This window comes from Sceloporus occidentalis, unplaced genomic scaffold (genome assembly GCF_023333645.1).
Source record: "Sceloporus occidentalis isolate IW3139 unplaced genomic scaffold, rSceOcc1.0.p SCAF_2, whole genome shotgun sequence".
NCBI classification, from domain to species: Eukaryota; Metazoa; Chordata; class Lepidosauria; order Squamata; family Phrynosomatidae; genus Sceloporus; species Sceloporus occidentalis.
The window spans coordinates 158,821,803-159,398,518 of NW_028316982.1; the positions used below are offsets into that span (position 1 = coordinate 158,821,803).

The 576,716-nt window shown below is 39.8% G+C and overlaps 3 protein-coding genes across 7 annotated transcripts; 1 reads left to right on the forward strand and 2 right to left on the reverse strand.

The window, feature by feature from the left end:
* Positions 1-12,347: 12,347 nt before the first annotated feature.
* On the reverse strand, positions 12,348-388,208 carry FGF14 (fibroblast growth factor 14). Of its 3 annotated transcripts, none has more exons than XM_089511239.1 (5): positions 387,004-388,208; positions 95,843-95,953; positions 87,578-87,681; positions 19,133-19,331; positions 12,348-15,461 (listed from the first exon to the last, which is right to left on the reverse strand). In XM_089511239.1, the coding sequence occupies exons 1-5, from the start codon at positions 387,092-387,094 to the stop codon at positions 15,325-15,327; spliced, it is 642 nt and encodes a 213-aa protein (XP_089367365.1). In that variant the 5' UTR covers positions 387,095-388,208; the 3' UTR covers positions 12,348-15,324. The 3 variants fall into 3 exon arrangements, with proteins under 3 accessions (XP_089367365.1, XP_089367366.1, XP_089367364.1); XM_089511240.1 differs by lacking the exon at positions 387,004-388,208 and adding an exon at positions 174,537-174,558; XM_089511238.1 differs by lacking the exon at positions 387,004-388,208 and adding an exon at positions 125,629-126,395.
* A 66,242-nt stretch (positions 388,209-454,450) lies between these two features.
* TPP2 (tripeptidyl peptidase 2) lies at positions 454,451-512,053 on the forward strand. Of its 3 annotated transcripts, XM_089511241.1 has the most exons (30): positions 454,451-454,615; positions 460,143-460,271; positions 463,854-463,949; positions 465,070-465,174; positions 465,514-465,638; positions 468,180-468,343; positions 469,753-469,907; positions 471,325-471,401; positions 474,966-475,093; positions 477,538-477,637; positions 479,665-479,813; positions 479,980-480,095; positions 483,889-484,057; positions 484,245-484,402; positions 484,953-485,029; positions 485,775-485,881; positions 486,898-487,052; positions 487,996-488,112; positions 489,327-489,427; positions 490,681-490,777; positions 490,936-491,073; positions 492,811-493,055; positions 493,822-493,900; positions 496,176-496,214; positions 505,877-506,028; positions 506,160-506,256; positions 507,710-507,840; positions 508,879-509,086; positions 510,706-510,825; positions 511,086-512,053. In XM_089511241.1, exons 1-30 carry the CDS (start codon positions 454,451-454,453, stop codon positions 511,173-511,175), a joined length of 3,789 nt encoding a protein of 1,262 aa, XP_089367367.1. In that variant the 3' UTR covers positions 511,176-512,053. The 3 variants fall into 3 exon arrangements, with proteins under 3 accessions (XP_089367367.1, XP_089367368.1, XP_089367369.1); XM_089511242.1 differs by lacking the exon at positions 496,176-496,214 and having other exon boundaries at positions 511,086-512,052; XM_089511243.1 differs by lacking the exons at positions 510,706-510,825; positions 511,086-512,053 and having other exon boundaries at positions 507,710-507,851; positions 508,879-509,002.
* Positions 512,054-512,432: 379 nt separating this feature from the next.
* Positions 512,433-521,554, reverse strand: LOC149319189 (protein-lysine methyltransferase METTL21C-like). Its single transcript, XM_089511244.1, has 5 exons — positions 521,516-521,554; positions 517,575-517,705; positions 516,502-516,641; positions 514,293-514,410; positions 512,433-512,891 (listed from the first exon to the last, which is right to left on the reverse strand). The coding sequence occupies exons 2-5, from the start codon at positions 517,693-517,695 to the stop codon at positions 512,497-512,499; spliced, it is 774 nt and encodes a 257-aa protein (XP_089367370.1). The 5' UTR covers positions 517,696-517,705; positions 521,516-521,554; the 3' UTR covers positions 512,433-512,496.
* Positions 521,555-576,716: the final 55,162 nt, after the last annotated feature.

The window sequence follows — 576,716 nt, forward strand, 5'->3', positions numbered from 1 at the left end:
GAGAACTATATTTGTGTGAAAGGGTCATGCTGTTTAGGAATATGCTAGAAGTCTGTAGGATGAGTGGGGGGTGATCCCTTTGTTGCTGGTAGTTTCTTTATCTCTCCCCTCCTTTCCCCTCCCTCCTACAAACCTACCTCTAGATGTCCTTCCTGCTTTGTCATCCCATCTACTACCCCCCTTTAATGCAGCTGTTTGCAAGAATAGGGAAGAAATGGAAATGGAAATGGAATGGGAGCGTGTAAAGAAATCTATTCCTCTACACAGCCGAATTGCCTCTTTCCCCAGGTTTATGGCCAAGCTGAAAGTACTTGCTGTTGTATTGTGTTGTATGTGTGTTTTAAATGGGTTGAAAAATGCTGCCCATCATTTGCGACATGAAAAATATGTGAAAAATAGATCTGCATCATTGTGGTGCTATTCTGCTCTTTACCATTTTCCTCTTCCTTCGTTATTGTTTGCCCAACATGCAGTTTAATTCTATTGAGTGTGATGAGCCATATGGTATCGTAATCTTTGCTGATTATGTGATAGTGTGACACCAGAAATGCTTGGTACTCAAACTCATATTCAAACTCACCCACCCCAATATGTGATAGCTTATACAATTTAACTAAAGGGTATGGAGGGGTGGGGGGGACAAAGAAAGAAGAAGATAAGACAAAAAATGGAACCAAGAAAAAGTAGCAGGGCAGGGGAACAAGGGAGAAACAATGCAAATGTTTGGCAAAGTGAGCGTTTTTCAATAACCCACTTAGTTGCCTCAAATGTGCTGCTTTTAAAAAGAATTTGAAAGGTGTATGGCATTGACTGCAATCCTACATGGAATATCCATCTTTCTGCATGAATGAATTGTAAGCTCCTGCTTCCCTAGGCTGTCAGAAACTCTTTTCAAGCAAGCAGAGGTGAAGTGACAAAAGTAAACCAGTAGCTTGTATATGTGTATTGCGTTGGCTGATTTCCACTCCCCCATGCCATCAAAGACCCCAAAAGAAAGTAATGGTGATGCATTAAGAGAAGCTGCTTGATTCTGTCTGGGAAGCTGGTGCCCAAAAGGACATACTTTCAAAGCTACCTCCAGATGAAATAGTGAAATAGATTAAGAGTTCATCCAACTTGGCATCTCAGCAGGGCTATAAAACCCACAAACCATTGTTTGGCCACCACAAACAGGGAACAGATGCATTTCAGAAAGCTCCAAATAGCTACACAGCTTGAACACAAGATCATACACAGTGTAGGAAACTGCTGAAAGAGCCAGAAATGATGGGGCAAAGCTAAGCTGGAAACTAACACAAACACATATTATCTGAATATTTGCCTAGCAATATAATGATGAATCAGTGCCAATTACATTATGCAACTGATTATTTGCCAGCTCAAATAGCTAGATAATATGAGCCATTATAATTCATGCTTCAAGTTGTTTTCAGAGCTTTGCTTTGGTATTATTTTAAGTAACTATGACAAAGTACTGCCGGGATGTTCAAAATTCTGCCAAAGCCTGTGGGGAGATAATGCTCTTTAGTCTGGTCAGGAGCTCATTTGGGCAAATTGCACAAGGGACATTTTCATAGCTGTTTTGATAACTTGTAAGAACTTATGAGTTTACTGGGGTGAATTTACCACAACATGTAAAAAATGCCCATGCATACAACATGAAGACACAGTCTGATGTGAAAGTTTAGTAAATTGCAATTGCTAACTCATATAGACTACTATATTGAGTAATTTAAACCTCCTATTTTTATTATATTGTATACATGGACTACGGCACAGGCATTTTCCTATTCCCTAGTTAGCCAAGTGGAATAGCTAGTGACCCTGATGGGGAAGACACAATCCACCTTGTATCAAAAAATACATGCAGCCAGTTCAGTGGGAGCCAAATGAGTACTAGGATGGAAATCAGGCTGTACTTTCGTATGTACAGGATGTACATTTCATTCTTATGTGCAAGAACAAAGCATTTCATCCTCACTAGAGGAGATTATAACACTTTGGATATTTTAAAAGTCATTTTTCACATTTCAGGACTGGTTGCAAAAAATGTGGTTTTAAACCTCTTCTAAAAAAGATTTTTGCCACAAAATGCCACTGCTTGAGAGTTCCATCAGTGCTAGCAGGACATACAGCAGGAAGGACAGAGGCAACAACCATGTTCCAGTGGCTTTTTCATTTCTGATCCTTCCACAGATGGGAACGGGGAATGATTGTAGTGAATGGGGTGTTGGATATCTCCTTATATAAATGTGTAAAGACTGCAACTACAGGTATAATCAGGCTTTATGCCAGTGTAATAGTCCAATGTGTTTCTAGCGAGTGTTTGTTAAACAAAAACATTATTTTTGCACAAATCTCACCAGAAATGAGGGAGAAAGGAACACTGGTATTTTCACTCTCACTCCAGAATGAAAAGTCTTGCAGCTGTTTATTTTTGTATATAGGCTATCTTGACATGTCAGTATGGCCTTTCTTATCAAAGATGAGAAAAACTGTGATCTTCTGTTCCCTCGAATACATAGTAGATTCTTTTTTCTGAGAAGTAAGTTGGACTAGGCAAACTCCTAGGAGCTTTCCAGCTCTATGCTTCTGTGATGGGATCTCTTCTTTGGGATGTGGAGAGAGAACCTTATCAGGGGTGAGATGAGATGGAATTGTCCATGTTTGCCAAGCAAACATATAAAAGACTCTAGGTCCCACTGTTTATTGCAATTACATAATGACATACATGTCATTTCCCTCAGTCCATGCTTTCTTATGAAATCAACAGCCCCCCCCCCTCATTTTTTTCTCATACTGCAATAATTTTGTTAACTTTTAAGGTGCTACAAGACTCTGTGGCTGGCATCTTCTTACGTCCCACCTCATGCATCTCAGGAAGTAGGCTCAGGTCTATGAAAGCTCATGCTAACAGCTTTTTTCTTTCAGTTAGTCTCAAAGATGCTACAAGACCCCTTTGCTTATTGATTTTCCAGACTAACATGGCTATGTCTTTGACAAGAAGCCTGGGGGACTCCAGAACCAGCTCTGAGACCAGTTGTGTCAGCTCGGCCAGGGAGTCTGTTAGGTTACGGGGTGGACGGTAAACCAACAGAATCCCCAGACTGTCCCTAGCCTTCAGGGTCAGGTAAATGCACTTGATGTAATCTGTTTTCTGGATAGGTTTCCTGGCCAAGGTGATGGTACATTTATGGACTAAGGCAATTCCTCCCCCTTGCCCACTTTCTCTAACCTGCTCCTTAGCGGTATACCCTGCTGGGAGAGTTTTGTAGATTGTAGATGTTAGTGTTCTTTTCCAACTTCTGCAACGACCAAAGGCCTTCCCTTGGAATCACTGTTGTGCTGCAGTAGCCCTCCTGTCATGGCCATTCTACTGCTGGCAGAGGACAGTGGAGATCAGAGAAGCATTAGACAATGTTCCCATAGTAAGACCAATGATGTCAATGATGTCATCTGCCCAGCCTCTGGATTCCAGCAGAAGATGTCCTTTGTCTGTATCTAGCTGCAGCCACATAGCCAGATGGTTCTCTGATCCCACCTCCTGGGAGCAATGAAATTGCAAGAGTCAGGGGCTATCACAGCACAACAATGAGTCTTGAGAGTGGTAACAAGGGCACCATAGTGGAGTCGTGACTCCCAAAGTCTATACTACTCTTAACTAGCACTGCATCTGCGCTGCAGAATTAATTTAGTTTGACACTGCTTTAATTGTTATAGCTTAAATCTATGGAATTCTGGGGTTTGTAGTTCTGTGAGATATTAATATTCTTTGTCAGAGAGCTCTGGTATCACAATGAACTACAAGTCCCAGGATGAAAAGGTATCATGTAGCACCTTTGTATTTGAGGAAGCAGCCAATGGGCAAAGCAGACCATTTCTTTGAAGCGGCGTCCCACTGCCCCTTTCCTCACCAGATCAGGGCTGGGGCAACCGCATGCTATGGTCCAATCCAGTACTTTGCCAGTGCTAAAAACAATGGCAAAATGCCACTCCTTTTAGCGCCAGCAAAAAGGAACACTTGCCGCCATGTTGGCAGCTTTTCAGTGCTCCTTTGCCACAGCATGTCTAAATACTGTGCCAATGGAGCGCTGTAAGACCCCTTGCCATGCGGTTGGGCACGTGGCATGACATCTCCACTCTGCCCCAATGCAGGCATTAAATACCGGTCTGTTTAACCCCTCCGTCTATGAAAGTTTATGTTTATTCTATCCAGACTAACATGGCTATGTTTTTGAATACATATCCCCATGATTCCATAGGATGGAGCCATAACTAAAGTGGTGTCAAACTGCATTAGTTCTGCAGTGCGGCAGAAGTCTAGATAAGATCTCACCTTGTATGTGTATGTGTATTGCAATAGACAAACACATGAAACCTTCTGGGACTTGATGTTGACAACTACTGGCTTCATATTTTCTTTCATTCTTCAGTTGAAGGTATAAGCCTTCATAACCACCAGCTCCATCACCACCACCACCACGCACAATAGTATTGAAGGTTTATGGTTAGGTAGTTGGATTGTTCTTCTCCATTACTCTCAAGGGAAGAGGCCAAGATATGCTACAACTTAAGTTTTAGTGAAAGAATGCACCTTCAGTTTGGGGGAAAAAGTGTGCATGTGCATATGTACATGTACGTGTACACAATTCCAGGCCTCTTGCTCATATGGAGAGCCTCTTGTAGTCATGCACATATATATGTTACACAATTGTTTGGGCTTGAAGGCCCTGAAACCATAAACTTTAGCAGTCCTGAGGGTTCTGTAGACTATACAGTATTCACTGCCAGAAAAGGCTGCTACATTTTTACAAGTGCCTTGCCATGCTGAGTTGACTACTTTTCCATCATAGAAGGGGCAATGCTATCCTAGGTTGCTAGGGATTTGTTCTTCAAAACATGGCTTCTCCCAGCTTGTTGTTCTTGCAGCCCCGTTCTTGTTACAAGAATGGGGAGCATGCCCATATTTTGTAAGCTAAATTATAGATGTCCTGTTGTGATGTTGTTCCCCACTAGCACCTTCCTGAAAACTTGAGCAAGTGAGATTCATGCCTTGCCAACTTTGTCATCATTTTCCTGAAGCAGAAAGCAATGTGAGGAAAAGAGATTCTTTTATGCATGGTGACTCTACATATGAGCAAGAACTCTGGAAAAGTAGGGACCTTACTTACATGGAAAGCCTCCATGCAAACACAAATTTTTAATTTGCAGCCTTTTCCATGTGAGGAAAGCAATAATGGAAAGAATAGGGCTAGGCCCTGTTCTGCTCCCATGTTCAGGAAAGTGTGGTAACACCTCTCTTGAAAGGGACTATGCTTTAGTGAGTGATTTGAAATCCTGTGTCAGATTGATTGTGGAGGGCTACTATGGTCAAATTTCATGGTTGTTTCATCTTTAATAGGTATGCTTACCCCATGATTTCTTGGTGATATGATTAAAAGTAGCCTGTGCACTTCCCGATGCTGTTGGGCTCCTGGAGGCCACACTTTGCCCACTTTGATCTGGAGTTGGCATCAGGTTTGAGAGGACACCATGTGAAGCATCTTCTGGTGGTGACCCCTGGTATGTTTAACCTGGTGGCAATGATAAGGAGCAGTGCTGATCAGCTGGGATCTGACACCTTTTAAATGTCCCACAAATCCCTTGACACAGTATGAGGGGACTGTTGGGAGGTCATTTTGATTTCCAACAATGGCCCAGAATGACACCATGTCAGGCATTGTGAAAGACTAAAATCATAACTAGATCCAGCTAGCCACTGCTACATCAGACCCGAAAGAAACAGTGTGAAGAGGGGCACAGGGCGAGTGTCACTTGTGGCCCAGTTGTGGCCTTGGCAATTGCATCAGGATGACAGTGGCTGGTGGAAAGTTTTAGGAAAGCTTTCCACAGCCTCGGAAACTCCTAGTCACCATACTAGTGGCCATGCTGAGTGGGGAATTCTGAGTTCATCTGCACAGTATAACTGTATGCAGTTGAAACTGTTTGGACCATGGAAACATAAGGAATGATATATTTAGAATAGTAAATTCAGACAGGTCAGTCTTAGGAACAAAATGCTTTATTTTATTTTCAGTAATGAAATGCTGTCCACTGTAGTATTCACATTGGATCATTTTTTAAAAATAAAAATGAAACTTTGGGGTGACTTTCTGCTTTATATACATAGAGTAACTTTTTGTACATTGAGATTTGGCATCCTTTTAGTTCTCTGGGGGGAAAGATTGCATACATATTCTTTGTAAAAATGCTTACATTTTGTGTGTTAAATGAGGAAACAGTGTATTTGGATATACACTGTAAGTTAATATGCTACTGTTTTGTAGCCTCAGCCTAAGTGTTCATATTCAGCTTTTGGACTAAGAAATAAGGAAAGAGTAATTGCAAATGATTTACTCAAAATTATTATAGAAACTTTTTCTGTCGTTTCTTTCCTTTTCTTTTAGAAATAGCATGTAGTCTTTAAATAGGACTCTGCTGCTCTGAAGAACTGCTACAGTGTGAAACATTCTGTAGAAGCCTGCATTTCCTAGATATTAAAAGTCACACCCTCAGCATCCCACCTCAACACAGCAAACCCTTCATGTCATAGTTTCTCTTGTCCTTATAAGCAGAATACGTAGCTCTTTTTGGAGATTGTATTCACAAGGACACAGTGGTACAATGACCTCTAAATCTCTTTGCATAATTTATTAACAGGAGTTCTGTGCATGCATAATCAGACAGATAGTCCTCACAGCTGCTCTGTGCTGTCTTCACATTCCAGGTTTTGCATGTCCCAACATTTATTGCTACAATATTATTGGAAGATTTACGGTGAAAGCAATCATTTAAAATTCTGGTTGCTCATTTGATTAGAGAGCAGTTATTTTATATAGTAAACATAATTGATTTTGGGATCCATTTGCAACAGGCATTGTTATTGAAATATTTGTTGGTTTTATTTGTGCAGAGAGAGGTACAGCATGAAATTCTCCTTATTTGCTCCTGATGTTACTAGTGAGGTATGGTAACTGTTTAACTCAGACTGAAGCCATACTGGTTACATCTGAACAAGTGATTTGCATGGGAAGGCTGATAAATGTGGTCCGTGAAGGAGAGAGTGTGCAGTGGCTAGAAATCTTAATTAAAGAGCAAAAGGCCAATGGCTTAAAGGCGCCTAAAAAACTAAACACTTTATTGTAGGAACGCCATTTAAACAGGCAAGTTCTCTAGGGTGGTAAACTAATGCTGAATTAAACTAGTACCACTTCTGGAAAAGGCTGAGAGGAAGAAGCAAAAGGGATGGAAAGAGAAGAGGTGGAAAGATCCCTGAGAGCACCACTTTATATCACAGAGAGGACAGGATGGGTGGATAAAAGATGGGGATTCTTAGTCACTTGAACTGTTCAACCCTATCACTGCTGCTATCTTGAAGAGATGGACTGAGATCCTGCATGGGGCACATAGCTACAATCTGATCCCTAAAACCCAACTTAAAAGCCAGGAGTTATTTGATTCTGGCAAGCGGAGTACTGGAAGATGTTATGCCAGCCCCCTCCTGCCAATGAACATTTGGTGAATTTAGCAAAAGCAGGGACCCCTGTAGGGCCTTATCAAAAACTCTTATCACACTGCCACGCACTGAAAAGAGCAGGATGGATGTGGCATACTTAAGCACCCTGCTTTCCAGTGCTGTTATTATAATAGCTGCTGCCAATATCTATACAGAATTTGGTATGGCTGCCTTGGCTTTCAAAATGGGTTTTAGAGGCATTTGCAGACATGGAAATGGTGCCATGATTGCAAATGTGAATATGAAAGAGTTATGAAGTAGTTAAGTAGTTTATGACAACATAACTACTTAACAGCTAAATGTTGCGTTTCTAGCAGTAAGCTGCTAGATCAACCTATGGGCAGGTTGTTTAAAGGAAACCCTATTCAGGCATTCAAAGGCAGGTTAAAACCAACACATGAGGGAAAACACACTAGTCCCATTCCCCTACACTGTTGTCCTCTCCACATTTGCTAGTACTAAATGTGGAGATTCTCCATACAATTGGTATATTGAAAAATATGGATAGCTGTCACATGAAGCTGAAGCTCTTGTCTTCGGATGATTGTTCGCTGCATGAGGAGACTGGTAGAGAATGGCATGATGGTCACACACATACACACCCCAGCATGGTAATTTTTAACCCTTGTTTGAATTACTGAAAAGAATGAAAGACTGAAAAAAGGCCATTTTTAGACCTGTTTTCAACAAGAATGATACTGGCTTCTGATTTGTGTCTATAATAGGTCAAGTACCATGCACATATGCTGAGACGTCTTGTCCCTGAGCACTAAGATCACCACCTTTGCATTTGTAGCATGTTTGTGATATAGGTTTGATGGAAGCAGTAATTTGATGTAATGCTTCTTTCCCCCCATTGTTTACTGTACTAGAGTCAGAGTCTGAAATACTGTACTTAGAAAGTGTGACAGCTACTGTATTTTCAATTTTAAAATGGACATGTTAAGCCAGCATAGGCCTTTGTTTTGAAAGCCTACCCCATTTAGTAGAGAAGGGAATACTGAATAAATTCAGCTTTAGAGATGTGAAAACCAATCACTTCTATTTTTCTTGCATTTCTCAGAATCCTCTTGTCTTGTCACAGTTCCACATTGGGTTGTAAGACTTCCCATAGCCCTGCATGGATACTCAGATGTCTATGGGTAGGCACAGCTCCCATGGACATATTATAGGCAATTTCCCCATTGTCAGAAGTGTGTTCATGCACATTTTTCTCATATTTGCATTTTTAGTTAGGTGCACCTATATGCATGTATAGTTAGGTGCATCTATACTCAAACAATTGGGGGGGGGGGAATCTTGAACACATGTTTTCCTCCTTGTGGTGAGAAACTTGAAAGATACACAAGTGCTTTGTTTAATAAACTCACCACCGATGAATTATATAAATTTCAATTAGGGCACATTTCTTTTTCATCTTAAGTTGGCTTATTCAAATGGTTCATATAAATGGCCAAATATGACAGGTGGAGAAAATATCATTTGCAACATTTTTTTTCTTGTTTGAAAGTGGTGCCAATTTTGTCCCCAGGGCATCTGATTTTCTAAGATGGTTGGTATGAACAAGGAAACTGGATATGCACAGGGCTTAATCTGCCATCCTCTTTATTAGTGACTCATGTACAGACCACTTTCTCAGAACACACACTGTGCCTTTTGCATAAGGGTGCTCACAGAAAGAATCCAGTTAATCCCTAAGGCACTAAAGTGGTTATTCTGTTAATAACATACAAAGGTGAACTTGAAAATTATACCTTTGTACAGAATTTTTTTTTGTTGGTGGTGCAGAGGGTCACTCTCTTCCTCACACAATGACCAAACCTCTACATGCCTTCCTCATGTCCATGGCTGGGGCTGGTGCAGACTAACAGGCACTGGAGAAGCATCTGGCTATGTCCCTGCAGACAGGCACAAAATGATCAAGATTTCCTAGAGCTTTGTGGCCATGTTCTGGAGGTTCCAGAAGGTGATGTTGTGGTTTTGTATCTGATTATAAGCACATAGCCAGATGTGTCTCCAATGTCCTCTGCTCTCCACAGTTCACGTTGAATGGAAAATGCTAGAAGTTGTTTTCAAAGAAAGTATAAATATTCCACACTTTGAGATCATGCTGCATCTCTATAGTCTACTACATTCTGTCCATCAATTAGCCTCTTTATGCTTTCATAGGACCCTTTCCACCATAGACAGCATCATACAAAAGGTAATCACATTCTTTTCCAACATTAGAGTGGCATTTTTTTAAACAGCAGCAGCTATTTCCAGAATCCTACTGGGACCTTATGTCTTCATAAATGGACTTACATCTGTGGGGATTAGAATTGCGTAGATCCATAACATTTGTAACCGGTATAGGGCTGCTGTTACATTACTATGCAGGAGAGCTGGCAAAGTGCTTGATGCAATTCAGTATGCAGTATACCTTGGTATGCAATGCTGGTGTCCCATTATACACCAGTAAAGGGGTTTCTTAGTGCCTCTGCTACTTAGCAGGTATACGTATGTAACATAGCAGGTCATATAGGATTCTGGTGATTGTCTTCCCTGTCCCACATTCACCACCTTCTGATTCCTATTACTTCTGAGTACCACCCTGGAGATGATCATTCAGACTGTGAAGGATCATGGGCTAGTATTCTGAATCAGCTACTTAAAGGTTTACGGATGAGTTAATTTAGGTAACTGATCCATATGCGGGGCTGTTCCTCAGTCATTATTGCAACACTATTGCCATGATCGTAACTCCATCTCCCAACCCAGTTTACCAGTCATCAGCTACATGGAGAGGAGATCCATTTTGCCAGTGATTGGAGCATGGGTTTGGGAGAGTCAGGCCAGGAGTGATTACATAGTTAAGTACAGTTGGACCTCCTTAGCCACAGATTTTTTTATCTAGGGATTCAAGCATCCATGGCTTGAAAATATTTGTTAAAAGTATAAATTCCAAATAGCAAATCTTGATTTTGTCATTTAATATATGGGACACAATTTTACTATGCCATTGTATTTAATGGGACACGGGGTGTCCTGGAACCAAACCCCAGCAGATAACAAGGGCCCACTATACATTTAACTAAAATGGTTTAATTCAAAGACATAACGGTATTAAGTTGGATCAGTATTCAAAGACTAATAGAAAGAAAATCTTTTGTAGACAAAGCTTTTGTAGACACATAAACTTCTTTCTCTCATTTAGTGTATAAGATCTCTAAATAGCTGAGGTAGAATACTGGTCAGAATAAATAAGCGACCTTTTTGCTCATTTGTCTGGGTATAATTAACCATTTTGATGTAATAAATCAGAGGTATCACTGAATGTCATACTACAGTGGCACTACACTAGTGAAAATTTTGTTCTGTAAAAATACAGTCGCCCCTCCCTTTTCGTAGTGGATCCATTCCAGCCCCCCCCCCCCCAAAAAAAAAAACCTGAAATCTGCCAATATTCAAGCCCCATTGGCTTGAATGGTGGTGTATTGTGGTATGCACATGCTGCAGGCATGCCCCCTATTTTATGTCCCTTCATTTGCCCTTGGGCATAATTGAGGGACACGGATTCAAAGTCTGTGCAAATGAAGGGACAACTGTAGTAGTTAATGCAGTATTTTAGAAAAGATTCCTATTGATAAAGTCTCAACCTAAATGTGTGCTTTTGCTTTTAGTACCTAAACACAATGACTGCAAATAGAATGAACAAAACTATAAGCTCAACTGAGCTCACTGGTACTTGCTTCTATACAAACGCATTCAGGATTCCACTGAGAGGTGTAGTCTTATACCACTGCAGTCCATACCCAGATCCAACAATAAATTTGGTTTAGCCAAGTTCTCATAAATGTACAGAGTTCTTTCATGATGACTTTCATGATGTATATTAGCAAAAGGACTTCTTCTGGTGACACGTGTAGGTAACCCAGCATGTGTAAAAAATCCATGAGTGGGAAAATAGATCTCTGGATCAGGTTGAATGGATGCCTACTTCCCCACCGAGGTCAGAACTATATGAGAATATTATGGCCCGTCCTTTCCAGATTTGTTGACTGCTAATAACATTGTGTCCTCTTTGACTAGTCTGCAACTCACTTGTGAATGAACTGAAGCCAACACAACAAAAGAGACCAAAACATGCAAACTAAGGAAGAATGTTGGACCACAAACACACGGTGTAAATGGAAGTATAACACACACGATCTGTAAATACAAATTGATTCCATCAGGTTTACTGTACAGTTCTTTAGTAAGTAACAGACAATTGAAAAGGAAGTTTCACTTAACAGCAAAATAAATTTGAGAGGGAACAAAATGGTGGTATCTTGTCCTGGAAAACAATGAGAATTAATATATCAACGAGCTAAAATTTTCTTTGGCATTATCAAGGGGAGAAAGAATTGAGTTTTGCCAAACTATTTACACGAAGTTTTGTTATACTGCAGCCAATGCAATGTTACTTTGCACAATCTTATTTTCTTAAAAAAATATAAATGGTGGGGTTTTTCTCCAATATGTCTTCATATAAATATTTTATTCAATATGTTGCATCTGTGTATACAACAAAATGGTAATAAACACAAACTGTACAATGCAGACAAACTCATTGCTTATATGTATGTCAATTTAGTAGTACATACCAACAGGTCTGATACATATAGCCTACTACATGCAGTTCATCATTACCATCCTCTTCCCATGCAACGGATGAGACAAGAGACAAACTTAAAGGCGTAACCAAAGCACAAGGAACAAAAAATTCTCTCCACTATGCGGAAACAGGGTGTTGGGTTTTTTTTGGGGGGGGGGGGGGTGCTTTACCCTCAGAGAAAGAAAGATTCATGACTGCAACCTTTGTGAAGGCTAACTAAAACTGTATATGTATTCTACTTAACAGTATCAATCATTTACAAAAATGAAGTCAGCCTCACTGTAACATTAACTGATCAACTGGTTGGGATGGTAATTTGAGTATAAATGTCTCAAATTAAGATGAAAGAATGCCCCCTATAAATTGGGCCCAAAGGATTAGGCTGCAATGAATGCAGTTTGGATTAAGATGCAGCAAGGGTAGGAAGGTTTTCTTTGCTGGCCTTAATAACCATCAGTTGCAGCAGATGATAATATGTTATCCTATTCCTGTGTTCCATTCTCAGTCTTTGAAGTCAGCTAAAAAAAACCTCTGCTCCCTCCCGCTTCATGCAACAATATGAAATTCTGAAGAAGAAGCATGTTTTTTGTCCTTTTTATTTTGCTTTCCTTTTTCAGAGTGTTCCAGAATGTTTGTTTTTAAAACTCCAGTTGCACAGTACAGAAATATAACGGTCTATTCAAAAGTAAAAGTAAGCAGGCTCCAGGACCTGGTGCTCTAGAGAATAACACAAAACATTTCACAGTTGAGAGTAAGTTGACAGACTGGGCAGAGACTTTCAGTTTCAGTGGTGACTGCGCAGCCTGTAAACACACAGTGCCCGCTTGAGTAGGCCAGGCCACCTGCTGATTCCTGAAAACCACACAAACCCAGGGAATGGGAAGTTCCTCCCTGCGAAATAACAAATGGACAGGGCACTTCTTTACAGTACAATCCTCCAGGAAATGTCATTTTGAGAAGCTATGGGGAGAAGGGTTTTAATTTTGTGCCCGTATTTCCACCGCTTTAAAATTCTTCACTCATTCCTTGGGTTTTTTCTTTCTTTTTTTCAGGAAGGGTTGGGGTGGGACCTCATTACATGCTTGGAAATTGATTAGCTTTTAATGTGCTTTACTCAACTGGTTGAAACAATCCAACTTTAAATAGCCTCTTTTCTTAAACAGAAATGTTCAAAAAAAGTATAAATTTCAAATATCAACCCTTGATTTCCCATTTTTTATAAGGGACACCATTTTGCTTTGTCATTATATTTAATGGGACTTGAGCATACACTGATTTTGTTATCCAAGGGGGATCTTGGAACCAAACCCCAGCATATAACAAGGGTCCACTGTATGATAATCTTGTAAGTATCAAGAGCTAATCAATGGTCAGTCGGGAACCCCCTAAGAAGGATGGCAATCTGAAGAGACCAGAATGGATTATAACAAAAACCAATATTGAAAAGCTATTCCGAAAATACAGACTTAAAAAATGAAATGAGAAGTAAACATGGAAATGAACACCTAGCAGTCTCATACATAGTTTTCCAGAACTGAGGTACATTTTGGCTCATGTCATGTTTTTAATCACACATATTTAAAAAATACTTTCAAGTTCTTTACCTACTTTATGCTTTACAGCTTGAACCCCCTTGTGACCATTCTCTTTTCCAGTTTCATTGGCTTCAACACTGGTGTCAAGGAAATAGCAACAGTATGTATTTTATTACGCAATTGAATCTGAAAAGTTCTTGGCCACGTAATCATGTTAGAATTTTCCTAGGTTTGTGTAGTAACAATGAAAAGAATACTGATGTCAAGGCAAGGCACCATAAACCTAGCAATTTGGAGGGCATAATATCCTAAGAAGCTGAACCGGAAACATGTGGTAGTGGGGGACTGGTGAAATAATACATAGAGACTGAACTCTGCATGCTTTTTAAAAAAGAAACACAAAGGAACTCTTTAAATATGTCCTGTTAAAAACATCCTTTTTTTTAAACATTGAAAAAAGTAAAGTATATTTTGTAACTACCCTTTGCATTGGTGCTGCAAAAAAGAACACAACAACTTCCTTGCCCATGCTTTGCTGAGTAAGAGAGTGGACTACAGCCAAAAATTAGGATGGGATTACGTTCCATTCTTTAAAAACAGGAAAAAGGATTCTATTGTTTTGAAACAGACTTAGGTAGCACAATTCTCATTCATTTTAATTTTTTAAACTTTCAAATAATGAGGACTAATAGATGAAAAATGAGCCTTAATTCAGGCCTACAAGGCCTACAGAGTTCTTTGGACCCACTTTCCCAAAAACGTGTGGGTCTTGCTCGCTGGGCAAGGCAAATGTTACCATTACCAGTAAGCCTGTGATATGTATAAAACACACACACACAAAGAAATTATCAGGGGATGTCAAACACTGGCCTGAAGAGATCGTTGATTGGCCAAGTTTGATTTTTTTCCATCCTCAGTAACACCACCCTCAGTATACCCATGTTGAATCCCCATTTGTAACTCTGAGACGATCCTATCCTTTGACAGATATAATTCCTAATAGGGTTTTTGAAGGCTCCCCTGATTGCTTTCCAAAACTAAGCCACCAGCAACATCTAAATCAGAGAGAAACACAATCCCTGCAAAGGAGTCACACAGACAGCGGAGCGAGCAGCCTCATAAAAAAGGGGAAGAAGAGAAAATCGATAATAGCACAGGTTTACAGCATCTATCTAGAAATTACTTGTTATTGTTTTTTTGTGCTACAAAATTGAACTTAAAACACATGGGTTTCTTGGACTCAAAAGGGGGATTATGGGTAACTGTCAGCAGGCAGGATATCAAGTGTACTTGTGAAGTATGTCATTCACATGAGGTGTCACAGTCACAGAAAGGATATTAAAAAGGCATTCCATATCTGGTAGGGCATTCCATGGTCTGAGTTCAGCTGGTTATCCAGGTGTCTTCTTTGCTGTGGGAGGAGTTACACGTTGAGATTTATCCACTTGCAACAAACTTGTCGGAATGAGCGAAGAGCAAGCATCTGCTTGTCTCCAGCTGATCCGCAGACACCAGTGTGAGACAGTCTTGCAAGGGTAAAGTGCTCAGCTGTACTTAAGAGAGCTCAGTAAGTCACAACACCCATGAGGATCTGGCTATGTCGTCTTACTCTTGTTAACTGGTTTTCCTCCATTCATTATTGCCGATGCACTTGTGCTTTTACTTGGAGTCACCCCAGCCTTTGGCACTGTTTCTCCAACGTCATGCAAAGATGGTTCCCGATACATGGCAACTACATGGGAGGGAAAAGAAATGGGGAAAAAAGAGTACTTTAAAAACATGTCAGCAAAGGTTATTCAAGCAAGCCTTTCAAGATTCAATAATTAGGCCTCTCTAGCTAGAATCCTCTTGAAGACAACCAGTCCTTGGTTATGCATATGTATGTTTTTCGTGGAAAGAGTTATCTTGTTCTTCCTCCTTAGGCAATGGCCCTTGTTCCAGGTACACTCCAAAGGAGGAAATGACAAGAGGAAGCAGTCTTCACTTCCCAAACAATGGCAAAAGTGGAGACTTGTGCTCCACCAGCATACTTACTAGTGCAGAAGAGCTGAGAGTTCAGGTCTAGTAAGAATGTTGGTGGCTGCTATAGGATGATGTCTGCTTTCCTAGCATATATCCATAAAGGGTTTTCAAATGCAAGTTATACTGTACAATTATTATTATCTAATTATGGTAGATTATATATAGAAAATCTAAGAGTACTAGGTTTTAGAAAACAAACTTTAGAAAACTAGGATGTGACAAAGATAGAAACACATGTGTTCTTCTTAAAAGTCCATGGACATCAGCAACTGTATAATTCCAGGAAATCAGACATCATCCTATAGCAGACAAAATCTGTATCTATATATTTTAGTCCAACAGACTAACTAAAGGCATGCATGGAAGATTCTGGAGAAAGAAGAGGATCACCATTACTCTGTTTCCTGATTCCCTGAGCAGAAGCAGAAGAATCCAGTGGAAATGTCCATATATGTGTTAATTCTCATTGAAATCTATAGTTTGACTTCAGCTAATTTTAATGGATTTAACTTGCTTCATTATATATGTCTAGCACTTGAGCAACATAATTTCTTCTGCTAGCTTGTAGAAGTTTCTCAAAAGGCCTGTCCAACACAGCCTAGAGGCATGTCTATATGTCATATTCAAGCTGGATGTTCCCACTCCTAAAGAAGAAAGTGTAATTCAGTGAAGGGCCTGGAGTATCTATAGGGGAATACTTCCTCATATAAAAAAAAATAATTCCCAAGGTTCCCCTGGAGGGCTATAATGTATGAATAAGTTTCAAATTGGTTTGAATATGGAATCTTGATTAAGATCAACACACTGGAGGCTTACATAAGGTGAAATAATGGTTTATTAAACACTATCACTTCTGCTGATCTTAGAAGATTAGCTGTAAGATCTAACACAGTTATATTCTCCTTTGTTCTTCTCATTCTCTGACACAGTATGGTTACTGTTTCTACTGATACTGCACATATTTATCTTGGCATCAATGAGAAAGCTTGTGTTAGTACACATAATATAAAATTAGAGAACAGTATGATTCTGGTGAAACTGAATATTTTAGCACTGATTTTTAAGACTATATATACATTGTGGAATATCCATTCATATGACAGGCAATATGTTTTTTAAAGGCATATTGGGCAGGTTTGGACATAATATTAATCCATATGGTCAATCAGTTTTTCCTCCTTACTGGGTTTATGTGCTCCTCACTCCACCACCACCATGGCTGAAAAGGGTCCTAAGCTTTTGCTCCCTTTTTTGATTAATCATACTTTGCTGTATTATCCAACTCTCATACACCATTGTAGTCTTACATATGGGTTGTTTGAAGCAAGCTAACTTCAAACAAAGGAGTGTGAATCCCCCCCCCCCCCAATACAGTTAAATCAACCATAATTTAGGTTTTGGAGAAGAATGCTAAACTGTGACTAATCTGAAATGGAAGTGCAAGTGTGGAGATCACACAACCCTGAATTTCACACTGGCTCATTCTTATAATGATAAACTTTATTTTAGTGTTAAGTGGAAACATAGGCACAACAGAAATTGGCATCTGGATTCTGTTTTGTGAAATCAACTCTTGAATTTTGTATTCAGAATAGCCAACCAGTGCTTTGCTGTTGTGGATTTTGAAGTGGATTTTTAAATCTAAAAATCAGCTTGACATCACTGAGTGCAGTGTGCAGCTGACTCAATAGACTCTTGACTTTAGCAAACTTGTTTTCTAAAGCAGGATGTCTATTTTTTTTAAAAAAGCACTAATCTAGCTCTTCCTACCTGGTTAGTAATATTTTCTTATTTCAATTCAGGAGCCTGACATTTCTGCCAGAATACTAAGCATTTCATAGTGAACTTTTGAACAAAGTGCTTTTTATGCAGCATCTCAGTAATTCTTACAACAGTTATACAAGTCAGGTCAAGAATCGTATCCCAATATTGCAGATGGAGAGTGAGGCTGGGAGAGGGATGGCTTGTTGGAATTCTGCAAAGGAGTCTATAAGGATGATGTTGCAGCCAGGAACTTTTAAATTCACTGCTCAGAAATGTAGCCATCATGCTAATCTAGTGCTCCACTTGAGCTACTGTGATTAGCTTTTAGAACAGTTTGCCAATCTTATGCCCTGACTGTTTCCATAAAAGAGCATTTCATATATGCCCTTTTGAGAGAGAATAAAGTAAAATACAAAATAATACCTTGGAACTAGGAAGGGATCATCCAGCATAGTTATGGCACTTGGAATTACATAAAAATCAGACAAACCCCATAAGAGATTGGAGAATTTACTTCCTTGCACTTGTTATTTACTGTCAAGCAATTTTGATTTAAGGTAGCTCAATGAATGAGAGACCCCCAGGATCCCTGGTCAACTGCCTTGCACACTCAGGGCTGTGGCTACTTTGATTGAATCAATCCAGCTATATGTGGCTTTCCTAGCTTCCTACTGTCTTCCACTTTACTGAGTAGTATCGTCTTTTTAAATTAGTCACATAATTTCCTTATATGTCTAAAGTACAATAACCTCAGTTTAGTCACTATGACATCTAGTGAGAGTTCAGGCTTGGTTTCCTCTAAGACCCAATTAATTTGCCCTTTTAGCAGTTTGTGATATCTACAGAACTTTCCTCCAGGATCACATTTCAAGAGAGCTGGTTTTGATTATTTATGGCCCGTTCCGTACGGGTGTAAAGTACGTCCCCAGGACGTACTAGGGTTAGGAAAGGGCATGCTTTACACACGCCCCTAACCCTAGTACGTCCTGGAGACGTACAAAATGGCGGCGCCCATTCTACATGGGCGCCACCATCTTGACGTCATGGACACCTAGCGTCTGCACGTCACATGGCACTAATGACATCGCGAGTGCACCACTGGTGCCTTGCAGCATCATTAGCGCACCGCAACAAGAAGTGCCATTTTGGGGCTTCTTTTTTGCAGCGTGGAGGAGCCTCGTGGTTTGGCCACTGAGGCTTCTCCACGCAGCAAATGAAGGCGCAGGCAGACCGCCCGTTTTGGGCAGTCTGTAACATGCCAACAACACATATAATGAGCACTATAACACACAAAATCTTCCAGCCAGTAAGGCCACTGGCACAAGTAAAAGTGTAGTCTTAAAGCCACCTACTCAGTACACAGTCTTAAGGGTGGTCATGGCTGGTGGCTTTTATGTCAGTAGGGTGGTGAATACTAAGTCTTCATCTGACTTTTAGAATGAGCCAAGATGCTGAATTCAATTGCAAAACAAGGTCAGCACTTTGGACAGTTCCTTCAAAATTTTGATCAAGACTTAAATCACCACCACATTGACAAGGCAGCCACCGGCAGCCACTGTTGAAGGGTGAAGGGGTGATGTTAATGTTTTGGTACAGCTGTGTCAATACAAAGCTTACCTTCCAATGGCTTCGGTAGAAAATGAGCTGCTGGTTTTGTTTTCTTCACTCTGTTCCCCTTCATGACTTGCCCTTCTTTATTGAGCCCCAAGAACCAGGCCCTACCTGACTCTTGTTGTCTGTAGAGCATTGATGAGTAAATTACATAATAATTTTCAAAAACAGACTCCTTAAATTTGCATTCTGGTGTAAAAAGTTCCTGCAAGGAAAAGAAAATATGTTAAGACGGTGATACTCAACATACAGTCTTCTGCTGTTGGTGGTATTTTGCCTGTTAGATACAAAACCGCAGTGGCATCTGAGGACTACAAACTGGAAAGAGCTATGTTCACTTTCCAGTTTTGTTACGGGGATGCTTCAATAACTTAATTCATTCATCTGTTGCATATTTGGCACATAAGTAAAATGTGGTGTGTAACAGTTTTGGAATGCAAAGTACAGAAGGTAAGGCTGAAACACTGTATATTGTTGCCAGGCTGTCCAAGACTCTTTGCCAGTACGAAAAGCAAATGTTTGAATCACATCAACCAAAACAAAGGAAAGACTTAAGTTTTTCTTACTATGTATTTATTTTTCTGGGACACATCCAAGAGAAAGACATCTAGTAGAATTAGTTTATCAAACTGCTTGTGATATTTAGAGATGGGAAATGGCACATAGAAAAGGGATATGATGCTACTTACCCACACACACACACACACACACACGCATGTATGCACAGATCTTTCTACCCACACACTCACCCACTCCAGCAAACTTGGACAAACAACTCCTGAGGCTAAAAAAAGACCCCTCACAATCACAATACACTGCCATTGAATCATATTTGGCTACTCAACAAAGGCTTGCATGGAATATATCTATTGCAAAGCAATAGGTTTCTGTAAATCTAGCAGCATTTAGTATCAAAACCCACTTCCAGCCTCAGCCAAAACTTCTATGGCACTTGTCTCTCCCTCTCTGTCATTAGTAGAGGTAAAAATGGCACAGGCATGTCAGAAGAAGGTTTGGATAGATCAACTGACCTTCCTCCAGTACAGAATTAAAAATTACCGTGGGCCCTTGGTATCTGCAGGGTTTTGGTTCCAAGGATCTCCCATGGATACCAAAATCCATGGATGCTCAAGTCCCATTTTACACAATGGAACAGTAAAATGGTGTGCCTTATATAAAATAGTAAAATTGAGGTTTGATTTTTGGAATTTACATTTGGGATATTGTCAAGCTATGGATGGTTGAATCTGTGGCTAAAGAATCTGTGGATATGGAGGGCCAACTATACTGTATATCAGTCTAATAGCAACTAATGTCAGGAAGGTTTCAAAAGTGAGAAATGGAAAGGAGTGGTGGAGAAAAACACAAGTTACCCCTTCTTTTATGCTTCCAAATTTCATTGCCTCTTTCTAGCATGTTTACTGTGCCCAAGTATTAATCAACAATGGACAAGATTCTTCAACAATAACAACAAATTTTTGCCAGGCTATCAAGATGAAAAACCAGTTGATCAACCCAGAAAATCTGTGAAACCAACCTAAATGTTAGAGCCGTATATTTGGTTTAAAATACTCTGCTTAAAACACAGAAACATATATACAATCCAGCTAGAATAAAGTACAGTACTTTTAGATTCTATTCATTTTAATAGGAGTGATTGATATACATACTTAACCCTACCCCTTCTACCACTGGGGTTTCAATGTGTTTAACTTTGGATTATCAGGCACATGTACACACATACAGGGCGGGATAGATCCAAACTAGCTAGTTATGAATAACTAAACCATGACTAACTTGCCCTATCAATTTAAGAGTCAGGGCACAAGGAGTCCAAAGGGAAAGAAGTTAAACACATTTGTTTGTGAAGCTTCTAATACTACAATAGATTATGCAATTGGCTCTTTATTCCTCCATGCCTTCTTTGGGCAGGAAGAAGAGAAGACACACTCATCAGAAGGTGACCTTTCTGTGTGGGGAAATGGCACACCATCTATCTAATCCCAACCAGCAGGGGAATCAGGGGTATATCTGTTAGGAAAATATGCAGAGATAAACGCAGAGTAATCTTGGAAGCTTGTGAGTAGATAGACAAACTGGCAGACTGGAGCTTTGCCAGGAAAAACAGCTGCTTGACTAAAGCACCACAGGCTGGCTTTTCTCCAAAGAGGCACTGTTTATTCTTGTTGCAAACACACACGCGAGAACAAAGCTACACAGACTAACTCCTCCTACTACAAACCCACACTGCACAAAGATAATTTGAGCTTATATACACTTTTGCCATGTGGCAATCTAGCTCAACCCCTTCCTGTACAATTTCCTGTGTTACCTGGATTACTGTCCACCATTCCAAATGACACAGCATATTTACATAAGTGCTATGTGCTGCTCTCTGGCACACTCTGCGACCTTGGAGAATCACCTGTCTAGATCTACAGCTGCAACCAATTCCTGGTTAAGGGCAGTGAGTGTCCATTAGCTTCTCTGCCACATCTGAACATTTTCAATGCTGCTCCATACCTCAACAATATCAGGCTTGCAAGGAAAGATGTGTAGCTGGAATCCCTCTTGGTAAACTTTTGGCTTTGGCTCTGGTAACATCACTTTGCACCCATCACCAGCCTAAGTGGCAATCAGCCATTGCTGGGCTGTTATGGTTATTTGATCTGAGCCCTTCACCCAAGCACTAGGGCAGATGTTCTCCTTGTGCAGACCCAAATTGCCGGATATGAACAAAATGTGCTTATCAGATAGTGAGAATGAAGAAGATGGGAGAAGAGGAAAACAAGAAAAACAGAACCAAGGTCTTACTGTGCAGAGTTGTCCCACTCAGAACATGAGCAATTATATTTACATCAGTCTTCTATAACAGGGTGGGGAATATATGGCCCTCCAGAAGTTGAACTGCAACTCCCAGCATTCCTTGCCATTGGCTATTCGGGACAGAGTGGATGGCAGGAGCAAGCCAAGGACACTGGAAAGGCTACATAATTCCCATCCCTCAAATAGGCAGATCTGCATAAACAGTGCAGAATGCCTTTCCCCCTCAAGCCAATTTGCACATGCCATTTTTTTGTGAACAGTATTTGTTAATCATATTTTAATTCACATATTTAGTTTTATCATGGCATGGAGCTTATGGATTTGGGGAACAACCTTTACTCTGCAAAAGTTGTTGTATATTCTGCCGCCTTGCCTGTGTCCCTGTTTAACCTAACTTGGTTTTTCAAGGAGTATCAATCATGTGTCCTCCTCCTGCTTATGTTGTTCTTAGGAATCCCCCTGTGAAGCAGAATGGGGAATCCATGACATTTCAGCTGACTTGTATATATATATTTTAAAATGAGACATTTTTTGAAATCTGGTTCAATGGTAGATGTAAAATCCAGGGAGCTCTGTACTTTTGCAAACATCAGCTGAAAAGAAATGTGACGGACTGACAAAACACAAAATCCTCTGTAGTATACTGTATGCTGCATTTAACTTCCTTCTGGAACTGCTGTGGGTACAGTTCACTCAGATAATTCCACATAGCCATATCCTATATCAGCTGAAAATTGCTGATTTTTACAGGTTCAGAGGAAGTCATAGTTCCCTGTGGATGGGATGGGGATATATTTGTTTGGTTGATTTTGGTGTGACTTTTCTCTGAATTTTTTTCCCCTGTATGCCCTTCTACTTTAGGTCTATGTATGCAAGTAATGGCAAAAGGCTGTCATAAGTGGAAGGAGCAATCACACAACTCTTGACTGGAGATTTTTTTTTTTAAAGACACTTTTTCTTTACAGCCGTATAATGTTAGTTTTGCCACACCCCTGATCCAAAGCAGCCAAAGAATAATAATGAGCAACCCTCTTGGGCAACTGCCACAGTGTGGTTTCTGCTCTCTGGGCATGAGGGAGGCCCTGGTACTCCTGAACTGGCCCTGGCCCTTAATGCCAATGCCACCAGCATCCTTTAAGGAGGCTCCTATGAAAGACTTGCAGGCCATGTTTCCCCTCATAGTTGGATCTTGCCCCATGCCATAGTGCTAAGGAAAGAAAACATGACACAGTGCAAAAACATGAAGAAGAGAGTAGGTAGGGAGAAGGCAATCCAAGCCTGAATGCCAGGAACAGCTCTCCAATAAATACTCCCTGGGTAGAAGGAGTGAAGCTACAATGTCTGCCCCCAGGAAACTTTGTCTACCTCAGCATCTAGATTGTTTGTCTTTGTTGAGCTGTGTAAGGGCCCACAGTGTCCTAGAAAGATCTCCATGTGAAAGAAAATATGGTGGGTCCCTGCTGTGCCCTGCCATGCCAGCCCACAAGCAGGTCTATATGTACGCACTCAACTTTTCTAGAGAGGTTGCTAGCATGCTATCCTTGCTATCTTTTTGTAGGTAGGTGTAGACCTTTTTGAATAATACAGAGCCTTTCACATGAAATTATAGTGCAAGGTTTGTGCAGTCCTTCAGTCCAACAAAACCGAGCCAGTTCTACTAATAAGTAGAGTGAGACAGCATCCTCTCCTTATTAGTATTGGGTTGTTATCATAGGGAAGCAAATTGTTAGTTGTTTTGTTATTGTATTTTGACTACCAGTGATCAGAAGAGATGCTTATGGGATTTTCTGTCTCATAGTATCATATACCAAAACATCTTGGCTACTTGTGAGTACAATGCACCTGGAGGTTAAGTGGGTAGGTGAGCACTATACGACACATTTGGTCCATGTATGACACACATATATGGATAGCAATAAAGTGCAAAACTTGTGACAAGTTCAGTTTTAACTGTCGTTGTAAGAAAAAGGCAGGAAGAAAGATGCAGCTCCAAACTGAGACCACTCAGACATATCATCAACAAACTACAACCCAATATTTTGCCTTCTCAAGGGACAATAATTCTGCCTTCTCAAGGGCTCTTTACTTGCCTACAGACAACCTCCCAATCTTGGGGTGGACTAGAGAACATCTTGCTTCGCCTGTAGCCAAACATGAAATGATTAAAGAATCTGTGAGAACACTGGCAGACCCCAGCAGATGATGTAGTCATTTTGCATCTGGCTACATGGACAGTCAGACATTTCTCCAATCCTTCCCCCACCAGTTTTTTCAGCAGGCATGTTTCTCTCTCACATACCCATTTAATCTGAAAAGGCCTTCATAATTAATTGAGCATTACAAATTCTGAAGTAGGGATTTCATCTTCTGCTGCTGTCAACAATAACAAAGAAGCATGAACATTAAGGAAATGTTATCTACCCACACGTTGTCTGTCTCTTGCCTCACACTTTGCAGATTCACAGTATTTTGGAAACACCCCCAGTCTGCTTTTCTCTCTTACACACAAAAAGGCTAAAAATTCTCAGTTTAAACCACTACTGAGCACAAGCTGATTCAACTCTCTCTTACTCTATAAGATGAACATACATTATTCTGAAATACAGGTATAAAGATTTCTTATGGTTCCAGTTTTTCTACACAGTAGGTGTTTTTTTTTGGGTTTGGGACAGCTTTCCTTTCAGGTTGACTGCCAACACTGAAACACCCACAGACTATGATTAAGGTTACTTCCAGATGTTGCTTTTATCTCACTGTAAATCATCCCACACTGCGCAATTTAGCTCAGATTTATCCATTTATCACAGTAGTAATTCAGATAGCCAGTTCTACAGATTTCAAGCCAATGGGCTGGGGATACAATTACATATTGTAAAGAGATGGCAAAACAGATCAAGAGATATATTCGGTTCATCCAGGGGCTATGTAAATGCCCAGTGGAAGTTTTGACTTCTTTACTTGAAATAGATTATCTCTCCTGCCATGTCGTATCTCAAAATGATTTACAAATTCCCCTCAATTTCCAATGCCATTTGCCATCTACATGGTAGAAATTTATGAGAACCCTGTTGGGCTCATGGAATCCATAGTTCTTCCAATATTAGCTTGAGTCCTAGGTAGGAAAATGCAAAATAGAAATAATGGGTTGTGCAAACTTCGTAACAGGATGATCAGGCTCTGTTATCATCAAAGGCATATGGAGCTCACATGCTTACAAAGTTATTCACTCTAGAAGTGTAATAAGGGTACTTTGGACCAGCATTAAAGTGTGTATGTGTACACAGATATTGGAAAGTTTAGTGTTTTGGAAAACAGCCCCAGAATCCCACAGTGAGCATAGTCTCCAAGTTCTGGTGATCACACACAATGATTTAGGACCCTAGCATTCTTTCCTTAGGAAAGATCATTGGTTCATCAGATTGAGGGTTGTCTACACTGACTGACAATAGCTTTCTCAGTGATACCTGACTTAAGTTCTGACATTATTTGAAACTTTAGTGTATCACCAGCAAGAGGCCAAACTAAACAAGACTCCTTCTTTCTTTGAAATATGACTTTCTATCATCTGCGTTTTCAACAAAAGTGTGTTAGGGATATGTCCTTCAGCTTCTCATCTATCATTTTGTAAAGAAACACTTATGACAGTCACTGTGTTTTAATATGCTTTATAAACCTTTTGAATTGTGACTTCATTTGTATTTATAGTACACTTACATGGTATGTGAAGTCGAAGGATTTCATGGCCGGCATCCATAGCTTTTTGTGGGTTTTTCAGGCTATGTGGCCATGTGCAATAAGACTTTATTCCTGACGTTTCTCTGAAGATGCCAGCCACAGATGCTGGCAAAACACCAGGAATAAACTCTTATAAAACATGGCCACATAGCTCGAAAAACCCACAAAAAACTTACATAGTATGTTTGTTTCTGTTACTTTTCTTTTCATGTTGTGAAATACAGTTGCCCCCTCCTAACTCGTGGATCTGGGATCCGTGACCTGGAATACTCATGAAGGGGCGACATTTGTTATTTCCAATGGGGCGTGCCCCCACGGCGTGTGCACTGCATGTGCTCATAGGCGTGCGCTCCATTCAAGACTATGGGGCTTGGATATGCACAAGTCTCCATTTTCACTGGGGGGGGGGGGAGAACAGATCCCTTGTGAAAATGGAGGGCCAACTGTATATATAATCAGCCCTCCACATTTGCAGCTTTGACTTTTGCGGGTTTGGTTATTCATCAGTTTAAGTAATATTCTCTCACTAGCTCCTCCAGCATGAGTCTCCTGTAAGTTAACCATAGAGTCATGATGGATGACCTAGATACAGTATTCCTAAAAAAAAACTTCTCTAGGCATTTGTATGACTTTATGGTATCTCTCATTTGCATGACTCCATTCCAGTGGATGTTGACCACAGTTGTACTTGGGGAGATAGAGATTCCTAGATAGGTGTTCTCTCAAGTTAAAAAAGTTTTTTTTAAAAAAAAAATTCATTTCTTCCACTTTCATGTGGTTCTGTGCCTCCTCCCAGAAAGGGCCCACTGTACTTGCAGCTCAATAAAATGAAAATGTTAAAAGGACTAAATATTAGTATGATGGAAAGAAGTAGATTATACCACTCATATTGTGCTATCCTTAATTATAAACCTTTGTAAATATTGGGAATGTGCTTTGGCAATGGTGAAATTTGAATTAAATTAGTCTGGTTCAGATGGATTCAGGTGATTTGAGGAGATAAGAGTCCTGCCTCCCCCCCCCTCTCTATTTTTAAAAAAATCAAAATTGAAAGACACAAAAATGCATTGATTGGGTGTAAGTTGGTATCTCATAGGGTGCTAATATGCTTGAAAAACATCATCTAATTTCAATACCTATGGGGAAAATGGGATCTTCAATACTATTTCCAACAGTAGTGAATGGTAGATATGAAAACATGCCTTTATGAATCCTGATTTGGATTCAGATTTGAGTCAAACGAGGTAGCATCCAAATCAGTCTACCTCAAATATGCTAGGCACTATAATCATTCTTGCAGTGTACTGATTCCTGTTCAAGAAATAATTTCAAAAAGCCTAGCAAGCTGTAGATTAACATTTATTTTGATAAAATTAAAGCAAAGTATATCCATAGATAAACTGTGACCACCACAGACGTTACTCATATAGGGCTGATATAAGCATCTACCCAATGCAAATAATTTCACCCGGATTAAAACTCATTTGTTTCACCCTGACCTGCTTCTCTTCTCTCTGTCTCTCTCTCTTGCTGGTCTTTTTCTCTCTCTACCAAGGAATTCATTAGTTCTGTACTAACTTACCTAGGTTTGAGAATCTTTTGTTCTCATCAGTCCAGAGGCGGTTTCGCCCACCCCCTGTCCTTCCCCATTCCTTGTCTTTTTTGTTGACTTTCCTTCCAGCCTGGTGTTCATTCAGCCTTACTCGCTCTTAACAATCCTCCACACTCTTACTACAAACCAAGAATCAATCTCTGCCTTTCTCTGTGTGTTTCTATATTCTAGTTCCCCAAATCAGGGCAACCACATATCCCTATTATATACATTATTTGTTTGTTTTTTCACAAGGCATGTGGTGCATCAGGATAGACTTGACAGCTAATCTCCTGCTTAGGAGCACTCTTGTTGCTGTATTGATAGAAGTGTGGCATAGTGGTTAAAGAGTTGGACTACAAGTGGAGATCAGTATTTGATTCGTAGCTTGATGGGAAAAGTCACTGGCTGACCTTGGGCAAGTCACACTCTCTCCTGCTCAGGGAAAGGCACCTCTTCTGAACAAATCTTGCTATGATAGGCTCACCTTAGGGTAGCCATAAGTCAGAAACAACTTGCACAAAACAACAGACTCTGTCACATGGGATGCAAGCATCATTAAAACATGATTACAATGTGGTAATAGTGTGATCGGTGGGAAGATTATCACTCCCGTTATTACCCAATGATGTGTCCATTGTTGTTTACACACAGGACATGAATGGGAGAAGCACATGGAGGTGTGATAATCTTTCCCCTATCATGCTATTACCACATTTTAATCATGTTTTAATTACGCTTGCCTCTTCCATGTGATAGAGTCCAAAAACAACAACAACAACACTAACAGAAAACTGAAAACTCTTTTCTTAGGTTTTGAAAAACATGTTTCTGTAGCCACCTTCACCTCATAGATTGTTTGTGCCTTTTAAAAGCTACAGAATATGTAGATATCCAATAGGCATACCTTTCCCAGGGATGGCACCCTAGAGCTTCAATGTCACTTAGTGACCGCCTGATACAGACATATTTTAATTAATTCATTTTAAAAGTCAAGAAGCTCCCAGATTCACACCCTCAGGGTTTCCTTTAGTATGGATGCCATGTTGCAAGTGATTAGCTTTCACAGTCTTGAAGCAATGATGGATACAGATAGACAAACACATGTGTTTGCATGTGCCTTCAAATGCCTGTTGAATTATGGTGACCCTGTGAATTTCATATGATTTTCTTAGGTAAGGAATACCAAGAGGTGGTTTTCCCAGTTCCTTCCTCTGGAATATAGCCTTCAGTGCCTGGTATTTGCTGGTGGTCTCCTATCCAAGCACTAACCAGAACTGACCCTGCTTGGCTCTGGTTTCTTTAGGGTATTTAGCCCCACAGATATGCATACTCTCTTATTAGACATAGGATTTTTTTGCACAGCTAAAAAAACTGGCTTACCTTTCCCAATTTGAATCTTCTTCTAGGATGCAGATGAGTATTATCGCTCATATTTTGCCAGCAATGTCACCTTCCGCCTAAAACCCAGTTCCCAGCCATGCTCAGCTGGTTGATTTGCAAAGCCTGGAAGCTCCAGACTTTGCAAATTGGCCAGCTGAAAGTGGCTGGGTGCCGGAATTTAAGCGGGTTTTAGGTGGGAAGTGGCATCGGCAGCAAAATGTGAGCAATAATACCCAGCTGAGGATTCAAACTGGGAAAGGCAAGACAGGTTTTTTAGCTGTGTGAAAAACTCCACAGATCCTTTCCTCCTGTTCCTTATATAATATTGAGGTGTTCAATGAAGAGATCAGCAAAAAAATTTAAAAACCCTCTGTAGGCCATATTTGCCTGGGAACATCGCAAATCTCTCAAAGCAAATGTGGTTTGCATTCATTAAAAAAAAGCACTGGTCTTAATAAGCTGACTAAAGATTAGTTAAATCAGAGTGCCTGAATCTAATCCGATTGTGAACACTGGTTCACAACTTGGCTAAACTGAATATTTTGATATAAGCTGATTTAGTTTCATTCAAATTTATGGGATGAAACAAGCTTAAATCCCAGCAATTTAGCTTAACTGGACTAAGGATAAAGTTGTTATTTTCATTATTGCCAATAGAACAAAATATATTTAATTCCAGCTATTAGGTTGTGGGCTGGGCTGCCCTTGACCTTAATATGCTACAGACTGGCTTAAGACTACAATCAAAACAATTCTGATTGGGAAAGAAAATCTAGTGTTGTGTTGGGAAAGTGCATAAATAGACACATACGTTATTGAAAATGTTTACAGAAAATGCATAGAAGTTTCCATGTGAGATGAAAATAGAGTGTCTTACAATCTGATAAAATAAAAGAACAGGGTATGAATGCAAACAGGATTCAGAGAACAAAACAGATTTTTCCTATCTCTAGCAGAAACTCCCAGGTTTAGTTGGGGCTGAGTAGTTGGGGAACAGGGAGTGAAAATCCCCAAGGCCTGAACCTCTGCAGCTCCAAGGACTCTGGATGCCTGGACAATTAAAAAACAAAAACAAAAACAAATAAGAAACTACAAAATAAATAGTGGTATATCAACTGATCAGAAAATGCCTACAACATCTGATAACAAACTGAGGGAAGCGGCCCTAACAATGTGTCTTTGCCTAGTGCTTAATCCCAATGGCCCTGGATTCATTCCCTGGCATTTCTAGTTAAAAAAGCTCAGGGTCAAACTATATGTGATATTAATGGTGTGAAGGTAATTAACACCCATTTACATGCCTCAGAATGTATCTACATCCATTTGAAATGAATAGACTTGTTCTGTTGGTGCAAATATAAGCTGTAGGCAGGGTGAGTGCTCTAAAAACTGTGGTACACTGTAGTCTCAATGTTGGTATGATCCACAACTGTATGTGTGTGTGTGTGTGTATTTCTGTCTCTATCTATCCATCTAATGTGAATGTTAATTATCTTTATCCAATACACTTCATATCTGGGTTAGTCCACAGGCAGCAGAAAGATCTCTAGCCAAAAGCCTGAGAGACAAGCTGACAGTCAGAACAGCCAAACTGGGTAGTGTCTGCATGGGCCAGGATAATCTGGGGGGTAGCTAAGAGTATCCTGGCCTTGAAGCTGCCACAACCTCCTCCTGTTACCAGGGTCCCTTCATTGTGACATTAGTTGTGTTGTTTTCACAGAGCAGGTTGCCCGCTGTATTTACACAGGCATCCTGCTCTGCCACTTGGCGTAGCTATGGCAATCACTTGCTCTTGAAGTCAGAACAAGGTGCCCAGACTCAATCACATGGCTGAGAACCTCATTCTGAACTCAGAGTGAGCAACTCATTGTGCTGGTGGCACTGCTGACTGGCTGAGTGGGATGTGTTCTAAACAGTCACATAGTATTGAAATGGAGGGCTCTGAATCCTCTGGGAAGATCCAGAGGAAACCGAGACTTTTAGTCTGATTTAAGAAGAGTATACCCTTGGTTTGGTGCTGAATTGACCAGATGTTGTTAAAGTTGTTAAAGTTTGGAAAGTTAGCTTTAAAAATTAAATTGTCTTATTAGTTATTAGTGAGCTCCAAAAACTAACTTGTTATTGTTAACACTAGTACTTTAATTCATTCTACTGATCATTGTGTTAATCATTACTTTTTAAAGGACCCACCGGCAGTCAGCACACCATAGCTCCAGTTCCATTCACAACTTTTCTAAACCACCAGAACTCATTTTATTGCAAAACCCTCCAAGGGGTTAAAGAGCTTTCTATCTCCAATCTGCTATGCTTAAAACATGCTGAAAATTTTATAACATTATTGTTGGACTTTTTCCCCACTTCACGAATTTGTGCAGGCCTTCCTTTGTTTTCATGTGTTCACATGCTCCCCTAGTCTATCTCTGAGTCTGCCCAGCTCTGAATCAGCTTTTCAGTTATGTGTTCTAGGCAGCCATGCCCTTTACTTCAGCTTGTCCAAATTATGGCTCCTTTGCTTACCACAACCTGGAAAGAATCAGCTTTCCTCACACAGCATGCTGTGTGACTAGTTTAGGCAGTGGCTTTCCCCCCATCCCTGAACACATGTTATTAAGAAAGAAAAAATGAAAATCCTATTGATGGCAGACTGTCAGGCCAAAACGATCTGGTGACCTGGGAGTTTCAACTCATTTGAAGGTTTCTTCAGTCCAAAAACAATCAATGGGACCTTTACTCAAGGATAATGGAACGAGAAGGCAGGCAGGATGGCAAAGAAACAAGCTACTAACTGTGATAATAATGCTTCCTAGGGACCCAGGGGAGAAAGGAAACACACAGTCTGACCAGCTCTGTCTTTACATGGATTGATTTAGGAAGCTCAAAGCAGGTACAGAGAGGAGAGTGCACAGAGAACAGAAGTTGCTATACACCACAAAGACAAAAATAAAAAGAATTTAAAAAGTGAAAATAAAAAGTCAAATTCCTGTAGCTTATCTGATGAAATGATAGGTAAACATTTATTTTTCAAAAAAGCAATTGTGGTTTCATCAACTTTTACTCTGTCATTTTATTCAACCCCTTTCCACTTATTTTAACTTTATTACTTTAATTCAATTACTTTAGTAATTCTGTTACTACATTTTTGTAAATTGTTTTGAGCCTCTTGCCAGGAAGGGTATTAAACATACTAACAAATATATATTTTATAAAAGTTTATATTAGCTATTTAGTTACATATGGCCCAATGTCTCTAGCCCACCTTAAGAGGTGCAAGGAAGATGAGGTTTTTCAGCCCTCTTCCACCAGTAAGAGAGGCTGAAAAAGGAATTGCACCAAGGCCCTGCCAGTGAGTCTTGCTTGCTGGAGGGAGAAAATTGGAAATGTCTACCTTCTTGAGCCCTGATAAGTAGCTGAACAGACCTTCTTCAACTGATATGACTGCTGGCTGATAAGGTGAGCTGAGGACATTTACATAGTCTTACAGTAAGACTACATAGGGGCAGTTCAGATGGGAAGCTCTGTGCCACCCCTGAAAGCCCTGTGGCTGTGCTGCAACATCCTCATGCTGCAGCACAGATGCACTGCAAAAAAGATCTGCCTAGAGCGGCTTCTTTTTCGCAATGCTGGAAGCAGGAAGGGGTGCCACCATGATGCCACTTCCTGGTCATTGTATGGCGGCGGCAGCATCATGGCGGCCCCTGCATGGATGTGACACCGCCATGCTGCTGGCGCCCGTACATATTAGGGTTTGGGAGCGTGTGGTGGCTGTGCGCTCCTGAACCCTAATACCACCGCCGCCGCCATGCCACAAAGCACCAATGTGTTACATCTGTAGCTCTAGAAACTTTATCACATGGGGCTAGAAAAGTGGGGTTTAAATAGGATAAACATGTCTTTGGTTGGTTATTAACACATGACATTATGTCTGTTCTGCTGCTGCCTTGCATTCCAAGTGCACTTTTTCATTGAAGGGCAAAAACTGTCAATAGGCTCTCAATCTTGCTGCTGTTCCATTACTGTCTTCATGTGGTAGGTACCTTCTGCTGCAGTTCTGCTTCTCAGGCAGTCACATGGTGTGAGTGGGCATGATTTTGCTCCTGTTCCTCTCCTCCCTCTCCCTCTCACTGATTATGGCCACCAACAGCTTCCTGAAGCCAGCTGCTGGGTGTACATTCACACAGTAGCTGGTTTCAGGAGGCATCTGACAGTTGTGATTGCTTGTACCCACTTCAAGTGTGGGGCTGCTGTATGAATGTGCCTACAGCAGCCCCGCAATTCAAGATGAATGATCATGGCCACACCTTCACACAATGAGGAATGATCATGGCCACCCCTTCACATAGCAGCCAGCTTTGGGAGGCAGTTGGCAGCTGCAATAGCTTGTGAAGGTGCACACAGTAGCCCCACGCTTTGGGAGGGGAGAGAAGCAGCGATCACGGTTGCCAATATCTTTCTTTAGCTGGCTGTTCTGTTTACATTCACACAGCAGCCAGCTTCAGTTTGGGAGGTAATTGGCAGCTGCACTCATTCCCACCCTTCCTCCCAAAAGGTTCTGTTTGGCAGTGTGGAAAACAGATCATGCAATCATAGATCGGCAAAGTGCTATCATGCAGAAAAGTGTGATAAGAAATGATGCCAAACTGGTATGCTTTCATGCATGATTCTGGTGGGAGAGCAGGCTGGTGTGATAAACTCCTAGGTTAGCAATCCATAACTGCAATGCAGAATGCCAGCCATCCTCATCATCTTCATCATCATTTTACATCCTAGCCCTGCTGCATATGCAAGTTCAGCAAAGGCATGAAAGATTCTACATGACTATACATTTTATGTACAAAGACTCCTCTTCTTATTGCTCTGAATACTATATGTTACTATTCATGTTTTTTAAATGAAAATTTTAAATGAAATAAAATCTTCAGGTGATTTTAAATAACTTTCCCTTGAAAAATGTTGTACAAATACTTCTTGGCCAAACACATTGGACTGTTACATCCTGAGACCCCATTCCTGCTTTACATCATGATGTTCCAGTTTCCTCTGCTTTTGTCATGATCACTTAGATATGCTTTCACCTGAATGTGCATAGAGGGTGAAACCCCCCCCCCCAATATATCTTTCACTTCATCACAATATATAAAATGAACTCCCACCATAATAGAAAGGGAGATGGTGTTTTACTTACTCAGATTTCCACTATTACTGATGACAAGGCAGCCCACTGCTGCTTTTACTTGTGGGAATGCCAAGTCTCTTGTCAGATGTAGTAGTAGTTATGCACTTTCAAGCTCACTCTGACTTACAGCAACCCAATCACATGGTTTTTTGGCAAGATTTAGTCATAGCAGGTTTGCCATTGATTTTCCCTACGGCTGGACGATATGACTTGCCCAACGTGACTCAGGAAAGTTCTATGTCTGAGCAGGGATTCAAACCTTGGACACACTATTTCAACATACAGATTATGCTGGGTCTGCCAGATTTATAGGTCAGCCCAATACGTGCATGTCTCCTCTGAAAGAGCACTTCCTGACTGTTGGTAACACTTGCAATCTTCCCACTGCTATCCACTCCCAAATGTCTTAGGAAACTATTGTTATTACTTCTCATAAGATAAAACTATGTTGTTAGGAACACTGAAGGAAGAGAAATAAAGGAAAATATTTTATGCATGGAGGGGTTGGAATGGGAAACATTTATAAAGTCAGGATTTTCAACTACTAACAACAAAATCAGGACATCATGATATACTGTAGGAATGAAATGAATATCATGTCCACCCAGGGGATACACATAGTATGCATTTTTCAGTTCCTGCTTTAACAGAATAATAATAATAATAATAATAATAATAATAATAATAATATGCCCTCTTTCTTTCCCGTTTGAAATGTCGTTTCTACAGACTTCTTCATTTACAGAACATCTACACTACATGGACAAATTATCCACTAAAGACCTGTGTGCCAGAGACTTTAGCTGGTTTAATAAACAGACAAGACAACACTCTTGCAAGAAGATTTCAGCTTATATACCTTGGTGAAAACTCATAGTAATATACAGTTGTTAATGTTTTATCTACATCACTTCCTTGGCTTGGTAATTGTTCCACTGATGAAAGCATACATTCATCAGAAATAAGGATCAGCATACTGACAGGTTGGCATTCTGGACAAACATAAGCCTAAGGTCAAATGTATTCAGTCTCATCATGCTAGACAATGCAAGCTCAAAATAAAACGCCGAATCATGATGTGAGAAGAGCACATCAGTTGAGCAAAAACTGATTATTACTTCCTCTAATACTTCATGTTTTCATCTATTATTTCTATGGAGGCTGGTTCTTCTGGCTTTTGTAAGGCTTAACTTAATTTTTCCCATATCAGTATGCAAAGGCATCTTGTAGCACTTTTAAAACTAAGGGGCAAAACCACATGCTGCTGCCCCAATCCACTGCAGGACCAGCAAAAATAGGAGTGGAGAAGATCCACTCCTATTTGAGCCAGGTTTGAGCTGCCCTGCGCAGCTCTAGGACAACATCCAGGCATGTGGCAAGTAAATACCACACCCCCAAGACATCTTGAAGCCGCCCCCAGCTGATTGGCTGGGCAGCTTCAAGATGTCTTGAGGGCATGTGGCATCTAAATGCCACTGGGAAGCCGGCTTTTACAGCCAGTCTATTTCACTCCTAACTGAACAAAAGATGTTGTATATAACCTTTTGTAGACTTGGTCTATTTCCTCAGATGCATGAAGGGAGTAGACCAATTTTATGAAAGCTTATGCTACAACATCTTTTGCTCAGTTAGTCTCAAAGATGCTACAAGATCCCTTTGCATATTAATTCTTCCCATGTTTCACATAAATCTGGTAAATGTAAAATCCATACCCGCAAAAAGCACTAATCTCAATGGACACCATGCATATAACACAGATATTATCATTCCCAGAAGTCATTCACCTGTATGAGTTTGACCTAAACTAAGTTTGAGAACATGAACAGAATTCTAAATTTCATTTTACTACTGAGCCAATCGCTTGAATCCTGTTGGTTAGTCCAAATTAGAGTAGAACTATTCAATTGTTTGTTGAATGGTGAGTCAACATGTAGGTAAACCCAATTAATTCAGTGGTTCTAGAGTCAGTGTTTCATATCCATAGATTCTATACCCATGAATTCCACTGTCTATGGCTTGAAAATATATATTTTAAAAATTTCTAAGAGCAAACCTTGATTTTGCCATTTTATATAAGGGACACCATTTTACTACAACCACTTGAGCATCCACAAACTGTGGTATCTATGGGGAAGGGGGTCCTGGAACTAAACCCCAGCAGATACCAAGGCCTTAAATCAGGACTACCTGTAGGATTTAAGGTAATGAACCCAAACAGATGGACCAAATAAAGTGGCTTCTGGCTGCTTTGAAGGTGTGTTGATTAAACAACGCATGCCTCCAAAGTGGCCTGAAGCTGCACCAAAGTTGCACTTTGGTCCTTAGGATAGGAGCAGAAAACAGCTGGGATAGTCCAACGTCTGGTGCTGCTGGTCAGCCTCTGTGTCCAGAGGGAACGAACCATGTGAACAGTGGGTTTCTGACCTGCTTCCAGCTGGAGAGGACTAAGGCTGCTCTTTTGTGCCCATGTTCCACCCCAATATGTGCCAGGCCATGATGGAAGGAATTAATAACCCAGCTGTCTGTGCTGAGCACAGCTGATCACTTCTCTGAATCCACTTCCTGGGCTGACAGTGCTTGAATTACTTAGCTGGGAGGAGATGTGGGGTAAGAGTATGGATCATATCTAGCTTTTACCCCCTTGCATCACCACCTCTGCCAGGACAAGGACCCCACCCCACCCCTTCCTATCGTACAGTTCCAGCACAGGATCCTTCTGCAACATGCTCTGCCCTGCCTGAAGATTTTCAGATATGTTTGCCGGGATGTCCATCATTCCCAGACATGTCCATGTTAACTACTGACTACTGTGGTTGTAGTCCCCAGGTTGGTCCTGGCTTGGGTGAGCCTGCTCTCCATCAGTTCAGTTGGAGGAATGGGATGTTGAAGCACTTACACAATCACCATGCTTAAATCTGTTGCCATGAGAAAACCAGTGCAATTAAGTGCTTCACAATACCAAAAGCTCACAGGTTGGGGCTCAGTGAAGTGTTTTTGTCAAGGTGGAACATTATAAGGACCAAAAAAAAAAAAAAAAAAAAGACTCTTTAGTGAAATCAACATGGATGGCTGTTAAATTAAAGCATAAAAGGGGTTATTCTCCTCAGTGCCAAATTGCTTGCATACAGATTTGAGTCTGAAGGCTCTCCCTCCCCATCACACAGCTCCTGATTGATTAGCAGGTATCATTATAAACATGAATTGCTCTGTCTAATCAGATGATAAAAGATTATTCATGTGATGAACTTATAATCTGAATGCATTCTGAGTGGCATCATCAAATGATAATTAAATTCTAGACGCTCTTTTTATATATATATAATTGGCATCAGGGGAATGTTCTATGCATAATTTTGATCCAAGGAAGAAAACCCAACTATTCTCCCAAGATTCTCTTTAATGCACATTTAATTGTGTGATGTCAATTAAGGCACAACTGTCTCGATCCACATATGACACTGGTATCAGGGTAGTTTAAGCAGAACACATGATAAAGAAACAGTCTACTGAATTGCCTGATGTGATGCCACCTTCCTGCAAGAGGAACAGCTTAAATGTGTGTTTGTGTATGTGTGTTAGAGTGCATGCACATGCCTGATACAGGCTCATTACAATCACTTCTTAAAACTGTGAAATATCATGGCAACCCAGACTACACTATAGTAAAAAAGCAAAGGGCTTGAAGAATGCAAATAATATAGCTTCCTCCGATCTCTGTTTTCAATCTGTTCATAAAGAATACTATATTGCTGTTTCAGAGCTATTGCTTCTGCTATTGCTGTTAGAAGGATAGCTATCATTTGGCAGGGAGGCAGAACTGTCTAGTACAGCCTACCACTTTTCAAAGTCCCTTAGCCAAATTGGTCATTTTGGAGACTGAAACACTAAAGGATTGAAAGGAATAAAAAACTTTTCTGAGGCTATTGCATGCTGTTTCAGAGGCTTCCCAATCAACACCCCCCCAAATATCCCAAGTGGTGACCTTAAGTGGCACATAGTGACTTTTAGTTACCCAAAACAGCTGTCATGATGATGCCCAATGGAGCTCCTGTCCAGAACTACAAGCTGTACCAGTGGAAAAGCAACTATTATTACCAGATGAGCAGGGGCCAGTACTGTGTTCAAAAAGAATATCTTTGCTGCCCACATGGCCATGAAACAACTCTTCAAACAGGCCTTAGGTGGTTGTGCTTCACTATGTGAGAAGGGATAGTTATGAGCAATTGTGTCCACTGTACTTCTCCATCTTCTACTTCCAATTATGTAGTCTATCTGGTTTTTGTGTTTACCATCTGGTGATGTCCAGGTGTATAGTTTCCTATTTGGTTGTATGAAGCAGGTATTTGCAATGAATACACAGAATTCTATCATACACTCTTCTGCTTTATTTCTTGTTCCTAATCCAAATCTTCATACTGTTTATACTGTTACTACCCTGTATATACATATCAGCAAATCAGAGCATTCAAATGAATGACCACTCCAGAAAAATCAAATAGTAGTACCTATGACATCAACTCAGTCAGCCCCTTATCTCTGCACTGGGATCCACATCATATTGAGGATCTTTTAGGCAAACAATCTGAAATATATCTTTCAGTTGAAAGATAAATGGAATATGTATTGCTGTGACACCAGGAAAGTTTCACACTTATCAATATTTATATGCAGGCCATACCCCAGTTTCCTAACTCCACATGGCATATTGGCCTTACATTTCAATACTTCAAGAAATAGTGTAGTGGTTAGTTTTCTAATTATTTTCACATTTAGAAGAATATGGCTAGTTATACTGATATTTCACTAGTTTAAGAATGTTTCTAACACTGAAAATATATATTTAAATAAAATATGAATATGTCTTCATGATAATTGCTTTGCACTTATAGAGCACATTTCAAGTGTTCAAAACCACTCCACATAAAATCACCAGGGGTGAGGACAATGCAGGTGTAGCCCACATTTAACCTCCCTAAGCTGTCTATGAAGCCCCTGCACTCTCATGGACCACACAAACAGAAAAATAATAAAAAAGGATAATTACTCTGCCTCCTATATGCCTATAGGAGCAGCAATTATCTTTTTAAGCAAGATGCATCCCCACAAACACAGATATCTTGGTCAACAATCGCATTTCTATATCTTAAAAAGGAAATGGACCTCCAGACACTTCTGGTTTCCTTTTTATAAACGTCAACCCAATGGCTTCTGAGAGTGGGAATATGTGTGTCTACCCCTCCATACAGCAGTATGATTGTGGCCAACCTCTGCCTGAAGTGGTACCTCCTACCTAAAACGTTCTTAATCATTATAGTGCACCACTTATTTATTCTTCTTCTAAAATTCTGAATAATTTGTCTTTTGAATAAGGGCAAAACTGAGATGGGGGGAATAGGAAAGTTCATTAATACTATATCTAAATGCAAGTGGTTATTCAGTGAATGGTTACTCAAATGTGATATTTACAGATGCTTCCTCCAGGGTAAGTGGGCATACGTTTACAGCTTTAGGGCACATTGCTATGCAAGTTTTTTCAGAAGTAATTTCCATTTAGTTAAGCAGGAGTCACTTGCAGATACAGTGGACCCTTGTTATCCGCTGGAGTTTGATTCCAGGACCCACTGTGGATGCCAAAATCTGTGGGTGTTCAAGTCCCATTAAGTACTATGGTTAGGAAAATGGTGTCCCTTATTTAAAATAGCAAAATCAAGGTTAGCTATTTGGAATTTATATGTTTTTGGAATATTTTCAAGCTATGGATGCTTGAATCAGTGGATAAAAAATCCATGGATATGGGGGGCTGACTGTATAGAACTGCAGCCTCGAGTATATAGTTGATTTGAATGAGACATCCTTGGCTTTGGGAAGACTGAGCTCAATGAACAAACTCCTGTATCACACAGCTAACATAAAAGTTTCACAGGTAGAAAGAAGAACACTATGCCTGTCCTCCACTCTCAACCCTCTTGATTCATTGTTTAGTCAAGGTTGCTCCTCATGCCCCATTTAGCGGCTGGTGAAGAGCAGAGGGGTGGATCAGAGAAACATCTGGCTGTGCTGCTCCCTTAGGTAGATGCACACCAATGCCATCATTCTCTGAAATATCTCAGGGAACTCCAGAGGTCGCAATGGATGATGTAATCATCCTGTGCCTGGCTATGGAGACATATTCAGGCAGTCACTTCTCTGATCCTTCCACTCTCCATCAGATACAGAATGGCAAGATGGCACGGCTAAATGGTGAGTCCTGAGAAAGTTTTGGTTGTTGCAGAGGTAAGAAGAAAATACCAACTTCAACAATGACACACACACACACACACACACACACACAGAGAGAGAGAGAGAGAGAGAGAGAGAGAATGAATATGCAGGTGTATATTGGATGTATGCTTCCATATGTCACTAACAGGATGTTGACTAGGCTGTATGTGCTATCTTTGTTATAAAACTACCTTATTAGTTGCTTTTTAACACCCCAAGAAAACAGTGCATTTCTTGAGTTAGTGAGTTAAAGCTTACATTCTTTTCTGTGATGGGGAATGCTGGGTGATCCTCAGTTGCATAAATATATGGGAGTAAAATATGCAATTATGGAGTCTTTTTTCACCCCTTTGCTAATGAATTACAGATGGATGAAGAATTTAAAAGCTATGAGGCCAATGAAAATGTTTCAAGTGTCTCAAGAGTGTGGGCTGAGACTTGCTATGATATTCTTGTGTTGGGTGAATACTTCACTTGTACCAGAAGTTCAGAGGCAAGTATGGCATTTTTCAGCTGTAGGGACCTTGATTTAAAATTAGTGTTACATACCAGTTGGATATTTCTGAATGGTGCCCTTTTAATTCAAGTGCACTTAATTGCAAATGTCAGATTTCCTCAAAACACATCTGCAGCAGCCAGGGCTCCCCTCCCCTTTGCAAACTCCCTGTCATTTCTTCCGCACAGATGCCCTGAGGAACAGTTTCTTTCCAGAGTGACCTACATAATGGCAGGCTTGCTGCTACAGCTGCAGGGAGTATCTTTTAAGGTAGTGTCAACTGTCAGCCTTATAAGGAAGCACAAGTCCCTGGCTGCTAATTTCTCTAGGGATGGTTCTTGGAACCCTCTAGTCTTGCATTTTAAAAAAATGCCAAGTCCAAGGTTCTTTTATTTACACACACACACACACACACAATTTTTTATTTCAGCTGCATCACATACACAGTACAATATTTTCCTTTCTGTAAAGCCAGCACTGTGTGATGTTAGTTCAACAATTCTTAATATTTAGAACAGATGACCTTCTCCAAGTGCTCATGGCATCTTAACAAAATGCTCCAATCTAAGAGTTTCACATTCGCCCAGCGCTAGTTTTGAACATACAGTGGAATTCCAGAGGCAAGTACTGACCCCTTCCCCTGGATTTGCCATTCTGTCACTGGAAGTCCACTGTTAGATGATGCCCATTGTGCATAGCCATTACACTAGTAAATCTGCTATTTATAGATATTTAATTTAAGGATGAAGCAGCAATGTAAGCAACAATATGGATCTGCACAAGTGATTTTAGACTGTATTTGCACAGAGACAATACTGAAAACTGAATAAAAAGGTAAGTGTTTCCTCTCTGACAAGATTGTCTAGCCATGTAGTTCTACCTAATTTGGGAATTACCAAGATCATTTGTGCTGGTGGGTCCTGAGGGCTGCCTGTATACATACAAATTCTACAACATATGTAGGATGTACAGATAGTATCACATAGTGCAGTAAATTGCCATAACAACATCTGCCTGCTGTGATGTGACTGCAGTATTCCTGTCCCCTAGTTGTCACCAACATTTCATAAAGAATCATAACTATCATATTACAGAACAAATGCAGTAAGCATGAGCTACCAGAAAGCAGCAGGCAAGCAAATGGTGATATTTCCAACAAATGTTCCTCATGCTCCTAAACTTCTTCCCTAACACTCAAACCACTTTTCCCTAAGTGTTCATGTGAAAGAAATACCACCCTGAAAAATAAAGGTCTGGATACTTGGCTTTTCACCATTAAGGGTCTGACTACAGTGTGTGCAAAATTGTACAAAGTGTTGTTTCTTATTTTGGGGGGAAAAGGTGAGGGAAAATGTATACCTAATGATAAAGCAGGAACTCAACAGCACATAGAAATGTTAAAATCTGCCTGTGTCCATCAGTCACTTGCACATGTCATTTTTTTTTATAATTATGTTTTGTTTCCATATTAATCTGTAATTTGTGCTTTTTAAAGTCCTCTTAGAATGTGTACTGAAATATTTACTTTCTTTAAATTGTGCCTTTAAATGCATATCCTTCCTGAACACATGTCAAACTGCATATCTTGATATGTTCAGGTTGCAAATATAAGCACACATCTCTAGGAATGTGTCATGTAACTCATTTAACTCTGAGTAGTCATGCACAGGTTTCTTAAACTGCTAGGAACTGTATCACAATGTTTGGAACAGTGTGAAATCCAGCGGATAGCTAAATTCCAACTCATACGTTAATCTTCTCTCATTTAGAGATTTTGAAAGACTGAATTCCTGAAGCATCCCTAGTGGAAAATCAACACTTACAATGAGGATGGAGAAAATGGATCTAAGCCCTGCAAGCCAGTGAAAACACTAACCTAACAACAGAAACTTACAAAAACATTTGGGGTTAGCAGAATGGGTGCATCTTAACAGCAGTATCAGTGTACTAGTGTTGATTACTGACACATATTGAGAAGAACAGTGAAAAGTCCTTGCCAAAGAATCTGAAAGCCCACACCCAGCTTTAGATGATTAATGAATTAATTAAGATTATTATTATTTTAGCCCAGCCGGTCCCTGAGCCACTGGCCAGTTTAAACATTGTTGCTCAAAACACAGCAGGCAGGCTGAACCTGCATACAGAAAGAATAATTGTTTGGGCCTGCCCCAGACCATGCAGGAAACACGCCTTTCAAGAAATAATACCAAAAAATTGATCTACTGATCTGTGGCATTTGGTTTCCAATTAAGCAACAAAAACATCAACAACATATTTGACATTTGAATTTAACTGACACTTGTGTGAAAGACTCAAGGCTGGTCTGCACTGTCTTTCTGGTTTGAATAAAGCTAATTGAAATCATCCCCTCAAAGGAAAACCTTTCGACAGATAAGTGAGTAAACAGCTTCAATCCCAATCCCCGTTTAGTTACTCTAATTATCTGGTATGGTAGATAGTGATTCTGAATCAGAACTGCCACTAAAGATCAAACTTCAAGGTTAAAAGTAAGAGGGGAATGGACCTTTGATGCTTCTCCCATGACAAAAGAAAGAAAACCCCCCAAACACTGCCTACAGATTTTTAATTTTAATATAGCCAAGTTGCTGTGCAGAAAATCCTTTCATTAGATTCCAGAAAGTTAGTTATTTAGCCTGGGCAGCAAAAGCATTCTGTGGTCTTGTAAAAACAAACAATTTCGTAATGGCATAATGTTTCATGGGCTGATCACGACATTCATAATTTGGGAAGTCACTATAAAAGACAGATACACTTAAAGAGTTCCAAGGAGAGCCAGCATGGCGTAGTGGTTTGAGTGTTTGACTATGACTCTCTGGAGATTAGGGTTCAAACTGTCGCTCAGCCGTGAAAACTCACTTTCATGTTCTCTCTGCCAATCTTGCCAAGGAAATGCCATGATATGGTCATCATCTACCAGAAATGACTGGAAGGCACACAACAACAAGAGTTGCAAGGCCTAGCACTCAAATGTAGGAGTTTATCGCTTTACGGTCTTAAAACAGGGCTAGGTCATTTTAAATGCAGTCCCTGCCTCCTGTTGCATTTTGGAGTATGTAGTTCAATGAGGCTTAAGAGTGCTCTGGCTGAATATTCTAAATGCCCCTTCCTAAACTACAAACCTCAAAATGCAACAGGAGGCAGGGACCGCATTCAAAGCGGCCTAGCTCCATTTTAAGAGTGTAAAGTGATAAACTCTGTAGTTGGATTAACAATGGCCTAAATCTGAATGTTAGTCCCAACTAATGTGGATTCATTGAATCAGTGAAACTTTGGGAAGTGTTGATGTACCATGTTCCCATTGATTCAGTAGGGCTACTCTAACTGAAACTTAGAATTGGATTTAGCCAATTAGCTACTAATTGTACAGTTTTAAAAAGTAATTCCCATTTCTTCAGGGTAATTCCCATTTCTTCAGGGTAACTAAAACAATTATTTTTATCTACTAAAAAAACTCCCACTTATTTATAACACACTCTCCTTTCATCCACCACATTGCTAACCGCCCCCAGAATAATGAGACCGGACACTGAAATGGGATAAAACACGGCCATTTATTGACCTATTTGTTACATTCTTGAACTGTAGTGGTTAGACGTTAGAACTGCAACTAATTTCTAACAACAACCAAGTGTGGAAGAAGCTGCATCTGGTGTCTTTCCCCAGACCACCTCTGCAACTTATCTGGACAATAACAGCTGAGCCCTCAACGACAACTCAAAAGCCGGCCTGTATCAGGAAGTCTAACCAGAAAGCCCCCATCCCAATCTGCGAAGATTAAAGATGGGGTTTATCTTTCAAGCCAGACCTAAGAGCATTTTCTTTCTGCCACCCCCCACCCCCCAAGTCGCAAGGCCTAAAGAAGTGGTTCCAGAAACATCACTTCCACCCAAACGGTGTCCAAGGTGCTTCCTGAAATATAATCCAAATATTTATGCCATAGATGGATAATTATGCAAACCAATTGGAATTCAAACTTTTAAACCTAATGTATTATTATCATATGGTCCATGGTAAATCCAGTAATGGGAAATTTCTCTGGAGCCCCCATTCCCTTGATGCCCTAAGCACATGCTTATTTTGCTTAATAGTTAATCCAGTCCTGCTAGAGTGACTATGCTGCTGCCTATTTTCTACTTGTGGTTTGGAAATAAAATATTTGTTGTACTTGTGCCTCCATAGAGGTTCGCTTGCCTCAGTGGCTTTTAATTATCTGCACTAAGGGTGAAGAATGCAACATTCTTGAGAGAGAGATGAATGCTGAGGTGAAAACAGGAAAAGGATATGGCAACCATATACAGTACACATTCCCAAGAAACAAAGGAAACAACTGAAAAAGAGAACATCATATAGAAATAATTAATGTAATTTAAATATAAATGCAATAAATCCCACCACTGACTGTCACCAAGTGCCTGTTCATCTGTTATTTAAGATTTAATTGGCCAGGTAATTTCTTGCTCTCTCTTCTTATGATTGTTTGGTTAGGATCTTACTGGGGACCTATGCAAGTACTGCCTTACAAAAACAGTTCCCCTTTGTCCCACAAGGAACAAGTAAAACTGGGTACAGCTCCAGCCCTCTTCAGAACCCAGATGAGTAACTGGAACGGCCCAGATTTTCACTGCCTCTGTTCCAGATTATTTGCAGGTAGATAGAGACAGTGACAATATTCATGCTCCACCACCACTGGATGAGATCTTGGTATTTATTGTCACTGGACAGCTCTTTAATTAGAGCAGGATTGGGGAACATGTGGCTATAGAATATAATTAATTGTGGGGGACAATGGGGGTTAGTCAAACAATATGTGGAGATGAATATCATGTTTTCCATGTCTGAAACTGAGGATGTCTTCAAACAAAAGACCTTCCCCTGAAAGATCTTCTGATCCTAAAGTAGGAAAGTTGCTATGTGCTTTCAAGTCAAGTTCAGCTGATGTCAACCCTGTCCTAGGGTTTTCTTGGCAAGATTTGTTCAGATGAGATGAATGACTGCCTTTCTCTGAAGTTGAAAGAATATGACTAGTCCAAGGTCACCCAATGGGTTTCCATATCTGAAGAAAGATTTGAACCTGGGATTCCTTGGGTCACAGTCCAATTCTTAAACCACTACACTATGTCGGCTCTTTAAAGTAGGACATACACAATTTGTTAGCTAATTGGCTAACAAAAAGGAATAGTGACCTGTTTGAAAAAAACTACAAGAAAGTGTGGAGAGATTATGGAGAATCTTAAAAAATGGTCCAAACTTAATTTATCACCATTTGGAAGAATGAAAATCATTAAAATAAGGATGCTGCCAAGAATGAATTTTCATTTTCAAAATTTGTAACAAATGAAAAACCAATTGTAACAAATGAAAAACCATGCTCGATATGGTTAAAGAATTTAAGTAATTTATTTGGGTAGGTAAAAAACCAAGAATTCAATGGAAAATTGTATTATCAGGCCAATGTCTTGACCTGGATTATTGATTGGTTAGAACTGCAAAATGAAAGACCTTTAACCTTGGAAGGGTTTAATTTGAGATTCAGAGATAGCACAGTGGGAAACAACTTGGGGGAAAATGGTTAAAACATACATACTCTCAGCTTGATGGGATACAAATGCTACAAAGGCTACAAAGGTAATTCAGAAACAATAAAATAATAAATGGTTGAAAATCAGAAATGCATCAACATATAAGGAAAACAAATGAAACATGGGAAACATATTCAAATATCATTGTAGAATGTAGAATGACACAGTATGTCTAATTTTACACTGTAACAACACATCTTTATACAGGAACCATGTTGGAAGAGAGGAGGGTGGGATCATCCCTCATTCCAGTGTTTTACATCCTCTGAAAACACTGAGCAACTGAAAATAGAAAGTGATAAGAACTATTGCATATTATAGAATTGCAGAATAATTCATTTAGAATGGATTTTTGGGGGTTGTTTCTAGCTTTTTCTTAATATTTTGGTGCTACTTTAAAACATATTCTTCCCTGCATAAGAAATCAAAAAAATGAAAGTCTAGCAGAAGGTCAGTTGTTGTTTTGTGTGTTCAAGTTGTTTCTGACCTATGGCGACCATAAGACAAACCTATAATGGGGTTTTCGTGGCAAGATTTGTTCAGAGGTAGTTTGTCATTGCCTTTCTCTGAGGCTGAGAGGTTGTGACCAACTGCTTCCTTTTCTGCTTTTTAAAACTCAATCACTTGATACAAAATTCTGTACAGATCAGTACAGAAGAATCGCTTTGCTGAACTTTGAAGTAAAGTAACCTTGCAGTGTGTAGGTAGGCAGCCAGTGGATGTCACTGTTGCTCCATAACATTACAAGAAGCACTGATGAGCTGAGATGAATAGGGAATTAGAAACTCAACATCATTTCAGTAACAGGGAATTCAGGCCCCATACAGACAGGTCAAAATAAAGCTGCTTCGGGCCACTTTGGAGGTATGCTGTTTAAATGATGCATCCATCCTAAGAGTCCGGAAGCCACACCAAATCCATGCTCCAGTCCTAAGGACTGGAGCATTGCTTTGGCGCGGCTTTTGGACTCTTAGGACACATGCATCATTTAAACAGCATACCTCCAAAGTTGCCTGAAGCAGCTTTATTTTGGTCTGTCTGTATGGGGCCTCAGACAGTAAAATGAAGACAGTAAGATGAAGGAAGGTAAAAAGGATCAAACACTGAGTCTAATCCTACAAGGAAGACATGAAAGTAGTTGCCCTTCCCTCATTCCTTCTTCCAGAGCAATAACTGATATTCAGGTACATACTGCCTTTGAATATGGAGGATCTATATGGCTGTTCTGAGAGATATCCATTGACAGACCTGTTTTCTTGGCACTAGGTTTCATGCCCTTGAAAAGTCCTGCCCTATATATTAATAATGAACTAGGTGAAAATTCATGATGAATTAGGCAAAAGAGGACTTTGCACAGTGACGCTCTGTTTATCATGATAGTTATATTATATGCACATTAAGCACTATAGATACATTTCCTATAATTTCCACTGCTTGGTGGATTCTGATAGTTGTACTCATCCAAAAAGTTATTTTTCCAAGCTCTAGTTCTCTACCATAATTTTAATCCACCATTAAAACATAATAATAATTTAATGATTTTATTATACTGTAGAAATGTATGTTGCCAACAACCATCTCAGCTATTGGCAGCATTATTCTCATTCATCTTATGGTTCACAGATGAATGTGGGTTTAAAAAAAAAATCAAAAGGCATTTAGGTGACAGAACTATAATACTGAAAATGGCAAAAAGATAAACTTGCTGTTTTGAGGTTGGATTGTTAACATAAAATTGGCGGTGTGCAAACAGATAAGTCTACATGTCCCTAATCTCATGCCAGTTCTGACCATGTGAAATATACAGGGGTGAAAGAAATACTCAGGTTGCTCCAGGTTGCTTGGAACAACAACAAAAAATGATCCATGAATTTGTGGCAAGGAACACAATCAGTTTAACTGGAACAGATGTAAAAACTCATCATTTTAGAATACAATCCTCTTCAGTATTTCACAGATCAAAACCTAGACGTGTGGCCAAGCAACATCATAGAGTGTGGTAAAGATGATAAATGCATTCATGAGGAAGAACTCACAAACCAAGAGAAACTGTATCAGATGGCTTTTGACTGAGTCTATACAAAAGGACAAAATTCTGCCCCTTCCTGTCCACTCTCCCCAATAAATTAATTGATTAGATACTACTGCTGCACTTTGAATTCAATGGGATTTTTTTTAAAAAGTGAGATGACAGAAGATTAATCAGGACCATCCCTGACAAATTAGGACAGTTTGAAGGTATGGAATACACAAAACATTGCTGAATGGAACATTAGCAGCTGTCTGTGTAATTTCAAAACAATGCATTTCAACTAAAAAACCAAAGATTTCCAAGAATTAATTATTACCACCAATGCTGCAATAGTGTTTGGGTGACAACGTTGATGTCTTCTTTTGGTTTCAGCAGTCCAGTCTGTTCCTTACAAAGGAAAATGGTTGCTACTATAGATTGCTCAAAACTGTATGTTACTGTAATTCAAGTGACAGCATTTGCAAGTTTTTCTAAGACTGTACATGAGGCCTAGTTTGAAATTCCTGGCCTTGAATAGTCTCTCACCTTTCCTTTTTGTCTGCCTGATTGTTAATCAAGCCCTTCTCTTCCCTGTCTCACAGGAATGCTGACTTTGAAAGGGTATTTTTCTCTGATAAACTGTAACAAAGCAGTTCCTGACTCTTGAGCCCTATTGTCTTGAGAGTATAAAAGGAATGCTCACTCTATTGAAAATATACATGCATCAAGAACGATACTTTTAATTCAATCAGTTTACTTAATAGGGCAGCTGCCATTTGCCAATAAAGACCCTTTCTGTCTTCATATGTAAACTCGTAGCATATTTAAGGAAAATTATTCAAAGAATATATTGCCATAAACCTACCAATTTAATTTTAATGTCTGCAGACTGAACCAATAAAAAACTGGATTTCATCCTTTCTTATTATGTCTCTGTTTAAAAATGTTCATTCAGAATTCTTGTTCCTTCTGTGCCTCTCCAAATTTAGTTTACATCAAGCTTAAGAAACTAAAGTACAGATTAATCACATCAGTGTCTCTGACATTGATGTAATATTTCACAGGACAACTATCTCCCCTGGAAACTCACTCAACAAGGAAGGGTTGCCTTGCAGAAGCATTTAGTGGGGTGTGGTACACAAGTGAGGTATCTTAGTATGAATGAAAATTAATATTTGATAATATCTGATCTAAGATTAATGCAAGTAAAAATAACACAAGATATGTAAGATAAGAATCAAGTTATTAGTTACACAGCTGCTAAATAATAAGTCCAAATTAAAAATGTTTTTAAAAGAGGGGAAAAGTTAAAAGAAAAGAAAACAATGTATGCAATGTCCTAATCCAACTGCTTGCCCCAGGTAAAACAGTCCCACTGAATTAATGGTGGTGTCTGCACTGGACAGGATACTCCAGGAGCAGTCCAGAATATCTCGGCCCCAGAACTGTCCTGACCTCCCCCCTGTTACCTGGGCCCCTCTGTTGCATCGCCAGGCAGCTGTTTGCATGCACATCCTGTTATGCTGCCTGGCATAGCTGCGGAAATGGTGAGTTGCTTTCTCTGAGATTAGAATGAGGCACCCAGCTTCAATCTCATGGCTGGATACCTCCTTCTGATCTCAGAGTGGGTGACTTGCCACAGTGGCAGTCATGCTGGGCAGCACAATGGGGGTACTTTTAAACAGCTATGCAGTGTCACAATGGAAGGCTCCATATCTTCCAGGGAAATCTGCAGCAACCAGTGAGATTCTTTTTAGAGGGTATCCCCTGGGTTTGGTGCTAAATGGGCCAGACATCATCTGGACTGTTTGCACCAGACTCAAGGATTGGGCCCTGCATCATCCGGACTCTGATGAGTCAAGACATTTTATTTCGTCCATGAAGACAGAACCAATTAAAACTTTATGAATCAACACTTATGAAAATACAGTTCATTTGGTGGGTCCTCTAGATGTTTCTTACACTAATCTAATAGCAATATTGTTTAATGTTATAAGGAAGGGATGAATGAGAGAGGGCGGGAAGACAGGGAGAGGGACACACACACACACACACACACACAGAGAGAGAGAGAGAGAGAGAGAGAGACCTTCCCAATAGTAGAGATTGGAGTTGTGTGGCCTTCCAGATATTATTAGGGTGCAATAGCCAGCAATCCCAGTAGCATAGCCAATAATGAGGAATGCTAGAAGTTGCAGTTCACCAACATCAGGAGAGCTGTAAATTCCCACTCTGTCCTAAAGAATAGTGTATTTCTATACAACACAATTGCACAACAGGATTGCCCTCTAGATAATCTTGAAACTTTATTGTATAATCCCTCACCATTAGCTAAGACTGTACAGGAAGAATGTCTGAAGGCCACGATTGCCTACCCCTGATTGACTGGTCATTCCCCAGTCCAACCAAGTTTTAAAAAAAGATGCCAATAAAAACCTGATGGTGAAACATTTTTTTAAAAATTAAATAAACTACCATATGAAACCACCACTAATTTAAAATAGTATAAAATCTCCAAAATATATTGTGATAAGATCAAGAGTACAAAATACACACTCTGATAGGAGACCCTTAATCACTAAATACTTGTTTAAATAAGCAGGCAGGTGGAAAGAGAGCTGAGTGGTGGCTACTCCAGTCTTTTGTGAAAGGACTATCACAGCCTAGGAACTGCCAGCATCAATTTCTTCACCCTCTTCCAATCAACTGATGACAGCAGACACCAGTTTAGAACTGAAACAACATTACTGGAATTAGATGGAAAGAAGAGTTCAGTGTCATCAGCATAATGGTGGCACCAAACCCCAGAACTCCAGATAACATAAGTTCTTTATATATGTTACACAGCAGTACTGAGGACTAAAGCCTGACTCCTTACAACAATGACCAGAGTGTTGAGCAAGAATCCCCTCACTCACCATTTCTTTTCACCCATGAAAGGACTGAAACCACTTTAAAGTCCCCAGTCCCACCCCAGAGAGCGGACCTAGAAGGATACCACTGTTGATGGTGTCAAAAACCCACAAAGAGGTTCAGCAGAACTAAGAGAGACATTCTTCTCTGTCCAGTTCCTGACCTAGGTTATCCACCAAGGCAACCAAAGCATATCCATGTCTGGTATCAGATTGAAATGGGTCTAGATAAACAAACCATCTTCCAGGAGCTTCTAATTAACAATTGTTTCATACTTTCTTTTGGCTGTCCTATTAATATTTAAGAATATATACTCATTTTCAATTAAAATGATCGTTTTTAAAAGACAGAGCTAACCTCTTTATTAATATCACTTTCATATTTTTCCATAGTATATTATTTTATATTTGATGATACTATCGCTCCCACAAGCTTTACAAATTTTTGCTCACAATATAAAAGCTTCTGTGTGGTTTGCAAACTTTACAAGATGCATTTGGTTCTCGATGTTTCTTTTACAAGGACCTTTTCACCATTCATCATACATCATTTCCTCTGTCTTGTAAAGTTCCAAATACATTGATAGGGTGAGTCTTATACATCACCAAAAAGGGGAAAAAAGAATACACAGATTTTCAAAAACATCTGCTAATATGTCGATATAGATGATAAGGGATATAGTGGCTTAGTGGTTAAGACACCAATTCTGACAATCAAAAGGTTGGAAGGTCAGCAGTTTGTGGTCTGAGTGCTGCCTTATGGGGTGAACTCCTGTCACTAGTCCCTGCTTGTGCTAACCTAGCAGTTCAAAATCATGCAAATGCAAATAAATAAATAGGTACCACTTCAGTGAGAAGGTAACAACATTTGGTACAGTCATGCTGGCAACATGACCACCAGAGTAGTCCTCAGACAGCACTGGCTCTTCAGCTTAGTAATGGAGATGAGCACCGCCCACTACAGTCGCTTATGACTACACATTCATGTAAAGGGATTACATTTACTTTGTTTACCTTTAGCTATAGATGATACAGATATATATAGGCGTGGCACAGACTCTCCAAAAAGGACAGTCTCCCAGTGCCTTGCTTTGCTCCATGGGGAAGCCGCAGCCTCCAGACCGCGGGACTTCCCCGCGGAGCAAAAAGAACCCGCAAAAAGCGTGTTCTTCTTGTGGTGCGATTATGACACTGCAGTGCACCAATGGCACACTAGCGGCATCATAATCACATTGTGACGTGTGGACGCTAAACGCCCGTCACGTCAAAATGGTGGCAACCATCTGTACAGGGTGCCACCATTTTGACGCCCTCATCATGTGCGAGGGGCGTCTGGAAGCGCAACCCCTCGCATGTGATGAGGGTGCACTATAGCGCCCGTCTGTATAGTGCCTTAGATACAGATGCACATTTAGAATTACTATGATTTAAAGAAAAATACATCTCTTCACAGTGGAGTAGGGGGGACCAACTAATGTCTACACGCTTATTGTTTTTTAAAGCCCCAAGGTCTTTCTTATGGTCCTTTTTACAGTAGGCCCTTGGTTTGGTTCCAGGACCCCCCATGGATACTAAAATGCATGGATACTCAAGTCTCACTAAGCACAATGGCATAGAGAAATGGTGTCCCTTATATAAATAGCAAAATTAAGGTTTGCTTTTTGGAATTTATATCTTTTTTAAATATTTTCAAACCATGGATGGCTGATTCATGGATAAAGAATCCATGGATGTAGAGGCCTGACTGTACCAGACTTCGATTAGACTTGGGTACCTTCAAATAGAGTGCTATCCTTGCAAATTAGGACACATGTTCACCATGTACACTGCTACTGTCACGAGTGGTTGGTGGTTCCCACGTCAGTCCAGTGGTGAATCCCCTCTGGGTTTCATTCTGAACTTATTGGGGAAAGCTCCTGTAACATGTAGGCAACAACCCAGAGTGAATTCATCACCCCACTGATACAGATGTCACCAGATATTACTGGCTGGTGCAATACAAATGATAATAAATAAAACTGTGGAACCAGATTGAACAGCTAACATAATATGCATTGACATACCTTGCACAAGAACAAACTAAAGAACACTCTCCATAAAACTCTGCACAAATAGCTGTTCAAAGAGTGACTATATTCTAGTGTGTGTGGGGGGGCGGGGCGGGCTGTGGCTTTGAGGCCAGTTTTGAGTCCTCCAACCCCTCTTCCCCCAGCAAAGCTACCATTTCCTCCCCCTAAAGTTTTGTTTTTTGAAAAATAATTTATCTCCCTCACCCCCTTGATTTTTGCTTGACTTCTTATTGCAAGAAAAAGGCCCAGGGAACCACAAAATGTGGCAAACTTGCTATGGGGTGTTTCAGGTCCATTAAAAATAATTAATCCTTTTAAAGGGAATTAGTGCAGGATAGCGTATTGCAGCCTTTCAAGGTCCAATAGAAGGCCAGTGCACCGCCAACCCTGATAGGTGCCCGTGCTTGTCTTTCTGTGAACATCAGTATACTGGAACAATGACTCATAGGATTAAGTATGAGGTATCCAGCTAATCAAAAGAACTGTAATATATAATTATTGATAATGGAATTACAACACAATGGCAGAATTAGCAATGCGAACCACTGCTGGTTTTTTAACAGTTGCTTGACAGTATTGTGAATTTCTAGAGCACCACCTCCCTGTATTCAAAATTTCTCTCCTGCTAATAGACAGAAATATGAAATTGCCTTTCACTTCTCTTCTGTTTCATTTAGACTTGTTTTTTTAAAGGAAAATGATAACGTAGGCCCAGATTTTATTTGCAATACAGTAACCAACCAAGCAAGCAATACAAATACAGTGGGTACCCATGTTGAAATTTTGGAGTCCAGAGAATAATCACCTCAGCACCAAAGAAACTGTGAAGGCATTGGGATTATTGTAATGTTTCCAAATGTTTCACCTATAAATGAATCCTGGAAGTGAAATTTGATTCACATTTTTATGAACAGCAAAGGGTTTTGGGGCACCATAAAGAATACCTTTTTATTAAGGTACCACAGTAAGCTTCCATGGATTACAGCCTACTTCAGTGATGGCAAACCTATGGCATGCGTGCCAGAGGTGGCACTCAGAGCCCTCTCTGTGGGCACATGTGCCGTCACCCCAGCATAGAGTTTGCCAGAGTTTGTTACTAGAAAGCCAGAGGGAGATGGCACTTTGCAATAAATAAGTGGGTTTTGGGTTGCAGGTTGGGCCCTCGGCCTCTAAAAGATTCACCATCACTGGCCTACTTCATTAGATGCAACTGAAAATATTGGGTGTGATCTGTGAACCTTTATGTCAAATAAATCTTGTTAGATTTTAAGGTGCCACATGGCTACCTATCCTTGAAATATGTATGAACGCCACCTAGTCGCCTTTCAAGCAAACCTCAGGATACAACTTCAAGCTCGGGACCCTGTTTCATTCTTCAAAATCTCATCATCAGAACCTGTGACACGATAACTTAGTGCCAACTCTGAAGAGACAATTTTCTTAAGAATGCTTTTCTTAATAGTATCACAATGGACAACTTTACCTGAGAAGAAAATATGAAGTAAATAGTAAAACAATAACAACAACAACAACAACAAAATCCAGAGACATCAAGGTTGGGCAAACTAAGGTCCAAAACACACTGCAGAAACAATCCAGTTAGAGAATGGTTTAACTGCCCTGGTTCAATGCTAGGAAACAATGGGGCACATGCTCACGGCAGCTCAGCAGTGCGACAGTGCGGGCGGGTGTGCCATTGTTTTTCTCCTCACGCAGCTTTTGCTTATGCTGGAAGCTGTGTATAGTGCACCCGCATATGGCGCGGGCACATTGTTCTTGCTATTGCCATATTGCTATGAGAAACATTAATTAAAAGGGTCTCTGCCCTTAATCCAATTGTTAGAACAACAACAGTAGACCCCCTGAATCTATGATAACTTTGAAGTAAATACTTGTAAAGTTCAAATGATTCAACAGGATTTCTCTGGATGGGTCTAACAATTGGAATTAGGCCAAAATCTTAATGGAGTCGGCATGGCCTATTTGGCCTGTTGATTGGATCTGGTGGTGTCCTCCTGCTTAAAAAGATTAAATCCAATGGAGGCTCCTATAGAGATAAGTGAGATAGGCTGGTTATTTTTGCTGGTTCTCCCCTTTCCCTGCAATTTCTTATGCCCCCAAATTTTGCTCCAGGAGGTCAAGTGATGTTCTGAAAGTGTGTTGGAATGTCTGTGGTTATGGGGAATTTATCTCTTTCCACTTTTTGAGTATGGACCATCAATCATTCCAAGTCCCTTTCATGACCAGAGAGGCACTGCTTCATGTAATTAAATTAATTGGATCTGGACATAGTCATGTTGATATCACACCCATTGAAATCAATGGGGCAAGTTGACTCACTTAAATCCTATTAATTTCAATTGGCCTGCCCTATGTATAAGTCTGGAGATGTGGAAAAACTATCCCAAAAAGATAGACTAGGATCCCTCAGGAATCCCAGTCTAGCATCATAAATCTTTTCTTAACTTTTCTATGCATTTGCTAATACAGAAATTTTTCAACTGAGGAATCCTGATGCAGAGATGTGAAGTCTTCTTTTTAAAGTACCTTATTTTTATGTGAATGAAGGTTAGTTGTGGGACATATCTGGGTCTTGAGAGTGATGTTCCACTTTATTACAATCAGAAACAACAATGCTGGTTCTATTGTAATAAAATTTTGCCTAAAAATGTTGCCTAAGCTGTCTCCAACCTTTTAGTGTGTCTGTATAGGGAAAGGATTTAAGATGATAATTAATTGGAGTGATATAAAACTACCAAGGGATATGCTTGTGAGAGTTGCTCATTTGCCCCATGGGATATTATGTCAAAAACACAGCTTAATCAATATATCAGAGAACTAGTACTTCTGAAGCTTGGCATAGTGCATTATTCCAATGAACTGTTGTGTTCAGTACTGCAACCTCAAAATGGGAGCCAAACAGCTTTGCTTATAGTGCTAGATGTATTAAACAAATGCTGCACATTTATAGTTTAACAAAATAAATAATTCACATACAAATACACTATAGCTGCAGCTTTTTAGCAGCTTTCATAAAAGTGGAAAACTGAGAAAAGAAACCAATGGGGACACAAGTAATAGCTCTGAAACATGTATCTTATAGATGTGTATAATTTAGAAAGCAAATTCAATTCATCAATCAATATAGTTAACAATTTTGTCTATACAATTTTGTGTATACTTTCCATGGGTTGGTAACTATCCATGTGTGGTGTGCTACTTTGGAGACCCACAACCTGCCTATGCACTGCCAAATTTTGGTGGTGCAGCTGCAATGGTAGCAAAAAAGCCACATGTTAAAAGGCTGTCATCTCTTAAGAAGAGACATTTTCACCCCCAAGATTTATATTTTACGAGAGAAAAAAAATAACGGTGGTAAGAATATCAATGAGAACTGTGATATTCCAATGCCTTTTGACTTTATTATTGAATCCACAAATATCTTGTCCTACAATATTTACATTCTCCAGAATAATCAACTGAACAGGTGTAACCAATTTCCCCAAATTCCCATTATTTACCATATGCAGTTTTCTTCTTTACCAACAAAAAATGGTAGGGTTTTTTTTAAAAAAATGTCCCAACAAATCTACTGACTTTTACTATGGGGTGCCTTTTGTCCTGTACAATTTTTTACTGGGATAAAAAAGCAGATGTGATTTTGAACTTTATCGCACTGCGTTCCTTCCACGCGTTCTGAGAACGGAACAGAAGGAGTAGGGATGAGTGCGGAACGAGTGGGGGACGGATTTTACCGCACGCATCCGTCCCTCATTTGTTCCGTTCCCCCTCTCTTCCATTCTTAATCCGTTCCAGAGGGGGAAATTTTTGAGAACTGTTCTGAACAGTTCTCAAAAAGCGTCCCCTCTGGAACGGAAGGGGCAGGGAAGAGAGGGGGAACGGAACGAGTGAGGGACGGGTGTGTGCGGTAAAATCCGTCCCCCACTCATTTCCGTTTCCTGCTGGGCCGGGCCGAGAACCCGGTGCGATAAACTTCATGCTCTGATTGTCACTAGGGATGCATCCACACTGCAGAAATAATCCAGTTTGACATTGCTTTAACTGCCCTGGCCAATGCTATGGAATTCTGGGAAGTGTAGTTTTGTGAGACATTTCATGTTCTCTGTCAGAGAGCTCTGGTGCCACAGGAAACTAGAGATCCCAAGATTTCATAGCATTGCACCATGCCAGTTAAAGCTGTGTCAAACTGGATTATTTCTGCAGTGCAGATGCAACCTAGATTGATCAATTTCAGGGGAAATTGAAATTTCTTACATTTGGAGGGATATTAGAGTTTTCATTGGAGACAGGAAATATAAGACATGCACTTGTAACCCTGTCCCTGACCTGAATCCTCAACACAGGAACTCTCATGGAGTCAGAAAATGCCCCACAACTGAGATTTCACTTCTTGAGAAAGTGAGGGATCATTCACACATCATTTTTTAGTGTGATGATGCAAATCATCTCACTCACACATTCCGGGTTTGTTATTCACACTATGGAACCACACTGATGCACAACTCTGCATGTTCTGTTGCTCACACATGAAAACATTTGAATAAAGATGGAATCAATGATGCAAATGCATTTGGAACACATTCAAGGCATGCAAAATTTTATCTCTGGTCTATTTGGAGCTCTTTCAATCCGTTATTCATACAACTGACGATGTGGATCTTTTTTTAAAAATTGGGCAGAAACCCAATAGTGAATATCCAGGATTTTCTGGCATCCCTCCAACTTAATCAGGTGTATTCAGGATACATGTGAACAATGGAGATTCAACCCGGATTCATCCTGGATTTTCACAGTGTGAAAAACCCTTGAGAGTTACCTCACCCCTTCATTACAAGTTCTATTCCATTCCCAAACCCTTTTCTTCTGTTCCAAAGAATGACCTTGGAAGAAGAAAAAAACCATCATGCCGGGCATGGAATGCCTGTGAAGGAAAGAGTGGGGAAGTGGAGTAAGGGGAGCAAGCAAGTAAGTTATGGTGGGAATAACTATGTGGTGTTGGTCCTACATGGTTCTTACCACCATAACCTCCTTGCTTGCTCCCCTTGGTTTTCTTCTTCTAGCTCTTTGTTGATTTAGCATGCATGCTTCAGAGTAGCTGGGGACACAGTGTTTCTGTGCACTGTGACTTATTGCACTTATAGTATCAACACAGAAAATAATGCACTCTTACCAATTGTTATAACATATTGGTAGAAGGTACAGAGAATCTGAATAGGGAAGGATCTGATTTAAAAAGAGTCTTGAATACATTAATGAACATTATGAGAAAACATAAGAATCCTTTCATAGAAGTCTGAATATGAATTTTATTCTGGAGCGAGAGATAGGGGCTAGGACCATATATCATTCCTTTCAGTACTAATGTAATGGGGTCACATAATCTGCACATTTGATTAGCCATAAATTTTAATGTTCAGGAAGAGAAATGCTTCAAGTTTAAAGAGGTATAATGAACACCAAAAACCAGCCTTTAATATGAAAGATGTATGAAAAGATCCCTTGCATTTACTTGAATTAGCAACAATAATCTTTGGTAATTAATTGGAAAGACAGGATGGCACAACAGGTAGCACAGAGACAGTTTGATCTCATGAATCTCAGACAAAAGGTCAATCAAAGAATTTGATCTCAGACAAAAGGTCTATCGGGTGGAATAGAACTTACTACGAAAAAAGTAAGCCTGCAGTCTAATGTACATTTACTAGGGAGTAAACCAGTGGAACTTAACAAGTGAATAAATATAGATGGGCTTAGGCTCTTAGTTTCTGTAGACCTCTGCTTCAGGGAAAGTCCCATTTAGCACAGTGAAACTACTTCCAAAAAAAATCCACAGGAGCAGGCTATTGCATGCTACTGTTTTAATAGTATAGTCAATATTATCTGTGTTACAATCATTAATCTTGTTTGGTTGTAACTTTCTCCCCAAAACAATAGTTTAAATAAAAGCATTAAACAATTAGAGCAAAATGGGTATTATAAAGACAAATACTTGCTTTTTAAAAATATTTGATTGATTGGAAATCTTTCACCTCACCTGACATCAAATGTAGAAAGAAAGGCGCAGTACGGTCCACCCAAAAAGAGTGGCCTGCCAGCGCCTCTCTTTGCTCCGCAGGAGCGCCGCAGCAAACAAATTGAGCGGCGCTGCTGTGGAGCAAAAAAGGAGCGCCTACAAGTGGCTCCTTTTGCGGTGCCGCAAAACGCCAGAGCCAGTGGGGTAACGTCACAGCTGTGCTGCCCCGTCTGGAAGCGGCGCAGGTGCGACATCACTGTTACGTGCCCCGTCTGGTGGGCCCACTGCAGAGTCACGTGCAAGGGTTGCCGGGCGTGTGGGTGCTGCACCCACCAGGCAACCCTCGCACGTGACGGGGACACCACAAAGGCCTGTCTGTTCTGGGCCAAAGAAAGAAAGAAAGGGAGAGGGAGAGAGGAATGAAGAAGAAGAAGAAGATAGATGAATAGATTATTATTAAACTTTATTTATATAGCGCTGTAGATAGATGATAGATAGGTAGATTTATTTGCCCTACCTTTCCCAAACTGGCATCTGTGTAAATTCAAAGTGAGATATAATTGTGCACACCCCAGCAAATGCACATGACAACTCTTTGCAGCCTTGATGTCATGTTAATATGAAATATGATAAACTACTCTTCCTTATATGAGAGATGATATATTGCCAGGGGTCACAAGAAAATCTTTGAGGGAGGAACATGACTACATCTGGGAAGTAACTAGCTACAAATAATAAGTAACAGGCAATTCAGCTTGTTGATTAACTGCACTCACTATTAGAGTTTGGAAATAAATAGTTACACATAAATAATTATGTACTAATACACTCCCGCTTACCCAATAAGGCTTAATAAGAAGCAGTCACTCTTCCTGTGGAACAACAAATAAGAGTTTTTTTGTTTCCTTATTAACTGCATGAGTTGGTAGTTGCAGGAGTTGATGGAATATTTAGTGTTGTATTGTTGTGTATTTAAAAACAGATCCAAAAAAACCTGTCGGCTCACTTGGGAGGAAGTTTGAAAAGAAGTGAGAGCACTAGGGCAGTTGGAAAGAGCATGGGTTAAACTTGAGACCACTAGCTTCTGCAAAACATGTGCTCTAGCAGTTACCTTTATAGACCATGCTTTTGTAAAAAAATATATATATATCAAAGTGAACAGGTTATTTGACAATACAAGAGAATGCATGCATTAACTGGCATTCAAAACATTTTTGAGTAAGAATTCTCCACCAATTCAATTGATCACTGGTTCTATTTTTTGCTTACATAATTCAATGTCCTCAACAGAATAAATGTGTCATTACTTATTCCCCATTCCAATCCAGATAAACAATTCACAATGTTTAAAGGGTGAGTGAACAGTATGCCTGTTGGTATTAGTGTGTGGGTGTGATGGAAAAAACAGAGATGCAGATTAGTGACCAAACGTAGTTGAACAGATTGCTAGATCCATTGCTTCAGAATATTCTTCCCTAATCCAACATGTTCCAGATGTAATGGGTGACAAATCCTGGATCCCTAGCCATCAGATTGTACAGTTCATGGTTTATGCAATGGAGACATACCAAGCCAGGGAAAAAAACTGTAAAATGAAAGAGTTCCATTTATAAAGAGCTACTAATAAAACATATCACTCAGTGGCAACCAAACATGTCATTTTCTTTATATTCCATAGCTGTTTTTTTAAATAAACAATTTATTTAATTACCGAATTAATTACCTATTAATGCAATGGTATAAATGTCCACCTTCCAAACATTAACAATTAGTATTTTTGTGTCAATGATCAACATCAACACACTGATTTTTAAAATGAGGTTTCCCAAGCTCTTCAAATAGCTAATTACTTTTAATTAGATCCTTCCCTCAATAACAAAGATATAACAATAGTACATTACAACAGTAACATCTTTTATGGTAAAACTAACCTCTTAGTTGTTGTTATAGCTATAAGGTGCAGCCTCATTAAATGGCAGAAGAAGAATATCTGATAGATCAAGCACTGAGACATGCTGTACCTCATCCTGCTGCTTTGTACTGTGTTGTGGATGTTGAAACCTGATGAGGTGGTTGATATTTTGTACAATGAGTTTGAGGATTTCAGAGAAGTTTATCACACTAGCAAATTTCCGTGGACAACCGGGAGTTAAACTACATTCGAATTTAAAGACAACTTCTAAATTCGGATAGTTTTTCACAGCGAAATAACGCAATGTGCAATAACGCAAAGTTAATCTGCAGTTAAAGTGGAGGAAACCAGCAGCTTTTCAAATTCACAACTCAACTGAATTTAAAAAGTTGCTGGTTTTCTCCATTTTAACTGTGGATTAACTTCGTGTTATGTCACATTAACTGCGACGTCATGTGAAAAACTTTGGGCATTTCCAGGTTTCCTTTGCGTTATATCGCATTTAAATCCTGTTTGCCCGCGAGATCTCACTAGTGTGATAAACTTCAGAGTTCAGACGATGCAGGGTCCAATCCCTGGTCCTGATGCAAACAGTCCAGAAAATACCCAACCATTGAATACCCAAGCATTGAATCCAGGGTATAACATTCTTAGAATGGTTTTTAAAAACTATTTGCTCTGGATTGCCTTGGAACATCCAAAGTCTTCTGTTGCTACGTCAGGCAGCTGTTTGTATGCGCATCCCACTATGTAGCACGGTATGGGTGCTGCTGTGACAAGTCACTCGCTCTGAGGTTGAAATGAGGTGCTTAGAAATGTGATCAATGCTGGGTGCCTCATTCTGACCTGAGGGCAAATGACTCACCATGTCTGTGGCTGTGCCAGGCTACACAGCAGCCCATGTATGAGAATAGCTGCCAAGCAGCACAAAGTAGGGTCCCAGTAACCAAGGGGAGGTTAGGGGAGCTTTGGAGCCCAAAAACCTCTGGGCTGCCCGAAAAGTATTCTGGCCCATGCAGACACCACTTCAGAGGTTAGCTGTTCAGCAGACACAGAGCCGCCCCTCTCAATTATGGGACAGAGATAATTGACCTTAACATACCTGGTGAACTGAAAGGTGGGGAACATTTTGTTGTACAACTATGGGATCCAGCCTAATGTCACTGGCATAGATTCTCTTGTTGTTGTGTGCCTTCAAGTCATTTCTGACATATGGCAACACTTATGCAAATGTAACACAGGGTTTTCTTGACAGAATTTGTTCAGCAGAGAGGTGGCCCTTGCCTTCCTCTAAGGTTGAGAGAGTGTGACTTGCCCAAAGCTTGCCCACTGGGTTTTCATGGCTGAGCAAGTATTTGTGCCCTAGTCTCCCTGAATCCTAATCCAATACTCTTAACTACTGCATCTTGCTGGCTGTATACTACACTAAAACCATGTAAGACCCTGGCTGAAAGTGAAACCATAATGACAACTAATAACTAACAAACATCATATCCTGACATCTCTCCTGGTAACTGTAATTAATATATAAAAACAAGGAAAAAATAATCAGTTATATCATAGGCGCGTTACAGACGGGCCCATGAGGCGCCGTCATCACGCCGTCATTACACGTGAGGGGCGGGGCTTCCTGATGTGCCTTGCCCCTCGTACGTAATGACTATGTCAAATGGTGGCACCACGTACAGATGGGCACCGCCATTTTGACGTAGCGGATGCTCTGCGTCCACACGTTGTGCGGCAGAAGTGACGCCGCGAGTGCGCGCTTTGGCACTTGCGGCATCTCTTCCGGGCCGCAGGAAGGAGCGTGAAAATCACACTCCTTCTTTGCAGCGTCCGGGAACCGTGCCGTTTGGATGCTGCGGTTCCCGGACGCTGCAACCAGCAGCGGCGCAACACTGCCCCTTATGGGCCATCTGTAATGCGCCATAGTTTAGCAAGTCTTAGTCTTAAATAGATACAATACTTTTGACTTTACAAACAAACTATTTCCCCCAGTACAAGCAAACTGAATATATGAGATATCATTTCTGAGCTTGTGGCAGCAGAAAAGTAATGGGGGAATGAGATGAAGAGCCAAATATCTCATCAATCAGCAATGTGTGCCTAGGAGGGGTGGCTGAAAAATTTCCAATCTGAGTGGAATGGAGTTGGAGTCAGACAGAAAGGTATCCATCCACTCTTTGTCAGTCCTCGTGATAGTGAATAATTATCAAAATGGTCTTGTAATTTTTTCTAGGGCTCATGGCACAAGAAGTATACAAGGTCATACCAAGCTATTTTTTAGAAAGTGCTGGTTTCAAACCTGAGGATTTTAGTCATTATTTTTTAAAAGAAGAGATCAATGCTAAGGTATCATATATGTGCACAGGCAGGTGCTTTTAGTCTTATTTTTCCTCTTCTAAGTGGTGAGCTGAGTGTTCTAGAGGAAACAGATTCACTTATGTATAAAACGGCTGGGGGAGGGAACACACATCATTTCAGAACACTTTTTGACAGAATTTGCCCATAATTGGTGAAAATGGGCTTTCATATTGCCTTCATCCCATTGCATGTATTAACTGCTGAACAATTCCAGCAATCATTACAAAAGGTTTAGTATATATCCACTTAAAAGCAGAGGAAAGATAACATTCTGGAGCATATTCAGTATTTGTTAAACTTGTTTAATAATGAATGTTTTCATGAATATTCCAAACAGAGAATCAAAAAGACTTTGCCTTACACAGAGTGCTCTTTGCTGCATATTGATTCTCATATGTACACAGGACTAACATTGATTTTTAGATTAGAACCATAATAACTCTTCTGCAGCCACTTCTATGAACTGTGGTTTAAGCCAATTCCTTCTAAGTCCTATTTTTCTTCCTACTGTGTCTACAATTTAGAGATAAAATACTGCATGTTACAATGAAGAAGGAGATACATTTGGACTATGATGAGATTTTTGTTTACCTTGCTGAGGTTGTTTTCTTTTGTTTATTTGAGAGTAAGAGATATGCTTGTAAGCATTCCTCTTCTTACCTTCCAGTTTTATACATTTAAGTGAAAATATCGATCATGTCAGAATGAATAATATGAACAAACCCCTGATTTAAAATGAAATCAGAATCTTCATAATTGAGCTCATCTGTGGCCCATGTACTCTCTAGAATCAAAAAAGGGGGTGGCACTGGATTAGACTCATAAAAACATCCCCTGTGCATACTTTTCAAATCCTAGTCTTCTTGGGTTACAACTATTTCTTCTATGATATCCTAACAAATCTGATATACATTTGTTCGGGGATATATATATAGGTGTGTGTGTGTGTGTGTGTGTGTGTGTGTGTGTGTGTGTGTGCGCGCGCGCACACACACACACAAAATGACAGAACACCTCTAGTTGTCACCTGTAGTCCTCAGCTCAAACACATCAATGAACTAGAACCAATTTTGGAGAATAACATAGCCCTCTTAAAAGCTCAGGGTGGCAGGCATTTCTGAAACCACAGCCACCCTCCAAACCTTAAAATAACTACTCCTTAAAACAACTACTCCGTTCCAACAGGATACATAATATGGATGGTAATACAGAGGCAAGACCCTGCCACAAACCCATATGCCAGCTCTGTCCCCACATCTACTCTGGGAGCAATATTACAGAGCCAATAACAAGTGACTGACCCACAACAAGTGACTGACCCACAACTGGGTCTGCAGTTCCCTGCATCAATCAGCACTAGCTATGCTGGCTACAGTTTGTGGGAGCTGCAGTCCAAACACATCCAGAAGGTTGCATGTTTCCAACCTGTGTTCTAAAGACAGACTTTCAGAACATCCTGTAAAAATAAGCAAAAAGTGTTTTAGTAACCACCTATTCAGTGTTTAGCATGAGTCTTCAAATTATACACTCCTATTCACTAAGGGAGTATCACTAACTTAAGTGCCCACCCCAGATATATACACATTATGATCTGATTTTGAACTAATTTCATGGGTTTAAAAAGGTTGAGAAGGCTGCCTCAGAGGGAGACATGATGAGAAGAAAGGTCACTCTCTTAGTCCTGACTTCCTACTTTGCCAATCCTATAACCACAGAGATTACTTGGTTTCCCACCCCTTTCCTCCTCATCCTCTTCCCATCCCCTTGTGTCATGACTTATTAGATTATAAACCACCAGGCATCTTTTTAAGTGGTGCATTAGCAGCTCTTAGAGATTTTTGTTGTTGCTGTTGTTTTGGTTGAGGTTTTGGATAAAAATGTGATAAATAAATAAATAGTTTGCTCACATAGACCTCTGCACAAGCCTAGCCTAACTGGAAGTTTACAAAAGACCACATCTTCCAGTGGTAATAATGGGGGAAGCATCCCTCCAACTGTCCCAAATTGGCAGCTGCTTTTAAAATGTCCCAGTTTTTCTTTCCTCCTCCCACTTCCAACATTGTCTTCAGCTTACTTCAGTTGATGCAAACTGAGTTCAAAGTGGAAAAGTAGTTTGCATTCTATTAATTCAGCAATGGGGAGAGAGAGGAGAGGAAAGGAGAGGAAAGAATCTTGACCTTCCTAGGAGACTAAGAAGAAGCAAACTGCTGTAGCCTCTCCTAGATTCCTCCTCATTAATAAATTTCCCCATCTTGACCATACGCTGATGTTACTTGGCCATATGTATCCCAGTTTTCATCTGTGACATGTAGGAGGGTATGATGAAGAGGTGACTTTTGTAAACTGGCACTCTGATCTAATTACCCCATTCGATTATTCCATTATGATTATGGATGCATGTAAGCCTTTTAGTCTGAATACCAGTGAACTGTTTTAAATGTTTCTGCTACTAATATCACCACTGGAGTGATCTATTTATCATCAAGACACAAATGAAATGTTCCTGTTCCAATTAATGTGCAAGGGGGAGCATGAATGGCACTGGCAGGAAACAAATGAGGTTTTTAAACAGAGAAGCACAGATTAAGAAAACAAGCTCAAGGACAGCACAAAGTGACAGAAGAACTGAATGTTACACCCAGAAACAGAATGCAAGAACATGAGTACCCTCACTCTTCCTTTTCCATTCCTTACAGCAGCTGTCCGCTGTATAAAGCCCTCAGCTTGATAGCCTGAGAAACTCTATAAGCCCCTGGTCCTCTAGTGAAGTTGGTGATGCGCTGACATATGTAATATATACATGCCCACAATTAATAGAACTTTAAGAGAATCATTTTAAATTAATTTCTTACCCATCACTAATTAAGATTTTCCAAATTCATTATTTTAATTGCTAGATGTCATTAACATAATTATTAATGGTTCTCATCACTTATGTTTACTGCTGGCCATTTTTACTAATTTAAAATGATATTTTTTAATTTCACAATTAATTATTTAATGGGTCTAATAATTTCTTAAACAAATAAATCAACAACTAGCTCATACTAATGTTTCTGAGTTCTGACAATAACATTTTACAATGTACGCTACCAACAGACTACCAGAAACCAGCAAAGCAGAGTTACTGGAATTAAAATGCTGCATTTATTTTAGAAAGCATCCCCTTAGAATAGGAAAAGTACTTGGAACACATAGCAAATGGTTATGGCTGTGGACATGTTCCTATTGAGTTTGAAATGTTTTCACATATTGTTTGTCAGTTACGAGAATAGACTGAGATGGCTGAGTCTGTAATGTGAACTGCCTGCAGACAGATTGAGCCTCTATACAATTTGTCACTCCTGCAACAGCTCTATTTACAATACTGATTTCTGCCAAAATCAATTGTTTTGTTATATTGTTTTATCGTACAGCTATGTTATTTTGCTAGCACAGCAAGTGAACATCCAAGCACATCTTCACTATGCAAAGAAAATGCACACATTCGTGCTGTTGAATACACTTCAACTGGCATGTACTTAAATATTTAGAGTGTATATTCTAAAAATGATCTGGCGTGGTATACCTATTTGAGTACTGAATCAAGATTCTGGGAGGCCTGGGTTCAACTCCCTGCTTGACTATGGAAACTCTCTGGATGACCTTGGGCAAGTCACATTCTTTCAGCCTCAGAGGAAGGCAATGGTAATCCCCCCCCACCCCGAGCAAATCTTGCCTACAAAACCCTATTGTAGGTTCAATTTAGGGTTATAAATTGGAAACAAATTTAGGGCATACAGCTGCAACAGTAGCAGCAGCAGCAAAAAGAAATTATTCAAAAAATATATGTGAACTAATGGGGGCATTTGGGAGAAAAACCAATATATGCATCCCATTTTGACAACTTTTGGCATTGCATGGTCTCCTATTAAGGAGGTGCTTGGGGGACATTTTGTGACTGTTTTCAAAAGCTGCTTTGTTGGACCAGCTTCATGTCATGTCATCATCTTATTTACCATACAATTACTGATTGGCTAAAGTTTTCCATAATTTTTCTTCACAAGGAGATCTTCTTTAAGGCAACAACAATGTATATTAATAGATCCCGAACACCAACAGCTTGAGAAAACAATGACACCTCCAAATAATTTGAAAGCCACCACTTTTGCCATACTATAAAAGGAGTGAGACAGTCAGATAGGCAGACACACAGGGACTTTCACATGCCAATCCTCTAATGTGATATATGCCATACTATGTCAACAATGTCCTTTAGCACTCTACACTAGGCAAATAGGCTGGTGCCTGTGCCAGAGGATAAATGCACATAAATCAGACATTAGGAATGGGAATACACAAAAACTAGTTGCAGGACACTTCAGTCTCCCTGGGCATTCCAGCTCGGAACTCAGAACAGTGGTTCTTGACCAAAAAAATTACAAAGTAAGATTGGAAAGAGAAATATCAAAATTGGAATGTATCTCAACTCCAGTCCATCAACAATAGGTCGAAAAGATATAATGGCTCTATGACACACTGCACAAATTTCAACACTATCTAACCCCCATTCTCATGAGGGCTCTCTTGACCAGTTCATCACAGCCCCCTCTCTGTTTCCCACATTACATTCCAATATTCATTCATATGGTAATCCACTCTCCTTGGACATGTGTTCTCCTTTGTGCAACAGCCTTCCTCCTCCCTTGGTCCCCCAACTACCATTGTTAACATTGAACTTGTCACCTTGTCTCCACAATGTTTTGAATTTGAATTTACATTCTCACACAGAAATGGCTTATAAAGGTTTGTCTCTGGATACTCCACTCCAAACATAGATCTGAGGAAGTAGGCCCAAGTCTACAAAGGTTTATGCCACCTACGAGGAAAGGGACAGGGTGGCACCAAGGGAGGCCATACATGCTCTCTCCCTCCCTCTCATGCCATGCCATCCTTTTCCTCATGAGGAAAAGGATGGGATGGCACCAAAGGAGGCCCCACTCCGTTCCCAGCAGCCCACCCCCTCCGCACCAGGCAACACCAAATGTGGGGACACTACTGCTTTTAGTTAGTCTCAAAGGTGCTACAAAATCTCTTTGCATACAGACATTATGTGTGTGTGAATGTCAGAGAGAGGGAGAGAGAGAGAACAGAGCAGAGAGATCCCTCTTGACAAGTGAGGTCTAATGCACCTTAACTATAGCTTGTGCATGTATGTATGGATGAGAGAAAAAACAATCATAAAACTTTACTAATTTCCCCCCACAATTTCATGTTTCATGACGTTTTCAACTATGACAAAGTATACATGAAGCCGTCTTTGTCACCTCAATTTTATTGATTTGATTTTATTCATAAAGCTTTGCAAGCCAATTCTACTGCTACTGGAAAAACGAAGGAAATCAGACACCCACATATATACTGTAAAGTGCCAGCAAAATGCTACTAAAAGTTATCAGTTCTTCACCAAGTGATACATGTACATACTTTGCATGGATCCTGTTCTGCCTTTTTTAAGTATTTCAGATTTGATAAGATATCAACGTTGAATTACCAGTGTCTGAGAGAAACTTGGCTTTGTACCTATTTGTGGGCTATATTTACTAACACCCCTCTACAATACTTCATGTCATATAAGAATGTAAGAATTAATGAGCAATTTGTACCATTCAGAAGATGTTCTATGAAGCAGTATATGTCAGGCCAATCTTCCAAGTCTGCCTACAATTCTGGCTATGCTGCTATTCCAAAACATCATTTGAAGGCATATATGTGGGGAGGGGAAAATATGTGATGTTTACAAAGTATTTTCTGTATATTAATATCCCAGTTACTTTTAGGCACATTCATTTGCCAACTTTTATTGTGATTCATGGAGAAGAAGCACATATGACCTTGCCTTTAAACATTTGCCATCTCTTACTGCCATTTAGTCAATTGCAAAAGAGTGTTTGCCTCAATGTTCTTTTTCCCCAAAAGCTCTGAAATACATCATAAGCAACACTAGTTGTTATGCTGCCTCCAAACTGTCATTTAGGCTTCAAGGCTTTCCCGCTGCCAATCCTGTTTGCTTTCCTCATAATTGAAAATGACTCCCAAGACAAATGCCCAGGGCACAGTCTAGAAAACCATAAAGATTCTGGGAAGAGGAAATGAGCAGAGGAGAGAAGGAGGAAAGCTATCCCTAAAAAGGTGTTACATCGTGATTTTTCCTACTTGATTTTTCAAAAGAGAGGGGCCACCTATATCCATCAGTACCACTTCCCTAATTACACTGACCAAAAAAGGTCGAATCAACAACCACAAAATAAATAATATAAAATATAACATTGACTGCAGTTTTTCAGCACAGCTGATTTCGAAACAGTTGTCAACAAAATCAATCATTTGTTATTGAAGTCTGATTTGTACGACAAACTGTGTATGACCATGTGAAACATTTAAGTTTATCGCACAGCACTTGTGGGAACAGAACAGAACATCATGTAACAGAGGGAGCACGGATGTTACCACATGGGAGAATGCCGTCGAGAGTCCCCAAGCCGTTCCCCATCCATTCCATGGCAGCCGATTTTGAAGGACGATTTTGAACCATTCTTCAAAATCGGCTGCCTGGAACGGCTATTTAAAACCCTTTCTACCATACAGCAAACAGCAGCAAAGGCTGTTCTATCCCTGTTTGTCTAGCAGTGTAAATACGGAAAAATGAAAGTCTACAGCAGAAGTCCATCCCTGAAAGTTTCTGTTGAACCCTCTTCCTATGTTCAAGTTGGATGGAAGGAATTAAAAAGCCACTCATCTATCATGCAAGCATAATTAAGTAGGCAGAGCACATATCATCAGCCCCTTATTCCCATTTGAATTCAAAATATGACAACTATTAGTTGCTCATCAGGACTAAAAGATATTCCAATCACTTCAAGCAAGTCAACCAACCAGCAAATCAGCTACAGGAGAAAAGGAGAGTCTCCTTACTGTGACCGGGCAAACCTTTTTTCTTATCTCAAAGGGAACAGGTGTATGTGATCACTGCTTCTTGGACTAACCAATATTGCTTCCCTGAATGCTAATATTCAAAGCTTAATTATCAAAAATCTAAATTTATGTTAAGAGGAAGTACTAGCAGTCTAAAAGACCGTATCCCTGTATCTCTTGTAAATAAATATGAGTGTGTATGTATGTATAGGGGAGTATTTAACAATATAATTGTACGTATGTCTACTTTGAAGGAATTCTCAAGAATTTACGTGGTATGTTGTTACTCCAACCTGATTTAATACAGACTTATATGAAAGCTGATAAATCGTGAGAATAATGGAAGAATCCATATTTGGTAGGCTGTACGTCTTGGAAAGAAAATGTATCCTATTCCCAGAGACAACTGAAAGAGCTTCTGTTCATTGGTAACTTCTGCCAAATGTCTCAATGGGGCTCTATTAAAAAACAAAACAAAACAGAAAACAGTGACTACTCTGGTACTTTCTACATCCAGACCATTTCAAAATTAGCTAGTAACAATTCTATGGCATTATGCAAGCAAGCCGTTTGATCTTATCATCCAAATCACTACAGCTCTCTGATTGAAATGATAATCACCTTTCTAGAAATCCTATAGAAGTAGTTGCCTCCTGGAGATAAAATCCACAGGGATGGGATCAGGAAACGTTCATGAAAATTAAAGGACATGTGTTCTGCTATGGGACCTACTTAATAAATTAATACTTGGGGATGAACTGTGTTTCATTCATAATAGCGTATTATTTTTGCCACTGAAGTGGGATGGGCATTTGACAGAGTTCAAATGTAACAATATCGTAAAATCAAGGAAACATCAGTATTTGGGGCCAGGAATGACAGCAAATGAGTCCAATATTGTACTTGTACCAAGAATGACCCTTAGAATTACCCTATTTTATTTGAAGGTCATATAAACCTTCCAGTTACACAAGACATAGCATAAGCTTCTTTACTAACACTGCTAAGAAGAAGACACCTTGAACATTTTAGCACTACAAGAAATGTTCATTACATTTCTTATCTATATAAATTATAATCCCAACAAGTGTGAAATGCTGAGTTCTGTCCTCCCACCATTAAACAGGAAACCTAAGTGGCTCAAGGGTGTGGACGATTTGTGATGGCTGCTAGTAATGTTTCAGCAGTAGCTTGTTTTTAAATGACCAGAGTTTCAAACATAATTAGTCACAGACACTTAATATTCAAATCTGCAAAATTATTCTTCATTGCTGCCATTTTCACTGTACATAACACATTCCACTGCCACGCTCCAAAATAAGACAAGAATCATAATCATTTATTCCCCCCCTCCTCAAATCAAAACTATCCTAAGAAATGTGTAAACTTTTTTTATGTATCTTCTTCTTAATGTAAAAACTTCTTTGTAGAGACTTGCCTTCTTTTTTACCTCCAGACTTCCTGAGGTAGTAAAGACAAAGAGCAATATTTGCTCTCGGTCACTTGAGATCAGTGACACAGGAATATAAAGGTTAAAATTCACTGCTAAAATGTACTCCAGAGGTGTGACTCATACAAAGCCAAGAAACAAAATAGAAGTCCCTTTCCAAATTCTCTTCAGCTTTACTTTGCACCTTTTCATTTAGATACATTAAATGTGGGATGTCTACATGGACCAAATGAAGTGGGTTTCCTCTGCCCATATGGTGACCTGTATTCATGACACAGAGCTAAATCCCTGATTCAAGTGCGGATTGTCTCCACGATGTGAGACTGGTTCTGCACCAAATCCGGTGCATCTTTTCCTTAAACCAGTTCAAAATAACTCAATTTTTGTTCTGGACTTTGAAGGAAAACTCAGAGCACTCTGTAGTGACCCTGGGTGGCTGAGTGTTGGTAAAAATCGCTCCCTCCAAGATCACAATGGTGCGCCAAGCCATGTGATCAATACTGGGTACCTTGTTGTGATTTCACAGAATGTGACTCGCACCAGCAGTGGCAACACCAGGTGACACAGTGGGGATTCATGTGTACACAGCTGCCCAGCATCACTATGGAGTGTGAGGGTAATGGCGGAGGGGGGGAATCTGGGGAAGCTATGGGGCCAAATACTCAGGGAGCAGCCCAGAGTATTCTGGTAAATGTAGACAAGGCCGCTTTATGTTTAAATTATTAATGTGTGATAATAAAGATCCAATTGGCACCAATGCTGCCAGAATGGCACTAGGTAAAAAACATGGCTTTGTACTAAAGCCTTCGCAGCCTAATTGGTTCCAGATCTGCATATATGCATGTTCGATTTTAACTTGTTAAAGAATATTTTAGTCTCTTTAAGTTGGTTTGTTCACAGTTATAGTCAGTTTTAAATTGCTTTAGCATTTAAACTGATTTTATTGTATGCTGTCCTGAGAGCCTTGAATATTTTAATAAAATAAAATAGTGTTGGTTGTCTTTTGTTTTTAAGAAAAATACAACATCATGGAAAATATAGCATATCGTGAGGTACCTTCCCACCTTTAATCCAGTTTTTTAAAAGGCATTTCTATTTTCTTAATAAATAATTCTAATTTCAGACTCTATAACCTCAGGCTGTTAATTAGTTTTATATCACACTGGTGGGCAAACTAGATATAAAGAGAAATGCCTAATCACTATGAGTAAAATATCTTCCTCCTAGCAATAGAATTTTCCCAATTATATTTATTTCAACAATTACATTAGCAAATTAGGTGTGTTTTTACTTTCCAGTGACCAATCACAAGGTCACAGCATATGAAATGCAAAATACAGAGGTGAGGAAAAGCACATTCCGTAACAGATATTAATCCTGAAAACTTCCCACAATAGACAGATTATGACTCTCTTGAATATAATTCCTTCAGTCTCCCTTTCTATTTTTTTTCTAGTGAGATAGTGCTTGATTCTTGATGGGTTTAAATAGACAGTCAACAGTGCAGTGCATTAAATGAAATTTTTGGGAATCCTCATTAATTCAGTGAATTCCAATTGAATAGTTACTGATTTTGAATGACTTTGTTACTGGTCACAAAGGCCAGGGGCTGAGGAGATATAATGTACATTGTTTAAGCATCATCTTTATTCAATGTCTCACCTTTTCAAAATGAAAATACCTTATTATTTCAATATAAAAAGATGTGGGCCATCAGTATAGAAGTTTTTGGATTCAGCCTACAATGTGACATTATTATAGCATGCCTCAGGCAAGAGAAGACAAAACAGGACTGTTAATCCCAATTCATCAAGAGAGAAGAGAAAGTGGGGGAGGGAATGGAGCACACTTTTATTAATAGGAGTCCTTTCAACCATGAAAACTAATCCTTTTGATGGTTTAAAAAGTCTCTTCAGTCTTCTGAACTGAGATACTTAATTCTAAAGAAACCAGTGTTTTTTTTTAATTGTTTTTTTATTCTCAAACTGTTCCTGCAGAAGAAAATAGATTGGGAAGGGGAAACCTTTTTTTATATAATTAGATAGAAACACTATGAAATTCATGGATTATCATAAATTGTCAGGCAACTTAAAGACACATATGAAAACATATGAAAAGAGGGGGAGGGAGAGTCTCATGTGGATTAGAGAGGAAAGATGACCAAATAGGGTATAGTTAGGAATGGGTAAAAACTTTGTTGTAGTTTTTTGTGGGTTTTTTGGGCTATGTGGCCATGTTCTAGAAGACATTTTGCCAATATCTGTGGCTGGCATCTTCAGAGAATGCTTGCCTGGAAAGGAGTTGGGTATATATATTGTGTGACCTGGAAAGGCAGGAGTGAAATACATGTGTATTGTTCTGTTGTTGTAGTTTATTTTTTATAATAATGTACCAAAACTGGTAAATTTATTCATTTTCAAGAGAGAAAGAATGGAACATTTTAACAATTTAAATAAGGGACAAACTAAAACTGACAAATTTGTCCATCTAGGTCCAAGGCCTTTGAGCTTAACTGTTAGAAGTATATTTTTAAATCCCTGTATATTCAATCATGCTATAGAGATGTAATTCTTCACTACATTTCTTACTGATAAAAGTAATCTTGGCAATTTTCTTCTTGCTGCAAGAAGGTTTTCAAAAATCACAGTTTTCAATGCCAATTTGCAATTCAGAACTTCTGAGCAAAATTTGCACATGGATATTTTGTATAGAAAATAAAAATTTTGGCAAGCAGCAGCATTTTCTACCTGAAAATAATATTCCTGATAGAAATATTATTTTCTGTAGAGAAAATGCTGTTTCCTACACAGAAAATTCTATTGTCTGTGCACATCACCCATTTTGTACAGAATAAGTCCCGAATTCCAAAGATTTCCCACCAGTCCAAGATTCTTCTTGTCAGGTTTACTTGATATTCACAAAACATGTTTTTCAACCATTTTTTGGAATATTTTTGTATAGTCTTTCCATCCTACCCTTTCTGTCCTTATCCTGCTAGTGATGACTTATTCTAATGGGAAGAATATTAAAATATATTTCAAAAAGTGTTGAAAAACATGCTTTGTCAATGTTAGGAAGCCCTAAAATTTCAAAGCCATCTTGATATCTTTTATTCAAAAGTGGTCCTGTGAATGTGCATTTTTTCCCAAAGTATTGTTGTTGTTGTTTTGCATTTTTTTTTTTCTTATTTAAGGAATCATGATATTTTGGAGGAGTAAAATCCAGGAGAAATATACAATAATAAAGGAGAATAAATATCTGAAAGCAATTCCAATGGATTTCCCCCTTTATTTCTGCTTAATGATAATTAAAATATTTCTATCAGATATAAATTTAGAAACTATTTTGACTCAGTGGTTTTATTTGAAAAAAAATCCAGCCATGCACCCCTTAACTCATCAGTGGAATTGCTTGCTTAACTATATTGATTTTGCCACAACTAAATAGGGCTGAAATTTAATCATAGAATCATAGAATCGTAGAGATGGAAGAGACCACAAGGGCCATCCAGTCCAACCCCCTGCCATGCAGGAAATCTCAATCAAAGCATCCCCAACAGATGGCCATCCAGCCTCTGCTTAAAGACCTCCAAAGAAGGAGACTCCACTACACTCAGAGGGAGTGTGTTCCACTGTCGAACAGCCCTTACTGTCAGGAAGTTCCTCCTAATGTTGAGGTGGAATCTCTTTTCCTGCAGCTTGCATCCATTGCTCTGGGTCCTGTTCTCTGGAGCAGCAGAAAACAAGCTTGCTCCCTCCTCGATATGACACCCCTTCAAGTATTTAAACAGGGCTATCATATCTCCCTGTACTCTCAAGCACATGAGAACTTCTGCCATATCACTAATAACGAGATGCTGGAACATGTAATGGCTGAGCATCCTCAGACTTTGACTAAACAGATGGTTTTGATTGATTTTTAAATAGCCTTTGCTGCCACAACTAACAACTTACTTCACCTGAAAGACTGTGCAAAACTACCCTGTTGATCCTCCTTTTAGTGGCTTTCATTACTATTGATCACAGTACTCTACTGGTTCAATTTTTATCTAGAGTGTTGATCCAAGACAGTGACACTGTCCAGGGTGCCCTATGAGTATTAAGCTGTGGGCTACCACTGACTCCTATCCTCTTTCCCATGTAGTTTAATATCTGAAGTTACTCACCAATGTCATTAGGAGTTAGGGTTGGGTGCTGTATCCTGACATTGTATAGCATGAAGAGATAAATTTGGGACCTAGACCCCAATTTTGCAGCCTCCCAAACTATGATCTCCATGCATTTGCCCAACCCTCTTGTGAAACCTTATCACATTAGTTTTAAAGGAAATGGATGCTGACACTTCCAATCTCAATTCAAGATAGTGTTGCTGTTTAAATCCCCAAAAGGCTTAGGGTTTCAACTGTTAAAGGAACATCCCCTTATATAAGCCTACCAGAGGACTGAGGTCTTTTGGGGAAAGTCCTCTTCTGTGTCCCACTAGTGGGAACAATATACTGTGAGAAGATATGGGAGAGGGCATTCTCTGATGTGGCACCCTGGCTGTGGAATGCCATCCCTTTTGAGGCCCGGCTTTATACTGCCCCAAAACATGCCTTTTTATTAAAGACTTTGGAGAAAAATGATTTCATCCAAATCTGTAGAAATGTATGGTTTTAAATTCTTTCACCACGGTAAATTGTTTAATATGTTTTTATATATATTTAATTGTTTACATTTATTTTAAGCATATGCCACCCTGAAATCGTAAAATATAGGGTAGAATATAAATATTTTAATAAATATTTGTTTGCATACCATAAAGAAAAGATCTTCATCCTTACTGTCTCCTAAACTGTGGCTTAAAATTAAATAAAGATTCTTGTTGTCTTTTCTTGTAGACCCACCATACTTCCTTTTGGGGCAGATGAGTAACTCATAGCAAAGTTTCAAAGTTAAGAATCTATTCAATCAAAGCCACAACCAAACTAAATGGAGGAGAATAAATTACATTATGAAGTGTGTGGGTGTTCTTATGTAACTGGTCCAATAAGGGCCAAAAGTTCAATACAGGTTACAAGAAATACCGAAGAAGAAGAGTCAAGAATCAAAAATTGCCAAACCAGATCAAGCCACTGATCCATCAAGGTACGTTCAGAGACCTTGCTTAGGGCTCCAGTAGAAGAAAGAGGAAATCTATAATGTACCTTCTGAAATATGAAATGCTGCTTAGCAGGAGAAACATTGCTCCCCAGCCCCTTTGGCAATTGTCTTACTTCTGAAGCATGAGATTAGATTACTATTATTTTAGCATGTATAACGAAGTGAAGGCAGTTTCTTCTATGTCGTGTAAGAAAAGTTCATCTTCTTAAAAGTCTAGGTAAAACAGACAGTTGCTCTTGTGCAAGGCCTCATCCCTTTACAGAAACCAACAGTATGACTAAAGGAAGAGAATAAAAAGCAATTCATGGGAGAAGTTCATCTTTAAATAATGCAATACATTTGGTAAGAATTTACCATTAATTGTGTACTAATGTCTTATGGTACATCTATCGCTCTGAGGGACACACTTTCCTAAGGTCAAGTTATGCATGATGTCAGCTCAGAGAGACTCTGATGACCAATCTGAGGACTCCAGATTTTGTTCATGATCAAAAGTGCCTCCCAATGAAGCTGCTATTTGCTCCATATGGGTTTAAGAAAATTCATAACCTTCTCTAACCTGAATCTCTGTCTCTCAATATTTCTCTCTAGCATATACAACTACAACTATATTTACTATTTTAGAAGATCTATGGCTCTATAATTTTGCTGCCTGAAATCCTAAGAACTGGAATTTATGAGAAGGACTGGAGTTCACAAGTAAAGCACTTAGGGCCCGAACAGACAGGCCAAAATAAAGCTGCTTCGGGTCACTTTGGAGGTATACTGTTTAAAGGATGCATGCATCCTAAGAGGCCAGGAGCCATGCCAAAGCCTCACTCCAGTTCTAAGGACTGGAGTACACCTTCTGCACAGCTTCTGGCCTCTTAAGATGCATGTGTCATTTATACAGCATACCTCCAAAGCAGCTTTATTTTGGCCTGTCTGTTTGCGCCCTTACTTTGTTTGCAGAAGGTCCTCGGTTCAACCCCCAGCATATCCAAATACAGTTAGGGGAAATCTTACTTTACATCTGGAAAAAAACACCCTGCCAGTCATTGTTGACAAAATATTTTCATTTTCATATTAAGCAGAAGTTCCTTCAGACTAGTCTCTTCTAGTCTCCTTCTTTAGTTTAGCTTTGCCAATATAGTGAGAAAGTGTAGGTTTCAATGCCAAGTGTTTGTGATAGACATATTCAAGAGCTTATGTATCCATTCCTAGTGACATGAGAAGAACTTGTAGCGCCATACTACAAATGACAGTGGAATCCACATCAAACTTAAAAATGCTTCGCAATAGCAACAGCAATAGCATTTACATATCTACACTGCTTAATAGTACTGAGCACTTTCTAAAGATGTTTACAATATGTAAGTCACTTGCCCCCAACAAGCTGGTTACTCATTTTACTGAACTATGAAAGGATGGAAGGCTGAGTCAACTCTGGAGCCCTGGGACTGAACTCATGGCACTGTGTTTGCAATATCAGCATTTAACCACTGCACCACCAGGGCCCAAAACAGATGAGCCAAAAGTGCCAGCTTCAGCCTGATTTGGGAGCGTGGCATTCATATGACGCACATCCCCAGATCAGGCTGAAGATACACTACAGCTGCACAAGACAGCTCAAACCTGGTCACAAAAGGAATGGAAAAAAACCTTTTACTTTTTGGTAGCCGGTTCAGGAATGCAGTGGTGGCATGCATCGGGGCTGGGTGAGTGTGGTCACCATGGTCCTGCAGCGATTGAGGAGTGGGTGGGAGTGGCTTTTGGTTGCTCCTTTTACTCAGCTGCTCAAGGCCCAGTGCTCCCTTAGCCACTCAGTAAGAATGATGGTGGTTGGTATCTACCATTTGGGAAACACACACCCAAGAGCCCCCTTGACTTACAAAGCTAGTTGCCCACCTCTTAGGATTGTAGCTTTTTGATTTTTGAGTTTTATTTGAAAGAAAGAATGAGCATTTTGAAGCCCAAAAGGAGATCCACGCTAAACTAATTCTTCTTTGACTTTGATTTAAATAAAATAGAATGCCACTTGTAAAATATTGATTACCTTTAAATTTATTCTTTTTCTTTCTGTACCAGCTCTGGTCCTATCTATTTCCTAGAGGCGGAAAGCTATTTCTTAAGATGAGTTTAAAGGCAAAATATAAGATACTGCTGACAATAACAGGCAGGTGCCAATATGGAAATGTCAGGGGGGCAAAAGCCTTTCACATCTAAAATTCTCCCGCCTGAGAGCATACAGAGAACAAATGATATCATAAAATCACTTCATTTCCTGATTGTTCAGTCCTGTAGAGGATTGAACTGGATTTTCTTTGGAATGTTTTTAGTTTAAGAAAGAGGAACTGAGACAGAGAAAGAGAGACACAGAGAGCATTTCCAAGAATGTTGTATTTCTTTCAAAAAGGAGGTTTACATTTTTAAATCCAAATGACATGCTCTTTATCCAGTTTTATTTCCTTGTATCACCTCCTAATTTCCATCTGTTTTTCATTCCTCAGAAAAGCTGATAATTAGCTAAGGAGTAGGATGTTCTAATGACAACATAGGGAGATGGGCTTTCTCTGCCATATATATTTACTGCACTGATAAAACATTGAATAAATATACTTTGGCACCCATGGCTTTTATACATTATAATCATCCTTGAAACATTTTTGGTATGGCTGCCCTGATCAGGTCTCAAACCATGACATGAAGAAATCCCCCCTCCATCCGTTGGCTGCAGGGAAAATACACCCAGGATGTCATTCAGTCAAATGACTGAATGGGATATAAAAGGCCACATTATTAAAATAGAAATCTTCAACAGCCAGCAAAATGGGAAATGCATGGACCAAGATGAGAGTTTGGGCAAACCAAATCTCTCTTGGGGTAAAAAATTTCCCAGCTCAGAAATGGGATTGCCATAACATGTTGGTTCATCAACATCCATTCTCTGTGCAGGGGAACAGTGCCCCAAGCCTCTTAGTACTGATTAGCACTCTTAGAAATTGCTGTCACTTGAGACAAAAAACCTCGCCATGGTTTCTTTCTAAAGCTATAGGGCAATGTGAGATAAGTGCCCTGGGTTCCTTTAGCAGCCAATGCTTCAGGAAGCTCTACATTCCATCAACCTGAGTCCTCACACTCTGCTAGTTGTAAAAACTATTTGTAACACAACAAACAGGTCTAAGAAGTAGACAAAAAATCATCTCAAAAACCAATCAGGACATGATATATATATAAAAAAATCTACTCAGCCCTAAAATCTCAAACTATATGAAGTGTGTGTGTGTAAGTTTTAGCCACAGGAAAAGAGATTGAGTGCAGGCTCATGCTACCTTATAAAAGTAGCTCTCTGATGTTGTTTCTGGCCAGCACTGTGGCAAACTTCTTTGTGCAAGGAATGAAAGGAAGGGCAAGAACACCTCCATCTGAGCACTGGAGGCAAAATTCCTCCTCTAGTACTTGTTGGACAGTAAGAGGTAAAGTGCCAAAAGCACTGTCTTTTTTAAAAGAGAAATCTCCAGAATGCTGCCGAGACAGTGAAATATTATAGGCAACTAGCACAGTTGTTACTTACTTGGCTAAAGTTAAACTTTGTGAAGTATAGTTTGGCTGTGTATGTGACATGGGCAGAGGACACCGGAAATTCTGGGACCTGCAAAGTAGTGAAGTAGTTTTAGCAGACAAGATTTCCCACAGGATTTCAAGCCTTTCCACCTCTAGTCCTTGTTGAAAATGATGTGAAAACTGCTTCTCTTCAAGTGTGTCAATAGTTCTAGTTCCAGTCCTGTATCTGTCACTTAACTGCTATGAGTCAAGTGTCCCAGACAGTGTGCTGAATCCAAATTGCATTAGCACCTTGCAGATTGCATATCAGTACTACTTATTAGCGTTCCTTTCTTTCAAAAAATGCCGGAGAAGTCCAGATTGGGTAAAGGATGCCAAGATCAGTACAGGATGCCTCTGGACTGGGCATGGGGGAGAGTGATAACACCCATTTTTAAAGTTTTTAAAAGTTTCAGCTGCGCCAAGGCTGGGAGGAAAATCAGTGTGATAATCTCCTAAAATATGTTCAATTTCCTATCACTCTAGATGAATGAGTCCATCAACAGAGCAGTTTTGCAAAATATAAGTTGGATAGTATTGTCATTATCGTTACCAGTATCCCTACTTCCATCATTTGGTTCTTTTGAGTCAATTTCTACAGTTTGTTGCACTGAATCTTTAACAAATTCAGATAAATATTTTTTTTAAAAGCCTTTAAATTTCAAGTAGAGTAAGAACACCATTGTTGTTGTTGCTGCTGCTGTTGTGTGCCTTCAAGTTGTTTCCAACACTAAGGACAACCTATCATGGGGTTTTCTTGGCAAATTTATTCAGAGATGGTTTGCCATTGCCATCCTCTGAGGCTAAGAGACTGAGATTTGCCCAAGGTCACCCAGTAGATTTACATGGCCAAGCTAGGATTCAAACTCTGGCCTCCAGAGTCCTAGTCCAATGCTCAAACCACTACACCATGCTGGCTCTTCAAGACCATATGACCAAAAGTGGTGGGGGGAACGCATTGCATATAATGCTGCCTGGAATTTCACTTACACAAGGTGACCTGCTTGCCTCTTTCCCTCTGTAGACCCCTGTAAATTGCTTATGAAACTCCTCCCTACCAAACAACAACACAGAAAAGCTTGAGACGTTGGATAGATGGCTATAGTGGCAGGAAGGAGTGATCAACATATGACTGAAGGCAATGTGAGTAAACAGAAAATTGACCATGCAAGCTTTCTCTATCTAGATTTTGACAATCCCTCTCCCCAATTTGGAACAACCTTTTTTTAAAAAAAAAAAACAACCCAAATTCTACATCTAACATAGTAATTGCCCATGCTAAATGTGGGGATTCTGCAAAGTAAGGTTTTAAAAAGCAACTTTAAAGCTCTGATTTTTCCCTCATCCAGTTCTACATTCTACACCTAGTTCTACATTTCAGGGATTTCCTCAAGATTTCCCCCACCCACCCAATGCTGCCTTAAAAGTGCTATTTTTGTTTGTTAAAAATTGTGCATGGCAGGTGTTTAGAATTCTTCAGGTTATAATGTCAGAAGATGACTACCTTGTAGGTCTAGTTCTGCGAGAATTTTGTAACAAAAACAGTACTCTAAAGAACTAAATTGTCCTATCTGCCTGGATAAGGATTAATGTGGTTAAATCTTAATTTTATTGGATTGGATACTAGGTTTAGCCAGATTAATTTAAATACGATTGATTTCAGTGGGGACATACTAAGTATGGCTAAGCTTTGATCCAATTCACTCTGTCTGGGATTGTATGCATTTATAGTTAAAACTGGATTTTCAAATGTTTGAGGTTTTACATTTCATACCTGGGCAATGATGAACCCCGAAAGAACAAAGAAAGTTCAAATTCAGGCAAAAGGCTTTTATCAGGCCAGTAAAAAGTCTCCCCCACCCAATGCTTGCTTTGACAGCTGACCCACATGAAATACCATAAATTGTTTTTGAAATAGTACTAATTTTCAAAAACAATTTGCCATGTGACACTGGGGAAAGATACCAATTGAGATGTTTTGGGTAGGCAGGTGAGTCAAAAAGGAAAAAAAAAGGTTCCTACTAGTATTAGTGTCACAGTTCTTTTCAAACTGGCTATCCTTTCAATCCATTCATCCACTGATATATAGCACATTCATGGAATCATAGGCCTGAAAAAGATGGGCCAAAAGCTGCCAAAATTAGTATGGTGCCATCCATACATGGCACACGTGCATGATGCAAGCGTGGCACCACATCCACACCTCTGGGCACTGCACTTGTGTTGTGGGCGGGTCACAGTGTGCCAATGGCGCATTGATGGCATACTTCCCGTATGCCCAAAAGAACACGCTTTTAGCAGGTTATTTTCGGAGCGGAGGAAGCCCATGCGGTTTGGTTGCTGTGGGCTCCCTCCAGAGGGAAAATGGGCAGCTCCAGACCGCCACTTTGGGGCAGTCTGTCAGGCCCCATAGTTATTTTAGACTGAGAAGTATCCTTGAGGACATTTACTACACTGATGCAAAAATAAGGAAGAAACCGCAGGATTTTTTTTTCCACCTATGGAACAATAACGTGCTAGTTTAGACCAAAAAAAATGCATCTGGAATTGGTATTCAGTTTTGGAGATTTTTTAGATTTGGGCTGTTTTTTGATGATCTATCAAAGAAATTTCACTTCTGTAGACAGCTGACCTTTCCCAGGCATTTCTGACTAAAAGAAACGTGGATGCAAGGATTTGGAACGGTTGGGGTGGTGGTGATTGAAAGCTTTATGTGCCCACAAGCTGCACTTTATTCACCCTGACAAAGACCAATCACCTGTTCATTGTGCAGCTACACACACTGTAGGGAGTTTGTGCGAAATCAGCGGTAAAAAGCAGTAAAATCACTGCACACACACACACACATACACACACAAGTTTCCTACACAAAAAATACAATTTTCTGTGCAGGAAAGTTGTTTACTGTGTAAAAATACTGTTTTTTGTGCAGGAATGTTGTTTTCTGTACAGAAAATGCACAAAAATGCAATATTTTTGCACAGAATAAAACCAAAGCTATGGATAGTCTTCAAAAACTGTTCAGTATTTGATAACTTGCTCATGGTGAAGAGAATAATGGTAAAACTATTTGTTCTTACCTGTAAGAATGAAATTTTTGAAGATTTACATCCCTGCTTCCAGGCAAATGTGAGTAGGAATGCAGTCTCTGTATTTATTAATTGTCTCCTTGTCCAAAGGCATTTTGGTGACATACAAAATTAAAATCAACAGTACATGTTGTACAATAGAAAGATAGTGAAATCCACCTGGACAGTAGTCTTAAATGTAGCAAATTGTTTTAAAGAAATTTTTAAAACCCAGGATAGATTCAAACCAGCTATTTAAATTTCCTACTAGTGTCTATCAGTAGGAACTCTACAAGAGGGAGTCTGCAGACAAGATTATGTGCTACATTCATTGTGCCATAGTAGTTTCTCCCCCAAAGGGATACTTTCCCAGATTTCATCTCTCTTTTTTTAATACTGAGTCCAGTCATCCTTCAAATCATCACCACTGAGAAATAAATGGGACTTGTGTGAAAATCTAGCCCAGTAAACTTTCCTTGTGAACTTTAGGTAGATAAAAACAAAACCAGGCACTAATATGAAGACCCAGATTTTGTACTTAAGAAGTTATTATGGCATAAATGTTCATTGGCTAGAGTCCACTGCATCATATATCATGCCTCTGGAAAGGATCATAATACAAAGTTCAAGAATGAGAGATGGCTTGATCCATGCAGCATCAATGGAGTTTATCATACAGGGAAAACTGGTGGTTGTAACAAGCATTTTCCCAGGACAGTCGTGTAATCACAGTGAAGATTTTCACGGGACATTGTAATTAAAGAGGACTTATCACAGGAACAACCAGGAATGCTCCAGCAACAAATCATGCACGGGGAAATCTGGAGCATTCCTGGTTCTTCCCTTCGTAAGCTCTCTTTAACTGCGATGTGTGTGAAAATCTTCACTGCAATCTTGCGACTGACCTGGGAAAATGCCTGTTTAAACCCCCCATTTTGCCCCATGTGATAAACTCCTATGATTTTACAAATAGTAGATGAAGCCAGTTGTATATGAAGTTTATAACATGAGCACACAAGAGTATCCACTCAGATTAATGACATGCCTTAAGCTCAGTAATACAGTTCAGTATAGCGCTGGCACTACAGAGTCACACTCCAACTCCTAAAGGTTCTGCTTGGCTACTCATGTTTTCCACATTACAAATAAACGAACTGCACTGAATTCCGAATGTTAAAATTCAGTCCCTCATTATAATCAAACCCAAAGTATTTCACTTTTATATATCAACAGCTATGCCTGGGCCACAAACAATCACCTAAGTCTGCAATGTATATTTTCCTCCTTTGCTTAATGTTCAACTTATTTAAAAATATTTTTTAAAGGTAGGTGGTCCTGTCACACCACCATGTTTTGTATTTCCAACTAAGCCACCTCCCTCTTACAAAAAAGGAAACAATTCTTTATAACAACATGGCTTTACTTTTGACTTACTGTATAACTATGATAAATTAAGTCATTTTTTATAAGACAGACTAGGCTACTGCAATAGGAACTTTTCAAATGTGAAGCATGCATTCACTTGTGCGTACACAATCTTTATTCAAATATTCAAATATTCCATTATTATTCCAGTTGATATGTTGCTTTCAGGAAGACTGACACAGACTGGAATTGAAACTTCTAAATAACATGCAGCAGGGTGTTAGATTCTCCTTGTAGGTATTTCCTGTTCCCAGAATTGCACACTACCTGTCAATCTATTTTTAGAAATAGGATTAACGTTTGGGAATTTCTTACCTCTAAAGGTGATGGAGAAGACTGTAATATTATGGACAAACAAATCTATACACATATATTGCTGCCAACATTCCCATGTAGCAAATATTGCCGCCATATGGCTGGAGTGAATTCTTTCATATACATGCCTATAAACATGTATATACATGTAATGGAACAGCTAAGCCAACAGCCATAGAAATAGTCCACGTCTTTAGCTGTGAAATATGCAGTTTTCCTGTGTTGCAATTCTCCTATGACGCACTCAGTGTTGTACTAAGGAACACAGCTCTTCCATATGCCATACTTCAATGTATGACAGAGGGGTGCTGTACGATACTCATTTTTATCTTGATGACATTTCAGTTATTAGAACATTTCCTCCTAATTAACTTTCAGAGCACTGTTATCTATTCAAAACAAACAGAATATTTTTCTTCGGGGGTTTCAGGAGCTTAAAATATGTCTAACGTTCCTTCAAATGAAATAAATTACATTGATAACTGAAGCAGCTTTTCAGATAAGGCGTGCAAAGAGACAGCACGTAATAACAAGCACCTTCCTTAGCAGAGAACATTTTTTACTCATACACTATGATTCAATGAAGGGCTCACACAACTAAAAGCAGGCTGCAGGTACCCCTAGCTAGATAAGGCATGGGATGCATAAACATGTGCATACATATCTCCTGAATGAGACTACCAGTGACATACTGCTGTATTCATATAGTTGAATCCAAGGGACAGGGTGGTATATTACCAAAATTAATCATTTTTAGCTCAATGGAGGAATTAAATGGGCTGTTTATTCCATTCACCTCAATGAAATCTAATGAATTCAGCCTTGGCTACATTGTGCCCATGGAAAATAACTGCCAGATGTATCTTTTGCAACCTTGTGATTTTGTAATGCTTTAAGGAACTGATCATTTACAGCTGTGCTGCTCAGAACCTTTTCAAAACAGGAACATCACATTCTGTCTCAATAAGAATAAAATGCATTTGATCATACCAAATATTCACTTGACTAAAAACACAAATATAATAAAACATAGACAACAGCTTTAGATATCTTTATATCTTCAAACTCATATCATTTCAAATTTTAGCAGTTCAATTTATATCTGAATCATCTATACAATTCATTGTAAACCTTTAATAATAAATAAATAAAAGTTTTATTTATATACCGCCCTTCTTCAAATCAGGGCGGTGTACAACAAGATTATACAATACACAATACAATAAACACCAAAAAACTGTTACAAAATACAAAAACCTTATCACAGTAAAAGGCTAACATATAAAAACATTACAAACTCTTGCCAGTCTATTGTGCTGGCAGAGGAAGGGGGGAGGTAAATAGACATTCTAGGGGGGAATATTCAGGGGTACGCCTGCTCAAATAAATAGGTTTTCAACCCCTTCTTGAATTGGGGTAGGGAGGTGGTTAATTATGGAAAAACTATTAATTTTGTGCAAATTATCTGAAACATTTTATAAATAAATTAAATCTTTTGGATTTCAAATGACATCCTTGCAGCTTTAGTATTATAATAAGCAAACTCGTCTGGTCATTGTGTAAAATGTATCTCCTAGCGATTTTCAAATGATCTCATAGAACAATTAACTGTTCCTTTCTCATATTTCTGTACTGAAATAGGAGCTGCTGCACCAAATTCCCATCCCATACCACAGAAGAAATCAAGGTAATTAAAAAAAACTTGAAAATCGATTTTCCCATAATCCCCAAGCCAGCATAACTAGTGGCTATGCCAGCCAGAGGATTCTGGAACTGTAATCCAAAAAGTGGTCTTTTAAAGCTCTGTTCACAGCCCTCCTACAACTCACTCTACATCAGTGCAGGTTCTTTCTGAAATGTCTAGAATTTGTTCTGCTAGTTTTGGACTGCTTGAATATTCCTTATTCCAGTGACTTGTGTGTGGCAAACATAATGTAAGAAAGTGTCCAGCCATGTCTACACTTCAACTGTGTCAAAGACGTAGACTAGACATCCTCTATCAAAGTATTATCTATATAAACCAGCAACTATTTTGAATCTGTAGACAGTATTTTCTGATCCGTCATCCTTTTAAAACCTGGAAGATTTTCTATGAACAGGATCTGTTGTAGAGTAACTTAACAGCCAAGAATCATGGCATTTTACTTACTGATGTATAAAGGAAACCTTCTCCATTTAAGGCTATATACAAGCCTGTTTTTACACCCTGGATAGCAACAACTCGAAGTCCCACTGGTATAAGGTTGAACAATGCTGTAAAAATAAAATAAAATAAAGAACTGTCACAAATAAGTAAATAAAAAGCATCATAACAATGCATAGTTGATTATGTTGAAACAAATGTAAGGACTCTAGCGTTATATATAAAGTCTGTTGCTTATGTCTGTCTGAGAAATAGATTTTAAATATCAATTGTTGAAAACATATGCACATATTCAAATTATACTCAAATTCTGTTGTAGCGGAATGCAATAAGCTTCAACCAAATCATTAGAAATCAAGACAGTAGTCCGAAGAAATGGTCATTGTTGTCCTAGCAACAGCAGATTTAAGCAAGCTCACAAAAATTTCCAACTGTATCAAAATTTATTTCAGACTTGTTCAACACCCCACCCCTGCCGTGTAAAGATTTGTGCTTCTTTAGGTAATATCTAGGCAGGGTCAGTTTGGTCATATGTGAAAATATCTAGAGTTACAGTTAGAGGAGCAAACCAGAAAAATTAAATACCTTCTCAAAACTATCTAAACCTCTTGACAATAAAGCTTCAGAAGCAGCCGTTTTCTAGCTTTAGGTCCACAGATGTTGACAGATTACAATTCCCATCACCCATATCCATTACAGCCAAGGATCAAACTTGTATGAGCATTGTAGTCTGAGAACCCAAATGTGGTGAACAATGCTACAGATGAAGTGAAATGTAGCATGGATTTTTTAAATTTAGATTTTTATTATGCCTAAATCATACTAAAGAAAACAGACACAAAAACAGAAAGGAAGTGAATCCAAAATAATTAAAGAATAAGCAAACAAGTAATTAATTGAAAAATTGTGATCTCACAGATCAATTACGTCTAAACTGCCAGAAAATATGATCAACCATCCAGAGATATATCACTGGGATGCTGATGTCTATACGCTATATGTTCAAATTTTAAAAGGGCTCTGAGATCCTCTTTCCATTGTCAACATGCATGAAGACACCAATGCTCCCAAAATAGCTCATAGGTGGGAGGTTTCCCCATGATGTTGTAGACCCCAAGCAATCTCTTACCATTTTTCCAGGATCTGGTAGTAAGGTCAGGAGATTCTCCTGATCTGACCAGCATGCTGCCATGAACAGAGAGATTGCTGCATGGGAACTATAATGGAGAACACTTGAGGAACATCAATCTGAGAAGGTAGGCTCAAGTCTATGAAAGCCCATGCTACAAACCTCTTTAATTCTGTTAGGCCTGATACAGACCGGCATTTTGTGCCAGTCTGTGGGCGAGGTTAGGGTAGAGTCCACACGCTGAAGGCCACAACCCCACCCCAGGGTGCCATTTTGGAGTGCACCAGTCCATATGGCATGCACCATCATGATGCCCCTCCAGTGCTGCATCCACATTATGCAGCACTGAAAGGGTGTCATAAAGCTGTGCTACTGCAGCTAGGGTTTTCCTTGGAGGGTGCAAAAAGGAGCCACTTTTGGAAGCTCTTTTTTGTGTTCTCCAGAGGCCAGATTGGGGCTGTGGCATGAGGTTGCCAAGGCCTCTATCTGGCCAGTAAAGGGGCTGTCTGTATAGCCCCTTAGTCTCAAACATGCTACAAGATCCCTTTGAACACCTCCTTGTGTTAAGCTCAAAGATACCATGGCCAATTTATTTTTCCTTTAAGTGTCACAAAGAAGAAACCAAGGGCTCGGTTGATTAATATACTTACAACACCCCTACTTCAGAGATAAGCAATCCAAAAAATCTAGGGGGCACATTTAACCCAGGACTTTGGAGGGCAATACCTGTTGCCCTCATTCTTTTGCCCTCAAACTGTCTCTAAGGGACACAATTAGGGGTTTGTTTGTTTTTTGCAAATTTCAGCCTCACAACATGTGTATGGGTGGAGCAAGGGCTTATTAGAAGTGACAGACCCTCCTATTTTCAAAAAAAAGCTCCCTATGCATAAAATAACCTGCCACCCCAAAGACTGGGTAAAATGGTTAATTACTCCCTCTAATATCTGGTGTGTCTTCACATAGCCTGCTGCCTGCGCTTTTCCCTGGTATGAGTCATGGTGAAGGGCATGACATGCTTAAGGCTGGAAAATAGGAACAGATAACAGTGAGATTTTGCAGTTGGAAAAATGAGGAAGTAGCCACTGTGTAAGTCCCCTCCAAACCTAGTTATAACTTTTAATAAGCACCAAGTAAAATTGAATTTCTCTTTATATTACATCTCAGACTTAAAAAAATATTTGTCATGCTGGCTGGGCTTGGAACCTGGAATGGTAGGCCAGGGTGGTTTGAACCCTGCCTAAGATTAGCCAGGGGTCTAAAATTAAAGGTCAAGGTTTCTCCTTTGACAAGATTGTCTAGTCGCATCCGACTGTAGGGGCTCCGTTATTAAACTGAGGGACCCAGCGTTGTCAAAAACAACTCTGTGTTCATGTGGCCAGCATGACTACACGGAACGCTGTTAGCTTGCCACCATAGTGGTACCTATTTATCTACTTGCACTTTTACATTCTTTCAAACTGCTAACTTTGCAGAAGCTGGGGCTAGTGGGATGGCCCTTGGGTCTCAAACTGCTAATCTACCAATCTTCTAATCATCAGACTCGGCATCTTAACTGCTAGGCCACCACATTCCCTTAGCCAGTGGCTAAGCACCCATTAAATTATCAGACAAAACTGCATTACCAAGAGCCTTCGTTCAGAGGTAAAAGTGTACAAAATGATTAAGTATAAAAAAAAATAGTAACTACTGCAATTGAGGCATCCTAGGTACAAATGAGGCTGCATACAGTCTATTCTATGCACACTTCCTTGGAAGTAAACTCTACTGAACATATGGAGGGGACTATGGTAGTAAGACTTCATAGGCAAGCTCTTCTTGTGCTCTCAGGCAACAAGAATGTTTCCTTTTTTTCAGCAGCTGTCCACTGGATTGACATTTTCAATAAGCTGCCTTAAGAACATCTTTTGTGGTCAGTCATTGCCATCTTATAGCTCATCTGTGCAAAGGTTAAATCTAGATTTTTTTTTGTTACACTTACACTTCTTTACAATGAATTTCCCTTTTCCATTTTAACGTCTATTCCTCCAATTTAGAGGGGCCCTTGATGCTCTTTACAATCTATTTTTATTCTCACCATTCCAAATAATTTAGTATCATGAGCAAATTATTCACCCCTAATTCCTAGCTTTCCATTATGAGATCCTCATCACTTTAACCATGGTAGAGATACATACTTTGTGTTTCTTTTGAGAGCATGTTGTCTCTCAGTCAGGTGCAATGCTTACATGTCTTACCATTCTTGCTTTAGAATAGAATGCTGAAGGGGGGAGAATGTTAAGAGACCTTAATGCCATTTTTGCATTCACTGGAAAGAATCTTACATATTTTCCACTTTGCTTAATGCATTTATTTTATGCTTTAATCAATTTTCTAATACTTTAGTTATTTATTTTATCACTGGTTCAATGGCAGCAACTTCGTAAATGCTTGAGCTCATATATTATTATTTTTTCATTGTTGCTGTTGTTATGTGCCTGCAAGTTGCTTCTGACTCTATACAGATACTATCATGGGGTTTTCATGGCAAGATTTATTCAGAAGGAGTTTGCCTTTGCCTTCTTCTCATGCTGAGAGTGTGACTTGCCCAAGGTAACCCAGGGGGTTTCTATGGCTGAGCTGGGATTCAAACCCTGGTCTCCAGAGTTGTAGTCCAACCACTGCCATTGTTATTTTAAGACAATACATTCTGTGCTTTCATTTCTTTTTATAAATTTACTGGCAAGTTTGCACAATGCATGAAGACATGCCTGCCTATCATCATCATCATCATCATCATCATCATCACCACAACAACAACTTATTTATTTATTTATAGCCCGCCTACGCACGAGGTTTACAATAGTAAAAATACATGAAATACAATAAAATCAAATTTAGCCCCTTCCCAACCCCCTCCCAATATTAAAATTACAATTAAACTATCACAATTTAAAAACAGTTAAATAAAATAACTTTAAAAGGGGGAAATAATAGGTAGGTAGCCGACATGGATTAAGTTGGGAAGGCCTGCCGGAAGAGATCCGTCTTAAGGGCGTTCTTAAAGGCTGCGAGAATGCAATTATGATGGATCTCCTCCGGCAGGTCATTCCATAGATTTGGAGCATCAGTTGAGAAGGCCCTCTGAGTTACTGAAATCAGCCTAGATTTTTTCAGCTGAAGTAGGTACTTGAAATCTCATACCACTTAAAAAGAGTTCTGGGGTCCCTGGTGGATCCTGTCAGTCACAACCTGATAAAGTAACTTTTCTAAGTTCTGTTTCATCTTAAACTGTTATGAGTGCAGATTTTAACACCACACAGCCATTGTTCTCCTTCTCTTCCCAGAGTTCTCCCTTTGAGGTTCTCCCTTTAAAATCTGGCCTGACGGAAAAGTTTTGGAGAACCTGAAGGTTTGTTAACTATTTTGAAACTGCCCTACTGTGTGGTTTTGAAATTCTCATTATTTCTTGTTTTGGGAAGATCCTGAGGAGAAAGGGAGAACAGAAGTAATAACAGTACATAATATACACATAGAAAATTAGGTTGTTTGATTAATCCTTTAGGGGATTAGGGAGATACTAAGGAAGAGCATGGTTTGCTAATATAAAGGTTAACTATGGTCCGTTACAGACGGGCACATTGTGGTGATATTAGGGCTCGATAGGCTGGGCGTCTAGATGCGCCCAGCCCTAGTCACATCACATATGTGCACGCCCATCCACATAGCTGTGGCGTCGCAAACAAATGCCTGCCAGCAGAAGCGGCATCATAGGGCTGTGTTGCAGCCCTTATGATGGCGCAAAAAAGGAGCCGCCTAGAGCGGCTCCTTTTTTAGTGCGCATCTGTGCAGCCACATGTGGATGCTGCTGCACAGCTGTGCAGCAAAAGGGGGCAGCATTTCACCACCCATGTGTACTGGGCCTATGATAAGTAAGGCTCTCTGCATCTTGTTTCTGATAGAAATTAGATGGTTGAATAGAACAACAGTTGTAACAGTACATAATATACACATAGAAAATCAGGCTGTTTTATTAATCCTTTATGGGATTAGGAGATACTAAGGAAGAGCATGGTTTGCCAATCTAAGGGTAACTGTGGCGGGTTACAGACCGCCATTAAAGTACGGAGTCAGTCCATACTAGGGTTAGGAAGGTGCGGTGCTTCCGCACCCCCCTAACCCTAGTACGGACTGAGTCCGTACAAAATGGTGGCTCCCCTTCCACATGGGGGCTGCCATGACGACATCACAACCGCGCCGCCTCTATACGGGGCGGCGCGGATGTGACGTCGTCAGCCCGCGCCAGGGCACTTAGTGCGCCCTTTGCGCGGACCAGGAAGGAGCTCCGTTTCGGAGCTCCTTCCTGGTTTGCGGCGCCGCTATGCGTCGCTGGGCGCAGCCTTCAGACGGCTACGCCCAGCGAACCAAGGCAGAAAGGGACCAAGCGGCCCCTTTCTCCTCCTCCCCGCTGCCGTGGGGTGTCCTTGGGGCTTGAAGCCCCAAGGACACCACTTTCCAGGCTGCGGGGAAGGGGCCTTTTGCCACTTCCCCGCAGCCTGAAAAGCGGCGGCTCGGGGCCTCAGCGGCTGCCGTTCTGGCAGCTGAGGCCCCGATACACCGGGGAAAGGGGCGGGTACAGCCCACCCCAAATGGGCGGTCTGTAACCCGCCCATGATAACTAAGGCTCTTGGCATCTTGTTTCTAAAAGAAATTAAGATTGTTGAAGCTGATATAGAATGAAGCCGATACACAAATCTTTGCAAGTAACAGCATATTAATTATTACTCCTGTATGAGTACCAAGGCTCAGATGCTTTAACAAACTTCATTTCATTTAAATTAAACTAAATAAACTCTAGGAAAAATAACAGAAGTGGTACAGCAAATACTATCTTTAACACAGTCCTTAACAGCTTAGGGGGAATAAAACCTGAACTGCTTGTACTTAGCATTTGACTTTTATGTGTCCATTAGCTATTACAGTTCACCTGCGTCATACGCGGGCGCGCTATACGTGGCTTCCAGCATATGCTTGAAAACGCACCGGAAAGGTTTCCCTTGCGTCCCGGAAGAAACAATGGGGTGTGCACCACAGGAACGAGCCCCATTGTTTCTAATGGGGCTTGAGTTTATGCGGTATTTCCCTTACGTGGCGGGGTCCAGAACAGATCCCCGCATAAGGGAAGGGCCAATTGTAATATATCACCTGTGCATTCATGCTGGGATAACTGTGTGGCAAAAAGCCCATCTACTTATGTCAACAGATGCACTGCCTTGCCCTCTATTGATCTATTTAGAATACCATGAATGCACTCATGTTTGGACCTTTGGTGTGGCAATAAAGAAGAAATACAGCACCATCCTGGACATGCTGATCCTAAGCAATTCATTGCTCTCAGGCTCTTTGCCACCCTAATGAATCACTTTCCTCCATGTGCTTTGATATTCTGGATTCTGGAATATGTTCTGGAGGTGCATGTAAGCAGTTGTTCCACAGACCAAAAGGAGAGCATTAAGTATAAGGATGGAAAGATTTTAATTTTTTTAAAGGTACGAATAGTAGTTTTGTTTTTTACTGTCAATAAACCTGATAAAAAGAATCCTGGACTGATGAGAATCTTCACAGTTTGGGACTTACTCTGCACAAAATTCGCATATGGTTGTTTTATGAAGAAAATAGATGATGTTGTGTTTCCTGTGCAAATATACATTTGATTTTTGCATAGAGTAAGTCTTGGTTTGCAAATTGGCTTCAAAACCTGCATTTTTTTAAAAGACTTTCTTGCAGCTAGAAGAAAATTGCTAAAAATACTTATTGGTTTCATTGAAAAGAAAATGAAGAATTACATTTTTTTAGCAGTCTGCTTTGTAACAGAAAATAGCAGTAAGGAAGAGTGATAAGGGCTACAGTTCATCATATGAGATGTTTCTAGCCTCTGTGTTTGGGGTTTTTTTGTGGCAGGAGGGAGGTGCACTGAAGGTGATTTAGCATATTTAATAACAGTAGAAGTGGATATAGAGATGTTTTTACTTTTTCCTTAGGGCACAGCGGCTTAAATACAGTGTACGTTTCTACATTCCCAGTACCTACAATGGCAATCAGTATTGAGAGTTCACCATTTTATTGAAAAGTAACGTGCTTCTCTATTTATAGTTATGAAAACAGTTCTTTTAGATTTTTGTGGATTTTTTGTGCTATGTGGCCATGTTCTAGAAGAGTTTATTCTTGATGTTTTGCCTGCATCTGTGGCTGGCATCTTCAGAGAATGCTGGCATGGAAGAGGGGTGTGTGTGTGTGTGTGTGTGTGTGTGTGTGTGTGTGTGTATACATATAGGCTGGAGAGGAGTGATTTCCATGTTAATCTGTGTATTGTTCTATTGTTGATGGCTTTATATTGCAAATTGCAAATTTCTTTCGCATCTCAGGAGCTTGTAAAACATAGAAGGCACAACTCCTTAGGTCAGAATTCTCTAGAAATGGATAAGATTTCAGTAAATTACCATCAAATTGTGTTTGCAACCCTGCAAATCCAATATCAGATTCTAGATAGAGCTGAACTCAGCAGCACCTTTAACCACACAGTATAGTCTTTAATACTTTAAATAATAGTCTTTAACCACACAGTACAGGCATTTCTTGCCATTATAATAAACATAAAGGGTCTGTTATGCTTAGAAATATTTCAAGAGAATTGTCCCTGACCTGTTAGAGTCCTGCTGAAAACAAGTTTTGGAAACAGGTTTCTGTTCAGATTAGCAATGATTTAAGACACACTTGAAACTGGTTTTGTTCAAAAAGACAGGACAAGACTTTGGAGGTCTTTAAATAGAGACTGGATGGCCATCTGTCAGGTATGCTTTGATTTTGAATTCTTGCATGTCAGGGGGTTGGACTGGATGGCCCTTGTGGTCTCTTCCAACTTTATGGTTCTATGATTCTGTGACCTAGGTCTCCATAGAACATCATCAGTACTTTCCTTAAATCAGATAATACTTCTTAACCAGGTACAAATAAAAGAGTTTCTTTAAAATACATGCCTTCAAAAATACCCCCTTCACTGAAAGATACATCAAAGAACATCCTATTATAAAGCAGCTAATGATACCTTTATTGTCAACTCTGTAATGGGTGAGTGAGGTGAACAGTTTCCTAGAGCAATCACTTACTAGAATTACTGCTGTCCTCCTTGGTTCCATCGAGACTTCCATCGGGGTGCATTTGCAAGTAGTAGCCTTGCCTGCAATATAACCTGGTCACTATACCCTTGAGCTGGGGATCTGAAAGACAAACATATTTTATCACTAGCCTCAAAACGATGTTATAAGATATTCCTATGTCTCTCTTTCAGAAGGACATTTATTGTAGTAGCAGTATGGCTACTCTTAATGTCAGCCTTTAAATTACTACAAATCCCTTATGGTCTATCAGAGTTTTAGTAGGTATGTTGCTCCCACATAATTTGAAATCAAGGTTAAAACCATTGTTTTTATCAGAAAGCATTAATGATACCAAACTCTTTCATGTTTCTTCACTGCAAATGAACCCATATATTCCTTAACAATGAGACCTTCAATATCTTTCTCTCTGATCGGTTGATCTAATATCAAACAGTGAGTTGATAAGAATTTCAGTTAAGAAATAAAAGAGATCAGTTGATTATCTTTATGCACTTTTACTGATACCCAAAATGTTTGTTCTCATACAATTTTTTCTCATCTTCATCTTGACAAATATCACAATAATTTAATACAGCCTGAATTCCTCCCACAGAATGACAAATGAGAAATGAACTATATTTGACTAGACATTCTGATAAGACTAAGGAGGGACATAGTTAATTAGTTGGCCTTTGGGAAGATAAGATGTGATGGTGACCAGCAACACTAACATACTATGAACCATCACTTAGCTGTGAAATAATATGCAGTCTAAAGAAACAGAAATACTAAAATGATATCTTTAAAAAGTTCCAACAACAACAACAAAATTTTTCACATCAAACACTAGCAGGGTGACCAGACACCTTCCTTTTCCAGGTCCTACACTTCAATCTTCTGTCCAGAAGGAATTTCAAAATGTTCTCCATTTCCAGCATGACTAAGAAACATGAATTTACTTTCATATTAGTGTTTTCCAGTTTTATTTTGTAATGTCCTACATTTTTCTTGAATGTTCTGCATTTTGCAATGCCTTGTCCTTTGTGGTTAGGACATCTGGTCACCCTGAGCACAAGCTTCTTATAACTACTTGTTTCGGTTTCTTAATATGTAGCTAGTTTTCTTTCTTTCTTTCTTCAACAGACCACAGCCTATAACTTTTCATGTATTAGGAAATTTGTACAGTCTGCACCTTTTTTAAAAAAACAACCCTTCTTACTGCAAAGTTAATTCTTTGCAATGCATATAGCAAACTGAAAACTAGTTAGTCTTTATTGTCACATTATATTTTATTTCAAGTTGAGAGTCTTCTTAGAAACAGAATTGCAATATTTTCAAAGGTTTTGAACACAGCTAAGATTCTTTATCTTGATATACTATGAGTACTATCATAAACATACAGGTTAAGCATCGACTCAGACCAATGAATAATGCAACTTTTCATATTCATATTATTCGTAAACAAATATGGTATTTGTTAAGCATGTTTGTTGCTAATGAATGAGGCTACATGTATGCAGCTCTTACTGAAGCATATTATACCAAATGTTTTGGATTGGATCCAGAGGTACATAACCAAAAGACATTCTGGCAGTAGCAACTACATAGCAATAGCAAGTACATTTCTATACTGCTTACTGATTTACTAGCACTGTTCTGTAAGTTCCTGTGGAAAACCTAGCAAAAGATATCCTACCACAGTGACCCAGCTAAAGCACACATATGGAATACTGTACAAAGACATGTCCAGGAGAGTTTGCACAATATTTTGTACTAATAGAAGCTTCCAGATTTCAATTCCCCTTTCTCATATGCAGGGATTGTTGTTGTGTCACTAAACATCCTTTCTACTTGCAGTTAGTACCTAGTACAACTGGGCCCTCCTAGATATATATATATATATATATATATATATATATATATATTGACTAGAAGTCTATGAAATCTAATGGCTGGTGCTCGCAGACGTTCTGGGCAACCCCACATACATACAAACAGCCTGATCTCCCACCCTTCACTTACTGGAATGGAACCTCCAGATCCAACCCCTTAGTTCTTTTATTGTTAGAACTACTTAAAGTTAATATTTAAAAGCATGTGGTAGAAAGGGAGAGAAAATCTTCAGGTTTTAGAAATGATATCCTATTGGAATTCACATTTGAGATCACTGAAGTAAGTGATCTCAATTATTGCATGCAAGATGGGTAATAGATTCATTGTATGGAACAGTTTTACAAAACAATACTGTACTAACAATTATTTCTGACATATAAGGCCAATTGTTTTTCAACAAGATTTCCCCCCCAAATAAGTTTGTTTGCACTAGGGCTAGAAATTATGGGGTTCTCTGGATGTTTTGTGACTCCATCTCCCAGCAGCCCTAGCCATCACTGTGTGATGAAAACTGAGAACTGAACAATTCTCAGCTTTGGTTTATATATCAATCCTATCTACATTCAACTCTGTGTATTACTAAAAATACAGCTGAATTTATTTCCAAGTAAACAGTCACAGGACAGGTCTGCACAATGCCTAATCTTAAATCACATTACATGAACCTTGCAGTTAGAATCTTATAATTCTTTCATACACCACCACCCAGCCATCCAATCATCCATTCAATCATCCATCCATCATGTTATTTATATCCAGCCCTTCCCTTAGAACTGTGACTCATTTTTGGCATTATTCACATCAGTCCAACCTAACTGCACCTTAATACTGATTTGGACACCTTTTGAGTATCTTCATACTGATCTAAATATCCATATAGCACAAATTGTAAGTGACAGAGATATGAATACACCTGAAAGAAAGAAGGTTTCACAGCTGCATTTAAAAGAGATGTTTATTGGTTTTGTTACAACAAAACAAGTTCTACTATTGTTTCTATTGATTTTATTATGCACATTTGCTTTGCATTTCTTAAAAACTTTCTCAAATTGTCCTGATAAACAGCGGTCTATCCATCTTTAAATAAATAAATAAAGTATGTGTAATTGCTTTAGGCTTATCACTATCCTATTGTTTATTGTCTCTGGAAAATTATCAAGACACACATACCCCAACTGATTCTTCCCCCAAGCTATACACAACACTTCACACAGAGTGACCTCAGGACAATGGTGTTCTTGAGCCACAAGGATCAGGCCAAATCACCCTTTCGCTCATTCTTTCTTTATCTGCTGTTTTTCCTGATTATGTTAATTTTCTTTTTGTGCCCACAGCTTTTCCACACCTTGTGAAATATAACTGAAGGTCTCAAAGATTTTTTTGTTTGTTTGTTTCAAGAATCACAGGGCTCAAAGAATGACAAGCAAGGACTGTTGAAATGCAGCCTTTTCTACATAATCTCACTCTCTTGACTTATTCTAAATATTAAAAATGAACTAGCATTTGTCTGTCACACATTCTCTCACTTTGTGTGAAAGACAGAGGGTTTAAATCCCCTACAAAAATTGCAAGATAATTGTGATTTCCTATATCGAATGTGAAAATGTATAAGGGTGCATATACACCACTTTACATGCTGTATTTCTAGCTTATGGAATCCTGGGGTTTGTAGTTTGACAAGATCTTCAGTGTCATCTGCCAAAGCATGCTGGTGTCTCACAAAAAAACAAATCCCAGGTTTAGATAAAATGAAGCCATGGCAGTTAAAGTGGTATTACACTGCATTGCATTATTTCTACAGTTTAAATTCAACCTAAGCCACAGAGTTTAACGTAAGGTGAAAGATATAACTTCTATGTATTTGATTTAAACATTTTTTTAAAAAGTGTATTTTATTATTATGCCCACACAGACAATATATCAATTAAAGATAGATTTTAAGAATGCAAAGCTTCAAATTACGATGTATCCTACTGTATATAATCATGTAGCAATCTAGAAAAAAATTGACCCCAAAAAATCAAGTCCATTTATCCATGGGTCAATGTAAGTACTGTACTTTAACTCATACATAATCATCCCCTGATGAAAGACAAGAGTTTAATCCACCCTGGAAGCTCTGATACTCCCTCTACTCTCTCATCCACCCAGCCTTTAGTGTTATGCCTGCTGGAATTTTGTAAGTTCTTCGGCATCGTTTTCCTTTGCTTCATTCTTTATATCCTTTGTTACATGTCACTAAGGCGGGTTATAGACCGCCGCTTTGAGGCGGTCTGCCGCCGCCGCCGTTTGCTCCGTAAGGGAGCCGTCGCAGCCAAACCAAAATGGAGCTTCTTTCTGCAGCGCCCTAATGACGTCGCGAGGCGCCGCTGGCGCACTCGCGACATCATTAGCACCGTGACACATTCGGACGCACAGCGTCCGATACGTAAAGATGGCACTGGCCGTGTGGAATGGCCAGCGCCATATTGTACGGACAGAGTCCGTATTAGAGCCAGGGGCGTCTAGAAGAGACGCCCCTTTTTTAAAATGGGACGTCCTGCGGACGTCCCAAGTGCCGGTCTGTAACCGGCCCAAGTTTTGTCCTTGGTTTATCCATGGGTTATAGCAAATCCATAATTTTGGCCCCAAAACCTGCCCTTGACTTATACATTAGGTCAATTTATAGTTGAGTATATACGGTACAGACATATTAAGTTCAGCCGTACAGTAGAGCTTGTCTCCAACATTTTAAATGATATTGTATATAGTATAATGCATCAGTTGGGACTGTGACTTGTGTACATTTTGATTTCTATCAAATCGTACAAGATTATGTCTTCAGATTCAGGATTAAAGGATAGCTGCTTTCTCTTCTTGTTTATTATAACTTAAAATATATTGTTAAGTTGAAAGCTTAACTGAACTAAACCCAAAGGGAACAATCTCATCTGTTTTTCCTTTTGCAGTGTACTGTGGAATAGGATATTCTTTATGTAGCTTTCTGCCAAGGACATGATCAACAAAAAACTCAAAAACTCAGTCATGGAGGTCTGTGGTTGTAAGGCATCAGCAAACCGTCCATGGAAATTTAATCATATAATCCATTTTAATTTAGTCATGTCCTGAAAGGACAGACAGAATAGAATGTCAGATCCATTTCTGAACATGCTCAAAATTTATATAGAAGCTAACAAATTTGCATCAGTATGAACCCCAAATAAGGAGTATCTATAAAGCAGTAGACTACACATTCTATGCATGGGGATTGCAAATAGAAAAGACAGTAGGATAAGAAAAAAGATGTCCATATACAAAGGTGTATACATGCCGAAAAAGAAGTAATTCAGATGGTTCACTCTTTGATTTAAGATAGTGATTCCTGTCCTTTCTGTGTGTTTCACTCATCTCTGTGCCAGCTTCAGATAAGCTTCCCGTAAATCAAGGTTTCATCCCAAAGTTTCAGGTAAAGAAGATGTGATGTACAATCTAGAGAACACTGGCACATTTTTGCACCTGGCGATTCTACCTATATCAGTAACTAATGTAATTCGTTAGGATACAGCTTTTCAGTGGTCCCTGAAGAATATGAATTTGCAAAGCACCTGGGAAAATTCCACAGAAAATAAGGTATTCAGGATGTCAGTGAACAGCTCAGTAGGGAAAGGACAGCAACCTTATTTGTAATCCTAAGTACAGAATTCTGAAACACAGCCAATTTTGTATTGTTATGTGCAGGAAGCTTCTCCTATAATACAGAGTGGCAGGGTTCCTTTACTTATTATTAACTTCATTTACTCCTTGCCAGAATGCATAAAAGCACATTAAATGAAGTGGTATATTCTTTCTGGTTAGATATGCAGAAGCATCACTCCAAAATGCGGCTGACATATTCACAGATTGTAAAGTATTATATGTTACAATTTCTTGTTAATATGTGAACTGTACAGAATATGAGTAGGAACCATGCATATTACTTGTATACAATTTTACATTTGCTTGTATTGACAGGCAGAAACATCTATTTCACACAGAAGGAGAAAGTGCACATTCAACAATCCAGCCACAAAAGAAAAGAAAGAACAAGAAAAAAAAATTAAATTCTACTCCCTTCCAAACTGATTAACCAGGAATTTGCAATATATGTCATACACAAGAATTATAGGGGAACTGAGGTCAACTTTTGTTTTTAATTTGAGGACTGTGCCAAAAAGAAAGGCTTTCCCAGTCTGTCTTACAGCATATTTTGGCAATGCACACCTACCCTCTTCATCTCCTGCTGCTATCACTCTGTGTAAAGCAATCAATTAAAAATAAATGATAAAGCCTTGCCAAGTACAGACAAAAGGGTTGTGCTGTGATAGCACATAAACAGAAGGAGGAATGAGTGATTTAAGCTAAGCAGGGTGTACTACATACAAAATAGAAAAGACACCTAATTCTCTTACCATGACTGCTGCATTTCCTATGGGAAGGACTTTCTGTTATTTTCTCTTAATTTCCCCATTAATGTATTGTTTTGAAAGTGAAAGACCAGGCACTGTAGAGGCGAGTTAAAATTGTGAGCCACTACTTTTGTCAAACCATGCCCTCCAACATGAAACCACACCCTCCAACATTTCATGAATGAAAACTGGGACACATGTGGCCAAGCAACATCAGTGGATGGTCAAGATAGCAACTATTATTAATTCAGTGCGAACTGCTTTTGCACTTTGAACTTGGTTTGCACCAAATGAAGTAGACTGAAGAGAAAGGGGGAAGGAGAATAAATTGGAACATTTTAAAAGCAGCTGAAAAAGTGAGACAGAAGATTAATTGGAACTGTCCCTGCCAATTTGGTTATGTGAACAGGATGAGTAAAAGTAGCTGAAGACCTCTGCAACCTCAAGAAACCTCAAAACTTTGTGCAATTTGGCCTGAGATCTTACAAGGTCAATTGATGATGACCAGGGATCCACCCTGGAAGCAGGCCAAATAGGAATTTGCCAGGACCAAGCAAAAGTGCTGACAGCTCCTTCTCATGGCAATCATCACTGTCTGCATTGATGATCATGGGAAGACATTTACACATAGTAATGGAATGCTGGGTTCATTATGTCTCCTTTTGTATGGGATGTATGGAGCTATTTTGTGATCCTTTGTCCCATCCAAAAATCTCCTCTCCCACTAGCTGTCAAGACCTAGGAGGAGGGCCTTCCTTCTACTGTCTTCTGGTGTGGAAGGGAAAGAGAAGAGGTAATTCATACAATTAAGATGTGGCTGCTCTTAGCTTCAAGGAAAAGGAGCCCTCATTTTTACCTCATCCAAGATCAAGCCAGCTACTTTTTCATCATTTAGATTGCTGCCTTCTCTCTTCCCTCCCCATCCATAAGCAAAGCTGCAAGGGCTCCTCTGAGGCTTGACAGCTGCGGAGGTGGTGGTGGTTGGAAGAACACAAAACTACACAGGCAAAGTGTTACACTCTGCCTTCTTAATATAAGACTTCAGCCAAACACTTACAAGATGAAAATAATGAGGAGACTGATTTGTGGTCTTTTTAGAACAGAAGGAGACCCACATTGGAACTAATTACTGCTTACTTGCAAGAAACTTTGATGACAGGGTCACAAAATGCTTTTCAAGCTTATATGGGCTTACTCCACTATGTGACGACTGTTTTGACTCTTAAGGTAACTTCATGTAGCAAAGCCATGCTTTACAAATTATTTAAATTATTTTCCCCTTCTTCTGATTGGTTTTCCCTGATTAAAATCACCATAATTTAAATGTTTAAATAAATACATCATGCGCCAGGGTTCTCTTCTTCTTCTTCTAAAACATCATGGTTAGGGCCAGTGCAAAAGATTAATTTGATTATTTTCTCCCTTTAACTTTGAGACACTGATTTATCTAAGCAACAACTGGATTAAATTGTTCTCGTTTCTTTTTGATTCACTCAATGATGTATTTCCATTTGAGAGGCTGCAGTCTCATTCTCTGTGAATTCTGGTTACCTGCACCCATTCCATATTTCCCCTCTAAATAATCACATTAAAATTGACCACATTTACTCAAATATTTATATCATCATAGGTGGTGTCTGCACAGGCCAGGATAATCCAGGAGCAATCCAGAGTATCCTGACGATGGAGCTGCCCTGACTACCTGCAGTTACCTGGATCACTCTATTCTGACAAGGGACAGTCATTCGCATGTGCGTCCTGCTGTACTGCCTGGTACATCTGCTGCAGCAGCAAGTCCTTCATTCTGAGGTCAGAACAAAGAGCCCAGTGTTGATCACATGGTTGGGTGCTTGTTCTGAGCTCAGACTCTTCCCCACCCCCAAACTGGGTGGCACAACAACATACATTTTAAACAGCCACCCATCACTGGAACCAAAAGCTCCAGATCTTCCAGAATGATATATTTCAGTCCGTTATAAGAGGGTTTGCGCTGAACGGGCTGGATAGCTTACAGACTGTTTACACCAGACTCAGAGATTGGGCCCTCCATCATTGGGACTCCTCTCCAAGAGGATGAGAGCAGAAGCTGTTTTGTTTGGCTCATGTAGGCAGACTTTGTGAGTGATTTTACTGACCTAGGCCCAAATAATCTGGCAGTACTGAAGGTGTCAGGAATAAAACATGGTTATACCCAATACCTTGACCTCCCTTTTGAGAAAGTCCACCGACCACAAGACAAATGGAAATTCCAGCTTAACTTCTTTGGTGGTTAAATTGTGGTTAATGCTACAGTGTTCTTTACTTTAGAGATGGAAGAAAATTTCAAAATGGGGAACTGAAGCAATTTATTTGAAGTGTCTCAGCAGTGTTTTTATTTTAGATTGGACCCTGAGAGGGGTCCAAAATGGATCCCAAATGGATTTGAAGCTTCTAGAATATAGAGTGCAGTGGTCCCTTTTGCAAGAGAATCTGGAGTTGGCAGTCCTTGCCATAACATTAACTTGGGAGCTCTCCACATCATTACATTCTACTTTGCGCTTTGTTCCAAGGCTGGGTCAGAATAATAACAAGAGAAGCAATCCCTGCAGTGATGGCTATCTAAATCATTGTTGTTGATCACATCTGTGTTGCACGGAGGGAGCTGTAAGAGCCATAGGAAAAGTAGTTCCAGTAACTGATTGCATCTCAGAATAGAATCACAAAATGAGTGATTATATATTAACTACCGAGTTTGGTTTGGAGACTCGGTCCAGATTCTGGATAAGTATTCAGAAGATGTTTGAGATGCTGAACTAATTATTTTAGATTAAGTGCTGACTTTATTACACTGAATGAGATGTGAAGCTGCAACTGCAGAAAGCTGCTGAAGGAAAGTAAGTTTTACTACATTTCTCTAGCTGGAAATGATTTGAAGGCAAACAATAAAAAACAACAAAGCTATTTTTGGAATTTTTAGATCCATGGTCCTTCTGAGAAAAATCTTGTCTCTTTTCAAAAGATTTCAAAAGACTGAGTGTGAAGTAGATTTTAAAAAACATCTAAGGCACAATTTATACTGATTGCCATAAAAGCTGGGGGAGAAAAACAAAGGGAACATGACAATAAATTAGAATGCTGCATACTAGGTATATAGCAAAAAAAAATTATCCTAAAATGTGGAGTTATTTTAAAAACAGGTATTGGATCTCCTGGAATCAGCTTCCAGAAAGGAATTCCTCCCATTTCTGGAAGCTAGTCAAAAGTGGATTGGAAAGTCTGTCTTTAACAGCAGTTAAACCAGTTCCTTTGGGATTTGGATAACCTGTTTAAAGAGTTAGCTATCTGTCAGTTCCTTGAAAATCTTCAGTTCTACAATTTTATAACCACATGCCAGTAATGCACCTTTCTGTTTGTATCCTATCAGAAATCTGCCCACGTTCCTTTCTTGGGGAGTGGGTGGGGGGAGATATACACAATAAAATAAGAACACGTTGACCTTTTAAAAATAAAAGGCTGAATATAATGGGAATATCAGCACTAACAGAATACAAGTATTACAAAGAGAAAAAATTTAATAATATTTTTCATGCCTCAACACTATAATACACTTAAAAGGAGAGGGAGATAAAATCTATAGAATCTTGAAAGGGTGAGGAAAAGTCCACAGTTTGCAATGTGTGTGTTTTGGTGAGGTTTCCTTTTCTTCATAATAGATAAAAATGGAAAACTCACAGCTTGAAAAGAGTGGGACATACCAAGAGTATAATACATCAATTTTCCCCTGAAATTTTTCAGAGCTGGGAAAGTAAAGTCATTCTCTCTTTTCATTGTAAGTTCTGAACCTTACTTACAGCCAGTAGACAATATGCCCTTGTCTTCAGTCCAAATCAAGAAAGTGAAAGAGGGAGTGAGAGATCAGGGTTATTGTTAGGTAGGGGTGGGTGGTTGTGCATGTGTGTAAGAGAGAGAGAGAGAAAATGTGTTGGTGCACACATGCCATGTTTGCAATATGAATGTGCATTACTGGGTTTTCGACTGGCTCTAGGACCCCAAATGGTCCTCAGAAACTAACCAGAGATTCTTGAATGAGACAATCAATAATGGCACACATACACCTGATAAACAGCTATTAATCTTCCCAACAGTGCATGCCTAGAGATGAGCATTAGCAATGCCACTAGACATCGTGGTATGTGGACTGGTGCCAGTCTATGAGCTATTTACAACAAGTTTCCAGGAAAGCAAGAAACAGTTGTAACAAATGGGAATAAATATGATGCCAGTTTCTGGCACATGGGAAAAGAAAGCCTGCTGGCCTGTGAAAACAATTATCTTAAGAAGCACTGCTCTAGAGCTTACTCTCCATTCACACAACACACAAATGGGCAGCACATGGCCATATGCAGGTCGTCAGGGTTATTTTTATACCTGCTTCAGACTCCATCCCTACCCATCACACTACTAAAATACTTGTATTTATACTTGTTTAATTCACACAGGAAATATATTTCAGTGGCATCACATCAATGGAGGGGGTTGCTACTGACGGTACACCCAAATGTACATGTGGGAACTGGAATAGATTCTCTGCTTGTGCACAGAAAAAATAACTTGATATTAGAGCCATAATATCGGTGCATAGAGTTCAAAAACTTGGGTAGGGAAAGTAAAAACATGGGGGAAATGGCTAATTTATTAAATCCTTTTATGGTGGAGTGTTTCTATGTGCTCAAAATAAGTGCTCACTAGGGAAAAATTGTTAGAAGGGTATTACATCTACAACTCATCACTACAAAATGTTCCTCATTGAACACAGTGGGACTTAGTTTCAAGTATCATGTCAGCTCACTGTTAAGCCTCATATGTAAAAACAGCCTTATTCTATCTAGTTTGAGAGGCATTGCCATAATCAACTTTTTTTAAGCCAACAAATTCTCACCTTAGAGTTTGCACTTAGCAATTTATTCTTATATATTAAATTCTTATAAATTGTTAAATTCCTATAAATGAAATTATTCTTATAAAATAAATAAATAAATAAAATAAGATTATTCTTATAATTTTGCTACATATCATTGCACCCAAAACCGCACATAAAATCTACAGCACAACCATGATAAAATGACAAGACTGAATGCAGGCTGTTAGTTGAATTCATTTCCAACTGAAAAAGTTAGTCATGACATACGCCATGACTAACTTCTCCCATATTTTTCAAAAGATGTTCAATGGACTTCTGATTTCATTAGTCCATTCATTCACTGCTTGTAAATCTCATCACAAGTGTGACCTCCACATAGTTAGGTGAGGAATTACGGCTTGTTTCCCAGAATCCTGAATGTTGTCCAGAATCCTATTGGGGAGTTATGAATGTGTAACCTAGAGTTAGGCATTTATAATAGTTCTGTATTCACAATCCCTACATATTCTCTAGTTTAGAGCACACATGGGGATTGTGAAACTCCCCCAATCGTTAAGAGGAAGTAGTTGCTACAAGTGGTGGGGGTCATTTCCCCTGTCCCTCAAGAAATAGCTGACTGACTGTCCACCCTCCCATGTGAGTGATCTCCTGCACAAGGGGGAATTGTGACAGGGACCCTAATTCTACCTTCACATCAAGATTGCTCACAGGAGGGAATGGGAACATCAGTCAGCTGCTTCCGGAGTAACAGGGAAACAATCCCCCTGTCAGTTGCAACGGTTGCTTCCTGGTAAGTGGGGATTTGGGGGTCAGAGGCCAAGCTGAGATTCATTGCACAGCTGCATAACTACAGTTACTACCATCTGTAACTGCCCAATAAGATTTTGGCCACTCTCTTCCACATAGTTTACCAGTGACTTTGATTGACTGATTGATTGATTTCATAACCTGCCTCTTTTCCAAATAGCTGAAGACAACTATGTGTCTCTCTTTCCCCCACTTTCTCCCCATAACAACCCTAAGAGCTTTATCACACTAGCAAGATCATGCGGGGAAAGGGGAATGAAACGTGATTTTAAAAAGTACATTCAAATTTTAAATGCATTAGAGACTACATGAGAGAAAACAAACACAACTGACTCCAGGTAAGACGAAGGGATTTGCAACAGGGACCCCTAATCCGGGAACGGAGTTATGCCAGCCAGTTCTGGATGGGTCACACTTTCCCCGAAGGACTCTGTCTGCAGTCTGGGGGTGCTCCTTGACTCGTCTCTTCAGCTGACAGCTCAGGTGGATGTGACTGGTCAGGAGCACTTGCTATCAACTTCGGCTCATACGTCAGCTACGGCCCTTCCTGGAGCCAGGAGACCTTGAAACAGTAGTACATGCACTGGTAACCTCTTGGCTTCACATCTGTAACATGCTCTACATGGGGCTACCCTCGTGCCAAGTTCGGAAACTTCAATTGGTACAAAATATGGCAGCCAGGTTGGCCACGGGCACACCCAGAATTTCCCACATTACACCAGTTCCAAAATCTCTCCACTGACTGCTCATCAGTTTCCGGGCAAAGTACAAGGTGCTGGCTTTAACCATTAAAACCCTATATGGCTTGGGTCCTGACTACTTGCGGGAGCGCCTACTTCCATATAATCCTCCCCGCACACTTCGGTCCTCTGGTAAGAACCTGCTACAATCTAAGAAGACCAGACTTTCGGTGGTGACCCAGAGGACCTTCTCATCAGCTGCTCATAGACTCTGGAATGACCTGCTGGACGAGATCCGTCATATCACCCCCCTGGAAGACTTTAAAAAGGCTATTAAGATGGATCTCTTCCGGCAGGCCTTTCCAGGCTAGACTAGATTCATTAGACTGCCTCCTCCCTCTATCGATACCAATACTGGAATCTGGGTGACATACTCATCCCTGTCCTTCCCCTTCCTCTAGAGGAAGACTATTTCTCCTATTTCCTCTAGAGGAAGACTCAGATTTTTCTGCTCCTATTTGGGCTGCCAATGGAGTGGGCTGGGGTCATGGAGTGTGCTTGCTGCATCTCTAGGACGAGCAGCTCTGGGGCAGCCCCAATCCGCCCTTTTGGAGTAGTCTGTTTTGCCTCTTAGTAACATCTGAATTTTGTCAGTAGTTAGCTACTTGTTTGTCATTTATACAAATAGTCTCTCTCTCTCTTTCATACACACAAAACATACACCTACTGAACTGAGAGCTAGTGCTGGATCTGTAGGTGGGAATCCAAGTATAGACATGCACTCGACATGAAACACATTTCACTGTACCCTGGTCCATCAATACAATAATGCAACTGGAAGCACAGACTGACTAGACAGAGCAAAAATCACAGTCTGTGCTTGATGTCACTTTCCAGCATACATATTATTTCTGCTTTGAATGCTTCCCATCCAGTTCAAGAGTAACTGTGCAGAATTTTATTATAGGAATCAGTAATATTCTAGTTACCACTGCACTGTGAATAAATTATGTGCATAATGTAAAGGCTTTTAGGTACAATTTGATTGTTGGCCTCCAGTGGGAAACTGCAAGGATACAGTCAGAAGCACTAATTCTACAGCCATTGTTACTGTTATTACCTAGCATGTATCTGTGCTAAGAATACAGAAAAACAGGGACCCATAGCTAGACAGGCATGCATTTACTACATGGGCAAGAAAAGATTTATGGTGCAGAAATCAAGGCCTGATAGAATTTTAAGTACTGACATATGGATGGAAAATAATTATATTTACATATGCCATGCATATTATCCAAGTCCAACCTGTTCTAATACTATCTAAACCCAAGTGCCTGCAGAGTATCCCTTTTCCTTACTGAATGTTTAATGTGTGACATTCTGGAGACTAGGCAAATATTTCCAGCCATTCAGGAGCACTAATCATTTTGCCATTTTTGTCACAAAAACCAGTTAACAGACCCACAGACAATAACCAAGATTTAACAGAGCAAAACTCTCTATAGACTGCCTTCTTGAGTAGAGTAAGTACAGGCTACTGAAACATATATGAAAATTCTCATAGTAAAATTATTCAGCAAAGAAAAAAGTATTGAAATCTTGTTTTACTCTATTCCAGGATTAGGAAATAAGGTTTCCTTAATAATACTGCATCAAATGAAAAAAAAGTGCAAATTGAAATTGAAACCTAATGGAGAGGAATCTAGTTTCAGTGGTTCCCAATTCTGAATGGACAGGTGACACTGGACTTATTTCCATAAGCCTCAGCAGTCTTGCCAAAGATGACTGGTGTCAGAGATTCTGGAGATCCAACATTATCTGGGGACACAAACTGGGAAACACAGTTATAGATTAACAGCTGACAAATTTGCTATGTCTTTAAAGAATTTAAACCCATTCTGACCATTTATGTTCTCCCCATTAATTGTATATTGCTGATGTTATAACCCATTACAAACAGTGCTTCAACCATTATAGCTTTTTTGTCTTTGCTCTCTTAAAAGAATGGACAAGTGATAATGATGATACTGCCAGGCTAATATAACAACCAAGAGAAACATTTTGGGACCCTGAATTTATGACAACACCTGAAGAACCTATAACCCATTAGGGGACTATTCAAGGCTGTAGTGATGTTTTCTGAAAAACAGTGGGATGTAATCAGAACAGCCTACATTCAGGTTTGATATGTTCCATCAAAGTAAAGAATTAGCATACTTTACCGGTAGATTCAGAATCCACATTCATGTAAACAGCTGTGCTTGCCTTTCAGGGTTATTAAGCTATTTCAAACACATTAGGCACAAAGGTCAATGAGCTAAAATGAATTAGAAATCCTAACAGGGTGACATGGCTTTTAGGTTATGCTATCCTGTAAAGTGTAATGATGCTGTATAATAATAATAATAATAAGCCTCACTACCACCATAAAAACATCATTGATGTGTCAGAATGAGTGATGATAAAACATGGGCAGGATACAGACGGGCAGGGGAAGACGTCTTGGAGGTGTATTCTGCTGAATACGGAGCCTCCAGAACGCCCGCCCCGGGGGCGTGGCTCAGGTGTATGGGGCTTCCACATGGGGGGCAGCGAAGACGCCTCACCTGGGGCCGTTTCTGACCCGCAGTTTCCATACCGCCACCTCAGAGGACGCTGCAAAGAGAGAGGCAGCTTCTGCACGGGCGGCCAAAAACGGGCCTTTTTTTTTCTTTTGCCGGCTGGCAGATGCGCAGCTGCGCAGCTGCGGCGCTCAGCAGCGGCGGCAGAAAGCCTATGTGCACATTTAAAGCGCCCAAGCCCCTTTAAAACTTTTTCCCTCGCCCTGCCCAAGAACAATAGTGGTCTCCTGCCAGCTGGTGATCAGCTGGTGTTGGCATCCTTGTCCGCTTGCATGTTGCCAATGTCACCAGCATCATGGATGCCTCCTCTCCTTTGGTCCCCATGCTCTTGCTGAATCTGCAATGCACAGCCACAGCTGTCGCCGCTGCCACCGCTGTCCCCCTGCCATCCCCCATCACCTCCCTTGTACATATGTAAATATTTAAAGTTTTAGGGTTTTTTTATTGTTAGGTGAAAATGGCACAGGAATGTGTGTAGGGGTTCACTTTAAATTCCAAACTTTCCCCAATTCTAGCAGCGCATGCATACATGTTGCTCTAGGGTTAGGGTTAGGGTTACGAGCATTAAAATAGAGTGCAGCTGTGCTGCAGCTTCCACATCTGCATGGCATCTGATGCTCTAATTAGAGCCTCGGTGCAAACTGCGCATGTTCCAGGACCCTGACTCATTATGCGACGCAGCTGACTCGGAGCTTTTAAATGGGCAACTTAAATTAGCAGCGTAACAATTCTGGCGTACTGGTGCATCAGCTTACAGACGGAGCTGCGCAGCTGCGCAGCATACAGAAAAGAAGCGGGGAAAAGCAGCACCTTTTTAATGCCGCTTCTTCCCGCTTGGGGCGTGCGGGCGGCGTGTTCATGGCGGCATTCAGGTAAGGGCCGTCTGAAGGCTCTACCTTCATGACGTCATGAACACACCCCTTTTTGCCCGTCTGTATCCCGCCATTGTCTTAAGAACAAAACCTAAGTGGGGAAAAAAGTTAAAACTAATACTTCCCTGAGAGCTAAGTGCAAATGTTATAAATTGGGTCTAGGCACATCTCTCTAAAGAATCTTGGAATCTGTCAATAAAATACATTTTTGCCTACCAAGGAGATGAGAAATGCTTTGGGTAAAAGGAAAAAAAGAGATCAATATGAAGAGTTACTTTTTAGGAGAACCAAAGTGTTAAAAGAAAGTATATGTTATATGAAAAGACACTAAAGCACCTTGATGCTGCGGTTTCAAACCATCAAAATAATACATTAAACTGTAGGTGCAGCATTGATAATTTTGTAAGAAATGCACAATTGTTTATATTGCTTCAAATATTTGTTTTCCACTGGCAACTCCTTCTATTTTTCCTTCCTTTCTTTGGGCAGATAGCCTGTTTAGCATGAACTGAGAAAGAAATACAGTGAGACTTGGTATCCCTTGGTTTCAAGAGACGCCCCCCACAATGGGTATTCAAATTTATTTCTATACAATGACATAGTAAAATGGTATCCCTTATACAAAATAGCAAAATCAAGGTTTGACTTTGAAATGTAAAATATATCTTTTCAAGCCATGGGCAGATGAATCCATGCAGAATCCATGGACATGGAGGGCCGACTTAATCTTATAATATAGAACTGTTGTGAAAATTCTATCCGTCTCTTTAATTCTCATCCGCCCTGCTTTCCTAACCATGTGGGATTATTTGGTATGACACCATTGTGGTGTGTATTTTCTTATATTCACAGGTGGCAACTAAAGCCATAAAATGGGCAAAGGAACATGTACAATGTATAATTCCACACACTATGGAAATAGTTAAGAATTCAACATACAGATCCCCCATCTTACCAACTTTACTATCACAGTTTTCCCCTTAATAACACAGTTGATAAAGACTCTAAGAGTGAAGCTCCTTTTTACACTCACCTCACATCTGCCCATTCCCCCTTTCCTCCCTGGTCTCTGACTAGCGGTAAGTTTTTAAGCAGCATTAACACTAGGAAAATAGGGAAGTAGACCTGGAGAGATGCAGAATTTTAGTGTCAGGTTGCAGCAGCATGTCTGCAGTAGGCAATACAATAAACCTTAAGCTTGGAAAGATAGTGATTCTACTCTAGCTGATCCTACTGTAGCTGTGTGGACCTACAACAGGCAAAGTAAACAGCAGCTACTTCTAGAATCCTACTATGAGTGAACAGCAAAATAGAGAGAAAAGGGAGGGTAGATTAATCTGCTTCATCAACTGTCCTCAAAATATTTCCTTTTTAAAAGCACAGCTTTATATGTCTGTCCACAAAATGAAAATGCAGGATGATGAAAGAAAAAGACATTCTTCAATGCATTCTGGAAGAAGCATCCAAGTGGTCTCTAGAAGGGTAAAATGTTTTTATTTACTTATACAACATACAAGGCTTACTTGACCTGGTTATTTCATTTCACATGTGCATATTGTTAGTTACAATTAGAAAGGTTTTCTGAAACATCTTGAGATGCTCTTCTTTTCTGCATTGTAGGACACTATCTGTGGTCGAGGATCAACAGAGGGATATCAGGGTTTTTAGTTTAATTGCTGTTTTTATGCTTGATATTGTGTTTTAATATGTTATACTGTTTAATATTGTCTTAAGGGGGGGAGGGATAAAGTGTTTTTAATTGTTGTATATTATATTTTACTGTTGTCAACCGCCCGGATTGGTTTGCCACAGGGCGGTATATAAATAAATATTATTATTATTATTATTATTATTATTATTATTATTATTATTATTTCCATGCTAATTCTGCCTCTGGTACCATTTTTTTTTAATTAAAGGAGTAATGCCTATGAATACATCTACTTCATTAAATAAGGTCTAACTGTAAATATTCAGTTTTTGCCCTTACATGTATGTACATAAAAAGCAAAAGATGACCAAATACATTTTAAACAATTGGCAGGAAATGTCTGGTGATAAGAGGCCACACCTCTGAGCCTGCAGGACCGGAGCAGAGCATTGAGGACAGTGGGGCTTAGAGGTGTCTCATTCACGGGGTGACCATGAATCAAAGTCAAAGGCAATTAACAGAAACTTGAAACAGGACTGTCAAGTGGATAAATGGAATCATTAAACACAATTAGTAAAGGTGAACCACCACACAGCTGCGGTTAAGCAACCTTGTCTGTTAAACCTGCTAGTCTTTTCCCCATAGAATTAATTTATTGGTATCTGGCTAAATTTAGTTGCTAGTTGAGAACGCATTGTTTAGTTGAGAGTGCATTATAACAAACAAGCAAATTGATTACAAGCAATACCAGCTTTATTAGGAATATGTCCATTCTTTTCTTTAGCATTATCATGGCACTGAGATTAAAACTGAAAGAACACTGAAATCTTACAACAGATTATTTAATCTGTAAATTGCATTTCTACTACATTTTTCTAATCTAACCGAGAATATAGGGCTTCTAAAGAACAGAGAATATAGGGCTTCTAAAAATGTGGTGCATCTATAAGTAATCAACACTTTCCTGGGAGTAAACACCACTGCAACAACTATTATTAGACTTTAAATTAAGTTGATTTTGTATGCTGTTTCCCCTCTAGTAGTCAGAAACTTTAAAAAGCTTAGAGAAAGATAGATGCAGCTTCTGTTAACATTTATTCCTAAAAACTGCAGAAAAACATTTGGGGCAAAACAGACTGGCAGTAGGAGCCAGGTTGGAGGTGGCATCCAAATGCGTTTAGATGCCGCATGCATTTCACCAGGAAGCCACACAGCTGACCACACGTGTGGCAGCTTTATGGCGTTTTGGCGGCACAGAGTTTAGACACGCCGTGCTGCCAAAATGCTAAAAAGCCACGGTGGCAAGAGCACCCTTTTTCCACTCCAAAAAGAAGTGGCATTCTGCAGCTTCTTTTTGGGCTGGAAAAATGCCAGATCAGGGCCGCAGTGTGCCATTGTTTTGGCCCATTGTCTCTAGAATTCCAAACCTGAGGAGATTCCATGCAGCTGGAATGCACAAAACATTTGCTTCTCTTCCCAAATAGTAATGAATTAATAAGAAACTATGAAAATAAAATTAACTGAAGCATGAAACCAATGGTGCAAATGCAAAAACAGCCACATCACTAATTCTCTAGCAGTCATTGTAGAAGCATTTTTTTTTCTTTCTTTAGGCTTCTTTTCTCAGTGTTCACCTGCTTGCTACTCTCTTCATGCTCTGTTATCTCTTCAGCTCATATTCTGGAGTCATTCCAACTGCTCATTCCTCTTTCCCTCATATTTTTGTCTTCCTTCCTTACCATACTACATATCTAATCTGGGCCAAAGCAACTAGGACACATATCTTCTTTAGGAAGCTTCGGGAGAGCTGTCAGACTGAACCAAAAGGGATCAACACTGAGGTCAAAGTATTCTTAAATGCTTAAAAACTGAGTAGGAAGTTGTATGGGTTGGTCTTTTTGATGTTGTCCCACCAGCACCAAGGATGATCCATATTTCTTTAAATATGCCCTCTTCAGAGGCATGAATCTAGACTCCTCCATATACATTCTGCTCCTACATCCCAAAACATGTCTAAATGAGCAGTTTCTCAAGATCCCTTTAAAAGATCATGCTTTAAAGCATTACATGAAAATACACTCACTCAAAACAAAACAAATAAAAAAAGAAAAAGAAAAGAAAAGAAAAGAAAAGAAAAGAAAAGAAAGAAAGAAAGAAAGAAAGAAAAGTGGGAGATCATCAAAAGTGTAAAATAATACACTCTGTTTCAGAGTTAAGGTACTGGCAGTATTTGAAAGTTGTACAGTTTAGAAACAATTATCCCCAAATAGAAGACATTCTCTGCCAATAACTCAGCAGATTTTGGTAATTATGAAAAGGTGGTAAATTGCTGTTTTATTTGTTATCATTTTATTTTCACTGCCAGGCATGAGGAGAGGTGCTTGTGGGATATTCTACCTTATTTTCTAACACAACTTGGTTGGCACTCGGTACTGTGCTTCTTGACATATAGGATGGGTTGCTGTATCATATAGTACTCTGCTTGAGGCAGTAAAGTCTCAAGCTACCCCTGCCAAGTTAGTACTAGATTTTCACAGGATAAATATGCTTAATCTGTAGAGCTAATTCAAACAAAAACTGTTTACAGACACCATTTCTGGCCAGGCTAATGCCTACTGTCAAGGGCGGGGGGTTACCAGTGAGAAATAGGATATGTGGAAACACTGGTAGGGATGGCCAATTATCTTCTCTGTGTGTGTGTGTTTGTGTATGTGATTTTGGCAATACTATTTTGAGCTACACTAGCTAAAAAAAATAGCTTGTGGTTGCTGTTGACTGTACATTATAATGCCCATTCACACTGATATTTGTCTGTGTAAAAGTTCTCTTGAAAGGGAGCCACATTGTCCATTGGTACTGAAAGAATGTAGTGTGTGTCTTGCAACAATCTGATCCTACAACAAATATTCTACTACTAATAAAATAATATATTAGCGAGTGAGAAGAACAAACCAAACCTGTCCACAAAGTTGGAGGAATCTATCAAGCAAATCTACTGAAACAACTGAATTTCAAGCATTTTATGTCATGTGTCACAAGTCAGCCATGAACCATTTGTACACATGAACAAAAGATATATCCAAATATCAGTGTATTCAGTGTCTTGCAGAGGTATTCAAACCCTGTCCCTTGATTTTTTTTTTTTTTTTACAACTGAAGTGAATTCAACTGGCATTGTTGCCACTTGATATATATCAAAATACCCAACACTATGAAAGTGCAAAATATTTTTATCATGGCACATTTGTTAAGTAAACATAAGTCCTTAGTCCAGCACTCAAACCACTGCACCAGCACCACACTGGCTCTTAGCAGTGGGTGACTGGGTGATCCTCACTCAGTCACTGAGTTTCAGCAGACAGCCTTCTATTGACAGAACCATGGTTCAATCCCAGGTTGGAACACAATGACATGTAGGAAAGTCAAAGAGGCTAGTGTGAATACTTGTGCAAGGCCCTGTTCTTATATGCAATAAAATGTCTGATCTAGCAAATGGAGATCCACACGAAATTGAAATCACATGAATCTATTAGATGTTCTTGTGTAACACTTTAAAGCATGATATACATAAGAACATATTAAATGGACATATTAAATATACAGTAGACCCATATCTGCACTGCACTTCTGGTGTTTGTCAAGTGATGTGACTTTGCACTAGAATATGTAGATGATGATGATGATGCACCCTCCCATCTGTTTCCATCCATTTTCTCCTTATTCCAGATATTAGACATTTTGGTCTAAATCACACACAGTATTTTTGGAGGAGAACTGCACAAGTGGTGTTCCTTTGATTTTTCTAATTGAGCAAGCAGCAATATATTTGTTCATGTTCTTCATAGGCATGTTATGGCTTGTGCATCTTATTATACAACTGGATCTACAACCTGTTGCTTAACCAGGTACATCCCTGAAAAGTGTGTGTGATTGCTCCTTTGTGTATAGTTCAGAACTAGATGTTGGGAATCACAATATCATTTTCTCTTGTGGAATGATACACTCGTCCCTTCATATTTGTGGCTTTGGCTTTTGTAGCTTTGATTATTCATGGATTTTATTAATATATTATCTCTAGGAATATCTAGGTCCTCCAGTGCAACTCTATGGTAAACATTAACCAAAAGTCACACTGAAAGACCTAGATATTACTAGAGAGAACACTTCACTAGACATTTGTAGCTCCTCCAGCGCAATTCTATGGTCAATGTCTGGCAGATGTTGATCACAGAGTTGCACTGGAGGACCTAGAGATTCCTAGAGAGGTGTTCTCTCAAGTAAAAACAGTGTTTTTTGGTTTTTGCAGTTTTTTCACATTCACAGGGGTCCTGTGTCCCCAGTCTCAGCAAATGTGGAGGGACAAGTGTACTTTTTAAATACCAGATAGTTAGTTGTGTGGCAATACCAGGATCCATGGCTGTGTATACATCATTCATGCATATTCACAAAGACAGTTTTTAAGAGAGGGATTAGATGCCTGCATACACACACACTGCTCACTTTATGTCAGGCTTAATTCAGTAGACTTATAGTCCAAATAACAGCCCTATGTGGTATAAAAGAGATACTAAGGCAGCTATCTGAACATCATATAAGGACTTTTTTATTTTCAAAAATCTAATTTTAGCAGCGCTATTCCATTAGAGTAGTGGCACTGCTATTATTCAAAAGGATTGCAAGTCCAGCTCCTGCAATCTGCTTTGAGAACCAAATGAAGGGAATTTATTTGTATTCCCAATCAACTCCACCCAGGGAAAGAATCTGGTCAGAGTTACCTTGGCAATGCACAATTTCAAATATTTTAAATTAGCTTCTACTTTAAAAATGAAATTTGAATAAGGAGAGGAGAAACAAAGAGCTCTCTCTCTCTCTCGCTCTCTCTGATTCTCTTTTTAAAATAAAAGCCTTTTGGAACCATAGATATATGCATTCCTTCAGAGGTTATCATACAGTGACCATACAAGGAATGTTTTGTACAAAGATTTGTCTTCCAAGGGAATCCTGCACTTGGAATCCCAACATGTTAATGAGCACAATAAGTAACTGCAGAAGGTCTTGGGGCTCATTTTCAGCCCCAGTGACCCTGTGAAAGCTGCACAGATGGATAAAAGATGCAAAACAAAACCCACAAACCCACAAACAATAAAGACAAAACAAAACTGGAGGTGGCCAGACACCTTCTTCTAGTTTTGAAAAAAAGGTGTATTTTTTTTTAATGACAATCTCTGCAGGAGCCCCCTCCAATCTATTTTAAAACCTCTGTCAATTTTCTTGGATCAGAGATTCAAACTCCTTTTTTGCCAGAAAAGAGGAAATCTGGGGAGATTCTGCAGGAGTTTGTGTGCTGCAAAAAGGGGCATGGGAGGCTATGTCTAGGGTTCAAATCAGTCTTACATTTATGTGGTTCAAGAATGATCTGAGAGAATGTGACCTCTTAGAACACACCCTACACTCTGCTATAGAGATAGCAGATGCACACTCTCAGACCTGTTTGTCCACTACTGAGTTTGGAACGTTACTTTTAAGTGAGTCATTATGTAACTTGTTATAAAACCCCCAAAAGACTCTCTCCCTCCCCCATAGCACACTGTTACCTTACCTTTTAGTTCTTTTTGAGGCTAGTGGGGAGATAGAAAGTAAGAAAGTAGTCTAAACATTTTTTTGGGGGGGAGGGGAATCTCCTCTAAATGCTTTTTCCAAAAGTAATAAGAAAATATAACAATTACACATTACTCATAACATTAACCATATTACCAGTTTTTGCACTGTTTGGAAAAGGAGCACTATTATGCCATATAACCCCAGAAAGTAGTGTGTTACAGGTAACATCATCATTAGAAGCATGTTGTTTCCAAGCTCAGAACTAACATTAATGATCTCACTGAAGCAGCCTTAGATGGCTCAAAAATTCTCTGGAACACATTTTCTGAAGTGGCTTCCCACCAATAATTTGAACGCTTATCCAGAATGATGATACTTTATACCATTTTAGACAATCCAGCCAGAGAAACTATATGTAAGTTTAGTAAAACTTCTAAAGAATAATAAAAAGGAGGGAAGTGACATTTATAAAGATATGCAATTTCTGGCAAGATAAAGCCTCATTGCAAACAGCAGGATGCTAGAAAAATAAAATTGCCACACATGAAATATTTAGCATACACTGTAGAAACAATTATAGAAGAACACATGCTTTGTTATGAGACATTTTTACAGCCAGCCCACCTTCTTTACTAAAATAATTCCATAATGCAAAGTAGGAAAATGAATGCAACTAAATTAAAAACAAACTGACACAAATAAGTAGCTGTACAATTTACATAGCTAATTACAGACTAATAAATAACTGCTTGGTCACCTGTAGTGACTGAGAATTGTCTCCAGGAAAGTACCCAAAGAAAAGGTTGCAAAAGTCATTTATTTCCTTTATTTTAGGCCACTGACTCATATACTGTAGGTATGTGAGTCCCAGTAAGAAAGAAAATGCACACAGACAAAGCACAATGTATTGCATTGTGCACACACTGCCAAACACATGGGTGATGCTATATACTCTTACTCTGTCAAATAGCTGTCTGTGTTAGTGAGAGACAAATCTGGTTCCCGGCCATCTTCCATGCAACAAGTGATCAACTCTGACTGACTGCTGGCCACATTTTCCTCACATGCAACAGCAGATGTGAAATCTACTGTTGTACATGAGGTTTTTTGAATCAGTGCCTATGTTATTTATTTATGTATTTATCTACTGAATGTGTATTTCAATTGAACCATAAATTGCACTGGGAGTGCATGAGACATTCAGGGTTTGTTTGGTTTTTTGGTCCCATTTTCCCACGCATCAAATAAACCAAGTTTACACGCCCTGCTACCAAAGGAAATCCTATCACAAACATCCAGTTACACACACCTTATGTTTTGTTTCACAGAAGATTTCTTTTCAATTTTTTATAAAATATAGTTTGGGGGCAGGGAGGCGGTCAAGTGGGGGAAGATCAATTGCTCTGTTTGGAGAAAGAAACACAGAAAACCCAAAGACACCTTCTGAAATCAATGTGCTAAGATGTTTAATATACTAAAAGAACTATCTCTTTATTTGACATTCTAATTTTTAAGTTATAACACAGTAATCCTGGGCAAACTTATTTGGGAACTGGGCAAGGTGAACACAGTGGGATTTTTCTTCTGAGCAGACATACACAGTATTTCACAACATGGATGCAGTACTGCATACACTTATATGGTAGTAAGCCTTACTCAAGTCAATGAGGGGTTTTTATTTACTAGACATGCATATACATACAACTGCAGTATTTTATATTTACCACCCTTAGATATTATAAAAATATGTAGATCTTAAAAAATGAAGCTAAAAACAAATCAGTTACACCCCACGCCCAAACGTATTTATTTGGAAGTAAGACCAATTGGTATCCACAAGTCAAACATACAAGAAAATGCTTGGAGTTGAAATAAATAAATATAAATATAGCTGGGGCAGGCTTTTCATAGTTAAATTTCCATGTACCAGTAAAGACTTCAATTCATGTACCTGCATCTGATGAAAGCTCTATTCAAAGCAACAAAAAGTCAACCGAGATTTTAAAGTATAGCCCTTTGAATCCATCTCACTCAAAAATAAATAAATAAATAGATCTTCCAGCTGCTAACAGCTTCATAATATATACAGTAAAAACTTTCTAAGCATTACAGCTTAAAGCAGATTTCCGGAATAACCCTAGCTACAGTTTGAAAAAGCTTGAGCAGATTCATATTTAGTTACATTGTCAGAAATAAGGGCTCTGGAATTATAAATCCTTGGTGCTTGAGGTTTTCTTTACTTACCCTAAAACAAAAGTGTTAAGAATAACAAATAATAATAATAATAATAAGAAGAAGAAGAAGAAGAAGAAAAGAAACAAAAACATTTGCAAATTCTACAAAGATATTTTGCAAACATTCTTTACTTGAGGCATGAGCTTTAAAAAAGGGAATGTGCTCTGAAGGAATCCTAATTAAATCAATCTAAATATCATTTTAATACAGATTGGATTTTTGCATTTTCACCTACATATCCTAGAACTATACCCTATGAGAACAACAAAAATATGATTTTTAATGGAGAATGAATCTGAATTATTGCCTCCAACTTGTTGGATTTTCTTTCTGTTAACAGTCTACCCATGGCACTTATTTAAAGCTATTATTGTACACAGAACAGACTCGATCCTTTGATTACAAACTACTAAGAGACAGCAAGTTTTAGTAATTCATTGGCTTAAAATATAAATTATTTAATTATGTATTAAATGCAATTCCTTTTTCATAGAATATATGTGGCTATCTTAGATATTTAATTGCTTGGTGATAAGCTTGATAGCTAAGTTCTGATAAAGCAGTATTACTATTATTGCTGTTTGGGTCTTCTCTGTCAGTATTCAAAGCAGTTTTACCCACCAGTGGGGAAAATATACAAAATTTCTGTCATTTTTATTGGGATATTAGTTGTAGAGACCTTTTAAAAAAGAGCCATTTGTAATTAAAGAAACATCAGCTGATAGCAAAAAATGATTTCAAAAGCTCTTTTCAAATAATAAAAAAGAGAAATACTTTATTCTTTTAGTAATGAAAATACATTGTCACAAAGTTGCTAGTGCCAAAAAGTGGCACCTGTGTGTGTAAAACTGAACAAAACTTGATTTGAAATGGTGCCATTGATGTTGCTTCGCTGAGGTTGCTTTCGGATGAGTATGACATTTAGCCACTGTAGCCTTCACTGTAATGCCTGAATTTATTAAAACATGGGCTTTGGAATAGATACTATGAGTACAGTATGACAATCAGTAGTTGCTGCTGTCATCACTTCATTCAACATGCCATTCCTATTTACCCTTTTAATTTCAGTTGAACCCTTAAACCTACCTCCTTTTTTGTATGTATCTGACTGGTAACATAAAAAGTGTTTACATTTACAAGTCCATTAACCAAACTCTCCATTAAGTGTAACTAGTACTCTAGAGAACAATACAAAGCTTTCTCAAGTGAGCAAAAGCATGTCAGTACGGTCTCTGGTACGTTTTGTGAATGGAAAGATCTTGCTTTACACACAAAAGTGTAAAATATAAAAGGCTTATGGAACAAATTAAACCTATGGTAAGAAACATATTTCTGGGGTGGGGATCCCCCTTCCAGTTATGGCAGGGAAGATGATAACTTTGCCACACTAAATAAGCCAAACAACAGACAACCTGAGCATCACCAAAGCAGAAAATTCTCAGAGAAGAAGCAGTTTTCGTTTCACATTGATTTTATGGTGTGTTTGTGTTTTGATCAACTCCATCTGGAGCTGGAGTATATATGAAGTAGCATTCTCTCTATCCCTAAGAGAATACTGCATTAAGCGAGGAGAGAGAGAGCAATGGAAGAGGACAGAGAAAGATGTAAATGCACAAATGCATGGTACATCTGGTATGCCAGCTTGTTCAAATACAGAAAAGGCTCCTTCAGCCACTCTTACTATTGTTTGAACTGCCTTCTCTGGGAAAGGGAGGGTGTCAGGCCCCTGACTGTATTGAAGGCTAAAAGCAGCAAGGAGACACAAAATGAAGGAGAATGAAAAAGGAAAAGGAAAACCAAAATGTGTATTTGGATGGCTGGAGAGGTGGTATAGAGGTAAGTGCCGAGAGACGTCCAAAGGGGACTGGAGCATCCCAGAGTGGAAAGGATGATCATTGGCATCGACATGACTAGAGTAAGGCAGCTACAAAGCTTGCAGAAACAGGGTATTGTGGGAATTGGGCTTCCCCCATATATACACTCCAAGGATTCTCCACTTCAATAGCTATGACTTCTTAAAGCCACAGTACTCCAAAACGGATAGCCCTCCGGAACGATTATCTTGTCTGGTGTTATGCATTTTTTGAAATTCCAAAATGTTTGTTCAAATGACAGAAGGCACTGTATGTCGCAACTACTGCTCCCCTCAAAACATACCATCTGTATATACCTTTGCATTATTGAATCATGGGAAACCTTGATTAATACCTGACTGTTTACCATTTCCCCCCACAGCTTCACATCATTTTCATTCATGTACCTTTCATGAAACTGAACTCATCAATAGTGCAAAGAACCCTTTTCTTTATTTGATGACAGGCAGTGCAAATATCTCTTTGCTAGTTCTACACTTACACTGAACAGTTACTACAAATGTGATTACTCCCAGGATTTCTTTGTATTTATTAAATGTTACCATCAACAGCATTTAAACAAAAAGGGAAACAATGCAAAACCGGGAAGGTAATCAGAATTTTGTGGGTTATTTATTCATTTATTTGGTTAGGACTCTATCTGTGCTGCTGTCATACATTACTGTATGCGACCCTTGGCTCCAAAAGGAATTTAAATTTCTGTGGGATTCCCAGATTTCTTCACTTCCAAAAGATGCGTTGTTAGAATCTTGTAAGCAGAAAGAGTAACGTATTTTGCTATGTGTTGTGCTGTACCTATAGTCCACCCAAAATCACACCCTGTTCAGCTAAAATATTTGGAAAAACACTCCTTTTCCCACATGAAAACAAAGCAACAAAACTGGCCATGAATAAAGAGGATCCCAGCCCTGTCTCCTGAATTAATTCGTTTGAAATAATAACCGTGTTTCCAGCTCCATCCTAACAGTCACTGCAGCTGAACTGCCAGAGAAATGCCATCTGAAAGTGTGTGTATATGTGCCTTAAAATCAACTTTTGGCGACCTCATGAATTCCACTGGGTTTTCTTAGACAAGGGATACTCAGAGGTGGTTTCCTTCCTCCGAAACATAGCCTACAGCACTTGGTATTCATTGGGGTATTAACTAGGGTCGACCCTGCTTAGCTTCCAAAGAAAGACAGGCTAGCCTTGAACTGTATTTAAGACATTGAACTGGAAGAAGGGTGGGGCAGAATTAAATTTTCCAGACACTTTTTTACTCCTCTGGCTGTGACTGTGAGAAGAAGAAAACAAGTCCCCCATTATTTCAAGGACTGTGTCTCAAGGTGTTTAGATGCTTGTAACTGCCACTAGCTCAGTGGGTTGCCCTGGGATAGGCTGCATTCCCTCTTCTCTCCAATGGGCAGAAGTACTATGAGACACTTGGGGGTGAGATGTTGCACACAGAGCCCACCTCCTCAAGGTCACTGAGTCTCCTCAGATGTCCCTTTTATTATTATTATTATTATTATTATTATTATTAAATTTTATTTATAAGATGCTGTAGGTTTACACAGCGCTGTACATAAAAATAGAATGAAATGAAATGAAATAATCCTGCTTTGCTCACCGGTCACTAAAAAGGTTGAAATCACGAGCTTTCTCTGCCAGTCCAAATGTGTGTATGAATCCGCTTTAGCTTATGGGGACTGAAAGGAAGCATTCCCTTCAGGCAAACTGTCTCAGACTCAGCCTTCATTCCTGTGAAATGGACTCAATAGAAACAGACCCACTAGAGCCAGGGTGGCATAGTGGTTTGCATCCTGGACTACAACTCCTGGAGGCCAGGGTTTGATTCCCAGCTCGGGCATGGAAACCCCTGGGGTGACCTTGAGCCAAGTCACACTCTCTCAGCCTCAGAGGATGGCAATGGCAAACCTCCTCCGAACCAATCTTGCCAGGAAAACTTCGTGATAAGTCGAAAAGGACTTGCAGGCACCCAGAAACACTAAAGCCAGAAAGAGCAGAGGAAGTCAGCACTGGAAGACAAAGAGGGGCTGCATCCACACTGGAGAAATAACCCGATTTGGCACCGCTTTAACTTGTTGTCTGGCTCAAGGCTATGGAATTCTGGGAGTTGGGGTTTGTTGTGGAGCCCAGGGCGGGCGCTGCCAAACCGGGTTAATTTCTCCAGTGTGGATGCATCCCTTAAGGACACACACACACACACACAAAGAAGCCTGGCCCCCCGCACACACCTTGCCGCCGCAACCTCCTCTTCTTGAGGCCAAAGATGCGGACCTTGGAGAAGATGTCCACCAGGTTGCCGTTGCAGAGCCCCCGGTTCTTGCTGGGGCTGTTGCGCCTCCTGCTGGCCGAGGGCCGGTCCCAGTGCTGCAGGTCCCGCGCCTGGCGCTTCTGACGGATCAAGCCGCTGGCGATGGCCGCAGCCATGGCCGCCTCTCTCTGTGTGTGTCTCCCTCTCCCAGTCGCGGGGGGACCCTTCCTGGGGCTGCGGGGGAACACTGGGGTCGTGTCCTGATGGCTCAGCCGAGGAGAGGACCCATGGCCCTGGAGGGGGTCACCGCATGGAGCTAGCAGCAGCAGCAGCAGCAGCCGCCAAGATGGGGATGGAGATGTTGGGGATGGAGATGTGGATGCTGCTATTAGCGGCTCTTTCTCTAAGCGGTCCTCAGTGCCCGGCTCATGCCCGCTTCTCCCTCAGTTTCCTCCACTGCTTCCTCCTCCTCCTCCTCCTCTTCTTCCTCTTCCTCTTCCTCCTCAAGGCTGCCGTCCAGTGCCTCGGAAAGCAGCAGCAGCAGCATCTGGAAAGCCCGCGCTTCGGCTCCGGAGCGGCCGCCTTAAGCACCAGCGCTTCGGTCCCACCCCAGACACACACTCACACACACTCTCTCTCACACACACACACACTCACACACCCCCCCCCTCACACAAAAGCGCGCTCCTCCAGCCCGAGAGCGCGCCCACTCCCCCCTTTGAGGCACCACCTGAGGGAAGGGATGTGGAGTGAGTGGTGCCTTAAAGGGGTGGCGAGGGAAGCAGGCAGAAGGGCTGGGCAGGGAGGGGGGACCCAAACCCCAAGCCACAACCCTATGATGATGATGCCAAGGAGGAGGGAAGGGGAAGGGGAAGGGGAAAGGGGTGGGGAAGGCAAGGGGAAGAAGGCGCGGGGGCTGGAGCGCCTTTGGGCGGGGGAAAAAGAAGCCGCCTTCTTCTTGTTGCCACGAGGCAAGAAGAAGCGGGAAGGGTCCCTGGGGGGCTTTGGTGTGTGGGTCTGTCTGTCTGTCTGTCTGCCTTTGTGTATGTGAGGAAGAAACAGAGAGAGAGAGAGGTGTCCATGAAGGAGGGGGAAAGCGCTACTTTTGGCGCCCGGGGCTGAGGGCGAAATTGTGGTGGCCTTTAAAAGGGCGACCCAGGTGTGTCCTGGACACACAAAAAATAAGAGGGCTTTCAAGAAGAAAAAAAGCCGCCTTGAGTCCCTGTACTGGGAGGAAGGCGGGTTAATAATAATAATAATAATAATAATGGAGGACAAGACCAACTAAAAAGCCCAACACCCGACTTAACGTGAATCCCAGGGTGACCAGACACGTCGTCCTTTCCCCGAACCTTTCCTCGTCCATTTCAGCTTTCTGTCCAGAAGGAGGGGGTACCAAAACGTGCCCCCCCCCATTTTGAGCCTGGGTTTACATTTCTATTTGTGTGAATGTTTTCCCCCCCTCGCTTTTCTTAAGTCATGTTCCCCCCGTTTTTCCTCGAGGGTCCTCCAATCCGCGGTGCCTCTGTCCCCCTCCTCCTGCTCCTGCTCCTGGGTCGAGGGGACACCAGGTCACCCGCTCTGTGTGTCCGTCCAGCGATGCTCCAAATGGAGGGGCCTTTGGGAGCCCCTCCTGGAGAGAAGGTTGAGATGTAAGGCGTGTCCTGGAAAAGGAGGACGCCTGGTCGCTCTGAGGCAAGGAAAGGAGAGCGGGAAAGAAGTTGCAACTAAGCGGGCTCTCCTTCCTTCTCTCCCTCCTCCTCCTCCTCCTCTCTTTGAGGGGGAGGGAAGTGTAGAGTGTTTCCTTCGCCTCCCCCAGTGTTTCCCTTCTCTCTCTTTTTCTCCATCCCGGTGTCCCCCACAGTCCTCCTTCCCTGCCCCACCTCAGGATGCTTGGCCATAATAAAGAGCCCCCGATAAAAGTGGTGTCCTCCCTCCCTCCCTCTCTCTCTCTCTCTCACACACACACACTCCTTGGCTCCATGCCCGGGCTTCAGGCTGGCTCTGAGGCAGGAAACGCGAGGGAGAGGTGGCAGGGAAGAGCCTGCCAAACCAAACACAGCCGCCGGCTCCCTCTCAGCCTCCTTTGGCCTCTCCTCCCTCTGCGCTTTGCCTTCCTGCTCCATCTAATACCAGTTTCCCGCCCAGGAGAGCCAGCCTGTAGTCTCTGGTTTGAGGGCTGGACATTCAGGGTTCAGCTCCCCACTCTAGCATGGCACCCTGTTTGGGTCACCTTGGGCAAAGTCACTCTCTCTCAGAGGGCCCTGGCAAGGGCAAACCTCCTCTAAAGAAACTTGCCCAGAAAAACCAATGATGTAGGGCCAAACAGACAGGCCAAAATAAGGCTGCTTTATTCACTTTGGAGGTATGCTGTTTAAATGATGCATGTGTACTAAGAGGCCTGAAGCCATGCCAAAGCCACGCTCCAATCCTAAGGACGAGCGCAGCTTCTGGCCTCTTTTGAACATTTGAACAGCATACCTCCTAAGTGACCCAAGCAGCTTTATTTTGGCCCGTCTCTTCAGGCCCATAGAGTCGCCATAAGTCAGAAAGGACTTGAAGACTGTGCTTGCGCACACACACACACACACACACGCACACACATATACAGAGAGAGAGAGAGGAAAGGCAAGCAAGAGGGGCAGAGGGAGATCAGAACCACTGCCCTGCCCTGGCTTTTGGACTCTAAAAAGGCCCCCACAAAGGCAGCCTTGGCTCTCCTCTGGGCTTCTCCCTCTTTGGAACAAGGTGCCATGATTTACAGGACACTGGATTTGGGAGGTAAAACCCACACATATATACCAAAGATCACGTGAAAAGTGTAAATATGTTTTAACTGCTCCCTGCCCAAATTAAAAGGAAGACGTAGTTTAAGCCGCAACATGAACAGACACAATAAAACCCACAATCAGCACAGAACAATACACATGCAAATCACTCCTGCATTCCCAGGCTCACACAGTATGTATGTGTGTGTGTGTACACACACACACACAAAGTTGTCCCTCCATATTCGCTAGGGTTAGGGGAACAAGACCGCTGTGAATATGGAAAAACCGCAAATAAAAACACTGTTTTTACCTGAGAGGACACCTCTCTAGGAATCTCTAGGTCCTCCAGTGCAACTCTGTGGTCAATGTCCAACATACAGTGACCACAGAATGGCACTAGAGTAGCTACAAATGGTCTTTCAGTGCAACTTTTAGTTAAAGTTGACCACAGAGTTGCACTGGAGGACCTAGACAGTCCTAGAGAGAACATAGTAATGAAATCCGTGAATAATCAAATCCGCAAATATCAAAGCTGCAAATATGGAGGGATGACTGTATACTCATTTTTTTCCAGGCAAGCATTTTCTGAAGATGCCAGCCACAGATGCTGGCGAAACGTCAGGAAGAAAATCTAGAACATGGCCACACAGCCCGAAAAACCCACAAAAAACTATTTATGAGAAGTGTGTGTGTGAGTGAGAATACAATAGGATACGGTCTACCACTTTTGCAGCTAAGCAGTATCTAATTGGAACCACACACACCTCTAAATGGCAGGTTCATTCAATTTCTTGACCTTTTAGCTCATTTCGTCCTTTATTCTGGACTTGGCTCCCACTAGTGTGCATGTGTGCATATGGGTGCTCACTGATGTTTCAGTGTTGTGGAAAAAAAAAACCACCCTGGGGTCTTGGGATTCACTTATTCATCTAGTAAGTGGCTGATTTTGCGATTAAGATTAGGGCAGACTCCAGGCCAAGTCTCCATGTTTGCTACAGAGAATGCCTCCTGCAGGTCAAAAACTGGCACTGGTTTGTCACTGAACGTTTGCAATGCACTTTCCTTGCTGGCATCTTAGCCCATAGTCATAACTATGGGAAGCAGTGCCACCCTTTGGATTTCCCATCTGGACTGATCCCAAGATTTGCCAGTTTAGTATATAGATGACTAACTGCCATGCCACATAAAAAAAAAAATAACCCCAGACCTGGAAGGGTTTCTTTTGACACACCCCAGAGACAGCATCATTGCTAACACAGATTTTGTCTTGAACTGAAGAGGTTTGCAGCTACGTTTTACCTGTAAGCTCATTCACATGGCAATGTCTTTTGAGATTTAGTCAAAAGCCGCCCCGGTTGTGTTCTACAGAGTGGCAGGGTATAAATAAATTTTATTATTATTATTGTTATTATTAATAGTAGTATCTTTTTCTCTGTGAACAAATTACCATAGTTAATGCTGAGCAGAAACTAGAAACATTAATAGTTGAGATTTTCTTTATAAACCAGTTTAAGAAAAGTGAAACTCACTCTGAGCTTTGTGTGTAAAAACAGTCACTGAGATATTCATAGATGGACAGTAGCATGTGTATAATTTATATAGGACCGTTCAAATTATTTAAAAACTGGAAGCCTCTGGATGAAAAACCAAAGCTGTTTATGTATTTACACACATTACTCCTTGAAGGAGGATCTTATTTTACTTTATCCTAAAAGAGTTCCACACTTCTTCTGAACCAAACCATTCCAAACATGTACTCCATTATTCAGCGGATTCTATCATATCTTTAAAATTAACAATCTGTATCCTAATAAATTCTTTGATGCACAAGGCATAGCACACTGAATGGTTTTAATTCTTTTCTCTGGGTTTGCTTGGATTTTTTAAAAAATGAGACAAACAAAGAGAAACACATATTCATTTATCTCGAAAATACATTTTTGTCCTATTGTGTTTTGGAATGGTTTAAATGAAATTTAGTGCAAGCCTTTCTACTGGGGGTACAGCCTCAAAATTCTCCATGTAAAAGGGATTCTTCCCTACTGCTGGAGTTTGCCTAATACAGTTTATTGACATTAAGCATCACTGGCACCAAGCAGTTATTTGCTTAATCAGTATTTCACTTTGGATATATTTTTCAGCCAACAGCGTCCTTCGTAAAGATTCATATTTTCTCAAAGAAGCTGTGTAAAAGCCCATTTGATTGATCAGGACCTTGGACAGTGCAACGCAAAGGAGAGCAGTCCTTGGTTTGCCTCATGAAAATGAAATTAAGAATGCCCTACAAAATAGGAATTTAATCCAAACCTATAATGGGGGGGAAGAGGTGCTGGGGGAAGAGACCATAATTGGTATGGACCCGATAAACTGACATTTAAAATATGCCTTGAACATCTTTGAACATAATCAGTTTTTCATACATTAGCAGTGTATTCTACTGCAATAATAGTGATGAGAAAATTTGGTAGGATACTTTGTCCTTAAAAAAAAGTTTTACACACTACAAATACTCGAACTAACAGGTGTATTCCAGTCCAAGTCATGGTAGTGTGGAATTGCTTCTCCCAGTACAACAGGAAAGATAAGTAGGCCGTGCTGGTGAATCAAGGAGCTAACTTTATTTAGAAAAAGAAAACCATTTCTGTCCCTCATCCTTGCAGATCAGAATTTGAACAAAGTGGGAACCCTGAGCCACAAGCCTGTGCTTTATAATATTGGTTGCCAACTCTGGCACGCTTATCTGGGATATGATAAGATCAAAGCAAATAAAGACTTTAATTTACACTGTATAAGAAGAACACTTTTCAAAACCATAATATAGGTTGCCAAGCCATTACTACAAAACACATGGGCTGGGAAAATCCCATAAAGCTAACAAATTCAGTAAAAGTTATGACTGTGGGCTAGGCATCAGTTGTCCAAATACAGCCTCCTTAAGTAAACAACCATTCCCTAGTCCTTACTATGTGACCCATTTCCCAGTCCCTTGGCATCATAGAGAACAAGATATGCCATGTAACCTTCACCGTGTCAGCTTGTTCTTCTGGAATAAATTTCCTAAGACCAAGACACATGATTCAATAAAGATGCAAGCATTTTTCTGAGGTAGACCTCCTCTCAAAGCCATGTTCATTTTCCCTTCAATGCATACGTGATCTCCACTTTATTAGCCAACATTGTGACCATATCTTGGGAGGGATGGGGTGGTGGTGGTATTGAACATTTTGGTAACATCTTCAAAACATTCCAAAATCAAACAAAAACATTCAAGTAATGGGCATTCTCTACCAATGCTTGGCAATTATGAAATGTTGTCCTTCAATACAGAAAATAATAGCAAACCTCATGGTTTTTTTAAAAAGAAATTACTGTTCAACTGGCATGTTTTTGGTTTGCATTAAACATTAAATAAAACCTTCACTTGTTTGGTAAAGTACTCTAACAAATGTTATTTGTGACACATATTAGCTATTGATAGGCAATTTCTCTACTTGCCTGTGTATTTCATTTGTTCTGATTTATAGGTATTATAGTTTTACCTACACAGGTTCACACTGAAGATCTACCACTCTTGGTTAATGACTGATGGTGCACAGAAGTGGGGAAATGGGCATCAGATGGTCCAAAGGAATGGAAAGGAAATACTAGAAATCAGGATAAAGAAACTGTGGTGTTGTTTTCTTAATCCTTGAGAACAAAAGCAACTCCCTGCTTCACATCTAAAAATGCAAGATAGTTGTTTACAGCGTTAGGTGCTCCAAGGGAAACTCAAGAGAGCCATCTGCTGTCTTAAATCTGCGATAAAATATATATGCTTTAAGCTAGAGCAAGGGTTTTGATAGCAGATGGATTTTCAGAACATGGACACATAGATTGCCTAAGTCACTGTCAACCATCTTGCTGTGATAATAGGTTGGAGGCAAGTCAAAGACACTCTGTATTAAAACACTCAGCACTATTTTCCATTGAAGACAATCGGTTTGTAAAAACAATCCACAAATGGGAGGAATTATTTTAGATTATTAAAATTATTTTTCCCCTCACTGTTCTTGGGAAATATACTATGAATAGCTCTAAAAGTTATATTATAATCATGGGAATGATTGGATTTATCTGTGCAAACACTATAGAGTCATTTCATCATTGTGGCTTGACAATATTGAAGTCACATCAGCTGAAAGCATCATATAGGAAGGATCAGTACACATGACAGCTAGCAAGCAAATTGTATGGAAGCTGTATGAAAAGGATCTGGGACTTACTTAAAAACAGCTAGATTTTTCACACACTTTTATGGACATTAATCCTTTTCAGAGATTCTGTCAATGTGCAGCTCCTCTTTCTCAGGGCCATTGGGTTATTTTGCAGATGACTTTTGAACAGTATTAATCTGGAAATGCAGTGACTGCTACACATACTTTCATCCAGCCTCCACCCACAGCACACCACAAAATCTGTTGTTTACAGCAGGGGTAATAACTGCAGCCAGTTTTCTAACCCCTAGGACATTCTGGGGGCTGCACAGATTGCCAGATCAGAAGGAAACTGGATCTTGAAACAAAATTGGAAATGACTAGAAGACTACTTTGGTGGTGCTGTTTTTAAAAAAGGTTTTTGGGAAAGCAAAGGGGACTCCTGAGACCTATCTAAGAGGTGAATTGCAAATCCAAGTGTTTTTCAGTTGTGGCAGTTAACTCTTTATTTGCCCTCAAAAGACTGTTGGATCTGGAAACATAATGTGAGGGGCTGCATGCATCACCATTGATCCACTTTTCCCACCTCTGGGGTACAACTAACCCCCATAAAGTTTCTACGCATTCAGGCCTATCAGAAATTCACAACTTAAAGATTTACATCTCAGGCATTTTTTTTTTTCACATTGCAATATCAACTCAATGAAGAAGGAGAAAAACAGTCTGGTAACGAGCTAATAGTATCCAGGCACAGTTACGACAGAAAAATGGATTAGTTATTATTATGTATTAAATACACATAACTAGTAATTAGTACAGAACAGAAGAAATGACAGACACTTCTTGTTGCCACCTATAGGACTCAACTAAAGCCACTTCAGCATATTATCAGTCCATCTGTTATTGCCAAGGATGGGCTGGACCATTCAAAGATACCAGCAGTGACCTATAGCCAATCATGAACATTGACATTCCCCTTTCACAGGTCTACAATGGGAGGTGCTTGCTTACAGATACCCCTGTCCAAACTAAACGAACTACTCACCAGTGACAACAGACAATATAACTAGGATACCAGGCCCTTCAATAAACCCATATGTCCACTCTGTCCCTATATCAGCTCTTATTTTCTTGGCAAGATTTGTTCAGAGACCTTCCCCTGAGAATGAAAGAGTGTGATTTGCCCAAGATCAGCCACTGGGTTTCTATGGCTAGCCAGGGATTTGAACCATGATTTCTAGAGTCATAGCCCATTGCTTAATCCACTGTATCATGCTGGATACACCACATGCTGGCAACACTCTTACTTAACCAAATAGCATCGCCTAAAACATCAGGGACTGATTCACTTACTTATCATCCAGTGTAATATATATCACCATCTGCTAATAATCCCCTCCTGCATTCCACACAGGGCAGTCATGCACAAAAATAATACATCTAGCATCAAAAATGGCAATAAATCTAAAAAATAATAATATAGCCGGATATTTAAGCCTAGGGGACACTTTATAGCTGACCTTAAAGTGACCATTCTTGAACAAAAGAGTTTTAAAAATGTGACATGACAACATAAAAATATGAGTTACAATCCATCAATTCAGTTCTATCTCCTCTGGTTTAAAATAGGATAAAGGTGGAATTTAAAAACAACAAGAAAACTACATTGCACATGTTAATTAGCTATCAATTCATAATGTCTGTATTAACTGTAACAATTGTACAGTTACTGTAATTGTCACTGTTTGTAAGTGGTACAGAAATGTAAATGCTATTGCTACATTTCATTTCTCTTTCATTTCACTGCTTATTTTTCAGTGAGATGGCCAGTGGATTAGTCATTATGCAGGCAGCTGAGCCATGCTAGATTTTATTGCTGGTTCTCCTGAACCTGCTCTGAGTTGTACAGGAGCTCCATTCATGGCAAATATCTCAAACGATGGGGTCGTGTTCCACCTGGAGACCTTCTGCTCAACTTGGAACAGCTGGGGGAGTAGCAGCAGTAAAATCAAGAGCAGACCTGCTGGCACTTCAGCAACAGCTTCACTAGCCAACCTTGGTTCCCATCGAAGCAGCTTATGCACTTGACAAAGTGGACTTTATACAGTGGACCCTTGTTTTACACTGGGGCTTGGTTCCAAGATCCCCTGTGTATAACAAAATCTGTGTATGCTCAAGTCCCATTGAATATAATGACATAGCAAAATGGTGTCCCTTATAAAAAAAATTGAAAATCAAGGTTTGATATTTGAAATTTATACTTTTTTTGATCATTTTCAAACCGTGTATGCTTGAATCCGTGTATAAAAAATCCATGTATAAGAAGGGCCGATTGTATGTTACAATAGAGACATTGATTTTTATGGACCCACTAGATTCTTGTTTAAGGCATCCTGTGCTTGGTGACTGCCCCCACTTAATATTTTGATGTAACTCAGGTGTGGCAACTGTCACTACAATGTCCATCATGCAGTCCATTGTGCCTGAGACTTTGAATGCCACACAGACTATTAAAAAGAACTACCTGGAAATGGCTAGAACTCTACTTTTGTCATTGAAAAAGATATGATTTTACATATGTGTGTCTGTGTTAAAACAGTTGTGGGGGACATGCAGTCTGTTTAAAAAATGAATCACCACCTCTGGAAGCTTCCAGTTAAAGCAGTTTACTCCTTGGGGAACCATGAAAAGAGGAGGGATTTAATGTAATGAATTTTCTAAAGTCAAAGTGACAGGTGTCTCTGTGGAAAAAAACTTTGAGTAATCCCCAGTTGCACCCTTGTAATTTAATGTTCTGACATAACACCTGCTGCCACTAGTTCTTTATCAGGGCATTTCTCTATTTATTCCTAAATATAGGTTGCGTGTGTTTGGTCTTGGAGTTTTGTAGCCTGTCTTAAACATTAGCAAAGGGGGATTATGTGTTATGTGCTTCAAGTCAAATCCAATTTAAGGCAACCTGATCATAAATCTTCCTGGTAAGATTTATTCAGAGGTGCTTTACCATCTTGGGCAAGTGTGATCTGGCCAAACTCAATGATCAGATTTCCATGAATAGCAGGAATCTGGATCCTGATTTCCTGGAGTCCTAGTCCAATACTCAAACTAGTACACTATACTTGTTTCATGGAGGACTACAAAGTTTAAATGAGTAAATATAGACACAATATGAGGGTCTGTTCCTAAAGTCTGAAAATTCAAAGCCTTCTTTAGTAGACATTTCCTAACTATGAAACTTTTAACTTGTAGAGAGAGATAATCCACTAATATTTTTGAATAATTAAAGGTGTTTTAGGGCTGTCTGTCAACTGGTGTATTTTTACGCTGAATCATCCCTAGCAAGTAAAGGCTGGAAAATTCATTCCAGTCATTATGCAAACTCCTGATTAGCAGCATTTTATATGAAGGATTATACCAGGGATCATATTGCAAACATAACATGTTGAATAATGGAGCACACTAAAGAATTTCAAAAGAAAATCAACTTGTGCTTGATAGATTATAGCAAAGCCTCTGATTGTGTATATCATGAAAAACTATGGATTGCTCTTTAAGAATTGAGAGTGCCACATCACTCAATTCTCTTGATATGTAAACTGTACTCAGGACAAGAGGCCAGTATCACGACAAAATATGGAGAAACAGATTGGTTTTCAATTGGTAAGAGAGTCAAGCAAGGCTGTATCACCCTATCCATTTAACTTGTATGCTGAGCCTATCATATGTAAAGCAGAATTAAACTCATAGAAAAATCGGTGGAAGTACCACCAGCAATTTAAGATATGCACATGACACCATAGTACTAGCAAGAAATACCAAATAGTTGCAATGATTACTGAAGAAGGTCAAGGAGGAAAGTGCAAAGGCAGGTTTACAGTTCAGTATTAAGAAGGTAAAAGTAATGATCACAGATTATTTACATAACTTTAAAGCAAACAATGAAAACACTGAAATAGTTCAAGATTTTCTGTACCTTGGCTCTGAATCAGAAAACTAATACTTGGAAGGGCAGCTATGAAGGAAGGAACTATCCAAGATCCTGAAGAGTAATACTAAAGTTAAGATTGTCCATACCATTTTATTTCAAAATTCTGCATATGGCTGTGAAAACTGGACAACGAAGAAAGCAGATAGGGAGAAAATCAACTCATTTGGAATGTGCTGCTGGAGAGGGTTCTCTGGATATTGTGGATTGCTAATAAGACAAATGAGTCCTAGAGCAAATCAAGCCTGACTCTTCCTAGAAATCAAAATAACTACACTGAGACTTCTTACTTTGGCCATATCATGAGAAGACAGGACTCACTAGAAAAGACAATAATGCTTGGTAAGGTAGAAGTCAGTGGGAAAAGAGGAAGGCTGCATTACAGATGAATAAACTCAATGAAGGAAGCCATAGCCTTGAGTCTGCAAGAACTGAGCAGGGCTGTTTAGGATGGGATGGATTGGGATCTCTCATTCATAGGGTTGTCATAAGTCTAAGTTGACTTGATTGCAGTTACTAACAATAGTGTATATAGTATATCAAGTAAATAGATTTGGCTGTTACTCCAAATTAATATTACCATGCGGATACATATGTCTTCCTGCTACTGCTGGTTGTTTTCTCCACTTCTTTTTCTTCCTGGTATGGTATCTCTATTCATCTCTCTACTCCCCTTCCAACAATGAGTGAAGAACTGCTTGTGTCCCTAGTCCATTGTGAGGCATTACTACTACTCTCCTCCCGGCCCCCAATTCTTTGGTTCTTTCACCTGCCTTTCCTTTTGGTCCCTGCGTACCCACCCTCTTGCTGCCTATTTTTTCTCTCTTCTTCCAACAATTCTATTTTAGTTCTTCTTCAGGTAACAAACTTCTATCTGGGTGTTAAGGGTTCAGCTTGTAAGTGTGATCTGCTAAGAGTGAATGCTTTTCCATATACAAAACAATACTCTGCATGCACATAAGCTTGCAAGTTATAGAGAAGCAAAGGTCAAGGTCTAAAAGTCTAAGAATTCTTACTAGATTTTCTCATTACAGAAGCAAAAAAATCCTGTTACCAACATGTTTTATCTTCACTAACAAGAAAATATACATGCTCCTTCTTGCAGAAATACATGGGAAGATTGGAAGTGAAAGTGCTGTAGCATTGTATTTTTGCTTTACTGTATACTATAAATGGACTCTGTCTGCTTAAATGCAATTATTGCTTCATAGGTCCTGTTTATCAGAAGATGACCTATCAGTATGAAAAAAGTAATCAGAAAGAAATCAGAGGTTTTTCTTCTACAAAACTTCTACAAAACATGGTTGCTATAGTCCGATTCAGTTTTTATTATTTGTTTACTCTAAGGAGCTCAACCCCCACCTTATTCTCACATTAGCCTCACATCAACCCTGTGAAGGAGATCAAGCTGAGAAAGTGTCACTGGCACAAGTTTACCAAGTATGTTTCAAAGTTCAGTAGATACTTGAATCTTGATGTCCCAAATCCCAGTGCAACACTTTAAATTTAATACCACATTGGCTCTATATTCAGAAGTTAACCTCCCCCCCCCCCACATGTATGACAATTATTATCACATAAAGGGATAACTCTATAGTCCTTGTCACCTTTATTGCAACTTTCACACACTGGTGGTGGTGGAAATTCAACAGGAGAAATTCAACTTCTCTACTGTTTTCTGATGAGGCAATATGTTAGTTCATTGCAGCATGTGGCCCTTTAAAGACTAAAAGATTTCCTTTGGCATGAACTTTCATGGACTGTATGCCAGTTCATCTTTTGCATTTTGATGAGGTCTCTGAACATTTATGCAAAATAAGACCTGTTGTCCTTTATAGAACAACAAGATTTCTTGTTTGTTGGTTTGTTTTCTGTACTGGTGTAGGCTGCCAATACAATTTAGAATACTCATTCTAAATTGTTACTCATGACTAATTTAAGTTCCAGTAATATCAGTGACTATAAGCATGACTAAGCCTGGATCCAACTCATTTAATGCCTTTAGAGGTACTTCTGATCTAAACAGGCATAAGCACATACAACTTGATTTGCTTTTTTGTAACCTAGTTCTTCAGGCAGTTGATTGTTTTGAGGCTGGGTGAGAAGTAAGTGCAATGCGGCTTTTCTGACTCCCTGCTGCAGCCACTGCCAGCTTCTGTACCCTAAGAATCCACAGGTTATTTTATTCATGATGCCACTGGTAAAGGAAACTATACAATGTTGTTTAACTATAAAGTGAGTCCACAGTGCACACACCTCACAACTCTTGTTGTGTGTTTTTTGTAATTTGATAGGAGTAAAACAGCTCTAGAGAACAGGGTCTGAATCCCTGTTAAGCCACGGGAACCCACTGGATAACCTTGGGCAGGTTATACTCTCTTAGCCTCAGAGGAAGGCGATGGCAAACCTCTAAACAAATTTTGCCAAGAAAACCCTGTGGTAGGTTCACTTTAGTGCTGCCATAAGGCAAAAATGACTTGAAACCACACAACAATAACAACAACACAGAGAATGTAAGCAGCCCTCATGGCGCAGCGGTTAAATGCCAGTATTACAGCCACATGGCTGTAAGTTTGACCCCAAGCAGGGCTCCAGAATCCACTCAGCCTTCCATCATTTCATACGTCAGTGAAATGAATACCCAGCTTGTTGGGAGAAAATGGCTTACACACTGTAAACCGCTTAGGGAGTGCTAATTCACTAATAAGCAGTATAGAAATGTACTTGCTATTGCTATAAAGCATCACATCGTTTTAACAAAAGTTTACATGGAATGGGAAATATTTAAAAGAAACTCAGTTAATGAAATTCCTCCCAAGAGAACTCAGGCTGGCTCCATTTTATTAGTCTTACAAAAGGCAGCCAAGACTACATTGGTCCTTAAAATTAGGGCTGGATTTTGGACTCTTTAAACATTTTTACTCTTTTAAGATTTCTTTAAAATAATGTTTTTATCTGTTGAATATCATCTCAGGAGAGCTAGTGAGCTTTGGGGCAATTAATCTGCTATTATTATTATTATTATTATTATTATTACCACCACTAATACTACTATTGTCTTTCTACTTACAACTGAAACAGCTCTGGATATGTTTGCTAAATTAATAGATGAGGTGATATTTCCTGCTCAACTTCAAGTCTGCCTCTAGTTTCTGCTCTGAAAGCAAAAGACTCAGCACCAAAAGATGAGAAGTATTCACAATAGAAAATAAAAGTTAACCATAAGGAAAAAGTCCAAACTCCATATGGATGCAACTCAACTTACTAGGCCAGCTCAGAGATCACAAAGAATGTGCAAGCTTTCAAGATCATCAGAAACAGTATTACAAAAAGGAGTGGGGAAGAGAGGGGGGAAAAGGCTAATGATGTTGAAGGTCTGCATGAAAAGTGTGTGGGGAGGTGTTGCAAACATTTGAATTAGAGTTTGTCAGATTGCACCTGGGACTGCTCCCAGGGCTTTTGGAAGAAGAAACACAAACAACAATCGATACCATATTTTTACCAGTTTCCACATTAACAAAGTTGGAGCTAATTTCCGATTCAAAGCCAATGGAAACCTAATTAGGCAGCAGGTTCCCTGTTACTACAGTGCATAAAAAACAAAACAAATACTAACTATTCAAAATCACATATGCCTGTTTCATGAATGAATTCCCAAGCCACTCCTTCCATAGAGCTTAATGCCAAGGACAAAAAGAGATGGGCATTATTAAAGAATGAGAAGCTCTTGGCAAGGACAACCTCTGCTGGGAAGTGCATGCCAGGTAACTGCCCCCACCTCTGGCAGAAGCATTCAAGTACATTGGGTGGCCAGGGGTAGCTATCTGCCAGTATTTGCCATCAGAATCTTCATAGCCTCTGCTATCACTAATAGAGGAAGGTTTTGAATACCACTTTGCACAAGCATCAGGGATCACTTATGGAACAATCCATTTATACAAGTAGTTTGAGCCTATAGTATCCTACATGACCCTACAGGCCATATTGCCCAATAAAAAGGAAAAGTATTATTCAGTATTAAAGAAATTGTATACATTAAATAGGGTGTTTTTGTGGGGGTTGTGTTAGTGATAGTGTTTAGTTCAGAAATAGAGATGGAACCAGAGGTCTGTGTTCCCTCTATTTCAGGCTGCAGTGGCAATGCCAGTAATACCAAGCAGGACTGGATCCTTGTTTTGTCTCGGGCAAATTTTCCCAAATCTTCATGCCTTCTGCACATAATGGAAATAGGAATTGCCACTCAGTAATTATTCTTTGTGAAGAATTCTTGATAGGAGTGTTTAAAAAGAAAAGACTAAATGGGGCAATTCATATGTTTACATACTGAGCATTTTACTTGAATACATTTCTGCATATCACAGAGAGGAGCCCAAATCAGCTGTGTCATGAATCTGGGTCACACATAGAACTAAAAATGTTACCTTTTTGATAGACAAGATAAATATGCATGTTAATTAACTGTCTGGAAAAGCGTTAGCTAATCATTTTCATTTCTCACCTCCCTGGCAATGGAGGACATCCAATTTCCTACCAAGAGAGAGAGGAAAAAAGTCATTTATAATATATAGCTAGTAGACATCTGAAGGCACCAAAAGGTAGGGTCTGAAATTGACATTAAATGAATATTCCTGAGAGAATATAACTCCCCATTTCTGCCTCACTTTCCTTTTCAAATTAAACATGTACCAAGAAAATGAAATTGTTTCATATTTCATATTTCTATTCCAGGACTAAAATTTTGTTGTCACTCAAGATTTATTCAGGGATGTAGAAAAGACAGCAAATAATAGTAAGATATTGCCTACTGCAATCTTTGTTGTATATGGCACATTAATAAGAAGATCCAGTCATTCTTAAAGCTATTTTTAGTTGAATGTATTTAGATGCATTTCAGTTCAGTGTAGATGTATTTCATTTGGATGTATTTAGAGTTCTCTCCTTCAATCAATATGTCAAGCAATATGTGTTAAGCCTCAAGCAGTAAGATTTGGCTGGTCATGCCACAGAAAGATATTTGCAAATATGGATAAGCCATCATGGTCCTCAACTCTTGGGATATGCCAGACTGCAAAACCAAATATAAAATTTATAAATAGAGATTATCTGATAAAAGTACAGGGGTTTTTTAACACATTGATAGAAGAAGCTTTATTTACATTCTCAAATCCATATCCCAACTGACGTGACATTATTCCCATGGACAATATCCTCCATTGAAGAGATGTAATATGAAGTTTTGCTAGGAGGACCTATGCCATGTCTCTCCTCCCATCTTTCACATGCTGCACCCCCTCATAATCATCCAGGATGTCCTGGTGTATGTCTATATTATTGTACAATTGGCTCTAAGCACACAGCAAGGTGTTTTTTAGCTGCCCTTCAAAAATGACTAATGGTCATACTGGATTTCATTAAAAAGGGTAGTTTTTCAGGTGAATTTAGTTGTTGGGTGAGGGAACAGTGTTGAGAACAGTGACCCTCACCCAAAGACATACACAAGCAGATGTGCATATGTCATTAACAGAATGCCAGCCTATATTTCTAATGCTAAGTCCTGAAATGATAGTTCAAGTCAATTTAACATTTATTGTACTAGCCAATGGCCATGACAAAATGAGCTTATCAAAAAGCATAAAACATTTAAAACAAAAGGCACAGAATACAAAGGGCAAAAAATGTCCCAACATTTAGTGTGCAGTTAAAATAGTTAAAAACAGATAAACATGGTGTTGGCCATACCAGCCATTTAGGAATATACTGAGATATAAATAGAAGTACATAACTCCCATGAAGAAAGCCAGCATAGGAATCCAGGGTCTGAATTCCTATCAGCCATGGAAACCCACTGGGTGATCTTGAACAAGTCACACTCTCTCAGTCTTAGAAAACTTCCTCTCAATAATCTTTTGAAGAAAACCATAAGAGAATGTTGTCCTAAGTCAAAAATATGACTTGAAGGCATATAAAGCAAAAAGCAAAAATAATTCGCATGCTCTTTGGCTGCCAAGGTTCACATCTCTATGCTACTGCCAAAATGTACATTAACTGGTGATGGTAGAGAACTATTCTATGGAAGGATGTGGGTGGATCAAGTTCTCAGGTTATGTGTTGTCTCTCTTCTGATTTACAAAAGACATGGATTAAACTAGAGAAAAGGGAGATTGTGAGCTCTACTGCATAGGCTGATAAATTAGAGACAGAAAGTTCTGCTTTGTGGAAAGGTTCTAGAACAGTGTCACCAACCAACTAAAAAAACTGGATATTGAAAACATATGCCTCAAAGGCCTTGTTGCCAGAAGTTGCCAAACCTAGACATTTGGCTAGGTTATAAAAACTGTTGAGTGAAGCCAAAATCTTTTGAGTAAATGTCAATGGAGCTGTTGTAAGACATACTGAAAGTGCACAGCCAATAACATAGCATTCAGCTGCTAGGCTGCTGTGCCTGGGTCCAGACTATAATTCATCTAAACATCCTTATGAGATCAATTCAAATGGGGATAGTAAGTGTGGCAATGCTTTCAATACAAGCCTAGGAGAAACATTCTTTGCAACATAATCCCTACTAAATTCAATTACCTGAAGAGTGAGCTTTTTAAAAATTGTTGTATGATATCTGATTTATGGTGACCCTATCACTGAGTTTTCTGGGGCTGAATGTATGTAACGCATCCAAGGTCATCCAATTTCAAGAGCTATGCCCATCCTTATCAACAAACCAGCTGCCTTAGGTTTTTTGATAAAGATTGGCAAAGGAGGACAAAGTAGTTTTCATCTCTACCAGATGCAGATGTTGTATAAAACTAGTGGGTCTTCACAAAGCTATACATACTATGAAGATGAAGTTTCATTGTTGTTGGGTGTCTTCAAGTTGTTTCTGACTTATGGCAACCTTAAGGCAGACCTGGTGCTGAGAGTGTATAATTCATCCAAGGTTACACAGCAGGTTTCCATGGCCAAGCAGGGAATCAAACCCTGATCTGGAGTTGTAGTCCAACACTCAAACCACTATACCACACTCACTCTCTTTAACTATACTTAATTTTCTAAAAAAATACATGGGAAATGGGACCTCACAAATATCTCATTAAAAACCCAGATGCCAAATTCTACTTGTTTTGTGTTCTGAGAGATACAATCAGATCTCAATATCTATGTAAACTTTTCAGACTTCACTCAGGGACAACCCAATAATCCTGGCCAGTACTAAATTGTTTTGTGCTCTAAAAGAAGCTCTAGGGATTTTAAACCAAACAGTGTGAAGCTAAAAGTATTATATTGTTACAGGTCACTAATTCAATTGTGCACATTAGCAGAAAGAGTATTTGTAATGTTTCTAGCAGAATGAGATTTTACCCCATATCCAAATCCAACAAACCTAATTAAGAAAGCACATTAAATTCCCATTTATCACAATAACCTGACAACCATGCTCTATAATATATAGTGCAATTGCCTGATTTACCAGCAGTGGACACTGTTACACTAGTTATCAGCTCAAAACAGAAGGAAAGTTGCAAAAAATGTATATTATTTCTGGCATTTGCTGCTTGTAGAAGCACAGAGATTTGAGCTAAAAAGAAGTACCTGTTATCAATAAAATGGATCCAAGAGATAGGTTTTCCTATATGTGTGGCAGAAAAACACTTTACTTTAATTGCTATTTTAAAAAAAATACTGAGTAAACCTAAAGAGTACTAAGTAAATCTAAAATTAAGTTGCAAGCAATTCTTTTTTTAAGTGCAACCAAGACTGATAATGAGGAATCATCAGCTTTCACATTACACTGAACTATTCATCAAGGGAATTGTTTCACTGTCACACACACACAATTTGTGATTTAAGACATACAGTTCACACACTAATGTGATTCTTTAAATGTTGAAGTGAGACAATTTCTGAAGATGTTAGGCTGAAGCTTTGCCCAGTTAGAAAACATACTAGATATCCAAAGCAACAAAACTGTCTTTTTGGAGAAGCAAAAGCTCCCTTGCAAAGTAGAGAGTAGAAATGTAGGAGGCGGGGAGTAGACTTTAATATTATCTAATTTTATATAACATCCTTACCTGCAATACCACCAAGAGACAAACTGAGTAGTCTTACCTAGTATTTAGAGGGCTATTGGGGCAAAATCTCATCCAAAACTGAGAACTAACAAGCTGCTGTATAAGCAATGTAATAAACCACAACAAGTTATTTTTTATGGTGCTACTTTAAAGAAGTTACATTTCAACAGTGAAGTAACAAGTAGGAAAGAAGTTACCCTGTTAGCTTTCAAAGGGCATTTTTGTGGAGTCTTGACAGAAATTTGTAACTGTATATATAAATTGGGTTTTATGCAATTTCTATATCTGTCCTAAATCACCCCCAGAAAAGACATTCCCTTATCATTCACAATCCCCCACAGTAACTACAACAAAGAAGTAACAAACAGTCACTGTAACAAGAAACAGGAAGAAATTACTTTTAAAATGTAATCTTTAAGCTTTCATATCTTACATTTCACAGATGAAAGCCAAGACCCATGTGGCCAAGCAACATCGAACTGTAGTCAAGAAGGCTAAAGTTATTAATGAAGAAGAACACATAAACCAGGAGAGGCTGCAGCAGTTTGCTTTTCCCTGAGCCTACTGAGAAAGAGAAGATCAGAGTCCTCCTCCCACCACAAGTGAATTAATTGAGTACAAAATAGATTTGCACTTTGAGCTCACTTTGCAGCACTGAAGACAAAGGAGGAAAGTGAGAAAAAGAGAGAGAAGCTGGGGCATTTTTAAAGCAGTTGAAAATGTGATACAACAGAGGATTAACTGGGACTGTCTTTGTCAAACTGGGGCTGAATCTGCACTCCAGAAATAATGTAATTTGACACTGCTTTAACTTTCATGGTTCAATGCTATTGAATTATTGGTTTTGTTGTTTTGTGAGATATTTAGCCTTCTTTACCAGAGGGTTCTTGTGCCACAACAAACTACAAATCCCAGGATGGAGCTATGACAGTTTAAGTAGTTTTGAACTGCATTATTTCCACAGTCCAGATTCAGCCTGGGACTGTTGGAGTCAGATCCCATCTGGGTTAAGAGTAAAAGAGCTAAACGGGATATATGTACAATTTTCAGAGATTCTCCTATTAATTCACATTCTAAATCCTTTATTCATTTGCTCCTCCAGTATTGTCAGTCTGAGCCTTAACAGAAAAAGTGGAATATTGATTTGACAATCCTAGCATATTGTGTGATGCAAACTGACTACTGCCTCAGTATGTATTGCAGGACGTGCAACATTTCTGGCAAAATGGGAAAGCTTCTCAATATCAATTGCAGTAATTGTTACCTAATTTATCCAAAATGGACTTGACCTCTGGTTTTACATCAGAATGCATTACCACTACACATACAGCAACACTTAGGTCTTGTTTTAAACATCCCTTCACGCCAATGCACAATTACCTAATAACAGCAAACAGCACCAGGCTAGTCAAGTATAAGGCCCAAGAAAAGTGAGTATGTTTCTTTCATTTATAGCAGCTATGTTCATTTAAAAAAAAACCTGTCTGGTTGTTACAGGCATCCATCTGCTTGAAAAATTATTATCTGAAGCTATCAGAGACTAGCAAGAGTAGGGGAAGAGATATGGAGGAGAAAAGCATTGATTTAATAATTTGGTCTCCCCCATGATGCCCACACAGAAGATTACTACTAGATTACCTTTTAAATAAAACCTTGCAATGAAAACATTTACTTTAAGAAAGCATACGAGTTACAGATGCAATTTTGATATGACATTTTTGCCCTAAAATCACCACAGCATTCTGATATTTCTCACTCCCTCAGTGAGGAAGTGGTTTGAACATGAGACTACAGCTCTGGAGAGCAGGGTTCAAATCCCCACTTGGCCATGGAATCTCCCTGGGCACCCTTAGGCAAGTCATGTTCTCACTGGGTGCTTCTACATTAATGCAAAACATTGGCCTCACGTTGCATTTTTCTGGTTCCCACATCAACCCTGTTAAGTTCAATACACAAAGCACTTTAAAGCAACATCAGCACACCTGGCCACACCTTTCTCCCTGACAAACTTGCTGTTTTTGCCCTTCCCAACCTGCATCAACTTAGCAGCCAATAGCCCTTATGGATTGCCTGTCAATCTAAGGACCATTTTGCCCTAAGCTTGCATGCCTCTCCATCTGATCCCCTTTGCCAAGAAGGGAGGGGGGAGGAAATTGTGTCTACATATTTACAATTTCCTCCCTCCCTCCTTGGGGGAGGTGTATTTTATTTCTCTTTCATTTATGAACTTTTGCAGCCACAAGACCAGTGGTGAGGGAATTAGACCAGGCTACTTTTCCCCCTCTCCGTCTCCTGTCAATGAGTGGGGAAAGTGATCAGAGGAAACAGGGTGAGGGAGGAAAGCAAATGGAAGTATGCAGATCCTCCTTATAAACCGCATTTGCTCTCTCAAAGATCTGCATACCTATATTCACTTGTCCCCCTCACCCCCTTTCCTATGATCGCTTTCCCCTCTCATTGGTGCATTAAAGCACGATTCTAAATTTGTGGTTATATTTATACATCTAAATTAGTTATACATATAAATTAGTATACACATTTTATGCAAATCTGTGTCATTTTGAGTGATTTATATCTTCCCTTTGTATGTTGCAGAAGTAGGGAGGTAAGGAATAATCATGAATGTTCTCATCCTTAATGAGAAAGCATTTAAAAAACCTGCTTACTACCATGGGCTTAGATTTGAATGGAAAGACAAGTGGCTATTTTTCCTACAACACCTAACAAAGAAAAGCTGTATTTTACATTAAAAAAAAATGTTGTACATCAAAACTTTGTAATCTACCACAAAATGGCAGCTGTGCAAGAGTCCAAACAAACAAACAAACAAACAAAACCTCTCTGCAAATTTTTCACAATAATGTCTTGACATGTGGGGGAAATGGAAAAATAATCAAAGTTGGACCTTTTTTGTTTGTTGTTTTGATGCATGAGAGTGATTTATACCTTTGTGGAAGTACCCGCCCTACCAACTTTGCTCATTCGTGTTCCTTTTGTAAAAACAGGTCTTTCTTATACAGGCTTGCCCTCTCATATAGTTTGGCTCACATAGTTTGGCTCCCTGAGAACTTTGTTCAAAGATGAAGCTGACACAAACTTTCCATATTCTCCAACATTTAATAGATGAAAAGTGGGACACATCTGGCCAAACAACCTCAGAGTGTATCCAAGATGACCAAAGTTATTAATGAGGAAGAACACACCAGTTAGGAAAGGCTGCACCAGTTTGCTTTTGCTTGAGCCTTCTGGGAAGGGCAAAATGCCATACATCATTTCCCTACAGAGTGAAAACTAATTTCTGCTCTTCAAATGTCATTTCCAGCAACTGATGTAAGCAAAGGAAAAAGGGAGAAAGTGGGAGAAGGAGGGGGAAAGTGGGATATTTTAAAAGCAGCTGGAAAAGTGGGAGAATTAAGGAAGAATGCTAAACTGGGACTGTTGGGCATGACTATCTCCAGCACCAGACCTCGAAAAAGTTATTTTTGAATTACAATTTCTATTACCACTGGACATGATGGCCTGGGAATTCTGGAAGCAATATTCCAAGACCGTAACTTTTCCTAACTATGTCAATGATTTAACATTTAGTCTCTCTGCCCTTTCCAAACCTGTCGACCGGACTAAGAGCTTATCTGGTTTCCTGGGGGTCTAGTCATACCAAGATGTTTCGAAAGGATTAACCTTCCTGTTTAATGTCAACTCCATCTATAATACCAGACTAAATAAGTATAGTTTGACATTCATTTTTTAAATGACAAAAAAATAAAGGGCATGTACCAAAATAGCCAAAGAAATATCAAGTTCTTGCATGAAACTTTCTTTTTTAAAAGGACAAGCTGATAGAGCAATTTGTTGCACAAACTAGCCTTAACTCGCTTATTTTAATAATTTAATTGTGCAAATTAGCAAGGGAGTAAAGAGTGCAGAAGACAGACACAAACAAATGTTCTTTATAACTATCCTTGAAAAATACTGTGTGTACAAAGACTTCATTCTTCAATCTTTGGGAATTTGGAAGATAGTGTAATGAAAGTGTCTTCTTGCTATTCAAAACCTTTAGAGAAGAGGAAAAGAAGAGGCCATACTATTTTAAATTATAAAGTTAGCTCATAAAATCAAAGCATTTTATCATCACTTTGCTGCTACTGAAGTTATTTTCTAATAGCTATTTCCAAATGCTTTTCCAATGCTCTTTTTTTTTTTGCAAAAATGTAAAAATAGCTTTCTCATCTTTACAACTACCTCCTAAATCGTATGAAATTTTAAAAGCTATGTAACTTTGATTTATTTTAATATTATTTTCTAGTGGGTGCTTCCAAGTAATTGGATCTAGAATTAAAACAAATTTCATTAACTATATGCTGGAGTGCTTAGACTGAGATAACAGCATGAAATAATGGAATTTCAAAGAATGGGAAAAAAGATAATCCTCAATATTTATTTTTTTCTTCTTCAGCACAATGAAAAATATATGAAGAGAGGAAGCTGTCTTATATTGAGTCAGATTACTGGCCCATTTAGCACAGCAATGTCAACTCTGACAATAACTCTCCAGGATTTCAGGTAGGATTCTTTGCTAGCTCTACTGGCATCGATGATTAATTGCTTTCATTGAATATAATCAGTTATATAATACATGTATATATTTTGGTATTATTTATTATATTGGTATTATATACAGTATATTGTATTGAAATAACTATGTTTAAGTACAATATTACTTCATTCCATTTAAGCTGTCTGTGAAGGAGAAGTGCTCAATGGTTAGGTTTTGCCTTGGAATATACATTAAATATCTGCAACCCTAGCTTCCCCCTGCCAAAAAATTGAAAAGTCTCAGGACTTTATCACACCAGGCTCGCAAGGTGTTACAATTGCATTAGTCTAGGAAACTGAAACATACCAGGTTGTGGACAATCATTATCACACAGTTTTTCCAAATTGCCATGCTGCTGTTTTTGTTCTGGCCTCTGTCTTCTGCACATTGGCCTCCATAGCACCGTCTCCCTGCCCTATGCCCTTCCTAACATGGCTTTTGGTCTGTGTTTATTTTAATTTATTTTTATTTTTAGTGCAATTGCACAATCATGGCAATCCACCAAAGAAAAAAGAAAAGAAACTGGGGGGAAAAACCACAATCCAGATCACCTGGGAATAGTAAGAAGAAGGGAGAGAAGGGAGAAGAAGCATGCCTATTTGCACCACATGACTGCCTGTATATTGACTGAGCCTGGGCTTTCCTAGCCCTGGTGCTCACCTTGGTCAGTCTCTAGGTCAGCACAGGGACAGACAGATGTTCATATACCCCTCCTCGCACTAACATGGGACCCACTACTGGCATATTCTCCTTACCTTACCAAACCATCGCTATCACTCAGGAGCCCCTCGTTGACACGTCTGATTTGCAAATACAGTGCCTGGCCACATGGGTGCAACCGGGCACTCTTTTTCTGCATCAGACATGGCAACAAGGGGCTCCTGAATGAAAGTGACAGAACAGCAAGATAAGAAGTGGGTGGTTGTGGTGTGAACCCAGTTTTGCTGAGGAGTTTCCTAGAAACTACATGGAAAACCAGAGCTAAATTACCCAGGGGTAAATGCTGTTTACCCTGGAGTCAGGCTGGATCCTCCAGAACAGCATCTAGATAGACAGGATTGGGCCTGATCCTGCTTTGAGGGTTTTGGCCTGCATTGTCTGATCTATACAATGCAAGGGGTGGGGTGGAGGGAACCTGGGCCTTTTGACCTGTGCAGATAACCCTTGTATTTCTAGGTATGCAAAAACATGGAATTGGAGTGGAGGGTTGGAAATACCACTTCATTTTGCCTGCTGGCAACTTATTTACTCAACTGAGCTGAAGGAGAGGGTGATTCCTTGACCTTCCCCATTGCCACCCCGTGCCACCATGGTTAACTGCAGTACTGCTCTTGGTGTGAATTAAGGCTTGAGAAAGTGTCTTGGAAGGTTTCAGGTCTGTATGTGGCCCACGGGCAGCACTCCTCCTGTTTTAGGTGATCATTTAAAGGCACTTGGTTCTCCTTGTGATTATTATTTTATAATGCATAATGAGGTATGTAGCTGGTCATTTCATACACAATGAAGAGCAGGAACACCTATTTGGAAGTTCTAGACTTCACAGTAATGATATACAACCATCAAATGCACCCCCATTGCTCCTCCTTCATCTTGCCTTCACTTCTGTTTCCTTCTCCACCACTGTTTGTAGGGAAGTCCCATGCATCCATCCGCAGAAAGAGAACTTTATCAGGACAAAAAGACTTAACAACAGGAGAGAGCAGTCAGGATTATCTGCTCCAGTGTGAGGTGGGGGCTTCCATTAGCTTGCTGGGGTGGGGAATCACACTGAGGACCCATGAAAACCTGGAACCGACCCTGATCAGTCCTGTTAAATTCAGTTCTAGTAACCATGTAGAGAATCAGACTGCATGCTTCATGTTGCTTGCCACCTTGATTTTTTTTTTTTACCACATACATTGCTGAAGATAAAATGAACATTAATTAAAAGAGTGCACTCAGGAATTGTAATCTGTTGATAACAAAATGCTATGAATATTCAAACACCAAGTGATGTTGAGATGCTGCTCAGTTTTCAGTGGATATAATTGGATTTCATTTGTTGAGATGGAAGTTGTGTCTCTTGTGCGAATGATGACAAGGCCCCTGGAGTGACTCTCCCTACACTGTTCCTCTGTTCCTGTCACCTTTAGTTCACATTTCTGGCTTTTTCTTTTTCTTTTTTAAAAATGAACACAAGATCCTAGGAGTCAGCTCTTCAGTAAACATGTATGAGCTGGCAGTGCATACTGAACAGATAAAACTCTTCATAAAGATCTATATTTTAAACACAACAGTATTAATGAACCATTGACAATATGGTTTGCTGTGTGCTTCAACAATCCATTATCTCCTGCATTAAATAATTGAGGTCTACAGGTTAATTCAAGTAGACAGCATTGATCAAGACTCCATCTATCTTCAGATCTCACTTCAGCTGAACAAATGCATTACTGTTTCAAAAAGCTAGAGGGGAAATACTGGACTAGATCAGGCTTTTTGTAGGAAGAGGAGAGAACAGAGGAATGACATTGCTTTGCCTGTAAGAATGCAATATACATTTTCCAACTATAATAATGAAGATAGCAAATTAATTTTATCTAGGAAACCACCTAAAATTAATATCTGGCTTTGCCACAACAAAGACTATAACATTTCCATCTATTTCTGCTCTCAGCATCCCCCAAGAACTACAAAGAGATTCCAGTCTTTATGTTCCTAGATGGTGTCAACTATAACCTCTTGCCCCATAATGTCAGATGATATATGATATCTGCAATACATTCAGTAATTAATTCCTTCATTACAGGATCTCCATTTGAATCCCAATCTGAATTGCAGACCTCACAGCCTCAACATTTGGCATAATTTTTTGACTTCTCCACTTTTTTACTCATCTTCTCTTTTTTATACCACCAACTCCATGAATAGTTCTGGATAACTGAAGATCTTACACCACCTTTTGTGGCATACTGGTTGGTCCTAAAACAGTTATTTCCTAACTGTGAGGCATCTGGAATTTGTATTGAATCAGATTATTGCCAAACGCAACTCTCTCTTGTAGGCAGCAGTTCTCCAAGAGCTCAGGACATATCTGTACCAACACTTTAAACTGTGGATACTGGAAATCCCCATGCAAACATGTGCTCTACTGGCATTGCCACCCAGGGAACTCTGTTTATCACTTGATAAGACAGAAAAGAGCAACAAATAACTCAGGGTACATCTACACTGTAAAAATCATGCAGTTTGCTACCACTTTAAGTGCCATGGCACCATCCTACAGAGTCCTAGGATTTGTAGTTTTGTGAGGCACCAGTACTTTTGCCAGAAAATACTAACGACCTTGTAAACTACAAATCCCAGGATTCTATAGGATGGAGTCATAGCAGTTAAAGTAGTGTCAATCTATATTATTGCTACAGTGGGATGCACCCTAAAACAGCAAACTCACGAGTTCATAGCAGTTATTTGTACTTATGCCATTATTCAATGAATGCAACTGTGTTCAAGGATAAAAAGAACTACTGTAACAATCACTGCAGAGAAATAGATGACTACAGTGGGCCCTTCTCTTATGTAGGGGATTCGTTCCAGACCCACCCACCCCCCGCGTAAGGGAAATACCGCATATGCTCGAGACCCATTTAAAACAATGGGGCTCATGCATGAGGCGCAATGCGCGCAGCATGACTTCTTCTGTTGCACGGCTTCAGCGTAAGCTGAAAGCTGCATATAGCACAACCATGTATGACATGGGCACACTGTACATGATCAAGAAGAAATAAAAATATGGTGGAAGCAATATTCAGAAGAGCTATATAAAAGAGATGATAAAATGAATGACACATGAAATGAAGAACTATGTGAAGATGAACTCCAAATTCTAGAAACCAAGGTGGAAACTGCATTAAGAGAAACTGGCAAGAATGAATCACCAGGAATAGATGATATTCCAACTGAACTGCTACAATCCACACAGACAGTATCAAGTCTTGTGTTAACTAAAATATGCCAAGAAATATTGAAAACAAAACAGTGGTCAACAGATTAGGAACAACCAATATACATCCCCACCCCCCAAAAAAGGAGACAGAAAAGACTGTAGCAACTATAGGACCATAGCATTAATTTCTCACGCTAGCAAAATTATGCTCAGAATTCTTCAGCAAAGACTCCAATCATAAAGGAGAGAGAAATCCCAGAGGCACAAGTGGGGCTCAGGAAAGGAAGAGGCATTAGGGACCACTTTGAAAACATATGATGGCTAATGGAGTACACCAAGGAATTCCAAAAGAAAATTGGTTTGTGCTTTATTAGACTATAGCAAAGCATTTGACTTGAAGAAGCTATGAGTCACTCTTTAAAGACATGGGAGTGCCATTATATTTGATAGTCCTGATGAGAAAACTGTACTTAGGGCAAGAAGCTACTGTCAGAAGATAATATGAAGAAATATAATTATTTCCATTGGGGAAAAGGTCAGACAAGGCTGGCTGCATTCTATCACCCCCTTTATTCAACTTATACAGTCGGCCCTCCTTATAGGCAGGCTTGCCTTCCACGGCTTTGAGCTTATTTGGAAGACAAGCCCTGGCAGAAATAATGTGAGTGTGTGTCCCCGAATGGATCCCCCACATATGTATACAGACTGTATACAGAAAACATTATACACAGAACATGTTTAAACACAGAAAACATACAAGTGAACATAGGAGGAAGGAACATTAATTAGCAATTACTAAAGAAAATTAAAGTTAAAGAACAATGTGCAAAGGCAGGCTATTTGCTGAATAATAATAATAATAATAATAATAATAATAATAATAATAATGACGACCATGGAGGAGTTACATAAATTTGACCTAGACAATGATGAAATTGAAATAGTTAAAGATTCCTTGTACCATGGATCAGAAAAGAGACTGCTGTCAAGAAATCAGAAGAAGACTAGGAATTGATAGGGTAGCTATGAAAGAACTAGACAAGATCCTGAAATGTAAAGATAAACAAATGAACACTAAAGTTACAATTATCCAGGCCATTGTATTCCCCATCACCATGTATGAATGCAAGAGCTGGACAATATAGAAAGCAAAGAATAAGAAAACCAACTCCTCTGAGATGTAGTGCTGGAAAAGAGTGCTGATGATACTATGGGTGGCCAAAAAAGACAAACAAATGGGTTCTAGAACAGATCAAGCCTAAACTCTCCCTGGAAACCAAGATGACTAAACTGAGGCTGTCATACTTTGGTCACATCATGAGAAGGCATGACTCATTAGAAAAAACAATAGTGCTAGAAAAGGTAGAAGGAAGTAGAAAGAGAGGAAGACCACATGCCAGATGGCTGGACACAATCACGGGCGTCACAGGCCTGAATCTGTAGGACCTAGGCAGAGCAATGGAGGACAGGGGGCCTTGCAGCTGTCTTATCCATAGGGTCACCATGAGTCAGGCTCAAAACGTTGCAGATGGCTGCCCACTTGTCTATGTCTCTTCAGAAGCTAAACCCAATTAACATGGTCATCCAACAGCAGCTGCCTGATTAAAAGTAATCACTGTTGTTGATGATATCATGCCAGGCTTGGGATGGGCTATTGACCTGATTCCATTACTTACAGATTGCAGCTCATCAGATTTTTGGAAGTGTGTTTCCCATAACGAGAGAGGTAGACTTTTTGGAAGAAGGCACCTGCTTCAATCTCCAACTCCTGTTAATATTTAATATCACAAGACTAGTCAAATACATGGCTGAAATCACTGGGAGCTTGCATTAGTCAGAATACAGACTACGGAGAGAGATGGTCCAAAGAGTCTGACCCTTTACCAACTGTTTCCTTTCATTTGTATAAAAGAAGCTAAATGAAGGTATTTCCAGCTCTTAACATTTCAAACTATTCCAGTCAAATAACCTTTCCTTAAATTAAAAAAAAAAGTGTGCAGCTGCTCATAATGGCATAAATCTTGCTGAATTGGCGCCTGCTTCCATAGATCCAACTGAAAGAGCATCCTTTATTTTATGGCAATTCGGTCTCTAATGAAAAATTCAGAACTATTTCAGGCAAAATAATATAGGGAAAGAAAATACATACTGATCATGCTGTGAATGATATCTTCCTCATAGAACATTGAGTTTTATGAATGCATAATGCATGATTTCTTGGGGGAGGGGATCAGAAAATCTGTGAAATCTGATTAGGCATTTTTGATCAATTTATTGAACAGTTGACTGGACATCTTAATTTGATCAGCAAGAGAGGGCTCTTTTGATTGGAAAAGTGTCTCCATTTTAATGTATATGGGGGAGAGGGGAGGGGAAAGTGTGGACAAAACAGTGAACAAAAGAAATGGACTGTCAACCAGACTTAGAGTTAATCTAATTCTCTTCCTTTCCACAGACACTAACTTGATTTTCATTCATTTTATTCCAGAATTAATAAGGAAAGGCTACTTAACTTGAAATGTGAACAGCTCACATTATTTTCGTTTGCAGACTCCCTGTGAGTGTGACATGCATTGAGGTTTGACATTAAAATGCACTGCACCTAGAGTACACTCAGAACTAACAACTGGATTTGGCAAAGCAACACAACAACATGTCAGTTGGAAAATGTTTAGTTATTCCCCAGCTGCCAGAGTGATCCCCATGGGGATGCAAGGTGTTGGGCTGCTAAGATCCAAACAAGAGAGAGAGAACACAACAATTTATTTCAGAGACTACTGCGAAAAGGTACTTCAGTTTGCACAAGAATAAAAAAAGCCAGGTGGCTTCTTCTCAGCAAGCATGAAAGTCTTTACATAATTTCCATTATTCATACCTCAGTTACATGTGGTCTGAAACACATTCTAAGGGATTGTGGTGAAAGAGACAGACATTTGTGCTTATTCGGGAATACTAGCCTCGTTCTAGCACAGATTCATTTGTCCTCAAGTCATGTGAGCACATAGAAAAATGTCTATGAGGAACATATCATTCATAACATAATGTTATGCCAATGTATCACCCACTCCAAAATGAACCTGTGGTCATCTTCAGACACCTTCCTTGGGTGTTCCCATCAACTGAAGTGAAGTGAGGCATCTAAAATGGAACTGTTCCCTCTAAGACCAAGATAAAGAACAAATTGGAATTTTCATACAAGTGCTACCCATAATGATGACTGAAACTTACTTGAACACTGGATCTGAGATAATATTGTCCATCATACCTGAAGGTAGCAACCTTACTTAGAAGATGCAAGGCAGATGTTATGGCACACATAATTCTGTACTATAATTGATACCAGCATCCATCCCCACCATAAATAAAACATGGATGAGATATTCTATTTTATGGACCTAGCACTCAACACAAACACCATCAAACCAAAGGAAAAGCTGGTAATGTAACCAAGAATGCATCAGTTTGGTGAGGTACTTGGCATGCTCTGCTAGATTGCTCATCCATACTCCACTAAGATAAAGCACCAGAACTGTTTAGCAGGGAATTCTAAGCACCTCAGCAAAGTACAGTACAAACCCCACAATTCCTTATACAGTAATAAACAACTGAAGAAGTATCAAACCGCTGTAATTTTGTAGCACAGATACACCGCTGTTGGTGATAACCACATAATGAGGGGAAAACTTCTGCACATTCTCTGTGTTAAAGCATACTGTACATTGTATACGAGCAGATATCATAAAGTTTTAATTATCACCTTTTAAAAATGGGCAAAAAGTTTGTTTTGATTTGTAGTTATTAACATTTCTACATAGTCACCATACACATTTTCCCCAGTGTTTCTTGACCCTCCAAATATTGTTATTGTAGAAGTCTGCAGATTGCGCCTAATGAGGATTTTACACTTTACAGGTTCTAGCACAACCTGTCACAGAAATAAAAGACACATGAGCTGATTTTCTCAACATCATGCACTTGGAGACCAATCATGACACAGCCAAAATTTCATCAATATGCCATAACAACGTCTGGGTGATAATTATTAATTTACTATACTCCCTTATAAGGTGCAGTCTGCAGACTTCTACAATATCAGTTATTCAAAGGGTCAAGAAAGGCTGGGGAAAATGTGGAAATCTAAATGGTGACTATGTAGAAATAAGTTAACAATTACAAATCAAAACAAACTTTCTGTCATTTTTTTAAAGGTGATAATTAAAACTTTACGATACCACCCCCCCACCCCCCACCCCCACCCCCACCCCCACTCCGGGTACAATACAAAAGAAGCATGAAAGTATGCTTGCTTTTCCAGGCAAGAGATACAGCAGAGCAGAATCATTTTTTGAGGTTAGAAATTAATGACAAGGTGCTAAAACTATTAAGCAGTTCAAATTTCTATCATCCCATTTCAACTATTCATAATGTTGTCAACTATAAAAGCATTTTAAGCAGATGTCCTACATGTCTGTCTTCCACTGATATGTCTTTAAATGATATATGGCTTGATTGAATAATCGTAGTACAAGCTACACTTTTAAAAAAAATCTGAACATTTATCAAATAATCATCTTGATATGTTCCGCACCTTGATTCTTCATTTTCAGTTATTCCTGGGTATATGGGAAGACCATAGTAGTTTCTAAGCTTGATTTGATTTAAGGTTATTTTGTTTTATTATTTTTTTCTCAAATGAATATTCAATGTTTTAATATTTGATACTCGGCTTAGGAAGTAAAACTACCTATAATTGTTTCCAATATAAATTATACCGCTTCTCTCACAGATTTTTGCAACTTGTGTTGGAAAGAAACCAAAACTCAGATCGTAATGAAATATGATTCACTATGTATATATTCATGAAATATGCATATGTTGAAATGCTGTTGCTGGAAATACTTATGTTTATTTGAATATTTTCTGTACTCTACCAGTTTCAGCAAAAACAGATACCATAAGCATTGAAACTTCTGTTTTCTCAGAAAGAATATTTCACCTCTTGCTTGGCAACAACCTTAGTGAGTGGAAAGAAATTAAGTAATTAATAATTTCAGATATAATAAATAAAATAACTAGTTAAAACTCCTCAGTGTTTTTAAACTGATGACTGATAGAACCTGTAACGTAAAGGTAGCAGTAAAAAATGGAAACTATTTGAGAAAAGGTTTATAAAGTAATGGCATCTCCTGTAGGACAAATTATTTAATCTCTAATAACGAAAAGTGCCACAACCTTTTCATAATTCTAGTGTGGCCTTACTAAGACCTTTACCTAGAGGTATAGCTATAGAGGGAGGTAAAATGAGGACATTGCTCATCAAAATTATAATTTTCCTCCCCCACCCCCCCACCCCAAAAAGCTTTCTTCAATCCCCTAATTTCTAGCACTACGATAATTTAAATGTTCAGTCTACCATTTCAAAAGAAAAGAGGTGGGCAAAATTACCAAGGGAGTGTAAACAAAGCAAAAATGAAAGAGTACTAGGTGTAAACAATGGTCACAGTCTCATTCTCTGCAATGTCAGAAATCTGGGGACTGATAGCCGATTTCATTGAATTCTTATCTGGAGAATATTGCCTCCACTCCCCACGCTCGCCTACACCTCTGCCTTTTATTACGACATTTCGGCAGGTCCTGCTTGTCTACGCTGTATCTATCTAGCCATCATGCAATGTTCTGAAGAACATACTGGGACTAAATTCTCAGCCTATATGGAAGCTGCAATTTGGAGACATCAACAAAATACCATCTTCAAGGAACAGAAAGTATATTTTGGTTGTGTGCCTTTATTTCCAATTTATGGTGGAGTTTTATGGGGCTGAGTGTGCATGACTAGCCCAAGGTCACCCAGTGTGTTTCCATGGCCAAGAAGGGAATCAAACCCTGATTTCTAGAGTTGTAGTCCAATGTGCAAACCAGTACACCATGCTGGCTCTCAAAAACTGTATTACATGGGATTATGTATCTGAGAGATAGAAAACATGGATTCTGCTATCACTGGGTACATGACTAAGAGATAGAGAGATGGTGTGTGGGAGGAGGTGAACTCAAAGCTGAAAATATCAGTCTATTAGATAATGAAGCAAAAGAGTAGTATAAAGCTTGTGTACTACATTTAAATGGTGGGAAAGTTCTGGCTTCAAATATCTGTTGACATCTGTCTATCCATAGTGCATTTCAGGGCCAAAACGTTTTTTGAACCCTGGGGTTGCTGGGACACACAAAAACAGTTTGAGAGGGGAGGCACATGCAGCCCATGGACCACACTTTCCTCAGCCGTGTTATAGTCCAAACAAGGCTTGTAGTCTTATATTTATGGTCCCAGATTGAATTGTCAATCCCAACCAAATTAAACCTACTGGATTAGTTGGTGATTTTATATATATATATATATATATATATATATATATATATATATATCAGACAGATTTAATGTGCATATTTTTAGTATTACTTGGTATTCGTCTCTAAAATGATACATAAACAACAAAAAAGTATTAAGTGACTCTGGCCTGGTACAGACTGGCACAAAGTGCTGGCCTATGGGCCGAGTCATAGCGGAGCGTCCGCACGCTGGACGCTATGACTCCAGCTCCCTTGTGCCCTGATGCTGCGCATTGTTTTAGATGGCGTACGGCATCATGGTGAGACCCTGGTGCTCATCTAGATGATATAGTGCCACTGTGGTTGTGATGCCTTTTAGAGGGTGCGAAAAGGAGCTGCACTTTGTGGCTCCTTTTTCCGCCCTCCAGAAGCTGGATCAGGGCTGCGGCATGCAGTGGCCCCGGTCCTGATCCAGCCAGTAAAGGGGCGGCTGCATGCCACCCCTTAGGGGCTATTTGGACAGTCCCTTTCTTACCTTCAAACTACATGTTGGAGTGCTTCTGTTATCACAATATAGAAATATATATTGCAGGATACTTCATAATGACAAGAAATGTCATTATTTCCTTCTTCTTTCCTTTCCTTTCTCACAAATCCCTTCTTTATTCCCAGAGTTTATATAAATTTGTTCAAACAGCATATATGAATGAATTATCATAGATCAAACATTACAAACAAAAATGTCATATACTATAAAATTATCTTAATCACATGCTTTTCAACTGAGTCTGTTTGTGCAATCATCAGAGGATGCTGAGATTGCTGAGAAGCAACCAAATAAAATATATATGCATATGAATTTGTTCTAACTCAACACACATACACAAGAGTGTCTTGAAGGATTGGACAATATTTCTACCCCAACCTATCCTGAAATCTGAGGCAGTGAGTGTGTACAGCTCCTTTATGGCCATGTGACACACCACCTCTGAATATCACTTACATATGAACAATTCAACACATACTGGCAATGATCACTGCTGAAATGTCTTAATGAAATTTTGCCTGTGTAAACTGAACTGCATAGGCACAGAGACATTCAAACAATCTGCTCCCATAATTACCATTAGAATGGTGTATTGTAGAAGTGCCAACACCCACACCACAATCTTAATCCACTCCAGTGAGATGGCAATAATGCATTCCTCCACCGCAAAAAATGCAGTTTGTTGCTTCCCCCATTCCACTTCATGAGGTAGGCATTTATGAAGAAATGTCTGGTGGTGGAATGGGCTGCTTCCAAGGAGTTGTGTAAACAGATCCAATGACCACGTCTCAGCAGGGCTTTAGTTGTGTATTCCTCTATGGCAGTGTTTTTCTGTATGTGGACCAGATGGCCCCTTTCACCCCACCTACAACCCTTTGATTCTACAGTTCTATGAGAAAGTTGCCTTTAAATTGCAAAACTGTGTAACATTTCTTTATGTGACCAATTTCCACATGTATTTCTAGTCATTTCTTCACATAAAGTCATTTTTCATCCTTTTAATGTAATGGAAGATAGGATGAACAAACAAAGCCAACCACGTTGTTTCTACCTTCCCACCCACAGGCCACACATATATCAGGACAGAAGTAGATTTGTAAAAAGCAGATAGATAGCTTCTGCAATGCAAAACCATATTGCCATCATAATATGCATAACTAGATTTCATCATCTTCTCCATCCAAAAGCAAAAAAGAGCAGTAAAGGGCAGATTTCAATTTTTGGCGTATGCCTCCAGTCACTGCTTGTTCCCTCAGGTCCAATAACAGTTTCAAATCAGCTGCCTGTTTAGAATAAATTCCCAACAGTGGAGCTTGCATCAAGAGCACAGAAACATAGATATTTGCACACTGCATCTTTATTACAGAGACTGACACCTTTTCCTAATGGACAAAATATGTAGCAGAAGGATAGCCACTACATTGTAGTGGGAGCTTGTTATCCGCTGGGTTTGGTTCCAGGATCCCCCGTGAATAACAAAATCCATGGATGCTCAAGTCCCATTAAATACAATGGCAGAACAAAACGGTGTCCCTTATATAAAATGGAAAATCAAGGTTTGCTATTAGGAATTCATACTTTTTTTTTTTTTTTTTAATATTTTCAAGCTGTGGATGCTTGAATCCGTGGATAAAATTTCTGTGTATAAGGAGGGCTGACTGTATTTCTTAACTGTTACTTGGCAAACCAGCTAACATCTCTGGGCTATGCATATGCAAGGGGAGAGGAAAGACAATAAAAAAATAAATAATATAGCAATATATTTTTTGACAAGGATAATGGATCGAAGATATTTTTTGACAAGGATAATGGATCGACGACATGAATGTATGGATTAAAATATTGCAGATAGACCCTGTTTCTACTAAATGCAGCATATATTTATAGTAAATTTGAACATAATACACAGTGAGATGTTTGGCCTTCCATTACCATAGAAACACGTTTCATATCCTTGAACACGCATTTCAGTATGTGCAAGCTCAGAACTACCATCTGGCACCAGAACTTCTGCTGCTTCAGTAGAAATTTTGCTGAGAAATAAAAATAACTTCAATAGCTTTATTTGGGATTTGGGATGGGGGGGAGGAGGGAAACATCTGCAGCTTCATTTAGAGTCTGTGAGCATTAAAGGTAATTTGCTCCACTGGATAAGTTTGTCCTCTCGATTTGAAGGTTCACCTTTTAAGTAGTGATGCAACCCTCCTGTGAAAGCATTCTTGTTTTCTGCTTATTGAAAGTCCCTAACTGCCAACAGTTTCCTTAGGTGTTTGCTTTTAGTCATTGTGTTATTTTTAAAGACTCATGGATGTGACATTTTGAAATGACATTTTCCTCTCTGTTTCTATAACTTTCAAGGTTTTCTTTTTTAAAAAAAGACACAGAAACAAAATGGTTTAGAAAAAAACTAAGAATTTCATGTTCATGAATTCTCACTAGCAGGAACAAGTGACCTTTAGTTTCACTCTTATCAAACATAGAAAAGATGGTGTAATTTAATCTTTTTGGATTATTCTGAGATAAAGGTATCATTCATCATTACCGTATTTTCATTCATTGTTACTTCTCCATTACAATGAAAAAGAAAGATGTGCAGGGAACAGAGACTAGAATAATACAGTAAAGATGCTCTGAATGAAAGCTGTAGAATCTGGAGATAACTAAAGAAATCATTAAATTACTCTAACAGTTAAAGAGTGGCATATGTTAAAACAGTTTTCTTAATAACCATCCCTGCTGATGCACTACGTTTTTAAAAAAAAAACATTTAAAATTATTTACAATTCATAGGTATTTTCACTTAACCTCCTAGATTATGCAAATATCAAAATAATGCAGTGATTCATGTTTCATATCAGGCTCCAAACACACATAGCACTATGGTACAGAACACCTTCAAAACCCTTGCATAATTTTACACTCAAAGCTACAGCTTTAAGTTATTTACAAGCACACTGTATTATGAGAGAAGGTAATGCATAGTCAACATTTACAACATAGACATACATTTATCAGTTGCAGCACCATCTCCCACAAAACCTTTTTTCCATTTTTTTTTTTTTTTGGTTGTTTTTCTTAGAGAGAGTTTGACTGAATTTGGATACTATGTGTTCATTACGATCTCTGCAAGCAGGGCTTTTCTCTTTGTGAGCAGAAGCGTGTTGCAGAATTTATTTACTTACCTGTGGCCTGTAACTGCCTTCAGGTGTGCCAGATCAGGGCTGTGGCAACCGCACGCTGTGGCCCCGATCTGGCCTTTCCAGGGTTCAAAAAGAAGCTGCAAAAAGCAGCTCTTATGTGCCCTGGAAAGGGCATGATAGTTGAGGCTTTAGGCACTCATTTGGCACTGCGTTGTGTGTAAAAGGAGAGCAAGAAGGGACCCATCCTGGCCTTTCTATAGAGGCCCTTAAAAGTTTGGGAACAGCTACCAAGAGGGTCATCTCCCTTGTTCCCACTAAATGAGCCTGGGGAGCTCTAATGGACTCATAAAGGGAGATGCAGGCTCTCAAATATAAGGCACAGGTATTGTAATTTACAAAGCTGATTTCAGTTCTCCTTTCTTAGAGACAGTGTTTTCTCTATGACATCCAAGACTTAAATAATCCATTATCTTCTGACATACTTGCAGTGATGACTAGTAAGAGTTCTGACAGTATGGAAGCATTCTGCTTATGAGGTTTTACAGTGCTGAAACTGAATATGGGAATCTATACATTATAAGCTGGAACCAATGCCCACAACATCCGCATTTCACTCATGTCATCTTCAGTTTCTATCTTTTCTTTGTATCTTTGCAGAGAAAAGCAACTGGAGGGAAGGGTTGTGTTTTGATGTTTTTTTAAATTATTTTGGTACTGTAAAGTCTCAGTGTGACTTTCATTCTGTCAGCTGTCACTTTTCATATAGCAAACATGTTTTCAGAACACTCGCTAGCTGCCATGATGCAAGACTTATCACATTCAGAAAATCTTTTCTGAAAGTTTTGTGTTAACCTGCAGGGCATGATAAATGAAAGATCTCACTATGTAAAACACATTGAGAAACATACACTATGGAAAAGAAAGGAAAGGAAAGGCCACATGGTACCCATGGTACCCAAACAACCACAACTCTGCAAGAAATTTAGTCCAAATCAATTTAAAGAAAATAATTTTCAGCTTAGTTCATTTTGGAACTAGCTAGAAAATATTTTTTGAATATAATAATAATAATAATAATAATAATAATAATAATAATAATTTGTTTTATGTATATACCGCTATTCCAAAGATCATAGCGGTGAACAGCAAGTAAGCTAATTTGCCCCCAACAGTCTGGGTACTCATTTTAGCGACCTCGGAAGGATGCAAGCCTGAGTCGAGCTTGGGCCCTTTTGCTGGTCTTGAACTCACAACCTTGTGGTTTCGAGTGAATGGCTGCAGTACAGGCATTTAACCACTGCGCCACCAGGGCTCCTAGTATGGCTTGTCCTTGGTTAGCTAGTTTTCAAAATGAACTGTAGGATTTATGGGACGTAGACATTTAAATTTCTATTTAATGTTGCCTTCATTTTAACAATAAAGCTGGTGGTTGAGTGCTTATCCCACAGGATTAGTCATGCTTCAAGAGTGATGCTAGTCTCAAAAAGAATGCAGATGTCAAGGTTTTGTTGTTATTATTTTTACAGTGGCACACCTATTTTTAAAATGTCCCCCAGTGGGTATTATTTGTGATGATGCTTTGACTTCTTGAGAAACAAGTGACATAGACTTCCAGTTGAGACGTCAAGGCAAACGGAGGCAAGAAGCTTTGCTCTGTCTCCACAGGTCCGCCGCGGACTCGTTTAAGGTCTCAATTTACATCTATTGAGAGCCAGAAGAGTCCCTAAACCGAGTGAGATTTGGGGCGAGGGCCTGCAGGGGTCCCGAGAGCCCTTTTCACCCACCCCCCGCGCCGGGGAGCCGTTGCGGGGAGAAGAAGAGGTCTCAGTGAGTGTTGCAAGGCAGCCGTCGCGGCGTGAGCCAACCCTCGGGTGATAGCCTTGGCTACAACCTTTTGTTTGTTGGAAGAAACCCTGTTACTGACCCTTGCAGGGCTTCGTTTGCATGAAATTTAACCGGATTGGTGACTAACTAGGAGAGACTTTGAAGACTTGGTTACTCTTGGTAATGTGGAGAAGAGGATTGTTGGGAATAACTTTAATTTTTTGATTTCTCCAATATTTCCCTATGTATTTGGCAACTGGCAAAGACCAAGGAAATAGTCTTTAAAAATTGGATTTGCTTGAGCCAGCTGAGGGAAGCACAAAGGATTGATTACTTTGATTACATTGATTACACCTGGGACTTCCCCGCTAAATGAGATGCGGAATTACTTTCTTCTTTGAACAAATGGGAGGCTTGGAAGCTGCTTAGATAAGGTTGGAGTTTGTGTTCTCAAAAGGACTTTGAAGTACTCTGTTTGTTTTTTTTACCAGAAAGTTTCTCAACTTCAAAGAGAAAGAGCTGTCTGACTTCTGTTGGACTCACGCCACGGTTTTTGGACTGCTAATACTCCCTTCTTCTAAAAGAGAGTAAAATCCTATTACTTTGATAGATGGAGACGAGGCAAACTAAAAGCAAGAAGGATAACATGAGTTGGACACACTCGGAAAGTAGAAGGGAATCCACAGACTGGTCAAATAAGCAGCAAGATTTAAATGTAATAATATTAGAGGAACTACGGGAATTTAAAAAGTCCTTCAAGGCAGAGATAAGGGAAGAGCAGAAAAGCCTAAGGGAAGAAATAAGACTGGACTTGCAGACAGAAATCTATGGTTTAGGGAAGAAGATTGATAGTTTGAATACTGAATTTAAAGAGATTAAGGAAGAAGTCCAACTGACGGTAAGGAAGACGAAAGATTTGGAAAATAAAATTGAAGAGATAGCGAAGATACAAGGCAAAGAAGAGAGAATCTTATGGGGGCAAGAAAAGAAACAGCGGGATAGAGCCATAAAAATTAGAGGTCTCCCAGAAACGGAAGGAGAAAACTTGGAGGAAAGAATTATTCCGGCCTTAGCAAATTTTTTGGACTCTCCTGTGGATTTGATCAATGTGTAAATTGATAAGTTGTTTAGAATTTTCTCTAAAGTAGCCCAAGAGAAAGGGCTGCCACGTGACATAGCAGTCGGTTTCAACAACGCAAGGATTAGAGAGAGGATTATTCAGAAAAACTTCAATGAAAGCTTGGTTATTGACAATGTGGAGGTGGAGATTTATAGGGATTTACCTTTACCTATATTGAAGCAAAGACAGCAATACAGGTTCCTCACTTCGTTATTGCAGAGGAGGAGCATTAGTTATAGATGGGGGAATGTGGAAGGGGTTGTTTTCATGTTCAAAGAAAGACGTTTTAAAATTAACTCATTGGACAAGGCAAAGGAGTTTTATAAGAGACTGCTCCAAAGCGAGGAAAAAGGAGAAGAAGAAACACGAAACCCCTCTCTTGATGTTATAAGAGAATCTACCCCATCTAAGAAAGGGAAAGACTTGTCGGAAGGAGGAGGTGATTTGGCTAAAGGAAACCCGAAAGAAAATATACTGAATACTGAAAAGGATTTATTGTTGGGAGAGTTGGATCTAGAATAAGAAGGTTTGGTATAGAGGAATTTAATTTCTTTTATGTTTGAACCTCCCCCTCTTTTCCTTTTGTTGGGTATTTGTAAGGGCTAAAAATGTTGAACATTGCATCTTGGAATATAGGGGGGATTAATAAGGAAAGGAAGAGAAAACAGATTTTTCATTTATTAGAAAAAAGGAAATATGATGTGGTTTGCTTACAAGAAACCAAGATTAGGAGGGGAGACTTAAAGTATTTAAGAAACCCAAGATTGGGGAAGTGTTTTGTGACTGCGACTGAGAAGAAAAAGAGGGGATGTGTAATTTATGTTAATAAAAAATGGGAGGCGAAAGAAGTTAAGACAGACTCAGAGGGGAGATATGTGATAGTGGAAGTTAATACAGGCAATGAGGTGTTAACGATAGTAAATCTATATGGCCCCCTGGAAAGAAAAGAGAGCTTTTTTGTAAAACTAAATGAGGACTTAATGGAGTATAATAAAGGAAAGTTAATTATAGCAGGTGATTACAATGGGGTCCTGAAGGTGAAAAGAGATAGGAAATCAGAGAAAAAATTAAAGGACTCACAGGGTAAACTCCCTAAGAGTTGTTTCGACTTAATGGCAGAGCATGATTTAGACGATCTTTGGACGTATAAATACAATAATAAATCTGGATTTACTTTTTACTCTGAGGTTCATAAATCTTGGTCAAGGATAGATCTGTTCCTATTATCAAAATCATTGCTAGTCAAGACACAGAAAATGGAAATTGACCCAAAAACCCTTTCTGATCATTGTCTGATTGAATGTACTGTGAATCTAGATAATAATAAGGGGAGAAATTGGAGATTACAAGAGGAGATGTTGAAGGATGAGGATTTGATTCAATTCCTGAAAGAAGAGATTAAAACTTACTTTAAAATTAATGAGACCAAGGAGGTAAAAATGAACACTGTTTGGGATGCTAGCAAAGCGGTCATCAGAGGGTTATTAATTAAAAAACAGAAAGAACTGAGGAAAGCTAAAAAAGTCAAGGAAGAGAAGCTTATTGAAGAATTAAGTAGGAAGGAAAAAATATTGAAGCAATATCCATCGAATAAAAAATTGATAACGGAGGTAGAAATTTTGCGAAGACAATTTCAAAATAGGATTAATGAGGAACTAGAAAGAGATCTTAAACGGAATAGATTAAACTTCTTTGAAAATGGAAACAAGGTGGGAAGATGGTTAGCTAGAAGAATTGAGGGCTGTCAGGAAAAGAAAAAGATAGTGAAGTTAGTAATAGATGGAAGAACTGTAACCACTCAATCGGAAATCGTAAAAAGATTTCGGAACTATTACGAAACATTATATAATCAAGACCGAGAAGCTACAAATTCAACAGATAGGACTGACAAATATCTAGAGGGTGTAACACTTAAGAAAATAACCCAAGAACATAAATCAATCTTAGAAGCTAGAATCTCGAAACAAGAAATTTTGAATGCTATTTCACGTTTAAAGGAAGGGAAAACTCCAGGAGGTGATGGCTTTTCTGCAATATATAATAAGACCTTTAAATCAGAATTGGTAGATCCTTTGTTAAAACTTTTCAACTCGGTTGAGGAGGAGGGCATTCCCCAGACATGGGAACAGGCAATGATTACACTCGTCCCTAAAACAGATAAGGATACTACATGTATGGCTAACTATAGACCTATCAGTCTCCTGAATGTTGATTATAAAATTTATACAATGATCTGGGCTTCGAGACTCAAAGGTATTTTGAATGAAATAATAGGAAAAGAACAAAATGGGTTTTTACCTGGAAGACAAATAAGGAATAATATTAGAACGATCCTGAATAGTCTAGAGTATTATCATGTGAATAACGGAAAACAATGCGCTTTGATTTCAGTGGATATGGAAAAAGCGTTTGACAATTTAAGGTGGGATTTTTTATTTCAAGTACTAAAGAAAAGAGACATGGGGGATAAGTTCATTAAAGCTTTGAGTCAAATTTATAAAAAACAAAAAGCAGCCGTGATAGTAAACAATGAAAGATCTCAGGAATTTGAGGTGAGGAAAGGAGTGAGACAAGGATGTCCGTTATCTCCATTACTTTTTATTTTAGCAATTGATATATTAATAGGAAAAATCAATGAAAATAAACACGTAAAAGGAATTAAGAATAAAGGTCAATTAATAAAATCTAAAGCATTTGCAGATGATGTGGCAATAATCCTGGAGGACCCGCTTCATAGCATTGAACCCTTAATGGGAGAATTAATGATATTTGGTCGATTAGCAGGCTTAAGGATAAATAAGGACAAAACGGTTATGATCACTAAAAACCTCTCTTTGGAAGAAGAAAAAAAATTGAGCGAGAAATCAGGATTCAAGATAATAAAACATATGAAATATTTAGGCGTGACCATAACAAAAGACAATCTAAGACTGTTTGAAAATAATTATGGCACCAAATGGAAAGAGATTAAAGAAAATATATATAGATGGAACAGGTTAAACCTTTCCCTTTTGGGAAGAATTGCGGTGATCAAAATGGTTATTTTGCCGAAACTAATGTTTTTATTTCTAAACCTCCTGATTATTATAAAAAATAATCAATTTAAGGTGTGGGAAAAAGAATTAAATAATTTTATTTGGAGGGGAGCTAAGCCAAGGATTAAGAGTTCTATATTGAAAGATTCTAAGGAAAATGGAGGCTATGCACTCCCCGATTTTCAGATCTATTACTGGGCATGTAGTCTGATGTGGATTCAAAACTGGGTGAAATTGGACGAAAAAGAGGTACTGAACTTAGAAAATACGCAATTAAGATTCGGTTGGCATGCGTTTCTATGCTATGAGCAACTAGGGAAGAATAAGGATTTTGACAATCACCCAATTAGAAAATCGTTATTAATGACTTGGGCAAAACTTAAAAAGATGTTTTATTTTAAAATACCGATATGGACTTCTTTGGAAGATGGTTAAGGGAAGACAATCAGACCTGGATGGTATATAGGGACTGTGTAAGAAAAGACCCACAAGGGAATTGGGCTTTTAAATCTAGGGAGGAATTAAAAACTGAGGGGTTTAATTTAAATTGGTTTAACTACTACCAGGTTCAAAATAAATTCAAAGAGGACATGAAAAGGGGAGGAATTGAAGCTAAAATGAATGAATTAGATATATTATTTTGGCTACCTGACAAAAAGAAGGTCTCAAAGTTTTATAAATTGTTACGCAGCCGTATTTTAGAGCAGGAAACGGTCAAAGCATATATGACGAAATGGGCACAAGACTTGGGGAAAATAATCAACTTAAACGAGTGGCAAAGTGCATGGAAAAAAACCCACGATTTTACCATAGCACAGGAACCCAAAGAGAATTTACTTAAAATTATGAACAGGTGGTATTATACACTATGGAGAATTAAAAAAATGTACAAGTTGAAACATGGGAAATGCTGGAGGTGTAACAGTGAGAAGGGTAACCTGATTCATATCTGGTGGAATTGCAAAATTATTCAAGGCTTCGGGAAAGAAATTCATAAATTGATTCAAAAAATATTGGAAATAAAATTTCCGTTAGACCCTAAAATTTACCTTTTGAACATGACAACAGTGATAAAACCGGAGGATGAAAAAATTTACTGGAGGATAATACTTTATATGATTACAGCGGCAAGAGTTGAGATCGCTAAACTATGGAAATCAAATAAAACTCCCACAAGAGATACTTGGTTGATGAAAGTTAATGATTACAGAATATTAGATATGCTTTCTTGTAATGTTAAAAATTTTAGCAGGAAAAGATCGAAGGAAGATTGGAGAAAGATAACTGATTTTTTGAAAAAAGAATGGAATTTGGAGATAGAACTCAATGAAGTTTAAATGGGAGGAATCAAGGTCATTAAATTTTGTATAGTTTGTGGAATTAATAGAGTGGTTTTGGCTTTAATGACCTTCTCCCTCTCTCTCTCCCCTGGTAGCCATAATTTAAAGAAGAAATGGGCTATGAAACAAAGTGGTGCCGAAGAGTGTGTCCAAAGAAAAGGGAAATTGAAAAGGCTAAAAGTTGTAACCAGAGAGTTTACCTTTAACCGTAAAGAGTTGTATACAATTTTAAGTTTGTATGACCTCAAACCTGGTTGTTATATGTAAGTTACCTTAGGAATGTACAGAACTAAATCATGAAATTATTATTATTGTAACTAAGGGAATTGACCAAACATACAAAAGATGAGTGATAAAGATAACTGTGTTACATACTAAACGTTGCAACAAAGTTGAATTAGTTTGTTCTAAGCTTTGTTACTTTCCAAGTCCGGGACAGAAGGAAGTTTATTTATGAAGGGTTCATTAAGGTTAGACAAGATATATCTAACTATTAGTGGTTATATGGAATTTATTTTAACTTTTTTGTGTGTTTGTAATGGATATACAGTTATGATGACTTACATGTATTGGGATTTGTCAATTTTAATGAAAAATTAATAAAGATTATCTTTAAAAAAAAAAAGAGAGAGAAACAAGTGACATTGCTGTTGTTGTGTGCCTTCAAGTCATTTCTGACTTATGGTGACCCTAAGGCAAACCTATCACAGGGTTTTCTTGGTAAGATTTGTTCAGTGGGGGTTTGCCGTTGCCCTCCTCTCAGGCTGTGTAACTTGCCCAAGGCCGACCAGTGGGTTTCCATACCTTAGCAGGGATTCAAATCCAGGTCTCCAGAGGCATAGTCCAATACTCAAATCACTATGCCATGCTGGCTCTCTTGATGGCAAGCACATTTTTGAAGAACCAATTTTCCCAAAACCTTTCAGGGGTTCTGGCCTTGATATTTCATTTTAAATTGGAATACAAAAGTACTCTGGCCTAAATCCATTTGCTAATCTCAACCCGTGTATAACTACTGAATCAATGGGTACGTGATCAACTACATCATTTATGTATGCTTCTTAAATTCAACAAGCCTACCCTATTTGATGCTAATGTTTGGATTTAAGCCTCTTGTTCTCTGAAGTTCCAAGGCAAATTACCAAAAGACTCAATATAACATAAAAAATGCTGTTAATCTGCCTTTGAAAAATATATTTAGCTATTATGAGAACCATACATTGGTCATGGTACTAAAACATTCAAAAGATGGAACAAAATGCAAAATCAAATCAAGAAAAGTTAAAATTGAATCACATATTCACATCTTCATTTACTTCAAAGATAACACAGAAAGTACTTTCTGTAAAAAAAATCCAGCGTATTGTTCTATATGTTTTCTTATATATAGTATTTTCATGTTACAAAAGTAACAGAAACAAAGTCTCTTGAAGAATTCCTTAATTCTTATCATCAAATGAATATATTTCCCAGTCAGTTAATGGAAATCAGAATGAATACATTTCTAACAATGTATTCATAATAAATTCATACTCAACACTTAACTGAGAACATTATGAGAACTTATTCTCATAATTTAAATCGGCATTAACACATATAATCAAGAAAGGTAAGAAAAATAACAATATGGTTTACGTTGTTATGTTGTTTTAATTCAGCTTAGTATAATTTTAGTCTTTCAACACACACACACACACACGCACACACACACACGCGCGCACTCCCCCTAAAGTTATAAGTAAGACTGGTCTTCCTGAAGTGCTAGCTTTGTATATGCAAGTTTAGATCTAACAATAGACAAAGAGCTATGAAAAACATTTAGACATTTAGATACATAGTCCCTCACAGTATGAAACTGTACAATTCAACCACAGTTACGGCATATCAGTCTACTAAGAAGATGAGAAGAACATTTCAGAATCAAACCAAAAGCTGGTCTAGTCCAGCATCCTGTTTCTTATAGTGGCCAACTAGATGCCCCTGAGTAGCCCATGAGGTGGGCATGAAGGCAATAGATCCCTCTTGATATTGTTCTCCAGCAACTGCCATGGAGATAAATAATTTGGTGGTAGGATATAGCCACCAAAACTAGAATCTATTGATAACTCTGTCTTCCATGTATTTGTCCAACTGTGTTTTGAACTCATCTAAGCTATATGTCATCACCACATCTTATGGCAATTAATTCCATAGATGTGATATGCACAGTGTGAAAATCCCTGGCCATGTCACTTGTCACTAATGCTGCTTGATAGAAGGGGAACTAATTTGTCTTCTCACCTCTAAATCCTTCATCTTGGGAGGTAAGCATGCTTCTGAATGCATCCAATTTATTGACATATTATGTAATATATCTGCATATCAATAATAAATCCTCATTAAATTATTATAATGTACACTTTTTATGGAAAAAAACCAACAAATGACCAGATGGTTCATATCATTGGTAATAAGATATGTTACAACTAGTGTTGTGGCTAAGAATAATCTCATGTGAATTGTAATGAAGGGTCATTAGTGAATGACAAAATGCTTTTGGTTGATGACATCTTTCATTCAAATCATTTCTCCTCAATAAATTTATCACTTTAAGGAAACCGGACAGTAGATGGAATGACTGACAATAAAAACAAAAACAAAAGCCCAAGAAATAAAATTGTGAGGATTTTATAAATTACAGAGGTTGTGTTGCCAATGACATCAGAGAATTTACTCCAAAGTGTATGTGGATGGATTGAGATTGTTTTGAGGTTTCTGGGGGGGGGAATACTGAGTGAATTTTACATGATATGTTAATTATATCCCATATTGGTGGCACAGCTGGTAGGCTAAAGCAAGAGTTACACATAATGCACTTGTGATTAAGAAGGGAATGGTAAAGCTTAATAATGATCCATGAGATCCTACATTGCCTACTTAGGGGGGATATAGACAGGCAGAAAGAGGCAATGAGATGCCGCCCCTTTCTGCCCTGGATGGAGGCTGCAGCAGACAAATGCTGAGGCCTCTGCAAGCCCTAAAAAAGATCCCGCTCCTGGCAGGTTCTTTTTAGGTCGCACACAAGATGCCATTGCCATCCTCGCGTGCAATGATGATGTTGGCACAGCGCCGTTTGGACACTGTGCCACGTGTATGTCACCATGGCAGCCCCCATGTGGACGGGGGTGAGCTATGATGGTGCCTGGACAGGGCGGTAGGGTTTGGGACTGTCGGGATGCTCTGCTCTCCCAAGCCCTAAAATTGGCCCCAGGCTGGCGCTTTATGCCAGTCTATACCAGGCCTCAGTTATGAATGTGTAATCTATTCATGAATGCATAACTAAGTAATGTGTCTTGGCCCAATTCCCCAAATCTGCCATAATAGCTAACAGCTGCATTAAGTGAAGGAATAATCTCAATTTAGATGGCAATGGGGTGCTGCAGGATGATTTTCTAGCCCCCTCCCACATGAGTGAAGCTATGACAAGGAATTGAAATAGTGTTCCCGCTTCTGACTTTTTCAGCCTTGTTCGGGAGTGAGCTGGAAACTTCATCCTGCTGTGTCCTGATGACCAGCAAAAAATACCTCCTTCATTTGGTGTGGCTGCTGGCTATTAAGTTATATTGCAATTTGCTATTGCTGCAATTTGCAGTTGTGACAATAGCAAAGCAATCATGAGTACACAGTATTATTGAATATAGAGCAATTACGGATCAGCAACTCTAAGTTACGAATCCACAACTGCAATACAGGATACTAGTCAATATAAAGACTGCACATCTTAATATGGTGAAACAATACCTCTTTACAATCAGAAGCCTCTCTGGATAGGCCGGAGTAATGCATAATCATATCAGATGCTCCATCAAGAAATCTTAAATATTTTGGAAACTATCTGCAAGCTTTGTTTTGTTTTGCAAGCTTTGTCAACTCTGCTTAGATGTTAAAATGATGAATAAAAACTGAATAAACTAGTGAGTGTCATGAGGCAAAGGGGAAAAAAGTATGTTAGGAGAGACAATCAATAAAATGAAGAATTACATACCACTATTTGTGTTTGTTGCAGTCCTTCTCCTTCTTCCACCCTACAAAAAAAGATTCCATATAGCAACCGTTATAGCTCTACTTACTAGGAAGTGAGCATCAAAAAGACTAGTTTAAAGGAGGGATATACAGCAATGCTTCATTGTTTTCCCCCCATACTTGGTCAATGAAAAAAGCATGTTATTTTTGGAACTATATTATTATTATTATTTCCTTAAAATTCATAATTAGGAGGACAAGGTCTATGAGTTTTAAATAAGGGAGAGAAAGAATCACTGCAAGTAATTATGACTTTAAATACTCCATTTGGGTATGTTTATTTTCTACCACTCTCATAGATCAGATACCACACAGCAAGTTAGTAGGGGGGTCAATTACAGAGAAGATGCCCATTGTCTTTAAGCATGTCCAATATAAATTTAGGGTGGTGATGTAAATAACATCTGGTAAGCAATAAGGCAAACCATACATGTAAATGAATGCAAAATCTGGATCCAGATTTGATAGGGAGGTTCTATAATTTGGAAACGTTATTTTCCTGACTGCAAAAGTAGTAGTTCTGAAAAAGTAGCTTCTCTAAAACATTACATCTCATTTTCTGGAAAGAGTAATTAACAACGTGACATCTGGTGAGTTTCCTCTTGTACAGTATCAGTGGGCTCACAGAAACTGGTGGGTTGCTGGGAGCTACCTTCTTAATTTTCAACAGTTCTCAAGATGTTACAGGTAAGGAAAAAGCAGGCATCAGGAGCAGTGGGCCTTACTGGTGTCCTGGAAACCCACTAGGTCCCCAAATATGCTGTAGGTCCATGCAAAATAACAGTTGTTGTTTGTATAAGATTATATAAAAACAAAACAAAACTGGGCTGTCTACGGTATGAGAGATGATGGGACAAACAACCATGTGATCACCCAAAAAGTGCAAAAGTCAGTTTCAATTTGCATATATTTCTGTATGTGCTAATTTATATGCATATATGGAGAATTAGAAATGATTACTGCCCACACTAGTGGGGAAAACTACTGATTTTGTTTTCCTAGCAAAGATCCTTTAAGATCCTAGTTTCATGTTTCTGTGGTTTCTTCCTCTGGATTTGGACATGACAGCTTTTCAGATCAAGAGCACCTTCAAATAAAGGTGCCCTTGACCCGAGGACTGCCCCAGGCAAGTCTTTAAATAGAAGAGTGAGCACTATAAAGAAGGACATGTGGCTTTCCTACATGAATAGCCACCACATGGAGAATGCTTTGAATTGTTTCCTTGTAGCAGTTGCCTTCACATGACAAGTTGTAAATGATCATTTTTGGCTGTTAGGCATCAGATGTATCTCTCCAAGCATCAAAGCACATAGAAATAGCCCTATGTGTTAGCTGACACAATCTCTTCCTGGAAATTCCACTTTAATATATTACCGTGATTGATATGCTAGCCAAATGGTTAAATCTTTCCTGAATATGGGTCAAATGTACACTCACAAATGTGAACTAACCAGACACATTTGGTCAATCCTATGTCATTGTATTGTTGTGAGGATAATGTTGGGAAGTTATATGCACATTCTTTTAAGCTCTTTGAGTAAATGGCAAGTAGAGATGGGGTGCTAAACTAGAGAAGAAAGATGAAACACCTCTGTTACTGCAAAGCCATTCCTACCATGGGACAGAGTGAATTACCTCCTTAGGCAGAAGATTATGAGGGGCAGGAAGCTGATAATGTGGCCTTCCTTCCATCATGAGGTCTACTTTCCATCCCTGTTCTCTGATGTCTTGGAGGTCTCTGCCTTATAACCATTACTGAAGCTTTATTTCACAACTAGTTTGGGTTAGTTTCTATACATGAAATGGTGATGAGGAGAGGGGAGGTGCCATCTTTTCTTTCTTTCAGGTACCAAATGTCTTAAACTAGCCCTGCATATCTGGAATGTCACCTATCTCTCCACCTAAGCATCCACAGCACAAGATGGCACAACTGATGGCTTGGAGACAATTCAAGGCAGACACTTGTTCTGCAGAAGAAAAACAGGAGAAATGAAGGAAGAGTTTGAAGTTCAGTCTTCAGCAGAAATGGAAAGAAGTTAGGTGCAGGTCTATGACTGATAGGTATAAGGAGCTTCTTAGGTGGAAACTCCTTTCTGCTTTGCAAAGGGGTTGGGAGAAGAAATAGTAATTTATAATGGGAAAATCTTGTTGAGGGGGAATGTGACAACATGGAAAATGTGTTGAGAAGGAAACATGTCAGGAACCCTTTGTCTCCACCCCACCCCACCCACACTCTCCTATTGTAATCTGTACCTCTCTAAACATCACTTTGAAGAGAAGCATCAGTAAGCAAATATCAGGCAACATAGCATAGTCCTAGCCTCAGGTCAGCAACATCCTTCCATTAAGTAAGAAGAGGACACAATACTGAAGCTCAAAAAGTAAATTGGACCTTCTCAAATATAGCTGACTGCACTCCAGAGCAGTATCATTAATTGTCTGAACAGCTTGGATGCTAATCTTTGCACATCCCCTGCTTCTTAGCTAGCCTTCCTAGTCCACCATCTAAATGTAAAGGCGTGGAAATAAGTCATGCAGAGACCTCTGTATAACAAAGGAAGTGCATGGGTACAACCCCCCCCCCCAAAAAAAAAAAAAGAATTCTAAACCTAGACAATAGGAAATAAAATTTGGAAGCAGCATGGTATTCTGTTTTAATTCTGATATTAAAATTAATCTCAGTTAATCTCAGTTAACAGGGATGCGATGGCATAGTGGTTAAGATGCCAGTTCTGGTGATCAGAAGATCGGAAGGTTGGCAGTTCGAGGTTGCATGATGGGGTGAGCTCCTGTTTCTAGCTTCTGCCAACCTAGCAGTTCAAAAGCATGCAAATGCAAGTAGATAGATAGGTACCACTTCTCAGTAAGAAGGTAACAGCGTTTGGTGCACATGACCACCAGAGCAGTCCTCGGATGAACACTGACTCTTCAGCTTAGAAATGGAGATGAGCACCATGCCCTACAGTCGGTTACAACTAGACATTCATGTCAAAGGACTACCTTTACCTAATCTCAGTTGGCACTAAACCTTCCACTAGAAAACAGTGTTTTTGGAGGAGATCCTATCCTTCTTCTCTGGTGTCTAGGGTTTTTGTCTGTGTGAAAGGAGAACGTGTGTCTGTGAGGGAGATTATATGATGCATATAACAATCATATAAAAGAGATAACAATCATATGAAACATTGCAGCATCCTCCCTGCAATGGTACAACCAATAAAAGCACAGTTCATATTATATTGATATATTTACCAATACAAAACAGAAAATAAGAGAAAGAAGGAAAAAAGACCAATCTTTTCTTAAAATCATCTATCACGTATATTCAAATTCTTAAATCAATCTTTATTTCTTGCATCCAACACAGAACTTCTCTCACATTCCATCTCTATCATATCTCAACTTCCTTCCTTTACATCACCAGTATACAGTCAGTACACACTTCTTAAATACAGATTTTTTATACACGGATTCAAGCATCCACGGTTTGAAAATATTCAAAAAAAGTATAAATTTCAAATATCAAACCTTGATTTCCCATTTTTTATAAGGGATACCATTTTGCTATGTCATTATATTTAATGGGACTAGAGCATACAATGGATTTTGTTATCCACAGAGGATCGTGGAACCAAACCCCAGTGTATAACAAGGGTCCACTGTATTTGTCGCTGCTTAAAATTTTCTTATTCACCTCTTTTTCCAACATGTTTGGAAACAAAAACCATTCATCATTCATCGTTTATCTTAGATTACTATGTTGCATTTTTTTGGCTGTCCTTGGAGGTGTGGTTATGGGGCTGTCTAGATGGATACACACACTTCAAAATTTTCCCTTACAACACTGTGTGAAAGTTGCTCTCAGGAACCATGACTGAATACTTGGAGGTACTATCTCACAGATTACGGTTTCATATTTCAATCTTTTTATAATACAAGACAGAATGCTCAAAGAATGGGCAATACGTTCAACCCAGAATGGGAATGATTTACTGACCTCATTGTCTTGAGAGTTTTCTTATTGTTATGGTTGAAGTTCCTCAAATATGGAGTCTTTAGAAACTTGAATCTATTAAGTCAACCCATCTATCTCTTGTTACGCACTGGAGGTCCCACCCCCGGAGGGCGGATGTCCTGTCCCAGAAGTCTGACCCCTGACACCAGGTAACATCTGGTGCCGGAAGGCCTTTCAGTTTGGGCACTCAATCCCTAAAAGGTTTGCCATCACTGTCTTATATGTTTATTCTATCATACCCACTCTCTTCCTACATCTCTGTAACCTCTTTTCTTTTTTTCCTCCATTAGACCATGATGTATTTAATGATGTTAAAGCTGCTTCAATACGTGGTATCAAGAAAATTAAGCTTGTTTTCTTTTTCTCTTAGACCATGTGGATGGGTGGGTGTAGGACTGGTTGTTGTTCAGCTTCTGCCTTGCCAATAGATTACGCTGCTTGAGAGATCCAGTACTACCTCTTACACTTCCAAACCATATTAGCTTGACTCTCTGTATCAGGAATAGACAATATTTGGCACCTGCAAATATTAGAGTATGGCTCCCAGCAACACTGTTCAGCTAGCTAAAGTGGAAGATTTCTCCCCAACATCTATAAGGTCATAATGTCCATGCTTGCACTATATCACAGTTGTTATTTTTAACCTCCTGACTGCACTAAAACCTTTCTTCAAATCCTCAATTATGTCTCAGATGGATTTATTGTAATGTTTTGTCTATCAGTCTTCCTGTCTTTCAGTTTAAACACATTCATGCTGTTCTCAACTTTTCTGCTCCTTTAATTCCTTCTTCATGCTATAACCTCATACACCTCCAAATGCTTCCCTTCACTGGTTTTTTCTACTGTTTTGAATTTCATTTAATCTCTTTCCTTTAAGAAGTTCAAACTTCTTATCTACTAATGCTGCTTTTCCCCTATTCTCCTGCTCTGTTTATCCATTCATCAAACAGTAATCTTTGTATTAAACATTTCATCTATTATGCTATTTCTCACCTCCATGCTTTCTCCCATTCAACCCCTTATTTGTAGAATGCTCTAACGCTTTCCTTTTAGATATTTGTCTAGCCTGCTCTGCATCTTATTTTAAGAAATTATTCAAATATATTTCTGTCTTGTATTTTCCTGATAGTCTGTTTGGCTTTTTAAAATTCTTTCCTTTCTCAGTTTGGAAATAGAATCTCCGCTTTTATCTCCAAATCCCTTCTTTTTCTAAGAGGTCATATATTTCAGGCCTATGGAAAGGGATTTGCATGCCATTTTTAAAGAGTATATTCTAGACAGTTTTATAAATGATAAATAATTGTGGTGGTGGTGATCACTGCAAAACAAATCTATATCCTACTTTCAGGTTTGTATTTTTGGCATCCTGTCTTTCAGATATTTTCCCCTTTCAATGCACTATAGTCATATACACTCAGCCCTCCTTATCTACTTTTTTAATACACTGATTCAAGCATTCACAGCTTGAAAATATTCAAAAAAAGTATGCATTCCAAATAGCAAACCTTGATTTTGCTATTTTATATAAAGGATACAATTTTGCTAGGCCATTCTATTTAATGGGACTTGAGCATAAATGGATTTTGTTATCACGGGGGTTCCTGGAACAAACCCCAGCGGATAACAAGGGCCCACTGTACTGCCTTACAAATCAAGGGTCATTTTGAAATATAAAATAATTCTGTATTACTCCCAGTGGTAATATGTCAAACATAGGCAAACAAGAGAGCAAAGACAATAACAGAAATGATTTTGCCTCAAGAGTCAACTCAAAATACTAGCTATTGCAATATTGTTGTCTTGGAATTTGGAGTGAATATACTAGGATGTTATTGCATAGATAGCAGTTGATTACAGAATAAACATACAAGCTGTGTTAAGATATAACCTTTCCAGTTGCATTTCAATTAAACCAGCGAGGTTTTCATATGAGAAACTGGAAGCCTTTGTGGCTGTACATGGAACAAGATGTGCAAATTACCATGAAATGAATTATTAAAATCAATATAGTTATGAGGCACAGAAAGCAGACATGCCTTAAATGGTAACACTCATGTTAAAATACACAAACTAAATATTTACATGATATTGACACCTATTTTGCTTTTCAGTGACAATAACATTACCAACCAGCATGATGCAGTGGTTTGAGAATTGGGCAAGAATGTGGGAGACCAGGATTTGAATCCCCATCAGCTATGTAAACTCACTGTGTGACCTTAGGCAAGTCATACTCTCTCAGCCTCAGATGAAGGTAAAAACAAAGCCCCCGCTGTACAAATTTTGCTAAATAACTCCATAATAGCTTTGCGTTAAAGTCACTATAAGTCAGAAATGAATTGAAGGCACACAACAACAACATTACCAGCAAATTTCAAACAGATTGTATGGTAAGTAATGACATGTCAAAATTACAAAACTCAAAGCTATCATCTTTGCTCTGTATTCATTCTTGAATGTCACCTGAGACATATCAGACAGAGAATTCTGAGGTTGTTCCAAGAATAAAGTAATACCTGATAGCCCAGCATGTTGAGTTTGCTATAGTAAACAGGAAGCTTACTCATGCTACAATGAATATTCATCTGCACATTTATTGCCTTTTATCTCCCCTCCCCTTGAAAAACAAATCCTGGTAATATGAACAGATTTTGATAAATGATGCTTAATGAAACAAATGTAAATTTGACTACTACCATGTGTGCTCACCAAACATCCACCAAGAATGTTGCAATACAGTATTTCAGGCCCCAATACAATATCTAGTATCACACAAAACACAACATTTCACACCCCAAGGGAATTCTCTACTAGGGAGTCAATAAATCAAAGATTACACCTTAGTTTTTACTATTATTTCAGTTGTGTCCCACTACACTGGCAGTCGGGCTGCTCTTTTTTTATTAGGTTAAAAAAATGAAGGCCTCTGCCACTGTGAAATAATCCAAGTGGTATCACTGTATAAGTGCATTTATATCAGTCTATGCCATGCACGTGTGGCAATTGTGCCTTCAACATGTTACATCTCCTCAGGCTTCTACTACAGTGGTTTTTTACCTTGCTCCCAAGCTACAGAAGTATTTTGTACATGTCATGAGACTTAAAATGGTATGACTGCAGCATTCTCTCACATGCTCATGTACGTCATCTGGTTGCTCACACCTCAGTATTTGCAGCTGAACGTGCAAACAACTCTGTTTGAAAACAATGTGATCAAGACAACACAAGGTGATCTGAATATTCTGTCTTATTATCTGATCTGTAATAGCTCACTCACACAAATGCCACCATCTGTCAACCAGTACTCATTTTGCAAATCACACTAGTACCAAATAAATGGAACAATGTTCTACTTGAACCTGTTTTTGGACAGTTGCAAGACTATTGTTATTTTTAATAAGCGCCTAAGTTTAATTTTTCTGGGTCTGGTACAAACACAAAACACACAACTGGACCACCTATCCCTTCTTGTGCTTTGGAAAATGTAAAAGACTGACAGTGTTGAGCTTCTTTTAGTTCCCTTTGTTTAAGTACTTTACTCTTCTGGCTATCTGAAATCTATCAAGATGTGTACATATATTAATTCTACATGAGCACATTGTCCAGTCCACATGCTCTTTACTGTTCTCTTCTCAAAAGACCTAGTATCATTATTTTTGTATGCACTCTGAAAATCACGTCCAACTCAATTACTATTCGACTGTTGTTGTGTGTCTTCAAGTCATTTCTGACTTATAGCAACCTTAAGGTGATCCTATCACAGGGTTTTCTTGGCAGAATTCTTTCAGCGGGGATTTGCCCTTGCCTTCCTCTGAGGCTGAGAGTATATGACTTGCCCAGGTTTATCCAATTGGTTTCCATGGCTGAATGAGAATTCAAACCCTTGTCTCCCAGTGTCCGATTCTAACACTCAAACCACTATACTTCACAGGCAATAACTTGGAACAAGTCAGGAGACAAAAATGGGGGGTTTAGGCTGATGAGCAATTAGGATCACAGCACAAACCAGTGCAGAGGAGCAAAACACAAGACCAGAAGGGCAATATAAAGTTTAGACAGCTAATGTTCAAGCAAAACCACTGAATCAGAAAGCCTACTTTATGTTTCAGTGGGGTTGTTTATGCTTCTGTTTACATCCAGATGGCCTCTGCTTTTTCCAGATTTGCAGCAACACTGGGCTTGTCTACACTATTACTATGGACATCAAGGCAAATCATACCAAATTTGGCTTAAGTGACCACACACACCCCCCCCCCCACTTTGAGGTTGCCTCATTGTATAATGGCAGCCCACAAGCCAGTTTCCCTGAATCATTTTTGGTCCCATGCCCACTGCTGCTCTGCTTTATTTATTTATTTTTCTTGTCTACCAACATATGCATTTCCATTTTTGTTGTCACATTCCCATTGGCTAGCCTGGTACAGGCAGGAACCTTGCCAGCATGATTTCCCCCCTGTACACTTGCTAAAAGCAGTTAATCGTAGGTGTGCAGATACAGGTATAAATATCAACCAAACAGATATACTGATAACCTGTTAAGCGCACAAATGCAGCACCCTTTAAAAATTATGAATGAACCCCTTGAACTTCCCAGTCTCTTGAGAATTATCATTTTCTGGCAGGAATGATCATGTGATCATGTGACTACCAGTCCCTTACAGTCTGTCCCACCTCACCCACCACAAGTTACTCCTTCCACCACCAATGTGAATCCATTGGTCACACATCTGCTCATACGAATTTTCCAGGAAAGTCCAGAGAAAAATTGAGATTTTTCCCCCTGCAGATTAGAAACCTCAGGTGCCTCAAAGCCCAACAACACTGCCAATTGGTTAGAACATCATGTGGCTAGAAACCCACTAATTTGGAGGGAGGCTTTTTTAAATAGTTCAGACAAGCCCTATGACACATAAATAATTTGTTGTATGCAGTTGTTCTGAACCGAGTATTGTACCTCAGATGGGCTATACCAGTTGAGGCTGCTGGGAGCTGCAGTCCAACAAAATCTGGAGGGACGCATGATTCCCACCACTGTTCTATTGGTTACATCATTCCAATTGCTCCATAACATTGGATTCATAACAGCCTAGCATGCTGACATTAAACTGTCAATCCCTTTCTTTCATCTCTATGCCAGGAACGCAAAAACTTGCCCAGTGCATAGCAGGGCATGTACTCATTAGGATATCCCCATCAATCTATATTCCCAAGGGAAATCCAGAAATAAAGGCAGTGTGTTAATTCTTACCAGTTCTACATTCAGGTGCCTCAAAAGGCAGGAAGGCAGGGGAAAGATCTCTGATCGTCAGTCCCTGTATCTGCATTAGCATGGCTCTGTGCTGATGTGCCTGACTAATATGGAGTGGAGCAATCCATAGGAACACCAATCCATGGATGGCTAACCCACTGATATGAAGATCCCATTGTATTAGTTACAAGACAGAGTCTTCCATGCTCTCCCTCTCCACTTTAGTCAGCCAGCCTACTGACTGGTAGATGCTAGAGTGTCTGCTTTAAGACTTTCTAGGAAAGTCAATGTGAGGCCTTTTGTTTAATTAAACAGCCATTGTTAATCAGGAGGACTCACTTTAGGCCTCCAAATATCCTCCCTTAGATGGCAAAATGACGGTGGGGAGAGGCCTCCATGGAAGGAGGAGTGAAAATTTGGCCAGACTGCCCCTTCTGCCAGAAGAGGGTGCAGAGAGCACTCTACGCTCCCATCATTCGGAGGGCTGACCTCTGAGTCAAGCTCCTAGAAGAGTAGTGCTGAACCTTTTAGAGACCGAGAGCCCAAACTCAAAGGCGTTCCTGCGCCAGGTGTTACTCGATGCCAGGTGGGGTGGATCTTCTGGGTGGTGGGACTTCTGGGGGTGGGAATTCCCCAAAGAAAGCTGAAGGCCTGGAAGGGTTGGGTAGAAGAGGAGGAATAAGTGTGCAACTGTTCCTCTTCTTTCCTCCACCTTCTGGTGCCTTTAGCTGTCTCTGGAGACGTAGCTGAAGGTGCAGGAAGAGGAAAAACAGGCACACACCTGTTCCTACATTTCCCTTGCCTTCCTGTCTCTCCACGTGCCCTCAGAAAAGACTTTTATATCTTTTTTCTACAGGGTTATTACTTTCAAGCATTTTGTTGCCACCTTCATTTTTCCTAATGCAATTTGATGATCTCAAGGGGCAGCTAGTTTTCAGTGTTGCTGATGTTAAAGCCAATGGGTTTGTATAGGGGGTGTTTGCAATGTAATGTTGTCATAATACAGTTGAATAACAGGAGGCAAACCAGAAAATAAAAGTTGAAATGCAAAAGAAGAAGGAAGAAGGAGGAGGAGGAGGAGGAGGAGAAGAAGAAGAAGAAGAAGCAGAAGCAGCAGCAGCAGCAGCAGCTTTGTATGACAGAGAAAGCGCGCATGCCATAGGTTCACCACCACGGTCCTAAAATATCTCTTGGGAGACATCACTCTTTTTATATCAGATTACTATCTTGTAGCTGCCCTCAGCACTGCATACTATCTTGTTCTCTGCCCCAAGGCATCACACTATATATCTGATACTGTGTATCAAGAGGCACCTCTGAGATGCCAAAAATAATTAATTCTTCACACTATAGGGGTTGCCCCTTGTGACTACATCTGAGCCTTATATTTGGCTCATTTTAGTGTCCTCAGAAGCTCAGAAATTGGGAAGGTTAGTGGTTGTGCTCATTTTCTCTAAGAGCAGATAGTATTATTTGGGGCAAAGAACTATGCCTGAGATAGAGGGAGAGGTTGGAAGAAATGAATGAACCAGCCTTTTAAAAACCTTGTCTGCTGCCTTGGATCATGTACTGGAAGAAAGGTAAAAAATAAATCAATCAATCACCAATCAATCAAATCAATAAATACTCCTGCTCCTGCCTTCTGGAATGCCCTTCAACGAGAAGCAAGGCTGCCCCCCTCTTTGCTGGCCTTTCATCAGCAGGTAAAAATGGCTCTGTTTAGGCAGGCTTTTAATGTGTAGGCATGGGATGGGTTTTATATGGAATGGGTACTGGTATTTTGAGAGGCTCTTCTTTTTTCACCTGCTATACTATTAACACACTTATTCATTCATTTATTTAGGACATGCTTGTCCTACATTTACATCAAGCAGCTTTCAAAAATTCAAAAACCAATACAAAGCTGGCCATGAGGAAGTTTTAATTAAAAATTAAATTAAATTAAATTTAGAAAAATACACTCAGAGTAAACCAGAATAACTAAACAAAGAAGGAAACCGAGACAGCCATACAAATCCTCTGCATTCAGAAGCTGAATTACTGTGTGTATCTGTTCCTTGGAGAAACAGAGCACTTCCCATCCAGCATGCCAGAAACATTTCACACTGCAATTCCTGATCTATTGTTTGCAGTTGTTCTCTCTGTATCTAATTCACACTCCAAATAGCTTTGGTTTCTTCATGCTTTTCACTGCCATCCTTCATTGCCCTATTATGCCAAGTGGCAGGTAAATGGGAATAGAGCTTTGCAAGTATATCAGCAGATACAAAAACAAATAATGAAGACATTACTCTGTGCAGATTAGTGTTTGTTTCTTAAAATCAACGTGTGTCATTTTAAAAGATGACAGTGTATGTAAAAGGTTATAAGAGCAGCAGGGATAAGAGTTTAAGCTATGGATCCTGAATTCCCACTTCATATCATAAACTCACAAACACATTAAACCTTCTCTCAACATCTAGTCTCTCCTCCTAAAGATGGAGGTAGAACTACAGATTTCTTATAAGAAATGCAATAATGTCTCTAGGAACCCAAATGTCCTCTAAAATTATTATGCATCCAATGAAGTAGTCCATAATATGGAAATTTTGAGGGGTGAAGTGGTTCTGAGGGTGGGCTTGGGAAAGACAAATTGCTGCATTGTTTGTCATTTTGGTGTCATATGGAGGTAAAAATCATCCCCAAATGCCACCCCTTTTTAAAACGGGGCAGTGGAAGTTATACAAGAAGGTTTTGGTTGCCACATAGAGTTCATGAGCAGCATTTCATTACCCCTGTGCAACAAGAATCAGAAGACAAAGTAGAGGAGCTCCTCTATTTCAGAAAGCAATTAAGGCCTCTTTGTCCAAAAGGAGATCTGGTAACTGTTTTGGGATTCCCAAGGTAGGTCAAAGCCCATGTCAAGTCTAGTAAGCCTAAAACAGGGGAAATGCTGAAGTATGTGAATAGTCTGGACTTCATATGTGGAATGTTGTACCGCATGTGTCTGTAAACATCCTTTTGGTTTCCAACTTTTGTTCTCTCTGTATGAGGTCTTATCTCATAAGGAAACTGGCACTGTTTGCTTGACTGCATGAGGTGGTCTATGTTGCTAGATAGTGCCACCCCCTGTGTCCTTGCCCCTTCTGACTGAGCTCTACCTGTGCTCACTGAAATGGAAATAAAATATTCTGCCCAGTTAGGAGCCCTACTTTATCAACAGATGGAGGTTGGAAGCAGAAGATATGTCCCCATCTGTCTACCTACTTAGGACATCATCACATGAGCCTCCTGCCTTGCCACAAGTGCATTATTTAAGGAAATGGAAACATACCTGTTTAGGAGCATTCATCACCACACTTCTCTGGAATAGTGCGAAGGTGCTGTTTTTGTGATTGATTGTCCCACACAATCTTTTCAGCTCACTTCCCCGCCTTCCTGCCCTATGCCCTACCCAAGCCTGCCTTTATGGGTTTTATGTTTAACACAGTTGTGGAGTTATGGTAAAGCGATGTAATTTTTTAAAAGGAAAGGAAATATGGAGCCAGTACTGCATGACTGCCCAATATTGGAACTACAGCAGAAGGGACATATCAGGACTAATGGGGAAAGCAGCAATATTGGGAGCTTAATGGTGGGCTTTCCTAGCAGTGAAAATGAACCTCTATCAGTGCATTAAAGCAAAGCAGCAATGAGGGAGATACAATGTTGTGTGACATGTATGGCCAAAGACACTATTCTCCAGTTATAATTTTGATTTAAAAGCCTCATGTGATAATATCCTGTGTTCTGTAATTTCCAGGCAAATGCCTATTGTGACTTTCACCATCTTAATTACAAACAGAGTGAGAATTGATATTTCATGAGACATTTTGAGAGCTAAATTCATCTCATTACTTGAGCAAAATTAAGAACTAAGCTTCAGGCTTTCTGGCATGTGGCCGTAGAGTCAATCAGATCTCTGCAACAGAGGAGCTAATATCTTTGTAATTTTCATCCCATTATACTTTGCTGCCTGGAAATGCCTAGTATTAACATTTTACAAAGTTTGGGCAATCTAATATATTTGGCTAGGTATGATTTTCAATTAAATATGTGATGTTATTTCGCTTCTTTGCAGTCCTGTGATTTTTGCAAGTGCTAGAATTTTGGAAGAGAGATGGGATTTATCTTTCCTCTTTAATGCTTTTAAAAATATAATCAATATTCCTCAATAGGTAAACCATTTATATAGAACACACACACACATTCCACGCACAACTCAAGTTAATTGAACTGTGGACTGTACGTTAAATACATTTTTCAGTATACATCATAGTAAATGTAATCAATTCCATCCAGGTCATGTATACACAACATAGCAAATTAAAGGTTATGCGCTATCAACAAAACAGTAACTCCGTGAATCTCATTAGATGTGTGGGTTTATGACATGACATTATTTCATGACCGTAAATATCTGAAAATGAACTGAGCACTCATCCTGGTCATACATGGGACAAAACAATAATAAAGGAAGGAGCCCTGGTGGCGCAGTGGTTAAATGCCTGTACTACAGCCACTCATTCAAAACCACAAGGTTGCAAGTTCAAGACCAGCAAAAGGGCTCAAGCTTGACTCAGGCTTGCATCCTTCCGAGGTGGCTAAAATGAGTACCCAGATTGTTGGGGGCAAATTAGCTTACAATTGTAAACCGCTTAGACACTGCTTAGGCGGTATGAAGCGGTATATAAATGAAGCTTGTTTGTTTAAATGAAGCTTGTTTGAAAGTCCAGATCTTCTTATTGCCATATTTAAACTTGACGATCTGAGAGCCACATAAAGAGCTGTTAGTATTAGTATTGTGCTGCAAAAGGTAAGCTTCAAAACTTCAAAATTCAGAATGCATAAGTCATAAATGTACAAATACTAAGCTCTATTCCCCCATCCCTAGGGGGGGGGGGGGGGGAAGGCCAGTTAAGGTTTCTAGCCAGTTTCATATTCATCTTGGATTCTTTGAGGCAAACAGCAGGACAGTTTCCCTGAATGCAGTACATCAAAGTGTGGAATTAAAATGGAAAACACTATTCTTATTCTTATTCTTATTCTTAATGTGAGAAGAGCTGGAAATGACAAACACTAGAAGGAAAGAAAGAAAATTATCTTGGAACAACACATTTGAGCTTTTTTGCTCCTTAAGGCATTTTACAGTATCCTGTTTTATTTTGAAAAGCATTTGTTACTATGGAAATACAGTTAATGTAAGCTTCCACATTTAAAGATGCTCAGTTGCTCAATATGTGTGCATGAGACAGAAACATGCACAATACCAAGACAGCTATAAAGAACCTCTGCCTAGCCATCAAAAAGTCTCTGCGTGTGTACTATGGCAGTTGTGGAAAGTATTATCTTAAAATACTAAAATTAAAAAACAAAAAAGTTCCCCCAAAAAAACCATAAACCACTTTCCCAGGTTGGTTTGAAAGAATCGGGGATATGAAATATAAATTAATACATCAGTTGTACAGGCAGTACCTTCATGTGATTGCCACCAAATACTCTGTCAAGGCACCACGAAGCCCACATTGCTGTCAGGTATGGATAAACTATTCCTCATGCCAACCTTGCCAGTCTCATGGTACATGGTCTCCAGGAAAGTGTGGCACTGGTGTAGGTAGTACTGCATGTGAGGAAGCCAGCTTATAAAGTTTTCTTAAAAGGTGCATGTTATCCATTTTAACAAAACTGACAACCCCCCCAATACCAGAGTAGCTTGAAGGAAAGCAGATCACTGTACACATGAACTGGCTCTGTTTCTTGAAGCTTAGGTACTTTCAAGATCTACCTGATTTCAAGTAAGTTCAGACATTATTCCCATTCTAAATTAGGATGTGCCTGCTTGGCTGAGGAGCAGCTAGAGGAGACATTAATTTAATGTTACCAATAAATTTGTTTCAAATAGAAACTGAATTTGCTGATTCTTGTTTGGACAAAAAAAATTCTCATTTGGATTTAATAGAAAGAAAAAATAATTTCAAAAACCCTAGAAAAATTTCACAGTAGGGCTGTGTGCATCTATTAACATATTGAGTGCAGGAAGGCAGTAAATTTCTCCCCTTTCTAGCCAACCCTTTCCTCTCCCTATATCTATGGAACAGTTACAGGGAGCATATACAGTGGTACCCCGGGATACGAATGCGCCGCCTTACGAAATTTCCGGGTTACGAAAAAAATCTATTTAAAAAAACTGTTCCGCGTTACGAATGTTTTTTCGGGTTACGAAAAAACTTTTGGTGCTTTTCGGCGCTATTTCGCACCAAATCGCGGCTTTTCCCCATTAGCGCCTATGGGTTTTTCGGCTTACGAAGCCTTTCGGGTTACGAAAGCGGCGGCGGAACGAATTATTTTCGTAACCCGGGGTACCACTGTAATTCTCTTTTTAAACCAGCTTCACTGACTACTGGCCCATTTCTGGCAACAATTCAAAGCACTGGCCATGACCTATCACTGGTCTAGATTTATGAAAGAACATCTTCCCCATATGAAACTGTGAGACTCCAAAGAGCTACAGGGGGCTCATTCCCACTTGCAGTTTAAATCGATTCCTGATTCGCCCTCGCTCCTCGATTCCAAAAGGTTCCTCGTTCCCACTATAAAGTGGATCTTTCTCTTACCACAGTGTAATTGCTTCTTTTTGGCATGGTTCTCATCCCCACTTGTTGCTCCACTTCAAAGTGCATGTCAATCATCAGTGATGTAAGCACCAGCCAGGACTTTTGACATGCCTGTGCATGGGAGGTGGAGGAACATGCTATGCTTCTTAGCCATGCTGTAAGTGGAAGACCTTTTGAAATCCTCTCCTGGACAGAAGGCTGAAATAAAGGGCAAGTCCTGGAGAAGGAGGATCCAAAGTCGGGGGAAGGCCTCCTTGTCCTCCTCCGATCCCCAACATCATTCCCCCGGCTTCTCCCTCCGATCCCAGCCTCTTCCTCCTCCTCCGATCCCCAGCCTCATTCCCCTGGCACCAGCACGAGGGCAGGGAAGAGCTTGGGTCACCTGGAGCAGACACACAGGCAGGGATGGAGGATGATAGCTAGACCTCCGCTGCCACCCGGGCTGAAGAGGAGGAAGAGATGGAGACGGAGGCGGCGGAGGTCTAGCTATCATCCTCCATCCCTGCCTCCCTGCTCTGGGTGGACTAGGCACTGAACAGAGCCGTTTTTACCTGCCGACGAAAGACAAGCAAGGAGGGGGCCAGCCTTGCTTCTTGTGAAAGGACATTCATAGAATCATAGAATCATAGAGTTGGAAGAGACCGTAAGGGCCATCCAGTCCAACCTAGGGGCAGCCACCAAGAAGGCTCTCTCTTGTGTCCTCACCAGATGAGCCTATGATGGTGGAGGGACCAAGAGAAAGTCTTTCCCAGAAGATCTTTGGGCTCTAACAGGTTTGTATGGGGAGATACGGCCTCTCAAATAATCTGGACCTAAACCATGTAGGGATTTGTAAGTAATAACCAGCACTTTGAATTGTGCCCGAAAACAAACTGGTAGCTAGTGAAGCTGTTTCAGCAAGGAAGTTATGTGGTCCCTATAACTGGCCCCAGTCAGCATCCCAGCAGCGGCGTTTTGCACATGCTGAAGTTTCCGAACAGTTTCCAAAGGCATCCCCACACACAGTGCATTGCAGTAATTCAAATGGGATGTAATCAAGACATATAGAATCATAGAATCATAGAATCGTAGAGTTGGAAGAGACTGCAAGGGCCATCCAGTCCAACCCCCTGCCATGCAGGAAATCACAATCAAAGCATCCCTGACAGATGGCCATCCAGCCTCTGTTTGAAGACCTCTTACGGAAGATCTGCCACTGTAGCCAGATCTGACATCTTAAGGAATGGGCGCAGCTGGCACAAAAGCACTCCTGGCCACTGCTGAAACCTGAGCATCCACACTCAGAGGGGAGTCCAGGAGCACACCCAAGCTGCGAGCCTGAGATTTCAGGGGGAGTGTAACCCCATCCAGCACAGGCAATCTCTCTATCTGCTGATCTGCTTTACAACTGACCAGGCGCACCTCTGTCTTGTCTGGATTAAGTTCAATTTGATTGCCCTCATCCAGTCCATTACTGACAGCAGACACTGGTTCAGTACAGAGAAAGCTTCCTTGGAATCTGATGGAAGGGAGAGATAGAGTTGGGTGTCATCTTCATACTGGTAACACCCCACCCCAAAACTTTGGATGACCTCTCCCAGCAGTGTCATGGAGAAGTTGAATAACATGGGGGACAAAACAGAACCCTGTAGGACTCCACAGGCCAGCCGCCAAGGAGTCGGAGTTCCCCAACACCACCTTTTGAGTCCACCCTCTAAGAAGGGCTGGAACCACTGTATAACAGTGCCCAGAGAGGTGAATTAGAAGGATACCATGGCTGATGGTATTGAAAGCCACTGAAAGATCTAGCAAGGCCAGTAGGGACACACTTCTCTTGTCCATTCCCCTGCAAAGGTCATTCATTAAGGCAACCAAAGCTATCTCTTTCCCATAGCCAGGTCTGAAGTCAGATTGAAATGACTCTAGAAAATATGTTTCATGCAGAAACCCCTGGAGATGGGAGGTCACCACTCACTCCAGAACCTTGCCCAAAGACAGAATATTAGAGACTGGCCAACACTTATCCAGGATGATGGAATCCAGGGTGGCTTTTTTTCAGTAATGGCCTCACTACAGCCTTCTTTAGGCAGAATATTAATCTACATTTCTGTAGTGAAGCATTCACCACTCAGCCAGTCCCCCTGTAGCTGCTTTCAGGAGCCAGGGAGGGCAAGGATCCAGTATGCACAATACACTTATACAGTAATACCACCATGTACATAATATGTAAAAAAAAAAAAAAAAAAAAAAGGCCCGGTTGGTCTCATGCCTTTCACATTCCAACTACTAAAGACAAAAGTTCATTACATTTTGATGTACATGTTTTCCCTCCCCTCCATTTTAGTAATATTGTTTCTGCCTAGCAATCCTCTGAGGGGAAGAAATGTATTGAATAAAGTAGTGATGACTTTGCTGTTGTTAACTGCCTTTGTGGTGATCTCAACCCATGGCGACCCTATGGATGAGACATCTCCAGCCCGCCCCCCCCCCGCCCCCCATGCTCTACTGCTCTGCTCAGCTCTATCCGTGATCTCTACATGGATGTTAATCCAGGTGTAACTGCCACAAAAGGGGAAGGTTAATGCACGTGTACCCACACCCACACAGACATACACAATCAGATGTAGAGGCTGTAAAGTGGAAGGCACCAGCAAGAGACCACTGTCTATTATCAACTCCCCTTCATCATGTTCAGCCAAGCAAGATATTCCACAGGAAGGCAGAAGCCTGAGGCAGATCAATTATCCATTTACAGGGTGTGCAATATTGGTCTATGTGCGACTTTTGTTTCATGTTTAAATCCCATCTGTAGTCAAATATATCTTGCTACGATATTTAGTATCCTTCCATAAGAGATGCAATATGTGAGGAAGATATTTTTTTTAAACAGCAATTGAAACTCTTCAGTTCTTTTGTTTAGTTTGTGGGCAAGGACTCTCTAGCATAGCTTGGCATATTTTATTCAGTTCAGTTACCACCTTTCCACTTCAGGTCTCATTTCTATCTGGAATGAGAAACTGAAGATTAATCACCTTCTTTCAGCAATATTGGAGTCCTTGGAATTTGACTGGAAAAGGAATTATTTTCACCACAGTAAGAGGAACAGACAGATTTACTTGAAATACAGCCTTGAAAGCATCCATTATTTTTTAGAAACAGTGAGCTATAACAGCTTGCTCTCATTCAAACAGGCTATTGTTGATAAAAAAACCCCAATAAAATCAGTTTATTGAATTTTGATTGTAGTTTTTATATAGTAAATATTACCAGTATTTTATACACTTATTATATTATTTCAGCATTTTAAACAAATTTTCCCAAATGATTTGGTTCATATTTTGAACTATATAGCTACTGTACTTGCTGAATATATGCAGCTGTTGTGATGCATAAATCTGTCAGTCTGATTTAACCATAGTATTGTTGGATTTAAGACTCCCATTAGCCCTGGCCAGCACAGCCCATAATGAAAGATCGTGGGAGTTATAATTTAAGAAGATCTAGAAGGCCAAAGATGTCTAAACTTAAGCTAAATCAAGTTGGTCTCTGGGCACACAGTGTGGAACATGGCATAACCATGTTTCATATATTTCAACATTGTTGTTTGTTGTTGTGTGCCTTCAAGTCATTTCCGACTTACACAAGAGTTAAATATGCACGTTGTTGTAGGCTGTTTCCAATTGATACACAGGCATGCAGAAAAATGAGTTCATTCATCACATTTCCATTCAGATATTTATACAAACACATGGCTTGTCAAAATTTGTCTGATTAAGCTGTTAAGGAACAGAAGTGCATAAGAAATTAGATTTATTTGGCTAATAATTCAGCCATATGTGTAAGTCTTATACACATTACAGAAGTGATCCTTGTGTGCAATCCCTGACAGAATGCGGAGCATTAATTTAAAACATGACCTACACACAGATGTGTTTATAGATTTTGTCTGAAAGAATTTCAGGCTGGCTCCACCTTTCTTGAGCTTTCAGCACGCAGTGAACCCTGCACTATTTCCAATGACCTGTTGTCCTTAAAACTAGGGATAACTATTCTGATTGTTTTAATTTATTTGTATTTTTAAAATGTTATTTTGGTCTGCTTTAAATATTGGATGGCATTCAGTATAGAGTCATAATTAGAGTTACATATCCATAGCCGCTCAGTATTATGCAGTAAGTCTATGCAAATGCCACCACAGCCCATCTTAAAAGCCAATAGCCAGTTTGAGTGAAGGAAGTCCATTCATCTTCTGCTTGGGGCACAAGAAGGGTAACAGGTGAATAGAAATGTTATCCTCATTGTGCCCAGACTGGAAATGAATGGACCTCCTTTGCCTGATCCTGCTGTTGGCTCTTAAGGTAGCCTGGGGGATTGAACCAGGAGACATTACTCAGTAGTCAGTGTTGAACAATGATACATTTACGTCTTTTCATCTCTATTTATCTGCTGTCTGTCACTTTAGCAGGCCTAGATAGGTGAGAGGTGATAAACAAATACTGAATAACTAAAACAAACATTGGGATAGATCCCTCTTGGTTCATCTTTTCACCAGGAAATACAGTTGTTGAAGTAGATTAGAGAGAGCAGATCTAAGATGTGTTTGAGCTTCAATATCTTTTCAACCAAACCCAGGTACAAAAAAATCCATACACTTATAATTAAAAAGGTACTTTTTTGCTATGGTATTTGTTTCCAGTGCTAGGACTGAACTGAGCATAAACATCTATAGTTGGGTCTGGCTGTTCCATACTTTCTTCTTTTTAGCAATTCTGGCAAAATTATTTTCTTGTTGCTCTTGAGCAACAATTGGGAGTCAGAAATACATCAATCTTTTTCAATTATCCAGAGAGTTACTTGTAGATCTGAAGCTATTTTCTACCTATGTATCGATTAAACTGTATTTAATCTAATCTGATCTCCTCACCTCTGAGTTCACCCTGAGGGTCAACTATATGTTCAGAAGAGGAAGGTCCACTCTTCATGACATACGTGACAAACATTTAGTGCAGAAGTAAGAATCAGGTCAAAGAAAGCAATGTACAACATTTTGGCATCTCAGGGAAACTAGCATAGTTTCTTTCTTTTTTTAAATTATAAGTCAGGCCCAGGCAGGCCCAGCTCCATCAGGGCTAGCCTGAAGAAGAAGAGCCCTCCCTCCAGTCCATCTGCCTTGGTCTAGGCCTCAGAGGGAGAGAAGAATGCTGGACCTGATCCCCTCACCCCCTCCCCATTCCCTTCTCCTTTTGTGTCGTGTCTTTTAGATTGTAAGCCTGAGGGCAGGGAACCGTCTATTATCCCCTCTGTTGCAAACCGCTCAGATTCCCAATGATTGGGCAGCATATAAATAAATTCTATTATTAGTATTATTATTAGTCACACCTTCATTGTGTACAACAAGCTCCATCTTCCATCTTTTAATGTATCTATAAATACATGCCATCGATGAAAAGCACTATGGATACTCTCTTTTCAAAACAAGGGAAGGAAAAATTAGCCAATTAAAACAGTATCTGGAATAACTGGAAAAAACAAAGCAGTAATCTAAGAAGTAAATAGCCATTAGGGTAAGGAAGTCTCATGTGGGCTCAATAGTGCTGAATATTCTTCCCCCACCACTCTCACTCCTTTTGGCACACCTGTGCTGTGTTGGAGAGGAAGCAATTCAAAATTTAGGATCTATCCTACTATTAACAAATTTGGAACAAAAATAATCATCTTCTGGCAAGCATTCTGTAGTGTTAGATGTGCATATTTTGTCACCATTATCTACTTGTTTGCACACTGCCTGAACAATATTTTGTTTGATGTAAGCAAACGGAAAACACTTGCCACAGTTAGCCAAATGAGAAGCAGGGGAAAATTGATAAAAATGGAATATTGTTATCTAGGTTCTGGAACACGTCATTAGAACAGCAGACAATACATTGGCTAATCCACATGGTTTATTTGCATGACAGTATGTGTGTACTTGTCAAGGCCAGCCGAAGACAGATTTATAGAGTTAAGGATGGTATCCTTCCCCATTCCATATTGAGAGCCAAACAGACTGCTAGCTCTGGCAAAGACAGACTGACCTCCAATTCAGCTAAAGGTAGCAAGTTAGATAAATGGCAGACAGTGTGGTATATATGGGTCTGGCCTCCAGCACTTCATTTCTACTCTGGCATTTTCTTCTGAGGCAACCACCTCAACTTTACCCAATGATAAGTTATCCCTATCTATTCTTAGATTAAAGTCCCACTGAAATTAGTGGGACAAGCTTTTGAGTAACTATGGCATAAGATCACACCGTATCATTATTCCACCCACAAGATTTGCATGAGTTCCTGCAAGTGACATGAGCCTGGAGAAAAATGGATATTGATGTTTTCTTAAGGAGTTTTTTTTTTTTTTAAACTCTATTAACAGACATAGACTGAAGCCCCCAGACAGCTCATGTTTCAGGCTTTTCTACCTAGCATCTGAAGTAAAATGAACTGGAATTTGAATTGAAGGGTCAGCTGGACACTGGACACCTTCTTGATTCTTTTCAATGTTTGTGTAAAATGTAAGACAATGAGGAATCAACCTTTCTTGTTAAGAGTATTGTATTCAAATGGAAATGGCATCAGCGAATAGAGGCAGAGAAACTGGGGAAATCTGTGGAAAGTGTCTGGCAGAGAGGTTGTGTTTGTATGCATGATATTCATTTCTCTGATGAAATGTTACTGATGCAGATCATAAAATCCCTTTGTAACAAAAATTTAAAAAGTGAAACAAGTTCTGGAAATAGTTTATAATAGTCATTCAGTAGGTGTGGCCAGAAATACAGAAATTCCTGGGGTATAAGCATTCTGACACACGGGAGTATAATAATGGCATATCCTCCATCATTTTACAAATAAAAACTGGGACACGTGTGGCCAAGCAACATGATGCATCATGATGGGAAACGTTATTAAAAAGGGAGAGCACAAAAGCTAGGAGAGACTGCATCAACATTCCTTTGCCTTAGGGCAATATTCCACCCATTCTACGCCTCTCTCCACTGCAGAATTAACTGAGGCCCAAAAATACTGCAGAAATAATCCAGTTTGAGACTTCTTGGGAATTGTAGTTTGTTGTGGCACCAGAGCTCTTTGACAGAAAAGGCTCAATGTCTCACAAAACTACATTCCCCAGAATTCCCTAGCATTGATCCAGGGCAGTTAAAGCGGTCTCAGATTGGATTATTTCTGCAATGTGTTTTAGACCTGAGTGCAAACTACTGTTGCGCTTTCAATTCAGTTTGCAGCAATTGAAGTAAGTTGTGGGGAAAGGAGGATAAAGAAAAAAACAACTGGAACATCTTAAAAGCAGCTGTAAAAGTGGGGAGACAGAGGATTACCGTATTTTCCGGTGTATAAGACAACTTTTGAACCCTTTTAAATCTTGTCAAAAGTTGGGGGTCATCTTATACGCCACGTAAGCCCAACTTCATCAGGCCGGAAGAGAGCCTCACGGCCCGGCACATGCATCTGGCCTCCTCCTGCCCTCCGGAGGCCTGCTGGAGCTGGCGCGTGCCCGGCTACGGGGCTCTCTTCCAGAAGGCAGCCCCGCAGCCCAGCGTGTGCCCACCCTGCCCCTGCTTTCCAGCCTCCTCAGAGGCCTCGGAAAGCAGCCCTGTGGCCCAGCGCGCGTGCACCCTCCCTTGCCTGCCTTCTGAGGCCAGAAGGCAGCACCGCAGCCCCCCACGCACCTGCCCTGCACCTGCCTTCCGAGGCCTCTGAGGAGGCCAGAAGGCAGCACCGCGGCCTGGCTTGCGGCTGCCCTATGCCTGCCCTCCGAGGCCTCCTAGAAGGCTGGAAGGCAGCACCACGGCCCGGCGTGCGCCCGCCCTGTGCCTGCCCTTCAAGGCCTCTGAGTAGGCCAGAAGGCAGCACTGCGGCCCGGTGTGCGCCCGCCCTGTGCCTGCTCTCTGAGGCCTCCAAGGAGGCTGGAAGGCAGCACTGCGGCCTGGCACATGCCCGCCCTGCACCTGCCTTCCGGCCTCCTTGGAGGCCTCAGAAGGCATCCCCGCGCCCTGTGTGCACCTGCCCTTGCCTGCCCTCCGAGGCCTCCAAGGAGGCCGGAAGGCAGCCCTGTGGCCCGCCACATGCCCGCCCTGCGCCTGCCTTCCAGCCCTTTGGAGGCCCGCTGGAGCTGGTGCACGCTCAGCCTGCTCCTTCCTTCCCAAGCCTCCACAGAGGCCGGAAGAGAGCAACGCAACCCAGTGCATGCACCCAGCCTGCTCCATGGCCTGATGTGATTGCCACCAGCCTCCTCCCATGTTCCAGGGGTAGTCTTGTACGGCGAGTATATAGCAAAGTCTATATTTTTATTTGAAAATTTGGGAGGTCGTCTTATACGCCCCGTCGCCTTATACACTGGAAAATACAGTAATTGGCACTGTGCTTCTAAAACAGAACTATTGGAGGGAATGCATTTTTTAACATTTGTGTTCCTTAAGAAACAAAGCACCAACACTGCTGGTAAGGAAATTCTAATCTATCAGAATAAAAATAACATGCATAACAGCTGCTTCCCTAAGATCAACTACAAAACCAAGAAACTTTTTTACCTATGTCACTAGACTATCTTGCAATATAAAAATCAAAAAACGAACGAGATCGCTGAGTAAAATGTATAGCTTTACTCTCAGAAGAAGGTTGTTTGGTACACTTCAGGTTGATGCCATCCTGTATGAACTTTGAAGAAGAGGAGAGCCCCATTTTTTCAATACATGGGCTGCAATATTGGGCTTGTACAGGCCATTCAGATATATAAATGGTTGACTTAATATCTGATGCTTTAGACCTCTATGCAGGTATAACATGGTAGCTCCTGAAATGCTTGCCAGTGATAACTGAGAAGACAATGGGGCTTTCCCACTCTTTTGTCTTTCTCTGGTGGGTATAGCACCCAATGCCCATTCTAAAATGGAAAATGCATAATGCAGAGACAAAAGGGCCATAGCATTTGTAGCTTTGCACTAAAAAGGTTCTAGGTTCACTCCCTGGCATATAAATATTTTTATATTTTTATGATTTTAATTGTACAATTGTATCTTATGTTTATATATGTTTGCTGCCTTGAGTCCCATTTTGGGAGAAAGGCGGGATAAAAATAAAATAAAATAAAATAAAATAATAAGAGGGGCTGAGAAAGAATCCTGCTTGGAAACCCTGATGAACCTCTGCCAGATAGGGCAGAACACTGAGCCACACAGTCCAGTTCAGTGTCTTAGCATAAAGCAGCTTCCTATATTTGTACTGAAAGCCACTGGTGCGAGCAACATTATTATTTCCATTCATGATGCTGAAAAAGAAACCAATACATTCCTGCTTGATTTTGTGGCTGTCCCCCCAACCTTCATCTGCTGCAATACTTTTTCCCTGTCTCCTGAAGGGGTAGGAATTCATCGGCTGGCACTCAGTATCTGAGCAAGGATCAGATCAGGTCTCCTGCTTCCCTGTTATATGTTCTGACTGCCTGTCCAACCTATTTGTTTTAAACAATGCCTATGATACCACAGGCTAGACAGCTACAGTTTGTTCTTGTTTGCCCCCACACTGTTTGAGCCTCACCCACCAGGGCTCAGTTGGGAGTCAGGCACGCTATTTAGAGAAACAACAGGCAGAAACTCAATAAATAACAGAACTTTGGCCTTGCTGCACTTCCCATAACACAGTCTTGCCACCATCAAGCCCAGGGGAAGCTGATTGCTTGTAAACATCACCAGTGTCACCAATTCAGAGGCATTTCAAGGGAGGCTTTTTAGCCACTAAATCCATTCTGCTCCTTCTGATGGCCCCCAGAGCAAAGTCTCACTGTAAGAAAGGAATGATTTTCTTACTTTTAAAAGTTAACAGTTCCCTTCTCTTCTTTAATTTAGGCTCCTTCCAGTGATTGTGTATAATTCCCATAAGAAGTAATGAGAAAGAGATGTAGGGATATAGTGTCCAGAATATCAGGAGCGCCTGCAATTTTCTTGCCCTGCCCAGCAGCTGATTAATGGGTATATATATAATAATCCATTTAAAAGTAACATATATGGATAACTATATCATTATAAAAGTAATTGGTATATAGCATGAGGGGAGAAAACTATTTTAAGTGAGCAGAAGGCTGTGAGTTTGAGGACATAGAAATGGTTTTGACAGACAATACCACATTACACTGTTACAGTGCTGTTATTCCACTTTAACTGCTATGGCTGCCTCCTGTGGAATCCTGAGATTTGCAGTTTAGGGAGGGGCATTTGGAATTCTCAGCAAGAGAGCTCTTAGGCTAAACTACAAACTCCAGAATTCCACAGGAGGCAGCCATAGCCATTAAAGACAAACAATAGTGCTATAAGAATGTAGTGTGATGTTAGCCAAAAGATACACTGGAACCATAGACACTGAGCCAGCAGGAAATATTCAGGTTGGCTTAGACAAAACATGGAGAAAAAAGGAACCATAGTATGTGCACAGCACATTTAGCTCCCACTTTTGAATATTTAGGACAAATCAGGGAACAGGATGCTCAATAACTGAGACGCTTTAAAATATGAGCCAGCCGGAGCCAATGGGAACAAGAAAGTACAAATTTAAAAGAAGAAACAAACAAAAATAAGCAAGAGTGAACTATTTTTAAACATTAATTTCAGATGGTTTCCTAAATGGCAAATGTTCAGTAGTGCATAATAGCAGAAGCAGGCCCATGTACCAAAAAGAACCGAGCACAAAATGAAGCAGAAGCACATAATGTTAAAATAACTACTTTAAAAATGTGAAATTGTCATTATATCCTGCAGGCAAAATAAAATCATCCTTATTGCACAGTGGGTGGGGTGAAGATCTTTAGTTCCAGATGGCAAGTTCTGCCCGAGGCTGGTAAGCGATAGCCTGTATCAGCATGCTAACCTTTACAATCATTTTGGCAAAACTGATTACACAGCCTCTGGTGGTAACAGTTCAAATGAGGGAGGCTCAACTAGGTTTATTCCTAAACTTTCTCTTGCCAATATTCACTGCTTTCTAACACATTTTGAATTATATATGTGGCCACAATATACCCTCCAAGTCTCCCAATTTACTAGGGGCCATCCCAATTAATTCTCTGTCATCCCAATTTCTCAGCTGCTTTTAAAAGCAGCCTCCTCCCACTTTCCCCCTTTGTCCTCCGCTTACTTCACATGCTGCAAAGTAGTTTGCACTCGGTTAGCAAGGGGGAGGAGAGAGGAGAGGGTGGGATTTAGCACTTCCCAGTTGGCTCAGGGGAAAAAACAAACTGCCGCACCTTGTCCTAGCTAGTGGGTCCTTCCTGATTAAAAACTTCAGCCATTTTGACCTCACTCTGATGTTGCTTCACCCCATGTGTCCCAGTTTTCATCTGTCAAAGCCTGGAAAGTATGCTATTTGAAAAGCCACCATACGTAAAAGAATACAGTAATTTCACAAAGCGCCAGGGAAACATTTGCTGCTAGAATGAATTTTGTTCATTTTTTTTCCTGGTTTAGATGTCAGATATAGCCAGATGTTGGTCCATACACTGCATCCAGTCACTTAGAACAAGCTATTAAATCTCTATAGCATAATCTTTATATGATACTGAACAGATCCAACATAGGTTTTTGCTGAAGTCAGAAGAAATAAAGCTCCTTTGTAAGTTACCTTAATAATATTGTTAATAAATTTAAAAAGCAGATTAGCATGTTCATTGTGCAATATGCCTAAAGAGACACACACACACACACACACTGAGAGAGAGAGAGCGAGCAATTGAATAAACAACAAGAAAAAAAGAACATCCTTATCAAGTTTTATAATTGGATATGTCATTATACTGGTCCGTACTCTGAGGAGCTTATGGACCACCATTCAACACAGAGATAACAGCAGCGGAGACAGTTCTAGAGAAGATACAGTCACTTTTATTCCACATACTTAGATTTAGGCTACAGTCCTATACACAACTGAGAGAGATTCCTGTTGAACTCAATGCAAAGCTGGGAATGACACACACACACATATACAGGAATATATTACAAGTAACAATGGTACTGCAACATCTTACTTTTTTGCATAGTGACGAACAAGTGGCACTGTTACTTTTCAAAATAACATAATAGCTGGTAACATTGGCGGGATAGAGACCGTCCCTTTGGGGTGGCCTGCACCCGCCCCTTTCCCTGACGGATCGGGGCCTCAGCGGCCACAGCGACACCCCAGAGGCCCCGATCCGCCACTTTTTCAGGCCTCGGGGAAGCGGCAAAACACCATTTCCTCACGGCCTGGAAAGGGGTGTCCTTGGGGCTTCATGTGGCAGGGAAAGGGAGAAAGGGGCCGCTCAGCCCCTTTCTCTCTGTATTGCTGGCGCGGCTGTTTAAAGGCCACGCCAGTGATACGCACAGCAGAAGGAGCTCCGAAGCGGAGCTCCTTTCGGAGCTGCTGGAAGGGCGCCAAAAGCACCCTTCAGCGGCGCCAAGATATAATGGCTGCGCCGCACCGTTTGGGCACAACGCGGCCGTTATGTCAAAATGGCGGCGCCTGTGTGCACAGGACGCCGCCATTTTGACGCACTGTCATGCGCTAGGGGTGAGGCCAACCCCTAGCACATGACAGGGGTGGCACAAAGGCCCGTTTAAATGGGGCCATTGTTACTTTTTAGTATACTTTTACTCATTGCTCTCAAACAGGTATGGGATTTTTCAGCTGAAAAATGGCTGTTCTGATTTGCTACATTTCTTCTCCAAAATTTCAAAATACCAGCCATGATCAGCTTTATGCAGGAACAAATATAAGGACACTAGGGGGAAGTTGTAGTCACTGATATTTGCCTTTCTGAATACATGAAAGAACTCAAATAAAGTAGTTATGGAAAGACATTTTGTTGAAGACATTAGTCTCATCACTCATTTTTTTAACACCTGAGGCTTGTTGTAAGAAAATGTGGAGCTCGTCTCAAGCATTCACATATTGGCAAAGCTTACAAGGCATTTCCAAGAAATCAAGAGTGCATGAAACAATGAACATGTTTTAAATGTCAGTGGCTACAACACACAAAATTGAAGAGTTATTCAAAATTATAGTTTAGGTAATGAGGGAAAGGTGTGTAAGTTAGGTAAATTGTGGAAATAAATGGACCAATGGGAAAAATGCATTAAAAAGGTTTTTTGGGGGGGGGAATCAGTGTGTGAAGAGAATGCAAAGTTTTGCAAATTGAAACAAAAAAATCAATTGGAATTAGGGAAGACAATCTAGATGAATTTAAGAGAAGCTAGGATTAATGTGTTTTCACATTGCTAACATGTCATTATCAATCTTTTCACCTAAGTCTAATAGTCTTTAAAATAAAAAAGTGTTGGTTATTAAATTTAAAGTCCTATATGCTTTGGGTCCAGGTTACTTATGGGACAGTCTTCTCCCATATAATCTGCTGCTTACAGTCAGATCCTCTAGGGGACATTTACTTCAACCTGCAAGGACTAGACTGGCAAATGTCACCCAGAGGACCTTTTCATCAGCTGCCCCTAGATTGTGGAGTGACCTGCCTGGAGAGGTGTGACAGCTGAACATGCTGTCTGAATTTAAAACAGTGTTAAAGATATACAGTATGTCTCCAAGCAGGCCTATCTAGTTGATTTAAAACTGGTTGATTTAAATAGGTATACAGTCAGCCCTCAGTATCTGCGAGGGATCTGTTCTGGACACGGACACACACCCCGCGGATACCAAAATCCATCAATGCTCAAGTCTGCATTGTTCCCATTGGTGGTATGGCCACGCAGCTGCACCACTATTGAGGACAGTGGGACTCTTCCTTCCTTCCTTCCTTCCTCCCTCCTGGCTCTCACCGGCAGTAGGTAGGTGGGCTGCCACTTCCACTGCTGCTTCCTCTTCCTCCTTCTTCCACTTCTTCCTCCTCTCGCTTCTTCTTCTTCCTCCTCCTCCTCCCTTCCTCCCCCCTTCTCCTCCTCCTCCTGCCTCCTCTGCCGCTGCCACTTCCTCCTTCTCCCCCTCTTCTTCCTCTCACCTCCTCTCCTTCTCTTTCTCCTGCCATCACCACCGCCTCCTCCAACCTCTTCCTCCTCCTCCTTTGCCTCTTCCTCCTCCACCACCACCACCACACCACAGATTTGCCATCCGCAGATACTTGAATCCACGGATGGCAAGTCAGTAGATATGGAGGGTGGACTGTATTTTTAATTTTATGTCTGGATGTTTTTTATGCATAATGGTCATCTCAATCCTATGTTTACATATTTTAGCCTATGTGTTTAAATGGTTTAATATGTTTAGTTATATCTTGAATTTTAATCTATATTGTTCCCCACTTCAAACATTGGGTAAGAAATTGTTGTTGTTGTTGCTGTCTTTTAACTGATGTGGTTTGTCTGTTAATTGTTGTTATTCCCCACCTCAATCCATGGGGAGAGGTGGATAAGAAATAACAACAACAACAACATTCCACCTCTGAGTAGCCTTTGCCTAAGAAAACCCTATGAGATTCATGGGGTCATCCTAAATTGACAGACACATACACAAAGAATTATTTTTAAACTTACTTCAGAGCCCCATAAGCACTTAACATGAGATCAGTGGCATTTTCTTAAGGCTCAATGGGAAATCTGGAGCATGACCAAGCATGAACAATTCTTTAATTTCTAACCCTGGTCTGTGACACTGACATTAACACAATATGCTGTGACAAGATAGCCCACAGCTAATGTGATGAGACATGGTGCTGGAATTTAAATGGAATCATTAATGTGTTCTGAAAACATTATTCTGCTGAGCTCAATTTGTTCTAATGATTCAGGACACCTACATTGAAAAACTGGTTACAGGAGGAAAACAAAATCCCACTGGTCTCCTGGTAAACATTTTCATTATAACAGCAGGGTTTACATAATTGTTCGGTTGTACTATTATATCGTAATCAGATCAACCACAAATTAACATTCTGGAAGATTATATTTCTAAGCCTCTTACTACAGATGAAAGCATTATCCATTTCATGATCACAAATGAAAGTAAGTAGCACATATATAATGCTCTCTCTCATAACTGCTAACATAGGGGTGCTCCTCAAGGTAGATTTCTAGGTAAATCCAAAATGTTTCGCACACATAAATGGATCGGCCAGGGCAGAGAGCAGTGTTAGGATTCTGCTTTAACTGCCATGGCAATACCACGTGGAATCCTAGCATGTGTAGTTTTACAAAACAATAGAGCTCTCTGGATGAGAATTGTAAACCGCAAATCCCAGGAGTCCACAGGATGTAGCTTTGGCAGTTAAATTGGAATCATAGTGCTATAAATGTGCAGTATGAATGAGCACTGCTCTAGAGTACTTCTCTTCACAGGACTCTGAGGATAACAAGCAACCATGTATACTAGCTGCAAAGGGTGCAAGCCAGGGCCAGTAACTTGTCAGCTCAAATAGATTGTGTGAGGCCTAACCCTACCGGTTCCAACAATAACCTGGGAATTTCCCCCGACCACTTTCCTTCAACTAGGGTCTTCGCTTTTGTTTAAAAGACACAGAAGACAGACTCTCCTGGAATATAAAATGTGTGAATTTTGACAAGTAATTCATCACAATTACTCATTGCAATATTATGAACACAATATGGTGAACTACTTGTTTTAGTTACTTTTCATTACTTTTTTTTGAGAAAGAAAAGAGAATGTATATAGCACATTCAAAGTATGATGACAGAATCCTTCTGTTTTTACATTTATGTCTGAACCTTTACCTTTAGGTCTGAGAAGCTAGTAAACGATGAAATATTAGAGATGCAATAAAAGAAAGAAGAAAAGAAAAGAAAGACATCAAATGAGTAAAAATCTGGAAGGAAGGAAGGAAGGAAGGAAGGAAGGAAGGAAGGAAGGAAGGAAGGAAGGAAGGAAGGAAGGCCTGAACAGACAGACCAAAATAAAGTTGTTTCAGGTCACTTTGGAGGTATGCTGTTTAAATGATGCATGCTTCCTAAGAGGGCAGCTCCAGACCTAAGGACTGGAATACAGCTTTGGCACAGCTTCTAGTCTCTTAAGATGTGTGTATCATTTAAACAGCATACCTCCAAATTGACCTGAAGCAGCTTTATTTGGCTTGTCTGTTTGGGCCCAAAGATTTATGTGACAGCCATTGATTCTGCAGTGATGAAAGAATTTGCTTGTATTGCATGTATGGTCCTCAAGAGGGCAGTATAGTAGCTCTAATGTTCTGCAAAGCCAATCTTTTCCAAGTGAGATTTTTAATACTTTTTATGTTTTGTTTTAAACTTCTTTGTGTGAATCAATTTATGCCGCTCTTCTTTCTTTTTTTTTCTCTTTTTCATTAAAAGTACTCTGAGGAACTGTGTGATTCACCCCATCAGTCCATTTTCAGAAGGGAGCTAAATATATGTTAAAAGATGCTAACAGAAGCACATTAACCAAGCTATGAACTGAGCTCCACAAATACAACCTTCTATATTCAACCTAACAAGGAAATCTTAGCACCTCATCATCACTGGTTTTCCTGAGAGGGCTGCAATCCATTTTATAAATTCAGATTTTATTGAGGTTTCTATGTTCCATCCCCCACTTCAGCCAGACAAGAAAATCAAACTAGCAAGCAGCAAATATGTTCATCTACAACTGAGACAAATGCAGTTCTTCTGCCTAAATGACTAGCCATGGTCCTGGCTGATACCATCAGGAGAGACTGCCAGAAGTGAATGCTCTTAATACTTAACAAATGTACTATCTTAATCTATGTATTTCATACTATATCAATTCCTATCAGTCCTGCTGCTTAAGTGAAAAGATATCCATTGATGTCAGAAATTTTGCTTCCACAGTTGAAAAACAAGATGGAAACTGATGGAATTTGGTAGCTGAATTTACTGCTACACTGGTGATCCGTAATATCCTCCTCAGCACCTGAAGGTGCCAAACTACATCATCCCTTCACATTCGCTGGGGTTAGGAGCACAGGACCCCCATGAATGTGGAAAAACTACAAATAACAAAAACACTATGTTTTTATCAGAAATAACACATCTCTAGGACTCTCTAGGTCCTCCAGTGCAACTCTGTGGTCAAGATCTGCCAGACATTGACCATAGAAATGCACTGGAGGAGCTGGAAACACCTAGTGGAGTGTTCTCTCTAGGAATCGCTAGGTCCTTCAGGGCGACATTTGGTTAAAGTTGACCACAGAGTTGCGCTGGAGGACCTGGATATTCCTGGAGAGAACATATTAATGAAATCTGAGAATAATAAAATCTGCAAAAGTCAAAGCCACAAATGGGGAGGGATGAGTGTAGTTTGGAGGGCAGAAGGGACTAGTTGGGGATTGCAGGAAGAATAGCCACTGGAGGGCTGCCACTGCGTGCTGCTCCCCAATATCCATTACAAGCTATTTACCTCAAGTTGCTTAGGCAGGGGTGGGCAAATGTGGCCCCGCTGGGAGCACTTTTCCAATTGGCCAAGTACTGATGGCCCACATCTTTCTTCTTTGGTTTTTTAAAATAAACATCTTTTCTTTCAAAAGTCAGTGCTTCATTCAAACACAGAAGGAAACCCCTACTTTTTTAAACTACAGAAAATAGGGAGGGCCATTCTCTTCCCTCCTTCCCTCCCAGTGGCATCACTAAGGTTGGCATCTGTCACTATGGTCCTCTTTCTTCCTTCCACGGAAGGGGTGCTGATGCTGTGCTAGCACTGAGAAGGTGGGTGGAGAGGCAGAGAGAAAGTGGGAATGAGAACTTGTCTAGCTGAAGATATCTTTGGCAAATGGCTTCCAAAGATTTGTGGCAGACTATGCTACCATGAAACCACAGCACCAAATATTTCTCTCTTTTTTTTAACCCTAAGTGGCTAAAGGGAGGGTGCAAAACAAGAAATGGGCAGTACTTTTCCCACCCCGGGTGGGCAACCATATTTTTATTTGTTGTCCATAAAAATTCATTATATGGTATTACCAGTCTCAGTTTACAGCCATGAAATTTTAGGGCCCCAAGAATTCACAGACTGTCTTGTCTGGTGTTTCACTTAATTTGTTTGATCCAGAATCCTTATTCCTCTCCTCTTTATCTTAAAATAAGCCACAGTTAAGCCTTATTGCAATGCAATGGGAGACAAGTCCTTTTGACTGCATTGGCTTCAGTGAAGGTTACGATTCAATTTGAGCCTTTTCTACTCAGAAGTCAGTTAGTTCAATGCGATTTACTCCCAGGTGAGTCTGCATTGGGTTACAGCCTGTGCCACAGCTCATTTTTACTGGACCAAAGCCTGTGTTTGTTTATAAACTGTAATATCTTCTATTTAATCCATCAATTTAAATGTACATGTTATTATGTAAAAACAGTAATTCAGTTTTAGTGCTTGGAAACAGAGGAGTAATAGATGACAAATATTTGGATATATGATTTGTCACTCACACCATGACCTAATTACAGAGATATAGGTGTACTTTTGAATTCACATGATTGCAGTTCCATGACTATAAGCCTCACATTATTGCAGTAACCATGTAATAATCACTCAAATCTAGTGTGACTCTGGCTCAAAAGCTTTAATGCAGGACTAGAAAGCTTTCAGCATTCTAGAAGCTGGGGGACTGGAAGTTCAAACATCCCTATCATACTGGTCAATGGTGAAGAGAGATGTAATTTAGTATCTAGAAGGCCATAGGTTTTCCCTCCCACATGTTAATTCAATTAAATATGTTCAATGCAAGACTACAGAATTAAATGTAAGTGCCTAGAATGAGAAGTTATTGACAATCCCAAAGCTCTGAATTAGTTGTTCAAAATGGAATTTATTTTTAAATCGTATATATATATATATATATATATATATAGAGAGAGAGAGAGAGAGAGAGAGAGAGAGAGAGAGAGAGTCTTCTGGAAAACACCTTGATAATGCAAATCCATTCTAGACTCTGAAAAATCAAAATCTATTTTTAGTAGAACACACCTTTACAGAGAAGCAATTCTTATAAGCCCCAGATGCATAGCCATAAGAGCAGACTGTCTTTATAGATTGCAAAATGCAAGATTACTTCCAAATCCAGTTGCATATTACAACTCTGAACTACTTTTTAAAAAGTTGTTAGACAGATTACATTGGAAGGTTGCATTCATCTTTAATTAAGGTTGCTCAGTGGAGTAAAAGCAAACCCTTGTCTTTAAAGGGAAAAAAAAACCCTCCTTTTCTTTGAAGATGCTTTGTGTGACATATATCCAGTAAGTAAAGGTAGGAAGTAGAAGGTCTGATATATGTGTTTGCAGTTTGAACTGTCCAACAAGGCTGGGAAAACTTAGTGAATGCTACTAGTAAATGAAATTTAAAAAAATATTTATATTTTTTGGCATATAAGTCTGATTTGCATACATGTGCAGAGACAGTGGGAGAGTGAGCAAGCACAAGGATATGTTTGAGGAGTAACACTTCAATGCAAGATTTGCACTAAGCCATTTTATATGTGTCAGCAAACACATTACAGAGACTAAGGGCATGTCTGCATGGGCCAAAGGGCAACTGTAGGCCAGAAGTGTTCTAGTGATATGGAACACCCCTACCAGGTCGAGGTTTCAGATGGCCATTGTAGGCAAGGCCAAGTGGCATATGCAACACTGGAGTTGTGCTAGCCAGCCATCGAATAGCCACTTGAGGTTCCTATACCTTTAAAAGCTATGTGAAATTTTAGCCCTATTCCATGCAGCCATTAAAGGTATAGCATGGTGTAGTGGTTGGAGCATTGGACTATAACTTTGGAGATCAGGGTTTGATTCTGGGCTCAACCATGTGAATGCACTGGGTGATCTTGGGCAAGTCACACACTTTCAGCCCCAGAAAAACCACATAATAGGCTCATTTTTGGATCACCATAAGTCAGAAACTACTTGAAGACACACAACAACAGCACAATCCTGTTTCTTGGTCATGAGCCCACCTGTGGAGATGAGTGTTTCTTTTCTACAGAGTTCACATCTTGTGTGGTGACTTTGGGTTGCTAGTTTCTCCTGGCCCAAACAGTTGTAACAGTCTGTACAAGCGGGGTGGTTGGTGGCTCCTCTGTAGGTCAGGCAGTAAATCTGCTTGGGTTTTAAAGGAGCTACCAGAACCCTCTCTTACAAAATAGGTTCAGCTCCTTGAATAGTACCTTACAATCCACATTAGAATCCACAGCCAATTTACTGCCCACTAACATGGGAGCTACCAGCTGCCATGATACACAATCTGTCTTAAAATGTGATTTTCCTTACACCCCAAAGAATGCTCAACAATGGCTCCTTTTCATCCTTGGAGAGAAGTGACCAATGGGGTCCCACAGGGCTCTGTCCTGGGGCCAGTGTTATTCAACATCTTTATCAATGACTTGGATGACACAATTGGGGGCATATTCATCAAATTTGCAGATGACACCAAATTAGGAGGAATAGCTAATACTTCAGAGGACAGGATCAAAATGACCTGAATAGACTAGAAAGCTGGGGCAAAGCTAACAAAATGAAATTCAACATGGAGAAATGTAAGGTACTGCACTTAGAGTGGAAAAATGAAATGAACAGATATAGGATGGCGGACACCTGGCTGAACGAGACTACATGTGAAAGGGATCTAGGAGTCCAAGTAGACCACAAATTGAACATGAGTCAACAGTGCGATGTGGCAGCTAAAAAGGCCAATGCAATTTTAGGCTGCATCAATAAAAGTATAGTGTCTAGATCAAGAGAAGTAATAGTGCCACTATATTCTGCTTTGGTCAGGCCCCACCTGGAATATTGTGTCCAGTTCTGGGCACCACAATTCAAAAAGGACATTAAGAAACTGGAGCATGTCCAAAGGAGGGCGACTAAAATGGTGAGGGGTCTGGAAACCTTGCCCTATGAGGAACGACTCAGGGAGCTGGGGACGTTTAGCCTGGAGAAAAGGTTAAGAGGTGATATGATAGCCCTGTTTAAATATTGGAAAGGATGTCATATTGAGGAGGGAGCAAGCTTGTTTACTGCTGCTCCAGAGAACATGACCCAGAACAATGGATGCAAGCTACAGGAAAAGAGATCCCACCTAAACATTAGGAGGAACTTCCTGACAGTAAGGGCTGTTTGACAGTGGAACACACTCCCTCGGAGTGTAGTGGAGTCTCCTTCCTTAGAGGTCTTTAAACAGAGGCTGGATGGCCATCTGTCGGGGAAGCTTTGATTGAGATTTCCAGCATGGCAGGAGGTTGGACTGGATGGCCCTTGTGGTCTCTTCCAACTCTACGATTCTATTACATTTGGTTGAAATAAGAGTTGTCTTTTCTTTGACCTTGGCCTCAGTACAACTCTATCTTACTAACATGCTTTGGGAAGAGGGGGAGGCCCAGGAAAAATCACTTCAAAAGTATGGGTGACGCATATGTCAGAGGTAAGTTTTACTCTGCCTTCAGTGTTATCTAATGGCTCTCTTGTTTAAAGAAAAAAAATTCTGAAATCAATCCACACACTTGCAGAAGTGGATATTCTTGAGCACACAAGGCCGTTATCTACAAAAAAGCATATTTCAAAATTAAAATGAACTACAGATACTTGAAACCACACTGTCATTGGGTTTTCACTGCTAGTAGTGTCCTGCTCCACACACAAACACAAGTCTGCTACCTAGTAATTACTGATCTGCAGAGCTTGGAAAAGTTACTTCTTCATACAACTGCTGTAATCTTCCAGCCAGCAACCTTCCCAGGTTGTACAGATAGATTCAATGCAGATCACTGTGTGATAAGGAGAGGAAAAAATTGGAAGAGGTTTAACCCAGCCAAGCTGAATACGGTAGGGATTATCTACACCAGGATCATTTACTCCTTTTTTCCAGTCTACAGGCAGGGAGGAGGAACATCAGGGCAGGAAAAATGCCTCATTTTAAAAACAATTTCAACTCATTTTTTCAGCACAGCATTGTTGATCTGAGTGGCATACTCCATGGATGGTGTTTAATGCATCGTGCTTAATAATACCACCAGGAGCTGCTCCATATATCATCACCATATTAGCAGTGCCAGGGGATGCATCCCCTGTGACACTAGAAGTCCCTAATTCCCAGGGTTTGGTCCTAAAATCCTAGGACCTGAGACAGTCCTGACTTGACAACCTTCTTCCTAACTTTGAACACTCCTGGAACTTTAGGGGGAGCTAAATATTTTTAACTGTGTTCTCAGGATCTTTATTAAACTGGAGATCCGAGGAGTCTTTGGAGTGTAAAAAGAGGCTTAGTTTGATTGGCGTTCTCCCAGCCCAGAGTGCTACCTCCATGAACAGTCTTAATAGCTCTACTTGCTGTCTCTGCAGGCCCTCCACAATGTTCACCTCTCAGTGGAACGCAACTCTCTACCCAGGTGCTTCAGTTTCTTTCTGAGCCGTAATTGCTCCCAGCTGTATCTCTTTCATTCCCTCCCTGCTCACTCCCACTATAATGAGTGCACCTGTAGCCCAGTCTCACCTAACACACCACAAATAGCTGCACGTCTCATGATAAGCGTAAACAAAGGTCAAGATTCTGTACATCCCCCTCCCAAACCCCAAATTTCTTCTGCAAAAGTCAACTTTTCCCCTTGGGTTTTCAATAATTAACCAGAAGCAAACTGGCCTTTTCTACTGATGCCGAGAAGCAGGATGAATGTGGCCTTTGCTGGGAAAGGAAAGGGAAATGGATCAAAGATAGTGTAAAAGAAACACGCTCAAACGTCTGAGTAATTATATCCAAATAAAGGCTACCATTAAAGCTGCTTACACTCATTTGGAACTGAATTGAGTTGATCTTTCTTCTTCAGAAAAGATGCTCAGTGGAAATGGTGCCAGGATTAAGACAGCTGTTTTAAACTCAGCATTACTTCCAAATAAAGATATGTAAGGATGGGTTGTCAGGCTGCAATTCTCTCTAGGTGTGTATTTTCTAGAGAGCAAGTTTCCTTGTCTTGAGATCATTTCCAAGTACAGAGAGAAACGTTTAAGGCAGTAAAAAGGAATTATGTCTTAGGTTAGGATATACAGAGCTTGGAAAACTTACTTTTTGGACTACCATGCCTGGGGCCCCCAGCACTATTCTGGGAGCTGTTTTCCAAAAAGGTAATTTTTCCAATTCTGATGATATCTTGCAGCCAAAGCAGATAGCATTGCTAGGAAACCAGATGTAGCAACCTGCAATGTTGTAGGGATGAACAGCAATTTTTAAAAGTGGAGCTAGGGCTTATAGGGCCCAGGTACATAAACTTTTGATCAGCGGGGATGTTGATGTCATCTATCATCTCCACAGACATCTTTGTTCACTCTGAGCCCATGTTTAAGCTGTAACCTGTACTGCAGCTGGAGGGAAGGGGTTGATTTCCCCAGCATATTGTTGAGAGTTATATTTGATGCAGTGCAGTGTTGGGAACGGGGTTGTTCTTGAACTCGTGATCAAGAGCCATCAACTTTAAAAAAAGGCCTGTTCCCAGTAGAGATGAAAACTGCTAGAACTGTTCTGTTAGTAAGGATCAACAGAGCTGTTTACATTTTGCTCTGAAGGCTGTTGTGTGTAGTGAGCACACTCCACAGTTTACCACTTCTGAAGAGTAAAGAAATAGTGCAAATCATCTGCTTCCTATCTTCATTCGTCTATGTTTCCCTTGGGCTAACCTCCTTCTCCCCCTGCTTTAGCTTTTTCTTAGCTAGAGGAGAAATCCTGTTGACTGCTGTGAAGTATATAAGCACAATGCCTGTCTTTGGTTTTATCACATCCATTTGGATGAATATGATGAGGCACATACACTTGATACCATGCATCAGCAGATTTATTAGAAAACAATCATGCTTTTCCCAAAGACCCAGTACGGATGCTTTGTAATTATGACCAAATGGATTCTAAATTAAATTGAGGGTGGTTTTTTCCCCCCATTATTGTTTGAAAGTTAGCTATTCTATCTTGACTGATGGGGCCAAAATGTCCACTGAATGGGCAGAATTCAGCTGTAGCAAGAGGCTGCATATATGAGTAAAAGATATTGAATCAAAGGGATAGTAGGGCTCCAGGGTGGCTCTAAAATTAATTTACATAATTCAATCAGGTAATCTCCAGAGTAAATTGATGGATTTCCTGAATAGCTCAGATCAGATGTAGTTGTACTGTAACTCCCAGTATTCTTCAGCATTGGCTGTGCGTGTTAGGGCTGCCAGGACTTGCACTCTAACAACATCTGGAACGGCATATGTTTCCCGTACAAGTCTTAAACAAGATGTCCAAGATCCTGCATCAGAGGTTGCAATGCACAATTTTATGATGATGGAGCTATGTTGCTGATATGATGTGCAACCATACTAGTCAATTTCAGTGATGCACAATGAGGCAATGCACAAGGTGTCCCATTGTGCAACAGGTGCTGCCATTGCACATGTCCTGGTCTGCCACATGTCCTTATACACAATGTCTCTTGTTGTGTATTGGTCACATTGTGTATTGGGACCACTGTGCAATGGCCATGCTCCTAGCATGATTTATGCAATGCCCCCAGAGATACAGCTATGTCTCAATTCCCCTCCTGGGAATATGCACATTGCACAACATTATGATTCACATCATGTTACTGTAAGTCAATTTGTGATGATGTCTAACAGGATACTCTCTCACATTTGAAAAGGATAGGGTCATTCTCTTTAGTGCACTTGACCTTCTGTATCTACTGATTCAACCATCCATGGCTTGAAAATATTTTTTAAAAATTGAAAGCAAACCTTGATTTTGCCATTGTATTATATTATTGCATATAATGCGACTTGTGCATCCACAAATTTTGGTATCCATGGGAGAAGTGGTCCTGGAACCAACCCCCAGTGGATACCAAGGACCCACTATGCAATGTTACTTTAAGGATGCACACACTTCCATCTTCAACTGTGTATAACTGCTAATATTAACTGCTCCCTTGTTTTTATATGTATATGCAAAAGGCCCTTGGTATCCACTGTGGTTCGGTTCCAGAACCTCCCAGTAGATACAAAATCCATGAATGTTCAAGTCCCATTAAATATAGGACTCTTTCACACAAGGAAAAATTGGAGGGTTAAAGTGGTCCCAATGCAGGGTCATTCAGGGTTTAGGGACAATTTTGCAGTTGCTTTCCACATGATGCTGCACACAATCCAGAAATGGAGGACATGCCCTCGAAAAGGATGGCATGGAGTCAGGCAGGCTTATGGACCCAGCCCCCCCCCCTCTCTCATGTGTGTGTCTGGTTTTGCAGTTTGCAAAGGGAAGCCTCCTTCTGCCTTCCTCTGAAACACCTTTTGGGGCAAAGAGGATTCCCCCCCATATCCCCCTCCCCTCCCCTCCCTGGAGCATGTGGGGGGCACTTGTGGAAATGACAGTTTGGCGCATGCACAGAAGAGTTATTTCTAAGCTGGCAAAAGGGATTTGTTTGTCTCCTTTTGATAGCCAAATCCACATTGGACCCACTTTAATGTGCTTTTAACCCCTTGTTGGGCTCTGTGTGTGATAACCAATAGCAAATGGACTTGCTTTTGTGGGATGCCGGCACTTTAACTATTTTTGGGATGGAAGCACACAGGCCGACGTGTGATAAAGTTCATAGTGAAATTGTGTCTCTTATATAAAACAGCAAAATCAAGGTTTGCTTTTGGGAATGTATATCTTTTTTTGAATATTTCCCAGTCATGGATGGTTAAATCTGTGACTAAAGAATCTGTGGATATGGAGGGCCAACTGTATATTTTTTATATATAAATATAGGTAGGACTTCTCCATGCAAAACACATCCAATTTCTTATGACTCAGAAGAAAGAGAGATACTAGAAAACATTTTGCCCTCTTTCCTCTGACATATCCAGCTTCTCTTGTAACTATCATAGAAGTTAATATAACATGGCTGACACTACCATATGAGATATTCACAGCAGGAAACATCAGCTTGGGACTTGATCAACAACATGCTTTCCAAAAAAACCCACAAAAAACCAGTCAATAAAAGAAGTATCTTCTCCTGGCATGCTTAATAAATCCATCATGATTTATTACAAAGTCATGTATAATAAATAAAAAAGAAGCCCCGCAAGCAAACCTACTTGCTTATTCTTTGTTGAGTTGTCTTCAGGTCACTTTAAAATTAAAATCTTAGCAAGCACCTCTGCTGTGAAGCATAGAGCCAAAAGAAGAAATGTATTAGCTATCCAAAATAATATTGCAGTCTTCATCCCACTGACATCAAGGGCAAAATTTCCATTGAATATGTACTGCAATTAAGGTTTGCACTGCACCTGATTTAATAAATAATGTCCATATCAGGGAACAAAGAAGATTTAAGTTTACCATTTACCAAAGGTGCTGTCATTGCTTATTTGTTGGATCCTCATTTTTTCCTAGGGACAGCATTTCAGCATTTGAGATACAACACAGCATTTTCTGAGAATGCAAGCTACCATCTCTTATATCGTGTAAAATATACTTCTTTTTCAGCCTAAGGTGTTAAAGTATTGAACTCTGAATGTTATCTACTTGCACAAGCTTCTCACACATGAAGTTCCTGAATAATGGGTCAGAATACTTACTCATCTACCCTAGTGTCATCCAATCTGACAGGTAGCAACTCTCTGTAGTACTTTTCTTACTGCCTGCTACTTCTGCATCAGGAATTCATACATTGCAAGAGTCATCAACTCATTTCTGCCCCAGTAAGAATGGGAAGATGGGAGATGGAAGTTCAGTAATATCTGGAGCACCACAGGTTCTCCTCTCTTGTATTGTACTATTGGATTGTTTTAACTGGAGATGCCAGAAGGGACTCTGGGGCTTACATGCATGAAACAAAGTGCCCCAAAACTGAATTGCACTGTACCATCTGACAACAAAACATCACATATTCTTTTCTTGGGACATGAAACTGACAGGTGGCTTCTCCATGAGTTGTTACAGCTCCTACACCACTACTCTACTTGCAAAAAAAAAAAGCGTTACCAGTAGTTAAAGTTCATATACAGTATTCAGGGTTTTTGTGTTTGTTTGTTTTTAAAAAATGACTGTGTGTAGAAGAGAACAAGTAAGTGATCCAGCAACAGCATTATCTTTTATCTTCTCCAATGTGCAGGTTACTGCATTATCCTTTTTGTTGGAATTAAGTGGACTGCCCAACTAACAATACAATCCTATGCATGTTTACCTGCCAGTATGTTCACAGCATTCAGTCACACATCCTCCTAAAAATGTGTTAAGACTGAAGCTTCATGTGCACCTTTACCTGTGAGTAAGCCACACTGATGTTATTCTTCTTTCACTTATTATTATTACTGGTAGTAGTATTGCTCCCCCTCTGTTGTCTAGGCCAGTCAGAAGCCATTAGAAAATAGCCCCCTCTGAGCATGCATAGGATTGGATTTTAGGTCTTTAAAAAAGAATTAGTTAATTTTATGTTAAGAAGTTGGACTGCAGAGTTCCAGAGATTAGTACCCTTTGAAAACACTTCAGAATTAAAGTTCGCGGGGGGGGGGGGGGGGGGATACACAATTAGACTGTGAACCTTCAGCCTGTTTTGTTTAGTTGCTATACAGCAGCTAGTACTGTATTTACTGTATTTACCTTTATAGCTATTAAATTACTTTTCACGCCTTTGACCTGCCAGCACAACATTGAAACACAGTAATGAGAGATAGGGAGTTCATGGGTCATTGATAACAAATGCATCTTCAGGTAAAATGTTCAAACATTCTTATTAATAATAGGTCTTTCTATTTAATAAAACGTAGCGCCTGTTCTTAACTGGAAATGGCATGAATTGTCATTTATTCTTCATCAATAGGAATACTGATCACTCTTCAGTTACAAAAATAGCACTACTTGAACTTTTGAAGCTTCCACAAAATCTGCAATGTTTCCATGTTTTATTCAGATGAATAAAGAGCTTATAACCATAAATTATTTTAAAAGGACTTCTACTTGCTAAAATAGCTTGTACATCTGTTATGACGATCTGAGTGAAAAAATGTAAGTCATTCATTCATCACCCAAGGCCTTAGTTTATTCATAGGTGAGGGCTATTTTTTATATTGGTTCTTGTTATGTTATTGCAGAAGAAAATAAAATCTTTTAACAGTGGCAAATTGTTCAACCATGCAGTTCCCTTATTAACAACCTGATGTGGTACAGTCCAAGGGGGACTGTGTTGCCCTGCAATTTTTCCATCTAGAGGTTGCAGACAGCAGCCTTGACCTTTTCAGATTGCCTTTTATATTAACGCAGCACTGTTGGAGCCAATGCATCACCACTCTTTCCCACGATGCTAGGTAGTATGGCAAACCACAAACAATTCCAGATTTAGGTTTTTTTTTTGTTTGTTTTTTTAAATCACTGGAATAATTGGAAGCTAGGTTGATAGCTGATAGGACAAAAATCAACTCATTTGAAATGTGGTGTCAGAGAAGTGTTCTATGGATACCATTGACTACTAAAAGGACTAACAGATGAGTTTTAGAGCAAATCAAGCTTGAACTATCCCTAGAAGCCAAGATGACTAAACTGAGACTGGATATATAACGAGAAGACAGGACCCAACAGAAAGGACAATAATGCTTGATAAGGTAAAAGGCAGTAGGAAAAGAAAAAGACAGCATTCCAGATGGATAGACTCAATCAAGAAAGCTATAGTCTTGCGTCTGCAAGACCTCATAAGGACTGTTGATGATAGGGTGATGTGGAGGTCTCTCATTCATAGGATCGCCATACGCTGAAGTCAACTTGACAGCAGTTTGCAATGACAAAGTTGATCACATCTATAACTCCAGTTCCACTGGTTTCCTTGGGTCTCTTCTCACTATGGCTAAGTTTGGAGTCAACCTTATGTGTAACAAACTTGTACTGTTGCTCTTTCCCTAACCAGTATCACTTCTTGGGTTAATGATGGGAATTAAGGGGTTAGGGTTTTATTATCATATAGAGAGATTCCACATGACAAAGTAGAAGAGCCAGGTGTTTATTCTGAAAGTAACTCTACCGTACGGTGAAAAGGTATATATGTAGTGCCTTTTATAGAAAAACCACAAAGATAAAGCCCAAAGATACTAACTGGTCAATTTCTACATAAAATGGAACTCTTCTGCAAGATCTACTTCTCCTGTTTTGGAAGGGATAAAGGTGATAACTAATTATTTCAGATGGATTCCAATTTATATTGATGCCTCCAAATGCACCTTCAGTGAGGAGAGGCCAGTAAAGGGGAAAAACAGGGAAATTTGATTTTCTCTCTCCACACATACATATAATTGATGTTATCCATACATCTGCTACATCCACAAGTAGATGAGAAACATCTTATCAAACTGTTTTTTTTTTAATTTAATTTTATTTTTTGCATGTTGTGCATTATTCACCTTGGAAGCACAATGTCTTGTCACACATAATGTTGAAAATACAAAAAGGTCAAAATATGGAGAACCATGATTCTGAAATCTGCATGTGGATCAGCTTTTAGAGAGCACAATACATGTACATATACAGTCTCTTGCCTTGAAGTTATGAAGCCATGTCAAACATCTTCATGATCATCACTGGGTTTGGAAAAAAAGTGAATCCTTCCCAAAGGACAACTCACACTGATAATACTACATAAATAATAAGTGACAACAACTGTATTCACTCTAGATTTTCGTAGCATAAAGGTCACAAAGAGGTTTACAGCTGAAACGGATTCTATAAGACACAGTGCCTGTGGAAATAATTCCACCAGTAGTGGGCCTATCTATTTATTGTTTGTGTACAAAAGCTCTTTTGGGAAAATGTTGTTGTTGTTGTATGCCTTCAAGTCATTTCTGACTTATGGCGACCCAATCATGGAGTTTTCTCAGCAAGATTTGTCCAGAGGGGCTTGCCATTGCCTTCTTCTAAAGCTGAAAGTGTGTGACATGCACAAAGTCATTCAGTTTCCATGGCTGAATGGGGATTCAAATTCTGGTCTCCAGTGTCATTGTTCAATGTTCAAACCACTACACCATGCTGGTTCTTACGGTCAGATCTATTTCACCAGCATTCCAGTAAATATAAGGTGGACCTGCCCCAGAGGAAGGCATCTTTCACCTGTGGCAGATGCAGTATACAAATTTACAGCAAGTCAATGAAGAGACAACCCTATGCTTATGCCCATGGCGAAATCACTGCAATATGCAGACAGAAGTCAGAACACATAAAAGTTCAGCTGCCTAAAATGTACTAGGTTCTCTAGCTTGAGCCCTATGGATATTAAAGGGACTATCTGGATTCAGAAAAGGCCAGCCCCATTCCAAGCTGCCTTTAGTATCGGTTGGTTAAAAGACCTATAAATAAGCACACTCTAACCATGCACTAAATATATGCTTTGGCTCTTGTGACCTAAACAGTGTAATTCCCCAGCTATGAGAGACTAACAAAGTAGTTTTGCAAAAATGTAAGCAAACTAGATTTTGGGTGAAGAACTAGCTTCACCCAATTAATTAATAACATTCTGATTAATTAATAAATAACAATTTTGGAATGAGATTAATGTTTAAATTTCAGCTTCAATTCAACTTCAGTCAATCACTTTAATTAAAAAAAACAATTAATTACACTGACCCTTATGTTAGGAAATGTCTAACTTCATCAATAACTTAAATGAACTTAACTAGTTCATTTCCTTCTGACCCTGACTGCCGATGTTCTCTGGAGGTTCTATAACTGGACAGTCCCTTCTGTCACCATGTCAGCTTGTGATTCACACATTCAAAGATAAGTCTGACATAGAATGTTTACACTGTGTTCTTTATTTGATAGTCAGAAGAAAATTATTGGAGGTGACAAGAGATGCAGCTCAGCTTACAGAGAAGATGTGTGTGTTTCTATGGCTGGGGAGGGGAGAGAAGAGAGTAAGACAGACAGCCCTGACAGTTTTGCAGACCATCTTTCATTTTGTCCTATGTTGGCCTTCCTTCTAACCTATAATTGGCACACATCTCCCAATCCTCTCTTGGAGAGCAGACATCTGTTGTTCTAAGAGGTGGGAGCAAACGTGACTCCTTATTTCTCCAGCTTAATTGCAACTAAGACTTTTCTTATCTTTCCAGTCTATATGTATTTCCTTTAATAACATTAGCTTCCTGATTTCTTAGGAATGGAGTCTGGGCATGATTGTACCCAAGGGAGTGTTAGTCTCATTATTTTGTTGTCCCCAAGTTGCTAAGTCCACAAATCACAATTGCTTATCTCACTTTGCTAAGAAAATTGGTTTTACTACACAAGGATGGAAATAGTGCAGAACTCCAAATATTGTTGAAGTCTAAATCCCAGCATTCCTCACTGTTGGCTATATCTGCAAGGAGCTGCAGTACAGAAACATCTGGAGATTTACCCCTGAGCTTCCTTCCTGCTGTGTGATTTCTTCTCCACATGTGGACATACGTACTTCCACTGTGGATTTTAATTCACCAGAGACAGAATACAGTACAGCTCCCAAGGGGCACTGCAACTTATTCTGCAGATGTTATACTGTAATGGATCATTGATTCTACGGGGTGGTAATAGCTTTCTTGGGCTACAGTAGTACAGCTAAGTAAGTTTAAACCCTAGAGTTACTGGTCTTACTGCAGATGGAAGAAGGTTTTTAGGCATACAGAGAGTAAATACTACTACTACTACTACTACTAATAATATAATAATAATAAGTTTTATTTACCGCTATTCCGTGTTGATCATAGCGGTATACAGGTAAAAATTGCAATATCAAATACAAAATACAGGATAAAAATTGCAATACATAAATAAAACTTCAATAAAAACATTTCAAAATACAGATTAAAACCATACATCAAATCCAGGCCAGCTAAATGTGCTCAATAATGCTGTACATATAGGGGGGAGTCATATATCATCAAGGAGCATCGGGAAGGCTTGCTGAAACAGGAAGAACATATAATGTAGAAAAAAATACACGAAAGAAAAAAAAAACAAGAAAATAACTAATGATTACATAACCATACTGTATATAAAAAGTAATAAACAGCGTTTTACAGAATTGACCTTTCTGACGAACAGTACTTACTGTATATATTTGTGTATAAGTCTAGAAATTTTAGTCAAATAAAACTGAACTCAAAAAAATGGGTCAACTTATCTACAGGGCAAAATAGGAACCACTCTCTTTCTCTGAGTACAGTGGCAAAAGGAAAAGAGCTTAGTTCATCCCAGGAGCACCCCAAAAAAGCACCAATCCTTTAATCTGTCCACCATGGCACCACTTCTGACCTTTTTGAATGCCTGAGTTGGAAAAGCACAAACAGTTATGCCTGTCCAAACTTCGTAAGTCCTTTGGCATTCTTTTCCTTAGCTTTATCCTTTATACCCTTGTTAAGTGCGTCTACATTTTTCGCTTGATTTATCAGGTCAAAATCCATAATTTTGGTACCAAAACCTGCCCTCGACTTATACATGAGGTTGACTTATACAGTGGACCCTTGTTATACGCTGGGGTTTGGTTCCAAGATCCCCCATGGATAACAAAATCCGTGGATGCTCAAGTCCCATTAAATATAATGACATAGCAAAATAGTGTCCCTTATAAAAAATGGAAAATCAAGGTTTGATATTTGAAATTGATACCTTTTTTGAACATTGAATCCGTGTATAAAAAATCAGTGTATAAGAAGGGCCAATTGTAGTCAAGTATATACGGTACAACACGAGTACTTGGCTGAATTGATAAAATGCTAAATAGAAATTCATGAAAATAATTACCTCTATCACACCAACTTCAAGTCTTATATCCAGGAATAATAATAATAATAATAATAATAATAATAATAATAATAATAATTAATATCTCACCTCTCCCTATGGATTGATAAACACTACTTCACTTCCTCAGGTGTCAAACTTTAGTAGTGGAATAATAAACACACTAACTTCACAGAGAACTGTCTCTATCACAACAATTTCAAGTCTTGTATCCTGGAGTAAACACTATTTCACTTTCTCAGATGTCAAACATGGATAGTGTTTACTATTGTTTACTAAAGAAAACTACAGTTTTCTTTTTGAGACCTTCCTGTGATATTTTGTTTGTTTTGTTCATATTTTAAACTCACTTACAGTATAGCACCATCATTGCTTCAGCAATAATGCTATTTGCTTTTGCTGCCCAATGATAAACATATTCACATATTCACATAGGAATAAGCACCACCCCGTGAGGAACATGGGAGAGGGCCTTCTGTGTGGCTGCTCCCTGGCTATGGAACTCCCTTCCCAAGAGGCTAAACTGTCATCCTCCTTACTATCTGTCCCTTTTATTTCAGGAGGTCTTCGAGAATTTATTTTTTTAGTAGAAACAGGCCTCATATAATGCATTCGACTTAATTTCTTGTATTTCAATTTGTCTTGGCTGCTTTCAAATATTATAATGATTTAATTTTTTAAACTTTTCTGTGTTGTTAAACTGTTTCAACTGTTGTAATCCACACTGAGTCCTAAAATGGAGAAAAGGTGGGATATAACAACAACTACAACAACAACAACAACAACAACATGGCACAGGATGAAGATGGCTTGTTCTCACTTGTTGTCCTTCATCAAGGTACACAATAATGGGACAGCATTTCTCCGTGAGCCAGGGACATTAATCAGAAAAACAGTCTATAAGACCAGAGACTACTGGGGATTTAATAAGCTTTAGACTTGTGGCATATCTGCAAGCATTTCTTGGAAAAAGATCTTGAAGTTCCCCCCGTCTGAAGTTTCAAATTCATCACACTGATGCTATTCAATCAGAGCTGCTGTCAGTAGATAATTGTATTTGTGCTGTTAATGGGAAAGGCTTCAGAATGGAAAGTTTCTCATTTCTAAAGCACACAAAAGGTACTTGGCATGTGATCACTTTCTTCAAAAGCAGATACTTTTAAGATAGATAGATAGATAGATAGATAGATAGATAGATAGATAATTATAAATGATTATTTTTTCTGTGGCATTTGATACAAAGAATGTAGATTTTGAAGACAGTTGAAGATATTGCAGTAGGAGGCATCACTGTTCAAGGTGTGCTATTCCACTGACATCCTTGAGCAAAATGATTTCACAGTTCTGGAAGCCTAACAGAGATCTAGAAAACCTGTGAATGAAGACATAAATGGACAGTGGGTAGGACAATGGCTGGGAAGATCCAGGTTGCAGTCCTTACTCAGTCATGAATTCACTGCATGGTCCTAAACTGACTACCGCACTGGTTTGGTCAGAGGAAATAGAAACTCTATGCACCATCCTGAACTCTTAAAAGGGAAATGGGATGGAAATGTAATGGAAAAGTGAGACCACAACATGGAGAAGTTATATCTTTGACTATTTGGCCATAGCAGCTGAGGGATTGTGAGATAGTTAAACAAAGAATGGCTCCAAGCTCTGAACAGCATTAATGTTCACATCCTTATCTCCCTGGGAAAACAACAACAACAACAACAACAGATTAGGAATTTTAACTCAGATCAGCATATTAATATTTCTTCTTCTTCTTCTATGAAGAGGTTCATTTTTTCAAGACCTTTGATGCTCCACATCATGCATTTTAGTATCTTACATCACCTTCCTTTGGTTCTGAACTGTTACTTCGAGACTTTGTCTGTACTCAACTCCATGGCATTTCTTCCCCCCCCCCCCCCCCCGCCATAGTAGTTCATGATTACTACATAGCCAAAAGATCTTAACTGACCTACTTAAGTTTATGTCAGAAGAGCTAGTCCAGCATGGGGAAGGAAATCACTGTTTTGAACTGGAAATGTCCAATCTAGGCTCAGCCTTTTAAAAACAGCTTAAAGCAATAGCCTCACACCGTGACACTCGTCAAATGTGTCACTTTCTGAGTCAGATCTTAATCTGCATCCCTGAACAAAAACATGAACTAATATTAGATCTATTTCAGTTTAAGGCTTTGGAGGTCCATATCTCCTGTGGCTTTTATAACACACTCATGATTTAATGACAGCTGGGGGGAAATTGGATAGGAAGGAAATCATCAACACAGCACTTTGTTTTGCAGAGGTTTTGATCTATATGTAGTTTCTAGGAAGTAACAAACACCAAAAATAGAAATAATTCAAAGCCTTCAGCGTTTGGATGTGATAGTGAGTGCAGAAGAGATGATCCTCTACTTTCATCTTGCCTGTCAAAGTAGAACTCTTATTTTATACATATTCACACCATGCAAAATGTTTATGAATACAGTTTTATTTTATTCCTTTACTCGCCCTGTCTTTCCTCCAAAGAGTTCAAAGCAGTACAGCTGGATCTGTCCTCCACCACTTTTATCTTTATGTAGGCTTGACTGATGTCAGGAAGATAGACAATAACTTTAATGTATTTTTAAACAAGAAAATAACAGACGCAGTAAACTCCTGTCTGCACTTAATGCCACCTAGTGACTAAACTGAATAGTGACACTATTCATACAGCTGAGAAGTAGAGAATTGCCTAAGGCTGAAAAATAAGTTTTGTAGCAGAATATCAACTTCAGCTTGGGTCTATCCATTCCACTTTGGAAATTCAATTCACTATACCACACTGGCACTCCATGAATAGCTGCTTGGAAAACAAAGCATGGGCATCCTGTTATTACATTATTAGAAAAAAAAATGGAAACAATACACAAAAGGGTTATATAAAAATCTGAAAGGATAAATGACACATGGAAAGAAGAAACATATGAAGATTATTCCCAGACTTTCGAAAATGAAGTGAAAGCCAAAGGAATTGGGCAGAATAAATCATAAGGAACAGAAGACATACTAATAGAAATGCTACAATCCACAGAGGCAGAATCAACTGCAGTACTAACTAAGGGCCTGAACAGACAGACTTTTAAAGCCACTATCTGGGTGGCTTCAGAGCGTGGTGTTTTGATGCTGCATGTCACAAAACCACCCTGAAGCTGCCTGGAAGTTGGGCAGCCACCCAGACGTGGGTGGCTTCAAGACACTCCTGCGGCACAGTGTTTGCACGCTGCATGCCACCAGAGCAGCTTACAGCCAGCCTCAAGCCACTGTAGGGTGAGAACAGCTGCCTTTTCCTTGGCTTCAAGGTGTGTGTTTATTGTGGCCTGAATCTGTCTTCAGATTTTAGGTTCCCCCCTAAAATCTGCCAAAAAATGAGGGAAACAAAGCAGTGGCCCATAGACTTGAAATTATCAATATACATTCCTATACACAAAAAAGGAGACAAAGAAGAGTGCTATAACTACAGGACCATTGCACTAATCTCCCATGCACACAAAGTCATGCTCAAAATTCTGCAGCAAAGACTCATGCCATATATGAAGAGAGGAATCCCAGTAGTATAAGCTGGAAGGAAGAGACACTGGGGATCACATTGCAAACATATGATGGATAATGAACACAAGAAAATCCCAAAAGAAAATCTGCATGTGCTTTATTGACTACAGCAAAGCCTTTGACTGCATAGATAAAAGAAATGGGATTATCACTACACTTGACTGTCCTGATGTGTAATCCATACTCATGTCAAGAGGCTGCCGTCAGAATTGAGGAACAACATAATGGTTCCCAACTGGAAAGGGGGCCAAGCAAGGTTTCATGCTATCACCCTATCTATTAAACCTATATGCAGAAAACATCATAGCCAGAGCAGACCTAGATTTAGAAACAGTAGAAGTGTAGATAGGGGGAAGAAACATTAACAACCTAAGATACGCAAACAACACCATACTACTAGTAGACACAAACAAAGACCTGGAGTAATTACAGGAGAAAGTCAAAGAGGAAAGTACCAAGGTTAGATTAATAGTGAACATCAATATAGCGAAAGAATGGCCATGGAAGATCTAAAAGAATTCATCCTAGACAATGAGAAAATTGAAATAATCAAAGAGTCCCCATACCTTAGATCAAATATTGATCAGAACAGAGACTGCAGTCAAGAAATCAGAAGAAGACTTGGACTAGGAAGGGCAGCTATGAAAGAAATAGCAAGATCCTAAAGTGTGAAGCTATACAACTGAGCACTGAAGTTAGAACCATATAATCTATTGTTTTCTCCATCACCATGTGAGATGTGAAAACTTGACAGTGTAGAAAGCCGATAGAAAGAAAATAAACCCATTTGAGTTGTGGTGTTGAGAAGTGTACTGGGGAAACTGTGGGTGGTCAAGATGAGAAACAAATGAGATCAAGTCTGAACACTTTCTATAAGCCAGTATGACTAAATCAAGGCTGTCATACCTTGGCCACATCATCAGAAGGCATGTAATTAGAAAAGACAACAATGCTAGGAAATATAGAGGGCAGTAGAAAGACAAGACCGCGTGCCAGATGGTCAGATTCAGAGAGGCCACAGGCCTGGGCCTGCAGGACCTAAACAGAGTGCTTGAGGTCTTGGAGATGTCTCATCCACAGGGTCGCCATGAGTCGAGGTTGACTCAAGGAGAGCTAACAACACCAACAACGACAACACATATTCCCAAAAAGAGGACCATTCCTTTCTCCATTACTGTCTACTTGTTTGGCTCAACAGTTCATGGACTGGGCTTACAGAAAAGCATTAAGATTTTTCAAGGTTCCAGTTCTGCAGGAATTCACTTTTAACAGCTTTTCTCATGCAACTTTGCTTGTTTCACAAAATACCATCTGAAACAGAAGGTATTAGGGCATTTAATATTGCCCCCTAAAGCAATACTTGCTGCACTGCAGACTACTGTATTCAAGATGTATTCATCCGATTCTCCCTCCTCAAATCGAACACTAGCAGTTATTCAGTGTAAGAAAAGTAAGATGTTAATAAGGAGGATCATCAGTATCATATAGGAAGACTAGACAGCTGCCTAGGGTTGCAGCCTTCACACAGAAATGTCATGCTGAATTTGTGTGCAAATTTCAGTGCAGAAATCTTTTAAAGTGCGAGTCCAGAAGAGACACAGTGTGGGTGATCTTTGGACCTTATCACATGGGAAGCAAAGCACCCAAATCCTGTGGATAAATGGGGTTTAGATCCTGGGAATATCTCACAATAGCGGGATTGCTTTCAGACATGTCAGGCTAATTGAACATTAACCCGACATTAACCCATGCAGAAAGTCAGCAAAATCGTGCCACTTTTGATTTATGGGAACATATGGTTTTATAACCTTTGTTGATACTGGTTGAGTCTTCCTTATCCAGAATTCCAAAATCTAAACTATTCCCCAAACCAAAAATTTTACATGATTGGATGAGACAGTGACACCTTTGCTTTCTGATGTTCAGTGTACACAAACGTTGTTTCTTGTACAAAATTATTAAAATATTATATAAAATTACCTTCAAGTTGTGTGTATAAGGTACATATGAAACATAAATGAATTATGTGTTTAGACGAGATATTTCATTATGTACACATATGCAAATACAGCTATTCCAAAAGCCTAAAAAATCCCAAATCCCAAACACTTCTGGTCCCAAGCATTTTGAATAAGGGAAATGCAACCTGTACTGTTGTTTTGATTTAATTGTTGTTTAAGCATTGTTACGTGCCTATTTTCTTAGGAAGAAGTGGGATGGAATTCATAATTTATGAGCTAGCACATGTACCAGCTTGCAATAGAGGATTCCTTTGTTCTGCATCTTCCTCAAAACTATAAAAATATGAAAGATTTAGGATCAAAACAGGAAGAAAGGAAGGAAGGAAAGAAGTGAGGAAGGGCGGGAGGGAGGAAGGGATAGAAAGCCTTCAAATGATGGTTTTATCCTGTGTCAGCAACAAAATATATATATATATATAAAGCCCCATGCTGATGTACTGCAGAGTCTGTAATTTAACCTTTTGGATTCTATACACAACCCTGTTTGAGCTTTATTCTTGCAGTTTATGAAATAATAGCAGCCTTTTCAGTAAAATTACAGGCTTGCAGAATTCTTCAATACATACAACCCCTTTTTCTGTTCCGCGAATTTAAGGCAACCTACAAAAAGGCAGGTTTACAGTTGAACATTAAGAAAACAAAAATAATGACCACAGAGGATTTACATAACTTTAAAGTAATTGAAGAGTGAAATAGTTCAAGGCTTTCCATTATTTGGCTCAATCATTAATCGGAATGGAGACTCCAGTCAAGAAATCAGAAGAAGACTCTGATGTTTATCACACTATACTCTTAACGAGCCATGATTCCAGTGTGACTCCTGTAGCTGCCTCCTGCTGCATTCTGGGATTGGCAGTTTTAAGGAGGGGTATTTAGAATTCTCAAGCAGAGAACTTCTGTGCCTGAAAATTCTAAATACCCCTCCTTAAAACTGCCAATCCCAGAATGCAGCAGGAGGCAGCTAGAGGAGTTACACTGGAATCATGGCTCGTTAAGAGTATAGTGTGATAAACCTCTAGGACTTGGAAGGGCAGCTACTAAGGAACTAAATAAGATCCTGAATATCACTGAATGCTAAAGCTAGGATGACCCATGCCATTGTATTTCCCATTTTTATGTATGGTTGTGAAACCTGGACAGTGGACAGCGAAAAAAAGCTTATAGGAAGAAAATCAACTCATCTGAGATATAGTGCTGGAGAAGCATTCTGCATATGTACTATAGATTGTTGAAAAGACAAATAAATGGGTCTTAGAGCAAATCAAACCTAAATTTGTGTGGGGCAATGGGAGCTATAGCGTTAACAGGGTGAAGACGAAATAAAAGGGAAGACGACATCGATGCTTGATATCTATCTCGCCTTCAATTCACGCTGTTAGCCCAAAAGAACTGAGTGTCGACCCAGCCATACCACAGACCTTCACACTGTTCCTTTGTAATGCCAGGTCGGTTAAAAATAAAAACCAAATAGTATACGATCTTCTAGAGGATGAAAATCCTGACCTGGCATGCTTTACTGAAACCTGGTTGGGAGCCGATAATAGTGTGACCTGGGCTAAGGCCCTCCCAGCTGGGTATACCGTCAAGAAGCAGGTTAGGGAAAGTGGGCAAGGCTGGCTCATCAGATCTATCAGGTTCATGGACTCCATGACAGCCATGGGCCTGTCTCAGTTGGTCTCAGGTCCAACACATTGTGCGGGTAATACACTTGATGTGGTCTTTAGTATGGATCAGGAACATCAGTGGGCACAGGTAACTCTAACCTCTGCCCTGCCATGGATGGACCATTTTCTGGTCAAGTTGGGACTGAAGGTCATTACTCATGCTCCCCTCAGGGGTGGAGGACCTATTAGAATGGTCCGCCCTCAAAGGCTGATGGAACCCAAAAGGTTTCAAGAAGCCCTAGAGAAGTGGTTCCCAACCCCCTTGTGACTGGAAGTCCCGCCTGGCAGCCCCCTGATTGGTTGGGAGGCCAGGAAAGGGCGGGACTTCTGGCCACCTACAAGTTGCAGTGGCCAGAAGCCCCGCCCCTTCCCAGCCTCCCAACCAATTAGGGAGGCTGCCGGCCGGAAGAAGGGGTGGGGCTTCTGGCCACAAAGACTGTTGGAAGCCCCTCTGCCTCTGCCTCCTCTTCCTCACCCCTTCTCCTCCATGCCGGCCAGGCCTTCTCTGGCCTGCTGCGGCCATCGGAGGAGGAGGCAGCCCCGTCCCCACATGGTGGCGGTGCTGGCACCGGCACCCACAAGGAAGAGGAGGAGGGAGCCCTGTCCCTGTCCCCATCCCCATGTGGTCCTGGCGCTGGCACCTGCAGGGAGGAGGCGACCCCGGCCCTATCCCCATCCCAGTGTGGTCCTGGCGCCGGCACCCGCAGGGAAAAGGAGGAGAAAGAGGAGAGGAGGAGGAGGCGCCCTGTCCCCATCTCCATGCGGTGCCAGCGCCGGCACCCATAGGGAAGAGGGGAGGGAGGAGGAAGCAGCCCCAACCTGGTGACCTCTGAGAAAGGGTCGATTGACTCCCAAAGGGATCGCAACCCCCAAGTTGGGAGCCCCTGTCCTAGAGGGTTCTATGGTTGGGAATGACAGCGATTCTATCGAAGCCTTGGTTGATACCTGGAATAACGATCTTCCCAGGGCTATAGATATTATTGCTCCCTAGTGTCCTTTCCGGCTCTCTTCTACTAAGAAACCATGTTACACTCAAGATCTTTGGAAAATGAAGAAAGCCATACAATGACTAGAGCGCTACTGGTGGAAACATAACCCCTTATCCGACAAGACACACCATATGGCTCTCCTTGACTCCTATGGAGTGGCAATCGACACAGCAAAGAACTCGTTCTATGCTGCTCATATTGCATCAGAGCTGTTCAGGATGGTTAAACCCAACTACCTCCCACCCTAAACCCTCTTCTAGAATCAACAAAAGCCTGTTGTGACCTGTTTAACAACTTCTTTGCAGATCAAATCTCTCAGATAAGAGATTATCTTGATGCTGGTATTTCAACAGAAACTATGAGAAAGATGTCCAGTGACTCCATGGACTATGTTAGACTGGATCACTTTGAGTTTGTAAATACCGATGAAGTGGACAAGCTTCTTGGTTGTGTAAGGAAGACAACATGCCCTCTCAATCCTTGCCCATCCTGGTTGACCACTCAATAATAAATAATAATAAAACTTTTATTTGTATCCCACTTTTCTGTGACGAGATAATCAAAGCAGTTCATAACACATTAAAATCCACATTTACAAAATTATGTCCCAAATTCCCCCCCTTAAAACAGGATTAAACATGTTACAATTAAAATATCTATTAAAAACACAATAAAAAATACGAGGACAGAGCAGTGGGCTAATGCATGATATGGGAGGCAGTCATTCTGTGGCCAGGCACTTTTATTCAGGAAAAGAGGGGATGCAGTAACAACATTACTTCAGGCTATAATCAATGCATCCCTTAGGGAGGGGAAATTCCCAGGTAAACTCAAACAAGCAGTAGTTAAATCACTTTTGAAAAAACTCTCCCTGGATCCTTTGATAAGAAATAACTACAAACTGGTCTCCTTATTACCATTCTTGGGCAAGGTGATCGAGAGGGCAGTTGCTTTCCAACTCCAAGCCGTCTTGGATGAAGCCGATTATCTAGACCCATTTCAAACTGGCTTCAGGGCGGGATAAAGAGTTGAGACTGCCATTGTCGCTTTGGTCGATGATTTCCATCTGGGCATTGACAGGGGAAGTGTGACCCTGCTGGTGCTCTTGGACATCTTAGTGGCATTCGATACCATAGACCATGGTATCCTTCTGGAATGCCTGAGAGAGTTAGGTATCAGGGGCACTGTGCTGCAGTGGTTCCGTTCCTACATCTTGAGTAGATTCCAGATGGTGAGGCTGGGGGACAACTGCTCTCATAAAAGAGCTGACATCCGGCGTCCCCCAGGGTGCCATTCTGTCCCCCATGCTGTTTAATATTTACATGAAGCTGCTAAGAGAGATCATCTGGAGGCATGGGGCGCAATGTTATAAGTACACTGATGACACCCAAATATGTTTCTCTATGCTTCCGACTCTTGCAGGGACCAAAGATGGCATCTCTCCTCTGAATGGCTGCCTTGAGTCGGTAATGGGCTGGTTGAGGGAAAACAAACTCAGGCTGAATCCACAGAAAACAGAGGTACTAGCGATAGGATCCCTAGGGAGATGTGGGCAGGGGACTCTATTTCACTACAATTGTACCATGAACATTTCTCTGATGAAGTAATCTTATGCAGCAAATTTTGGGCTTTCAACACCTTATCATAAAACTTCTCACGCTCCATGACACAATTTTTTTTGGCAACCACAATTTAAAACAGGGATCTTCAAACCATTTTCCCAACATAACAGTGCATTTTTTCTTGAAAATGAGACAAAATTAACATTTATATTAAAACAATGGAGCACTTTGGAAATATTTTTTTAAAACGGTACTGTCCTGTTTAAAATGGCATGTATGGTCAGTCCACACTTAATTCATAACACCTAATTTGTAATTCATAACATTACTGGAGGCTGTCCATAGGTCTCTGGTTTTGGTTTGGAAACCTCAGGGCTTGCGATGATCCAGAACTGAGAAAACTAATTACAGGATTGGTGCAGGGTGGTCTGAAAGGTGAATTTGGACCATTTGGTGCTCTCTGATCATTGCTATCTATCAATATCAGTGCCAGGTTGGAGAGGACAATGGCAGATACAAATTTCCAAGCATCCTCATTCACTTTCTCTTTATTACTTGATTGAGTGACTGGGGAGCATCTCTTTCCTTTTCAGATTTATTCTGCTATTTTCTTCCTGAATGGTCCTAGCCGTAGGCCACATTTATACTAACAATTAGCTGGAGTAGTCTAAGAATGATGAAACGAGTGACCTGTATTCTCTCTCTTTCTTCCTCTCCCTTGAGGAAACCCTCTGCCCAAGATCATATTTTAGTCTTTGTAAAATGGAGAGCACTTGAAGTTAGGCTTCAGTAAGCCGCTGTGTAAGCTAAATTAAAAAACTGGCGCAAAGAAAGGTTCCTTAAAATGCTTTATTTTCCCCCAAATCTGTCCAAATGCAGAAGCAGGAAACTTCCCAAAAACTAAATGAGCATTTACAGCCAACTCATAGCTGCCCATACTGCAAAGCTACGACAGGAATGAAGGAGGAAACAGAAAGGTGGGAGAATTGGTTTTCCTAGCAAAACAGTTGGCTCCTCAAACTGGAGGAGAACCCCCCAAAAAGATGCGGCCGGAGAAGTACCCAAAAGCTATACCACTTGTCAGGGATTTTTTTAGTAGCCACAAGCAGAATTCTGATAAGCTGTGGAACGAAGGGTGAAGGAGAGGAGAGGACTTGGCAGAACAATGAGGCAATCTCCTGGCTGCACCAGAAATATGTAGCCCTTTTCACAACTTATATTGCTGTCCGGACAGAGCAGTTACCCTTTGATTAATGATTCAGAGCAATCAGCAAGCACCTGGATGGTGCTGGTGTAAGTGGTGCAGCTTCCTTATTTAATTTCTTCTCTTGACCTACATAAAAGAGCAAAAAGACATTAAATATTAAGAGCCCAAGCCATGTATTGGTCAGGCATAAGTGATTTCTACTCAAGAAGGGTCTGCATATTAGTTGAAGGGAGATGATGCAGCTAATCCCTGCAGTACTAGCTAAATATTATTTTAAGTCAGCTAAAGTGGGATAGGAAAGTGAACACTGACATACCACTTTCACTGTGCCCATCACTCCTGGCTAATGAACTTTCTAATACAAGGTCTGCATATTAATGTAATATACAGTACATGTCTTCAAGATGCCTGTGGTCTTATGGTGAACCCATGAATTTCGTAGGATCTTCTTAGGGAAGGAATGTGGTGGCTGATCTTTCTTGGTGGCCTCCCACCCAAACACAGGGGGCCTTTGGTATCTGCTCGGGCTTGGTTCCAGAACCCCCCGTGGATATCAAAATCTGTGGATGCTCAAGCCCCATTAAAAGCAGCAGCCCAGTAAAATGGTGCCCCTTATATAAAATGGCAAAATCAACCTTTGCTTTTTGGAATTTATTGTTGAATCCATGCATAAGGAATACAGAGAGCCAACTGTATTGACCTGACCCTCCTTAGCTTCCAAGATTAGATGAGATCTGGTTCATTCAGGGCATTTAGGCCAAATTCTACAGAGCAGCAGGATTTTATTTTCTAAATGTGCTCATCTTTTTTTTAAAAAAATTACAGCGAGTACAATTTCAGAAGATAATTATTTCCTCTGCTTAAAACCATTTAGCAGAATCATCTTGGCTCACAGAACCCGTGTGGCAATTTGTTTCTTCCTACTCCCATAGAAAAAGAAGGGTTAAAAGGAATTTCCTAGGTTTTGACACAAAATACCTTAAGACAGTACCATTTGCATCCAAAGAAGTGGGTTTATATATGGTAGATGAAAAGTCATGTGAAAATAAAAGCCAGTTAGTCTTACAAATGCTGTCACATTTTTTTCCCTGTCTCTCTTCCTTTCTCTTTTTAAGCAAGAGACTAACAGGTCTACTTCTTTGAAGACTGTAACATGTCCATGCATCTGAGTGGCAAATCCAATGAAATTTTTTGTGTCAACAGTTTGTCTTTTAAAACCTGTTTTGTACCAGGTTGAACCACAGCTACTGTACTTTTTATTTTTCTTAAATTTTCTAAATTTTAAAATAATAAATGACATTTTAACCAAATATTTATTTCAGAGATTTTCCATTTGTACTTGGTAACAGAAATAAAGGTAAATGAAGCAATTATGTGTCTATTCAGAAAAGAAACCAGAGCAAGTATCCCTTCAGGCTAAAAATAATAAATATTTCAGTCTAGTCAACTAATTCAAACATCACTGTGAGCGTCAATGACCTCTCCCAATACCAGGTTTTCAGAGCTAAAACATATTGTACAAATGGACAGTTGGCTAGAATAGAAAGGACTGTATTAGCAACAACAATACAGTGAACTAAACAATGTGGATCTGGGATTTCCTGTGGTCAACACCAGTTACTATGGAAGATAAAGAAGGGAAAGGAAATTCTGAGGCTTTGTACATGTATAGGCCTCTGTGTGTGTGTGTGTGTGTGTGTGTGTACACACACATATTATGCATATATATTAAACCATATCTTACTGGAGTGTTTTATTTATCTTTCAAAACTTTAAAAACTGTTTTATGTAGTGATTTAATTGTTTTTAACATTTTATTATGAAATTTTTAAAATTAACTCTGTCTGAGAGCCGCTTTAGGTCTCAGTGTGGGAGGAAAAGGCCATACAAATGAATGAATGAATGAATGTACAGAAAGAGAGAGAGTCATTCATTCATTCTCCAAAGAGGTTTACATCTTTTTTCTCTCTGTAAAAAGAACCTGATAATCAGTGTGACCAAACTGTGAAAGTGCCTTCTGATATTTTGTGATATTTTGTATGTGTGTGCACACATGCATGCGTGCATGATCCTTAGAGTTATTTTTCATTCTTGAAAGTGGGTAAAGACTTACTATCACTTTTTTGAATAATGTACAAACTTGTTCATCTTGTTTTCTTGGCCTATAGTTGTGTAACTTTTAACAGTGTAACTTCTTAAACGTGTTCAATTTTGCTAATTAGTATTAAAACAATAAAAGTAATCTTTACAGTCTAAAAATATAACTGTTTCAATTATTTTTATTGTTTTAAATCCAAATTGTTTTAAATTACTTAACTTACATTTTCTTGTATGCCACTCTGATACCCTGTGACACATAATACAACAACAACAGCAACAATATCTTTGCTGTTTTCTCTAGAGCTCAAAGTAATGCTTGAGAATTAACATCATGAATCATGTTTTGTGTTGTAACAAATTCTGGAAATGTGAAAATGGATTTAAGTACCATGAAAACAAAATAAGACCACTAAGAATTTTAAAAGGTTTGTTTTTATTTCTGAGCAGGGGATGGTGAAGTTTAGATACTGATAGCACACATAGATATATTCAAAACTGCTCAGCAGGTTATTACAAACAAATCAGAGCCATTGGATGCTCTTTCTTTCATACAGGTATCTGTAAGGGATGACTAGAATGTCACCATCGCTTGAGAAAGTGGGGATTTGATGAAGTAACATAATCAAATTCAAAACTTTGGCCGGTTACAGACCGGCACTTGGGACGTCCACAGGACGTCCCATTTTAAAAAAGGGGTGTCTCTTCTAGACGCCCCTGGCTCTAATACGGACTCTGTCCATACAATATGGCGCCGGTCGTTCCACACGGTCGGCGCCATCTTTACGTATCGGACACTGTGCGTCCGAACGTGTCGCGGTGCTAATGACGTCGCGAGTACGCCAGCGGCGCCTCGCGACGTCATTAGGGCACCGCAGAAAGAAGCTCCATTTTGGAGCTTCTTTTTTGCTCCGCAAGGGAGCCGCGCAGTGTGGCTGCGATGGCTCCCTTACGGAGCAAACGGCGGCGGCGGCAGACCGCCTCAAAGCGGCGGTCTATAACCTGCCCTAGTTCTTACTAATCATAATAATTTATATTCACAATCAAAACACCAAATTCAAAGAACAAGAAAAGTGAGAACTTCTGGCAGGCAGGCATAACAACGCTTGAAAATGGTAACTCCAGAAAAAAGCTTTGATGTATAAATATTTCTTTACTCATTTTACTCTAACATTGCTGCCTGTAAACATTTCAGTCAAACTCAATGCAGGCTTCAACTGTGGAACACAGCCTTAGATTCCAATGTACATGAGAAATTTCCCCCGTGATCTCAATGGATTAGTCATACACCCCAAACCATCCCGCTCAGGCTATTTTGGTCATCACCCAGATCTCTTCAGATTATTTATCTGGGTCTTTTTTGTTTATTCATTATAACTTTTGCGGGGTACTTTTCACCTTGGTAGGAGTGGCCTTTCTGAACTGGTTCAGCAACCTGATGAAGGACAGATTCCCTCTTTCTTCTCACCTTAAGCTGGGAAGAAACAGGGAGTTTGTCCTTCCTGTCCTGTGATCACCAAGGGCACACAACCAGCGCTTGAAAAAAACAAAACAAAAAATCCATACCTCCAAATTTCTGTAGATCTTAAGGAACCATTTAATGAGAAAGTAGATTGCTATTCATAACTGCAGAACTGTATGGTTTGCCTTAGAAAACATTACTAAACACAAATTAAAGGACTACCAGTGTACCATTTTCAGTTCTACCAGGAAAGCAGTGAGGGCACAATGAAGAAGGTACAGCAATCAGTCTTCCTAGACAGGTTGTCCACTAGCCTCTGAAGGTTTCCTCTGTCCTCCTCCCCCAGAACAACACAAACTGAAATCAGGGTTGCTTTCCTCCCATATTTCTCAAAGAGAAGAATATCTGGAGTATGTTTTCTAGCAGAGCATATCTAACAACTGTGCCTCCCACTGCTATTTCAGTAGAAGGACAATGAAGTGACATGGGCACAAATTCATGTTACAAGGTGATACAACTCCGCTGACATGATCTTGAGAGTACCTTCTCTTTCTCATGCTTTTAATGTATTGCATTAATGTACTTCCTGTTGTTGCAGTGATGTCACTTGGCAATGCAGGGGGTGTGGACTGTGCCAGGTGATACCATCAAAAAGGGTGATACTGGGCAGCAGCTAGAAGTTCTTAGAGCCCTTCTCCAGAAATAAAAAGGGGAATCATTTTGGTGTGCTTTTCCCCTTGGAGGGCAAAGAATGGAGGTGAAGCCATAGACCTTTCTGTCTGCTCCTTCCATCTGCAACCTTCCCCTCCCAATCTGATGGTTCCTTTCAGCTGGTGTCCTCTGGCATGGGTTGGTTTTTTTTTGTTTGTTTGTTTGTTTGTTTTGCCAAGGCACAACAAAAACCATATACTTTCCCTTCAGGCCTCAACTCTTCACTATTATTTGCCATTCCTGACATGGTCAAATGCAGGCTGTACCACTCCTGTCTTTTACTGTAATCATTAACTTGGAATGGCTATATGTTGTGGAGAAAGTTGATCTCTGCCCTTTTTGCCAGAGGAGAAAGGACCGGAGAGCATGTTGTATCAGTGATATCAGAGGAAAAGACATATCTTTCAAAGCACCGGAGGGTCTCAACTCTACCTAGTACTTCCAGATATTTTTTTTCAATGGAAAGATATAGGATTAACTTTAAATGAGGTGTATAAAGCAGCAAACACTAACTGATTTTTCCACCAGTTTTCCTTCTGGGAAAAGAATAAATCCATCAAGAACTGCTTTACAGTTTTCTAAAAGTACAACCAAAAATTGGTTCTCCAAAAAAGTCAACAGTAGCCGTTTTTAGACTTTCGGGTGCTGCAGTACACAATTTCTAGATGTCACAGAGTTGGCACACTGGTAAGAACGTCAAGTCCTGGGGTGGGGAGAACCCTCAACACCAAATAGGTAATGGAACATCCTTCCTAGAGAGCATCTGAAGAATGAGATCTTATGCCAAAACAAACTGTTCAGCCTTATTCTTTCCTACTGTGTCTGCAAAACATGGTTAGGTGTCTTTTTCCACTGACTAGAATAAGCTCTCAATCATGTGGCAGCCCCATTAGTCTTAATGTGCAAAACATCACTGTCACAGCAGTTGAGAAATTGGCAGTCACAATGTGTCACAGTCTCCTCCTCTACCCCTGTCCCCCATACTATCTCCAAACCGTCTGATTTCCTTTATTTTTCTGTTTCTTTTCTTTTTGAACTTAAATTGCATTACTAGAACTCTCAAACTATGTTAGAAAGTTTTAAAAAATTAATTGAATTTAAAAATTTAAAAAATTAAAAATCCCTCAAGGCATGCTGGATAGGGCACAGGGCATGGAAGCAGGGTTACAACAGAGTCTAGAAAGTGCAAGAGTGGAAGCAGCCCCAGTTGCATGACTGCAAAGATGTGTGGTAATAGATGCTCTCAAATCAGTATGTTTACATTTTTGTTAATTACCACAATTGCAACGTGAATGGGGCTTGTGTGATCATGTCCATAGGTAATGGGATTAGTATATGGGAGGGAATATAATGTTCCATATCAATTGTTCTAGTAGATCAACAAGGCTATATGACTTTCAACACTTTAAAGTAGCAAAGAACAATCAATGCAAAAAAAAAAACAGAAGAAAATAAGAAAAAAAAAGGAAGAACAAGATATCCCTTCCACAAGATAAGGAAACCAAAGGCTGGAATTCTACCTGATAACAAAAGAAATGTAATACAGGTACAAGGAATAAAAATATGATGGATGTGATACACACAAGAGCTATATAAGAGAGATGGCAGTATCAATGACACATAAAAAAATGAATCATACAAAGATGAACCCCAAATTCTAGAAAGAGAGGTGGAAACTCTATTAAGTGTAAGTTGGAAAAATAAATTACAAGGAACAGAGGATATTCCAACTGAACTGCTACAACTCAGACATAAAGAAGCAACTCCAGTGTTAATTAAAATATGCCTACAAATATGGAAAACAAAATGCTGGCCAATAGACTGGAAATGATTAATATACACCTCCACTCACAAAATAGTAGACACAAAAGACTATAGGACCATAGCATTAATCTCTGATGCAAGAAAAGTTATGCTAAAATTCTCCAACACAGACTCCAATCACACATGGAAAGGGAAATATCAGAGATGCAAGCAGGATTCAGGAAAGGTAGAGCCACTAGGGACCACATTGCAAACATATGATGGCTAATGGAGCACACCCAGGAATTTCAAAAGAAAATCAGTATGTTATTTTATTGACTATAGCAAAGCCTTTGACTACATAGACCATGAAAACCTGTGGAATGTTCTCAAAGTCATGGGAGTCCCACTACATCTGATGGTTCTAATGAGAAATCTATACTCAGGATGAAAGGCCACTGTACAAATAGAATATAGAGAAACAGAATGGTTCCCAGTTGGCAAAGGGATCAGGCAAGGCTGCATTCCATCACCCTATTTGTTCAACTTCTATGCAGAAAATATCATATGAGGAGTAGGCATAGAGTTAGAAGAAGGAGAAGTGAAGATAGAAGGAAGGAACAACAGCAATCTAAGATATGTGGATGATACCATATTACTAGTGGAAAACATCAGGGACTTAAATAAGGTCAAGGAACACAGTGGAAAGGTGGGTTGTTGCTGAACATAAAGAAAACAAAAATAATGACCACAGGGGACCTACATAAATTCAGCCTAGACAATGAGAATACTGAAATAGTTAAAGATTTCTCACACCTTGGATCAAACACTGATCAGAATGGAGACTGCAGTCAAGAGATAAGAAGACTAGGAATATGAAAGGCAGCAATGAAAGAATGAGACAATATATTAAAGAGGAAAGATATACAATTGGGCATTAAAGTTAGAATCATTCAAGTCATGGTATTCCCAATCACTATATACTGATGTGAGAGCTGGACAGTGAAAAAAACAGATAAAAAGAAAATCAACTCATTTGAGATGAGGTGTTACAGAAGAGTGCTGAGGATACTGTGGATGGCCAAAAAGACAAACAAATGGGTCTTTGAACAGATCAAGCCTGAAATACCCCAGGAAACCAAGATGATCAAATTGAAGCTGTCATACTTTGGCCACATCATGAGAAGGCACAACTCATTGGAAAAGACAATAATCCTGGGAAAGATTGAGGGTAGTAGAAAGAGAGGAAGGCCACACATTGGATGGACTGACTCAATTAGGCAAGTCATGGGAAAGAATCTTCAAGACTTAAATGGAACCAGAAGATGACAAGGGGTCTTGGAGGTGTCTCATTCACAGGGTTGCCAGGAGTCCAGGTCAACTTAATAACAGTTAACAACAACAAAGCAACAAAATGGCTCCCCATGTCCCCTAAGTTATAATGCTGAAGCAGAAATTGAAGGAAAGGACTGTGAGCTCCACTTAGTTCTGGTATTTAACACCAGAGCTTGGGAAAGTTACCTTTTTGACTATGATTCCCATAACTCCCAAGGCCTACTGGATGAGAGACATAGTCCAAACATAGGGAGTTGTAGTCCAAACAGATTTTCCAAGCTTTCGCCACACCCAGTTCCAACTTTACAAGTCTTTAATTCTAAATATACCTCTTCTACGCCTGGCTCCAGGTGGTGGAACTCAACACTTTAATAAAACCTGCCAGTAGAGCCAGAGACCAGCCTCACCGCCATGATCTAGAATCTAAAAGAATGGAGAAGACTGAGAAAGATAGCACTTTTAGTTCATTCTCAAGGTCTATACCCCTTAAAAACATGATACACTTATCATGCTCAAGATCTTATTTGTTTTATCTGAAAATGAAACAAAGTGTAAGTTATTCATAACCGCATGATATTTTAATAGGGACATTTCTATTTGTACTTGCAACAAAATGTGTTATCATTAATCTCTGTGCAAAGAGATGAACTGGGTCATTTGCAACAAAAACACAGTTAAAGAGTACCCATCCCCACAGGTCCTTCTAATAGAAATGTTGTTTCTTTTTTTACTTCAGCTACACCACATATTCCAGTTCATGCACTTAAATATATCTCAAAACTGAGACCTCAATTTTCCACTGTGTTTTCTTCTTCTTCATAATGTTGGGCAAACATTGTATTATCCAGCACAACCTGAGAAATATTTGTTCCCCTGATTCTCTTACCTAGACAACCAGATTAACACATTACACATCAATATAGTTTGTGGCAGAAGGCCATCTGAGTCACACTTTAAAACAAACACACAAATCACAGCTGCTCTACCTGGATGAAAACCGCTGAAATGATTCAATCATTAATCCAGAGAAAAACTATAATCTCTGCCAAGTCCACACGTTTATAACTTGTGAAGCCCTAAATTAAAAAGTAGCCTTCAATATAAGACAGAGATACATTAGGGACTCAATAAAATTTTCAATTTTGCTTCCTTTGCTTCCATTTTGCTTCAAAAATCTGCTAAGATACAATACACAGATGGCACGCATTGTATGGATTAATGGACCACAAATTTGATAGCGATGGTTTTACTGGAATTTGGGACTGAAACTTCAAATCTGAAAATAGAATTATTTTTCAGCTTCCCTCCTATGTGGAGGACTAAAACTTTTGTAGATTTTTTAAAAAGTTAATGAATGTTGAGTTGTCTGCTCACATATCCCAGTTACATACACACCCCCTCCAAAAAAAATCCCTGAATATACTTCCAGAAAGAAAAGCACACATAATGTTATGAATTTCTGGTTGTTATTTTAACTTGATCTTAATACAATGTTTCATGTAATACATGAATTAGAAATGCTTGAATCTTTGATACAAATGAACACATGTGTACATAGCTGTAGGGCCAGAATTGAGAAGGAACGTCCATGCTGTACTTGATTGCTGATGAATCTATGGAAAAATGAAGCTTGGAAAAGTTTTTTTCTTAACTACAACTCCCAGAGTCCCACTTCAATGGCCATGGCAATGCTGCTCTTGGAAGTTGTAGTTTAGGGAGGGGTACTTAGAATTCTCAGCCAGAGAACTCCAAATTACAAAAGCCAGGATTTTATGAGAAGTAGCCATGACAGTTATAGTAGTGTGAGCCAGTGTGGCATAGTGGTTTGAGAGTTGGACTGCAACTCTGGAGATCAGGGTTTGATTCCCAGCTTGGCCATGAAAACCACTAGGTGACTTTGGGCAAATTACATACTCCCAGCCTCTGGGGAAGGAAATGACAAACCTCCTCTGAACAAACCTTGCCAAGAAAAAAAACATGATAGGTCTGCCACCTTAGGTTCACCATCAGTCAGAAATGGCTTGAAGGTAACAATAACAACAACATTGTCATACCTGTATAGTGTGAAAAGGCCCCTAGTTCTCAGCAGTGCTTATACGAGTTCTACACATACACAGGAGATCCATGCGTGACTAGCTGGACAATTTGTCAGCACTATGAAGTGTCTCTCTAGCATGTTCATGTCAACCTGGGTTATAACAGAAACAGAGGAAAGGGAGGGTGCCTGAGAAACATCCAGGAACCATTTTTGGAGGCTTCCAATCTGAAAACGCTTCAGAGTCATTGGCAGTGTGGGGATATGCTTGGATCCTTCTCCCTAAATTCTTCTTCCAGGAAGACTAGGAAGGCTAGAAATCCAAAGACAACTACAGTGCACCCTTGTTATACGCTGGGGTTTAGTTCCAAGATCCCCCGTGGATAACAAAATCCATGGATGCTCAAGTCCCATTAAATATAATGACATAGCAAAATGGTGTCCCTTATAAAAAATGGAAAATCAAGGTTTGATATTTGAAATTTATACTTTTTTTCAACATTTTCAAACCATATATGCTTGAATCTGTGTATAAGAAGGGCCGACTGTATTACTTTGTATTCTCTTTTTCTTGCATAGTGGGAATAATGAGAAACTGGCAACAGATTTATGACCAGAGGGAGGCTAATCATTAATAAGTGGAGCCTCCCCTGTAGACTTCTATTCAGTTATAATATGCAATATTCGTTGCAAAACTGGTCAGTAGATTAAAATAACCCATGTAATTATTACCGATAGGACACCATTCTTGAGCTAGCAGCAATCAATCATTTAAATTAAATTAGCCCATCAGTCAGCACAGTACCAGCTGTATCTCCTCTATGAACCACCATTCTCTTCTCTAAACCATCCATCCTGGACTACACAACATAAACACACCTACACATATTACTGAACCTCAGTGCTACATTCATGCAAGGAATGTGAAGGGAACAAAAGAGCTCACGAACCCTTGTGCAGGCAGATCCCCAAATGGATGAACAGCCTGTTCTGAGTCACTTGCCTCCATTAATGGAAGACAAGTGAACCTACAACCATCTGTCTAATGGCAGAGGTCTTGTTCATTTGACAATGAATATTTTTAGATTCTTCTCTCTGCTTACTATGAGGGTTTTTTTTTAAATCACTGCATGCTTAGGTAAGGCTCCAAGGCAGCCCAGGGGGCTTTTAATTGACTCACTTGTTTAAATTACCAACATCATTAGGCTTCACTGAACAATTAATTTTAGCACAGTAAAGATGAGGCAAATGGCAGACCATAAATTGCCTGAGTTTGATATAATCCTTTCAAATATTAGTTATGGAAAGAAAGAAAAAAAGCTACCTGCAAAATCAACTCAGAGCCAGTCTTAAACAGAAGAGGCATACCCTCCAAGTGTCCCAGTTTGGAAGGGCAGTCTCGGTTGATTCTCTGTTGTCCCACATTATCAGCTGCTTTTAAAATGCTCCACTTTTTCTCTCTTCCTGCCACTTCCCCCCTTTGTCCTCAGCTTACTTTATTGCTGCAAACTAAGTTCAAAGTGAGAAATTACTTTGCACTCCATTAACTCAGCAGAGAGAAGAGGAGGAGAACAAATACAGAAAACAGTATTTAAAATAAAAAATATCGAGATTGTTATTTATTTGATTTGAACACCAATTTTCCTTCACATACAGGACATCCTAATGGTTTGAACATTGGACTACAACTCTGGAGACCTTGGTTCGATTCCCTGCTTGGCCATGAAACCCACCGGGTGACCTTGGGCAAGTCACACTCTCTTAGCCTCAGAGGAAGGCAATGGCAAACCTCATCTCAACAAATCTTGTCAAGAAAACCCTGTGATACTTTCACCTTAGGGTCACCATCATAAGTCCAAAATGAAGGCATCCAACAACAAAAGTAATTCACTGATTTTAAAAGGATATATTTGCAAATAAAATGTGTGTTTGGGATGGTTTTGTCAGGTTCCATTCAAAGTAATATTGTTGGGTATGGCTTCTGCAGTTTTGGGACTTTTCTGAATAACAGGCATGCCTGTTTCTGCAACCCACTGGATGAGAATAATCTTCTCAGGGGAAGGGAGAATGTCCTTAAATTCACATTTTTCAATGGTTTCTTGGAATTGTTTATTTTGCTTTTATTTAGAGAGTTGTCTATGGCTAGACTGGGAAATTCCTTCATAACCAAGGCAAACTTAATATTGTAGGTGTAAAAACCCACTGTGCCACCCACTGTACCCTCTCTTCTTCACTAAATCTTTTGTTCACAACTCTTGTCTCTCGTCCACTGCTGGGAACATTTACTGAGTCACAGCTTTTATGCCTCTTTCAGCTCTCCTCCTTCCTTCCCCCACCATCCTGGCTCTGGAATTATGATCAGTGGTGAATCACACTTCTCTCTAGCTTCTCTGTCAACCCCCATATAGAGATTCCAAACAAAGGGAATCACACACCCACATCCTGGCTCTTCATTTCATTCAATCACCTTCCCAAATGTCAAACTAGTACATAGCTGACTACTTTAACCAGAAAAGATTCTGCAAGTTGCTTGCATCTCATTGTTTTCCTGCACTTTCTCCTCTTTCCTAGTTGGCTCCAGATTCCCATCTTTCCTCATATATTTAGACACTACATCTCCTGCTACATATACTTATATACTCGGACACTGAAATAGGCACATTGCCTACATTCAGAGGATGCTTACATGCTCAGTGCAGCCCTGTTATGTCATCCTTCCTTCCTGGATTGTGTTCAAAATTTGCCAGACAGAAATTAATATGCTGTGCATTATTTTGGGGGGACCTGTTGCTATCTCTATACCCATTTCTTTTTACTGGAAAAAAAAAAACCCTAACAACAAATGTTCATCAGTACATACAGAAGGTAACACTGAAACCAATTTGCAGAGAATATCTTAACTCTCAGCTACTATTAGATCAAGGCTTACTACATGAAGAAGCCTTGATGCAATATGAAAACACAGGTCAGTGGATTATTGAACTCTCATGAAGACTGGGCCTTCTTCCCAACTTTGAAAACTGAAAAGACAATATCTATGTCAGTGAAATGAACACTGACTCAGACATCAGCCTCTCCACCCCCATCTTCAGGAAGTCTGTCTGTCTTTTTTAAAAAAAGCATACTGCATTAATGTTGATTATCTTCTTTTCTCTAGCTTCCCATCACTCCATGCAAGTGCATAGAGAATCATCTCCATCATTCCATTCATTTATACAGGAAGGGGGAAAGTAGCCAATGAAAAAAGGGTAATGGAAGATGGAAGCTCACCTGCTGTTCTATAGGTGCTTCATGGGGGTAAACTACTGCCCATACTTCCAGCCCTCTTTTGGCATGCAGGATTTATCCATCTTCTTCATGTGAATGGAAGTCCACTCTTAGACAAGGACCCTGCTTCCCAGGGACCTGTGCTTTCTTCCATCTTCTTACCATTCTTAATAGTCCTTTATCTTTCTGTCTTTATCCACCCCAAGTGAATATTCCAATAAGCAGATTTCATCCCCACCAAGAATCTTTCAGGCAACAAGCTCTTTCATGGGCTTTGTTTTCTCTTCCTCCACCCCTAAATTTTCCACAGGACACACTTCACCACAGTTCAAATTAATGGAGAAATCATGCCTTTCAACTGCAGGGGAGAAAAAAAATAGACCGGTACAAAGCCACAGCCATGTTTTGTAGATACCATATTGGAAACTCCAGCATTGTTATTACCTAAGATCAAGAATTATTCAAGAGTACATCAGCACTGACAATATACTGCAAACTGATTTTAATCACTTTGCAGATGGTTCCCCAAATAAACTAGTGAGACTATTTTGATTTTTGTGTAATTTGGTGGTGGTGGTGAGAATTCCCTATAAAGAGATTTCCTTCTAGAACTACCTTGTCCAAGCCTCAAGTTTAACTACATCCCAAAGGTAGTATGGGTTATCCTAAAGAGTTATGAGATAGTTGCTAGACCAGGTGAGATAAAACCCCTCCCTCTCTTATCCATTTTTTTATTTCAGAGTTCCTGATCAATTGTACTGATGCTAGAATGGGCACTGCCCAATCCAAGAACATAATGCTTCCCTTAACTTTGTCGCTGTATTGTTTAGCAAGCAGCAGCTGATCTTAGCCTGTGTGAGTGAGGGGGACATTCAAGTTTTAAAGGACTTCTAGAATTGTGCCAGTCCTCTGCAAATCCAAACATACTTACAGCCTCACTGAATACAGTACTAGTTTGTTTTTTGTTTTTTTGAGTAAGCACTATTGTCCCAATGTCACTACCCCATATGAAGTACACTCGTCCCTCCACATTCACTGGGGTTAGGATGATAGGACCCCCATGAATGTGGGGAAATTGCTAATAACAAAAACACTATGTTTTTATTTGAGAGAACGCCTCTCTAGGAATCTCTAGGTCCTCCAATGCAACTCTGTGGAAACAGTGCAAATTTTGGTTAAAGTTGATCATAGAGTTGCGCTAGAGGACCTAGATATTCCTAGAGAGAACATATGAATAAAATCTGTGAATAATCAAATGCGCAAAGGTCAAAGCCACAAATGTGGTTCTTTCATGTACAGCAACAGAGTACCTGCAGATTATATTTAACATCATATCCCAAAATTCCTGACTATGTTGCTGGACAACCACTCTACTTGAAAGTCACAACTTTACACCAGTAGAGAACAAATATGGTCCATCTTTATTAATAATGTATAATGGTTAAGATGCAAATCTTCCCTTATATCATTATTGCATACAAGAATAAAATATTGCAAGTGTTTTCTTCCTGCCGTTGGTAACAATGCTGTTCCTAACCCTGCCTGCTAGCCTTTGTATCTTGAAACCTTTCTGTGCCTGTTCTCTTAATACCTCATCTTGGACTCTGCCTGCTGAATCGCTTTGCTTGTTTGTTGCTGGGCTGTTGTTTGGCTTTGGCTCCTTCTCAACTCATTTAGTCCTAATAGGACTCTTTGTTTTGAGCTGGACACTGCTTTTGACTCTCTTTTTGAATTTTCCCTGTTTTCCTTTTCAGGTTGGTTCCTGCCCTTAATCTGTGTACTGATCCTACACAATGCCTGGATTGCATTGTGATTTTTCATTTACTTATTTATTTAGTTTTTGCATTTTAGGACTTTGGAACAAAAATTCAGTCTGTGCAAAAACAATGGGTTTTTCTTTTTGCAGAAGTGATCATTTTCTGTGGGGAAATTTCTAAAATGGGGGGGGGATTTCAGTGTTTGACCACCTTTTGAGTGTTCTTTGCTGAAATTTATTGCTGAATGCTTTCAAGTTGTTTCCAACTCAGGGCAACCCTGAGGAAACTTTATTGTGGGGTTTTCTTGACAAAATTTGCTCAGATAAGGTTTTCCTTCCTCTGAGACTGAGAAAGAGTGACTTGCCCAAGGTCAGCACCCTAGTCCAGCACTCAAACCACTGGATCAATCTCCATACTGCTGTTGTTACTGTGTGCCTTCAAGTCATTTTTGACTTATGGTGACACTGAGAATTTATCATGGGGTTTTCTTGACAGAATTTGTTCAGAGGGGGTTTGCTCTTGGCTCCTCTGAGGCTGAGAGAGTATGAGCTGCCCAAGATCAGCCCATGGGTTTCCATGGCCAAGTAGGAATTTGAACCATGGTCTCCCCTATACTACAGCACTGGAAAAAAACTCCCAATTTATATATTGATTTTTAAAGTCTAACCACTATAGAGACAAGTGTTATCCCATTTCCCTTTTATTCTGATTAAAACACATTCAACTAGCCCTGAACAAACGTGTGGTCTAAAGTTCATCCCTCTGCACCCAGTGCCCATATTCCTTGTAAATTACACTGGAAGTGTGTGATATAATGCTATAGTGTTTTCCTGCACTCCTTGATATCTAATCTATCATGCCTACAACAAATTTTCCACTTCAGCAGTCCCGAAGCACCTTCTCTCTCAAGGCATGCCTTTTCTTTGGCTCCTTTAAAATAAAAAAGTGTTTGAGAGTGGGACTGTTCAGAATCATCGTTTCTCCCCCTACGCTCTTGGATCTATTTTTAACTTTGAATTGGAATGCATAAGTGCCTATTATTAGATTACAATAGCACAGCGATGAATCTATGGAGCTGCACATCAAGACAAGTGGTTGATCAGTATTAATGTCACAATTATTTTGTTATCGCAGATTGAAGCTTCCCAAGCATCATTAAATATCGCTGTGTTTGCTAATGGCAGAGATTTCTTGAGGTTTTCTTATTTTAGAGCAGCTTATTTTAGGTGTCGTTGGGGCTTTTGTATTATGTTTATCGCTAACTTTCCAAGATGAAGTGGACCCTGGTTTCATCATGAGATGTGTATAAACAAAGATGACTTTCATTTTAGATTGTGCAAAAATCATTAAATGAAGCAGTTATGTTAAGCTGGGGCTGAGCTTAAACAAACTTAAGCTATGTACATTTACTTGGAATATATTTCCAACAAAATGCAGTCTTGACTATTATAGGAAACCAGCTATTTGCAAGTCTGTTCTCTGTTTTGTGTGCCTTTCCCTCCAACCAGAAAATCTCTGTCCCACTGTTTATGCCGGCTGCTCATACCTATCTCCATTAGACATAAATGGAGAAATCTGTGTGGCATGAAGTTCAATTAAAAAAATATTTTTCTTAAAAAAAAAGTATGGCCACGGACCAGCACAAAAATATAGAATAATTACCATGATAATATAAAATATACATTACATTATAATAATCATAGAAGGAGCATACCATAATCAATTGATGATACTCAAATCAACAACAAGATTCATAGATGAAATAACTTAATGGCTGTACCACTAGGATCAGCATGGGATAGTGGTTTGAATGCTAGACTATGACTTTGAAAATCAGGATTCAAATCCCTGCTCATCCATGGGCAAGTTACACTCTCTCAGCCTCAAAGGAAAGCAAAAGTAACGCCCCCCCCCCCAGAACAAATCTTGCCACCAAAGCCCAGTGACAGGGTCACCATACATCAGAAATAACCTGAAGGCACACAAGAGCAACAGTGGCTATACAGAATCTGGCTACTTTATCTGTAATCTGAGATTCCTGATCAGAAATGAGTTTTAAAAACATTCATTTGCTCTACTGGGATTTTTTTAATGGAATAATGAAAACACTGAAGATATGATAAAAAGAACAATGCAGTAAAATGCACCCAAGAATGTTTACTTATTCTCCATTGCAGGGGCACATAGGGTCCTCTTATGATACTCCACAATATCTCTCCTCCCAAAGTGTGGGTGATAGAACATTAAAATGGGCAAACATGAATGTTTTTCTAAAGGTGGGAAATGTTAAATTAGGGAAATGATTTGCTGATGAAAAACATCTGTCTCTGAAGAAAGGTTATTCTGTAACCAAACTTAAATGACGCTGTAATTCTATTTTTCAAATTCTCTATTTAATTCTAGTTTTAGCTTTTGAGCATCTGAGTAACAGCAAACTACTAGATGCACACCAAGTCATCCACCTTCTCCACTTGGACTGAAAAGCATCTGCTAAACTCAATGAAGGGAGGGAGAGGGACAACCAAAACAAACTTTAACTGGGCATTCATTATGTATGTTTCAAATGCAGGCCTTGATAGAAATTAAACTGGCCTTGAGACAGAGGACCATATTAGAAATAAAGGAGATGGATTTGATCATAAGTGGATACTTAACTGCAGAACTTAGAAAGGGTTTGTTTGTTTTTGTTTTTTGGAGGGGATTGCTTTGTTACAATACCTAGAATCCCCCAGCTGGCAGGAGTTCTCAAAGTTGTAGGTCAAAAAGTAACATTTACAAGCTGTACTTATCCAAAGAATGCCTGATCAGATGAGTGGCTTTTAAACAGCACAGCAGTGCAGTACTATGAGAATCTGTATCTGTTAGGTGACAGCATATACTCCAACAGTTCATATATGAAAACCAGGGCACATTGGAATGTGTTCAAAGATGGAGGAAATTATTAATGAGAAAGAATACACAAGCTGTGAGAGGCTTCAGCAGTTTGGTGTTACCAGAGCATACTGGTCAGGACAAGATTCTGCTGCTTCCACTCCTATTCCTCCTGCTGCCTTAACTGAATACAAACTACTTCTGGACATTGAACTCAGGATGCATTGAGGAGGAGCAAGCTTGTTTTCTGCTGCTCCAGAGACTAGGACTTGGAACAATGGATGCAAGCTCCAGCAAAAGAGATTCCACCTCAACATTAGGAAGAACTTTCTGACAGTAAGGGCTGTCCGACAGTGGAACACACTCCCTCGGAGTGTAGTGGAATCTCCTTCTTTGGAGGGCTTTTAAGCAGAGGCTGGATGGCCATCTGTCGCAGATGCTTTGATTTGGATTTCCTGCATGGCAGGGGCTTGGACTGGAGGGCACTTGCGGTCTCTTCCAACTCTATCATTCTATGATTGTATGATTCTATGCATCAGCATTGCAGAAATAATGCAGTTTGACACCACTTTAACTGCCATGGCTCAGTGCTACAGAATTCTGGGGATCATAGTTTGTTGTGGTACCAGAGCTCTCAGATCGAGAAAGCTAAACGAGTCACAAGATTACAGTTCCCAGAATTCTACAGCATGGCACTTAAAGTAGTGTCAACTGGATTATTTCTGCAGTGCAGATACAGCCTCAGTTTGCAGCAACTGAAGTGAGGATGAAAGGGAAAAGTGGAGGGAGGAGAGAGAAACTGGATATTTTAAAAGCACCTGACAAAGTGGGACAACAGATGATTAATTGGGACTGTCCATGCCAAATCAGGACGGTTGGTGTGTATGCAACAGCACTCCCTCGAAAGTCGTAAAGATGCCAAAAAACAATTGAGAGCTCTGTAAAAAACAGGGTGTGACCTACAAATGTTGCAACCCATGTAGGACAAGATGGAAGCCTCTACCTTACTTAGGACTTTATCACACTACAAAAAGGACGGGAGCATAGCGATATGCTCCTGTCAATATCGCAAAATAATGCTAAGATTTTCACATGACGTCTTATGATGTCATGGTTATAGCACAATTATCCGGTGAATAAAGAGGCATTTTAGCACAACTTTTTATCCCATGAATAAAAAAGCGGCAATAGAATGTCTCTTTATTTGCAGGATAATTGTGTGATAACCGTGGCGTTACAAGACATCATGTGAAAATCTTAGCGTTATTGTGTGATATTGACGGGAGCATATCACTATGCTGCTGCCTTTTTTGGTAGCGTGATAAAGTTCATACAGAAGGCAGGCAGACTAGCTGTTGCTTTAAGCGAAGAAATTTTTAAAATGCCCTTCCCTTACAATTCATCTAGTACTATGTGGCAATATTTTCCACCACAACAGAGGACATCAGGTTAGGTTAGGGGAAAACAGGGAAGAGTGTAAGGCACATACAACTCTGACTTGCTGGGCCTTAGTGACAGCATCTTTCACCCCCAACATCAGATGCCTCACTCTGGCTGACATTATCATCGCATTACATTTTTGAGGGGGATTTTTCTTTGTATTTCAATAGTAGCAGTTGACTAATTAAGGCATATACTGTCAATAAATAATCAGCAAACCAATAAATCAAATTGATTTAAATAAATGTACATGTTTATTACCCATCTGCAAAATAATATTAGAGATACAGACGGGCATCCAAAGTGGATTTCAATAAATAAATTAACAACGATAAATAAAAGATGCTGATGCCACATAGTACTAGATGAATTGAAAGGGCATTTTAAAACCTTCTTCCCTCTCCCACTATTAAAATAATAAACCAGGGCTCAAGTAGTCAAAAACCAAACAAACAAGCACGCCCTTTACTCATGGCCTTGCCAATTATAATTTGACCTCACTGATTAAAATCGGCAAGCGGCTGATCAATGGATGAAAGCCTTCATTGATGAATTTACAGGCTTCAACCGTAACAAGCCCCATTTTAGCAGCGATGTGACAACTGGACAAAAATGTCCTTAAGATTTTTAAAATCAAATCAGTCTAGGAGAATCAAGCTTCTCAATAGACATACATGAAAGAAGAAGCTATCGTGACGAATCTGTTCTTTCACTGTTTTTTTTAAAAAAAACATCTACAGCACAAACACCAGAGCTTTGTTGTACCATAATCCAAGGGCACACCCTCCAACTGTACAAATTAATCTCATCATTCAGCTTGTAAAAATGCCCCACTTTCTCTCTCCTTCTTGTACTTTCCTTCTTCATCCACAGATACCTTCAATTGTTGCAACCTGAGTTCAAAGTGCAATAGTACTTTGGTATTACTAGGTAGTGCAAGGTAGCGGTCCACAGTGGGTGAAACCTCAGACACCCATGGTGTCTGTGTGTGCATGCGTATGTACCTTTGCTGCCTGGTGCCTGCCCCTTGTTCTCTGCTGCCCTGGTTTTCTCTGAGAGGAGGAAGCAAAGGCAGCATAGGGCATCCCCTTTCAGCCATTCTCACTGGCTCACTTGCCCAGCTGTCTGGCAGCCCTGGGTGGGCAAGTGAGAGAGAGAGAGAGGAAATGGGAAGAAAGGGGAGAACTCTCATGGCTGCTCTGTTGCCCTAGCTCCCTCCCAAGGAGAAACCCGAGGCAGTGGAAGAAAAGGGGGAGAAACAAGTGTGCCCCTCACGGCTTCTCTGTTGCCCTAGCTTTCTCCTGAGAAGAAAGCCATGGCAGCAGAGGAGGAGGAGGGGGGTGAGCTTGTCCTTCACAGCTGCTTTACAGCCCAGCTTTCTCCCTGACAACCTTGCAGAGTCTGTGGCTGAGCAGCTGGGAATGGGGGAAGGCATGTGAGTTAGAAACATGGCATAAGGGAGAGCAGATTTAGCCATAGCAGACCATGCCTTAATCACCTTAGGATTGGGCTACTTCACAGTAGTGTGTTGGACTATGACTCTGCAAGACCAGGGTTCAATTTTCCAGTTCAGCCATGAAAGCCGCTGGGTGACCGTGGGCAAGGCACATGCTCTCAGACTCAGATGGCAATGGCGACCCTCCTCGGAACAAAACTTGCCAAGAAAACCCCATGATAGATTCCCTTTAGTGTTGTTGAAGGCACACAACAACAACCTTTTAAAATAATGTTTTTAGTGATTATTTAATGTTTTAAAAGTGTTTTTCCCAAGGAAACCTTGGTGGGTACGAGGTGATAAATAAATACCTTGAGTGACTGAGTGAGTGAATAAATTAAAAGATGACTCACTCATTTCCATGAGTCTATACACCATACACGTTTGGTGGTCTGTTGCAAGCTTTGGAGGGTTGCATAATGTGTACTTCTGGTCTACTTTAAGCAATATCTTAGCAAAAGGGAACTTAGCTCCCTTGTTTCAGTTTGGATCCTAACTACTTGAAACTACATGAATCTGGATCATAACTACTTGTTCTCTCATACAAACCTGGCCAGGTTTTGCAATGGTTAGACAAATTTCTTATTTCATGCATCCAAGCTCAGGAACACATTTAGTAGGAAGAGAATGTGGGTTTGTTGTAACCTGTCTCGATCCACAGGGAGAGGCAAACTATAAATAAATTATTATTGTTGTTGTTGTTGTTGTTGTTATTTCTCTATAGCTTCTCCCTAGCTATGGCATTCCCCATTAAGAGAGGTTGGATCGACAGCATCCCTGTCCTCCTTTCACTGGCAGGCAAAACATTTCAATTCAGTCCGGCTGTTGGCAATGGAAGATCTTTTTAACCAAATGGGGATTACTCTTTCTTTTACTGATTCAGTTTCTGACTCAGTCTTTCATTGATTTGTTTTAATTGTGATTTCAGTCTATTTTTGTAGTAATTTTGTTGTTGTTGTTGTTGTTGTTGTTTCTCAGACGTTATATTCGTGAGCAAGCTTGAGAGCCACTCCTTGACTGTAAGGAGAGGTTAAATATCCACTAGATAGAATCAAATCAAATAAATTACAATCAGGATTTCTGGAATGTAGTTTAGTCTGAGACTAAAGGGCAGAACATAGGCTTTTAGAAACATTATAAACAGAAGATATTCTGTTCTGCAGCTAAATAATCTTGAATTCAATTGTTCTTCGCAGATTGCAACCCTTCCCCTCCCCAGTGCTTGCTGGGGAAAAAGACAATATTTTTCACATTATTACTGCAAGCTGTCAGCTTTCTGGGCACATTGTTGCAGTGCCACTTCTCTTTAAATTATTAAAGGCTTTGAAAGAAATATTGACAAAGCCAGTGATTTTGTGGGGAAAAGCACTAAAGCTTTCCCGCTAAGCAAGCAATTTTGCACTCTATGTTCACCCAGACTGCCTTGCAATTTAAATATCAGTATACACTTAATGAAGGCAACTACCTGGGGAAATATAGCATTGCCCTTCACAAATAGCATAAATATTAAGTAGTGATAGAAGTTAATAGCACCAGGAAGGATAATGTTAAATTCAGATCAGTGTTTTTTGGGGGAACCTTAATTTTAGCTCTTTTGTATATATTGTATCTGCTGTATCCCAGGGTAATTTTGGTGTTTGAAGATATTTATTAAGACCTCAGCAGATTTGAGTAAGGTCAATTTTCCTTTTATATGGGATAAACTGCAGTGTGACTGTTCTGTGGTAGAACTGCCCAGTAGATGAGGGCCCACTTTTTTCTTCTACCCAATTTTTCTTGCTTTAAAATTAAACTGCACTGAATTTGCAACATCTGTTGAAAAAAAAAAGTTAGACCAGTATTTAACACTTAATCTGTTAAAGGCCAGAGGAAAAGAAGGAAGAAGAGAAGGAAGAAAGGAAAAATACGGATGAAGAAGGGGGGAAAAAGAAAGACAAAAAAAGGAAGGAGGAAAAAAGAAGAAAAAGAATTGGGGAAAGAAAAACAAGATACTAGACTGTATGATATGGGACAGGGGATGTGAAAAACTGTAATATTAGGGGGAAATTTGGATAAAGATATTAAAAAATAAAAAGTGAACAGTTGATTGCTTTCACTCTTTGTCATCAGGTGATAAGAAAGGCATCCCACTGCCAAGTGATAAGAAAGGCATCCCACTCTGCCTTTGAAATGTGTTTGGAAACTTCTGCTAGTACAAGGAGCTGCAGCCCAAGGGCTAACATGGGCAGGTTATAGGGCTCATACTACTCCCCTGTTACAACAGCTCCACTGACTACCAGTTTGTTTCTGGGCTCAGTTTAAAGTGCTCCTTATGCTGTATAAAACCCAATATGGTTCAGGCACAAGCTGTCTCTCTGTATGAGCTGGCCTGGGCTCTTTGGTCATGCAGAGAGGCCCTACTCTCAGTCCCACCACCATCATACAATCATGGTTGGTGGGGACATGAGAGAGGGTCTTCTTGGCGGCTGCCCCTAGACTTTGGAACTCACTTCCCAAGGAGGTCATAATGCTCGCCCATCCCCTTGCCGTCCTTCAATCAGCAAGCAAAGTTTTCATTCTGCCAGGCTTTAAAATAGATTTCTTTAAACAAATGGGCTGAGTGTCCTATGCTACTTTAAAATGAACTGCTTTAATTGCATTTGAATCTTTTTTATCTTTTTAAAGTATAGTTTTAAATCATTTTAATATTGTGAATTGTTTAATTCCACTTTAATCTTACATTTCTGTATGTTTTTAGCTTATCTTGTCCTCCTTTAAAGGGTAAACTGCCTTGGATCCAAAGTTTGCTAAAAAGTTGAAATAAGATAATGATAGTGATAGTGGAAGGGTGCTTTCTGATGAAGACATCATTGATGGAGAGTATTGCCATAATTCCAGTAGAACATGGAGTGAGTAATGTATGGCTCATGTTTCTGGGTTGCAATTCCTACAAGTCCTAGCTGGCATAGCTAATGATGGGAGCTGATGGGAGCTGAAGTCTAACCCTATCTGAAGAACCACCTTTTCCCTATTCTTGAATTTCAAAAGCATATTATTATGAAAATGAGATGCTGATGCTGAAAGTTAGAGCTGACTTGTTTACGTTTGAAGGGCTAAAGCAAAGACAGCTTTTGCCCACACAAAGAACTGCTAGAGTAGAGGCTCCTAACTGCTTGGCCCTGGCATGGAAACTTCTATGAGGAGGAGGCACTGAAGGCGCCCATGTCCTTGAGGTTGTAAATCTATTATCTTTTTAACCTGAACTTTGAATAAGCTATCTAAAAAGTTGAACCTATTTAGAGATTTAGCACCTTGGACAGCTCCTTTCCACTAGCTTTGGAGCGACTGGACACTTGAACTGTTCTGGCCTATTGTTGTTAAGCCGGTTCATGCTGATAGAATCATAGAATTCAAGGGGACTCCAATCCAACTTCTGTTTAAATTTTTCAAAAGATGGAACATTCACTGCAAGCCAAAGCAATCTAATCTACTGTTGAACAGCAAGTACAGTAAAAAAAAAAAAAAGTTCTTAATGTTTGGGTAGAATCTCTTTTCTTGTAATATGAATTCATTTCTAGTCTCTGGAGCAGCAGAAAATAAGCCTGCTCCATCTTCTATGTAACATACCCTCAGATATTTTAGATGGCTATTATGCCACCTCTTAGTCTTCGCTTTCCTAAACTAAACAATCCTGCTCCCGAAATCATTCCTCATAAGACTTGGTTTTCAGATCTTTGATCACCGTGTTTGCCCTTCTCGGACACTTTTCAGCTTGTCACCAACCTTTTTGAATTGTGGTGGTGCCCAGGCTTGACCAAAGCAGAACAGAGTGGTATTATTACTCCTCTCAATTTAGACACTATATTCCTGAGGATGCACAGCAGAAATGCATTAGCTTTTTTTGTCTTCTGCAACACACTGTTGACTCATGTTCAGCTTGTGATCTCGTAGGATACCTAGATGCTTTACAAATATACAACTTTCAAGCTGTGTACCTCACTACAGTTCTTTGGTTCGGAGCTGGGTAGTAGTAGTCCCTGCTTCAGTCCCCCAATCTCTGCCAGGTATAGCACAGGCCCGAGATACAGGAAAACAAACAAAAGAAGGAAGCATGCATGCATGCTTTTGTTTTTTAATACAGTGTGCCCGCAGCATATGCAGGCATGCCATAGATGGGTTCCAGGTTATGCTGAAAGTGCCGTGCCAGAAGAAATAATGGTGCATGTGCCCACGACAGGTAGTGTACTGCAGTGTGGGCACAAGCCCCATTGTTTTCAATGGGGCTCAAGCATATGAGGTATTTCCCTTACGCGGGGGAGGGGGTCTGGAACAGACCCCCCCACATAAGGAAAGGGCACACTGTATACTCTTTAAAAAGCTCTATTACTGGCTAATAGATTTTGGGAGTCGTAGGAAAGCCAGCATGGTGTAGCACAGCCATGGCGAACCCATGACACATGTACCAGAGGCAGCATGGAAAGCCCCCTCTGTGGGCACATGAGGCCTCCAGTGAGAGAAGGGACGGAGAGGAGACAGGAGGAAGAGGAGGAGGAGGAGAAGGAAGTGGTGGCAGCAGTGGCTTCAGTGACTTGCCCACTGCTGGTGAGAGGAGGGAGGGAGGGGACAAGGAAGTGCTGGCAGCATGGGATATTGCTAGCCTGAGGCTGAGTGACTGTGCCTTGGGTGTGTGCCTTCAAGTCATTCTTGGTGACCCTAAGGGTTTTCTTGGCAAGCTTTGTCAGAGGGGGGAGGGTTTGATATTGCTAGCCTGAGACTGAGAGAGTGTGTCTTGAGTTGAGTTTTCCCTGCCCTTAGATATCTGCCCCCTTCAGAAGTCCCATGGCCCCAGAACTCCCAACCTTAGAAGTCCCCCACCTGGCACCAGTGACACCCAGTGCGAGAACGCCACTGAGTTTGGGCACTCGGTCTCTAAAAGGGTTGCCATCACTGTGTAGTAGTATGATTGTTGGACTGCAACTCTGGAGACAAGGGTTCAATTCCCTGCTCAACCATGAAACCCACTGGGTGACCTTGGACAAGTCACATGCTCTCAGCCTCAGGGGAATGCAACAGCAAGCCCCCTCTGAACAAATGTTGCCAAGAAAACCCCACTATAAATTTGCCTTAGGATCACCATAAGTTGGAAACTACTTGAAGGTACATACCAACAAAGTCCACAAAAGCAACTTTTCCCACCTCTGTAGATCCCTGAAAATAAGCTTTACTAAATACAGCAGACTCCCTTTCTGGGTACTTATGCATCAGATTGTGGTGCCAGTTTCTTTTTGTGTGAGAAACTGCTGCAAACATCTGATGTCCTTGTACTGTTTGGTTTATTGACAAATAAAAGCCCTGCATACTGGAAAGAAATGGACACTCTGTTGACAGACAGCAAATCCCCAGAGAGAGGTCATCCTTCCAAAGCAGGTTGACCTCCAACCAACTCAGAAACATTCACTGTGTGTCAATTTCATTATAGTTACTTTCAGAACTGCAGTTTCAACACATGCATATGTGTGCATGCTTACACACACACACATACACACACAAACACAAACACGTGCACCTTCCAAATGTTATATGTGTCATATGGGTCAGGTCACTACCTGCAGTAAATAACAATCTTTTGTCATCTCCCTAACCATTCACAGCTTCCAGACAAATAAAATCTCAGTCTGAACAACACCCAGTTTACTCTTTTCATCTTCTGCTCAGTGTAAGATGTTCAAAAGGTAGAACACAGTCTCATCTAAATTAACTGCTGAAAGAAAGGACTCACTGCTACAGGATTTGACAGGAGAGACAGAGAATGTTAAACAGCTAGAAGTCCACCATACAATTTATTTTATCCTGTTCCCTTGACTCAAGAATGGCTTTGAAAACGACTTTGCGTTCCTTCCAAGAGATCTCATCCCTGTATTTAGATCAGATGTGTGATATTGGCAATCAGATTTCTGAGCACTTGTTTTCAGTGAAATGACACTTGAGTAGCCTAGCCTAGTATCCCACTGATGAGTATTTGATTTGTAAGATAACAAGGTTGTATCTATGACAACTGATCTTTTATAATTTCTTCTAACAGACAGGCTAATTCATGACTATTTTAATAATCATGTGAGGGATATGTTGCCAGACAAGTCTTGAAGTATGGGGCACCTGAATAAGGAATATTGTACCAAAATACAATGAACCTTAGGTCTGAGATGGCTATGTGTGGTTGATAGTGAGTGCTCTACACACACATTAGCGGAATACATTTTATGACTATCAAAGTAAGGTGGTTTCCCCCCAGATATCCAGTGGTAACAAATTCTCGCACACATACTTAAAGAAAAATTAAAACAAAGCCTTTGGCCCATGCCTGTCTCAAGACAATTTGTTGCCTGCGGCACCACATACTGTACAAGCAACTAGTCACGCCATATACAGAAACTGACAGGACTGGTGGCTGAATTGTACTTCAGCCCTAGAGACAAGTACGGCAAGTTGACTAAGGCTGTATCAACATTGTGGAATTAATACAGTGTTACACCACTTTAACTTCCATGGTTGAATGCTATGGAAATCTGGGATTTGTAGTTTTGTGAGATATTTAGCTTTCTCTATCAGAGAGATCTAGCACTGCAACAAGCAACAAATCCAAGGATTCCATAGGCATTAAAGTGATGCCAAACTGCATTAATTGCAGTGTGGCAGCAGCCTATGACAGGATAGGGCAGACTTTGTGGCACAAACAATGATGTATTCTGCACTATGTGGAACAAAGAACTCTGCCTCACTACTGCTCTCATTCTACAGCAGACTCTTCCTTTAGGCAGGGCTGGCCCTGATGTGGACAGCTGCCACCGGAGTTTTCATCTCATGTAGTAGTTAAGCCACCTAGATTTGTTTTATTTTCCCCTACTTGATCCCTTGTGTCCTGCCTTTTATACAGTGCTTATGAAATCATAAGCCAACATTTTAAACTGGGAAGCACCTTGACTGCATTGGCATAAGGGCAGTATACAAAAGAAAGAGAGATTAAATAACATTTGTTGGCAGTAGTTCTGCCTCCCCTCAGGATGGTGGTAGAACTTGGTTTATTTGATTGGAGTTGCTTACACAGACTGACTATGGAACTAAAACACAGAAAGCATGTGCCCTGCCATTATGAACTATTTTATATGCTTCCCTTCCATGCCTATTTATTCTAACTCAGAACTAAGGAGTTTATCACACTAGGGCTAATTTCAGCATTAAAGAGAGATTAAAGTGCATTTAAAGCATCCCGCAAATAAAGTAAAAAATGGCAATAATTGTGCGAATGATTATCACACGCAATTGCACAAATAAAGTGATATCGGAAATGCATTGTCGCTGAAATCCCGAAAGTAAAAAGAAACGTGTTAATGCTTCTTTGTGTCCACTTTAATGGTAAGTATTGTGCAACATCGAGCAAAATCATTTTGCGTAATTATGCAATTTTTCCGGGATATTCACAGGATAAACTGATCTCCTTCATGTGATAAACTGCTATGAAATGTTCCCTGGCTATAGGCATGGCAATGTCATGATGGCTGCAGGATTCTAGAAGCTGATGGCCAAGAAAGATAAATTTTCCAAGCTTTGTTCTGAATAGTATGAATAGCATGGGCAGAAGTAGGGTTTTCCTCCTCCACAAGCAAGGGCCATTACTTAGCATCTTCTCCATGCAAAGCAGATCAAAGTGCTGCCCTTCTTCCCATCTGCCTTTCATTTTCACTGTTGTATGTAGAATTTGCATCAACAGGAATCTCAATTATCTTATGATCAGTTCCGAAACATTCTCATATCCCACTACGAATTACACCAACGGTGTCAAAATAACAGCAACAGATCCTGGTGTCTGCCATCTAAATGCAAATTGTATGCAAATTCTGAATCATAATATTTTATCTCCAAATTACGATATGGAAATGAGTGTCAGGGCTCTGGCTCATGCTTCAGAACTGAATGGCCGTACAACCCTGCCTGCAAAGTTGCAAAGGGAAGACCCAAGTTCACCTTAATGATTTTCATTTAAGAAGCTATGCAATCATTACAGCAGTCATTTTGCAGATTTTAGAAAGGTCAAGTTAGATGTTGTAAGCATACTATTTGCTGTAATGTGAAACAGAACATCAAGGGTGAACTTGCAATCCTGCTCCAAGATAAATAGGCCCAACCTTTCCATATGTGTCTCTATGTGAGAGAGCAACATAGAGACAGAGACACAGAGAGAAAGACAACATTTTGCAAAAAGCAAAATGGCTCCCCGCAGTGTAGCTTTTTCAAAGCACTCATCAGTTCTCTAATGGAAATCTATTCTTCTGGAGGAGGAAAAACAACCTAATGGCTCTCTTGACGCCTTGGTACAGCATTAGTTTTTGGACGCAGGCAAGATTACTTTTGCATACTAATGATATTTATCTGTTGACCTAAGCAGAAGTCTTCCCCCCCTCCCCATTATTTTGTCTTAAGTGTGTTTTTATTACACAAACTAGCATAATACCAGTCAAAAGAACCTTCCACTATAAGTACAACGTACAATAGTTAAAAATAATAACGTTTCTCCCTCACCATTCCTGTCATCCAGTACTTCTAAAATATACTGTGCTCATGAAAAACTAACAATTCAGATAAAAGGGGGTTTCAAACATGAAGGATGTAATGATAAGTAGGGATGTACCCATATATCCAATTATTCTTTCACACATCAGCCACCCTGCCTAACTGGGAGGCTCACCTGAGAACAGTTTCTCGGTTCTCCTTGATGGCAGACTCCCAACAGGTCCTGCAGCAGGAAGCAGCAGGAAACATGCTACTCCAAATCCCTTAGTTATTCAGACCTTGGAACAATTGTTGTTGCTGTTGTTTTCACTACAACTGACCAGAGAATTCTGGGCACTGTGGGGAAAAGGGAACTAGCTCTGCTTCTTGTAAATTGCTACAGCTACACTGCAAATTGAATGCAGTTTGACCATGCTTTACCTGCCATGGCTCGATGCTACAGGCTTGTGTAGTTTTGTGAAATATTTAGCCTTCTCTGTCAGAGAGCTCTGGTGCCACAACAAATTACACACTGCAAACCTGGATTCCATATGAAGGAGCCATGATAGTTAAGTAGTGTCAACTGCATTAATTCTGCAGTGTGGCAGCAGTCTGCCCCATTTGTAGTATTGGGAGTAACCAATACTAGTCGAGTTTACTCAGGAGCATTGAATTAACCACTGTATAACAGAGTGAACATTACAATCCTATGTCATTTATCTGACAGTAAACCCACTGAGTAGACATATATGGTTGTTAAGGTGTTACGTTTCTCTTTATATTTAAAAGTGAGAATGAATGCTGAACTCAAAAAAGTCATCTGTGGGCTATAGCTAACAGAATCTCATAAGTCAGTTTGTAAGACGGGATTGTGATTCTGGGAGATGTAGTTTAAAGAAGTAACTTTTCCAAACTCTGGGTGAAAGTGAATACATCATGTTTAGTTTCTAGGAGGAGCTTTCAGGAGTTTCATAAGACAGCAAGTCATCAAGAACAGCTGGAATCAAATAAATGAATAAAAGAAGCAGAATATATTTCCCAGGCCTCAACAATAACTGCATTTCCTGAATGCATAACCTTATTTGTGTCTAAGAGAACAGATGCTTCCCTTTATGGGCTGTGTTCTCAGCTAATGGAAACATTCTGATAGCAAAATAAAATTAAATAATTACCAGTTTCTTCCAGATGCACTTATTTTAGTTACACCTAAAAATATTCTGAACAATGTGTTAAAGTTGAGCACCATTAATTTCAAGAGATGAGCATGAAGCATGTGCTTACAGATCTCTACCGCTGAAGTCAATGGGGCTAAACAATTTTTCACTTTGGCCAGCTCAAGCTCAACACTTTGGAAAAATCATTTGGTTTACTGCAACATATTCTATGTGAGGCTGCCCTTGAAGATGATCTGGAAAGTTTCATTAGTGCAGAATATGGATTCAAGTATCTCAGGGGGACTTGGCATTCCAGATATCAGTACTTTACTTCTTCGCTATTTTATCATCCCCCTCTAGGGTTAATTCAAAGTGATGGTTTTGACCTTTAAACATCTTCATGGCTTGGGATGCTTTCCCAGTATGGGACTTCCCACTCATCTGGTGGTCTCAACCAAGCAAAACGCTGGAGGAGACAGGAAAGATCTGTGTGACACCACTGCCATGGTCAGATTACCTCCTGATGATGTTTAGACCGACAGTGGCCATTCAGCACTGCAGGGGGAAAGCTGAGCTGATTAAGATGGTCCACCCAAGAAGGCTGATAAAATCCAAGGGATTTCCTAACCCTCTTGGAAGGTTTCTTGTTAACTAATCTCATGTTCCTTGAGTAGCTGTCCAACAGAGTTTTCCTGAAGTTCTGGTTGTTAACATCAGACCTTAGGTAGGGATGCAGTGTAATGCTGAGAGGTTTGAGGTGACAGGTTTACAGTCAGCAACTCATTTTATCCAACTGCTATACTGGTTATTTGAGATAATGACAATGGTACATATTCATGCTGAACTTTCAGTGATCCGCCATTCCAGTGGAGGTGACCAGACCTCCATTTTAGTCAGGTGGTTGGATCATTCTCAGTTAATATGGCTTCAGCATATGGAGGAAAGGCTTGGAGAGTTGTGTCCATTTCTGCTGTGAAGTAAATGTTGTATTCAATGGGGCTTCTTTCCTTAAAAAGTAGCCTTGTAAATTTGCTGCTTGAGACAAACAGCAAGATGATGGCCTCTTCCTGTTCCATGCAGAAAGGCCAGATGGAATGGTAGGTGAACCTTATTTCAACACAAGCCATGGGAGAGCATTCACCACCATACCAGAAGCCAGCAAACTCATTTACAAAAGGCAGCTGAACAACACACAGCAAAGTGAAATTTGTTGTGGGCCTAGAGCTCTCTGATAGAGAAGGCGAAATATCTCACAAAACTTCCATAACATTGAGCTGTGTCAGTTAAAGCAGTGTAAAACTGTATTAATTATGCAGTGTAGATGCAGCCTGAAATGTACAATACATGGCCACATTACTGAACTACCTCTACGAATCCTAGCTACATGAACAGGATTCACACACCCCTCCCCATTTCTGCAGATCTTGTGATTATGCAGATTTTCAAGAGCACAAATGGGGCAGTAGATGCTCTGCACATGCTAATGTATTCATTCCTCTTTGCTACAGTGTAAATTCAGGCCTTGATAAAGGTCTACACTTTCATAGCTTATGAAGTTTCACTGCATACAAAGCCCCTACAAAGACTGTGATTACCCCTCCAGGGACAACAGCAGCAATAGCAATAGCAATAGCAGTAGCAGTAGCAATAGTAAAGGCAATAGCATCTCTTAAGTCAGAGTAAAACTGCTTGGAAGGCAGTCACGCCTGGCTTTCTTCAGGCAAATGCCCAGATGGTCAGCAACTGATTTAACCTGACTGCTTCATTTGTCCTTTGAGATAAGAATTGTCACTCTCAGGAAGTGTCACTTACAAGAGAGTTTATTGCTAGTTTTTAACAACATGCCTATGTGCTCTCCAGAATATGAATTACATTGGCTCTTTGCCTTCAGATTTGTTTGAAATTTTCAGTGTTGTGCTTGATTCATTCGCTTAGAAGTAACCCCTCTAATGCTCAATGGGATTTACCTCTGGGTAAATATGCATGGATTCTTTTTCAGTAACCAATTTTTTAAAATATGGCTACTATTTTGAGTTAGCAAGATATGAAAAATGAGCCAGACTGGCTCTACCTATCTTCTTACTGATAGTGAAAAGTGAAGCAGTGGCAAAGGGTCTTTTCAAACCATCTCCTCCTTTGTATTACCAGCAATGGGATCCTTTGTCAAAATGGGTTATACAACTTAAAGGCACATAATAATAAATTTAAAATTTTCAGCCAGACAACTCTAATACATCACCAAATGACAAAGCCTTGGTTTTCACAGGACTGAACCATGGCAGCTAAAGTGGAATCATAGTGCTATAATTGTGCAATGTGAAAGGGCTCCAAAGCGCCTGTAAGTCCACCTTCAACCTCCTTTTGAGACGTGTGTGCTTTTGATGGAGGCAACTGTAAAATTACTTCACTGGCCCAAAATATTTCAGTAGGAAAGGTGTCCAGGGGTCACAAAAATATTTAGAGTGAGCCACAGTTTCCCTGTTCCAATCTACTAGAACATTTGTAATCTTGAATTATTATATAGAAATATTTTGCAACCATACAACAATATATCAGTATAGTCATATGTGCTATGACAATGTCTGTCTGTCTATAATATTAATCATGTCCTTTGTAATTAGGGAAAAAAGCAAAAACCTCTGCCTTCACAACTATATGCAAAATGACTCTCTGATTAATATTTGTCATTAGAGGAAGAGATGGTGTTGCTATAATGTTACCCTCCCCCCCCCCCCCCCCGGCAAGCTAAAGACATTTTGCTGCCTGGGCTACTTGCTTTAAATTGTAAGCCACCTTGCATCCCAATTTTGAGGGGAAGGTGGGGTATAAATAAATATCAAGACAAGATGGTGCTCCCTTCCTATGGTATCTGAATCTTAGAATAATTCAGAGGGTAGGATAGTATCCTCCAATGCACATAATTTTCAGGTCATAAGACAGGGATAGGCCACAGTGAGGGAGCCAGGAGCGAATTCCCCCATACACTGTACACACACACACAACCCCAATTATCTTTGTTTTCTTCTGTAGTCCTTCTCAAAATGGTGGTAGGATGTGACATTGTGTCACTTCCTGTTGTCATTTTGACTGGGCCTTCATATGAAAACGCAAGTATCAAGAGTAGCTCTCAGGTGCTAGTGAGATTGGAGTGGGAGAATTTTAGCTTGTTTTAATGCATTTGTGGGGCTTTATGCATGATGTAGAGTCAAAAATCTCTCCAAAATGATATCTTTTTTTAAAAAAAAGAGGGGAAGTTGAGGAGATGGGGGGCGGCTTTAGGGCCAAAAAGTGGACTCAAGGGGTCACATACTGCTTGTATAATGAATTTTTCCCACCCCCCTCCTAAGGCAACAGGGTATTTTAGGGTGCCCAAAACTGGGTAGAAATGCACAGCTCTGCCCTCTAAACAGAGAAGAACAGAACATTACTGCTGCTGCTCCACAGCTTCTACCATTTCAGATGGGTGACTTATTCTGCTTCATGGTAGGGCCAGGTTCAACCTCCCCGCACACTGCTTCTATTTTAGTATTTTGGACATCCTAAAAGAAGGGGGGTTGTGAAATGTGCACTGCAAAACCTTTGACTTGCTCCCATTAATTTGACTAGCGCTTTGAAAACCTACTGCAGGGGTAGGCAACCTTTTTGAGCTGGGGGCCGGGTTGCTGTCCCTCAGACAACTGGGGGGCCGAACTCAAAATGGCGCCCGGAGCGGCGCGGAAGCTGCAGCAGGGGCGGCAATCGGCAGCAGGACCGGGCTGGGGCTGGTCCCAAGGCCTCGCCGCGCCAGATACAGCCCGTGGGCCGTAGGTTGCCGACCCCTGACCTACTGTTTCACACAACTTCCAACATGACAGTGCTTGCTGGGATGTTCTCAGAACTACAGACTGAAAAAGGCACACTTCCAAGTTCTGGTGGAATTGTTGTGGGTATCAACACTGATTTTTTAACAAGGGATCCACAAAATGACCACAGAAGATGTTTGCTTTTGTCAAGAGTTTATGTCAGCTTGTAAGACTTTTCCAGCAACAATTGATTCCCCTCAAAATAATTCAAAGCTCAAAGCACAATAACTCCATGCGCCCCCATTTCACATGTGCAGCCCTACTATTTGCCATAGAGCCACACTAGCATGATGGTTGATTAGTCTTGAATGTTTGTCCTTTCCTTTTCATCTAAGTCTAATTCTTATCAGAAAACAAAACACAAACCCCTGTTACTGAATCTGAAGTGCATACACAGTGGCAGCTGATGGCTCCCATGTAAATGGAGCAGCCAAAACAGACCACCACAAATGCATAAACAAAAGACCAAAGGGTATTAAATAATATAACAATTGTTAATGAAAATATTTACAGCCAATATGAACAGTAAATGAATGAGAATATGAAATTCTATAATTGAATGGGATACTTTGACTTACACCCAAAAAGAAAACAAGTATGGTGTACTACCAAGAGTAATTATTACTAATGTGATGGAAAAACAAAGATACACGGAACACTACCTCAGAACATAATGTGATAAAGGAAGCCAGTCCACAATCAACAAAGTCTGTAATAATCTGCAGACGTATAATGTCTAATCTTGGAACAAACAGACTGCAGTTATAGGCAACACAGATTATTCTTGTAAAAACACGTGTTGTACTGGCTGTTAAACTTAAAACAGTCTGTTAATAGTAGGCAACAACATGTGAATGGGGCAAGGAATGTATTTTAGGTTTTAGTTAGACATTTAAAGGATATATTCAAAGAACAGAATCTATATGGAGGATAGAGCTCAACACTCTAGTGACATGGGAACCATCAATCCCTGCTGGGTTAATGCATGCCAAAACTTTTCCCTTTCAATATCCAAAAGCAGGCACTTTCCCAACAGGTCCTGAAAGGAGTGTGGGTTGAATGGATGTGCTCTCATCATGCCTGATTACTTTGTACTTGGTCATCCCCATCTGTACGCAAAATATAAAATGACCAGCAGCCTTTAAAGGATTTTCAGTAGAAATTTACATAGGCTTACCTGTGTTAATAGTTTACTGAAAATCAGTTACAGTTTTGTACTGATCTAGTGTGCAGCTGATCTTCACCCTCTATGCTGTAATAACATCTGGGGGAGATGTTGCTGCAATACAAAATTGTGTCTGGGACGAATTCTTGGGACTTGGCCAACCTGTCACCAATATTTGTTCTAGCTCATTCTTTTAAACTTCCAGATTCCTACAGCAGAAGAAGCTATGCCAAAACTTGGCTCCAGCTGGGCTAACAGGGAAATGGCAATTCTTTTTAAATGTGCTTTCTTGAATGCACTTCCACAGTTGATTAAAGACCCATTCTACTATGCAGCAATGGCTTAGTAAAGTGGCTTTGCTAAAGCTCAGAGGCCTGGGGGTAGAAGAGAGATGGGAGGGCAACAATGATTGAAGAAGTTACTTTATGGCTCAAAATGTTCTTGCTGGCTGGCTGGATTCTTGAAATTGTAGTCCAACAAGTAATTTTCCCAAGCTCTGGGATACAGGAGAGATTCCAGTTTATGATAATGGGACTAACTTAATAAGATGGTGCCTCAACACAGCAGGCAGAGATATACAGAATGCTATATCTGGCTACAATTACAACTTTTAATAGGGCCCATGCACAATTCCTGGAAAAGAAATACAGTACTCTTTTCTTTTATTGAGACTGAGGACTGGCCTAAGGCCTTTTGCTGCCTGGCGCAGAGCTCTTCGCTCATCCAATTCAGGCTGAATAATATCCAAAGCCCATCAAGTTATTTTGGCAAATGAAGCAAAAAAAAAAAATCCCACAGGCACCTTTCCCTGTCAGTAAATAATAATAAAAACACAGCTATCAAAATGTAAATAAGTAAGGTTTTGTTTTCCTTTAACATACAATATCTTCTGTCCAAGACAGCAGCTCTTGCCTTACTCTGCCTGCTGATGGAGCTGGCCATCCTGTGCCCACAAATTTTATCTGAATAACTCTAATTACTTGAAAGCAGGTTGTACTGGGCTTACTGCTCACCTTCTCTCTGCCCAGCCTCTTCCTGGAACTGGCAGCACTATTAGCCCTCAAATCAGGGCCAGTTCCACAGTCTCTCTTTTTGCCAGCCTTACTGAAGGTCACTGCTTTCCCTAGAGAATCCCCAAAGGCAGAAGTATGAACAAAGCAGGGAAAGACCTCTGCCTGAGACCCAGGAGCACTTTAGGGAATGGGAAAGATGTGCTAGACTGCCTGGCACCAAAAATAAAGCAGAAACACTGCATTCTTAGAGCACTCTTCATGTGAGAAAGCATTTTCTGACAGGCATCTATCTGCTAGATAGATATTGGCACCCCTGCAACATAAATCCAATTTCCCTCTTAATCAGTCAGGCAGCTGGCATCATAAGTACCAGGTTTCAATTGACTGAGGTAGGCCAAGTGTATCAAAACATTGCCTACCCAGTATTTTAGCAATGTAATAGTGTTAAGTGGCCTTGTGCCAACACCTTCCCCACCACTAAGTGCTTATATATTAATGCTAACTGTCCACAGGGAGTATCAGCTATCCATTTCTCAGTATGTTTTGATTGTCTGTTTACATTGTGGTTTTGCCAGTAATGAAGGCAGCACACACAGATACACACACAATATCCCCCTCGCTTTTGCTGTAGAGATAGAAAAAGAGGAGAAAGAGATGGACATTGAAGAGGAACAAGAAGATGATCACAGAATTTGTCTATTGTACTGGAATTCCCTGCGTAACTTAACATTCATTGCTACACCTGTGTGGGTTAGAGAAATCTGTCTATTTGTCTATGCCAACCATAATTTGATCCAATTACAAATACAAACACCATTGGGTAAATGAAAATGTAACTGAACATCATTATAAATGCACTTCTATCTTCTTTGTATCTCCAAGCACTCCCTTCTCAGATCTAGGCCATAATAAAAATATTTGTAAAATAGTCTCCTAATTTTGTTTTTTAAAATTATACAGATTCTTATACTCCTCTGCATCATGTCAAAGGTAACACTTAAACTGGCTCATCAGCGCCCACTGTGAGCAGCCATTCACAAACTGTAGAGGTGTTTTAGCGCATCTTGGCAAGAAAAAAAATAACAACCTTGCCATGGTTTGGATCCCACCAGCTGTTTGAAATTTGTCTTTTAAAGAAACTGTTTTGTTTTAAGCAAATCTGAGTCACTTTACACTGCATGTCTTCATAATTATGGGAACAGCTGACCTGTGGCATTACATGTCCTGACTAAAAAATGAAAAATGCTTTTAAAATATATATTTTGAGCTAATTAACTCACAGTAAATACTGGAAGAGATCCAATGTAACCCATCTAGGAATATAGGAAGTGACTTGATAAATCAGTAAAAGGGTAAATGCAAGCAGCATTATTTACAATTTCACATAGTATGAAAAAATCTTTCATACAAAATGTAAGTTTACCTGCTTCTGCCTTGCAGAAGAACCATTGGTTTAGACAAACCTTATGCAAGCAACCCCATGCAATGACTGATGTGTTCCATTTATAATGTGATAGGCAGGAGATGACAGCAAATGATGCAAAAAATGCAAGAGTCTGAGGTGTTGGGAATACACTTTGAAACAGAACAGCAGCAAATACAGCTCCTGTGGGCAAAATAAATGCACATACATTCAAGATTTATGAGCTGGTATCTCACTACTTAAGTATTCAAAACATTTGATGAAATCAGCTGAATCTGCCTCTAGTGAGGGAAAATATTTTTCTCAGTCCAACTGGACATGATGCACCAAGCAAAAACCTTAACATTGATTCAGAAGGAGAAGAAAGAAGACTTGAAGCCCAGCCTTTTTGCATATAGCTCAGGATAGTGACTAGAGCAGAAGGCCAGTGTGGTGTAGTGGTTTGAGCATTGTACTATGACTCTGAAGACCAGGGTTTGATTCGCCAATCAGCCATGGAAGCCCACTTAGTAACCTTGGGCAAGTAACACACTCACAGCCCCAGAAAACCCCATGATAGGTTTGCCATTAGTGAGAAACTACTTGAAGACACATACCAACAAATGACTAGAGCACACAGACCATATATATAGAATCTAGCTGCTGCATATGCAGTACCTCAATGTGCTGGGGATACAAATTGGGAAATGTATTACATTCCACTATCTACTTCCTCAGATGGATGGAGGAAGTAGACAAAAACTACAAAAGTTTATGCTATAACCTCTTTCACACAATTAGTCTCAAAGGTGCTACATGAACCCTTTCCATACTGATATTCTAGACTAACAAGGCTCTAAGTTTTGGTGTCTCTAAGTTTTGGTGTGTTTTTAAACTGATCGAATATAGCATTTTTAACAGGTTTATCTAATAATTTTTTAAAACCTTTGTGTCAGATAGGTTTTAGCTATACTTTGTTTTAATTTATTGTAAGTCATGTTAGATCCTGGACTGGGAGAGAGATGGGATATAAATTAAATAAACAATCACATTTCAAACCTTTTTTCTTCCCCAGAAATTTGCAATTTCTTTTAGTAAATCTGTTATTTTATTGAAATAAAAACTCTCATCCACCCATAGTACCAGGAAAAATAGATGGACAAATACTCTGACTTGTTGTAAGGCAACTTTCTGTGCTTGCACACTTGCATATCGTATGCATTATGAACAATACATGATGATACTTTTACACCAACAGGTCATCACCTGAAGCTATGATCAACATGACAGTTTGTTAGGTTAAAAATATGTGGGGTTAGCTTTACAAAACCAAGGCCTTTTACAGAATGGCGAGAAATTGGAATTTTCCTAGAGTTTTGTTTAACTGCCTCAGCTGAAGAAGGTAAATTCACATTAACTAGTGGAGTGAAGAATATTGGTCTATCTTCTATCATCAGTGAAAAAAGACTTTCCTAGCCATCGCAGTGCTTTGCTGAGAAAGCCTGACACAATGAGATTTTTCAAACTGTGGGACATTTTATGTGCAAAATTCATGTACTGAATGTCAAACAAAGCATTTTTATGCAGAAAATTGTATCTGCCCAGGAAAAACAGGATTCGGTGCACAGGAAACTTGCTTCCTACATAGAAAATGATCTATTTTTCTGCATAAAATTATCTTTTATGACCAGAAAAACCACCTCAGCAGTGGGTAACAAGCAAGTCCCAGTCTGTGAGTAGTCCTTGAAAACTGTGTGCAGCTTTCAAGGGCTTTCTCACATTTAGGAGGAAAATGTCTGAATTATTCATTCTTGCAATCCCTATTATTAATGCCATATTATAGATTTTGGTATTTATTTATATTAATGTGAAAGTGGCAATTGTGCCCTGTTATTTAATGGTTTAGAAAGAGGAAGGTGAGCATTTAATACCTAAAATGTACCATTTGAAATACTGTACTTACCATGGTAATCTTCCTGCTACGTATGGGGGGGAAACCCAGTTCCCATGATTTCTGATGCTGTGTCCCCTGTACACCCCATCATAAGCATTAATTCCTGTCATAGTAAGTAGTTCCATATTTAAATTTTGGTTGGATTATTTGTTGTTAAATGATCAGTTAATTGTAGTACAACATAATTTCTGCAAATTTTGAATAAAAAATGTGTATATTTTTCTTATTCAAACTTTTTGTACCATTATTAAGACTGCTGCCACACTGCAGAATTAATGCAGTTTGACACTACTTTAACTGTCATGGCTCCATCTTATTGAATCCTAGGAGTTGTAGATTGTTGTGGCACTAGAACCCTCTGACAGAGAAGGCTAAATATCTCACAAAGCTACAGATCCCAGATTTTCATAGCACTGAGACATGGTAGTTAGAGTGGTGTCAAACTGCATTCATTTTTCAGTACGTCCATAAAATCCACCCTGCATACTTCGGTCCTCTGGGAAGAATCTGCTACAATCTAAGAAGACCAGACAGGACCTTCTCGTCAGCCACTCCCAGGCTCTGGAACGACCTGCCGGATGAGACCCGCCATATTACCACCTTGGAAGCCTTTTAAAAGGCTATTAAGACGGATCTCTTCTGGCAGGCCTTTCCAGACTAGGTTAGATCCATTAGACTTGCCTCCACTCTCTAATAATGCCTCTATTGTTCCAATATAAAAACTGATTGATACCATCCCCCCCTCATTTCTTGCGCTAATCTGCCTGATAGTTTAGTGTATTCCTATTAGACAGTTTTAAATTTGGATGTTTAATCTCTTTTTATGGTTTGATCACTGTTTATATGATTGGGGGGAAGGTTAGAGTTTTGGGGGTTTTAAATTGTAATTTTTATATTGTTTGATGTTTTAATTATACTGTTGGAATCCGCTTTGATTCCTTTGTGAAAAAGCGGAATACAAATGATTATTATTATTATTATTATTATTATTATTATTATTATTTGCACCTTCCTTTAGAGCACGATATGTTTACTTACCAAATGTACTCCAAGCTAAATACAGACAACCAAATACGAGTAAGTCTTGCTTCTAGGTAGGTATGTGTAGAATTAGAATAGAAATGTGTTCACAAAACCAAAGCAATGAAGTCAAGCCAAAGCAATGGGATAGTTAATCACAAAACTGGCATACCTGATGCTGCCAAAAAACTCATTCCAGACAACATACAAGAAATATGATTTTGAAGAATGCAAAATGGCATCTAAACTTGGCATTCCTGGTTTAGCACAGAATAGATCTGCTACAAGAGCTGACATTAAGTGATGTGAAATTTCATTTCAGAAGCTGCTGTTTCACTGCAGTTCACAAAGAGATGGCATGCTTGGTATGGCTTTGAAAAGACTGGAGAGGTTATGATTTCAAGTGCTGTGGATATATGCCATATTATCTATAGGTGTGAAAGCCAGAGTGACATAGTGGCTTGAGTATTAAACTATGACTCAGAAGACCAGGGATTGATCCCCACTTGGCCATGAAACATGATCTTGGGCAAGTCAAATGCTCTCAGCCACAGGGGAAAGCAATGGAACAAATCTTGTCAAGAAAACCCCATGAAAACCGCATGCTGTAGGGTCATTGTAAGTCAGGAATGACTAGAAAGCACACAGCACACACATACATAGATATCTATATCTATGTATAGGTCCAGAGGAAGGCAATGCAAATGGTAAGTGGTTTGCAAACCTATTCATATGAGGAATGGTTGGCAGAGTTCAATTTATTTAGACAGGATAAGAGACATCTCTTAGAAGTGCTTTAGCTCTGGATTCCTGCATGTGCAGGGGGTTGCATTAGAGGGCCCTTTCGGTACCTTCCAACTCTATGATTCTGTAAGACCTTTCCCAGGTTACTGAATCTGCTGCTTCACTGGGGAAACATGTAATATCTATAGCAAAGATAGAAAAACCTTTGACCCTCCAATGTTTTGGATTTCAACTGTACAGGATTATGGCAGTCATGCTCCGAAGCATCTAGCATGCCAAAGTTTCCCAGTTCCTAGTCTAATGGGTGGTTGATCACCAATGTGTTGTGTCTGCCAACAGTTTCCAATCAACACTTTAAGTGCTGATTTTCTTATCCTCTTGGTGTTTCTATTTTTGGTTAGTCATTTTATCTGTAAGCAAATTATCTCTATATATGCATCTTGTGTCCAGCTAAGAAGAGCGCTGCTAATAGATAAGAGTCAGAAGCCTACACTTGAGCTGTGGTAATTTGTTTAAATAGCTCCATGCCAGTTATGACTGAGGTTTACAAATTATGAATTTTGTTCAGCAAAATATTATAATATAATCATAATCATAATATTAAAAAATGAGGTCAGCTTGTGAAACTAAATAGCAGTCGGTACAGCAAAGCAAAATAATAATAATAATAATAATAATAATAATAATAGTTCTCATTCAGCACAAAAGTAAAAGATCACAAAATTAATGTAGGTGATTCACATCCTCGAGATTTGATTCAACCACCAGCTGAGATAGCTTTGAAAAGGATGTAAAATATGAAACTACTGGTGAAGGATGCATCATGAAGAATGTTTCTATGGATGTCTAAACACCATGACAACTAACTCAGACCTTCAGTTTTCAGCAAAGCTTGGGGGTATTTAATTATATATGGATGCAAACTGTTTGTAATGCCTTTTCAATCAATTACAGCATAATAGATGCTACCAAGCAAGGGACATCTTCACACCTTTTGTAATGTGATTGTAATTTTTTAACCTGCTTTTATAGTTACAAAGGTATGGGTTCATTAAATGGTGAATGAGGAATATCCCCTGGTTCAAGTGCTGGGTTGTGCGTTGTTGCAGGTGCTGAGATAACAACACGATGGATGGGTGTGTTTTATACCTCGGGCAAGCATGTACCATCCTTGTGCTTTTAAAGAAATATAAAGTAACTAGCTGTAAGACATTTCTGAGTCAGGCTAAGTATGAATGTTGGCAGCACCATTTGGACTCTGCTTCAGCCAGGAACCTGCTCAAGGTTAGTACTGCCTATATTAGCTTCTGGATCTGCCCACTAAGAAAATGCTTTAAAATCACAAATAGCCATATGCAATATCTGCAACAGATGCACTCAGAATGCAGTGGAAGCTTTTGCCTGAGAATATTATTTGGGGGTGGGTGGGTGGGGGGTGGTAGGAAGAAGTCTGAATTATAGATTTTTACTTGCAGTTGGTGACTTACATGCCACTGAAACAGTGAATCCTTTCCCGGATTTAGTTTGAATTGTAAAAAAGCTATCCAGTGGGTTGAAATGTATCTCTCAAAACAGGTTCAGTACTCTCTATAACTCTGTCAAGTTCAGAAAGATTCACTGCTCTATTGATATGGAAGTCACTGGCTGCCCCTGCAGGTTTTGGAATAATTTAATACAGCGTTGGGCCATGCAGGCAGTCTCTTAAACAGTATCCTCAGTTCCACCATTCCCCACCTTTATGGGATAAAGAACTCTCTAAGCTGTTACAGAGTGATCACTTGACCAGAAACAGGAATATCTCTCCCCCCCCTTCCTTTTTTGTGCAGTGGTACAAAAACTATGCGGCATTAGCTGGTTACTACTATTTGTTTTTGCAGTACGCTCCTACTGGGAGAGCAGCACAGTTGCACTGTGTACAAACAAAATCTACAGCTTTTCTTTAAACAGACAAAAAGATCCTGAAATGAACAGGAGAACCACAATTCAAAGGATAACCTTTATGCATTATTAGCTGCAATGCAGTAATTCATTTTATCTCTGCCACACACACATTAGATGAAGAGCAGTGTTGGCTAAAGAGGAGGAAAAAACAGTGTGTGTATGGGGGGGATCGTTGTCTTTTCCCAATACATGCTTCCTTTGTTTCATCAGCTGGCATTGTCCAGGGAGAAGCAGTGTAATGCTTAAACAAAAGCTAAAAAGCATCTCTTTCCACTTTGAAGTGTCCACTTGCATGCTTTGAAGTACAAAACAGATATTATTATTTTTTGGCATCCTATTAACAGCTTGATACTCACAGCCCTTGTTTCGACAAGCCATGTGATATCATACCAAAACTGAGCAACAAAAAAGAAGAAAGCTGCCAAAGCTGTTACATTTTTAGACAAATATAAGAGGAGAGAGGAAAAAATCCTTAGGTACAATATACATAAGACACACATTTGACCTAGTTTTGTAATTTTTAGTCCATCGCTCCCAAAGAAACCCACAGGGGTTTCAAAACCTTGGTCAGTTGCTAGCGTTTGTCATATTTTGAGCTGAACAATAGCTGAGGAGAATGACACTGGCTCTTTCCTTTGCTCAGTTACATCTACATGAACATAAGGGGCAAAGAGTTCCTTAATCGTTTTTTGGCCTCAATTACAACAGTGGTCTTTGAGGAGTCTCAGCTAAATTTGAAGGAGAAAAAAAAGGCTGAGATGGACTTAGGAGAGATCAGGAAACTACATCTTCCAGAATCCCTTAGCCATCTAGCCATACTGGTAGGAGGATTCTGGAATCAATGGTCCAAAATAACTTTTCCAATGTCTGTATATAAGAGTGAAGTGTCTTGGGGATCAGGGATTATATTGAAAGTTTCTAAGGGGCAGGTGCACTGTTCTGAGCCCATTGTCAAAAGGCTTTGTTCTATTAATCCCTTGCTGAACCTTCCTATCCACCCTCAGATGCAACAAAGTCTAAAAAGGTATCATCATTTTCTCATAGTCATCCCTCAAAAGCCTTGCATCGCCCATACTTCTCTTTCAATGCTGCGCCAAGTCATTTTGCTGCACAACTGCATATACTTTCAACTCTGCCCCCAAGGTGCATATTACCCAAGGCCATTCAAGTTATTTCTAAATCCTAAGGGAGAAGATTCTCAATCCCCTTCTCCTCCCCTCCCTCGCACAATAAAAAACCAATAATGAATTAAATAACTCACAATTTGTGGGGGTAGAATTCAGAGATATTGCCATATTAGTCTGGAATATCAATATGCAAAGGGACATTGTAGCACCTTTGAGACTAACTGGGCAAAAGAAGTTGTAACATAAGATCTAACTGAGGAAATAGGCCATGACTACAAAAGCTTGTTACAACCTTTTTAGCCTCAAAAGTGCTACAAGATCCCTTTGCATCAAAATTAGTGGTTCTTTCTTGATACCCAAAATCATCTGCTGGAGGCAGATCCCTCATTATGTGTATACCCATCCTACCCTGTCAAACTGTAATCCTCTTGAAGCAAGAACATACATTTTAAAGCACCATGTATACTGATAGTATATAAATAAAATCCAAGACAGTTAGGTGAGATTACCTCTCGAATCCAACGTGACAGATTTCAGGATATGGGGAACATGTTGGATTTAGAACATCTTTACAGTGAAATGAGGTTCTCTGTTAACATAGCACATACACAGTCAGTTAATGTATATTTCACATTTCTGACCTTTAAATTATGCTTAAAGTGGTTCACCAAACATAAGCAATTTAAATACGGTAGCAGCACAATATCCACAAAACTCAAACAAAATGATTCAGTATAATTATATCATTGGCATTTCAACCATTAACAATCCATGTAAAGCCTATCAGACATAATAATCATAAGAAACAATCAGTTCAGTGGTTCAGATTAGGAGACCTAACAATAACATACATAGCCAAAATCAAGCTAGAAACAAAAACAAAAACAAAACCTGCTAAGATAAACCAAGTACATTGGATATGCCTATAAAAAGTAAAACCAGTACAGAGGCTGGATTTTGATGAGATGGCCAGATATTCTGTTTTCTATAAAGCTGCCCAATATTTAACATTTGCCTAGAAATCTGTCTGGTTTCTACACATCTAGGAACTGGGCATACAGATAAGAAAGCTGTAACAACAAGTAGGGAGAGAAGGCAACAACAAGCTTTCCTTGTTTTGCTTTTTCATCGAATTAAGCCAGACAGGGGAAAAAGCAAAGCATCAACTGAGTGGAACCATTCAGCTTGTAATAATTATGTTTGGGGAGAGACAGGGGATTGAAAGACACAGAGAGGCCAACAAGCCACCCACATGGCCATCTCATTTCAAAGTAAGAATCAAGTAGCTCACCACCACCAGAAGAGAATAAATGAATGAGGATAACTATAATTAAAGGAGAATTGATGTTAGTGCAGTCTGATTATTTAGGGGTAAAATAACTGAACAGGAGTCAAGATCTGGGATGTGGTGAAAACTATATTTAAAGACATTGGGTTGTGATCTGAATAGTAAATGAATTGGTTTGTTCTCCATGAAATTTAAATTCTAGTAATTACCTTTAAATTAGCACATATACGTATACATTAGCAAATTTTAAAAAATCACTGCAAATCAATACTCTCTTTTGCTCTAATGTATGTCCTTTGGAGGATGGACAAGGTCTACTTCATATCAATACAACTAATGAAATAAGGTTCTCTAATGCATATCTATACCACTGGGACCCCAACTAGCCACCAAAGAAAAGGCATAATAACCAAAATGAACTTTAAACTCAAGGCACTCATCTGATGAAGAGAATGTCCTCTGCATGCATCAGAGGACAGGGTGGGACACCAGTCACCTTCTGTCTTGTTCTCCAGTACATTCCTGCATCACTCTGCTTTGAACTCCTTCCCTGTCACATGCAGTCCTAATATGCCTACTGCATTCTTTAGCATTTTGTTTCTTGTGGGAGTTCATTATCGTTCAGTCCAGTCAGCACTTTTGTTTCCTTGTGCAGTACAGGAACGGCTAAAACAACTACTGTTCCTATAGCTGTACCATACAAGCTGTTTTCTTTTCTTTTCTTTTCTTTTCTTTTCTTTTCTTCCTTTTTGGAGATGATTTCAGAGTCATTACTAAATAAACGTGTACAGGGCTATTAAATTAAGATCCATACAAGGCTTATTCCACTGGCCTGCTCACAATGCAGAAAATGCACAACAAAGATCCTTAGATTTAATAATATGATTGGCAGTAATGAGAAGGGGGAGATTTTTAGAGGACTGGGTGAAATCTATTAAATTTCAGAGGTAGCAGAAGACAAGACAGAAAGGAACTTTTCCAAAACAAAATCAGTAGCCCAGAGAATACTTATTCCCCATATAATGATACTATGCTTATAATATTATATAAAATCATAATACATAATTTACTGGAAGATATCTGGAGAAAAACATGGCTGTTCCTATTAACCAGTGATGGCAGTAGCCTTCCACAACCCATGCCCATGTTATATCATGATACAGTGTCATTCCTGTGAGCTCATTCTCCTAGGAATTTAAAAATGCTTTCAACCTGCTGCTTGCAAGCCAGTCCCCTGAAATTCATCAAAATCCACCATACTCTTGGAGGGGGGGTGGCCTTGAGAAAGGAGGGGAGATATTCAGTCTAGCACCATAAATAACAAAATGGCCCAGGGTATGGAAGCAACATAGGTCTTAGAATGTACAGCACTGTCAGGAACTGAACTAAGGACTTTATCACATGAGGCAGTACACTGCAATTGGGGCAGGCTAATCCTGTCTTTGGCTGGGGCTTATCACATGATGCTGGCTCTCTTCTGTTGTTATCCTGTTGGGGGGGGGGATGTTGGAAAAGTTAGTGACATATTTTCCAGCTACCATTGTGCTACCATTTGGAGTCTGATCACTCAATTCTGCTTTAATGCCTATTTTGAGTGGTCAGTGGAGAGGCTTTAGGTGTGACTTAGGTGCCCTTTGCTTACAAATGATCGGAGGAGAAAGACAAGGAGTGGGCATTTTCACCTGATTTCCTTTCCATCTGATTTGCTTTCAATTGGCAAAATAATTGAGAAACATTTAGAAGGTTGTTTTTACTGCTGCCCCTTCCCCAACTGGGAGAGAAGCCAAGAAGAGAAAACTTTGCTTACTACCCCTCACCTTCTTTTCCAGCAGAGTGGCCCAGTTTCTGAGCCCCACTCTCTATTTCTATGTGTGTGTCTCTTAGATGTACACGCGCACACACACACATCTGGAAAAGTAAGCAGAAAAGAGTCTTACAGTTAAATAAATATTTATTTAATTATTCTGCCTATTCCTGATTGAGAAGACTTGATTAATCACTGGCAGACTAGTCACTCCTTTAGCTGATGCCGTTCATCTGCTAGTGATTATTCATATCTATCCTGAATCAGAAAGTTTCTCCCCACCCCCCCAACAAGGAAAAAAAGGCCCTTTTAAAAATAAAACTGCTTTTAATTTATATTTGGGGGAGGGGGAGGAAGATGTGTGTGTGTACGCGCACGTGGATGCATGCCAAACTACAAAAAAGAGGGCTACTGGGTGGCAGTGCCAAATGCTGTGTGTGGCAATGTTTTACATGAATGAAGGGTACAATGTTGGAAAGATTACAAATGTGCAACAGGGAAGAGAACAGTCCTGATTACATAACGCTTTTGAAAACAACATTCAAGAAAGATATTGACAAGCTGGACAGTGGAACATACTCCCTTGCAGGGTGGTGGAGTCTTCTTCCTTGGAGGTTTTTAAATAGAGGCTGGAAGACCATCTTTTTGGGTTCTTTGATTCTGAATTGCTGGACGGCAGGGGGTTAGACTGGATGGCCCTTGTGGTCTCTTCCAACTCGATGATTCTATGATTATTTTAATGTGTGTAGAGGCTTGTGTGATAAAGTCCTAAATTAGGATTGGCTTCTTTATCTGAAATAACCATTCAAGTCGTTAGTGCCAATGCTTTACAATAATGGCAGGTGGAGTTCAGCCATCATACGTTGGCTATATTGGCTGGCACTGCTGGAAAGTGTTGTCTCACAACATTTGGCACACTGGAATTTGCCTACTTTTTCTTTACAATTTAGTTTGTGTTTGGTTTTATTTTGTTTTTAACAGATCACAAAAAATGCATTTTCCGAACAGATCACACACACACACACACACACACACATACACATATATATGAGAATTCAAAGTATAAAATAAAATGTCATTTTGACCTTTTAGAAGAATTTTGAAACAAATAATAGACATCTTCTATTGCTCACACTACCTTCAGACTGTTACAAGGAGATCTCCTGGGAGAATGATTTTCAGGAAGTCATTAGGGATATCATCATACAGAAGACCATTGACATTCTAAGCAGTCTAGCTGTGCACTGAATTGCAGCTCTGGAACTAAATCAATGATGAAAAAGCAAAAGCAAAACCTTATCTGCATTCAGCTGCCACTGAAATTATCGGAAAGTCCTCAGTATTTACGAAATAGGGCAGAGTTAAGTCGCCACATTCACAGCTTAGTGTTAGAACTTTATTTGCATGACACTTTATAAGCATAGGAAGCACCTGACCCACATTTTCTGAATAGTATTAGCCTCAACTGTTCCTATTTACCAGGGCAGCATAGTATAGTGATTTGACTGTTTGACTAGGTTTCTGGAGACCAGAGTTTGAATCTCTGCTTAGCCAGGGAAACTCACTGGGTAAACTTGGGCAACTCACACTTTTTCAGCTTCAGAGGAAGGCAAAGGCAAATCCCCTCGGAACAAATCTTACAAGAAAACCTTGTGATAGGTTGGGGTGGCTGTAAGTTGGAAATGACTTGGACATACACAAGAAGAACAACAAGCCCCATTTTCTAGTACCTTGACATGGCACAACATTGTCCCTATCTTACTCTTACTCTGTATTTTCCTACCATATCCAACTTCTACAGCCCTGTTTAAAATATACACAATTCCATAGGTGGGTGCTTGATTACACACAAATTCATAATGTGAAAATAAATGGAGAAGTTACAAGGGAGAATGACTTTTCAATAGTGACACCTCAGTTGTGGCAAGCCCTCCCCAGAAAGACTCACAAGGTGATTTTGATTCTAGGTGAAGAGCTAGCACTTTAAAAATGTTTGATGCTAAGGCTGCAATACATTGTTTTTATCTAATTACATTAATACACTGCTTTTTTAATACACAGCCAATGGTGAGGAATGCTAGGAGTTGCAGTCTAACAACATCTGGACACATTTCCCCACATTTTCCACCCTTAGGAGCTGCTGGTCCCGAAGCACCTCAGAATGGAAGAATGCAGACCCTGTTCCTTTCCTAGAGTTCGCTGGACTGTTGCCATTGTATTTCCAGTGTTCCATTATGAGCAGTGTCAAATTATTGTTTTTGGAAATATTCACAGAAAAAGCTGTACGTCATCCTTCATGAGGACAATTCATCACATATGGGAGGTTTCAAGTTCTCAGGTTTATACCAGCTGTCACCATGTGGGACATGTTCACAGGAATTATGAGCTTAAAAATAACCTTTTGATGTCTGTATCAAGTCAGGAAAGTAATGTATGAATTGGACATGTGAAAAAAGGAATGACAACTCAAGAGATGCAAGGGGGAAAAACCCACAACCCAAAGCACAGGCGTGTTTCAATAAGAGAACAAGCCAGCAGAGTATATTTGGAGTGTTGTTAATAATGATGAAGTTTGGTGTGTGAAATTAAGGAATGTGTTTTTAGAAGTAAAGCTAAAGGTATTCCCAATTGACAAGGTTGTCAAGTCGTATCCAACCATAGGGGGCAGTGCTCATCTCTCTTACTAAGCCGAAGAATCAGCATTGTAAGAGACTACTCTATGATTATGTGGCCTGCATGGTTGCACAGAATGCTGTTTACCTCTTTATATACTTGCATTTGCATGCTTTCAAACTGCTAGGTTGGCAGAAGCTGGGACTAGGATGGGAGCTCACCTCATCATGCAGCACCCAGGCCTTGAACTGTTAACCTGCTGATCTTGCAATCAACAGAGTCAGTGTCTTAGCCACCTGAAGACACCACTTAAAAATAAGAATCTTCCCTGTTACTCCTGGGTCTTTGATAATTTCATTTGTATTTTCCTAACCTCTTCCCCCAGTTTAATTTGTTAGTTCAAGAATATCTTTTGCAGAGTTTCAAATGAATGTATTGTATCATTTCTGTTGCTTTTCTTCGTACCAGCATGTAGACACACGGGTGATTGCCTAATTAAACAGAACTGCTACAGGAAATTTTTTTTAGCAGCAAGCCTCTTTAAATGAAAATTACAGAAGGAAATCATTAGTCCATTGACACAGTAAATAGGAAGTAAGGAAAACAACTTATAAACAAAAATGCATCTCTATGTGGAAATGTCATCTCGGGCTGGTTTAGTTGTGATGAAGATGTGTCGCTGTCACATGTTTCCTGTCCTCCAACCCTCAGAGAAGCTATCAATATGGGAATGATGGAAGAAACAGTGTGGGGACTAGTTAAAGAAAATGTATGTGCGTTCTGAAGTTCAGTTCCCTGGGGCAAGGACATTGCCGTGAATCTATCAGTTAGGAAGAACTGGAAGCAAACTGAGACTGAGATGGAAATAAGGAGACATGAGTATAGGGCTGGAAAGAATAATTGAAAATATTCCCCAAAAATGGTCAAAAAAGATGTTTCTCGAGTGTCAAGAAACCCTGATGAGAAGCATTCCAACCTGATGAGAATCTTCACAGTTTGGAACTTATCAGATCCAAAGTTCATAGTGGTTGTTTTGTGCAGAAAACAGCATTTTCTGTGTAGGAAACAGCATTTTGAATAATATTTCATTGCAGTAATTATATCTCATTGCAGGAATATTAATTCTGCAGAAAAGAGCTATAATTGGGAATTTTCTCTGCATAAAATTTGGTCTACATAGAAAACAGCATTTATCTGTGCATAAAACAGCATTTTCTGCACAGGAAGTAAGATTTCTGCATTGAAATATTTTCCAGGCAGAATATGCCAGTTCCTTCACAGAAAATGCTGGTTTCATAGAATCACAGAGTTGGACTAGACCACAAGGGCCATCCAGTCCAACGCACTGCCATGCAGGAACTCTTAATCAAAGCATCACTGACAGATGGCCATCCAGCCTCTTGTTTAAAGACCTACAAAGAGGGAGACACCAGCCAAGTACAAAGGGAGAAACTAGGAAGAGAAGAGAGAAACTGGGTCATTTTGAAAACAGCTAAAAAAAGCAGGAAAAAGAGGATTAATTGGGAGTGTCCCTGACAAATTTGGACACTTCATGAGTGTCTCTCCTGGAGATTCCAGATGCAGGCAGTGGGAGGATGTAGAACTACACATGTGGAGCTGTACACACCTAAGTTCTACCTCCAAACTCATGCCAGGATCTAAGAAACTAAAACTCCATCCTTTTACAGCATATGTATAACCCATACATAATAATATTAACAGTCATAGAAGTAAAACATTCAATGGGGGGGGGGGACTTCTGATACCAGACCCTCCACCTGTCATAATATATACATAATGCAACTAAAATTTATAGTGAGAATTTCCTAACTACCATTTAGACCAAGAGAGGGCAGTGGTGGAAGGCTAGGGGCTGCACTGGTCCTTCAGGGGACTTGGAGGACCACCCCCCCATGTGCCTACCACTGCAAAAAATGAAATCAAAATGTTTTCTTGTCCCAAATGTCCTCTAGTAGGCATGGGGGAACTTTCCAGATGTTTTGGGACTTTCCCGTGCCACTTTAGACTCAGGAAACATTTTTTTAACAATAAGGAGTGAAAGTAACTCAAAGTGACAAAAAAGGCTTCATTGGGGCCTAATTTGGTATAGCAGACCTCCCCCCCAAAAATATGATAGAAAAAACCCTAAAGGGCATTTGGGGGCAAAAAACAATTCTGCAAAAATGTTTCTTGATCCCTCAGATCTCCATACATGGTGGATATGTTCTCCACAACCTCTAGGGGAAACTTTGAAGATTTTTGTTTTGTTTTGTTTTTTGGCAATTTTTGATCCCAGTGAGCTCTGTGGCCACAAACACTGCCCTGTCCACTCCAATTTAGATAAACACAGTGCATGGCTACAAAGCATGAGACTCATGGATATGTAATAACAGCTTCATTTATATACCACTTCGTACTTAACAGTGTCTAAGTGGTTTACAACTGTAAGCTAATGTAGAGTTCCTGAATGCACAGACTTCCTCATTAACCTCAGAGTGACCCTTTGGGTCAATGAAGCTCCTTCTCACCTCTTCTGGGATATTGAGGAATTTGCACATAGATGAAACAGACTGCATTTAGATGAACTGTATTTAAAATAGATAAAACAGATTGTGCATAGATAAATCAGATTCAAAATACAAAAAGCATCACAAAGGTATACTGCTGTGCCAGAATTATAATGAAACAGAATAAACATAAATTAAGATATGTTTGTGGCAGCAATCCATTATTCAGGCATGTGAATTAAAGCATATCTTCTGAGTACTGGTGCAGTTCTGGATCATTAAAATTCATTAGAATCAATCAGTCTATGAAATGATTGGCTGATCTATCACATAGAAAGAGATTAGAGATATGTGTAATGATAGTCTGATGCTAAGAAATTCACTTCAATGTTCCCTTGTACACGTCTTCAATACTAAAAACATAATTGTGGACTGATTCATATGATCAAGGTTAAGTCAGTGTCTAATGTTGCATTTTGATGCATGTGTGTTTGCCACAACCTGCCGTTAATAATACTGAAATTATTAAATAGAAGAACTGTTTGGAGCTATGGTTAGAAATTACTATGGCACTCTTTCCAAGAAATCTGAATTGGAAATTATCTGTAATTAAAGTCTGATGTATAATTCCCAGGAGAGCTGTTTGTACAGTAATTTATTCTATTATTAAAATTATACAATTTCATATTATTACAGGGTGAAGGTAACAAAAAATAAACACCACAATAACAATGAGGAAAATTTTATGACAATTTCAAGTGTAAGCACATTTAACTTTAAGTATTTAATAACCTACTTAATAGTGGAAAAGTGCATCCATGAAGAAAAGGAAGCACATTTCTTTTATTTTCATATCTGTAGAATATACCAAAGAATATAGCATAAATGTCAATCAGATACAATGGAACAACAACAAAAAGTGATTTCCTTGAAAGTTGGTTAGGGACCTTTTATTCATTTCAATGACATAAACCCACACCATATCTGAAAGCCAATGATAATATGATTTTGCTGAAGTTCAGAATTATGTGGCTTCATAAAAGAATTTGAGCAGGAGTACTTCTACTTGGAATGTTCTCCAAAGGCTTAAATATTTTTTACATGACTGCTGTCTGAACATTCGTGTCCCAGAACAGGCACACTGGGGGCATGTTTACATGGGCCATTAACATTGCTTTCCCTCTGTCCTCAAATCACCCTCTCCACCCAACACAGGGCCAAGGCCCCGATTCATCTTTGGATAGTCTTTACAAGGGAGGGCTAGTTTTGCATAGAATCCAGGCCATCAATGCCATAAACCACATTTCAAAAAAAGCTCACAATTTTTTCTGGAGTTTCATTCCAGAGCACTTTGGAGCAATGCCAGGCAGTTGTTTGCATGTGTATCATGCTGTGATATCTGGAGATGCCATTGCTGGCATGAGTCACTCCCTCTGAGGTCACAACAAGGTGCCGAGCCATGTAATCGATGCTGGGTGCCTCATTTTTGACCCCAAAGGGAGTGACCTGTGCTAGGTGGCATACTGGGACACATGTATAGACAACCTCCCAGTATCACTCCAGAATGCCCAGGTAAGCGGAAATTTGGGGCACCTTTGAGGCCAGAATGCTCCAGGAGCAGCCCAGAGTATTCTGGCCAGTGTGGACCCACTCTAGGTCTGGGTTTGGTGCTTTTAAAAATTGCTATACAATTTACAAAATTGTACAAACTGGAAATGAATTGAATGCACACAACAACAAACGAACAACAACAACAACAACAACAACAAATAAACCAGGCAACATGATTACATAAGGTAGGTGAGCATGTTCCATCCACTGTTTAAGAAGCCTTACTTCCACTGCATATTGCAGATTCACAAAAACCTCTTGTGAAATAGCAAAGAATCAATTGATTCTCATGCTTGGGGAAACTGAGTAACCTGTCACTGGGAAGATGTGCAACACATTGGTGACAAAAAACTATTGTGGGGTGACAGACCCTGACTATGCTGGCTATGGATTTGGTTCTAACAGCTAAAACAGACATACAACTAAACACAGGCACCAACATTTATTTCTTTTTAAAAAAATCAGGGCAGTTATGGGAATAATTTTAGTCAGAGCCATACATGTAGATAAAGGAAGGTGGGAGTTGAAACCTGCTATTCTCCACCCCAGTCTTAATGAAAAATGCAGTTCCCTGATTGGTTAGGCCCAGATGGGAGGTTCCCATGGGGCAAATGGGCTTTCATTTGGTGGTGGCTCAGGGGAAACAATTTTTATTGGAGTGGCAGTGGGAAAGAAAAAGGTTAAACCTTCAGTCTCTGTATGCACTCTGATGACATGTCCTAATCTGGGGGTGAAAGGAGATGATGATGATGATGATGATGATGATGATGATGATGATGATGATGATGATGATGATGATGCCTAAGAACATCATGGCATTCCAAAGTCAGCAGAAGCACTACATGTGGATATGTTGGCCCTATCCCAGTTTTCATAGATTTTGTGGGCCATTCCACATCTGCAACATTACCCCACCTCCCAAGCTGTTCTCAGCTCTAAGCACATTCTCTTCAAGCAATGGGAAATTTTCCCAAACAGCTAGCTGCACCATATTAAAAATTCCCCATTCTGTTTTATAAAAATCCACAAGTTGGTGCTAACTATCACTACAATCTGTTACAACAAGCGTGGGCAACATGAAAACTCCCAAGGCTGTTTTTCCAGTCCCACTCCCTGCCCCTCAATCCTGTGATTTTGCACCACCCAGTTTCAGTGGTAAACTGTTAAACAGCCTTTAGAGAAAGCAGAAAATGCTATTTGGAAGAGTGTGATTTGTTTTATGTGTTGCAGATTTCTGCTCAAATTCAACAGTAAAATTAGGGGCGGGGGAATAAAACAAGCATGTCCTGCTTGTTTCAAGGTTTTATCACCCCTGTTTGCTGACCATTTTAAAGAGCAGGGAACACAGTCCATGGCAGGGTCCAAGAGAGTGAAACACACCCCAAACCTACCAAATCTATCCATCCCTGCTTTAAAATGTATTTTAAAAATGCAGTCTTATCAAAGCAGCATAGAAAAAATTGGCAGTCCATCAAAATAACAGGAGCAGCAAACAAATACAGTGGAGATTATCGCACTGGTGCTTAATCCTGGGATAGAAGCAAGATTTGCTCTTTAATGTCGGGATCCTACCACAAAGCCTCATAGCTGGGCAGTAGGCATCCTGCAGTCAATCCATTGTTCTCCTGCATCTTTTCAAGAACGGGAAAATCCTGTGAATAGCAGTAATTTGCACTGTCAAGCCATTCTTGGTAATATGTGTGATTGGTCATTCCAGGATCAATCGGTGATTGATAATCTCCCCCTCTCTGTCCCTGAACATCCATTGCCATTCTACTTCTGGTGGTGATATGAGGAGAAGTAATTTTTGCGTTTCTCTAATGACATCCTTTCCTAAGCCTATTTGTGTGTGTGTTTATTTTAAAGCCATAATTGTGCACTCTTAACAAGCTAGCAAAATACATTTCCATGACACCAAAAATGTGAAGACCATCTTGGTAATTAGAAAAATATCCTCATCAAATAATTTAATTTACTTCACAGTAAGATTTTTTTTACCATATGGAACAGCAAGCTGAAGAAAAACCCAGTTTGTTCTGCTTATTTCAAAGCAAAGCATAGCATAAATCATGGAGTGACCAAAACCACACATGTGCAACAATCTATAGCTGATGAGTTAACAGCGAATGCTGTACGTTAATATTCATCATCAGCCTGTTATCATTTCAGAACTGCATGATGAAGCGAAGTGTTGCTGTTTTGGTAGTATTAAAATGTGCAATTATATTGGGAGAGAAGCTTTGTGCGATAATCTCCTAAATCACATACTAAAACTACTGTACCATAAAAATGCCAAAAGCCCCATAGAAAGGGCCTGCTTTAGTAAGACATCTAAAAGGCATCACAAACCATTTAAGGCACACATTTCTTATTGAAGGAAGCCCATATCAATGCTGTTGCATAGAGATGCAGCCACTGCCTCATGTAACAGTGGTGTTGCAGAAAGGCTGTCACTCGGTGGTACAGCACATGTCAAAAAGGTTGTAGCCCCAATTTCTGACATCTCCAGACAGAAAAGACCAATCTCTGAAACCCTAGGACAGTTGCTGCCAAGAAAGAGTGCTTTGGAGGTGGTCTTTAGCCAGTAAATTCAACTCTCTGCCCCTTCATAGCTTCCCACCATCAAAATCGACAGGGTGAATTGTAGGGAAAATATGTTTAAGAAGGAAATATTAGTCTTGATTGAACGCATTGTTACTTCTCTGTCAGAAATATAACCTGGGGATAACATGCTCTCTCCATATTGTCTTCTGTCTCCCCAATATACATTTTTTCTAGTGCTACCACTGTGCCGCTCACCTACACTTTCCCACTCTTTCCCAGGTACTTTACAGTGCAATCCATTCAGAACTTATTTTTACAAAATGATTTGGTAATTGAGGGCCGAAATACCCTAAAGGCACCAGGCCCCGTCTGATCTTGGAAGCTAAGCAAGGTCAGCTCTGGTTAGTACTTGGATGGAAGAGTGCCAACCAGGTGCTATAGGCTACATTTTAGACAAAGGAACAGGCAAAACCACCTCTGAGTATTCTCTGCCTAAGAAAATGCTATGAAATTCCAGAGATTGTAAGTCAACAGGTAACTAGAAGGCACATACACACACAAAATGCCCCCCCCCCCAAGATCCAGAATAATATTTTTTTAAAACAAATGCTGTGATTTGGGGGCATTTTAATGCCCAAAGTCCCTCATGCAGGGACATCACTTCCTGCCACCATTTTGAGAGGGCCCTCATGGGCAATTTGAGGTATTTGGGCTTGCTGCGAGGTGGGTCTCCTGCCACTGTGCTAATCCCTATTTCCAAAATGAGTGAAGCACTTTTATAGTTCGTGCTAAAACCTGGAGTGGATTTATCATCCCACTGACATGGAAGTTTCCAGCAAGCCATGGCACTACTTTTATCAGTAATTTTTGTCACAGTAAAAGTTAAAATAAAAGGTTTAGCAAGATATGTTGCTTGTCTCAAACATAAACATTCCTTCTTTCCTCCGCCTCACAAAATAGTCCACCTTCTGTGTATTTATGAAGATATCGAATTGTGTCATAGTCCCTGTCATATATTTTTCATAGCCATATTGCAGCAAGACATTAAAAGTAGAAGTTCAGACACATATACATACACATGGCTTATGTTCTTGCAATAGTAGCTGTTAAAGAACACCTATCTCATCACTTATACCATGTTTAAGAATCAGATTTAAATGGAGTAGGCTGATAATAAAGATGCTAGCAGAAATAAAGCTTCTCCATTTTAAAATAAAATACAGATGAAATTCAAAACGTTCTGATTTGAAATCAAGAGATTTTCCTATAGATATGCAATGGTGGTTGTGCCAAACTTCATTTGCTTTCATTATAACCTGGGGCTCTGGGCTTTGTTTTTTCATTAAAAGTTTTAAATTCATCATTTAAAAAAAACCCTCCATCCACAAATAATAAAAGCCAAGCTATATCACAGTGGCAGTCATAAACAGAAGTCAGACATATAGTAAGACAATAAAATGAAACATTGAAAAGCTGAGTTTATTAAATTATCTGAAAACCAAGAATTACTTCTTAAGAGAATACTGAAGCTAATGAAATTTGAAGGACTTTAAACCATAAAATACAGAGTAGGGGAAATATCACAAATGCTTCGTATAGACAAAGTAAAAGGAAGAAGTAAAGAATGCAAAAATAGAACTTATCAGTAACAATAATAATTGCAAATGCAATGAAGTTACATAAATATTGCATGTAATGAAACTAGGAGGGAAGGGTAAGCAAAGGGTACTAAATCTCTAATGCAACTGTACAATGTAATGTGTCTTTTATAAAATCTAATCTAATTTTTTTTAAAAAAAAAAAAAAGTTGAGTTTATTGAAATGAAGGATGCAGTAAATTATGAAAGTGTTTGTCCTCCAGTTCTTACAAAAAGGTGGTCAGGCACAAAGACAAAAAGAGACAGAACAACTCTTCTGTGATATGTAGTCCTCCTAGTACTGAACATGAGGTTCACCATCTATAACTTAATTTATGTCTTAAAACACAAGAATAAAGTTTAAGTTTTAACTGAAAGGGAAAACAAAGCTGTGGCTATTCATGGTGGCAGAAGGCAAGGTATACTGGGTTACTAGGGGGCGGCATTGTTATTATCCTATTGCTCATCTGGTTTTATTACTCAGTTAATCATGTATAAGCATGAGTCCATTCAAGGCAGAGCTTAAAATGTTAATTTTTAGAACATAATAATTTGAGACTCATTACTTCTTCAAAGTAGTTCATTGCTATTGTTCCGTACATGTTATTAAGAGAATAAAATGCCACCATCAAAGTGCTAACAGGCTGCTGATTAAGTTACTTTATTATTTATTTTTATTACAAATATTCCTCAATATGACTTTCCCCCAAAGTGTTGTTTCACGAGTAATGAATAAATTAACTATGACACAGACACACACAATGTAACAATGGGACAGGTTATGTTAGTTGTTGCAAGAAGCAATACTGGTAAGAACTTAACTCAAAAAGGAATGTGTTACAGGTGACCTCACTACTCATAACAATTTCCTCACTCTGATCCAAATTCTAAAACTTTTCCTAATGGCATTTTTCTTCAAAAAGTGTCAGACTTTGTTACTTGAAATGTGGCAGTCTCCTTTGTTCACATAACAGCCGCTTCTCCGGAACTGCCTTCTACAAAAAGCAAGGCTGGCCCACTCCCTGCTTTCCTTTGGCTAACAGGCAAAAAACCTTTTCACTTAAGCAGGCTTTTAATGTGCAACTGCACCAGGGAAGCTTTTTTATGGCCGCGGGGGGGGGGGGGGGGGAGAAGATATTTTTTAAAAAACTTTTGCATGTTTTTAAATAATTATATAAATATTTAATTGTGACAATTTTAATTTTTTTTAAAAAAAATTGCATTGGGTAAATTTTAAATTGATTTCCTTTTGTGAGCCACCTTGAGTCCCACTCTGAGAAAGGCAGCATATTAAATAAATGCATGAATGAATGAATGAATGAATGAATGAATGAATGAAGTTTCCACACTACCTAGAATATTTACCTGAAGCATTTTGGAGACTGGCTTGGGAGAGACATTCAGAGGGGGTAAAATTCACTTCATGGCAGCAGCAAATTAAGGAGTCTAGCCATAATATTTTCCTTATTTTTCCTCCTCTTCCACTCACAAGTGACAGCATTGCCAGTGTGTTATACTGTATAGAATCAAGCTGGTACAAGAGGGAAAGGGGAAAAGAGAGAGTTCCAATCTAGTACTGAACTTGACTTGCGCTTAGAATGCATTCACTAAACTCTTTCTTTCCAGAAAGATCCTACAAGTTGGAAAGAATTACTTGTTATTCAGAATGGAAGCGGAGTGTAGCAAGTAGGTAATTCAGAATAAATGCATGAGGTGGTGGTGTTTTGCAATGGTGGGCTCTCTGCTTTTGCTATAGTGGGAACGACGGACCTTTTGGAATCAATTTACCAACAAGAGCAAAGGCGAATTGGAAACCAGTTTAAGTGTAAGTGGGAATGAGCCAAATGAGTGGCAATTTTGTAGCTTCATTCTGGTAACATTTTAATGTAGGCTTTTAAATGTAAATTTAAATGATAATTTTGCCCGAATGCCTTTCCTACAGAAAGACAACTGAATTACCGTTTTCTATCAACTTTCCTATTTCTGTAGGCACCTTTGCCTCAGATAAAATGTTAGGTCAATGAAGGAAGGATAAATCCAATATCATCAACGGGGAAATCCTTGCATGGCATCTGCAAATTACTATGAGGCATGGTTGTTGTTTTTTGCAAACTGAGTAACAACATTCAATTGAGATCTATTAGCAAGCCTAAGCAGAATTGATACATACCATGAACATAGGCTGAAAAGGCTCAGATCATTTTAAATTTTTGTTTGTGGTCTACATTATGAAACAGATGTTCATGTTTTATTCTATTATAAACACACATCCAGATTACTGCAGCTTGTGACTTCACAGCAAACTACATCTTCCAGAACATGATTGCAGTACACATGCATTGATTGCAGTCTATCAGTCTATGTACTGCATCTGCCACAGATGGCAGATGCCTTCCTCTGAGGCTACATCCACCTTATATTTATGGGAATAATATGAAGAAGTAGCTCAAAAGTATGCAAATGCAAGTAGATAAATAGGTGGGAAGGTAAACAGAGTTTTGTACAATCATGCAATCATGCTGGCCACATGATTATAGAGTAGTCTCTGACATCGCTGACTCTTCGGCTTAGTAATGGAGATGAGCGCTGCCCCTCGGACATGACTTGACAACCTTGTCAATGGGGAATACTTTACTTTTACCTAGTGAAGTGGAGCTAATTCTGGGAGCCAGAATGGTGTAGTGGTTTGAGTGTTCAATTGTGACTCTGTAGAACACAGTTCAATTTTGCACTCCACCATGAAAACCCACTGGGTGAATCAAAGTTTTGCTAAAACTATAAATCCCAGGACTATACAGTGACCTGGGGCAAGACACATTCTCCCAGTCTCAGAAGAAGGCAAATGTGAACCCCCTCCAAAAAAATCTTGTCAAACCTATGATAGGTTCACCTTAGGGTCACCATTAGTCAGAAATTACTTGAAAGCACACAACAGCAACAGTAGGCTGTCCATATGTTTATTTGTGTGCGCTCACAATACTGACTAATCTATGTTTTGGAAACAGACTCGTGTATAAGTTTAGAAATTTAGGTCAAAAAATTGACCCAAAAAAGCTGAGTCGACTTATCCACAGGTCAATGTAAGTACTGTATCTGAACTCTTATTTAAAAGAAGGAACCATCCCCTTGTGAAAAGCAAGGGTATAATCTGTCCTGGAAGCACCGACACCCCCTCTACTCTCATCCCTCCAGCCTTAAGAGTGAGCACAAAGAGTGAGTCTGCTGGAATTTTGTAAGTTCTTTGACACTGTTTTGCTTTTCTTCATCCTTTAAATCCTTTGCTACATGCCCCTAAATTTTACCCTTGACTTATCCATGAGTCATAGCAAAATCCATAATCTGGCTCCCAAAACTTGCCCTCAATTTATACATGAGGTCGACTTATAGTTGAGTATATACAGTATATGTAACATATTTATATCCCACCCTACATCTAAAGAGGCCACCACTGTTATTACAAAGCCAGTGAAAGTCTTGAGTTTACAGTGCTCTCTTCTTAAGGAATGTCCCCATTAACTGTATCTCTCAACATCATATTGCTCAGGGAGGTGAAGAACAAGGCAATATATTGTTGATACACAGATAAAGACTACAAGGTGATTCTGTATGATTTAACTCATCAGGAGGTGGGATAGCCTAATACTTCAGATAAAGCCAAAAACAGAAAAATTAAGAAGAAGCTGCCAGAAGAAAATATCTTTATCAGTCAGGTTTATTCCATAATGTATTTTTGTTCAATAAACAGAAAAGTTATTTAGAACCAAGCTGGGATAACTCAATATTGAAATAGTATGGGGGTCAACAGGACTAATTTGGTATTACAACCATTAGGGATAGTGGCATGTATTACCTATTTGGGCACTGCATCTTTCAAGAGGGAGAAAAATAAACAGAACATGGAATAAAATAATTGTTCCCTTCCTTTTTCTTTTACAATTGGTTGTTTCAATTTCTTTTGCACTGAAACAGAACATTTGTAAAACGGATTTGTTCTTAATCAGTGCTTGCAACCTCAGATACAAAATTTACATTCCATAATAGGATTGCTGACTTCTATTATCTGGTATTCATTTCGTCAATAGAAAAGAATATCAAGAAAAATGAGTAAGTCCTAAGGCAGTGAACTGATTCTCAATGCAATCATACATTTACCTGGAAATAAAAAGCGGTTGCCCGACTCGGCGGGCTGACCGCTTTGCCGCTAGACGCAGCGAACGACTACAAGCCCCAGAGTGCTCTGGGGCTTGCCCCAGCTCCCTATTGGTGCGCGGGGTGAAAGGGAGCCCCTTCCGCCCCGCGACGCTCTGGGAGCTGGGCTCGGTGATCGGGAGTTCCGGTCCTCCAGGGCAGATGATTGGTTCAGCTGCCCTGGAGGAGGAGTCTCCTGGTCAGGTGGTACTGAGGGCGGGGCTTAGGCCTATATAGGCCGTGCTGCCAGCCCCGGCCCTCAGTCGGTGCTTGGCTCCGGATGGTTAGGAGCCAAGCAGGAAGGGAGGAGGAGCTGAGCATTCTCCCACCCACCCACCGCTTGGGTTTGGGTTTTTTGTCACAACTTTGGGGCGGCAGCATAGGCCAGGATCTGCACGGTGTGGTACCAGGGCTACGGAGCTCTGGTTTGGGAGTCAGTCGGGACCCGGGGGCGAATAGGGCAGGCGTATGGCCATTGCGGGGGCCATAACGCGAGAGCGCCTCCCGGTGACTAGGGGCTTAGCAAATATGTGAACGCATGGCAGAGATGCGGTCATACGGTGTTCATTAGCCCCTAGGTCATCCCAATGCCTGGTGGGTGCCAGGTTGTGGTTAATCAGACAAACGTGGGGTTGTTTGATTTCGCAGATCCTGACCTCATGCTTTGTGCCAACCCTACCAATGGTTTGCTTAATAAAGTTGTGGCCTTTCCTCCAACATGGTCTCCTGTGGTTATTCGGCAGCAGCATCTGAGGCAAGCCACATTTATATCAAGTAAGAACATGTAGCTCAGCACTACACATGTTTACATAGATAGAGGTCAGCCCTACTGATCTAAATGCAGCTTACCATCTCTGGTTTGTACTCATTCATGTTGATATTAACATAAAAGGGGCAACGATTTGTAACAGATTGCTACAAATCACATAGAGGATGGCTCAGTTCAGTGCTACTCCGTTTTGGTATCAAATGAACTAACTGGAAGAGAGACATTCATTGTTCATTAAAAAATAAATAAAGCCAAATAAACCTAGAGTACATTCACGGGTTAATAGGTAACATGTTTAAATTCTTTATATCTCAGGATATATATATACACATACATACATACACACAAACTACTTTTGCTATGCTAATTCTGTTGAGTTATGATATGTTATGATATGTTGAGTCATGATATTCTGTTGAGCTATGATATGAAAGTACTCCCTGTAGTGAATGAACATTATGGTTTATTTACATGTGCAAACCATCACTTGATGGCATAGTGACTAGGCTCAAGCCACAAACTCTTATGATAGTTTGTTGTAGAATTTGGGCAGCAAACCAACTTTCTTGGTTCCTGTGGAGGCATGGCTATGAAAGAGGAACCTTGGCTACATGCAGCCCATGGGTCCCACATTTCCTGTCTCTGAAGTAGTCAATACATGATGAGCATGCATGTAGGAACCAGCAGTACACAGCTGAAAGTAAACATGTTTAGGATCAACATGTTTCCTTGTCCTTACTAAACCTGCATGGCCAACAGCTTCCTGCTATGTTAGCTCTTAGCATGGAGGTATTTCTTCTTAGTGCAGAGTAACTCCAACTATTCCTTTGTAAATAGCTGGTTAAAATTATTCCTTAGTCACGGAAACAGTAGTTTTTCAACAACATGTCTTTTTAGAAACTCAATAGTTAATACAGTTTTTAACAGCACAGTGAAATTCTGGAAGTTTTCCATCTCTCTAAGTGGTGCTAAGATCCAAACCTTGCTTGAAGGAAGCACTAATATTATACAAGCCCTGCTGCACTGCACCAAACTCACAGAACACGTTGCACTACTTAAAACACTGCTATGCTACTTTTACAAGCATCCTAACATTAAGAAAAGCCTGGCAAATTATTCCTAGCTTTAAGCTGCTGATCCGCCAAGCAAACGTAACTGTCCAGTTATTTTTAAAATGGTACAATCTATTACTGTATTAGTGAATCACTGGCACGTGAACTGTACTGCCTTGGCATTAAAAAAGACCCTTAAGAATTGTTCATAAATTAAAGATATGCATTTTTCTCTGCATAATATAAAGAACAGAAAAAAGCAATGCCCCCTCCATTGCTTCTACTACCTCAAATATCCCAATTATGAATACAGAAAAGAGATCATCCAGATGAGCCTTCCTCAATTTTGTGTCCTCTAGATGCACTGGACTAAGACCCCCATAATCCCAGGCCATAATTCCCCAGATGATGGGACTTGTTGTCAAATATGTCTCAAGGGATCTGGGCTAGGTTGAACTAGACCTATACAGCAAACATATATCCAGTTAAAACAAGGGCTGTGAGCTCCATAAAGTGGACCAGTGGGAGAAAGATGTGACATGTCAAACAGTATGCACATGCACAGTATTCTCGTCACCTTAATGCTTGACTAGTTGAATAAGGTTAATTTACATAAATAGAGCCAACTGGGCTTCAGGCTTTTGTTGATGTTTCTGATAACATTACACTACGTATACTAATATATAAAACTGTTGCTCCAAATGTGATTGCCAAAGAGGTTTACTTTTTTCAGACATGTCTAATGCTTTAGTGCTATGACTTGAAATGATTCAACAGAATGTGAAAAAGTTACTTTTTTTTTGGATGACAGCTTTAAAAAATCCTCTAGCACAGCCATACCGGTTAGGGAATTCTTAGACATGTCCAAAATAGTAACCCTTTCCAAGCCCTGGTGATGAAAGTCAGCAGAAACATGTATCCTGCTAATCCTTCTAATTAAAATCACCTCCAACGTTCCCATTATTATCTGATTAAGAACAGGTCTCCATGGTTTTAGATACGGTTTTAGTCTAATCTCCAGTCTTCATCTCACCAAATGGTGCTAATGTTCAAAATATTTCCAGGTAGCTTTCTGCTGTGTCATTTGACAAAGGTAACCAAACCCAAAAGAAACCAGGGTTCCTGTATCTTTGGAAAGAGGGGGAACTGTGGGCAAATGCAGCTTTTTTTCTATTCTACTTCACATGCAAGTACTACCTGCCCAAATTCACTCATCTGCAAAACTAATAGGCAGTAGTAGCTCTGAAATCATTGCCTCCTTTGCAGCCAGCCATTCAAAGAACTTTCCCCTTTCTCTATAATTGCTGCAAATGTAGCAGAGGCTGTGAACTGCCTCAGGATGGACAGTATTGTTCACACAAGACTGCTAGAAGTCACATTTTCTTTCATAATCTGGCAAGCCTACATTTAAAGGCTAAAATGTAACAGCAGATGCCTGACCAGATCGTCTCCCCTTAGGGGCACTGGGGTTTGTGCCAGGGTCACATAATTATGTGCAGAAAATAGGATGAAGGGCATGACCTAATTCTAGCACATGAGTATTCTTGTGCCAAAAGGACCTCTGGTGATATTCCTAGCTGTGTCCCATATGTCCTTCTTCAATCCTGATTTCAACACACATCAAAGCACTGCTCAGTGTTCATATGCCCCAAGAGCACAGCATGGAAAAGTGACCTTTTGGACTCCAACTCACAGAATGTTCCAGCCAGCAAAAACACTCTGCAGAAGTTAAGCTGTATTATTCAGTGGTAGCCCAAAATGTCCCGTGGCACCTTAAAGGCTGTCAAATGTATGATGACATGAACTCTCATAGCCAATATCCTTTGTTGCCAGATGGGCAATGTTGGCAAGCACTTTCACTTTGTCATTGGTGTTCTTCTAATTCATTGGTGTTCTTCTAATATCAATAGCAATAGCAGCTTCGTTTATATACTGCTTCCTACCACCTAAGCAGTCTCTAAGCGGTTTACAACTGTAAGCTAATTGCTCCCAACAAACTGGGAACTCATTTTAGTGACCTCTGAAGGATGCAAGCCTCAGTTGAGCCTGAGCCCTGTCTAGTATTGAACTCATCACCTTATGGTTTGTGAGTGAGCTGCAGTACAGGCATTTAACCACTGTGCCACCAGGGCTTCGAATGCAACGAAGGATAAACTACAGCCTTCCAGATGTGGTTAGACTTTGGCTTCTGCAACAGTGCAAAAATGAAGCAATTTGACACCATCATGACTCAATGTGATGGATTTCTGAGCTTGGTAGTTTTGTGAGATATTTAGCCTTTCCTGACAGAGAGTTCTGGTGCCCCACAACACTAGAAATTCAGAAATTCCATAGAACTGAGCAATGGAAGTTAAAGTGGTGTCCAGCTGCTTTACTTCTGCATTGTGGCAGCAGCCGTTGACAACATCACCCAGCAGCATCACCAATCTCAAGAAAGATGGGAATCATAATGCAAAATCACCTGCTCTAGTCAATCCTGCAATCCAATTTTGTTATGGGGTTATCCTCAAACTTGACATCACGCTTCTCAGATTTTAACGACATGAGGCAAGCTATTATCTCATCCCAGACTAATCTTGCCCAAATGTTTTTTTCATCTTGCCCTTTGATCAACAGAATTTTAGAACATTGCACCCATGTATCAATATCAGCCTGCCAGTTGAAGTGGGAACAAGACAACAAGATATACTTGATACCAATAATTTGTCACTCATCATGTCTTTTGCTTTTATTTAAGTATTTATAAAGTATTTTATTCTGTCTTATCAGCCACAAAAGGTTGCCAAGATAGGCTGTATTAATCAATAAAAAGAATACATAGGCATACAATCTAAATGGTGTTAACGCAAAGTGAAGAAGGAATGAAGAGGGCAAAGGAAAAAGCCAAAATCCAACACTGACTCTTAACATTAAATAACATTTTTTACAATAACCAGCTGAAGTGGAAGCAGCTCAAGGAGAAGTAGAACTCAGTAGAACTGGTCTTTCCCTAAAGCTGATGGAACAGATGTGGTACCCAATGCTAGGTTTTGCAGACATGCAGAGCACTGCAGAACCAAGAAATTAACATGAGAGACAGACTACAATGAAAATCAAAGTACCAAAAAGCATAGGTGTGGAGACTATTCTAGAGATAAACATATCACTTTCCCTGCAACTTGACTGAGTGTTAAAATGGCTGAGTGCATTTAAGGGAAAGAAAAAAGGTCCACTTTTACCAAATGTTTTTATTGGGCTCTGGATGACGTGAAAGAGCACATGCACACACATAAAGACAGAAAGATATGAGCTAAGTTAAAACTGGCTTCTTTCTAATCAAAGAAAATTCTGATACAGAACTGATAACATTCTCAGGGAATCTCTTTCCATAGCCATGATCTTGTATGATGATGAGGTCTTTTAGCTGCTGGGGGAAAGGCAAGAAAGTTGTGGTTGCAGGATAGACTACAATCAAATAGAGCAATGATGACAATGCATTTAAAAATTAAAGGGATAATATTGTATCAAATTGAAAAAAGAGGCAAACTAGAGAAATAATAACCTCTTTAAAAATCCTAAAGAACATACAAAGCACAATTATGTAATTGTCAGATGCCAGCATTAAAAACATAGATCCTGTTTGCTGAAAATCAAAATGCTTGTTTGCTTCCCACATGTATCCTCGTATGCTCCACATTAGCAAAACCAGGACTTTGGAGAAGGTCTTTTCTAGACTACAGCTCCCACAAAGCCTCATCTGTAATGCCAAACAAGTAAATTTTCCCAGTGGTGAGCAGAACATTCAAATCAATCTAGAAATTGCACTTTAAATAATCTTCTATATTTTGGCCTAGCACTATCTCTATTATTTATTTGATTGCTTACATAGCCATAACACCATCAATTTGCATGACAGTCTAGAGAATAGTAAAAGAGAGGTCCTTGACCCAAGCAGTTACAATTTAAAATTTGGCAGAGAAGGAATAGCAAAGTAAGGAGAGAGAAGTAAAGCAGGAGTAAAAGGAGAAGAATGTTAACTGTACTACTACAATAACTCTTGCTCGTATTTAGGGCATAGTCACACTGCTCAGTTGCAGCACTTCGACACCACTTTAACTGCCATGGTTCCATCCTATGGAATTCTAGTACGTTGTAGTTTCACTATATATTTAGAATTCTTTACTGAACTACAGCATTAGAACTATTTGGCAAAGAATTTTAAGTGTCTCACATACCCTCCAATATTTTACCGATGAGAGCTAAAAGACATGTGGAAATACACACAAACTAGGAGTGGCTGTGGCAGTTTGCTTTTGCCTGAATCTACAAGAAAAGGCAGGGTTCTGCCCCTTTTTTTCTTCTTCCCCCTACTGAACTGAGTGCAAACTACTTCTACACATTAAACTCAGGCGCGGGACAGACCACCCAAAAAGGACGGCCTGCCGGCAGCCTAATTCCCTCTAAAGGGAAGCCGCAGCTGCCAAACCCAGAAAAAACAGGTTGTTTTAGTGCCGCAAGGTGGATGTTGCAAGTGCACCAATGGTGCACTCACGACATAAGCAATGTATGGTGTTGTACAGACGCTGCGCACTGCTTAGATCACAATGGTGGTGCCCATGTACATAGGTACCGCCATTGTTACGACACCACAGTGTGCTAGGTTTAGGGACCGCGCGGTGGCTGCACAGTCCCTAACCCTAAAATCGGCACCAGCATGGTGCAAAAGGGTGGTCTGTACTGCACCTCAGTTTGCAGCAGCTGAAGTAAGCTGAGGATGAAGGAGGAAAGTAGGAGGAGGAGAGAGATAATGGGTCATTTTAAAAGCAGCTGAAAATTTAAAATGACAGAGAATTAATTTGGACTGCCTCTACCAGATCAGGATAGTTGGAGGGTATGGTCTCACAAAACTACAAATACCACAAATTCATAGGACAGAGCCATGGCAGTTACAGTGGTATCCAAGTGCTGTAACTGAGTAGTGTAGACACACCCTTACTCATAGTAAAACAGCCCCTCCCTGTCCTAGTGCGCTCCAGATGTGTTGCTCAGTTCTCATAATCCTCCAGACAGAGTTGTCCTCCAACATGCCTGGAAGCCACCACATTGGGCAAGGCAGCAGTAGGGCATATGTAATGTGGGAGGATAATATTGTTACACAGATTAGTTGCTAGATGACATAAGATATTGTTGTATCTATGTAAAGTTAGGAGTGTCTGGTTGCTGTTCTGTTCTTATTGTATAAAAAGTAATCCAAAATGTAACATTTTGAAGTTTAGATCTGGAGGACCATATGTTCCCCATCCCTGCAGTAAGGAGACCCTCAGTATGCACAATGTTAGTTTTTATTTTTAAATCAGAGTCTAATCATGGTACCATCATTGTTATTCCTATGATTCCATATGGAAAATAAATGAATAGTATTTCTTATCTTATGTGTTATCAGTCACACTGTGATTCACGGTCTGCTGCAGGTGTTGTCTGGATGCACTTTAACAGAGGAAAGACTGCCATTGTAACCATTTGTGGGAGGTACTCTGTACTAGTAAGTCACTTGAAATATGAAAAGACTAAAAATGCCGGATCCAAAAGTCACATTTACTTTTGCAATGCCAAGGAAGGAAAGTCACATCAAACTTTTGGGAAAGAGACAAAAAAGATTGAAAGCTAGGCCTCTCAATGAGTTAGTGTAGTTTTCATGTGGACAAGCTTTCATATAAGTAACACCCAACATACTAGCTAAAATCTTTGAAGGTAATAAACCTTTCATAGGAGGAGGATTTGAATAATTACTAAGGCCCTGTACAAACGGGCCATTTTGTACGTACTCCGTACGTACTAGGGTTGCCTGGGGGCATCTCTTTTAGGTGCCGCAACCCTAGTACGTACAGAGTATGTACAAAATGGCAGCACCCTGTTCACATGGGAGCCGCCATTACGATGTCACAGCCGCGCTGCCTCCAAACATTTAGGAGCTCCTTCCTGGGTTTGTGTCGCTGGCGCAGCCTTTACACAGCTGTGCCAGCGACACAAAGGAGAAAGGGGCCGCTGTCGAGTGTCCTTGGGGCATGAAGCCCCAAGGACACCCCTTTCCAGGCCACGGATAGGCAGCCTTTTGCTTCTTCCCCGCGGCCTGGAAAATCAGCGGATCGGGGCCTCTGGGCTGCCACTGTGACAGCTGAGGCCCCGATCCGTTGGGGATAGGGGCGGGTACAGGCTGCCCCAAAGGGGCAATCTGTACACTGCCTAAGTTAAGCTGATCTACTTGTAACTTTTATACATTTCCTCCTAACTTCCTCAAGACAACCTTCTATCCTTATGCAGTTAACATCTAGTTCTGGTTAGACCTGGGCCTAAATCTAGTGGCTAGTCCCAACTTCAGTCAATCGAATGACTCAGTTCCCAAATGGTAAATCAACACTTCTGTACATCCTATCAATTCAATGGGTTTACTTTAGCTGCACCTGGATTTACTCTACAGTCACAGGCTTCTATACATACAACAGTAAAATATTCAGCAAAATGCAAAAGGTCTAAAAATAAATAAAGAAAAAAATAAAGATTTTTGTAACCCTTTTCAGCTTTTAGGAATTGGTGAAATAGTAAAACATTTATTCAGAGTAACCTGAGCTATATGTCTTCTGCCATTTTCCTCAGGAGAACAGCGATTTTATAAACAAGGTAATACATTCCATTTATTAATCATGTTATGAATTCTATTATTAACTATTGTTAATTGGAAACCACAGTGTAATTTCTACAGGCACACATAAAACATTTATAATAACTCTTGCGTTTTTCTGCCGTTGTTAATAGAAAAAAGATGGATGGTTATGTGAAATTAATCTGCCTTCTCAGAAAGAAATAAACTGCAATTTGGGAGTTGCAGAAAATTATATAGTGTAAGATCTGCCCAAACATGTCTATCTTGAAAAGGCCATTACGCAGTCAACACAGTAAGGATGTACACATACTCATATAATACTAACAAGTTGCTCTAGAATTTTAAGGGCTAATTATACTACAAGAGCAAGGAAGACTCCTAGACTGCATCTTCACTGCAGAAATAATGCAGTTTGGCAACACTTTAACTACCCTGGCTCACTGCTAAGGAATTATGAGATTTGTAATTTTGTGAGGTATTTAGCCTCCCCTGTCAGAGATCTATGATGCCACAACAAACTACAAACCCCAGGATTCCATAGCATTGAGCCACAGCTGTTAAAATAATGTCAAACTCCTCCAGTGACTGTGTTCGCAGTCTGGGGGTGCTCCTTGACTCGTCGCTCCTGATGACAAATCAGGTAAATGCAACGGTCAGGAGTGCCTGTTATCAGCTTCGGCTGATACGCCAGCTGCGCCCTTTTCTGGAAGTAAGGGATCTCGAGACTGTTGTGCACACACTGGTAACCTCATACCTTGACTTCTGTAATGCACTCTACATGGGGCTACCCCTGTGCTTGACTCGGAAATTACAGCTGGTTCAAAACATGGCAGCCAGGCTTGTCTCAGGAACATCTAGGAGGGACCACATTACTCCGGTTTTGAGGTCCCTCCACTGGCTGCCTATCAGCTTCCGGGCCCAGCACAAGGTGTTGGTTATCACCTTTAAAGCCCCAAATGGCTTGGGTCCAAGCTATCTCAGGGACCGCCTCCTCCCGTACAATCCTCCCCGCGCTCTCTGCTCCTCTGGGAAGAACTTACTACAGCCTCTAAAATCTAGGCTTGCGGCGACCTCCCAGAGGGCGTTCTCTGCTGTCGCCCCCAAACTCTGGAACGACCTGCCAGATGAGATCCGTCAGTTGACATCATTAGACAGCTTTAAAAAAGCGGTCAAGACGGATCTCTTCCGGCAGGCCTTTCCAGATTAACCATCCCGGCCCAGGTTCCCTGATTCCCTCATTCCTCCCGTGGCCTCATCTTAGTGATGGTTGAGGATCAACAGAGGGACATCAGGGTTTTTAGTTTTTAATTGTTGTTTTTATGCTTTGATATTGTGTTTTAATATGTTATACTGTTTAATATTGTCTTAAGAGAGGAGGGATAAAGTGTTTTTAATTGTTATATTTTATATTTTACTGTTGTTAACCGCCCGGATTGGTTTGTCATAGGGCGGTATACAAATAAATATTATTATTATTATATTATTATTATTATTATTATTGCAGCACAGATGCAACTCAGGTAGAACAACACAGACTACATGAACCCTGCTACCAGTACAGTTGAGATGGAAAATTCCCAATTCCTCCCTGTTTGTATATTAAATAAATGTATCTGTCAGAGTAGCATCTATTGGATAGTAAAATCAATTCAGAACATTAAAAAAATATTTAAAAACACCAACCCACCAATGATAAACTGACACATTAGTTTTCATTATAGTTCAGCTGACCAAGATCTAAAACCAGACCCATGCAGCAAAATACAAATGTTAACAACCTTCAGTTCCACAGTTAAAAGTAGTTTTTAGTAATAGTAATTTACTAGTAATAGTAAGTGGTTAGCAATCCTGATTAGACACCAACTAAAAACAAATGGAAAGTTCTATTGCAGGAATTGCATTCTAAGACTGGCTTAGCACTCCAGGTCACTTTCCAGGCTAGTTGCATTCTAAGAAAAATTCTGGGAAGACAATTAGTGAAAAAGAAAAATCCCTAACCATCAGTTTAATATCAGTTTACATCAGACAAGGATCAGGAAAGTTAGAAATGTGAGAAAGGGACACACTTCATATCTCTCAAAAAATATCAGAACTCTATTACAATGCCTTTTCAGAAGCATTCTTGGTTTTTCCATACTAAGTATAGTTGCACTTCTAACATTTACAGGCTGCCAAAAAAAACCCAACAACAACAGGGAGGGACATTATCGCATATTCTATAGCAAAGATGTCCTCATCCTATGGTTAAGGACTTACAAGAATATGCATTCAAGATTTCACTACTGGATAGAGAGAAATGATGCTACAGTATCATTAAGTAAATGGACACCCTGTAGGCCTTGCCATTCAACAACGGAACAATTCACAGATTAACATGCAAATCGCTTCCTCTCAACTAACAGTATATATGCCACACTCCCTTCCATTTCAGCATTCTCTGAAGATGCCAGCCACAGCTGCTGGTGAAACATCAAGAATAAACTCTTCTAGCCCCCAAAACCCACGAAAAACAATGCTACGGTATGTTCAGGATATACAAAGAAAAAAACCAAGACGTTCCTGTTGTCATGTCTACATTCCCCTTGTAGATTCATAGAAGACTCTCTTCTATGTCCTTTAAGAAACAAGCTAAGTCTATGAGCTCATATTTAAATTCTTCCTTCATTATGACTGTTATTGTTATGTTTCTATATGGTGGCCTAATAATAATAATAATAATAATAATAATATTTCTATCCTGCCTCTCCAATAAGATTGAGGCGGGTTACAACCATAAAATTCATATAGTGTAAAACAAAATGAATCCCACTATCCCCTCCCTCCCCAACAAATAACGTAATAATTCCAACGTACATAATAAAATGCAGTTAAAATATTAAACAATCAGAGATAAAAATCCAGGGCATCTTGGGGCAGTCAGTAGGATGGTCCATATCATCGGGATGACTGAGTGAATCATTCAGGGAAGGTCTTTCAGAATAGATCTGCCTTGATAGCCTTCTTAAAGCCATCAAGATTAGTAATATGTCGGATCTCTTCTGACAGACCATTCCATAATTTGGGAGCAGCAGATGAAAAGACCTTTTGAGTGACTATAGCCAAGCTAGTCTTTGTTGGCTGCAGCAGATTTCCCCCCAAGGTTTTAGTAATGACATGTAATGATGCTACTGAAGCTGTACATATTTTATTTTTGACATATTATTGTAATTTGTGTTGAGGGATGTTGGATGGGACAATAAGTTATAAAGGAAATATGAATTAATGAAAGATTGTAGAGGTTCGTGGAGTGGGGGGGTAGAGTTTTTTGTTCCCTAGTAGGCCATCCAATTGACAAGTTGAACCTGGCTGACAGTCAACTGTTAGGGACATTTTGATGATTTCTTAGCTGGTAAAAATAACTCTGGAAGAAGACTGTTAGCAAACAATTAGCGAAATGAGAACACAGCAACATTTGCACTTGACAGTATTTCAGAATTCACTGAACTATATCTGGCAACAGCACATAGTCACGTAACTTCAGTGCTGTTGATTCTGAAATTCAAAACTGCAGCTGCATGACTTTAACCGGTGAAGGAAGTGGATCGGATCATCACATCTAGACACCAGAAAGGATGGCATAACAGATTTCTAATTGGCAGCTATGACTCTGCTTTGGTTTCATACACATAATTCATGCAGGAGAAATACTTAAGAGAGGTTTTTAAATATTTACATACCTTTCTCAAGCAGCAAGTAGGTCAAGACAGAAAGAAACCAACAGCTAAGAGAAAAGGCAGCAAGATTTCTTTCATATATTTGCTCCCCTGCCTTGTTCTCTCTCCTCTCTCTCCCTCTTTTGAGATGAAACAATGGAATAAATATAATCCCTTACAATTGAGCCAGCTTAGTTTTCCCATTGAAAAACAAGCAAAGTTCTGTGCCAAAATCCCTTGGAGGTGGAACTTTCACATAAGCTTCTCAGATCATTTATTTAGCACTCCTGAAATGAAGCACGGACTCTGCTCTCAGAGTACAGAAATGGAACTTGGGTCACCAGACAAAGCAAAGAGAAGGGGGCTATCTATCTTCCACTTGATGGTCTCTTGTTTTTAAACACTCTCACACCACCCTGAATTAAAAGCATAACAGCAGCAGTCACTTTTCCCCCACACAGTAATATGCAATTATCATTTTTTTTCTCTAGATTAAACCAGATAAACCAGAGTCTTCTAATAAAAATACACATCTGCTCAATGGAACTTCAAGGACTGTACCACTACAGACTAACTGATGACTCATTATTTCTTTTTCTATATATAATATTTTTCATTGATAAAAAGACCACCTCTCCACCGCCGACCAGATCTACTCATAAAGCAAACATTTCAGTCAGATACACACACACACACACACACGAAAACAATTGACTTCCCCCCTTCCAAATCCATGAATATACAGTGCGCCCACATCATACACGGATGCGCCATACACGGCTTTCAGCACATGCTGAAAGGTGCACCAGAGAAAGCAATGGTGCATTGCGGAAGAAGCAATAGCACTCGTGCCACAGGTCCAAGCCCCATTGTTTTGAATGGGGCTCCACCACATGCAGTATTTCCCTTATGGGGGGGGGGGGCTGGACCCATCACGTAAGGGAAGGGTCCACTGTAAATGCAAGTAATAATAATAATAATAATAATAATAATTTATTTGTATCCTGCCTCTCTGAGAACAATCGGGGCGGCTAACAAAGTTAAAAATACAAAACATATAAAATCCCTGGTACCCTCCCCTCCTTAAAAAAGTATTAAATTCAATGCAATATTTAAAAAAAACAGAACAAAAAACAACAAACAAACAAACATACAAGTTAAAAACTGACCAGAAGGTCAACAACATCATACCAACAAGCAACCAGTGGGAGCAGTAGTATCTTTCCCAGACGTTTTTCTAAGGCTGGGTTCTCTATTCTGGGAAGGCCTGCCGGAAGAGATCCGTCTTAACAGCCTTTTTAAAGCTGTCTAAGGATGTAAGTAGACGGATCTCATCCGGCAGGCCGTTCCACAGTCTGGGGGCGACAATGGAAAATGCCCTCTGGGAGGTAGTCGAAAGCCTAGATTTTTGTGGCTGAAGTAGGCCTCTCCCAGAGGAGCGGAGTGCGCGGGGAGGATTGTAGGGGAGAAGGCAGTCCCAAAGATAGTTTGGACCCAAGCCATTTAGGGCTTTAAAGATGATAACCAACACCTTGTACTGGGTCCAGAAGCTAATGGGCAGCCAGTGGAGGGACTTTAGAACCGGGGTAATATGGTCGCTCTTGGATGTTCCAGAAATTACTCTGGCTGCCATATTCTGTACTAGCTGCAGTTTCCGGACCAAGCACGAAGGTAGCCCCATGTAGAGCGCATTACAGAAGTTTAGACGTGAGGTTACCAGCGCATGCACAACAAGTAATGGTTATAGTGAATTTCTCTGTATTCCTAACACCACTCATTACTACTTCCAAACATAAAGTATAACAACATTGCATTGCACATCCAATCCTGCAATCATAACATTTTCATTTGTCTTCTTAGTATAGGACAAAAATAGTTCCCAATCTTTTAAAATGCTATCCAAAGATTTCTTTTAAATTAATACGGCACATATCCATGTCTGTCATTTTGAAGACTTTGATAATCATTCTTCTGTCAATTGTTTTTCCACTTCTGGGCATATAACAATCCTAGTGATATAATCACATAATGTATCACTTTAAAACTAATTCCCTTAAATTTATCTTTTGTTATGCCTAGCAACTCTTGTCTCATCAGTATTATAAATCTGAAAATATTTTGCATCAATTTCTGTATTTGTTTCTATATCCTAGCTTTCTGACAAGACAACCACATATGATTAAAAGTGCCTTCATGTATATCACATTTCCAACAGTTATTTTTATGTACTTTATACATCTTAGTCAATCTCGCTGGAGTTAAGTACCATCTATACATCATCTTACAAAAAATTTCTCTGAATTCGTAACTCAATATATCTTTTAAACCATCAATCCACATTTTCCCCTCTTCACCAGCTCTATGTTATATCAAAAATTCTGAGTCCATTTAACTATACATTCTTTAACTCATCCATCTTCTTGTTCTATTTTTAACAACTTACACATTTTCCCAATCAAATGTACATCATCAGTACATAAATATAATTCAAATTCACCTTTTTTCTTTTTCAAAACCAAAAAGTTTTTTAATCAGGTTTAACTCTTTTCAAAAATTGTTTATAACTATAGTACTAGAAGTCAAATCTATCCTTGATGAGCTTTCCTTGGTCTTTGAATTTAACTTCATCATTATCCCACTTTAATGAATCTCTATAAGTAATCCATGATTTTATTAACAAATTTTCATGAATTTGTTTATCTATTTCAAAGAAAGCTTCTTGAATAGAAATCCAAAACAGAATTTGGGGCAATAATCCGGGTTTGTATCTATTTCATATACTTAAAATAGCACATCTTACAAAACTCCAATTTCAGCAATCTATCATAATTTAATGTTACCCACTCTTTCATCCAAACCAAAATACAAAAAATAAAAACAGTTTCAAGCATGGCAATCCAATACCTTCCCTTTACTTTGAATATTGTAACAACTTAACTTTATCCTTGGACTTTTACTCATCCATATAAATGTTGATATATCTTTCTGCCAGTTCCTAAAAATATACCATTACCTAAAATAGGTATAGTCTGGAAAAGAAATAACATTTGGGCGAAACATTCAATTTTATAACCAAAATTCTTCCTAACAGTGACAATTTCAGTTTGTTCCATCTCTGAAAGCCTTGTTTTATTTCATTCCATATCTTTTCAAGTCATTCTGGAATTTTTGCTGGTCAAAGTAGTTCCTAAATATCGTACGTTCTCCTCTACTTTAAAATCTGATAGCTTCTTCAATTGCTGTATGTGTTCTTTCAACATGTTTTTGCCAATGTCTATAGTACATTCATTTTAAATTTCAAGACTGATCCAAATTGATCCAGTATCTCTAGTAAAGAGATACCATTGATTCTAATGGATCTTCTAGTGCAATCATTACATCATCAGCAAAAGCTCTCAGTTTAATTGCTTCCTTCTTCAATTTCAAACTTTAATTTTATCTTTTCCTCTTATTAGTCTCAATAAAATATCTAAAGACTAAGGGCTCATTCCCACTGGTGGCATGACCCGCATTCGAGCCCAGGTCTGCCATGGGAAAAACCTCAATTCCAAAAGGACCTCCATTCACACTATGAAAAGGGGGCCTGTTTTCAATCGGGGTTGTTCCTTGGCACGCTTGTTGTTCCCATTGGGGAAGACAAGCAGCCATCCCTTCCTATCTTGGGGGAGGAAGAGAGGCCCGGCAGCAGTCCTGTCCTCATCCCTCCCTCTCTCCACCAGCTGGCCTCCCTGCCTACCTGGTTGCTGGTGCGGTGCTAGGCGGTTGTCCTCTCCTCCAGTCCTCCTCCTCCTCCTCCATCCGGACCGTTCCCCGCTGCCTGGCCTCCTTCTCCTTCTCTTCCCCATAGGCCTTGCAAAGAATGTGGTGTCAGGAAACCCCGCACTTTTGGCATCTACCTCAGAGTTTTCTCATTCGAATCAATCCAATGTGGATCGAGATCTAATTCCAATGGAAACTAGAGGCATTTGCCTCGAATCAGGACCAGGAGTTTTTCATAATGGGAACAAGGCCTAAATAGTAAAGATTATGGAGGACATCGTTGTCTAGTACTTTTAGTTTTATGTTGCAAATTTTAGTTATGACTCTACTGATTAAATTTTTACCAATTGGTAATGCTAAATTGCTTTTATCCAAGCAATAAAATTATGACCAAAATCTATCTGCAAAGAGAAAATCCCAATTTAAATTTTTAAAGGCCTTTTAGAGCAGAACATGTTGTTGATGATCTGTATTAACATATAGGATCAATCTGGGCAGCATATATATTTCCAACTATTTCTCATTAACCTCAATGGGATTTTCATCAGAAAAAAATTCCATAGATCCTGATCTGCCTTGCACAGCACTAGAAGTTTCGCATTGCAAATCCCTAAATGAGAGATATTTAATGAGAACATCTCCATGAAATATTGGTCAGTGAAATGAATGTAAAACTCCAAGGTTTGCCTTATATTCTATCTTTTGTGATGTACACAACTAGTTCATCTGATTCTGAGCATCCCTTCCCCACAGATTTTTGCCTTGGCAATCTTGTGACCCAAACTGTAAGATCTGCTTGGCTTTCTTCTTGGGTGGAAGACCTTTTCATCTGCTTCTAGCCCATGATCCTATCCTTGACTTCAAGTTTCCTTTGCATTCAGCAAGTAGAATTCTGGTTCAATTCAGTGGTTACTGCCAAAAAATATGTTGCCATTACTGTGGTGGTGATACAGAGAAAAAAGAACTGACTGGTTGTCAGGTTTATAATATAGATCCTATTGGCATGAGAACAGGTGGTAGAGAATACATACCCATTGTGATCTTTCTCAAGTGGAGTGAAAAATTAACTGCAGCATTACTTTAAAAAAACATTCCTGATACTGAGCCTCAGCAGATTTTGTGGGAGAACAATAATGCTAGAAGTTCCCACATATCAGTTGGCATCTTTTTAAGATGCATTTAGGCACTAATTCCAAAGGCCTACCTGAAAATCAGCAGCATTTTTGGAGGGGAGGGAATTTCACTAGCAGTCCTTTATAATGACCTCCTGTTTCAAAATAGCTTTTTCATTCTTTAGTGTGGGCCCCCTGGTTTGCCTGGAACTCTCTTAACTAATATACTATATGCTAATCGAAATGGCAACATTGTTCAAGAAATGCTGAAATTAGGGCTTGCATTGATATCAGATTGAACAGCGATGGTTAAGGTAATGTAACTTCAAAACAAAAAAAAATGAGAGGGAGAAACAATATAAAGCATTTAGCTTTAGAGTACTTGAAAGGCAGCAAAAATGTTAGTACGATATTTCTTTAACTGGAAATAGAATGGCTTCAGAATATAGCCTTGACAGCACTGAAAAGATCTTCTAACAAAAGAACCAGTGTGGAATGGCAAGCAATGTTGAGCTTAGATGTGGAAGCTGAAGTTCATATTTAGCTATGAAGCACATTCAGAGGCCTTGGGGAAATAAACTAGAAAACTGATTGTCACCTTCCTGGAGGCATCCAATTGGCTATTGTGGGAATGAGGTTGTCGGATTAGAAGAATACTTGGTCAGACAAAGAGCTCCCATAATGTTCTTACATTTTTCTCCCTTCCTCTTCTCTCTTTCACAGTTATAATCTGTCAAATATTTGTTTTCCCATATATGTAGAGTCCAAAGCTTGAAAAGGTAAACTTTTTGGACTACAACTCTCAGAATCTCTGTGGCCATGCTAGCAAGTGATTCTGGGAGCTGCTGTCCAAAGTAAACTTTTCTGAGCATTGGAAACCTATTTGGTGCCTCTATAGTGTTATTTTTGGCCACATATAAAATCATTTTTTAAATATTGCCCTGGATTATAGTTGATTTTAGTCCTTTAGTGCTGTGAAAGAACAGGTGGGTGGGAAAGAGAAGGGAAAACAGAGAAAGAGAATGAAATGAGTGCTCTCAAAATCCCTGCATTGGTACTGGTCTCTACTTTTGGATTTTGCTGTTGTTGTGTGCCTTTAAATCATTTCTGACTAATGGTGATCCTCAAGTGCACCTATCATGGGGTTTTCTTGAGATAATTTGTTCAGAGGGGGCTTGTCTTTGGCTGCCTCTTAGGCTGAGACAGTGTGACTTGCTCAAGGTCACTCATTGGGATTCCATGGTTGAGTAGGAGTTCAAACCATGGTCTCCCAGTGTCCTAATCCAACACTCGGAGTACTACACCACACTGGCTCTTGATCTTTCAGATTTACACTGGTTTTATTCTTCATTTGTTTTTGGTTTTACGTTATAAGTATTTCAGACCTTCTTTGGTGAGCTGGTGAAGGTGCTTAAGTTGCTGGGAGGCACAGAAATATATAATATATGAATAATATAAACATTCACTTTTCTAAACAACCTGTGTAATGAGCAACTCTCAAGATATGAGAGGTAAACAACAAAAATCTTATTGAATTATGGTCATCATCTAATATTAACCAAATTATAGTCTTCTAAAATCCTCCTAGATCCTGCTTATAGTGTAATATAATGAGGTTAAAATCTAATACAACCTGTACATCCAACATCGAGATAGTAACATTCCTGGGTGAAACATACACCCTGAAGAAATGTTTTTGATGTTGGTGTTTTTAATGGTGTCTCATAATATTCTTTGGATATTGTTCCTAAATAGAAGTTATTAGCTTTTCAAAACTGTTCAAGTATTTGAAATCTTTCAAGGGTTTTGGTTTCTGTCATTTCATAACTCAGGCTTCTCTAATGAGATGTCCTCACAGTGTTTTGGTTTGCAAATCCCATCAGCCCTAAGCTAGCCAACAAAGCCAATGGTGTGGGGTAATGAGACCTGAAGCCCAATCTGCAGGGCATCAAATTGAAGAAAGACGTCGTATCATGTTTTTAAAAAGGTGCCCAAGACAGATTTCATTTTGGAAAATATCAGGTTTTGAAAAATGAGCTTCCAAATACAGAGACTGATGTGTGGCTGTTCTCACACATCTCCTTGGAGTAAGAAAGAATTTGAATTATATAAAAATGAGATCAGATTAGTGAAGAACTGCCTTTCTTCAAGTACCAGATTTTACAGCTCCCTGCTTTAAAGAAAACAATCACCCTAAGCAGGTGCACTTTCACAATTCTTCTATTAGATCTAAAATCTCACTGCAATTGTTTATAATTCTGGACTTTTCATAGAATTGTCACAGCTGAGGACTTATTCTGAACAGCATTCATAGCTTTATACATACAGGGATTAGCATTTTGTGTGTCGGGGCTATCATTTTCTGTAGAGAAAAATATCTGTGTGCAGAAATATTATTTTCAGCACCAGAAATACTATTTTCTGTGCAAAAAAAAATCCCATATATTACTTCTGTGCAGAAGAAACCCCAAGCTACAGGTTTTTCTGCACAGGAGATAGCATTAATTTGATTTTCCATGATGAAAATGCTGTTTTATGTACAGAAAATGCTGTCTCTTATGAAAAAAAAAATTTAAACATTAAAAAAATACTAATTTTACACAGAAAAAAATTCCAAAGGGCAAATTGCTTTGAAAACAATTCAGTTTTTGAAGACTTTCTGATATTGGGAAGAAAATCATTAAAATGACTCATTGCTTTGAGCATGAAATTAGCAAAAGAATTACATTCCTCCTACAAAGAAACTTCAATTCATGGAAAGGATAGGCTGGATCCAATCCATCATCAGTTCATCTATTCCTTCAGTTTTCCTTTCTTTATACTTTTGCTTTCATAACATTACAGCTTTATATACTTCTTACTTACTGTTTTTATCCATGGCTTCACACTGAATTCTTTCCCATCGTCTCCCCTTAAGCTTCTTTATGGCCTTGTCCTTTCTTGTTCACCATCCTCTCTCTCTTCTCTTCCTTATGCCTTTTGTTCATCACACACCAATCTTCTTATTAAATCTCCTCTTTCTCGTCTTATTTTTCTTTCCCACACCATCTCTCCTGCAGCCCTTTCTGTGTGGATCTCTATCCCTTTAGATATTTGGCTGGTTGCCTTTTTCTCATCATTATGAACCCCCCCCCCCCCAAAAAGCCACACCCTAATATATGAAGATATATATGAAGAACAACAGCAGAGGGGTATACAATGTACAAAGTAATACACATATGAGAAAGAACAGAAAAACATGGCTCATAGTGGTGTATTTATCCTTTAGCATCTCTAGCCATGGGATTCTGCCCAATATTTCCCTGAGCTTGATAAAATCAGCTTTTCTCAAATTGTATTAACAATACTGTTCTTTGGAACTGCTTTCTGCACTAGAATGTGGGCCCTTCGTAATTCACCAAAACCCACTGCTCCATAGGTATGGAAAGTACTGTATTTTGGGACAAGTGTCCATATGGTGATGATGCTGAGGAGTAAGGGAAGAAAAGATGGGGAGATTCCATCTTACTTGCACTGCAACACTAGATAATGTTGGATCTAGATTTATACCTTTTTAGTAAGTAAGGCGGGTTATAGACCGCCGCTTTGAGGCGGTCTGCCGCCGCCGCCGTTTGCTCCGTAAGGGAGCCGTCGCAGCCAAACCGCGCGGCTCCATTACGGAGCAAAAAAGAAGCTCCAAAATGGAGCTTCTTCTTGTGGCGCCCTAATGACATCGCGAGGCGCCAGGGGCGCATTCGCATTGTCATTAGCGCCGCGACATGTTCGGACGCACAGCGTCCAATACGTAAAGATGGCGGCGCCCGTATGAACAGGGCGCCGCCATCTTGTACGTATTCTATACGTACTAGGGTTAGGGGGGTGCAGAAGCACCACCCCTTCCTAACCCTAGTACGTATAGAATACGTACTAAATGGCGGTCTGTAACCCGCCTAAGTAAGTAAATTACCAGGCCTTATGAGGAATGAGTGAAACCCAAATATCAAAATGTTCAAATGCCTCCTACAGTTAAAATTGTAGAATTTATTTATTTTACTTATCTTCCACCTTTTTCTCACCCAAAGTAGTAATTAAAAAACCATTTTTCTCTTGTGCTTCCTTCATGATGTCCTATCAACACAATCCTATGTGTACTTTGGTTATTGTACAGGGGTCCATTTACACTACACAATTATACCACTATTATTCCATTTTAACTGCCATGGCAACAGCCCATGGAAGCCTGGGATTTGCAGTTTGGGGAAGGGCATTTAGAATTTCAGCCAGAGAGTTCTAGTGCCTTACAAAGTCCTAAGACAGGATGGCAGTTAAAGAGAAATTCTTTAGTGCTTTATTTGTGTATTGTGAATGGGCCTATGGTTTTTCTTTTAAGTCTTTCCCTTGCTTTTTATGTTCCTTCCAATGTTGCAAGGTTTTTCCCTCTGCTATTACCATCAGGGCCCTTTTCTCTTTTTTCTTAGATCATGGGACTGTGCTCAGAGGGAAGAATCTTGATTTTCATCTTCTGTTTAGCATCTTTTTAAGTGGTTTGTTGTTGTGTGTGAACAATCAAATATGATCAACAATGTCGATTATCAGCAGCCTAAATTCAAGGGCCATCACCTATATAAAGTTGATACAAAATCACCAAAGATCAAAATTCAATTGCTGTCACCTATAGGAGGCCTGTACAACTTTTGAGTGTAAAGCTGAACATAGTTTCTCTGTGGGGTTCAAAATGGATGCCAGTCTGCCTGAGACTTAAAAGAAAAATAACATTAAAAGAATCCTCTTGATTTGCTTCCTTACTAAGTTTGGAAAAGGAGTGGGATATGGGATTTATAGGTCAGAAAACAGAAAAGCTACTTTGGCGGGATAAAGACCGCCCCTTTGGGGCGGCCTGCACCCACCCCTTTCCCCGACGGATCAGGGCCTCAGCAGACACAGCGGCAGCCCAACAGGCCCTGATCCGCCACTTTTCCAGGCCTTGGGGAAGCGGCAAAAGGCTGCTTCCCCGCGGCCTGGGAAGGGGTGTCCTTGGGTCTTCATGCCCCAAGGACACCCCGACAGCAGTAGGGAAAGAGAGAAAGGGGCCAACAATACGCGCAACGGAAGGAACTCCAAAACGGAACTCCTTTTGGTGCCGCTGAAAGGGCACCACAAAGGCCCTTCAGCAGCGCCAACACATAACAGCTGCGCCACACTGTTTGGATGCGACGCAGCCGTTACGTCAAAATGGCAGCACCCGTGTGTACAGGGTGCCGCCATTTTGATGCCCCCGTCACGTGCTAGAGGTGAGGCCGGTATGGACACTGCATCCTCAGCCAACCCCTAGCACGTGACGGGGGCGGTGCAAAGGCCCGTTTAAATCGGGCCTATGTTGGCTTGGGGGTTCTGGACCTTATAGTAATAATAATAAAAAATGTTTACAAACTGGGGTGCTGGTTTAATCCACCATCCAGTGGTTTCTGTTCCTGCATGTTCAATAGGAATGAAAAAGCAAACAGCTTCTTCTTTTTTCTTCTGCCTAAGATACGGCTGGCCCTCCCAGAAGCAATAAGCCTCATGGGTTCAAAAAAGGATAACTTTTGCTTTTCTCTTCTTTCCTTTAATGAGTTCCCAGTTGGTTTCACAGAATATTGACCTCACAGCCCCTTTCCAAAAGTCTTACTGTAAAAAATGCACGTGCCTCTGTTTATATGTTTCGTCTCTTGAGAGGCAGGCTGCTTTTGTTCTAACGAAATATTTTTGCTAAAGACAGGACTGGCCAACATGGGGCAGATCTTTCATTGTCAAATCCATAATCAGATACTGAAGGTGCCAGGTAGCTTTGCACTCCTTCTCACCAGATTCATCTGTATATGTATATGTCCCATAACTCAATAAATCATAATATACTTCCCTACATACCGTAAGCCCTTTTCAGACGGTGTGAAATAAATTCACAAAAGGAGGAAGTGTACTAACCCCACCTCTTCCCTTCCCACTTCTGACACTCTTCTTATGTGGAAAGCTACTTTCTGAAAAGAAAAATACCTCTAGATGCTCTAAGAAATTGGCTGCAAGAGCCACAAAGAAGTGAATCTTTTCTTCTTCTGCTTCTCACCAGCTGCAATCTAGACTATAGTTACACCATAATCAAGCTGTTCGGTTAACCTGCATTGCTATTTTGGTTTTCACAAGTGGACAGGCAATTAAGCTTTATAAGAGACCTGCTCTCAGTATGGATGAGAACTCTTAGAACTAGTTTGTTGATATGGATTAATGCAGTAATCTATCTGCATTAAGTCACTTTTCTTAAGAGCATGACTATGGACCCTTGCACAATAATTTTCACCACAATAAAAGCAAAGTACAGTTGTATCCTGCCCTCTGTGTTAGCAGCCAAAATCCATATATGAGGTTCTGCAGTTTAAACTGATCTAGGCTGCTTCTGCACTGCAGAAATAGTCTACTTTGATCCACTTTAACTGCCATGGTTCGGTGTTATGGAATCCTGGGAATTTAGGATTCTCTCTGATAGAGAAGGCTAAATGTCTCACAAAATTACAATTCCTAGAATTAAGTTCCATTGAGCCAAGGCACTTAAAGTGGGTTCAAACTGGATTATTTCTGCAGTGTGGATGCAGCCCTATAGGACTGGACTGCTAATCACTAGTCATGTTGCTAAGATAGCAGTGCAATCCTCTCTCCCTCTTCTTTTCTTTTTGCTGGGGAAAGTGGGAAGGAAATTTATCAGTTCTCAAATACAATGTCTTCACTGTATGAATAAATTATCCTGTGGATATAACTTACACAATGTTCTTCTCTCTCTATTCACACCAAATGCATCAAGTCATTAAGATGACAGTGTGCCGCAAAATGATCTGAACTGTCAGGCAGCAGCAACAAGAAAAGATAAAGATGTAAAAATTCTACCAGCCCCATTTTTCCAGCTGCAAAAGTTGTGGTCACAGAACTAGAACTGCTCAACAGCACACAGTCAGTCCTGTGCAATGAATCCAGGTTTTCTGTCCATAGAAAATCGATAACATTCATATTTATCAAGCTGAACAGTGGCTGTCAGAGGGACAATCCTGGTCCTCTAAAGGCTCCAGGTAAGATTTGGCTTTCAAAAACAAAACAAAGTTGCACCTTCAAAATACATCTTAATCATTTTGCTTTTTTTTAATGATCCTATTGAATGAGTACAAAGAAGGCTTTTTCTGGAGCAAAGAGTGATAAAGTTTCATGGCCAGTCAACTTTGGATATTGTCACATGGGAGGAAGTCCTCTTTGGTTCAGGAAGCACCAGAAGTGACCCAGAGAAGCCTGATCTGGCTAAGGATTTATCTGACATCCATATTACTGTCAGAAATGTTCCTCTGCCCCACTATCCTAACAATAAGCCTGATCAATTTCACTGGGAAAGAAAGGCTCATATAAACAAAATGCAGTTACCATTAAGTGCAGGGCGCTTGGAACAACAGGGCTGGGCAGATGATGAAAAAACAAAGCAAAGAGTAGGGTATGTGGGAGAGGTGAACTCTGGAGAGAATCAGCCAGTACTACCTCTCTTATGGCACTAAACCATTTGAAAATTATTGTGTGCCAGTCTTAAGCTTATAAATGTCTCCTATGGTTCACTCAGAGCCAGCATAATATATTAAGGTCAATAAGTTAGTACCAATTCGGCCTGAATTCCTTAAAGAAGATCTCTTGAGAAAGTTATATCTGCTAATGAGGCCTGATGCAATGGCCTACTTAATAATTATAGAACACTTTCCTATGAAATGCTGCCACATAGTTTTCCTATGGAATATTGTCATGCAAGAGGGCATGAATGACAATGGAACCTTCTTTTTGCCCATATAACTTTGGGTATCATTGTTATGGTCAAATGGTGGAAATCCTGGAATGACATATCATAAGTGGAAGAGTGTAAATTCTAATTTGGATTCCTACAGTATTCCTTCAGTATACAAATTATACTCAATATAATCTTCAGAAAGAGTTTTGAATTATCTAGTGTAGGCATGGAGAATATGTGGCCCTTTGGATGTTGTGGGACTGCTGCTCCCATCAACTCTACTCAGCATTGCAAATTGCAAATGATGATGAGAGTTATACCCCAGTCACATCAGGGATACCATGCATTCCTTAGCCCATAACAAATGCTTTATGAACTTTGCTGTTAAGAATAATTTTCATGTCTACAGTTTCCATGGCAGCTTTGTAGCTTTGGATGCAAGGTAAATAAAAGCTTATCTCCCATTGTAACATCAGGTAATCAAAATAAGCCTCTCTTAGCTAAAAAGCTTTCTTTCAGCCATCCTGTTCCCCCCCCCCCCCCATCTTTCTACTTATATTAATACATTCTGACATACAGCTGAATAAGCTATAATATTTGGAAATGTTTTTGTCTTGACATTGTTTGAATGCATTGCAATGGGATGGGAATAGTGTAGCCCTCCAAATGTTGTCAGATTGGAACTCTTATAATCCCATAGTTCAACTCTCATTGCCTCGCTGTTGGATGTGCTGTTTTTAGCTACTAGGTGTTACGGTCTAACAACATCTGAAGAGCTACACACTTCCTACCCTTGACCTACAAAGATTAATGGTCACCAACTCAGATCACTTTAAAAGGGGTTTAGACAAATTCTTGGGGAACAAACCCATCAGTGGCAATTAGTCATGATGGCTCTAGGATCTCTACAGTAAGCATGCCCCTGGATACCAGTTCTTGAAAAATATGAGTGGGAGAGGGTTAGGGATTGAATGTTCTACTTAGAGGCTTCAATTGGCTTCTGGGAACAACTCTCCAGATTTTCTGACTACAACTCTCCTAAGCACCAACCAGAATAGTTGGTGTTTAAGGATTGTGGCTACTGAATGCAAAATGTCTGGAGTGTGCTATGCTATCTATCTTAATAAAGTAAAACTCAATTGATCTTCAAAAGATTTGACAGATAATTCTTTTGAGGTTATTCAAACAGTCAAAATAATCCAGGATGAATCTGGGTTGAATCTTTCTTGTTCACATGCATCCCAAATTCACTCAATTCAGGGTTTTTTTGCAGGGGGGGGGGAGGGAGAGGCTGCCAAAAGGCCCACTAAACCCAGGATAATTGGCACCAGGGTTTTTTCAGAGTTTTTAAAAAAGATTTTCATCATCATCAGTGTGAATAACAAACCAAACAGACTAGGGATTTAACCCCTCATGCCCGACTGTGTCTTTCTCCTCTAAGGAGGGGAGAGGAGAACTCCCTTTTTCATTCCCCCCCCTGCTCCCACTGTCTCTTGGCTGCTGCCAGCTCCAAGGAGCAATGGGAGACATTGCTGCCACTGCCTCAACAGACCCAGCTTGGGACATTTTCTCCCAGGGGTCGATGGCCCCCTTGGGGGGAGGCACAGGGCTGGAGAGCATGTCTGACCAACAGATGTGATGAGGTGTTGTCCCAATGAAAAAATGGTGTGAATAACAAGCCCAGAACACATGAGTTGGCTTATTCACATCTACAAAAAACAAAACAAAACGCTGACATCTGAATGACCCCTTTGTTAACAAAGAATGAACAAGTGGTAAATCTGTTTTTCCAACCACAAAACGGTCTTGATTTTTTAGGAAACTGAAGACTGAAGCACTGAATGGATAAATAAAGGGCATGTAAGTTTAGTCAGAAATGACCTGAAGGCACACAACACACACACACAAGTTACACTGAATAAAGTGCAAAAAGTAAAATCCAAAAGTGAATCCACCAATTCGCTTTCTCCTGATTTAGGACATGATATGAATACTTCCAAGTTTAGTATATGGTTTAGTATCTGCTCTAATGATCCAGAATGATGGCCCAAAAGCCCAACTAAATACAGGTATACCTCAGTTAATGGAGTAAATGTGTTCCTGGGCTTGACTTCTTTAACAGGAAATTTGTATCCGAGGCAGAAATAACATGGAAAGAACAGTGACCAGTGCCTACACCACAAATAAGAGCAGCTCAACATGCTTCAGCAAACATTTTAATCAAAGATAACAATATGTACATGTAAAATGAAACAACCCACCTCTGAATAAGTAAACAAAAACACACTGAACCTTCAAGAGACCACCTTCTAGAGACCACCACAAATTGAAACCTTCAAAAATTCAACCAGGGATTCTTTTCTTTCATTAGCTTCCAATTTTCTTATGATTTCAATTTTGGTGGGCAAATGTTTAGATCAGTGACATATACACACACACACACACACACACACACACACTGATCTAAACATTTGTCCACCAAAATCGAAATCATATGCATGCTGACGGTGGCTGGTAAGATAGGATTATCTGCTCTCCCCTTTTTTGTCTGTTTTGCTGTGTGCACATGCTAATAAATTATAGAGGCAGCTGCTATTTACCTTGCCTGCTGTAGGCAGGCAGGCAGGCAGGCACACACAGTTGAACAGTAGAGTAGAATCTCTTTCTCAGTCCAAGCTTTACTGTTTTGTTTACTGCAGACATACTACTGCAACCTAATATCATAAGTATGTGTTGTTCCACCTCTCCATCACCATCTTAATAATTAATAATAATTAATAATAATAATAATTTGTTTTATTTATATACCACTATTCCAAAGATCATAGCGGTGAACAGCAAGTAAGCTAATTAGCAAGTAAGCTAATTTGCCCCCAACAGTCTGGGTACTCATTTTAGCGACCTCGGAAGAATGCAAGCCTGAGTCGAGCTTGGGCCCTTTTGCTGGTCTTGAACTCGCAACCTTGTGGTTTCGAGTGAATGGCTGCAGTACAGGCATTTAACCACTGCGCCACCAGGGCTCCCCACTGTGCCACCAGGGCTCCTAACAAAATCCAGCTAGACAAAAAGTAAGGAGCAAGTGGAAGGCTGAGCAGGTATTAAAAGAAGCTTCTTTGTAAGATAACTATGTCTGTATTTCATTAATGACTGCTTGCAAATACACCATCTCTTATATAATTCACATCTAAAAGCAGTTCCCCAGAGCATTTAGACAGAGGTGGGAATCGCAAGGCCCTCAAAGGCCATTTTTTTACAGCCTGTTATCCTTCCCAGATATATTTTAATGGGGGAATTTTGCTTTTTCTATTATCTTCTAAAGGGGGCACAATTCAAAACAAAGTTTGTCTCAAAACAAGGTAAACGCTTCTTGTTTTAGCAACAACAAAAAGCCATTTCCCCCATTTGTACATTTTTCATGTACATTTGTACTGTTTTCCAAGCAAAAGTAATCTTCCAAAAACTTTTGGTTTCACTTGGAGGAGCTGGTGTGGTCCCCCACCAAGGGTCTTGGGACCACTTGCCATTTTTGGTTTACATCCCTGACTTTGTTCCATCTCCTGAACCGCACAACAGTTCGCTCACTCACTTTCACCTTCTCTTGGCTTTAGAAACACCCAAAGCTCTTTATTTAATCCACCATGTTTGTTCTTGTATCACGTCAATGGTCCACAGCCTGCCAAAGGGCTCACTGCTCATCAGAGGTACGGGGCCTCTTTTCTCGTTTCCCATTTCAGGTAGAGATGTCTCACAGCAGCAAATAAAGAAAGTATAAGAGAGGTCATGCTCTATGAGGTCCTCCAGGACACACCTCTTGAGAAATAGAGATTGCTCCACAAAGTCATGCAACAATCAGTGGAAACAGAAGGGAATGCAAAGGTAAGGGAGAGGGGAGAGGAAAGACATTAAAACAATCTATGATGTGGGCCAGAGCATACAAAAAACTACACCAACCTTTTGAGTTTGAGGTTCTGAAGGAGGTGATTTAACTCAGTTCTCTGTACCTAGGAACAAGTCCCAGTGAAATCAGTGGGATTTGATTCTGAGCAGAAATGTATAAGATCGTAATGAATGTTGAAATCCAGTGCATACTGGCTTGGCAGAATCAATGCCCTTTGATTTCAGTAGGAAATTCAAATAAACATGAATAAGGCTTGACTGCAGAAAATAGTTATCTTTACATTTTAGTCTTGAGTCATATTGTCTTTATTGCTTATTTTGCTGGATTTTAATGATTAATTTAATTGCTTTATAATTCTTAAGTTGTTGGCCTCCTTAGGAGCTCTTTTTGAGGCGAAATGAAGCTAGGAAGGAGAAAACAAATATACCAGGATAATGTAGATCACTAAATTCTCAATATTCTGTTCTTCTATGAGGCAAAGTTACTATTTCATTTTAGATAACCTGCAACCCATTAACAATATCTCAAAATGGCAGCAAGATAATGCCTCTTTGAGATGTCTGTTTCACACCAAAGAACATCCTCTTCTGTTGACACACCAACCTATTTCATGCCACCAGCTCAGTTAGCACAATGTCCCTTTCTTGTCGCTGATATGAATTGCATTTCTCCTTACACAGCATTTATTGGAGTGTATTTTTAGAACTTTCTGCAAAAGTGCTTTTATGAGTAGGCACTTAAGTAAGATGGAAAGGTGGGGCAGAATAACACTTTAGAAAGTGTTGAGAAAGAAAGTTGAGCTTCCGTGAGCACTATTCAAATACTGTTTGTTCAACTCAAGCACAGGCTTGCTTCCAAATGGAAATAGTGTATCCCCAAACAATTCTATTGCCTTTTAAAGCTCAGAAAGAAGATTTAGAATTAGCTGTTCAACATTATGAAGTGACAAAATCTGACCACTCTGCACGTTTTGATCCCAAAACCTCAAATGTATATGCATGTGTGCATATATTGTATTTTGGGAAGCAGGACCTAAAATCGAGCTTTTTACTACTCATGGTATGGAGGAGAGATCCCTCTTGGACATAGATGTTCTGAATAGAAGCAGGGATGGAACCAATATTGTTTCAAAAGTGATTCAAAAAATTGTAACCAGCTAGAAGTTATTTTCAGGGTCTCTTATAACATAAAGGGAAGATGTGTTCATTAACAAAACAATGAAAGCTGACTCTTGTGGGATTTTTTTTTGGGGGGGGGGGGGGATTGAATTTTATGCTTGTGGTCAAACAGGGAATTGCATAGGAACATCATGAGTAGCCAGACATGTACTCATGTGTTTCAATGAAAACTTAGCTCCTAGAGGTCTGAATTACACATATCCAATCACTAGAGATACTGGTAGCATTTATAGAATCACAGAATAATAAAGTTGGAAGGACCATCTAGTCTAATCCCCATAACAGCTAAAACACTCCTGAGAGATGGCTATCCAATCTGTTTAAAGACCAACAAAGAAAGAGAGTCCACTACCTCCAATCATTTTTGAACAGTTCTTACAGAAAGAAAAAGTTATTCCTATTGTTTAGGTAGAATCTCTTTTCTTGCAATTTGAATCCATTGGTTCATGTCTTAGTAGTCTCTACAGCATCTCAGAGAACATCTTCTACATGGCTTCCCTTCAAATATTTTAAAATAGCTATTATGTCACTTAATCATCTTTTCTCCTAGCTAAACATACCCAGCTCCCTAAGACATTCTTCATAGGCTAGTTTCCTCCTTTTTATCATCCTGCTCACCTCCTCTTGTCAATATCCTTCTTGAATTGTGTTGCTTAGAGCTGGATGCAATATTCCAGGTTAGATCTGACCAAAGAAGACAAAATGGTACTATTTCTTCATTGGCCCAGCTCCAATCCTAATCTTGTCTTCTGGAGTACTGCCTACCTTTTCTAATTTGGTGTCTTCATATTTGATAAGCATGCTCTCTATCCCATCATCTAAGTGATTTATAAAGATGTTGAACCATGCTTGGACCAGGACAGAACACAAAGGCACTTCACCCAGAGAATGAGCAGCAACCAATGAGATGCACTCTTTGGGTTCAGTCCATCAACCAGTTAAAATCCACTAAAGAGTAGCATTGTTGAACCCCCATTTTACCAGTTTATCTGTCAATAATATCATTGGAGAACCATGCCAAATGCCTTACTGAAATTGATATACTCCATCCACAACACTAACCTCTCAAAACTGCAACACTATTTTAAACAAACAGAAAGAGAGAGATAAGATTAGACTATCATAACTTCTTCTTCAGAAACTCATGTGGGCTCTTAGCAGTCACAGCATTCCTTTCTAAGTGTTTGCAGACAAGCTTTATTCATCTGTTCAAAAACTTTTTCTTGAATTTATGTCAGGCTAGGTCCTCTTTTTCCCCTTTTTGAAGATGGAAACAACATTCACCCTCCTTCTCTCTGCTGCAAACCCTCCTGTTCTCCAAGATTTCTCAAAGAATATTGACAGATGATATAGTTACACCTGTGGGTCCCTTTATTACTCATGGTTGCAATTCATCTGGCCCTGGAAACTTTCGTGGAGACTTTAATTCATTTAGAAGAGCTAGATGTTTAAGAAGGGATTCTCACAAGGGAGCACACTCCTTGAATAACAACAGTGGACTGGACTGGACTAGAGTAACCAATTCCTAGAGGATGAGATGAACAGTGTTGCTACTTCTACTTTCCTTTCCCCCTCCACCTTCCCTCAGGATGGGAAGAAGACTGAGCGAGCAGAAGCAGCTTCAGCACCATCCAAATTGGACTGCAGTTGCACTGCATAAATAATGCAGTTTGTCATCATTTTAACTGCCATAGCTCAGTGCTATGGAATGCTGGGATTTCTAGTTTTGTGAGATATTTAGCCTTCTCTGACAATTCCGGTGCTATACCAAACTACAAATCCCAGTATTCCATACCATGGAACTATAAAATTTAAAACAGTGTTAAACTGCATAATTTTTGCAATGCAGATGCATCCTGGGATTGCCCTTTCCTTAAGCCAAAGAAACATACTTTTGGGCAAGCAACATCAAAGACAGAACCTACATGCAGTATCGTTACTTTAGTATGCTGTGTGTGTTTTCTCCTACTGTAGAAAAGTCTTCAGTCTCCAAGGGAACAATCTAAAGAACCTTTTCCTGAAAGAAGAATTGGAGGAGGAAGTGATAAGTAATTCTTAAGTGCCTTTGAGATACTTGCATATACCCACTTGAATCTTACCCATTTTTGGGCAAACAAAATGATGCATGTACATCCCTACCAATTACTGAAATTAATATCTCAGGATGTGGCCCAGCAGGCTGAACACAGCCTATTAGTCCTACTATGTATTTTGGCCTGCCAAGTTCTTAGCAATTCCTCACTTCTGCCATCTCTGGCAAGAATGAAATGAAGAGATTTATTAACCCCCTCAATGGGCTGCCATATATAAATGGCAGACTATGCTTTGCTTGGTGGCTTACAAGTTCCACCAGCCTCTTTCAAGATGTTGTAAATCTAATTCTGCTTTCAAATAAAGAAAACACATTATTCACTGCTCTGTATTTGAGCACAGCCTCCTCTAACCAGGATGAAACAAGGTTTCATTCTTAATTTTCCTCACTCTATTAAGAACAACCAGAATGCCTAACAAAAGAGTTTATCACATGGGAGGAATTTCTCTTAATTTTGAATGAAAAGAAAGTGGGGCCAGAACGCATTCACGTGAATTTGCTAGTTCAGTTAATTTACGTGAATCCGAACTGCGTTCAAACTGACTTCCCAAAAATATATTGCCATTGCCTGAAACTGCGTGTGATCACCTCTCACACAATAACACGAAACCCCATGATTGTGTTCGGATTGCCATTGGATTATACTTCCAATTTCCCTTGTTTGATAGCGTCCAAAGAAGACTGTGATTATGTTTTCACACATAGCACAGTTGTGTATTAATGAGCTCCAAATCTACACAGACACCTAGCTTGGATAAACTTTCACAAAATTAAGTTTCTGTAAGCTGATGATTTTGCAGGAGTGGGTGATCCTGAAAATATGTTGCCAGGTTGCAGTTGGGTCATTCAAATGAACCTTTCATGGTAGCCCTGCAGAGCAATCCTTTTGCTCATCCTTCTTTCCTGTCTTCTCTGAAGTAATGTTGAAAATCCCACTTGCCATAGCAGTCAGGAAAGAGGAAGGAGTGGCAAAAATGGCAAGAGCACAGAAACAAAAGATTAGTGGCTGCACTCATGCTCTCCCTCTCTCTCTCTCTCTTTGAGTGCATTCATCTTAAAATTGATTTAAAAACAAAAGAGGTGAGCACCATTCATTTCATTTGTTTTTGTTATGATAACGAATGGGGATTCATATGAATAACTTTTGAATGAAAGTCCATTCATTTTCCCTTTTGTTTCATTAGGTGCCCTGTTGAACAGGCTACAGGCAGGTTACAAGAATGTGGAAAGCTCTTGGCCTCAGTCTGTGCCCTTTATAAAATTGTTTCCAAAGCAGAGAAGTCTGTTTTAACAGTCTGAATTATGGCAGTTCTGAAAAAAAATTATGCTTTTGAGATTGAAACATAGGCCTGTTACAGACTGCCAAAATAAAGCTGCTTCGGGTCTCTTTGGAGGTATGCTATTTAAATGATGCATGGGTCCTAAGAGTCCGGAGGTCGCGCCAAAGCCACATTCCATTCCAAAGTGCAGCTTTGGTGCAGCTTCCGGACTCTTAGGATGCATGCATCATTTAAACAGCATACCTCCAAAGAGACCCGAAGCAGCTTTATTTTGGCAGTCTGTAAAAGGCCATAGACTTTTCAAGCAAGAGAAGAACAGCAAGCTCCCCCAGTGAGTCATGGTTCTTCTTGGCATTTTAGGATTTTTTTTTATGTCCGGCTCAGAAGTCTGAATTCTGTCTACACTTATTCTGGGGTACTTATCAGGCAGTCTTTCTTCCACCATTTAAGAGCACCATCTTCTGCATATCATGTCTCTGGGATACCTAAGCTGCTTCCCTTGCCTAAAATGTGCTCTTCTTTATGCCTCCGTCAATATCCATCACAAAATAATACAATGGATTAAATAAACAAGAAGAGTCAGGACAGGACAACAGTCATGACCACATGTTAGGTCCTTTAACTATTGAAACCTCACTCCTATGCTTTTTATTTAGAAAGCTACCACTAGGCAAATCACAAAGAGTTCATGTACCCACATTTTTTCCCAAGATAGGTTTGTGTTGCATCTTGAAGCATGACATTTTGAAAGGCTTTTCAGCAATCAAGGGAGGGGAACAGGGGAGGAAGGGACTTTAAAATATTTATTTTGGATGAATAAAATATTACATCTGGCAACTATGACAAGAATCATTTCCATCCAAGCTCTACAAGCTAGTTGCCTTGTATAGTGCCATCAGTGTTGCCTAGCATTAAGAGCCATTGCCCTTTGGGGTCTCATAAATGAGAAGCCATTACCAAACCAATCAGATAGAGCAGGTTGCAACTGCCCCTTGCGTTTTTACCAGACAGATGGTGGGAATGTAAAAGAAAGGGAAGCAGAGTATTCTTTATACTAACATAAAATGTCCTCTCAAGTAACCGCCCTTGTGTCAGCAAAACATGCACTCATCACATATATGAAAGAGGATCAGACTCAGTAATAGTAAATGAGGTAGGGAACAAAATATGGACTTAAGAGGGCTCTGTATGACAGATGTGGGGAACTTTGGGGCCTTGAGCTGCAAGTTTTATTAGTACCAAACAGCTAAAACAATCTATTTTATCAATCTATTTTAATCTATAAAGCTATACTAGTTCTCCCCAATAAACTAGTTTTTCATTCTGGAAGGAAGGCAGGCAGTCAGTCAGTCTAAAATTGGTAAGAGTCATATCACCTAATTTCTTCTCACTGTCTTCCAACAATCTTAAGCATGTGCACAAAGATTTTCTCTTCTTTCAGTTCCTTTATACTAACTAATTTCAAAAACAGTGACAGTATGTTCCATCTTTTTGGTGGGAGGGGTGTTATGGGGCCATATATTATATTCCGCTCTTCCTAAATTTTGGCCTGGAGAAGTGCCCCTTCAGGACTGGATGCCTGAGATCAGTAGCTCAAAATGCCGCAGCTTGCTGGTCTTACTAAATAAGGTACTGATTTTATTACAAAGAACATAAGGGTAAATTTCCTCTTGTCCCTTAGATTCGGGGAAAGATCTTCTGCTACCTAACTCATTCTGAACTGAGTTGTGGACACGGAGAAATGCAAATCTACTTAGGAAAACTAAGCATAGATTCAGGTGCTAGACTGTGCCTGAAAGCTTAGACTCAGGCTAGACAAAGGAGTTGACAACTCCCGAACAAACCAGTGCTTCAAATAGTCCTTTATAGGCTTTCACTTAATCTTTTATAAAAAAAATTCTCTTCTGTCATTAGACCTGGATAGCTGGTACCACCGAACTTGGATATTAGATTTTTCCAGTATGAAGTACAGTATATTCAACATTCATGTTTTGCACTCTTGTCTTGACGTAAAACAAGTTAGAAGACTGAAATGGAAACTGAAGCATCAAAAGCCATGTCAGTGAGTCAGACTGGACCTGTTATATGATCGGATTGCTTTATAACTCCATTTTTCCAATAGACACGCTGGTTGGCAATACCTGCACAATGCTGGCACCATCCCAAAGATACAGCAAGGCAGCCAACTGTGAGGTATTTTGGTAGAAATGTTACAAGTTGGCCTTTTGTTGCATACTGAGTGTGAAGACACTTGGAGGGCTTCCCATAGGTAGCAGAGATTCAGAATACAGCCCAAGTCAGTTTGGGCTCTTTAAAGCACAGATATATTCTCGGGCTGCATCTATACGGACGAAATAATGCAGTTTGCGACTGCTTTAACTGCCATGGCTCAATGCTATGGAATTCTGGGATTTGTAGTTTTGTGAGCTATTTAGCCATCTGTAGCAGAGTGCTGTCACAACAAACTACAAATCCCAGGATTCCATAGCATTGAGCCATGAAAGTTAAAGCAGTGTTAAACTGAATTAATTCTGCTGTATGGTGGGTTACAGCCTCTGCTGCTGCCATGAAAGCAATGCTTGTGCTACTGATTAATTGTGGGTCATTTTCTCAACAGCAAGGGATGACTCGTCCACAGCAAACATGGCAATCTGTATCTCCTGGCCTGCACATAAGCCACCACAAGCATGAAAACTGGGCCACTCTCCCCCACATGAAAAAAAAAAACAGGGATTGAAAGGATGGCACAAAAGTTTGGACATGCATAAGAAAAATAAGGTTCAATTTGCATGAATGCCAAATATTGGCAAGAACGCCTATTTATAGTGTACAGGTGTGAGCAGACATCAGAACAGCCAGTGGCAAAGTTTAGATTTAAATAAAATGATACAGATTTTTTTTAATAAAATAAAAATAAAATGCAAACAGCAGCAGCAGGCTAGAAGTTGCAAGAAATTTCCCCCACCCTTATCCTAGCATGAGTTCAATTTAGAAGTCAAAATGAATGCAGTTTCTTTCCAAAACATGCCAATAACTTTGTATTCTGTTCAAGGCCCACATAATTATTTCAAACAACACTAGCACATCATAACGTGCTAGACTCCCAGTTTCCCAAGAACAAAAAGGAGTAACTACTTCAACTAACAGCTAAGACCTATATGACACTAAATTAGGGAAAAAGAAAAAAGGATCATGAAAATTTTGTTGGACTCTACTCAGGCCTGTTCTTTTTCTAAAAGTGTATAACATGTTTTATTTTATGGTGGAAAATACAATTTATAGCAGATCTTAGTTTAAATGCTAGTTATACCAAACATTGGCCTGTTACAGACTGCCAAAATAAAGCTGCTTTGGGTCTCTTTGGAGGTATGCTATTTAAATGATGCATGGGTCCTAAGAGTCCGGAGGTCGCACCAAAGCCACACTCCATTCCTAAGCACTGGAGTGCAGCTTTGGTGCAGCTTCCGGATTCTTAGGATGCATGCATCATTTAAACAGCATACCTCCAAAGAGACCCGAAGCAGCTTTATTTTGGCAGTCTGTAACAGGCCATTATGTACATATATATGGATGCAGTATCAAATCTATAATTCATACCATCTGTTTTCCACAAAATAGTGGATTAGGTAAAGAACAAGGGTTATACTAAATTAATATAATGCACTGTTCTTCATACATTTTGTAAGATAAAACAGATACAATGCAATTATTATCCTGTTTCATCTTACTCAGTTGCACTGGTCATGAATTTCTGGCCTTTAGCAATGCTGTAGGTTTAATAGTGAACTGTACACTTTAATGAAGCAGTTGAAATTAATCGTCTCATTAAAACTAGACATATAGTTTGCTCATACCCAGCTGCTGCTACTAATACAGCAACTGAGAAACAGGTGTATTTGGCTCTCTTTTCTCCAAGGTACAACAAGGGTGCAGTGCTATAGGACATTTGGCTGTAGTCAGCCTCTGTATGTGCTTTGGCTATATGTAAAATGCAATCAGTTTATAGTGTGTATGAACTGAAACTGAACAAAACTAATACTGGTATTTTCAATAAAGGAATTAATCCATAAACTTAAAACTTTGCAAAATCTTAAAAGAAAGGTGTTACCAAAAGTGCTGTTTTTCTGAATTTTGGATATAGGTGACATCCCACATGGCCCCAGATGGAATCTGGTCTGCTGTCTGCCATAATCCCCAAGGCTAGGGACCATGTACACACCACACCCAAGGTAAGGTCAGCCTCACCAAACAATGTCTTCCAGACAGTCTGAGAGTCGCTAATGAGACTATCATTCTATCCAAATAATCAGGAGCTACAATGTTTGCCCACCTTGATCATCGTACCCCCTTCTCAGTCTGTTATCAGACCGGATTAAAATCCCCCAAAACAATAGGACATCTATGTCTGGGTGTTGCCCAAGCAATTACACACCCTTCGCCAAAGGCTTAGTTTCTGCCTTTTAAAAACTCTTAGATTTTCTCTTTCAGTGTGCCAGTCTGGATTTCAGGGGGAAGTTCTGTCCCTCTGAACTCTGGTCTAGCTCCTGATTCAGTCATTCATTCTGTGACTGAGTCCCATCTCCATCTCAAATCATTTGTACTCTGGAAGAAGCCTTACTTTGTATCGCCCTTAGAACTGCCTGTAAATCTATTCCATGCTAACCTCTGATTTCCCAGAGCCTTGTATGAATGTGTGTGTTAGTGAATTGCTCTGTGACTTTCTCCCTTTTTAATAAAAATAGTTTTCAATTAGAAGAAGTCTGTCTCTGCTCCATTTCTTAAGAAAATCCCTGGCCTGCTTGGTATACATATCGGGAGTCGACCTCGCAGGGCTGTTGTAGCAAGGCCATCTCCCAATATTGAGCTAATTAAACAGACCATTGGCTACAAAGGAATACAAGAATACACAATGCATCATTCAACCAATTGCTGCACTACCTATGACCATTGTGAAGATAAAAAGAGAAAGGGGAAAGCACATACACAGTCTTGATATTCATGGAGGTGAGGGAACAAAAACATTAATGAACATTTGAAGAGCCAAACTAGTTTACTTTTACATATATATAGGTCATAGTTAGATTAAAGAACTACACTTAAGTCCCTGAGTGTCCTCTACAAATCAGGGCAACATAAAGCAGGTTTTGAGCCAACATGGCATAGTAGTTTGAGCACTGGACTATGACTCTGGAGCCCAGGATTCAATTCCCCACTTGGCTATAGAAACCTCTGGATGACCCTGAATGGCTCACACACCCTCAGCCCCAGAAAACCCGATAGGTTTGCCTTAGGGTCTCCATAACTGAGAAAAGACACAAAGACACACAGCAGCAGCAGCAGCAGTTTAGGCAGTGATTCGCAGAGTATTAAAAAATATTTTTGAACTACTGTGTCTTGAATCCCCCCGGCCCACAGGGCCAATTGGGATTCTGTGTATTGTGCTCTAAAAGTCACTTTTCCAAGCTCTGCTGGTGGGTCCCATGATTTTGAACGTAATTCAGAAATTATATCATATTCATGACAGAGATGGGAAAATTAATAGAAAAGGTTAAAGACCCTGAGTTAAAGGTTAATGTGTCAAAAATACATTAGACCTTAGTGTCGAAATTTACATTACTTTACATGCATTACCAGAACGAAAGTGAAAAATATCACCCATGATTTTACTTCTCTCCTCATAACACTTGTTCCTGTTTTGAGCTTTGAAGTGGAAGAAATAGCTGCATGAAGTTCTTTACCCCATTTGACACTTGTTGTACCAAAAGCTCTTCTCTTGCTTCTGCTTTCTTCTTTATAATAATATCTCCTTACTTTCCCCCTTTCTTTGGGTCATTGATTCTCACAGCAAATGGCCAGAGTTAAGTGGTTCAGAATTCAGTTTCATTATATAAATGAGGAACCCCTGTGCAGTGTCCAGTGTACATAAGCATAATCAGGATGAGAAGAAGGCCACCATCCTTCAAGCTGTTGTTATGGTTGTTGGCTTAAAATCTTTAAACTATGAAACTTCCTGAACCAGCAGACTCTAAACATACACTAAAATAATTGGAAATAAATATATACAGAGAGAGAAGTGATTAATACACACAGAAGTGATTAATAAACAAAACTTTATATATATCAAGAGAAAAAAAATCAGCTTCTACCTTCTTCAGTTGCCAAAGAGATGTATGGAAGCTAGCAGGTTAGAGAGATCCTCTCTGTGGCTCTGTTATTATCTGAGACATAGAGGATCCTGGAAATTTGGCTCTGTGGATTTTTGGTAGTACACAAAAACATCCACCACAGGGATATGGATTTATAAGGTGATCCACCATCTCTTTTTCTAAGCAATTCCACATTAGTAAGGTTTTGTGTGATTTCAGTGATAATGAACAGAACTTAATGAAGTTTCGTGATGATGTCTTTGTCCAAAGTTTGTATGTTTTCTTATCTTTTAGCTCCATCTTCCACCAGTGGCGTTGTGTGAGAGAAGTTGTTGGAAGAGGGGAGAAAGTCTCAATTCCAGTTTATATCCTAAATTAAGGAAGTATGTGGAAGGAAAATTTCCAATACACGTCTCTCAGCAGCCCTCTGCTTAGAAAAAGAGATGGCTGATCACCTTATAAGCCCACGTTGTTCCTGAGTGCCCTTTATCCTTCTGAAAAGACAAAAAGACAAGACTTTTAGCAGGATCATAATATGCTACAGGGGCAAAAGGTATAACTTTTTATCTTTAAGCTTCCTCAAGCTGATTTGTTTTACAATCAAAGCCCATATGTTTCACTCCTTTTACATGGCTTAATTTGGCTTTCTAGCTTCTGCTTCTGAAATCTGCTGATTTTACTTGTAAAGTTGATGGTAGGATGCGCTAATAGATGGAGCAGCAGAAGGACATCAGTATTCCTGTGAGTACTAAACATATATTAATGTCCACACCTTGAAAACAAAGCAAAGTATCATGTGCAGAGAGCCCAGTTTCTTTGAGCCATTTGTGGGAACATTCCACTGCTTTCTGTGCTCTCTGCTTTTTTATGGAACACCATGAACTGGATCATACAAGCTGATTAGTAAAAAAGCAAATCATTTTATGTCCATGCCTTGATTGATTTTGGTAACCTTGGAAGTTTTCCAGCTTTATGATCTACAAAGCAACAGGCAGATCACAATGTAGTTTTAAAAAAAACAAGCAGGTGCAAGGCAAAGCAGTGACATTTTCCAATATATACAGATCAATACAGCTGCATGAGGTTTCAGCCTTGTGTTTTAATTATTTTATGAAGACTGTGTGCCTAAAGATTGTGGAAAGTATGGCATTAATAAGTTATAATATGTATACTTGGCCAGCAGTTTCTCCTCTCTGTAAACAAAGTGTGGAAAAAGCAATTTAATTCCTTCAAGGATCATGACATTTATAAATTACTCTCATAAAAAATGAGATTAAGGTCACTAAAAGGGCCACGAGGGCACATTTTATTTCAAAATGAAAGTCATAATTCACTATCTTGATTTAGCATGTGAATGCGAATGTAGGGTGTTTCACTCCTTAAATGGCAGCCAGCTTCTATCATCTGTCATGTCTCCTCTTGTACATTTAAGTCACAGACATATATCTTATCAGTACTATATTTGCAGTAGCAGATTTCACAGAACAGAGAAGCAATGCCTGGAAATCTCAGTGGCATTGTTCTTTCCTCTCTGGCAGCAAACATGGCTTCCAGCCACAACTTATTTCACAGCCGTTGCAGAAGATGTTTGCTGTAGTGTGACAGAAAGTGATGGAAAAAATTATTCTACCCAAAACAAACAAACAAAACCCCAAAAGCCAGATAGTATCACAGACTTTTATGTCATTGCTGGCTCTTGACTGGCACCTAGAGATATCGCTAACACTGATGCTCTCTGATAAAGGATCACACCACATAGTGACTCGCTTCAGATATAACTGCATTTTGAAACTTCATCTGGAAACTTCATAAGGACTTCTCTGCATAGGTACTTGTTTGTCTGCATTGGACAGACCAGTATCACCCTTGCCCATGAATCCCTTCCCTGCCCTGATGAAGGCTGTTAACTGGGGAGGATCTTCTCTCTGTCCCACCACCTTCTCAGGTGTGTTTGGTGGGAACAAGAGAGAGAGCCTTCTCAGTGGCTGCTCCCAAGCTTTGGAACTCCCTCCCTAGAGAGGCCAGGATGGCGTCATCCTTACTATCCTTCCAATGCCAGGTAAAGACATTCCTGTGCAGGCAGGCCTATTAAGCGGAGAAGGACTGGGTTTTTAATAATGTGCTACTCAAATTGTAATGGTTTGTATTTTAATATATTATATTTTAATGTATAACTGTTTTAATCCTTACAATTGATTAATTGTTTTTTAAATTTTATATTTATGTATTTTAATATTTTGCATTTTTTTTAAATTGTATTGTTTTAAACTTGTTCCCTGCCTTAAGTCTCTATATTGGGAGAAAGGTGAGATATAAGAAGATAATAATAATAATAATAATAATAATAATAATAAGCTATTGGTTTCAAAAATACTCACCCCAACCCCAACCTGTCGGGTCTACAAGCTCTCATTACTGGAAGTGGATGGAACCTCTTCATAAGAACAGGGAAGCATTTTGGCTTCCAGCATGGACCAATAAGGATAAATAGGTCAACCAGGGGCATCACAAAACAATACCTCAACCAAAAAAGATACAGACCTGAGGCCTAATGTGCCCTAAGTGGATTCATTTCCTGTTGCTGTACCACTCCATCCTCACAGTCACAGAATCATAGAATTGGAAGAGACCACCAGGGACATCCAGTCCAACTCCCTGCCATGCAGGAATGCACAATCAAAACACTCCCAACAGGTGGCCATCCATTTTCTGTTTAAAAACCTGCAAAGAAGGGGCCTCCACCACACTCCAAGGGAGCATGTAAGCAGGTTTTTCCTAATGTTTAGCTGAAATCTCTTTTCCTTTAGTTTAAATCCACTGCTCCTCTGGAGCAGCAGAAAACAAGCTTGCTCTATCCTCTTTATGACATTCTTTCATATATTTAAACATAGCTAACATGTCACCTCTTACCTTTTTCATCCTCAAGCTAAACATGGCACTATTACTTCCCTTGATCTAGATATTACACTCCTATTGATGCAGCCTAGACGCATGTTGGCTTTTTTTGCTGCCGCATCACATTGTTAACTCAAGTTTAACTTGAGATCTACTAAGACTCCTAGATCCCTTTCGCATGTTCAGATATATTGCTGTAGTCAATACCATGTTCTCAAGAAAAGCAACAGTAGTAAACCTAAACTAAAGGTACATTCCAATACTGTAGCAGTAAGTATCCCTTGTCACCATCTTAGTAAGAAGGACATCATTACTGTAAGTACAGACTCACTCAAGGCTCCATTAGTATTTTCAAAGGCAGCGAGGCTGAGTTGTTAAACATTCAGTTTGCACTGAAATCTGTTTTGTTGGTTTCATTTTTAGATGCAAAAATTAAACACTGCAAAAGTTTTCTTCTTGATGGGTAATATAAAAATTCTTGTGAAATTTGATGGGTTGGAGGGTGCATTTTGTGACATTTGGGGGGGATCATGGAGGTTTGGGAGATATTTATTTATTTATTTATTTATTTATTTATTTTTGCTATTCAAATAGTGACAATGTTCCTTTGCATTCACATAAGGGTTAAAAAAACTGAAAAGTTTGGTAAAAATTTTTTGACAGGAACATGTCAAGGATCATAACTTCTGAAAATATTATTTACTGTTCTAGTTTCTACTGCTAGAATCTGCTAAAGTATCAGCCTTTACAGCAGCCTTGTACTCCTATCCTAGAGAGCCACTAGACAAAGTTTCTCCTGTTCAGCACTAAGCTGTCTGACTGCTGATACTCTGGACAGCTCCCTTAAATTTCTTGAAGTTAGAATTGGAGAAAATTCCAAGCAAGGCCTGTGAAGGTGGATGAGTCTGATCAGTAGCACAGCCAAAAGCAGAACAGAATCTAGAACTGATTGGCTCCCTAATATGGTATAAACTGTTTCTTTGCTAGTACAAGATCTCCAAGAACTGTTCAGTAAGTTATACAAAGGGACACCACTAGTTTAATTAACTTATTTGGAAGAGGTTATCTCTACAAATTAATATATATATATTTTTATAAATGCATATATAAACAGCACACACAGTTTTATGTCCATATACACATACTATTTTTTTATCTTCAGCAGGCATGAATAGCAAATAGGGAAAAACTGTTTATCTATCTCTTGACGTACCAAATATAGGCAGGTATACTGTGGGTAATAGCTTCTTTTAAACTGTAAAATATACATTAAATAATTAGGTTTCTTTCCAGTTCACAACCACATTGTTCAATGTGTGCGCCTCCCTCCTCTTTTTTAGTGAAAATGTTCTTGCTGTTTCATGGCAATGGTGTGAAGCACTTTATGGTTTCTGAGGTGGCTTGAACACAAGCATGTATCAGTATGAATTTTCAAGGTCAGTGCACACGCTACATAGCAGCAAAGGTACACTAAAGGTACATGAAACAACCAGCTACAGAAAAATCTGGCTCTCTCATGAGTGTACACATGTGACACACTCATTTGCTTTATTTATACTTTACACTTCATAGTGCATCTCAAATAGTCAGTTCAATGTAAATTCTAAATGAGTAGGAGTGCAAACAGATCTGCACTGCATTGAGCACAGGCTGAAGCATGTGCCCAACCACTGAGATGCCTGAAGTGGCTGCAATCACATGTTAATTCCAACCACAAGTGGTTTTGTTTTCTCCAATGCTTTCAAATGGCTTTCCAAGCCAACATTCCTCCTTTGCTGAATCAGGGACACTTCTGAATATTTGGGGTCAAAGCACGGGGGGGGGGGGGGGGTTCAGTATCCAGTTTCACTACTGTTATATCAATTTCATTTGATGTAGTGGGCCTTTCAATCACTCGATCCTATTTCATCCCCCCCCCCGCCATTTTTCACACAAGCAGAATGAAAGAAAGAAAGACTATTCCCTTACTCCCTTTCTAAAAGCTAAAGTACACAGAGCGCTTTGGCTGTAGTAAGGTGCATCACTGGGAGTACGGGAGGTGTGGTCTGCATCAAGTGATACCCCAAGGGGAGTTGACACCGCTACTTCCCAAATATCTACCTTTTCGCAGAAATGGGCTGTGATGTTCACTTGTGTCCCTTTAAAAGACTGAAGAGATTGTGTGAGCAAGGCAAGGCTCTGTGGGGAGAGAAAGGAGATGCCACAGATTTGTTTTGTTTTTTTAAATTAAGGTCCCATACAGACTGCCAAAATAAAGCTGCTTCAGGTCACTTTGAAGATATGCTGTTTCAATAATGCATGTGTCCTAAGAGTCTGGAAGCTGCGCCAAAGGTGTGCTCCAGTCCTTAGGACTGGATCGTGGCTTTGGTGCGGCTTCCGGATTCTTAGGACGCATGCATCAAACTTTCATTTTAACAGCACGAAACTATATGCATGTAAATACATTTAGGTTGTGAATACGATATTGTAATTTAAAGATGTAATTTTAATTTTGCTAGTTGTTTATGTCAGTGATGGCCCTGACCTCAGAGGGAGAGAAGAAGAAGGCACAGCTCCAAATGCCTATCCCAGAGACAGAAGAAAGGCCCTCCCTCCATTCCAACTGCCTTCACTATGGCCTCAGAGTGAGAGAAGATCCTCTTCCCCACTGCCATTCCATTCTCCTTTTGTGTCATGCCATTTTTAGATTGTAAGCCTGGAGGTAGGGAACTATATAATTACAGTGTGGTTTTGGTGCAGCTTCCGGATTCTTAGGATGCATGCATCATTTAAACAGCATACCTCCAAAGTGACCCAAAGCAGCTTTATTTTTTCCTGTCTGTTCAGCCCCTTAGTTTTGAATAAAGTTGCACTTTACTTATATTAAGGCTTCATTCTTGAGGTGGGAGTATGGCCCACTGGATTCAGTGGATGTATGCTACCGTAAGTAAAACAGGCATAGGATTGTACTGCAAATCAATATTCTGATTTTGAACCAGCCAACATATTGCACCCCAGATATAACTCATGATACAATCACTGCCAACCAAGACTGCTTCATATTCAATATTCTCAAGTCACGATTTCATCTATTTTGATGGGGTTTGTGAATCATGCTTTTTCTTCTGCGTGACTGAATCAGTGTAACTCATCAGGCTTCTGATGCAAATAGACTGGCTTAAATAACTTTTTAAAATCCAAACACGAAAAGAATATAAACAATGTGTGTGCACATGTGTTTTATTTTTCAATTTCAACTAAATTCTGTGAACATGTTTTCCCCTTGTAATGTAACCAAACTCACCCCACCTACATACTCCATAAATGGAACAAAAAGATTTGTACATCTTTTTCTGGGAATATAAACAAAAGGGGCGGAACTGCGCTTCATTGTAATTTAACTCTTCCTCTCCCTCATTTTTTTTTCATTTCTGATTGTGTAATATAATCTTAAGCACTTTTATTAAATCTAGACCATAACCCAAGAAGCTCTCTTTAAGCAGATCAAATTGTTTAGTTAATCCTGTACTTTTTACTCTGGTTTGCCAAAGTTCTGGAAAGGTCTTTCGCATCACTCTTTTAGCAAGACTGATCACAACTTATAACAGTGACCTTCTATGCACAAAGTAGATACTATCCCACTGTATAATAATCCCTCTTCCAAAGAGGCAAGTCTCTTCTCCTTCAAATTTGTTTATATATATTATGGATTCAGGATTTCCTTATATATATTTATGGACACTCCCCTAGAAGAAAATGTATCCTGACAATTGCAATGAAGCAGAATTTGCCATGCCCAAGCAACTTCTAAAAAGGTGAACAAGCCAATCTTATGCATGCTTATTCAGAATTTAGTCTTATTGTTCCCTTTGTGACTTAGGGGCTAAACAGACCTACAATAAATGGTGGTATCAGGGCAGAGTGGGGGCATGGTGACCGCATGCCACATGTCCCAACTCCTCCCAATGCCTGCGTCATGCCTCCTGCCTAACCAGTTGGCAGGCAGCATCATGCCATTTCAGCACACTGTTTAGATGCACTGCATTAAAGAATCAGCCAAAGCAAAGGTGACTTTCTGCCAGTGCTAAAAGGAGCAGCATTTTGCCATTGTTTTCAGCACCGGCAAATTGCTGGATCAGGGGCATGGCATGCCGCAACCCCAATCAAGCAAGGAAATGGACAGCAGGACGCTGATCCAAAGGTGCAGTCTGTTTTACCCCTTACTCTCAGGAAAGAGCATATATGTTTGCACTCTAAGCCATATAATATAAACCTGCAGGCTACCACAATCCCAGTAATGACAAGTTACAACAGTGTAAAATATACCTAAGAAAACTCCTAACTAACAGGACTCTCCTACTGAACTGGGAGGTATCTTCTTGACTGACCAAAGCCAAAGGGTGCTCAACAATGGCTCCTTTTCATCCTGGAGAGGAGTGACCAGTGGGGTCCCACAGGGCTCTGTCCTGGGGCCAGTGTTATTCAACATCTTTATCAATGACTTGGATGGCAGAATTGGGGCATACTCGTCAAATTTGCAGATGACACCAAATTACGAGGAATAGCTAATACCCCAGAGGACAGGATCAAAATTCAAAATGACCTGAACAGACTAGAAAGCTAGGCCAAAGCTAACAAAATGAAATTCAACACGGAGAAATGTAAAGTACTGCACTTAGGGTGGAAAAATGAAATGCACAGATATAGGATGGGGGACACCTAGCTGAACGAGACTACGGCTGCATCAGTAAAGATATAGTATCTAGATCAAGGGAAGTAATAGTGTCACTATATTCTGCTTTGGTCAGGCCCCACCTGGAATATTGTGTCCAGTTCTGGGCACCACAATTCAAAAAGGACATTGAGAAACTGGAGCGTATCCAAAGGAAGGCGACTAAAATGGTGAAGGGTCTGGAAACCATGTCCTATGAGGAATGACTTAGGGAGCTGGGGATGTTTAGCCTGGAGAAAAGAAGGTTAAGAAGTGATATGATAGCCCTGTTTAAATATTTGAAGGGATGTCATATTGAAGAGGGAGCAAGCTTGTTTTCTGCTGCTCCAGAGAACAGGACCCGGAGCAATGGATGGAAGCTGCAGGAAAAGAGATTCCACCTCAACATTAGGAGGAACTTCTTGACAGTAAGGGCTGTTTGACAGTGGAACACACTCCCTTGGAGTGTGGTGGAGTCTCCTTCTTTGGAGGTCTTTAAGCAGAGGCTGGATGGCAATCTGTCAGGGATGCTTTGATTGAGAGTTCCTGCATGGCAGGGGGTTGGACTGGATGGCCCTTGTGGTCTCTTCGAACTCTACGATTCTGTGATTCTATGATTCAGGCACTATAACAGTCTTACAAGATGTTTGATAATATCCTTTACAGTCCACTGCGGTGCCAAGACAAAGATGTCTACAACTTATCAGTCACGACACCATAGAAATAGCTGCTGAGGTCTGTGTAAGGCAAAAACAGAATATCTAGATATATTTAACTATCATTGGTTCTGAAAGCATGTCACAGCACATACAATAAACAAATTTCCACAAGCAAACATCAAATGTTTGCACATATACACCAACTAGAAGCTAGAAGACAAAGAGACAGCTAAAAAGAGGGCACACACTCCTATTATAGATAGACCAAGAAAAGTAAGTTTTAGCATTGTGCCTTTTGGATTCGGCATGAAGCTTAAACATCTTGTAAGTAATGCATTCTCTAGATCAGTAGCAGTACCATATTGGTCTGGCAACATTCCATTAGCCAACAACCACCTTCCCCACACACAAAAAAACAAACCTGAAAAATGGAGCCACCATCCATCAGTGTAAGGAGCCCATATCGTGGTAGAACCAGACATACACATCCATTTGTACAATCAAGGTCCCAATTTCATTATACTGGCCTTTATGTTTTTGTTTAACTTATTTTCTTGTTTGTTGTAGCAAATGTTCATTACGATGGCTATTTCTAGTTGTATTTTACCTTTGCTGAGGTTCTAATTTCACCATTTATAACCTGTATATTTTATCAAGGAATTTTAACCTACCTAATTTTAACATAGGTAAAGATAAAGGTAGTCACTTGACATGAATGTCTAGTCGTAACCAACGGTAGGGGGCAGTACTCATCTCCGTTACTAAGCCAAAAATCTAACATTGTCCAAAGACTACCACTGATCACGTGGCCACCGTCCCACCAAAGTGATACCTATTTATCTACTTGCCTTTGCATGCTTTCGAACTGCTAGGTTGAAGAAGCTGGGACTAGTAACAGGAGCTCAGCCTATCATGCAGCACTAAGACCTTGAACTGCCAATCTTCCAGTCTTCCATTCTTCAAGAATTGGCATTTTAACTGCTAAGCCACAGCATCCCCTTTAGCATACCTGCACCAATACTACTCAAACATAAGGAAGAAGCAAAAATGTGAACTAAAGAATGAATGGGAAATGTATAGCCTTATAGATGTTGTCTGATACATTGGTGGCTAGGGCTGATCAGAGCTCCTGTTCAGTAACATCTGGAGGATCACACATTTTCCACCTAAAAACTGAAGGGAACTTCCCAATAAAGCTCTATAGCAGTTTCACCACATACTACTCTCCAATACTGAATTTTCTGTTAACATAACTGACTATTTAATTCACATAAGCATGCAGTGGATTACCCATGAGAACAGTGAGTATTTGATTCCCATAGCATGGGAGATAGCAGTCAATGGAGCAGCCATTGCAACATTAATAGGTAAAGGGAAATACAGAGTAGGGGAACAGAGTTCCCAAGTTAGGAGAGGGAGAGCCACAGAGTACTGGTTTCCTCTAAAGGGACCCCCACCACAAACAGTCTGGATAGCCTTATCAACTACCCCTCCACAGCTGAAAATCCTAGAAGGTTAAAAATGTTATATGAAGCTATGGAGCTGGATTTACTTACAGCTCTCATGAAAAATAATACAAAGGAAAATGTGGAAGAAGACTGGTCAAGGATACATTTATATATATAGAAAAAATACTAAAGATGGACTACAATTAAGCTTTACCTGAAACACCTCATGGCGGTTTAGAATTTTGTGTTTATGAAAAGTGTACTTTAGTCTTTATTTTAATTATGGATTGCCTCTGATAATGGTAATATAAATTTAAGGAGAATTTATGGAATTTATGGAATAAATGATGGAACTAATAATCTCTATATACAGGGAACTAAGTACTCATAGGATTAAGAGGTGTAAGAAATTATTCCAGAAGGTAAAATAGCAATTTACATGAGTTTAATTTAGCTTTATTTTTCTTTTATTTTTCTTTCTTTTACCTTTTTCTGTATGTAACTAGGATTATTTGAAGGTAGCTGAACATAGCTGTCACAAGATGTGTTTGTTATGTGATTGTATGTGAACTATGTGTATTGGTTTTATATGTTAAATGTGTACTGGTTATATATGTTATATGTTTCTTTTTCAATAAAAAATTTTTTTAAAAATCCTGCTGATTAATTCAAGGTCCATAAATGGAAAAAAAAACACCCTTGATCTAGGGTCTGATCATAGATGAGCATGCCAATCTGACTATGGAGACCTGACTGGATAGTCTCCATAAATGGTCTCCACTGGATAAAGGGAGAAAGATTAACTTGTTCCAGCTTTGTCCACCTCAGTTCTCCATGGAGCAACAGCTAAGGCCTGGGAGTGGACGGGTGGAATAACTCTGATCTATTGGGATTCCAGCTCCCTCACAAGGCACTCAATCTCATAGTCTGCTGGGTTTGAAAGTGTGTATTTAAAGAAGTGAGATTGGAACAGAATACAGGTAATGTTGATGTACCACCCACCCTGCTCAACAGTCTCTCTTCCTCAGCTAGCTGAGTTAGTCCCAGAGATGGTATTGGAGTTCTTTCAACTAGTTGTGCTGAGGAACTTAAACATCCATACAGACACCTCTTTGTCAGGATCAGCTCACGGCTTCATGTCTTCCTTGACAATGGGTCTGTCCCAAAGAATATCTGGTGTCACCCATGCTGCAGGACACACTCTGGATCTAGTTTCCTTCATGAGGCAAAATGATAGTGATCTGGGTATGGAGGAACTATCTACAGGCTCATTGTCATAGATAGAGTACTACCTGATGGGTTTAGACTCAGTGGAACTCTCCAGAGGTTGGGGGGGGGGGGCAATTAAGATGATCTGTCCCAGGAGGCTTATGGATCTGAATGGATGGCTCTTGGGAGTTTCCTGTTGCCTTGGCAGGCAATCCTGTTGAAGCCTTGTCTGATCTCTGAAGTAGGAAATGGCCAGGACAGTGGACACATTCACTCTTGAGCATCCTCTCCCACAGAGTGGTGCCAGTCTAGCACCCTGGTTCACTAGGGAGCTGGTAGTGATGAAATGAGCAGAATGGATACTACTGTAATGTATTCTACATGAGCCTGCCTTTGGAAACTGTTAGAAAACTTCAGCAGGTCCAGAATGCTGTGGCTGTTGATCAGGGCTGGTTACAGGGATCAGGTAATGTCCCTGTTGAAACACCTCCATTGGCTACTAGCTCGCATGTGGGCACAATTCAAAGTGCTGGTTTGACTTTTAAAGCCCCACATGGCTTGGGTCCAGACTATGTGAAAGACTGTGAGCCCGTACAGACAGGCCAAAATAAAGCTGCTTCAGATCACTTTAGAGGTATGCTGTTTAAATTATGCATGCTTCCTAAGAGGCCAGAAGCTGCGCCAAAGCCATACCAAAGCAGCTTTATTTTGGCCTGTCTGTATAGACCCTGTGTCTGTCCACACAAGCCAGCAAGAGCTTTAATATCTTCGGGGGGGGGGGCATTTTTTTCAGTCCCACAACCTTTGCAAGTGTGTTTGGTGAGAACTTGGGACCTTTCTCTGTGGCTGCTCCTGGGCTGTGGCATCTCCTGTGGGAGATCTGGTTGGCGCCCTCACTACTCTTTTTCTGCCACCAGGTGAAGATGTTTTTATTCAAGTAGCCCTTTGAATTTTAGTTATGGAGCAGTAATGTGCATGTAAAGTGGTATGCTTTGTTTTTAATCTAATTAATCTTTTACCCAAAATTATGCTTTAAATGTGTGTTTTAACTGTTTATGATCATGTTTTTAAAATAATATTATTTATTTCTTTTTTTACTTTTGTAAAATAATATTTAATTAATTAATCTTTTCTAGATCATTGCAAACTGCCTTTAATCCCATATCGGGAGAAGGGCAGGATATGCATTCAATAAATTAAATAAAATAACCACAGTAGTGCTGTTACCTACTGTTACTGACTATATAGATTCTTCCTTTTTCAAACTCGGTGCACTTACAGATCAGTTTCTGCTGAAACTTCACCATAAAGTTCCATTTGATATGATGGGTAAAGGGCAAGGAACAAATAAGCAGCCAATGTGTTTGTATGTATGAACAAATGCAGTTGATTTCAAGGAAAGAAAACTGAATACAGTGGCCCCTTGTTGTACGAACTGCTTAATTTAAACAGCTTCATTTATATACCTCTTCATACCAAACTAGCAATGTCTAAGTGGTTTACAACTGTAAGTTAACTGCCCCCAACAATCCGGGTACTCATTTTAGCAACCTTGGAAGGATGCAAACCTGAGTCAAGCTTGAGTCCTTTGCTGATATTGAACTTGCAACCTTATGGTTTTGTTTGAGTGAGTGAGTGAGTGAGTGAGTGAGTGAGTGAGTGAGTGAGTGGCTGAAGTACAGGCTGCAGTACAGGCATTTAACTACTGCACCACCAGGGCTGCTACACTGGGGTTTGGTTCCAAGATCCCCCGTGGATAACAAAATCTGTGTATGCTCAAGTCCCATTAAATAAATGGCATTGCAAAATGGTGTCCCTTATATAAAATGGGAAAATCAAGGTTTGATACTTGAAATTTATACTTTTTAAAAACATTTTCAAACCATGGATGCTTGAATCCTTGTATAAAAAATGCGTATATAAGAAGGGCCAACTGTAACTGTATTCATTTTGGAAATGAGAGTGGCACTTCTATACACTAATACCTGGGAATAAACTCCATTGAATTCAGTAGGCCTACTTCTCAGTAAACAGGTATATGGTGGCACTATAAATTCCCTCCCATCCTCATCAGAGTGTAGTATTTAAGGAGGTACTGGGAAATCTTGTAGAAATCAACCTATAGCTCCACCCTATGCACCTTAGGAAGTAGGCCCAAATCTACAGAAGCTGATGCTACCAATTATTTTTCTTTCAGTTAGTCTCAAAGGTGTTATTAGATCCCTTTACATACCGATTTTCCAGACTAACATGGCTACGTCTTTGAATTCTATATTATTAATTGTTCCACATTAATAATAGACCACTTTTCAAATTCAGCTTTCACATTTCTCTCATCTCAATAGCCTTGAGCAGTTATTCTATGATTTCACTCTTGTAAAATCAGAAACCTTTCAATCATCCTCAGAGTAAAATATTAGACACAATTTATTTGCAATATTTTCAATTAACAATCATAATTCTTTATGTCAATCACCTTTTATATGTTGGCTCAGATGAGATCAATAAAGTTTCCAGAAATTCTACACAAGAGCTTTTGCTGGGATTAGAGTACAGTACTATGATTTTTAACCTACAGTTGTTGTTATTGCTTTTTAAGGAATACTTTAAATAGTCAATTACCATGGCACTTCTCAACATGGGTAAGATGGAATGATGCATTGGTCAAAATATGTATAATGCTGTAGAGCTGTGCATGTTATGTACTGCTGACACCTTGTGATTATAAAACAATGATGTGGGGCTTTTTGCTTTGTTTTTACACAAAGTGTGAAGTAAGAGGTTGTTGCTAGGAACAGTATGAATGTAAAAGCTTTCACGCCTGAGAAATAATACATGAAGCAACACATCTCACCTTTTCAGTATACCACATTTGCTACTAAAGCTAAAAAGACTGAGAAAGAAGCTTGGATGAGAACAGCAACTTCACTGGCTTTACTTTATCCCAAGAAAGTATAGCCAAAAATATTATTTCAACAGACTACCATTACACCTAGTAGACAATCAAATCTCATAATGCTTTTGTAGAATAACAAAAATGTTTTCTGGCAGACTACTGAATACAAAATAGTTTTACTGAGATTTTTTAAAAAAGGGTTTAAGAAATATTTAAGGCAATAAGCCTCCTTCATTTCCTACAGGTATAAAAAATAATAAAGAAAGGTCTCACAGCTCTCAGAAAACAATTTGTAACATTTTGACCAAGAATGGGTTACAACACAGATGGCAAGCACTGAAAATGACCCATTTTAGATGTGATCTATACACAGTAGTATAAGCCAGAGATGACAGAATGGACTGTACCTTTACAGGCTACAAGTAGGGGTGCCATTTATAATGCCCTTATAGGTGATAACATTATCTGCAATACAAAAAGAAAACCCACCCTAGCACATGGGGTTTGTATTCATAATTTGATTTCCACTGGAGAGAGGAAGGATGAATAGACAGACAGACAGAGAGAGATATCAAAAGATATAAGCCCACATTAGCAGCCTAAAAATAGTGCACCTTCCCTTAGGTTGCACCCACACTGCAAATAATAATCCAGTTTGACATCACTTTAACTGCCATGGAGTTCTGGGAACTGTAGTATGTTGTGGCACCAGAACTCTCTGACAGAAAAGGCCAATTGTCTGCCAAAACAACAATTGCCAGCTTTCCATAGCACTGAGCCATGGCAATTAAAGTGATGTCAAACTGGATTATTTTTGCAGTGCAGATGCAGCCTTAGTTTCCAATGGACTTGAATCATTTTCCTTCCAAATTCAGACTACCTGTTAGAACTGGTAATTTTTCACTTATGGGGTGAAACAAAGCATGGATATATCAATCAAATTTGATTTCCAAAATTATCTGAAATATTATTCTACCCATTTTTTTCAATGGGAGAGGTTAACATAAGCAATCATCACTTTCATACCCCCTGAGACTTCCCACTACTATTAGTCCTATGAAATTTTAGTCTTTTGTTACCACCTAAATTAGTTATGTGCTTTTAAATTTTCATGTTTCTGTAATTCCTTCTATCTCCATATGTTTCGTGAGAGTAAACCACTATGCATCTTTACGTTTTTGTGAGAAAGTGGGATACAAATGCAGATTGAAAAAAGCCTTCGGTGCTAAATTACAATTATCACATTATTGTTGTATTTGCCAACACTATTCAGCTAAAGAACAGGATTTCACCAACTTAAAAACAAAAAAGTGAAGTTCCTGAGTTACCATGAGCCTTCTGATGGCTACTTTCCAGGGATAATTTTTAACCCACCTGAATTTTAATGGGACATTTTAGTCCGCCAGATGCACTTTAGTCTTGCTGAACCCATGCAGCAGACTTACAATGTAGATCACATCAGGTTTTACATATCATGCTTTCTCGAACACTAGAGTAGATGAGTCTCTAGCTCTATCCACTCTATTGTCACTGTCTCATATGGAAAGCAAGTTCTCTATGTGAACCCTGAGAAATTAGATATCCTGCTCATGTAGGAAACATATTCAGGGGTAACCATGCTGGCCATCCAGCAAAATACAAAATCCACAAAAGAGCAATACTTTTATTCGGTGACCAAAATGTACAAAAAACATCATGCAATTTTTTGAAGCTTCACTGGTTTCTTCATCAGGAAAATATGTTTAAAATCATACAGAAGGAGGAAAGTTAGGATGTTGGAGTCATAGGTCTATATTTTGTCAGACAGAAAGCTTCTACTTCAATAAGAACCCCTTCTCTTCCTCAGACCTGTAACTTTCCACTTGAGGAAAATGATGGTGGGAGGAGGGGGGCAGGACTAGGTGGTACCCTGATGTCTTGCTCAAGAGAGCATGCTGACTAATGCCTAAATACAGCTAATAATACCTGCACAGCAATAAATAATATCTCTAGATTTTATCCACTTGCCATATATGGTTTTTTTCTGTAAACAAAAAAAAAATGGATGCAACAACAAAGTACCAAGAAAACTATTGACCTTTGTCAATCTGATAATTTTATCTCAAACAATGTAACATAGTGGCACAAAAATATCCCATATCATTTTTGGCATTTTAGGTTTATCAGACTTCATTGAATCAACAAATATTTCACAATACAGATTCAGACTTCCTTATCCAAAATGCTTGGGACCAGAGATGTTTTGGGTTTTGGAATATTTGCATAATGAGATGTCTTGGAGATAGGACCCAAGCTTAAACATCATTTATGTTTTGTAAACATCTTATACACATAGCCAGAAAGTAATGTTATAAACAATATTTTTAAGAATTTTGTGCTTGAAATAACGTTTGTGTGCAATGAGCAATCAGAAAGCAAATGTTTCACTATCTTAGCCACCCATGTGGACAATTTTTAATTTTGCAATATTTCCGATTACAGAATTCTGGATAAGGGAAACTCAAGGAAATTAATTACTTTATTTTATGTTATTTCACTTTTATTCCCCATGATCAGTTTTCATAACCTGCTCACAAGTCTCATCTACTCATACCTTATTGGAACCCATAGACAATATACAGATCAATTTTCCAAAAGTAAAAGTCAGCATAATGCCTTTTCTACCAAGCATATAATTTCCATAATTAATAAAAGCATGTCCACAAAAGTGTCAAATAAAATGCGTCAGCTCCAGAAGTATTAATAGCTACTTTATTCACACCCATTGAGTTCTGCTAATAACAGGTTTGCTGTTATGTTGTTTGTTTCTCTCTTCCTGCTTAAACTGGACACTCTAACTCATAAAATATGCAATGCATGATTTATGAAAGAACTTTCTTCTTTTCTTAGTTTCTACTTCTACAGTGAAGAATAGGACAGAGCAGGGACTTTTGCTATGTATTTTCATTGCCCGTTTTCATTATCACAGTAGGCAAATTAGTTATGGCTATTCACAATTACTGGTGAAAATGAGACGTAAAAGCCTGTTCTTGAGTCACTTCTTGTATCCTTGTTGATTTCTTATTTACATATAATGTTGAGCCTTTGAAGGACTTCACATACTTTATGACATTGCTCCTTACAAGAAGCATATGAAGTAGGTCAGTACTATCACATTCACAAACCAATGTGAAGAATTAGATTCTAACCACTGAAGCATCAAACTAAGACTGGGAAGACTCAGATCTAAATTCATCTCAGTCATGAAATTCACAGGGTGACCTTGGGGCAGTCTTTCTTTGGGTCAGTCATTCTTTCTCAACCTTGCCTACCTCTCAGAACTGGTGAGAAGATAAAATGGGGGAGGAGAGAACATTGTTGCAAAGATATGAAATAACTGAAATAAATATTGCAGTGCAATGAATGTCATCTCCATGTGAAAAATCATTGAGGACATATGAATGTATGAAGGTGACTTTGGTGAATCAAACAATTTAGTCATTCAGGCTAGGGATGTAGCCTCTGCCTACTTCTTTCTGAGAGGTTTTGTATTTAGATAGAAACTGAACCTGAGAGCCACTGACATACAGTTGCTCTCTTAAAACCTGATAGCTGGTCTAAGTATGGATTCAGCACAGTCCTATACATATCCACTTACAAGCAAGCTCCTGTGAGCTCAATGGGACTTGCTCCCATCTAAGTAAGTGCATAAGACTGCAGGGTGAATGAGTTTGTAGCATTTGAACTGAAGACTACTTTATCCACAGTCATTTAACCATAGGCTTGCCATATCCCGCCTGGGGGCGGGGCTTTCCCGATTTGGGGCGGGGCCGCACGGTCACGGCCCGGTTTGGCCCCGCCGCCGGGATTGCCCCTGCTCCCGGGCGAGATATAGCAAGGTGAGGGAGGCTTTCCCTTGCCGCTTGGGCCCAGGCTTGCAGGGAAAGCCTCCCTGAAGGGGAGGAGTCCCTCTCCGCCTGGGCTCCGCCCCCGCCAAGGGCGGGGCCCAGGCCCAGAGGGAAAGCCTCCCTGAAAGGGAGGAGGCCCTCTCCGCTTGGGCTCTGCCCCCGCCGAGGGCGGGGCCCAGGCCTGCAGGGAAAGCCTCCCTGAAGGGGAGGAGTCCCTCTCTGCCTGAGTTCCGCCCCCGCCGAGGGCGGGGCCCAGGCCCAAAGGGAAAGCCTCCCTGAAGGGGAGGAGTCCCTCTCCGCTTGGGCTCCGCCCCCGCCGAGGGCGGGGCCCAGGCCCACAGGGAAAGCCTTCCTGAAAGGGAGGAGGCCTTCTCCGCTTGGGCTCCACCCCTGCCGAGGGCGGGGCCCAGGCCCATAGGGAAAGCCTCCCTGAAAGGGAGTAGTCCCTCTCCGCTTGGGCTCCGCCCCCGACGAGGGCAGGGCCCAGGCCCACAGGGAAAGCCTCCCTGAAAGGGAGGAGGCCTTCTCCGCTTGGGCTCCGCCCCCGCTGAGGGCGGGGCCCAGGCCTGCAGGGAAAGCCTCCCTGAAGGGGAGGAGTCCCTCTACGCTTGGGCTCCGCCCCCACCGAGGGCGGGGCCCAGGCCCATAGGGAAAGCCTCGGAGGCTCCTATTCAAATGTAGGACACAAAAAAAATGTGTCCTACATTTGAACATTTTGTCCTACATTTGTCCCGGTTTGGAGGTCCTGATGAATGGCAACCCTATTTAACCACCATGCTGCACTAGTTCTCAGCACAGCTAGCTACTACTGTACCTCAAGTGTTTTGATACAACAGCCAACCCAGAGGAAGGGAAGTCTGGTTCTCAGTAACAGCAGAGGTAGTTTGATCTAGAATATAGCAGGATGTTGCATCATGTAAACATTGACTTTGTGCTTTAGATATTTCTCCTGAGAAAGATTCAATAGTAGCAGAAGAGAGGAAAGGGGGGAAATGAAAGAGTGAGAGTTTTAAGAACTAACTGGGAATGTAGCTGAAGACCATGATCCCATTACCAAAAAGATAGGTTGAGCAAAGTGAGCCCACCCACCCATTCCCAATATACAGCTGGAATGCAACTCCCACTAACCCTGACCAGCATTGCCACTACTGGCAATGACAACCTCAGATGGGCTACACCTTGTCAACCTTTGACAAAAAATGTTCTTTGGAAAATATCAGTATTTCTTCCTAGACAGCAAAGGATAAAAGAGAGACATAAAAGAGAGTTCCAGTTTTATTACTACTCAACTTTGTGACTTTATGCACACCAGATAACTGGGATATGTTTAAACACCTCAAAGATAGACTTTTTAGAGCTGTATGGTGACATTATGCATAGAATTCCAAAGAATAGCAGCGAAACCTTATAATATAGTACAGTGTTATCCCATGCTATACAGCCTTATGTACTATTCAATTTGAGTTGAAAGCAGATGATTGCTACACTACAGGGACAGGAAGGAATGACCACTTGAAATCCTAGTTTTACCTTTCTGTTGAATAACAACATATGCAAGTGATTATTTAATGGCCTTTTTCTAAAGAGCAGGATTTCCAGGGAGACCTTGTTCCACTCTTGGTTACAAAACTGAAGTCATGTTTGATGAAAAATTTAATGCCCCCACTTCTGTGGCTTCTCTTACATTTCTATGACCTCTTTATTTAATGAAAAAGAACATTATGTGCATATCAAATACAAAGATCTTCCTATAATTCTCTGGAACATTATGTCAAATGCATCACTATTGGAACAATACAGAAAATAGTAGGTCCAAGGCTGCCAGCAGACAACAATGAGTCAGGACTATTCTAAAAAAAATCACTGTATTCAAATGGCTTCTTGACTTGTGTATTCTACCTAAGCGACTTCAGAATTTAGCTTTCATTAATACTGAATGCAGAAAGTTTACTTCCAGCCCATTATTATAACCCCCCCCCCTCTCTCTGTATTAGGAAGTACCAGTGTGGTGTAGTGGTTTGACTGTTGGACTAGGACTCTGGAGACTAGGTTTCGAATTCAAGTCTGACCACTTGAACCTTTTGGGTGATCTTGAATAAGTCACACTCTGTCAGTTTCAGGGGAAGGCAATGGCAAACCTCCTCTGAAGAAACTGGCCAAGAAAACTGCCTGATAGGTTCACCTTAGGTTCATCATAAGCTGGAAATGACTTGAAGGCACACAGCAACAACAACAACAACAAAGTACAGCCGGACCTCCATATCCACGGGCTTGCCATCCATGTATCTAAGCATCCGCAGATGGCAAGCCCTGTTGTCTCCAATGGCTGTGCACGCACATGGCTGCATTAGCAGCCACACACACATCACATGCCATTACGGAGAATGGGACTTGAGGTCCAAATTTGTTTGTATCTGCGAGGGAGGTCTGGAATGGATCTTCCGCAGATACAGATGTCCGACTGTAAAATTAAACTTATCTCCTGCCTCTACTAAACCTTTTTTCTGAATACACAAAAAAGGAAAATCCAAAAGCCACAAAACAGTGATACCTTTATTGAACCAACTAAAAAGCACAAATGCAGCATGCAGGCTGAAAGGAAGAGGTTGTCCTGGACAAATACTGTAACATGAAAAAAATGTGAATATAAAAGCATGGTGATGGTTTTTTGTGGGCGTTTTCAGGCTCTGAGGCCATTTTCTAGAAGAGTTTATTCTTGATGTTTCACCAATAGCTTTATCTGGCATCATCAGAGAATGCTGGCATGGAAGAGAGTGGGGTATATATACTGTTGGTTGAAAGGAAACAATTTGCATGTTAATCTGTGTACTGTTTGTTGTTGAATGGCAAGGTCTCAGCATGTCTATTTAATTAATGATCCATTGTCTGCTGGGAAACCCCCACCACCACCACCCTGGGTGGTTTTCATTTGCATTCGCTGGCTCTTGATTTTGGTGTTTGGCAGCCAAGCTTTGTTTACTTTAGGGGTTTCTTCTTTCCTGTTGAAGTTGTCCTGGTGTTTATGGATTTCAATGGCTTCCCTGTACATTCTGACCTCATAGTTGTTGACATGGTCCAGAATTTCAGTGTTTTCAAACAGCATTTTATGCCCGGGATGGTTTATAACATGTTCTGCTACTGCTGATTATTCTGGCTGACCCAGTCAGTAGTATCCTTGATATGTGTTTGAACACTGTGTTTGGTGGTCCCAATGTAGACTTGTCTGCAGCTGCAGAGTATGCAGTAAACTCCTGCGGCTGTGCGAGGGTCTCTCCTGTCCTTCCCTGAACACAACACTTGCTGGATTTTTATTTATTTTTTTGGTTGGTTGGTTGGTTGGTTGGTTGGTTGGTTGGTTGGTTGGTTGGTTTGTAGGCCATTTGAAGGTTGCGTTTCCTCACCCGTTTCCCTATTCTGTCTATGAGTCCTTTGAATTCCATACAGCAAAGGAGTCACAGGCAGAATAGGGAAACTGGTGAGGAAACACAACCTCTAGACAACCTACAAACCAACCAAGAAAATCCAACAGATTCTGCACTCAGCAAAGGATAGGAGAGACTCTTTTACAGAGTTTACTGCATACCCTGCAGCTGCAGACAAGTCTACATAGGGACCACCAAACACAGTGTTCAAATATGTATCAAGGAACACAAGAGACACTGCAGACAAGGTCAGCCAGAAAAATCAGCAGTAGCAGAACATATTATAAACCATCCTGGGCAAAAAAATGCTATTTGAAAACCCTGAAATTTTGGACCATGCCAACAACTACCAGATCAAAATGCACAGGGAAGCAATTAAAATCCAAGAAATCCAAGCCATTAAAATCAGGACCCAGCAAATGCAAATGAAAACCACCCAGGGTGAGGGGCGTATCCCAGCAGACAATGGATCATTAAATAGATCCCCTGAGGCCTTGCCATTCCACAACAGAACAATACATAGATTTAACATGAAAATCGCTTCTACCAACCTAGGGTCACACAGTATATATGTACCCCACTCACTTCCATGCCAGCATTCTCTGAGGATGCGAGCCACAGCTGCTGGAGAAACACCAGTAATAAACTCTTCTAGGACAAGGCCTCAAAACCCAAAAAACTCACAAAAAACTATGGATGCTGGCCATAAAAGCCTTCGACTTCATATGGTAATGGACTTCATTCATTTCACTAGGATTTATGTAGGAAATTGTCTTGATAGTGTGTGTACTCTGCCACCTCCTCTCATGCACAACAGTGTTTAGCAGACATGTTGGAATAAAACAAAACGGAAGCAAACTAATCTTCAGCATTCGACAGAATGCGTTCGTTGTCAGGAATATTTAAGCCAAGAGAAAAAATAATAGAATTTACTTTAGATGTCAAATCTGATATGAAAAAGCTTAACAAACTACCTAGTCACAGTGCTGAGACAGAGCCATATAAGGAATCCAGTATTACTGGGGAGATTGGATTATATAATCCTACCAGCACTACCACCAACATCAAAAAGGGTCAGCCAATAAATATAAGGAAACAGCTCCAACACATCTTTCCACCCCCAGTATCTGTGACTTGGAATGACAGTCTTGATCATGTCATCAAAGAAATGTAAAACAGGCAACTGGGAAGCAGAATAGATTTATGCACTAAAAATGTTCTCAACAGTCTATCAATAGGAGTCCAAAATTGTACACGCGAACTTTTTTCCCAGCTTAAAAAAAAATCCTGCTTTAGGTTTTGCCAAACAGGGAACAACTAGCAGAAGAAAAGTTTCTAATAAAATCTAAAAATGTATAAGTCACAGAGAAACTATGCTTTTATAAAGCATGTACACTGTTCAGGGATTTGCCTCCTCTTGCATTTACTCTAAACAGTTAGAGTGATTTCCCCTGCCCTCAGCTCTCCAGCTCTCCACACTGAAGAAAGAGATCTGCCAGTGCATGAAACTCATGTTTGCTCCTTTATTAGGTTCTACAAATACATGGACAATTCACTCAGGTTCAGTTCAAGGCAAAAAGAATGTTCTTTTCAGAATGTACTACTCAATAGAGGAAGACTGGCTGATAAGGCACATGAAGAGATGAGAATGTAGTTACATCTTAGAGCCTTCACACATTAAGGCAAATGGGTTTTTCTCTCAATGCAAATAGCAGCTTCAAGGTAGAAAGTTTTGTCAGGAATGCTGCAGGGTAGGAATGAATTTAATTATTTATGTACTCACTGACTTTAAAGGACTCTTTTTGAGCCAACTATTTTTGACCATAGATGAATGGTTAAAACTCAAACATAAAACACAGGGCACCTATGGCTACCACTAGAGAATGCATCAATTCTAGGGTAAGAAGCAACTGGAAAAGCATCACTGGTGTTTTCTTTTTCCAACCAGAAGAATACTACTTCCTTGGTGTGTATTGTGTGCCTTCAAGTCATTTCTGACTTAATGGTGAGCCTAAGACCCTACCGTGGGGTTTTCTTGGCAGGTTTCTTCAGAAGAGGTTTGCCATTGCCTTCCCTTGAGGCTGAGAGAATGTGACTTGCCCAAGGTCACCCAGCGGGTTTACATGACTGCCTGTGTGTATATCAGGATCCTTGGATCAAGGATACATTTCTTCAAAGCCTCAACTAATTGGCTCAAGATCCAAAGACGCATTGCAAAGTGGAGAAACACTTCCAATAAAACTCACAGATGAAAATGGAGATATATGTCAAGAGCTAAAGAAGCAAACTATAGAATCTGTTAAACTATAGAATCTATTCAGCCTTTTGGCTAAGATCAAGTGTGTAGAATCTATTAAAGAGATGAAAAACAACAAAACTTCTTAGCATAAACATACAGTACTGGAAAGCAGTTAAGCATGGTAAAAATAGCCTGTTATTGAAAATATTTGAGTTATAATTTTAAAAAGAAGGTCTCTTTTTATCATTTCTAGAAAAGATTGGGAAAACTCCTGATTAGTGTTATGTAACCAAACCCTGTTAACAGTACTAAAGATAATGCTCTTCCTCTGTGATGTGTCCAAAACATCACTAAAGGGCCTCAAATTACATGACCCAAAATCAGACTGAAAACTAATTTACATGATAATGGATATACTACTGGCTGGGCATGCTTCTAATCTGGATGCAGGTGTGCAGCTGGTCTGAGATGGGGTTGTGCATCCTCTGAAGAATAAGCTTGGTGCCATATTTGAACAGGACCTGGACAAAGTGTGGCAGTGGGAAAGAAAAATATATCACTTGGCAGTAAAAAAGGGGGGGAGGAGTGAGATACTGCTGGATAGTGAGCTGTATTGGTCCAAATGCACCCTCTCAATTCGTGGCCCCCAACATTTTCTCCTAGTATAACAGGGATTGATTCTGGACCTGCAAAAGATTCAGGTATGCCAGCTGGGAGTACTGCTTATTCAACTGTTATCTATGAAGATTCAGGTGATCTCAGTGACTTGGAGCAGCTTTTATGAATTTATACTGGTTTGCATAAACTGCAGACAGGTTGTGGGTCTGTCTGGAAAAAACAGACCTGGCCACAGTCATACAAATGTTGGTTAAAGCCAGATTAGATTAGATGCTTTGTACCTACGGCTGCCTTTAACAACAAAGCAGAAACATCAGCTAGTGCTAGATTAGAAATGTGAAGGTCCAGCAAGGAAAGTGGGGGTGGGGGAAAACAGGTGTTTTTCTTTCTCTTCCCAAAGACCTTTGTTTTTTTCTTGAAAAACTGAGGAAAAATGATTATTGCCTATTTTCTTTTTGAATGATCAGTTAAATGTTTTTAAGATGTTCATATATTTACTGCTCCATAGTAACACTATGGCCTGTTACAGACTGCCAAAATAAAGCTGCTTCGGGTCTCTTTGGAGGTATGCTATTTAAATAATGCATGGGTCCAAAGAATCCGAAAGCTGCACCAAAGCTGCACTCCAGTGCTTAGGAATGGAGTGTGGCTTTGGCGCGACCTCCAGACTCTTAGGACCCATGCATCATTTAAATAGCATACCTCCAAAGAGACCCGAAGCAGCTTTATTTTGGCAGTCTGTAACAGGCCAATGTAAATGGAAGACTTTTCTGTAAATCTCTGAACACCATCAGATCAGTTGCTGACTGAAGCAGATTCTAGGAAGCTGACGTCCTGAGCAGACAGGCTCAGCCCAAGCTTTCCTGGCCAGTCCTAACCTGGGTCAGTCCCAGGATGGCATGGAGATGGGCAGGTCTTTACACTCTTATCCCCATGCCAGCTTGCTGCAAAAATTATTACTGATATGAGATTATCAGATTTTCTTTTACATTTTTCTAAAAAAAAATCTTGCAAAAATATGTGAGCAAAAACTATTCTGTTCTTTGCATAAAAGAACACTTTTTGGTACAAGCTGTTTACATACAAACATTTTTCACAAAAAGTATCCAAAAATATCTTGCAGCAACTGACTGTTTTTAGATGTCTTAGTTTACCAAGATACCTTTCCTTGCTAAGGATGAAAAAATGACAAAGTTTTATGTATATCCCTGCCATCAAACTAATCTATAAATAACACTGGACAAATATGAATAATATTGACATTAACGTATATAATTTATATAGAAGTACCAGGCAAGGTTCTCCTCTCTCTAATTTATTATATGCAAACCATCATTACCAACTGGATTGCTGCAAATATTTACTACGAAAACATTTAGAGCATAAATGGGTCTGCATTTGGAAGTGTGAGGTTTCAATCAGAAGACTAGATACATAGAAAAGTGAAATAATCTGGAGACAAATAAGGCTATAGTTGGAATTACTGGTATGGCTTCACTTTGAAGACAGAAAGAATGCTTAGAGCTTTTTTATTCTCAAGAATCAAGATTGTAGCAATCAATGATATCTGATTTATTAATGGCAATAACTGATTTTTAAAAACTGGAAAAGCACAGAAAGTACATGTGAAGAATTATTTGTGGGCCCTTGGTATCTGCTGGGGCTTGATTCCAGGATCCCCTGTGGATACCAAAATCAAATCCCATTATATACAAAGGAATAGTAAAATGGTCTCCCTAATATAAAATGGGAAAATCAAGATTTGCTTTTTGGGAATATATAGATATAGATATAGATATATTCATTCAAGCTGTGGATGCTTGAATCATGGATACAAAGGACAGACTGTAATTGAAGGATGGCAAGTACATCAAATGCAGAAAATCTTTTAAATAGATGGGGAAGCGAGACTGGGACAAGAGTGAGAGATTTGAAGACAGGATATGTAAAGCATTTCAAATTACAAAAATTATTATTCATGTACTGAGTTCCTATACTGATTAAGCTTTAATTGTAACAACATATATGCATTTTTTAATCCTAGGTATACAATTTGTTTGAGGTGAAGAATACATTTTAGTTAGTTCAAAAGTTTCTATTTGCTGAGATGTTTCCTATTAACAGAAGTGCTACATTTTATGAATACTTGCATATGGTATAACAATACAGCTACTTAATCTTTTAAGCACATTTATTAATGTCAGATGTGGCTGTTGTGATATAAACAATTGGGCTTCCTATTACATTTCTAGCCCAAATGAATCTTCATTTAGCACTGGTGAAGGAAAAAATGATCCCTGCTCCATCACACTTAAAGAAAACACATTAGCTTAGGAAGTGAAGGGTGGGTTGAAAAGCATCCATAACTCTGTCCACCAATGTATCACTGATGCTCACCCAGCATCTGCCTCCTGAGTGGCTATGTCAGCTTGTCAAAATGGTTAGGCTGGCCCATACATTGTCCAGAGAATCCCTCTGGGAAGATTATGGGGTAAGTAAGGATTATCCACAAATTTTACAACTACCTTCTCTATTCTATTTCGTAACCATTTATGAATATATTAAATAAAATTAGTTCTAGTGCATAGAACCTCCTTAAAGCCCCTTCTGCTTTTTGTTGAGTACCTTCAAACCATTGCTGACTTATGGCAACCCGAAGGCGAACTTATCATGGGGTTTTCTTGGCAAAAGGGGGGTTTTATGTTCAGAGGGGCTTTGCCACTACCTTCCTCTGAGGCTGAGAGATTGTGACTTGCCCAGAATCACCCAACAGGTTTGCATGATAGAGTGAGGATTCGAACTCTGATCTCCAGAGTCACAGTCTAACACTCAAACCACTATGTCACACTGGCTCACCCTTCTACTTACTGTCCTCCATTTGCAAAACTGTCAAATTTACTTCTAAAACCTCAGCTTTCTGATGCTCAACCAGCCACTAATCTGCCCTCTTATCCTATGACTGCTATATTTAACCAAGAGCTGTTGGTAAGGGGCTTTGTAAAAAGCTTTGTGGAAATCCAGCTAAATAATGTCAGCTAGCTCATTTAAGCCAACAGCTGTTGACATTTCTACATTTTATGAATTCCCCTCCAAAAAAACATAAGTATAAGATCCAAATTGGTCTGATCTAGGCCAATTTTGATATGTGATATTTATTCCTGAAACTCATTGTTCTTTAATCTGTGCTTCAAATAGTTTTAGAATATTATTATCATTATTACTTCATTTATATCCCCCTATTTTCTCCAAAAGTGGGGCTCAGGGGGACTTACAAAATTTAAACAAATACAATTGAAAGTGTTTATAAAGGCTTAAGTAAAAACTTGATATAAATACAATCCCATACCATTAAAACATTTTAAAACAAATCCCTAAAATATTTTTTTTAAAAACCACTATCAGTAAAACTGTACTGTGAAAAGCCTTTGCTTTTCCTGAAATCCTTCCAAATAAAAGTTTGTTGATAGAAGGATAGCAAGGAGTCATCCTAGTCTCCTTAAAGAGGGAGTTCCAAAGATTGGGAGGAGCTCCTGAGAAAGCCCTCTCCTGTAATTCCACCAGACATACCTCCATCCTATAAATAATACAACCACCATGTCCTGGATTTTATTTGCCCTTCTGTGCCCCTAAAGCTTTTGAACTGCAAGCAAATGTACAAAAATATATGTCTAAAACATCTGAAGGACCAGAAAAGCAAACAGATGGAAAGTCAAGAAAATAGAGTGGGGAATAACAGGCCATAGGCTTGTTGAGAATGTGGGAGCAATGGCCATATATTAGAAGCCTGAAACTATGAGTCTTTATATGCTTTAGAAAAACTAAGGAGCCATTGTCTTGACTTGTGAAGCAAAATTCAGTGCTGGGGAAAATCAGAAATATAAACTTCTTAAAAACATATAAGAAATTTCTTATAATTTAATGCTAAAATATAATGGAGGATGAATTTCCTTCCCATTAGGAAGCTGTCAAGGTGTCAAGCTCAAAGGACATAGTTTAACACAGTTTTCAGTCATGCTGGCATAGAGATCAGCGTAAGACTACAGGTCGTGCCTAACAGAATCTTACACGATATTTTACAAGCACTACATTAAGGATCAGCCACTTATGTTGCCCTACACAAAAACTTTCAGATACAGACCAAAATGCAAACAAAGGCCTGTTACAGACAGGCCAAAATAAAGCTGCTTCGGGTCACTTTGGAGGTATGCTGTTTCAATGATGCATGTGTCCTAAGAGCCAGGAAGCTGCGCCAAAGCTGCGCTCCAGTCCTTAGGACTCATGCATCATTAAAACAGCATACCTCAAGAGTGACTCGAAGCAGCTTTATTTTGGCCTGTCTGAATGGGGCCAAAGACTTATTTAAGACCACAGAAAGAATTAGGTGTCAAGTATAAGATACCATCTCATTTTAATATTTTTTATTTAGAAGAGCAAAGAGTATTCTACTCAAATTTGGGGGTTATATTTGTGTTTAAGCATAAACATGTTTAATTCATATTTTCAAAATGTGTAAGCAGTAATAAGACAGAACATTTTATCTAAGAACAAAAACAAAGCCATCAAACATCAGTCAACATGGTTCCCAAGTGTGTCTTCATTATCTAGGCACTGGCGCTGTACAAAGAATGAGAATACAGGTCCATAACCCAAAGTAACTCAGAATACAAAAAAAAAAAGGCATAAGGGAAAAAAACAGAAAAAGGATAGTCAAGGGTAAACCTAAGATGAATACTAAACTAGCATTGATTCTACGTATTAGGAAATCTGAGTGACCCAAGGAGTGTCCTACAGTCTGGGACAAGTAACAGCCTAGATTCCTGTATATTGACTTGAGTGCCATTATGAAGAAAATAAAGCAAAAACAAATATTCCTTTAAATTGAAACAAAAACGTAATCCATCTCTCTGAAATCTTTTCAATACAAAAGTACTCTTACTGCACAGCATTTCACCTGCGTCTTCATCTAATAATAACTACAACAAGGTTGAAGTATTTAACCTTGGAACTACTTTAATGTCAAGAGGGACCTATTTAATTTTAACTTCGTAAACTGATTAAGCCAAACAATCTCCAAGAGACAACTTTTCCTATGCAAATATTGAAACAGAGCACTGCAAACTCACGTACCTTTTCCTCAGACTAAAGTATTTGGGTGTGGGAGTACAGTCAGCCCTCTGTATCCATGGATTTTGCGTCCATGGATTCAACTAACCATATGTCAAAAATATTCACACACACACACACACACACACACACACACACACAAATCTAGAAAGCAAACCTTGATTTTGTTGTTTTATATAAGGGACACAATTTTACTATGCCATTGTATATAATGGGATCTAATTTTGTTATTCATAAGCGGTCCTGAAACCAAATCCCAGAAGACATCAAGGGCTGACTATAATTCTAAAAAACACAATGGTTGGTGAAATTTTCTTATTATAGTCTCTGCAATCTACATTTCCCCCGAAACAAAGTTTCACTGGCATGCTAAAAGAGTTCACTGGAAAAATACAAATCCAATGTGATTCCACAACATAGCATGTTTTAACACCTGCCAGATATGGTACTTACCTAAGATAAGCATTTAAAAAATAGCTAAAGTAATACAGAATATGCCAGACTTAAAAAGACTTAGATCCTATTGATTCCAGCTGTAAAGTTAACCATGTACTTAAATCACACCCACTGAAAATAACTATTTGAATTAATGGGCATGACCCAGCTAAAATTAGAGTTAATAGAAATCCAGCACTTTATATAATTAATGTGAACTAATTCTCTCTTAGAAAGTGCACCAATTCAAAGATACAGTTGCATCTTTATACATACTTTTAATTTCCTGCTGCCATTGCATTTCGAAAAGAAGATGCAGATGCCTAACTTCTTTTCACAAATAGCCTAGAGGTAGCTCAAAAAAGCAAAGCCTTCTGAACTCTGTTGAAATTTAAATTATCCCACTGTAAGCTGTTAGATACATTGCAAATCCCACTCTACAAAACAATAGTTTATGAATATTGAATTGAAACAGGCTGGCTGCAAACAATCCAAGGCAGTGCTAAATGTATCTAAGTGTGAAACCCCTATACTTTACCCAGAGCTTATTTCTGAGTGAGCTTTATTTCTTCAGTGGGCATAAGCATGCCTGAGTCTGTTATGCTGCAGTCAACACACAGTAATTTCCTCTTGATATGTCATTACAGGTCTAGATGAAAGTATTCAACTCACACTTACTAGATCCATTTAGGTAACATAACAAACCAGAATTCTTGAACATTCTGGCTTACAGTAAATGAGGTAGTGGGGCTGGTAGGAGCAGTCACACAAACAATAAACTATCACTGTATGGCTTGCATGTTGTGAGATACACACACACACACACACACACACACAGGGTTGTCTTTTCTCCATTAAGTCAGGGAAATACCTCATAGTTTGTTGTTCTCTGACGTGTCTTGGAAAGACAAGCCAGAGTGCCAGGTATGAACATTATGACAATGAAGATGAACACCTGAACAAACTGCTGGATCTAATCTGATTGTCTGAAAATTAAGGAGCTCTGTAAAATGTTGTTATTAATAGAAAGGGATAATCTGAAAGAAAGGATATGTGTTATGTAGCATATGCCCTGATGTTTTTGCCAAAGCTCAGATCCTAAAGTAAAGAGTAAGGCAACATTACTTTTTCAAATTCAGCCCCCAGAATCTCATATTCCAAGCTCTGGAAGCAACAGATAATACGGAAGACTTGGTTATTGTGGCACACATAGGATTATCTGCTATAAAAAAAAGGAAAGAAAGATACAGTTGGTGCTCCATATCCACAGATTCAAGCATCCACAGCTTGAAAATATGCACCAACAAAGTATAAATTCCAAATAGCAAACCCTTGATTTTGCTATTTTATATATGCCATTGTATTTAATTTTGCTATCCATGGTGGGTCCTGGAACCAAATACCAAAGGCCAACTGTACTTTCTCACTGTCTGAACCTGAATATTAACAACAGTAGCTTGTAGGCCTCATGAAAAAAAAATTGAGGAATTATCTAGCCTACTGATACTGCTCCAAATTTCTGTTACTGTACCACACATCACTTCTGTGAACAATTGTGTTCTATGTTATGCATAATATATTTCAGAAAGAGCTGAGTTCCAAGAACTAAGCAAATACTTCCAGTTTCCTAACTGACTTGAGTGCATATCCTCCAAAATTTCACAGAGGAAAATCAGGACACATCAGAGTGTGGCCAAGATTACAAGTTACTAATTAGGAAGAACACTCAACAAACAGCAACTGTTTGTTTTTTCCCAGTCCACTGGGAAATGCACGATTCTGCCACTTCCTCTTATCTCTCCCAACTCAATTCATTGAATGCAAGGCATATTTACACTTTGAACTCAGTTTTACAGCAACCATACTAAGGACTTTATCACACAAGGTAGTAAATCACTATTGGTGCAGGATAATTGTGCCTTTGGCTGGATCTTATCACAGCCCTCTTCTGTTATTCTCCTGGTCAAAGACAGTTTGGAAAGTCTTTATTTTCATAAATGCAAAAACTCCATTAATACCTTCCTTTCCTGCTACTGTTGTACTACCATTTGCAGTGTGATAATTTAATTCCATTTTAATGCCAATTTTTGGGTGGTCAGGTTGTCAGTGGATGAGCTTTAGCTTTGGTTTAGGTGCCTTTTTCTTATAGTGATCAGGGGATAAGGAGAAAGGGTGGACATTTCTATTTGATTTCCTTTCATTTGAAAAAGTTACCAAAATGTATTTTTTTTTCCTACAGAACAAAATCCAATGACAAATGACCCCCACTCTCAATGGGTGCTTGTTAGAGAAGTTGAGAAAAGAAAATTATGCTCACTGCTACCCCACCTCTTTTTGTGGCTAAGTAGCCTAGTTCTAGCTTCTCATTCACACACACCTAGAAAAGTGGGAAAGAGTCTTACAGTTTTTAAAAAGCATTTATTTCATTACCCTTTTTCTGCTGTTCATATTGCTTACCTTCAAACAGATCAATCGCTACTTTAGCTGCTAGCTTTCAGCTGTCAGTGATTAATCAAGTCTATCCTGCATCAGGAAGCTGCCCCCACAAACATGGAGGAAAAGCCTTTTTAATTGTAACTATTTTCATTTCATTTTATATTTCTGGGAAAATGTGTGTGTGTGTGTGTGCATGTGCATGTACATGTGCGTGCCAAACTAGAAAATAGGGTGGAATAGAGTTGACCCTCCACATCTGAAGCTTTGACTTTTGCCGATTTGATTATTCATGGATATGATTAATATTACCTCTTCAGAAATCTCTAGGTCCTCCAGCATGACTCTATAGCCAATGTCTGCAGGAGGTTGTACTGGAATATCTAGAGATTCCTAGAAATAACACTTCTCTGGGCATTTATAGGTTCTCCAGCAAAATTCTGTGGTCAGCTTCCAGAGGATGTTGACCATAGAGTTGCTATGCAGGATCTCAAGTTTCCTGGAGAGGTAATTCTCAGTTTTTTAAAAAAGTAGTTTTTTTATTTGCAGTTTTCCCACTTTCATAGGGGTCCTGTGTCCCTAAGAAGTCCATGGCAATGGCAGCAGTCATACCTTCAGCCTTTTTAAAGGCAGATATCATGTCACACACAAAAAGCCCAAACACACACACTGCTACTATAATGATGCTATCTTTCAATCTCCAAAATGTCATAGGCACTTTAGTTTCCCATTTATCTACACTCAAAAAACAGGTAAGAAATGTGTGACCCAGTAGTTGTGTGGCTGCAACTCCCATCCTCCTAACCAGCATAGCTGTTCTTTTATTCCCTGTCAACTACAGACATGTGAAAAGGTATGGGGTTGGTTTTTTTCTTTAAAAGGTCCAAAACACACAGTAGAAATAATCCAGTTTGAGACCGCTTTAACTGCTCTGGCTTAATGATAGGGAATTCTGGGAACTGTAGTTTTTAGCCTTCTCTGTCAGAGAGATCTGGGGCCACAATAAACTACATTCCCAAATTCCCTAGCACTGAAGCCAGGGCAGTTAAAGCAGTCTCAAACTGGATTATTTCAGCAGTGTGTTTTGCACCAAAGTTACCCAGCCTAAGGCAGAGTAAGGTAATTAAGTGGCCCAAACATACATTCTAACAGATATGTGGTTGTATATACAATCACGGCTCAGTTTCTATGTTTGTCTTTAGCAGTGTAACCACTGTTTTCATCTCAGCACAGCACTCTACTGAATCCTATAATATGCACATCGTTTAGGACTAGGGTTGCCATATCCCGCCTGGGGGCGGGACTTTCACGGTTTGGGGCGGGGCCACACAGTCCTGCCCCGGTTTGGCCCCACCCCCGGGACTCCCCCCCCCCCACAGCAAGGCCCTGGAGGCAGCTCCACCCCTCCCTGTGGCTGTGTCCCACCCTCCCTGCCTCCCTGCCTGGCTCAAAGAGCAGGTCTTCAGGACACCTGCCACTCAGAGCTATTGCCAGCCCACTTGGTATATATGTCTTGCAAGAGGCCTTACTTTCCAGGTTACAGTGAGCAAAGAAAAGGCCATAAATCGTTCCTGTTTCACTGGGAGTCTAAATGCCTCATCTTTTAAATGTCTACCGCGTCAGTATTCTTGTAATTCTTTATCACAGGATCGTTTTTGAGGCCCTAAACACCTTTATTTGTAATATGCAAATTTCTCCCGAAGCTGACCAATGGGAAAGAAGCAATCAGCCCTCCACTTGGGTTGGTTTTCAATGGCTTGGAAGGAAGAGATTTTGCCTTGCTTGTAAATAGGAAGGGCTTTGGGGTAGCAAAAGGCTGCAGAAATAGTTTGACACCCCCCCCCTTAAACATCCATGGCTCAGTGCTATAGGATTCTGGGAATTGTAGTTTCTTGTGGCACCAGAGCTCTCTTGACAAAAGGAGGCTGAATAGTCCACAGAGCTACAGTTCCCAGGATTCCATAGCCTTGAGGAGGAGGAGAAGGAGGAGGAGGAAGGGTGCCTTGAAGGGCAGAATTGGGGCAGAGGAGGTGGAGGAGGAGGAGTTGGAAGAAAGCTGAGTCAGTGGCCATTAGGTCTGCCTTGGTTTTTTGGGGTTTTTAAATTATTTTTAAAAATATAAAATACTTATTTTATTAATTTTTATTATTGCTTTTTTATTTTTTATTTTATTAATTTTTATTATTGCTTGTTTTTATTTTATTTCATTAATTTTTATTATTGCTTGTTTTTATTTTATTTCATTAATTTTTATTATTGCTTGTTTTTATTTCATTAATTTTTATTATTGCTTGTTTTATTTCATTAATTTTTATTATTGCTTGTTTTATTTTATTTCATTAATTGTTATTATTGCTTGTTTTATTTTATTTCATTAATTTTTTATTATTGCTTGTTTTTATTTTATTTCATTAATTTTTATTATTGCTTGTTTTTATTTTATTTCATTAATTATTATTAAAGCTTGTTTTTATTTTATTTCATTAATTTTTATTATTGCTTGTTTTTATTTTATTTCATTAATTTTTATTATTGCTTGTTTTTATTTTATTTCATTAATTATTATTAAAGCTTGTTTTTATTTTATTTCATTAATTTTTATTATTGCTTGTTTTTATTTTATTTCATTAATTTTTATTGCTTGTTTTTATTTTATTTCATTAATTATTATTAAAGCTTGTTTTTATTTTATTTCATTAATTTTTATTATTGCTTGTTTTTATTTTATTTCATTAATTTTTATTATTGCTTGTTTTTATTTTATTTCATTAATTATTATTATTGCTTGTTTTATTTTATTTCATTAATTTTTATTATTGCTTGTTTTATTTTATTACATTAATTTTTATTATTGCTTGTTTTTATTTTATTTCATTAATTTTTATTATTGCTTGTTTTTATTTTATTTCATTAATTATTATTAAAGCTTGTTTTTATTTTATTTCATTAATTTTTATTATTGCTTGTTTTATTTTATTTCATTAATTTTTATTATTGCTTGTTTTTATTTTATTTCATTAATTTTTATTATTGCTTGTTTTTATTTTTTCATTAATTGTTATTATTGCTTGTTTTTATTTTATTTCATTAATTTTTATTATTGCTTGTTTTTATTTTATTTCATTAATTTTTATTATTGCTTGTTTTTATTTTATTTCATTAATTTTTATTATTGCTTGTTTTATTTTATTTCATTAATTTTTATTATTGCTTGTTTTATTTTATTTTATTAATTTTTATTATTGCTTGTTTTATTTTATTTCATTAATTTTTATTATTGCTTGTTTTTTATTTTATTACATTAATTTTTATTATTAAATATATTAAATTTAAATTATTACATTAATTTTTATTATTAAATATATACACCCCTGCCTTGTTTTTTATTATTATTTTTTATTATTAAATATATGCAAGTGCATTTTCTGTGTATTTATGGCAATTTGAATGCTAACAAGTCTGCCTTTCTTGGCCAATTATAGTGGTGATGATGATGATGGTGGTGATATTGATATCAACAAGCCTCTGAGGCACGGCCAATGTAACTTGCTGTGATTTTTACAAACTCATGCCCAGTGAAGAAAAACCACAGTCCCTTGACCAAGTACACACTTCTGAGAAGTACAGTTGAACCCGAGGGCAAGTCCATTTCTGCCATCTGTCTAGGAATAATGCCAAAATGTCCTCCATTTTGATCATGCCTAAAAAACATGCATTTATATTAAGATTTTTTAAAAAACCTCAATTTTTTCGCATGTCCTCCATTTTTTAAAAAAAAAACGTGTCCTACATTTGAAAATGTTGCCCTACATTTGTCCTACATTTGTCCCGGTTTGGAGGTCCTGACTTATGGCAACCCTATGTAGGACCAAAGTTACCCAAGACCTGGGAGAAATCCATCCTGAATTCAATGAAACTTAACTTTGAGCAGAGGTAAAAAAGAATGCACTGCCAGTCTTTAAGGAGATTATCATACCCAATTTTTAACAGCAGTTTCATTGGGAAGGAAGTAGCATCAGCAATGCTGATCATATGACTACTTCCCTCCCATAGTTGTCCTACCCCTTTCATTCACAAGGGAAACCCATTAATGAACTCCCAATCATGCAATACCCCAGGTGCAAAAAGCCATTCCCAGGGCGCTAGCATGATTGTCAGTCACAAAGTCTCATTGTCCCCTCCTCTCCCCTTCCCTCCTCCCCCAACCTTTTTTTTAAAAAAATATGTTTTTCACACAATTCCAGAGCTCTGAAACCTCAAAGTTTCAAAAAAATCATTTTAAAAAGCTTAAATCAGGGCTGTAGAGTTCCATAATTGGGCCTGCCTCCAACCAGTGGCTGAGGAGAATGTGGAAGAGGTGGGTGCGGAGGTAGCCCGGCATGCCCTGATCTTTGGAATACAAGTAGTCGTGTTCATCCATTCTAACTTCAGCATCCTTCATGTTGTGTACCTACATCCTGAAAATAAACTTGAGATCCAATTAGCTTTTTGTGTTCTGGTCAGGATCGGCTTCTCTGGCCTTCTGAGCCCTCGGGGGAGGCAGGTAACAAGCCCTGTTATTCCTAATGGTGGTGCGACCACATGGCTGTGCAGCCATTGGGAACAACATGGGCTTGCTGTCCACGGATGCTTAAATCCATGGATGGCAAATCCATGTATACCAAGGGCGCCTGTACTGGGAACTGGTGTCAAACAGCATCTGGCTCCCAGCCTCACTTTACTGAGGGTATATCTGACCTACAACTGTCTTCATTGGAAATAGGATGTATTATGAATCAATGACGTAGAAAGCAATGGGTGCCACGTTGTTTTTTCTTTAAATGGTATCATAGGCTGGCTCACACATACATGATTATAATAATAGATAAACCTTCATCACATTATTTTCCACTTTTCAATAGAGTCACTTTCTGTATTGAGTTATCAGTCATCAACTACAGAAGTGTACAGAAATCAAGTGTGAATCAGGCTTTTGTTATGCACAAATAGGGCTGTGATGATGCTGTAATGCAGGTGCTATCAACATGTGCTTGCAAGACAGTACTGCTTTTTGTTTTATCACATTGGTTTATGAAAGTAACTTTAGGTGAAAGTCCATAGAACAACAATAGAATATCTTTTACATGTGTTCCAGATTCATTCTCAGTGTCTCACGAGAGAACGGTGAGAGACGGTTACCTGAAATCTTAAACTACTATCCAGTGTAGATTGTGTTGGCCTGGACAGACCAATGCTCTGGCTCAGTATAAGGCCAGGAACCAAGGTTGGATTTCTGCTTCCAACAGAGGAATTAGGGCTCCCCCTGCCCCCAAAACAATCTTCTTTTCATGACACCTGGCCCCTTTCTGGCTCTGATATCTGCAGCACAATTTGATGTATAGATTCTCAGGAGTAAGCCCCAATGAATTTAACTGGTTCACATGTGCACAGTATTGCAACCTTAAGAAGTTTAAACCAGTAAATAAACTCAACTAAACACAGCAAGACTTAAGTCCAGTTAAACAGACATAAGACTGCACTGTAAAACACACTTGCTAGAAATTAGGCAGCCATGGACATAAAGGAGCTTATTTCTAAATAAACTGGCACAATTTTCTGGATACCCTTATCTGTTTTATGTGCATCATCTTTTGACGTGCTAACACAGTTCATACTCAAGAGCAACATTCACATTAAATTGGCCTCTCAAAAATTATCCTCTCAAAAATAACTGATGTTAAAACTAAACAAATATCAACATTTCATCTGCTGTATTGTTTTTCTGTAGTCATATTTATTATTGGCCTTATGAGCTAGCCTGAAAATAATTATATTGAAACCTGTTTTATATTACATATAAAACAAATATATGTAATAATTTATATCAATAATGATATAAATATAAATATCCCTAAAATGCAAATCGTTCTCTTACAGGGCATTATGCATGGCAATCAGAAACAGAGTACAAATTTATTCCAAGAGAGTATGTATTGGGTTTCATAGAATCATAGAATCATAGAATCGTAGAGTTGGAAGAGACCACTAGGGCCATCCAGTCCAACCCCCTGCCATGCAGGAAATCCAAATCAAAGCATCCCTGACAGATGGCCATCCAGCCTCTGTTTAAAGACCTCCAAGGAAGGAGACTCTATCACTCTCCAAGGGAGTGCATTCCACTGTCGAACAGCCCTTACTGTCAGGAAGTTCCTCCTAATGTTGAGGTGGAATCTCTTTTCCTGTAGCTTGCATCCATTGTTCCGGGTTCTGTTCTCTGGAGCAGCAGCAAACAAGCTTGCTCCCTCTTCAACATGACATCCTTTCAAATATTTAAACAGGACTATCATATCACCTCTTAACCTTCTTTTCTCCAGGCTAAACATCCCCAGCTCCCTAAGTCGTTCCTCATAGGGCATGGTTTCCAGACCTTTCACCATTTTTGTCGCCCTCCTTTGGACACGCTCCAGTTTCTCAATGTCCTTTCTGAATTGTGGCGCCCAGAACTGGACACAATATTCTAGGTGGGGCCTGACCAAAGCAGAATACAGTGGCACTATTACTTCTCTTGATCTAGACACTATACTTTTATTGATGCAGCCTAAAATTGCATTGGCCTTTTTAGCTGCCGCATCACACTGTTGACTCATGTTCAACTTGTGGTCTACTTGGACTCCTAGATCCCTTTCACACGTAGTTTCATTCAGCCAGGTGTCACCCATCCTATATCTGTGCATTTTATTTTTCCGCCCTAAGTGCAATACCTTACATTTCTCCGTGTTGAATTTCATTTTGTTAGCTTTGGCCCAGATTTCTAGTCTATTCAAGTGTATGTATCAAACTGAAAGAGTCATGGGCGTGAAAGCATTTCACCCATTAGGAAGGGCAATGCACATTTTAATTTGATCAGGAAGAAGTTTTGTATTTGTATAAATGTGGAAAATACATTATATGGTTGGCAAGTGCTTCAGTAGGCGACATCCATGTAAATAGGTCATTTTTCATTTGCTGGCTGTGAGGAGCATGCCAACAGCATGCATCTATTAACTTCATAATAGATAGCATGCTATGCATATATATTAACACCTTTGCATACAAATTCTAGGACCTTTGCAGACTTCCTTGTGAAATATAAACAACATGCTGCATAATACATATATACACACATTTAGTTATCCATATACTTTCATTTTTGGCTTTAGCAGAATATTTGCCTTATAACAATTACATTTCTTGAGTGAAGACTCTGGGAGATTTCCTGTATTTTTAAGGACTGCATACAAGGCCAAATTTTGCCATGTGTAGCTTTTCCCAGCAGGAAAGGTAAGAGTAACCACTCATGTTGTATTATTCTTTTCTGCAATTCTCTAATTAATATAGAAACGTGTACAGAATGCCTATAGAAACCTAGATATCCAGAAGGCAGAAAATCCTGTCTGATCTTGGAAGCCAATTGGCTTACACTTTGTAGACCATTTAGGGAGTGCTAGTTCACTTCTAAGTGTGTACTTGCTATTGCTCTCTTTGGCCTGGTTAGTATTTGGATGGGGGATTGCCACGTTATACCAAGCACTGTTGGCTATATTTCATAGGAGAGCAATAGCAAACCATTTCTGAGTATTCATTGCCTATGAAATTCATAAGATTGCAATAAATCAACAGGCAACCTGAATTGCACACACATACATGCACACAAAGAGAGGAAAGCTATGTTTTCCCATGTGAACTTGTCAGCAAGTTATCTTTGTTGTAAAGCACTTTCTCCATGTGTTCTCATCTTTGGAGTTTAGCTGGGCATCTAGCTCATAGAGAGCCCTTATCATGGTGGCACCCAATTTATGAAACTCCTTTCCTAGAAACAGCCATCTTCTTGTTATTCTTTAAGAGCTAGGCAACACCATACCTGGTCTCTAGAGGATTTCATAGTGTCTTAGGATATCTGACCCCTTCTAGGTGCTTATCTGTTGTTGTTTTAAATAACCCACATGCTGTTATTTTAATCAGGTATCTAATAATGTTTGTTTTCTAGTGTATATTCAGGTATTATACAACACTTTGAGGTAGGGTATATGTATCTGAAATAAAATAAAATACTGATCAATAAGCCAGAAGCTTGGAAATTATGCATGTGGATTGCTTCAGACAGTGAAGAGAGATCCAATATCAGCAGTATATGTAAGGTGAGTAGAGGATTCAGTCTTCTGTCCTCTTATTACTGTCAGTTATAATCCCATTCTAAGAGCTTGCTGCAATATATTTGGCACAAAGCTTTATGTCAATGCAGATGGCTCCAAATCCCTGTAGGACACCCCCCAATCATTCTCCTACCACTTCTGCTTCCTATCCATTATTGCAGAAAATTGAGACATGGGTAACTTATGACCCTCTCCACATGAGGCTGGCGTATACCTCCCAGAAGCCCTGGGCGGAATTATTACTTATAAGGGATGACAGGAGTTTCAGTCCAACAATATTTGGAAGGCTACAAGTTGCCCATCGGTATGTCAATTAAATAGCAGTTCCTCAAGACACATCTAATAAAGTTGGCTATTGCCAACACAGCAGTTTGACTCTTGAACAGTGGCATACCATCACAGCAGGGGTTCCAGGAAAATGAAATAAAAATTGAATGAAATTAAAGAATAAAAATATTATATATACTCCTAAACACCATTAACTTGTAAGGCATAGGGGCTCCGCCATAGAAATAAGGGCTCATAGAGTCAAAAAGACTGGGAACTCCTGCATCACAGCATCCTAAGAAAAATGGAAGTTCATCTAAAATGGAAATTCCTAAACATAATTTTTAATCAATGGGTGACTACTGCCAAATGTGAGGGTACTTCGTACATTGTTTGGCATATGTTTTATACAGAGAACAACAGAAGATATTAAACTGGTCTTTCTATCAATGTGCAAAATGAGGGTACCATAAAGAGATAGATAACATTGGCGGGTTATAGACCACCATGAAAGTATGCGCGGAGCGCCTACTAGGGTTAGGGAGGTGCGGTGCTTCCACACCTCCCTAACCCTAATACGCGCTCCACGCGTAAAAAATGACGGCCGTTCTAGACGACCGCCGTCATGAGGACGTCACGGCCGCGCCGCCTCTACATGGGGCGGCGCAGACGTGACGTCCTCGCTCTGCGCCAGGGCGCCTAGGGCACCCTTTGCGCGAACCAGGAAGGAGCTCTGTTTCGGAGCTCCTTCCTGGTTTGAGGCGCCGCTTTGCTTCGCTGGGCGCAGCCTTCAGACGGCTGCACCCAGCGAAGCAAGGGAGAAAGGGGCCAAGCAGCTCCTTTCTCCCCCTCCCCGCCACCGTGGGGTGTCCTTGGGGCTTGAAGCCCCAAGGACACCCCTTTTCAGGCTGCGGGGAATTTGCGTTTTGCCGCTTCCCCGCAGCCTGAAAAGCGGCGGATCGGGGCCTCAGCAGCTGCCGCTCTGCACACTGAGGCCCCGATACAGCAGGGAAAAGGGAGGGTGCAGCCCGCCCCAAATGGGCGGTCTATAACCCGCCATTGTGTGACTGTGTTATCCAGGCACCTGATTATTTGGAAGCAGAGATCAGCCCCATTTTTCTGCTCCTACCAGCATCCCACTTTATTTCTCTCTCTCTCTCATTCACTGTCTCTCTCTCCCCCACACACACACACAAACTACAGATTTATGATTGCCAATACTCCAAAATGACATTTGAACTAAGGAGGAAGAAGTAGAACATTATATCATTGCCAGGTGGCCAAACTAATTGATAATTCTTCCATTATTTACCCAGTGCCCATGTTTTTGCTTAAACTAGCATAAAGGACTGTGTAATTGTAATTCTCAACCTGTTGGATAGAACCCAATACAGACTGCAAAAGATATTAAGGAGCCCAAACTACACGATGCATTAAATACTCCTTATTTGTGTTGTGTGTTGCTATTTAATAACAGCTACATGGACTCTAATCCTGATCAAGACTATGTTGGAACAGTATGTTGCAAGTAGGCTTGCCATATCCCGCCTGGGCTTTCCCAGTTTGGGGCGGGTCCACACGGTCCCGCCCCGGTTTGGCCCCGCCCCCGGGACACCCCCCTCCCAGCGAGGGCCTGGAGGCTTTGGAGGCCTTGGAAGCGGCTCCGCAATCGCGGAGCACTCTTCCAAGGCCTCTGGGGCCTGGGAGAAGCTCTCCCCAGGCCCCTTTGGAGGCCCTGGAAGAGGCTCCGCGATCGCGGAGCACTCCTCCAAGGCCTCTGGGGCCTGGGAGAAGCTCTCCCCAGGCCCCTTTGGAGGCCCTGGAAGAGGCTCCGCGATTGCGGAGCACTCCTCCAAGGCCTCTGGGGCCTGGGAGAAGCTCTCCCCAGGCCCCTTTGGAGGCCCTGGAAGAGGCTCCGCGATCACGGAGCACTCCTCCAAGGCCTCTGGGGCCTGGGAGAAGCTCTCCCCAGGCCCCTTCGGAGGCCCTGGAAGAGGCTCCGCGATCGCGGAGCACTCCTCCAAGGCCTCTGGGGCTTGGGAGAAGCTCTCCCCAGGCCCCTTTGGATGCCTTGGAAGCGGCTCCGCGGTCGGAGCTCCGGCTGTGGGGTCCTCCAAGGCCTCTGCAAGGCCGAGGAGGAGGCCGCTTGCCACCGCGGCGATGGCCGTGATGACAGGCGGCCCCCACGCTCCTTCCCGGCCTGGGAGCAGCCCGAGGCTTCCTCCCAAGCCGGGAAGGAGAAGGAGGACAAGGTTCAAAAATGTGGGACCTTTTTTTTTTAATTTCCTGGCCAGGAAATTAAAAAAAAAAAAAGGTCCTACATTTTTGAACCTTGTCCTACATTTGTCCTGGTTTGGAGGTCCTCAGCTATGGCAACCCTAGTTGCAAGAGGTTTTAACCTTTCTTCCCAGCATATGCTATAGTCCTAATAAAAATCCCCTGCTTCCTCCAAGCTCCCATTTTTCCCCATGAAGAAAACTACTACTGGCATCCAGCTTTCCTGTGGAGGAGGAGAACAGGAACAGCAACTTTTCAGAAGTATATTATAAGAAGCTTTCTATTACAAACAGAACCCTCCACTTATGTCACGGCTCCATGGCTACTGTCTTAAAGTCATGTAACACAGATGTAAAGAAAAAAATGCATTTACCACAATGTGATGCTTGACCCTGAGTTCTCAAGGCATTACATGCACATTAACGTCAATAAACAGAGAACAGTCCATTCTACACTAAAGAAGGTCATATATGAGAGCCACTGGCTCAGCTTTGCTGTTCATGTTTGAATCCATTCAATGGCCTCTGGCAAACCAGGAGCATTTTTCAGATGTTTTTTGAAGGCTACATGAATATGTGGGACACAGGGCCTAGCACTGCAGCTGCATGTTTATTAGAACATATGCACAGAGCCCTTCCCACAATACCTTTGAATGGAGGAAACAGTCATACACAGCTGGTTTTTCCAAAATCAACAGGTACCTCTAACAACCTACTGAAACAGAGCAACAACAAGACAGCATACATTGTTACAACCTTTAACTTTTTAAAAGAAGCATAAACAACTCAATTAAACAACAGTAGTACAGGTCCAATCTTGTCCTGGTCCTCTGAAGACATGGTTCAAGTCCCAAACGCTCACTCCAGCATCTATTTCAAACTGCCCTTTTCTACTTCCCACGAGGCCTTCCAACAATAAAGCCATCTTGCTTCTTAAAGGAAAAGTATGCAGCTCATACAGCTTGCTTTCTGCACATTCTCTAATTATAGTTGCAGATAAATCAGGAAGGATGCTGTGAGCTGCAGTCACACCTGCACCTGAGGTCACTTATTCTTCCAATTACAACAGAAAAGACTTGTGTCTGTTAACTTCAGTTTCCGCTTCTGAAGTGGTGACAACGAGACAAGGATTTCAAAATATAACCACTGCTAAATAGATATCTCTACAATTTTAATAACTGTTTCTATCTGAAAACAGATATATATATCCCAGTGCTTTTGGGCTGATGTGGGGGGGCAGCTTTTTCCCCCCCTGATAAATTCAGGGACTAGTACCATATCGGTCTTTCTTTTCTGGAAACTCTTAGCAGATCAGCAGCCAATGATTCATGATTTAGCACTGGCTCAGTAACTACCCCTTTGAGAAGCACTACACCAAACAACTCCAAACCAAAATGGGGGGGGGGGGGGCAACCTAAACAGACAAATCCCTTAATTTACAAATTTGGCCAGGTCTAAACTGAGGGCAGTGTTGAATTTATTCATAAACTAAGTAAACTACTGTTGACATCAGATTATGAGGGGCCCTCTAAATATAGAGCAGAAGGGGGCCACCACCACTTAAACATATCCCCTCCATTAAAAAAAAACTATAGAATATACATATTTTGGTGATGTCATTAGGCCTTTTAAGCATGACATTTTAGGAGGGGGTGCAGAAATTATGCAGGTTTCCCAATGGTTTTGAACTGCAATTTCAGCCCTAGCCAGCATAACCAGTGGTGAGGAATGCTAGAAGATGCAGTCCAAGAATATCTGAAGAGTTTCACAGTTCCTGTCCCAGGCTTAGAGTCTCAGCCTGTCTTAATTCCATCACTGCTAATGGCACACTGATGTGTGGGGGGCAGCAGATAAAACCACTCTTGGTTGCAGGATGATTCTCATTCTTGGAGAAGTGGGGAATGTTTCCTGTATGGGTAAAAATGTTGCTCAAATATAATAGAAAGTGACACAAGGGTAAGAGCTGAGACATCAGTTCTTACTAAGGATCTTATCATACAAGAGGGAAGTACCCCAATCCCATGGATAAATGGGATTTAAATCCAGGAATATCCCGCAAAAGTGGAATTGTTTTCAGACTACACTGGGCTAATTGAGCATTAACGCGACATTAACCCGTGCAGAAAGTTGCAAAATTGCACAGCTTTTTACTTTCAGGAAAATCCTGAAAGTAAAAAAGCGGTGTGATTTTACCCACTTTCTGCATGGATTGATGTCGCGTTAATGCTCAATTAGCCTGACATGTCTGAAAACAATCCCATTTTTGTGGGATATTGCCACGATTTAAACCCTTTTTATCCACAGGATTTGGGTGCTTCACCTCCAGTGTGATAAGGTCCTACGCCTGGGGCCTATTAACACTGCATAATTATAATACAATTATTTCACTTTAACTGCCATGGTTTCATCCTATGGAATCCTGCGATTGGCAATTTAGGGAGATGCATTTACAATTCTCACCCAGAGAGTTCCTCTGGTGCCTCACCAGATTACAAACCTCAGGATGAGACCATGCAAATTAAAGTGGTAGCCTAAATACCTTAAAGGCACCAGATCTCACCTGATATTGAAAGCTAAACATGGTCAGCTCTGGTTAGTACTTGGATAAGAGACCACTAATGAATACCAGGTGCTGTAGCCAATATTTCAGAAGAAAGAACAGGCAAAACAACCTTTGAGGATTCCTTGCCTAAGAAAACCCTATGAAATTCATGGGGTCACCATAAGTCAAATGGTGACCTGAAGGCGCACACACACACACAGTAGTGCTATAATTGTATAGTATGAATGCCACCCCCCCTTGCTGGCTTGGTATTTTCTAGGGTCTAGGCCCTGACACCATCACTCCCCTCCACAAACATACGTACATTTATCTTTGTATAGACACTAGTGAAGGAGATTACCCCACCACCACCACCACCATCAAATATTAGGTTTAGAAGAGCAGGATAAGCAGGCTGAAGAAAGGAGGCACTTCCATGATCACTGAAGCAGTGCAGAGGCTCTCTGCAGCTTATTTTTCATCCCTCATATTGTCTTCTCCTCCATTTCAAGCCAATATAGTGACATATGCTTGGATGGTACAGGTACATGATTGTTTGCCAAGCAAAACCATGTTGCAGGCCCAGTGCTGCCTGCAGGTCCACAGCTGTGCATTTCTGAATTTGGAGCAGAAATGTAAGTGGTGTTTCTTTTTCATTCACATATAGCCTTATGCAGTCCAGTTGCATTTTTGTGACCATGTTAGAATTAACACAACAGTAGTATCATACTGAGTAATTCAATGGAGGGGGCAAAAAATTTTTAAAGCTGTATTGCAGCAGTGAAAAATGTGAAAGGTGCCTACCAGTAGCCCTTGCTATGCCATAGAAAATACTGCAGGACCAAACTAAGATAATTTGCTGCCTGAGACCCATCCATATGGGCACACTGTACCTAAAGTCACTCAGGTTATTTTTCTATATGAGGGGAGAAAAATCCAACAAGCCCTTCTCCTCCTCTCTGACAGTAAAAATATAACAGCTCAGTAAATAACTAACAACTTGCGGCCCTCTCATGATGACACTCAATTTTTTTCCTCAGTCTGCCTAAGGCCTTGAGACATTGGATGTAAAACTCGAATTGTGCACAATTCTGACAAGAAAGTTCTGTTCAGACATCCTTTGTGATACCTGAGGAGATTCAGAATGAATCTTTTGGATCATGCAGCATACTTCCTTGATACAAAAAGATGACTCAGGCTGCTCTTATCCAACCCAGAATAACAGATTTCAACCCTGCTTTCCCAAAACTATGATGACAAAATTCAACTCAGCTGACTATGACAAAAAGTTCAAGACTCCAAAGTTCATGACAAAACAAGGCCTAATGTATGGGGATAAATCAAGGTAACAAGGCAAAACAACTTTAATGATAACATGATACACAAGCATTAGAAATGGAATGTTAAGGATCAAAACAGCACTTCCAAAAAACTGCACTTTGAAAGTCACAAGTATATTTATCCAAGCTTAATATTTCTGCTGTTATTTTGGTGGGAAAACTATGGTTGGGCTATTTTGTCCTTTTATAAAAGTCAGTGAGAAACTCATGCCATATTACAAACAGCATTTGGTGAAAAATTAAAGAAACCTAAGAAGTAAATAAAGGAAAGGAAAGGAAAACAGGAGAAAGGCAAATAACACAGTTATTTTAAAAATCTGCAGAAATGTGCAAATGTTTCTTAACAGCACAGACATAAGTGTTAGAGAAGCTACAAACACAGACATTCAATATTATTTTTCAAAACACATTTTCAATCAAGATGATGAATACTGTAGTTATTACTATGTGGCATGCAGTTTTTAAAGCAAATTTAAGATTATAAATTTTGTATCATGCACCAAAAGTATAAAAGCCTGCAACTACGTAGTCTTCATAAAATAAGTACTTCATGTAATAAAAGTCCACTTTTAATGTGTGGATAAAATACCAGAAAACCATACATGAAACAGATGCAAGATATCATTTAAATTCATTTACACGGATGCAACAATGGCTATTTATTCCTCTGAAGAAGAAAAAAGTGATGCAATTTTTTCTCTCATCTCATCTATTAACAAATCTAATAGAGTTGACTAGGTTTGAACATTCACATCTCAAAACTCATGCAAATTTTTAAATACATATAGTTTTGTTTGGGTTTTCTGATGTGCTGGAGTTTGTCCACTGAGTTTACCTAGTAATAAAGCCCACTGAATTTAGGACAACCTTGGTGCTTCAGAATTGCACAACCTTTCTTTTGTATAAGCAGAAAACCACATATGAGATTATTACATTTTGACTATGGGAATACCTGGGAAAACCTCCAGGTTTCCCACTCCCCCAAAGATCAAAACTTCCTGTATCATGAGTAATAGCATCGTACACAACTGCTACTAAACACAAACTTTAGAACATGGTCCATTCATTTGATCTGTTAAAGTGCATGAACCGCGGTCAAAGAAATCTTCTCATGTAGGCACTGCAAGCAATGCCAAGTCTTTTCCATCTCAACATTTTAATCTATTTATGCTCTTCTGAGTCATAACAAACCAAACATGATAGATCATGGTCAGACAATTCCTCAGGGCTGTTTTACAGTTTAGAGGGGCTTGCCTATATTTCACATTAATTGATCGATTAATTAAATGGCAGACGTGTACCTCAGGACCACAGACTACTTGCGGCTTGTATTAAAAGCTCTCACTGAAGCAGAATGCGAGGAGGAAAACTGTATTACCACAACAATAAGCCCAAGGAGTTTATGTCAGAGAGAGAACAGTTGTGTGTTGTGAGAGAGGAAATCAGCAACTTCGGGAAAACAAACAGCATGAATGTGTTCCTCAAAATCCACCAATGTTGGTTGCTACCCTGCTAACCAGTGATGCTGAAAGGTTCTCAACAGGACACCTGGGATTCTTCAACAGATTCAGCCCCCTTAGATTTGGCCACACTCTGTTCAGCCTCCTTAGCCATCAGAATGCCTTGCTATGCAACATATCTACAACTTGCACTGAATTATGCGTCACCTCGCCAAGACCAGAAGTACTTTTCCCTCTGTGTGGGAAGAACCAGAAACAGTGCCACAGAACCACTTTGCAAGAACTCAGAATACCGGGCCGCAGTGAGGGGAAAATGCACACTGGGGATAGGAGGGCTCACAACTGGATTCCTAAAGGCCTCAAATAATGTTCCTCATTCCGGCCACATCCTAGGACAACCAGTCTACAACACCTTTCGAGGAGGAATGTAGGCATCCCAAAGAATGTTCACCATGGCTGAAACATCTTGAAACCAGCTCATTAGGGCAGCTTCCTTAGAAGACATCCTAAAGGGATCTGTGCTGAGGAGTCACTCTCAAGGAGGTTGTGCCTGGACAGGATTTTTGTTGTTGTGAACCGTTTTTGAGTCGATCCACCCTGTGGATGAGACACCTCCAAGATTCCCTCTCCTCCACTGCTCTGCTCAAGTCCTGCAAATTCATACCCATAAATTCCTTAAAAGAGTCCATCCATCTAGCATGTGGCCTTCCTCTCTTTCTACGTCCCTCCACCTTTCCTAATACTGTTCCCAATGAGTCCTGCCTTCTCATGATGCAAACAGGTTTAGGGAGTCCCAAACACTCAGGTGCTCCCTAGTTCAGGGCGGCCAGATGTCCTCCTTTTCCAGGACATGTTCTACATTCCAACCTTCTCTCCGGGAAGGATTTTGAGCACGACTAAAAAGCACGCACTTGCATTTATAGGAGCATCTGGAGCTTTTATTTGGTCATACCCTCCATTTTTTTTCTGGAATGTCCTACAGTTTTGTGGCACCTTGTCCTTCTTTGTGTTTCGCAAATCCGGCCACCCTGTCCCTTCAGCCCCCCCATGCCTTTTTCTCTTTTCAATGGAAAGGCTGCTTCTGGCACCCTTCGATCTTATAGAAGGGGTGGGATAGAAATAATTTATTATTATTATTATTATTATCATTTTGCTTCTCGACTAGGCGACACCTTTGTGTGATAAAGGTCTTTATTGGTTGAAATGAAGAAATTGTAAAAGGAAAGTGGAGGCCAACAAGGAAGTTTGCTGGGGTCACTTCTCTCTCTTGGGACACCCAAGAAGGCTTCCTGGAAGAGGAGGAAGGCGCCAGGCCTCCCCTTTGGGTCGGTGGGAGGCCCTCGGCTTTCTCCTCAGGGTGCCAGAGGGCGCCTTTGGCTCAAAGTTGTCCCCTCACAAGGCACCGCAGTGCCTTGAAGCGGGAAAGGGCAAAGCTCCAGCTCCTTGCCTCTCTTTTTTTCTCTCCTCTGGAGAGGCAAGCTAGCTCCTCTCTCTTTGGGAAAGAGCTCCTCTCTCTTTGCTGCGGCAGGTTGCCTCTGCACTGCAGGGATAACCCAGTTTGACACCGCTTGGACTGCCCTGGCTCAAAGCTATGGAATTCTGGGAATGACCATTCCCAGAATTCCAGAGCCTGGAGTCTGGGCCAGTCCAAGCGGTGTCAAACTAGGTTATCCCTGCAGTGCAGAGAGAGGGAAGGCTCTCTGGTGGGGGTGGCCCAGGGGGTCCCTTTGCCAGCCCCGAAGCAGGTGCCAAACCCCTGCTGCAGCTTGTTGATGTTGGGCTGAAGAAGGGGGTTGTCAGAGGATGCCAATGATCTACTACACTGCAGTCCCCGCGTCAGGAGCCTCCCGCTTTGGAGAAAGGCAGCCACTGCAGGGCAGAGCCAACACCGCCACAAAAACACCACACACACACACAGGGAGAGAGACAGACAGTGTGTTTGTGTTTGTTTGTGTGTGTGTAGAGTCTCCTCGGCCTCCAGCTCCTTGCCCTCCAAAACAGACCCTTTACACACACACAGAGACACACCTGCTGCCACCCCTTTTGCCACACAGGTGACCACAACTATCCCTGTGTTGGGCCCTGTGTGTGTGTGTGTGTGTGGTGGGTGGCCTTTTGGGGCGGGGAGCTGGGCTGGGCGGGCTGTGGGAGTCCTTCCTTGCAAGGCTTCCATTAGCAATGGTCTGTGGAGAGGGAGGCATTGAGGGAGAGGGAGTCCTAAGGGTTAGGGCTTCCCAATTTTTTTGCATTATTTCCTTATGTAATTGCACTGCAAGTGTCCTCTCCCCACATACACACACCTGAAATGCAGAGCTAAAAGAAAGGGTTGCTCATCCTAATAAAGATGCCTCTATTTCTCTCTCTGCACATAAATACAGACATCCACAAGGCTCTCTCCCTGCTATATAGAGATGGAGGGATGGACTCTCTCCCTTCACCCCTTTAGTTTCCTTCCAGGCACAAGCTCTGTGAAAGTGTCACCCCTTCAGGGATGAGGGGGAAAGAAAGGGTTTGGGGGCTGAATCCCTGCTTGGATAACACACCCTCACAGCTGACTTTTGGTGCACTTGATAGGAAGCAAGGAAGCCACCTTCTTGAGTTGAGGCGAAAAGTCTCTTGCAGGACACTCCTGTGGGAAGAAGCCCTTAGGTGCCCCTGCCAGCTGCAGGCTGGCAAGAGAGAGTGGCAACCAGGCCCTGGCACCAATTTGGGCAACGATCTGCCCCTAAGGAAGCAGGGAGGGAAGGGGACAGGCTGCATCCAGACTGGAGAAATAACCCGGTTTGGAACCGCTTTAACTCTTTGGCTCAAGGCTATGGAATTCTGGGGGTTGGAGTTTGTTGTGGGCCCAGAGCGGAGCTCCGCTCCGCTCTGGGCCCACAACAAACTCCAACTCTCAGAATTCCATAGCCTTCAGCCAGACAAAGAGTTAAAGCGGTGCCAAACTGGGTTATTTCTCCAATGTGGATGCAGCCAGCTGGTTCCCAGTAGGGCCACCCCAACCCCCTTTCTCCCTCCCCCCTCCATAAGGACTGCAGAGCAACAGACAGCAAGAGAGAGAGCAGCAACACAAAGGCACAACGCAGCGATCTCTATGGGTTCTTACCAGTTGGGTTCTTGTTTTTCTTAAGACTCTTGCCACAAAGACACTGCAGCATATGCGATCCTTTGCTGAAAATGCTCCAAAGAAACCACATTGATTTGGGCGAAAAGCAATCCCGCGCTTATACACCCGGAGAAAGAGGAGATCCTTGGGGCTGTTGCATAATAAGAATACTACTAATAAAAATAATAATAAAAATAAAATCGAGAGCAGTTCTCCTCCTCGAAAGGGGCACCGGGTTTAGCATAGACCAGGGGGAAAAAGAAAAAAGAAGGTGGGGGAAAGGGAAAAGAAAAGGAAAAAAGATCCAATCCTGATCTCCCAGGGTCTTTCCCCCCCTTTTTCCCCCTCACGTGGTTGATTTCTTTCAGACTTCTTCTCAATGGATGCCTTTTTGTTTTTGTTTTTTTCAGCCAAACGGGGAACGATGCTGGATTGTCACCCAAAACTGTGGAAGAAGAAGAAAAGACATAGATCCTCTTTCTTGTCTTGTTCTTTGTCTCTTTCTGTCTTTCTCTCTCTTGTGTTTTTGTTTGTCCTCCCCTTCAGGCTGAAGCCAACCCAAAAGACAGGAGGTGATGAAACCCCAGCCAAGGCCAACAACTAAGAACCCGAGACAAGAGTAGTAAAGCACGAAAGGTCCCCACCAAAGAGGACACCATCGCCTGTGACTTGGTGGCTGGGAGGATGGGTGGATCTGCAGAACAAAGCCAAGGCAGGAGGATGCATCCTACTAAAAGACTGCCATGGTGCAGCCCTGGGAAGAGAGAGCACACCACCGTCTGTAGCACCAGCAGCAGCACCAGCAGCACCATCCAGCACAAGTCTGATTGATGAAGGCAGATGCTGCTCCACTCTGGAAGAAGGGCTGCTTCTTTTTACCGTCAGAGCATCTCTCAGCTATGTATGAAACTGTGTGGCACCTGCAGTTCCCAGTCAGCCTGCACAACAGATGCAAATAGGCAAACAGACACACCACAGAGGCAGCTCTCCTCTTTTTTTCCTCTCCCTCGCCCTGCTTCATCCAACACTGGCATGCATTACAGGGAAGGGAGGGGAGGGAAAGATCTTCAGCACCTCATTCACACTGGCACACACAGACACACATACTTGCATGCAGAGAGAGAGAGAGAAAGATACACACGCATGCATGCACACACACACACACTCACACACATACACACTGGATTTTGCTCCTCAGCCTTGGCTATGAGTTATAGGCAGAGTAGGAGGAGGAGTTGAGATTTGCATGGAGAGAGCCTGGCTTTCCATGACGTAGCCACGTGCTCCCAGGCCTGTCACCAGTGAGATGCTTCAGACCAGCCCAGGGAAGGCAGTGTCACTGCAGTCTCTGCCTGCCCCCCTTCTCCCTCAAACCTCTCTTTCCCCCTCCCAAACTCCACTCCTCTCACCCTACTCTGCTGCAGCTTAAAATACTGGACACTACGGCCTGCCACTTGTGCACCCTGGGGAGAAGTGCATCTCTGCATGCTAACCAGAAAGGAAGGAGACGCCAACAGCAGGACACACTCTCAGATGACTTGGAGGAAAAGGGAATGTGTCTGAAGCAGCCCTCTGAAGACCCTGAGCATTAAGGTTAAGGCAGAGAAGGAAAGCTAATTTCCTTAAATAGAAAAGCTAATTTCACCCATCATAATAATAAATTCAGGGATGCAAAGAATACATGAACCATCCTCCCTACATCTCCCTCCATTCCAACTGCCACTGCTATGGACTCTGAGAGAGAGAAGAGCATAAAATACCCCAGCAGAGAGAATGGGAGGACCACAATGACTGTGGGGCCAGGAGGAAGAAGAAGCTGCTGGTTCTACATGGACCTCTGCCTTCCAAGTGCCTTCTAAGAAAAAGAGCCCTCCCTCCAATCCATCTGGTGCCATACGGCCATGGAGGGGGAAATGCAGGCCCAGCTCCATCAGGCCTGGCCTGAACTAAGAAGAAGAGCCCTCCCTCCAGTCCATCTGCCTTGGTCCAGACCTCAGAGGGAGAGAAGAACTGCTGGACCTGTTCCCCTTCTTCACCACCATTCCCTTCTCATTTTGTGTCATGTCTTTTTAGATTGTAAGCCTGAGGACAGGGAACCATCTAATTAAATAATAATAATAATAATAATAATAATAATAATAATAATTGTAAGCTGTTCTGAGACCCTTTAGGACTGAAGGGAGGGGTATGTATGTATGTATGTATGTATGTATAAATAAATAAATAAATCTCCATCTCCTTCCCAAAAGGAGTGAGAATGGAACCCTGTTGAGAGAGAGAAACCCATCTAGGTTTTCTCCTCATGAAGAGAGAGAAGAGAAATCTTCAAGAAAAGTGCTAGAACCCAGCCAGGACAGAAGATTTGGTAGGTCCCTTACCTTGGTAGATCGCCTTCTGAGGTTGAACACCAGCAATCACCTGAGTAAATCAGCTCTCCCCCCCCCCCCTTGGAGTTTGCTCTTTCTGAAGGAGAAATTCTTCCCCAGCTGTACATAACATATAACGCAGGTGAAGAATGTACATTCTGCTCACAGAAAGTCCCAGACGTCCCCAGTGCCTACAGTCAAATGGTCAGGTAGAGGTGTTGGGAAAGTCACTACCAGTCAGCAGAGACAATGCAGGTCTAGATGGTTAACTTAGTATGAAATGGCTTCACATGTCTATTACTTGAACTATGTGCATTTCCCGAGAGCCAGCGTGATGTAGTGGTTTCAGCATTAGCTTGACTCTGGAGAACAGGGTTTGAATCTCCTCATGGGCACAAAATCATAGAAACATAGAGTTGGAAGACACCACAAGGGCCATCCAGTCCAACTCCCTGCTGTGCAGGAACATAGAATCAAAGCATCCCTGAAAATCACACTCTCTCAGCTTCAGAAGATGACATGGCAAAGGCCCTCTGGAGAAACCTGCCAAGAAAACACCATAATAGGTTGGGCTTAGGGTTGCCATAAGTTGAAAAGGTCTTGAAGGCGTACAGCAAAAACAAGTACCTCTCCCTCCATCGTAAAAGTATTTGGGCATTAAACTGAAAGTGCCAAAAAGCTGACGTGAGGCACTCATGCGTTTTCTTACCTGTTGTTCTCATAATGTTTGAGATAAATATAAGCAAAATAAGATTTGAGTGACATGTGCCAATCCATTCTAATCAGAACTTCCAAAGAGAGAAAGGAAAAAACAACAACAACCCAGTGTTATTCTAATGATACTGAGAAATGGGTCCCATTGAGTTCACTGCAGCTTAGTCCCTAGTAATCTCTTGAACATATTTGTAAGCTGTTCTGTGCTTTGTTTGTGTCTTTTTAAAACTTCTATCTAGAAATGAGCTCTGAACAACCCAAATACGATAATATATCTAACTTAAATGTCATTGCTTTTAATTTTAATCCACAAGAAGTTGGAAGAACACATTCTTGCATATTTTATATGTGCTTATCATTTACACGAGTCTATATGATAAAACCACACTGTTTAGTGTACAGGCTGCAAAAAAAAGTGTCAGTGGGGAGGGAAGAAAGGAAAGAAAGCATAATAGATTCTAAGCTTCCCATTTGTTGTATGTGCCTCCAAGTCATTTTTGATTTATGGTGACCCTAAAGCCATATCATACGGTTTCTTTGCAAGTTTCTTCAGAGGGGGTTTGCCATCAGCTGAGAGAATGTGATTTTCCAAAGGTCACCAGTAGGTTTTTATACTTCAGTTGGGATTGGAAACCTGGTCTCCAGAGTCATAGTCCAGTGCTCAAACCACTACACCACGCTACTTCTCAGACTTCCCATACAACACACAATCAGATCACATTGTGAGGGGCAATGGCAGTGGATCAGATCACTTTGTGAGTGATTCTTTCAGACCACCATTTTGCCACCCATTCGCAGTTGATGGGCTAAAGCTTACTGTTAGTCCTGACTCAAGACCCTTTAAATCAAAGTACCTATGTGTTGTCGCACCATTGAGCAATTAATTGAATGAGTCTGCTCTAGTTGGAACTAACCAACAGGATGCCAGCCCTAGTATGTTTTTTTAAAAATCCCCTTTATAGTATAGTGTATAATATAACACAGCCTCATTGTCTCTGGCAAACCTGCCATCAAAGGTAGTAGGGTAGATGGTTTGCATTCAGAAAGATCCAGGTTCAGTCATTGGGATCTTCCATTACAACTTAGGTAGACCTTAGTCAACACTGGAGATCTGCTCCCAGTCAGTGTAGACATTACTAAGCTGGATGTGTCATGTATATTAGAGAGAAATAAAAAGACTGATTCTGGGCCAAGATATCTTTGCAACTCTGGCTTAATGCATCACTTCATTTCTGTATTTTTCCTATGGCAAAGTTCAGAAAGATAAATCTGAGTAAGAGATTTTGATCTTTAAAAATAAACTCCTAACATATCTTTAGAAAGCAGTGGAGAAATGTCTTGCTTGTTGCTTCTAATATTATATGCTCTCATGCCTTAATGTGTTTTTAAAAAAATATTTCCAAAGAAATATATTGAATTTTTCTAAAGCTCTCTCAAGTTGTTTTTTTTAAATTCATATTTATTGTTAGTACAGATTATTCCTGTCAAAAGCACAGAGCAGGTATGTTTTCATTATGAATAAATCTCATGTTGGTTAAAGTAAGTAACTTATGATTTGCATAGCAGCTGGGATGTGAGAATGTATCTATAAGAAGCAGAAATGTGACAGATGGACCACTGAGGTTACTAAAGTGCTGAAGGATGTAACTAAAAATCAAATTTGAAAAGGCAAGCATTTTCTACTTAGAATAAAACAAGCATTCTTTCCCCAATCAATAAAAACTACTTTTTAATAGAAAATAAGCATTAATTTAATTTCTACAGTTAGCCTGTCACAGCAAAAACAACAAAGATGAGTCTAGTATCACCTTAAAGACTAACAGCCTTTATTTGACATAGGTTTCTATGAACTACAGCCCACTTCATGGACTGTTGTCTCAGGGCACTTGCACACTGCACAATTATAGTGCTGTAGTGTAGTCAACACTAACACCTTGAACTGAGCTTGGAAGAAAACTGGAAGCCAGTGCAGTTCTTGCAGGCCTGGTATTATATGGTTTCTAAAATGTGCACCTGACACCCGTCTGGCTACTGCACTTTGCACCAATTGTAGCTTTCAAATACTTTTCAAGTGCAGCCCCATGTAATAATAATAATAATAATAATAATAATAATAATAATAATAAATTTTATTTCTTTCCAGCCTCTTCTCAAGGCTCAAGGTGGGGTACAACATGTTAAAATACAAAACACAATTTAAAAAAAAGACACAGAAAACCAATAGTTAAAATATAGTACTATAAAACCATTAAAATATATTCATATAATACATTCTTTAAAATATACCAATTAAAAAGTCATAATTTAAAATTGACTGGGTAGGTCTGCTGGAAGAGATATGTCTTTAGTGCTGTTTTAAAAGCAATCAGCATTTACAGCTATCATATCTCTTCTGGCAGGTCATTCTAACTTTGCCAGTCTAGTCCTGGCCTATTGGAGCAAACAGTTCCCAGAGGACCTGAATGTACAGGGCAGATTGTATGGGAGAACTCCAACTGGACCCTGTAGGTAACCTGGACCCAAACCATGTAAAGCTTGAAAGATAATAACCAACATTTTGTACTTTGCCCAGAAACTAATTGGCAGTCAGTGGAGTGATTTCAAGATCAGTGTGATGTGATCATTCCAGGATGTATCTGTAATCAATCTAGCCACCATATTCTTAACTAGTAGGCGTTTCCAGACTTAGTAAAAAGGTAGTCTAATGTAGAGTGCATTGCAGAAGTCCAGCCTTAAGGTTACCAGCATGTGCACTACCATCTTTAGGTCCTCAATTCTAGGAAGGGGTACAGTTGGCATATCAGCTGAAGCTGATAACAGGCACGCCTAATGGTTGCATCTATCTGAGCTGATATTTAGAGGGATAGATCCAGGAGTACTCCCAAACTGGGAACACAGTCCTTCAAGGAGAGTGAAACCCCATCCAGAACTGATTGACACACCTCCAGCTTCAGATTAGGACCCTTGACAATAAGCACCTCTGTCTTGTCTGCATTCAGTTTCAATTTGTTTTTCTTTAGCCAGCCCATTACCTCTTCCAAGCATTCATTCAGAATGTAGAGTGCATTACAGTAGTCTATTCAAGAGGCAACTAAGCTATGAACCTTCCTCAAGAAAGGGTGCAGCTGGCACACCAGCCAAAACTGGGCAAAGACACTTTGGACCACTACAGCAACCTGGTTTTCCAGGAGCGCCTCTGTGTCCAAGCTATGGCAGCTTTAATTAGTCAGGATGGTCATGGGTAGGTTGGTTTCACTTCTCCAAACCACTTGTCTGCATCATCATGTTGAACAACCTGTAGCTCATCCATCAAAACTGGACAAGTACATGTCTTAGTCATATCCCCAGACTCTACCTTCAATGTGAGGTCCAGGTCAGAACAAATCTGATCAATTTTCTCAGCAAAGTATTTAGCAAATTTGTCACTACACTTTTCTAGGGGCTCCTCCTCAGCATTCTGAAGTCTGGTCTATGCTGGATGAGATTGATCAGATGTAATAGAGGCAGCAAGGAAGGTTATAAAACAGGCCTTAACCCATTCCCAACTGGATTCATCCTGAGTCTTTCTCCACTCTAGTCAGCTACCCAAGCAATTCATTGCCCTGAGCTCCTCAGAAAACCAAGGAGCCTGTTCTATGCACTCAAGTAAAGGACACTTGGGAACAACTGTGCCAATTTCCTGGGTCTTTTCCCTGTTCCACAGAACAACCAGGGCATCAACAGAATCAAAAACTCAAGACGCTGGAATCATTTTAATGCTTCCACAGCCCCTGCAGAGGTTAGGAGTCCCAGCAAATCTAAAGCCTATCAGGTAGTCCTCTGCCCATGACAACAAGGTTCTTTGAAACCCCCCTAACCCCAGATCACCATCATCCTTGCCAGTAAAAACCAGATTAAGAGTGTGGCCTACTACATGTGTAGGGCCAAATACTAATTAAGGCAGGCTCATGGTTGCCTTTGAAGCCATGAAGTCCTGAGCTGGCCCTGATGAGGGTGCCTTGACATGGATGTTTAAATCCTCCAACACAATAAGTTTGGGGGAGATTGACAGCACTTTCGAAATCACCTTCAGCAGCTCTGGCAGAGAGACATCGGTGTGGATGGTACACCAACAGGATCCCATCCTAACATCGACAGGCTTCCATAAACATCTCTCACAAATGGTGATGAAAAGTATTAGTCCAATCCATATTACAAGAGAAAGAGATATTGCTCAGCATTTTAAACTGGCTCCAGCCTCCCGGACTGGAGCTAGGATGCAGGATGGAGGTGGGGATTATCACACACTTAATCACTGCTGAACCACCAGCTGCCATCAGCCAGAGTCCCAAACGGGGTCCAAGACACACTCCACCAGCACTTTTTAGGAGCCGGAAAGCTTTCCGGTTTCTAAAAAGTGCTCATGGAGTGTGGCTGGGACCTGGGCTGATGGCAGCTGGTGATTCGGCAGTGATTTAGTGTGTGATAATCCCTTCCTCCATCCCACATCCCACCTCCAGCCTGGGAGGCTAGAGACAGTTTAAAATGCTGAGCGATAAGCTCCAGAGTTTGACATCTAGATGCATCCTTCTGGATGGGAGATTATGGTCATGAGGGCCAGAGGGAACAGGATAAAAACTGCTTTGAACACTGGCCATTAACAAGGAATAGTTGAGTGAAAATACAGAGAGGCATTAATAAATGATGCGATTAACACATGTAGTGAAATCAAAAGCTTTTATTCCTATTTAAGCCACAGGAGACAGAACTGATGAATTCTTGTTCAACTATTTCCCCTTGGAATCTTGAGGCTCTTTAGCTCAAGGTTAGCTACCTTAATTAAACTGACATTCATCCTCCAGATTTCTTCGGAGAGAACCAGCATGGTGTAGTGGTTTGGATGTTGGACTAGCACTGGGAGACCAGGATTCAAGTCCCTGTTCAACCATGGAGTCCCACTGGGTGACCTTGGGCAAGTCACACTCTCTCAGCATTAGAGGAAGGCATGAGCAAAATCCCTCTGAACAAATCTCATCTAGAAAACCTTGTGATAGGTTTGTCTTAGGGTTGTCATAAGATGGAAATCACTTGAAGGCACACAGCAATAAACTTTATTTGAACTGGATCTTTGAAAGAAATTCTCCTAGAATTAAAGAACAAGGATATTTGTTCTTAATCTAATAGAGTAAAGTACTATCAATTTCAGATCATCATTTAAAATATCTTCATTAAAGTATTCCAGACAATCCAATATTTGATTGTGCTAGCAGACTGGTTTAACTGCTATGAAGCCCAGCTTGGAAAGTTACATACAAAGAATGAGTACGATGACAGATACCTGAAGTTGTTCACACAGGGCATCATCGTACCACTGCTCAGTCATGGACAGCTTCAACATGTCATCATAATAATTCTCAAAGGTAGCTTTCCAAGCTTTGATTTATGCCATTGAATGAAAGCAAAATGTTTAAAGTGTCTGACTGTTTCTGCTTTAGAAGAGTTTTTATACACAAGGAGTTCTGAGAGACAAGAACATTTTCAGTAGGTGCTATAGCGCAATCCTGTACATGTCCATTCAAAAGTATGTCTCATTATCTTCACTACAGCTATTTCTTACTACATATGTAAAGACTGAAGCCTAGCATTTTTCACAAAAGATAATCTTTTCAAGAATATTTTTGAAATATCAAAGATCTAATATACCCTGAAAATCTTAAGTAGTTTTATTCTAAAAAGATAACCATGTTCTTTGACAATATGTTAGACCACATTCAGCACATCTCATCTTACATATATATTCATTTATAGAGTGCTATAAATGCATATTAATATTTTGAAAACTATTTCTTATATTTAATTCCATCCTCAAATCTCCTACAGTAAGTGATTTTATACATCAAAGTCCTCTGCCATATATTCCTTCTCCATTAATCTTCTAAAATTTGGAATTAGTTGTACAGGACTGCTGTAAATTGCCAAAAATTAGGATTAGGGACACGAAGTTTTGAGTGATGCTTTCCTTTTCCTATAGCCTTCTCTTCCATATTCTACACTCACCCTAGAAGGTGGCAAGGAGGAACACTTTTCTTATGCTAGCTTCCTTAAGTTGATTTATTTCAAGTTCAAAGATAATGAGTGAATTTTATTTATTCTTAAAATATCTGTAATGCTTATTATAGGTGCCTAATTTAGTTGTTGTGTGCTTCAAAGTCATTTTTGACTTAAGGCAACCTTAAGGAAAACCTATCATAAGGTTTTTATGGTAAATTTCTTCAGAGGGGGGTTGCCATTTCATCCTCTGAGGCTGAGAGAGGTTTGACATAAGTTTGACATAAGTGAACTGAATGATGTCTTTCTAGAACAGATGAGCACACACTCAGAAAGGAGAGCTGTAGTAGTGATGGGTGACGTCAACTATCCTGATATTTGTTGGAAGTCAAACTCAGCCAAAACCTCAAGGTCTAGCAAATTCCTCACTTGCGTGGAAGACAATTTCATTGTCCAAAAGGTGGAAGAGGCAACAAGGGGATCAGCTATTTTAGATCTGATCTTAGCCAGCAGGGATGACCTAGTTAATGGGGTGCAAATGGTGGGATCCTTGGGTGGGAGTGACCATGTTCTCATAGAGTTTGTTATACAGTGGAAAGGAGAAGCCAGGCATAGTCAGACACACATTCTAGATTTTAGGAGAACTAATTTTACTAAACTTAGAGGATTACTGGAGGTGATCCCATGATGAGGCATACTAAAAGAGAAGGGAGTTCAAAATGGATGGGAGTTTCTCAAAAGGGAGATACTGAAGGCACAGTTTAAAACAGTTCCAATTCAGAAGAAAAATGGGAGGTGTCTCAAGAAACCAGGATAGATGACTAAGGAACTTTCAACTGAGCTAAGTTTTAAATGGAACATGTATAAGAAATGGAAAAATGGGGAAATCACCAAAGAGGAATTCAAACAAATAACTAGCATGTGTAGGGGTAAAATCATAAAAGTTAAAGCACAGAATGAACTCAGGCTTGCTAGAGAGGTTAAGAACAATAAAAAGGGCTTTTTTGGGTATGTCCGCAGCAAAAGGAAGAAGAAGGAAATGGTAGGGTCACTGTGTGTGGAGAAGATGGCGAAGTGCTAACAGGGGACAGAGAAAAGGCAGAATTACTCAACACCTTCTTTGCCTCAGTCTTCTCAGAAAAGGAAAAGGGTGCTCAATCTGAGGATAATGGAGCAGAGGACAGAATAGGGGAATTTCAGCACAGAGTAAGTAAGGAAATAGTAGAGGAATACCTGGTTAATCTAATTGAATATAAGTTTCCAGGACCAGATAAACTACATCCAAGGGTATTAAAAGAACTGGAAAATGTAATATTGGAACCATTGGCAATAATCTTTGAGAACTCCTGGAAAACAGGAGAAGTCCCAGCAGACTGGAGAAGAGCAATGTTGTCCCCATCTTCAAAAAGGGGGGGAAAGAGGATCCCAACAATTATCATCCAGTTAGTCTGAAATCTATACCAGGAAAGATTCTAGAGCAGATCATTAAACAGAGAGTCTGTGAACATCTAGAAGGCAATTCCATAATCACAAAAAATCAAGACGGGTTTCAGAGAAACAAGTCATGCCAGACAAATGTGACCACTTTTTTTTTTTTTTTTGATAAAATTACCAGCTTGGTAGATGAAGGGAATGTTGTAGATCTAGTATATCTTGCTTTCAGTAAGGCCTTGACAAAGTTCCCCATGACATTCTTGTAAGCAAGCTTGTAAAATGTGGGCTAGACAAGGTAACTGTTACATGGATTTGTAATTGGTTGACCGCCCAAACCCAAAGGGTACTCAACAATGGCTCCTTTTCATCCTGGAGAGAAGTGACCAGTGGGGTCCCACAGGGCTCTGTCCTGGGCCCAGTGCTGTTCAACATCTTTATCAATGACCTGGATGACAGAATTGGGGGCATAGTTATCAAATTTGGAGATGACACCAAATTAGGAGGAGTAGCTAATACCCCAGAGGACAGGATTAAACCTCAAAATGCCCTTAGTAGATTAGAAAGCTGGGCGAAAGCTAACAAAATGAATTTCAACACAGAGAACTGTAAGGTACTGCACTTAGGGCAGAAAATGAAATGCACAGATATAGGATGGGTGACACTGGGCTGAATGAAACTACATGTGAACAGGATCTGGGAGTCCAAGTAGACCACAAGTTGAACATGAGTCAACAGTGCGATGTGGCTGCTAGCAAGACCAATGTGATTTTAGGCTGCATCAATAGAAGTATAGTGTCTAGATCAAGGGAAGTAATAGTGCCACTCTATTCTACTGTGGTCAGGCCCCACCTGGAATTCTGAGCACCACAATTCAAAAAGGACATTGAGAAACTGGAGCGTGTCCAAAGGAGGGCAACTAAAATGGTGAAGGGTCTGGAAACCAGGTCCTATGAGGAACGACTTAGAGAGCTGGGGATGTTTAGCCTGGAGAAGAGAAGGTTAAGAGGTGATATGATAGCCCTGTTTAAATATTTGAAGGGATGTCATATTGAGAAGGGATCCAGTTTGTTTTCTGCTGCTCCAGAGACTAGGACCAGGAACAATGGATGCAAGCTACAGGAAAACTGATTCCACCTCAACATTGGGAGGAACTTCTTGACAGTAAGGGCTGTTCAACACTGGAACACACTCCCTTGGAGTGTAGTGGAGTCTCCTCCCTTAGAGGTCTTTTAACAGAGGCTGGATGTCGGGGACGCTTTGATTGAGATTTCCTGCATGGCAGGGAGTTGGACTGGATGGCCCTTGCGGTCTCTCCCAATTCTATGCTTCTATGATTCTATAATTCTAAGTCAAAGTCAGTTTAATGGCAATTGACAATAATTGTTTTTGGTGTGCATCAATTTCATATTAAGCACTGTTTAGTCAAGATACAACAAAATACAAAATACAAAATCTTTATTGCTCAATCAAAATGCAGAAAAAATACCATGCAAACCTTTGAAGCTTCATTGATGTCTTCACCAGGTAAAGATGATTATGATGATGACGACGATGACGATGATGATGGTGATGATTCAGGAGTTATAATCAAAGTGTGAAAGTGCTTTAGCATTATTACACCAGTAAAGCATCAGGATCATTTTTTCTTAATGCTAGCATCTCTCTTTCCCTTCCTTGAGCTCTGCTGAATTTGTGTCCTGGGAACAAGTGCTGTGTTTACTGGCAGTAGCCATTGTAGCTTGTTCTGAGAAATGTAAAAAACACACAAGGCAAATAAAGATTCAATCCCAATTCAGAAAAGAAGACTGGGTTATTTAAAGTGACCTGAGAAGGAATGAAAAGTACTTGGTAATGCCAGGAACTCCCAGGAATTACTTCAGGGTAAAGGAAATGTCATATAGACCTCCAAAATAAAATCAGAAAGCACAGCTGCAAAACCAGGCACTTCCAGCTTTTTAAAAATCTAGTGTGAGTTACAGAATGCCTCTATATCCAGACTATTTGAAGTGGGAAACATTTTAGGAATAATCTTAGGGGTGCTCCCTATGGCTCTCCTTTCTACTATAATAATAGAACTGTCTCCCTACATCATATCTCCCTCTGCCCTTCATTGTTGCAATGAATGCTCCCCCGGCTGCTTCTCCTCTTGTTTTCTCCGTTCATCACATTTTCCCTGGCAGGCAGGTTTTTTTACAACCTTGTAAAATCTATCCACTCCTCCCTGACCCAGCCAAGGTCTTGGTTCCAGAACAACAAATTTAAAATATTTACAAAAAGTTTTAAAACCATTTTAGAATCACCACATTAAAACTGATATAAAACTGATTAAAAACCACAGACCTGTCTGTCTATGATTTTTATCCTCATTCCATCCCTGAAGCGGCTACCCCAAAGTGGTGACCCCCCCTACTTTGGTGTCATCCGCTTGGCAGCTACCCACCTCAGCAGGTGCCCAAATATTATTCCTTTGCTTACAATTTTTGAAAGAGATTTTAAAACCACAGGATAGAGTTCTGTATTACTCAAAAGCTTGCATAACTCAATGTATGATTTACCCTACTTCACTTTTCAATGAATCTATTCAAAATGCTCATAACAATATTAATAATAGTGCATGCTGACCAGGTGCCTAAAGGGTGGGCTTCAGTGGAATAGGAGAGTTCAGTATAGAATCCAGGATTAAGCCAATAAAGTCTGACAATTTTCTGATCAGGTATGTTGTGCCAACTTCACCAGAAAAGGTGATGAAAGGAGCCAACATACAATGTTTTCCATGCCAGCTGCCATGCAGCAGAATTTTTAATCACTAATTTCAATTCTAAGAGTTCCTTCAGCTAAGTATTGGGTAAACCGGTCTTATTTAAATAGATTAATCAATATATCCATTGATTTTTCACATGCTGAGGAAGCAATCTGTGACCCAAATCTGGCATGCATAAAACACAGCTCTTCTTAATCTTAGGATGAAGAGGCCATCAATAGTCAAAGAACACAACTTTTCTTTATTTCTCAATAAGTTCAATGAGAAGCCTGCCCAGTAACTTGTAAAGAGGCTCACAAAGGACTACCTAACCTGCTTCAGCCTACTGATATAAAGAGGCATCTTTGCTCATTCTTCTCGCAGAGAAGTAAGTCTTCTTTATCTTCCAGGAAGGGAAAAGCTTAGTGCAGGAGTGGATATTATGATGGTCCTTTAGATACTGGTTTGCACTCCCAATGTTCCTGATCATTTGCCATGTTGGCTGGGACTGATGAGAGATGGAGGCCAACAATGGATAGTCATAGGCTGCCCATTCCTGGCCTCTTGTTTTTGTGCTCAGTCACACTAGCCATGGTCACCCTTTCTAATACAGCTTTGGGATCGTTCCCAACCACATATTACCAGGATGGGCTGATGATGCTTAACCAGATTGAAATTTTCATCAGTCAGAGGGCTAGTCTACACATATGTGTCTTATGCAGATTGCTTCAGATTTGTGTAGATTCACATCAATGGTTAATTGTCTACACTTTCCTGTGCAGTTTTGGATCTATTCACATGTATTCATCCTCCCTTGTCCAAAAATACATGGCCATGGGTGTGATAATGCACATTTCTTCAGTTTTCCATGGATACTCTGGTAAAAAACACAAAGCCTTTTTCTGTGGGGTTTAAGAAGTTTTCCAGGAGGACATCCTCCCTCCCACAAAAAAGCCTAAACTTCTGAAAATCACATGTTGCTGGATCTCATTCTATTTGACTGGAATGAGGAGTGTTTTAATCATATACAGTAGACAAACTTGTCTATGGTTTTTAATCAGTTTTATAATATTCTAACATGCTGCTTTTAAAATGGTTTTTAAAATTTTGTAAATGTTTTCAATTTGTTGTTCTGGAAGCCACTTTGGGCCTCATCCTGGGAGAAAGGTAGCATATAAATAAAATAAATACAGTAAATAAATAAATAAATAAATAGTAAATAAATAAATAGCATAACCAATGATGAAAACTGGTGGGAGCTGCAGTGCAACAACTGAAGGGCTACACATTTTGCCATCCCTAGTATATTAGACTGAGTGCTTAGCATTATAAAGCAGTATAGAAATATAAGTGCTATAGCTATTGCTTTAGGTGCTATACTGTGTACTGGCATTGGTTTATGGCTAGGTAACAACCCAGGCATATAGCTCCTCTTGATTTTTAGCAGTAAAGTGATATTTATATGCTCCAGACAGGTAGAGATGTTTATCTGTTGTAGCAGAAACCAACAAAAAATACATTTATGACATCAAAATAGCCAACAGATTTATTACAACCTAACAGGCTAGATTCTAATCCATGACTGATTAAGTAAACTATAATCTGTTAAACTTTAAACTATTGCAAGTCTCATATTCTCATAGTTATGGTTACCCTAATCATGTGAAGCCATCTGTTGTTCTCCAATACTTTGAACCAGTGATTCGTTTAAGATTGCTGGACATATGCTTTGGTACTCATATTCATACATACTTAAATACATACATACATACAGTACTTTCAGTTATAAACACTAGCCACTGATGGGCACAGTAACATTTTCCATTGGGTATCATCTTGTACCAGATAGACAGTAAGATATATAAACTGGCTCAACTGAGAAACTTTATGTTGGAAATGATGTGAAAATTCTACCTGTGTTGGCTCATATTACCTATGCAAACCAACATTTGCAGTCTTTTAAGTTATTGTCATTGATATGTTAACCAACTTTAATAAGATCTAGTGGTTAGAGTTTTGGACTGGGATTTGAGTGACCCAGCCTCATGTCCCCACTCAACTATAATGATCAGTAGATGACCTTGGGCCAGTCACTCTCTATCAAACAAAATAAGTTTTGCCTTTTCACCTGATGATTCTGCCAGCAAAAAAGCCTCATAATGAGATCTCAGTTGCTATACTCACATTTCCCCAAGCTCGCCTGAAGGAGCTAGCACTGGAAATCCTTGATGGCACACTACAATTTTACTAGAGTATTTTCTTGTTTTCATATCCTTATTCTACTCTGTCCCCTGACCACATTCTAATCTTATCCCCATGACGTTTCTATAGGTCTGCTGACCATTTGGCTAAATTACTTCCTCCTCTGGGTGAGCTGGCCATCCAGATATTTTTATAGGCTAGCCACATGCCAATAACCTGTGAAGTGCATGTGGAATGTCCTTGCTTCAAAACATCTCAATCTGACAAAGATGATACAGTTAGCTAGACTTAAGATCAGATACAGAGAATGAAGCATCCCCTGCCAGTGGAACTGATTAGACCTAGATTTGTTGCTAAAAATAACATAATGATATTGAAAATATCCCACACAATCCAAAGCCACATTCTGTCATCCTGGAAGAACAGAGAAAATGTGCCTTTCCCTTGTGCAATAGATTTTTCTTCCTCAGACCCTGGATACCATGACAATAAATGCCATATAAAATCCCAAGATCAGTAACTATGAATTCACCATGCTCAACAAGCAGTAAGATGCAATAAAGCCTACTAATTTGAATTTAACTAATTAACTGTAGGCATTATCGATGTTACTGGTAACCTGCAGAATAATAATATTTCCATTAAAAGTATAATTCGGTTTATTTTATTTAAGGATATGCTCAATCTACTGTGAAACAAAGTAGGTTGTAATTCTAAGTATAGGGGCAAACACTTATACACCATCTTTAACACACTAACTGGGCTAGTCCTATGATTTGCATAGGATCCCAGCTGTGGAACTTGCCTCTAAATCAGTGGTTCTCAATCTTCCTAATACCGTGGCCCTTTAATACAGTTCCTCATATTGTGGTGACCCCCAACCATAAAATTATTTTTATCGCAGTTCCTAAGACCATTATTATTATTATTATTATTATTATTATTATTTATATAGCGTTGTAGATTTGCACAGCACTGTATATACAAACAATGAAATAGATACGAGTAAACCTGCCCATGGCGTACAATCTAAGAAATAGTAGCATAATACATATAAATAATACATAACAATACAGGAAAGGGTTCAATAAAACAGGCAAAAAATTTAAAACGTCAAATAGGAAATAACAGGCACGCGATGCCAGGGAACGCTTCTCTGAACAGGATGGTCTTCAACTCAGTTTTGCAACTAGTTAAACAAGTGATGACTCGTGTTCGTGGGGGAAGCAGGTTCCAGGAGTGAGGGGCAGCAAGTGAAAAGGGACAAATCCAGGACGGGGCAGTGGAAATCCTAGGCTGAGACAGCAGACCTTGACTACCAGAATGGAGGGCACGAACGGAAAAGTGAGGAGAAAGAAGGTCTGATAAATAAGGAAGGGCCAACACATGGAGGGCTTTAAAAGTCAACAACAGGAGCTTATACTGAATACGGAAAGGGAGGGGGAGCCAGTGAAGGGATGCCAACAAAGGAGAGATATGGTCGGAGCGGTGGGTGGATGTAATAATGCGTGCCTGAATGCTGGACAGAAATTAAAGGACGGACGTGAGAAAGAGGAAGCCCAGCCAGAAGGATGTTACAGAAATCAAGTCGTGAGACCACTAGGGCATGGACCAGGATCTTGGCAGTAGAGGCAGAGAGATATGGTCAGATTTTGGCAATATTGTATAAAAAGAATCTACATGCCTTAGCTGTGGTCTCTTTTCTCTCATTGTCGCTTCTATGACCATCAGACAGTTCATTTCCTCATAGCAATCCATTGATTGTGGCTTAAAAGTATGGAAAAACTCACAGAACAACGATGTAATGTATTTTGTTCTGTCAGGTTGAACAATAAAGGAGATGCAGAACAGCTGTTTTCAGTAGCAGCCATGCATCCTCCATAATATCTAATTCTACTCAGATGCTAAGGACTTAAATACCTTGAAGGTACCTTGAAGCAGATCCTGTCTGATCTTGGAAGCTAAGCAGGGTAAGGCCTGGTTAGTACTTGGATGGGAAGTTGCCAAGAAATACCAGATGTTGTAGGCTATATTTCAGAGAAAGGCAATGGGTAAACAATCTGTGAGTATCCCTTGCCTATGAAAAACCTATGAAATTCAAGGAGTCACCATAGGTCAACAGGCAACTTGAAGGCACTGACACACACATAAGCTTGCTTTACATATTACCTTTCTGTACATACTCTGTTGAACTGTGGCAGAAATTCATGCCATTGGAAATGCCTAAAACAGTACATTTTTATACTGTGTATTCACCCGAAAAGAGCATGCAATATGTATATTATATTATATTATTATAATTATTATAGCCTGTTTTTAGGTGCTGACATCAAGTTAAAAACAAAGTACATTAAAAACATTTGATACAAAAAGTTTTTTAAAATTAAGTAAACAATTCTATTTAAAACACTAAATTACGACAGTGGAAAATGCATTAAGACACAGTAAAAAGATAAAAGCACAATGCAATCCATTAAAAAGAGCCTTCTGTCATGGTAACCTAAAAGCCAAAGGCCTGCCTAATTTTTTTAAAGTCTTTCCCTGCCAGCAGAAAAACAGTAGCACTTCTTTCTTCTTACACAAATTCAGAACACGCACGTAAAAGGCTGTCGCTGGAGGTCGGACAAAGAGAAAGATCTTAAAAGTCATACAGGCTCATAGAAGGAGACATGGTCTTTTAGATAGTTTGGACCCAAACTGTGTAGGACTTAAAAGGTCATAACCAGCACTTTGAATTGTGCCCAGAAACAGATATGATGATGGCAGAGAGAGATGTAAGAACCAGGCCTCAATTAAAGATACATTCCATTGATGACAACTCTGACAATGTCTGGGGGAAGATGTCATAAAATATTTGTTCCCTGTCTTCCACAACTTCATGTTCTAGGTAATCCTCCAGGTAAATGCTCATAATGTTTGCATTGCCATGTGGTATTTCAGGAAGCAGACTCTTTAATACAGCTGTGTGAGACAGATGGAAAGAGGTTTTCACTCTTATAGCTTTAGGCATCACTTCTACTTCTGTTGGAATGACTAGGATGGACAGCTGTAAAATTCACACAAAGATCTAGAAGACAAAATGACCTCACCAGATACCTTATACATTTACCAGTTAGTCATCAGAGAACCATAGAGTTGGAAGGAACACTACATGTCATCTAGTCCAAACCTCGTTCTAGTGTAGAAACCCACCATTAAAGTAGCCCTCAGAGGTGGGCATCCAAACTCTGTTTAAAAAACTCCAATTAAGGGGAATCCACCACTGTCAACAGCTCTTATCCCTAGGATAGTCTTCCTAATATTTAGTTGAAATTTCTTTTCTTGCCATTTTAATCCACTGTTTGGGTCCTACTCTCATGTCTCAAGGTGCTCAGTACAGAAACTGTTCTGCCTGTTAAAAAACTGGGGGGGGGGGGGGTACAACCCAATTCTGGCATTATAAATCTGGATAGAGTGTGATATAGAGATGGGTAGCCCCCCCCCCCCTTTCTAAAGAGGAAACCCTTCTTTATCTGTAGAGGCTTTCCAAATGATGTGCAACACAACTGCACCATGCACAGAGGAGGCCCTCCTCTTCAAAAAGTTGCTTTCCACATGAGAAACAAAGGAGGAGTTACAGTGTGCCCACGTCATACACGGGCACACTTTACGCGGCTTTCAGCATACACTGAAAGCCACACGGGAAGAAGGGGCAGCGCATTCCATAGGGAATAATGGGGCATACGCCCGGGGCATGCGCACACCGCCACACCACTGCGTGCATAAGCCCCATTCATATACATTTGCTTTATGCGAGGGAGTCCGGAACAGATCCCCGTGTAAAGTAAGGGCGCACTGTAGCATGTTATCCCTCATGTGTTTACCCTACCTGGCTTTATAATCCCTTAATAGAAGTTGTATGCTGCCTGTTTCCATAGGTGATAATACATGTATGGCTTTCTTGGGTTATATATCATCACAATATCAGATTGAGATAAACTTTTGATCAACTGAGGATTAAATTTGTATCTACCACTCTCTGCATTTGATGTGGTCCTGAAGAATTAAATCATACAATTAAGAGAAATGCTAAAAAGATGAAATACAGACAAAATATATTAAAAATGAGTTAACATAGTTATCAGATCACATCCATAACTCCTCGAAATATCAGATCTACAAGACTAATTTGGCTGTTCCTAATGCCTCCCAAAATAATAGTTAATTGGGCTATTTTCTTTGAACACCAGAAGAAATGCACACTGAGATGTTCTATAGGGCATCATGTCACATGGCCCCTATACAAAGGGAGGGGGGATATCTTCCTCCATAGACTTTGGGAATGAGATGGTATATCTTATACTGTATATACTCGCGTATAAGTCCAGAAATTTTAGTCAAAAGATTGACCCAAAAAATCTGAGTCGACTTATTCACGGGTCAATGTAAGTACTGTACTTTAACTCTCATAAAAATAGAAACCATCTCCTGGTGAAACGCAAGAGTATAATCTGACCTGGAAGGACTGACTTGCCTCTACTCTTTCATCCCTCCATCCTTCAGTGTGAACACAAATAGTTATGCCTCCTGCAATTTTGTAAGTTCTTTGGCATAATTTTCCTTTGCTTCATCCTTTAGATTCTTTATTTCATGACTCTAAGTCTTACTCCTGATTTATCCGGGTCATATCAAAATCCATAATTTTGGCTCCAAAACCTGCCCTCGACTTATACATGAGGTCAATTTATAGTTGAGTATATATAGTACTTCCCCAAAACTGGAAGGAAAGCTTCCAACACCCTGAAATGTTTAGGTGAGGAGCATTTACAGGCGTTTCAAAGTATTCCACAGTTAGGAATAGTGTTTTTATACTTTAAGGGGAAATCATTCTGCCACAGAACTCCAATGCTCTTTTAGAAGATATCTGATCATGAGATTGAAAAGGATGTCTCTTGGACAGTCATTTAGTGTGAAAAGCTCTAGAGATATACGTTAGGGATAAGTCTTTCCCACACAGGCTTCCTGAACTGTGTTTCAATGGAACTATTTTCCCCCTCTTTATGATCACACAGATGAGCAATGAGGAAAATGTTGCCATGCCAGCCTTTGATCCAGCCACGGAAGCAGAACCATCTGTTAGCAAACCAGAAAGTTTGGCAAAGTCCAAAGAGATTATTCATGCTCTGCTAGGTTCTGGAAGAGGGCTATAGCTTTGGAAAGGGCCAGAGCTCAGTGGCAAGGTAAATGCTATTTGTCCATATCAGGATTCCATCTATCTCTGGGCATTTTGCAGATGATCAGTCAAAAATGTTGTAGCCACCTTACATTTTAGCCCTTGCAGAAAAGTATAATATGTAGTCTACATGTAACAGATGGAGAGAAAAACTGTGTTATTGTTGTTGTATGCCTTCCAGTAAGGATTTCTGACTAATGACAACACTAAGGTGACCCTATGACAGGGTTTTCTTTGCTAGTAAGATTTCCTTTTACCTTCCTCTGAGGCTGAGAGAGTATGACTTACCCAAGATCACCCAGTAAGTTTCCATGTCTCAGTAGGGATTTGAACCTTGGTCTGCAGAGTCATAGTCCAGTGCTCAAACCATTACACCACGCTGGCTCTCTATGACAAGACTTTACTTTCCACATATTACACTACACTGTTATAGTGCTATTCTTCTACTTTAACAGCTATGGCTGTCTCTTGTGGAATTTTGGATTTTGTAGTTTAGTAAGTCCTTAGGGCTCTCTGGCTGAGACATTTAAATGCCCCTCCCAAGATTCCACAGGAGGCATCCACAGAAAGTGGAATGATAGTGCTATAACAGTGTAGTGTCATGTTGTCTGAAAAGAGAGAGGTATATATGTGTATCTACACACATAAATCCATCAGACAGAAAGTTGATAAATTAGTGGACCAACTAATTAGTGAACAGAGTAATTAGCTAAATTATTAGATAAATGAGTGGACAGAAAATACATAGCCTTGTTGTGCTGGCCAAATGGTTGTAATAAAGTTATTAAAGTTAACATAGCCTTGTTTGGGTTTACCAATGTTTTTGTTTACCAATGTTTCATCTCCTTGAGACATTTTCAAAAGAAAAATGGCCAAGGCGTCATTTGAAAGCAATTAGGGTGCAATGGTGACTCAACACAGCACTTTATAAATTACCATATAATCCATCAGTGCTGGTTTCCCTGGCCAGGATTCCTCTATAATGTACGAGATGATAACTAAGGGCCTGAACAGACAGCCCCCCGCCACCAAAAAAAAAAAAAGCTGCTTCAGGTCACTTTGGAGGTATGCTGTTTAAATACTGCATGCGTCCTAAGAGGCCAGGAGCCATGCCAAAGCAATGCTCCAGTCCTAAGAACTGGAGTGCAGCTTTGGTGCAGCTTCTGGTCTCTTAAGATGCATGTGTCATTTAAACAGCATACCTCCAAAATGAACCAAAGCAGCTTTATTTTGGCCTGCCTGTTCGGGCTCTAAGTCAAAGAAAGCTCTCCTACATTGAATAGTAAATTTTAGTTATGCTGATTCTTCCCACTTCCCATTTTTTTCATGTTCTCCAACACGGTTGGAGGATTAGTAATTAGTTCTTCCTCCTAAAGGGAGAAGAAAGCTTTACTTACTGGTTTAGTTTTACTATACAATTTTTCTTTTATTGCAAAACAGCACTAGAGCACTACAAAAAATATTTTTAAACTTTTGTAAAATAATCAAGGTGCCTTGGATTCCAAAATCCAGGAGAAAGATGGGGTATAAATTCAATCAATCAATCAATAAAAAAAACATAGCGGAAGGAAGTTTAATCAATAGTTATAAAAGAATGTCCTTCTACATTTTCCTTAACTCTTAGAATTATTATTACAGTAATTAGAGTATTATTACAGTATTATTAGAGAATAGTAATTACAGAACAGTCATTACAAAACAGTACAGTATTATTACATAATTATTATAGAATTATTACAGTAATTACAGAACCATTGCATTAGTAATGTACGATAATTCTCGATAGCAACCCACAACCTGACTGTATCCGAATGGGGAGCAGTCAGGTTTTTTGTCGATGAGATAAGGTTCTGAGTTGTTTAATTGGATACAATTAATTTTAATAGGTAAAGCAATGACATTTGTATTCATTTTCTGTTAGCAAAGGGTCTAGATCAGTGATCCCAAACCTTGGTCTTCCAGGTATTTTGGACTTCAGCTCCCAGAATTCTTGACTGTTGACCAAATTGGCTTGGGCTTCTGAAGTCCAAAACAACTAGAGGCCCAAAGTTTGGGAACCACTGGACTAGACTTTGGGAAAACTATGTTTTATTCCCCTACCACCAATAAACTGAATGGTTACATTGTGTTACATTTCCACATCTCAAAAACGTAGTTTGCATTGAGGCTGTGGTACTATTATTATAGGGCCTAGATAGAATATATTACGCACAGTCCAAAAATAAAAATAACAGATCCCAGTGCACAAGATTATATTCTAAAAACAATCAGCAGCATTATCATTACCACAACAATAGGAGCTGGGTACTGGAATTTTAAAAAGGAGAAAACTGTACTAGCTGAAAGACACTAAAACAAAGCAAGCAAAAGAGTTAAAGTAAAAGCTGTACCGTACAATAATTAACTGCGTAGGAAGAGAATCAAAGAAGTCAAACAGCATAACGAGGAAGAATTGAAAGAATGAGTAAATGAATTTTAATAATTTGAATGTAAATTAATTTAAATATAGCTGATTATGCAAATAGTTGCTAAACTAAAATTCTTAAATTGGTTGATAGCTCTACTTCAGATTAATTGCCAGGAATGACAGCAAATGAGCCCCTGTGAAACATGGATAAATCCTAGTCCTAGTCCAAATATACTGTACCTACTTTGACTTAGCAACATACAGCAAGCCTATTAGGACCTATTCCTACTTTTCACAAATGGCAGATGGGCTGTATCACATTGGAGAAATAATCCAGTTTGACACCACTTTAACTGCCATGGCCCAATGCAATGGGATACTGGGAATTGTAGTTTTGTGAGGCATTTAGCCTTCTGTGTCAGAGAGCTCTGGTCATAACAAGCTACAATTCCAAGAATTCCATATCACTGAGCCATGCCCATTTAAGTGGTATCAAACTAGATTGTTTCTGCAGTGCAGATGCAGCCGTAGAGTGCCTATATTTACTCTTGTATACTGGATGCATGGGTTGACATAAGTAAATACTTCCCCATGAAGAAATGGGGGAAATGGCCAGAACAGTTGACTATCATTCCTCAGCACCCTCCTCTGCAGTACAGAGACAAACTCAAGATAGTTTAAGGAGTGATTAAACAAACAGGAAAATGGCTAGAATGGCATTGACCTAAAACTCTGAATGAGTCCAACTAAACACAGGCTGCAGCTTAGATGAAGACCTATGTGGTGATAGTGCTGAAAAAGCACCTGCATTATCTCTGATTTTGCATTTTTCAAGCATCTTCAAATGGCCTGCTCATTAATGAGAGAATGACTTTGGCCTGTTACAGACCGCCTAAAAGCGGCAGTCTGCCGGCGCTGCCAGTTGCTCCGCAAGAGAGCTGCAGCAGTCAAACCGCACGGCTCCCTCGCGGAGCAAAAAGAAGCCCCCAAATGGCACTTCTTTCCATGGCGCAGTTATGATGCCGTGAGGTGCCAATGGCACACTCACAGCGTCATAGGTGCCGCACAACGTGCAGATGCAGCGTGTCCGCTACGTAAAGATGGCGCCCCCCTTGTGGAATGGGCGCCGCCATTTTGTACGGACTCGGTCCGTATTAGGGTTAGAGGCATCTAACCCTAATACAAACCCAGTCCGTACTTTATGCCCGTTTGTAACGGGCCTTTATCTAAATTCTGGTGAGAACCTACGGGTTGCCAAGATGCTAGAAATTTCAGAGCTTTATGACCTCTGATTGGTTAGTTGTGCCCACCCAACTTATACCTGGGCTTTTTGATAATATTGAGTATAAATTCTTTATTCCTAAGATATCTTGTAAGTATATCTGAGTATCTCCTGGCCCTGACTGAGCTGGACAAAATGAAAGGTGGCAATTCTACCTCCTGGACCTCCCTATCCTGGTAACACCATTTTGTCTTTCCTGAGCCTTTGATTTTGAAGTCCCTGCCTTATGCTTTTGTTGTGTATTAAGCTAGGCTAGATGGCTTTCTTATTTTTGCCTGTTGTATATATTTCTGAATGATTCTCTTGTTCTGTTTATTCCCTTCCAATCTTTGTAAATAAAGATAACTCCATGTAAATGACTTGCATGTATGCATTGTTAGGATGAGTTACTAAATCCAGTCCATGGGTTCTTGATTAACTTGTTTTTCTAGGTTCTTGGAAATAGAGGGTGCAGGACTTTGCCCTTTGTAGCCAAAGAGCCCCAGAGAACATCTTAGGTCTATTATTCCCTGGCTTTGACAGAGCTGGACAAAAGAGGGGGGTGAATAGTCATTCATCCTGGTTACTTTAGCAACATCTCAAGCTACAGCTCCCTGAACAAACAATTAAGTTTGTGTCAAAATTTAATTGGACACTTCCTGACTTACTTTTGGTTCTTTAGCTACAAGGCTAACATTAAAAATTTAAATCAAATAGTCTTAGAACCTCTGAATGGACTGAGTCTCTGTTCATCTCTAATTTTATTTTATTTTCTCTTGAAGCAAATTTTGTCTGTGGAATTCCTAGGTTAGCCCTTTTGATATTGATGTAGGGTCAGCTTGCAGGATTTGATATTTTATCATTTGGTTAGTGGAATGGAACATTCTCAAATGACAGTTAATAAATCACTCTGGCAACTGAAAAGTGCAGGAATGCAAGCTTGTAACTAGCAAATTTAAGACACAAATGAAATACCTCATGCACAAACGCACACACACGCACACACACGGAGAAAATGTTTGACAACACAGTTAATTCTAGCACTTGTAACAACATTTGGGTGAGAAGATGGCAAAATTATAGACGTGCAAAGTGGCTTTTACTCCTTGCAGATCCACAAAATTGTTATAGTGTAATTTCTACAAGACTGAGAGCAGCTTCACAAACAACGGGATTAAATTGCTGCACAAGTGAAGAAGGCACCTGTACAAATTTCCAGACTTTCTGTCACATAGAGACATAGGATGCACTGAAGGCATGACATAGTTTGCTGTCACTGTGCTGACAGCAAAGCTGTCATATGTGGCGCCTCTTAAAACAAAATCATTCTCAAGAAGGATTTGGCAGCATGCTGAGTACAAATCCAGTTTCGTGAGGGGAAAACATTGCTATTTCAATTTACTTTTAATTTTTGAAACTTGAGGGATTTGTAGAACAATTACACATTGACATGGATTACATGCTTTAACTCATTTGCTTGCCATAAATAGATAACACTTATTTTTACATACAATTTTTTTAAAATAGAATACTTGTGGTAAAAGTTTCAGAATCAGTAGTCTAGAACAAGCAAACCCTGTGATGATTTAATCAACAAATACCCCCCCCCTTCACCACTTCTATTCTTTTTATTAAATACAACCAATTGGAGAATATGCACAAAGTAATATTAAACAGCCTGATTCCTTTGGTACCAGCAATCCTATGTAATATGTGTCCTGACAAATTATAGTGAGATCAAGCCAACCCACTGCTTTGATCTCCAGCCCAAGGTCCACCTACATCAGGGGTAGGCACCTGGGCAGGTGATGGGAACCAATTTCCCTGCCCATTGGACCCCAGACACACCACATTTTTATGTATAACAGTCAAAATAGTAATCAGAGATGATGCCACACTACTTATGTCACCATTTCAATTGCTATATAGTTCTGGCAGATATTGCAAGCTATTTGCATCTGTTTGGGGGCAGTTTGGTTTGGTATTCAGGTTAAAAATACCTGAGATCATACAGATTTTTAAAAAAATTGGAAGAGTTTAACAGGCTCCAGGGACCTGTTTGGAAATTTGGGGTACTCAAAGTGGGATTCATGAATCACTTGTGATCCATGGGCCACGCTTTCCCCACCTCTGATCAAGATAAAACTTACATTTCCTACATGCAGATGCCTCTAGATATTCAGCAACAGGCTGTGAAGATAATGGACCATCCATCCTCATTTACCACAGCTCCCAAAATAAAGGTCATTATATATAACATAGAGAGTAGGTTGTGACTACGCACTGAGATAATCAGGCCTTTCACAACCTAGTGGAAAACAAGAATTTTTCAGAGATGTGTGTTTCTGTGCATGTGTGTGTGAAATTCAGGATTACACAGAAATCCTACAGTTATTTGACTAGTAGGAGTTGGGGAGATCTTGAAAGAATTACAATTTTTTTGGACTATGACTCCCACAGTGTCACAGCCAGTACTGTTAATAGCGATTGGTTGGAATGTTCTGGGTATTACTTCTTTCCCATAAAAAGTAATTAATTAATAATATTCTTTTAAATGCGAGAAGAGATTTTCCAAAAGCTACAGCAAACCCTCCATTTTGTAGGCCTTAATCACACCACCCCATTCTAAAGGGGAATTAAAGATTATCCTCTTGTAAAACTGAGAACACGATGAAATATTTGACTGACTTGTTAATGGCTTGGAACAGCAGAGATACCTAGTATTCTTTCACTGGGATGTGAAGATCCCCTGTTGGTAATAATTTAATATGGTGCCACGAGTATGGGTCTGGTTTAGATCTCTAGGGCTGCAACAAAAGTGTATGCTGAACTTAAATATAGTTGGTTTCTGCTTCTGCAGAAGAGTTCCACTGAAGCTTAAAGTGGAAGCAAATTGTATAAGTCTTTGCTATATTTCAAAGGCATTGCATGAATTATTGAAGCCTTCCCTATAAAATGGGCCAGGTGGTAATGGATTTGCTCGCTGTTTAACACCAGTCAGAAGATGTATGAAGAATGGGAGGTGTATGTTTCCTTGTCAGCTATGACTGAAGCAGGTCTGCCTTCATTTTGTAGGAGATGGAAGAAATGGAACTAGGAAGGATTTTTGTTTGAAACCATGGAGAAGCCAATGCCAGTCATTGTTTTATGATGGTGGTATTGGTGGTGGTAGTGATGATGATGATGTAAAGATTGTCCAATGCTTAGAGGACCTCACTTCTGTAGCTATTTATGAATGTGTATTTTATAGACATCAGCTTCAATAAAATCTATTTTTGCAAATATTATCAGTTTAATATTAGTGTATATGCCTAGCCCACACTCATATCCTAATTATTTCCCCTTTCCCCCTTTTTTCTCCCCTCTTCTTTTTCCTTTCATTATAATCATACCAATTTTAAAATTTTTAAAATACCAGTCAGTATTCATAATACTGGGGTAGATGTTTTACTTCACTTGGAGTGGCAATCTACATTCCTATGAGGCAAACATTGCTTAGCCTTAGCAAAACTATTGGCCATGTTGAATTATAATTCCAATGACTTCTAATCATCATGGCAAATAGCTGGAATTTATAGGGGTTGTAACAAATCTGGGAGTAACAGATTGGTAAAGCTACCTCATTCCATTGGAATTGGCCAAGAATAATGCTATCCCCACCTCAAGTTGAATCAATTGCTCCAAACCACTAGCTCTAGGAAAGAGGCTTTAATAATTTTGCACTTCTCAACTCTGAATTAAAAGTATGTTTCCATGCATTCTTTCCCAACAAAGGTAGAAGAAAGATCTCATATTCACTTACAAGAGTAATGCTTCAAAATGGCACTGTACATACAATCTGGGAAGGACTATGGAGTTTATCAGACAAGGGAAATTGGAAGTATAATCCAATGGCAATCCGAATGCAATGATGGGGTTTAACGTTATTATGTGATAGACTACCACACGCAATTTCGAGCAATGGGAAGTCAGTCTGAACTAGCAAATTCACGTGAATGCATTCTGGCCCCACTTTCTTTTCATTCAAAATTAAGAGAAAGTCGTCCCATGTGATAAATTCCTATGGTAAAGAACAGCCAGCATGGTGTAGTAGTTTGAGCATTGAAATACGACTAGTCTGGAAACCAAGGTTCAAATCTGCCACTCAGCCATGGAAACCCACTGGGTGATGCTGGACAAGTCACACACTCTCCCACTCTCAGAGGAATGCAAAAGCAAACACTTTCTGAACAATTCTTGTCAAGAAAACCCTGTGATAGTTTGCCTTAGGGTTGCCATAAGTCAGAAATGGCTTGAAGGCACACCATAACAACTATGCTAAAGGAAGAAGTATTAACCCTTCTGGAAGAGATAATACTTCCAGAACTCTGTCAGTGTTTCTAGCATAATTCCAATCAACAGAACATGAAATATTCAGAAAGCATCAGTGCTGATTTTTAAGTTTACTGATTTACCCCACTTCTAGTATTATATCAAAAAACTTACACTCAGATTTACTTTAGATCTTTTCTAAAGGTATCACTTCCATATAAGAATGTTACATGACATGTGTCCTGTATCATCTAACAAATGCCAGAAAAGCATGTCTATAGAACTCTAGTCTATAGAAGCACAAAGGGCAGAACCCAAGAACTATTTGGCATGGCCCATAAGCACAACTTGGAAACACTGCAAGTTGCAAAAGAATATAGAGTTTTGTATAGTGGTTGCATATTTCTTTAAATAAAAATCCTTAATTTTAGAATATAATCTCCTTCCACCTCTTATGTTGTCTCTGATCCCGAACCCAACATATCATGAACAGCTATGTGTGATTCTCCTGAAGTTGGTGAACTACTATTCCTATCATCCACTGGCTGGGGCTGATGGGCAGAGGAGTTCACTGACATCTTGGAGACAAACAGCACTGTAAGGATCAAAGTTATATTCTTACCAAGATCCAAATGTAGGTGTTGTTGAGAATATCTTGAGATTATATATATATATATATATATATATATATATATAATCTCAAGATATTCTCAACAACACCTACATTTGGATCTTGGTAAGAATATATATATATGGGGATTATATTATGATACCAGATTTAGGTGCAGTACAGACCACCCAAAATGGGTGGCCTCCCTGCACCTGTTTCTCCAGAAGGAAGCCGCAGCTGCCAAACCACATGGCTTTCCTCCGGCAGAAAAAGAACCTGCAAAAAGTGGGTTCTTCTCAAGCCACAGCGCCGGCATAACTAGTGCGCCACTGGTGCACTCATTACATAATCACTGCATGGCACCGTGCGGACGCCACGCAGCGCTTACGTAACAATGGCGGCACCCATTTATACAGGGTGCCACCATTGTTACGCCCTCGTCACGTGTGAGGGTAGCAGGGTGTGGGCAATCCGCCCTCCCCAGGCAACCCTAGCACATGATGAGGGCATCGGAAAGGCCCGTTTGTACCAGGCCATAGAAAAGCTTAGAAAATATGGTTTTCAGGGCAGCAGAATTGTTCAAAAGAAGAATAAGAAAACCTGGAAAGAGAGAAAACGGAGCCTATCTGTGATGGATTTTCTCTCCAGGCTGGCCCTGTAGTTCCAAACCTTGGGATCCTGTTACTCACCTTGCCCCTCAAGATCCTTCTCTGAATCGGGTACTTGGGCCTCAAGGGCTTGGCTACATGGGCAGAAAACCCTGTACTCACCCCACAGTGGCTGCAACCTGGGCACACAATGCTCCTGAGGATTCACATGCAATGTGGGGCTTTTCTCTGAAAAAGAAAAAAAGAACTGCCATTTATCCCACATTTGCCTGGAAAATCTGGATCAGCAGTGAGGACACACCTGTGTCACTAGGAATACTTTGCACATTAGGACATGTGATCATCTTTCTTTTTAAAAAATTGAAACATTTTTATTAGGACACACCAAATATAAAACATAAACAGATTTTACATATAATGATTTTTTTAAAAAAGGACATGTGATAATCATAGGACATAGGGTTACTTTGATCTTGCCACAGTGAGTGAGTACAGAGTTTCCCAAGCCAAAGGTGATCCCTAGTGGATGTGTTGTTCAGTGAGTTCATTGTGGTAAGTGTGACCAGACTCACTATCAAAACTTAACAGGAACAATCAGACACAGTTGTTGTTGTTGTTTAAAAAAAGCATAAACAAATAAATGCTTGTTAATGCACAATTGGATCAATCATTAACTCCTGAACTATTTAATAATTCACAACTCCCTAAAATCCCATTCAGTTCTCCCTGCAGGCTGGATGTCCTATCTCTGTTACAGCTTTTCCCAATCTCTGTGCCATCTTTCCCCTATCTTACTTATGTCAGTGACAAGCATCTGTTTTTGTATCCTTAGGCTAAGAACAGCATTTTGTATCTGCAGAAGTACCAAATAGTAAGTAGTACTTTATTGACCTCAAAGGGTTTGAAACTAGCTCCTGTTTGAGAGATGACAAGATGTCATGGAAATTCAAAAAGAATGGCCAACTATATAGGTACATTTTATCAACACCTTTCAGAAAACTGTAAGATCTTGAGGCAGTTGACACATCAAGAGACACTGTAGGAGAAGACAAAGCTACATAAAGATTGCAACAGCCCCATTCTTAAAGTATTACAAATCATGCTTCAGTGAGATATGCATCAGAAACAGGTCTAGTCAGTTGTCTTTGTGAGAACACTCACTTGACTTTGTGAGAATAGCCTTATCAGAAATAGAAAAGAGTTTTCCAAAATGGAAAAATAATTACATGTAGTACAGTGTGTGTGTGTGTGTGTGTGTGTGTGTGTGTGTGTGTGTGTATATATATATATATGAGAGAGAGGGGGGGGATTTCTTCAGGCATCTAAGAAAGATTACAGAAAAATGAGATGATGGTTTGAGCTTCAGTTTATTTATTTATTTATTTAATATATATCCCACTTTACTCCCAAAGTGGGATCCAAAGTGGTTTACAATGAATTTTAAAAGGTCCAACTAAACCATTAATTTACAAATGCTAAAAAGGAATTAAACATCAATATTATGATTAAATCATGCTTAAAAACAACATACTGTACAACCAAAATATGCCTGAGGAGATGGGCAAAGTAATCTTGTCTTTTGCTGACCAAAGCAGAGACACACCAGAGGACTGCAGAAAAAGAGATTCCACCAGAAAACTCCGGGAGCAGTCTGGAATATTCTGGCCCCTAAAGTTGGCTCAAATTCTCCCTGTTACCTGGGGACTCTGGAGTGACGCTGGACAGCTGTTCACATGCACATCCCACTGTACCATCTGATGCCAACATGAAAGGGTCCCTCTGAAAGGTTGAAAATGAGGCTCCCTGTGAAGATCACATGGCTGGGAGCTTCATTCTGACCTCAGAGGGAACTACAGTCATCCCTCCATATTTGCGGATTTGATATTTGCGGATTTGATTATTCACGGATTTGATTAATATGTTCTCTCTAGGAATATCTAGGTCCTCCAGCGCAACTCTATGTTCAACTTTAACTAAAAGTTGCACTGAAAGCCCTAGAGATTTCTAGAGATAATACTCTACTAGGCCTTTGTAGCTCCTCCAGGGCAGTTCTATGGTCAGTGTCTGTCAGACATCAACCACAGAGTTGCACTGGAGGACCCACAGATACCTAGAGAGGTGTCCTCTCAGTAAAAATATGGCGTTTTTGTTATTTGCGGTTTTTCCATATTCACGGGGGTCTTCTGCCCCTAACCCTAGCGAATATGGAGGGACAAGTGTACTTGTTCTAGTGACTGCAGCACCAGGTGGCACAGCAGGATGCACAAATGAACAGCTGCCTGGCATTGCTCTGGAGGATTCAGGATTTTCTGGAAAGATCCGACAGAGCAGAGGTGGACAACTGCATCCCCCAATTATTCTTCACCATTCTGATATTGGAAGTTACAGTCCAGCACGTGGAGGACTTCAGAATTCCTAACTCTGTAACAGGGCAATTTCATGCATATTTACTTGAAAGTAAGTCACACTGACTACAGCATTTTTAATTAATTCCCAGGGGAATATATAGCCTAAGAGACCTACAGGCTCAACAGTATTTAATTTATTAAACAATGTAATCTAGGGGGAATGATTACATTGTTCATTGGTAGGCAGTGCATAAGTTGATACAGTGATATCAGAATGACTCAGATGCACAATATGATTTCAAGTGCCTGGTAGGAAAGTCTCCCAGGAAAAACCATATTAATAGCATCTCATGAAAGATTATACATGTGGGAACAAGAAATCCAAATGTCCTTGTTTTGTACGAGAAGCCTGGTTTTGAAGTTGTCACTTTTCCCTGCCAAAACACTGGTATTTTTAAACAGTAGAGGAATAGTTATGCTTGGATCAACTTTTGTTAGCTTCATAAGTCAATAGATGAACACATATTTTGCCTGTACAGGTAACCGCTTCTCATTTCACGGTGGAGCTGATTGAAATGTGGAAGTTTCCAGTTAACTATAATTAATTATTTTACATGAACCAGCAAACTGTGAGAAAATTATCTGTATATTAAATGTGTATTTCCTTCCATAAATTAAATTCTCACCTTCTCAGGCTCATTTGGTGAGACCAAAGGAGAGGGCCTTCTCAGTGGCTGCTCACAGTCTCTGGAATTTCCTCCTTTGGGAAGCCAGAATGACTCCCGCTTTGCTCTCTTTCTGTTAGCAGTTGAAAACATCATTGTGACACCAGGGTTTTAGAAGTTGAATGGGGTGGGATTTTAATTATGTGCAGTGTAGTTTTATGGTTTATCTAGTTTTCTAATTAATTTTAATGTTTTTGACGCTTTATGGTTTAACTTAGAAAACTGTTTAATTGCTTTTAAAATAACTTTTATATTTATAACTTTATCAGAGTTTTCTACAGATTTTCATTTGTATTGTTTTTAAATATATTAGCCACCTTGAGTCCAATTATTGGGAGAAAGGAGGAATATAAATTAAATTAATAAGAACAACAACTTTTTGTTTACAAGCAGCTTGTGTGCAAGGCTTAAACTGAATCTGGCTCCTAATGTCTGGATTAAATTAGTTTAATCAGATCAGCCTCTATACCTACAACAAGCATTTTAAAAATACCTTGGCCCCATACAGACTGCCAAAATAAAGCTGCTTCAGGTCACTTTGGAGGTATGCTGTTTAAATGATGCATGCGTCCTAAGAGTCTGGAAGCTGCTCCAGAGCCACAAACCAGTCCTAAGGACTGGAGCGCAGCTTTGGCACAGCTTCCAGACTCTTAGGACACATGCATCATTTAAACAGCATACCTCCAAAGTGACCTGAAGCAGTTTCATTTTGGCAGTCTGTATGGGGCCCTTATCATTTTAAACTGACTTTTAAAAAAAATAAAAAAAATACTGGCTCTACATTACAGAATGGTTTGCAACAGGTTTCATAGGATTAAAGTTCTTTAAGCCTCCACTTCCTATCCCACCCCTCTAAGATCCCAAATGAGAGTAACATGGAAGTATAGTGTTCTCCTGATTTTCAGAAGTCCATAGGCCAGAATTGGATTTGCCAAATTAGTACCACCCAAGGCCCTGACAACGGAAGGCCAAGACCTGAAACTAGAGGAACAATCTCGGTGATATCATCAAACATGATACAATAGGCATCAGCCTTTGTTACACAGTTTACGCATGTAGGTTTTTCTCTGCAGACATCTGTGCCTAATTCAAGGACAAGGCAACAAACCCATGTGCCCTTGGGCACCAAAGTAGTGGTGTTGCCCTGGAGCTTTGTTTCATGCATGCAGGAGGCTTGGACTTCTCACATGTATGCTTCCCAGCACAAGTGCTCCTGTCTTCTAAGAAATATTCATGATTTTCTGCAAGTGAAAGATATTGCTTTTTTAATGGATTCTTACAAACGGACTGAGCAGATGGGCCACACTGCTCAACTAGTTCACTTCCTGGGTTGGGATCGGAACAGACAGGTGCTTCCCTGTGCCACCCAGGATTTGCTACCTGGGCACATTTGTTACCTTGCCATTGTCACTGGTACTCAGAGGCCCCCTGTTGCCACATCTGGCATGGATACAGGGCAGCTGGCTGCACCCACATGGCCAGGCACCCTGTTTCTGCATCAGTAGCAGTGACAGGGGGCTTCTGAGCAAGGTAAGATGCAGAGGGGAGGGGGCTCCATGACAAACCAGGGCTCAAATTACCCCAGAGTAAAGGCAGTTTATCCTGGGATTGGGCCAGATCCACCAGAGCTGTGTCTGGTCTACCAGGAGTGGGCCTGATCCTAGCCCCAGGGTTTTGCCCTGCATCATCTGAACTAGGCAACATGAGACTGGGGGGAACACAGGCTTTTTGGCCTGTGCAGACAACCCCAAAGAAGCAAAGGCACTAAACCTTGACATCAAGATTGGAGAAGTTGTGACCCTTTAAACTGCAGCTCCCATCAACCCTAGCCAAGTAGTGAGGGGTGATGGGAGTTGCAGTCCAACAGCTATGTTTTCTATATCCTGTCCTAGGCTGCTCACAAAACTAGAAATCCCAGAATTCCATAGTATTGAGCCATGGCAGTTAAAATGGTGTCAAATTGCATTTATTCTGCATTGTAGATGCCACTGATCATAGAAAAAGATATTTACAAGACTTGCCTTAGCTACTACTCCTACAAAACAAATAAGACCTAAAACCCCAATTTTCACCCTCTGAATGCAGTGACCAAGCCAGCCATTTAGAGGGCTTTTCTTCCCCACAGTAAGTTATTAAAGTAATTCTGCTACCAGTCATTCTATTAAATTGCATTTTGCTCTTCATTTGGTTGGAAGTTTTCATTTATGAACACACCGCACCACTTCTCAAAAATGCTTTTGACTTTGACTTTTTCCCTTGCATAATCCATTAAATTTTTAAAGAAGAATATCCTTGATTCCCTTAGAACTCCCTTGGCTCTTAAAAAATGAGAAAAGATGAGCTGAGCTTTGATGGGATGGGAACAATACATTTCGCTTCCTTAGTGAAAGTCCAATGCCTTAAACTCACTACCATTGAGACTTCCACTATTCATTCAGTTTATGCTTAGAAACCTGGATCCAGATTGTATTTGTCAATCCTGAATTTCATGGAATGAAACAATTTGCATTGTTCTGCTCTCTGGTTGTAATTTTCCTTGGAAAAACTATGAAAATCACTATGCAAGCTCAAGCTGTATCACAAATTACTAGCTATACCTTCAGTACGAAAGTAGGAACAGCAGCATCCAGTCCAAGATTACTTCTTGAAACAAAGATATTTTGCCTTTTTTGTACTTAAAAGTTTATTTAAATGACATAAATGTAGGGGGGAAAGAAAGCATATATGGAATTATGTATGCTTAAAAATTATATGTATGAAGTTTAATTTCAATTAAAAAATTATTAAAATAAAAAGAAAATAGAGAGAGCATTAATTGATATCCTGAAGCCTGGATATGTTGCATTTCTTTCTACCACCCTTTTCCATCCCCTGCTTTGTTAATAATGGAAGTCCAAAGCAACATTTTCTCTTTTTTAAAACTAACTTTTAATAAATTTATTTATAAAGGAAGACACACACATACAAAAATCTCAATAACCAATAAGATGTGTTAGAACAACCAATTTCTTGAGCAAAAATAAGCTGAAAATAAATGAGGAAAAAAAAGTCAAAATAATCAAAGTGGGCATGGCTCCATAACTTACTCTAAGCAGTGATTCTTTTGAGTCAAATATAAGACTTATAAAGTGGAATAGATTACATAGTTGAAGAGGTCACAAGTGAAAGGACTGGTAAAACATATTTTGCTCCTACTAATTCCTTGTGCTTAATCATAGCTTTACTTCTTTCTATTGGATGCTAATAAACTACATTTTTGGACAACACAGATGCAATCTGGTGTATAGTCTATGCAGCATTGTGTAAAAAACAAGAGTGCATTCAGACAAAACTTTTGCCTCATCAATGAAATTTTAAAAACAACCCGCATATCATCATCCATTTCTAATCCTCCCATGCAGTTAGCCCAAGATATTTTTCTGCCTGAGGCAAATGGTACCCCTCAGTTAAAGTGCATATTAGTCAAAGCCAGACATGTTATTCTGACACATGAAGCAGAAAATCTCCTCCTCACCTCTGACAATAAAACTACAGTAGAAGTAAATAAGTAATAATTTGCTCCCCTTTCATGCTACCCAACATGTGGCACCTGAAGTGGTTGCCTCGGTGTGCCTAATGATAGGGCTAACACTGCTTCCATATTTTTTCAGCAGATTCTGCTGTATTTTGCTTTTGCATTAAAAAAAAAGTGACTGAATGTATAAAGCCATTAAGTAGAGACAGGGAAACCAGGATAACTGTACAGTCGCTTTTGGTTTCTAGTGATAAGAATGGGGTTGCCATATTCTAGTGCAACTAGATCCTAATTTGAAAAGTGTGCACATTGTCCTGTTATGCAAATTAAAAATAATAATTGTTTTGTTTTTCTACTACTATGTTTTGGCTTTGGCATCACTTTTATAATAACAGTTAAAAACAATCTGCAAGTGCATCAGACAAAAAAAAAGTACAGCAACACTCTGGCAATTAAAAGCCCCTTCTACTGTAGCCAATATACTGTCAATAAGTATGCTTGATTAAAAAGATCTTTGTTTGCCATTGGAAGAATGACAGTGGAATAAAAATTTCAGAACTTGGGAACCATGATTGAAAAGCTCCACTCTCATGTCCTCTGCAAAGTTGCCTCTGAGACTGGCAGGACTGAGAAGCCTTCCCTGAAGGCCTTAAAATGAAGGCAAACTCCTACAGAGAACTATGACCCTTCAGAGAACCTGGCCTTGTAGAGGACTTTATAGGCAATGACTAGCTAGCACTTTGACTTCTGCTCAGAAATGGTCTCAATATAATGTTTTTAACACCAAAGTTGTAACAGTTACTTTTTCGGTTTCAAGAGGCTAAAGATGTAGCAAGGGAATTCTAAGAACTGGAGTCCAAATTTAAAAAAATGTTTTCATGCTCTGTGTATTCCTTCACATTACATTTGACTATGATTTACATGAAGTTATGATTTACAGGGGTTTAGGAATTTATTCTCAAAAAAATCAGATAAGGCAATCAGTCTTACCTCTGTCATATTTTGGGGCAATGACATTACCTTCTCTGTTAATAGATAGTCCAATTCTGATTTTAATTTCCAATTTCTGGCAATCCTCACCCCAAACGCTTTTCCATAATATGGAGATTGTGGTCCTTGCATTATCTTTGAGGATCACATAATAACAAAAATGTGAGGCTTTAAAATCTCTTAGATCACTTCTATCTGTTCATCATCCTTTTCATGGTAGGATTCTTCTGTACTTTATCTTGTCTGAAGAGACGGATTCCTTAAAGGCAGGCATTTTTCAAAGAAAACCCCTAATCTCATGTCACTCTGATATGGAATTTGACACAGAGATGAATGTCTGGAGTCAGCTATGCTCAGATCCATGGCATATGCAGGCCCAGATTGAAATTTATCTTGTTAAAAAATCAGCTCGATTGTGCAAGCAAACCTGTATTGTAGACTGATTGTTGACAAGAGATCTACAAGAAAAGTTCAGAGAAAGGCATGGCTTGGGGAGGAAGATTAATATGTGCACTGAAAAAGTGCTGAGTTCTGTAACATGTATAAATTATGCATATGGAGCAATTTTGCATAATCTCTCTCTTTTTTGCATAATTTATTCTGCCTTTGCTAATATTGGAGAAGGACAAGGAAATGCTACACGCTAAAGCCCCAGTCAGATCATCACAAATACTTTGCTGTCACTCCTATGGGACTGGGTAAGTGAGCAGACATTGGTCACAAACTTCCATATATTTTGCAACCATAATGGCTAGAAGCTTGAGGGGCATTGTTTTGTTTTCTTTTAAAGACAGTTCACATTCCAGAAACATTTTAAATCTCGAAATTACACTCTCTTGATTTTCCACAGACCCGAAGAACTGTTCTTGGAGAAATTAATTTTTGGATTCCCATTATCCCTTACCATTGACTATACTTTCTAGGGCTGATGTACTGCGTAGGCCAAACATACCAGGAAAGCCAAAATTCGCCCACTCTTGCCTTAGAAAAAAGAAAGGCAATCAGGGGTGGCTAGCTTTGGAACTTTATGATACGAGACTGGAAAAGTAGAATTAGAGAAGGATAGTAGTGTCTATGGCTGTACCTTATCAAATGTCACTGTGTTCATCCAGTAACTGGTCTGTAGTCCATCCATTGCTGGACCGCTCCTTTTCATTGATGGGCAAAACCTGTCGATGCGTCCCAATAGCACTGCTTTTCATTGTTGATACACATCTGATAAGTTCCTTCCAAAGCAGTTCCAATATTCAGTCAGCCATGTGGTGCAAATGGACATGATCCTGCTCCTTTCATCTCTCCCCCTCACTATTCCCAAGCAGGCTGTTTTTCTTTCTTTTTTCCAATTTCTTTTCCTTTGTTTACTTAATGGATTGCCATGATCATGCAATTGCACAAAGTAAATAATAAATAAATATAGACTGAAAGGCATGCTGGGGGGGAAGAGTGGGGGAATGGGGCTATGGATGCCAGCATGAGGAAGACAGAGGCCAGAACAGGGGCCATGCCATGGCAATTTGGAAGAGCTCTGCGACAAGGACAGTCCCCAACGTGTTATGATTGTGTTTTCTAGGCTAATGTGATTGTGGTGCCTTATGAGCCTGGTGTGTTAAACTCCTTATGTCCATTTCATAGTCCAAGCTACTTAGTTAGCATTCTCCCCAGATAAGGAGCAAATAATCAAAACATCTGGATACCATCCCAGTTTGCTCAGATAATATACAGTAGCTATTCCTCTTGCTTGTCTTACTAAAAATGGATTTCCCCAATCCATCTGAGTCAATTAGCTCAAGATAAGACTGGATTTGCTGGCCAAGTCTTAATATGACTTTCCTGAGTGTTGGTGTTTACTTTGTACAAAACAAAAGCAGTTGTTGGGGCAGAGGAGATAGGCAATTATGCTCAGTTTGCCTTCCAACAGGGGAAGGGTTTTGTTTCCCTTTCTTTCTATAGATAAGTCTAGGGTAAAATTAGCAAAGCAAAATAATGTCAAAGAACTTACAAAGTTCCAGCAGACATAACTCTTTGTGCTTATTCTTAAGACTGGATGGATGAGAGAGTAGAAAGGGCCGGTGCTTCATATATTATATTCTTGCTTTTCACCAGGAGATGGTTCCTTTTTTTAAGAGTTAAGGAGTTTTTCACATGGGGGAAATTGGAAGGTTATCCCAGGGGCACTGAGGAGGCAATCATGGGATTTAACATTATTTCAGATGAGATCATCACACAAACATTGAATGCAATCAAGAGTCATTCATGGGGTTAATGTTCTTTCGCATGAACCAATCATACCACATCGAATGGAATCCAGCATCAGTCAGAACGCAATGAAGAGTCATCCCCAGAATGGGTAAATTCGCTAAATACCGAATTTACAAACCATGTTGCAATGTGAATCTACATTAATAATAATAATAATAAATTTTATTTCTACCCCGCCCTTCCATAGGTATGATCAGGGCGGCTTACAAAATTATTAAAACATTCCAATACAAGATAAAAAATACAATATAACAGTTAAAAACATTAGTACAAAAACGGAACAGGAAGACAATAAAATATACATGTCAGGGGCAAGGAGAAGAGAGAAGGAGTTTACAACAGTCCGGGGTCGAAAGGGAAAAGGAGAGCAGGAAAAAAACAGACAGTCTAAGGTGGGAAGGCCAGCCGGAATAGATATGTTTTCAGCTGTGTCTTAAAGACAGCTAATGAGGCGGCGGAGCGAAGCTCTGCAGGGAGCTTATTCCAGAGAGAAGGGGCAGCAGTAGTAAAAGCCCTCTGTGAGGTCCGCATCAAGTTGGACCTAGGGACCTCCAACAATTTGGTCCCGGAAGTTCTGAGCGTGCGAGGCGGATTATGTGGGGAGAGGCGGTCCTCCAAGTACCCTGGGCCCAAGCCATTTAGGGCTTTATAGGTCAAAACCAACACCTTGTATTGAGCTCGGAAGCAAATAGGCAGCCAATGAAGATCTTTTAAAATAGGTGTTATATGGTCCGACCTGGAGCTACCAGCGACCAGTCTGGCTGCCATATTCTGCACCAATTGCAGCTTCCGGGTTTGGTACAAGGGTTGCCCCATGTAGAGCGCATTGCAGAAATCTAATCGAGAGGTTACCAAAGCATGTACAACAGATTCAAGGTCCTTTCGGTCCAGGTAGGGACGCAGCTGGCGTATCAGCCGTAGCTGATAACAAGCACTCCTGACCGTCACATCCACTTGAGAAGTTAGCTGGAGCGACGAATCAAGGAGTACTCCCAAGCTGCGCACCGAGTCCTTCAGGGGGAGCGTGACCCCATTCAGGACCGGGTGACAGATCTCACCACCCGAAACCGGGGAACCTATCACCAGTACTTCCGTTTTCCCTGGATTCACACTGAGGTTGTTCTCCCTCATCCAGCCCATTACCGACGCCAAGCAGGCATCTAGAGGAGAGATGCCATCCTTAGTTACTGCATCAGTCGGAGACATAGAGAAAATTATCTGGGTGTCATCAGTGTACTGATAACACCGCGCCCCATGTCTCCGGATGATCTCTCCCAGCGGCTTCATGTAAATGTTGAATAGCATAGGGGACAAAATCGCTCCCTGAGGGACACCAGATGTCAGGGCCCTCCTATCGGAGCGACAGTCCCCCAGCTCCACCATCTGGGATCTGCCCGAGAGGTAGGAACGGAACCACTGCAAAGCAATGCCCCCAATTCCCAACTCCCTCAGGCGTCCCAGAAGGATACCATGGTCGATGGTATCGAAGGCCGCTGAGATGTCCAGAAGCACTAACAGGGACACGCTCCCCCTGTCCATGCCCAGACGGAGGTCATCAACTAAGGCGACCATGGCAGTCTCAACTCCATAGCCAGCCCGGAAGCCAGTTTGAAATGGGTCCAGAAAATCAGTGTCATCCAAGATCGACTGAAGCTGGAAGGCGACTGCTCTCTCGATCACCTTCCCCAAAAAAGGCAGCAGCGAGATGGGTCTATAGTTATTATGAAGCAGGGGGTCTAAGGAGGGCTTCTTTAGCAGGGGTTTAACCACTGCTGATTTTAATTTAGCTGGAAACTGACCCTCACTTAGAGATGTATTGATTATACGGTGTAACATAAGTCGCACCGCATCTCCCCCCTGAGCTGCCAGCCATGAGGGACAGGGATCAAGAGAGCAAGTCGTCCTCCTAACACTTCGGAGGATCTTGTCCACTTCATCGGTACTAACAAACTCAAAGTGATCCAGTATAACAGGGACCACGGACGCTTCGGACACCTCTCCTATATGATCTGCATAAGTACTGGCGTCGAGATCAGCCCTTATCCGAGAGATTTTATCCGCAAAGAAGTTGTTAAAAACGTCGCAGCAGGCTTTAGATGACTCCAAAATAGGGCTCAGGGTGGGAGGAAGCCGAGTTAGCTCCCTCACAACCCTGAACAGCTCTGCCGGACGCGACTCTGCGGACGCAATACGTGCAGCATAGAAAGAATTCTTTGCTGCACGTATTGCCACTCCATAGGCTCTTAAATGAGAGCGAAGGAGTGTCCTGTCAGACAAGCGCTGATGTCTTCGCCATTTGTGCTCTAGTCGTTATGCGACCCGCTTCCTTTCCCTGAGATCTTCCGTATACATTAAATTCACATTTGTCTTGGTGTGGGATGTATTTGTAGATCGCCCATGGATTCCCTTCAATTCCCATGATCTCATGATCCTCCAAGCCTCCTCCCCCTTCTCCTCTTCCTTCTCCTCCTCCCTCCTTCTCCCTTCGGTGGCACCATCACCAGCCCTTCCCGGACCTCCCCAGTGCTGGCAAGAGCCTATCGGCCACCAATACAACTGCCTCCTCCTCTGCCGCCTTCATGGTCCCACAGCCTCAGCAGCTCTGGCTCCTCCAGCCAAGTGACCATGGCAGGCAGGACCTCCATGGCTCTCCTTTCCTTTTCACTGGCTCTGGCCTCAACCTCAGCCACTCACTCGCCTCCTCTTGCCTCCCCTCTCTCTCCACCCGGCCACCTTCAAGGGCTCTCAGGGCACCCGCACCGCCAAGTGGGCCCCGCCAAGGGAGACTCTGCTCCAGAGGACCCTGCAGGAGGCCCTCATCAAGCCCCGTCGGTCCTCCGACGAAGTCTCGGTTGCACCAGAGCAGGGCAGGGCACCAACCCACTGGTGCCATGTCGCCTGCCTCCCTTTCCCGGCAAACAGTCACACTCTCTCAGCCTTGTAGAAATGATAGCTGGAGCATGCGCATGCACAGAAAAATTCACAAGGTGGCAATGGGGATTTGTTCTTCCCGATTTGATGCTAAAATACGAATTGGACCTCTTTAATGGGGATGTAAATTCTTATTGTGCTTGTGTATGATAACCATTTGCAAATGGACTTGCTTTTCTGAGACGCCAGCACTTTAACCACTTTTGGGATGGGAGCACTTAGGTCTTTGTGTGAAAAAGTCTTTAAGATATAGTACTTACATTGACCAATGGATAAGTCAACTCAGGTTATTTGGGTCAGTTTTTGACCTAAACTTCTAGACTTATACATGAATATATACAGTAGGTTTGTTACTATACAAGGGTGAGCAAATAGACACATGCAAATCTAGTTTATGGTGTTAATAATCAGAAAATGATTGTGTAGAGAATTTGGCAAAGGTGGCTGGATCTTTTCTTTGACACAGTAAGAATGGTTTAATAGCAGATTCACTGCATCTCTCTATGATGTAGAGCTTTTCAAACTACAACTAACAGATTCTCCCAGACAGCATGCCCTATCCAAAAAATAAGTTTTCCAAATTATACTTAAGGATTATAAAATGGAGCAGGTGTTGATTTACTCTGGGAAAAGTCTCATCTCAAATATTATTTAGTTACTATTTTGTATATACATTTTCTTCACAGACTAAAAAAAACCCATGGTTGTATGAGAGGTTCCCTGTTAATTTTCTCCAAAGCTTTAGCTGCCAATCATGTGTTAGCAATACATGACACATGCCAGCATCTGTTATAGTCAAACTGAAAGTGACAGAATAGTTAGTTTCAGTTCAGTCTATTGGCATGCTCATGTTAACAGATTTGAGAGATGCTATCTGCTTGAAACTCTCTACATATCACATGAAGATGCTCATGTCAGCTCTGCAGGACAGCATCTAATCTCTTCCAGGTAATTGCACACAGTGAAATGTGGCTCTCGATGCTGCCACGCTAGCCCTTTCCTTTCAAATTGCCTTCCATAATTTACACACCTTTTGCAGAAAAGTCAGATGATGTTATGAAACAGGTGTATAGTACAGAGGATAGCAACTTGTGACTCTTGGACTCCACCTCCAATATGGTTGCCAAGTCTCAGTACAGGCCAAAACCTGCTGTTCTTCTCCAGGTGAGGAAAAAAGTATTTCAGGGCAAGACAGAGGCACTGGTGGTGGAGAAATTTGATTTTTATGTGAGTTGGCTTTATAGCCTGGGTTAACAAAAAAGATGAAGGATTATTATTATTATTATTATATAATAATAAATCTTGGACTGCCTGAAGGAAGAGGCCCCTCCCTCCTCAACTGTCATCTCGGCCTCAGAGGGAGCCATCAGGCAGACCCAGCAACATCAGGGACTGCCTGAAGGAAGAGGCCCCTCCCTCTTCAACTGTCATCTCGGCCTCAGAGGGAGCCATCAGGCAGACCCAGCAACATCTTGGACTGCCTGAAGGAAGAGGCCCCTCCCTCTTCAACTGTCATCTCAGCCTCAGAGGGAGCCATCAGGCAGACCAGCAACATCTTGGACTGCCTGAAGGAAGAGGCCCCTCCCTCCTCAACTGTCATCTCGGCCTCAGCGGGAGCCATCAGGCAGACCCAGTAACATCTTGGACTGCCTGAAGGAAGAGGCCCCTCCCTCCTCAACTGTCATCTCGGCCTCAGCGGGAGCCATCAGGCAGACCCAGCAACATCTTGGACTGTCTGAAGGAAGAGGCCCCTCCCTCCTCAACTGTCATCTCGGCCTCAGAGGGAGCCATCAGGCAGACCCAGTAACATCTTGGACTGTCTGAAGGAAGAGGCCCCTCCCTCCTCAACTGTCATCTCGGCCTCAGAGGGAGCCATCAGGCAGACCAGCAACATCTTGGACTGCCTGAAGGAAGAGGCCCCTCCCTCCTCAACTGTCATCTCGGCCTCAGAGGGAGCCATCAGGCAGACCCAGCAACATCAGGGACTGCCTGAAGGAAGAGGCCCCTCCCTCTTCAACTGTCATCTCGGCCTCAGAGGGAGCCATCAGGCAGACCAGCAACATCTTGGACTGCCTGAAGGAAGAGGCCCCTCCCTCCTCAACTGTCATCTCGGCCTCAGAGGGAGCCATCAGGCAGACCAGCAACATCTTGGACTGCCTGAAGGAAGAGGCCCCTCCCTCCTCAACTGTCATCTCGGCCTCAGAGGGAGCCATCAGGCAGACCCAGCAACATCTTGGACTGCCTGAAGGAAGAGGCCCCTCCCTCCTCAACTGTCATATCGGCCTCAGAGGGAGCCATCAGGCAGACCAGCAACATCAGGGACTGCCTGAAGGAAGAGGCCCCTCCCTCTTCAACTGTCATCTCGGCCTCAGAGGGAGCCATCAGGCAGACCAGCAACATCTTGGACTGCCTGAAGGAAGAGGCCCCTCCCTCCTCAACTGTCATCTCGGCCTCAGCGGGAGCCATCAGGCAGACCCAGTAACATCTTGGACTGCCTGAAGGAAGAGGCCCCTCCCTCCTCAACTGTCATCTCGGCCTCAGCGGGAGCCATCAGGCAGACCCAGCAACATCTTGGACTGCCTGAAGGAAGAGGCCCCTCCCTCTTCAACTGTCATCTCGGCCTCAGAGGGAGCCATCAGGCAGACCAGCAACATCAGGGACTGCCTGAAGGAAGAGGCCCCTCCCTCTTCAACTGTCATCTCGGCCTCAGAGGGAGCCATCAGGCAGACCAGCAACATCTTGGACTGCCTGAAGGAAGAGGCCCCTCCCTCCTCAACTGTCATCTCGGCCTCAGAGGGAGCCATCAGGCAGACCAGCAACATCTTGGACTGCCTGAAGGAAGAGGCCCCTCCCTCTTCAACTGTCATCTCGGCCTCAGAGGGAGCCATCAGGCAGACCAGCAACATCTTGGACTGCCTGAAGGAAGAGGCCCCTCCCTCCTCAACTGTCATCTCGGCCTCAGAGGGAGCCATCAGGCAGACCAGCAACATCTTGGACTGCCTGAAGGAAGAGGCCCCTCCCTCTTCAACTGTCATCTCAGCCTCAGAGGGAGCCATCAGGCAGACCCAGCAACATCGGGGACTGCCTGAAGGAAGAGGCCCCTCCCTCCTCAACTGTCATCTCGGCCTCAGAGGGAGAGATCAGGCAGACCCATCAACATCAGGGACTGCCTGAAGGAAGAGGCCCCTCCCTCTTCAACTGTCATCTCGGCCTCAGAGGGAGCCATCAGGCAGACCCAGCAACATCGGGGACTGCCTGAAGGAAGAGGCCCCTCCCTCTTCAACTGTCATCTCGGCCTCAGAGGGAGCCATCAGGCAGACCAGCAACATCTTGGACTGCCTGAAGGAAGAGGCCCCTCCCTCCTCAACTGTCATCTCGGCCTCAGAGGGAGCCATCAGGCAGACCAGCAACATCTTGGACTGCCTGAAGGAAGAGGCCCCTCCCTCCTCAACTGTCATCTCGGCCTCAGAGGGAGCCATCAGGCAGACCAGCAACATCTTGGACTGCCTGAAGGAAGAGGCCCCTCCCTCTTTAACTGTCATCTCGGCCTCAGAGGGAGCCATCAGGCAGACCAGCAACATCAGGGACTGCCTGAAGGAAGAGGCCCCTCCCTCCTCAACTGTCATCTCGGCCTCAGAGGGAGCCAGCAGGCAGACCCAGCAACATCAGGGACTGCCTGAAGGAAGAGGCCCCTCCCTCGTCAACTGTCATCTCGGCCTCAGAGGGAGCCATCAGGCAGACCAGTAACATCTTGGACTGCCTGAAGGAAGAGGCCCCTCCCTCTTCAACTGTCATCTCGGCCTCAGAGGGAGCCATCAGGCAGACCAGTAACATCTTGGACTGCCTGAAGGAAGAGGCCCCTCCCTCTTCAACTGTCATCTCGGCCTCAGAGGGAGCCATCAGGCAGACCCAGTAACATCTTGGACTGCCTGAAGGATGAGACTTCTCCCTCCTTTAACTGTATTTTTATTGTATTAACGATTTTACTGTACACCGCTATGATCATCACGGAATAGCGGTCTATAAATAAAACATATTATTATTATTATTATTATTATTATTATTATTTCTTTCCTCGCTCTTCTCAAGGTAAGTAAAGGCACTCCAGGAGTCCTTTCACACAACACATTTACAATGCTATGATTCCACTTGAACTGTCATGGTTGCATCCTCTGGACTTCTGGTATTTACAGTTTGTGTGTTGTGTGTTCTGTGCCTTCAAGTCATTTCTGACTTAGTGTGCCATTAAGATGAACTTATCATGGGGTTTTCTTGGCAAGATTTCTTTAGAGGAGGTTTTGCCATTTCCTTCCCCTGAGGCTGAGAGCATGTCACTTGCTCAAGGTCACCCAGTGGATTTCATGGCCAAGCTATGAATTGAACCTTGGTCCTCAGAGTTGTAGTTCAACACTCAATCCACCACGCCACGCTGGTTCCTACCTTTGCAGTTTAGGAAGAGGTATTTAATTTTTTTTCCTACCAGAGAACTCTTCTAGTGCGTCCCTAAACTACAAACCCTTGAATTCCATATGTTGGAACTATGATAATTGAAGTGTTTTTAGCAATGTTGTGTGAAAGGGCCCGAGCATTCAGCTTCTGAAACTGCTGAATCCTTCCTGCTTCCCTTCCTCCACACATTTCTACTTCATGCCTGCAGTGATATAGATGAAATACATTAAAAACTAAAAACACCTGAGACAGCAGTATGTGCTGCTAGTATATTAACAAGATTTTGCACTTATTTTTTTTATTTTCCCATTTAAGAAATGTGCTGAGGCTTAAAGCTGATAACCACATAGACATAAACTCAGGCAAGTGAAGATGCGATTAAAGCACTCACACATATTAAAGATGCCATCCTAAAATGCTTTCTCCAGAATAGTCCCATTTCAGATAAATTGGACCATTTGGGAATGAATGACTTATATGATTCTTGTTTTAGGATGGAGACCCAGATGGTATACATAGCCCATTTTGTCCTGATTTTGATGTGTGTGTGTGTGTGTGTGTGTACATGTTTTGTCAACTTGGTAATAAAAGTTTATTAAGAAAAACATTTGCATATTGGACTAGAGAACTCACATTTACAGTCTAATGTGGCATTTTGCCATCATTTCAATTATTCTGAAGGAAAAGAAGGGTATGGCTTTTACACTGAATTACATTCTTGCTGGGGGACTCACTACACAACACTGGCAAAGGTTTAACCAAGTGCCTTGAAATCCTTATGAATTTTTTAGTCTGGAAAAAAGTCAGACTAGTTTCATTACATCTAGATAGGGCTTGCATAACCTTAGTGAAGGAATTAATATTTCATTTCAGATGAAGCATTCCTGTGTAGTGTTAGTGATGCACTGAACACAGTGCCACGGTGGAGGTTTCTTGGCTTCCCAGGGTACACCACCTCTTGACGTCAATGGTTGAAACTCAGGCCAAAAATGTCCACATTGGATTTATTAGTTCCTCAGGCAAATGATGGATTCTGCCCTGGGTGAGCCAAAAGAAGTGGGCAAACTCTTCTCCAAGTCTAAATATTTCACCATCAAACTTTCTATGTTTCTGGAATGCTGCCAGGATCCAGGCTTCACTTTTATCAGAGGCTGTTCGTAAAGCACTTCTAAGATTAAAGTGCTGCACAAGTGCCATGTTATTAACCATTATTGAAAGTAAGGAACAAAAGCACATCCATAATACAATAAGCAAAGGAAGACAGCAGGGGTGCATAAAACTCAAAAAGAAAGTGTTACCACAAGTGAGAATCAGCATCACGTTTTAACAGAGTTTGGGGAAATTATTTTTCTGGCCTACAGTTCAAAGACTCAACCAGCATGACCAATGATTATCCTTGCTGGGGAATTCTGAGATCTGTAGTCTGAAAAGTAAATTTTTCAGTCTCTGATTTTAATGTGTTAACTGTTGCCCTGGTATAGCCCCTCATCCTGATGCCCTCGCAATGTTTTAGAATACAGCTCTCATTATCCATAACCATTGGACATGTTGGCTGAGCAGATGGGAACTGTAGTCCATAATATTAGGGGGGGGGTGGCAGTTTGGGAAAGGCTTATCTACTAGTACAATGGTAGTTCCTTGTTTTGTCACATGAAAATACAAGGCAATGTCCATTTGATGAATGGCTTTTCTTCTGTATGCATAATCCTAATGTGATAGTTACTAAGAAGATCCAAAGGAGACATTCTTCCTTGGCTCTTCCCTTATTCATTTGGAGATAACCATACTGCTTTGGAACATTTGTGCATTTAGACCTGGATGCAGACTCTTATTTTCCATTTGGCAGGAATCAAGAAGATTCTTAGTTATGCCAAAATAAATCAATCCAAAACTTAAATGCCTTTCACTTTTATTATTTTATTTCTAGCATTTCTAGTATGACTTTCAGCAAATAATCTTTGAGGTCAACACAGAAAATACTTATGGGAAGAAGAGGCAATGAAATACTCAAAAGGAGAGAAATGACAGAAAGTCAGTAACAAGTAGCAAGGCAAAAATATAGGAGTACCAAAAAAAATGCTCACTAAAAATTCCAGAGAATAACATAGGTCTAATCCACACTGCAGAAATAATCCAGTTTGACACCACTTTAACTGCCTTGGCTCAATGCCAAGGAATTCTGCGAACTGTACTTTTGTGAGACATTTAGCCTTCCCTGTCAGAGAACTCTGGTGCCACAATAAACCACAATTCTTAGGATTCCCTAGTACTGCACTGAGCCAGGGCAGTTAAAGTGGTGTCAAACTGGATTATTTCTGCAGTGTGGATTGGAGTGTAATCCAGTTCCTACTAACAGTGTTGCAGACTGGCTGCTTGTACCTTACACAGACTGACTGCTTGTACCTTACTTTACACAGTCAGGCTGAGGAGATGAAGTATCCTCAAAGATTAATAATGTGTATAAGAGCTGATATATTGTGTTGGGTTAGATTTGATCGTTCACAATGTGCTTTGAATTTTAGAATATGATAAGGTAGCTGCCATGTTAAGAGAACATATGAAAATCAGAAGCATACCGTTCTAATTCAATTCTTATGACCTTCAAGACCTGGTCTTATCTATTCAGTCTTTTACACTACTTTAATATATGGCATGAATGCTTTTCAGTTTAGTATATTTGCAGGATATTGTTCTCTATCAGCTGTTCCTGGCAGTGGAGGAAGTCCAGAATCACATCACTCTTTTATGTTCCTTCAAATCACTTGTCAATTAAAGGTGACCACATGAATTTCACTGGGTTTTCTTAGAGAAGGAATACTCAGAGGTGGTTTTGACAGTTCCTTCCTCTGACATATAGCATACAGCACCTGTTATTCATTGGTGGTCTCCCATCGAAGTATTAACCAGAGCTGACCCAGTTAACTCCCAAGATCAGATAGGATCTGGTACCTTGGCCTCTTACAGACTACCAAAATAAAGCTGTTTCGAGTCTCTTTGGAGGTATGCTATTTAAATGACGCATGTATCCTAAGAATCCGGAAGCTGCACCAAAGCTGCACTCCAGTGTTTAGGAATGGAGTATGGCTTTGGCGCGATCTCCGGACTCTTAGGACCCATGCATTATTTAAATAGCATACCTCCAAAGAGACCCGAAGCAGCTTTATTTTGGCAGTCTGCAACAGGCCCTTAACAGTATTTAGGCCACTATCACCTCTCACAATATTTGTTATATATTCAGGCATCATATTGGGGGAATACAAGTATCTATTTTTTGAAGAACTTTTCATTGTATGTCTCATTAAATTTGCTTATTGGTATTTTGTGTAGAATATACTATATGGAATTATGAATTGTTGCACAAGTCATTATCTGCTGTCTCATTTCTTTATTTGCTGAATCATTTATTCCTATTGTGATCTCTTTTACCCTGTATGTTTGGGTCCTTAGTGATCAAGAGTGCAAGGAATAATCAGTATAAACAAATATAATAATTATGAGATTCACTTAACAACTCCATTGAAATCCTGAGTCGATTTTTAAAACAATTCTGATGGTAAAACATGCAGTCATGAGTTTCAAAACCACAGAAGTTGTTTGATAACAATTGAAGTAGCCAAACCTAAAATAAAACCAGCACATTTCCATACCCTCCAACTGTCCCAGTTTGGCAAGGACAGTCCTTATTAATCCTCTGTCATCCCATCTTTTCAGCTGCTTTTAAAATGTCCCATTTTCTCTCTCCTCCTCCCTCTTCCCCCTTTGACCTAGGCTTACAGATGCTGCAAATTCAGTTCAAAGTGTAAAAGTAGTTGCACTCAGTTAACTCAGCAGTGGGAGTGGAGAGAACAGGATCTACCCTTCACAGTAGGCTCAGCCAAAAGCAAACTGCTGCACCGTCTTCTACTTTGTGTGTTTTTCATTAATAATGCTTGCCCTCTTAACCATACTGGTTGCCCTCTTAATCATATGCTAATGCTGTTTGGCCACACATGCCCATTAACATGTGTGAAATGTTTGAGGATATGCATTTGACAGATGCATAGTAGAGAACATTTTTATAGCATGTAAAATTCCATTTATATAGCATGTTCAGCTGCTGATGTTCCCTCTTCAGCCCAAGTAAACATGAAGAAATAGAAGAGGGGAAACTTTTTTTGCAACTGGACACCCTAAGGACTTTGCGTCTTTCCAAAAGTGGACATTGCTGCATAATTATGAGGCATCATCCTGGAGCTGCAGGATGGATTCAGCTCTATACTTTGTGTCTTTTTCCCCCAATATGAGATACCTAAAAAAAGGTTTCTAAATGCACTTGAATAATTGATGAGGAATGTATTGCTTTCACCACTCGTAACAGAAGAGAAGTTCTCCCTGGAGGAATAATGGGGAAGCAATCATTTCAGTATTACTAATTAAATCTTGAGGCATGAGGGACCCATTTTAGAAAGATGGAAACCTGGGTGTTTTTTTTTTGGGGGGGGGGGGGGAGCAATTTCTTTGGCAAAGACACCTTGTGGATGAATAAAGTGCATGTCTTTACAAGGCCAGGCCAGTGGTGGGCCTTTGTTATCCTCTGGGTGTTGTTGGGCTGCAGTTCCCATAATCCCTCACAGTAAAGGTTGCTGGGTCAATGCATTCCCAGCCCTTGAGACCTAGGGCCAACTTCTGCTTGATGTCATGGAGATTTGTGATATCGTGGCACAGACTGTGGTGATGCCATTTTTATTGTTTACATTTATAGCCTGTCCTTTTTCCAGTTACATTCAAAGTTGTGCATATGGTTCTTCTCTTCCATAATAATCAAAGAAACAGGAACGCCAGTAGGAAAAGGTTAATGCATTGTTATGCTTTTAAAAATCTATTGCAGTTACGCTGACATTTGAAGTGGAGAAAATGTATCTATTATTATGTTTGATTACCATTTAAATTTAAGATAAGGGATGCGCTAAAAGCCCTAAGAAGAATGGAGCTGGAAGAGGCCATTAGTGATTTTGCCCTCCTATTCTACTTTTGTCTGTGTCTTAAACTAGGAAGAGGAAACAACTCCATGCATTTTGAACACCTCATTTCTCATTCATCCTACTAAAATCTTTTATCTATCTATCTATCTATCTATCTATCTATCTATCTATCTATCTATCCATCCCCTGCCCTTCAGTGCAAAAGTCTCTCAGAGCAGCTTACACACAACTGATATGACAGTTCCTTGCTCTCAGGCTTACAATCTAAATAAGTCAGGAAAAACAAAAATGAATGGTAATGTGTATGTAGGTGGGGTTAAGTTCATCAGAGGCCTGAGCAATGGCAATGGTAATGGAAGGAGGGTATTTCACCAGCTATTATGCTAAGGCATGATGGAGCTATGCCTGGCTGTTACCTCTCTTTTAGAGGCCAGATCCATAGCAGTGGGAATGGAGGGAGGGTTTCTCACTAGCAATTGTACCAAGGCATGATGGAACTATGCCTGTCTGACTTCTCTCCCTTAGAGGCCAGATCAATGCAGTGGGAATGGAGGGAAGGTCTCTCACCAGCCATTGCGCCAAGGCATGATGAAGCTGTGCCTGTCTGTCTTCTTCCTCAGAAGCCAGAGAGATGCCAGTAGGAATGGTGTGTGTGTCTGTCTGTCTCCCTCTGTCTGTCTGTCTGTGTGTGTGTGTGTGATCTTTCTCCAACTGTTGTGCCAAGGCATGATGGAGATATGCCTGGCTGTCTTCTCTCCCTCAAGCCCGATCAATGCCAGCTGGAACATGGAAGGAGGGATTCTTGCTGGCTGCTGTGCCAAGGCACAATGAAACAATAATGGCTGTTCTTCTCTTCAGCAGAGGCCCAAGCAATGGTGGTTGGATTATGGAGGATGTGGATTTCACCAACTGCTGGAACCCAGGCATAATGGTGCTGTCCTATGGAGCTGTATTAGGAAACTAATATTTTTCTTTCTATAGTCAAATCTCTTAAACATCCCCCTTTCTTTAGCTCACTAGTTTCCCAAGTGGGTCCTAGCAAAGGTATCATGGATAGGAGCTTCAACATTCAATTTCCTGGAACAGATTAGGATTCTCCAAAGTGTGTTTGTTGTAGAACAGAGCAGGACTATCAGGATACAAAAGAAATTAGCTCTTTTTCAAGCTAACCTTACTGCTTTTTTTTCCATTTAAAATCCTATAACCTTGGAACTGAACAATCATCCTCTTAAGCATTAGCCAAAATAAAGATCCCCATAGCCATTTGTGTTTATTAAAGAATGAACTGGGAAATATAAAATTTGTTGGCTGTTTAGCATGGTCTCTCATGTAATTAATTAGTAAATAACTTAATCAATAATGTAATTGTGGAATTAAGTTAATTTTGAAAGCCCATCTTAAGTCAATCAAGTAAATTAAAAATAAATTTGATTACATTAACAACCCCTTTTGATTAAAAAAACTAACATTATCGATAATTTATTTTAATTAACTAATTTCTATAATTGAATCCTCAAACCCTTAGGCATGTTATCCAATGAGTATTGTAGCTCAGTGGGGACATGACCCTGGATGTCGCAAGTCTCTAACCACTCACACCTTGAAGTAGCCTGTTGACTTATGAATTTCACAGGGGTTTCTCAGGCAAAGAATATTCAGAAGTGGAGGATTGGTACAAAGAGGTATGGAAATTAGCTATTAATGATAAATTGACATGTAAACTGAATGTAAAAAAAGGACTATGGAAAAGAAATGACTTTGAGGGGATTTGGAAAGAATTTGTTGAGAAAATACTGAGAAAAGAAGATGGAAGATTACCTCCAGAAGACGAACTGATGGATGGAATATAAGGATGGAAATGGCTCCGGGGAAGGGGGGCACGGAGGAGTATATAAAATAATGTGTTAAAATGTAATAGTATGTAATAGAATGTAGGGATATTGTTGTTTATGGAAATATTATAAAAAATTAAATTAAAAAAAAGAATATTCAGAAATGGTTTTGCCAGTTCTTTCCTCTGAAAGCATCCAACATTAACCAGGGCTAAACCTGCTTATCTTCCAAGATTAGATAGAATACAGCACTTTAATCATTGAGAGACAGTGATTTGAGCATTGGACTACGATTCTGCAAACCAGGGTTTGAATCCCAGCTCGGCCATGGAAACCCACTCGGTGATCCTGGGCAAGTCACACTCTCTCAGACACAGAGGATGGCAATGGCAAACCTTCTCTGAAGAAACTTGCAAAAAAAAAAAAAAAAACCATGATAGGTTCACCTTAGGGTCGTTATAAGTCCAAAACAACTTGAAGGCGCACACAACAACGCCAACAAACTCTAATCGCTACACCACAATTTTTAAAAAACGTTTGATTCTCCACCCCTCTCTGCTTTGATGAGAAACTTACAAAAGCTCAGTCTGGCTGTAAAACAATCAATCCATGGATAAGAATGGACAAAGGCAGGACCCCACCATTATCACCATCAGTTTTAGGAATAACCAGGTCTGTATCAAATCCAGTCTCCAACGTTAACACCTTTTCCTTATATTTAAACTTTTTTTTAAAAAAAATGTGCTGCATGTCATATGTATAATTATAGACGTATAAATGTTATAACATTATACTGTATCATTGCTACAAACCATGATAGGTTATGGTATGTTGGTTAAAACTGTATATATATTTTTTAACATACAATAAGTTGTCACTCAAAAATGACTACAGTTTACCTCTCCACATAGAACTGGCTTGGATGGAGTTGGAAATTTGATCAGGGACCAGAACTGTTTTTAATTTGGGGGGCGGGGGGACTCAACTTAGGCAGGCAGGTTTATTTGCCTACTTGTAGGTACTTGCAGGGGGACAGCAAATAACTTTCCCCATCTATCATCATTCAAACATCCTTCATATGAAGACTCTTACAATCACCATGTATAGATAGAAGTGCCCTGTATGTGTTCAGTGTAGCTTTTGTCCAAGTAAGTAAGTAGGAAAGACTGCAGGTCACATTTATTTTTCCTGGGACGGCTCAGTGAAAATCCTTGTATTAATATATTTTAGTGGTTGATCATTTAGAACACTTCTGATTATTCTTGAGAAGACACAATTATGGCACAGTAGTCTAGTTGGTAGTCTAATTTTGCCAGATCATTTCAAGGGGGCTCAAATGCAACTCACCCAAGTACCCTCCTTTCCTAACAAGTGTAAGTAAATACCAGTCCAAAACCCTGCTCCATATTTGAAACATGAATGCTCTTCAAGTGGCCAAAGTGCTTTTTCTCGTGTAAAGACTGAATACTATTTGTGTTCTTTTTGTTAAATATTAACCTGTATTAATGGCAGTTCCCATTTCCCTGAAGGCTGTGCCAAGACACACAGGCCCTGGGAAACTAGATGCAGGCGAGTACCAGTGCTCTACTCCACCTCAAAGCTGCAAATTTTGTTAAACAGTGTGTTAAATAGTGCTTTTTCCTTTGTTTCTTATAATCATTCTTTGCTCCTCAGTCACATCAAACACACTGCAATCTTGCACTCCTTGGATGAAATCATCCAGAACGGCCATATGGAAAAGAAGACCTGTAAGAGTTATATAGAAGGGGAAATTTCAGCCATGAGACCTTGCATGGCAAACTACGTAAATCAAGGAATGGCTTTATCCTGAAATTCTTTGTGTTGAAGCAAGTACTCTTGACATTGATTGGAGTAAGGCACATCCTCAGATAGAGTTCAAAGTATTTGAAAAACCTCATGGTAATATGCTGGAACAACATATCCTTAATCTAAATGGTTACCAGATGGATGAATTAAATTTTTAAAGGACAAGAACAGAACCAGCTCTTGCAAGCACCTAATTGGAACATACTGGATAACTTTTCAAATCTATTTCAAATATCAATGCCAGCTGAGTTTCCAAAAAGTATGTAATGGGAAATGTTGCTTCCCAAAAGCACAATTTGATGAATGTGATGAAAAAGTTGAAGCAGCAATTCAGGTGATACTTGTAGATCCATCCTTAAGAAGTGATTTGAGAGACAGAATTAATGTATGAGTGGAGAATTTAACATTTCTAACCAATAAAGTGGCTAATTTGGGTTCAAAAACTATCGTTCCTTCTTGAAAGTGAAAGGAAACTAATACAGTTTAATATTGAGCAAAAAGAATATGAATAGTATTTGGTCTTTACATGAGAAAAAGCATTTTGGCAAAATGAAGAAAATCCATGTTTCAAATAATGAACATAGGGAGGAGATTCAGACTGGGATTTACTTACACTTCTTTGGAAGAGAGAGTAGTTGGGTGAGTTGCATTTGGTCTGGTAGTACAGTACACCAGTGTTTCTCAAATGGTGGGGTGGGATGACCAGGGAGGGTGCAAGACTTGCTCAAGGGGGGGGGGGGGCATGAGACTTGGGGGACGTGATCCCTCCTTCTCCTCCTCCTCTTTCCAAACCTTTTTACATATAAAATTTACACATGCGTTGAGATAAATATTGAATTTACTCAAATAAAACTGTTCTAATTTGAATGGTTATTTCCCTATGAAATGTTAAAAATATGAATATTTATGGATGTGCGAATGAAAATACACACACGAAATAAACAAAATATTTTTATTCATGTACTTTGTCAAGATGCAATGAGGGGTCCCAAGGGTAAAAAGTTTGAGTGCCACTGCAGTACATACACACACACACATATACAAAAAACCTTTTTCTTTAAAAAAAAATCAGTGAGCACTAGAGGGCACTATTGCTTCAAAAATTTAGACATCCAGACATAGGTGTTTGGTTTGAAATCTCAAGAATGTGGGACAGAGAGTAGTGAAGTCACACTTAATAGAGAGTAAGCTTTTCTGGGCAAAATGGGCCTAGGTTAGAGTTAATATGCTCAGGATAGGGATCAGAAAGCTGAGAAGAATTACAATTATTTCTTGACTTCAAGTGGTTTTGTCCTTGAAGGGAAATGGATGTATACTCAAAAGAGGATAAAAGGAATGTGAACATAGTAGATGTTGTTACTGTGTTCTTTCCTCTTCAGCAGAAGTTGATCTTCATCAGAAGCTGGTCATTTATCTAGGATGCCACACTTATGGATTTTCTGCATTGGTAGTATGACGGATGAGATGACTTTTAGAGTCCCGTCCAACTCCATGATTCTAAAACATTCAAGTACTTGCTTCAGTTCGATCTTGGAAGGTTCTTCTGTTTTTAAAGCTTTCCATCTCCAAATAACTTCCAAATATGGGCACCCATTTCCCCTCCTTCCACGTGGCCAAATAAATGGCATGTATTGCAATGTAAAATAAAATGATTGATATTGGCTACCGGTTTAACAAAGATACTAAAAGAAATTGCTTTCAAGTGATCGAAGCCTGAAACACTTTCTGAATCAAAGGGAAAGACTGTGTGATTGTGCTTGACATCAGCCACTGTGTGAACAGAAAGCTAGACTAGATTGGTTCATCTGAACCAACAGCGCTCTTCTCACAGGAGTTTATCAAATGGGACGAGAGGCTCTCAATTTTGAAAGAGAAGATAGCAAGGTCAATTTGAAAATTCACACAATTACGTGATTACTTATCACACCTCAAATTCACTGTAATGGCCTCCTCGAATGCGACCCAGATTCTGTGCAAAGTAAGCCATCACATCTGTGGGTTTAAACATTTTAACTTTTACAGTTTATTGGAAGTTGCCCATTGTTAGACTGGTATCCAGTGTCAGTTGCTTCTTTTTACTCACTTTTGCAAGATAGTGCAAGAAATGCCATTCAGAAACAAATCCTTCAATTAACATAAGTTCAACCTAACCAACTTGCTTTAAAAGAGCACTTTCAAAAGAACAATTATTATTTAAGTCCCTCCATTTTCACGAACTTCAAATCCGCATCCCTCGCCCGTCTGTGGGCAGCAAATGGAGGGGGACAAAATGAGGCATGTGCTGCCATTCAATGCTTGAATACCAGCAATTTTCTGTTTTCACAGGGGTGTCTGGAACGTGAAAATGGAGGGGTTACTGTACTTGTATATTGGTGTAATTTAATGGAACACCCCCCCCCCCAAAAAAAACAAAAAAAATCCTGGTTTAAACAAATGCCTCACCCTAACCTAAAAATACCAGGATTCAATAGGATGTTGACATGGCAGTGGAAGTGGAATAATGGCAGTAGTATGTGAAAGGGCCCCTCGAGCCATAGTGAAGTATGCATTCAGGTTTTCTCTCCTACAGTCAAGCACACTGAACTGCCCCTAGACAACTTGTGTGGACAGTAATGTTACCAAGGCCCTAGGTTCAATTAGAGCTTAGAAAAGTTACTTTGGACTACAGCTCCAGGAATCTGCCAGCCAGCATGGCCTATGGATATCATAGGGAATGTATCCTTCCTTTACTAATCATACATTACTGCTTAATCTCAACATGCTGGATGGGGTATTTTGAGAGTTTTAGTAACTATCCCATGAGCTGGGTTTAATGCACAGAACTGTGCATTTGGACACAACAGCGGCACCAATATAAAGAAACTGGTTATCTCCTTCCAAAAAAGCAGTCAGAACAGAGGGAACATTTTCCAAAGCACTCTTCCAAGCATGAGTTTTCACATGGCTAATGCTGGACAGTCCCGATTTCTGGCACATAAAGTCAAGATCTTTAAACCTATTGTGACAGTGTTGCTGGGATATATTTTCATGTTTGTTGCCTGGAATAATCATCCTTAAGATTGCACTGTGAGAACTGAGGGGGGTTTAAAGGTGTGCAAGGCTGCATCTGCACTGCAAAAATAATCTAGTTGACACTACCTGAACTGCCATGGCTCCATCCTATGGAATTCTGGGATTTGTATTTTTGTGAGATATGTTGTCTTCTCTGTTAGAAAGCTCTAGGGTCACAACAAACTACAAAGCCCAGAATCCCATAAGATGGAGCCATGACAGTTAAAAGTGGTGTCAAACTATATTATTTCTGCAGTGCAGATGCAGCCCTAGAGAGGTTTGCTTCTCATCATATGCAGAATGGAGATGTTTTGCTTTCTTGTGTGGTAGGAAAACCTCTACTTTTTACCCACATACTGTATATACTCATGTATAAGTCTAGAAATTTGGTCAAAAAATTGACCTAAAAAACTTAAGTCGATTTATCTACTGGTCAATGTAAGTGCTATATCTTAACTCTTATTTAAAAGAAGGAACCATCCTCTGGTGAAAGGAAAGAGTATAATCTGTCCTGGAAAGCACTGACCCCCTCTGCTCTCTCGTCCACCCAACCTTAAACGTGAGCACAAAGATTTATGTCTGCTGGAATGTTGGCAGTTCTTTGACATTGTTTTGCTTTGCTTCATCTTTTAGATCCTTTGTTATATGCCCTTAGGTTTTACCCTCGACTTATCCAAGGGTCATATCAAAATCCATAATTTTTGCACTCAAATCTGTCCTTGACTTATATATGAGGTCGACTTATAGTTGAGTATATACGGTATAGAGACACTGACAACATGGGTAACTCTCGTGATTTGGAGAAAAGTGCTCTGAATACATAGAGAATGGTCAGGGCATATTTAGGGAAGGTACAGGGTTCAGGCTTGGTTTCAGCACCAGTTCATTTCCTTGATTTTGACTGTTTTCCATCTTCAGTAAAACTTCTAATTAAATCACTATACTGGGGGATGAGGGATGGATGTGTGAAGTAAGTCAAATGATACACAATAGTACATTTCCTACCCCTAGAAGCACAGCATAAAATGTCCGAGAACCAAGAATCTAAACTACAGCTTTAAAACTACCGGTCTTCACTTGCAAATACCAATGTCAATTTTACCTTCCATATTCAGAGCCTCTCTATTTGATTAAGATATGATATGTGCCCCACTTCAAAACAGTTTGTCATTTGGCTAAAATAATTATTTTCAAGGCTGCTAGGCTTGGTGTAAAATTTATTGGTAATTTATATACGATTCCTTATCTAAAATGGGTCTCAAGGCAACTCACAAGATTAAAACACACACATAAATAAAAACATAAATGGTTACAGCGTTGGGGGGGAAAACATTTTAAAAAAGCATCCTAAATCAGACTTTTTGCACTGATGTTTAATGGAAAAGCTGAATCCTGCTTATTTTATTAAGACTGTGAAACATTATTTTATGTATTAGAAAGCTTAATCAACCATGTTTTAAGATTATCTAACATTAACAATCTAAAAGTTCTTAGGCTTTGATGTGATTTACATCTTTCAATATGATTTAAATCTTTGGGAATTGTACTGATAAATTGGTGCCCCATATATACAGGAGTTTGGGTTATAGCAATATAGGCCTAAATCAGAAAAATGGTAGCAAAATGCAGCTCAGATATATTGGACACTAGAGAAAATAATAATGGTCCTGAAGGCTGAATTCATGTTAATTAAAGATTTTGTTCCTGAATGGCATTTCTTGCACTATAAAATAAAATGATTAAAAAGAAGCAACTAACACTGGATGCTGATTTAACAATAAATGACTTCCAATAAACTGTTAATGTGTTTAAATTCAAACAGTCACTGTTATTCCAGTTAAGAGAGTTGAAATACTGTTAATAGCTAGACTATATATATGAATGAATAATCAATTTTATAAAACAGGAGTGAGGTATTTTTAAGTCATGTAATTTAAACCATGGTTCAAACCAACCTGATTTAAACCAGGCAACTCTGAAAGGTTATAAAAGTAAAACACAATTAAACAAATGATATTTTAAAAACATGTAATTAAAAGCAATTTCAAAGCACACATTCAGATGCAAAAAACCCTCTGCAGACAGTTACCAAAATAAATAAATAAATAAATAAATAAATAAATAAAGTGTTCATGCACTGACAGGTATAGACAGTCCCATGTCAAACGTACTGCCTAATCTGTGAGCATATTTGTAGTCTTAATCTACATCACTTGCATTCATCAGAGCTCCATTAGAGTGGGAGCCTTGTGTAATGTGCACTTTTACAGACCATCCTTATCAATAATGGTAGAATTGGATTGAAAAGGACAGGAGTGTGCATCTTTAGCTGCCTTTATGCAGTTCAGAAAAACAAACACCTGAATAGAATTGGATTCACACAATTATCGGAACAAGTGTACATACAATAAAGATATGTTTAGGGTAAAGTATGAACATTCTTATAGCATTAAAGAGTTGGGGAGAGCCTTACAGTTCTTCTAGTGCAACAGTACTTCTCACTGCAGGAAATCTAGAACTAGAGCATCCCCAAGAGATGCATGAAAGTCTCTAGAGAAGGCAAGTTTGCCATTTCTGCAGATTATCAGCTTTTGTTTCTCTTCATGTCCAGTTTAAATCTTCTCCTCCTTTAATTTGAGCCTATTAGATCTAGTCTGTAATGAATCTTTGCCCTCATTTGCCAGAGCTTGAGAAAATTATTTTGAATACAACATCCAGAGTTTCCAACTTTACTCGCTGGGGATGCTGGGACCTGTAGTCAAAATTCTACACTAACTGTTGGGAGTATCTGAAGAGTGCTATCATTCTCCTGTCTCTGCATCAACTTAAATATGACCAGTTCTTCAAACTTTTTACATAGGACTTATTATTATTATTATTATTGTTGTTGTTGTTGTTATTTATACCCCACCCTTCAGCCCTAAAGGCTCTCAGAGTGACTTACAATTATTATTATTATTATTATTATTATTATTATTATTTAGAGGGTTCTCTGCCCTCAGGTTTACAATCTAAAAATAAAATTTGTACTCTTGTACATACTCTTGTATGTTCCTCCTTTCTTTCTCTATGACCAGGATTGTTCATGCCATAGTATTTCCATTTTATATTATGGTTGTAAAAGCTGGATGTTGAATAAAGCTGGCAGGAAGAAAATCAGTTCATTTGAAATGTGTTGCTGGAACTGAAATTGAGGCCATTTGGATTTATAATGACGTGACGCATTACAAGTTTGGTAAACTGGGAGGCATTAGGAAAAGAGGAACGCTGCATTCCAAGTGGTTATTCAATCAAGGAAGCCAACACCCTGAGTTTGCAAGCCATGAGGAGGGCTGTTGATGACCAGGGTTCTTGGAAGTCTCTCGTCCATTGTTACCACCAGCATGGTGTGGTTTGAGCATTGGACTATGACTTTGGAGAGCAGGGTTCAAATCCCAGCTCAGCCACTGAAACTCACTGGGTGACCTTGGGCAAATTCACACTCTCACAGCCTTGGAGGATGGCAGTGGCAACTGGCAAACCCCTTCTGAAGAATCGTGCCAAGAAAACCTCATGACGGGTTTGCCTTAGGGTTACCATATGTCAGAAATAACTTGAAGGCAAACATCAACAACATTCATTGTTATTATGTGCCTGTTAGTAATTTCTGACTTACGGCAACCCTATGGGGAAACCTACTGTGGGGTTTTCTTGGTGGATTTGTTCAGAGGGTGTGACATTGACAGATTTCTTAGATCTCACATGTTAGATCAGGGGTAGGCAACCTTTTTGAGCCGGGGGCCGGGTTGCTGTCCCTCAGACAACTGGGGGGCCGAAGCCAAAAAATAAATAATTAAATAATTTTTTAAAAAAATTAAATATATAAATAAACCAGGACAAAGGTAGGACAAAATTTTCAAATGGAAGACACTTTTTTTAAAAAAATGGAGGACACACGAAAAAATTTGCTGATTTTTTAAAAAATGTTAATATAAATGCATGTTTCTGAGGCTTCTATAGACAATTGCTCCCCAAAGGCCCCGGTGGCAATCGGCAGCAGGACCAGGCTGGGGCCAGTCCCAAGGCCTTGCTGGGCCGCATCCGGCCCGCGGGCCGCAGGTTGCCTACCCCTGTGTTAGATCTTTCAGATCCCCTCACACTGTGTCTCTCAGATCCCATCAGACAGGATCCAAATTATGTGACGGCCACTGGGTTCCACAGGACTCTTCTCCTGCTTTATCCTAAAATAACTTGAGGCTTCTTTTCCCTCAGAACAATTTCCTAACCCTTGGTCCCTCCACTGACTTAAGTGTCTCTGCTATTAATTGTTTTTATTACTCTTGGCAGCTTGTTTGATGTTATCTATAAATTGCTTCAGGCCACTCATTAGTGAAAACGAAGAAAAAAATGTTTATTTACATGCAGAGTTTATGATAATATCTTTCTTAGTACTTGGTTTTCAAGATTGTTGTTACAGTATACGTAATCAGTTGTTACAAATTTACTATGTTCAAGTTGCCTCACATTGAACCATAGAATCAAAGTTGGAGGAGACCACAAGGGCCATATAGTCCAACCCCTGCCATGCAGGAACTCACAATCAAAGCACCCCCGACAGGTGGCCATCCAGTTTAAAGACTTTCAAAGAAGGAGACTCCCTCACTCTCCAAGGGAGTGTGTTCCACTGTGGACCAGCTCTTACTATCAGGAAGTTCCTCCTAATGTTTAGGTGGAATCCCTTTTCCTGTAGCTTGCTTCCATTGTTCCGTGACCTATTCTCCAGAGCAGCAGGAAACAACCTTGCACCATCCTCGACACGACATCCCTTCAAATACTTAAACAGGGCTATCATATCAGCTCTTAACCTTCTCTTCTCCAACTTAAACATACCCAGCTCCCTAAGTCTTTCCTCATAAGGCATAGATTCCAGACCCTTCACCATTTTGTTCCCCTCCTCTGTACATGCTTCAGCTTGCCAACATCCTTTTTGAACTGTGGTGCCCAGAACCAGAACTGTGGTAGATTGTGAATTTGAATTGTGGTGCCCAGTAGCAGAAAACAAGCTTGCTCCATCTTCAATACGACACCCTTTCAAATACTATCATACTATATTATCAAATAATATCATATCTCCTCTTAACCATCTCTTCTCCAGGCTAAACATACCCAGCTCCCTAAGTCAGCGCTCTTCTCACTGGCTTGTTTCACGCAGAAGACACTCCTCTTCTAATAACATTGGACTTCCCTCGTCCTTTTGAAATTCTTGTTCCTGATATGAGAGTCTGGATCCCCTCAAGGCTAAACCTTCATCCCCAACTGCACTCTTGGCAGTCCTAAGGCACCCTCTCCTGCCTCAGCAGCCTTGGCACACTCTTCTTCTTAACATCTCTTCCTCCTTTTTATAGCCTCTCATTCAGGAAGGCCCCACTTTTTGGCCAGCCTGACTGTGCCTCTCCGCAGAAGGGTTTTACTCTTTACCTTTCTCTGAGGCTGAGAAAGTGTGACTTGCCCAAGGTCACCAAGTACTAAGAAAGATATTTCCATGGTGACGGTGGGGGATTCGAACCCCAGTTTGCTTTGGGTTGCCGTAACTTGGAAACAACAACAGCAACAGCTCAAAAAAGCATTAGTCCAATGCTCAAGCCAATAAACCACACTGGCTCTCCCTTCTCATTAATTATTGTTGTTATTAGCTGCCCTTTGAGTCGACCCCGGTTCATGGCAACCTTATAAAAAATGAGACATCTCCAAGACCACTTGTCTGCTCAGGCCCTGCAAATGAAGGCTGGTGGCCTCCCTGATTGAGTCCATCCATCTCGCATGTGGCCTTCCTCTCTTTCTGCTCCTCTCCACCTTTTATTACTATCTTTTCTAGTTAGTCATCCTTTCTCGTGACATGGCCAAAGTACAACAGCCACAGTTTGGCCATCTTGGCTTCCAGGGAGAGCTGAGGCTTGATCTGTTCAAGGACCCATTTGTCTTTTTGGTTGTCAATGGTATCCTCAGCACTCTCCTCCAGTGCCACTTCTCAAATGAGTTGGTTTCCATGCTATCTTCTTTCTTCACTGTCCAGCTCCCACATCCATACATAGTGATGAGGAATACAGTGGCTTAGACAGGTCTAACTTTAGTGCTCAGCTGTATCTCTTTAGGGCTTTGTCAACTTCTTTCCAATCCTTGCCTTCTTCTTATCTCTTCGACCATAATCTCTGTACAGATCAGGGTTCGATCCAAGATGCGGGAACTCTTAACTATTTTGATTTTCTCGTCGCCTAAGTTCAATTTGCGTAGCTCCTCTGCGGTCGTTATTTATGTCCAGCTGTAAGCCTGCCTATTATTATTATTATTATTAACTTTTATTTATAAAGCGCTGTAAATTTACACAGCGCTGTACATACAATCTTTTAGTTAGACGGTTCCCTGCCCTCAGGCTTACAATCTAAGAAGACACGACACAAAAGGAGAAAGGAGTGGTGGTGGGGAATGGGATCAGGTCCAGCAGTTCTTCTCCACCTCCAAGGCCTGGACCAAGGCAGATGGACAAGGAAGGGCTTGGCTTCTTAATGGATGGTTAAAACAAGGCTTCCTGGGTCAGAGAGGGGCTCACCTCTGGGAATGCTTCTCTAAACAATATAGTCTTTAACTCAGTTTTGAAACTGGGTAGAGAAGTGATGAGGTGTGCATGTGGGGGAAGAAGGTTCCAGGAGTAAGGGGCAACAAGCAAGAAGCGACGAATTCGGGAGGGGGCAGTGGTAGTCCTACACTGTGACAGGAGACCTTGACTACAAGAGCAGAGGGTGCGAGTAGGAATGTAAGGAGAAAGAAGGTCAGATAAGTAAGGAGGGGCCAATCCATGGAGGGCTTTGAAAGTCAATAATAAAAGCTTGTACCGGATGCGGAAGGGGAAGGGGAGCCAATGAAGGGAGGATAAAAGAGGAGAAACATGGTCAAAGCCGCGAGCGGATGTGACAATACGGGCAGCTGAATACTGGACAGAGATTAAAGGATGGAGGTGTGAAAGAGGAAGCCCTGTCAGAAGGAGGTTACAATAATCTAGTCATGAAACCACTAAAGCATGGACTAGAGTCTTGGCAGTAGAGGCTGAGAGGAATGGACGGATCTTGGCAATGTTGTGGAGAAAGAATCTACAGGCCTTGGCGGTGGCCTGGATCTGGGGAATAAATGACAGAGAAGAGTCAAAAATGAAGCCAAGACTGCGGGCTTGATCAACCGGTTGAATAGAAGTGTCGGCGACAGAAACAGAAAAGGAATAGTGAAGGGTGGGTTTAGGTGGAAAGACAAGAAGCTCAGTCTTAGGCATGTTGAGCTTCAAGCGCCAAAGCCGCATCCACTGAGAGATGGCAGTCAGACAAGAAGAAACTTGCTGTTCAAGCCCCGTCGAAAGGTCAGGGGTGGAGAGATACAGCTGAGTGTCGTCAGCGTACAGATGATAGGAGAAACCAAAAGAACTGATGAGTTTACCTAGGGACAGTGCGTATAGAGAGAACAGAAGGGGACCCAAGACAGAGCCCTGGGGAACTCCAACAGATAGGGGAACAGAGGATGAAGTCTGACCACCCGTAACCACTGCAAAAGATCTGTCTGACAAGTAAGATTTAAACCAGTCAAGAGCAGAGTCGGAGAACCCAAGGTCAGAAAGTAAATCAACCAGGAGACAGTGATCCACAGTGTCAAAGGCTGCAGACAAATCAAGAAGAATGAGAATAGAGTAGAGGCCGTTTGCACTTTCTTCTCCTTTGATCCTGTTCCAGGTCTGTGATGTTTGTTTTTGCCAGTCGCATGGGGTCATCATCCGCATATTTTAGCTGATATTGTTGGATTCATGGGTCCCCAGAAGTCGACTCACAATCAAATGACAACAAGCAGCAAATCCTAAATTCACAGCTTAGTTCCAAAGCCAAACGCACCTTTATGGGCAGTTTCCAAAAAGGCTAAGCTATTGCCTTCCAGATCTTAGTGGGTTGCTGCTGGGGGATAATGGGAGCTGCAATGCCACCAACTGGAAGGCCACCGTTTCCAATTTTCCTTGTCCTCAATCAGTGGTTCCCAAATTTTGGCCCTCTAGGTGTTTTGGAGCTTAAGTTTCCATGCTTCCTGACTATTGACCAAGGTGACTGGGGATTATTTATTAATATTATTGTTATTATGTATATATTTATTATTATTATTATTATTATTAGGATTCACACACACACACACACACACACACACACGCAAGATCTCGCGTTGTTTGATGAAAGGGTCGCGACTCGCGAAGCCGCTTCCGCCCTTCCTTTGCCAGTAAAGAGGCGAAGGAGGTGCAGTCGAAATTATCCCTCGCTCCCCGTCATTGGTTGCTGCCAGGGCCAATCGGATCCCAGCTTTCTCTCCCCTTCCCTCGCGCTGCAACCTGAGTGGCTGCCTCGCGGGTGACGTCACCTCAGCCCCCACCGCCTTTCCTAGGGAGCCTGTATAAGCGTCGTCGTCGACGACGACGGCGGGCAACCTTTTTGCGTCGCTGTGAGCGGTTGCTATTGGCAGAGCCTGCGCCGCGCATGCGCCATCCGGGAAAGTGAAGCCGGAATCCTTCCCTTCTTTGACTGGGTCCCGTTCTCTGTTTGCCAGAACCGTTACGTCATCACCTCTGCCTTCTCCTCCTCCTCCTCCTCCTTTTTTCTCCTGAGCTAACATGGCGGCGGGGGCTGGAGAAGAGCAGTTCCCCTTCCAGGGGCTCCTGCCCAAGAAGGAGACCGGCGCTGCCGCCTTCCTCTCCCGACACCCGGAGTACGACGGGCGGGGGGTGCTCATCGCTGTCTTGGACACCGGGGTGGACCCTGGGGCCCCTGGCATGCAGGTGAGGAGGAGGAGGAGGGCTCCTGGGGAGAGGGACCTGTTGGTGGGGCTCCTAGGCGCCTTCCCCTTCCCTCTCCCTCCGTTTCCTCTGAGGGAGCCAGAGAGGGAGGAAGAACAGGGGCTTAATGATAACAACAACAACAGTAATGCATTTTGTTTGTATACCGCCTTTCCAAAGGGTCAAGGCGGTTTACAAAGCTACATAAACAAATACATAAGCGATTTACATAAATAAAATACCTAAATGATACATAGCATATACAAACCAAACGTCTATCCCTCATCTATAGCATTGTTATTGTTATTGTTGTTGTTATTATTACTACTGCTGGTAGCCAGGGTGGTGATGTTAATAGTAAGAGCTCTGCAACAGTTTGTGAAGGGTTTGGCAGGAAGGAAAGACAAAACAACACCTGAGGATGGAAGGGCAGCCATGGAAGGACAGGACAGGATCCTGAAGTGTATGTGTGTATGTATATATATATATATATATACACACACACACACACACACACATATACATATATATATACATATTTACATATATATATATATATATATATAAACTGAACATTAAAGTCAGGATCGTCACCATCAAAAACTTTCCTTGGATCGGACATTGAACAGAATGGAGACTGCAGTTGAGAGGTAAGACTAGGATTGGGAAGGGCAGCCATGAAAAAAAACTGGGTAGTATCCTAAAGGGTAAAGATTTACTACTGAATGTTAAAGTAAGGACCATCCAAGTCACTGTCAAAGGCTTTCTGTGGATCAAACCTTGAATGGGTGCTGCAGTCAATAAGAAGACTAGGATTGGGAAGGGCAGCCATGGAAGAACTGGACAAGGTCCTAAAGAGTAAAGATACACAGCTGAGCATTGAAAGTGGATAGTCCGAGTCCCTGTTAAAGATTTCCTGTACAAAGGATGTGCAAAGGTAGGCTTAACCATGAACATGACGAAAACAAAAAAATAATGACCACAGAGGATCTGCATTAATTCAACCTAGATAATGAGGAACTCAAAATACAGTGGGCCCTTGGTATCTGCTGGGGTTTGGTTCCAGGACCTCCATGGATACCCAAATCCATGCATGCGCAAGTCCCACAAAGTAAAATAGTGTACATTATATAAAATGGCAAAATCAACGTTTGCTATTTGGAGTTTATTCTTTAATGGTTTTCAGACCATGGATTCTTGAAGTCATGAGTAAAGAAAAATCCATGGATAAGGAGGGTCAACTGTAGTTAAAGTTTTCCCATACCTTGGATGAAACATTGATCAGAATGGAGTCTGCAGTCAAGAAATCAGAAGAAGATTAGGATTGGGAAGGGCAGCTAAGAAAGAACTAGAAAAGATTCTACTTTTGGGGTTTCCTTTTTGTGCCCTGGAAAGGTGATTGCCATGCCCCCAATCTGGTGCAGCTTAGGGGTGGTCTTCACAGCCTCTCAGTCTTCAAGGTCACAGACCTGAAACTGAAACCAATTTATACTTTTTTTGAACATTTTCAAACAGTGGATTCTTGAATCCATGTATAAAAAAGCCGTCTATAAGAAGGGACAATCGTATTTTGCCCATTCCTGTGCTATTGAGAGCACTGTGTTCCAGTGGCTCCAGTCCTACCTCTCGGGCAGACTCCAGATGGTGGTGCTGGGGGATAGCTGCTCTTGTAAGAGAGAGCTGACATCTGGTGTCTCTCAGGGCGCCATCCTATCCCCCATGCTTTTTAACATTTACATGAAGCTGCTGGGAGAGATCATCCGGAGACATGGGGCACGATGTTATCAGTACGCTGATGACACCCAAATATATTTCTCTGTGTCTCCGACTGTTGCAGTGGCTAAAAACGGCATCTCCTCTGGATGCCTGCCTTGAGTCAGTAATGGGCTGGATGAGGGAAAACAAACTCAAGTTGAATCCAGCGAAAACAGAGGTACTTGCGATAGGTTCCTCAAGCCCAGGGATGGAGATTTGTCAACCAATCCTGGACGGGGTCACACTCCTCCTAAAGGACGAAGTTCGCAGTTTGGGAGTACTTCTGGAATCGTCTCTCCAGCTGACATCTCAAGTGGATGCAACGGCCAGAAGTGCTTGATACCAACTTTGGTTGATACGCCAACTGCGCCCTTACCTGGACAAAAAGGACCTGGAAGCAGTAGTACTTGCACTGGTAATCTCTCGTTTTGATTTCTGTAATGCGCTCTACATGGGGCTACCCTTGTACCAAGTTCGGAAACTTCAATTGGTCCAAAATGCAGCTGCCAGGTTGGTCAATGGTTCATCCAGGTTTGACCACATAACACCTATTTTAAAATTTCTTCACTGGCTCCCAGTCAGCTTCTGGGTGCAATACAAGGTGTTGGTTATCACCTTTAAAGCCCTACATGGCTTGGGCCTGGGTTACTTGCGGGAATGCCTCTCCCTACACAATCCACCCCGCACTCTTAGAATAACAGGGAAGAACATATTAGAACATGTTCCAACTAAGCTCATAGCGACTTCTCAAAGAGCTTTTACAGCAGCCGCTCCAAAACTATGGAATGACCTCCTGGAAGAGATCCGTCTTATTACCTCCTTAGATTCTTTCAAGAGGGCACTTAAGACTGATCTCTTCCACCGAGATTATCCACCCGACCTGTTGTAATATCATCATTATATCACTGGACAAATTGTTGCATTACCACTCGATGGACCTAGTTCTATATTAACTGTACTATTTTATCGATGTATTTAAATGTATTTTAAATGTATTTTATTCTGATGTATTTTTAACTGGTTATGTAAACAAGGGCCTGTTACAGACTGACAAAATAAAGCTGCTTTGGGTCTCTTTGGAGGTATGCTGTTTAAATGATGCATGGGTCCTAAGGGTCCGGAGGTCACGCCAAAGCCACACTCCATTCCTAAGCACTGGAGTGCAGTGTGGGTGCATGACACACAAAGTTCTTTGCCTTTGTGAAATCAGATGAAATCAGTGGTCAGACACTAGTGGTAAGTGTGGCAATTGCCTCTTATAGGAGTATTATGAGTAGAAATAGATGTACTATAAAAAAGGTCTTCTTGAATGCACATAGACTGACATTAATTACTTGTTCCAAGATTTAAATGTACCCGTATTTTCTGGCGTATAAGACGACCCCCAACTTTTCCAGTTAAAATATAGAGTTTGGGATATACTCACCGTATAAGACTACCCCTCTTCCAACGCACACTAAATAAAAATTTAAAAAACATCAGATTTGATTTCAATATGGTAATTTTAATTCAAATGACATGCAGGTACTTAGCAGGAAACCTTGTATACAAAGCCTGCTTGGATTGGTCAACTCTCCCTGCCTGCCCAGCCCTCCCTGTCTCCAACACTATCAAAGCAGTAGCTGCTTTCATACGATCATTGCATATGGTGGAGATGTGGCTGCAGCCGTTTTTGAGCTCCCCCCACCATATGCGGCGACCGCAGATTCTCCATTCTGGCTCAGAAGTTTCAGCACCTGACCTATAAGACAACATCCAGCGTATAAGACGACCCCCAACTTTTGAGAGGATTTTCCTGGGTTATAAAGTAGTCTTATATGCCAGAAAATATAGTATATTATTTCTAAGCATGTAACATCTATTAGCAAATAGATGTGCGTGCCTTCCTGCCCAACATATGGAGAAAGCTAAGTATGTGGCACTGTAGCATAAGGCTTCTAGTTGATAAGGAATTGCTGAGTACTCAATGAAATTTCATTCCTAATTTTTACTGCAGTAGTAGTCTTCCTTCCTTTGATACTAAAGGCTTCTTCCACATGTGCTTGCATTTTGCAAGCACATGCATTAAAACAGATCTAGCTCTGTTTGGGCATTTGACCTGTCGTGCAATTAACTGAACAAAGGCTGTTTTGTTGCTTAATCTGTGAGTGGGATGGTTTCACAATTTTGGAGAGATGAGGACACCTGATAAACCACTACTGATTCGGTACATCTGAGTTCATGCATACTCAGTGACAAATACAGGGCAAGAATTCTGAGTGATTAGAGGGTTATTAAAATGAGTTGTATTTTTGTATTGGTAAAATCAGTATCTGGGGAATGTTGTCATGAGAGTTAATTAGTTACGGTTAGTATGCTTGCTGAGCTTGCTGCTACACCTATCCTATCCTACCAAGATCTGCTCTTATTTTGTCCTAACTTCCCACCTGTCCTGTGTGGTTCACCATATCCTGTTTGTCTGTTTGACCCTACATTATTATCACTTCCTATTCCATCCCACACTTCAATGGAATACATGTTTCAAATTCTTATCTGTGGCCATCAGTTCTTTAAGAAACATATGTGTGATTAATGCATGAATGGAAAATCTTAGTTCACTTAATTGATACTTGAGGGATAAATAGTTCAAGAGTATTATCCTTGGATATTTGTTTGTTTGGTTTTTGGTTTGGTCACAGTTTCTTCCTGTTTATTCTGTTTGCAAGATTCTCTCATGTGCCATACTTTTTTCTATACAAACCTGCTTTTTCAGTTATCATTATCACTGCAGGTCATCAGTGCTTTATCTGTTCCAGTTGTCCATACTCTACTGCTGAGAAGGCCCTGTCTGTCATGCCTGCTTGCCTAATTATTTCAGGAAGATGCATGACTGGAGTCTCTGATTCTGATCCCGCAGTATGGGCATGTTGTATGGCTGAAGACCTTACTTCAAAAAGAAAATGTAACCTTTCCTAAGTGGCTTATAACATATTTCAAAAATAATAAATATGTTATCAATCAAAGTAAAATTCAAGTTAATTCTAATTAAACTTGGAGTGGCAAGATAAAGAAATGTTCAATAGAAGGAAATTCTGTAAAACAGCGGCAGAAACAGAGGATTCTGTTGAGGCTGTTACATTATTTGAAGAACAATGTATGTTGTTTTCCAACCTTTTTAAATATCCAAGTTTTTGCTCAGTGACAGAGTGGCATTGGTGGGGAGATGAAGAGAGAACCCTCCCTCCCTTAGAAAGTCCTTTCCAAGGTCCTGACAAAGCGGACCACTGGGATAAATGACCACTGACCAAGGCCTCCACTAATTATTGCCAAGTAAGTAGGATCATATTAGAGAACTTGCAAATATACTGAACCGGAGGAAACTGTCAAAAGGTATCAATGGATTATGCCAATGAGGTATGTACATCAGTTGATAGTCTGCCAGTTTGAATCATGGCAGAGCTTCCAGTGGTCCTAAAGATTTAAATGTTTGCTTCAGTCTGTAATTGAATTAGGGCTCCATTGGAATTGAGGTTGTTCCTATCTTCTTTAACAGTTACTTTTGATTTTATCATTCTATTTTATGTTTTGTAATTTCAACCTTTGCTTGAGACAGTCTATCCATAAAACTGGTTTATTTTAAAATAAATTTTGTTCTAAGAAACTGACAACATTTAGCCAAACTAAACAGGAGACAGTATGCTGAGGGCACTTATTTTTCAAGTGTTAGCTGGTCCATATAATATTAATCGTTCTGTTAATTGCCTCATCTTTCTTTTACTGTTTTGTTTTTTTTAAGATTACAACTGATGGAAAACCCAAGATAATTGACATAATAGATACAACTGGCAGTGGTGATGTAAATACTTCAACTGTTGTAGAACCAAAAGATGGAGAAATCATTGGTCTTTCAGGAAGAACTCTGAAGGTAACACTGGTTTGAAATTAAATTCATTGCTCTTTTTGGAAAGGTCTGAAGAGCTTGATTTAAATTTGAGAGCAGTTATCTGGACCCCAAGCAAAATAGGGATGATCACTAATGACCTTGAGACATTTAGTAGTCCATAGTTGCATTTGTGCAGGGGATTCTGTGGCTTAGTGGTTAAGATGCCAATTCTGATGATCGGAGGGCTACTGTCACTAGTCCCAGCCTCTACCAACCAAGAATCATAGAGTTGGAAGAGACCACAAAGGGCATCCAGTCCAACCCCCCTGCCATGCAGGAAATCTAAATCAAAGCATCCCCGACAGATGGCCATCCAGCCTCTGCTTAAAGACTTCCAAGGAGGGAGACTCCACTACACTCCAAGGGAGTGTGTTCCACTGTCGAACAGCCCTTACTGTCAGGAAGTTCCTCCTAACGTTGAGGTGGAATCTCTTTTCCTGGAGCTTCCATTCATTGCTCCGGGTCCTAGTCTCTGGAGCAGCAGAAAACAAGCTTGCTCCCTGCTCAATATGACATCCCCTCAAATATTTAAACAGGGCTATCCTATCACCTCTTAACCTTCTCTTCTCCAGACTAAACATCCCCAGCTCCCTGAGTCTTTCCTCATAGGGCATGGTTTCCAGACTCAGTGTCCTTTTTGAATTGTGGTGCCCAGAACTGGACACAATATTCCAGGTGGGGCCTGATCAGAGCAGAATGGAGTGGCACTATTACTTCCCTTGATCTAGACACTATACTTCTATTGATGCAACCTAAAATCGCATTGGCCTTGTTAGCTGCCGCATCACACTGTTGACTTGTGGTCTACTTGGACTCCTAGATCCCTTTCACATGTAGTCTCCTTAAGCCTGGTGTCCCCCATCCTATATCTGTGCATTTCATTTTTCTGCCCTAAGTGCAACCTAGCAGTTCAAAAGCATGCAAATGCAAGTAGATAAATAGGTACCACTTCGGTGAGAAGGTAACGGCATTCGGTGCAGTCATGCTGGCCACATGACTACCTGAGCAGTCTTCGGACAGTGCTGGCTCTTCAGTTTAGTAATGGAGATGAACACTATTGCGACTAGATATTCATGTCAAGGGACTACCTTTATATTTACCTAGTTGCAGTTGTAGTATTTTAATGTTGTTGTTTATGAAAAATTGTATGGGTGGAATGCAGCTGAGAGTATAGTTGACAAGGCTGGAGTGAGGCATTATAGAATCATAGAATCGTAGAGTTGGAAGAGACCACTAGGGCCATCCAGTCCAACCCCCTGCCATGCAGGAAATCCAAATCAAAGCATCCCTGACAGATGGCCATCCAGCCTCTGTTTAAAGACCTCCAAGGAAGGAGACTCTGTCACCTTCCGAGGAAGTGCATTCCACTGCCGAACAGCCCTTACTGTCAGGAAGTTCCTCCTAATGTTCAGGTGGAATCTCTTTTCCTGTAGCTTGCATCCATTGTTCCGGCTCCTGTTCTCTGGAGCAGCAGAAAACAAGCTTGCTCCCTCCTCAATATGACATCCTTTCAAATATTTAAACAGGGCTATCATATCACCTCTTAACCTTCTTTTCTCCAGGCTAAACATCCCCAGCTCCCTAAGTCGTTCCTCATAGGGCATGGTCTCCAGACCCTTCACCATTTTTGTCGCCCTCCTTTGGACACGCTCCAGTTTCTCAATGTCCTTTTTGAATTGTGGCGCCCAGAACTGGACACAATATTCTAGGTGGGCCCTGACCAAAGCAGAATACAGTGGCACTATTACTTCTCTTGATCTAGACACTATACTTCTATTGATGCAGCCTAAAATAGCATTGGCCTTTTTAGCTGCCGCATCACACTGTTCACTCATGTTCAACTTGTGGTCTACTTGGACTCCTAGATCCCTTTCACACGTAGTTTCATTCAGCCAGGTGTCACCCATCCTATATCTGTGCATTTTATTTTTCCGCCCTAAGTGCAGTACCTTACATTTCTCTGTGTTGAATTTCATTTTGTTAGCTTTGGCCCAGCTTTCTAGTCTATTCAGGTCATTTTGAATCTTGATCCTGTCCTCTGGGGTATTAGCTATTCCCCCTAATTTGGTGTCATCTGCAAATTTGATAAGTATGCTCCCAATTCTGTCATCCAGGTCATTGATAAAGATGTTGAATAGCACTGGGCCCAGGACAGAGCCCTGTGGGACCCCACTGGTCACTTCTCTCCAGGATGAAAAGGAGCCATTGTTGAGCACCCTTTGGGTTCGGCCGGTCAACCAATTACAGATCCATTTAACAGTTCCTTTGTCTAGCCCACATTTTACAAGCTTGTTTGCAAGAATGTCATGGGAAACGTTGTCAAAGGCCTTACTGAAATCAAGATATACTATATCCACAGCATTCCCTTCATCTACCAAGCTGGTAATTTTATCAAAGAAAGAGATTAGATTTGTCTGGCATGACTTGTTTCTCTGAAACCCATGTTGACTTTTTGTGATTATGGCATTGCCTTCTAGATGTTCACAAACTCTCTGTTTAATGATCTGCTCCAGAATCTTTCCTAGAACTGATGTCAGACTAACTGGACGATAATTGTTGGGATCCTCTTTTTTCCCCTTTTTGAAGATGGGGACAACGTTTGCCCTCCTCCAGTCTGCTGGGATCTCTCCTGTTCTCCAGGAGTTTTCAAATATGATTGCCAATGGCTCCGATATTACTTTTGCCAGTTCTTTTAATACCCTTGGATGGAGTTCATCTGGTCCCGGAGACTTAAATTCATTTAGATTAACAAGGTGTTCCTCTACTATCTCTTTACTTATTCTGTGCTGAAATTCCCCTATTCTGTCCTCTGCTCCATTATCCTCAGGTTGAGCACCCTCTGCCTTTTCTGAGAAGACTGAGGCAAAGAAGGTGTTGAGTAATTCTGCCTTTTCTCTATCTCCTGTTAGCATTTTGCCATCTTGTCCACGCAGTGGCCCTACCATTTCCTTCTTCTTCCTCTTGCTGCGGACATATCCAAAAAAACCCTTTTTATTGTTCTTAACCTCTCTAGCAAGCCTGAGTTCATTCTGCGCTTTAGCTTTTCTGACTTTAATAGAATTAATGCTTACCTAGGCACACTGGGATAACTTAGTATCTGTACATTTCCACCAACATAATTGTCAGATATCATCTGTTTTATTCCTCAGCATGTTTCTTGGGATATTAAATAAATACTCTGCTTTTCCCCCAAACCTGGAATTTAAGAGATGGTATTTTTCTTCTACCATAAGAGCAAGAGATATTTTGATAGTTGCAATGTATGTAAGGAACTTAAATAAGACTGTAACAAGTAAGATCAAGCAAGGAATATACACTCTGTTATCAGAGCTGAGAATAGCAGGAGTAATACACACACATATATATATATTGCAAAGATCATAAATTTTAATCTGCTTTTTTTAGACCTAGGCATAGTTACCATGGAGTGAACCACATTGAAAATGCTGGTCCTTAATTTGGGACTGCATAAGCCTGGGATTTGATAATAGGACGTACTATAAGAGTAATGTGTCTGACTGGTTGGGATAGAACAAATAGATACTAAATTCTTCCCTTTTTCAGATTCCAACTGACTGGATAAATCCTTCTGGGAAGTATCACATTGGATTAAAAAATGGTTATGATTTCTATCCTAAAGCTCTAAAGGAGAGAATACAGGTAACAAAGCATTATATGTTTGTTTTACATCCCTCATCTTAACCTTTTTATTGTTTATACTGCCAAAACATATTTGGCACTATGTGAAAAACCTTAAGAATAAACTTTAGACACTTGTGCTCCCTTCTGTCTTTCCATACTGTGATTGTGTTACCTGTTTGTAGTTATACTTGGTGAACTATATTTTGTGTTTGCTTGAACTGTATGTTGGGCTTAAGGATCAACTGTAATCAGAATCACAGAAAAAAGAGAACTACATTTACTATGTGTAACTGTGTAGATGCATGGCATGCTCACAATTTTGTTTGTACAGATTTGTATAATTTTAAATTTCATAAATATGCCCAATTGCTGAATTTTATATACTAAGTTGAGCCAATGTGTTTTAAGTGTCAGACTAGGACTCTGGGATACCAGTGTTCAAATCCCCACTCAGACATGGAAATCACTGAGTGACCTTGGGAGAGTCACACATGCTCAACCCCAGAAAACCCTGTGATAGGTCCATCTTAGGATCACCATAAATTGGAAATGACTTGAAGGCACACAACAACAAGCAAAAATACACTTAAGTTGTAAATAAAGTATTGTGCATTGCTAAAACAGTAACATAACTAGGTTTGATATGAAAATATGGCTTCAGTGTCTGGTAATTTTCTTACTCTGTGCCAGAATTCTTTCAAACCATTGTTTACTAGTTCAAACCAAACTGTAGTTACCATGTGAGGAGGCGTATCATTAAAGCAACGTGTGTTTGTGGGAAATAGGGGTATGTGTGTGAGGACAAAATGTATCCATGTAACACCAGGCCATGGCTTGTAAAACTAACCCTCTGTCACTATACTCAACTTTTTATCATTGATGACAGAACAGCAGAAGCTAGAGGTTTTCCCTCTTTTAGCAGCCTCCTAAACATTTGGGGAATTCATTTTGGCTTCATGCTAGTAAAACGTTGCCCTGTTGACACCTGTATTGAGGCATCCTAGGCCACCTCTGCTTTGATAGTGGCAGAATTACACAGTGTATCTTTTTACCACATGCAAAACACTGCTTAATTTAGTATGGTATATATGAAAAGTCTCAGCATGCTGATGTCAAATCAGTTTATCATTGGTTGCAGAAAGAACGCAAGGAAAAGCTGTGGGATCCTGTTCATAGATTGGCACTTGCAGAAGCCTGCAGGAAACAGGATGAGTTTGAAGCTGCTCATATATCTCCATCACAGGTTTGTACTATTGATTGGTTCAAAAATGATTTGTTACATTATGGGAAAAGACTACATTTTAATGACATAGTCATTCTATTTCAGTAATCAAAATAATTATTTGTTATTGATGTAACTTTTTGTTATAGTGTATCAGTGAAATCCTGTGTACTGGACTGCTCCTTTGCTGAGTGAGATTGGCTCTGACTACTTGCATATAGCCTGCCTCTTCATTTGCAAAACTTCAACCACACATCTCATTTATGTCTTAAGTTCCTCATGCAGTGGCATCTATGGGTTTCTTTAGCTGGATGAGGGGAACCATCTTCAGTATACTTTATGAAGCATTGCATCTTTCAGGAAAGCAAGCTAATGAAGGAAGAGCTTCAGAGTCAAGTGGAGTTGCTGAATTCTTTTGAGAAAAAATACAGTGATCCTGGCCCAGTGTATGACTGCTTGGTGTGGCATGATGGCGAAACTTGGCGGTACGCTCTTTTTTGTTTTTGTTGTTCCTTTTATGAAATATCTAATCATTAATTAGTTTTTACTTGTAAAAGAATAAGTCCTTTCTCTGCTATCTACATTCTGATAGGCATTCCCACTTTTTGCAACAAGCTGTGTCTTAACATCTTGTTTGTATACAGCTTGGTCTCGATTGCAGCTATATAACACAGACTGCTTTGTAGTTGTAGATCCCAGGAAAGATACAGGCATACATAGCAGTCCATGTGTAAACAGAGCTGGAGGCTGCAGTTGTCTGTTTAATTTATGTCTCATACAGGCTGTACAGTAGTACTACCTGCACCTTTTGAACTTTTTGAAACTCTGTTCAAATCACAAGCAACTTGGGTTCTGTGCTATGTTTTTAATGATTTTTAATATTTCTTTCTACCCAACATTCACTTACTGTACTCTAGCCAGAAAAATAAAATAGCTTATTGAATCAAAATGAATGTTAAAATACAAACACAGTGATACAAGAGGCCAGTCTAAATACCATTATTATTATTATTAAACTTTATTTCTAAAGCACTGTAATTATACACAGCACTGTACAAAATAGGTAAAATTAAAGAGTATATAAAAGCCTGCCCAAGGCGTACATTCTAAGATAATAACAATTAAAAAGAGGAATAGATAAAATTACCATATAGAGAAGAAAAAACAAATTAAAAACATCAAATATAAAACAATCACATCCCATCAAATATTGTCAGACAGCCAGATGACAATCACAAATTCCCTGAGAACGCTTTCCTAAACAATATGGTTTTCAGCTCAGCCTTAAAGCTGGTTAGGGAAGTGATGAGCCATGCATGCAGAGGAAGAAGGTTCCAGGAATGAGGGGCAGCAAGAGAGAAGGGACAGATCCGGGATGGGGCAGAGGAGATCCTGGGTTGAGAGAGGAGACTTTGGCTACCAGAGCGGAGAGTGCGAGTAGGGATGTAGGGAGAGAGAAGATCGGTTAAATAAAGAGGGGCCAGCCCATGCAGAGCTTTAAAGGTGAGTAGCAAAAGTTTGTACCTGATGCGGAAAGGAAGAGGGAGCCAGTGAAGGGAGGACAACAGAGGGGAGACATGATCATAACCAATCATAGTAACATTTAAATTGACTCCTAAACAGTGCCAGTCTAAGAATGGGTTCTGTAATTATGGTGGCAGGAAGAGACAGAATGCTGTTTCATGTGTCTGGAGTAGTAATAATTTAAAAGGGAGGTCCAGAACAGTGTCTTAGCTGGTCATCTCAACAAGTGAAGCAGGAATTATTTGGCAAATCATGAGAAGGAAGGCAGTACCCATAATACAGTGAGCCTGTAACATCTAGAAATTTAGAGATCAGCACTAGTCCCTTAGTGTCCCTGAAGTTGTTATGGGAACTAGCAACAACTGAGACGATCAAGGGAAGACATTGATTTGTATCTGTTATATGTCAGAGGCAGAAGCCATATTTTCCCTCTCCCACTGCGTTTGGAAAAATAAATTTATTTTATTTATATACAACCTTTCTCCTTCATTGGAACCAAGACAACTCACAGAAGATGCTTGGAAAAAACAACACATTTTTAAAAACACAACTTAAAACATTATGGTAATATAACAAGTTATAACATAAAATAATTGAAAACATATTAAGTTAAAAAATAAAACCTTTTAAAACATCCAAAAGCAAACACTCCAATAAGAAACCTTCCTGGACCTGCTGGCAGTTCACATAATGATTGTAACTCTGCAGGCCAAACCTTGGGATGAATGCCTCTAGTTAATAGGGTATTCATCTGATTTCTTTGTTGAAAATACTCATTTGAGTTACCATGAAAAATTGAAAATATTGCCATTTCTTCCTCCCTTTCTCTGCTGTCAGCATACTAATAGCTCTAATGCTGTAACTAGACTGCCAAATCATTGTTGCTGTTCAGTGCTGTATTGTAAACAGAGTATAGTTATGGAAATCTTGTGCTGTGGCTTTTACATCCATATACTCTTGAGACTAGGAACTGCAGGTGGGAACGTTCAGTAAACTGTGTGATCAGAAGTGTAGTCTGCAGGAGTATGAAGCCTGAGAGTGGAAAGTGGTTGGATGGAATATCACTTAGGCACCCCATGCATTGTGCTTTGAGTACTTTGAAGAAAAATGTAGTTTAAATGTTATTTCTCTCTTGGGAAAGGCTAAATAGCTTGCACTTCTGTCAGATGGTTGCAGGGATTATGACACAGCAGGAATCTTTTCACATAATAACTTGCAAACTTATATTTGCACAATTAAATTCAGATTTGTATCTTTCTTCAAGCTGGTGTATTACCAGTGAGACACAAAAAAATTGAGGGAAATGTTTTGGCATAGAGACTGACTGATCATGAAATCTAAATTGATATGGTCACATTAGTAAATGAATTGAGGATCTTATGTTCCAATTAAGTTACAGAAGATCAGTGACTATTTGAGTTTAAAAACCTAAGAAGGATCTAGAGTGTCTTTAAAAAAAACAAAAATGGATAATTTGTGTATGTTCTTTGTTCTCTCTGTAGAGCTTGTATAGATTCAAGTGAAACAGGTGACTTCTCCAACTGCACTATTTTACGGAACTACAAAGAAGGTCAAGAATATGGATCATTTGGCACATCAGAAATGTTGCATTACTCTGTCAATATTTATGATGAAGGGAACCTGCTTTCAATTGTTACAAGTGGAGGTAAGTTTACTTTTAGAAAACACTTTTTAAGAACCATTGTTAATGGCTAATATGTTTTTAAAAAGAGAAAGGAGAAAATAAAATTACTAGTAATTCCAGGATGGACAGAGTGTAACTTTAGGGTTGTATATAGTTTAGAGGGCTGTTCTTAATTTGGCCCAGGGGTACCCCCTTTGGGCCAAACTAAAGGGGCTTTCTTGGAAACCTTCATGTTTTAAAAGCAAGTCACCTTTTAAATAGGATGCTGCCTCCTTCCTGCCTCCCTGTTCTGTTTAAGATGAAAAAGTAACGATTTTTCACAGTCAGAAGTGGACTTGAAGCAACTTTCAATATTGGGGTTTTTTGGTGGACTGTGAAGCTCCCAGAGAGTCCTGGTGGAAGAAAACTGCCCCCAGACCACCACAGTTATCCACACTTGAATTTTGGCCATAGAGACCCTCTGCTGCTAGGATAATTTTTTCCACCCGCCATTATGATCATGTCACTCCATTGTTGTCCCATCACTGGCTCCCGGTCCCATTGAGAATCCATTATAAACACTTATTACTAACTTTCAAAGCCCTTCATGGTTTGGCCCCCACTTACTTGTCAGCACTTGTTTACCCCTATCTTCCTGTTCACGCTCTGTGCTCTAGTGATTCAGGGCTGTTGATTCAGCCAAGGATTTTCTCTGCCCCTACTTGGATACGCCCCTTCTCCCATGCTGCCCCCTATTTTTTGGAATCTTCCCATGAATCTGTGGACCATCACCTCGTTAGACTACTTTAAGTCTAAATTAAAGACTATTCTATTCAAGGAAGCCTTCCAGCTTTCAGCTTGATTTTATGACCATATTATTTGTATTAATTTACACTTTTATAGTACAGTATTGTTTTAACTTTGTTATAGTAATATTTTATTAATTTTATAATCTTGTTTGTGGTTTTAGGTTGTGCACCATAGGGAGGCTTTTGTTTCTGTTTTGGATTGTTGTTTTCTCTTCTTTGTAAAGCACTATGTAAAGCCTATGGCGCTATACAAATAAATGTAAGAATAACAATAATAATAACAACAACAACTTATGGACCTGTATGTGCATGATTCATTGTGTACAGTTAGATTGCTGTACTTGTGAAGCCAAAAACACTTCAAAAAGGAAATGCATGTATTTTAGCTGCTCTCTTTAGGGCTGAAGGGCGGGGTATAAATACCGTAAATAAATAAAATAAATATTTATTGTAGACAATGTCTGTCAGTATGCATTATGCTGCCAGACCTCATTGTAAGTGATAGTTTCTATGAGGAAAACTGAATGCAAGCAAAAATGCCTCGTGATTAACTTTAGAGTTTAATGGATTAGATTGGGCAGCTACTTTTGGCTAGAATGCTATGTTGTGTTCTTTTAATGATGGGTTGTATTTATTTTTCAGGAGCTCATGGAACACATGTTGCTAGCATAGCTGCAGGATATTTTCCAGATGAACCAGACCGGAATGGTGTGGCCCCTGGTGCACAAATTCTTGCCATCAAGATTGGTGATACAAGATTAAGCACCATGGAAACTGGCACTGGCCTTATAAGAGCTGTTAGTATTCACAGTTATCACAAGCTAGATTTTCCAGGTCTAACTTACATAGCTTGTTGCAGGAAAAACAGAAATCAGTTTGTTTTGTGAAACTTTAGAATAGACTATTTTATATAGGTATAAACTTGCACGGAGGATAACCCAATTCATCTGATATTTATTCCATGATAAAATTCCTTCAGTCTTTAATATCCACAAGTTCATTCATTTATGGGAAAATCTGTTCAAAAAATACATTGCACTTGTATATTTCCAAGCAGTGGTGTAAATGGAATATTTCCAGGTTGTTGTCATCAGATTTCCCATTTCTGCAAAGGCAATAATGGTTTAATAAACCTTTGGGAAGTGAACAAGTGTGTTCCTGAGATTGTTTTGAGAATGTACAGCCCAGTAGCTGAATATACCAGCAGTTGGCTAAAAATAGTTCTCAGCAGCAGCTCTATCAGCGGAGAATGAAAGGGCATGCTCATTTTGATTCAAAATAGTTTTGGCCTGGAATGCAAAATCTATCCAAATAGGCTGCTGGTGGCCCCTGCATTTATTTATTTTATCCTTTTCATACACAAAACCTACCCGGATAGCCAATGTAAATACATAAAACCATGGCCATGACATCACTGCAACACAAGAGGCCAGGCCTCTAATATGTGTTAATTATATGAAAAGGTTGGCATCCAGTTGGCAGGAGAGCCTGAGCTCAGCACCACTTTCTGCCTGGCCAGCACACCCCTAGGTATCCTTTCCTGTCAGGTTCACCTTCCCGCTTCTTTTGGAAGCATGCAATGTGCTGAGATGTTCTGTATTTGTTGGTTGAAAAGCAGTAGTTCTGAAAGTACTTCACAGATACCACTTCTCACCCAAGAGTCACCTAATATTTGTTGAGGGCCACATGGTGTCTGTTTTTGCAGTTAATGGGATGAGAAGGGAACAATCTCATCATGAAGGTCTTAATAATACTGCAGCAACAGGGCACTGAAAAGGAAACCAGAGAACGTCACAGGTCAGTGCTGGTTTCATGAGACAGTGCTGACTTCAGATTTGTAGCAAACTAAACTTGAAACAATTGTGACCTATTGTTGATCTAATTTGGAAAAGCGGTATATAAATAAACATTATTATTATTATTATTAGTAGTAGTAGTAGTAGTAGTCACTAATTGCCAGTCCCTGTTTGAAATCATGAATTACTGTGTAACATAAATAATACATAGGCTGTACACCTTAATACAAGCTACCCTAGCAATTCTACTAGTCTTTAAGATTTCTGAACACTGTTCTGGAACATTTACAGTAAATAAAAGGGACACATCTGCTTTTAAACAGCACTCTGTTGATACTTGGTATAATATCAGTTAGTGGTAAAGTAGCAGATACTGTCTTTATGTTTTGTTTAGTGCTTGATGTTTTCATTTTAACAGATGATAGAAACAATAAAATACAAGTGTGACCTTGTTAACTACAGTTATGGAGAAGCAACCCATTGGCCAAACGCTGGGTATGTTACACTTTTATGACTGCTACTTTATTTTGTGCCAGGGATGGTTAACACCTTCAAGCTAGGTTAATGACTTTAGGAACCAGCTGTGTTGACATGTCTCTTTATTTGCTCAGTCTACAGTAGAATTGGTGTGCCTTAGACCTCTGAGTCATTCCACTTTTAAAGCCTGGGAGCATAGTTGGAATAGCAGGGTTGCCACATTCTGGAAAATAAGGGAAATGAAAATTAGTAGGGGAAAATCAGAAATTTCAGTCAGAAGTTAGGAATATTGTGATTAGAATATACCCTTCCAAAATATTCACGTAATGAATATTTTGGCCTGCCACTGTAAGAGGACAGTCTATGCTTGTGATAGTTGGGATGAGTCATGGAATAAAAGTGTAATGTAGTTTCATACATATTACTTAATATGATTACATTTTTGAAAATGTGAATATTTTGATGGGTCAACAATAGTGGCTGGCCATACTCAGTCCCCAAAATTGTACATATAGCAGGTTAGTAAAATAATGTTGTCACAGTCCTGTTGTAGTCGATAGTAAAAAATGAGATAGGTTTAAAAATAACAATGTACATGCTTTGTTAATAAAAGGAAATCTATTTCAAAATGTCAAGCAGTATTTTTCTAAAACAGGATTTTAGACTCATTATTGTATACAGCTTAGCAAAGAGATTTTTGTTCTTCTGCAGAATGAAATTAAAAAAAGTTTGGTTTGGAACCAAATTAACATTAAAACATTTTAAAACTGATGAAAAGTAATCTGCAAAAGACTATCAAATAGTTTACAAGATGTTCAAGAAAGCCATACTTTTTAGTTAACAGTATTATGTCTAAACCTGTTATTTGTAAGCCACATGAGGCGGAATTATATTAAAAAATAATTAATCTTAGACTTTCCACTGAAGTGTCATCAATCTCTACTTTTAAAATATTATTATTATTATTATTATTATTATTATTATTATTATTATTAACCTTTATTTATAAAGTGCTGTAAATTTACACAGCGCTGTACATACAATCTTGTTAATTGGACGGTTCCCTGCCCTGGCACAAACTTATCTCTATATTGTATATTACAATGTTGGTGGATGAAAGACGAGGCAAATATAGAGCTACTGGAAGATGTTTGATACTCCCAAAAATCTAGTTACAGTAAGTTGTCAATCTAAGTCAGTTTGGTTCTGTCTGGGACTGTTCAAGAGCACACACTGGCTACAGAAAAAGAACAGTTACAGGTGACCTACAATTACGCAGAGTTATAACACATTTTTTCTGCTGCTGCTGCTGCTACTCTTCCTGACATATTTTATACTTTATTATAAACCTTGTAGTTGAAAACATCTAACAATCCACCCACATAATACAGACAGCACAAAGCTTTCTGTATTTGGACCATCTTTGTGAATGGTATTGTAAGTTAGGAGATGGGGCTTTTTCCTCCAGCCACCAATGGAGCTAAATTAAATTGAAAGCTTATATATTGCTTTTACCATATTCCTGTATGCGCTACAGAGAGTAAAGTTTGCAAATAGGGTGTGTGACAGAAAACCCCTTTTCTTTGAGGGAAGTAATTGCCTTTTTAAGAAAAGGTTTGGAGAGGCTAGGAAGATGGTAAGCCTTTTCAAACACTGACTGATCCCAGTCGCTACATACTGGCCTGAAATTGTCTGAAACCCTTCTTGAAAAAGAGGTGGAAATAGGCTTTACAGCAAAGGAGGTCTAAAAAGAAAGTAAAGCAAATATCGACCATGTTTTACCTAGAATATCAATGGTATTTTGATATTATCAGACTTATGAAATGTTGTCAGCGTAGCTTATCGTGTCTCACAGTGTTTCTATTGAAAGTAGATTTTCTATTGAAAGTAGCGTTTCTATTGAAAGTAGATTTTCAGTTACTAAGAGCCAAAACAGACAGGCATAAAAAACTGGCTTTCACCTGCCTTGAAGGTGTGGCATACTGACGACGCACACCCCCATGACACCCGGAAGCTGGCTTCATGATGCCCAGCTGGCCAGACATGGGCTGGCTTCCGGACACTCCCAACGGCATGGTATTTACAAACTGTATGCCACCAGAGCGCCTTAAAACCAGCTTCCAGCTGTGGTGGGCAGGAAAAGCTGCTTTTTTGTCAATGAAAAAAGGAGTGGCTCTTTGCTGCTTCTTTTTTGGCTGGCTTCAAGGCGGATTGGGGCCGTGTTGTGCGATTGCCACAGCCCTAATTTGCCTTCAGAAGCTGCCCCTTTGGGGCGGTCTGTTTCGCCCCTCAGTAGATGGAGTATTTACATGAATATTATGTTGCTTGTCGGGGTCATATTTAAGATACTGTCCTGAGTTTGGAGGACTTCAATATATTGTAATTGATTGGTGCATGTCAAAGTCAGTCACATATTTGGAAGTTAAATACCATAGGCAATAAGAAGAAATTTGTGGGAGAATTTCAGCTGAGACATTTTTAAAGAAATATTCCATGGAATTTCAATGTCCGTTTAATTTTAGTGTAGTGTTAAGACAGGAGTCACATTTGTCACTGTTTAGAGATTACTTGTATTGAACTTTTTACTTGTATTGAACTTGTATTGAACTGTACCATTTTTAGTAAAGTTTCAAAACAGTTGTGTTTCTTCAATTAACAGTCAATTTTAAAAGACATGTTGAACCTCCTCTCAACAAATAAGTACATTCATTTTTTCTGTACTTTTAAAATGATTTAATAAAGGGTTAGTGTAATGTAACCTGTAAGTTTTTAAATGTGGGTATTTTTAAGTGGTTTTCACAGAAATTAGCAAATATTTATCAGGGAAATGGAAAATAATAATTTAATGGTAAAGAGGAGAGAGCAGTTGTTGCAAAAGAGGGAATGAGACAGAAGTGGTGGATCATAGGAGAAACTAGGACAGTGCTTCAAGATCGATAGAAGGACACAATCTTCCTATTTTTGAAATGCTTTTTTTTTTCCTGAAAAAATAACACCTGTGTCTTGTACATATTCAGGGGGTACGAATTGGTGTGACTTTCCAAATGTTGAGGAACTGGAACTCTTGAGTTCCTTATCATTGGCTGTGCTGTGTAGGGCTATTGAGAGTTTCAGCCCAATGACATATGGAGGCAATAGAGGACTCACACATGTTTATTTAGAAGTAATTCAAATTATTTTTAACTAATCAGCGGCTTTGGAGTTGCAAAGCACATATGATAGTTAGACAAACTGTTGCCTATTTTCCTTAAGGCTTCTTGATTAATAAATCAGGTTCTTCATCTGCTGCTAAGTTCTTGAAAATCTGCCCAGTTTTCTGTGAGATAATGTGCATTACAGAACAATGTCACAGTGCTGAATAGGTGACATTTGCTGCCAAGAAGTGGGCAGTATTCTGTAAATAGTAAAGGTGGCCACTTGCACCATGGGATGCTGTTTAAAAAGACTAAAGCTTGTGGAGATCTCTGAAATGAAAGGTGTCCACCTCTGTTTAGGTGTGTAGGGGGAGGGTTTCCAAGTGGAAGTGAAATAGAAGTAAAGAGAACTGATCAACCAGTTTATGCTTTTTTACATCTGTTCTAGGAGAATATGTGAAGTAATAAATGAAGCTGTATGGAAACATAATGTAATCTATGTTTCCAGTGCTGGGAACAATGGCCCTTGTCTCTCAACAGTTGGATGTCCAGGGGGAACTACATGTAGTGTGATTGGCAAGTATTTTGATTTATGTAATTTTTATAAGATACAACTGAGTTCATGTTTCGGTTGAGTCTGGAAGTAGTAAAGATAAGGAGAGCTGTGCTGTATCAGACCAGTGGCTGATTTAGTCGAGCTTTTTGTTTCCATGTTTGTCAGCCAGATGCATATGGGAAGCCCAGTAGCAGGCCGTGAATGTAACAATTCCCTCTTGCTCATGTTTCCCAGCAATTGATTTGCAGAGACATACTGCTTCTGACATTGAAGGTAATATAGGTCTCATGACTAGCAGCCATTTTGATAACCTTATTCTGTATAAATTTGCCTGATCTCCAAGTTGACAACCACTGCATCTTCAAATACAGTAGCATACTCCATAACATAACCATGGATACTGAGGGCAGACTGTATTTTTGAGTTGCTGCAGATTGGAGGGTTGCAACACACTTCCAGTTGCAGAGTGCACTGAGAGAAGCAGAACCCAAAGGAATCCCGTTGAGCTACTTGTTCTCAGTATGCCTTGTGACTAGGAGAGCACTGCAGACCTCATTTTCCAGCGTCCCAATCTGTAGTGCCTCGGAAAACTTTTCAGCTGGGGTACTACCTCATTGAAAAGGTGGGTTTATGGCATAGGGTGGCATCCTCAGACATAGCTACAATGATGGAGTGCCACTATCATAATTACTTCAAGCAGTGTAGGATCTTTAAGTTACAGCAATGCCAGTGTAACTTCACAAAACATGGAAAAATGGAAGGCAAGTGTGGGCCCTTCCCTTATGCGGGGGATCTGTTCGGACACCCCCCCACCCCCCCCCACCCCCACGTAAGGGAAATCCTACATATGCTGGAGCCCCATTAAAAATAATGGGGCTTATGCCTGCGGCGCACCTTGCATGACATAGGCACACACCCCATTACTTCTTCCGGGTTGCGCCAAGGCTTTTTCCAACGCAGCTTTCAGTGTATGCTGAAAGCCACGTGTGACGTGGGCGCACTGTATTTCTTCAAGGCACAACACTCAGATTTATCATATGTGCCCACTCCCAATAGAAACAGGAGTATTGTGCATCAACTGTAACTTCTGAGGAGCTTGCAAAGACAGTGCCTCATAAAATGTGTTACTGTGGTGACAAGAATCAATGGAAGAAAGTAATGTATTTGTAATATTAGATGTAACTTATTAAACATGGAATATCTTAACACTGCTGCTACTACATTTGATGGCAAACTTTCCTCAGGATGTCAGTAGCATATTCTGATACAGATGAACCACAGTGAAGAAATGCCTGTGAAATAGCTGCATAAAATAGGCATGACCAGACAGATTGGTTTTAGTTTAGGCTTAGTGCTGATCTTCGTGTTCACTTCAGTTTCATTTATTTCAAATTCAAATACTTAGTCATAAGGTCATTGAAATATTCTGTCTGAAGTCTTTAATTTTTAACATGGGAGAGGCAAGCTCATGCCCAGGACTACAAATCCCATGATCCTTCACCATTGGCCAGTTTTGCTGGGGCATATGGTGGCATCATCATCATCATCATCATCATCATCATTACCATTATTATTTTACTAGTTTTTTCACTGCTCAGGATTCAAGATGGCTTTCAAAATCAGAAAAATACAGAAAACAATTCTTATCATATAATAGTTAAAATGTAATTAAACTATCAGTTAAAAACATAACCATTAAAATAAAATAAACAATACAACACATACATCAAATAAATACACAATACGTCCCTTTCCTCTTGAGCAATCAGTCTTTAAGGGCTGAATGAATAAAAAGAAGGCTCCCTCTGCCTTTGGAAAGATAGCAGGGAGGGCACCAGTGTAACATGTTTTGTAAGGGATTTCCAAAACCTGAGAAAAACCATTGAGAAGGCCATCTCCCATGCTCCCACCAGATGAGCCTGTGATGGTGGTGGAACAGAGAGAAGGACTTTTTCTGAAGATCTCAAAACATATGCAGATTCATATGGCAGAATATGAGTCTTCAGATAAGCTGAACCTGAGCCATATAGGGCTTTATTTTGTTGTGTACCTCCAAGTCATATTTGACTTATGGCAACCCTAGGCAAACTTATCATGGGGTTTTGTTGGTAAGTTTTTTCAGAGGCGGTTTGGCATTCCCATCCTCTGAGGCTGAAAGCATTATTTGCCTAGGTGACTCAGTATGTTTTTATGTTTAAGCAGGAATTTGAACCCTAGTCTCCAAAGTTGTAGTCCTATGCTCAGACCACTGCACCATGTTGGCCCTCATAACCAGCACTTTAAACAGACTGGCAGCAGTGAAGTTGTTGCAACAAGGGAGTAGTTTACTCCTGTTCAGTTGCAGTGGAGAGCCTTATGTTGCACATTCCTGTGAACCAAGATGTTGACAATCTTTATGCTGCGAGTGTTAGCTGGTTTAGATTGGTAACTGGCTGGAATTTGAAAATGTGTACTTTTTTTTCAGGTGTTGGTGCCTATGTGTCACCTGATATGATGGTTGCTGAATATTCATTGAGAGAGAAATTGCCTGCAAATCAGTATACCTGGTCATCTCGGGGGCCTAGGTAAGAGTGTGATGATTCACGACCAAATATGCATTGTGTTGCATTATTTATATTACAGTGGGCCCTCCATATCAATGGGAGTTTGGTTCTGGGTCCCTCTGCAGATGCGAAAAATGTGGGTGATTGCTCCCCATATTAAGTGGAGGCAACATGAATGTGTACACTTCAGAGCATGTGTATTCACATTGCCACCATTGAATAATATGGTGCATGGCAATCCATGGGTAGTTAAATTAGCGGATCTGAAGCCCATCAATTCAGAGGACCCACTGTATCAGCCTAACACATGAACGGTTGCTATTTTTTTTACCTCCAAGGGTGATGTGTCATGTGGGTTGGTAGTTTTGGGTTAAACAGATGTGCATGAACCATCTGTCATGAGTAGATTCCCCTCCTTGACCTTTTGATGGATGAGAGGCAATGAAGATTCAGTCTACTGTTAGGCACAGTCCCCTGCCTATTAGTTGATAGATGGTAAGTGGAATGTTAGGGTAATATGTGTGAAGCACTCTAGGTTCTGCAGATCACATAGAAAGTGGTGAAGGGCTGCATATGAGTGATAGGTTATCCATACATCATTTAATGTCTCTCAATATAAAGGGGACAATGCAGATCAGAAAACTCTTTCTGATCTGAGGGGACCAGTTTCTGAAGGACAGTTCCTAAAGATAGTCTTTAAGCTTCAGTCTTGAAAAATAATTCTTGCAATCATGCATGCAAGGGTTCTTGAGCAGGAAAGAGAGGGGAAGTAATTTTAATTTTATTTTATATTTTCCCTTTCTTCTAGCATATAGCTCATGTGATAGATTAAAGGATACTATAGCTTAAAAAAGCAATGATTATAGTAAAAAGTTTTAAAACAATTCAGCGTTCTTATTGAGAAAAACATTTATTTAAAACTGTTCTAAAGCATTTAAATCAAAACTACATTAATAAAAGTGCAGCACAGCCACTTCATTAAAAGACCCTTTTGCAACTGTTAATCTCCAAATGGCAGTCTGAATGGAAAGAGGAAGATATTACTGAACAGAACAAATCCTGATTGAGTGTATATGCAAAAACCTGAGAAAAGGAAACTTGAAGACGTAGAGCAAAAGAAAGAGAGCAAATGAAAAACATGTTGCACTGTGGGTATATAAAAGGCAGACATTTAGCAAGTAGCAACATATTAAGTGAAATAACAACTTAATAACTTGTATCTTCCTCTCAAGTTGTGGAGTATCCATGGCAGGACAAATGCAAAGGCCACTGGGTTCAGGATTGCCACTTTGAAGGATCTCACTCGACAGTGGCTTTGTCAGACTGAATGGGTCAGAGCAAAAGAAAGCTGCACATGTTCAGATATGGATATAAGCACTTTATAAGCCAGATATGTGCATCATCCTCTTGGGTGGTGAGATCACTTGTCATACTTGTGAGCCTGGTCAAAAATCTGAGAGAAGAGGCAGGTGATAGTTTTTCCCCATCTCTTGGCAGGATAATACAGATGGCTAGTTTTTCACTTGGTTATGTGCACAGCATAGCAATTTATTGCTTCATATATGGTCTTTTGTATAAATTGATGATAGTTGAAATCTAATGGAGTAGATTTCATATATTCTGATTCAGATTTGATATCCAACTGGCGGTTTGTGTTGCTTCTACATTTTCTTGATTTACAACTTTTGGGGGCTCTTCCCTCCTCACTGAATTTCAAGGCAACACATGCAGGAAAAATGATCTTAATAGAGAATTTATTGAATGTCTTAAGACTAAGAAGTGGATCATTACTGTAAGTTGTTTGTGCTTCCAAGTCATTTTTTACTTATGGAGACCTTAAAGCAAACGTACCATAGGGTTTCCTTGGCAAGTTTCTTCAGAGAGTTTGGTTTGCCATTGCTACCCTCTGAGGCTGAGAGATGTGACTTGCCAAGGGTAAACCAGTGGGTTTTTATGCTTGAGACAGGAATGAACCCTAATCTACAGAGTAATAGTCCAATGCTCAAAACTACTAACCATGCTGTATCAATCACATTTCTGTATTTCAGTACTGATGGAGCCTTGGGAGTAAGTATAAGTGCTCCTGGAGGTGCCATTGCTTCTGTCCCTAACTGGACCTTACGAGGGACACAACTCATGAATGGCACATCGATGTCTTCACCTAATGCATGTGGTGGCATTGCTCTAGTCCTGTCAGGTAATGTGGATTACCAATCTTCCTTTGTAAAAGAAAAATTATAATTTTTGCAACCTACACCAGTATTTCATAATGTGTAAGAAATGAATTGATAAGCAGATTCAATAGTGAAGAACTTTTCTTTGCATTCTAACAATAGATTTCCCCATCCTTTTATGTATTACAGGACTCAAAGCTAATGGTGTGCATTACACTGTTCATTCGGTCAGGAGAGCATTAGAAAATACTGCAGTGAAGGTGGAAAACATACATGTATTTGCCCAAGGACATGGTATTATTCAGGTAATTTATAAGTTGTTGCTCAAAGAAGCCAACTGAATTATTGTCATCAGTTCTACATCACAGTTCTGTAAAACAAAATATTTGGTTTTTATTAATGAGTGTATTCCTGATGACTTCAATATTTGAGGTTTTGTATTCCTTTTTTCCCTTAGTTCTTCGCTTTGTTCTTTATTCTTATGGCTCAAAGGTAACCTCAAGTAGAGTGCATTACAGTTTTAATTTTAGTTCTGCTAGTTTTATTTGTTCCATTTATATGACACCTTTCTTCCAGAGTGGGGCCCAGGGTAGCTCACCAAAAAAGCAGGTAAAACCTAACAAGAATATTTTAAACACAAATTAAAATCATCACTGTGAAGGTGACAATGTGGCACTGCCAAAATCTCTCAAAATCTTTCACTCCTTTTTACTGTGTGCCACCGCTGCCACGATTTATGTGTACGGTGAGACTCACTCATCCAACTGTTTTTCTCTGATGGCAGCACAATGGGTCTTTTTATCCCACTGCTGCCACCAATATGTGTTGGTGACACTCGAATTCAGTTCTTACTTCGAGTGCCACCTACACTAGAACACTATTCAGATGCCAGCCCTTGGTGTTCCAATCTTCCACCACCACTTGGCACCAATTATTCGTTGACACCCTATCTGGTGTGTCCTTATTAAGGAATGAATTATTAACTCTTGGTAGCATTTTAAAGATCTTTCTTTAAATTCCTTCAAGCAACCACAAATTGTACCAAACCAAAAGAAAGCTTTTATTTACAAGATAGTTGGGTACACTGTGTCTCTTCTGGTTGATTCAGAATAGATATGGTGTTTATGTGCTTAAACAGTTACAGTTTCACATATGACTTTTGACTAGACTCAGAACTTTAAAACTTGGTTGCTAATTTATGCCCTTTCCAGCCACACCAATTCACTTTTCACACTTGACCTCTTTTTATGTCAAGCTGGGTACTCAAACCCCTTTCCACTGCCCATTTCAGCCGTGTATCTCAGCCACTTTGGCTGTTAAAACCCCTCAGGGCTTAATAAACCTCTAACTCTAATTCAGAGCTCTGTCCCTATCTGGTCCCTATCTAATTCCATATCTAGTTCCCTATCTTCCTATTTATACTTGCTTCTGGGAGTAGCCCCCACCTTTTCTTGGCTAAGCTCCCATTGGCTGTTGCCAGGCTCACTCTGACTGGATGTTGTCAACACTCCAATCTGTCTTTTCTCCACAGTCAACAATAGCCTGTAAACAGTAGAAAAACAACAACAATAAAAAGCATACAAAAGTTAAGCATATCCCCATAAGAAGGGACTCTGCAAGCAACTACATGCTACAAGCCATCTTGGAAAAGTGAACTGACAGTGAAGGGAGAGCAGAGAGAGGGCCAGCCTAACATCCAGTGGAAGGGAATTACAGAAGGTGGGAGCAGCCACTGAGAGCTGGTGAAGGTGGCAGAACCAAGTGAGATCTCAGATCTAAGACTGACAAGTTTGTATAGGGAGAAATGGCTATTCAGATAATCTGAACCTAAACCATATAGGTCTTTACAGGTCATGGGCATCACTTTGAATTTTGTCCAGAAATGAACCATTAGGAAATGTTGTGGTTTTAACAAAGAAGTTACATAGTTTCTGTAACTAGCCCTAGGCAGCATTCAAGTTGCAGAATTTTGGACCTGCTAAAGTTTCCAACAATTTCAGATGCATCCCCATTTAAAGTATGTTACAATAATCCAAACAGGAGATAATCAAAGTATATGTTCCCATAGTCTTCATGCTTCTCAAAGAGTGGGCACAGCTAGCACACTGGTCTTAGCTGTGCATCTGCACTTCTGGCTACTGCTGAAACTTGGACAACCAGCTCCAGGAGAACTTCCATGCGGTGAGCCTGAAATTTCAGGGGGAGAGTAACCCGATCCAGCACAGGTTAAGTCCCTATTCTCTGATCTACCTTACAGCTGATCAGGTGCACCTCTATCTTGTCTGGATTAAGTTTCAATTTGTTTGCTCTCATTCAGTCCATTATTGACAGCAGAATCATAGAATCATAGAGTTGGAAGAGACTGCAAGAGCCATCCAGTCCAACCCCCTGCCATGCAGGAACTCTCACTCAAAGCACCTCTGACAGATGGCCATCCAGTCTCTGTTTAAAGACCTCTAAGGAAGGAGACTTCACTCCAAGGGAGTTTGTTCCACTGTTGAACAGCCCTTTTCTGTCAGGAAGTTCCTCCTAATGTTGAGGTGGAATCTCTTTTCCTGGAGCTTGCATCCATTGCTCCAGGTCCTAGTCTTTCGAGCAGCAGAAAATAAGTTAGCTCCCTCCTCAATATGACATCCCTTCATGTATTTAAACAGGACTATCATATCACCCCTTAACCTTTTCTTCTCCAGGCTAGACATCCCCAGCTCCCTAAGTCATTCCTCATAAGGCATGGTTTCCAGACCCTTCACCAGCAGATGGTTCAGTTCCAGAGCAGGGTCCTTAGAATCAGATGGAAAGGAGAAATAGACTTGAATGTCATCAGTACATTGGTTAACATTGAAACCCCAAACTCTAGATGCCCTCTACCAGCAGTTTTATGGATGCTAAACTGCATGGAGATTGAAACTGAGAAACTCCACAGGCCAACAGCTAGAAGCATGGCAGAACCATTCTCCCTAGTACCATCCTGGAGAAGCATTCGAAAAGGATACCATGATTGATGGTATCAAAAGCTTCTGAGAGGTCTAATAGAACTAATAAGGACACACTCCTCCATCCAGTTCCTTGCATAGCTCATCCACCAAGGTGATCAAACCTGTCACTGTCCCATAGCCAGGCCAGAAGGCAGATTGAAATGGATTAAGATAATAATCAGTTTCATCTTGGAATCCCTGGAGCTGGGAAGTCACCACACATTCTGGAATGCTGCACAAGAAAGAAATATTTGAGACTGGCCTATAATTCTTGAGCATGGTGGGATTCAGGAATGTAGTCTCACCACAGCTTTTAGGAAGAATGGACACTTCCCTTATTGCAATAAAACATTCACTACTCCCCATACCCACTCAGCCAGACTTCTTCTGGATCCTGTCCACATCCTCTGGTTGCACATATGGAAAGATATTCAATACTGTAGAACAAACAGGTAAATCAGAACAAGCAGGTAATTATACAATTTGAAGCACAGCTATTATAATTCAAATAAAATAGTTTAGTACTTGTCTATGTCTGAAAGCAACAGCAAAAAGGGACCAAAGCATAAAATCAGTCTAGTTATAAACCATTCTGTGTAATGACAATTCAGTCAAATAAAGCCTTTCCGCATCTTACATCTAAAAGGGTGGTATCAGTCTGGTCAGATAGTCTTTGGAGAAGAGGAATAACTAGCAAAAAGGTTCTAGAATGGATAATACCTTGGCCCTGGAATTTACCTGGTGGATTTGTAGTAGTGTGAACATCTTCTTTCCTGATGAATATGATTTGTGAAACATTTTTATCTTGTCACTAAACTGTGTTTTTTCTTGCTTGGACTGCCTTATAATGTTGAGGATTAGGATACACATCTCCAACATACTTAGTATTCTGCTTCTACAATCTCAATTCCGACTGGAACAGCAATCCAAACACGACAGTTCTGAAATATTTCCAGAAGATACTTTGCCATAACTGCAATATTGGAAGACATACTGATCCATGAAATGACTGCCAAAAGTAGCCACTTGTATTCAGACATAGACTTGAATGCTAAATTTCAGAGAATTGTCTTGATTAACTTGTTCTTCCAGTTGTTAAGATTTTGATCTTTTTCTTCAATAGGTTGATAAAGCTTATGACTACCTCATTCAAAATACATCATTTGCAAACAACATAGGTTTCACCATTACAGTTGGAAACAACCGTGGAATCTACCTCAGAGATCCTGTCCAGGTAGCTGCACCTTCTGACCATGGTGTTGGCATAGAGCCATTCTTTCCTGAGAATACAGGTAGGAAAGGTCCTATTTGAGTTTAATATTTTAAAAGTATATATTAGGTGTGCATGGAGTAGGATTGAATTTTGCTGTAAAATAACAGAAAATGACTGGAATTGAAAGAAACAATTATTACTATGCTTTCCTTTAAAAAAATATTTTAAAGGGATTAAAATTCTACGTGTATGTGTTTTTGTTTCAGAAAATACTGACAGGATATCTCTCCAGCTCCATTTAGCTTTAACTTCAAATGCATCATGGGTTCAGTACCCTACTCATCTGGAGCTCATGAATCAGTGTAGGCATATTAATATTCGTGTGGATCCACGCGGCCTGCGAGAAGGAGTTCACTACACAGAGGTATTGCCTTCTAATTTTTTTTCCTGCTTAAGTATTACAGCAGTGTGGGATTCATTGCCATCTTGTTTACTGTTAGCCAGGCATTATGGCATGGGCCTGTCTGTTCTTATCACTGGTAGAGCAATGTCTGGTGGAGACCACTTATAGATCTAGAGAGAGGCATAATATAGTGGTGACTACTGTCTGTCTTGGACTTGAATTTGAACCCAAACTGATTAAAAGGTTTGTTTGTCAGTCTGGAAAGATGAGGTTCTTTGCGCTTTCTAGATAACACTGACAGGCAAACATTGAGAAGAGGCATTGACGGAGTATTCTGAATCACGAAAATCTCAAACTATTGTTGAAGTTCTCTGGCTTTTCTCAAAAAGGAAAAGTAGTACATGGTTTCACGTGTACTTTTTCAGTTTCTTTCATTACTGAGGACTATACATAATCAATTTGTATTCATAAGAATTGCAGAAAGTATTGGTAATACCTTATCTGTGTCATTAGAAAGTTGAAACTTGGTCTTAAGCATGGTAAATAATTTTATTGCATTTGACATTTTTAGGTGTGTGGTTATGAAATATCAATGCCCAATGCAGGTCCTCTGTTTCGAGTTCCAATAACTGTTGTTATACCAGCAAGGTAAATTAGCTTCTTCTGCTTACAGTACTCTGTGAAAAAAAATTAGGCAGTAATTTTATAGACAACTGTGAAAATGCCAAATACTAGTCAGAATCCAGCCTTCTTACCTTCATACACTACATTAGGTTCACTACAGAATTGAATGAGCTGTGTGCACATATGCTAAATTTGATAAGGCATTGTATCTGTCTAGTTTCCCTCTTGTAAAATGAAGATGGCTCACCTCAAATGCTTACTAAATTAGAGATGAAAAAAAAGATGAAAGGGTTCCTTCCTGTTTCCAGCAGTGGTCAGCCATATGCTTCTGAGAAGTCTATGGGGCAGTGGCTGGCAATAAGTAGCTTTTCCCTGTTTTTATATCCCCTGGGAACCTATTCCTGCCAAAAAATAACTTTTTTGCTCCATTGTGTAATTGTCTGTCATGGAAGTCTCCGGGAATTATGAGTCTCCCTGAAAGCAAATATCATAGGTATCAAAAGCCACTGTTATTAGCTGGCAGTCTTCTTTTCTATTAATGTGTGTCTTGATTCTTTGTCGATGGTATACTTCTAAGCATTGACACATGGTTTAAGCCAGTTGTTAGACTCCTAATTGGAGTCTTCATTTTAAAATACATTTAATACAGTTGTAAATAACATGAATAATTTGTTTTAAAAACTTTAAAAATGCATGCTTATGCCACCTTTTAAGCATACTGGTTTTAAAAGCCTATATATTTTCTTAAACAATGCACTTCCATTCGCAGGACAGATGAAGCTTCACATTATGATCTCAAATTTACTGATGTTCATTTTAAACCTGGTCAGATCCAAAGACACTTTATAGAAGTTCCTTCTGGAGCAACATGGGCTGGTAAGGCAAATAACAAATTGTCTCTCAAACTTTCAGGACACTTAATGAAGCAGGACGAGGACCCAGTGTGTACTTGTTGTCTGTGTGTGTGTGTAATGGTTTATATTTTATCTGGTTTAAATTTTTGGTTGTTTAACCTCTTAATTTTTATATTTTGTTAATTTTAGCTATCTTAACTATTTTAATCTGGTGTAAACTGCTTTGCCTTCCCAGACGAGGTGGCAGGAGGGTGGTGATGATGATTTTTGGTGATAAGTGTTTGTACAGTTTAAGATCTTTCTTTAGTACCGGTTGAGTATCCCTTATCTGGACTTCCAAAATACTCCAGAATAATCCACATGGGTTACTGAGATACTGAATCCTTTGTTTTCTGACGGTTCATTTTACACAAACTTTGTTTCATGCACAAAATTATTAAAATATTGTGTATAATATTACCTTCAGGCTATGTGTATAAGGTGAATACAAAACAAATGAATTCCATGTTTAAACTTGGGTCTTATCTCGAAGATATATCATTGTATATATGCAAATAATCCAAAATCTGAAAAAATCCAAAATATTTCCCGTTTCATGCATTTCACATAAGGGATATTCTACCTGTATCTTCGAAATCTCTGTGCCACTTTGAGCATATAGACCAGAAGTGGGTAACTATGACCTTCTAAATATTGTTGAAATACAGCTCACAACAGCTCTAAACAGCCTAGCCAATAGTGAGGGCTCTTGCAAGTTGCCATCAGCAGCATCTGGAAGGCCACTGGCACAATTACCCACTCCTAGATTAAAGGTGTCCTTTATAGGTTTATTGCCCACTTGAAACTTTTAAGGGTATCAGCATATCTGTTACCAGGTGCTAAGATGGATATAACTTCCCAAAGCAGCTTTGCCTGTGTATTTATATGTTTTAATTTTTCTGATGTATGCTATGAATCTAACATACATCGGTGAATGTGGGAGTGAACTGGTAGCTTGTTCAAAACTAGTCCTAAACCCGGTCTTTTCCTGTTATCTAGAAGTAACAGTATGTTCATCATCATCGGATGTGACTGCAAAGTTTGTCCTGCATGCAGTTCAACTGGTAAAGCAAAAGGCATATCGTAGCCATGAATTCTACAAATTTACTTCCATACCAGAAAAAGGATCAATTACTGAAGCATTTCCCATCTTAGTAAGTTACCTTGAATTCAGATATGTTAAAAACTCTACCTTCCGCATCACTCTCAGTTAACAGTTACCTCCCACATCATGCATGTCCAGCTGTCATTCCATTGGATGGCCACCCATTTCACTAGCCCCACAGTTGCACATGTGATGCTCTGCCGGTACACAGCATTGGTGCATAAAGGTGCCAAGTGATACATTGGCAAAGCACAATCATAGAGCTTTCCCATACATAACTCCCTTCACCCCATGCCCCCCTGTTGGATGTTCTGGTTTATGTATGTTGTAATTACATCCATTGGAGTTGTTGTACTTTCATTTTTTTGCTTTGGCACAGCCCCACACTTGGCGCTGCGTCATTTACATGCAGGTGCGAAGATGCACATTTTCCATCTTGAGTTGGTATATCCGAGCTTCTTTTTGCTCTGTTTTTTCACCCCAGAGCATAGCTTCATTTTGGTTTCCATCTGCTTTTGAGGCATGCATCATCTAAATGCCCCATCTTCAAAGCAGCTGGAAACTGCTTTATTTTGCCCGTCTGTTTCACCTCCTAGTTTAACTAAAGTTCAGTAAGTGCTAAGTATCTCCGGATCATTTTAGATCTTGTACCCTCAAAGGAAGGCAATGGTACACCCCCTCTGAAGAAATTTGCAATGAAACCCCTGTGATAGGGTAACCTTATGGTCACTATAAGTCAGAAATGACTTGAAGGCAAACAGCACACACAAATGTATGGACACATAGTGCCTATGTACCTTGCCAGTCTTTTATTTAATTCATGGAGGGTTTTTTAGTCAGAAAGGCAGTATTATGTAACACAAAGACCTAGATAAGTAGTTATTTGTTTGGTATTTTAAACACTCATTTGAATTTCACCATAGTCTGAGCTGTGGGGATTTGAAGGAAGATGAGAGCCAGAGTATATATCTAAACCTTTTTCTCTCACACAGGATAGGAGAACAATTGAATTTTGCATAGCCCGTTGGTGGGCAAGCCTCAATAATGTCAGCATTGACTACAGCATTTCTTTTCATGGCCTGGTATGCACCGCTTCTCAGTTAAATATTGTAAGTATCACTTCACATAGATTGTTTTGGTATATATTGTTATTAATTGAAATAGAATTATAGGTGCAGTTTTCTGGTCAATATGGACATTTCATAGAATCCAACAGCCTGTTTAGGTGGAGAGTATCCATTATAGTGCACCTGCACCATACGCGGCTTCCAGCCTACATAGAAGCTGAGCTGGGGAAAAACACTGGTGCGTGTGCAGCATGCGCAGCACACTACGGGCTTATGCCCCACCAGGAAGGGGGATCCGAAACGGATCCCCCATGAAAGGGAAGGGTCCACTGTACTTTAAACAAGTGAGCCAGTTGTTTTTAACTTTCTCTTGAAGACCTGCAAAGAAGAATGTTCCATACCTTAAGTGGAGCAGCTTGTTCCACTGCTGTACTGGGATTTCAGATGCTTTTCCTAAGGCGTTTCCTTACACTTTTTCATTGAGTAAGCAAATGTTTTGCTTCTAGATGACATGTATTTAAATTTGTAGGCTTTAGTCATTGTCACTCTTAACCTTTTCTCTCTAGGTTGAAAATGTCCAGTCCTATCAGTTCCTATTAGTGAGGGAAGATAATTACTCTTTCTTCTTTGCATATGTAGTCTTGACCTTTGCTCATTTTAGAAGAACCCTCCTGAAGTTTACCTTCCTGACTTCAGAATAAATGTAGCTGTTATTAATGTATAATCTCTTTTAACTGGTTGTTTGCTCACATGGCTACTTGCAGTATAAGGAAACGTAGCTTAGTAGCCAGGTGATGTCATATCTAAAACGCTTTTTCATGTTGACTGGAGAGAACAACATGTACAGTGCACCCACGTCTTACGCAGCTTTCAGCATATGCTGAAAGCCGCACTGAGAGAAGGGGCGACATGTCCCATAGGGAATAATGGGGTGTGTGCCCGGGGTGTGCGCATGCCGCCACGTGCACAAGCCCCATTCGTTTAAATGGGGTTCGAGCATAGGCGGAATTCGCTTTACACAGGGGAGTCTGGAACAGATCCCCCACGTAAAGAAAGGGCAGACTATATGTTTGATGGTTTATATTTTACTTTTATCCTACCATTTTTATAGTATTGAGACCTGGATTTGCTTGAGTTGTAAGCCAAACATCTAACAAGCCTATAGCTATCCTTATAAAAACATTTTCACCTCATAGTTTAATAGCACAAATGAAGTACTTAGAAAATAAATTTCAACAAATGCTGTCTCATTTTAGCATGCTTCAGAAGGCATTGTGCGCTTTGATGTTCAGTCTCCATTAAGATACGAAGATATTGCTCCTTGCATAAATCTCAAAAGTTGGATTCAAACTCTAAGGTACTGTATTTAATTTAGATGAAACAAACAAAACAGCTGTGCTGACCCACAAAAACAAAATTTAGAGGAAGTGAAAATGATGTTTCCTCAGACCAACCAACCAAGATTCCCTTTAGATTACTCTTATTCTTCAGCCCTGATGGTGGGTGGGTTTCTGATTGTTTTGTTTGTCTTCAATTAGTGAAGATGAAATAATTTTTTATGAGAAATTTTGGGTTAAATTTCTAGACTTACACATGAGTATATACAGTAGTTAAACCGGTGGTCTCTAAGGCTGAAATTAAGGATTATTTTTTTAATATCCCAAAATCTTTCACTCCTTTTTACTGTGTGCCACTGCTGTCATCACTTATATGAAGGTGAGACTCACTCACCCAACTATTTTTCTCAGATGGCAGCACAATGGGTCTTTTATCAGACTGCTGCCACCAAATTGCACGACAAGACCCTTAAACTCTGACCCCTCGCTTGAGGGACTCCCACACGTTTCTTTTACCTCTGGGCAACTCTATAGGATGATAACACGCTCACTACTTTGAGTGTTATAGGCAATAAAAGTATAATTAATCCCTGGATTATGGCTTATAGTTTCTTAAAATACCTTAAGCGACCACACGTTGAAGAAAAACAAAATAAAACTTTATTTACAAGATAGTTGGCTACGGTATCTCTCTTTTAGTGGATTCAGAGTTGATATGGTGTTTATTTGCTTAAACAGTTACATCTTTGGTTTCATGTTTTTTTTTTGTTTGTTTGTTTTTGTTTTGGTGGGACTCCATTTAAACTGCTAGTTAAGCTTTCAGTGTGATATGGTAAAAATAAAAATAAACATTGTTTGAGAACTACTTACTTAAAGCTCAAATTCAGGGGCCCTGCTTGTTAGCCCATTAATATTTGAGGTTAGATTAAAAGGTTCTTTGTAATGGAAATCCTTTCATTTGGAATTCTGTCAGGTTCTGTATACTTTGTTTTTAGGTATTTCCTAAAGACCTTTCTTTTAAAGTGACTTTAAAAGTATTATACCTGCTGTTTTGAAATTAAAACCCTGTGAAATTCATGGTGGCACCATAAGCTGACAGTAGACATAAAGGCATTTGCGTGCACAGTCATAATTTTACTTTGTTGAATTTTAAATTTATAGAAAATTTATAATTTATCTCCAAAAATAGTATATATAGTATTTCTAAATTTTAATGTCAAAATTGTACCCTGAACTATCGCCTAATGCTTGCTGGTGTTTTACTGAATTACAGACCGATGAGTGCTAAAATAAAGCCATTAGGATCACGAGATGTTTTGCCAAATAATCGACAATTATATGAGATGATTTTGACATATAGTTTTCACCAAGTAAGTCTAAATTTTTTAATAATATTCCATTATGTCTGTCATTACTTTTTGTCAGAAAACAATAAAAGTTATAAATGTAATCAACTGATAGGGAAATCAGACTTACTATCCTTATATAAATACTGAGTACCATAACATATTCTGGCTCTCTTTTTCAGCCAAAGAGTGGAGAAGTTACTCCAAGCTGTCCCTTACTCTGTGAACTGCTGTATGAATCGGAATATGACAGCCAGTTATGGATGATCTTTGACCAGAATAAAAAGCAGATGGGGTCAGGAGATGCCTATCCTCACCAGGTAAGCAAAACATTATTTCCTCTCTCTCCATAGTCTTTCTGGGCTTTATATTGGCTTTGTCACAGAGATGGAAAAATTAGCCAAAGTAGCATTGAAAAGCTCAGTAAAAACTTCCACTAACTTTCATTTTGTTGCTTTTCTTTTTTTAACATAAGGATATGCGTAAATATTATGGACTGTAGTATAATGTTGTTCAGACAAATCTGTATACTGTTTGAAAGTTTTGTACAGGCTTGTGTAGCTTCTCTTTACCATCAAGTGAAACAGGGGTAGGAAACTGCAGCCTCTGACAGCACTCAAGATAATGACATAGAATAAGGATCCTCACAGATGGTGGGCCGGTACAGACTGACACAATACAGTGGCTTCATGGTGACATGGGAGTGTGACATTCAGATGGCACATGCCCCCACGCTGCCTGGAAGCTGCATGGCTGACTGCACATGCGTCAGCTTCACAGCACTGTGGCGCTGCAGCATTTAGATGACGACGCAGTGCTGCAAAGCCTCGGCGAGGCAGGAAAAGCCACCACAAAAAGGAGCGGCAATTTGCCTTTTCTTTCTTGCGGCAGCAAAAAGCCAGAGTGGGGTGCAACATGCAGTTGCCACAGTGCCCACCCTGCTCTTTCAGGGGCGCCTTTGGGCCAGTCTGTTTTGGCCCTTAGTTAGATCGTGGGAAAACCTATTGACAGTGTAGAAAGTTTGCACTATCTCCCTTGCTCTTCCAGGGTAGCCTACACTATTGTTTCCACTAATTAGAAGTAGTAAGCACTCCTCTTTTTCTGTGAAGACTAAAAACTGTTGAGGAGCTCTTGGTGGGTCAAGACTCTGGTTGTTTGTGAACCTGATTAATCTTGTGGGGCAGAGATTTTTATCTCTAAATGTAAGCGTTATGCAACGCATTACTGGTCAAGGTTAAATAACTTATTTTAAAAAGAAAATATTTTTCTGCTTGCCTTCTCAATGTATTTTGAGAATATTATATACTGTGAAATAAGTTCAAAACCTGTAATTCAGGTAGAGGGGACAAATAATTGAGTATGCTGTTATTCTAAATTGATTTGAATTATGTACTGAATGTAGTTTGGGCATACTGGAAAATCTTAAGACTGATACATGTAGGTTTATGCAGAAATACACAGTAATTCTGAAATGAAGAACAAGGTGATATATATTCAACATTGGAAAAATATTCAAAGATATAGCCATGTTAATTTGTAGAATCAGTATGTAGAGAGGTCTTGTAGCACCTTTGAGATTAACTGAAAGAAAGAAATTGGCAGCATGAGCTTTTATAGACTATGTCATGCATCTGATGAAGTAGACTTTAGTCTATAAAAGCACATGCTGTCAACTACTTTCTTCCAGTTAGTCTCAAAGGTGCTACAAGATCTCTGTACATTGGAAAAATATATTCGCTAAGAAAATTTCAGAGTGGAATTACAGAAATTTATCTTTTCTAATTGGTATTAATTTTTAAAATCTGTTTTTCCCTATTGCTTTCCTTTAAAAAAAATTACCATAACAGCAAATTTTGGACGAAAAAGCTGGATATAAATTCAATAAATGGGGAATTTTTTGTCCTTAATGGTATAATTAATGTTGTAAACCTCTTTTAGTTTACAAAAGAGAAGAGAAATTACAGGCTGGCATCATATTTCAGAAAGCTTTGTACTTTACTGTTCACTTTGCAAAATATTTATTCATCTTGATACTAAAGAAGAATTTCTTTTCTTAGTATTCCGTGAAACTAGAGAAAGGTGATTACACCATTCGGCTACAGATCCGTCATGAACAGAACAGTGAGCTGGAGCGTATCAAGGACCTTCCATTTATTGTCTCTCATAGACTGTCAAGTGCCCTAAGTTTAGAGATTTATGATAGCCACAGCCAGGCTCTCTTAGGGAGGAAGAAGGCGAACACTATGTCTCTGCCACCAAAACACAGCCAGCCCTTCTTTGTTACAACTTTACCAGATGACAAGTAAGTTGTCTACTGTTTTGTAGCATAAAACATTTCAAATACTGTAAACTACTGTATATAAGTTGAGAAGTTTATGCTGAAAATTTGACCCCAAAATCCTGGGTCGACTTATATATGGGTCAGTATAGTAATACTGATGATGGCAGCTCATTCAGTGACAAATACACACACATACTTTCCTCTCCACTTTCCCTCCATGCCTGGGAATAGGCTGCTGGAAGCAAAGAGAGTGCAGGGCGATTTTTATTTCTATGGGAGCTATAGCTGATCCAGTCACAAACACACACATACACACACACACTTTATCTCCTTTCCTGCTTTAGCTCCTTTTATGTTTGGCTCTCCCACTTTTATGTCTAGAATCAGTTTTGTGTCTCCACACTGAAGAGAAAAAGGTCTCCACATTCTTCTACCTTTATATAAGAAGAGAGGGAGTGGGGAGAAGAAGGAAGACTTTGAATGCAGTACATCCTTATCCAAGTATAGGCTTTGATCCAAATCAGAGTGCTGAGAATGTTTCAGAGTTGTCTTGACAGCTGTATCACTGCTATATTCCATCTCTCCCTCATAAACTGCATGAAGTGAAGAAGACACAGGAGATCTTCTTTTGCTTTAACCAGACAAATCTCCAGCCTAGCAACAGCCTACTGTACTTTCAAGCCTCTTCATTTATAGAGTGCCTCAGGATTTTTTGTAATAATTATTCTATGTATTTGGGGCTTCGTTACATATAATCTTCCTTGTGATTTATATTTTACTTTGTTAGACTACCTAAAGGAGCAAGCCCAGGCTGTTACCTTGCAGGATCATTGACTCTTTCTAAGACTGAACTGGGAAAGAAAGCGGTGAGTAGAAAAATCGCTAAGCATAAAAGTTAGCATTTTTCATAAAGGAAATTGCCATTTTAAATGGCTAGGCTTTTTGTGAAAATATTTAAAGTATTTAAATAATTTCATCTTTTAGCTTCATCTCGAAACTGTATTTTTTGTTTCCAACCACATCAAGTACTGCTACTTCACAGTTGAGATATACTATAGACATGGCTTCCTATGGGCTCTTGAAATATTTTGCCGTGCAATTTTTTGTGAGCCATCTGTGTTGTTGCATTTCACCTCATGCAGCATCCATTAAAACAGTACATGCTGCTAAGCATCCACTGGAGAACACAAAGTATTGTTTTAATCTTTCTACAAGTTGAAGGCTGCCAATTTCTGATATACCTTTTGTTATATTGCAGTAAGATCTTCTCTGCCTTACGTAATAATATGAAGCTGTTTAAAATGATTTGTTATCATTGTGCAGAGAACTAGGAAGTCAATATTTTGCCTTAAATGTTTTTTTAGAGTTAAGGATGCACATCAGTAAACATTGCAATGAACAAATTTGTCCATTTCAGTAGTTACATTACAATAATGCTTGCTGGATTATGTCCAGCTCCGTGGTTTCAAAAGACTGTAGCTTTTATATTTGTTAAATATTGAGCATACTAGAAGTCAATAGATATTTGTTATAAGTCTTTTCGTGCTAAAATGTTATATAGTCAACTAAATGCATCTTCTGCAATACAAATGTGGGCAGTGTGGCTCAATAATTTCCAGAAGGTTAACTTAAATAGATATGAGGAAAATATGGCCCTCTAGATGTTGTTTAACTATTGCTTCCATCATCCCTCACTCATTGGCCATACTGACAAGCGGAATTAAAATCTAATAGCTGGAGGACCAAGGATTTTTAACTGTAATTGATTAGATCCAGACTCCTTCAACAGACAAAGAGGCCATGCATTTTAGGAAATCTCTGTACCCTCTAGTCATCTGAAAAAAAATGTCTGACTAAGTACTGAAAAAGTCATCATCAGTTTCATATTGGACTTGTAATTCTGCTGTGTGGTAGTGGAAGGCGATAATTGGAATCATTTGGCAATTTTACCTACTTTCTATCAGGTCACAAAGTGTGAAAGGGGTCATAAATGGGATACAGGTTAGAGAAGAAGATGCTGACCAGGATATGAAGATAGATTTCTGGTGATGAAATAAAGAGGGATGTAATCCTGCCTCCCCATTGCAGCCCTGTTTGCCTTTAGTTCTATCTCTGGAGGACTGAGAAATCCTTTGGAGGATGTATTTTGGACAGTATGATGATCCCTTTTGACTGCTGATGTAAGATTGCATTTAGCCTGATTGTAGTATCGGCTAAAGCAGTAGTGGTATTTTCCCCACTCTTAACACATTTTGATCTACTGTTGCTCATAAAAATACTATATTATAACCCATCCCAGTAATTTCTTCCACTTGTTTGCCAAAATCAACTTGGAGGTGATGATGGGACTTAATAGGAGTTACAGCTGTTATTTTTCAGAGCCCTTATTTTCTTCTGGGCTGTATATATTTTTACCTACTGTAGCTCATTTTAGTGTGCTGCAGCCTTAAGGAAAGTGAATCAGAACTGCATTTATAGATTCTTGCAAAACCAATTACAAACGTGCCAAGAAAAGGCTATCAGAGCAAAATGTTCATCTTAAGTGAAGATGCAGGTTGTTCACAAGATTGTGCTCGAGTTGACACGTGTGTTAGAAAAACCCTCAGCTGATGATGGTTATTTTTGCAGCTCAGTTGGTTTATCTTATGTTTGAACTTTCTGTGTGTTTGATGCAAAAGGAGTTGAGTGATTCCACTAATAACAACAGTTGTATTGTGTGCATAATGCTGTTGACCCCCAAATGTAGAGTATAATATAATTTAACTATGAACACTATAATGTAAGAGAACTGAAAAAGTAAGTTAGCCTTGGAGACAAGCTTGAATATTAGTATCAAATTAGAAATAGCAGCATTGATTACATTGTGTTCTTGTCATTATGGTAGTCTTTTAAGGCAGATACTCAGTTTCATTACTGTAGTTTCCTAAGTAAATTAATGCTTTCATCCCAACAATAATTGTATGCATAATGATACATTGATTGGTTATATTTTTAAAAGCTAAAATATTGTGCTTTATCAGCATGTTTTAATGGAAATTAGACACTGCATTCCAGATCCCTCAGTCAAGAACTGATAGAAGGAGGTGTCTCCATTCTGTAGAGTTTGTGGATTTTCTTACAGTATGTTGTTCTAACTCCCAGGGGCAGTCTGCAGCAAAGCGACAAGGAAAGTTTAAAAAGGTACTGAATGTCAGTTTTGAAAGATGTATTTAAGTCTTTCTGCTCATGGATTAAAGTATAATACTTAAGTTTTTTTCTTTGTAACTTCAGTTACCTTTCATACAGCTAAATGAATCATAACTTTGAGTAGTACCTCTTAGAATAGCAAAGCATTATTTGTTTAGCATTACAGTCGGTCCTTCTTATACACGGATTTTTTATACACGGATTTAAGCATACACGGTTTGAAAATATTCCAAAAAAGTATAAATTTACCTTGATTTTCCATTTTTATAAGGGACACCATTTTGCTATGTCATTATATTTAATGGGACTTGAGCATACATGGATTTTGTTATACACGGGGGATCTTGGAACCAAACCCCAGCGTATAACAAGGGTCCATTGTATATCAAAATAATGGTACAGGTTAAGTCTCCCTTATCTGGAATTCCAAAATCGGAAATATTCCAAAATCCATGATTGTCCACATGAGTGGCTGAGATAGTGACACCTTTGTTTTTTGATTTTGCAGTGTACTACCTCCAAGCTATACATATAAGGCAGTGGTTCTCAACCTTTCTAATGCCGCGACCCTTTAATACAGTTCCTCATGTTGCGGTGACCCCAACCATAAAATTATGTTTGTTGCTACCTCATATCTGTAATTAAAAATACCGTCTTTTCCGGCGTATAAGACGACTGGGCGTATAAGACGACCCCCAACTTTTCCAGTATAGAGTTTGGGATATACTCTCCATATCTACCCCTCTTCCAACGCACACCAAATAAAAATTTAAAAAACATCAGATTTTATTTCAATATGGTAATTTTAATTCAAATTCAATTTTAATTCAAATGACATGCAGGTACTTAGCAGGAAACCTTGTTGTATACAAAGCCTGCTTGGATTGGTCAGCTTTCCCTGCCTGCCCAGCCTTTCCTGTCTCCAAGACTATCAGAGTGGTACCTGCTTTCATATGATCATCACATACGGTGGGGATGTGGCCGCAGCTGTTTTTGAGCTCCCCCTACCATATGCGGCGACCGCAGATTCTCCAGTCCAGCTCAGAAGTTTCAGCACCTGACACCCGGTGTATAAGACGACCCCCAACTTTTGAGAAGATTTTCCTGGGTTAAAAAGTAGTCTTATACACCAGAAAATACAGTATGTGTTTTCCGATGGTCTTGGGTGACCCCTGTGAAAGGGTCTTTCGACTCCCAAAGGGGTCGTGACCCACAGGTTGAGAACCGCTGATAAAAGGTATATATGAAACATAAATGAATTTCATGTTTAGACTTGGTTCCTATCTCTAAGATATCTCATTATGTATATACAATTATTCCAAAATCTGAAAAACTCCCAAATTCTTCTGGTTCCAACATTGGAGCCCTGATGGCACAGTGGTTAAATGCCCGTACTGAAGCCAGTATTGCAGCCATAAGGTTGTGAGTTCAATCTTTGTGCTCCAGGGTTGACTCAGCCTTGCATCCTTTCGTTGGTCTCTAAAATGAGTACCCAGCTTGCTGGAGGCAGTTAGCTTACATGTAAACCACTTGAAAGGCTACTTAGTTCAGTGTGAAGTGGTATAGAAATCTAAATGCTGTTGCTATTACTATTGCTATTGCAAATCAGTTAAGGGATACTAATCTTTTATAGACACTGTAGAGAATTTTCTAAGGGATACATTTACAAATTGTCACAATAGGAAGGTGAACTACATACACTCATTTGTTGTTGCTGTTTAAAAGCCATCTCTGGAGGAGGCTGAACTAGATAAGCTGTTTCAACAAGAGAAGCCTGTAAGTCTGGCATTGGCTCCTACTCAAATGATTGCATTGCATTAAAAGCTAGAAGTGTCTGTCAGACCTCCAGGGCACCAAGGGCTATTGATACATCTTGCATTTCTGTTGCTATTTCTCTCAACACAACCCACATGCTTTATGTTCACATGTTTATGTTAAACATTTATGTTTATGTTAAAAGGAGGATACATAGAAACCTGTCTATTTCCATCTCTTGTTTTCCTTGCTGTCAGGGCTACCGCAGGCATGCCCATTAGGAGGCCTCCAGTTAGTAGCTCTCTTGAGCTGTTGTTCCCACGATGGTTTAAACCGGTTAGTGATTCCAAATGATCTGATTTAAACCAACATGGTTTCCACTTAATTCAAATCCCTGAAGCAATTCAGAATGGGGGGGCATGATTTTTACCCATTTAACCTGCGTCAAAAAGATGCTGGTAAAATGGAGTGTTGTTTGGGCTGAATCAATTTATTTGGAAATAAATCAATTCAGCTCAAGTGGGAACCAGGCGGAATCGAATCCACCCTGGTTCCCACTTGCAGCGGCTTTCCCTGCCATACCTCTGTGCTCTGTCCTCCTGGCCTGCCTCCCTCCTTCTACCCCGGCCTCTCCTCCGCCCCCAGTATGGCCAGGAGGATGGAGGGCGGAGAAGCTGCTGCTGTCACTTCCTGCACTAATTCTTGAAACTGGCGCGAACATAGTGGGAAGTACTGTGTTTGCTGAACCAGTTTCAGGAATCGGTGCAGGAAGTGAATCAGGAGGTAAGTGGGAATGAGGCCAGAGTCTCGTCCTAGACTGCAGGGAGAGAGAGATGAAGTGGAGAAGAGGGTCTTCCTCAGATCCCTTTCCTTATGTACAGCTGTGAACCACTGTCTTGGTTGGTCCAAAGCTATTGCCCTGGCCCAGAGGTGGCCACAAGCGGTTATGTAGATCTGTTGCTAGCACACAGCTGGGAGCCTATTTTTGTTTTTTGTTTTTTTCCTAAGGTTTCAAACCCACTGTCAGGAACCCTGGCTCTCTGGCAAGAACATGTATATCATGGCAGCCCTATAACCTTGTTTTCTGGGCATTTAGAAATCTGATAATGTTATAAAATGAATGAAAAGCAGAAAGGAATGAGGAGCATGCTACTCAACCTAATGTCATGCTTGTGATCTAGGCCCTCATTCTGGATATCCACATATACAACATAGATGTCTGTAGAATAGAAGCATATGTATATGGTATAGAATTAGAGCTCTATGCTCTGAGGATTCTGGTTTTCATGGAAACTAATGTACATATGTGTATAGACCTCACTTCTCCAGACCTTTGTGCAATATGTTCATCACAGGTGTCACACACATAACCATTGTGACCTTACTCTTCATATACTTTTTTTAAAAAAAATTCTACATAAAAACAACATACATTGATTTGAAACATATACACATACACATACATAACAATATTTTCTCATTATTGTCATCATTTCCTTTTGTCTTTTCTGATTTGACTTCCTTTCCTTCTTCTCTTCTATACAACGTGCTTTTAACCTAATCCCTTGTCATCTCAGTCCTTTAGTTTTGTCCATTCTTCCCCCCCCCCCCCCCAAATCCTGCCTTCTAACGTTTATCTAGTAATGGATCAGTATTCTTGACTTTTCCACCCTTATTCTGTTCCAGTCCACTTTTATTGTTCATTTACAAGTTAATATTATCCAATGTTTTAATGCCCAAATGGGGATTTGTTGACTAAAATTCACACTATGCTGATCAAATATGATCAAGGTCATATATTGTTGTCACAAAACTGTGTGCAAATGATCTCTTGTGTCAGTCTATACAGTATTAGGGGAGTTTTTCATTATCGGAGAGTGTGATATGCAAGAGTTTATGACAGCTATCTGCTGGTAGGTGGAGACTAAAATAAATCTTGATGGGTGGTGACCAGTGATTATTGTTATGTATCATGACTGATAGGGCATAATTGCCATTGAAATGTGATGGAAAGATCTGGAATAGGCAAAACAAGCTCCTTCTATGGTCAGGTCACCTTCTGTGACAATGGCATTGCAGCAGACTGAGTTGACACTACACATCTAACTGAACTGAAACATAGTAGCTTATATTGCTTCAATTAATGTGCATGCTATCATAATTTATTGTCTCCCGGGGATCGAACTGGCCTTTAGAAACCTTTTTAGTCACCATTACAAGATGAGTAATGGCAAACTGGAGCTGCGTGCCCTAGCACATACAGAGATACTTCTAGAGCAAAGACAGGCAACTTCTTTAAGTCCAAAGGCCATTTTCTCCTTCCCAAGTACAATTTGCCTTCAGAATGCAGTCTTGCTCAGGGCTTTCTGTTTTTTCATTGCCACAAAGCCCTTTTTGATAAACAGGTAATAGTAGTTAATCACTTCCACTTTATAAGAAAGGCCTTTTTCTTACTTCAAAAGAACAAATTTTGCCCTCACGTAGGGTTATTGTGGTGTAATTTGCTATTTGGAGGATTTCCCTAGCTTTTGGGGCGATCCAGGAAATCTTGGGATGTTGGGGAATGCAACTAATACTATAACCTTTCAGTTTGTCTTTGATTTATGGTGATAGCTTCTCCTGTGCTAGACTCTAAAGTGTAGATAAGAGAGGGTGAAATGGCTGTCATTGACAGCTCTTCTTTTCAAGTCTTTTTGAGAAAGGAGGAAGACCAAAACCCCAGACAGCTGGCAGGCAGGTGTTTGCCAGGGTCCACATGTCATAAAACATGCACATTCATGCCAGAGGCTATTAAAAATTAGGTCTTTCTTCAGAAAGCATCACTTTTGTATAGCTGAAATGCCAAGTTTTTTCTACCATGTTAAATCAACAAAGTGATTTAATATAACCACACCAAGAATGGTTATAGTAATCTGAAGAAAATAAGGTAATACATTTCTTCTTGTATTCTGCCCATATCATCCATGTAGACTGAAACAAATGACATGGTCAGCTATTCTGATTAAGTATAGTTATTATGATGGAATGGAATGCCTCAGTTGTCAGCTGTGAACGTATTATATACCTAGCTGTGCAATAAATGTATGAAGTCTGTTATGCCATTCCAAAGGAACTAGATTCTAATTTAAGAATTGTGTGTATGTAGCTTCATTCACAAAGCATACCTCGTGGGAGAAAAATCTTGACAAGCAATTACTTATGTTTTGATTCCTTCCAGGGTTGCTGTTCCTTGTAACAAGTAAATTTATGGAAATACAGAATTCTAAAAATAAAGCAAGCTACTTTTCTTTTCTTTTCTTTTCTTTTTTTTTTTTTTTTAAAAAAAAATCAGTGCTCTTAGAAAATATGACTTAACAAAGTGATATGGGTTAGTTGCAGGGCCAGAATGGTACGTTAAAATCTGATCCATAGACTTAACATGTCTGAATCAAAATTTCATCTCAGCCATAAACATGTCAGGTGAGCTTAGAAAAGCCACATATGGTGCAGACAATCAAATCTCAGCTAATGAATCAAGATATGGTTGAACGTTTTGCTAATTTACACAGCCTCTTTGCTCCTCCATTCCCAACACACCTGAATGCCATGCAGAAGTCTTCAGTTAACAATTTCACAGTTTGTCATAATCAGGAAGCTCTGTTTATAAGGCTCTGAAGGATCTATGACAAAGTAGCATCTAGAGTAGACCAACTTAAAACTGATTTAGTATCTCGATTTCTTTTAACACTGGCAAGCATAGTTGAGTGAAATGAGAAGCTATTATCTGTTCTGGAACTGAGTTGGTTTTGCATGAAGGTATGCTCTAAGGGGCCATGTGCAGAGATAAAAGATTTGTTCATACCTTGGCTTATTAAGCTGGTCACTCATCATGACTGTTGTGTCTTACTTCAACATGACTGCCTATATTAGAAGAGTCCTTAGTTGTTTTAAAACTTTGATACAGGGGTTACTGGGGTAACATTTGATACAGGAGTTACTGGGGAACTCACTTTTTTGGCACTAGTAAGTAAAAAACTTGATCACCCTAAAAGAAAACCACTAAATAATCTACATGTAAATGTTTTGCCCTAAGCAGTAAATAAGTGATCTTTTTGTTTAAAAATGCAGTTCTTGGTGTATCTTGACTTTGCCTCAGTAAAACTCTGTTGCTTTGTATTTTAACTGTTTTATTGGCTATTGCGGTGGTCATAATAGCCATCAAGAAAGCAACTTTATAGAATATTTTGTAAGTGTGTTGTAGAACTTCGTGATCATTGTCTTAAAATGTTGATCCATTGGTTTATTTAGGATTAGTAGAGGTTTAGAGCTATCTTAGAAAACACATTACTTGAAAGAAAGAAAGAAGCATCAGTGATAATAGCTGTATATATGCTTAAGAGGATGGTGAACCTATCAGCTGTTTAGGAATGAAGACTGAAAGATTCAAGGTTCATATGACCTTTCTGACAGCAAACATTTTCTATTTTTCCTTTTCTTTTCCTTTTCTTTCTCTCCCCCCACCCCCAGCATTTTTTTATATTATGTCCATCTCATAAAGTTCATTATTTTAACGTTTGTCACTATCATTACACAGGAGTAAGGTTCCATATTAGCAAGTGGGGAGATTAGATTCTACTGTAATATAGGAGAGATGATGATTATTCATATTCCTAAAAATACTGTTATGAACTATAGATCATAACTGGGTGATTTGGGACTCTAATCATCTTCTACTGGTCTTTGTCGTATGTTCCACCTAGAGTTGGGGGTCAGACCATGCATGAAAGTGTGTCTGGATGTGATGTCAAATACCTCTAGAGTAGAGGACATCTGCGATAAAGCAGAGTTAAGATGCTTGCCTCCATCTTTTTCGCCTAGTGAGCACATCAAGTCAGGGAAAATCTTACTGGGGAAAATGCCGAGCTTCTTCCTTCCAATAAACTGACTGTATTTTAAAAGATGTTCCCTCTGTAGTACAGGGGTTTTGTCAATCATGTCTAAGAGATCTGTGGTTGCCAGAACTTTGCACAGTAATGGAATGAAGAAAATGTTCATGTTTGCTCCTTGTGCCATTGTACTTTCAGTGGTTTTGAAGTGTGATAGAGTTTCTTGGATTGACAGTTGATGGATGAAACGATGCTACATTGCATTTGAAGCTGTATGTGAATAATTCTTGCAACTGTATGTACAATGTGGCCTTAGTTTCTTGTTAGACACTTTTATATCAGCTAATTAAAGAGTTTCCCAACTGCTGGCACTCCACCAATTGTGACAGGGAGGAGTCAAGTAGGAAGGCAGCGGTTATGTTTTTGTCTCATTGGACAAATGTCCAGACATTCCAGAAAGGAGTTGGTATCCTTTTCAGGAATCTAGCTTCACCCAGAAAGCTTTATATTGGTACAGAAATGTTTATAAGTGAAATCTGGTCTTACGTAGTTTCTGAACCAAACTGGTATTCAGTAGAGTGTCTGTTTGTTGCTAGTGTGGGCAATTTCCTACATATGAATGTACACTTGCCAGGTCCCTCATTCTTCTAACAGTATTCTGGAAAAGGCCTGATTTGCTAATGGTTTCAAAATTTGTGGAGTGATAGAAGTTGTTTCAGTGTTTTCTGAGCTTGTAAAAATGTCTTCTCTAATCAAATATTTTGTGTGCCTTCCACACAAAATATTTCTGACTTATGGTGACTGAGAGTGTATGACTTGCCCAAGGTCATCCAGTGACTTTCCATGGCTGAGCGAGGAATTGAACTCTGGTTTTTAGGGGTGTAGTCCAATGCACAAACACTGCACCACACTGGCTGTCTAATCAGATATCTAATCAGATGTTACAGTGATATAAACCTATAAACTTAGTTGTAGTTGATGGACTCCAGTTTAAGGTGTGATTGGGGCTTTTGTTTTGTTGTGATTTTGTTTTTTAAATTAAGCACATTGTACTGTAGTAATTTTAGTAGTGGACTTGCCATTGAGAAATTCAAATTCTCAGTGTTCCATGAAATTCACTGGCCCCGTATCTCATACCTTGATATAACTCTCAGAGTTATAAGAATAAAGTGGTAAGGTAAAATCACTTTATTGTTAAAATCTAAAAGCTGTCACAATTTGATACTGGTCCAGCCAGTAGATACAAAAGCAATATAAAAAGATCAAGACACAGAATTTCTGGAAAAAATGCAAATAAACAAAATAATAATAATAAAATAATCCCATCAATAAGATACAGTAATGCAACAATAGTGATAAAAACATATGCCAAATGAGACTTCTAATCCTCACTCCCATCTTGAGAACTAAGTCTGATATATACAGATATAAGGCCAGATTTGCAGACTTAGACATTGAAGTTAGTAAGAATAAAGTGGATGGGAGGACCACCATGTATTATAACCATCAAGTCGTTAGATAAAAGGCAGGGTAAATTCATGCATTTTTACTCCTTCAACTAAAAATGGAGACAATCCTTTTCTTAAAAAAAAAAAAGAAAATAAGAATTATCTCAACTACATTAGTATAGATTAGTATAGATTAGGTACTGCACTATTTCATGAGTCCAGCAGGCTTCAGGGAAATGGTAACAAAATGCTAAAATTTAGGAAATGGTGGGCTGGTGGTTAAAATACCTTAGAACAATATATTATATGTGAGATAGTTTTGAAAAAAGAACAACAATTGGTTGATGCCTGTTAATCTTTTTAAGATCAGATCGCTTGTCCCATGCTTCCAGCTCAAGGCTGTCACTTTCTAGGGTGATTTGTTTCTCCACTGTCTTGTTCCTAGGGGTCCTTTGAACCAATGTAGTGTGGAAACAGTAGTTTTGGAAATCACCCGTGCCATTTCAACACAATTCCCATAGTGTCTTGGCCCTGAGGAACACTAGGAAGTAGGCATTGATGAGGTAGAGCACTCTAGAAAAAGCTAGCTTATGGCTGGAAGTATGGTGGGTGTCTACCTCCTATGGCATTGATGCCTTGAGTGCAGCTAGTGGCCAGGGTGCCCCTTGTCCTTTGCTGCTGCTCTTCTCCTTACATAGGGAGGTCTTTGATATCTCCTTCACAAGCAGTGGTACTGTCAATTTGCTCAAAATAGTTTGTTTCATTAATGGTTTAAAGCTATAGGATTATGGCCATGCTTTACATTGCTACAGTACACCATGTTTTTTTATCGGAACAAAGTCAGCTGCTTAGATCTCTTTACTTCTGTTGGGTAGTTGTGTCTGATATTTTTTCCTTCAATAAAAAAGTTATAAAGAAAGATGCATGAGGTCCACACGTCAAGTGAGAATTTCCAAGTGAGTCTCTGATACTTGAACAAAAGCAACAATCTAGTGGGATGATAGGAGAGCAAGTTTTATTTGTAGGAAGGTTTTGTAGACTTTCATTTAATGAATTGGGCTCCAGCCCATGAAAGTTTGTTCTAAATTTAATAAAACAAGGTAAAACAGATCTTAAGTGAGTCTGTTGAAGATTATATGGTAGGCTTCATGTGTAAGTTTCCTGGCTTGAGACCACACTTTTAAATTCCTCAGTAAATGTAACTAATCATTTGTAGTATTCATTTATAATTGAACTAAGCATATCTTCTCTGAGTCTTAAAACAGTACAACACTTCCCATTAGGGATTGGGGGCATGCAGTTCTCTAGATGATGGGCTGAAACTCCCATCACCCATAGCTGACATAATCAACTGTGAGGGCTGATGGGAGTTTCAGCCCATCATCTAGAGAACTGCATGCCCCCAATCCCTAATGGGAAGTGTTGTACTGTTTTGAACAACATCTTGAGGTGAACACATTCTCAATCCTGCTTTATATAAATAACATCTTCATTTTACAACTGTAGTACGTTTGCCTTACAATAAAGAAATACTACTGTTGGGTCTGAACAGATTGCTTCCCCCCCCCCCTTGTTTTTCTTCTGGCAGGATATAATTTCAGTTCACTATCATCTGGTCCCATCACCAATAAAAAGTAAGAATGGCAGCAAGGAAAAAGAGAAAGATGCAGACAAAGAGAAAGATGCAAAAGAGGAATTTCTTGAAGCTTTACGAGACCTGAAGATTCAGTGGATGACGAAGTACGTTTCTCTGTTTCTCCTAATTTTAAATCCCATCCTTCAAAGGACTGATATAGTAATACAATTTTTCCACTGCCTCTCACCCAGAATCTGCTCAGTCAGCATATGCATTGACACTATATCTCTTATAGGCTTGATACCAGTGACATGTATAATGAATTGAAAGAGGCTTTCGCTAATCATCTCCCCTTGTATGTTGCACGACTTCATCAGTTGGACTCTGAAAAGGTATGATCCATTTCTTTTAAAAGACCTTAAGAATACTCAGTAGTCAATTTCTGCCTTTTAATCTAGTGCTCTGGGCAATTTAGAATTATGAGTTGGGAAGCCTGATATTTTGTTTAGGATATCGGTACATACCCAGTTTAATGATCTGGGGGGGGGGGGGGGGAATCCAAAAAATTGGAAGATGATTTGATGTCATATTTTCTCCAAAGTGATTTTATTGAATCTTGAAAGTGGTAAAAGCCATAAATCATAACCCTAGTTAGGCATTCTGAATGTAGGCTGGATAAACATATGGTGGAAGAGAAGCATCATAGGCCTGTGTTTACATTTCTTTCTTTTAGTGAGCAATATTCTGAAGAGGACAGTCTCTTCTATGTATGAAAAATCAACATTCTCCCATCATGTATGGAGTCTTTCATGGATGAGGAATGGGCTTTTATTTAGCCTACATTAAGATCAACAGAGCTTTCTGAATTCTCCTAGGAATTGTGGCCCAACATATTTGGAGGTGCCAGATGGGGCAGGGGAAAGCTGATTTATACATCATTCTGTATTAAGAGTGCCTGCTAACTTGTCACCTGACATAGGAAATCATAGGAGTAGCCAGTTGTTAATTAGGGCTCTATAGGATGGCATATAGGCTTATATGGTATCCAGTGCATAGTTTAATAACTGCTTCAGGTGTCATCATTTTCATTTTTTTTTTTCTATTTCAAAGCATGACTTTGGTTACCATATGGCAACAGATCCTGTGTTTTTCACACCTTCCTATTTCTTCCGTTTGCTCTCAACTCAATATACTTACTGCCTCATGTTTTAAGAATCCAACCCAGATTTCCTTTATTAAAAACTGATTTAAAAATTCCTTCAGTGACTCAGTGATCTGTGATTTCTCTGATGTGGGTAGTTTCTCCACTGGGACAGGTTGCAAGGACTGAATGCATGCTTACTACAGTCAGTTTTGTCACCTAGTGGCTATTGTCCTGGTGACAAGCCTGATCATACTTAGTTTGGCTCATCTTTGGACAATAGATCCACATTCTGCCTCCAAGCCTGTATTTAGGCTGGTGTAACCTGTCAGAACTTACAAACCCTGGACATGGCCTTCATTCACCTTCAGTGACTTCCAGACCATAAATCAGATGCTGTCCTTCACATGTCAAGATAGGTAATATTCACTGCTGCTCAAATTCTTTTGGAAGCTAAGATAGATACTTCCACAAGTGTGCCTCCTTTTATAATAAATTAAATAATAATTTGCTTCTCTTTTGTGACAGCCCAAAATCACTTTAACTACTGAAAAGCCAGACATGATGTTCATTCCTCAATAATGTGGGGCAGGATTTCTGACCTTGGGTTATATGTCTGTTACCCAAACACTGTCAAAGACAACTGAATACATATATTAGCCTACTGAATTGAAATAACAGCTTTGTTTGTTTGTTTCATCCAGGAACGAATGAAAAGACTGAATGAAGTTATTGAGGCTGCCAATACAGTTATCTCACATATAGATCAAACAGCCCTTGCAATTTATCTTGCTATGAAGACTGATCCCAGGCCAGATGCTGCTACTATAAAAAAGTACCTAACCAGTAAATACTTTTTTTCTTGCATCTTATTTCTGCAACTTTCCTAAGGTGGTTCCTTCTTGAAGGTTAATAATTCAAGTTATAGTCATGATATGATAGTATTCAACTCGGTGTTGTTTCATGGCCACTGTATATAAATGCATTCACATTCACAAACATTTTCAATTCATGCATTGATTCAAAGCTTCTGTCCTATATTGGAGGCTGAAATGGATAACACTGGGATTTTTCATTAAAAATTGGTGAAAAGTTAAAAATGTGAGCTTAGCATAATTCTCTCAGCACTCAAGCTTTCTTTCATAAAAACATTCATATCATTTTGGACTAATGCATTGTAATGATTTTCAGATGTTAGGGCTTTTGCAAATGTGCTCACATTTGCAGTGAGTTGAGATAAATAATTGAAAAAAATGTACATGCACATTCATTATGGGTTGGATTCAGTGGCACCAGTTCCCTACTTTCCTTGCCTCCTGTTTGCAAAAAATATTAGGGGACATTCCTGCTTTGTGTCCCCTCAAAATTTAACTCCAGAGGACTTTGAAACCCTCAAATAAATGTGTGGGCAGTACAGAGGGCTTCCAGGAGGTGGTAGAGGTGGGCAGTGGTAAAACCCCATTGCAGTGGGACTTTCAGCTGATAGAACTGATTTTCAAACTTTGGTTTTCGGGGTATTATTACTTCAGCTCCCAGAGGTATCAGCCAGCTTGGCCAACAGTCAGGAAGCTTGGGAGCTGAAGTCCAAAACATCTGGAGGATCAAAGTTTGGCAACAACTGTGTTAGAAGAGGGTAGTTTTGCTCTCTGACCTCAAAGCCTACTCTAGATGTTTACTTCCTGAAGAAATTTTCAGATGGTATGGATGGATGGTGGCAGGGCTGGGGGAGCAGGTTACATTGCATTGAAGTACTTGTTCTAGCACAATATTTGGCTATAACCTGATAATTTTCAGCTCACTGTTGAGAACTTCTTAGAAAAGCTGCAGTTTGTCACTGTAAATGCAGTGATCTTGTTGTTTATTTCCCACTTAGCGAGATGGAAAAGCAGAAATCTACACTGGTAGATGCTCTCTGTCGGAAAGGAAGTGCATTGGCAGACCAGCTTCTGCAGGTGCAGAGCCAAGAAGGGGCTGTATCAAGTGATGCTGAATGTAAGGATGACAGCCAGGAGAGTAGTCTTAATGCTCTTATGGAGACTTTCTGGGAAACGACGAAGTGGACTGACCTGTCTGACCTCAAGGTATTTGGGGTTGGGAGGAATGTTAAAGTTTATTGAAATTGAAGAGAGGAGCTTCAACCTGATTTTTACCTGGTTTCAAGGGGGAGGGGGGGTGATGATGATGTTTTTGTTGTTTGTCCTACTATTTCTATCTTGCCTTTTTCCCAGTTCACAACTCAAAGCAGCTTACAGCAAATTAAAAAACATATTGTTAAAAATTCACAAAATAGAAAAGGTAAAAACAGATGATGTGATGAAAAAGTTAAAACAAGATGAAAACATACGTAATTAAACATGCATATGCATGTACACCAGCATAATAATCAGGAAGATCCAGTGCCATATTTAAGTGAGACGGTCATCACCAAATGCCTGTTGAAACAGAAAAGTTTCTTTCTATAATAAGAAAGGGAGGGTGCCAATCTAACTTCTCTGGAAAGGGAGTTCCAGAGCCTAGTGTCCACCACTGAAAAGGCACCACGTGTTGTAGCCAGTTATTAACAAATTGGCTGACTTTCTATAGTCAGTTCATTAATTTATTGGCAGCACCTAAACTTAACTTGCTAAAAAATCTTTCATTCTCACCTTTTTTACCGATTTGGAATATGATATGTTCTTTATTCGTTTCTGTGTCCGGAAGTGATAATGATGCAATTGTGCTTAAGCACCAATCTGCAAATAAAAATGTAGATTATGAATCCTGGCATAGCATTCAGCGATTTGAAACATATTGAGTGGTTTGGTCACCCCCTGAGCAATCTACTTTACCTTGTTCTATTATCTGAAGTACTAGTTTTTGCCAATTTTTCATATTTCTGATGTAGATAATACAAAAACGTACAATCCAGTATGCAGTATTAATAATGTATTTATAATCTGAAATACCTAAAGAACACAGGAGTTAACCTTACAGTTTTAAACATTCATGAGGAATCTGAACAATAGGCAGCCTTTTTGTCTGTCATCAGCATATTGCTTCTCCATTTTTTGCAAAGCACAGTTTGCATGCCCTACTGTGATTCGGCCTATCACCAAACGGCACAAAAATTGCTTCCCTTCTCTTGTCTTGTCTTGTATTGTTTTTCAGAGCAGGGACCTGTCCTTTTAGTCTCTGTACAGTACATCTCATTGTGATGACTGCTATGTGCCTTCAAGTCATTTCTGACTGATGGTGACCCTAAGATGATCTGTCATGGGGTTTTCTCAGCAGGTTTCTTCAGAGGGGGTTGCTGTTGCCATCTTGCAAGGCTGAGAGTGTGACTTCCCAAGGTCACTCAGTGGGTTTACATAGCCAAGCTGGGATTCGAACCCAGGTCTCTAGGATCATAGTCCAATGCTCCAACCAATTGATTATGATGATGATAATAATAAGTCTATGAAAGTAATTTTGTAAAATATTTAGAATCATACTGCTGAGAGGAGTCCAGTACTAACACTTTCTTCAGTGGTATTATTGAATGATCAGCTTAGTGTTATAGCAACAACTCTCAACAACACAGCATCCCCACTGTGAAAGAAGTTCTGTGCTTGTAGTTCTTGTACTGCTTCTGCCAAGTCTTAAAAAAAAATTAGGCAGGTAAGCGCTGCAGCCTTAAGAAGAACATTCATAAACTGAATCCTTTCTTTTCCACCTTGTGCAGGTTTTACCATTTGCCTATAAGCATGCACTGGTAAATAAAATGTATGGCAGAGGTCTCAAATTTGCAACAAAACTTGCAGAAGAGAAACCCACCAAAGAAAACTTGAAGAATTGTATACAGGTAGGTAGTCATTGTTACACATTCCAGGAACAATGCTGTGTGCAGATTTCAGTAACATGTTAGGAACTTCAAAACTACATTTCACATATTTGTATAGGACCACCAAAGCTACAGTGAATCAGATGTATATGTTTATTTCTTGCTTATACTGTTGATTAGAATTCCACTTTTTAGTGGATCTTGACTTAATAGCACAAGTTGTTAAAATGAAAGAATCTAATTTTTGCCAATAACTGTTATTGTTTTGGTTTTTTTTTTAGTTAATGAAGTTACTTGGATGGACTCACTGTGCATCTTTCACTGAAAATTGGCTTCCTGTCATGTATCCACCTGATTATTGTGTGTTTTGAAATACCTGCTGTCGTATAAATTTGAGATGTTGTTACACTGACTGGATATAAAAACGTGATCTTACTGGAATGCATGTTTTCATCCATTATTGAATGTTTTGATTGTGTGTATTAATCGGAGGAGATGGGGTTACAATACGTGCGTGCTAGATTGGCTCCTGTCATCAGGGTGTCTCAATAGATTGACACGCAGTTCCCCAGGGTAGTCCCTGGTGATCCAAGAAATGAAATGAAAATCTACGAACAAAACGGTTTTATAACATCACATTGCTGGCAATGGGTGTTTTGGAATGGCCAGCACCAAGCATTAGGAAATGGAAGTGGGAAAACGTCTTGCATGTGTATGTGGTTCCTAACTGTTCGTAATTTTAACCACAAGCCTGTATAAGCTGTTCTTTTTACAATAAGCAGGATTTTAATGTGTTTAACCATAAATTTTCAATTGTATATGAAGGCCTTAAGAATGAAGCTACATCAAAAGTAGCTAAAACCTTATTTATTAGACTTAACATTAATGGAACTTAATTACCAGTACCACTTGCAAGAGTTTACATTTTGAATTTTTTAAAAAAATAATAAAACTTTCACACTCTCACTGCAAATGTATTCTGAATTGCTGGTGCAAAGGTGCTCTTCAATATCTTCAACTTGGAGATACTCTCAATTATCCATGCGATACAGAGTATCAGAGTAAACTGATACATGTATAAAGTGTTAGACAGTAAACACTTAATCAGGTATTGTAAAACTTATACATACATGTTAATAATGTTTGAAAAAATGTAAAACTGCGGAATAAATGTGCAAATTTCAGTATCAAAAATCTGAGCACTCAGTGGTTTAATTTTGTTAAAATAATAAAGCAAGTAACAAAGCTGAGACCTGTCCTACTTTCTCAAGAGTTGATAAAGGAGGCATTAACTTTTACTGTTAAATTTTGAGAAAATTGAGAGGAAACCATTAGTTGCATATGTGACTTCATGGAGGCCAAATAAAAATGTTATGTTTGTAGCAGTGTAGAAATTACGTTGGTGAAAGAATTTAGTTCATATGCCATTTGTGGAGTAGTCGGCGGTTCAATAATAGCTTGAGGGCTTTTTTTAAAAAGTAGTTAGAACATATTATATAGATGGTCACAGATCTGCCATACTGTGCTTTGTATGCACATTCATGCACTTGAGTAAAAATTTCCTTATGCCTAATCAGCTCTGTTTGCAGGCTGATTGTTTTATTCTGGGGAAAAAAATACAGGTCTAAAATGACCACTCAATCAAAACTTTTAGGATGCTACTCATTCAGGATTCTGACACTCTTCCAGATCTTAATTTTCTCGAATTGTACCTTTGAACAATTTGACGTTTGACTCTGGAAATTCTGCCAGTTGTGTGACATTAAATATATTGCTGACTTTGTCCAAAAAGTCATAATCTGTGCTGAATCTGAATTTGTTTGCCCATAACAAGACTGTCCCAGGCTGACACAAGTAGAATATTGTCTCTAGAAGAGTATCCAAAGCTGTGTGGTGATACACAACATCTGTGGCCACAATGAAATCATAACGATGAGTTGCTTTAGGGAAGTCTTCATTGAGATTCTCTCCCCAAACCAGCTTTCTTACTTCAGGCTTGTGAACATTCATATTCTGTGTGTTCTTTGAAATATTGTACTCCAGGTTTTGAAGTACCTCAGGCAAGTCAGTAGCAGTAACAAAAGCACCTGAAAGAGAACAAAAGAGCTTTTACTGTGTAGTCTGCCTTGATAAGAACATGGTGCTCTGTTTGGTTATCATTTCCATATTGCTGTCTTTACTCTAATTAGTAGATGCTTAGGGTCTCTGCCCATTGCAGGTGGAAGCAGCCTCTTGTAAGAGTTATTCTTTAAATTAAACTATTGTAGGATAAAATTATGCTAAGTGTTCTTTGAATTAATTTAGAATAGTAATTCACTTTTTTAAAAAACAACAACCATGTTCTTTTAAGGCAAAATACTGCAAGCCTGGGCAGCTGGCATTTTTGTCTCTCTGTAAACCTATATTGGCTTCAGTGTTGGATTAGAACTCTGAGACCAGGATTTGAATCCCTGCTCAGCCATTTATACCCAAATGAGTTGCTGACTTTGGGCAATGTATACAAATTATACTTTGGGCAAATTATATATGTGGTGCCTCAAGTGGTTAAGATGCTGACTATGTTGATTACAAGATCAACAGGTTGGCAGTTCGAGGCCCAGGTGCCACATGATGGGGTGAGCTCCCATCATTAGTCCCAGCTTCTTCCAACCGAGCAGTTCAAAGCATGTAAATGCAAGTAGATAAATAGGTACCACTCCAGTGAGAAGTTAAACAGCATTCTGTGCTGTCATGCTGGCCACATGACCCACAAAGTAATCTTTGACAACGCTGGCTCTTCGGTTTAGTAACGGAGATGAGTACAGCCAATATGGTCGGACATGACTTGACAACCTTGTCAATGGGGAATACTTTTATCTTTATACTTTCTCAGCCTAAGAGGAAGGCAGTGATAATCTCTGAATAAATTGCCAAGAAAACCCAGTGATAGGGTTAACTTGAACGCACAGAAGAAACAAAATATTCTTTTAAGTGGTTTTATTTAAGAAGAGTAAAATAGGTTCTTGTTTGAACAGCAACTTGAAGTTGACAACGCTGCATGCATCTGGGAATTCAAGGTCTCCTTTGGACTGCCCCATACTCACTGAGTATAGTCACAGACAAATGAGATATCAAATTAAATCTCAGAACAAATAAGTTTTCAGGGGAAAAAATGTGTTTGTCCACCTAAGTCTGAATCAAACATTGTTGTCAAAATAGGGAATGGAGAGAGAAGCTAAACCAAATGTAGACTAATGTTTTGACTCCCCCTGATTATAAATCGGCAATCCTTAGCCATTGACTCAGCTGTTCAGAAGATATGTGATTCCCGCTAAGAAATTGAAAGGTTAGATGATGGCTAAACAATTATAGTAGCTGGCCAGAGCTGGAAGCAGACAGCACTGCCAAATGTTAAGAGTGAATGAATGTATATGGGATTGTATTGTATTGTATTGCCTTGAGTTCTGAGCATAGCTGAGAGTGTACACACATACACACAAATTACCAACCTAGTATACTCGCTACAATGGACACCAGACCTGTTCCAGCTCCAATTTCAAGTACCTTCTTATCTTTGAGGTTGATTTCTTGTTGATTTGATTCCAGGTACTGACACAAAGCAAGAGCCTAAAATAATCAATCAATAATGTTAAGATTTTAATTTATAATTAAACTTCCATATTGAGTTCTGATGAGACACATGGAAACTCATGCCCATTCTTTCTAATGTGCACACCTATTCGTACATTTTACGTTTGCATTTCCTATTGTTCCTATTTTTTTGGTTTTGTGCACTTTGGGCTGTTTACAGTTTAAAATAGGTGCATAAAGTTGTGCACACTTTTCCCCCTGAAACTGCCTCATATGGGTGGATGGTCAAGGTGAGGGGTGCAACAAGTTTCAACACATGAAAGTGTTACTTTCATCAAGCCTTTTGAATGCAACAGAAATCTCCATCCCAAGCTGTAGAATGTAAGAAAAGTCTAATTCATACCCATTTGGACCAATTTCTTCCTAGCAATCCTTTAAAAAACACACACACCAGTTATCCAGGACTAACAGCTTATTCGTTTAAGCATGACTAGCCATTGCAACCCAAGAAATGTTCAAAAATCAAGATATTTAAAATGCATTTGTTTTCAGAAGAGGCGATTGGAAGTGCTTCACGAGAAAAAAAATACTTTGCCAAAATAGGACACACCAGAAAGCACTTTATTAATCTTGTTTTTCTGGTGCTGTTTGGCCCTAAAGATCTTGATTCCCGGGACTTACTTTTTTGTTTTATTTTGTTCTGTTCCTGGCCAAAAAAGGGAATGAATTGCCTCTCCTTGTAGAACTCTTTACATCTTTTGAATTGGGGGTGAGCAACTGCAGACACGGCAGAGGCAGTTATTCCTTCCACAGCAGCACATTTCAGCACACATGAAGTGATGTGATGTCATTTCTGGCCACCATTTTGGCTAATTTCCAGGCAATTCTCCCCCCCCCCCCCAATTTTGGGGAGGTTTGTGAGGATAGGGGAGCAAACTGTTGTCTTTTTATGCAGTTTGGGGAGATTTTGGGGTGGTTTGTGATCTAAACAGCTGTATGTAGAAGCAGCCCTGTTTGTGGAGAAAGGATCTGGCACTCTGAGCTTAATACATTTTCTCTTCACACAGTCTTAGGAAAATGGCTGTTGTTGGATGAATTAAATTAACATTTCTTAGAAGAATGGGAAATCCTCAGACATATGGGTAGGGCATTAAATAGGTGAAAGAGAAATATTGTATTGCTGCTTCACTTACAATATGATGAGTATGTCATCTAACAGTAGGTAACACAATGCTACTCATATTAAGGATGTGCTGCTCCATGCCTAGCCTCAAAAGGGATAAGTAACTTGTTAGCACAAGGAGGCCTGAACAAACTTTTCTGTATTAATGCAATGTAGAAGAAGCTTTTGGAGAAATTGGGATATCCTGGGGCAGGTGCACTCTAGGCACTATTCAAATTTCAGCTTGTATGACATGAGTTGCTGAGTTCACTCTGGAAAATACATATAGAAAGGAAGCTGCCTTTTCAGTTTGCATGATCATCCTTGGATGTAGTTGAGGAGGGGCAGAATATGTGATGGTCAGTGCACAGAGTGTAGAGGGAAAGAGAAGAAGGGGAAGGGGATCCTTGGCTCTGGCTAGTTGCAATAGAAATGCCCCCAAATTATTTTAATGCTTTGAGTGAGAGCTCAACATGGCAATGACCATGAGGGGAAAGATATATGAAGATAAATTAATTGACAGAGCCAGTCTCTTTCCCAAGAAGAAACTGATCCTGATAGGATGGTTCATGTTTCTCTGTTATCAAAAGGTACAGCCTATGCAGGCACATAACTTTTAAGAATTAAAGCTTATATTTCAATGACCAATGCAGCATATAATGCAAGATTCAAGCCCTCCAGATGATGTTGGACTGTAGATCCTATCAACCCTAACTAACCTTGCCAAGGTGAGAAATATTGGCAGCAGCATTCCAAAAACATCTGGATGTCAGGTATCCCCATCCCTGTCATGGTGTAGCTATTGGCAAGAACCTGTTTAGCAACTATGTATGGTCCATAAAACATGATAAAGGCAGCCACCGCTGCAGCAACTGTATACTTTTGTGGGATGTATGTGGGTGCAAAGAGTTGAGAGGATTAGATGAGAACAGACTGCACAAAGTAACTCCTGGTTAGTTACTTACACCAGGCCATACTACGGCTCCGAGGCTTTCGATGGATTCATGAATGATGATCTGGTGGCCAGCGTAACAATAATGTTCTTTGTCAAAGTAATAAGAGGCCCTTGGAACCCATTTCTGCAATATTTGGAACACACGTGGCCCTGTAGGAGAGATGGTAAACAAGTCATCTAGTGAATGGAAGAATACTTTAACTGTCAATGTTTTATTAAAATGTGCCAAAAACAACTACATCAGAAATGCTTACTCAGAAGAGGGTCCCCTTCAATTCACTGAGGATTAACCCCAGGTAAGTGGATATCAGATTGTAGCAAAACGGTTATTTTTAAATAAATAGTATTAGGGAATTAACTTTGATTTAGCAATTCTATCCACAGTTGTCAGCATGCATTAGCTGAGATTATGAATCCCATAAGGTTTTCACAAACAACTATTTAAAATATATAATTACCATGGTGAAAGGGGCTAAACGTTCCCACTTTACATCTTAATTCATGCAATTACAAATCAGCTTTTTAAATGTTTTTTTTGGGGGGGTCAAGACAGGCTACTTTAAAACAAATATTTTAGAATGAAGTTTGTAGGTATGTCTGCAAAGGAATCTTGTAGCCCCTTTGAGACTAACTGTGTGAAAGAAGTTGTAGCACAAGCTTTTGGAGATTTAAATCCAAAACACACAGGAGAAATAACCCAGTTTGAAATTGCATTAATTGCCCTGGCTCAGTGCTAGAGAATCCTGGGAACTGTAGTTTATTGTGGCACCAGAGCTGTCTGACAGAGAAGGCTAAATCTCTCATAAAACTACAGTTCCCAGAATTCCCTAGCATTGAGCCAAGGCAGGTAAAGTGGTCTCAAACTTGATTACTTTTGCAGTGTGTTTTAGAACTTTGTCTACCTCCTTGTGCATCTGAGGAAGTAGACCAAGTCTACAAAAGCATCTGCTACAACTTCTTTTGCACAGTTAGTCTCAAAGGTATTATAAAATCCCGTTGCACACTGACAATACAGACTAACACAGCTGTATCTCTGAATTATACCCCTTTGCAGACATATGTATACATGTTTCAAAGGGCTACCTGATTCAGATGCTAGAGAATAGTTGCTGTCCTCAAATTCAGGTTTATCTTCAAGCAGTTTTTCCTTTTCCATTATTCTTTGTGCTCGCTCTACGATCAACTGGTGCTGTGTAGAAATCATACCAGGAATACTGCAGAAGGAACAATGAAACTATAAGGTGGTTCCTTGTGTATTTGAACAGCTGTCTATCATTCTTTTATCTGTTGTATCTCTTTGTTTACCCTTTGTGGAAAATACCAGGCAAGATCCAATGTCAGAATCCAAGAGAAGTAGGAAAGGCAATTTCTGATCATCACAACTACTGTCTCCTGTCCACTGCAAATATATTCCAGATAAAGAGGAAGAAAGTTCCACTGGATTTAGACCATAGATGTTGAATGCCAGTTACAAGATGTCGATTGCCTCCAGGAGAAAAACAATCTTGCGCTAAGACCTTTGCAGTGAAATCCTTTCGAGATGGTAAGTTCTGTTCATTTATTACACCTATATTTTTCTGTTTTTCTCAAATGTCCTTTGTAAGCTCACAATGTTTTCTGTGAGCCACCTTGATTCCCAGTCTTGGGGAATGATATGATTGATTGATAAAGATGAGTGATGTGTTTAAATTCATATGAGGTGGTCTGACCAATGCTGAAACCAACACTGAGCTCTCTGACCATTATACTATGCTGCCAAATATGTGTTTTTGGAAAGTGTACCCTCTCTTTGATTATTATAATTGCACTCGATGTGCTTCTAGTGAGTAGATGGTTGCAGAAATAGCATTGTTCTGTGACCTGCTTTTGGACAGAGTATCACTTTTCCATGCAGCTTCCCTGGGTGAGTCTTGTCTTGTCAACTGTACTAACAGTTTGACTGTAGATTTGTCTGCTTTATATGTATGTTTAAGTTTCTCTTTCATGTAATATAGACAGAAATTTAGGGTAGTTTCCAATATTATTTTCAAGACCAGTGATGGGGAAAATGTAGTTCGACACTATCAAGGCAGGAGTTTTTTGAAGTAAAAAATCAAGGTGCAGAGCACACTCCACACCGTGGTGGGAATGTGTATGGCCCTCCAATGTCCCATCAAAAGCAAAGCTGTTCCCAATCCCTAGCAGTTATTCCCTCCTGCCATTTTATAAGATTTTTCTTTGCATGCCTGTGTTTCACAGGAATATAATGGGAAACACAACACCTTCCTGTTTTTGTATTTCCAAACCACATGAATGAGAATGTTTGTCAACAATTTAAGAGCAGGGTGCACACCAAGGGTTGGAATCATGCCACACTTCAGATATTGCTGAACTCTTAACTCCTAGCAGCAGCGATGATTGCTGGGAGTTGCAACCCCACATTGCCACCTCAGCTACAAATATTAAAAATAAATTAAAGAGACCATTGAGAGCCATTATTACTTCTGCGGAGGGTGGTAAAGAAGTTAATAGTAGCCATATGGACACAATTTAGATCAGACACAATGTGGGAAGAGAGTTGATTCCCATCCATCCACCTACCTACCCATCTCTTCTCTCTGAAAAATACAGAACCTATGGGCAGGATAAGTAAGAACCTGTAGTCTGTAGGATTTGTATTCTAGAGAAATCTTCAGTTAACAGCAGTGAGGAATTCTTCCCACCACTACCTTATTTTGCTCTAGACCATAGCAGTATAAGAAAGGGTTAAATTTCTGTTACACCACTTGCTCTGAGTCCCATAATCATCATATATGTCACATTTGTACAAGCTCTTCATAGTCCATTTATTCTCATCATCCTAAATAATTCAGTGTCATCAACAAACCTGTCCCCCTCATGACTCACTCCTAATACCAGGTTGTTCATTAAAAAAGGTGTAAAAACACATTTGTTATGTGCCTTTAAGTTTTACTCTCAGTTTATCCATGGGTCAGATCAAAATCCATAATTTTGGCCCCAAAACCTGCCTTCAACTTAAACATGAAGTCGACTTATAGTTGAGTATACGGTAAATCCATCCATCTGGCATGCGGTCATCCTCTCTTTCTACTACCCTCAACCTTTCCCAGCATTATTGTCTCTTCTAATGAGTCATGCCTTGGCCAAAGTATGACAGCCTCAATTTGATCATCTTGGCTTCTAGGGGTATTTACTGTTTGTCTTTTTGCTCAGCACTCTTCTCCAGCACCATATCTCAAATGATTTGATTTCCCTTTTTATCTACTTTTTTCACTGTCCAGTTCTCACAACCATATATAGTGATGGGGAATACCATGTCTTGGATGATTCTAACTTTAGTACTCAATAGTCTATCTTTGCTCTTTAATATCTTCTCTAGTTCTTTCCTCGCTGCAACTAGGGTACAGTGGGACCTCAGTATCCATGGACTTGCTATCCAAGGACAGGGGTTTACCTTTGCCTCCCTCTGAACCTGAGTATGTGACTTATCTAAGGCCATCCAGTGGGTTTCTGTGGCTCAGGGGGGAGTCAAACCCTGGTCTCCCAGTGGCCTAGTCCAGCACTCAAACCACAAGACCACACTGGCTCTCTACCTTTTACTACATTGTCTTAATTCCAATGAGCTCAAAGTGGTCCTCTCTGTTTTCACACCAATCCTATGAGGTAGGCTAAGCTAAAAGAGAACAATTGGCCCATGATAAGCCATAGAGTGCCATTGCGCAGTGAGGACATGATCATGGATTTTCCCAGATTCCAGTCCATAACTCTAACCACACCTAAACTTGGCCAATTTTTTAAAAAGGAAAACAACCATGTTGTGCACCAAGTTTCCTCTACCCATATTTTTTTTGCAGAAACAAAGTTTTACTATTTACATAAGGAAGTCTATATTTAAAGTAACTCTTTACATTTCTAGAATATTTACATGATTCCAGGATACTGAGTGATGAACAAAAATTACAAAGGCCATCAAAGAATGATATCCAGTCACCTTGAATCTCATTCATACAGTGACCACTAGATGTCCTCAAAAGCTTATCTCACAACAAAAACTGGTCTTTTCTCATAAGGCAAAGGACTATTTTTTTGCTACAAAAGACTGTGTAACAAATCTGTTCCTCTGGTATAAACACCCAAGCTGCTTCCATAATGCCTTACATTCCTTACTACTATAATCACTCCCCAGACTGGACAAAGAAAAGTTTTAATGTTTTGTTTTGTTTTATGAAGGATATTTTTCTCCTTTCATTCTGCATTTTGCAAAGAGAAGTTTCTAATTTGTTCAAATTAATTGCATTCTGTTCAAGTGTAACCCACTGAAGAACTTCGCAGCAGAGACCTGAAGGCAAGAAGAGATAAGTTGTTCACTGATTCCAGGAACTGAAAAATATTTAGTCAAAACTGCCATGTATGTCAAGGATAAAAGGACAAGACAAGAAAGCATCCTCTCAGTTGCCCATGAACATTACACAGGAAAGAAAACATGAGGCAGAATGTGGGCACAATGTGCTGGGAAATCCTTCTGGTAAGCCACGCTGAAATGATGAGGAGCTACAGAAGAGGACTTTCAAGGGGGTTGATACAGGCAGAGTGCCCAGGGCACCGTGCCCAAAACTCACCAGTCCTGAAATTCAGTCTCTCTTATTTATTTTTTCTTTTCCGTCATGTGCATGTGAACCCGTGAGTGCACTCAGCTTTTCTTTGCCCTTTGGACATTTTATATTTTCCTAATCCTGGGCCCATTTTGATGAGAATCTTCCCTTTTCCCTCAATCTTTTTAGAGGACTCTCTCAGAAAAATCTCCCTTTGAATTTAAGATGACTGGTGGTGAGAGATTATGCTCCTGGTCTGCTTCCCATCTCGCTTGACCTAACAACCACCTGTTGTGCCCCTTTCCAAGATACATATTAAAAATAAACATGAAGTCTAAAATGCCCCATCACATCCCTTACGTCTTTCTCAGCTCATTCACTTGTCCCTTTGCTAGTGACCATGCCCCAAGAAAGGCTAGCATTATCATTTACCTGGAAAGCGTATCAATCCAGACTGCCAAGGAGCCAGATCCTAAGCCTGTGGGATTTCTGAGCAACCAGCTTGGTGCCTTTTTATAGTGAAGGTGTGCTAGCATAACTTAACTGTGGGATGGGAACAGGGAAAGAGGGGCGGGTTTCAAACCATTTAGGGATTTAAAGTGGAGGGGGGAAACCCTTTCAAACTAGAGAGGGTTCTAGCTGAGATTCCCACGCTGCATGCAAATTAGTGAGAATAACTTAAATTACCTTAATTCTGATATTTTAAATTGAACAAGCAAATAAAGACTGTCTTGCAATTAAAAAAAGCACACCCTTAACTTGTAATGTGCGTACTAGAGGGGAATTTAAATCCATAGCAAAATTAACAGCCAGTAGCAGTGCAGTGAGAGCCAGCATACTGTAGTGGTTTGAGAATCAGACGACGACTCTGGAGACCAGGGTTCAAAGTTCCCTTCAGCCATGAAAACTCACTGGGTGACCTTAGATGAGTCACACACTCTCAGCCCCAGAAAACCCTGTGATAGGTTCATCTTAGGGCAGCCGTAACATGAATGTATACGACAGCAACAGTGCAGCAAATTCGCCTTATTGTAAATAGAGCTTGTATATTCCGTCATACTATTTGCTGCTAATAGACTTACCTGCACAGATGTATAACTTTAAGTGTATGGAGGGAAAAGACGTTTGTTTTTGGTTGTGCTTCAAAAACATTTTTATTTATGAGGCTATGAGTTTAAAAGTTTTTGTCACCAACCATTACTAGCTTCCAAGTTAAGGTTTTATATATTTATGGAGTTTATCACACTAGCAAGATCCCATGGGCAAATGGGATTTAAACACAATTTAAAGCAATGAAAACCCAGACATGCCTGAGGTTTATCACATGACGTCGCAGTTAACGTGAAATAACGCGATGTTAAACTGCAGTTAAAGCTGAGAAAAAGGGCAGCTTTTTTACCTTCACAACAACATCCTGAAAGTAAAAAGCTCCCACTTTTCTCCATTATAACTGCAGGTTAACTTCGCATTATTTCGTTTTAGAAGTGATTCGGTATGATAAACCCCCTGAATTTACAAGTTTTGTTTAAATTCGAATGTACTTTAAATCGTGTTTAACTCCTGTCTTCCCGTGGGATCTCGCTAGTGTGATGAACAACATAGTAGAGTCATGTGCACATTTTGTGTGAAAATTGTTATGACACAGGCCAGCCTTCCATCTCCATTAGCTGATCTTTGATATCAACTCAGTTTTAAGAGGGATGTTTGGTCACATAGCCATGGAAGGACGCCCCAATGGTAGGAGGTGGTCTGCCCAAATATGAGGATCTGGTAGACTCGGTTTGATAGCATTAGCACATGTAGACAGGATAGACACTATGAGGCTGGGATCTGCATAATCCCTTCACATAGGAGTATGATGATGGGAAGGTGCCAAGTATCTGCTAAGAAAGTTGGAAATCAAAGTGCGCTACCATCTGGAGATGACACCTCTTTGTTTAAGATGCTTGCATTTATTCTCCTCTCATTTCTACATCTCTGGCCATTCTTTCTCCTGGAAAAATGCATTCAAAATTCCTGAGAAACTGCCCAAAGATCCAGTTTACCTTATATAAACAGCTGATTTGGCCATTCTAATTCAGTCTCCATTGAAACCAGGCAGGTAGTATGTTGAATTTCAGCTAGACTCCTCAGTATTGTTAGCCAACTCACTTCAAGGTAGCAATCGAGAAACTATCCACACTGCAGCCTTTAATCTCCTTGATCAATCTCCCTTGCCGCTCTTTATTCCTGAAACCACATCCCTAAACATTTTCAGACTATTACTTCTCTGGTTAATTTTAAGTCCGAGAGCCATCTCTGGAACTGGTAACATATTGCCCTACCTCTGAATTGTTATCAAGCTACCACTTTTTACATTGTTAGCTCTTGTATGTGTGTCTTATTCAGAGAATGAGTATTTCTGAATGAAAGTTAATTTCCTCTTCTTGTTGCAAATAAAATCAACTAATTTGGAACCTGCCTTTGGAATTCTGGGTTCAGAACTGATATAAAGGTAAAGGTACAGTGGACCCTTGTTATATGCTGGGGTTTGGTTCCAAGATCCCCTGTGTATAACAAAATCCGTGGATGCTCGTCCCATTAAATATAATGACATAGCAAAATGGTGTTCCTTATAAAAAATGGAAAATCAAGGTTTGATATTTGAAATTTATACTTTTTTTTTAACATTTTCAAACCGTGGATGCTTGAATCCATGTATAAAAAATCTGTGTATAAGAAGGGCCAACTGTATTCCCCATTGATAAGGTGGTCAAGTCCTATCTGACCATAGAGGGCGGTGCTCATCTCTGTTACTAAGCCAAAGAGCCAGCGTTGTCAAAGACTCCTCTGAGATCATGTGACCAGCATAATTGCACAGAATGCTGTTTACCTTCCCACCAAAGTGGTACCTATTTATCTATTTGCATTTGCATGCTTTCAAAGTGCTAGGTTGGCAGAAGCTGGAACTAGTGATGGGAGCTCACCCCATCATGCAGCACCTGGGCCTCAAACTGTTGTTGTGGCACAAGAGCTCTGACAGAGAAAGCTAATTATCTTATTAAAAAAAACCCTACAAATTCCAGAATTCCATAGCATGGAGCCCATGGCAGTTGTAGCAGTGTCGAACTGCATTAATGTTGCAGCCTTCATGATTTGATCACTTGGGGAAGGTTTGTTATACCAAATTCAAACCAAGTTTAAGAACTTCCTTGGAAGCAGCATTGGTTGCCTAGTTTCTTCAGGGCCTTTAAGCTAAACTGTTTTCTGGCAATCCTCAGTTTTACCCTCTGAGACTGCTTTTAAAGATAATAATTGTTTATATTGAAAAGATCTGTTTCTGGGCTTAACTATTTGCTTCTGGTTACAGTCAGCTTAATGTCTTTTAGTTTACTTCTGATGAGGTCTGATTTTATTACCTTATGTATTTGTCTTGACCACTTTCAGTAAAGAATGTAGCAGCTGATGTTTGGGGGTGCATAAATGTCATGAATAATGTTCATCATCTAGCCTGCCAGCTTTCAATCCCAGAACTCAAGGCAGCATATGTGAAATTCCCAGGCAGTCTCAGATCCCAGCAGCGATCGCACTCAGACGTGATAGGTTCAGCACATGTATTGAACTTCTTGTGCTTTCAAGTCATATTCCCAGAGACCACCTGCAGCAAGAACAGGATCTGAGGAGAGTGTGTGCCATGTTTGGGATTACAGAGAGTCACATTCTCAAAGAAACCGACTGCTGCATGTTTCATCTATCACATATAGTTGTGCGCAGACTTTCTGGTAAGAGTTACTACACAGAGGTTCAGCAGTTCCAGCTGGGTATATTTGACCTTTGCAACTGTGAACTCACCCAGCCAGGTGAGTGGCAGCTTGCCTCTCTACATGCATCTTCCACCTCTTGTGTGTCTCCCTAAATGTTAGCTCCATTTGCCTGTTCCTTCCTGCACCCTGAGTGTCAACCTGTCCAGTGTTATTTCACTATTCAACCTTTGAGTTGTACATTTCACACTTGCTTAACAACAGTGTCTGCTTCTACCTTTGGCCATCAGTCAGTTTTCACTGTATCGCTCTTCTTCTACTACTCTCCCTGTCACATTTTGGGGAGATTTCCCTATCTTTAAAATTTGCTTTAAAATAGGGTATAATTGTGGTCTCCTTTAATTTATTTGTGTCTCCTGTTCTTATTCATTTTTTATATTGCTGAGACACCTACAAAGAGTCTGAGTGTCAGACAATTTAAAAGAAAATCAGCCATACAATATAAAGATATAAACCTCGAAGCAATTGAAAGTTGCCTCTGTGTCCAGTTCTGGAAGAGTCTAGTAGATTCATAACATCATACAAAATCTCCACATTATCAACCTCACAATGTGTCTGGCTTACCCACTCATTACTCTACAAAAGATCAGCATAGGAAGTCCAGACTTCAGCGTACCAATACTATAGAATAGAAATACTACAAAAAATGTATACCAAGGAAGCAGCTCCAGATAATCCACTCCCCAGAAAAGGCCCACAATCTGAAAAGACCTGTTCCAATCCATGGGAGACATTTGAACCCTAGAAATCCATCAAGTCTTCCTAGGGAAACCAGCTGATAAGACTCTACAGGCAGTGTCTGTTTATTTTTAATTTAAAAATAAATCCTAAATACAGTTGACGTTCTGTATCCATGGATTCTGCATCTATAGATTCAACCATCCATGGCTTGAAAAATTCCACCACCTCCTAAAAAAATCCAAAAAGCAAACCTTGATTTTGCCATTTTATAAAGCAGTGATGCTCAAACCTTTTACCCTTGCACCCCCCTTAATAATAATAATGATGATAATAATAATAATAATAATAATAATAATAATAATAAATTTATTTATATACCGCCTTTCCAAAAAGATCAAAGTGGTTTATGTCCACATAGTATATGAATAAAAAATATTTTATTTATTTAGAATGGATATTTTCATTCACACATTCATGTATATTCATATTTGAATGTTTTATATGGAAATAACATCATTCAAATTAGAACAGTTTTATTTAAGTAAACACACTATTTAACCTAAGGCATGTGTAAATTTTACACATAAAAAAGTTTAGGAAGAGGAGGATCTCTAAGTCTTGCTTCCCCTGTGAACAACTCTTGTGTCCCACCCTTCCCCGCTGTTTGAGAACCACTGATATAAGAGATACCATTTGCTATACTATTGTACATTATGGGACTTGAGCATGCATGGATTTTGGTATCCACAGGGGTCGAAACTGCAGTGGATACAAAGGGCCCACTGTATATATTTCACTTAATTGCATTGCTGGCAATAAAAACATTGCTTTTTTGGAGCACATTTTGTCAGAGGTTATGATAGGGGCATGCTAGGAAAGAAGCCCCAGGAGTATTAGGTCAGACTTTGGCAAAACTCACATTGTCAACTCATTTGTGCATGAGGTTAGTAATGCAACACAGGCGTACTATGTAAGGAATGTAACAGGCAACAGCTCTGTGTTCTGGAAAATACTAGTAATGCGTATGGCAATTTAAAGTCTGCCTGGCATCTCTCATAAGGTTGGCCAGAAAAGTAGTTTGACTTGAATCATACAGTGTTTAACAACACAGTCCTATGTAAATCTGCTTAGATGGAAGTCCAGCTGTCTTAAAGGGGACATAATCCCAGTCAAGTGTGTTTAATTTCTTTCCAGATGTTTTGAATTAGATGTTGGAAATTTTAGTCCAAAATATCCGGCTGGTGTGTAGAACTGAAGTAGGGCCAGCCCAAGACTTTTGTTGCCCAAGGCAGAGGATCAAATAGTGCTTCCCTTGATAGATCCCAGCAAGGTATATGGCACCCAAACTCAAGCAAATCATTTCAGCACAGAAGGCAGAAAAATCCTGCAGCTCCTCCTCCATCTTTGTCAGTAAAAACACAATATTAACAAAGCAAATTACTATTGTGACACATCAAGTCTATTATCTGAAGTGATCACCTCCATGTCTAATAGTGGAGACAGCTCTGGACTGCAGCCTACATTAATCTGCTCTTCAAATGGATTCTCGTGCGTCCATTCGGCTAAGAAATTGTGCATATGTTTGCAGATGCCATTGCATATTTTTTTTTTGCCATTTGTGCATCTTGGGGCCTAGCTCTATCTTTCTCTTGCAGCACATTAGTAAATGATGGAAGATATCCCTTCCATGAATGAGAACCTCTCTCTACTTGGACGTTTGTGTTAATCCATTCAACAGTCTCTTTAATCATAAAGTAGGTATGTGACCTCAGCAGCTACTTACTCCAGTGTATGGCCCACACATAGGCTATATGGGCTATATTTCACAGGAAGAAATTGACAAAACAACCTCTGAGTAGTCCTTGCCTATGAAACCCCTATGAAAAATGTATGGTTTATAGGCAGCTTGAAGGCACATGCACACACACATAGCAGGAAAACTAGTTTGAACAATTGTAGGTTTTTAGGTAGCCCCATGTTTTTAAGCTGTAAATTACTGTTTATTGCTTTGTATGTTAAATTTTCCAAACTGATTTTATTGTGTTCTACCCTGAACTCAGGGTGGGAATAAATATTTAAATAAATAATTGCCAAGTTCCCATCTCAAGTCATTTTTTTGCATTTGTAGCTCCATTCCTATCTACATACCTACCTGGAAATAAGTCCATGTATTTTCCATGGGCTTACCTCTGAGTAGATGTGTATATAGGACAATTCCTTCCCTCACCCTGAAAATCAAAAGTAGCTTTTAGATAACCTATACACTTATTGGAATCTATAGATGTTAAGAATGGGATGAAACAGGAAGAATTTGAATTAGTCTCGCTGGATAAGAAATCTGTGGCTACAGAGGGTCGACTGTACTTTGGTTTTGTTTTGTTTTTTAAGATGGGTACAACAAAGTTACATTTCAAAAGTAAAAGTAAGTGGGAGAAATATTAAAATTCTATTGGTGTGTCTGTGTACAACAAACCACATTTTCTGACAGACCAAATCTCCCCATACGAACCTGCCAGAGCCCTAAGATCTGGAGAAAGCTTTCTCTCAGTCCCACCACCATCACAGGCTCACTTGGTGAAGACAGAAAATAGAGCCTTCCCAGTGGCTTCTCCCACCTTCTCGAACTCCCTTCTGTGGAAAGCTAGGCTGGCCTCCCTCCCTGCTTTCTTTTCACTGGTAAGTAAAACCCTTTTTGTTTAAGCAGGCTTTTAATATGTAACTGTGTCACAGAGTCTTTTTAATGGGGTTGTATGTTATATTTATTTTTTAATTTTATATTTTTGGAATAATTTTATATTGTTTTAAATGTGATTATTTTAAGGGTTTTTTTAATTGCATGGGTGAAGTTTGATTTTTTCCCTTCTTCTGTGAGCACCTGACTCCAGTCCAGCAAAAAGGCAACATATAAATAAAATTTAAAAAAAATTTCTAGGATTCCCCACCTCCCCTAGTTTCAATTTAAATGCATTTTTAAAGGCTCTTTGAATGATTTGTAAGACTTTGAGGTCTGCAGCAGACAGGAATTAAAAGGCCGACAAGTAAACGAGAAAAGGATTCCTTGACTTCAGGGAATACAAGTAATACAAGAAGTTACTGTGGCACGAAACACAATGGCGCTTCAAGAATGGGCTAAATATTACATTCCTGAAATTAGAACGCTGTGTGAGCTGTTGGAATGGTTGTTAAGAGAATGTAGATTACTCCACGCAGGACAAAAAGTATCAGCAGGTTACAGCATTTGTTGCTGTCGTTCTTAAGGGATTATTATTATTATTATTATTATTATTATGGAAAATATTAAATATTATTATACATTAAAAGTTAAACACAAGCTTTCTATGAATCAAGTACAAATACCAATACAAATATACAGGTATCTACCTTCAGATGAAACCAAGGCAGAAAAACAAGTTCTTGCTCTTGTTCCTGAGGGCTTTTAAATGACCCAAACAGTATTTCTGTTATCCAACTATTATCCGACTATTTTCTGATCATTCTCAGCACCACCTGCAACATTTTATGCCAACCACAAGTATGTTTCTTTTTCTTTAAAATATATATCAGCACAATTTTCTTTTCCTCCTTTTTTTAACTTTTAAGATTATAATACCATATTATCATACCATATCAGTGACATTGCATTTTTGCACTATAACCCCTTAACTCATTACAAAACATTTTAAATATCAGGAGAAAAATTGCCTTCATATCATAAGGCCACCTCAGCAAACTACATTTTGTTGTTGTTGTTGTTGTTGTTGTTGTTTTAAAAAACACATTTGTAATAGCCCTAGTGCCTATCTAAAAAATCTCTACAGGCAGCTGTCCAAAAGAACAGAATGACAAGATGCAGAGGCAACAACAACCAGCTAAACCCAACAGGCAATATTGTGAGAACTCATGCTTCTTTAAACCATTCTGGATGAACCCATAGATTCTGTGAAATAGGTTGTTGTTTAAACAGAGATTATGGGAGGATATTACTAATTTGATAAAATTAACCTTAAATGTTGGTTAAAAGTAGGAGTGAGGATTTTAACTGAGAATGTATTCTTGCTGGAAATAATTTCTGTAGGTAGAAGTTGTACTACATACTTTTATCTCATTCCTATATATTGTGTGTATAGTTTTTAGACCTTTAGTCAACTGGATACTGCAATGTCAAATTTATACTGGGGATAAATCAATAACCAAGTCATACTAGCGGAGCTTAAGTTAAAATCCTGTGACCAAAGCCTAAAAGTTTCCTGAACCCGTGCCCATGTTGTGGATTGAAGGTTGCAAATAGACATCTCTTTTCCATGATGCCCAATTCCTTATTTAGGCATGTGGTTCAGAATCCAAAATGACTACACAATCCCATGTAATTGGGGCTTCACTGTTTGGAGACAAAAATAAGGCTGGCATTGGCATCGCTTTTCATATAGCACTGGCATCTCTTTTGTAAACCTGATCACTTCATGCATCATGTTATGAAACGGTACTGACTGTGTAAATAAGATATATTATGCATCAAAACATCTCCCATTGGTGCCAGCACCAGTCTCCCATGGGTGCCAGTGGAGATGGGTCACAGTCAGTACCTAAATTAGGCCATAAGGAAGCCACATCAGTCAGCAGAGCTGGGCTGTCATGAAACGACAATAAATTGCTAATTTCTTTTGCACCCTGCTAAGGAGGGGTGCTTAAAGGGATTAAGTACTCATTGTGGTTGGCTTGGGGTCCTATGTGTATTTACTTGGGTGGATGAGGAATGTCGTTTGTTATACTGTCACATGTAGCACCCTCTATTGGTGATGTGGAAGAAAAGTTACTGTTTGATATGTTTGATTCAGATGGCAGATTTTGTTATACAGTATGGCCCGGACGTTTGCTGATCTCTATGGTGAAAATAACAGCTGGAGTTTCATTTCTTCCTCTTATCTTTCAAACATTGTTAGAAGTTGTGACACAAACTATCAGAAGAAATTTAGGTAGCACTCACTTATGGCTACCTTATAGACCACTGAGCCTTGTGTAATTACTCACTGAAGCTTTGTAAAGAAAACAGAAATGAGGCCTTGGAGATATCTGTAGTGTGTAATTTTTGTCTCTTTGGGACCTGCATTCTTATACTTTGGTGATGTCACCTATTCTCAAGGTGGAAACACAACATGGGTGGGAGCATTTTGAAGAGAGTAGCCATCCAAAACAGAAGTATGTCCCTCCTCCCTCACCAGAAATTGGCCACTGCAAGATTTAAAGATTAAATATGGTGATTTTTTTTTAAGAGAAGTTACCACAACTTGGCACCCCCCTTAATGTGATGGACCATGATTTCCATCACCTCAACCAGAAGGGCCAGTTGGAGTTGTAGCCTAGTACATCAGTGCCAAGGTAGAGAAGGTCAGTTTACAGAGAGGAGAAATTTGTAAAAGCTATAAAAGGTAAAGAAGAATGTTTATAAAATTGCAAAAGTTCCCTTGGCTACACATCCCCCTTCTCCTCTTTACAATTTACATTGGGATTGTGACAATATCTTTATTTCTCTGCCACTTCATCCTCAGCAGGGAAGAAAGGCAGCCAGAAGGAGTGGAGATACTCTGCTCAGTCATCTTTTAATGCCAATGCCATATCATGGGAAAACACATACAGCTGTATTGGGGGGGGGGGGGTGAGTTAGTGGTGTGGCACAATTAAAAAGTTTTAACACTGCCATAGGCATTAATTGGGTAGGAGAGGTTGGTGTCAAACCCGAGAGTTGCTAAATTGGCACAAGTGAGTCCCTTCAGATGTTGCTAGATTACAATTTCCATTAGACCCAGCTAGCATAGTCAAGGTAGAGGATTCTGAAAGTGGCAGCTGAGCAGCATCTTGAGGGCTGCACTTTAATACACATACAAGCTCTGTCCTAAACTCTATGGTCTAGATATACTAGGTTATTCAGTTCATTCTTTTCTACACAATCCTCTAAAGACTGGTGATGGCTTTTAAATATGAACACTATCCATGGTATCTATTTAGGACTATAGTGCTAATTCAGGAAATCTAGAATCCAATATGGTATATGAGAGATTTAAATTAATCTCTACAGAACTGGGGAGAAATCTATGTTCCCTGCTAATATTTTCTGATTCTCTTTCTTCTTTTCTTTCACAAGATAAAAATAACAGAAAAGATTTCGTTGAATCCAACTCAGGCATTAGATACATTTTTCCTTCCTACTTTTCATAATGGAAGCATTTGTGTATGGCACATCAAACATGTCCTCAGTGTGTGTAAAACTAGCAAAACTGATGAAAATGACTCTTTCTTTGAAGATGGTTCTGTATGTTTACACTTGCCAACTTTTTTTTCCAAGAAGAGTTCCTGCACAAAAAAAGTGTACAAAAATGCACTAAAGGGATATTCCTGTAGTAGCCTCTTAAAGACTGTAAGGTATTGTAGCATACCCTTTTAGTATCTGCTGTAGCAGACCTTTCTCCTGGATTTCTCCTGGATGGGATAAAACCAGACTACTGATGTATTGTGTGTTTGACAGGTATGTAAGGTATATGGAATCCCTATCAGGAGGAAAAGACGGCAATCATAATCCTGGTTTTGATGCTGTGAAATAATGCATACTACAAATTATTACATTTTGAGTAACAAGTAAAGGAAAACACTGAAACTTTTTGCCCTCTACCAGAATTTGATAGCTGCTGATTTAAACTGTGTGCTACAGAAACAGTTAGGAAATGTTGGATAAAAAGCACTGTTATCTCAGGTAATGCGTCTTTTCTCTTTCTCATGTGATGACTGCCTGTCAGTGAAATATTTCCAATGGAAACAACAACAACAACAACAAAAATCCACAACATGCATTCCAGATATGCTGTTCCTTTGATCCTATTATTTCTAATCTGGCAGAGAACAGCAGCATGGTATTTAAAGCTTATGTAAAGTGAGCTTGTTATCCCAACAGCTGTTTAGGCAGATACAAGGGGTAAGCAGAAATAATTAAATTGCAACATTGAATGGAAATACAGAAAAAGAAGTCATGACTCAACTAAGCTACTTTCAAGGACATTGAAATGGAGTATCCAGTGTTTCCAAATGGTTGCAGAGCTTACTGTGCATTCTCATGTATACGTCTAGAAATTGTAGTCAAAAATTAAACCAAAAACCTGGTTGGTTTATCCATGGGTATCTGTAGAATGCATGTTCGCGCATGGCTAAAGCAGTAAGAGCTTCTGAGCACTGGATGATGGATGGTGAATCTTTACATTTCTAACTTTGGAATATGAGTCATTTATCTCAGTAGGAAAATGCAGGATGTAGCCACATTGACCAGTAGCTCAGTTCCAAGTCACCGGAATATAATTTTAAAATACATGCACATCTGCAAATATCAAAATATTTTCTAATATAAAATTAATATGCAGCAATCCATCCAACAAGAGAAGAGGGACCACTAGCTATGCCCACACAATATGTCGCAAGGAAGCTGAGATGGCCATCTGTCTCATATATCCAATATATAGTGGTATCCAACCTATATCCTATATTTTATGTACACACACAAGATATATATGAGATATGATAGACAGACACACAGGTAGGCAGACAGACTGACTCACATTCTCTCTCTCTCTCTCTCTCTCTCTCTCTCTCTGTATGTACATGGGTCCAAGTCATAGTATTCCCTATCACATCCCCATGGATGTAACAGCTATACAGTGAAGAAAGTGGGTAAGAAGAAAACAAATTCATTTGAGATGTGCTGGAGAAGAGGGATTTGGATACCGTGGATGGCCAAAAAGACAAACAAATGGGTCTAGAACATAGGGTCTGGAACACAGAATCATAGAATCATAGAGTTGGAAGCGACCACAAGGGCCATCTAGTCCAACCCCCTGTCATGCAAGAACTCTCAATCAAAGCACAACCGACAAATGGCCATCCAGCCTCTGTTTAAAAACCTCCAAAGAAGGAGACTCCACCACTTTCTGAGGGAGCATCCTCCACTGTCAAACAGTTCTTACTGTCAGGAAGTGCCTCCTAATGTTGAGATAGAATCCCCCCCCCCCCCCCGCTAAAGTCTGACTCCATTGCTACAGGTACTATTCTCTGGAGCTGCAGAAAACAAATTTGCTACATCCTCAATATGATATTTAAACATGAAACCTAAAGCTATCATAACATCTCTTAACCTTTTCTTCTCCAGGCTAAATCCAGACACCAAGTATATTATTATATATTAATATTAAAGCAGCCTAGAATCGCATTGCCCTTTTTAGCTGCCACATCACACTGCTTAAGTTCAGTACCTTACATTTCTCCCTGTTAAATTTCATTTTGTTGGTTTTGGCCCAGCTTTCTAATCTATTAAGATAATTTTTAATTTTTATCCTGTCCTATGGAGTATTAGCTCCTTGTTCTAATTTGGGGTCATTGGCAAATTTCATAATCATGCCCTCTATTCCTTCATCTAAGTCATTGATAAATATATTGAATAGCACTGGGCCCAGGACAGAACCCTGTGGCACCCCACTGGTGACTTCTCTCCAAGATGAACTGAACCTTTTGGGTTCAGTTGATCAACCAGTTACAAATCCATCTAAGATTAGCATTCTCTAGCCCACTTTTTACTAGCTTGTTTGCAAGAATACTGTGCCTGAACAGATCAAGCCTTAACTCTTCCTGGAAGCCAAGATGATTGAGGCTGTCATACTTTGGCCACAGCATGAAAAGGCATGACTCATTAGAAAAGACGATGATGCTAGGAAAGGTAGAGGGCAGGAGAAAGAGAGGAAGACTGCACATCAGATGGATAGACTCAATTAGGGAGGTCTTGGGCATGAATCTACAAAACCAGACCAGTGGGGGACAGGGGACTTGGAGATTTCTCATCCACAGGGTCGAGTTCAACTCAAGGGCAGTTAACAACAACAAGAAGAACAACATTACACACACACACACACACATACACACGTGTAAGTATGTGTTGTCTCCAGTATACTGGATATATATTTTGGAGACAGCACATTCCCTCAGGAACCTTGTTGTGTCAACAGCTCCTTTAAGCATCTAATGTTCTAGTACTCTTTCACACAGTTTGAATTCTCACTACCAAGATTTCTGAAGTCCAAGATTGTTATGATTACAATGAATGCTGGAATGCTATATGGAAATTATATATTCAGAAGTGGACATACATCTGCAGAAATTAGAACTGGGCAGTTTTATAACATTTGTATTCAGCATTGGGCTACTGTTATGTTATTATGTAGCAGAGCCAGCAAACTGACCATTGCACAATGAGACAGATGCACAAGACGACTGATGGACTAATGGCCATTGAGGACGCTTGCTGTTGTCAATACATATCTTCACAATTCACTAACAGGGTTTCATAGTGCTTCTGTCACTTAGTTAAGTAGCTAAGGAGGTAATGGGCTGGATGAGGAAAAACACATTGAAGCTAAATCCAGACAAGATAGAGGTGTTTACTGTCAAGGGTCCTAACCTGGATTTGGAGGTGTGTCAACCTGTTCTGGATGGGGTTACATTCCCCTTGAAGACTGTGTTTGCAGCTTGGGGATGCTTCTGGATCTGTTGCTCCAAATGACAGAAGTGCTTATTATCAGCTTTGGTTGTTTTGCCAGCTGTACCCCTACCTAGAGCTGGATAATAATAATAATTAATAATTTGTTTTATTTATATACCGCTATTCCAAAGATCATAGCGGTGAACAGCAAGTAAGCTAATTAGCAAGTAAGCTAATTTGCCCCCAACAGTCTGGGTACTCATTTTAGCGACCTTGGAAGGATTCAAGCCTGAGTCGAGCTTCGGCCCTTTTGCTGGTCTTGAACTCGCAACCTTGTGGTTTTGAGTGAATGGCTACAGTACAGGCATTTAACCACTGCGCCAGGATGATCTAATGATAGTAGTGCACATGCTAGTAACCTCAAGGCTAGGCTTTTGCCATGTGCTATACATAGGGCTACCCCTGTACCAAGTCCAGAAACTTCCATTGGTTCAAAAGACTGCAGCCAAATTGGTTACTGGGACACTCAGGAGTGATTATATCACACCAATATTAAAATCACTCCACTTGCTGTCAATTAGTTTCCAGGCAAGGTACAAAGCATTGGTTATTACCTTTAAAGCCCTACCTGGTTTGGGTCCAGGTTACTTACAGGAATTGCCTTCTCCCATATAATCTGCCCTGTACACCCAGGTCCTCTGAGGGACATTTATTCCAGTCAGCCAGGACTAGACTGGCAACTGTCATCCAGAGGATTTTTTCTTCAACCACCCCTAGACTGTGGAACAACCTGCCAAAACACATTAGACAGCTGAATATGCTGTCTGAATTTAAGACACCATTAAAGACCAGTCTCTTCTGCATGGGCAATCTACCGTATATATTCGACTATAAGTCGAGGGCAGGTTTTGGGGGCAAAATTATGGATTTTTATATGACCCTTGCATAAATCGAGGGTTAAACTAACTAACAAATGATCTAAATGATGAAGCAGAGGAAAATAATGCCAAAAACCCTAGAAAATTATGGCAAGCATAACTGTTTTGGCTCATGCTAAAGGTTGGATGGAAGAGAAAGCAGAGGAAGGTCAGTGCTTCTAGGACAGATTGCACTCTTGCCTTTCACCAGGGGATGGTTCCCTTTTTAATAAGAGTTAAAATATAGTATTTACATTTTACACATGGATAAGTTGACCCAGGTTTTTGAGGTCAATTTTTTTTACTAAAATTTCTAGACTTATACATGAGTATATACAGTAGGTGATTTGTAAATTGTAATTTTAAATGATGAATTTTTAGATGTGGGTTGTTTAAATATGCATGTGTCTTGTTTGTTCTTTTAAATTAATGAAGAGCCAAAAAACAAAATTATATGCCTTTAGATCAAAGATGAACAAACTCCAGGGATCCCGGGGGCAGTTTCCTACATCAGGACACGTTGGAATTTATCAGACAAGGGGAATTGGAAGTATAATCCAATGGCAATCTGAACGCAATCATGGGGTTTGACGTTATTGAGTGATAACTCACTACACGCAAATTTGGGCAATGGGAAGTCAGTCCAAATGCAATCATGTGGTTTCACGTTATTGCATGATAGACTGCCACATGCAAATTCGGGCAATGGCATGCTATTTTGGGGCAATAGGAAGCCAGTTCGAATGCAATACACATACATGCACGAAACTAGCGACTTTAAGTGAATGCGTTCTGGCCCCACTTTCTTTTCATTTGAATTTAAGAAAAATTCCTCCCATTTGATAAACTCTTCTGAGGGAGGGGCACATCAGTCCCTGAACCAGTAAAAATTCAATGTGTCTGGCTTTTTGTTCAAAAAATACTTAATATTTTTAAAGTATGCATGTGTGGGAAGGGTCACAACTCCTGATTAAAAGAGGGGGAAAATAATATCTTTTTTTAAAAGTATTTTTGAGATCAGAAGGGTCTAGAATAGGCCAGAAGACAGATAAAAAGTCCAAGTGGAAGGGGCAGCATGATCCTACTTTAGGCCATTCTCTGGAACATGGTATACATTCATACTATTTTCCCATAATCAACCCTAGTTGCACAGAGAAGAAGGAACTAATGAAATGAGTGTGCCTGCCATGGAGTCTTTGCATGATAGACTTCAAAATTTTAGATTAAGATTGTGGAGATCCCTCAGAGGGCTCACACAGGCATGAACCCCACTGGGTGACCATGGGCCAGTCATTCTCTCAGAAACTCCTCATCTCATAGATTTGTTGTTGGGATAGCATTGGAGGCTGTGTGTGTGGTAAGTATGCATGCAGTCTTGAACTTCCTGGAAGAAAGGCAGAATATGTAATAAATATTGAAAAACTGTGATTCAGTTGTTTGGCTGCTGGATGCTCTCTTTCTCTCTTTAGTTGGATAAAGACCTATTGTACTAGCTGGCAAAGACATACCGTATTAGTTCGAACATGATACAAATGGCAAAAAAGGTAGGGATTATGAATTACAGCGCTTGACCTCAAGTCCCTATGGTCATGTGAATATATTGTTGTACAAAGAGGTAGGTGTGTGTATGGGCCTTCAAGTGACCTGTCAGCTTGTAGCGACCCCATGGTTCCTAGGGTTTTCTTAGTTTTGCCAGTTCCTTCCTCTGAAATACAGCCTACAGTACCCGGTATTCCTTGGTGGTTTCCCATCCAAATACTAAGCAGGATTGACTCTGCTTAGCTTCCAAGATCAGATGAGCTCTGGTGCCTCTAGGGGGTTTAGGCCCCTGTACAAACATGTATTTCCCCAATTTTGGGAATGGCTTGGTACAGTGGGTCTTCCAAACTGTTGTAGAAAGTTATCTTATACAGAATTCAAACTGGCCTGCAGTAACCAGTAGGCAGCTCTCTAGGACAGTGTTGGGAAGCATGAGACCCTCCAGATGTTGTTGGACTGCAACTCCCAGTATTCCTCAATACTGGCTATGCTGGATAGTTGGATTGTAGTGCAACAATATCTGATGCCCACCCCTGCTCTAATAAATAAATAAATAAATAAATAAATAAATAAACTTATTCTTATACCCTGCCTTTCTGCTGCAACAATCAAGATGGGTTACATGACTAGAATATATTGGAATAATACATACTCTTAATAAATAAATTGAACCCCCCCCTTTAAAATAGGATTAAATACAATACAGTTTAAAAATTCAACCTGTTAAAATGACAGCAATTTTCTAGTAGAGGCAGTGGTTATATAAAGTAGGGAGAGTATAGAAATTAATAGAACTATTCTGGGAAAGCCTGCCGGAAGAGATTCATCTTGACAGCTTTTTTGAAGCTGCCTAGGGCGGCTATTTATTTGACGGATCTCCGCCGGCAAGGTAAGGCATTCCATAGTCTGGGAGTGGTAGCGGAGAACAATTAGTCTGATTTTTATGGGTTGCAATAAATTCCTCCGAGAGGATCTGAGGGTGCAGGGCAGATTGTACGGAAGTAGGCGATCCCTTATATAGGTTGGACTCAAGCCATGTAGGGCTTTAAAGGTAATCACTAACACCTTGTATTGTGCCTGGAAACCAATAGGCAGCCAGTGAAGAGATTTCAGAATAGGTGTAATATAATCACTTCTAGGGTTTCAGATAGGAATCCTTCACAGTCCCAACAGAGATACCAGGGCTTGAACCTGGGGTCTTGTTAAGCAAAGCTCTAGTAATGATCCTTCCCAGTCTCACCTCCTGCACTATAAAAGTCTTAATTTGAACTATAGTTAAATGTATGTAGACAGGTGCAACACTTCTTTCTTTTTTAGCCTAACTAGCATTCCAGCAGGACAATCTATTTCTAAACCAGAAAGGGAATATATCCATGTCATATCATATCCACTCTAATAAAAACCTGATCTTAGAGAAGACCACATATTCTATGCAGAAGCCTCTTGAATCGGTTTACTTGTCATTGTTCACAAACTTTACAAAAAACAGTCCAAAACTGCCATTTCTGAGTCACAACCCAACCAAGCCTTCCCAGGGCTATGATTATTTTCAGAGTATATACAAGAAACATGAGACTGACCATTCTTGGAATGTGGCGGAAAATTCATCATGCTAATAAGGTGTTAGGTTGCTTTGCCCTGGTGCATGTCAAACCCCCCCCCCCCCCCATCTTCATCTGAAGGTATTCTATCACACTGGCACATACATACTGGCTTCTCTGCCTTGTTTTGTCAAGGAACCACTTTTAAAAATAAGATACTACTATGTGGTATGTTATACATGCAGCAAAATTCTATAAAGCCAAAGTGCAAAGCCCTTCTCATGATACCCGTAAAGACTTCTCAGGTTAGACCTGCCTCTTTCTGACTCACATTCCCAGAAAGCAAGAGCATGATTAGCACATGGAGGTTACTACGCCCCTCGTGGGCATGTGCAAGTTACTACACTCACTTTCTCCTATTGTATGTATTATACACTGGGTAACAAGGCCACAGCAGATTCTCCTACAAAATTGTTAATCAAAGAATGAGGGTGAACAAACAACTTCTTAACATTTTTACAGAAGAATTATGCACCTATAAAAACTCTTTCAGCGTGTCACATACCTACTTTCTGCACACACAAGCAACAGAGCCAACAAAAGCAGAGTGATTATTTTATTGTGAGATACTAATACAGACAGAATAATTTCCCACAGAACATAAACTAGTTTCATATTCTCATGCTGGGTTTTTCATTTCTCTTGTTTAAACTGAATGAAGAATGAGAGTCCTTGGGATGCCTCTTCTTTGAAAAAACGAGTTCCCCTTTTTCTGTCTCAAAAACATTCACAAGTGATGCATTACAGACCAAAAAACAAAAAACAAAAAGGGTCTAAAGTAAGGATGGATAGATCTATCAATTTTGGTATCTCTCTGCATGCTTCCAGATGGAGTTCTCATCATGAAGACACTTGGCTTCTATTCCATCTTTTTCTCCTTACCAGATTTTCTGTAATAAAGAAAAAGATGTTAGAAATGGTAGAAAACTCTGAGAAAGTTAGTTGTGAATGATAATGTGGTTTGAAGCCCTTTCCATTCAGTGAAAGAGACAAGATGACTATTCAATAAAATACTCATCCTCCACTGCTCACAACTACTGATTTCTTGGTATGTTTAATCCTGTTTTTGAATCAGTTTGTGACTTGAAAAAATGTCCATATTAATATGTTGATATGATATGTATTTTCAGATGCATTAAATTTCTCTTACATTAAAATTGGCACCTTCAGGAAGACTTGCCCCAGAATGCATATTTTAGGGGAAGCCATTTTAAAGGGAGGAAAGTAGTGTTTGTGTGTGTGTGTGTGTTGATCCCCTTTTAAATGCATTTTGGGAGGTGTTTTCCACAACATATCAAATTTATAGCAATTCTTTTTTGTTGAAAAAAACTGCACTTAATTCTGAAAAGTGAGACTAACAAATCCTAACTTCATTCTGCTTTGCAAACTGACTGAGTAAAAATAACTTTAATAAATTAATATTAAAATGGGAAGTGAGCAAGATTACTCTCTCTCACACACACACATGGAAATATAATCTTTGTCATTCTAAAACATATTTACATTCCAGATTTAAAATGGGTACATTCTCCTTTTATGTAACTTAGGGCATCATTAAAATTATCTGTAAGTTATAAGGCAGAAGACTGAAGGTTATCTCATCTGTTTATCCATTATATAAACTGAAGAAATAAGAATACTGGTCTATCTACCCAGAAGGAATTAAATGAGTGACTGGCTGGAGTATTGCTGAAATTTCTGCTGTATTGCATACTCTTGTATGGGCTTTATCACACAAGGCAGGTAAACTGCAATTATGCCAGGATAATAGCATCTTTGACTTGGGCTTATCATATTCCTCTTCTGTTGTTCTCCTGTTGGAGATTGTTTTGAAAGTATTTCTTTACATTAACACAAGTAATCCATTAATGACCTCCTTTCTTGTTACTGTTCTGCTACGATTTCCGGTGCAAAAATTCAATTGCATTTTAATGATGATTTTGTGTAGTTAGGGGATATACTTTGAGTATGGCTTAGGTGCCTTGTGATCAGGTGAGAAGGAGAAGAGGAGGCAATTTCAATTGTATTTCCTTTCAATTGTAAATAACTGAGAAACTTTAAAAAAAAATTTCCATATCGGGAAAAAAATCCATTGGCTAACGACTGCCTCCCTCAACTGAGTTTGTGAAAGAAGCCAAAACTTTGCTCATTGCACCCCCACCCCTTCATGTAGCTCTTTTCCAGAGTTTCTTTCTCACACACACACACATGCGGAAATATAATTGCAAAAGAATCTTATAGTTTAAAAATACATTTATTTCATCAACACTTGGCTTCTTTCTTGCTGCTTGTTGTAGCTTCAGACTTAACTTATTGCTGGCAGATGAAAGCCAGCATCAGGATAGATCAGACAGAGAAATCATAAGCTTCTGGCTTTCATATGCCAGCAATTAGTTAAATCTGATGCTAGAAGTCTGATCTATCTCAATCATGAAGCCCTCTTCAAATGAAAAAAAAAGTTTTTAAATGTAAAACCATTTTCATTTATATTTCTGTGTGGCACATCTCTGTATATGTATGCACATATGACAAACTAGGATAATGGGCAGGAATAATAGTACTGCGTGGGCAGCCCTAATTGCTGTGTGTGATAATAAGCTTTTAGCATGAATGAAAGTTGTAATCCTGAAAAGATTCCTTAAAGAGTGATAGTTAAGAGAGCATAGCAATTGCATAGTATTTTTAGAATAGAAAAAGTTCTCTATTTTAGCAGGAAAAGAACCTCATGTGATAAAGCCCTATGACTAAAGTTATAAATTTCAGTGACCTCATCCATCACACAGATAAGAAATTGGACTTGAGATTTATTAACTGTATAGAATTTATAAATCATTCCATCTCAGAGATTTCTCTGAGCAATGTGGAAGAGATTAAAGGAGCCAAATATGGAAAGGGTCAAAATAAAACAAAAATGTTACTAAAACTGTGGATAGAATTTATTAGTCATGAAATGGTTGTCAGAAAAGACCCAAAACAGAAACATATAGGTGCGTGTCTAACCACAGTTGCAAAAATGTTCCACAGGATGGAAAATAAATATTTTATTTACTTATTCAATTTATACCTCACTTCTTTTAGCACTTAAAAACAGAACAAAAAAAAAAAACCCTCTTCGTATAAAAGTTAAAACACAGTTACACCAAACCTCTATTTTAAATAAAATAACTCAAAAGCACAACTTAAAAGCAGTTTTAAAAGCACTTAATAAAATAGAAACTCAACACCCCCATTAAAAGTTCCATCTGCTGAAACATATTAAAAACCAAATGCTTCCTTTAATATGCTAGAGCCCTTACTCCCGATGAATCCAAGCAGATCTGACACACATGTTGTCTGAGATGTGTATTAGAGAAGGTAGGGAAGGAGAAGGTTTAGCTTTTTGGTTATTAATACCAGAGCTTTGAAACTGGAATGTCCATCATTTGGAGGTCCTTCTAGATCTATCTCTGTCACTGCAGGCCAAAGTGACATCAGCCACAGTGCAGCACAGAAGCTTCAGCAATGGTGTTACAGGTGAATACAGAAGATTATCACATACATCTTTTAAACCACAATTAAATAATCTCCTAACCATAGCTGCTGTGTCTCCAGAGTGTAGTTAGGATGTCCCTTTTAATTGAGGGGAGAAACCTTTCAATAAGCTCCCAATTGCATTGCTTGGCATTACACGGATGGCAGATCTGTGAGGGAAGGCAACAGAGAAGGAAGAGACAGAGGAGGAGGTGGCAAGGAAGAGGATGAGGAGGAAGAAGGAAGAAGAGGAAGAGGAATGAAGAGGAGGAGGAGGAGGAGGAGGGTGGCAGCAACCACAGAGATAGAGCAAGAGGAGGAATGAGGAGGAGGAGGAAGACAGCCATGTCAGGGGGAGGAGGAGGGAGGAGGAGGAGGAGAAAAGAAAAGAAAAGGTGGCAGTGGCACTGGTGGGGAGGACAGAAGAGGAGGAGGAGGCAGCTGTGGTCAGAGCAGCAAGGTATTCCAAGTATTCCAGTTGCAGGTCTGACCTCTCTCTGAAGGTATCCTCCTTGCTCCTTAGAGACTGACAAGTGTAAAATCCTTGTTTTCCTTTTGCTTTGGGTGGCCGAGGTCACAAAATTTCATTGTCCCCAATTGAGAACAATGGGACTTCAGCATCCACACATTTGGTGTCTGCATAGAGATCCGGAACTGATCTCCCACAGATACCAAGGAACGACTGTAATTCTCTGGTGTGATAGGTTCCTGCTGCTGCAGTTCTGGCATTCACTTAGTGTCAGTCTCTTTCTCTCTCCTCTCTGCAGTCCCCTGTACCCCTCACTATTCCCAAGCAGTCTGTTTTCTGCCGTCCCCCACCTCCCCCCCATACACACTTTATTTTCTTTACCCGTCTTTTCTTGCATCTTTGCTTGATTAAATTGCATTGCAATACCTGGTAAATTGCATTACAAATAAAAATAAAAATAGAAGAAAGATGTTGGGTATTTAATAATAATAATAATAATAATAATAATAATAATAATATCAATAACAGCATTATTAATGAAGAGAATTATAAGGCAAGGGGCAGGATTAAGTAGGATTGTGGAAGACAGCAGAAGGAACCATCAATGTGAGAGACAGCCCTAATGCTATTGAAAGGACATGGGATAAAGAAAGCTCCCAAACTGCTATGTACCTATTTACTTTTAGTAATATGATTGCAGCAAGAACAAAGATTGTGTGATAATGCCCACATGTTCTTAAGAGCTGCCGTTTCAGGACCAGCCTGAAGGGAAGCTCCAGATAAAACATTTTGTAGTCTGGAGTTACCCAGAGGTTCCCAACCTTTTTGACTCACGGAGCCCTTATTTCTATGGCGGAGCTCCTAAGAGGTCTACCCTATTTCTTACAAGTTAAAGATGTAGGAGTATATATAAGAATATTTTCTTATCCTTTAATTTCATTCAATGTTTATTTCCTTCATTTTCCTGGAACAGCCGCAGAACACCTGGGAAGTGCCAAATGTGAAGGCCTAAGGGCTCCTTGGAGTACAGGTTGGGAACCCCTGTCCTACACCATTATGCTCATTCCTATCCATGAGAAGCCATAGCTGGTATCCCAGAAGAAGCTGGGTGGAAAAGACATACTTTCCAACATTGCACATATGAAAAACCTGACAGGTATGGCTGACCAATATCAAAGGGTGGTTAAAAAGCCACGATCAGGCAACAAGAGGTCAAATATTATTAATAAAGAGGGTCACTCAAAACTGCAGTTTCAGGCAGACAAACCTTGGAATTTATGTGGTTTACAAAAGCCTGAGGGAAAACCCAAAATGAGCCTCCTATTGGATTGTCTGCAAACTACTTTTACACTATGAACTCAGTTTATGACGTACTGGTCCTTATTTACATTGCTTGTAAAGATACAATTTGGGATATTTTACTGTCTTTTGGCTAATTCCTAGGTACATATTTACTCACAAGGAGCATATTCTATTACATTTTATTGTGAGAAGGGTATTGTATATTGGTTGACAGCTTGCTCTTACCACATTTTGTATATTGTCTTTTATAAAGGTTTGTAAAAAAAATTATACCATTTCCACATGTATTATCATGTCCCAATTATAAGTATAAGCTTTGAAGATGTATGAACCGAACCTCTGCAGTGTGCTCTACACTGGGCTACCTTTGTACCAAGTCCAGAAGCTTCAGCTAGTTCAGAATATGGCAGCCAGGCTGATTACAGGTACATCCAGGAGTGATCATATCACACCGATCTTAAAATCACTCCACTGACTGCCAATTAGTTTCTGGGCAAAGTACAAAGTGTTAGCTATTACAGTGGACCCTTGTTATACGCTGGGGTTTGGTTCCAAGATCCCCCATGTATAACAAAATCCATGTATGCTCAAATCCCATTAAATATAATGACATAGCAAAATGGTGTCCCTTCTAAAAAATAGAAAATCAAGGTTTGTTATTTGAAATTTATACTTTTTTTGAACACTTTCAAACTGTGTATGCTTGAATCCGTGTATAAAAAATCCATGTATAAGAAGGGCTGACTGTACTTTTAAAGCCCTTCATGGTTTGGTTCCAGGTTACCTACAGGAATACCTTCTTCAGTACTACACTCATGTCCTCTGGGAAATGTTTGCTCCAACTTGCCAGGACTAGACTGGCAATGGTTTCCCAGAGGACTTTTTCATCTGCTGCCCCCAGACTGTGGAATAACCTGTCAGAAGAGATACAACAGCTGAAAATGCTGACTGCTTTTAAAATAGCATTAAAGACATATTTCTTGTGGCAGGCCTACCCAATCAATTTTAAATCATAACTTTTTTTATTGTATATATACCCTGAGTATATTTTAATGATTTTATAGTGGTGTATTTTAACTATGGGTTTATGAGTTTTTAACTATGTTTTGTATTTTAATATGCTGTACCCCAACTTGAGGAGAGGCGGGAAAGAAATACAGTTTGTTGTTATTATTAATACTACTAGTAGTACATTTCATTATATACTACTGTAGTTTACATTGGACATTATACTAACTGCATTATTTACAGAGTTGTACTGCATATAGATTGCTGTTATATGATCGTTATATCTATAGATCACTGCTATACCAGCACTGTTATTGTTAGTGTATTAATTCTTGCTGTTGTTTTTCAGCTGTTTCTAGAGGATTAACCAGGGCCATCCTTGCCAAACTAGGACAGTTGGAGGGTATGAAAAGACACTCTTAGCTGTTGAGGTCTGGTGGCAGAGATGGAGCTAGGAGTACCCCCACATTTTGAGGTTGTTCTTCCAGGAGAATCATGCAACCTCTATCTAGAATAGGTAACAAGTCTATCTCCTGGTCATAGGAACCATCCAGTAATAAAGAGTTCATCTTATCAGGATTTAAACTCAATTTATTGAGCCCCATCTAGCCCCTTCCTGAGCCCAAGCCATATCTTATTCAGATGTTATATCCTGGTTGTAGGGGCTGAACAAACTGCCCCAAAAGGGTGAATTGGGGCCACCCCAGAGCCAGTCGCTCTGGAGCTGCAACAATCACGTTATGGTCCCCATCTGCCTTGGAGCTGGCTCAAAAAGAAGTGGAAAAGATCTGCTCCTATTTGGGCCGGTAAAAAGGTGTTTTAAGCAGCCCAGCTGCAACCCCAGGGTGGCTTCAGGGCATTCTGGTGGCAGGTGACATGTAAACGCCATGTCCCCAGAAAGCCCTGAAGCCACCCCCATGTGACTGGCCAGGCAGCTTTTGGGAGTTCTGGGAGCATGTGGTGTGTGAACGCCACTCTCCCAAGCAGCCCGGAAGGCTGCTTAACATGCCGGTCTGTTCCAGCCCTTAGTTGTGCCGAAACTGCCAAAGGCCACCAAATTAGTCCATGTAAAAACTGGGCTTTGAACATGACCATCAAAGACCTGACCACTTTAGGTTAACCTGTACATATTTTTTGTGGGTTTTTCAGGCTATGCGGCAGTGTTCTAGAAAAGCTTTTTTCCTGACATTTTGCCAGCAACTGTGTCTGGCATTTTCAGAAAAGATTCTCTTCCAGAACATGGCCTCATAGCCTGAAAAACCCACAAAAAACTATGGATGCCAGACATGAAAGCCTTTCACTTCACATTAACATCTACAGTTACAATTGATACAAGTATGCAAACAGAGAAGTGCCAAGCAGTTCAAGGAATCATATGTATGTACATTGAATGAAAGGGAATTTCATGAAAAGTACACTAATGGTTACAACTTTGGTTCCACCCTAGCAGCCATCTAGCACCGTTTGTCCTGGCCCTAGCTTCCACAAGCTAGGATCAGAGCTTCACCTTGTACCTGTATGACAGCATGGCTACATGGATGATTTCTCTGAACTGATTTCTCATTAAAGCATTCTTAACTACAGGGTGCATTTCTAAATCTAAAATTAAACAGATATCCTCATGCTCATTCCAATGCAACAGCTATTAACTGGAATATTAAAACCTTGCTGAGATACATATTTGATGCCTAATCTTGGAATAACTGTAAATGAGAAATATATTCCTACCCTACTTACGAGACATATCATTTTCTTGGAAAGAAGCTGATTTGCCAATGTTTACTAATCATTCTTCCTGTCTGTCCTAAATATCCTTGACCACATAACAGACTGTAAGTCAATCTTCAAGCTCAGTGCAAGTGAATACCAGGAAAGAAAAATGGCTTAGACAGTTTATGATCAGCAACTCAAGTTACAGTCTTGGGAACCCACGCCAGCACTACACCATTTCATATCAACAGTGTGATAGCATATTTACAAAGTGAGGATTGGTTTTTTGTTTCATCGGAGAAGCCAAGTTAGAAATTGTCAAGATAACTTGGTGGCACCAAACAGAAGAAAGTAGACTGAGGTCTGACTTAACTCAGAAAGGTTAATATCTTCCTCATTCTATTCTAATTGATTAAATGGAAAATAATGATCTAATCTGTTTCTCATTCTCAGCTTTGGGAACCTTTGAAAGAAATGCTCAAGCAAATGTTTGATTTGCTATGGTCATGGCCAACCCAAGATGTTTTAGGGATAGAAACAAAAGACAAAGATTGCTGCCCTGCATTCTACATGCAGAAGAGAAGTAGTCTGGCAATGAATTCTGCTTTGACTGCAGTGATAGGAGAGTATCATCTACTAAACCTGATAGCAACAAGCCACTATGGAAGTATAGAACAGGACATGCAGAACAGAGCTCTGTCTTCCAATGGAGAGGGTGGAATGGAGGAGGAACAGTTGGAAGGCACCTTTTGTCTCACATTGTTTAATAGCAGAGTTGGCTCTATTTGCCAAGGTATGTCATATCAGAAGCCTTTAACCCATCTTTTTATTGCCATGCCCTCCCCCCAAAAAGGGAGGGAGCAGTGAAAGAAAGTCCAGGGAGAAATGTGTGACCCTTCTTACTGTTCAGATAGGACATTTTCCATAAGGTTTAGTTGATTAATCCAGTAATTAAAACTTTCAGTAGATTTTGTTCATTTCATTGGTTTCTCTCTGTCTCTTCCTAAGTTTTGTTTCTTTCATGTGCCATCAGCTGCTTGTGATGCTGCTCATATGGATCCCAATATTTTTGGAACCTGTAAGGTGTTTGGGAGTTTTTAAAATAACTGTTCTGTTCTGTTTGAAAATGCAAAATCCTTTCACATTTCAAATGCAATAGCACTTGAATGCATAGAGCGAAACACAATATTGTGAAAAGGCAATGGGAACCAAACTTTAACTTATGATGCCATAATTTTGGAGTTTTGCATTTGCAAGCAGGGGGAGGAAGGAGAAAGTAAAGATGTATTAACTTCTGAAAGCCCCAAATCTTCCCATACTTTCATGTGCTCCAAGTCTGAAAATTCTGTGAGAGATAATATACTTCACAATCCACCAAGGCTAAGAAGATTGTCATTTTTATGACAGTTCCCAAAAAAAGAGATAACTTTTCCAAGCCCTGATCAGTGTTTTCAATGGGGGACAGGAAGGAAGAAGGGCTTGAATAATTTAAAAGTTAAAAATGGTAATACTGTTCACCACTCCCCAAATTACTATCTATAGACAAATTATAATTATGCTGTGTTTCATCTTCCTATCTTGTCTAGATGATAGATAGAACTTAAACATATGCCAGTATCATTACCAGCCCCCTCCTCAGTCTCAAATAAGAAACAGCTGCCTGTGGGCATTTCCTTGTTGGTGAGAGAGAGCTGTCAACAAGGAATGGGAGAATATGGCAAAGTACTCCTTTGCACAGAGCTGCACTGATAGAAAGATTCAGAGTTTGACACAACAATGTTCATATTGGTGTTGTTGTGTGCCTTCAAGTTGTTTCCAACTTATGGCAACCATAGGGCAAAACTATCACAGGGCTTTGTTTCAGGGGGATGCGTGAGCTAAAATGGACAGAAAAGAGCCACTCTGAATCAGAAGGGAATTGGCGATGTGATAATTCCCTACATTATATAGCACTACTTCAAATGTTCAAAGTGGTTTATGTACTTTATCTCAGTGACTGAATTATTGATTTTTAAGTCACTTTATCAAATACAGTTGTTTTCTAAAATTGAATTCCCTATGCATTAAGCACCAAACACTGGACTATGAGGCCAAGTCATTAACCCTCTCTGCTAGGCAATCAATCTCTTCTAACACAGGCACCTCTCATTGTCACAGGATAATGTCATGAACAGTTCATTCACTTACTGTTAGAGAGATCTATGAGCTCATTGCTAAAGGGCTATGAATGAAGAAATTCATTGCTACCTGTGCACCTCTTCTTATGTTTATCTGTAAACATTTAAAGGCATATGTCTGAAATGCAGAGGGTCTGCCACACAACAAATCTATGCTGTTAATGCAAAATGTCCCCACAAGAGGACAAGCAAGTCCTACTTGTAGATATCTCCCTTCTTTTTCCCTGGCAAGGCTTTTACGTGCTTCTCAGTATAGCAGGAAAGACTGGCAACTGTGTGTTTCTGTCTAGAAGACAAGACCACCTTCTCTGTAGATTAAGCAGCTTTTGCAAAGCAACTGGGCTTCACTGTAACCCCTCTATGGCTGCAGAAAGACCAGAGCATTATCATGCTACCCTGTAGGCCACAACATCATAAGGGTGCTTTCACCACCTCCTCCTTCTCCTCCATCAATCACTGCATTGGACATCTATTTAAATCCAGGAAGGATTAACACAGTGGATCCCATTTACACTGGAATATGCAAAGTTTGCCTCTGTTGCATTTGCATCTTACTCTAACAAATCTAATGAAAGTGGACAACATCAAAAATGATTCAAATAATGCCTTTTCCTGGCTCACATGAGTTCACAGGCTGGCAAACATATGCCATACAGGTTGGGTTGTTGGATGTAAGCCCAGAAAAGTCTCCTGTGCGAGGTGTCAACAATATTTCCCATCACAGCAACACTGGCAAAGGTGAGCCTGGAGATGAGGAGCCTCGAAGGTCAATGCAAAACATTTATCAGCTGGCTAGTAACCATGAAAAACAAAGATAGTGCACGGTGGTTCATAAATCTAGTATAATTATAGTAACTTTTATTAATGTGCAAGCTCCATTGAGTTTAGCAAGGTTTATTCCCTGCCAAATAAATATATACACTGTGTAGGATTAAAGTCTTGCTTCATTTAATTGGTATATTAATCAAGTAAATCATTATCTGATTAGTTGGTGGGTGGCCAGTTTTTATTGTTTATCTCTAAATTAAGGGGACACGTGCTTTAACATTATTTTTATTCCAGTGTGTTAGTACAGCAGAAGAGTTTTAATGGAACTTTCTTCTAACAGTTGATTGTTTGTGTGTTGTTGTGTGCCTTCAAGTCGTTCCTGATTTATAGCGCCCCTAAGACAAACCGATCATGGGGTTTTCTTAGCAAGATTTGTTCAGAAGGGGGATGACTTTGCTTTCCTTTGAGGCTGAGAGAATGTGACTTGTCCAAGATCACCTAGTGGGTTTCCAAAGCTGAGTGGAAGTGGTCCCAGAGTCACAATCCAATAGTCAAAACAGTATGCCATGCTGGTAGTTTGTAACTTTTATTGAATTGAAAGTAACTTTAAATATCTTTCAGTATTAAAATGCTTTGGGCTTTTGAAGTCTATGAATGTATTGAAATGAAATTATTAATATGTACATAATTTTGTTGTACACAGTGCTATGAATACACCAAACAGCATCCATGAGATCTTCTGTTTTCCAACCCCTGTTTAAAAAACATAAAATTTGAAGGTTTTGATTTAGCTGGTTTCGCCCAGGGTGACCAGGCATCTCCCTTTACCTGGACATGTCCTACATTTCAACCTTATGTCCAGAAGGAATTTCAAAATGTCCTCCATTAAGAAGCATGAATTTACATTTCATTAGTGTTTTTAGGTTTTCTTTTGTAATGTCCGATGTTTTTCTTGAATGTCCTACATTTTTGCAGAGTCTTCTCCTCCTTCGCATTTATGACCTCTGGTCACCCAGGGTTCCCCCTCATACCAATATTCCCTTTCATGCCTCCTTCACCACTCTATTTGCCATAAAACCTGTATTTTACGTTGGACCATCATAAGCATACCCAAGTCTAGTGGCTGCCAATTAGTTTCTGGGCACTGTTCAAAGTGTAGGCTATTAGCTTTAAAGCCCTACATGGTTTAGGTCTGGGTTTGCCTCCTCCTATATGATCTGCCCCATATACTCAGTTCCTCTTCAGGTCATTTATTCTAGTCAGGCAGGATTAGGTTGGAATGACCAGCTGGAAGAGATTTGACATCTGAATACATTCTCTGAATTTAAAATTGCAATCTCTTCCAGCAGACCTATCCAGATGATTTTTAAATTGACAATTTTAATTGATGGATTTCAAATGTGGATTGCATTAATATGTATGTGTCTTATTTGTTCTTTTAAAATGATGTGTGTGGCAGATAAGACCTTTATTATTAATAATATTAGTTTTTTTTAAAAAAATAGTGGGTTACACCACCAAGACTCTCCTCTCTTTTCTTGCCACTTAGGCTGCATTGGATGCAGGGACATCACTATGGGAGTGTAGAGGAGTATGCGCCACACCAGGTGACACTCAGGTGGAGTGACACCAGTGGTGCCTAAACATCTTCCTTTTGACAGAAATGGGCTCTGGCATTAGGCTGTGTCCTTTTAAAATGCTGAAGAGATGGGATGAGTGGGTTGAGGCTAGTTGGGAAGAAAAAGGAGATGCCCCAGTTTTGTTTTTTTAAAATACATTTTAAATGTTAATTTGAAACATCATAATTTTTTAAATTCTTTTCAATTTTTCTTTTAAAAACATCACATCTTATCAAATTTTCATGTTCACTTTCCAAATTGGTGGAAATCTGACTAGGCATCTCTCCATGAGGTGATACAAATGCAGAAAAACTTATTTAATATATGATAGGGCCTAAATACCCTAAAGGCACAAGATCCTGCCTGATCTTGGAAGCTAAGCAGAATCAGCCCTGGTTATTCCAATTCAGAGGAAAGAACTGGGAAGACCACCTTGGAGTATTCCTTTCCTAAGAAACCCCTATGAAACTCATTGAGTTGACAGGCTACTTGAAGATACACACACACCTGTTGTATTCTTGTGGTAAGCTCTTTTATCACCTCCTAGCATCCATTTGCTATCAGTTAGGAACTCTCGAGCAGTCATAGGGAGTTCTTCAAAGGTACCTTTATATTCTTGGGACTATAATGTACCTTCAAATATAAGGACCATTTTCCTCCATTTTCTTTGCAACATTGGGTAGGGGGGAGCAGACAGAAGAGGCTGAAGGGATGGATTAGGAGTAGCTGCAACCATCTCATGTCCCCTTTAATTCAAAGAGGTAAAATGCCTGTTCTATAGACTTCATCTGAGATTCTACTTTGAAAGCTTTTTTAAAAAATAGTTAGTACTTTCTCCATTGTGACTTACTGTATATACTCATGTATAAGTCTAGAAATATGAGTTTAAAAAATGACCCAATGGGTTGACTTATCCATGGTGTAAGAAAGATTCTAATTAGGGATTTTAATTAGCTGAAATTGCTGAGAGGAGGACTTGTGACAAGTACCTTTCGCGACCTAATCCCAAAGCATTTACAGAGAGACCAGGTAACTCCAAATGAATGATGTGGAGGCAAATCCATTTAATTGAAGTCTAATTTTATTAATAGGGAGGGAATACACGCACAAACATACATTCACACACACTCTCAACGCTAATGGAGTAAAAGGGAGGAAAAGTGGGTAAGAACAAGAAGCATCACTAAGGGCTTTACTCACCTCAGCAGAAACCTTCTGGAATTCAATGTGATTGCTACAGAGAGGGTAAGAGAATGGGAAGGGTAAGTGGATAAGAACTGTATAAGTACTGAAACCGACAAGAAGTCTGTCTAGATTCCAGTGCAGAACCCAGAACAAAGGACTTGCAGGACCTTAAATAAGTTTCTGCCTTGTCTTCAGTGGAGGGTTGTTTTCCTACTTCAAATTAAAACTGAATTTACACATTAAAGATTGTTTGCTCTATAGGCAGCCTCTATGATGAGAAAAGGCCATTAATGTCAGAATAGCTGTGGCCTACAAAACATCTAGGGGCCATAAATCTGCATACCTATAGATGGCAATGACTGATATAACTTTTACATGACAGATTCTTTACCTCAGTTGCAGTCACATAGTACAGTGGTTCCCAGCCTTCGATCCCTAGAAACTGTTGGACTGCAACTCTAAGAATCCCATTGGATATGCTGGTTGAAGATTCTAAAACTTGATTCTAACAGCTTGATCTGAGGTCTCAAGGTAATTGTGTTTTGGGTCCAAAACAGAGTGCAGAAATAACCCAGTTTGAGACTGCCTTGACTGCCTTGGCTTAATGCTAGGGAATTCTGGAACTGTAATTTCATGAGACATTTTGTCAGGGAGCTCTGGTACCACGATAAACTACAATGCCCAGGATTCCCTAGAATCAAGTTATAGAAGTTCCAGCTAGCATATCCAATGGGATTCTGAGAATTGTAGTCCAACAGTTTCTAGGGCTCCAAGGCTTGTGTTTTGGACCTTTGTGTACTTTTGGTTAATGTGCTACGCCTTCCCCCTACCACAAATCTGGAGGTATGCAGACTTCAGAACAGATGCTCCCACACCCATGTTCATATAGAAGTCACAGGTACTGTTATCACACAAGGGTTGAGAAGTGGAATTAGAGCAGGATAGTAGGATCTGTGGCTGTACCTTATCACACAGTATCTGTCCAGTTGCTGATCTGTTGTCCATCCATTTTTGGAGCATGCCTTCTCATTTATTAATTTTATTAATGTTTTATTGTATGTTTTTATGAATTGTATTATTGTAAAACTTTTTATATGCTGTTACCCGCCTTGATCTCTGGAAAGGAAGGATAGAAATAAAGCCTATTATTATTATTATTATTATTATTATTAACAAAACCCACAAATGCCCCCCAATTGAGTGGCTTTTCCATTGTTGACACACATGTGATAAGTTCCTCCCAAAGCAGTTTTGATATGCCAGCAATCAAATGGTACGATTCTGCTGCTGCCCCCATTCCTTCATCCTCCTTGCTATTCTGAAGCAGGCTGTTTTTCTTTTTCTTTTTTCCCCATTTCTTTACTTTTTTTAGTTAATGGATTGCCATGATTACACAAGTGTGCTAAAAAATAAAAATATACCAAAAGGCGTGATGGGAAGTGCAAAAGGCAGGAAGGCCAGGCCATGAAGGCTGGTGTGTGGAAGATAGAGGGGCAGAAGCAGCATCAAGGCAATTCAGAAGAGCTGTCCGATAATGACTGTCCCTAATCCGGTATGTTTGCATTTCTTAGACTAAAGAGATTGTGATGCCTTACAAGCCTGTTGTAAGTATGAGCTGTCCCATAAATGTCATACCATTATTAAAAGTCATCATTAAAAGTCTACACTACTCTCAGCAATTAGAAAGTGCTTAGTGGTCAGCATCGCTGTGTACTTTAACTTAAGATTTAAGTCCTAGAAGATTGAACAACACATTCCTGATTCTCCACACTGCTAGAAACAGGAAAACTCCTTGGCTTGCTGCTTATGATGTAAATTGAAACCAGAAGCAGTGATGTCAGCTTGCAACACTCCTATAGGCCACACTATGGATTTGGAGTGATGATGCCATTACTATGCTATGTTAAGAATTTATTTTTATTTTTTTAGGGCAGAGCAGTTTACTAACAGGAGTCTAGAAAAAGATCAAACTCAGAAGAAAATGTATACACTCAGGTATGGTGCTTTTTATGAGCTGGTGTCATTCTGCTCATGAAACTCTGTGAACAAGATGAAACATGTTGGCCTTAGATAATTATGTTTTAAGATGCTTCAAAAAGACAGGAAAATATATATTTAAAAATGAGAGAGATAATTCAGCATGAGTTTAACTGAGGAGACTTACAACTGGTGATCTATGACAAACAGCTGTCAACAACAGAAAAAATATATTAGGCAGCAATGAACACTATATCTCTACAGGGGACCTATCTTTTAAATTGAACCTAGGAGGCTTTCTGGTTGAGAAGTGGAGTGAAAATTGTTCTGTCATCCTATATTTTATGTAAAGGCTATGTGTTATATAACTTTTCAAGGAAACTGAGATCTCTTTGTTTCATATTAAAATCACTCCACTGGTTGCTAGTTAATTTCAGGCCCTACATGGTTTGGGTCCAGGATCATCTCCTTCCACATAATCCACCCCATACACTTAGTCCTCTGGGGGACATTTATTTCAGCTGGCCAAAGCAATGGTCACCCAGAGGACATTTTCATCAGCTGCACCAGACTGTGGAATGACCTGCTGGGAGAGATTCAACAGCTAAACCTGCTGCCCTAGTTTAAAACAGTATGGCCTGTTACAGACTGCCAAAATAAAGCTGCTTCGGGTCTCTTTGGAAGTATGCTGTTTAAATGATGCATGCATCCTAAGAATCTGGAAGCTGCACCAAAGCTGCCCTCCAGTGCTTAGGAATGGAGTGTGGCTTTGGCGTGACCTCCGGACTCTTAGGACCCATGCATCTTTTAAATAGCATACCTCCAAAGAGACCCAAAGCAGCTTTATTTTGGCAGTCTGTAACAGGCCAGTATGACATACCTATCTCTTCCAGCAGGACTACCCAGTCAATTTTATGAATTTTAAATCAATATATTTTAATCTGGAGGATTTTAAAGTGTAATGATAATTTTAATCTTATTTTTATGTGTTTTAACTTATGTGTTTAATGATCAGTTATATATTGTATTTTAATCTACGTTGTACCCTGCCTTGAGACTTGGTGAGTAAAAATATTGTTGTTGTTGTTGTTGTTGTTGTTGTTGTTATTTACAAATTGCCTGATTCGGAGTTTGGAAGGTTAAAACTTGAATAAAACCTGACTAGGACTAAGGACTAAACAGGTGCATCAATAACTGCTGAGATCTAAAAATCATGACTCATTTACAGAGAACAATAAAAGGAAAAGGAGAAACCTGTCCAAGAGACAAGACTTGAAAGATAATTACTCTTCTAATTTTTAAACCAGGTTAAAAACAGCAGCCCCTCTTTCAAAGATCAGCATGAGCTCCTGAGCAGCAGCAGCCGCGACCATAAATTGTTCTGTATCTTGGTAGCCTTCATTCCATAGAGTGCTCCTGCTGTTCCAGTAAGCTGATCCAGTCTTTGGAAACTTTGCTGTGTCCTGCCAAAATTGAGGAGAGGTTTCCTAAGTCCAGAATGTATTTAGGGGGACCATAAGTCTCTATATGCAGGCAGATGAAAAATAGCCATTTTGTTGATTTCCAGCTATTCAGGCTGAAATTTCCAGAAAAGCAATGTAAATAAGGCTGACCATGTGACAGCCCAATGATGCTTTCTATCCTAAAGTGAGAGCTTATGCTGCAGCCACTAGAGAAGTATGGATGACAAAAAACACGTCTCTGCATCTTTATACACTCGTGTATTTCAGTCTGACAGTTGTTGCCCCACGGGAGTATAAAACTGAATGTTTCCTTGTTGTTGTTGTTGTTGTTGTTGTTGTTGTTGTTGTTGTTAACTGCCAGTGATTCTATTAGAGACTTCCAAGTCACCTTATCATCAACAGCCCTGCTCAGATCTTGCAGGGGCTCATTCCCACTTACATTTAAACTAGTTTCCGATTCTCCTTCACTCTGTGTTAGTAAATCAATTCCAAAAGGTCCGTCATTCCCACTATGAAAGTGGATCTTTTCATTATCCCCTTGTAATCACTTCTTTTTTTGGCACAATTGTCATCCCCACTAGTTTGCATGTCAATCATCTGTGCATCATCAGTGATGTAAGCAATCATCAAAATGCATGTCAATCATCTGTGCATCATCAGTGATGTAAGCAGCAGCCCAGGCAGCCCATCTTGGGAACTATATATATAAATTATATATAATATAAATTGATAGAAGATTTGATTGCAACTACTTGCCTCACAGCTGCAAAACCAATGAATCACATCTATCATTTTTTTAAAAAAAACAAAATTGACAGAAGAATCAGTTCATTGGTTTTGCAACTACTTGCCTCATTGCTGATTACAAGTAGTTGCAAAATCAATGAATCAAATCTTCTATCAATTTTATTTTAAAAGAAAATCATGCGCCCATAGGTCATACCACAAGCACAATAGCAGTGCTGAGAGGGAGGGGAATGGTGGATTTACCAAAAACTGAGGAAAGACAATAAACACCCCTCTGGCATTAATCCCTCCCCTCCAGAATGATGAAATTCAGATCTGTTCTTCCCACTTGTTGAACATGCTTCAGAATCGATTCTTTTTGAAAGAACCACTGGGAAACTAGTGTCTGAGGGAAAACAGGGGTTTTTTTGTGTCTGCCTCGCTTTATTGTGAGAGAAATCGATCAAAGTACGATCAGAACTGGTTTCAGATAGGAACAACGGTCATATAAACCAATCAGCAATTCACTTTAAATCATAGTGGGAACGAGACCCAGATTGAGGGCTGTGGTTTCCTTGACTGAGTCTATCCATCTGGAACGAAGCCTTTTCTTTTCTTATTGCCCTCTGTCTTACCAAGCATTGTTGTCTTTTCTAGTGAGTTACACCTTTTCATGATATGTCCAAAATATGACAGTATCAGTTTAGTATCTTGGTTTCTAGGAAGAGTTCAGGCTTGACTTGCTCTAAGACAGACACACACACGGTCTTTTTAGAAATCCACAGTATCCATAGAACTCTTCTGCAGCACCACATTTCAAATGAGTTTTCTTCTTATCAGCTTCTGCAGCACCACATTTCAAATGAGTTTTCTTCTTATCAACTTTCTTCACTGTCCAGCTTTTACAAGCATACATAGAAATTGGAAATATGATAGCATGGACCATTCTAACTTTAGTATTCAATGACATATCTTGACACTTTAGGATTTTATCTAGTTACTTCATAGGTACCCTTCCAAAGCCAAGGCTTCTTCTGATTTCTTGACTGCAGTCTCCATTCTAATTAATGAAAGTCAAGGTATGGAAAATCTTGAATTATTTCAGTGACTTCATCTACTTAAACGTCATGCAAACTACCTGTGGTCATTATTTTTTGTTTGTTTTTTAAATGTTAAACTTTTTAAAAATGCCTTTGCACTTTCTTCAGTAATTGTTCCAAGACTTTGAATTTTTTGGCTAGTAATATAGTATCATCTGCATGTTCCTCCCTCTGATTTTCATTTCACCTTCTTCTGAGTCTAATTCTGCTTTATGTATGATATGGTCAGTGTACAAGTTAAATAAATGAGGTGATAAGATGCAGCCTTGCATGGCCCCCTTGCCAACTGGAAAACATTCCATTCTCTGTATTTTTTAATGATGGCAATCTCTTAAATTAAGTACATATACATATAATCAAATGATGTGGCACATCCATTTCTTTAACAGCTATTTATAGATGTTCATGTTCTATACAAAGGCTTTCTTATAATCTATGAAACAAAAGCTAATTCCTAGAGCCTTTTTCTTTCCTGAACCCAGCTTGGACATCTAGTTTTTCTTCTTGTATATCATGGTAAAAGTCTTTGTTGTAGAATTTTGAACACTATTTTGCTTGCATGGAAGATTAATGCAATGGTCCTGTGGTTACTACAATCCCTTGTATCCACTTTCTTGGAGACTGGAATGTATATTAAGTGTTTTCAATTTGTGAGCCATTTTATTTTTCCATACTTGACAGATTTTAGATAAAACTTGAGTAGATTCTGTACATAAAAGTAGTTCTGTTGATATACCATTTGTTCCTGGTGATTTTTCCCAAGTGCTCTGAGTGTAACCTCCACTTCACTTTCTGAAATTGTAGGTTCACCTTCAAATGCTCCTTCATTTAATGAATCTGTCATCCTTTTGGTCTCTTTTATATAATTCTTCAGTATATTGCTTCCATCATCTTTTCATAGAATCATAGAGTTGGAAGAGATCTCAAGAGCCATCCAGTCCAACTCCCTATCATGCAGGAATACATAATCAAAGCACCTCTGACTCTGACTGATGGCCATCCAATCTCTGCTTAAAAACATCCAAAGAAGGAGACTCCACAACACTCCTAGGGACTGCATTCCACTATTGAACAGTTTTTGCTGTCAGGAAGTTCCTAATGTTTAGGTGGAATCTCTTTTCCTATAACTTTGAATCTATTGCTCTGGGTCCTGTTCTCTGGAGCAGCAGAAAACTAGCTTGTTCCATTCTCAATATGACATCCCTTCAAATATTTAAACAAGGCTATCATATATTCTCTTAACCTTCTCTTCTCCAGGCTAAACATACCCAGGTCCCCAAGTCACTCCTCATAGGGCTTGGTTTCCAGTCCCTTCATAATTTTGGTCCTCTTTTGTAAGAAACAGAGTTTGGAATTAATGTATTGACAACTTGTTGAGTTATTAAGTATCTATCTTATAGTGATTTCACTATATTGCCCACTTAATGTTGAAGTTAGTGAGTTAGGTCTTTAGAATTCATTAAGGTGGGTGCCTCTCCCTCACATTCAGTGAAACAGGAAGGTCTGCTGCTTCAAGAGAAGAAATATTAAAATTAGAAGAAATGCATCTTATGGCTGTGTTGATAAGCAGGCTAATCTGTGAACAATAATTTGTTTTGGAAAACAGCAGGTATGGTGGAAAGGGAATTTTCTGAAACAGAAACACTGGTTTTGTAGATTAGAAGAACAGCTGGGTTTGAGAAAGATATATTTACTTTATTTTATTTGGGGAGATAAAGGTGGGGGAGAAAGATGGGGAGAGAAAGGAAAAGAAAAAAAGTGGTCCATGGAATGGAATGGAATAGGATGGGGGAGTGATTTGTTTGCTTAGCAAGAGACTGATTTCTATTCTATATTATTGTATAATGTGTGTATATATATATATATATATATATATTTGAGGTGAGCAGCAATGCATCCCTTTGCAGTTTTAGTGTGCTATTCACTCTTGATTAATTAAGTAGGAAATTGTCCACAATCTCTTTCCCATTTCCTTCTCTCTTGCCTTCTCACCCCTCATCTCTCTCTCTCTCTCTCTCTCTCTCTCTCTCTCTCTCTCTCCACCCTTACCATTATTTTTACCCACGTTACTTCATCAGTTTGGCCTGGTTACACACATTGGGGGATTTGGAGCTTGAAGTGAAAGGACAACATTATCAACATTTATGACTTATTATACTTTTTTTTCATTGTAAAATCTACACAGAAATAAGTCTTCTGAATAAGTCTGAATTTCAATTAAGTGACATTTACTCCTGGGTAAGTAGGATAGGATTGTTCCATCCACTTCTAAACAATCTGTTTTCCCTAGATAATCCAACAGAAAAATCCTTAGGTCTCTTTGTACACTTCAGCTGGTCCAGTTTTTAGGACCAGCATTCATTTGTTGCCAGTAAATGAGTGCAAATACCACTTTATTTCATTAACCTCACCATACAAGGTGAGGAGTTCTAAACAAATAAGAGAACAAGGCAGACAGAAATGAGGTTGTTAGGTGATCTGCTAAAACTAGAGATGCCACAAATTAGGATTCCTGCATTCAAAACATGTGCTCTATCATTGCATCCCACACTTTTCCAGAAAGGATACAGTCACACAAAAAATATTCTGTGTATCCCCAGAGAGTCTTAAACCATTTCTCCACCCGTGATTGATCTTTGTAGTTATTCACTTATTGCTGTATTTGTTGTGGATCATTATCCTCTCATTGAAATAAATCACTGCTTATTAACTTTTTAACAAACATGGCATTTGAAAAATGACTGAAGTGTACATGTTGGAATGGGTGGAAAGAAAAGAGAGATGCAGAGGAGTGACAAACTTAACTGAAGAGGTTAAAAGATGAGATCCCATGCTTTAGAACAGCTTTTCCTAATATATTGACCAATTCCAAGCATATTGGACTCTCACCATTCCCAGAAATGATTGTATCATTGCTTCTGTAGTCTATGTGGCGAAAAATGCCAAGTTGAAGTTAGCACTTTGAAGAAGCCATTAACAAAATGTGCTCCTCTAAGGTCAATAGTGACAACCTCCATGCCATTCTCTGTAAATTCCATGGCCTGGCTCAACACTAATATTTTGATAAATGGGTAAATTAATGATGAGCAATTGATTTCAACTATTAGAGTTTCTGGTAGTGAATTAATTTCCCAATTTCTGACAGTTAACATTATCCAATTAATTTTTCAAACCTGACATTCCATGCTGTGGCAAGAAATGGGCCTACGAGTGTCTTTTAGTGTATGGCCAGTGAATGAAATCTTATAGTTGTTTTACAGAAATTTAAACTATATAATAATTCTTACCATAAATGTTTAAATTTAGGTGAAAAGCTTAATCTTTGATTTATGGCAACCCTTTGAATGAGAGATCTCCAAGTCACACGGTTATCAACAGCCCTCCTCAGATCTTGCAAGCACAGGGGCATGTCTTCCTTTACTGAGACTATCCATCTGTAATGTGGGAAGTGCCAAGATAGGCTTAATCAATAAAACAAAAATAATGGATAATTAGAAATAGAAATAGACAAAGAGATCCCATACTTTGGATCAAATATTGATTGGAACAGAGACTGCAGTCAAGAAATTAGAAGAAGACTAGGATTGGGAAGAGCAATGATGAACTGAACAAGATCCTGAAATGTAAAGATATAACTCTAAACCTAAAGTAAGGATTGTCCAAGCCATCGTACTCTCCATCACCATGTACGAATGTGAGAGTAGGACAGTGAAGAAAGCTGATTCAATGTAAATAAATTCATTTGAGATGTACTGCTGGAAAAGAGTGCTGAGGATACCATGAATGGCCAAGAAGAAAAACAAATATCTAGAATAGATCACGCCCAAACTCACCCTGGAATCCAGGGTGACTACACTGGGGATGTTGTACTTTGACCACATCATGAGAAGGCATGACTTGCTAGAAAGGGCAATGATGCTAGGAAAGGAAGCAGTAGAAAGAGAGGAACAGCACATGTCAAACGGTTAGCCTCGATTAGAAAGGACATGGGCCTGGGCCTGCAGGACCAGAGCAGAGCAGCTGACGACAGGGAGTCATTGAGATGTCTCATTCATAGGGTCGCCATGAGTCGAGGTCAACTTGAGAGCAGTTAACAACAACAAGAGTACATCAGTCCTGAACATTTAGAAGATATTATTTCTTACACAAAGGAATGGCTTTCAAACTTCTGAAGGAGGTGAAGCAAAAACCAAACTAAGAATCTTGTAGTGCCTGCAAAGATTATCAGGTTTTATTTTGTATAAGCTTGTGCCGATAGCAGTATCAATACACTCCTACTGCCTGAGGTGTGACAAGCAGTTGCCCCCATCATGGAAAGACCTTCCTGCCACCAAATCCTCCTTGTTGTTTTAATATAGATGATTCTGGTTATGCCAAATATGTGCAGGCAGTGGTGGCAAGAAAGAAGAGTAGCCATTCTGTTAACAGGCAGGCAGGTGAGAGGTGGAAGGAAGTATTCAGCCAGCAGAACAGCAAGGAAGAGAAAACGCGGTTGTTACTGCCATGCAAAAAAGCTGGGGATGGAGGGGGCACCTGGCTGATATTGCAGCAAGGAGGAGCATTTGTGTCTACCATCACTATGTATAAGGAGCAGGAGAAGAATTCTAGGCTGTATAGTGTCTAGATCAAGGGAAGTAATAGTGCCACTCTATTCTGCTTTGGTCACGCCTCACCTGGAATACTGTGTCTAGTTCTGGACACCACCATTCAAAAAGTATGTTGAGAAGCTGGAGCATGTCCAAAACAGAGCGGCTAAAATGGTGAAGGGTCTGGAAACCATGCCTTATGAGGAGAGACTTAGGGAGCTGGGTATGTTTAGCCTGGAGAAGAGACGGTTAAGAGGCGATATGATAGCCCTGTTTAAATGTTAGAGGGGGTGTTATATTGAGGCTAGAGCAAGCTTGTTTTCTGCTGCTTCAGAAACTAGGACACAGAGCAATGGATTCAAAGCTATAGGAAAAGAGATTACAGCTAAAAATTAGGAAGAACATCCTGACCGTAAGAGCTGTTCGACGGTGGAACACACTCTCCTGGAGGGTGGTGGAGTCTCCTACTTTGGAGATTTTTAAATAGAGGCTGGATGGCCATCTGTCAGAGGTGCTTTGATTCTATATTCCTGCATTTCAGGGGATTGATCTTGATGGCCTTTGAGGTCTCTTCCAGCTCTATGATTCTAAGAAGAGCATGGGACCAATGGAGGGCAGCAAACAAGAGGAGTGGCAGCCAGGGTTGAGGAGTGGTGTGTGGACACAGCAGCAAGGTAGGCTGGGAAGGGAATGAGCAGAGGCAGTTGCAGCAGCAAAACCCACTCTTTGAGAGATGTAGGAGAGATCACCACCCTCCTGCTATCCTACTGTTTTTGAATGGTGGTGTCCAGAACTAGACGCAGTATTCCAGGTGAGGCTGTTGAGGTAGCTCCCATATTTTGCCTAATGAAAGCACCAGCCTTGTCATTGAGTGCAGCCCCCTTCAAAAGTAGAGAGTATTGCCTCTCTTGGCAGGCTTTTATACACATACTTTGATAGAAGGGTAAAGACAGTGAGAAACTGAAATACAAAAACTACAAGCATTTAATAATGATTATTAACAGACTGTATTTGGGTAGTAGTACAGACATCCTAGCATCCTAGACATTTATTGGGATGAAAAATTGAACAGGACAAAGAATGCTAAACTAGACTGCTTTTTAGTTTAATAATGAAATATTTAACCTACAGTTTTTAAAAAAAATCTTGTTTCTTGCCCGGACACTTTCTGCTATTTCCACTCAGGCAGAGATTTGAATTTGGGTCTCCAAGTTCATGTTTAACATTTTATTTTTCACAATATTGGTACTTTCTGACAGTGCTTACTATATAAATGATGTGAAGACTGAACAAATTGTAAACCACTTTGATCTATAGGAAAGGCAGTATATAAATAAAGTTATTATTATTATTATTATTATTATTTAAGTTGTAGAAAAACAATACAATAATCAATGTATTTCATATACTCAAGATGCAAATTTGTAAAATGCACTTAACGTATATATTATACAAATGTGTATAATGTGCAAGTTAGGCTTCCTGCATTTGGGAAACTAGGATATAGCGCTAGCTGCAAGATTCTTTGCTACTTAAGCTACTGATGTGGGATTTTTTTCCAATGTGCCTCTGGCCCGTACCATAGTTGCCTCCATTGGCTATAGTTATTTCTTTCTTTGTTAGAAGCTTTGCAGGGATCAGCTGCAAAACCCATGGGCCACTACTTTGAACAGTAGCAGATGGACAAACTGTTGTTTCCAGTCCTCTGAGAACCATTCATAGTAATTTATGTTGTGCGTGAATCCAAAACTATACTGTAATATCTGAAAATACAGAACTAAGCAATTAGAAATAAAAAATCTCATTGCAAAAGCATTCATTCACAAAAAGCAGCTTTTCCCTAGAAGTACTACCTACTTGCCAATGCTGTTCCTGTCCATCAAGCATAAAATGTCAGGCCAAAACCTTACTGCTAAAAAACACAGATCTTGGGAGCTAGAATGCGAGCAAGAAAGCTTTCCAAATTATTATCCAGTGTCTCCCTATGACCTTAACGTTAAATTGAGATTAATTTCTCTGTGGAGGACTTTACACAAAATTTCTGGATTAGAATTACAGCTATATATGCTTTGGGATAGGGGGGCTTGCTTTGTTTCCTTGGTGAGAGTTTGGATGCAATGGCTCGGAAAAGCAAAGGCTAGATCTTCAGGCTTTGCTGAATGATTCCAGAGGTCAATGAAAGACATATGAGCTAATCTCTAAAATCCGAAGTATGTCCCAATGATTCGCACATAAGATCAACCAGGTGATCTAAGAAAGACGATGGTTATTCAAGAAAAGTCAGAGGTTAAAAATGGACATGTTTTATCCCCTATAAATAAAAAGCGGCTTGATGGGGAGCCATTTGAAGCTGCATACCCTTTGGAGAAAGGCTTGTTTAAACTTTCTTATGAACTTGTGCTTGTCATAAACTTCTGATTTATACTTACTGGAAAAGGCGTGCCAAACACGTCTGGTGCTCCCGGCTGTCATGTGGATTCCAGAAATCTGTCTATGCAGCATCTTGTCATTGGTTTTTGACTTGGCACAAAACAAACTCTTGTAAATAAGGAAAGATTTTGTGACATACAGCTCCTAATTTAAGATGGAGGCCATAACCACCTGACACAGTTTACCACACATAGCAACCTCATCCAGCAAAGAAGCCAAGTACAGTAGGTATTTGTAAGAAAGTACCCAAGCTCAAGGGATTGTGGCAAGGCAGTCAAATGTAACCCACACACTGAAATATTGAAAATAGAGGTGCTGAAATTTACTAGTAAAGGGGTTAAATAGGGAGAAATAAATAAATAGTAAAGCCATAAATGGAAAAGCAACATGACCAGTTTTTAAAAGATACATTTTTGCACCAATGGAGGATTAACATATAATGCTGAAAATGAGAAACAGTAGTGGTGGTGATGCTCCTAGAGCTTATTACATAGCATCAATGTCTTGGACTAACAAGACTGAATGAAAAAAAACGAGGGGCACAAGAAGAACAGCACACTACAAACATCTCCATGACTGATGCAATTAAGATGTTGTGAAATACACCCATTATGTGAAGTTGAAGGCTTTCAGGGGCGGCGTCCATAGTTTTCTGTGGTTTTCTGGGCAATGTGGCCACATTCTTGAAGAATTTATTCCTGATGTTTCATTTGCATCTGTGACTGGCATCTTCAGAGGGTAGTGGCAAGGAAATGTGTGAGGTACTTGTGTGACTCTTGATTGGGAGGAAGTGATTTATATGTTAATCTGTATGTTGGTCTCTTATGACAACAACAGACCAACATACAAATTAACATGTAAATCACTTCCTCCCAACTAAAGGTCACACAAGTATATATATATATACTGTATATACCGCACACACTTCCATGCTACCACTCTCTGAAGATGCCAGAACATTTCTTTTTTTAAATTTTTATTGATTAAAAAAACATAAAAACATCCATTCTTACATTTACTCTTTTGTTTACATATAACATATAAAACAAGTCATATGCCAATTGACTGAGTGTCTCCCCATTTTAAAGTTTAGTGGTTGGGTTGTAGTTGTTTCTTCCCTTATTTTTTCTTCTTCAATCCTCTTTATCACGTTTATCATGACACTTTTCTTTCTTCTTTTCATCTTCTCTTTTTCTCACAAACCTTTTTCCTACATCATCCAATTTACCAATTCCCTCTTCTCCCTACTCACTCTAACTTCCCAATCTTTTTCATTCTTCTAATACCACTTCATTCCCCAGCCTTACCTTCTAAATAACATTCTTTAACCTTCATTCAACACTCCTCATTCACTCAACTTCCTCCTCAAATCTCAACAGTTTCTTCTTCCCTCGATCTAATGAATTTCCTAAATATTCTATTATTCTAACTTGCTTTTCTTTCTTTCTTTCTACTTATTTTAATATCCTATATTTCTATTCATATCTTTGCTACTGTTATCACAATTTATAATCTAAATTATAATCTTTTGTTCTTTATGTTATATATTAACACCAAAAATGTATCAAACCTAAAAGCTTCTATCCTTAACTAAAATTGCCTCATTAAATTCTCCCTTTCTTTTCCCCTCCATTCATCATCCTTTTATCAACCCGATACTGTAGTTACATAATTTTCTTAATCTCTTGCTTGACACCCTATTCTCTATATTCCTTTTTCAATTGTTCTTCTTGGACTCCATAAATTTTAACACTGGTTCCCATTCTTTCTGTGTTTTTTCTATTGATTCTAAGACCAGTTTTTGTGAAAGTATATCCATTTTTAATGCGTCATACAATTTTGTTAACCACTCTCTTATCTCTAATTTCCAATTTTGTGTGAAAGTTATATGCGTTGTGGTGGTCATATAAAAGCATATTTTTCATGATTTTTTTCTATTTGTGTATCCCACATATTTAACAAAAAAATTCAGGTTTTAGCTGAATTTTTTTTATCCTAGATATTTTCCATTATTTTGTTTATGCTTTTCCAGTACTGTTTAGCTTTACCACATGACCACCAACAGTAATAAAACATTCCTGAGTCTTTATTACATTTCCAGCAAAGATTTGAGCTCTTTTTGTAGATTTTTGCCAATTTTTCTGGGGTAATATACCATCTTAAATACATTTTGTAAAAATTTTCCCTCATATTTTGTGATTTTGTGTATTTCCAAATTTTAGTCCAAGTGTTTTCCCATTCTTCAAGTTCTATTGGGTGTCCTATATTTTGCATCCACTGCACCATTGTGTTTTTAATTGCTTCCGTTTCCTGGCTCAAATTGAGTAAAACTTTATAAATTTTGCTAATCAATTTTTCTTTGTTATTAAGTAAAATTTTATCTAGTTCATTTTCTTCTTTCTCAATTCCTTGGTTTGCACTGTCTACTTTGAAGCGTTCTCTTAATTGTCTGTAATTGAGCCAATTAATCTTTATACCCTCTTTTTGTAATTCTTCTAATGATTTCAAATCCCATCTTCCTTTTATCTTTTTACCTAAAATTTTATATGCTAGCCAATGTTCCCCTCTCATCATTACCCTTCTATAAAATGCTTCCTGTGGTGAGGTCCATATGGGGATTTTCCTGTACAATTTATGCTTGTATTTTTGCCAAATTCTTAATAATGATTTCCTAATACAATGATTGTTAAAATTTTTATTTGCATCAATTTTTTCATATTGTAGATACGCATGCCATCCGAATGTTATGTCATCGCCCTCTATTTCTAGTAATCTTTTATTATCTAATTTAATCCAATCTCTAGTCCAACTAAGTACACAAGCCTCATAATACAATTTTAAATTTGGCATTCCCAATCCACCTCTCTCCCTACTGTCCTGTAAAGTTTTCATTTTGACTCTTGGTTTTTTCCCATCCCAGAAGAATTTCGTGATCTCTTTACTCCTTTACTCTTTGCAGAGGGAGGTTGGAGGGCAGAACAAGCTAGTGGGTGGTTACCTAGAACTGGCAAGCATGTGGTGTCACCATTTAGGGAAAAAAAGTTCAGGAAACATCCAGTGTATTTCAGAATAGAAGGCAGGCAAACTTCACAGTTTGATGGGGTGTGTTTTAATTTTATTAAATATTTTTATTGTATTAAATTTTATTAAATGTAGTATTTTTTCACATTTGCAGGGATAAGCCTGTGCACATGCTCCCCTCTGTCACTCACTGAGTCACTCACTCAGGTGGGAAGGACCTAAGAGAATCGGATGGGAGAGTTAGAGGGCACACATGCTCCCTGCATCAGCCACTTACTAACTTAGGTGGAAAGGAGATTGAATGGGAGGAAGGAGCGTGTATGCATCCCCCCCCATCAGCCACTTATTCACTGACTCAGGTGAGAAGGGAATCAGATGGAGGGAAGAAGGCTTCAATGTGAGAGAATGGGCCCACTCTTGTGATAAAAGATGATACTTCCAGAAACCTGGCAATTTATTGCTTTAAAATTACTGTAATACATACCATAGGATGCAGAAACTAAAAGGACACCTCTCTCTGGCTTTGCTTCGCGAACGAAGATTCAGAAAGAACTCATCCTGCGCTTTGTACAAGCACGTTGGTGACTAAAAAGGCCAATCTGGGACAAACAGGTCCGGTTGCAGAAAGCACAGCGGAAAGTCTCCTTGGGTGATGTTTCTGGGTTGATTGGATGTATCCTTCGAGCCTGTGCAATGGATTTTTCTGGTGGAGCGCAGCGTGCACAGAACTGGCCTCACCCTTTAAACCAGAGGTTCGTCTGCTGAGGCCTCAACAAGCGTGGACAGTAGCAGCGAGGTCCTCGGGTCGTAGGTTTGATTAGAGTTTCCTTCTCTTAGATGGTTGACCTTACAAGGTTAGACGAGCACCATCTGCCCGGGTTTGGGATTAGAGTTTTCCTTCTCCTAGGATGGTTGCCATAAGGCTAGAGAGCCCATCCTGCCCTTTGGCGCTCTTGGTCAGACCCTTCGGTTGTGACCTGTCTGGCATGGGAGGCCCTGCCGGTGGCTATTATACCACCGCCAGCATAGCTCACAACATCATTAGGGTGCACAAACTTCTCCCCCATGACAAGGGGGCGTCAATGGAGAGGTAAAGGACACCAATGCAGATCATATAACAATATATGGAGCCAGGTGCTGAACAAAAAATACCCAATAAATATGCAAACTACTGCTGCAATCAGGCTCAGATACAGTTTCCTATACGTTTTGAAAGAATACAACACATTATGGGTATCTACAGTGATATCTATAGAAGACGTATAAAAGTGTTCCTGGATAGATCTGCATTCTCTCAGCAATGTTAGGTTCTTCTGGAGCACTCCAAACTGCGGACAGAGTAGTAGCAGCAGGAATTTAGTAATAAATTTGTTATTGATCAGATGCATAGGACAATCTGTGAGCCCAAATAATAAGAAATGCATAAATTCATAATAATAATAATAATAATAATAATAATAATAATGTTTATTTATACCCCACTCTTCAGCCAAGGCTATCAGAGCAGCGGAAAAGGTCCTAAGAAGACATACAGTGGTACCCCGGGATACGAATTGATCGCGTTACGAAATTTCCGGGGTACGAAAAAGTTAGATTGGAAAAAACTGTTCCGGGTAACGAAAGATTTTTCGGGTTACGAAATTCATTTCGGCGCGAAATTTAAATGCGAAGCGCGGCTAGCGGCTTTCCAGCGCTAACGGAAAGCCTTTTCGGGTTGCGAAATGTATCGGGTTACGAACGGCGCCGCGGAACGAATTAATTTCGTAACCCGAGGTAGCACTGTATTGTGTTTTTCTACCAAGTGAGGGAAGAAGGAACGGGAGTACTTATCATGTATCTATTTGCCAAAGCAAACTAGTTTTAGGTCATTCGTTAGAACTCTCACTTGAGACTACATCTGCACTGCAGAAATAATCCAGTTTGACACCATTTTAACTGCCATGACTCAATGGTATGGAATTCTGGGAACTGTTGTTTGTTGTGGCACCAAAGCTTTCCACAACAAACTACAATCCCAGAATTCCATTACATTGAGTCATGGCAGTTAACCAGATTATGGCCCCATACAGACATGTCAAAATAAAGCTGCATTGGGTCACATTGGTGGTATGCTGTTTAAATGATGCATATGTCCTAGAGTCTGGAAGCCACGCTCCAGTCCTAAGCTGCACTTTAACTACAGGAGTACTGCATTTAAATTCCCATGGAAAGGATGAATCTTACCAACTGTCCCAAGTGAAACTGACCTTGCTTTACATGCTTTAAACGAAGGGTTTGTATTTCCAAAGCTGGAATTTTTGTTAGCCCTGCACTACACCAAAGAGGCAAATCTGTGTCTACTGCAGTAGTTTCAGGCAAGCTATTCATTTGAACAAAGGCTAAAAGAATTTCTATTCCCATGAATGACATGCTCTTATATTCTTCAGATTAGAAACGCTTAGGCAATATTTATTTTCATTTATAAATAGCAGTCAACTCTTGCATATAACTGCTATGAGTAATTCTGTGGCTATGGATGTCATCATCTTTCTGGATCCAATGGCTAAATGCTAAAGGGTTTGTCCTTTGGACTTCTGTAGTGTTAGATTCCATTAAGAACAACAATCATGGCAGCATTTCTGTTTTGCAACAACTTTATTTATACTGTACTTTACAAGGGGGCATATCCCTATTAAACTATGGTGGTTTCTGCACAGGCCAGAATATTCTTGGAACAGAGTATTCTGGTGCCAAAGCAGCCCTGAAGTCCTCCCATTATCCAGCACTCTAGAGCGACAGCAGACAGTTGTTTTCATTCCTGTCCCACTGTGCCATCCTCCACCATTATGCCATGGGTTGCTCCCTCTCAGTGGCATCACTAGGATTGGTGCCATTTGGTGTGGTAACTCATGGTTTCACCCCTCCCATTGACTTCCTGCCATCAATATTTTTTTGTACTAATGTTACTCATACGTAAAATGTAATTCCCGTATATCACTAAATGTAATGACAATAGTAGTCATTATACTGTAGTTTCTGAGAGTTGGTGTGGTGTAGTGGTTTGACTATTAAACTACAACTCTGGAGACAACTTTATCGCACTGGGGTAAAACCGTTCCCCAGTGCGTTCTAACAGGGGCAAGCAGGGCCGCGCACGGAATGTGATGAGAACCAGATGGGGCCCAGAAGGTGACTTTACCGCACGGGGAACGCCGCCGCCACCGTGCATTCCCATCACATTCCAATCGGGTTCCAGAGGGCGCCGTTTCTGGGAATGCTTTGAAACAGTTCCCCGAAATGGCGTCCTCTGGAACCCGATTGGAATGTGATGGGAACGCACGGTGGCGGCGTTCCCCATGTAGTAAAGTCACGTTCTGGGCCCCATCCGGTTCTCATCACGTTCCATGCGTGGCCCCGCTTGCCCCCGTTAGAACGCACTGGGGAACAGTTTTACCCCAGTGCGATAAATGAAACCCATGAGATCTTGGATAAGTCACACATTCTCAGCCTCAGAGGAAGGCAATGGCAATAGCAAACCTCCTCTGAACAAATCTTACCAAAACAACAACAACAACCATGATATAAAACATAAAGCCCTTAGGATTACCATAATTCAGAATGATTTGAGGACACACAACAACAACAGCAATATTTGTGACGTAAGCAGCTAGTGAAACTAAAATTATACCTTTGAATTACAATATCATACACAGAGCATAAATGTATTTACATGTACATTTATTTGTGTGGTTAAAGTGAAAATTTGGTAAGATGCTTTTAAATAAAGTTTTTAAAAAAAAATTATAAAAATTTAAATTTGATTTAAAAAAAACCCTGGGTGCTCTCTTTTTTCTTCCTACTCAGCCTCACCGCATTCACACCATCTCTTCAGTATGTTAAAGGGACATAGGCAAATGCCACAGACCATTTCTGCCAAAAGGTAGAAGTTTGGGAAGGAGTAGTGTCACCCCACCTTCGGGTGTCACCCGCACCCCCTTGTTCCCTCTGAGGTCAAAACAAGGCACCCAGCCATGTTGTCAACACTTTGCCCTTCTTATTTGGTCTCAGACCTGTTGCAGAGCAATTCAGTGATGAACTGGCTGGACATTGTCCAGACAATTTGTACCAGTACCAGTGCACCATTGCCATGAGGACAGGAGAAGCATGTGGTATTTGGCCTATGCAGACCCAGCCTATGCCTTTCCAGATAAACCTCCCCCCCTCCCACTGATTATTGATAGCTCCTGTCAACCTCATGGAAAATATCTTGTGTCAAGCATTTTAATTTTAATTAATTTTAATTAGTATTTTATGTTGTTGTTTTTATTTTGTTATGTTTTTAGGGTAGGGAGGGGGGTGGGGGGTAGGGGGTTGTCCTGAATTTTAAATTTATAATGTATTTTATTGTAATTTTTCTTTTCTGTAACCTGCCTCGATCTGTAGGAAGAGGCGGGATATAAATAAATATCCCCCTTTTTCCTCCAAGGACTGTGTGGTTGGGGCTGCTGCTACGGCCGGGCGGCTCTCTGGGCTCGGGTATCTGCTTGCGCAACTGCGCACCGTCCCAGAGATGCCGCCTACGGACATTAACATCTTGGCGTCTGCGCAACTGCGCAGTTGTGTAACATCTTGGAGGTAGATGGGTTGGGTTCCTGCTAGCTGTACAGTTGTAGTGATTGATTGTTTGTATCCTTCTCTGCTACTGTGTTGTGTGCTGAGGGGGGGGGGGGAGAGTTGGATATTGGATGTATGTGTATGCATGTATCAGCTAGTACTATGGGTTTTTTATTTTTATTAACTGTGTTTTATCTGTATTATTGTAATATTGTATTTTGCATTACTGTTATGGTTGTATTGAACTTTGTTACTTGCTTTGTTGTTGTATATGCCTATGTATGCTGTAAACCACTTTGATTGTAGGAAAAGCGGTATACAAATAAATCATATTATTAATTAATTAATTAATTAATTATGCATACTGAGTCAAAAATGCCTATATAGCAGATCCTCTGTGCTGTAAGTATGTGGAAATGCCTAAAGTTTGGCTATTTATTTTATAGGGTCAGCAGCCCAGAGAGGTTTGTTTACTGACATTTACTCCAATTAGCTCAATGAGAGAACAAGAGAGAACAGCCATAAAATGTTACATGCCACCACCAACTCCAGTGCCTCCCTTCAGTGCAAGGTATCAGTGAATTGAAGCAGCTGCTGCTTACACACCAGTGGGTGCATCATGTCACATAATACCATGGCAGGAATGCCGTTCCCTTAAATAGGGGAGTGACAAATTTATAGCAGCAAAGAAGAATCTCTCTCACAGCACACACAAGCATAGAGGCACGTCTATCACCCAGATTAATTAAACAAATAAAAATAACACTCTGGTTCACTTGCAGTGTGAACGCAAGAGATAAGATTAAGTTGCCGCTGCCTTGGAGAATTTGCTTAGGCCATGCTCACAGAAGTGTTACATCAGCTCTCCTGCTCCTTCCAGTACATTTGATACTACAGGTGTATCTTTCATAATGAGGAATTGTGTTGGTAACTGGTTTATATGAGGGATCTAGGAACATGAGTCTGACCAGTGATACTGGAGAAACTACCTTGTGAATAATAGACTTCACTGTATGTAAACTAGGCACCAAGGTTGGAATCAGAAGTGTGGCCTTCCAGATCTGGGTGGACTTTCATCAGCCCCAGCTGACAAGGAGTGCTGGGAGTTACAGTCAAACAACAAAGTCACCACCCTTACTACAAAAGAGGGAAAAGTTGAGGGAAATGTGGGGAGTAAAACGCCATATAGCTGGCCTTGGGTTCATTGGAGGAAAGATGAATAATAAATAAATAAATAAACAATAAATAATAAACATGGTTTTTTGTGAGTTTTTTTGGCTATGTGGCCATGTTCTAGAAGATTTTCTTCCTGACGTTTCGCCAGCTTCTTTGGCTGGCATCTTCAGAGAATGCTTGCCTGGAAGAAGATGCTGGCGAAACGTCAGGAAGAAAATCTTCTAGAACATGGTCACATAGCCTGAAAAACCCACAAAAAAACATGGATACTGGCCATGAAAGCCTTCGACTTCACAAATAATAAACAGTTTAAAAATCAAACTGGACATAGAGAATGTGACTTCTCTATGCCCTGCTGGCGCAGTGGTAAAATGCCAGTATTGCAGCCATAATGTAAGGTCAACTCAGCCTTCCATCCTTTTGGAGGTTGGTAAAATGAGTACCCAGCTTGGGGGCAATTGGCTTATATGTTGTAAACTGCTTAGAGACTGTGAGACGGTATAAAAAAAAAAAAAACTTTTCTGTGCCTAAAGGCTCCCAAAATGAGCATTTTTGTGCTTTGGGAGACAGCTCTATACTGTATTTAAAACAGAACAAAACAGGAAGTGAACTTCTTGCCATTTCTGATTTCAACCCCCCCCCCCCCTGTTTTGGGGCTTATTGAAGCCCACAGTGGGTCCTCAAGCTGAAACTGACCTCAGACAGGTTGAAGTTGCCCACCTGTTTTAGGTTCTTGGTTTTTATCATTGTGGTTTGAACTAAACTGAATATTCCTATTGCTCAGGGCTATCTTTTTTCTTCATGTCAGTAAAGCATATTATTGCTTTCCTTATCTCCATGTTCCTAAGATTTATTTGACAGTATTTTCAGGCACTGATGAATGATTTCTGCACAGTTAATGTATCATATAAAAGCAAAAGGAAATCCTGCTGAGAGAGATGCCAAATGCCATATAGTTCAGGTTCGTAGGTTTAATTTCTGGGAAACAGATAAAAACTTATCCCAGGTCTGCATCTCAGAACTTGTGGTCATACTCAAAACTGATTCCAATGTTGCTATTTTTGAGAGGCAAAATATATTTTGGAACAGCCTTATTCCCATTGCATTCAAAGAAGTATATGGTTGAAACAGATTAATAGACACAGTGGGTATGTTCATGCATCAGAAAAAGCCATGATTTGTGTTTACCATGATCTGTTGTTCAAAACACAAATTGTGTGGTAGACAAACAGACAAACAGTGACTTCTTGTTCTGATATCCGGTTTCTTTCTCTTGTTGTTATTAACTGACCCCAAGTCGAAGTCAGTTCATGGTGACTCTGTGGATGAGACATCTCCAAGAACCCTGCCCTCAACCTCTCTGTTCAGTTCCTGCAGGCCCAGGCCCATATCCTCCCTGACTGAGGGCCACTCCTGGAAACATGGGATTGGGGAGGTGGCAACCAGACACCACACCCCCAACTGCTCGAAAAAGGAGCCACGAAATGCAGCTCCTATTCCCGGTGCTACAGGGGTGCCACAAGGGCCATGGCACGGCCTTATGACACCCCTCGTGCACAGCACCATGTAAGCCCTGCGCACAAGTGCCATCATCATGGCACACACCATCTGTACAAGTGTGTGCCAAGATGGTGACCAGGCCACTTGGTAGGGATGCTGAGCTCAGCCCTCACGCAACCCTACTCCGCAGTCAGGCTGGCACAAAGTGCCGTGTGTACCACCCCTGAGTCTCACCATCTGGGTCTTCCTCTCCTTCTACTGCTTTATACCTTTTTTTAGCATTATTGTCTTTTTTTAATGATTTATGTTACTTCATGATGTGGCCAAAGTATGACAGCTTCAATTTAGTCATCTTGGCTTCCAGAGCGAGTTCAGGCTTGATCTGTTCTAGGACCCATTTGTTTGTCTTCTTGGCCATCCATGGTATTCTCAGTCTTTTTTCTCCAGCACCACATCTCAAAAGAGTTTTCTTCCTATCAGCTTTTTTCACTGTCTAGCTTTCACATCTGTACATGGTGACAGGGTAATACTATGGCTTGGACTATCCTCACTTTAGTGTTCAGAGTTATGTCTGTACACTTTGTGATCTTGTCCAGTTCATTCATAGCTGCCCTTCCCAATCCTAGCCTTCTGATTTCTTGACTGCAGTCTCTGTCCTTATCATTATTTGAAATTATACTTGTAAAGATGAAATGCAGAAATCTTTTCATTTATTCAGATATAGGCCCTGAAAGTAAATGTTTAAAACTTAGTGATATTACAATTTGTTTTAGATCTTGATTTTAAAGTTTGGCAATATTTTTTCCTTTGAATGTTTAAATTAATCCCTGCAGCAAAGACAGGAAATCTGTAATCTATAGTCATGATTCAAATTTGCTACTCATTTTGGTGAATAATTTAAGCTAATATATACCAAATAACTATTCATTATTGTTGTTATTTGTCAAGTCATTTCTGACTTATGCAAAGAAATGTATCTAGGAGGTTTCTTGGCATTATTTATTCAGAGGAGGTTTGGCATTGTCTTCCAAGATGAGAGAGTGTGACTTGCTCTAGGTCACCCAATGGGTAGCCATGCCTGAGTGGAGATTTGAAATCTGTTATCCAGGATCGGTAGGCCAGTGCTCAAACCAATACACCATGCTGGCTCATCCATCACTTTATTTATTCCCTTTCACCAAACTGGGACTCAAAACAGCTTCCAAAAAACATAAAATTAAAATAAATATACATGTAGTTAAAATATATAAAAAATGAGATTAAAACA

Coding starts and splice junctions, on each gene's coding strand:
- TPP2 (XM_089511241.1), top strand. CDS start 454,451: ATGGCGGCGGGGGCTGGAGAAGAGCAGTTCCCCTTCCAGGGGCTCCTG. Junction 463,950..465,069: donor CTCTAAAGGAGAGAATACAG/GTAACAAAGCAT, acceptor CATTGGTTGCAG/AAAGAACGCAAGGAAAAGCT. Junction 471,402..474,965: donor ACCCATTGGCCAAACGCTGG/GTATGTTACACT, acceptor CATCTGTTCTAG/GAGAATATGTGAAGTAATAA.
- LOC149319189 (XM_089511244.1), bottom strand. CDS start 517,695: ATGATTTCTACACAGCACCAGTTGATCGTAGAGCGAGCACAAAGAATA. Junction 516,642..517,574: donor TTCTCTAGCATCTGAATCAG/GTAGCCCTTTGA, acceptor TCTCTCCTACAG/GGCCACGTGTGTTCCAAATA. Junction 512,892..514,292: donor CATTGTAGCGAGTATACTAG/GTTGGTAATTTG, acceptor GTTCTCTTTCAG/GTGCTTTTGTTACTGCTACT.
- FGF14 (XM_089511238.1), bottom strand. CDS start 125,824: ATGGCTGCGGCCATCGCCAGCGGCTTGATCCGTCAGAAGCGCCAGGCG. Junction 87,682..95,842: donor GGAGGACAGCAGTAATTCTA/GTAAGTGATTGC, acceptor TTATTTTTACAG/CATTGTTCAACCTTATACCA. Junction 19,332..87,577: donor AAGGTTTCCTTTATACATCA/GTAAGTAAAATG, acceptor TTTTCCTTGCAG/GAACTTTTTACACCAGAATG.